Below are 576,716 nucleotides of genomic sequence, written 5' to 3'. Positions count from 1 at the left end.
CTTTTTAAAATAGTGAGGTTCAGATGGGGTTTTTACTGGGATCTAATGTGGGGTTTGGGATCTTGTTGAATTGAATTCTCATCATCCCTCAATCCACTTGATTTGCTGGTACAGAGTAATACATGAATGATTCAACATCAAGGCAGCTACACGCAATGCGATAAGTGAATGTGTAGTATGACACACCGCACCACAACAAAAAAATTAAAGCAAGTAGTTTTGATACAAACCATCCACACTGCCTGGGATGCAATGGGGCGACACTGAAGAGATATGAAAAAAATTGGACTGGATCTATTTTTGAGATTTTGTTCCATGACTAGAGAGCAATCAGAGAACAGATTCAATGCACGTGGTCCACCAGGTTCAAGCAGTATCCAAAACGACGGAGGAAACAATACTACTTGGAAAAATACCCAGAACTTTATGACAAAGGTCAATGCAATAATAAAAATACAGTGATTACCTGTTGATGACTATGTACCAGTCTTAATCAAAGCCTTGTCAATAGCAATTTTTAATAGTTTTATAGTTCTGGCAGTTTTCAAATCATCCAATTGCTATTTTGAATATAAACTGGAATGGTGCTCAGTCAACAGATTATGTCCAATCCTGTCCCGTTTCAGTTCAGTCACTGGTGTCGAAACAAAGACACAGCGAAATGCGCTGTATAGTATGTTAGGACAGTGGGTCACTATTCACAAAACTTTCAACACTGTTTTAAAGAATGTTTTGTTAAGGATTGTTTGTAAAGCCAATTTTGATTAATTAAATCAAGTTGTAGTTCATGAAACCGTTTTCAGCTGTTAAAGAGGGTTTTTTAGTCTATTCCCATTTTTCAAATGTAATTATTCCTTAAAGTTTTGTGAATATGGCCCAGCTGATAGAATTGTCCTATTTACACTTATTACTGAACCATTTAAAACAGTCCTGACACGGTGCTTGAACAGCAGCTTTGGGTGACGTGACAGTTAGAAGCATTGCCTGCTTAACTGAGTGCAACAGTAGCAATCATTCTAAACAGTAGGTTCTTTCTTCCTGGCTTGAAAGCACTCCTGCAATGGAAGTGTGTTGATCCTAAAATGCAACACATTATTTAACTCATAAGAAGACGGTTTAACCCAGGTATATGCACTTCTGTGAATCCGGAACATGTCAGAATCTGTCAGGCGGCGGGAATGCTTTAGCCCCAGGCTTCATGTAGTTTAATCTTTAAGTCCATTTAATCCCCACAAAGAACATCTTATTACAGAGTAGATGTTTTTGTGTCTGGTTCTTTATTAGGACCACTGTAGCTTTTTCAAGGCACAGCCTGAAGATATTAAGACCAGCTTCTTACCAAGAACATTTTACTCAGTACCTTTGTTCATAGTAATGGTAGGATTCTACATATGTGTTTCATTTTATATAAACTCATCTAATATCTGCCATATCTATCTTGAAGTACCAATGGTTGTGTTTTAATTTCCAAAAAACTACTACAGTATAACAGCAAAGGGGAGTGACAGAAAGACTTTGGACCAGTGGCGGCTCCTGACTTTTTTGACAGGTGAGGCACAAATCACTAAATAGTCATTACCTATCTTATAATTACATTATTAATCATTATTAATCACCCTGCCCCCCGAAAACAAGATACTACTCACTGTAGCCTATGCCAAAGAAAGCACACTGCTATCTCAGATCAACTGGTCATCTTCTAATCCTAACCCAGATCTCCAGAAGAGTGAGTGACCTTCTGTACTCTTCAAGAGAAACTGAGGAATTGCAGCATCAGCAGAAACTGCCTACAGTAGCTACTAAATAAATACATGAATGAATGAATGAATGAACAGTAAGGTAGCAGTACCTCTGAAACAATTCAGTACACTGGTGTTATCATTACAATGTGGATTTGCCTGTGAAACTAAGTACTTCAGACATTGAGGCTCAAGTGACTTTCTACAGGCCAAACAAAGAAATAATCATTCAAACATTAGAAATAATGAAGCACACTTCACTGTTCACTAATCATGGTATTAGAAGGCTTTGCAAGTGGAAGATAAAGATGTCTATTTTGTGTCACTTTAAGTTAGGCTTTTGGCTGTAAATACCGCTGTACCTGGTATCAGCACAACTTGAGCCAAGACATAAATAAAATGTACACATTATAATTATATAGTTTTCTGTTTTGTGCATTCTGAAGGGAATTTGGTACATAACACGTTATATTAAACACAAATCTGTATATCCAGCAATAAAAACAATATCTTGAACTGCTTCACATACCTATATAATTACACACACAAAAAAATGCTTTTTTTGGTCTGAAGCTAGAAAACTGGTAATTCAACCAAATACATAATTTATAGTTGTTTTTTTTTTTTTCCTGAAACAACCATTAGATGTACTGCAGTATACCATGTCAATAGCACAGCAAATCGTAGTAAAGCCTAGCTTGGTAAAGCATAGGCAAGCATGGCAGAGCAGAAAAGGAGGATGGAAAAGTATGTGAAACTGGTAAACCTGGTTAAACCACGGTAAAAGCACAGTATACACTGGGAAAAAAAAGAGTGCATAATTACTGTAAAGATTTTCTGATGTTTAGCTCATCTTACAAAATATTTCTTCTATATTTATTAACTCTGGCCTTGCCCATTTATAAATATGAAAGGCACATACCATTCAGTTTTCCCAGTTCGTTCAATAGAACTGATGCTTGAATATATTTACTAATTAGAGAACAGAGTATAGGTTTGTTTTATATTGTGTAGTCATACATCCCTCAAAATAGGCCCATCCTCGAACCAATAACACTATGTAACACAATTTTTGTTCCTGGGTAGTAAGTGTTATTTCCTAATTGCTTATGCCTCAAAAGTATAGAAAATGGCTATTATTCCCCACAAACTTTGCTTTTGTGACCAGGAGTGATATTTTGAAATTTACCTATTTCCAATGAGAAAACAGGCGAATTTGTGTCTTTTCGTTCACATAAAGTCAGAAAAAAACAACATATGAATCCAAATTAACATGTATTTATACTAAAGTAATACAAAAATGACTACAAAAGATTTAGAAGTGAGTAGTTTTTCAAGATTTACGATTATACTGTAAATCACTTTCACAAATCAGCCCCCAAATGTAGTCTCCCATCATGTTCTCGTTATACTATCCTTCATTGACAGCTCATCCAGGAGCCTCAAAGCCGTGCTGCTCCATAATGGTAACAAGTACCCGTCTCTTCCCCTGGCTCACTTGGTGCACCTCAAAGAGGATTACAACAGCATCAAGACCTTGCTGGACACCTTGAAGTATGATGAGTACGGCTGGGACCCCCGGAAGGTGCTGATGCCACCACTGCACATCAAATTGGGCCTTATGAAACAATTTGTCAGAGCTCTAGATAAGGAGTCGGCAGCCTTCAAGTACCTTCAAGACTTCTTCCCTAAGCTGTCTGAGGCAAAGGTCAAAGCCGGTGTCTTCGTCGGACCACAGATAAAGAAGATCCTGGAGTGCAATGAATTCCCCAAGAAGCTCACTAGTAAGGAGAAAGCGGCTTGGAACAGCTTTGTCGCAGTGGTTCAAGGCTTCCTGGGCAATCACAAGGCCGAAAACTATGTGGAGCTGGTTGAGACTCTGGTGAAGAACTACGGCACAATGGGCTGTAGGATGTCCCTCAAAGTCCATATCCTTGATGCTCATCTTGATAAATTCAAGGAGAACATGGGAGCGTACTCGGAGGAGCAAGGCGAGCGCTTACACCAGGATATACTGGACTTTGAACGCCGCTACCAAGGACAGTATAACGAGAACATGATGGGAGACTACATTTGGGGGCTGATTCGTGAAAGTGATTTACAGTATAATCGTAAATCTCGAAAAACTACTCACTTCTAAATCTTTTGTAGTCATTTTTGTATTACTTTAGTATAAATACATGTTAATTTGGATTCATATGTTGTTTTTTTCTGACTTTATGTAAACGAAAAGACACAAATTCGCCCATTTTCTCATTGGAAATAGGTAAATTTCAAAATATCACTGTCCTGGTCACAAAAGCAAAGTTTGTGGGGAATAATAGCCATTTTCTATACTTTTGAGGCATAAGCAATTAGGAAATAACACTTACTACCCAGGAACCAAAAAAAAAAAAAATTTGTTACACGGTGATCTGATTTAGATACAATTTGGCTCAATAACACTGTTAAGTATGAACTTGGTTCCTATTGTTACCAGAAATACACGCTTGAGGCTTCATTATAGAACTGCAGTAAGGAATGTGTAACTCTGGAGCATTTGCTCTGCGAGCCACACATTCAAATTTTAAACACAATTTTAAATTCACTCATTAAAAAATGTCTTATAACTGTTTAATATATGCATGGGTTACTGTATCAATCCAGAAGATCTTCTGAAAATGTAAAACTTGATAACCAAAACTGATTTGGAAACAGATATTGGACATGGGTACTTCAGCTGCAGTTTAAGAAGAAAGATACAATCTTTTAAGTTCAGTACTTTCCACTTTATAGACCTTCAATATAACCTCTGCACCTTCAACACTGGCTTTAGTTTAAACAGTTGCCTTGAGAACACATTACATTAGCACACTTGAACAGAAAAAAATATGTGTTTTTCAAACATAAAACACTGGCATACTGAGAAGCATGTATACCTGCAATGAGAATGCTATTCAGATGCATTGCAAGATAATCAAGATTATCCAACCCACAGACTGCGATGTGGCAAATCTGCAGGAAGAAAAATAATGGGCACAAAAACAATTGCAAGGCTCCTCTGATTAATTGAATTCTTCCCTTTTAGAAAGTCGAGAATGACATGCACCCACATGTTACAAAGGGATATTTTGTCTGATTGTGCTGGAGAGAAGGGCCTGCAGGGGACCTGTTAAGTGTGTTTATGCTTTTTGAGGAACAAAGAGCAAAAATGGTCGGTGTCTGTGCCAGTGATGTGTCAGAGATTGTAGATACGTTATCAGGTGAAAATCATCAGTGCAGGACCACCAACAAAGGAACTGCAAGTTTCAACAATCCCTGGAGGGCAAGGGTGTACTAAAACCAGCGCTGTGTATTCCAGAGAGGGTGAGAAATAACATAATCATTCATACTTCCATCTATACATACTCTACATTATTTTAATCACAATGCAAAAAAAGACATTTTAATAAAGCTCTGAAGTTTGACATTAAAGTCTCTTATAAATGACTTAACAAGGCATGTTCCCAAGCCAGTAGTTTCCAGATGCAAACTTCATCACAAAGACAGGTATGACAAAACAATCCAGAGATGAACGACAAATAACACATGACAGTAACTTATGGAAATAGGCAACATATTTGATCAGATTCTGTGTTTCCTCAACTGCAACTGCACACAAATCACTGACGTGATGTAGCTATGTTTGCGGATTGTGGAATGTGGTTCAGAATCTCTCTATTGTGGAGGGTGGGGCTTTTCCTTGTTCTAAAAAGTTAGTACAGATTTGCCGATCTTTAAAAAAAATTATTATAGGTATCTCATTATAATAGTCTTCAGTATTACCCTGAAGAAACCCTAAAATAACCATTAATAGTCCACATGAATGGAACATTACCCATAACAGCAAATCAATGGATTTGGAACAAATATGGCACCCTGGTACTGATATGGTACAGTTCCATCTAGTGGACAAACATTATATTACCAAGAAAGTAAGTTTAAATACAAAAAGCACTCCAGTCTCTGTTCTTACCGTCATTTATACAGCTTTTTTGGGTGGTTGAAAGCAACACACAGAGGTGTCTGTGTATTACTAGAAAAAAACCTTTTTTTAACATGTGGTAGGAACTGGAGTTAATGTCAAAATGAAGTTCTGAAAAAAAGGGCCAACAGCAAAACAAATGTGACCTTTCAACTCTGCCAGTCTCATCTACTCTGCATATATAGGTCATGTTCTTATGGTGCAGATTTCTGCAGTTCTGTGCAGAACGCCGAGATGCGCGTTCTTCGAGAGCTGCTGCATGATGTCACTCAACCACCCACAGAAATGTGTGCAGATTCTGCACAGCCCAGTGCAGCTTTGAAAAGTTACTGCGGGAGACTGTCTGTGGCTGTGAACCACAGAGACGATGCAGAGATCACAAGTGACCTGCTAATTGTAATGCAAATAACAACTAAAACTACTGCTACCCCCTTGATAGTGGAGGCGAACAATATCTTCTCATAATAATACAAAAAGGAGGCCATTCGGACAATCTTGCTCGCTTGGTTGTTAGTAGCTTATTTTTCCTAGAATCTCTAAGCTGTTTCTTGAAGGATCCCAGGGTATCAGCTTCTACAACGTTACTGGGTAGTTGGTTTGAGACTCCCACAATTCTCTGTGTAAAAAAGTGCCTCCTATTTTCTGTTCTAAATACCCCTTTATCTAATCTCCACACACACACACACAATTGAATAAGATCTAAAATAATAATTAACAAAAACAAAATTCCTAGACAATTGTGTTTATTATTACCTTAAAATAAATACATAAATAATAAATGAGAGTGTTGTCACGGCAATGTGTAATCAAACAAACAATAAAGTATAAAAAACAGAATAAAATCAATAAATAATAATGTCATAGCCTTATAGTCATAATTTTGAAGTCATAATGCATTGCAAGTGTTATTAGTGAATGCTGTCATGTTTTCAAGCGCTTCACTGTGCTGCCCCGCAAGGTTTGGAGACAGTGGGTGCGTTCTTAAATTGTAGCACAGAATCCTGTTCTGCAAGGGATGCTGCGTGACGTCTCTAAGCCCCGCCCTCAAATCTGTGAAGATCCAGCACGGGCCAGCGCAGCTTTGAAAAGTAGCTGCGGGAGGCTGACTGCGGCTGTGAACCAGAGACGTTGCAGAGATCATGAGTGACTTGCCAATCGTAATTCAAATAGCTACTAAAACTACTGGTGTCCCCTTGTTAGTGGAGGGGAACAACATGTTATCATTATGCAAAGCGTTGTCAACGCAATATTAAATAAATGGTAACACTTTAAAACAATTGTCTGTTCATATGTAATGCATGATGAATTGCAGACACGGAATTAAATTATTAGAATTAGAAATGTATTCATCATGAATTCCTATTTTATCATGCTGATACATTAGTTCATACGTAATTCACACGTAATTTGTGTTACACACAAATAAATTAATCAATATAAAACAGTAATTAATAGTAAATTAAAGATACTGTACTAATCCATAAGTAGCAGTTGCAATAAAGTTAATGTTCAACAATTACATCAAACTGACTCTGTATAGTCTGATAATCCAGAAACTAACTCTAGGAAGTTTAAAAATTAAAATTAAGTTCTAATGGACTGCAATCCCCATGTGTGATACATTAAATAATTAAATGTAATTGCATTTCATTGTATACAACAAACAAATAGATTAAGTCATTAATTAAGCAACTAGAATATAAATAGGTGATGGTCACAATGTCACATGATGTGAATGAAATGAGGAGCTGTTGACTTCCAGTCCTTAGACAAGCTCAAAGATTTCCAGACAAATGACTCAATAGAAGATCAACACAACCCAGAACCACTTTGAATGATTGTAAACACCATAAAACAGTTATGTAAAAGTAACTGTAGCTAACAAACAACAAAAATTTAAAAAAGTTTTTTTTTTTAGTTTTTTTTTAGATCTTAGATCTTGAATGTGCAGTACACTACACTGAGTTAAAGTAGTTATGTTTGCTTGCCTTGCCTTGCAAGAAGTCTGTTACAGCTTTACTTCCTTGGTCATTTTATCCCAGCAGTGTCTTCTGGGTCAAAGCAAGGTAGTGGCTGAAAGTATGTCAGTCAGGCGGGGAAGCAGCTGATTGGTGAAGGAGTGGCGACAATATCACCTTCAGGTGGAATTACCCAGGAAATGCAAGAGAGTCTAAAAGCATGGCTTTAACCTTGTTTTAAAATAAATACATGTTTTTATAAATCAATAGATGTGCATAACAGTGAAAACTATTTAACTACAATGACTTTAAAAAGGATACAAACTTCAGCACCTGGCTGTAAAATAACCACAAAAACAAACATGACAATACATTTCTGCCAATTAGTATTTTTAGAATATATTTATTATATGACAGTACAGACACATGTGCCACGCTAAATTGGACAGAAGAATGTGGGTGATCAAATCAATGTGAAATAGTATGAAACTTAACCAGTGCAAGTTAAAGGACACCTACATTTTATAACTTAGTTATCCAAGAGTCATCGAACAGGTTATTATGTACACTCAATACAGTCTTATTGTTTTGTGCTGTTATTTTCCCTTTCTGGCTCTCGGGACTATTCCAAAGAAAAGCAATGCATGCATTTTATTTTTACTGCCATTTCTGCTGGATACAATTCCCCTTTGGAGTACATAGAAATGTATTCACAATATTTACAACCAGTAACTCAACAAACATATTAAAAGTTACAGATCTAGAACTACTTTAATGAAAACTGACCCTATTTTTTTAGGTACCTGCTGAGAATTACTATTTTGCAACCGTTTTCCAAAACGGATCGCTGGACTTCTGAATGCCATATCACACACACACACACACACACTAGGGGTGTTCAATTCTATTGAATTTCTTCAATTTTAAGAAAAACCTGTTCTGAATTGTATTCTACAACATGTGTATATAACACTACTACAGGTGTACAACATATAAATACAAAAAATACTGAACATGCTACTGTAAACAAGACCAATATTTGCATTCAACAGGAGGATTTTTGACATTGGTTTTCATTAAGCACAATTCTAAACTTTCTAACCTCGGATAACATTTGTACAATTAACACACACAGGGTGCAGGCATTCATCACACACATCAGACATGCACACGCAAAGACTGGCAGTATTTTTTTTTATAATATTTCATATTATACAAAATCTCTTCACATGATATTTCAAAATATGTTAAAACACAGTGTTCTATTCATATTACACTGTTCCTAAATACTTGAGACATATTGGTGGCACTCTCAGCAGGCAGATGCGGGGTACAATAGAACAGACAAAAATCTACTTAAGTGAATGTTACTTTCTTGACTTGCCTTTCTAACGTGGTTTTAAAATAAAACTGCTTGTGTACTAGGGCAGATAATTTCTTCAGGCTGCTTGGAGACTACCTCAAATTGACCTATAAACTCCACCAAATGGTAAAATGCATCTATACAATCTACAGCACAAGGAAAAACCAGTAAGTAATGTATTCTCATATTATATATACACACACACACACAAATACATATACAGGGTTCATAATTTGTACAACATTGTTGTTTTGCATGGATTTCAGTTCTCCTTAAAAGATAACATAACTGAAAAGATACGACGAACAGTTTCTCCCAGCAAAGCTTTCTATACATATAAAAAATATATTCTCTTCATACCAGCAAGCCTACACAACAGTCTTGTTGAGCAGAAGCAATTACTTTAGAGTCAGGTTACAGCAAACCAACAACTTAAAGTAATTGCAGCTAACAAAATAATTCCATACATCTTACCCATTTTGCACCTCCATTAGGTTCATAAGTCTCATGTGCAGGTTTGAAAGAAACATCATTTTAAAACATGGCATCTTGTATGACACTAGGTTAAAGAGTTCTGTTTGCTTGCCTTGTCTTCTAGACAGTCTGTTACTGCTTTACTTCTTTGATCACTTCACTCCATCAGTGTCTTCTGGGTAAAAAGCATGTTACTGCTGAAAGCATGTTACTGCTGAAAGCATGTTACTGGCTGAAAGCATGTCAGTCAATATGGAAAGCAGTTGATTGGTTGTTGACAGGAAAGAAGCAGTGAAAGGGGGTGGGGACAATTTCACAATTAAGGTGAAATGACAAAAGCATGATTTGCAAAGAGCTTTCTTTAACCTGGTGTAGAACCAGATTTCATGTTTGAAAATGAAAATCCATTTTTGCTGTAAATTTGAGACACGTATAATGAATGGATGTGCATGGCAGAGAAAATGCATTGAACAATGTTTTAGCTAGAATTAGAAGGGTGGTTCTAGAGGAAGGAGTCTAATCCCAGATATACAAAAGGTTATTCTATATCAACTCAGCATGGTAGTGTCTTACAAAAAGTATACAGAATAGCATTTTATTAGTTTTTGAAATCTATTTTGATCAATAAAAATATACAGAATGTGCAAATTAAGAAATGAAATAATTATATTTACATAAGAAAATTATGAAACAGGAAAAGGCAGTGACTTGTTTGTGCAGAATTGTGTGGCGTTTTTGTTTTTTCAAACCAGTAGTACATTTCCTTTTCAGTTGGTCTCCTGCAAATGCACTGCAATTGTTAAAAATAAAAAAAGTAATGAGAAGACAGGTACTTATAGGTGCAAGATTATGGTTTGCATAAATCTTACGAAGTGCCTAGAACAGGAGCAGTAGAGAACAGTTTCAGAAAATCCACCAAACTCCATACTAAGGCGCATCAAAATCCAACACAGAACTATTTTGCAGTGAGCAACAGATTAATAAAAAACAATATACCACAGTGAGTCTACCTTATACTAGTTTCAAAGTAATTTCCTTTTTGGAGAAGTGGGAAAAGAAGATAGAAGGGGTGTCCAAAGTCAAGGGGTGGGAATCACTTTAGTTCTGGGATTAACTGGGACCAGCTGATGTTGCCCATGCCTAGCTCCTCATCCTCCAGCCCGGTGAAACTAATGTCCACCAGGATCTTGCTAAGGCTATCGTTCATGGTGTCTAGGACCAGACCTTCAGTCACAGAGCGGTTTGCCACTGGGGTTGCGACCTGAAGCTCACGTGAACATCTCTTGGGCCTGTCGGACACGGAGATGGGAGAGCTTGAGTGGGGCAAAGTGAGCCGAGTGGGGGAACGGCTGTTCAGCAGCTCCCGTGGAGAATCAAAAAGTGGCATCTCCTTGAACGGGGTGCTGCTGAAGTTAAAAGGGGCCGGGTCCTCTCGCAAGGGGGTAAGAGGGACCCCACGGGGGGTGCGGATGGGGCTGAAATCAAGCACGTTTGCACCCCCTTTCTTCAAAGGAGTGGTTCTCCATAGCTCCTGCAGCAGTAGTGCAGGCAGAATTGGTGGCTCGTCCGGAACAGGCTTGCTTGGGGTTGAGGAGGAGGTTGGGAGACTGCTCTTGATGGGAGTTTTAAAAGAGGAACCCTTCCCAGGGCTATCTAGCTCAGGCTCTCTGGTGTCCTGTAAGGTGGAGAGGTCAGAAACCATCCCTGAATCAAAAATGCTGCTCTCTGGGAAGAAAATGACAGGCTCCTCGGTGCATGGGAGGACGAGGCACTGCTTCCTCCTGGAGCTGCTCGTCTCCTTCCTCTCCCTGGACTGCCAGACAGAAGGGGTCTCCAGGGCGGGACAGCCCCAGTTTGAAGGCCTAGGTTCTGGCTGGGGTGGATCATCAGGCTTACTTGTTACCTGTATGGAAAAAAAGGACTAAAAATGATTGTGGCCAAGTGATTGATTGTGTACAGGTGCAGGAGTGATGCAGTGCGTAATTAACAGACAGAGAGTTTTAATCCAGTTGGAAAGGGTTGTGTTAATTATAATCCTGGTCTGGTGACCAAACAATAACTCCAGGCAATACATAACAATGTGTAATGTGTGTGTGCTGTAGTGCCCATGGCGTCTCTCCGTCCCCTTTTATGCAGTCACACATGACCCTTTGGTAAACGAGTGCAGCCGCCCCCCCCCCCCCCCCAAATCTGTGACTGCCACGTCATTTCCCTTCTGGGTCGATGAGTTCATGCAACAGAGTTCCGCCCCCTTTCTAGCTGGCCAACTTCCCTTGAACCCTGGGAAAGAACTGTCGGGCAAGCCCTTCCAAGGAACTCTGTTATCGCTTCTTAGCGCCCTCACAGGTCGGGAGGGAGATTTACAACCAAGAATCACTGTATTTCTGTCACAATGATATATTCTTTCACACAGCAAAACAGAAAAGGCAGGTTACATGCTCCCTTTCCAATGGGGATTTATGTGCAATAACAATACATCTTCGTAAGGCTGACACAGTTAATGTTGTTGTAGCACATACAGTGAATTCTCTTTAAAAACAAACTTGAATTAGATGGATTTCCTGATAGTACGAATGTTCTACAAGGTCCCGGCAAAACTTAGCAGTCGCTTACTGTAAATTACTTCTTATATAGGAGGCTGTGTGGTCCAGTGGTTAAAAAAAAGGGTTTGTAACCAAGAGGTCCCCGGTTCAAATCCCACCTCAGCCACTGACTCATTGTGTGACCCTGAACAAGTCACTTAACCTCCTTGTGCAGCTGATACAGAGTTCACCTTGGATAAAGGTAAGTCGCCTTGGATAAAGGCGTCTGCTAAATGAACAAATATTATTATTATTATTATTATTATTAATAATAATAATAATACTACTACTACTACGAATTCACTTACCATAAATTTCCTGTTGGTACGAATTATTTCGGAACCCTCCTACGGAAGAAAAATGTGAATACAACTAAACACCCTAGCTCGAACACCCAAGTGTAAAGGATATTGGGAAAATGTATTAACTTGCATCCATATTAGTGCCTCTGTACTGTATTTTAGTGTTGTTTGGGGACTACAGATCCTATGATGCATTTCGAGTTGCCATAGTGCTCACATAAAAACCTACATTATCCTTGCAGACGAAAACAGAGGTGTTGAAAGCCGTGGATAATGCACCACCGTACAAGAAAAAAAAATATTTTGCTAGATTTCAACATTCACACAAACACTTTGTGGATCAGAATGGGACATGAAGGTTTCAAGTGCAATGGATGAACTGCCTGGCATGTTTACCTTGGGAGCGATGCGGGTCCAACCCAGACTGCTGGTAGTACATTTCCTCTCAATGGCCAGTATGGGGAGCTGTGTGGCTGAGGGCAGGATGAGTGGAGGGGTAAGTGGCAGCTGAATAGGGACCAAGTAGGAGTCTGTTCGAGGAAGGAGGGGTTTCATCTTTCTCTCTGATTGGAGAAACACACATTTAGCACCAAAAAAAGGACATCACAGACAGAAAAACCAACAATACTTTTTCAATACTAACAAGTTTTTTTTTTTTTCATTTGTATATTGTTACCATGCATGAAAGCACTTCCACCTGACCAATATATGACCAACAAATTACACCAACAGCACATAGAATTGCATCTTGCTAATGCCCATGTAAAGTTAATCAGGAGAGTATATACCTAATTAAAATCAGGCGTCCGTTTCAGTGGAAAAGTCACAATGAGCTACATAATGCAAAGTTTCATTGAATATTTGGGCAGGCAATTCTGAAGACGTATCTTCGTTCATCCGACCAACCAGTGGCTGAACCTATACACCTGAAGGTCAGTCTGCTTTCAGAGCTGGCAAGACCCGTTCATAATGTATATGTTTCTTTTTAGTGAATTTGGTGCTCCTAACTCTTGAACTTGAAGTGCATGTTTTTCAACAGCCCGATTTAGTTTTGGAAACTGATAATAAAGCTACACGTCTTCTGAAGTTGCAGCCCAGCAGCACGGAAGTGTTTATAATTGGCTAAAGACAGATCAAGTCAATTTAGTATAATATTTCTATTTATTTTTGTGTTCCTCTTGCTCTTTACACATGGTCAATTTCTAAGGCCTTTAAGATTATCCTCCACCCTTGTCATTTTCATAACTTACCTGAGATACTTGCAGGCACAGTTTTTTTCAGTTCAAGTACAGCATGTTTCTGATGCTAAAGGAGATGAAGATACAGAAAGTCAGCTGAAAGCCACGTGTGGTAAAACTAGCAGAGCCCCTATCCTGCTCTTACTGTCCTGTCTGCAATCTTCAGCATTCAAAAGGGCCCAAACAATCAGAACTCAGGTAGAATTTTATTTTATTCTTTCTTCGTAGAACCAATAAATCTCTGCTGCTTTCTTACTGCTGGAAACACATGCCACATACAACACAAAGGGCAAGAGACGTTAAACTATTCTGACTGGTTCTCATTTGTGGACTGCATTAAAGCAAAACAGCATTTAACAATTCAAAACAGGCAAGATCCAAGTCTGTTTTCTAAAATAAAAACAGGTTTAGCAAATGAGAAAATAAGCCCTGCTGTTACAGGTTTTTGTTTCCTTCCTTTTCCTCACGCCCTCTCTGTTCATCACTGCAATATGATTGTATAAAAAAAACAACACACCAAAACATAAATTCTTGTTTTACATATAAAATCCTGGGACTTAGATTGGCAGGTTCAATTCCTAGGTTAACTGGGCCTTTGACCTTTCTTGGTTGTTGCCATGTAAGCAATAACATTATTTCCCTCCAAATCTGCATTAACCTGAGAATGAGTGCAAATACCTCCCCTGTACTGCTCTACCGCTTTGCAAGGTAAGAAAAACAAAACAAAACAAAACAAGAGGAGACCAGTCTTACTTGTTCGCAGACCTGCTTGGTCATTACTGCAGATTGTGCAGTGGGGTCCACTGGCTGGGTGAGGTGCAAGGGAAGTAAAAATAAAATGTGAGTATACAAAAACCGAACATCAACATGGCTTGGATTTGCTGATCAGGCTTGCAGTTTTTGCCATTACAGTGCGAGCAACATTTTGCGTTTTGTAGCCCCATAGCAGAGTTGGCCGACATACCTGTTTTCTGTGAAGATGCAGTGCTTTTTCTAGATTTTGTTGACGTGTCTGATGAGTAGTATTTCTTTTATGCTTTAACTGCGAGTGTCCACCTGCACACGCAGCCATTTTTTTGTTTAGTGGGAACCAGGAATATGCTTGACGTAATATGAACGAGAGAGACCACGGTACAACGGTACCCCGGCGTACCACGCAGTGTCTCGTTTATTTAACCAGGAAATGCACAGTCACCAAAATTTTGCTAGGGCCAATAATTTAGAAATTATAAATACAACCAATACCTTAAAACGTGTGGTTCAAGCTTGATCAGCAGCATAAAGAGATCAGAAAACAGAATAGGAAATCTATTTTTAAATGTGATTTTTTTTTTTTTTTTTAAATAAAACTATAAATATGTAGCTACAGTAAGCACTTCTAGGAAATTAACTGTTCATTGTGAAGAGAACATAAAAAAAACATTGTCATCATATCCACTTGATTCATGGGCTTGCAGTGATCCTGAATCTCTTCATAAGTTTCTTTTGATGCTCGGTATATATACATTAGTGCAGAGGAGGTACTGCCTACTAAATTTTGAAATATTTAATTTATATGAAATATTACAGTACATGTATAGCTTTACACAGAGGCAGCAGTCCGATCCAAATTCTCCACTCAGTCACCGCTGTACGTTCGGAGGAGGCAGATGCGTTAAGTTATGATTAGCATATCTATTAGCCAATCATATTTTTCCATTTCTTCAGCTGGCTTGGTTAAAATTAAAACTGTTGTAATGGTAAAATTAAGGACGCTGCCGGAAGCTTGTCTGTGAGCTGGAAGTGGAGGAATAACAAAATTGAATAGAAATATATTTTTTATAACGCTGTGTCACAAAATAACTAACAGTTTGCTCACATTTGTACATATGCGATCTTCACAAAATATATAGCAGGGGTTACTTCATTCCCCAAATGCTCTTTCCTTTTGAGCTTATTAACCTTTGGCCAATATAACTGGGAGCCAATATGAATATGGGCAGACAGTTAAGACTGGGTGCAATACCGCATCGCCCCAAATGAGACTGTACCGTGGTTCAGTTCAAACAAGCACATCCTTGCATGCAGCAGCGCTGCTTCCTTCAACCTGAGTAAGCAAACGAGCTTTCAACATCTGTACTTTTAACAAAGATTTTAGGGCAGTGAACTCACATGTGGTGCTGGGATAAATTTATTTCACAAATAAACTTTTACCTAAAAAGCAGCATACCGGTAGAAACTGAACAAATGTGTACCTGGCTGGCCACTCTTATTTATTGTTTTCCACAAAACCACAACACAACAAACACCAACCTTGTAAACTTGATCCAGCGTCAAACAGCGGTTAGCTTCGGGACGAATCGTCCAATAGGAGATCTTTCCATCTGGAGAGGTCTCTCGTATAAACATGTCGTGAAGTGAGAGGTTGTGGCGGATTGAATTCTGTCAGGTTGGTAAAAGAAGCAGGGCAGCTTTAGAAATCATAAATTGTTTCGAATCAGTTTGTAATCATCGATTAGGCAAGTACACTACTTGTATGATGTATAATAAAGAACAACACTAGAAACACAGTTTGGGATATGCAAAATGTTGATCCCCAAAAATCAGGATTTTGCCAGCACCTCGAAAAAAGTAACTGGGCTTCAAATATGTTGGTAGTGTTTCTGTAAGTGTTTTTTAAAAAAAAAAAAAAAATGCAGAGTTTGAGAGTTTTTTAAAATAAAATTGATTTAAGGTCCGAGGATCAGTTGCTGATTAGTTCTCTTAAGAGGTGGTGTTAAAAACTGGAGCCACTAGGTCTAAACCAGGGGTCTCCAACCCTGGTCCTGGAGAGCCCCAATCCTGAAGGTTTTATAGGTCTTTACATCACAAGTGGCTAAAGATTTGGAACACATGTTAATCCTGACTAATTAAGCCAATAGCTGGTTCAATTAAGTATTGGTTGAAATGAAAACCAGATGACCCTGTGGCTCTAGGACAAGGGTTAGAGACATGGGACCATGTTTTGACAAACAATAGATTTGTAAGAAACTTTTTTAACATGGTTTTCAACTATTAAGTTCAGTATCATGAATACTGAGTGTTGTAGTGACTGTGTAAATCATCATATGGAAACCTGTAACTTTATTGGACAATAAAAAGATCCTTGCTCCACTGTTAAGGACCTACTCCTCAACCAATTTCCAAGGAACTAGTGTGAGGAGCATAAACAAGTCCATATAACATTACCATTGACTGGGGTGCTCCAAGATGTTAAACAAAGTGCTTTCTAATTGATTGTTTGATATAACCCTTTAATTATTTTCACTGATTGATGACATTCTTTAACTTTGTGAACTGTATAATTGAATCACTTATTTACTCATCTAGCTAGTCTGTATTCAATATTGATACGACTGATGCACCTTTGTCATATATTTGAACTTTTGAAGTATTGGGTTTCCCAAACGTACCGTGTTTCTTTGGTGAAACGTAGGGCATGATGGTGAATCTTGACACATATGTAGCACATATTGTTGTGTAAATGGACTACTTTTGAATAATTTCTTATTCAAATTAAATCCCTAAATACATTCAGTAATATTACCCTACCTCTCAGACTACCACCTCCAAAAATGGTTTTAAATCATATATTTCAGACTGCCATACCAAATCAGTGCCACCCTGGCTTCCCAAGGTTTCACTACAACTTATTGACAGTGTTATGGCAGGCATTTCTACTCTTTTGACCAACCCTTGTAGCACAGCCCCTTCAAGAGTGTACATCAAGTTCATGATTAGCAATAGTGATAGCAGTCACAATTACCTTCCAGCCAGGCTTGGCTATGTGTCTGAAGTAAAGGAAATGGTCTTCAATCCAGGTGTAGATTTCTTTCAGAGTCATCCGCTTAGTCTTTTTGCTGTTAATAGCAAACTGGATCATAGCCATGTAGGAGTAGGGTGGTCTCTCAGAGAGGGGGTCTTTTGAGGAAGAAGGCCCTGCATTGTCTTCATCATTTCCCTAGGATGGTTAGGAAAGAAACATTAGTGCTGCCCATGTGTTTCTTTAGCTGTACTCAATCCTTAGCAGAATTAAAATGTTCCACTTTTTTTTTTTTTTTTTAAGGTATATCTTGCATCATGTAAAGATACAGCTATTCTTGAGAAACAAATTATTAAAAATTGAGTAATTGTATCCCAAGCATGGCTAAAACAACAGTGCCTATTACTGTACGAACATGGATCGCCTGTATGTTGATGTCCAGGTTTTCTTTATCTGCCTCAGTCTTAACAGCGCAAGGTCCCAAGCTGTCTGTACTCATCCTCCCGAGCCATTGGATATTTGTCAGACTGTCATCCAGAGGAGAGCAATCAAGATCCTTATTTGCTGGAAAGAAGAAAAGATGTATTCTGAGTATGGTACACATTTAATTGCTTACACAAGAACTCGCTATATCATCCCTATATCATGCAGACACCTGTTAAGCCTGTTGAAAAATATAACCAGCTACTGCAGTAAACAGTGATACTGTATACTGTCAGTTCCAGGCAGGTGTCATTTTCAGTCTAAATGTAGTACAAATGAAATAAAATCCTACCAGGTTTAATTTCTTCAAGAGGTTTTGGTTCCACAAATACGCCTTGCAAGGCATCTAACACTGCTTTGGAAGCCTCAACGTGATCAGACACTCCAATAGAGTGACTGGAAGTCGAATTCGGTTCCCTCTTGGGCTGGAGAGCATGGTCACGTCTGGGGGAGCCAGGGCCCTCTCCTGCTCCCCCTCCACTGCTGAGTAGGATGAACTTGTTTGGGCCCTGGGAGCCACACTCCTTCCCTTTGGCAGTTAGGGCCCCGATGATGCTCTGGAGGTCTGCAGTTTTGGGGATGACCACCACCTGTGTGTTGGGCATAGAGGGGTGGTCCAAGATCCGGATCCCATCTGGAAATCTCTGGCTGCTGGAACAGCTCGTTCCCTTCTGTCCCCTATCTGGTTCATCCCTAGATGTGTCCTCCTTTTGGGGCAAAGAGAGCTTCCTCCTCTTTAGGATTAAGGGCCTTCTGGGGCTGTCTCTCATCCTGGTCAGACACTCTCCACACTGAATAGCACAGAGGGGCTGTTCTTCTATTTTAAAATCAAATTGAAGAAACCAGGCTTAATATTTGGGGTGGAAAGAAGGCTGCAGCGTCCAGGTTTTACAAGCAATAGGGCAAAATGTAGAGAGGCCTAAATACATAGAAAAGCCTAAATACATTCACAGTCAATCACAAAACAACAAGCGGTATGCACTTGTTTTTATCTCGGTTGATATTTTTGCAAGTCAGTTGACAAAATGACATGCTAAGACATTACAATAACCACAAAACTATATAATACAATATGCAAAAAAACATTATTATTGCCTAGAAATATATGGTTTTAAGTCCTTGAAATCATGTGACCCACCTTACAAATTGTTTACATATTTAAGAGAGAATTCCATTGGAAGCAAAGTCCATCTTGCTCTATTGAAGTTTCCTTTAAAATGTTATCATTATTGGAAAAAGAGTTCCATACACAAGCAGGAGCATGCTGTAGTTTAAAGAATGAATGTTTTTATGCCCGTCTCAAACTACATTTTCAATGTAAACTAAATTATGGAACGCAGTGCACAAACATATACAAGGCTATAATTATATATATATATATATATATATTATATATATCCCATGACTGAAGTTTCTACCAAAATAGCAAAACTATAACATATGTTCGACGCTTATTTTGCCGTTATTTAACGACCTATAAAGATAAATGTTTTAAATATCAGCTTTTACCTGTGACGTGACAACTTCTAGAACAACCGTTTATAACCGATTTATTTTTTGTTTGCAACACTAATTCATAGAAATAACCGTTATATATATATATATATATATATATATATATATATATATATATATATATATATATATATAATGTAACCCATATTTGAAAAATGGACGACAATATTTACTTGTATTTATCGTTCTTCACACCGCTCTCACAGTCGTTAGTTGAGAACAATGAAAGTAGGAGCCTTATTAAATACTGATTAAACTCTTAAACCCAAAACCGTATATTTACCCATAATAACCTAAACAGTATAAGTTAATGCTAATCTGCATTATTTAAAACATGTACCATGAACAATAACATTTGTTGTGCAAATTCTTTCCAACGGCGCATATGTATATTAACAACCTCTATGGTTTTAAATTGTCATTGATGCTTAAATACGAGCAAATATACATACGTACATCTGTTACATTCGTACCGAATATATATATATATATATATATATATATATATATATATATATATATATATTGCCGGTACGAATGACTAAAGCTAAAGGAGTCTGCAACCTTCCTTGTTCCGCTGAGCACTAGTAACAACAGTTTCAGCATTCAGTGCAACCAAAACTTAAACTTACCTTCATATTAATTAAATTCCCTTTTGAGTACCCCAAACCTGACAAATTCAGCTAAATCGCTCCGCTTAAAATAAATTATTTTCAAAATTCTACGCGATTATTTTAAAAAATAATGAATCTTATTTCTAAATCAGTTTATACAACAATTTGAATTTAGGCGCTGGCCATTCGTTCCGCTCACGTGGATATACATCAGCCAATGAATGTTGATACTGCCGGGTCCTTGTTCAGTCATTGAACATCCAGGCGACCAATCACATTGCACGGTTTAAGACGCAGGGACGTGCATTTTCATAGGCGGTAAATTGAACTGGACGAACAAATACGGAAGACAAAGATACCGCTAAAAAATATCAATAATGAAAGAATGAAAGAAAAGGAAGCTTCGGATAAGATACCAATACCGATGCAGTGAGTATTTCGAACGAGTTTAATTAATTATTCAAATTTTAACCAGTTATAGTTGCACTATACTAAATAGCAGATGGCGTGCAGACATGACTGTGTTGCTCGATAAAGCCGGTTATTTGTGTTATGCGTATAATAAACAATGACATGACCTCGACTTCCTGTCAATACTCACTGTAGATGCAACACTCACAATGCCAGAAACATTAGATCCCAGGGTATGATTACGAAATAATTATTTAAATCTGACCAAATTGCTTCCACCAGTTGTTCCCAAAACTAAAGTAGGTAATGCATTTATTTAAAAATACTATATTATTCTGCAAGTACCTTTTTATGAATTTTGTTTTAAATTGTCGTTTCAGAATTATACCATTCTAGTCAAGTATTTTCAGCAAATGTTCAATGTCATATGCTTTGGCAATACATAGTTGTCCAGTTTTATTTTATCTATTTTTTAAAAACTCCCCACTTGGATGCATTTAAGATACATTAGGATAATTACACTTAAAACTCGTGCATGTCCTTGGACTTGAACTCTGTTATTATTATTATTATTATTATTATTATTATTATTATTATTATTATTATTATTATTTTAAACGCTGACATGTTGGGCTGATGATGCCCCGCAAAAAGAAAAACAGCTGGAATGCAAGGAAGCTATTTCACTGTTCTTGGAATGTCCGCTGGATGGCGCAAAACACCAGTATGAAGCGCCGCTGCAGTCAGCAAGGAACCCTAAACATGTTCCCTGCGTGCCAATGGACCAAAACACCAGAACACCAAAAACACGCCCGGGCTTCAGTGCGTAATAACATACTTAATTCTGGAGATTATTGAAACAATGCACAAAAATACATTAATTTATCTATGTTTACTTTATTTGAACAGTTTAGCAGTTTTATTTGTTTGCACATACACTTTCTCTCCCTTAATATCATAGACAGTAACACACTAAATAAACTCTGGCATTCATTGAACTTGTCTAGATTATTGGGTTTTAAAATTTAAATGTTTAATGCAGCAACGCATGAGTTAAAGCTTTTTGAATATTAAATTAAATTATGCCAGAGAGAGAAGCTTGATGTGGAACTATTTTGGATTTTAGCCAGATGACAACAGCAATCTGGTTGAAGGGGGACAGTCAAAATGTCAAGTGTTTTAAAGTGAAAAACAAAGGAGGAAATGGCACCAATTTATTCAAACATCTTTCAGATCACCACCCCGATCTCTTTGCCAAAGTTTACTTTAACTGTAGTTTCTTCTGTTATGTTCTTTTAGTTTAGGTAAGTGAATCCCAGTGCATATTACTTATTAAAAAAAAAAAAAAAAGTCACAGCAAAGATAACACATAAAACAGGAACATGCTAGAAGCTGAGCAAAAGGGAGTTCATTGATGCTTCTTTATTTCGTCATTACAGTGCATTTGCTAGAAGCTGCAAAAATATAATTTGCCGAAATGTGCCATTAAAACGCTTACTGCATGTCACAAATGTTAGCAATGTTTTTACATTCTTTGGATTTTGTGTTAGTCCGTATTTTATCTGCATGTAATGTGATAGCTGTGAAAATCCTGTGTTTTGAATTGCATGCAGTTTGTGCTTGGATCATTAGTGTGTCGTGATTAATAGATATTAGGATTATTTTCAGCCACTTTCTACTATTATTATTATTTATTATTTATTTCTTAGCAGACGCCCTTATCCTGGGTGACTTACAATCGTAAGCAAATACATTTCAAGTGTTACTATTAAACTATTAATATTAAAGGTGACGAAATGTGTTAAATATCCTTTTTTTTTCACTGTGTGCACTAAAAATGAAGACCACTAATCAGCTTTTCTCAGTTTTGTTTAGAAGCTGCCCTGATTGCAGAAACAGGAATTTCCTTTTGAAGTAGTTATAAGAACAGAAGAACGTTTACAAACGAGAGGAGGCCATTCAGCCCATCTTGCTCGTTTGGTTGTTAGTAGCTTATTGATCCCAGAATCTCATCAAGCAGCTTCTTGAAGGATCCCAGGGTGTCAGATTCAAGGAACATTACTGGGGAGTTGGTTCCAGACCCTCACAAGTGTAAAAAAGTGCCTCCTATTTTCTGTTCTGAATGCCCCTTTATCTAATCTCCATTTGTGACCCCTGGTCCTTGTTTCTTTTTTCAGGTTGAAAAAGTCCCCTGGGTCGACATTGTCAATACCTTTGCAGTTATTAGGTATGGTAGATAGTAATCCACGTTGGCAAACCCTTTAAGTTTCTCTGAATAAGATTAAATCGTATTCCTTTTTTGATCAAATTGCCACTTCTTTACTTACGAAAGGAATACTATTTAATCTTCCTTAAGATAAGCATAAGCATTAGCCTATTTAAAATGCGCAGAGAAGTTTTGTCAGGAGATGGTTTCTCATTATCATTGGTACTGGTTGGCAGCAGTGTAGAGTAGTGGTTAGGGCTCTGGACTCTTGACTGGAGGGTCGTGGGTTCAATCACAGGTGGGGGACACTGCTGCTGTACCCTTGAGCAAGGTACTTTTACCTAGATTGCTCCAGTAAAAACACAATTGTATAAATGGGTAATTGTATGTAAAAATAATGTGATATCTTGTAACAATTGTAAGTCGCCCTGGATAAGGTCGTCTGCTAAGAAATTACTACTACTACTACTAATAATAATACTTAAAAGCTGTATAGACAAGACAGGGAATGTCATCATACAATAAGCATGTTTTTAACAGGTTAATTTTATGTTTTAAGTGATACCTGTTGGCTTAAAACATGTTAAAAAGGACATTTGGAAATAAAACTAATTCACTGGCTGATTAGAAATTACCTTAAATGTTCTAATTTGTAATATTTGAAGCCTTATTTTACTAATTTTTTTTACTTGTGTTGCAAAACGATTTAAAAAAAAAAGGGTAATGCTCCTGTGCCTGCACGTGAAAACAACTTGTAGGGAATGTAAACAACTGGTTATTCAACCAAAGCAGACTGTATCGTTCAAATGCAAAAGCACTTTGTCTGCAGCACAAACATGGTCCGGGGACCTCCCCTTAAACGAAGCCATGCGAAAGCAATATCCAATCGTAACCACGCGACGACAAGCTCCTGCCAATGCTGAGGCGCTTTACTGGGCTGTGCGGTTGCTAGGGCTTGCAGAGTCCATTTCCTTTTAGTTTAAACTAGAGTGTCAGATACAGGGAGGCCAGCAACTGGGGGACCCATAGCAACGGCAATAATCATGAGTTACTACAGCATCAGGTAAGCAAACAAGCCCCGATAGCAATATACGCGTATGAAAACGCCCTTGTCAAATGATTTTCAGGTCTCGGTACTTAGTTCTCTCTTGTATGTGTGAACTTCTTATTTGATTTAACTTTGATACTGATGCTGCAGTAGCCGTTGCCATGATTGAACAAATGTTAAAAAAATGAAACACACATGCATGTCCCTTCAGACACAGGAAAGAGTGTTTACAGCAAGCATAAATACCTATATTATATATTGCTTTTTTGTGTGTGTTTGCAATGACACAATGTGGTCGTTGTGATGACTTGCTTAACAAAACGATTGTGTGTCTAATTAATTTAGATGTGTACAGACTGTGTTTTGTTACAGCTAGTACAATAAACATTACGTAGGTGCCTTGCTTTTTTTGTATTGGAAATCATTTTATGGAGTCGCGCACGTAACACCCTCTGGAGAGCAACACCAGTTATAAAATCAGACTACAATAATTATACGAATCATGACACAAGGAATTACCAAACATGTATCAAATTATTGTTATTATCATTGTAAATAAAATATTTAAATACTGATCTATAGACGTGTTGGCATTCACAAATGATAGCAGAGTAATTTGTTCTTTACTCGGGTTATTTGTGTGAGTGCAAGGTCAGTATTGTGATGTCACAGGGACACAGAGCTGTGAAAACTGCATAGAAACCAGAAATAAAACGGCGGTGATGGTATGGAAGGCTGGTAGAGAGAAAGAATACTGTGCATTTTCTAAACACCTGTGCACAAACTGCTTGGAGCTTTGTAACTTGATAATGTAGCCAACTATGTACTGAACATACTGTACCCACCCCCTTCTTTATTATGACAAGAGGTTTTTATTTTAATTGGGAGTGGAACTGAAATTGGATGACCAGAAAGGGAGACTACAGGATGAGTTATATCAGCAGGTAAAAGGAGATATGGCAGCATACTGTACCTGTATGTGTAATAACCAGCACTCGCTCAGGCTTTTCAATGGGACCATTACGTGATTATCACACTTTAGTAAGAAAAGGGCTTGTAACCAGGCGGTCCCCAGTTCAAATCTCGGCTCACTCACTGTGACTTTGAGCAAGTCACAATTTCCTAGTGGGTGAGACGTTGTTGTCTCTGCAACTGATGCATAGTTCACATACCCTAGTGAGTTCTGCATCATTGATGTGAATGGAGGCAAAAATTAGCTTGTAGGATAATTAAGAACTAACTACAATAAAGGGAGAATCGAGTGCATTAGATAAGTCCTCTGAGTCCTACAATTTGAGGCTGACCATATAACTAAAGGACTCCTCTAATGTCTCAAAATACACTAGAGCAACGCTTATCAAATGCAGCCACCAGCGGGATTTTGTGCGGCCACAGCAGCCCTCAATAGCCCCCCAGCAACTCCTCTCTTAACCTTTATTTTAATCAGTGTCACTATTCATTCAGTAGTCCATGCTGCTTGCATTCTGATTCCTCATACTGTTTCTAGCTGCTATTGGCCACCATTAACGTCAGTATAATCACTGCATGTTGATTGGCCGAGCTTTCATTCTGTTCAGATTTCATTTAATTGTGGCATGCATTACAAATCTCCTTTTCGCTTTGTGTCAGTAGTCATTGGTTGATGAACAAGAGCAGTGATTTGTATCGTGATCAACATTTTGTTTTGTTGTGATCCTATATTATGTTATGAGGAGAGTAATAAACGAAATACAACGATGAGGTTTTTTCTTTGTACAACGCCTCCTTTTCCACATTTTTTTTTTGTACGAGTTTAAGTTATATTTGACAGTTTTCACTTGCATGTACATCTAAAAACGGCATAAGTAAACCTCAGTAAAGCGTTTACTTTAGGAAAATGTGTCCTTTGCCACGTTTATTGTGAAGAAACTGCAATTGCAGGGATTACAAAAAAAAAATGACAAATACAAATAGTGATGTCTACTTTTGTACTGTTTCTGCCTGAAATACACACAAGAAAAATATAGGCTGTAACTTTAACTGCTGTGTGACATCCTCTGCTTTTATAGTTAATTCAGTCGGGCAAAGTATGGCTTTCACAACCTATTAATCTGGAATATTACAGTTTTACACATCATTTCATGATATAACAGCATTGCAGATTGTTATACTTTTGTTAGATTTAGCTGGGAATTGTGCTGCATGTGATTGGAACAGAAAGTAGTTTTTGCATTTATTTAACTTAAATGTGATAGTCTTTATCTTATGTTTTGCATTCATTTATATCAATTTATGATATAATTTATATCTATGATATACATTAATACAATGTATATTATATTAATTAATACATTTAGTAAGTTTGATCTGTTGTCAGAGCAATACATAAAAATAATAAAAAAAATAAAAATCTAGCAAAACACCTGATTATTACCTCCAGTTTAATATTAGAAGGGCCTGAGAATTAAGATCCAATAGAGTTGAGAGGTTCTGCTGTATTTTCTTATTATAGAAATAAATTAAAACATTTTGCAGTGCATATGTCTATATTTTCTTTATTTTTCATATGCTATGCTTAGTATTTTTAGGAAAAATTTGCAGTGCCACCACCGGTGAAGTGTTGGTGGCCGCACTGTTTTTTTTTTGAGAACCACTGCACTAGATGCACCTAGTTATAGCAGTTATATGACCGTTGCAAAAAAAAAAAAAGAGTGCTGCTTCCACTCCAAATCAGGTACTTGACCTGACGACAGGCTGCTGTTGCCATGGATCCTTTGTGACGCAGGTTTACCCTAACTGTTGTGTTATCGCAGGATAACAGAATTTGGATTCCCAATGAAAGTGAATGACAGAGAGATTATGCTTGTGATCTAATGGGCAACATCCATCCCATCCCAGTTTTTACATTAATAGATTACATTTTGAGATGAAATGACTTGCTCATTAAAATCATTTGCAGTACCAAAATATTAGCAAGCAAGCTGTCTGAGTGGGGTGATGCATGCAGCATTGTCTTGCCCCCAAGCAAACCTTTATTTAATACTTTTCTTGGTCACAGTGGTGAACTTGTTAATGATACGTAGTGATGATCTCATATTTATCACTGTGGCTGGAGATACAGGAAGCGTGTTAACTGATATACTTATTAGAGTGGGAATAGTCTCTGATATTGGCACACTGAACAGTTAACCATTTTGAAGTCTTCTGACAGTGTCACTTTCTCTGCCTGGGATCAGCTGACACTGTAGTGACATGATCACTAAGGAAGTGAACTGAGGTGTTTTTCCTGTTGCCTAGTGACGGAGCAATGAGAAGCTCTTACTGTTTGCTTGCGGTGTGCTTTTATCCTTTGCAGCCAGTGCTGCCAGATCTGAAAAATGAAAATATCGTATTGGAACCTCAAAATTATTGTATTTCACAAAAAATTATCGTATAATTATTGCCGTGGTTTTTCAGGACCGTAAGTTCAGCAGTAAATTCCGTATTACAACAGCAGCATCTTGCTTTCCTGTGGCTGTCTGTTGTTACAGCCACTAAGCAAAGATTGCATCTTCCACTCTTTATGGCTGGTGTTTTGCTTTCGTGGTCGATGTTGACACATTCTCATACTTGCTTTTCTTCACAGGTGTACCTGGATAATCCACCTCACTCACAGTACTCCTCACTGATCAAGATTCCATCCTTTAAACTTCCAAATATGTCTGAAAATAATGGAGAAAATAACGTCCAACTGTCACACGCAGTTATTCGAAAAACAGTCACACTCACAAACACTTTTAAACATGTCTCGGATTCCCGAGTGGCGCATCTGGTAAAGGCACTCCGAGTGGAGTGCAGGATGCGCCCTATAGCCTGGAGATTGTCGGTTTGAGTCCAAGTTATTCTATTGTCCACCGTAGACAGGAGCTCCCAGGGGGCGGAGCACTATTGGCTGAGCGCCGCCGGGGGGGCAGGGTTTAGGTCGTCCAGGGTGTCCTTGGCTGACCGCGCACCAGCGACCCCTATAGTCCGACGATGTAGCTCTGAGGTGGCTGCATGGTGAGTCTGCAGTGTGAAAAAAAGCAGTCGGCTGACAGCACACGCTTTGGGGGACAGTGTGTGCTCGTCTTCACTGCTCCTGCGCGCGGGTGAGGAGGGGGTAGCAGTGAGCTGAGCCTAAAAATAATTGGATATGCCAAATTGGGAGAAAATAATAAAAATAATTGGTGATTACTATAAAAAAAAAAAAAAAATTCTCCACCCACGAGCAAAGACACAAAGACAACCAACGAATCACTGACAACCTGCTGGAGCGACAGTAAATCACCGAGGTGATGCAAATGATTCATTATTGTCGTCTCCTTTCTCCTCCCAATGACAGAAGATGAAAAAAAAAATCATTGAAGATGAATTTACTTTTTCACGTACATCGTGCAGTGGTCCAAATTATTGTAGAAATATGATACTTATCGTACGTATGGCAGCACTGTTTGCAGCCATCTGGGTCCTAACCAGTCTACACTATGCTGCTCTATAATGAGTCATTCCCTGGAGCAAAGTCTGCACTCCATAGCTGATGTTGGTTTACTGTTACCAATTAATTCCTGATAAGGCTGCATCTGTAAGTCACACATGTGGAGACAACAGTCACAGTTTAAACAACAAACAGTGTAAGGATCACATTAATCCACCATTTAGATGTTTGTCATGTTTGTGTGTGTCTTGTACTGTACTAGATGAGAATTAATAAATGGAAGTTACTTTAGGATTTTAACATTAAGGGTTGATTTATTGCTAAAATGAAGTATTTTAAGAAAGCAGGCGTTAATTTGCCACAGTCAGACAGTAGGCTATATAAAAGGCTACTCGGGAGACTTGTCTGCAGCAAAAAGGAGACATCGTTTTCAAGGACAAAGAAACATTTAATAACATTTTGCAAAAAACTATTTTTTTAACCCTTCTGATCAAGTCAGTTTGTAAATTGCGGTTTATAATACCATATTGTTTTGCAAACTCCAATTTTCAATACATGTTTCATAGTTTACATGACAAAAAAGAAAGTCTGCAAATAGAGACTATAGAATCCATGTAAAAAAGGTTCTTAGAAGTACTTAAAAAGTTCTCCCCACAGTGGCAAAGCAAGGTTCTAACGAGAGCCTTTACTTCTACTTCGCAGTAAAGAAAAAGTCTCATATACATGTAATACAATGAGGGCTCATCTTCCACTGTTATTTTAGTGTATATATATATATATATATATATATATATACAGACGTGCTCAAATTTGTTGGTACCCTTACAGCTCATTGAAATAATGCTTCATTCCTCCTGAAAAGTGATGAAATTAAAAGCTATTTTATCATGTATACTTGCATGCCTTTGATATGTCATAGAATAAAGCAAAGAAGCTGTGAAAAGAGATGAATTATTGCTTATTCTACAAAGATATTCTAAAATGGCCTGGACACATTTGTTGGTACCCCTTAGAAAAGATAATAAATAATTGGATTATAGTGATATTTCAAACTAATTAGTTTCTTTAATTAGTATCACACATGTCTCCAATCTTGTAATCAGTCATCAGCCTATTTAAATGGAGAAAAGTAGTCACTGTGCTGTTTGGTATCATTGTGTGCACCACACTGATCATGGACCAGAGAAAGCAAAGGAGAGAGTTGTCTGAGGAGATCAGAAAGAAAATAATAGACAAGCATGGTAAAGGTAAAGGCTACAAGACCATCTCCAAGCAGCTTGATGTTCCTGTGACAACAGTTGCAAATATTATTAAGAAGTTTAAGGTCCATGGAACTGTAGCCAACCTCCCTGGGCGCGGCCGCAAGAGGAAAATCGACCCCAGATTGAACAGAAGGATAGTGCGAATAGTAGAAAAAGAACCAAGGATAACTGCCAAAGAGATACAAGCTGAACTCCAAGGTGAAGGTACGTCAGTTTCTGATCGCACCATCCGTCGCTTTTTGAGTGAAAGTGGGCTCCATGGAAGAAGACCCAGGAGGACTCCACTTTTGAAAGAAAAACATAAAAAAGCCAGACTGGAATTTGCTAAAATGCATATTGACAAGCCACAATCCTTCTGGGAGAATGTCCTTTGGACAGATGAGTCAAAACTGGAGCTTTTTGGCAAGTCACATCAGCTCTATGTTCACAGACGAAAAAATGAATCTTTCAAAGAAAAGAACACCATACCTACAGTGAAACATGGAGGAGGCTCGGTTATGTTTTGGGGCTGCTTTGCTGCGCCTGGCACAGGGTGCCTTGAATCTGTGCAGGGCACAATGAAATCTCAAGACTATCAAGGCATTCTGGAGCGAAACGTACTGCCCAGTGTCAGAAAGCTCTGTCTCAGTCGCAGGTCATGGGTCCTCCAACAGGATAATGACCCAAAACACACAGCTAAAAGCACCCAAGAATGGATAAGAACAAAACATTGGACTATTCTGAAGTGGCCTTCTATGAGTCCTGATCTGAATCCTATGGAACATCTATGGAAAGAGCTGAAACTTGCAGTCTGGAGAAGGCACCCATCAAACCTGAGACAGCTGGAGCAGTTTGCTCAGGAAGAATGGGCCAAACTACATGTTAACACGTGCAGAAGTCTCATTGAGAGCTACAGAAAACGTTTGATTGCAGTGATTGCCTCTAAAGGTTGTGCAACAAAATATTAGGTTAGCGGTCCCATCATTTTTGTCCATGCCATTTTCATTTGTTTTCTTATTTACAATATTATGTTGAATAAAAAATCAAAAGCAAAGTCTGATTTCTATTAAATATGGAATAAACGATGGTGGATGCCAATTACTTTTGTCAGTTTCAAGTTATTTCAGATAAAATTGTGCATTCTTCGTTTTTTGTGGAGGGGTACCAACAAATTTGAGCACGTCTGTGTGTATATATATATATATTGTAAAAGATTCGCACTCACTCGAGTTCGTTGCCCCTTTAAAAATACGACCTAGAACACAGAAGTGGATTTTTCAAGCGCGTTGCACTATTTTTTTAATAAAAACCGTCAAAACAAATAAAAAGCAAAACACAAAATAAACACCTAGCTCCTCTTGGAGCACTAACTCAACTTCCAGGAAACCCTTACTAACACGGGACAGCTAAGCTGTTTTCCCATCCTTTCAAAACACCAGTTTGGTACCACACTTACTTTTCTTTTTCTCTCTCTTCCTCTGGCTACTCGGAGACAGCACCCCTCTCTGCCTCCTTCCATTCAGCAGCCCCGAGCAGACTGCTTGCTCTCCTTTTAAACTCCCGCACCTGGACCTAATTTTTAATAACGCCCAGGTGCGGATAATTAATAATAAAACAATTAAACAAAACACTAAAACAATTAGCAGAACTAAATGAAACAATAAAGCAATCAATACGGTGCATTCTCATATGTTTCTTTTTACTTTGCAGGGAGGTTTTAACCCCCTCCCTGCCGTCTCTCACAACCCGCTATATTACATTTCCCCCCCCTTGTCTTTCCAAGACACAGGCCACGAGACGGCCACCTTCTCCCCTAAAACACAGCCACCCACCCTCGAGTCCATAAATGTCAATTTTCGCCCTCTTCCACGGGCGAACTCGAGGGTGGATCGGTCCACGTCCTGGGTCAGCCAGGTAGGGACCGCGCACCGGCGACGAGGGACCCCACCGGTTCGTCAGGGGCGACCGGCACGACAACCGGGGCACTGGAGGCTGCAGTAGCGGGCAGAGGTCTGCAGCTGGGACCCAGTGCAGCGACGTCCGGTCAGCAAGGGGGAGCGAAGTAGTGACCAGGGGGAGCGTATGCAACGTCTGGGAGCAGCGTAGCGACGTCTTAGTGTCCGGGAGGAGCGGAGCAGGGGACCAGGTGGAGAACTGTGCCCGATCCTGCCGACTCCTGGGCTCCAGGTCAAGTGAAGGGAGGTCCAGGCTAACCGACAGGGTGTCCAGGAGCAAGGGGTGAGGGACTGGACGCAGCGACGCCGGACTGGACCGTAGGGGTGGTGGTCGGGGCTGTGGTGGAGGTACGCTTGTCACCTCCTCCCTAGGCTCCGGAAGCGGCAGCTCCTCCCCTCTGGGCTCCGGCAGCGGCAGCTCCTCCCCTCTGGGCTCCGGCAGCGGCAGCTCCTCCCCTCTGGGCTCCGGCAGCGGCAGCTCCTCCCCTCTGGGCTCCGGCAGCGGCAGTTCCTCCCCTCTGGGCTCCGGCAGTGGCAGCTCCTCCCCTCTGGGCTCTGGCAGCGGCAGCTCCTCCCCTCTGGGCTCTGGCAGCGGCAGCTCCTCCCCTCTGGGCTCCGGCAGCGGCGGCTCCTCCCTTTCTGGCTCGGGAGACTGCGGAGCTGCGCTAGCCTGCTCCCACTTTTGGAGTAACAGCTCCAATTCGGTTGGCTCCCTTCTCTTCACTGGGGCCAACCCCATCTCTCTCTCCCATCTCCCAAGTTGCTCTCTCTGAGCAACAGCCTTCTTCGTAATCTGCTCAATCATCTGCAGTAAATCCATTTCTGGGTCTTAGGGGCGCCCACACTCTCTGACACCAAATGTAAAAGGTTCACCCTCGCTCGGGTTCGTTGGCCCTTTAAAAATACGACCCAGAACACAGAAGTGGATTTTTCAAGCGCGTTTGCGCTATTTTTTTAATAAAAACCGTCAAAACAAATAAAAAGCAAAACACAAAATAAACACCTAGCTCCTCTTGGAGCACTAACTCAACTTCCAGGAAACCCTTACTAACACGGGACAGCTAAGCTGTTTTCCCATCCTTTCAAAACACCAGTTTGGTACCACACTTACTTTTCTTTTTCTCTCTCTTCCTCTGGCTACTCGGAGACAGCACCCCTCTCTGCCTCCTTCCATTCAGCAGCCCCGAGCAGACTGCTTGCTCTCCTTTTAAACTCCCGCACCTGGACCTAATTTTTAATAACGCCCAGGTGCGGATAATAATTAATAATAAAACAATTAAACAAAACAATAAAACAATTAGCAAAACTAAATGAAACAATAAAGCAATCAATACGGTGCATTCTCACATGTTTTTCTTTCTTTTTACTTTGCAGGGAGGTTTTAACCCCCTCCCTGCCGTCTCTCACAACCCGCTATATTACAATATATATATATATATATATATATATATATATATATATATATATATATATATATATGTAATGTATGAGTGCTGACTGTAGTGATGTTACAGTGACATTTCAAGCACAAGTTAAGATAAAGAGTTTGCAGTTAAAAGGCTTGCCATCAATTTAAAACTTTTTACCCACAATTTATACCCTATTTGTAAGGTCACCCATAAAGATGTGTATCCAAGTTTTAAAAATATACATGCACTTTTATATCTTGAAAAATTCTTAAATCCAGTTAGGACGAGACTTGGTGGGGACATTTTTTTGGTGTAACAGAGCCTAATTGTGTCCTGTATAACTTTCTATGGTTATTTGGCTCATGGATTGAGACAGTGGTAAGCAGGTTTCAAGGGGAGAAAAGCTTAGTATCCCTACAGCTAAAAGCTCACTTTCGGCACAATCTAACTGATAAAGCAGAGTCACCGAATTTCAACTATTTAAGACTGCATTCAACACCCTTAACAATCTCTCCTTCAAAGGAGCTAGGTTTTTTAGCATCTTTATGCCTCATTACTAGAGGCAATTCAAATCTACGGATAATGAAATTCCTTGAAAATTGCGGAATTTGTAGGCTCCTGCGGAATTCACAGTCTTCCACAGATTCGCCATATTCTGCAGCTACATCGTCGTCATAATTGTCATTAACAGGCTGCTAAATTTGACCTTAAATATAAAACTTAGTTGTTTGGTTCTAGTCAAATTAACAGATGTTTTGTCTCCTTTAGAAAGTAGGAGTTAATTAAAGACTGGCGTTAGGCTTTAAAAATGAGTCCCAATAAGAAGTCTCATGTGATGTGTTGTGATATTTTTGTTTGACAGTTTCTAAAGATTTTACTGACACAAATGCTACATATATTAAATTGGAAGTCCTTAAGCCATAAATTGTTTAATGAGTGTTTACTTGATTTAAATTGTTATAAGCCATAAGATGCTCCGCAGAACACTGCAGATATCTGCTTAAATTTGTTGCAGTTTGTTGCATATATTTTCTGCAGATTTTGACTGCCTCTCCTCGTTACTGGTTGTCTACTGCACTGTATACTGTGCTTTTGTAGGAAAAACATCTTTGAAAATCCGTTGATTATTCTATTTTTTCATATTTAAGCCTCTTGAGCACTAGGATTAAATAAACTGATCAGGATAAAATGTACAGTATCAGTACAGGGGTGAAGACCATGGGGATCTAGATGAGAGGAGAACTCTGAGGCAATAGATAACTGAGTTGAGGTCATGCTTTACTGTAGCTGTTTTTGCTCCATCTGTTTTGTAAGTAAATGTAATTATTTCTGGATCAAGCACTTATGACAGCAAAGCACACACTGTTATTCTTCATGTAACTGATGCAGTAGAATACTTAAGGTCTTAGTAACATAGCAACGGCAAAAAGCCCATGTTGAAAATATCAGATCTATTGTAGTTCAAAAACATGAAAAGTATTTTCCTGGAGGAGTTTATTAATTATTTGTGACACAGTGGTGGGGAAAGTTTGTGTCCCCACAGTAGAAACTATCAGCAGTTTATAGAAAACAGTGTTCATGAGAGAATCAACACCTGGTTAACTTCAGATATTGTAGGCCTCTAACTTATTGGTCTCAAGTGCTCATAAGGAACCAAACTCATTATCAAACACTGCATGTCCTATTATGGAAGGGTTACATAGAGACGATGTTAACTTGAATACACCATGGGTGACATCTAGAAAAAGCCATAGAACACCTAAAAATAAACAACCAGAGAGTATTGTATTATCCAACAAATTAAGTCTGTTATTTAAGTACAAATTAAGTACCGAAAAATTTAACAATACAGATAGCAATATGGATGTTTTATTGGTAGGTGACTATAATTCACTATGTTGATCGTGATTTCACTCTAAAGATCCATTGAACAGGTCTGTAACCTGCCTTCCAGGAGCAAACATTCAGGACATTGATATTAGAATACACAAACTGGTAAATGGTTCCAATAAAACACAAACGGGGCCAGTAATAATTGTGCATGTAGGTACTAATGACAAAAAAGATAGAAAATCAGAAGTGAAGAAACAAAGACTTAAAGCTCTAACTAAGAAACTGAAAGAGCTCAATTCCAAACCCATTCTTTCTGGCCTAAGCCAGAATCATTTGGCCTGGATTTCAGCAGACTACCTTGTGAACTTGTACTAGGAATGGGAAATTTAGGTGTAATCTCCGACCCTACTCTTTTATTTGAGAAATATATCAAAAAGATTACAAAATCGTCTTTTTATCATTTGAGAAATATAATTTATCATTTGAGAAATATTGTCTTTTGAATCCTCTAAAATTGATTATTGTAATGCGTTATTTTCTGGCATCCCAAAATGTTTATTGTTTCATTTGCAACTGGTTCAAAATGCTGCTGCTAGGGGCTCCCAAGTGGCACATCCAGTAAATCCACATCAGGACTGCCCAGTCCCTGACCACATTCCGGTGCCTCCTTAAGACTCACCTCTTCAAACAGCACCTGTAGAACGCCTCTGTTTGTATCCTGGGACACTATCACCCTTCATTTAAATGTGCTTTATTTTGCTCTTATCTGCCCCCTATTTTACTGCATTTAATCCTGTACTTCAGAATACTGTAATCTGCCAAGTGTTTAATCTGTAGTATTTTGAATTTAATCATATCCTGATGTAACTATCACTATTATCTGCTGTATTATTGAATTGTGGTTTGTCACACTTGTACTTTGCTTGAACAAAAGTTATTGTATTTCTTGCTCTTATTGTATTACTTGTATTGTAACACTTAATGTATTTGCTTACAATTGTAAGTCGCCCTGGATAAGGGCGTCTGCTAAGAAATAAATAATAATAATTATAAAAAGTCTGGATGTCCAGGCTATTCCTTTGCCGACCGAGGACGGGAGCTCCCAGGGGGCGGTGCTCAATTGGCTGAGTGCCGCCCGGGTGGGATAGATTAGATTATATATATATATATATATATATATATATATATATATATATATATATATATATATATATATATATATATATATATATAATTATTAAAATATATATATATATATATTTTAATTTAGTTACTGGTGTTTACATTATATATTTCTTACTCGTGTTTACATTATATTTTCTAGATATACCTGTATGAAGGGTGCTATATAAATAAACTTTGATTTGATGATTTGATTTGATATGAAGGCACATGTACAGTGCATACTATATCACACTTGAAGTTAGAGATGCGCTGATGGAGGCTGGACGTGAGCAGGGGTCAAGCATTTCACAAGAGCATTTTAACCACAGTACATGCTACCAAAGAGCCAGGATCCCTCATAAAAGTGTACCTTAGTAAAAGACTGGCAAAGTATAATAAAGCACAGTGAAAGCATGGTAAAGCATGAGTAAGCATTGCAAAGCACAGATATGTGTGGTATAGCATACTGTAGCACATGGCAAACTATGTTAAATGCATAGTATAACCATGAGAAAAGCATATGACAGCGGCAAAATTATGTGGCAACTGTGCAAATTTCCAGTGGTAAATTGTGTTATTTAATAAGTCTGGCTTTAGAAAATAGAATAAATACACAGAGGGGGGAGGAAAGAACAAAGGAGCAGCTTCCTTTGAAGTCCTTATCTCAGTAATGACACTGCAGTGCTCTGCTCATAGTAACATTGCAGGTGAACCACCTACCTGCTCTCTCTGGCCCTGCCTCCCTCCCTCTCTCCCTCACACTCTGTGTCTCTCTCTCTCTGGATGCTGCTTCGTGCTGTCGGGTTGTTCTGGAGGCTGCTTTGTGCTGTCAGGTTGTTCAACGGTGAAGCTCTGCCACAATGGATATGTTAAATAATGGCCAACAACCGGCCTACAGCCGATGGACTTACAGCAGGTACAGTAGTATGAGACATGGACATTTCACTGTAGGGATAGCGTATGTTTTGAGCTGCTTGATCTTTAAGTCATGACCAAAGGAAAACAGATTATGCCTGCTTAGAAACGTAATGGTTGGTGTTTAGTTTTATTAAAATACAGAAAAGTAACTGTGTAAATACTGTACTGTCGACACTAGATATTAAAAATATGTTCTGCTTAATTTACATGGTTATCTCTGTGTTGCAGATCACTTCTGATATGCCCTGTATAAATTTCATTCTACCTTTTATCTGATACATTTCCTTGTACAAGATTGGTGTCTTCATTTTAAGGTGTGCTTTTAAAATAAATAATGTTACTTTTGTTTTGATTACCAGTATGTTGACTACAGTGTTTATTTAAATATTTGTTAAGGATTGCCTAGTGAGCTAGCTGTTGTTTAAAAGGTCAAACTGTGTGGTATACAGTATTGGGTTAATGTTCAAACTTGTGTCTTTTTCGTTTTCGTTTTCATTTATATTCTTGCAATAATAACTTTTGAAGTCACAACCTTTCTGGACTGGAGACATAGTGTTTTAATGTAGGGAAATGTTAGTTTGAATAAAAAGTAATGCTGCAAATGTTTTATTCTGTGTTTAGCATTATTGCCAAAACAGTGGCATCAAGCATATTGATAGTGAATTTACTTGTTACACTGTAGTTTAATATTTTATTTGAAGATAAATGAATGCACGGAATGTGCAGTGCGTTGCTGTTCTGTACAGTAAATTCTGGTTCCAGTCTTGGCTACAGTTACTAATGGTGACCAACCTTTTCATGGGAATACCTCCTTATAGAACACTTCGGCTTAGGGAACAACCTTGTGGTGAAACAGAATTTTTCCATTGTAAATGCGCTGCCTAAAGGAACAGGAACGTTGCTTAAACACCTTTTTGGCACAGATAGCGATTTTGTTGTACTGATTTGTAAGCTGATAAGTCATCATCAAACTCAAATGGTTTATCCAATCTTTTCAAAACTGACTTGTCATCGCGAGAGTAATCTAGAGCTGTTGCTGCATTTTTACTGTATGTAAGGGTGCTTTGTGAATTTAGTTTGTCAGTTTTTTTTTATTAACGTTAATTTGTCAATTAGTTTATTATAGTTTATTAACATATGCTTGCCTATTGCTTTTCTCTTACTTATTCTGTTCATTTCATGTGTTGTTGCACGTGGGTCATGGCATAAGTAATAAATACATTTGTATTTATTGATTCATATCATAAGAACATAAGAAAGTTTACAAATGAGAGGAGGCCATTCGGCCCATCTTGCTTGTTTGGTTGTTAGTAGCTTATTGATCTCAGAATCTCAACAAGCAGCTTCTTGAAGGATCCCAGGGTGTTAGCTTTAACATTCAACAACATATCGTGATTGGCCTTGGCATATTGTGTCTGGTGGTCAACTCTGCCTTAGAGAACACATCGGCTAAGAGAACACTTCACTTGCTTCCTGAGGGGTGTTCTCTTAGCCAGAGACTACTGTACTGCAATGTGTTACTGTATACAGTATGCTTGTATGGGATTATGTACAACAGCATGTTATTATCTGTAATAATGATGGTGATGATTATGATAAGTAATAAATAATAATATGATGATGATGAATAAGCAATATGGAAGGGGTGTCTATTCTTTAGTGCTCTGTTGAGACACTAGTATAATGTTTTAGTTGCTCAGCTTCCTGCTTCCTTCTCTCAGCACAGGTTACTCTGTGGCATACCCCTTTACAATCTTTACGCATGTTATTGTTCCAGCTGCTGTAGCCGTATTAATAAAAGACCCCCTATCTGTCCAGGAGAATAATGGTGTAATTGAGTCATGTGACACATCAACGGAAAAATAGAATTCTTCTAACAGCAGCCATATGCATAGCAACTGCCATTTAAAATAAGGGCTGCAACAAACCTTCGATGGTACTAATTTGCATAATTTACTGGTGATGTCACCATAGCTACTTGTTTATATTTGATTGAAAATCCTATTATTTTACAGGTAACCCATATAATGGAATAAAACATTCACATGTAGTTTAAAAATATGTTATGTAGAATAGTAATCATGTTTTTATAATTTAACTAAAAATAAAAATACACATTGTTTATTTACACATAATTGATGCTGCTGCATGTAAGCTTGCATTGCAGCAGCACTAACTGCAGTGGACTTAGGCAAAACAAATGTAATTTAACAGTCACTGTTCCCAGGGCCGGCCTTAGGCTGTGTGGGGCCCTAGGCGGTGATGATTCAGTGCGGGGTCCAGAACATCAAATGAATGCTACAGTAGCAACTGTATCTTAAAGTTAGTACAGTGCTCCCTTGCTATAATGCGGGTCTCGGTGGACACACAATATGAGCCTTATAACAGAAGAGCGTTATAAACAGGGAGGGGGTGGGGGGCGCCATGGGACAAATTAACAAAATGTGTTTATAAATTAGCAAAGCTTTTCTTTCACAGTAAATGAAGAGGCTTGCAAACACAAAACATTATTTTACAGTGTATTGTTACCTGTTAAGTCTACTTTGGCCCACATACCTTTTTGACTTGCTGAACAAAGATTTAATTGCTAACTGTATAAAAGTGTGCTGCAATATGTTTCCTCCCACTTTCCCATACGACACACATGAACCTTCTCTTGTGTGTGTATGTGGATGAGTGTGGGCAGGTCATGTGAGTAGTCCAGACACAATGAGAAACTATTATCCGCTATGGTTGCTAAGGAATAAAAAAATAATAAAAAATTTAAACAGGTCTACTGGTGCCATGAGGGGTTTCGAGACATTTCTTTCAATACAGCTTACGCTATACAACACTTTACTGTCGAGATGGAGAATGAAGAAATTTGCCTCTGATTAAGACAAGCTGGAGGGAGGAGGGGCGCACGGTGCTCAGTTTTCAAAATTAAAATTATTAGTGTTAGCGTATGTAACTAGTTTCTATGTTTCAAACATATTCTACCATAGCACTTCTCTTACACTGTCTTGTACACTAGGTATTCAGTACATATTTTACTGAAGCACTACAACTGCTATAGTCTTCCAGGCTAGTGGCCGAGGTGATTGAAACGCCTTTTCTAGTACGTGGCAATTGACTAATTGATGAATCGATTGATGAATTAACAAATACATTTCTGAACTGATGGATGAATTGACAAATTAATTTCTGAATTGATAGACAAATTGATGAATTGATTGCTGAATTGATCAATTAATTTATGCATTGATGGATGAATTGATGAATAGTTTTGGCACAAATGGTGTTTCATAAAAAGCTTCAACTTGACTCATGAACAAAGGACACAGTAGAGTTGTGCCTCACTGACTGGTACAAGATCATGAGATTATGTGTGCAACAGTACAGGACTAAAAGTGCTACACAACTGCTTGTGGTGTAGTCCACCAAACGTTTCTTGAATGATAAATACAAAAAAAATCATTGTATAGTTGTTCTGAAAATACAGTATGCTCCCCTTACTGTATCATTTTAAATTGTGCATTTTAACAAAATAACCCATCTTAATCAACAAATCTACTCTCTCATCATACAAAGTAAAGTAGCCGCTCGGGACCATCACATTTATTGTGATACACAGCATATCATGACCTGCATATTTTAATGGTGCTGATGGAAGTATGGTTTCAGTCTTCTCCTTTGTTGCCAGTTTTGCTGCCCCTTTTTGTCTATTGCTGCGTTGTAAATGTCCAATCACTCCCTTCCCAATAATTATCATGATTTTACCCCTCCTCACATAAAAGGAAGCTTTAAATTTTCCAAATATTGAATTTCTTACCTCTTTAATATTCTACTAGCAGTAGTTCTGTTTCTCTGTTGTTGTTTGCTTTAGATCCAACCGTCTGAAAAGACTTCTCAAGGAAATTGACAAGTCTATTAGGAAAATGTATCTAATGTACCCCTAACTGAAAGTGCTCCTTATTCATCCCACTACCACTCCTAACCTGTTTTCCTGTTTTTGTCTCCCTCCCCATTGTGCTCTGTCTCACTGTCTGTCTGCCTGCCTGCCTGCCTGGCTGGATATAAAGACCCTCCAGTTCTGCAAGTTTATCCTCTACCTCAAACTCAGCTGCAAGGTACGCATACAGTAAATTTGCTCTTAGCCTTGTACAGTGAATGGTAAAAAAAGCTTTGCTTAATTAAAGCTGCATTTTCAGTTGTATTCTTATTTATAGAAGAATTGGCTTTTTTTCCTTTTTTTCTATGGTGTTGTAAAAGTCTTTGTATCCTAAAATAAAGTAAGCAAGAGCTAAACAACGTTTTGTCATAACATGATGCTGGACTTGTGATAAACTTGCCCCTGCTGACAAGAAATACAGAAATACAATTTATTTTAAGGCCTTGGTTATCACTGGTTGTTGTTTTAATGTTTTTTTAGTAAATAACTATTAATCAACTTATTTGAGTATTTTTACCTTCAGTATTCTTACCTCGACTACTCTGCCAAATAAGTAGCAGTTTTACCCCTTATTTAAAAACAGATCTAGCAGCACTTGGCAGAACCCCACCTCAGCAGTCAGTGTTGTGCTGTGCTGAAGGTTAATATAGTACATTATGCCCAGGTTATCCTCAGTCGACATGAGTGTCCTACTGTAGCTTCTGGGCCTGCATTCCCTCTGGCAGTGTTTGATGGGATCTGCGTAGGAAAGTGACGTGCGGACCCTGCTGGCTGTTTGATACATGCCCAGCAGTACCACTGTCTTCAGCCTTCACTCGATAAGCTTCAAAGAACTCCGTCACACCAAAGGTGCTGTAAGGGAGACTTCAAAACACAGCACGTTGCAGTATTCTCTGTTGCTCACCTTTGCCTGCACTCCAGAGAAATTTGAAATTTTTTAGACTGCTGGGATCAATCTCTTCGATTTTTTGTTTTAAATGAGGTGGATTCAGTAGTGTTCACAGTTTAGAGCTGCAGGGTAGGAAGTGATAAAACTCCACCACTTCAGTCTCACTTGGTGACTATGCTAGTTAATGGTTTAGGGGTGTAATAATTCATTGTGTTTCGATTAATTATGATACTTTACGTTAGGGCTGCTACGATTTTAAATTGAAAATCGATTCAATAATTACATTTTTGTAAAAGGCATAGTTAATAACATTATTTAAGTTTATCACAAAACTGCACCGAACGCCCTGCCTTGCTATTTACAGTATTTCTGCCACTTCTTTTCCTGCTTGTGTTAACTAGCATCTGATTTGCTGGTCCCATCCTACCAGCGAATCAGTTTTGAAAATGCTTTGTAAGTACGCCCCTCTGTGTATTCACTGTATAAACAAACAGACAAAAAAAAAAAGTGCGACGCCTTGAATCCAGAGCAGTACGACAGGCTTGTATTCCTGGCAAACAGTCTGTAAATAAAGTGTGCACATTGAAGAAAACTGACTGTATATAGTTTGCGGTTCATTCAAAATGAACTGTTATATAATGAATGAAAAATAAATAAATAAACGATCAGTGATGTTAAACGCAATTTTGGAGTAACGATCAGCTTGACCTATAGCAGGTATGCATGTTGTGGTAAGTAAATCTATTATTATTATTATTATTATGATGATGATCATGTTTTGGCAGGTATTTCCACATTGTGTGTTTCACAGATAGTGAAGGTTAGGTGGTTACAGTATTAACAAGATGCAATGCGTGATGCTGCAGCTGTCACTGAATAAAAAAATAAAACGTTTTTTCATTAACTCATGTCTAGTTTATATAGATTACATTCCAAAGTACTGTAATCTGTTTGGAATCAATATTTTTGTAACACTCCTGTAGTATGTTAAACTTGCTTTAGTCTTGTTGCGAATGTTGTGTTTTTTCTTTCTCCTGACGCTACTAAGGTGTAATTACCCCTTCCATTCAATTGTTATGCACAAGCTTTTCCTTAACAGCAATGATACCAAAAAATCACGCTGGGGGAGAGGAATGGAGCGAAAATGCATGTGGGCAGTGGAATCATCGATCATTTATTCGAACAATTATATTTTATTATTATTATTATTATTTATTTCTTAGCAGATGCCCTTATCCAGGACGACTTACAATTGTTACAAGATATCACATTATTTTTTTACATTCAATTACATTATTTTTTACACATTATTTTTACATACAATTACCCATTTATACAGTTGGGTTTTTACTGGAGCAATCTAGGTAAAGACACACCTGAGCTTGTTCCCTATACACTGACTCCTGGTCCACGACACACAGAGGGATGCAGTACAATTACAATGTCATCAAAGACTCCCATTGCTTGGCAGTTTGAGCCACTCGTGGTTTCGCTAGGAGTTTAATAAGACACACCTGAGCTTGTTCCCTATACACTGTGGCTAATCAAGCTGGTAGTAAAACCTGGAATGGGTTGAAAGTGCTATGCAATAGGAGTCGTATTGCCAGCACTGCAGTGATACAGTAACCTTGCTGTTAAGGGACTAACTAAATGTTCCTGAATTCTTTCAACACTGCAGTCCAGTATTTTTATTATTATTATTTTCTTAGCAGACGCCCTTATCCAGAGCGACTTACAATTGTTACAAGATATCACATTATTTTTTTACATTCAATTACATTATTTTTTACACATTATTTTTACATGCAATTACCCATTTATACAGTTGGGTTTTTACTGGAGCAATCTAGGTAAAGTACCTTGCTCAAGGTTACAGCAGCAGTGTCCTCCACCGGGGATTGAACCCACGACCCTCCGGTCAAGAGTCCAGAGCCCTAACCACTACTCCATACTGCTGCCCTTGCTATTGTGAGGCTTAACTGACAGCCCGAATCCCTGCTAACTTGCCACAAACAGTAACTGTGACCTGTAGCCCCCGATCCTAAGGGACCGAGGTTACTGTTTCGGTGCAGGCTACTTCTAGTCTCGTGTTTGTACTGACTAGAAGTTTAGCCAATGGCTGACATGCAGGTGGCCATCCCTGCTAACGTGCCACTAGCAATAACTGAGATTTATCACCCCAATCTCGCAAGCAGGATTGAGGTTACTGTTTTGGTACAGAGTGTCGGTACAGAGTGCACTTCGTTGCTGCAGAGTGTCGGTATCGAGTGTCAGTACCAAGTGCACATGTCAGTACTGAGTGCAAACGCGTCACCACCGAGTGCACCATGTCGGCACAGAGTGCACGTTACTGTTTGCTGACACCACTGTTGGCTGGATTCCAAGCATGTGTCTCTTGCAAGGCCATGATGAGTGCATTATTTGCCTGGGTCTTGAGCATGCGCAGAGAGCTTTCACTAAGCGTACGCTTGAAAATAGAGTGGCACGTCATTTTAGGGACCGTTCCCTCACGCCTGCGTTTGGCCCCTGAACAGCTACATTTGAGCCGTCTGGGGCTATCGAACAGGGTCATTTGACACCGTACAAAATGCTAGGGCAGCCTCCACCCGTTCTCAGTATGGGTACAAGTGGGGTTTGTTCCAGGTGTGGTGCGTGTCGCGTGGTTTCGAACCCAAGACATGCCCTATGGCAGTTATACTGCAATTTTTCAGGACCTTTTTGACAAGGGGAAATCTCCCTCTACTCTAAAGGTCTATTTGGCAGCCATTTTGATGTGCCATTTAAAAATCGAGTCAGTCTCCTCAGGATCTTATTTCCTGGCGGGGCAATTTTTGAAAGGCACACGGAAGCTTAGGCCACCTTTTTGAAGGATTTAGTTCCTCGTTGGAGTTTAAATGTAGTGCTCAATGCACTGACAAAACCTCTGTTTGAGCCCATGCATTCAGCTGAGCAAAAATTGTTGTCTTTCAAGGCAGCTTTCTTGCATGCTATCACCTCCGGTAGGCGGGTGAATGAAATGCAGGCACTCTCAGTTTCAAAAGCTTGTCTAATTTTTTCAGAGGCCAGAACGAGGTCACCGTTCGTACTAACCCTGCTTTTTTGCTGAAGACCATCTTGGCTTTCCACGTTAACCAGTCGGTGGAATTGGAGGCTTTCCATCCCCCTCCTTTCCAATCTGACGGGGAGCGCCAGCTCCATACACTTTGCCCTGTGCAGGCATTAGCGTATTATGTTGACAGGACTAAAAGCTGGAGGCAGTCAGAACAATTTTTTGTTTGCTGCGGAGCGAAGTCCTAGGAACAGGCTCTCTAAACAGCATCTGTCTAAATGGCTGACACATATAAAAGAAACATACTCTTGCTCTCTCTTGTGGTAAACCTTGAATTACATTGGCTGTATTTTTCCAGGAAAACCTGACAACCAGGAAAAAACCCTTGAGATCAACAGAGAGCTTGCTGTAATTCAGTATTGATGAATGACATGCACAAAGTGCATGTCATTCATCAATACTGAATTACAGCAAGCTCTCTGTACAGGGATAAAATTAGAGGGGAGTGAAGCGTGAGTTTTTGATGTACACATCCTTACTGTAAAAACAAACAGACAAATAAATTAAAAAATAAAACTGTTCTTTGGTGTTACTGGGCTGCCTGCACATTGCAAATTCGATGTGTTATGCATATGGCATCCCTTACATGGGTTCTGTAATATATAAAAGTTCTCTCCCCGTTGAAAGTCTGTTTATTATTATTATTATTATTATTATTATTATTATTATTAATTATTTCTTAGCAGTTGCCCTTATCCAGGGTGACTTACAATTGTTACAAGATATCACATTATTTTTACATACAATTACCCATTTATACAGTTGGGTTTATACTGGGGCAATCTAGGTAAAGTACCTTGCTCAAGGGTACAGCAGCAGCGTCCCTCACCTGGGATTGAACCCACAACCCTCCAGTTAAGAGTCCAGAGCCCTAACCACTACTCCACACTGCTGTTTCAGTCACGACAGGGCAGACAGCTGCCACTGAAAAGCAACACATAGGATTTATGCCTGAGAGTTGGTGCTTAGTTGACCGCATAAATTACTGAGGAGGAAAAATGTAATTTTGTCAAACCCATATATACAGCACATGGTGTCAAAGCTTAATAATTTAATAAACCTGGAGAGACCTTGTGTGTACCAATGGCAGAAGTGATTCATTCATCAGTGCAGAATAACAAGCATGAATTCAGTGTACTGGGACAGAATTAGAGAAGTTCTTGTAAATCATGAGGGTGAAGCTTGAGTGTTTTTATGCTACCATTTAAATCTTTCCCTGTCATATCTATATGCTATGGAATATGACTTGGACCCCCATTGTGAATGTAGTACCACTTCCACCGAGCAGCCTGAATTCGCCAGAATTTTGATGAAGATCATACTGTACTACAGTATGTGTACATTTTTCCAAGACGTTTAAAAAATTATTTAAAATGCCCATTCACACAGCACGGAATTGCGCAATCTATGCCAATATAATACCGTCATAACCCTTTCACACAGCCAAAGGGATCATGCGAGTAAAACTTCCAAACATGTCAGTCAACAGATCGTTTTCATGGCAACGGCGATTTGCCCATAAATTACAACATCACGCACTGTCCCTTCTATTTGTGAATTCACCTTCTCGTCAGCCCGTAAAGTTAACATTTCCTTAACCCTTTGCGGTCCATTGTCGGACCTGGTCCGACATTGCAATTATTCCTATCCGGTCCATTGTCGGACCCTGTCCGACATCATCAAAAAAACGCAAAAAACGTGTTTCTAGTCGTTTTTTTCTCCGGAAAAAGCCGAGAAAACCGTTCAATGGCCGAGTGGGAGCGACAGGAGCCGAGACAAGCCGAAAAAACCCCCCCAAAAAAATAAAAAGGCGTATCTCATGAATAGTCATACCTGCCCCTGGCATCCCATATGGGTGGTCATAAGGAAACAAGCTGTCTGATACTACATCAGCGCACAGAGACTATCACGGACATTTGCAGAGCTTTTTTGAGATGTTATAGTAATAAAATAGTGACTCGGATTGCGTTAATGAGGAGTTTGTTATTTGTTATTACTATAACATCTAAAAAAAGCTCTGCAAATAAATGTCTGTGATGTTCTTTGAGCGTTGGATGCGGAAGCAGCTATCTTGTTTGTTTATGGCCGTGTTATCTATGTGTTGTCAGGTCTATCAGTATCCATGAGATACACCCCTTTTTTTTCCGGCTTCTCTCGGCTCCTATCGGTCTCACTCGGCCATTGAATGGTTTTCTTGGCTTTTTCCGGAGAAAAAACGACTAGAGACCTGTTTTTTGCATCTTTTAGATGATGTCGGACAGGGTCTGACATTGGACCGGAAAGGGAAAATTGCGATGTCGGACCAGGTCCAGGAGGCTGTGTGGACCAGTGGTTAAAGAAACGGGCTTGTAACCAGGAGGTCCCTGGTTCAAACCCCACCTCAGCCACTGACTCATTGTGTGACCCTGAGCAAGTCACTTAACCTCCTTGTGCTCCGTCTTTTGGGTGAGACGTAGTTATAAGTGACTCTGCAGCTGATGCATAGTTCACACACCCTAGTCTCTGTAAGTCGCCTTGGATAAAGGCATCTGCTAAATAAACAAATAATAATAATAATAGGACCGCAAAGGGTTAAATTAAATTCTTCATTAATTAAGCACAGACTTTTATGTAAATTGGTCTTTACTTGATCCAGCTGTGATCCACCTGTCCTGGGGTCGCCCGAATACAGCTCTGGCTATATAGGGTGCATGATGCGGAGAAGCTGGGCCTGGCCCAGTTTCCGCCAGTGGAGGCTTCTATTGCTGTGCTGGTACAGGCGTCAATTTTAGCGCTCTTGTCCAAGGATGTCATTTGCCCCATCAAGTAGTGTCGGGTCTTGGAGCTGATCCTTAAGCGTGCCTATTTAGCCAGTGGGCTCGCCGCACGGCTGGGCAATCTAACATTTGCTGCGGTCCCTCTTTGACAAACACATGCCATCATCACTACAGTTGGATGAGCTGCGTCTGGTTAATAATAACCTGCTCTGTCTGTCTAAACTGAACATGCAGGTGGTTGGTAGAAACCTGGCTGCGCTGGTAGCCGTATGCAGGCAACTTTTGGCTTTCCCAGGCATGCGTGCCTGATGGAGACAATGTTCCACTGTTGGGTGCTCCTATTACACCGGGGCATACCTTTGGTCCCGCAGTGGACAAGATGCTGCAGCACTCTCACCGTGCATGGCAATCTACAAAGGAGCTGGTGCGCTTGTCTCCAAAAAAATTGATCACCACAAGTGCACAAACCAGGAGCAAACTGCCGGCCCCAGCAGCCTCAAGGACCGGCACAGCTGGCTGCTAGAGGTGGTATTCAGAACCGGCCCACCACTACTACCATTCAAACTGGTTACTCTCTGCAGTTCAGGCACGGTCCCCCTCCCTTTTGGGATGTGACTCCAACATCAGTCACGAACCTGCAAGATGCTGCAGTGGTGTCTCAGCTCTGCTAGAAAAGTGGGCTATTCGTATGGTACACCCCCTCCAGTTGGAAGAAGGGTTTTTACTCCAAGTACTTCCTGGCGCCCGAGTGGGATAGTGGTCTGTGGCAAGATGGCTTGTGGTGACGTCAGACCAGGAAGGATAATGGACACAGACACACAGGACTGGGGTATGTAAGCGCTGCAGTACGTTTTAATAATAAATAAATAAAAGGTTTTCCAAAATAAATGGCACGATGGCCAAAAATAGACAGACAGACAAAACAGATAACCAGCATGCATAGCAATTGTTATTTTCTCTTTTTAGTTTCTTTCTCTACTCACGACTCTCGTTCCGCCTCTGAACACACTAACCTCGATCAGCCAAAGCTGCAGGTTTATATACATGTGACCGTCTCCAAATTAGTAATAAATTAATCAATCTGGAGACGATCACATTGTGCCCGAGTTTAGCATGGATGGGGAATTATAACAAAAATAACAAAACATTGTGTTTTTACACGCTTAAACAATACCTTTTAAATAATATAACACAACACCAATACAAAATAGTACTCACACACACGCACACACACACACACACACAGGGGCAGGATGTACCCCGTCACATGGCCTCAGACCAATCCTCGACCTCAGCCAGGTCAACCTTTATCTGAGCCGAAAGAGGTTCAAAATGTTGACGATGCAACAGCTGTTGCAGTCAATCAGACCAGGCGACTGGTTCACTACTGTCTAAAGGCACTCTCTTGGTAGAAACAGCCTGACCATCTACGCCTCGGCATAGCGCTGGACCGTGTCACTAGAAGGGAGGTCATCACCACAGACGCGTCTAGCCTGGGCTGGGGTGCTGTGTGGAATGGCAGGGGGGCGCAAGGTGTGTGGAACCCCCCTTGGCAGGGTCTCCTCATAAATGTTATGGAACTACAGGCAATTTAGCTTGCCTTGCAGCATTTTCTGCAGAAGGTTAGAGGGAGGCATGTGCATTTCTGTGCAGACAACACAACAGTGGTGGCTTACATCAACCACAAAGGCGGCCTCGGGTACTATCTGGGGTGAAAAAACTGGGCAGCTGACCTCCTCTCAGGCCCCAATACGTCAGAGTGGAGGCGAACCTGAGATGATAGCTTCATTTAGGAGAGGTTCAGGAGAGTGGAGATATATTGCTTGCCTACCAGGAATCAACCCACTGTTCCCTCTGGCTCTCCATAATAGGAGGCAGGGACCCGCTGGTGGTAGATGCCTTGGCACACCAGTGGCCTAGGCAGCTGTTTATATGCCTTCCCACTGCTCACTTTGCTCCCATTGTGTCTGGAGAAAATCAAGCAGGACTGGGCCAAGGTGCTCTTAGTAGCTCCTTTTTGACATAGGAGATTCTGGTTTTCAACCATGATGCAGCTCCTGAGTGGCCAGCTATGGAGACTGCCCAAGCATTGCGACCTGCTCAGTCAGGCACGGGGGACCTTATGGCATACCGACCCATCGAGCCTGTAGCTGTGAGTCTGGCCTCTGAATGGCTGCATTGAGCCGTCTGGGTCATGGATCCTCAAAACCCTGGTCTTGGAACTAGAGTGTTAAAGGCGGCTTCTGAGTCGAACCTTACAACACAGGGATAGAGGCAAGTTTCTCCCTCAATCCTAAGTCCTAGGTACTTGTTACTGGAGTTCCGTATGGTAACGCACAAGGCAGCCTCGGCTTAGCCTTGTAGCATTCCGGTCATGCGGCCATCTTGCCCTTGCGACGGCTTGGGTATACTTATCCATATGGTAATGGTTACATTACCTACTTGAAAGGGAACGTTAGGTTATTATCATAACCCTGGTTCCCTGAAATAGAAATGTAACCAATAACCTTCAAAAGGTTTCTGCATCCATGATTGAAGCAGACTTGAAGGAAAAATGACGATGAGATCTGCGTGCAGTTCATTTATGTCCTTGAGGGCGGGACATGACTGTGTCACAGGCTCTGCGAGCAGCTTTGTTATGTCTTATTCAGGTTTCGGGTCTTTAGGAGGTAAATACCCCATTCGGTAATGGTTACATTTCTATTTCAGGCAACCAGAATTATGATAATAACCTAAGGTTTTCTGATAAAGAACAGTACGCTTCAGGTGAAACTATGGAAAAATTATAATAAACCCCAATTAATTGTATTTTATAGAAAGTCACATAGGAGCTAGCAACAAAGTATATGTTTGCTGTTATATCTCTGAAAACATATTTTGTTATTAAAGGAAACCAGTGAATTGGAAAAGTTATTTATGAAATGTTTGCAGTTTGTCCTTCCAACCCTAGAATTGTTTTTTCGGTAAAGCTGTGGGTTGAGAGTAGTACAACAGAGTTGGAGTGAGTTGAGGATTTCTCATTGATTTTTTTTCCATTTTTCCTTGCAGTGTTCTTGATGATGAAAATTCCAGCATCCGACAGCAGAAACTGGATAAGCAGGTGAGAAACTGTACATATAGAAATACACAGATCACATTTCTGGGGAGTGTTTTTTGTTGTGATAGCAATAACTATGCAGTATGTACTGTATCAGTATTTGCTTTTGATACATCAAATGAAAAAGAAAATTGTCCTTCAACGGTGTACTGCAGTACTATTTCAGATAAGAAAAGTGTAGGAAAAACTTGCGGAATCTTGATGTCCTATTAGTATTATTATTTTTTTTATTATTATTATTTATTTCTTAGCAGAAGCCCTTATCCAGGGCGACTTACAGTTGTTACAAGTTATCACAGTACAAAGTATTGCATTATAAAATATCACGTTACAGGTTATCACATTACAGAATATCATACAGATAAGAGCAGATATGAAAGTACAATAAAATCAATTCAAGTAAGAGCAAAATAAGGCATATAGTAACTTAAAAGTACGAGCAAATTCGACTAAGTGCAGTTAAACCTTATAGTACCTATTTGCTTATATGAGTAAAATCCAGTAAGAGCACATAGTAAGTATGATAAATGGGTGAGAATGATTTCAAATAAGAGCAATTACAGAAAACGTGAGTACAAATACCTATAAGAGTAAATATAAGATATAGTAAGTAGTTCTAGGTAGGACGAGTAGTTGAATGCAGCAAGGTATGGAGCAGTTCAGTGCAAGTACACGCTGATGCAAGTACTGGTACAATTTGGGTGCCATGTAGTCCAGCATGGTCGAGAGTTGTAGTGTTTACAGATGCTGTCTGAACAGGTGTGTCTTGAGGAGGTGCCGGAAGGTGGTCAGGGACTGAGCAGTCCTGATATCCGTGGGTAGGTCGTTCCACCACTGAGGGGCAAGGGTGGAGAAGGAGCAGACTCTGGAGGCGAGGGAGCGGAGGGGGGGTACAGCTAGCCTGCCAGAGATGGAGGAGTGGAGGGGCGAGAGGGGGTGTAGGGAGAAATGATAGTGTGGAGATAGGAGGGAGCAGAATGGTACAAGAGTTTTGAATTGGATGTGAGCTGTGATAGGGAGCCAGTGCAGAGAGCGGAGCAGCAGTGTAGCGTGGGAGAAACGAGGAAGGGAAAAGACAAGGCGAGCAGCAGAGTTTTGGATGAGCTGGAGCGGATGGGTAGCAGAGGCAGGGAGGCCGGCCAGGAGGAAGTTGCAGTAGTCAAGGCGGGACAGTACCAGGGCCTGGAAAACAAGAAGTAAACTTTTAAAGCTGCATATTCAAAACTAAATCTGGGAAAACAAGACACATTTCTGATGAGGTATTGGGGGAATAAACTATGCGGACACTGTGCACAGTGCAATAATATGATTAGATCATATATAAGGATTACTTTACATGTGTCTCTGATTATGTGGTTTATTTGATTAAATGTCCATGTGGACTTGTCTATGTTGGTAAAAGTACAAGACCTGTTAAAACCTGCATTTCCAAGCATAAGAGTGTGATTAGACAGGAGGATTTAAATTCCCCAGTAGCGAAACTGTTTAAGGAAGCTAAACATATGGCATCTATGTTAAGATTTATGATTATAGAAAAAACTAGGATGCCCGTAGAGAGGGTAACAAACAAAAATTGCAGTGAAGCTTTCTGGATTTTTACATTACATAGTCTGAGCCCTAAGGGACTCGATGAAGAATATGACTTAAAGGGTACATAAGGACTTCTCAGAACCACATTTCCCATCACCCTCTGTTACATATGTGAGCAGGAGGATGATTGGAAATGTAGTTCTGAGAGGTCTATGCGGGTACATAGGAAGCCATCTTGAGGCAGGGAATGCAAATTAAAAGTTTAAAAAAGTGGTCAAAATGTAAATAAATAAATAAATTAAACAATACACACACCTTACGTAAACAGTTGTAGCAACACATGGGAACATGTAACACAATAAAATAAAAAGGTCCTTATGTACCTGTGGCAATGTGCCCCACCCATGTGTGCATTTCTATGTTGTATGTTGCGTGTGTTAATGTTGGTGTATAGAGATGGCTGCACGGGATATAAATGGGTGTGTGCAGCACGAATTATTTAAGATGTAGAATTGTATTTAGGCACGAGGATGACACATCACTTCACGTGCATTTAAAGTATTTAATATGTGAGCATGAGGTTGCACATAATTAATTCACATGCTGGGATTCAAGTGAATAATTAATTGGTAATTGAATCCCGGCACAACAGTATATATAGATACATGTTTTACTCACTCGGCGTTGTGTGTTCAGGGCGAAAGAACGGGAGAGAGTGAGGAGAAAGTAAAAAGTAAGCAATTGCTACGTGGTGCTGTAGTGTTCGTCCCTGTTTGTTAGTGCGGTTCGTTTTGTTTGTCTATTTATTTTGGCGTAAAGTGCCGTGTCCTGTTTTCTGTTAAAACCTTTTTATTTATAATAAACCGGTGCAAGCAAGCGTCTTCATCATTTCACCTCATCTGTCCTGTCTCTGTGTATTCATTTCCTGGTTCTGACGTCACCACTCAGCCAGCCGTGTGACAGTACCCTTTTAAGCTGCTTTCTCCCTGATAGATACATTATTGGATATGTGTGCTTGGAACTGCAGTGATTTAATTAATCAGAGGATTTATTTTGGGTATGTGTAGCCATGAATATTTTTGAATACGTTTGGAAAATATAATTAAATTACATTTTGAATAAGGTAATATTAAAATGTATGATTTATAAATTAAAATAAATGTACATGTTTTCAAATATCAGTATTGCATCTTAACAGTATGGTTTGCAAACATTGTGATGACTGTTTGAATTGTTAATTTTGAATGATTTAGACACTAATTCACTAATTCAGGTCCTGTGTTCATGTATTTAATGGTGAGGGCTGTGCGTATTCACTATAGCTTGATGGCCGGAACGTTGCTCGGTTTTTAACTTTATTACGGTTTTGCACCTCTACTTGCATCAGTTGTGAATAATGTTGGGATAGTTGGAATCCAGGAGGTAGCACACAAACATGGAAATACTGGTACTTGTATAAAGAAAGTCAGTGTGCCATATCAGCTACATGTTTTGGGCTTTAATATACAGTAACACAGAAATATTCAAGTTTTTTTTAATAAAGTATGTAAATAATAACGCATGCAATATTTAGGAAGAATTAAAAAAAAGTTGTTTTTTTTTTTTAAAATTAAAACATGCATAATTTTTATGCGCAACAAATAACTGACATTTGATTGTAGTAAAGAGTAGCATAAACAAACACTGATACTTTTTGTAGGATTAGCCATTCAATCTCTGTCAATCATTGAAGTGATGAAGTGGATGCCTAGTTTTTTTTTACCAGGCAAGAGTTTTGGGTCATATGGCTGTAAATCATGATCACAGGCATCCGTCGCTCCCATCAGATCATTGTATTTTTCAATGTGGAATGGATTGTTGTAAAATACCTTTTGCTCCTCCAGTGGCGGAGGAAGAGGAAGATGGGCCCCACTCCAGGACCTTATTGTGGGCCCCCCTCCCCAAATGTTAATTTAACCCTTATTTATAAACATCAAACATACCAAATCAAGTTTTCAATATTTAACTATATTTAATTGTCAGAATGTTAGCATGTATGAAACAGTACATAATAAGAACGTTTTCTACTCGCCTACTTTATTTTATTTTGCGTACATCTTTATATCCAACACTACACTATTTTTTTAATCATAAATGAACAGGTTTAATCACTAACCCTACCAGGATTCCCCAATTCTGCGATCACAGAAATTATTACAGAATTCACAATTCTGCACAGACATTTGCAGAAATTGTCTCACATAGGAAACTTTTTTTTTAAAATTATTATTATTTTTAAATCAGAAATACAGGCATGTTGATTTGCTGTAATTTTATTTTGGTGCCCACAGCAGCACCCAGCATCTTCCATTTAAACTACAGGATGAATTGTGCACACAGAATATAACTGCAAATGTTTGTGCTGAATAGTACCCCAAAACTTTCCATGAAGACGTGCCTCGTACCAGCCTCTGGATAATAGGATAATTAAGACAATGGCGATACCTGTTGAAATGAGGGAGGATACAATCTGAATTACTGGCACCACACACCGGCAGCTACAGTGATACAAATGTGTAACATCTGCAAATATAAATGCAAAGGATATTATCATTGTTAAAAAAAAAAAAAAAAAACACTTTCGGGGCCCTCTGAGTGCGTGGGCCCGAGTGCAGTTGCACCTGCTATTGCACCGCCACTGCTCCTCCAGTAACGACACAAGTCTTTTGCACAAATCCTGCTATGTACTTGGTACTGTAGTCAATACATTTACATCTGTTTTATCCTGCCATCTAACCAACAACAAATCACTGTTTCTAACAAAACATGCCTGTCTTGTTGAGTTTTTCTTGTACAACTTCCTTTGGTATCCCTCTGTCGCATAGTCCCAGTGATATACCAATTGTCACCTGCTCCCACAAAATCAGTCACCTATAACCCCTTGATAAAAAAATGAGTTATATACAGGGGTTGACATAACTTGTACGCATGCGTGCCAAAAAAAAAAAAAAAAAAGCGGACTTCCATGTTGCTTATGAGACGTGAAGGTGTACCACCACGAGGTGTAATTTTTTTGGTAGCAGGGTCGTCTTCACTTACTGTAGGTATGTATCCTTCCCTGATAATAATAGTCTGATTTATTTACTTCGATGCCAAAATCGGAAAACATACAGAATCATTGCCTTTTAGACTTCACAATAATAGTAAATGTTGTGAGTTATTTAGGCCTACTTAACTACACCGCTATTTTAGTTAGCTAATTAAAATGGCCTTTGCCTTTATATAAATTTTTACAGCAGACCTGCCAGATACCCGTTAATATAATTCGTTTTTCTTTGATTTTAGGTTTGTGCCTCAAATCAAAATGTCAAAAAAACAACGTAAATTGTGTGATTTCTTTTGATGTTCCTCCTCCTTCTCCAAAGAAAGTTCAAACTGAATCTGGTTCAAAGAAACAAGCATTTTCTGAAACATGGCTTGATGAAGTCCCGTGGCTGGAAACTAACCCTCAGTGGACATAAATCCAGTGCTGCTTGTGAGTGGGGTTTTTCACATGTCAACATTTTAAAAAACAAATCTCGATCCCACCTATCAGCCTCACGCCTTTATGCCCTGATGCACATTCATATGTGTAAGACGACTACTGAAACATTTGAACTATGGATGCAGTCAGCACACCGCAGGTTCAATCAGAGCTCCAAGAAGGAAGAGCACAGCAAGCTTGGCATCTCTCAATTGTTCGAACTGATGGAGGAGGAGGTGGAGCTAGACAGCGACTAGTATGAAAACACCTAATTTCAGTGAGTCCCAAACCATTTCTGCTGGTACTCATGTGAGAACCTAATGAAAAAAAATATGTGAACCCCTGCCAATAAATTAAAACTATTCAAGTAGGGAGCGTTTTCTGACTCAGTAAGAGGAAGAGAAGTAAAACAGTGGCGAGCATGCACAGTATTAGAATTTGACAAAAAATTTCAGAACACTGGCCGGGTTCATGAAGTGTATAAACAAATGTCCAAATGAGATTTCTCAGTTCAATATTATGTATTTCCTTGGCACAGGTTTATTGCTTTTGGTTATAGCATTAGAATACAGAGCTCAAAGACACTTGCTTAAGTACACCATGGTATTGATCTCTCGCTATTTCAAAGACACAACTTAATTCAAAACAGTTCAGCAGCCACGTCACAGTGTGTAAGGTCTTCCAGTTAAAACTACAGTAGCAGTAGCTGCTCAGTACAAAAAAGAGTACCAATTAATATTTTGCTGTATAAATTCTAACAACATAATAATAATAATAATAATAATAGTGGGCAGCAGTGTGGAGTAGTGGTTAGGGTTCTGGACTCTTGACCGGAGGGTTGTGGGTTCAATCCCCAGTGGGGGACACTGCTGTTGTACCTTGCTCAAGGCTACTTTACCTAGATTGCTCCAGTAAAAACCCAACTGTATAAATGGGTAATTGTATGTAAAATAATGTGATATCTGTATAATGTGATATCTTGTAACAATTGTAAGTCGCCCTGGATAAGGGCGTCTGCTAAGAAATAAATAAATAAATAAATAATAATAATAATAATAATAAAGTAATCTGAACAGTGCAAATATTGTAACCTGGCCAAAAAAATAGAAAATACATTCCAACATTACACAGGCATTATTGCAGAGGGAGTATTATTAACATTATGTAGGTAGATTACGTTTACAATTAGGTATGCTTAAAATTCAAAGGTGGAGCACAGCACAGTCACGCAAAAGAATCAAGAAGTGCAGTTAACATATTTATTGACTGGTGAAATACAAAGCTGCTTGAGTACAGTCGCAGTCAAAAGTACTTGGGCAGTTAAGATAAGGAGAAAAAACACAAAGAAAGTGATTTCTATAATGTCTCATTGTTCTATTGAACGATATAAATTAAAGTAGTGATTCAGCCTATAATAAAACAAATTATTACATAGCATGCGTAAAATGAAAAATAATTTCATACTTTGACAAAAGTATTTGGGCAATCAACATGGTTTGTATGAAACCTATTTGTTGCTAATTATTGACAATTATGATTGAAAACCAAGACCTGATGATAATTATAGAATGATTAAATACATAATCATCAAGTGCTGAAAAATGTGTGATTCAAAAAAGCAATCTCAAAATGGCAGTAATAAAACTAAATGAAAAAGGAGAAACTACCAGAAAAATAACAGAAAGACAGTTTACCGAAAAGCACTGTTTGGGCTATTATTGACAAACACAGGAGAACAGGAACTACTGCAACCAGCTCCAGGTGTGGAAGACCAAGAAAAAGTTCTGCAAAATCTGGAAGAAGAATCATTCGAGCAGCCCAGCAAAATTACACGGATTACTGCAAAAGAGTTGACACAAGAATTGAGAGAAGATGGGCAAGAAATTCACGAGCGAACAATTCAACAATACCTTAAAAAGATGAATGTCCATGGGCGAAAACCATGATACAAACCTTTGTTAAAAACAATACACAAAAGAAAGCAATTGGAGTTTTCCATTGAATACTTTAAGAAGCTTGATGATTTCTTTAACCAAATTTTATGGTCAGACGTATGCAAAATATATTTTTTTCACCAAGAAAGCAATAATGTGTTTGGAAGAAGAGAGGAGAACAATTTAAAGAAAAGTTCATTATGCACAGTTTTAAACATGGTGGAGGTTGTGTGATGGTATGGGCTTGTTTTTCTTCTTCAGGCACTGGCGACCTTTGTATTGTAGAACGATCAATGAATGCTGCAAAATATCAAGACATTTTGCACTCTCATTTGTTACTAAGTGCAAGAAAGCTTATTGGATGGAAGTTTGTATTCCAGCAGGATAATGACCCTAAACACTCTGCAAAGTCTACATTTGACTTGGTTATCTAGACCCAGTCAATTAGTACATTTACATGCAGGCTAATATTCAATTATTATTCCAAATACTCGTTATTCGGAATAAGTATTCCAGTCATGTAAACTGCATATTCAGCATAATGTAATCAATATTCTGAATAAGGTTCGGAATAATATCTGAGGAATATGGAGCTATCTTGTGGAATATTAGTTCATGTAAGCACTGTATTCCACATACTTTCCTAATAGCATTTACAGTACAGCAAAAAACAATTGACAGTTAATTAATTAACAACAGTTGTAATACAAGTAACATATTATTTGACATTTTAGCAGCATTGTCATTAAATAATTGAATAGTTATTATTTTATTGTTTTTGTTACTTTTAAAAAGGTGTTACAATCATGGATTTATAAGAAATGTAGAAATGAGTACATCTACAGCATTTATTACTTTATTTTTAAAATGAATTTCTTGATTGACAACGAGACTACTAAAGGGGGAAAAAATGCTATTTAAATTGAAATGCTATTCAGGGAATGTTTTTTAACTTCCATCCCATCTCATTCCTACAATATGTAAAAAAAGAAAAATAACCCTGAACAGCCTCTCAATTTAAATAGCATTGAATACGGGCAGAGGAACGTTTTTTGCTTTGATAGTTTCGTTGTCAGTCAGCAAATGTAATTTAACAAAATACAGAACATTTTATTAATACAGTACCCAAGAGAGGGAGAGGAGTATTAAACAAATCCTGAGCCAAAATCATCTTGTTATGGAAAAATGTCATACAGCCCATTATATTCCCAAAAAGCTCTCTGGAGCACTCTGCTGGGGGGAAAAAAGTATTGATTGTACATGTCATGCTGCACCTCCCAAACTCTGCAGTATACTGTGACGTGCCTCAAGATACCGCAAGTTTTCCATGGAACCCACTGTACTTTAAAAATCCAGAGGTTTAATTATAGGTAAAACATGAAACCCCCTAATGTAAATGTGCAGTATAGATAGGGTTAAATAACCAACACTAAATGTACCATTGAGCCATTCAATTAATTGTAAGTTCATCAATGCAAAGCGTCCAGAAGCTTTTCAAAAGAGTCTTTCAATGGCCCTTCCAGTTGAAGGATTTATTACAACAGAACCGTTTTGTAGTGTAGCATAATTAGAAACAGGCACAAATTCATAAATAGCGTGACAAGAAAAAACAACAAATGGAAGTAAAAAAAACAAAGCATCCAAACAAAGATTAAAAGAAGACAGTCTTTTCATTTATTCCCTGTGTAAGTAGCTTTCATGTCTGGGTTGTGTTTTGTGCTGTGCTCCCGTCCTCCCCTCCTATCTCTGCCAGCAGTGGTACTGTCTCACTCAAGCTCTATCACATAGCTACTGTTGCTGTGTGCGGTTGATTAGCTCGGTCGAATACCGGGTGGAAGCTCATCCTGTACAGCCCTCTTACACACACGCGCACAGTCTTAAAATACTTCTTTTTGCATTATCAAGACGTGTTTGTCAGGAGCTGCATGAGGAATAAACACAACAATGCAGAGTTGAATGGGCTAGAAGCAAGCTTCCCTATCCAAACTCACATATCTCCTTAACAATGTCCATTGAAAAGGTTAGTCGTTTTTTTATTTATTATTTGAATATTTTATAGTTTATGACAGACTAGCCTCGTTTCTTAAGGGGGATTCATGCAGGGCAATCTTTTTGGAGCATGTTTGCTTTCCCCTCCAAAAAGACCCTTTGCCCAGTGCCAGTTGACCCGATTTAAAACCATCGAGGTATGAAAGCCTTAAATTACAGGGGCTTGAAAGTCTGTAACCTTAAGGGATCTTTTTTGTTAAGAAAAATGTATAATGGATCCTTCCAGCTCACATAATTTAACACACGCTTCTGTATTGCTGTGTTACTGGGGATATTACATTGGCTCAAGCACAGCTTGCTTTGTAGGAAATTGAATGAATGAATGAATGAATGAATTAATGTTTTCAGCATATATATATATATTTTTTTTTTTCAGGACTTTGTTCCCAAAAGGGTAGAAGAACATACATACGCACAGAAGTTTGTTATCTTTTTTTGAAACATTACAATGACACATTTTATATTGTAGTTTACAAACTTCGGCGAATAGTGGAGGAATCACAAATATGGAATCACAAAAGTAAATCCCTACGCTTGCTGGTGTTACAGCATAGAGGGTTTGGGAAGCAAAACGGGCGACGATCCTACCCCAGATATTCTATTAATGACTGATGCATTGCTCTGTGCCATAGAACCTCAGGGTGGGGGGGGCGGGTGAGCGGGGGGGGGGGGATTTGTTTCCTTTTGCACTTTTAGTATTCTTTAAAGGGGAACTGTAATGCAAATTAATATATAACCATTTCAATAGAAAACATGTTAACTAAAGCTTTTGACGCATTTTCAGCCTCTCCTTGAGCAGTATATCATATAAAAATCATTAAAAACTGATTAACATTGAATATATTGGAGCTGTCTTCCGTCGTGCTTTGTGTGACGTCCTATCGTTGACTCGCTTTATATGGGGGGGGGGGGCTACATTGTACATTTCACTTACTTATCTAGACCCAGTCAATCAGTACATTTACATGCAGGCTAATATTCAATTATTATTCCAAATACACGTTATTCGGAATAAGTATTCCAGTCATGTAAACTGCATATTCAGCATAATGTAACCAATATGGAGCTATCTTGTGGAATATTAGTTCATGTAAACACCGTATTCCACATGCTTTCCTTTCTCTATCCCTGCACACGTGTGAGATGATCGTCTCTGTAGTTTTTTTAAAACTTTATTATACAGATGTATTTAAAATAATTGAAGTTTGTTTATAGCAGTTATAAGGTAGAATTGTTTTTGCTGTTAGGTTAGATCTATTTTATATTTTTTATTTTTAATTTGGAATCGGCAATTATTTTTTCTCGCTTTCTCCCCAGTTTGTAAAGCCCAATTCTTTTCTTATTTCAACCCGGCTCACCGCTGCCACCCCCCACGCTGACTCGGGAGAGACAAAGACGGACACACGCGTCCTCCGAAACGTGTGCCGTCAGCTGTCTGCTTCTTTTCGCTCTGCAGGCCAGCCATGAGGCCACCTCAGAGCTACAGCGTCGGAGGACCACAGACAGACAGACCTAAGCCCTCCCCACCCGGGCAGCACGCCGCCAATTGGGCACCACACCCTGGGAACTCCTGTCCACGGTCGGTAGTGGAATAGCCTGGACTCAAACTGGCGACCTCCAGGCTATAGGGCACATCCTGCACTCCACACGGAGCGCCTTTACCAGATGCACCACTCGGGAGCCCCCACTGTTAGGTTATACCTTACAGTTTAAAATAAATGTTTACTTTGGCTTAAATGTTGTTAATTACTTGCATATAAACAGCTTGTGTTTCTGGAGCTGACAGGTTGATGCTGCAGTAAAAAATAGAAATATAGCACTGTGGCAAGGCTGAGGCCTGCCCCTGTAAATAACATAGTTTGGTGGAGGTTTATAGTATAAATATGGTTTAGTGGTGTAAAAATGAATGTGTATTTTTGTTGTGTGTGCTAGATATGGCAGGGCAGGGAGATTAAACTTCCCTCCCTGCCTAATTGAAAAGGAACATGCAGCAGGTGGCCCAGTGGCAATTGCATAATTGATGATCAATTAACACTGGTCATCTGCCTTTAAAAAGGGCATTGAAAGTCAAGCCCTTTGTTCTTCTTTGTCTGCTCTACTGGGTGTTGTGCTGTCTTCTGCAAACCTGGGGGTGAAGGAGAAGAATCCTCACGACTGTGTGTAACCTGAGTGAGCTATCGGGTTATCACCAAGTGTAGACCAGGATAACTGCCTTCAAAACATAGGGATTCATTTAGGGGAATTGTAATCCCACAAAAGTTTATTTAGTTTATGCAGGGAGAATGTTCCTGAAGCGGGACCTTCCATTTTAGTGGGAGTAGTGCTCGGCCTGAGCTTCGACACCTTTTATTTTCTAGTTGTTTTTGTACAGTGTTTGTTTTACATTTTTGTAACCATGTACACTGTGTTTGTGTGTGTTATCCCGTAATAGGGATACAATTGCTGGTACCCTAGTGGCGACCACCAACCAGTGCAACTGCCTGCAACCGCTGTTTTTCTAAATAAAACCTGGATGCCTGCGCGGCGTTTCAACTGCAAACTCTCTGTGCCTTTCTAATCTCAACGGATACCGACACTGTCACAAGACGCCCTGTCACAAGCACGTTTACAAAGATTAATAATACCATATTCATAGTTTGCCTTGCTTTGTATTTTGATCTACCAAAGTTATTTCTGCAGTAGACAGTTAGGAAACAGTCAGCAGTTTATTGGAAGGAATAAAATTGCAATGATGCATGAGAATATCTGCAGTGTTTATTACTGTAATCTACAAAATTAGGACGCATCAAAATACTCCTTTAAAACCAGTCATAATTCAGTCATTCCACATGCCCAATGTGTGTGTGGTATTCTGGATATGTATGTCTGCATGTACAGTATGTGTGGAATATTAGCAGAACGCACTAAATTCCACTTACATGTAAACAGATTATTCAGAATATTTTTTTGGAATACTTCAGTTATGTTGTGCATGTAAATATACTGATTGATCTCCTAGATGGGGTTGCAACTGTACACACGCAGGCCATTTCACACTCAAAGATGCATCACATTTACTCTGTATTCAAACACCCTGTGGTAGTTTTGTAATGTGGATTAATGTGTATTGTTGAGACCCCCAAGGTAATTGATTTCACTTGTGACATAAGTCAGATTCAAACCCTGGCTTCTGGAGCTGAAAGCCATGAAAGACTAAAGAGTTAGCTCACTGCACCAACTAGCCCCTAATTGACCTTCTACAATACCATTTATCAGTGCTGGAATAAAAAAATTTTAAAAAAAGAGAAAAAAGATTTTGCTTCTATAAAGACCAGGGCAAACTAAGATCTCTCTCTCCCTTCATTGTGGAGTATCTAGGGCATGCTGTACAGGTTTCTCTGTTTTATTATTCAGAATGGTTGAAAGTGGGGATTTTTAAGAAACATTTGGAGTGCAGTAAATCCATAGGGGACCATCTCAGCTTTTTTATTATTAAAATCACTTAAGTGGTGGATCAAGCAAGCGCTCAAGTTTTTTTCTCTTTTAATTGGTGAGGTTTTGAAAAAAAATATCTTAATAACTTTTAACTATACAAGTGATCTACAAAGGGCTTTATTATGCTTATAATGTTCACATTGTGAACTGATTTCTTTGCTTTCAGTGAAAGTACAGTGAGTAGAAATTGTTGAGAACAGTTTAAAGTTCTACTGATATCCCTAAGGCTTTTTACAATACTAAGAATTAGACCAAGAATGTTGACTTTCGTCACTATCCTCATTATAGCTAAATGTAATATATAATATAAAAAAACCCTTAAAGATCTGTTTTACTACCTTTGTCTAGTGTTTAGCCTTCTGTGAACTCAGAAAACAGTTACTGGTTTGTCATGATGCTGTAATGTTTTTTCAGCAGCAGGAACACATTTTTGCCACTACAAGCCAAAATGGCTTCAGCTACCGCTTGCAGCATTAAGAGGTTCTGAGTAGAAAGGTCATCGCCATAATTTTCTAAATATTATACGCACCCCTTGTATACAGGATGTGCATTATATATGAAGTGTAGGGTATACTTAAGTGTAGTTTAGAGGTATATCATAAGTCACAACCTACATGAATACTAACCTTTATTTTTTATTTTTTTTTAACAGCTGTCAGCAAAAGCTGTTGTTACAGTCAAGCTTGTTATGTTTGAGAAAACAATAACTGCTTATAACAAGTGTACAGGTTATGCCTAATTGATACATTGATTTAAATTCTACTTAAATGTTGCCATTATTTAACAATGGCAACATTTAAGTGCATCACAGTGTCATAGACATTCAGGAAACAGTAACATTTATGAGACTTCTGGTTGAACATGTGTATGTTTTCATTTTATTTACATGAAAAATACAGATCTCGTTAAATTAAGAATTTATACTCTCCATTTTAGTATCGCATTTGAAACCATCAAAATATTTGGGAAAGTATAAATTTCTATGGTACTGTGTTAATATGTTGCAGAATTCAAAACACAAGCTAGATGAATTTCACAATTAGAATAAGCATATGGGTTAAAAGATTGTCCTTCATAATCACATAGCTGTTCTTAAATACTTTTTTCTAACATTGCTGATAAAATAATTAATTCAAGCATTTAAAATTATATATATACAGACGTGCTCAAATTTGTTGGTACCCTTACAGCTCATTGAAATAATGCTTCATTCCTCCTGAAAAGTGATGAAATTAAAAGCTATTTTATCATGTATACTTGCATGCCTTTGGTATGTCATAGAATAAAGCAAAGAAACTGTGAAAAGAGATGAATTATTGCTTATTCTACAAAGATATTCTAAAATGGCCTGGACACATTTGTTGGTACCCCTTAGAAAAGATAATAAATAATTGGATTATAGTGATATTTCAAACTAATTAGTTTCTTTAATTAGTATCACACATGTCTCCAATCTTGTAATCAGTCATTCAGCCTATTTAAATGGAGAAAAGTAGTCACTGTGCTGTTTGGTATCATTGTGTGCACCACACTGAACATGGACCAGAGAAAGCAAAGGAGAGAGTTGTCTGAGGAGATCAGAAAGAAAATAATAAACAAGCATGGTAAAGGTAAAGGCTACACGACCATCTCCAAGCAGCTTGATGTTCCTGTGACAACAGTTGCAAATATTATTAAGAAGTTTAAGGTCCATGGAACTTTGCCAACCTCCCTGGGCGCGGCCGCAAGAGGAAAATCGACCCCAGATTGAACAGAAGGATAGTGCAAATGGTAGAAAAAGAACCAAGGATAACTGCCAAAGAGATATAAGCTGAACTCCAAGGTGAAGGTACGTCAGTTTCTGATCGCACCATCCGTCGCTTTTTGAGTGAAAGTGGGCTCCTTGGAAGAAGACCCAGGAGGACTCCACTTTTGAAAGAAAAACATAAAAAAGCCAGACTAGAATTTGCTAAAATGCATATTGACCAGCCACAATCCTTCTGGGAGAATGTCCTTTGGACAGGTGAGTCAAAACTGGAGCTTTTTTGGCAAGTCACATCAGCTCTATGTTCACAGACGAAAAAATGAAGCTTTCAAAGAAAAGAACACCATACCTACAGTGAAACATGGAGGAGGCTCGGTTATGTTTTGGGGCTGCTTCGCTGCGCCTGGCACAGGGTGCCTTGAATCTGTGCAGGGCACAATGAAATCTCAAGACTATCAAGGCATTCTGGAGCGAAACGTACTGCCCAGTGTCAGAAAGCTCTGTCTCAGTCGCAGGTCATGGGTCCTCCAACAGGATAATGACCCAAAACACACAGCTAAAAGCACCCAAGAATGGATAAGAACAAAACATTGGACTATTCTGAAGTGGCCTTCTATGAGTCCTGATCTGAATCCTATCGAACATCTATGGAAAGAGCTGAAACTTGCAGTCTGGAGAAGGCACCCATCAAACCTGAGACAGCTGGAGCAGTTTGCTCAGGAAGAGTGGGCCAAACTACCTGTTAACAGGTGCAGAAGTCTCATTGAGAGCTACAGAAAACGTTTGATTGCAGTGATTGCCTCTAAAGGTTGTGCAACAAAATATTAGGTTAGCGGTCCCATCATTTTTGTCCATACCATTTTCATTTGTTTTCTTATTTACAATGTTATGTTGAATAAAAAATCAAAAGCAAAGTCTGATTTCTATTAAATATGGAATAAACAATGGTGGATGCCAATTACTTTTGTCAGTTTCAAGTTATTTCAGAGAAAATTGTGCATTCTTTGTTTTTTGTGGAGGGGTACCAACAAATTTGAGCACGTCTGTGTGTATATATATATATATATATATATATATTATATATATATATATATATATATATATATATATATATATATATATATATATATATATATATATATTACACACACTATTTCACTCCAAGATTGCATTGGATTTTAGATTATGAGGTCATGTAATAATAATATTTATAATATTTTAGTATTTAAAAAATATTATATTTAAATAAATGTATGTGACAGAGAAAGAATAAATCTTAGTTATAAATCTCCCTCCCGACCTGTGAGGACACTATGTAAAGGGAACAGAGTGCCCTTGACTGGATGGTCTGACAATTCATTCAAGGGAAAGGTGGAAGTCGGCCATCTAAAAAGGGGGCGGAGCCACGGTACACCAAGTCATCGCCCCAGACGGGAAGCTATGTGGCAGCCGCGGACTGGAGGAAAAACGGTTGCACTTGCTAACCAAGGGGGCGTGGCTGACGGTACAAAAGGGAATGTGGCTAAGCGATCTGTTCCTTTGTTATGGTTGCGAGAGAAACCGCTGAAGGAGAATAAAATAACCGTGAGTGTTTAGTGTTTGTTTGTTTGTTTTGTCGTTTCTAATCGTACCGGGAGCTGTCGCTTGTAAGGCCAGCACCAACCCGGATAACACTTCACCATTGTACACGGATAAATTCTGTTTCACAACTTACACGTAAACCTGTTTGGATCGTGAACTTTGTTGTCTGGATACAGTCAAACTTAAAGAAATTAAATAGAATATGACTTAATGTGAAACAAACGGTAGTTGATGTATTTCATGTTAACTTTTAAAAAATATGCATTACACCAATTGTTATAAATAACACTAACTATGTAGCTTCTAACATTTGCAAACTTTAAGACTGCATCAAACTTTTTAAACAAAAACAAATCCAAACATAGGCATTTTTAAACTGTGTTTTATTTTATTTGTACCGTAATATTCATTTACAGTACCTTGTCATCATTATTATAGTATAAAGTAGGGGTGGGCACCAATATCAATATTTCGATATGATATCAATATCGTTCGATAGCGATAATAATTTCCATATTGTGATATCGTGAGATAAAAAAGCACGTATGCTTTCAGAGATACCCTTTTTATTGCTAATACTGCTAAAAAATATACAGTATATTCAAGTTTATTTTATATTAAGATACAACAAACCCTGTACATACCAATCATTGTCAGTCTCGCAGGCAAACACCACACAAAGTATTATTTAACCATTTTATTCCATTGGTTGGCATTTTTTTTTTCTCATAAGAACCCGATTTAACAAATGTATTTCAAACATTCAATAGCTATAAATCAAGAAAAACAACAAATCCACAACCTGTGTACCATCTCTCGTATGCTCTACTCCCCTTTCTTCACCTGTTTCCTCTCACCAGCCAGTCCCTTACTGGAAACTATGTCCTGTTTTCAAAAAGTGCGCGCATCAACAGGACCGGCTTTTTTAAAGGGATACACACCTAAAAACAAACTTAACACAAAAAAATATAATAAACAGGAAAATCGGCTTAAATAATTTTATCTCTGTATATATTTTTTTTCTTCCATTCTTCCATTCAGAATGTGCTCGCAAGGTACTGAATGCTATTTGCATGCTGCATTAAGCACTATTGGGATCATTGTGAGACATGCGCATGCATCAGTGTGGTTCATTGCATTTTTTCCATGCGATTTTGTTGCACTTTCACGAGAAACTTGCCAAATTTAAGAGCGTTATAAGAGATGCAGTCATGAGCACAATGCACAGGATGCGTGGTATGTGAAAAAAATGGATGGTGTCTTACGGTAAATATGCTCGAAAGCAAACTGGACTAAGAATCATTTTTTTGTTTTTAATGCAGTTGGTGTAGGACACAATTGTTGCTGTGGACAGTTACCTACAGGCAATTTTATTTTTGCATCCTTAATTCAGATTTTAAATTTAGGAAAAAATGGTATTTTACTTTTTTCCCCAAATGTTTTCAATGTACTGATAATATTTACACCTTTTTAGTGCTGATCTTTTCAAAATTGCATAAAAGGCAGCCCATTTAGAGAGAGACTCCAGAAAGGGGGATAGCTATTTCAAGGGCTAGAGATGCTTTTTTCTTTCATTGCTGCTTTGACATCATCACTGGCGTGCAGATGTTACCATGGGAACCGTGTTTTTCACCTCAAACCAAGAACGTCTACAGCCACACTTCCGTAAGGGAAGAAGAAACCAATTATCTGATTTAAAATCTGAGCAGTTTTCACCCTGGTGATTTCATTAGTGAAATAAATCAAAGCCCCTAGAGTGAGTGAGAAGCTATCTAAGCAGTCTGAATATAAAAATAGTCTCTGGATTTAGGTAAATGCTATGTAGTTAGTAGTAGTAGTAGTAGTAATGTATTTGGAAGATGCTTTCATCCAAAGCGACCTTACAGGAGTTACAGGGTTACAATGCAAGCTTAAAATTTTAATACAGTGTAGTTCACAGTAAGTGCAGTAGTACTACTAAAATACAATATGAACTAGGATGCAACAAGTTATATCTACAATGACATATTCGTAGTGCAAGGATAGTGGAGAGTTTGGATCAGACGGCTGCCTCTTCATTAAAGCTATGTATTTATTGTTGTGCAACAGCTGAGGATCCAGTAGCATGGTGCTGAGGTCAGGCAAGTCCAGTCTAAACAGATGGGTCTTGATAATAGTGCGCTATTGACTAATTTCTTAATTTCTTGTTTCTTCCTTGTGTGACATAACTTATAGAACATAGTGATCTCTATGAAAAGCCATCTGGGACAAAAATGTGTTGTGCTTCTTTAGAGTGAGCCAAAATCTCATGGCACAGAAAAAAGGCAAGCGCTCTGAAATGCCTCAATTTTTATCTAGACTGTATATGTTACCGTATATATATTTTGTTGCCAAAACGGTGAGTTTTTTTCCCCTTCACTTTACAACACCATTTCCACATTTGTTTTATTTGAAATGTTTAATTTAGTTTAATTTCACAAAAAAAAAAAAAAAAATTCAGCTAGATTGAAAAATTCTGCCTGTCACACAATACTACTCTGTTTCATTGCGAAATTAGACTAGAATTGGACTGATTGAGGATCATTTTGGACAACAGCTGCACTGTACCAACCACTTTTATACTTGCTATGTATGTTTATAATGTATGAATACATATGGAATATGAAAAATAAATAATATTCGTGACTGAGGAATAGAAAAACTTAAGGCTGTACCTACCGTAATATATTACTGCTCAAAGGCCTTTGATACCGTGGCACAGCAAACATTTAAGCCATTTACTTGCACAAATTACTGACCTGGTTTTAGTTTGTTTTACATTTTATATATTTTTGTACTTTTACAACCTCCCCATATAATTGTTGATGGTGTTCCAATCATTACTGATAGGGTTGCAGACATTTGAAACATGTCTGAAAGTTGTGATAGGATTGCAGACGAGTGTATATTGTGCTTGTATGATGGATTATGTTAGTAGTGAGTAACATTTTTACTATCACAACTGATGTAGCAGATTTTGATGGAAATCCTTGACATGCAATGCTTTTGGAGACACCCAATTCTCCAACATAAATTGGTAAAAAGAGAAACAAATCCTGTTTCTTATTGACTGTTTCCCATGTAGAGTAAAAGAGAAAAGGCAATAAACATTGTACACAGACTGTCTATTTGTGCAATTATACCAAATGTTGGCTTACACATTTTGAATGTCTTTCCCTTCTATCTCCCCCCTCCTAGCGTGCTCTCCTGGAGCAGAAGCAGCGGCGGAAGCGGCAGGAGCCCCTGATGGTGCAGCCCAACCCCGAGGCCAAGCCGCGGCGCTCCAAGCCCAGGAGGAGTGAGGAGCAGGCCCCGCTGGTGGAGTCTCGGCTCAGCATCAACAGCGACGTCATCCTGGACGGTGAGAGGACCTGACCTAGCACTCGTACAAACCTTGGGTTAACATCCTGCCTTCTCTATAAATGAATAAGTCATATGCAGGGTGTCTCTTATTGTTATAACAGTTATCATCTCTTGCAGTTTGGGTGAGAGGTTCTCGCTGCTCAAATAATATTAACTTATTATAACTCAGAAAAGCTAAGTTTGTACTCAGGAACTACTATTAAACATAAAAATGTGATTTTGGAATTGTGAATGGTGAGGTAATAAAGATACATCCAGTGCTCCAGTGAACTGCAGCAGGTATTTTGTATTAAGTACTGTAGACATTAAGTATGTAATTAAAGGGATAAAGAGCACTCGGGTCTACTATTTCAGAACAAGAGCGATTCAATCATGTTTACTGTCCAAAACCACAGATAATGCCCAGACCCAAGTGTTCATTATTGCAATTCAATCAATTGAAAACACAGATCTGTAAAATACCTGTTTACATTGCTGTTAACTGAAGACACTGTGGAGCTGAGTTGCAGTTGCAATTAAATTGACCGTCGTTTTGTTTTATGATTGAGCATTTGTATGATTCTTCTAGGTTTATCTGGCTGTTGTCACATTCTTGATCCTGTCCTCATTCCAGTTTTCGATAACACAGAGTTGAGGCAAAGAAGTCTAGCCAAAGCACAAACAGAGCACAAAGAAGAAAATGGAACAGATAATTGTGCTTATGGAGGGAAGCCAAGGAAAGAGGACAGTTTTCTAGATTTAGATTTGCTGAAAGAGGAGTCGTCAGGGGAACGAGAGGAAGGTAGAAAGGCAGTAAACTGTTGATCACAGAACTGAAGTGTTATTCCAGAAGATCTGAGGTGGTGCTTTAGTGTGTAAACCCTATTTATAATTAAGTGATAGAAACCTGATTTAGAGGGCCTCTGGTAGTTGACTGCATCACAAAGGAAAAAAAACTGTCAGGAAGTGAACGTGTCCCTCCCCTATCCACTGATATCCTCAAAATGGAGCGTGGTAACCGGTGGTGTACCACAGGGATCAGTATTAGGTCCTCTGCTATTCCTAATCTACATTAATGATTTAGATTCTGGTATAGTAAGCAAACTTGTTAAATTTGCAGACAACACAAAAATAGGAGGAGTGGCAAACACTGTTGCAGCAGCAAAGGTCATTCAAAATGATCTAGACAGCATTCAGAACTGGGCAGACACATGGCAAATGATATTTAATAGAGAAAAGTGTAAAGTATTGCATGCAGGCAATAAAAATGTGCATTATAAATATCATATGGGAGATACTGAAATTGAAGAAGGGAACTATGAAAAAGAGTTTATGTTGGCTCAGAAATGTCTTCATCTAGACAATGTGGGGAAGCTATAAAAAAAGCCAACAAGATGCTCGGATATATTGTGAGAAGTGTTGAATTTAAATCAAGGGAAGTAATGTTAAAACTTTACAATGCATTAGTAAGACCTCACCTAGAATATTGTGTTCAGTTCTGGTCACCTCGTTACAAAAACGATATTGCTGCTCTAGAAAGAGTGGAAAGAAGAGCAACCAGAATTATCCCGAGTTTAAAAGGCATGTCGTATGCAGACAGGCTAAAATAATTGAATCTATTCAGTCTTGAACAAAGAAGACTACGCGGCGATCTGATTCAAACATTCAAAATCCTAAAAGGTATTGACAATGTCAACCCAGGGAACTTTTTTGACCTGAAAAAAGAAACAAGGACCAGGGGTCACAAATGGAGATTAGATAAAGGGGCATTCAGAACAGAAAATAGGAGGCACTTTTTTACACAGAGAATTGTGAGGGTCTGGAACCAACTCCCCAGTAATGTTGTTGAAGCTGACACTCTGGGATCCTTCAAAAAGCTGCTTGATGAGATTCTGGGATCAATAAGCTACTAACAACCAAACGAGTAAGATGGGCTGAATGGCCTCCTCTCGTTTGTAAACTTTCTTATGTTCTTATGTTCTTAAGTTTGTAATGCAAAGTACGGTGGCCCTGTAAGTCATCAAAAAAATGTGTTTTTTTTAGAAGCCTACTTCAGTATGATCGTGTTAACACGATCCCAGTCCTTAACCCTTTGCAGACGGCCCATTATAATTTCAGACGAATTCGTCTCATGACGTAATTGCACACAGTGTTGTGACAAGTATGTTATTTTTTTTTCAAATTAGCATAAAAACATTTGTCAGACTTCAGACAATCAAACAAGCAACAGTATATCTGGTCTGCAGATATTTTTATTTCATTTTTTAGCAACATTTTTTATTTTTTTTTCTGCTGAGAGATTCAGCGACCATATGCCTTCTACAAGTACAAAGAATGACCTGACAGCATACTAAATCGGCCAAAATGTTGATAAACAAACAAAACATTTGCTGTAGTGAAATATATGTGTGACAAACTTCAGGCATGACAAACCAATCAAAATGTATTTCACTAAAGCCCCTAACCAGTAGAGTTGAGTTTTTGGATGCAGTGCAGCATTTCATCTATGGTTGCAGTGTTTACTCGAGATTACCTAGACCACAGCTTTAAAGCGCAATACTTTGATCTAAGAAATACAGTAGAAGACATTTTTGTATAAAATGTTGATGGAGAAGAATATCTCCTGGATTACGAACTTCTTCACACTGATATGAAGATTCTGAAGTATATTGAAGACATTATTCATATTCTAATATATGTATGTATATAAGTATACAGACGATATTTGTTATGAATTAAAAAAATATTTAAGTAATTTAAAAGAAAAAGACAAAAATGTGCATTTCTCCTTTTGTTTTGCTTTCTAGTTGGGTAAATTAAGATTTTACTTAATGTCAGAGTGTAAGCCTTGGTATGTCCAGGTTCTACAGACCTCAGCTTTTCAAAAAGGTATCACACTCTTATGTTTTAAATTGATATATACATTAACTATAATAATCTAAAACCCTGCCTAATCACTTCTCAAAAAGGTAAAAATGCGCACCTGTCAAACCATTTTGCATAACATCAAGACCATTATTAAAAAAAAAAAATCAGATTTTAGTTCCTGCGGTGTGTGGCTACCACTGGTAACTTTACATATTTTAAGTAGGAGATCAGTAAGTTTCACTTGTGAGGACATTTCTAAAGAAAAATGAATTGTCAAGTGAATTTAACTTTTGTGTCACAGTCAAACTAGGTCAGTGTGGGTATACTTGATCATAGAATTAAATCATTATTTATTTAGTAATCTGCAGAGCAGCAGCTTTTTAGAAATGTAAAACACTGTATACTTTAAGTAGATATTTGGTCTGATACATGCTCTGAAGTTAAGTCTCAGTCAGCCCTCAAAATGGTAGAATTCTCACAGTCCGCAAAGGGTTAAAGATATCTTCAATATTATCTGCTCAACGCAAAATGTGCCACAAGCCATACTTTAATGCTGCACACTGCCTGATTCTTGAGAACCATGATAGGTTGGATGATATTGACATTTTTTTAAATCGTAAATCATGTGTTCTGCTATCATTTATTGCGACTGTGACAGGGTAAAGGATAATGCTGTTGAAGTGGGGCCTCCCGATGGGTGGTGGCGCTGTGCTCACTGACTCCTGATACCTTTCACCAAGATGGAATGACCTTAAGTCTATGGTTGGGTTGCCGCCGCCATCTTGCTGAAGGTAAACCACACATATGCTTCAGTACTCTACTTACGGAATACAGATTTCTCTGATACAGATTTCTCTGATACAGAATTCTCTGATACACCTGTTAACTAGTAACCGGTGTATCACTGATTCAGTAGGTGGAGTTAGGAGTTAGGCAGCGTGTGGAATACAGGGTTGGTTAGCCTGAGGAATTGAGGAGTGACGGTTCCAGCTATGCACCGCATGTAATCATGGTTTTGAACTCTAATTGTTCAAAGTGAATATCTTATTGAAGAAACACAGAACCAGATGGAGGAGAGCCAGGGGACTATTGATGCTGCTGGAACTAACTGCCTCGCAGAAACCCTGGTGATTTCTGACTTTTTTTTTTCTGGATTATTACTTCGTGGAAGTTTTATTGTTTAAGTCTTAACAGTGTATACACATAAAACGCTGTTGAACTTGAACTTGAATCTGACTTGTTTCATTTTTTCTGTAAACGCTCATTACCACACCCTTGGACCTCCCACACATGGTCTTAGAAGTGGCCCTCTAGTGGTTAAAAGAGAAATTATAGAAAAATGGATATAGAAACCTTGCTCAAGTGGTTCCACCGGCAGGAGCAGAACCGTGAGGAGAGGGAGACCCAGACAGGAACAACTGGCTCAATTCTTCGGCAGCCTGGTCAAGAAGATGTCGTCCTTGGGGAACCCGGAAGCCACCTTTGCCACCATTTGCTGTTCAGCCCAAGCTCATAAAAATGACTGCAGAAGATGACCCTGAAGTGTATTTGGTGACTTTCGAACTGGTAGCAGAAGCCACCCAGTGGCCAAAAGAACACTGGGCTCTTAAGCTGGCCTTGTGTCTATATAGGGACGCTCAAGCAGCCTACAGAGCTATGGATGCTGTGGACACACAAAATTATTAACTAGTTAAAAGCGCTGTACTTCACCGCTTGGACATAAAACAGGAGACATATCGGTTGCACTTCTGGAAATACGATATTCCATCAGGAACCAGAACCTGGATGGCCGCACAGACTTTACGCCGACTTTGTCGGCGTTGGCTAAAGACGGAGACCAAGACTGTCGAAGAAATTACAGACTGTTTGGTAATTGAGCAGCTGCTTCTGGTCATTCCCCTGGATGTCACCACCTGGGTCAGGCACAACCAACACCAGACTGGAAGAAGCAGTATGTTTTGCTGAGGCATACCAGGACACTGAAGCAGCAGTCAGCCACTCCCACTAGCCCTCGAACCCGAGCTGCATCGAAGACCCAACCGAGCAGCTCGCCCCCCGGTGGGTAAAAAGCCCCAGTGTGCCTACACATGTAATTCTCTATTAATTTTTATGAACCGGGTCACATCCATGCCGAATGCCCCCAGATGGAATGCGATGTGTCGGAATCCCAGGGACCCACTCAGACAAGTAGCAATGTACATAATCGGGAGAACCCGTATCTTGTTTCGGTACAGATTGGGTCTAGGAGTAGCCACATTTTAGTGGACTCTGGGTGTGGGCAATTTATTATTTGAACCTCGATCTTGGGGAGGGGGTGGCGAGGTATGGTTTGGCAGCCACTGGGGTTAGTGGCAGTCTCCTGTAGCCATGGAGACGCCCAAACATATCCTACCATTAAAGTTAGGCTCCACGTCCAGGATCGAAGCGCACACATAATTGTGGCGGTTGCAAAAATATTGCCGTATCCTATGATAGTAGGGTGAGACTGGCCCTAATTTGACAACCTGATTATGGCCTGACCCGACGTGTGTGTCACTAGTCAGAGTAATCAGACATGTGAAAAGTCGATTGGTGAGATTTTTCCCCTGGACCCGATCCGCTTAATCCCTCTTTACGCCCTATGAAATGCATAAGAGAGCGTAGAGCGGAAAAAGCAGAGGGAAATTTGATTCGGGGATGGGAAAGACTCAAATACTGGCAAATACTGTGGAAAAAGGAAGGGAATTCAATGTAACCTACAGAATGGGTATTCAGTGTAACCTACAAGTAGAGGTGAACAAAGCTCCAGAGAGGGCAACAGCAGTGGAAGTACCTATGATCCCTGATTTTTGGGATCGTGAGATTGATTTGTCCCGGGAACAGAGCAACAATGACACCTTGCAGTTTGCAAGAGATCAGGTCAGGTCAATTGATGGGGAAAACCCGTACTATATCGATAGGTTGCGGATGCAACCCCGGTTCCCTGAAAGAGAAAATAACCATCAAGGTATGGGATATTGCCGTCAGGCAGTAGCGATTGGCTGAGCTTTTATAGCAAAGCTGCCGATAGGCCTCTGCGCGAGCTGCCACGTAAGCCCGCCCCCTTGGGAGCTTACTATACGCAGCGCGCAGAGACTCACTTCCTCTTTTGCTCTTCAGGCCGTGAAGGCTTCTGAAGCGACCACGCGGCTTGATGGTTATTTTCTCTTTCAGGGAACCGGGGTTGCATCCGCAACCTATCGTTCCCTTTCAAGTCGAAAATAACCATCAAGGTATGGGAACAGTGTACCCAAGCCGTCGCGAGGGAGGATTCTCGGCAGTAGGACAGACTTACGTCATAACGCAACTGCGTAGGCAGAACATCTAGGCATATGCGGAGCTGCGCCTCAGCGTCTATGCTCGTAATGACACCTGTCTTAAAGGTGGAACAGTCAACACCATGCTATCAACCACTCTATACGTCCGCATCCTGAGGCGTCGTAGAGTGTAAAACAGATGCTCCAAACAGTGGAGCAGAGGAATCCAGTACATTTAACCTGTAAAACCTCATGAAAGTATGCGGCGTAGCCCAACTGGCTGCCGCGCAAATATCAGACACCGGCACCCCTCGAAAGAGGGCCCAGGATGTCGCCATACCCCTGGTAGAATGCGCCTTCAACTGCCCTGGTGGTGGAAGGCCTGCAGATTCATACGCTAATTTAATAGCATCCACTATCCAGTGGGAAAGGCGCTGTTTAGACAGCGGCTGACCCAAAGATCTAGAACCATGGCATATGAACAACTGTTCTGTCTGCCTCACAGTCTTTGTACGGTCCATATAACACCTCAATGCCCTCACGGGGCAGAGCATGTGTAACCGCTCTTCCTCTGGGGAAGAAAAAGGAGGAGGATGGAACGCCATCAACTCGACTGACTGGTTCATGTGGAACGGGGATATAACCTTTGGTAAAAAGGCCGGATTAGGGCGCATGGAGACCTTAGAACCGTCTCCTGCAAAACGAGTACAAGAAGGATGCACTGAAAGTGCATGTAACTCGCTCACGCGTTTTGCTGATACCACAGCCAGCAAAAAAGCTGTCTTAATAGATATGAGCTTCATATCCACGCTGTGGAGAGGCTCAAACGGTGCCTTGGTAAGGGCTTCTAGCACCACATCAAGGCTCCACGACGGTAAACTGGTCGTTCTTGGAGGCCGCAAGCGTCTTGCACCTTTCAGAAACTGAGATGCCAAAAAATGGCAACCAGGTGATAACCCGTCAATGCGTACATGACAAACCGAAATGGCGGCTAAATACACTTTAAGTGTAGAAGGAGATTTCCCTTCATCCAGCAGTTTCTGTAGAAACTGCAATATTACTGCCATAGGACAGGAGACTGGGTCGTGGCTCTCAGCCAGACACCAACTCTGAAACAGCTGCCACTTATACGCATACTGCGACCTAGTAGAGGGCGCTCTCGCACTCTGGATGGTCGATATAACTGCAGTCGAAAGCCCTAAGGCTGACAGGCGCTCCCGCTCAGGGGCCAAGCCCACAACTGCATGAGTTTGGGATTCGGATGCCAAAGCTGTCCTTGAGCTTGGGACAACAAGTCCGCTCGCAAAGGGAGTTCCCTCGGGCGACCGTGCAGTAACTGCACTAGACTCGGGAACCATATTCTCCGAGGCCACCGAGGAGCGATCAGAATCACTGTCGCTCGCTCTACCCTGACCTTCTCCAAGAAGGCGGGGAGCATCGGAATCGGTGGAAAGGCATACAGGAGCCCTGGCGGCCATTCGTGAGCCAGTGCATCCACCCCCAGGGGGCTGTCGAGGTCCTTCACCGAGAACCATAGAGGACAGTGCGTGGTCTCTCGCGAAGCGAAGAGATCGACCTGCGCTGTGCCGAACCATTCCCAGATGCGCTCCACCACTTGAGGGTGGAGACGCCATTCGCCCGCAAGAGGACCTCCTCTGGACAGGAGATCCGCTGCGTAATTGACTCTGCCCGGCAGATGAACTGCACGCAGAGAGGCTAAACGCGGTTGAGCCCAGAGCAACAGCCGCGTTACCATCTGGTGAAGACTGGGGGACCGCAATCCGCCCTGGCGATTGATATACGCCACTACTGTGGTGTTGTCTGACCGCACTAACACGTGCTTGTCTAGAAGCACTGGCAAGAAGTGCCGGAGGGCGAGGTCCACCGCTCTGAGCTCCAGAGCGTTGATGTGGGCTGACCTCCAGGGTCCTGACCACACTCCACGGGTCCCTGTCCCGTTCCAGACTGCTCCCCAACCGTGGTTGGAAGCGTCGGTCGTGATGACCTGCCTTCTGAAAATGGGACCCAAGCGTACGCCTTGGCGGAGGTTTGACGGAACTCTCCACCAGCGTAGCGCTTCCCAGCAGGCTCGGGATACCCTTAGCCTGCGGTGTTTGTCTCTCCGCGGATGCAACGCGAAGGCATTGAACCAGGCCTGCAGAGGTCTCTGGTGTAGTAAGCCCAAAGGAAGGGCTTGTGAGGCGGCAGCCATCAACCCCAGCATGCGCTGACACAGCTCCATGCTGACTGTTTGTCTCAACCTGAATAGGGAAAGACACCGCTCTATTGAGGCAACTCTTTGTGTCGACAGGGTCGCTTCCATGGACACTGAGTCCAGATGCAGACCCAAGAACTCGGTCTGTTGGCTCGGCACTAGGCGGCTCTTTTCTGAATTGATCTTCAGACCTAGCCGCCGAAGATGGTCTGTAACCATCACTGTGTGCTGTGCCACCTGCTCCTTTGACTGCGCGCAGACGAGCCAGTCGTCCAGATAATTCAGCAGTCGGACACCTTGAGCCCGCAAGGGAGCTAGAATGGCATCCATACATTTCGAAAAGGTTCGAGGAGCTAGTGACAGGCCGAACGGAAGGACACAAAACTCGTATACCCTGCTCTGGAATGCGAAACGCAGATACTTCCTGTGACCCGGGCAGATGGGAACGTGAAAGTACGCATCTGTCAGGTCCACGGTGGTGAACCAGTCGCCGTGTCGGACTGACTGGATGATGTGCCTGTGCGTAAGCATCCTGAACGATAACACCCGCAGGTATTTGTTCAGTACTCGCAGATCTAAAATAGGACGGAGCCCGTCGTCCTTCTTGGGCACCAGGAAGTATTTGGAATAGAACCCCTGGTCGATCAGAGCAGGGTCTACTTGTTGAATGGCACGCTTGCTGAGCAATGCTTGTATTTCCACATTCAGAGCTGAGGACTGAACCAAGTCCTTCACTGCAGTTACGACCACCCCCCGAAAGGGGGGAGGTTTTAACTGGAACTGAAGGGTGTACCCGGTGGATATAGTTTTGTGCACCCAGATGTCGTTGGTGCATTGTTGCCAGAACTGGAGCTGGGAGACAGTGTAGGGGAGGGTTAACAGCTGCCTGGTGTTCTCAGGGCTGTTTGGGCTGGGCTCGTTCGCGAGGGGCCTGGCCAGAGCCCCGAGGGCGTGGCTTGGCACCACCTCTAGGGCGCCACCCTCCGCGCTGCGGTCTTGAAAAAGGAGGTTGACCGCGCGCTGCTGTGCTTGAGGGAGAGGTCTTAGTCCCCCCTGGCCGTGGCTGGTGCTGTGGTGGTGCCCTGCGCCACTGATGTTCCTGAGGCCGCTTCGGCTGGAACGACGGTTTTGGCCACATTTTCGCCATCTGCTGTGACGCCTCCCGCGCCTTGGCGGAGCGTTGCAGCATCTCCTCCACCGCTGGACCAAATGTGTGTCCCGGTGTAATTGGGGCATCCAGCAACGGGGCCTTATCAGGTTCCTGCACTCTCGCCTGCGAGAGCCAGAGCTGCCTTCTGGCCACCACCAGAGACGCGATGCTCCTGCCCTGAGCCCGCGCGTTGAGCTGGGCCAGCTTCACCAGCAGTTGACTGACGGTCCCCAACTCGCTTCTGAGGGCCGCCGAAGGGCACTCAGGCAGGTCTTTAATTAATGCCGCTTGGTAGACCGTCAGCAAGCTGGCCACATTAGAGAGCTTGACCGCCTCTGTGGCCGCAGCGTACCCCTTCTTGAGGTGTACCTCAGTGGTCCTGCACTGCTTATTGGGGCATGCAGGATCTTTCGTCAGCCCCGATAGTGTTGGCGTCTTCACCAACGCGGCGAACGCAGCGTCCACAGGTGGGAAGGACGCCAACCCAGCCTCACTTGCCCCTTGCATGTTAAAGGCCGAGGCCTTGCGAGAAGTCGCCGGGGCAGAGGCCGGAGCCCCCCAGGTGGACTGTACCTCCTTAATAAAGTCCGGGAATGCCGGAAGCATCCTGGACTGACTGGACTGGGCTGAAGGCGACTCAAACAAGGAGCGCCGAGGCGGCTCCGCCATCGGCCACTCGACGCCCAAGTGGCGGGTTGCTCTGTCCACCACAGACCACGTAGGGTCATTGGTGTCCAGCACGTGGAGCTCGTCCTCAGAGTGCTGGGAGGCTACCTCAGCCTCTGTACTGTCCCCCTCTAGGATGTCAGATGCGTCTCTAGACAGCGCATCGATATCCCACTCCCCTTGAGACTGCACTGGAGGAGCGACGACCGGTGCAGGTTGTGGAGGGGCCACTGGCTGACTAGCAATGGGCCCAGTCGGTTGTCCTGGGACTGGAGGCACCACATTTGCTAAGGACATGAGGATGGACTGCTGCCCCATCATAACCTCCATGAATTGGGACATTTTGGAGGTTAGCTCTGCCACCCCCGACCTGTCTCTGTATCGCCTGTCCCGACGAGGGGAACGAGAGCGTGCTCTCCGTCGAGGCGATCTGGAGTGCGACCTAGACTCCCGACGGGGGCGTACCCTACGAGGGGAGGGGCTGCGCTCCCGAGCGCGTCTGGTGGGGGACCTCTGACCAGCCGTTAGCTGGGAGGACGGGCTCCTGGAGAGCTGCAGCCGCCCTGGCGGCGTCGCCGTAGATGACGGCGGGGCAGAAATGGTGTGGGACGATCCAGTGGAAGGAGAGCGCCCACCCACTGCTTTCTTCGCCCTTTGGCGGAGGGTGCGTGTCTGGAAACCAGCACAAAGATGGCAAAAAGCCCTATCCGCCAACGCGGATGCGGCGTGCTCTGGCCCCAGACACGCCACACAGTCCTCATGGGGATCGCTCGCTGGCAATTTTGCCTGGCAGGTGACGCAACGGTGGAACCCGGACATGGTTGCCGAAGCGTGGACGTGCCCTGGTCGTAAAGGCGTCGATGCGCCAAGCGTCGAGCGCCGAAGCGTCGAGCGTTGAGGTGCGTGCACCGAGCGTCAAGGCGTCGAAGCGCCGAGCGTCGAGGTGCGTGCACCGAGCGAGCGCCGAAGTGCGTGCACCGAGCGTCGAGGTGCGTGCACCGAGCGTCAAGGCGTCGAAGCGCCGAGCGTCGAGGTGCGTGCACCGAGCGTCGAGCGTCGAGGTGCGTGCACCGAGCGTCGAGCGTCGAGGTGCGTGCACCGAGCGTCAAGGCGTCGATGCGCCGAAGCGTCGAGCGTCGAGGTGCGTGCACCGAGCGTCGAGCGTCGAGGTGCGTGCACCGAGCGTCGAGCGTCGAGGTGCGTGCACCGAGCGTCGAGGCGCCGACGCGCCGAGCGTCGAGGCGCCGACGCGCCGAGCGTCGAGGCGCCGACGCGCCGAGCGTCGAGCGCCGAAGCGTCGAGCGTCGAGGTGCGTGCACCGAGCGTCGAGCGCCGAAGCGTCGAGCGTCGAGGTGCGTGCACCGAGCGTCGAGGCGCCGAGCGTCGAGCGCCGAAGCGTCGAGCGTCGAGGTGCGTGCACCGAGCGTCGAGGTGCGTGCACCGAGCGTCGAGGCGTCGACGCGCCGAGCGCCGAAGAGTCGAGCGTCGAGGTGCGTGCACCGAGCGTCGAGCGCCGAAGCGTCGAGCGTCGAGGTGCGTGCACCGAGCGTCGATGCGCCGAAGTCCCCAAGCGCAGACGCGCTAGCACCAAGCGCTGATGCGCTGCACAAAGCGCCGAAGCGCTGCACCAAGTGGCAAAGTGCCGACACCAAGCGCCTAAGCGCAGCACGCCAGAGCGTGAGTACCGAGCGTAGAACGCTAGCACAGACGCCTAAGCGTCAGCTGACCCGCAGAGCGGAGACGCTATGTGCTGGTACAGTGTCTTATGCTGTGCACTACTTACCTGCTGGTGCTGGGGATAGAGGCTTAGTGGTCGTCTTCCTCTGTGTAGTGAATGGGATTTTTTTTTTTTTTTTTTTTTTCGCTGCAGCAGTACTGCTGGTGGTGATTATGTGACTGGGACACAGTATATGTGGGCACAGTACAACTACCACGCGGTTTTTTTTTTTTTTTTTTTTTTACCGCAGGCAGTACGTGGGAGACAGCAGAGCAGGCTCCACACACACGCGGTCTAGCCAAGGCAAGACCGGGGCTGCAGACACGCGCGCGGCCAAGGCCAACGCAACGTGCGTCACAAATATATACAATACACACAGAAAAATATATATTTTAATACAACCCAAAACACAACACAACACAATAATCAAAATTAATTAATAAAGGAAAGACGGGAGACCACGAGAAACGCGATGCAAGCAAAGCGTGAAGGAAATATATAAAATATATAAAAATATACACAATATATAAAATCCTTAAATAATAATAATAACGACTCCGAAGAGTGTAACTGAAATAAACTCGGAGAAGGGGCAAAAACCAGCTTCTCAAGCTTTAAGCTTTTTGAGTACAGTCAGCTACAGGCTCTAATACCTACCGCTACCAATGCTGAAGACAAAAGAGGAAGTGAGTCTCTGCGCGCTGCGTATAGTAAGCTCCCAAGGGGGCGGGCTTACGTGGCAGCTCGCGCAGAGGCCTATCGGCAGCTTTGCTATAAAAGCTCAGCCAATCGCTACTGCCTGACGGCAATATCCCATACCTTGATGGTTATTTTCGACTTGAAAGGGAACTTATCCTTGTTTTGTGGAGAATGACCAGCTAGTATATAGACTGTCCCGGGTGGCTGGGACTGGTAATATAATCTTGCGGTTGTTGGTTCTAAAGCCTTTCCGTGCTGAGGTGATGAGATTGCCATATGATATTCCGTTCTCGGGTCACCTCGGCAGAGAGAAGACGGAGGACCGCATACTAGCGAGATTTTACTAGCCAGGCATTTACCGCAATATAAGGAATTATGTAGCAGGTTGTTCAGCTTGCCAGTTGACAGCTTGCAAAAACCATTCGGCCCGCCCCATTGGTTTCGTTGCCACTCTTTGGATTGTACCAATTTAAAACCATGCCATTTGGTTTACATGGAGCACCAGCAACCTTTCAGAGGTTGATGGACAAAGTATTACAGCCTCATCGAGGGTATGCTGTTGCGTACATATATGATGTAGTTGTGTGTAGTTTTTCATGACCAAAGGGGGTTAGCTTAAATTCAGCTTGGCTTTTATGGGACAACCGATTTGAGAAATGCAGCTGATCTTCATTGATCCACTGATAATACTGAGGTATTTGGGGACTTTGCCATTTTGTATTTTGCCATATTCCAACTCCTATCCATTACATTGCATGAAAATGAGTATTGTACAGTAATCTTAATAGTGTCAGTTAGATTATTTTAACCAGCAGAAATATTTAGTTTAGTATGTAAAAGTCTAGGAGATCCAGAAGGGCTAAAGATTGTCAAGGTTCACTGTAGAAGAATTAGCATGTCTAGGGTTTCAAATAATTATATCTTAACACATCAAAGAACATTAATAGGATTTATTATTATTATTATTGTTATTATTATTATTATTCAAGGTAAGACTTGAAGCTTGAGTTTATAATAGCTGCTAGAGCTAGAACTGATCAAACAGCAGAGGGGGAAAAAAGTTATGTATTAGAAAACCTGTCTGGAAAATATCTGTGATGTGTCTTTATGGTCATTTTCTCTGGTGTTTTAAACAAGTTTTTTGGTCAGCTAATGTAAAATAAATGAGTGTCATTGAGGACCACACACAGATGAGTATCAGCTGGGGAGGAGCACCATGCCTAATGAAGGGTTTGAACGTCAATGTATGTGGAATGTAACTGGTTCTCTTACTGCTGCCCCCCGTTCACCCCACAGTGCTGGAAGAGGTCATGAGCTGTCCCGCAAAGATAGAAATCATAGCAGAAACTCCCAGGCCACCAATACCGATGAAACCAAGAGAGGCATTTCAGGGCGGAGGGGAGAACGAGAAAATTGTGGATTACAAGGTGGAGCAGCCAGGTCTCAGAGAGCAGAGAGCAGGAAAAAAGGGAAAATCAAAAGTACTTAGATCGCAAGGTATCTTATTGGTACAATACTGTGCAGTACTATTTCTGCCCCCTTTCAAAAATATTAATAGGAGAACTGAAAACCAAAAATATTTTATAGGAAAACTTTTCAAAAGTAAATATACAATTTATTATTATTTTTTTGCTGTGCAGGTATCGATGGCCCGGCTGCATTTTTGACAGCAGAAGTTCCGGATCTTGGCACCAAAGTTGAGATCCTGTCTGTGAGCCAGTCTCCACCCAGCGAGGATGGTGACAGAGATGGTGACAGAGAGACCCTCCTCAAACCCTCATCCAAACCAGATATACAGGACATCATGCAGAAGAGAGGTAACCAACCGGTTCAAGCACTGAGTTCCCTTTCAAGTAGGGAATATTAACCGTTACAAAATGGGTGTTTTCCTTTAAGACACCTGAACTGAAAACTCTATACCAAAGATTCTCACTAGAGCAGGGTGGCGCTAAAAAAGCAGCTCAATGCTGTTTTACTACTGCTTCTGCAGTACTATTACAGACTTTTTTAAAGCAGGCTTTTTCTATTTTCGTGTGTGAATTTAGAATTAGCCAGTGGCTGATTTGCAGGTGGGCACCCCTGTTGATTCACCGCATACAGTAACTGCGACTCATCGCCCCTGATCCTTAGGGACTGAGGTAACTGTTTCGGTGCAGGCTACTGCTGGTCTTGTGTTCGCACTGACTATGCAGTTTAGCCGATGGCTGACTTGCAGATGGGCATCCTTGCTAACGTGCCACTTGCAGTAACTGCGATTTATCACCCCAGATCTCGCTTGCGAGTTCGAGGTCACTGCTTCGGTGCCGAGCGTCGGTACCGAGTGTCGGTGTCTAGTGCTAGTGTTGGCACAGAGTGTCAGCACCGAGCACCAAGTGCAGTGTGCAGGTACCAAATATACAGTACAAAGTGCACATTATAATGTATTACATACTATTGCATACACGGCATTGTTTACATGTCTGGGTTCCATACATGTAACACTTGTAAGGCCAAGCTGCCTACAAAGGACGGTCACGTGGTGTGCATTTTATGCCTCGGCACCGAGCATGCGCAGGTGGCCTTGACAGACATCACTTTGCGTGATATCTGTGCCTCGTTCAAGAAACGTACTCTCGAGAACCGAGTAGCACATCACTCTAGGGAACGATCCCTCACACCTGCGCAGTGCTCAGCTTCGCTGCACTCCACCAGTGAAGCTGGCCCCTCCTTTCATGGCCCTGTCCAGAGAGAGGGTAGGAGTCGAGTTAGGAAGATCGTTCAGCCTGCTAACTTGTCCTTGCTTTCCAAGATTGCAGCATGTCCAAACAAGCAATGCAGAGTGACTGAGGTCATTCTCAAGAAAGCATATACTAGCTAGTGCTTTCTTTGCAAGGCTAGGGAAGCTACAGCAACATCCTTGTAGCTTACCAGGCTCACCTTATCAGGTCCATTGCTGACACCCGCAAGCCCTCATCTCTCCAGTTAGACGAGTTGTGCTTGATTTCAAGGAACCTGCTCAGGCTGTCCAAGCTTAGTGGACAAGCTATAGGCAGGAACCTGGCAGCGTTGGTGGCTGCACGCAGACAGCTTTGGCTCTCCCAGGCACGAGTGCTGGATGGGGATAAAATGGCGTTGCTGGATGCTCTCGTCACCCCAGGCCACACATTTGGTCTGGTGGTAGATGAAATGCTACAGCAGTCGCAGTGTGCAAGGGAGTCTGCCAGGGAGTTGGTGCGTCTTCTCCCAAAGTGCCCACCCCCACCACGCAAGCCTGCAGCACAATGTTTTTTTTCTCCAGAAGCCACTTAGACTACTGGAAACAGTGCACCACAGACCCCTGGGTGCTCAACACTGTGCAAACTGGTTACTCGCTCCATTTCCAACAAGGCCCTCCTCCTTTCCGGGGCATGACAATAACAACTGTCATGGACCCGCAAGCCGTCGTCCAGGTGGCTCAAGAGGTAGCAACTTTCCTGCAAAAGCGGGCCATTTGCATAGTAGACCCCCTCAGCAAGAATGGGGGGTTCTACTCCAGGTATTTTCTATTGCCAAAACGGGATGGCGGCCTCAGACCGATCCTCGATCTCAGGCAGATGAACCTGTATCTGAGTCAGAGACGGTTCAACATGCTGACTTTGCAACAGCTGTTGCAGTCTATCAGGCTAGGAGACTGGTTCACCACAGTGGACCTGAAGGATGCCTATTTCCACATCCCAGTAAAACCAGCACACAGGAAATATGCCTTTCAGTGTACCAGTTCTGTGTCCTACCTTTCGGGCTTTCTCTAGCCCCACACGTTTTTCCGAAACACATGGAGGCTATACTAGCCCCACTGAGACTCAGAATCATCAGATTATCTGGATGACTGGCTCATCTGCACCAGGTCTCCAGCAAGGCACTCTCTTGGTGGAGACAGCCAGCCCATCTACGCCTAGGTGTAGCTCTGGGCAGCGTCATCACCGCAGACGTGTCCGGGTTGGGGCGGAGTATGGAATGGCAGGGGCGTACAAGGGGTGTGGCAGCCCCCGTGGGAGGATCGCCACATCAGTATTTTAGAACTGCAGGCAGTGTATCTGTCCTTGCAGGAATTTTTGGAGCAGGTTCGGGGGAGGCACATGCTCATCCGCAGGGACAACACGACTGTGGTGTCCTACATTAACCACCTCAGCACAAGCGAACCTCCTCTCACTCTGGGCAGTTCACCTGCCGGGGGTGATCAACTGGGCTGCAGACCACCCCTCGAGGGGGATCCCCAGCGGCGCTGTCGAGACTCCATCCCGAGGTTGTGAGCCTCATTTGGGAGAGATTCGAGAGGGCAGAAGTAGACCTATTTGCCTCTCAAGAGTCGACACACTCCCCCCTGTGGTTCTCCATAAAGGGAGCAGGGGGACCTCTGGGGATAGACGCACTGGCATACCTGTGGCCAGCATGCCTGCTGAATGTGTTTCCATCACTTGCGAAGCTCCCGTTGTGTGTGGAGAAGATCAGACAAGAACGGGCCAGGGTGCTCCTAATAGCCCCTTACTGGCCCAGGAGAGTCTGGTTCTCCTCCCTGATCCAGCTGCTGAACGGCCAGCTGTAAAACTGCCGATGCGACGCGACCTGCTCAGTCAGACGCAGGGCACTCTGTGGCATTCCAACCCATCGAGCCTGCAGCTCTGGTTTTGGCCACTGAACGGCTACATTTGAGCCACCTGGGTCTGTCCAAAAGGGTTATTGACGCCCTACAAAATGCCAGGGCAGCATCTACGCATTCCCAGTACAGGTACAAGTGGTCTGTCTTTCAGACGTGGTGTCTGTCTTGTGGGTTCGACCCCATGATTTGTCCCATGGCAGTAATACTGCAGTTTTTGCAGGACCTATTTGACAAAGGGAAATCCCCCACCGCATTAAAGGTCTAGCTGGGAGCTATTTCAGCTTACCGTGTTAAGATTGACTTGTTCTCCCCAGGAGCTGACTTCCTGGCGGGGGCAATTTTTGAATCAGCCGCCTATGAAGGACATTGTTCCTCGCTGGAGACTAAACGTGCTTAACCACCTAGCTGCTTATCCCGCGATTTCCACGTGGAGCGCAAGCAAGTCCAAATTTTGCCACTCCCATGAGAATAGCATGAAGGGGGTTATATGTGCATCTGAAAAGTTTAACATGACTTTTTGAAGTGCTTCAGTGAATAAATAAGTAGACCTATGTGGTACAATAGTCTGCAGTTTTGTTTTTCATTGGCAGATGGCAGCAGTCCCTAAGAAATGTGCTTATCTGTAGATAAATGGACACCTGCATCTACAGAGAATGAGATGAGGATATTTATTTCTTTGTTGGTGTTACAGGGGGTTGTAAGGAAACTTTGTCAGGATTGGTACTGGTCAAAATGATTGATTGATTGATTGATTGATTGATTGATTGTACCTACACTTCACAGATAATAATGCATATAACAGCAATATACAGTACCTGAAACTGTGGACGATACAGTATATGACGTGATTGAAAATTTGCAACGCAAGTTTTCTGATGTACATGTCCTAGATAGAGACGTTAGCATTGATGAGAGTTTGAATGGCGTCTGCTTTGAAATCTATCACACAAAAAATAATTTCTAAAAAGTGATGTGCCTGCAAAATTATTAGAATGTTATTATAATGCTGCAATTGTAAACACGTTGTTGTTATTTTGTCATTTAAGTTATATTGAAATAATATATTTCTGTTTTTCATAACAATAAAAAGTGTGTATTTTCAAAAATATAGCAAAAATTGTTTTGAAAACTGTCCAAATTGCTTATTTGAGGGCTAAGAATGAAAAATCTGCAGCAAAAAAAAGACAATTGACATGGGAATTGCTCAAATAAATGGGCAGCTGGGTGGATAATGCACTCATGAAGCCTCCATTTGAGCCCCTGAAATTTGTATAATTTAAAGCAGATTTCTTGCTTGCTGTCACCTTCGCAAAGCAGGTGAGATGCAAGCATTCTCTATTGCAAAAAGCCTGCTTAATTTTTACAGAGGCCAGGACAAAGGTCACGCTCCGTATCAATCCTGCCTTTTTGCCGAAGACTATCTCAGTGTTCCATGTCAACCAATTGGAGGCTTTCCATCTACCTCCTTTCCAGTCTGACAGAGAGCAATAGCTCAATGCTCATTCCACCAGGGGCATGGCAACTTTGTGGACTTTATTCCAGGGTGCATCTGTCAAAGACATTTGCTACTCCCCATACCTTCTCTAGGTTCTACAGACTTAATGTCATAGACCCCCAAAACCCTGGTTTTGGAACTAGTGTTAAGGGTGACTTCTCAGTTGACCCTTACAACACAGACATAGAGGTGAAAATGTCCCTCTGTTTTTTCTCCCAAGCTACTTGTTACTGGGGTTCTGAATGGTAACGCACAGGGCAGCCTTCGGCTTAGCCTTGTAGCATTCCTGTCATTCCTCAATCTTGTCCTTACGACGGCTTTGGTACACTCACCCATTCGGTAATGGTTACATTGCGTACTTGAAAGGGAACTTTAGGTTATTATCATAACCCTGGTTCCCTGAAATAGAAATGTAAACCTTCAAGGTCACTGCGTCCATGATTGCAGCAGGCTTGAAGGAAAAATGGCGCTGAGATCTGTGAGGGCAGTCTTTTTGTGCCCTCTGGGACGGGGCCATGACTGCGTCACAGGCTCAAAGAGCAGCTTTGGTATACAATTTTCAGGATTCAGGTCTTTAGGAGGTAAATACCCATTCGGTAATGGTAACATTTCTATTTCAGGGAACCAGGGTTATGATAATAACTTAACGTTACAATTACTGACACACTATCTAGTGGTTTTCATCCAAAGTGTAAGTTACACTACTCTACTGTTTTTAAACCCTGCCCTTGGTGTAGCGGTATACATGACAAAACACATATGGGTTTTTAAAATCACCTGCTGAACATGATTGATACATGCTAATTGAATAGATTGTTTTCAGTAGTCAAATTGTAATTAACAGATTTTTTTTTCAACAGAACACTGATGGTTTTCATGTTTTTATTCACACACCCAGATTCATAAGAACTGAAACTGAAAACAGTTCATAAACTATCTTGGCAGTGTTTGGTAGGATTTATGGTCCCTCCAACAGTAACGCTGCTGCTCTGTTTGAAATGAATGGCTATTGTGGGAACAGAAACAGCAGCATTGGTTCTGCAGGAAGTATTGATCTGGATATGGTGATGATGTTCTTACAAAAAATCATCTTTTTCCTGGTGAACTCTGCCAGGGAAATTTGTGAAAGTTTCAGTTTGGAAGAACTCAAAACTCAACCGTGAGCTTCACTGTTGTCGAACGTGTAGAGCAATGTGAGTTTATCAACATTGTTTTGTCAGCTGTTTATTATAAATCACGTTACTACTATTAAAAATAAAAGTACATTAGTTTTTCTTACCATTTATAAGAAAAAAAAATATTACTTAAATATTTTAACAGTTTTAAACATAACCTCTGTATTGCAATATTATTTAGTTACATATACAAAATATAACATAACATCTATGTTTGGTTGTATATAACAAATGTTTCTGTTTTCCAACATACCAAAGTACTGTACAGGACAAGTCATTCCAGTGCACACTACGAATAAGTAACGTGACAGTATTATAAAATAAAGCTTTATTGCCTTTTATAAACCACATCATCTCAGCCAGTCAGGTTCTGATTACAACAGTTTTTATACTAAGGTTTTTGTCCTCTAAGGCCAATGGGACTCTAAATATAATCACATACATTTAAAATAGCATTTATAATCTCTGCAGCTGTCATTACCTTTAAAAGATTGACCATGTCTTAAGCTTGGGACACTTAACTGTCACCACGGTCAGTTATCTTTAAACAATCATCTGAGCACTGAATCATTGTTTTTGTGACAGGCTGGCTAGATCACTGGCAAGGTGTCAAAAATGTCCCTTTTTGACAATTTTTGTAATGGTTTTTCAAACATTCTGTGAAAATGTCAACCTATGGTGCAGAATTTGAATTACCTCAAAACCATACAAGTTGTAAATCTATGGAAAGTATTTTTCTTACTTAATATGTCACACATCCATGTTTTTCAATATTTTCATAGGTAGAAAAAATATACTGTATTCCTTCGAATTTAAGACTCCCTTGAATTTAAGACGCAGCCCAAATTTCACACCCACATTTACAAAGATGCATTTACTCATATAAGAAAACGACACATGGAGACAGTTTGCAGCTGCCTGCTGTCACACAGAGCATTACAGTTATGCACTGCTTCTCATTTCCAGTTGTGATTACTCACACATGTTTTTTGCCCTTTTTGTGAACTGTGGTATTGCTTGATAAGTAGAAAAATATGGGGGTGTGATTAGAACTGAGCCTGATAACGAAACAGTGAAATTGTAAAAGCTTCTCTTCGAATTCCTCGGGAACTAATGGCGCTTTGCGACAGGGAGGACACTGTTGCTGGTTCAGCTGCGCTGCTGCTGTTGTAAAGAGGAAGGCTTGCCCAGAGCGGAGCTGATTGGGAGGTTCTGATTGGCTTGGGCATGCCCGGGGAGCCTACGCCTGTTTAAGAATGCAGCAGTGCCAGTTCGAGGCTACTCCCCCCCATACACCACGGCCATCGCTACACAGGCGGGTGCTGAGTGAAAGCTTGCTTTACCTCGAGGAGGAGAGCGGCTGCTCTGCATGATAACTACTACGGGACTTCAACTGCCAGTCAGCCACATTGCTGTTTCACTCAAATCCAAGTCATTCTTCCCAAATTTGAACTTTTATTTCGGCCAAAAAAGTGCAACTTAAATTTGAGTAAATACAGTATTTATATGTGTAACAGAAATTATTGTATATTTCAATTGTAACTTGCACCTCCACAGTTTCCTTCTAAACAACCCCAAAGAATTAGCTTTTTGTCACTGAAAGTACAAACCTACCAATAAAACTATAAATTATTGACTTGTAACCCACATCTTAAACAGACACATAGCAAGTACCATATCTGGTATGTAACAGTCGTTACAAAACATGTAACATTTGTTACACCAGCACTGTATCTCCTGATATCGTTTGGTGGAGTGACATGATGCACAGGCATCTGTTTAGAGAGAGACTATTTATGTAGACCCACTTTAGGTCTCTTAGCAGTATCAGTCATAAGTTTCTTTAGTAAAATTAATTTTCAGCAACTATTAAGATTTTTTTGTTAAGAGTGTACCGTTGCTCTGGTTCTTTTGTATTCTACCATTACAACCAGCCTGTAACTAAATCCAGCAGAATGTTAATGATGACTTCAAGATTTCTTTTATATAAAGTGTTCTTTAATATAATAATAATAATAATAATAATAATAATAATAATAATAATAATAATAATAATAATAAATATATGTGCTGGATACAGGAGGCACAATATTGTTGCTCCATAAAAGCACCAGGGATTCATTTTTGCATTAATCTTCCTCCTCATCCCCATTCCTCATTCAGATAAATTACATGAAAATCGGCCTGCATTTCATTTATTTTACCACATTGCCAATTATGTACCCACCCTAGAGAGATGGATTAGGACCGTCAATCCCAAAACACTGGGGTTGATCTTTTTCAAAATTGAAAGTTTTTTTTTTTTTTTTTTAACATAGATGATAGACTGTCTTGCAGGTAATGGCCATTGCATCAGCTGTGTATTTCCTTATTAAAAGCACAAACCACATTTTAAAATGTATTTATTGCTTTTGAAGTGTAATAATACTGTGTTCATAATGAGCCACTACCAGGATAAAACTCTGCAAGGGTGGCACCAGCCTTTCAACTCAGCTCAGGACCACTTTTAAGAAAAGGTAAAGTTCACTGTTGAGTTTTGGAATGTGCCCTAGGATGTGTAAAGAAAAATGTCAAAACAATGATAAACAAGTCATTTGATAAGGGGTGGCACACTAAGCCAGCATGCCAGCACTACCAGTTAAATCCTGTGACTATCCACAGTGGTAAAGGTTTGTTGGAAACCCTTGTGTGAGTGTGCCTCTCCCTCCTTAGCTGAGAAACCCAGAGAGAAGGTGATAAGTTCGGGGGCCGAGGCAGGGTGTGACGCAGTGGAGAAAGGGTCCCTAGATGAGATCCCTGTGGAGCCACTGCCACCCCCCATGTCAGCCCGTGAGAAACTGATACAATCAGGTAGTATGGCGGAGCTCTAACCAAGGGGCTTCTCAGTGCTGGGGGGCTGGGGGGCTGAGCACTATCCACTTTTCCCAAAGGCAAAGTTTCGCTGAGAATCTACATTTTGTTTTGTTTCTGGTCTATTAAAAATGCAATGACCTAAGAAGTTTTCAAAGTAGTGTTCAAAGTTTTCAAAAAGCTTGTTTCAGCTTAAAATATGAGCTTAATATGTTTTTCTTGTAAAATATTATCAGTATACCGCAGTAGATAAATTTATTCCTCTATTTTTATAAAGCAGCTTCCTAGAGCAGAAACAGAGCTAATGTACAGTATGGGTTCATAACATAGCGCTCGGCTGCAGGTAGAATAGCTGTTCTTTTTAGAGTGAGAGAGGAAACGTGTGTGCCTGCAGCCAGAACTAACTTAGGTAGAAACACTGTTATGCCAATGAAGAGTGGTGTGTATGAAGCTAAAGTATGAAATAATGTAGTAAACCATCACCCAAGAATCATTTTTTCTAGTAAAAAAAAAAAATGTACATGAATTTGGGACACTGCAGCTTGAAATAAGACACCTGACTTCAGTCTTGGGTAGCACAGGGATTTATTTCAACCAGGACATAAATATTTATTGAAAATGTGATCTGTTTTTCATTATACGCAAAACAACAATCATCTTACTAGACTATAGTGTAGAAAACTATGAATGTTAACCCTTTCATGCATGGTGACCTCATATGGGGGCGGTTAAAAAAAATCTTCTAGTATTTATATGGGGACGTATAGAAGATGTAAATGCATGATGACTTTATATGAGGATGACATTTCTTTCCCCCATATAGCAATGAAAAAAAAAGTCAAAAAATATATTCATTATGTGTCCAAAACCACCTTTTTCAGCTATTTTCAATATCTCATGCATTGAAGGGTTAAGCCTGTTACGTTATTGTTGTTTTTTCACATTGTTAGAATGAATCCATTCTCTAGCTGAATGTTATTGTCAAGGAACAGTGGATACTGCAGCCTCCAGTCTGGGTGTTTTGTTTGGAGGAAATGGTGGCTGGTTACTAACTGAGGAGCAGGGTTCTTCAGTAACACTCTTATCTATTCAGTTTCCTTTTTGTTTTTGCTAATCTGTAAACCACAGTTAGACTTCATGCTTTGTGTTCATTTCCTACAATGGAGACACCAAATTTCTGCACTTTCACAGGGACGCACTCTTACCATTTAAATCAAACTCACAAAATATTGTATTTCCATTTCCAGAGTATTTGATGTAATTCTGGAAACATTCAAGGAAAAAAGGCTTCTAACTCTTTTTTTCCTATCCTTCTAGCATGTTTTCAACATTAGTGATATGCATAGTGAAATCTCCAGGCAAGAGATAGAAATGTTTTGATTTACAAGGGTGAAACTTCCAAACGTTGGACCATCTGGCTCTTTTGGAGAACTAACTAAACTTATGTCAGCTTTAAAACGCATACTCAATTTCTCTAAAGTATTACAGGTAGTGCTGGGACAAATATCTGAATAGTCGAACAGATATTTTTTTGACATGTATTCCGATACAAAAAGCAGATGTTCATATTCGCTACAAATGACAAAAATACTTTGCACTTATTTACTACTTCACCAGAAGTTGCGTGACAGTTACAAAAAATGCCAAATGAAAAAGAAAAAAGTAAACAAACTAAATTATGCAAATGCACGCATAGTGATCTCTGGAAAGCCATCTAGGACAAAAATGCGTTGTGCTGCTTTAGAGCGAGTCAGAATCTCATGGGACAGAAAAAAAGCAAACACATCATTCTGAAATGCTTCGCTTAAACAGTACCCAACTTCCTGAAAATGTTGTGTAGTGATTTTTATATAGATTGTAGATATTGTATTTTTGTTGCAACTTTCTGTCAACTTAATAAACAAAAGAAAACAACGTTTAACTTAAACTGCTATTTAGCATCCTTTCTTTTGTAGTTAATTCACTGGGGTAAAGTAAGTCCTACACTACTTATTCTTTACTCCTGGGATATTTTTCTATTTTAACGTTACATATTGTAAGGTCTTGCTATAAAATAAAGGCACACACACAGGGGCCACGCCCCCTGCCCCTGCTGCTATGCTGTCTCTGCCTGCGTTCAGAGCAATAGAATGGCTTTTATTACTTTTTGAAAAACTAACGAATATCCAAACAAATCTTTAAATTATGAGCGAATATCCAAACCTGAAAATCCTGTGTTCGTCCCAGCACTAATTACAGGACAGCTAAATTGTGCCCCTGTAGAACACGTATTCACTGGGGAAACCTAAAACTCTGCAGACCAATGGCCCCTAGTGGCCAATCTGCTAGTACTGCATGCCAAAACACAAAAAGCTGTTTTAAGCTATTCATAAGCCTGTCTGAGGGAATAAGGCTCTTTCCAAACAAAGGCTAACCTACTTTCCTTTGGTTATTTAGTAGCTTTTAAGTATTTTCTTTGAGTAAACAGAAAGAATGCAGTCTGACCCCTAGTTATATCACAGGGATCTCTGGCAGTCTGAACTTTGATGAAGAAGACAGTGATGATGAAGAAAAGAGTGCCAGATCCCAGTCTCCACACTCTGAGAACCCCCGACCTGCCTCCACCAGCAGCGTCAAATCCAGCACCGTGAGTCTTTCTCTCCCTCCTTTCTGTGCTACAGGCTTAGTGGGCTGATCCTTTATTATAACTTAGCCCTTTTTTTGTAGAAGTCACATCTTTTATACAAATGATTCCTCTTATTGTCCCCTGCTGGGGTTTATTAGAGGTGCCCATCCATACGATAGTCTATACTGGCATGTATGAGTTTTATTCACATATCTAATGAACCACTTGTCCGATGAAACTAGCTAAGGACATTCTTTACCACATGGTAATGACAGCATTAAGAATCGGGGGATTTGTATAGACGTCCTGTCTGTCTCATCATCTGTCTGCCTCTATGTCACATATACATTTTTTATGTTTGTCTAATAAAGTGTTTATCCAGTTGTAATGAAAATTGGTTAGGAAATGGAGTTATTGAGAATATAAGAAACTGTGTCTAGGTGGAGGCATCTGTCATTTACTTACATTTTTCATGTGGCGGCTGCAGGCCATGATGTTGTACTTGATTCTGGTAGCTCTAATATTGTTACTCAGCCGTGGCAGGGGATCTAAGTTACTAACATATTTGTTCTAACTTTGTGAAATATTTTGGTTTCTCAGAGCCCACGTACTGTATGTGTGTCTGGTTGTCTCCTTGTCTCCGTCTGCAGGACCGAGCTGCCCCTACACCCCCCCAGGCAGACGACTCGTCCATCGAGGTGGAGAATCTGGAGGAATTCTCGCTGCGGCCTGCCCCACGCAGCATCACCATCAAGTGCCGAATCACACGGGACAAGAAGGGCATGGATAGGGGACTCTACCCCACCTACTTCATGCACCTGGAGAAGGATGACGGCAGAAAGGTAAGAGAGATAGTCTGTTCAACACAACTTCAACCAAGAAATGTGATAGTATTCAATTCAGCTCTACTGTGTCTTCTACTGAAAACGAATATACATTTGTATAATAGATTGCTGTTCTGCTGCTTTGAGTGAAATGATCTTTCCTGCAGTGCAATAACAGTCTACAGTTTTGAGTGCAGTAATCCTTAAATGTTAATTTTTTGTTTTAGTTCTCCAAATAGAAATTCTAGACCAAATCAATCCACTAAGTACTTTGAATGGTTGCCAATGGAAGGCTGTAACCTCCTTTGGATTGCTTTGAAATAGACCTTCCTGCCATAGCTCACTGTGAACCTGCATGAAACTATCCAGAACAGCAGCAACATCATATGTATATTATATAGGTAGCTCCTTTCATTACACAGTAATCACAAGATGCCACCGGCACCCATGAACGTTACAAATATTTAAGTATTCAAGAGCATCCAGGAATATACATGACATCACCACTCGACTACTCAACAATTGTCGTGTTATCTTGAGCCCTCATGTGATTGTATAAAATGATTTTATGTAAAATTGAGAGGATTGTATGTAATGTGTGGTTGCAAATGAGATTTCAAAGAATTTCTTTAAGCCTTATATATTTTAATCATAACTATTAAGCAAACATTGAAGACATTGAGAAAGGCTTATAGTTGATTTAATATCTGTTTGTCATTGAATTTATTAGGTTTATTTTACTAGTTCTAAATTCTAATACTCTAAATACACTGATGTAAATCACAATTTGTAATGTACTATTTTGGTTGGAGTGCTATATTTGTACTAAAATCTGGTCTGCCTACAAATCCTATTTCTCATCTGCCCTGTTTCTCTGTGTTGTTATCTGAGGAGTGCATCTTGTTCATTGTTTCTCTGTTTTGGGTCCCAGGTGTTTTTACTTGCAGGCAGGAAGAGGAAGAAGAGCAAAACGTCTAATTACCTGATTTCTGTCGACCCCACAGACCTCTCCAGGGAAGGGGAGAGTTTTGTTGGCAAGCTAAGGTAAGAGTGTCCTTTTAATCTATAATTTTAATGATTTTACAGCTACTGTATCTCACATCACTGGGCATTTCAAAGCCGACCAACTTCAAGTTCTGTGAATTGTTAAATAACAACAACTCAGTAGTGAAGAGCCAGTTTCCATGTGACACCGGGAACATTTGAAAATAGATTTTAAATAGTTTTATTTATTTATTTATTTATTTATTTATTTATTTATTCATTCATTCATCAACAGCAGAACAGAATCAAAATGTGTTGAGCTAGGAATCTGTTTGCCCAAGTTAGGATTGCCATCAGAAATACATTCCAAATTGCTTTGAAGAAGGAAGTGATACTATTTACAATGTAATCGGGATTTTGGTGTCATCTAAATCAGTAGTGATTTTAGTACAGGTTGGTGAGTACTAGACCAATTATAGTTGCGTTGAAGCTCTGATTTAGAAACATGACATTTGAGATACGAATAATTCAGGTATAAAAGCAGTTGTAAGTATGAAATTCGGTAAACATGGAGTAATCTAGATTGTCTCTAAAACTGGTAAAGCTCTTAACTCTCCGTTATGTACTTTTTGAGTTAAACGGCCATCCATATCTCCTAAACTGAAGCAAAAAAAAAAAATTTAAAAAGATATTAAGGATTTAAAAATGTAATTGGGCATGCACAGTTCGTTAAAATCAACAGCCCCCAAATTAGGATACTGTGTTATGAAAATTCCAAAGCCTAGCAGACCCTGTCAGTCATCAGTTTCATGACTGTACATTTTACATAATACAGTATAAGTGAAGGATATAAAAAGTACAATTCTGTATTAAAGCTAATGTTTTGTTGCTGACAGTGACACTAATGAATACTCACTGATAATGCAAGTGACTGAAGTCTGTTGAACCGTATGTGATACTACTGTATTGTATGATATTGTCGTAAACTATCTGCCAATTAAGTCTAGTGAGCCTAAGAGGATCTGTAATATTTTTTTTGAGATTATTAATATTGGTGGATGATGTCGTGTCGTGGGTATTACCAATTGCCTAAATTAAAACTTAATACTACAAAAATCAGTTCAGGCACCTCGTACACAAAGGTGAACATGTTTTGTGATCTGTTTGTTTTTTATCTAGCTCTTAAATGTAAAACATATAAAAGAATAAAAGTACCGGTAACTTTTTAATTTTTTTTATTAGGATTTGAGTGCGGGTTTGTGTAAGTTTCAGTATTGAAGTTACCGTTATATCATAAAATGTATTAAAGTAAAAAAATTAAAAAAAAGATTGAAAAGGGTTTTAGTGATAAAAATATCTAGCAGACTACATGTGATCGTGCTGTTTGTTCAGTAACTTGTTCACAGTGTGTTTGTAACGTTTGTTGAAAGCTGGCTTTGTTAATGAAGGGAGCTCAGTGCCTGTGTTATTATATTATGTTGAAGTAAAGTTGCTGAAATTAGTCTACATCCAGTTGTTTGATTGAACTTGTTATTCAAACCAGAGACTAGTTGCTATTGGTGTTGTGGTTACTGTACTGCTGCTGACGGCAAACACTATTTTTGATTTTTCTTTTTTTTTCTTTTCTTTTTTTTTACATTTTATTTGCTGTACTAAATGTATTTGATTATTAGAATGAACGTATGGGACAGAGAGGAAGCAGCTTTAGTCTAAACTCTGTACGTGTACTAGAACTGAGATTTTATTTAATCAAGGAGAAAAAGGTACATTACATTACATAAATAAATAAATACTCTATTTACATATTTCCTGGCGGATTGATTTGGAACAGTAATTAAAAATAGTTTGAAAGAAAACATTCTAGTTACTTTAGCAGAGACTAGGGATCTCATATTGACTAATCAGGGTAAAGGAAATCTCTGATCTGGTAGGTGACCACGACTAGAGTTATGCATCCCAAGTCAAAGGCAAAGGCCCAAACGAATGTCAAGGTCAACTACCACATGGTATAGTCTTCATCGAGAGGGTACTATCGCTTTTAGAAAACAAAATTTCTCATAATTACAAAAAAATAAATAAAAACAGAACACTTTAAAACCTAGATTTGTATAAAGGATCACATACATAATTACAGAAAAAAACCTACATTTTATTAAACAAATACTTTTTTATCAGTGACGATGCCAGATACCTGAATGGAGCAGTATTACTGAATTGGATGGTTTGGGTGGATAATGAAATACATTTGGACCAATTGTGTCTTTGTTAAGTATAAGTATTTGCTGTCCAGTAGCATGCTGATAAAGCAATGTAGTTAAAACAGAAAGCAAGATAATGAAGGACAACAGGTCTTCATTATGGGGCCAAAGGTCAACTTTAAACAGGTTACAGTATAGTTAGATTAAACCCACAGGGTGAACTACCATTTAAAAAACTGGGAATTCATAGCAAAAAACTATGTTAAGTTTGTGACACAAGGAAAATCGGGGTTACATTTTACAATACAGCAATCTTAACTGAGACGTGTGGCATTGCAGCATAGTCAAGGAGAGTGTGGAGTCTACCCTGGTACATGTGTTATAGTTGGTCTGCCTCCACTATTTATTGAGTGTACAATAAAATAAATAAACCAAATATTAAATATGTGTCCGCACAGTACTGTTAATTTACGTTGCAGATTCAGAACAGCAAGAGTGCAGTGTTTTGAAATCTCTGATCAAGATGCCTTGAAAGTAATTTAGTACACATTGTAAAAGTCTTTGTCAAAAAACTCTATTGTTTATAATTATGACTTATCAGTGTTTCCCTGCACTCTGTCAGAGTGCTACACGTGCTGTCAGAGTGCTGCATCGGATCAGGTGACCCACAATCGGGGTCAGGTTTGGGTCGGAATGTGAACTTTTTCACAGTTTACGGTTCGGGTCCAGGTCAGAAAATGTCACTTTTGGGTCAGACTCTGAATTTGTCAGTCACCAAAAATGTTTTCTGTCCTTTCAGTGTATTCGTCTGTAACCCTTTTTAAATGTATTTCCTGCACCAAAGCAGGACGTGATTAGGGAGGAGTCAGCTGACTAAGCAGTGTTCTCGGTTTGACATAGTTTTTTGTAATGAATACATATATAGATCTGATGAGCGTGAGTTTCCTACATATTGATGCTGTTATCAGTAATCAGTTGAGCAATTGGTGTTGATTATGGTTCTGGTTTGCTCAGGTCTAACATGATGGGGACAAAGTTTACTGTGTATGACAATGGGACCAACCCAACCAAGGCACAGGGTCTGCTGGAGGAGAGTAACACACGTCAGGAGATGGCTGCCATCTGCTATGTGAGTACTGCTCTAATGACTGAAATCCTACCACTATGAAAGTTCCTGTGCCTGTGAGTAAAATTTTAAATGGGAATGTGAAAAAAAAAAAAAAAAAACCTTGCTCATTTTTGTGTTTTTTTCCTCAACTCTGGAGGAGGAATTGTGAATAATTATGCAAGTCCACCTTGAAGTGCAAAATTCAACAAGTGTATTTTCCACAAATCAAAATGTGTCTCGACACATTTGAACTAGCCCACAGTTCTTAATATTTAAAAATATCAAAGTATAGGGCTCCCGAGTGGTGCATCCAGTAAAAGCACTCGCGTAGAGTGCAGGATGCGCCCTATAGTCTGGACATCGTCGGTTCGAGTCCAGGCTATACCTTTGCCAACCGTGGACGGGAGCTCCCAGGGAGGGAGGGTTAGGTCGGCCAGGGTGTCCTCGGCTCACCGCGCACCAGCGACCCCTGTAGTCTGGCCGGGTGCCTGCGTGCTTGCCTGTAGGCTGCCCAGAGCTGCGTTGTCCTCCGACACTGTAGCTCTGTGTAGCTGCATGGTGAGTCTGCAGTGTGAAAAAAAGCGGTCGGCTGACAGTACACACTTCGGAGGACAGCGTGTGCTCGTCTTTGCCACTCCCGAGTGAGCGCGGGGTGGTAGCGATGAGCTGAGCTAAACATAAATAATTGGACACTATATTAAATTGGGGAGAAAAACAATAAAAAACGAATTGGCGACTACTAAATTAAAAATAAATAAATAAATAAATAAAAATATCAAAGTCTCCCATCCACCAAGTTAACTGTAGGAGCTGTATTTTTTCAGCGACATTACTGTCACTTTTTTCTGTTTCCAGGAGACCAATGTCCTGGGTTTTAAGGGCCCGAGGAAGATGACGGTGGTAATCCCGGGGATGAACATGAGTCATGATAGGGTGCCAGTGCGACCCAGGAACGTGAGTACAGGGGACCAGATATATTCATTTGGAGACTGAGTGGTGGACGAGAGAGATGGTAGAAAAAGCTAATGATATAAGAACATAAGAAAGTTTACAAAAGAGAGGAGGCCATTCGGCCCATCTTTCTCGTTTGGTTGTTAGTAGCTTCCCAGTAGATCCCAGAATCTCATCAAGCAGCTTCTTGAAGGATCCCAGGGTGTCAGCTTCAACAACATTACTGAGGAGTTGGTTCCAGACCCTCACAATTCTCTGCATAAACTCAAGTTGAGAATGTGACAATCTAGGTATTGTGACCTTAGTATTTATGAGTTCTGGCTTGTTGTTTGTTAGACTAACAAAGGTCATAGCTTAAGAACTAGTTGCCTGAACTTACATTCTTTACTAACAACTTCTGAGAAGATAGTCAGCATATTATTCATGTAGATCCCACCACAGGATAAAAGTGTTCAAGTAACTAATTTATTTCCTTCACAGGATAAGTGGGGGTGTATGTTAATTTAGTGTTAATTTACATACCTGTTCTGGTTTAACCAGGTAAGGCTAGTGTAGATGGGTTCTTATTTACAATGGTGACCTGAATACTTGTTCCTTTTTGAAAGAGACCCTCTTATGAAGGTCAGCACCTCGAGCAGTACACAGTACTGCCGGTCACACCATGCTGGGACATTTTGTATTTCTGGTTCAGTGAGGAGAGTGCCTCCTACTCAGCCACCAAAACCCACCTTCACGAGATGCATAAATTAGGTAATCCTAATTTAGCTGATGATCCTGATTTCTTCTGTTCGGTTTAAGGATCACGAGAGCTTGCTGACTAAGTGGCAGAACCGGTCCATGGATAACCTGATTGAGCTGCACAACAAGGCGCCCGTGTGGAACGACGATACGCAGTCCTACGTACTCAACTTCCATGGCAGGGTCACGCAGGCCTCCGTGAAGAACTTTCAGATCGTCCACGAGAATGACCGTGAGTGCTCTTCCAGTTGCAGTGATAATTAATAGACATATTCATGGGTGAAGGTTTTCCGTCTGTTGATGGAATTCCATCAAAATGACATCCCCCAGGTTCATTCCTATGATTCATGTAGAAATGCCCAAAAAATCGAGGGGGGGGGGGGGGGGGGGGGTATATATTTTTATTCTGCACAGTGTTAAAGACATAAAATAATGTACTCAATGCAAAATGTGCCCCAATAGTTAAAGTAAAAAATATAAATATTTTAAAACTAACAAGAAAGTACTTGGTTGCATTAGTGCTTTAATTAAGTTTGTAATGGGCAAACTTTGCCCTCTAACTCAATGGGCCATATTTGAACCAAGCACAAAGGCAAAAACACAATTTCTTAGAGGAATAAGACTGTTTTAATGGTATAAATCAAGAAACAACTCTTGACTGGTCCTTCCTGCAACTAAGTTTATGCTGATAATATATACCGTTGAAATTTGTTTTTTTCAGCAAAAAGAAAAATCTTTGCATTTGCTTCAGAATAGTTATATATATATATATATTTTTGTTATTATACAGTGAAATAAACTGTTAGTGCAAAAGCTATATTTTTAAACTTGGTTATTAGTCATCAACATTGAAAATTGTCAAAATGGTCCTTAAAAAGTCCTTGAAATTTTTATCAGAAAAACTGTATGAACCCTGTAATTACGACATCTTACTGAGTTAAGCAGAGATTCTATATGATTTTTGCAGCAATGTAATATGTGAATTGGGCATACCTGTAAAAGGTTTGAGTAACATTTCAAAAACTATGTAACAAGCCTTGTGTGATTTATCAGGTTTAGCCATCTGGTAAAATGACAAGTTGTAAGTGATGTCATTTCTGAATTTCTTTTTCTACAAAGTCAAGTTCAAATTTTCTTCTGAAAATGGTCTAAAATGGCTCAGAATGCATCTGCGAGCATGTACAACCCCAGAGCTTATGGAGGCATAGGCGGCCCCCAGGAGTTTCAGTCAGAAAGATCATTGGCCACTTTCACCCATGCATATTGGGGTCTGTTCAGTTGACTGAAATGGTGGTGGATCTAAATACTCCCTTCCTTTAATAATTTGAACAAAGGTATTTTGTGAAATCCAGTATCTGTAGCAGTATGTGTGAGTGTCTAGTGTGTGTATGTATATGTATATATATGTTATACATATATATATATATATATATATATATATATATATATATATATATATATATATATATATATATATATATATATGTGTATATATGTTAAGATCCAGCATATTCTGTAGGAAACTGTATTTCTACCACCAAAAGGGGTGGGTAAAATGTAATGGAGAATGGTCCAACTAGGTATTTTAGAATGTTCTCAAGAGATATAACTGTACCCAATACTGTTTAAATAAACCACATATGTGAATTTAAGGCACTGTAGTTATATAAAGAAAAGATACATTGACTCAAGCATGCTAAATGCTACAGTCCCTCGTTTGATGTCCCAGTGCAGTTTTCAGTAAAAGTAGATATAAAGCAGCGAATATCATAGAGAAAAGGATTCCCTATCAAGTACGAAATGTAACCATTACCTCATGGGTATTAATCCTTTAATACCATCTAACCTGAATAGAGATATCAAAGCTGCACATTGTGCCAGTCACGCCCGCCCCCAAGGGCATAAAAGGACTGCTGACATTGACGTTGTCATCATTTTTCCTTTCACCGACCTGGAGGAGAGCTCTACGAACAAGTGTTGAATAAAATACTTTTATCTGCTTTTTCGCTTGTGTATTACACTATTAATGCAATTAATGTACTTGTTATAGTAATTACTTTTACATATTGTGCACTCAGCCATGGTTTTTCATTAAGTCCCTCAGTGGCCTTGTGCACTGCGAGAAGCCGGCAGCTGTATTGCCCCTTCCCTGGGATCGGACACCTTAAGTTGGCTATTTGTGTTCTCTCTTAAGCTGCTAGCTTCGGTCTGAGCGTAAAAATAAAAATAATGTTTTTTGTTATAAAAACTATATTAAAATAACAGTAATTGTTTGATTACTCTATTGTGTGAGAAAAAATATATCCCTATATCGCTTCTGTGGTGACTGTAGGTCTCAGACCTCCTCCTGTTCCTGCCGGTACTTTTGAACAACGAACAAGGTTACCTTTTGCCGATTCACTTAGTCACTGGGCTCAGCTCTGCTTCGGGTGCTCGCAGTCCTTCCCGCAGTGTCTCGTTGCTGCTCTGGTTTCTGCTTGCAGTGCCATTGCGAAGGCTGTCAGTGACTGCAGGCTTCCTCCAGTCTTAGGGCTGTGTTGTGTTAAGCCAGAAGCTGTTCAGGTGGGCATCCCTGTATATTGCTTCTTCGGTAACTGTAGGTCACTGATTTACCACCGTTCTTATTGAGCGAGGTTACCGCAACAGTAGTGTACTGTGCTCTGCACCGTACTGTGCACCGTGCACCGTACTGTGTGCCGTGCACCATACCGTGTGCACCGTGCACCATACCGTGTGCACCGTGCACCATACCGTGTGCACCGTACTGTGCACCGTGCACCATATCGTGTGCACTGTACTGTGCACCGTAAACCATACCATGTGCACCGTACTGTGCACCGTGCACGTTACCGTGTACACTGTGCACCATACCATACCATTTGCACTGTACCATGTGTTTAAACGTTAAAATAAAAACATTTTGAGAGTGCTATTACTTATTTTAAAATAAATCGCTTTCTATAAACTACTGCATATGTGTCTACCTCTGCTTTTCTACTCTCTGAAAAATGCAACTGATGCCTGTTAAGCCATTCGTGTATCTCAATCACAACTTTAAGCACGTTAATAGTAAAATTGATTCAATTTACGTTTTTTTCCTGTGAAACAACTAAATGGGCTTTTAAACTGTAAGTCTTTATCATTTAAATGCCGAAGCGACTCATCTTTATTAATGTAAATACAGTACTCGTCATAACGATTGTAATAGTGTGTCCAGCAAAACACTTTATTTTTCATTATATCTTATAGTAACGATTAGTCGCATATCAACATGTTGCAATCTCGTACGTTCTGCTTGTACATGAAAAATTAAGGCTTGGCCTATTTAAAAGCCCATTAAGTTGTTTGACAGAAAAAATAACTCAAATCAAATACATTACTAAATTAAGCCCTACATTTATGAAAAGATAATAGCATCGGGGTACGATAATGGTCTGTTTTGATTAGAGGGCGAGCATTAATTGCATTATTACAGAAATGTTGTGCAGTCTAATCCTTCAAACAGTGCTAAAATCCAAATCGCTAATCTGTCATACTTATTGTATATAAGAGACAATAACTAGTTATGTTCAAACCAAACTGACTTTATCCCAAGTACAGTATCACATTCATTCAAAAAAAGACTTGTGACATTTGCAGGATCAATGTTCAGAAAAAAAAAAAGGATCCCTTTACTAATAGCAGTAGGTTGTGCTTATCTGACTGGCAGCAGTAGGAAAAAAAGACCAAAAAATAAACCTAAAATGGAAGCAAAAAAAAATATTAAACATCGCTCGAGTCTCAGTCCCAGAATAGCAGTTACAAACTAAACCGTCATCTCCCTCGGTAGTGTGCTGAGCTCCCGAAAATTATATATATATATATATATATATATACACATACAGTATATACTGTATATATATATATATATATATATATATATATATATATATATATATATATATATATATATATATATATAATTTTCGGAAGCTCAGCGGCTTTGGCTGCCTATGAAGGACATTGTCCCTCGCTGAAGGCTTAATGTGGTGCTGGAAGCACTCACGAAGCCCCCCTTTGTGCCCTTTCATTCAGCGATGAAAGCAGCTTTCTTGCTTACAGTCACATCTGCTAAGCGGGTGGTTGAGATGCATGCTTTTTCAATTGCTAAAGCCTGCTTAATTTTTGCAGAAGCCAAGGCAAAAGTTACACTTCGCACCAATCCTGCTTTTTGCGAAAAACCATCTCGGCATTCCACATTAACCAGACAGTGGACCTTGAGGCTTTTCATCCGCCTCCTTTCCAGTCTGATAGAGAGCAGCAGCTCCATACACATTGTCCGGTGCGGGCACTAGCATGTTACATAGACAGAACTCAGAGTTTGGAGGCAGTCTGAGCAGTTTTTTGTCTGTTATGGGTCTAATTCCTGTGGGAAAGCTCTGTCTAAACAAAGGCTGTAAAGATGGATTACAGGCACAATCAAGTCTGCATATGAGCAAGTCAATTTGCCCCCTCCAGAAAAGCTCACTGCTCATTCTACCAGGGGCCTGGCAACTTTGTGGGCTTTGTTCCAGGGTGTATCTGTCAGGGACAATTGCGATGCAGCAGTGTTGGCTACGCCCCATACTTTTATGCGGTTCTATTGGCTGAATGTTGTGGATCCACAAAACCCTGGTTTTGGAACAAGAGTGTTAAGGGTGGCCTCGAGTTCGACCCTTACAACATAAATATAGAGGCGAGTTCTCCCTCAATTTTTTAGTCCTAGCTACTTGTACTGGGGTTCCTCATGGTAACATGCAAGGTGGTCGTTGGCTTAGCTTTATAGCATTCCAGTTGGTCTGCAATATTACCTTGCGACAACTTTGGTATTCATACCCATGAGGTAATGGTTGCATTTTGCACTTGAAAGGGAACGTTAGGTTATTATCATAACCGTGGTTCCCTGAAATAGATATATAACCATTAACTTTCAAGGTGGCTGCGTTCATTATTGCAGCAAGTCTTGAAGAAAAAATGATGACGATGTCAGTGTCAGCAGTCAGTTTATGCCCTCGGGGGTGGGCGCAACTGCATCACTGGCACTATGCGCCGCTTTGATATTTCTATTCAGGTTAGACAGTATTAGAGGATTAATAAACATGAGGTAATGTTTACATTTCTATTTCAGGGAACCAGGCTTATGATAATAACCTAACGTTATCTAGCTTTCCCACAATTAATGGACAGCGTAACATGGTTATTATTGTTCTACAGTAATAAAAAGCTGCTAATCCTTTTTGTGATCATTATGAACTCTATTTTGTGATGAACTTGCTATTTTATGGACACGCTAAACCTAGAAATAATAGTTGTCATTCTATACTGACCTTCCCCTTTCCATTTCACCCAGCGGACTACATTGTGATGCAGTTTGGAAGAGTAGCAGAAGATATCTTCACTTTGGATTATAACTACCCCATGTGCGCCTTGCAGGCCTTCGCCATTGGACTCTCCAGCTTTGACAGCAAGCTCGCCTGCGAGTGAGGGGCAGGCTCGACACACTAACACTAACCTATCTTGGACTGGTTTGTTTTGTTTTTTTTAAATGCAGGGAAACCCTATTTATTCAGCAACGGTGTACTTTATTGCAATCGTGTGAACTTGACGTACAATGAAATCATGCAGAGGCCGAGAAATCGCAACAAACGTGGGTGACTGTAAATCATGAAGCATTTATTGTATTTTTTATTTAATTGTTATTGTTTGTATGTTTGTTTGTTACAATGTTGTTGGATCACATCCTTGTTTACCATCCTCAAAGCTGTCCTACATTTCAATACCTGTACTGCAGTTTTAAGGTAGGCAGACAGTAAGTAAGCTGGACTTCTGACAGGGACACACAGGGAGTGACGAAGACAAAAAGACGTATAGAGTTGGACCCAGGATGGCCTTCACTCAAGTGAAATACACTTACAAAGTTTTTTTAGAGGGGGTACTTGGTACAACACATGCAGTGGGCTCCAAACATACAGTACAGCTCCCCAATTAGATAGTGACTAGGGTATGCCATGGCAATGATAATTATATTTAACCTGGAATTTTCTGCCATTCAAAAACTTTACCGGGAAAAACTGTTGAATATTATTATTTCAGAATATTGCTGGAAACCACTTTTTTAGTAAATCACCACTATTGGTAATTGTAACTAGGGCTTCTGACTTTAACTGATAAAACACCCCAGATACAAAAAATGAAACCAGTGTATAGCAAATAAACACCTGAAAAACACTGGCAATGCTTACTCAATTCACGGTGATTTCACCCCTTTCCCATAAAAAAACCTACTACAAAAGAAACAAAAACAAACTACCCTTCCGTGCAGCTGGGCAATGTCCCTCCTTCCGTGAGTCGTATCTATCATTGATTCGTTCTGAATACTTTAAACCCACCCCAACTACTGAGTGGCAGCAAATTCTACATTTCTATTGGAGACTCCGCTTGTGAGATTTAAAACGAGATAACAATTACAGTAGAAGGCTTGTTCGTGGGATTTAAAGGTTCAGTTAGTGAGAATTTAGAACAGAATTGTAAATTGTAGCGAAATGTAAAAAAATGGCTTGACACACAAAAAACCCAGAAGAATGTGCCCGTGACCATAAGGAGTTTGTTGTGGAAGACAGCAAAGGAAAGAAGGTACAATCCAGTCAGTACCCATTTGAGATTTCCCATTAAAATGCTTGTAATCTGAGGATATCTGTTTCACAGGCTCCAGACCTGCAGTTACAGGAAGGCTTTCAAACCCCCTTGTCAGTGCTCCTCTTCGGGTAATTTGATCAATCTGTACCTTGCTGGGATGGGATGGATTTATTTTTACAGCATTTTTATGTGCAATCCAGATATAACCACAGATAGGTGGTTGATGCAACCCAGCATGATTCCTCAGTGGTGCGAAATGCTCTTAAAAAATCTGACTGTGGCTTATCCCAGCAGGGCACAGGTTCATCAAATCAACCACTTGGCCTTATTCAGTATAACCCTTTCACTTTCACTTTTGTATTTGAAATTACAATTCTTTTGAGGTACTGTGTGATGAGAATATGATTTAACTGTTTAATTTTCCAGAGGGATCTTTATTAACCTTTTTATATTCATTTTAATGTGTTAGGATGCATGTACAGTAATGCTTTGTAATGCAAATATGTAAAAGATCTGCATACAATTTTAGCACTATCATGTTTTTAAAGAGATTTTTAATACATATTTGATAGCATTATTTAATAATAATACGAACAGGAAAAAAACAAATGTTTGTAAAAACTGGACTTAATAGAAATTTGATAATGTTGAGCATTTGACGACGAATCTGCTTTTCCTGCAGCAGGTTTGATATCTGTCATATTAAAGCTTTGCATAAAAAATATTTCTGTCACTAGTCTAATATACTATGCAGATTTGTTTTCTGTTTTCTCTGTTTTCTAAGTTGACAGTGGTACAGAAGAATTAGACTGCATTTAGACTACAGGGGTACAAAAATCTATATCAATAAGACCTATATTTTTAATATGCACCGGTTAATTGCTTAAAGGAGAACATCAAGATTAAAAATACATGTGAAATCTAAAACGTTTATAAACCAGAGGACCGTGACAATGGTACCAAATTTAGAGTGATTTTAATCTTGAAAGCCTTCCTTTTAAATAAAGTAAACAACCAGTGTAGGGCTTGGCTACCCCCTATTCCAGGAGTGTGTCTAACTTACTGTAGTTCAAGCAGGTATAGTAAACCTTGTACTGTAGAGACTGTTACACTTGGGCCAGCCTTACAGTTATTATTATTATTATTATTTATTTCTTAGCAGACGCCCTTATCCAGGGCGACTTACAATTGTTACAAGATATCACATTATTTTTACATACAAGTACCCATTTATACAGCTGGGTTTTTACTGGAGCAATCTAGGTAAAGTACCTTGCTCAAGGGTACAGCAGCAGTGTCCCCCACCTGGGATTGAACCCACGACCCTCTGGTCAAGAGTCCAGAGCCCTAACCACTACTCCACACTTAGCATCATTTACTTTGCACCACTTCTTTGAAAAAGGCAAATGGAATAGTGTTACAAACTGAGTAAGAAAGAGAAACAGAGAAACAACTTGAGGGACCCTTTTAAGTTCTCTTAAGTAAATATTGTTTTGTAACAAACATTTTTATTTTTCTTTCCCTTTGGAGTAACAACTTTGTGTCTTATTTTCATGTCACTGTTTTTCTCATCCGGTGTTCATACATTCCAGTGCTAAGCTTTTATTGTATAAATGTCTTTAAAGAAAAGTTGTCTAATGGCCTTAGGTAGGAAACCCCTCGTTTTCTTACCAGTGAGGGCCCCTTATGTTTATATCCAGTTCAGTGGAATGGCAGAATATGTTTAAAATCAGTTTCCCTCAAAATAGGATATTTTCTTCTTTTTCTTCTTAAAAACAGCTGCATAAAGAAGTCCCTGATAATAAATCATACACCAACTGTGATTAAGGGTTTTTGCTGTTGCATTTTTAGCATAATGATCTTTGTCACAGTTCCAATGCTATTGCAGTCAGAGAGGTCAAGTACATGGAGTACATGGAGACATGACACTACTGAGCTAACCCTAGGGTTACATTTCAGTTATGGCACTGCTGTCCTGATTGCGCCTTTTAAATGCACCAGATAACAAAAACTATGATAACTGTACAATTACAAAAACTATGATAACTGTACAATTATTGATTACCAACACAGCATTTTGACACAGTACATCAGGGATCTTTTATCCCAGTATTTTTTGTTATTTGGTAACAAAGGGCAGCTTTGTACATCACAGCATGTGGTGCCTTCATGATCCGTAGTGTGAACCATTAATGCCCCTTTTACACTGGCACACCCGAGCTGAGCCGGTGCCGAGCCCGGCCTGCCTGGTACGGCTGGGGTACCTTGAGTTGCTTTTACACCGAAGAGCCGAGCCGATCGAATGACGTCACGTGTAGCGAACATGCTGAGTCGCAGAGAATAGAGAGGAGGCGTATGGCAAAAAAGGAATGTTTATTTTTTCCTCATGCTTTGTTGTTCAAGCATTTGCAGGCAGTATGAACTTTCTAGCCTAAAATAAGTAATAATGATAACAAAAAATAACCATGAAGTCATGCTTGAATATGTTGATTATTATAGCTCTATACAAAGATGGTCCTTAGTTTTCTATATTATTTTATTTACGATTAACTTATTTATAATGCAACATTAAAACAATATGTCTTATCTAACGTAAGTTAAAGGAGTTTCGTTATTTCTGTTTAATACTTAACAGAAAGGCCCAAGTTAAATCAAAACACTGACTCTCGTCAAATAATTACAAACTGTTAATGTATGGAGATTCAAATTTAGTGACATGGTCAAAAAATAAATAAATAAATAAAAGTACAAATCCGTAATACTTTAGTTTTACCGTTGTTAATCTGTGAAAAGACAACTTCAATGACAGTAAAGACAACTTCAGTGACAGTATACCCTGAAAAAAGAAACTTAAACATAAAATAAAGGCAAAAGCAATAAGGTTACAGATGCAACAGTCAAGCTGCACCAGTGTCATGATGAAAGTCAATAACCACTCCCACGACCTGCTTCAGCCCTGAGCCACATTCAGATATGTTATCGGGCCGGAGTTTCGCGGTACGGGTCGGTTGGGGTCGGGTATATTGCCAGTGTAAAAGGGGTATTGGAAAAGCAGACAGTGGTGTTGCTTGCAAGTACTTTATGTTGTAAAAGTGGAAGGAGAACCAATGAAGCAGAAATATTCTATAGGAAGCCTGTTAGCAACAAGAGCTTGTGGCCTTGTCAAATTAAAAACCAAAAGGGAATTATTTATTTAGATTTGCAATAGATCATTTTCCATTTATATTTATAGCTTCAAATCTCTTAATAATGCCATTCTCTATTGAAATTTAAGATTAAGCCCTTAGGACCTGAGATTTTAATCTTTTAACTTCATAGGTGATCAAAGAAGAAAAAAGCACACAATCAAAATTCATGCCTTAATAAAATCGAAGCAAACTTTAAATATCTTCAAGATTTGCTGCTGTTGTGTTTAAACCAGAAGAGATCCTTTTGGTTTAAAAAATAATAATAAAATCATGTTAATAAAATAAATAAAATCCTCAACCAGTTGCAGTATTGACAAAATACTGATGTGAAATACCAGAAGGGACAACTTGTATTTGTAATACTATATTTTGATACATATTGCTGTTGTATTGATGTGTAATGTTTGTTTTATTGAATTTTTGTTTGTGTCTTGTCTTTTAAATATAATAAAATACAAATGGCCAGCAGATATTTTCTTGGTAGGATTTATTTGATTCTGTTTTGTATTACACAGTAAGTCATTCATCCTTAATTGAATACACCAGTATTTATTTTTGGGCAAACCCATGGAGTATAATTTTAGTTTATTTAAAAAATAAAAAATAACAGCCACAAGCCACAGTACGCTGCCCTAGTCCAGCCTCCAACATTCCGATTGCATGAAGGTGCTGCTCTCTTGACAGACGTGGCATATTGTTTTTTTCTTTTATTAACACTTATTCAGGCTTGCAATTCAACAGCTGAAATCACTCCATATCCAGTGTGTGTGTGATATTACAGTATACATTGGCTGATGTAATACAGGCATAAGGGACATACCCCATATTACACGGATTTGCAAGCAAGACAAATCAGAACAAGCAACTTCACAGGACTAATTTAATCCACTTAATGTGGATCTTTTTTCTGACCACAAGGGTCTGGTTTAGTACGATGACATCAACACTAAACTTGATCTAGTTTAACTGATGATCCCAAAGAGTTAATACTTTTTTGGCACCCTGCAAGTGGTGCTAACGTTAGTCCACCAAGTTTATCAAACTCACTTAATCCCCCTGTTGGGCGCATCAAGTATACTAAATTTGGTACGCTGCAATTGTCCCGTGGTGTCTGACCTATGAACTTTATTTCTCATGGATACCTATCTATTTACATAAAGGATATGTGCACAAAAACACTAAAAATTACTTCAGATGCAAATCTGTTATTGTACCACAAATGTATTTATTAATTTAAATACAAGACTGTCCAATGGGGGTGGGGGTATCTTCTGAGCCACAACAGGGGTATCTACAGAAATGGAAAAAAAATACTATTTACTATTGATTTCATTTCAAATTTCTTAACTAGCTACATGCTACAGAGCCACTTATGTTCCTAGAATCCAGGTTAATAGTTTGCTGACTAGTGATGCTGCATAAACAGATTAGATAATAATTAAAGCATGACATGAAACTTACACTAGCCACACACCCAGACCTGGGTGCACTCTATTTATGTATACTATTTAAATGTTCAAGAGTCAGACGTTTCATGTTAAATAAATTGTTCTTTCCTTATAGATGCATGACCAGCTCCTATGACTCAGACATGACTTATTCATGCTATTATAGGTAGTGCTGGGACTAACATGGGATTTTCATGTTCAGATATTCGCTCAATTTAAATATTCATTTGAATGTTTGTTAGTTTTTCAAAAAGTAATAAAAGCCATTATATTGCTGAACGCAGGCAGAGACAGCATAGCAGCAGGGTCAGGGGGGGTGGCCGTGGCCCTGTGTGTGTATCTTTATTTTACAGCAAGACCTTACAATATGTAACACGTTAAAATAGAAACATATCCCAGGAGTAAAGAACAGGTTGTGTAGGCTTTACTATATAGATTAATCTCACATCACAGTTCTTTCTCATGTGCCATTTTTTTAAACTGCTGCGAAAATCCTGGTGAGACGGTAAATAAGTACAAGGTGTGTTTGTCATTTGTAGCGAATACAAACATCTGATTTTTGAATACATTCGAATATTTGTCCCAGCACTAATTATAGGTGCGATCAGTTCAGAGAACATTTACTGACTGTTCAAACTCCTGACACCTGGTCAGTTCAATAATATACCTAAACAATGGAAGTTCTGAAACTCAGGCCTGGCTGTGGTACTAATGCAAGTTTTAAAAGTCCAGTTACAGTGAGTAATCTGAAGGATACCTGCAGCAAGCGATCTTTTTCATTCCTCGTCATCAGCTGGGATTCCTAACTCTTCATCAGTCCACTTAGAGGCATCAGGCCATGGAAAGTGCCCCTTAAAATAACAACAAAAAAGGATGAGGATTAAAAACTGCACATTTATTTACAGCCATACAGGTTCAAATGATTTTGTATGCATCATAAGTATTGCCAAGTTATTAACTGTTATTATAAACAGACCTTTTCATTCTAATATATATATATATATATATATAGGGCAGCTGGCTCTTTGAGCTAATATATATATATATATATATATATATATATATATATATATATATATATATATATATATATATATAATGTACAGATTACTTTTATTACAGCAAAATTATCAAAACGCTTGTACTTGTTCTTGCAAATAATTCTTAGTGCACCTAAGACAAGACATTGTATTTCATTACAGACATTGGAAATTATCCTTTGTAATGAGCATTAAAATGCTGCATGACTTGCATCAAATTACAAAATGAGGCTGGTATATGCACATAGCAATCTGGCTCTTGGGGTGCATTGGCAGAAAACCGCTGAAAACAATCTTGGTATAATATCACATGCATTTAGACTTTATTTCATGTCTTAGCACAAGCTGTTGTAGCAGATTGAAAGCCATCAACTAAACAGTGACTGAGACACAAATACTGCAGGATCGTAACCTGCAGTGTCTGGTGCAAGGTACAGGCCCTATCACATAGTTGTATTGCCATCTAATAATTAAGAAGCCATTGTAAATGATTGCTTGAAACCCTGACAGAACAAGCAGTAGCTGAACTACTAGAGTAAGCAAGCGGGTCAGCATTTCACATCTTGTAAAGCTATTCATGAGGACAATCCTTTGAATAGATACCAGGTGTACAGTTATAGTTTGTTTAGTCATAATTAGGGCTTCTGATGTTCAGTTTTAACCGATAAAAACTGATAGCCGCGTAGCATAAAAACAGACAGCGTCTGAAATAGACTGTGTTCCTATTTCTCTCTGTGGTGTAAGTTTAGTTATTTTCCTATAACAGAGTACTTGGGTACACTTGTAAAGACGGCGACATATCTGAATTTTGTTCGCCGCGGTTTTCTTTTGAAACTCCTCCAATCACATGAAAATAATTTGTTATTTTCCGCATCTTGCAAGGTTTGACAAGTTTTCAAACTGTCTGGAAACGAGTAGCCATCACGCTGATAAATCCGTGAAATTGGCGGGGTATGGGATTGTAGTTTTTAATGTTTGATTAAAGGCCGGTTTATGGTCCGTCAGTCCGTCACCGAACTATAAACACACAGCAATGCTCCAGTTCCTCCAGACCCACAACTAATTAGAGCAGAAATGGACGATGAAGCAGTTCAATTAGTTTTTACCTCGGCAGCTTTGCTCTTAAATCGAAGACTACGCCGCAAAAAAAACACATATATTCGGGAAATCAACCTTAAAAAAGAACAATTAGCTGACTATCACAAGAAATAAAATTGGGTGACACCAAGTTTTTCACTCGATACTTGATTGGGCAGCAGTGTGGAGTAGTGGTTAGGGCTCTGGACTCTTGACCGGAGGGTCGTGGGTTCAATCCCCGGTGGGGACACTGCTGCTGTATCCTTGAGCAAGGTACTTTATCTAGATTGCTCCACTAAAAACCCAACTGTTTAAATGGGTAATTATGTGTAAAATAAAAGTAACGTGATATCTTGTAACAATTGTAAGTCGCCCTGGATAAGAGCGTCTGTTAACAAATAAATAATACTTATGAATGCAACTTGAAGTTTTTGAAAATCTACTCGCATTAGTGGCTCCTGGTATACATCACAAACCTACCCATCGAGTAGGCCTGTCACCCCAAGTGAAAGATTAACTTTGACACTCAGGTTAAGATTTTCTAATTACATTTTACTTTTGACATACAGTATTTTGCAATGGCTAGTTAATTGTGTTAATATGTTTGAGTAAATTAATAATAATAATAATAATAATAATAATAATAATAATAATAATAATAATAATAATACGTAAGCCTATTTATGTCATTTAGCTCAGACGACGAATGTTGTCGTAAAACTTATTTTTACTACAACAGAACTTGTACTAGGCCTAGATACATGATGTAACAAACAAACGAGGAAAACAAACAAACAAACAAAAAACTTGCATTGTTGATTTCGCTACACTGTGGCACTGTGTGAAATACTGCTACATTTTTGGCTCGGACAGCTTAGAAAAGAAAGCACTCGTTAGATCTAGTGATGACTTGTAAATGTCAAAAAAACAAAACAGCAAATATTTTCTAACTCAAAACCTAATCAAGCAGGATTAAAGCTGTTAAATAAAATATAAGATAGTAGTTAATTTTCGATTTGCATTGTATTTGTTTTAGGTATCTGGCATCAGGAGACTCTCAGCAATCATTCGCTTTCTCTTCAAAATATCGAAATCGGAGATTGGATTAATAATTGAGGAAACGTGTTGTGCTTTGTGGGATATATTGCAGCCCCGGATTCTTCAAGTCCCCCCAGTTGTGCACATGGAGACAAGTAGCATCTCTATTTGATGAAGTCTGGAACTTTTCAAATTGTCTTGGAGCCATAGATGGGAAGTATGTAGTTATGCAAGCCCCCGATAATGCTGGTTCCACCTATTTTAATTACAAAGCGACCCACAGCGTTGTGTTGGCAGTGTGCGATGCTCAGTATTGCTTGACATTGAAAGCCCAGGGAGGCAAACCGATGGAGGAGTGTGAACTTGATTTACCAAATGCTAGTAACCTGCCGGGCACCAATGTTAAAGTCCCTGGTGTGTCTGTTGGGGACGAAGCATTTCTCCTGCGATCGAATCTAATGAGACCTTTTCATGGCCATAGCCTTCCAGAGGAAGAAAATCCTTTTGTGATACGAGTGCAGTGCTGTTGCGGGTTTGTGCTGGCCTCTGGCGGCAGCTCCGGAACATGTTAAACATGTTGAATTTATTATTAAACATGAACATGGATAGCAAACAACACATAGACAAACAAACACTCACAATACGGAGCTGCAAAAAGCTTCAGAAAGCAGAGGAAGATTATTGCTAGGATCATGAAACAAGTTATTGGCAGCTTTGATATAAAATGCTCAGCGAATACCTGACAAGCAGGCATGTCCCAAAAGTATAATTGGTTTAAGTATAAGTATGAATCTTTGAATTGATACGGAACCACTGACATAGCAGTACTGAAAGAGTTAAATGTGTTTACGTTCGTTATCAGGACAAAGATTGCGACGTGCAGACCTCGTTTTTAGCTGTACAGGACATTCCCGATAGAAAAGCAGAGACAATAGCACTGATTAAAATACTACTGCATTATGGACTGGGCTGCAAGCCGGTGTAATGACAGGCAGGAAAGCAGAAGTGGCTACGGAGATTGAAGCGCAATTCCCGGTTGCTATTATCCAATCACTGCGTCTCAAACCGACTGGCACTTGAAAGCGTGGATGCTGCTAATGCAATTGGATATGTTAAGAAGTTCTCCACAATACTGAACACTTTGTTTTGGTTTTAATCATGGCATGCTTCAAAGACATAGAGGTAAGTTTCATTTGTTACTGCTAAACATCTGCATGAACTGATATGCCTTAAATAGTGTTCATTATATAATTATTATCAATGTAATATATGGATGCTACTCCGACTTTCTGATTAGATTCTGATATTAAGTACAAAATGCCCAACCTTTTGACAATGCGTTGTCAAAACTGTCCAAAAAAGAAAGTTTATCATACTAAAAGTCTTGCAAAAGTGAGCTTATGAAGAGCAAACGAACGTATTTTGTTTTGGTGCAGAAAGATGTTGTAAGACTTGAAGTGTGCAGTCAGCTATTGTTGTTTTGATTACATTCTGCTAAAACATAATGGGTGCGTTCACGACACGCAGACGTTCGTCATTCTGCGCAGAATCTGCACAGAATCGGAGCAAGTAGCCAATGGATTTTCAGAATCTTTGCAGAATCTGCGCAGACTTAGCAAAGTCTTCCTCTCGTGAACGCACCCAGTTGCTTATTTATTTTTTTAACTGACTGCTCTTAATTTACTATTTTTTGTTAATTAATTTCTGCAGTAACACATCTTAAATTTGCTTATTTTTTTCAATTAAAGATTTTGGGTTATTAAACAAATTGTCCTTAAAAACGAGAGGTATTTAAAAAAAAAACATCGAAAGTAAAAATAAGGGAAAGGGGAACTAAAGAAATAAATTGAATGGCTAACTTCTAAGTTTAAAAAAAGTTGGAATATTAATCGTATGTATAAAAGTATTAATAAATGTACTTTAATAAATGTTTTTTTATTATTATTAAAATGTGTTTGCTTAATTATTTAAGGTAATATATGGTACATGAGCGTAAACGCACATTTTGTTCTGTTGCAAGTGTTAATGGTTGTTATGGTCTGTCACCCAGCTGTAGCAAATTCCTGGGGAGAACCCTGTTATCAACACATTTATCCGTATTGTTTTTGATAACTGTATTCTGCTACATTATCTGATCTTCCTATAAATGCATGCAAATAAATAAAAATACGAAACTATACCACAATGAAAAATCATATCTAATGATTGGGAATGTGTTCTACCTCAGAAACAACGCTTCTGCAGACATGCACACGGTTAATAAGCAGCCCATTCATTTTTTCAGCTGTACAAAACGTGCAGCACCTGTTTCTCTGTCAACTCGTCTCCCATTTGTCCTCGACATTGCACACATGCATATTGAGTAGTCTTTCTCGTTTACGATTGGCTGAATGCAAATAAGCCCAAAATAAAGTGATATAGCGCGCGGACATTTTTCATTCCAATGTCTTGTGTGTCTGTAAAGTGAACAAAGGTAAGCGGTGTATTGTATTGCTCTTTTAATAACGTGTATACTAGACCGGGCAGTTTAAATGCTAATAAACACAGTTATGGAATATGCACCATATTGTAATAGTTTAAATTATATACATGTTTTAAATACACTGTAGTTACAGTATTTAATGGTAATTAAAAAGTAGGCTGCTTTCGAAAAAAAAAGATGGTGTGCTTTAACTTGAGAAAACCCAAGAAAAGGTTAAAATACAATAAATACCATTTTGTAGGACCTAATAATAATAATAATAATAATGATAATGTATTTTTGGGGTTTGTGATGTATATGGTTTGCAGGGAATGGAAATCTAATAATAATAATGCATTTTTGAAGCCATTAACAATGGACAGAACAAAAAATGTACTGAGTAAGTTCAATTATCTTGCAAATGGATAGTAACAAAAACGTTTATAAGACTATATATAAATTACATTTTATGTTTTAATTATTTAAAATTCGCGGGAAACAGCTGCCAATGTAATTGGTTGTGTCAACTAAAACTAGTGTCCCTTGAATCCATGGCGTTGTGGGACTGGAGACCATTTGTTAGTTTTCGTTTAAAAGAAAGACAGGTGCTTTTGGAGTCATGCTGGATAGCAGAATATATATATATATATATATATATATATATATATATATATATATATATATATATATATACAGTTCATTAGTACAGTACTATGAACTGTCCATAATCATTGGGTGACCCCATTATGTGTTTATTTTTGTTTAGATTTAAAAACAAAATCATCAAAGTAACTAAACAAGACTCTAAAACTGAATTCAATTCATTGGCTTGTTATTGTAATTAGGTACTGCCTATAAGTGGGTACAATCAATCACCCCAGCAGGATTAATACATAGTTAAAGGGCGACGATATTAAGACGAGTCACAGTTTAGATAAATAAAATAGACCCCGTGAGGTATGGGTTACTGGGTTCAATATGTAACCACTGTGTTCGCAATGGAAACATAGGGCCTTTGTTCCATGGAAAAAAAATTAAAATTTAAAAATTTAAAAAAAAGCCAGGAAAGGAACAATAATAATAAAAAAAAGTTTTAGGATTAACACTGGTAACTAAATGTGCTGTCATCTTTGACCACAAGGTGGAGGTCTTTAAGTACCAATAAATACTGTATCGCATAAAACAAGCTCTATAATTAACCTTTCAACGGCATCTAAAAAATTTCTCATATTTTGACAACTGTTTTTTTTAATATAACACAGTTTGCTCTCTCTATTGCTCTATCTGACTACACATTTCTATTATTATTATTATTATTATTATTATTATTATTATTATTATTATTATTACAAATCGTAAAGGGACACTATTGTTTTTCTAAAACCACTCTTTGGGTAATAGCCCTGTTAAATAAATGTAACTAGATAAGTAGCCCTCTTCAATTTCTACATATTGTAACCTATTTGAAAGATAGGATTTAAACCAAAATAGGGCACAACCTGACAGTCCTACAAGATCCTCATGCTGGTCGGTTAAAATTGAGTGGTTGATGGTGCTGAATGCTGTGCTTAGATCTAGATGGATGAGGACAGAGTCAAGGCCTGAGTCAGAAGATAGTTGCACATCATTTACCACTTTGTAAGGGCCGTTTCAGTACTGTGACCAGGACGGAAGCCATATATAATATATATATATATAATACGCTGCAAGGAATGAGTTTAGTTGATTTGTCACCACTCTCTCTAATACTTTTGATAAAAAGGCAGATTAGTAATGGGCCTAAAATTAAGAACTGGATCCAAAGTAGTTTTTTTAAGCAGTGGTTTTACCACGGCAACCATAAATGAGTCAGGAACGATGTCAGATTAAAGGGAGCTATTAATGATGTTTAGAATAATAAAATCAATCCTAGATAATGTTTCTTTCAGTAGTTTAGTAGGAATGGGGTCTAATGAACAAGTAGTAGGTTTTGCTAGTTGGATCAATAAAGAAAAATAATCAAAAATGTGTTTTGTTGTAGCATGACTCAAAGAAGTAGCAGTGCCAGTATTTCAGTTTGGATCATCGGATTTGACCGCAGTGTTTGAGATCTGGTTTCTTATATCAGCAGTTTTATTAGTAAAGTCATTCATAAAGTCACCACTGTTTGCTGTTGCTTTGGTTTTCATAGAAGGTTATTTTTGCTGGTTTGTAAGTTGAGCTCTATTAAAAAGAAATCGAGCATTACTTTTATTTGTTTCTATTAGGTTTGAGTAATAAGCTGACCTGGCGGAAGATAGTACAGCCTTGTAATTCAAAACATTGTCTTTCCAGGCAAGGTAAAAAACCTGTAATTTTGTGACTTTCCATCTACATTCCAATATATGACATGTTTGTTTGAGGATACGAGTTATGTCATTGAACCAGGGGGAGAATCTTTTGAAAAACACTGTTTTTAGCTGCACTACAGTTTCCAAGATAATGCTTAAGGTTGTGTTATAATTATGTAATAATACATCAACTGATCCCTAATGGATAAGTCCTGAGGGTGACAATGCAACCAATAATTCATCAGCGGTCGAGGAATTTAGGGACAGAGTTCAATAAAATGTTCCTGGGGGTTGATCGGACTGGGGATTATTAATTAAAAAAATAATAGGAGAGTGGTCTGAGATTGCAGGATTAAAGGGTAGCAGGATTACATTTTGGATGTCAAGACCACGAGTAATAACTAGATCAAGTGTGTGATTGTGGGTGTGAGTGTAACCAGATACATGCTTAGTAAAGCCCACAGACTCAAGTAAAATCAGGAAATTATTTCCAAGGTGATCTCCCTCTACATCAACATGTACATTAGTCACCCAAGACCACAATTCTATCGTGCTTGATAGCAAGGCTTGATGGAAGTTCGCTAAACTCTGTCAGAAACAGAGAATAGGGACCAGGAGGCTGAAATTGAGTTGGACAACTAACCTCAAAAGACCAGTGTCATCTGGTCTAAGCCAAGTTTCAACTAAAGTCAAAATATCCAGTTTTGAGTCAACATCGTTAATTAACAGGGACTTGCTGACTAAAGATTGTGTAACCTGAGAGAGGTTTGTGAAGTGCTATTAAAATTGCACCTTGCTAAAATTTCAATTTGAATTAAATTTCCAGTACATGAACCCTGGGTAGAGGCAAAATTGTCATAGTTTGAATGTGACGGGGTGCATTCCCCCCCCCCCCCCCCCCCCCATTAACTTGTGTTATTATGATTTTTACTGTTTTCATAATTTTAATGAAAATAATAATGTCTGCTTTGTTTTGATAATATAACTATCTGTATTGCCTTTATTGTGATTTGTTGTTATATTGTTATTATTTATTATTGTTTGATTTGCAATTGCGTATTATTTAAATATATATTACTGTTTCTAATGATTTGTATTTGTGTGTGCAGACAGGTGAAAGGCGTCTGTCATTTTATTATTATTTTCGGCATGGAGAGGGTTAACTGCCTACACGTGTGGAATGTAGGTGGTCAGGAGATAAGACCACCTGCTATATAAGGTCTCGCGCTCAGAGCATGTTTGGAGAGCGTAGGAAAAGTTTGGAAGAGCTCGGGAGATAAAGAGAAGGCGATAATCTAAATAAACGATTGCTACCACCTCGTAGGTACTCGTTTGTTATAGTTTATTTTCACTTTGTGTTGTTTTGGCCCGTGTGCCCTTTCCTTTTGTATTTTGAGAGTTTTGTTTTATTTTGTTTAATTAATAAATGCGAGCGCAGTTCTGCCCCACAATATTGTTTGTTTGTGTACTACTTCCTGGTTCCTGACGTCACCACCCACAGCACATCAAGCTGTCCTGTCACAGGGGGACAGACACTAACTTAAAAGGACGCACAGGTTGTTGAAATTGACTATATGACTGAGACCTGAGACACCCTACAGCAAGGTAGGGGCCCAGAGACAATCGCATTCTGACACAATTCAATTGCCTTTTGACAGAATGTTTTGAACATTTTCTTGAGAAATATCGTTAGTCCCTACATGGATAATCAGTGTAGATCCCTAGTCAAAAAATCCTATTGGAAATCCCATAGAAAAATCCTATAGGGTTTTGGAACCTTTTCAGTAGGATTTTCTAGTGGATTCCAGTAGGATTTTTTTACTGGATTCTAATATGATTCCTATAGGATTTTCTACTGGATTCCAATAGGATTCCTATAGGAATTCTACTGGATTCCAATAGGATTTTCTACTGGATTCCTATATATATTTGATCATGGTTTCCAGCCAGACCATCCAGATTGGCCTTTGGGAGAATCTTTTGAAAAACACTGTTTTTAGCTGCACTACAGTTTCCAAGATAATGCTTAAGGTTGTGTTATAATTATGTAATAATACATCAACTGATCCCTAATGGATAAGTCCTGAGGGTGACAATGCAACCAATAATTCATCAGCGGTCGAGGAATTTAGGGACAGAGTTCAATAAAATGTTCCTGGGGGTTGATCGGACTGGGGATTATTAATTAAAAAAATAATAGGAGAGTGGTCTGAGATTGCAGGATTACAGGGTAGCAGGATTACATTTTGGATGTCAAGACCACGAGTAATAACTAGATCAAGTGTGTGATTGTGGGTGTGAGTGTAACCAGATACATGCTTAGTAAAGCCCACAGACTCAAGTAAAATCAGGAAATTATTTCCAAGGTGATCTCCCTCTACATCAACATGTACATTAGTCACCCAAGACCACAATTCTGTCGTGCTTGATAGCAAGGCTTGATGGAAGTTCGCTAAACATCCAGATTGGCCTCAATATCGGAAACTCTAGCACCTGGATAGCATTTAACTGGCACTTTCTGTGAGTTTAAGTGTTGGGCTGACATTTTTAATAATAGTCATCCATTATGAGAACCTTGCTATCCATAGTTTCACATTTGCAGGTTGTGTGAATTCAGTTGTTGGCTCATAGAAGCCCATGTTGAAAAATATTATTCCCTTTCATATTCTTTTTCCTGTGACTTAGCAGTGCTCAGAGTTGTGCTTTTATAATGTCCTACTTCTACCAGCAGTAGCAGGAATAGGTGGAAAGATGCTTATAGTGTCCTTACAGCCCAAATTGTTTTAGGGCATAACAAATTGAGTTAAGAGTGGATTAAAGGATTAACCATGAAACAATGTTGACAACAGCCAGTAAAAAATTGTGTTTTACTGTAAAGTTCAACAAGGTAATAGCGCAGTGCACTTTATTTCTTAACAATCTGAAACAAACTGCTCAACTTTATTCTCATGTTTTAACACACTAACCTTACTGATTCAGATATTATAAAACCTTATTGGCTTTGGCACTCCCAGGGTTGGGGGGGGTGTTATCCGACTTAGACTGTTTCTCCTCATTGCTCTGCGGCGACCCCTACAGGCCAGGTGCCGAGTGAGCTTGGGGACGGAGATTTGCTGGGCTGGTCTTTGTCCTCCAGAGACTGGTAGCCTGCAGACATCTGCTCTTGAGTTCCTGGCTGTAAAAAGACGCTGATTGGCTTGTGGGATCAGAGGACGACCACTGAGCCTCATGTCCCTGAGCTTTGCGTGAGGAATCACCGCAGTGAAAAATATAATAATAATTGGGCATTCAAAATTGGGAGAAAATTGAAAAATAATTGGAGATTCTAAATTTTTTAAAAAAAGTCCTCAGCTTTGAGAAATACTGACTAAATCCAGGAGGAAGGGGTGTGTCAAGATACGGAATCCCTAAAGGGATATAGTGAAAAAGAAAAGGTTTAACTGGTGCACACCAGTTAGAGTCTTGTGTGCACAAGATAATAACTGGTGTGCATGATATACTAACTGGTTAAAACTTTTTTTTTCACAATGTCCCTTTTGGGGTTCTGTGTCAAGGAGTCACAAATAGTTTGTTAGTGAGTTACGTTATTTTAGTGTAGTGAAAATTGGATTTAAACTGTACATGCTTTACCAGAATCCCAGTCAACTCGAACCACACTGATGTTTGCCTCACATTTTCTCAGCTCTAACCACAAAGCCACATTGCCTACCAGTCCCTCATCTCTAACCACTGAACTACTCTGCCTCCCAAGACTCGGCTCTAACCACTAGACCAGTGGTTCTCAGTCTGTGGTCCGCCAGCTCCCTTCAGGTGGTCCGTGGAAAGGTTACATAATTACGGAAAGGAAGTGGCAGCATAGTTTATAGATCCCATTGTCGACCACACTGTCCACTCCTCAGCTTTACTATACAAGTCCAAACGGTTTCCCAGTTCCCCTATTACAGTTGGTATATATATATATTGTTATAGGACTTACTGTCTTCCATTAGTACTATTATTATTATTATTATTATTATTAATTTATTTCTTAGCTGACGCCCTTATCCAGGGCGACTTACAATTGTTACAAGATATCACATTATTTTTTAATACAATTACATTATTTTTTCATACAATTACCCATTTATACAGTTGGGTTTTTACTGGAGCAATCTAGGTAAAGTACCTTGCTCAAGGGTACAGCAGCAGTGTCCCCCACCAGGAATTGAACCCACAACCCTCTGGTCAAGAGTCGAGAGCCCTAACCACTACTCCACACTGCTGCATAGTGTACAGAGAAACGAGTTTGGTGGGGAAATGAAAAGTTGGCTGTAAACAAAATCTACCTTTCCCAAGTAAGGTATTTTCTATTCTTTCAATTTTTTTCTCTTCAGAGAAAAGGGAAAACTTTTAAGAGCAATTAATTTGGTCCCAGAGGAGCCGGTTATTTATCTCTTCAGTCACGCTTAGTTTGCTTCTTCCTGTTCTTGTCCTGTCCAAGCAGGGACACTTGGTTTCTATGACAACTGTGGCTCCATTTAAACAGCCAGCTGCAGATTAGCTCAGTGGTGGGGGTGGTATGAGAGGGAGGGGTGGGAAAAATGCAGAGAGAAAGAGAGACAGGCAACGTCATTGCAAGAAAGGATAGCCACATCGTCAGAGAGTGTTAAAAGAGAGAGAGGGAGAGGGAGAGAGAGAGAAAGAGAAAGGAGATTGGAAATCTAAACCGAAGCATCAAGCCTAAGACTGAAAAAAACTGGGTGCAGAAAAGTTGCCTGAATTGGTTGTTTTTTTTTTTCTTTTCTTTTCCGGAGATAGAAGAAAGGAAATCTACGGAAGGAGTGGAGCTGATGATTGTGGGGGTGGTAGAGGGGGGGGGGGAGTTTGTAGAATTTTGTGTAAAAAGTTTCTTGAAGGAAATCATGCAAGCAGATGCTGCCAGAGCTGGTGTTGTGTTTCAGAAAATGAGGGCCAATAGCAGAACCACTGCCACAGGGACCATCCAGCTGGGAAAGGTAGGAGATTCTAGAAATAAAAAAACTGGATGCATACAAAAACATATTTGCATATTTTAAACAGGGTTTAAATGTGCCTCACTTTTAAAAAAGGGTAGGTCAGTGTGATATACATTTGTAATACTGTGTATTGTTTCTAAGATATGTATTGGTATGTTTACAGCTACAACAGATTGCATAAGCACAAGCAGTGCATTGATAGGAGAGCTGCAATGCATATGCATTATGAAGTAGATTATATAGTGGATATAATAAGTTAGATTGCAAACGTTTTTGAAGCAGAATAACTTCTTCGATTGTGTTTCTGGTTGTCTGTGCGAGCGGCATACCTATACTACTGTCTAGAAGACAGTATATATACTATATAGTAATATATCAGTATTCAATTAGCATGCTAAATGTACAGTTCTGTAGAACCATCAGCATTCACTGGGGTGGCAATACAAGCACATATGTGGTAAAACCACATTGATAAAGAATAGTTCAGTCTATTCTGTTGAACCTTCTCATGCAGCTGTCTAACTATATCAAATATACTGTATTATCCAGCAAGCATATGTTAAAGTCTGACGTATTTACACTTTTGACAAGCTTTTATTGCATTCAAAACATCTGGCTCCCAGTACTCCACACTAACCACTAAGCCACACAGTGGAGACAGTCCTCCACTGTCATAACTGGAACTCGCTGGGACTCCCTGCCCTCAGCCTAAGCCGACTACAACCACTGCTGTTAGTGCACATTATCTCAACCATTATATCACACCACAGACTAAAGTCTGGATCGGCTACATTCTGCTAATTTCAGTTGTGGATCTGTCTGCCATTCTGCACAGGACAGCCATTCATCCAAAAAGTTACTTGAAACGTAAGGCTTTGGTTAGGTTGACCTGACTGGAGGAATGTATATTTAGAGGTAAAGTTTACTGGGGTACAGTAATTGTTCCCATGGTTTGTGTCTCATTTAGTTTTTTACAGTAGCTAGAGAAAAAGGTTTTCGAAAGGTACAGTAATATTTGTTTAACACATCAACACCTTTGCTTTGTTTATTGCACAAAGTTCTCTTTCTCCTTTTTACAAGCTAAAATATTGTAAACTATATTCAAGTATTTACAAATTAAACAGCAGTTGAAAAGGGTTACACTAAGAAGTTCTTTAAATCTAGTACTGGGAAATGCCTGTACTGGTGGGGTTCATTTTACTGATCTTAATACCACCTCCCTTAATACTTGTGAACCTACTCAATTATAGACTCCTCTCCACTGTATTTTTTATTGTAGTCAATGTTGTTAATAAAGGGGTAAATGGATGACCCCTGGGGGGACGGGACACACACACATATACACATACACATACCAAGATTTATAATTACTATTTTAGTTCTGACACTGTTGATGTTATTAGTTTACTGGGATACAGTAATTGCACCATGTTTTGTGTCTCAGTTCAGTTTGTGTGGCATATTAAGTTAAAGGAGAGGAGCTATTTAGTTCTGACATTGTTTATGTCATTAGAAAATAGTTCTTTATTTATTTGGGTCCTCATAGTTGTAGCTTCAGAATGATGCAATGCAGTGGATATCGTTCTAGGTGCTTTGTATTTTGAAGGTCATTTAAGCGCTGCATTTTGTTTATTTACAGTGTGGCTGACTCTTGAAATTTAAGAGAAAATCCCTCTTCCTTACTCATTGTGACAAAAGATCTCATTTCGATCTTCTCTTGAGACAGCCTAGGTGGACAGTGTGATACTGCTGCAACTGGCATGATAACCAAAGGCTCTCTACAAAAAGCTATATTCTAATATTACTGGAACCTTTTTGTAGTAACAAACTCACATTTTGAAGTACCAGTACTTACATTTTGGAGATGTGAATTCAGTTGGTATAAACAGCATTGGTGCAGTGTTGTGATGGTGGAAGGACTGGTGACTAGTTAACTCTTTCCAAACAGGGACTACGATTTCAGTCCCAAGTGTCGGATTACATGCAGACACAGGTCTGATTCAAGGGTCTGGAGCTGCTTTTTATTTTCCGTCTGAGGATTGAGTCACAAATGCAGAAATACTATGCAAACATTTATATGAATTGAAGGAAGAGTAAGCCTAACTTTTGACAGCTTTGTTGCTTGTTCAATTGCTAACTATTTCTAATTTTTCCATATGTAATACATACTTGAAAGGTAGCACAATCCAGAGTTTATAAAATTATTGGTGGCACATTTCCAGTCTTCCTTAAAATGAGTGTTACTATCGGAAAATTGATTAAACTAATAACTGCAGGGGTGGGTGGAACAAAGTGTTTAGAGAGTTCAAGACTATGCCAGTGTTCTGTGTGCACACCTGTGACCGGTTGGCTTGTGTGGTGACGTCAGGCCAGGAAGAAACACACAGAGTGGCGAGTGAATTGAATGTGCTGCTTGCGTATTTTAATACATGAACAAAGAAACCGGTTGAACAAAACAAAAACACTGATGCATAAAACAAATAGACAAACAAACAAACAAACAAACAATGGACGGACACTAAACAAACAAGTATCGTGCTGTGTCAACATGGGTAGCAATTGTTATTTTCTTTCTATCTCCTCTCTCTCCCGTACCTCCTCGCTGTACACACAACCCCGTGTGCATGAAACACTGGATCTTTTATGCAGCTGTACCGAGACTCGATTGCTAATCAGTCATTCAATTGGAATCTCAGCACATCTGCACATGATCTACTTTGTGCGCTCCCCGTGCTCACATACTATTACATACTTTATCTGCACGTGGAGTGATTGTGCAATCCCCGTGCCTAAATACAGCTATATATTTTAAATCACTTGTGATAACCCACATTCTGTACACCAATACATACATAGAACAGACAGCATAAAACACAAATTACACACGGGTGGGGCACCCTGCCACAACACCTGAAGCTAACTCATAATAATGCTGTGAAGTGTGACCCTCCTGTTTTAAAAATATTTAACACATTTTACGAATTTGTGAAGGGGCCCTTGCACAGTAAAATATAGTAATTGTACAAAAACAAAATATGTCAATAGATTTTTTTTTTTTTTTTTTTTTGCTACATCTATGGGTCCAGGGAAGTTGCCAGGAGAGGGGTGAGGTGGGCGAGGATATATAATATACTGTCTGTTATTAGGTTCTGTGTGTCAATCCTGAAGAAAAAATAAAAATCTGATGTTAACAAAAATGTCAATAGATTCCATAAGATGCATTTACTGGATATGAGAACAAATCAAACAAAATGCTACCCTGTAATCTTAAACAGATTCAGTTTTGAATAGCAACATATCATCCATAAAATGCTATAACTTGTAAATGCCTATTGGAAAATTTAAGAGATGAAGTGTTCATGGGGATCACTGCACTGCGGTGTGTGTCCTTTGGTGAATTTTTATTTGCCATTTCTCCGTAACAATGTTGATATCTTAGGCCCTGTCCACACTATGCCTTTTAAACCGTATTAGTTGCATTTAAGCCGGCTTAAAAGTGCTAAATACGGTTTGCGTCCACACTACGTGGAATTTAATACCGTACTCGAGAACCGGACTCGAGACCACCTCAGGAGGTAGTCTCGAGTCTAGTTCTAATTAGATCGCATCAGGTAGTGCGGTTTATTAGAAGTGTGGATGCTGTAATACCAAACTACATTTTTTTGTGTATCCTCCAATATCCCAAAATGCTTTGTGGTATGTTTGGCGAAATACTCTGAGCAGACGCCTGAAGGACTTGATATCAGTGTACACTCCGCACTAGGTATTCATTTTTATGCTTCAAAAAATCTGTCAGGATATCTCTGTTAAACTAGTGGGGAAAATAACAAAAACACAGCGTTAAATTAGGCCACTGCAAAAATGAAATGCGAGTTAAAAGTAGGATTGGGAATGAACAAATCACGTAATTTGTCAGCTCTGTTTGAAATAAAATTAAGAGGACCAGAATTAGGCTCAGGCAAGATATGAAGGTAAAAACAAAGATTGTTTTGTAATTAACAGCTTTTTCTGAGTTTAATTATAAAACAGAATCAGCTCAATTTGTTTAAAGGGACTTCACCTGATTAAAAATAAAACCTGAAAACTTCAAGCCTTACTTGTGTGTGTTCAGATTTACTTTTTCCACAATACTTGTTATATTTCTTTTTAGCAATGTGCACCTCTGTTAATATGGGGCATAACACATTATTTTAAAATAAAATACAGTGCATGGTGGGATACTATCGTATTCATTTCCACGGTCCGTTGCGCTGCTGGGAATTGTAACTGAACTATTCTAATGGTGTATGGACGCATTAAGCCTGAATAAACATGAAACGGTTCTTCAGTGTGGACGCTTTGACCTGGATTAATTAGAACGGTTTCGAGTACGGTTCTCAAGATCGGTTATGTAGTGTGGACAGGGTGTATGGCTGTATATAAATTTGACAGCCGGGGTATTAAATCTGCGCCAAACAGACATGTTTGCTTCTTGTTATCATCGGTCATTTTCCCTAGTTACGACGCGTGTAGCTCCAGAATTGGATCAAACATCTGTTTATGATCCCACTGTAGTGAATTCGGATCCGAGCCCATTTTTTGTTCTCGTTAGTACAACCATCCCCTGGACCAGCGGGTAGTCCTGTATATTATTTAGTGGATGGTTCGGTACTGTACACACTCAAAGATGAAACGAAGAAACCAATCTTTAACACATTTCTTTCAGAAGAAGCCAACTCTGGGTATAAATAGTGATTGTATTTCTTATGTTAATATTGTGTATATTTACGTAAATGTAAAGCAACATTCTCTGTGTTGATGATTATGTATGTAGTGTATTGGTTTGGTTATCAAACAAACAAAAAAAGCCTTGCATGTTTTTTGTCCAAAAAATACATATCAAGCATTACAGTGCCATTTAAGATGAAGATACAAAATACAATGACTTTAGTCCTAATAAGAGCAAAGATATGTTTGATTGGTCTCGCAGCAGTATGGGTAAAAATAGACTGAATGGCCTTGAGAATGTCCCAGGAGGAAGTGTTACAGTGTTTCGATAGATCAGGCCATGGGAGGATTGGCAAACTTTAAAGTAAATCCTTCTAAATCAGTGTTTTTAATCGTGTAAGCATGCAGTCTCAGCAGTCCGATCAGTCTTAGCACTAGTATCAGCAATCTTACCAGTCCTAGTAGCAGCACCAGTCCCAGCAGTGTCAGCACCAGTCAGTTCCACCAGTGGCAACACCAGTCTTACCAGTTACAGCAGTGGCAGCACCAGTCTTAACAGTCCCAGCAGTAGCAGCACCAGTCCCAGCAGTATCGGCACCAGTCTTACCAGTGTCAGCAGTGTCAGCACCAGTTCCAGCAGTAGCAACACCAGTCTTACCAGTTCCAGTTGTAGCATCAGTGTCACCAGTCTCAGCATTAATTTCAGTAGCAGTGAACCAAATGCATATTTCAATAAAGGTATAAACTCATCTACTTACTCATATTTATAAGTTCTATTCTTCTTGTCCTTTTAATGTCACATATTTCTAACAATGTGAATAGAGTGATTTTAGGTTGGTGTTTTTGCTGGGAGATTTGTTTAAAAAAAATGTGTCATGTAATTTCAGACATCATCCAAGGTGGGTCACTGGGTAAAAAGAGTTAGCGACTTATATTGCTTTGCAGTTTGCATACATTTTTTTTTTTTTGGACAAAAATTTGATTTTCGCTTGAGTAAAAATCTATTCCTAGCTTCGCTCCTGATAACATGCATTGTATCCAATCTCTCCCCTTCAAAAGAGATAAAGTTTGCCTCCTTTAGCTATAAAAACAGTCTCTTGGGAACCCCTTCAATATATTTTTCTCTTGACTTCCTTCAGCAGTGTTTAGGAAGCTATTAACTGGCAGCTTTCCCTAATAAAAATGCTTGATACGCAAGTTATTGTTCAAGAAAAAAAAAAGTCTTCAGAAATAGCATGCTGTTGTAATATCCCTACATTAATTGGGTACATCGTGAAAGACTTACATTATGAGACTTGGAATTGAAACAATTCTCTGAATTAAAAGTTAAGATTTGATGTAGTCTTTAAAGACATGTTAAAAATCCCTGGAAGACTTTGATTTGTACTCTACTAATGAATGATGGCTAATACAGTCGATTGCTGCTGCTGGGTAAAATTGCAAGTGCACTGTTTAGGAGCAGCTTATGCTTATTGCATGCATAAAGTAGTTCTGCAGGCCTTTTGTTCATTGAAACGTCCAGTAAGATACTTTAAGCTAGAATAATCTGTGTTCTATTGAAATTCAGTGGGATTTCATGGCACTATTGGCAAGTGTTGAAAACATGCCTTTCCGTGCAGTAGTTGAGGATTATAGTACTGTTTCTGCTAAGTCCTCATGACAACTCTACTGTAGCCAGTAGCCATGGTCAGAGGAGTACTGTGGTGATCGAAGCACTACTTAATGTACTACTTGAGGTTGTTCAACATCTGAAACCAGTAAATAGCTTTACTAAAATAGTACATCACTGGCTATTCAGTAATATCCAGGTAGTTTAAGTAGTACTTAGGTAGTCTGGTAATACGAACGAGTTATATTAAGCCTGTCTTAATTTTACTACATATGTACTGAGTGGCAGTAGTACATACTGTAGTAAACATCATAGCTAAGCATTACAGTAGTTTAGCAATGCTAAAAGAAACCTAATAGATTCAATGACAATCATTTTGGCTAGAAGTCTCTTTCCATGTCTGTCCAAATTGACAACTGCCTAGAATTTTCATGAATCTTCTCCAAACTCTTATGATGTATTTAGCCTATGAATTAATGTAGTCTGAGATTATGAGCATCATCTGTACAAATATTTATATTTTTACATTGATTTTAATTTCGAAGGCACATCAACCTGGGCAACAGATGGCCCCTTGACCAAACTCTGCATGATGCTGTGAGCAGGCAGCCCTTATTGCTGGATTGCCAGCTGGTTCCTTGGGGAGGGTAGCAGAATGCTCCTTCAGCATACATGACCGCTTCTGCTTCCTTGAATTCCAATGCATTGTGCCTTTCCAGGATGGCCAGATGCTGTTATTGTCATTCAGTTCCCTCTTCCCAACTCCCCAGCACTGCGCTAGCAAGCTGCTGCTCTTTGACGGATTTGGAACTTCTCAGGCCTAAAGGGAGGGCGGAGGGGGTGGTGATATAAACAGAGTCCCTCAAGGACTTTACAAAAGGGGTTTGATACAGAGATCAATAAAGTGTTTGAATCAGTGTTTCAGATGACAAATCAGTCCTTCACAGAGGATAATGTGTAAGGCCATTTACTCGCCTGTTTGGGGGCTGAGGATTGTTTGTGGGACTTCAGGGGCTCTGTTTTGAAGCAGAAAAGGCTAAAGTCCTTTTCAGAAATAATAGAAAACCTTTTGCCTTTGCACTTCAGAATGTGGTTCATCATGTATCATCGTGATTTTGATATCTTTATAAAGAGGTTGAGTATTGTGGTGCATAGCTTTTAACTTGAAACTTGGATGGTATAACAACGAATCACACATGTGGAATTTATAAGGGGATCTAGATGGGAATGATCCAGTACATTTTATTAAAAATTGTAGCGAGTGGTGGTCTTTTATATGTGTTCGTCTGAGATTGAAGTGGATCAAAAATAGCTGACTGGTGACCATCTAGGAGTACTTTATAGGTAGATAGATACTTTTAACAAAAAAATAAAACTCCAAGTAGAAGAACTCCAATATTATACACTGTGTAACTCTGTCAGGAGAGAGTTTCCCAAGCTTTTGCCTTTGCGAAATCCTTTAGGGAATAGTTTAATGTGGCCGACACATTAGTACGGAGAGAGACTGTTATAGGGATCTGAATTCGTAACATGCAGAAATTACAGAACATAGATGCCATTGCCAGGGAAACATAAAAAAGCTGTTCTATGTGATCTTCACTGGCACTACCACAATGCTATGGTTGCTTCTAAGGATTTCAACACCAGTAGTAACATTTTCATATATTTTATGTACTGGGAGCAATGGTATGAATATGCTGCTATTGCAGTACAGTTGTAACAGTGAGTTTCAGGCGCACTATGCAATGTTTGTTTCAAATGCTTACTGCCTGCTAGTAATACTGGAAGACATTTTATTGACTTTTCAGATTGTTTATTCTATATATATGCCAATACATGGCTAATATTTGAAGCAGATTCAGACGGCCATGGATAAGGGTTTGATTTGAACAACCTATACCACACTGGGATAAGTGACAGCTGGATTTGGAGCATTTGATATCCGTTTGTCACAACCCTTTTGAAACCAGGGACTGGCTCAGTGTCTTCCTAAAATCTGGGGGGGCTGCTGTAATGTAAACCTTGTGAGGCTGTTGTTTGCAAAAAAACATATGCTCAAGATGAGGCCATTTTGATTTCATTTAACCATTAAATGTTCCCAAGCATTTTTACAATTTGTAGGCCTAAAATAAAACCAGGTTTTTCTCTGGTCTTGTAGGAAGCAACAAGTTTTCTGCGTTCCGTATTAAAACACCAGATCTCAAAAGCATCAATAAGACAGAGAGGTTATGCAGGATTTATATTGTGTGGGCAATTGTATGGCTGACTGCTGTGTTTTTTTTTTTTTTTTCTGTGTAGTCTTCATCAAGGATAGCTTATGCATGATAATGATAAGCTGTGAGAGCTCATTAAGTTTGGGTTGTTTTTTTTTTTTGCTGTTTTTTTTTATTATAAAATGCTCAATTGTTAACCTTGATTGTTTCTTGGTGTTTCTGTATCATAAACAGTATCCCTTTACTAAAACTTTGCAATGCATAGCGAATCTAGCCCAACAGAAGAAAAGAAAAAAAAAATGTTTGTAAACGTGTCGATTTTCAAATATTGCATGTTCTTGTATTCCTCTGTGTTTAACGAAGACTTGTTTGAGATTTTTTGTGGGACCAGTGAGATGGGATTTATAAAGGTGTTATTTCAGGTGTCGGCATCGACGCTGGTTAGGACCGAAGAAACAAGGCTACTTTAGATGGGAAGGTGAGGAGGGCAGGCTGATTAAAAGCTTTATACTGTATTTCAAAGTGTAATGTTACTTGCCAAATGATAAATTATTCAGCAACTGTGGTTAAGATAGCACTTTTTTTTTTGGCATTTTATGCAGAACTAGCATTATGCAATTGCATACAGTTAGCACAGTTTTTGTAATTTGGCACTTTCAGAGCTTCTATAAGGAGAGCAGCACCATAAAAAAAATGAATCGTCGGGTTAGGTGTGTCTTGCTGCTGCTTCCTCATTATGATTGTTGTATTCCTTTAAAAATGCCTTTGCCTGTGAGCTTTTTCAAAATAGGCAAGCATTCAATTAGGTTTTAAAACTATTTCAATCACCTTTTGAAAGGCCTTTATACTTGAGAGTTTTTTTTTTTTTAATTTCCACAGTACTTTTGTAGCTTTAGCTGCTGTGCAAATTATGTTTTGACCCCTTCGGAGGTAACTGTCCCCTTTTTTGGGTCAGGGTCTAGCCTGTAAGCAGTATAGCACGTGTTGATTTTGAAGTGAGGAATGAAAGCAGATGAGAGAAGTGGCTGTGTTGATGGGCTGATATGAAGTGTTTTTTTTCTCCCTTTTTTCAAAGGCAGTCCCTGCCCAACAGCAGCTGACAAAACTTCTTCATTGGTGTCCTCAGGTGTATTGCGTACAGTGTCCATTTTAGGACATCCTCAACAATAATGTGATATCTTGTAGCAATTGTAAGTCGCCCTGGATAAGGGCGTCTGCTAAGAAATAAATAATAATAATAATAATAATATCGCTCCTTCCTGTGTCAGGCATCAGTCCTCCTCGAGTCTTGTCATCAGGCATCAGGCATCAGTCCTCTTACAATCAGTCATCAGGCATCAGTCCTCTTCAAGTGTGTTGTGTGTTTTTTTTTTTTTTTTTTTTTTTTTTTTTAAGGGGAAAGTGAGGGGTTGGGCGGAGTCGTCTACATCACCCAATCAAACGAGTAAAAAACTTTCAATGTTTCCATTGGATGACACAAATGTCAATCAAATGTTCAAGTAGATGGCATTAAGTTATTGTGGTGGGTGAGTAAGAAGTTATGAAAGAAAAGATGACAGTATAATTTAAAAAAAAATGTAAAGTAATTGCTAACAATACAATGTAGCTGCTGATTAGTCAATTCATTTTTACTTGCATTTAATATGTATATTGTAAGCGTTTAAAAAATGTGTTCTTACAATGCGCAATTTAATTATTTTAATTCGCTAGGATTTAAATTGTAAGTCAAATCGATAGGTCACGGATGTAACCCTAGTTCCCTGAAAAAGAAGATGACTGCCAATTATACTTTTGGGATATGCCTGCTTGTCAGGTATTCGCAGAGCATTTTATTTCAAAGCTGCCGATAGGTCTCTTCTGCCTTTCCCAGACAGGTAGGTGAGTATAACTCTAACCTTTTTTCCAGTTGTGATTGACTCTTAGAGCTCCTGCTCTAGAGCCTCGGTACCTCGTCGCTTCAGCGCCCTCGGTGCCTCAAGGACTCCACACCTCAGCACTTCGATGCCCTCGAGGCTGACAAGCAGGCATATGCCAAAATTATCATCTTCGAATTGAAAGGGAAATTCTCAGCAGATATAGCAACACATATCAAATATAATTATCAAATATACAACAAATATGAAACCTAGAACTTTACACACAAATTATACCATAACTAAAATAAACGTGAACTAGGGATAAAATAATTTACTAACAGTGTAGTAAGCATTGTAATTCAAAATAAAAAAAAATTACAAATTACTAAAGCAAGTAAAAAAATGGATGTAAAGAATTCAGTGGGTACTCTCAGAGTGTAATTGTTTGAGAATGGTTAACTGTTTATGAGCGATAACGTAAACTGAAGCACCTACATGTTTAAACTCTTCAAAGCAAGTACACACTTTATGAAGTGCTGTGTATTCAGAAGCAATTCCTTGGTTGATTAGTGACCCAGTGCATTAAGATGCATAACCAGTGCACACACATACAGGGGTCTTCATAATCTCACTATTACAAATGGAAAAGTGGTACATTAACAAATCTGCAGTTTGCTGGATAGAAACCAAATGGAACCCTAAAGGTCTATAGGAGGCTAGCAAGCTAAGATACAAGTTTGAAAAAGTGTGAAAATTCAAGGCAGTTAGAAAGACTCAAAATAAGGATTCTAAAAGTGAATGTTGGACCCCTTCTTGGTGCTGCAGTGATCTGAGTGCAACGCGTGTGCAATCGATGGCTTCCATTACTCTGAGAAATCCAGCAATGTCATACAATTCCCTTTTTTATTTTGTAGCTGCTCCCATTAAGTGGGATACCGATATAATCGTTAACCCTCTTTATCAAGTCACCCATGACCCAGAGACATCGAAGGACAATGCTGCCTACACCTTCATATGCGGGGGTATGGCACGGCCCCTTTTCATAGGCAATTCAGGGTGCTCCCGCAGAGTCTGACAGAGATACAGACGCAATCAAGTTTTTAGATCGTCATCTGGTGAATCTAAGACATGAACCCTGGTCCTGTACATCCTCTCTCTGCATCGTCGGCGTTGCAGCCGGGATCTGTCGATCTCAGGCTCACACTCAAGCTCTAAAATTAAATGATATCAATAATTATATAGACTACATAATATAATGTATTATAATGTTCTAGAAACCTACACTTGTATTTATAGTGTATCTTAAATGTCTATAACATTCTGTTCCTATATACGATCCCTATATACTATATAATATATACACTACATCTAGGGAAGATATCAACAACCTGTGTAAAGTTGGTCAGTCTTTAAAATGTTTAGGATTGAGTCTCTGGTCTGATGGGTCTGCAGATCAAATGAGACAGACATAATGGATCAGCTGATGCATTTACATTCCTACAGCTCAGTTAATTCAATCACTTTTGCTAACAAGAGCCACTGTTGCAGTTTGCTCTCAGGAGAGCTCAGCGATTTACTAGAAGGAGGGGGGTGTTGCTGTAGGCTTGGCCTGCCCTCTCCCCTTTTCAAAGCTGAAACAAGACCCTCTATATGGCAGGAGGAGATTTTGAACCCCCTCCCCACCCCACACAGACACCACTCACACACACACACACACACACCTAGGCCTCCCTGCAAAACAATGTACTTTTTGACTTGTTGAAAACAAAGGCCGGGATATTAACAGTGGACTAAACCTTTTAAACCTCCCTGCAGTTTACCGCTCTGTTCTCATCTCTCCTTCACTGTTACATAACACACCAGTTACAAATTCTAGAACACGGCTTAGATATAAAACTCTGTATAGTTTAAAAGCAAATCCGTGTGAATTGTCATAGTTTATCTGGAGTTAATTTGCACTTGGAAAAGGAGGTTTTAATTAACAAAACAGTATATAACTCTAACAGTATATATAAGTCAACATAAGAAAATAAATTCCAACCAATATATAGCTGACTTATGGTGTTTTTTCTTCTTTTTAACCAAAAAAAGATTGCAAAATGCACATTGAGTTGTATATAGTAATCTGTGGCAAAATACCCCCCTGAAAGGGTAAGTGGAGTTTAATTTGTATTTATTTATTTATTCATTTTTTTATTCCGTGCCATCCGATTTTTACCCACACGCCAGATCATCGTAAATCAGCATTTTATATGTGGTGTTCTAAATAAATCTACATTCTGCATGACAAAATGCACAATTTTAAATTAAGTTTACAAATTATACACAACATAGATATTCCCAAAAATTCAAGATTATTTTCTATCTTTCATTTTAATTTAGCATTTAGACGTCCTGCGTACCCACTATGACTCTTAGAAGTACCCCCAGTGGTACACATATCCCTGGTTGAAAACCCTTGCACTAGACAGTTTTACTTTTTTTTTTTTTTTTTTTTTTCACATATGTATTTTCTAAGGAAGGTTATTACTGTCTTATTAATCATACATGTGTGTCCTCTAGCAGATGGCAATCATAACCTCCTACTGCTGTAGGTAATTGCAGGATTATGCTATGTGGTGTGAGGGGTTTTCATGCAGTAAGATGTTGTCTGTGTGGATATTCAGATCGCTGCTGTTGCTAGGGGTTTCTTTGTTGATGCAGTAAGATGTTGTCTGTGTGGATATTCAGATCGCTGCCGTTGCTAGGGGTTTCTTTGTTGATGCTTTAAGATGTTGTCTGTGTGGATATTCAGATCGCTGCTGTTGCTAGGGGTTTCTTTGTTGATGCAGTAAGATGTTGTCTGTGTGGATATTCAGATCGCTGCTGTTGCTAGGGGTTTCTTTGTTGATGCAGTAAGATGTTGTCTGTGTGGATATTCAGATCGCTGCCGTTGCTAGGGGTTTCTTTGTTGATGCAGTAAGATGTTGTCTGTGTGGATATTCAGATCGCTGCTGTTGCTAGGGGTTTCTTTGTTGATGCAGTAAGATGTTGTCTGTGTGGATATTCAGATCGCTGCCGTTGCTAGGGGTTTCTTTGTTGATGCAGTAAGATGTTGTCTGTGTGGATATTCAGATCGCTGCTGTTGCTAGGGGTTTCTTTGTTGATGCAGTAAGATGTTGTCTGTGTGGATATTCAGATCGCTGCCGTTGCTAGGGGTTTCTTTGTTGATGCAGTAAGATGTTGTCTGTGTGGATATTCAGATCGCTGCTGTTGCTAGGGGTTTCTTTGTTGATGCAGTAAGATGTTGTCTGTGTGGATATTCAGATCGTTGCTGTTGCTAGGGGTTTCTTTGTTGATGCAGTAAGATGTTTTCTGTGTGGATATTCAGATCACTGCCATTTGCGAGTGGTTTCTTTGGGCAACTGATTGACTATTATAGAAAGGGAATTCTGAAATAAAAAAAAAAAAAGATATCTAAACTCACAAAACAAACATCATGCCCCAGCAAAAGTACTGTTTTTAACTTTACTAATATCACAAAGTTTGAAGATGAAGCAGAGCTTTAAACCACAAGAAGATATGCTGATTGTTCCAATTGCAATGGCCCCACCCCTCTATTTCCCTTCTTACCAAATCCATCAGCATCAAGCTATATTAATATTAGATTCTGTAATGCAGACACTTTCATATCAACACCAAACATGCCTCTCAGTGTGTGTCACACTGCTAACCTAGGTCACAATTGTAATGCATTGTTTTAACTGAACATATATCTTACAGGAGCAAATCATTCACAGTTGCCTGAACGAACACAAAAACCATTGTTTCTGTTAGCCCTGTATTTTATGCAGCACTAAAGCCCCTTAACTCACAGCTCCACATTCTAATGCCCCGCCTCTTTTAATGTATGTAAACACACGGCACCACATTACCAGTGGTACAGACACAATGTGCATGTCCTGTAGGATTCCCACAGGCTGCCAGATAACACTGTTTACTGTGTAAGGAAAAGAGTGGAGCTAGCCCCATGCACAATCTGTCTGGCTCAGATCCAGAGCTTGTTATAGGATCTATTTGGGAAAATGGGGCCCCAGACCGTCAACAGAAAATTGGCTTCACAGAGCCGAGATCAAATTCCATTGTTAGTTTTATTTTATTTGATGTTTTCCCTGTAAAAGTCCTGCTAAAGGTGCCCCAATATAGGAGTACCACATTTTAATCATGTTGTACCATGTGTTTTTCATTATTAAACCATGGACATTAAGCATAATATCATCAACTGATTCTGGCTAACCATTGCCAGACCATGCTTGATATATCAGCCAAGGGATGAAACTTAGAATGCTGAGCTTGATCTGATCTCCATTTGTAACCCCTGGTCCTTGTTTCTTTTTTCAGGTCGAAAGAGTCTCTTTTGTCCTGCCTAGTTTAAATGTTTCTGAACCTCCTAGAGGATCCTTTCTTTGAGTAGATTGGTTCTCTTTTTATTTAAGTGCATTCCGTCCCGCCTATATAGATAGTCCTTGTTGTAGAATGTGGTCCAATTTCCTTCCTAGCTCTCTGAATTTGTTTTGCAGGGATCTTGGCCTGTCTCTTCCAATGTTGTTTGTACCGATGTGGACGACTGCTACCGGGTCGTCTCCTGTTCATTCTAGGAGCCTGTCCACGTTCTCAGTGATCTGTGTGACAAAGGCTCCTGGAAGGCAGCACACTGTTGTAGTAAGGGGGTCCAGACTGCAAACTGAACTTGCTGTGTGTGGAAGGGTGGTTAATTCACTGACACAGGAGACAGAAAACTGTAGTGCTAAACACCACCTGGATGCACGATTTATTGTTGTCCACAAGGTGGCACAGTTGCAGTATTGTTACCAGCAATGGTAGAAGCGACTTACAGTTCACCTTCAGTGCACACGCAGATGCACAAAATAATAATCAAAACAGAAGGCACAAAGAAAAAGAGAAAATAAAACACTATTAACAAAACTACAAAATAAAGGTGCTGCACTCTGCAGCGTTTCTCCGACCGTCGCTATCCGCATGGCCCGAGACTCCGACCTACACTCCACAGTTCCCTCAACTGCGTAGGTTAAAAGTATACTTTCGGGGTCTGCCCAAGGTTTCCCCGCTACTGCTCTATTTATTTTCTTATTCTGTTTTACTTTGTTTTGTTTGTGGGTGGTCTCCTTTCGTTTCTTCGTCTGGCCATAAAGCTTCCGCTGGCTTGTTTACGTCCTATAGGGGCAGATCTTACGAGGCTGCTGCCCTCTTCCTGCAGCACCATGCATACGCCAGACGTCAGTACAGATCTCCCCTGTTACACTGTGTTTCTCAATATGGTGGCTTTCAGTCTGTTAGGGGTGCACTTCCAAGAATTGTGGGTGTGCCAGTTCCTCAAGCTCCTGTTTCTGTCTCATTTCCTGCAGCTCCATTTCTAGCATACTGTGGCAATGTGCCCCACCCCTGTGTGTATTTGTGTGTTTTATGTTGTATGTTGCGTGTGGTGTGTTAATGTTGGTGTATAGATATGGCTGCACAGGATATAAACGGGTGTGTGTAGCACAAGTTATTTAAAATGTATAATTGTATTTAGGAACGGGGATTGCACTTCACTTCACGTGCATTTAAAGTATTTAATATGTGAGCACGGGGTTGCACAGAATTAGTTCACGTGCTGGGATTCAAGTGAATAATTAATTAGTAATTGAATCCCGGCACAACAGTATATATAGATACACGTTTTACTCACTCGGGGTTGTGTGTTCGGTGAGTGGAGAACGGGTGTGGAGAAGGAGGAAAAGTAAAGTATACTAAAAGAATAATTGTTATTTATTTATTCTTACTCGGCGTGTTTGTTTGTCTGTTAGTCCACTGTTTGTTTAAGTGTTAGTCCGTTTTGTTTGTCTATTTTATTTTGGCGTAAAGTGCCGTGTCCTGTTTTCTGTTTTGTTCAAACCTTTTTATTTATAATAAACCGGCGCAAGCAAGCGCCGTCATCATTTCATTTCACCGTCCTGTGTGTTTCCTTTCCTGGTTCTGACGTCACCACTCAGCCACCCTGTTCACACATACTTACTAGTTTAAGCAAGTCCTGGATCGTGCGGCACTTTATACACATTTGGTTTAGCTCTTCTGGATTTCCCACATCATGCAGGTGTCACAGACTACTGGCTTGAAGGCCATGTTGTTGTTGTTATTATTATTATTTATTTATTTATTTATTTATTTTGCAAGTTTAAGTTTAGTCAATCTGCTTCTAACTGCTCTGCCCTTGGTGCACTTCTCACACGATGTCGCTGTCGCTGGAAGAACTGCCTCACGTTGTGTTCTGTTATGCTGTTAGTTCCGCCCCTTCCCCTTGTCTCAGAACGGCGCAGAATTTGAATCAGCTGCTCTGAGTTTTAGTTTGTGATTAGAAAAAGACATGCAGCTGTTAGAATTTAAGCTGCATTCATTTCCCAATTAATGTATTTTCTGATGAAAGCAATTCCAAGTTTAATTTCTCCTTACTGCTTCTAACTGCTCAGCAGTTTTAAAACGATGCACTTCTCACACGATGTCGCTCCCACGCTGTCGCTGGAAGAACTGCCTCGCTTGGAAAAGTACAGGAAATTACCATGGTACATTTTTCCAGTTATCTTACCCCAGTATGTAATTTGGCTTGTTGGAACTTTGTGTTAGCTTCCTTGGTTTGAATTAAGCACTAGTTGTTTGATTTGTGGCGTTCACACTGCTGGACGTGGGTCCTGGACCTGCCCCCACAGAGCGTGGGGAGGCCGTGAGGGAACAGCATTGTTATTTGACCCCTCAATTGATTTGTGTTTTTATTGAGAGCAGCTTAGGAAAAGCAGCTGCCAGACCTGCCCCAAAAGGTTGCAGTAGTAATAAAATTGGGGTCTTGGAGACACAGGGTAAATAATAGCATTGTCTGCAGGAAATGCAAGACCACTGTGAGCTGTTCTGTCAAGTTAAAAAAAAAAAAGCTGCAAAGGTATGTATAACTATTAGACCACAATGTCTCCCAGTTCTTTTTTTTTTTTTTTTTTTAATTTAGTCGTCGCCAATTATTTTTACCCCGGTTTTCACCCCAATTTAGCATGCCCAATTATTATCTGTATCCCCTGCTCACCGCTCGTAACCCCCCCCCCCCCCGCCGACTCAGGAAACGGAGGCTGAAACACGCGTCCTCCGAAACGTGCTCCTTCCAAGCCGTCATTTTTCGCACTGCAGATCCACAGCAATGCTACCAGACCTATAGTGCCGGAGGACAACACAGATCTGCCGGCTCCGCTGCAGAGCCACAGGCGCCCTATCGGCCACAGGGGTCGCTGATGCGCGGTGAGCCGTGGATTCCCCTGCTGACCTAAGCCCTCCCTACCCGGGCAGCGCACAGCCAATTGTGCGCCTCCCCCTAGGAACTCTCGGTCACGGTCAGCTGTGACATAGCCTGGATTCGAACCAGCGATCTCCAGGCTATAGGGCACATCCTGCGAGGAGCGCCTTTACTGGATGCGCCACTTGGGAGCCCCTTATGTCTCCCAGTTCTTAACTTGTTAGGCCACCCTATCTCTGAGTCCTCAACTCTAACCACTAGGCCACACTGTCTCCCAGTACCTCTGCACAAACAATGAGGCAACAGTCCTCACTTCAAAACAGATCACACTACCTACCTCCAGAGCCATAACTGGTTATCTATTCTGCAGCATAATCTCACCCCCAAAACAAGGATGCTGTCTTTGTGGATTGCATATCTACATGACCTCTAGGCATATCAAGACAGCTCACCCACTGGCACTGTCTCGGCACGTATCAACTGTCGGCGGAGTAAGATGGGAGTGTCATGGAGGTCACATTCTCCTGCAGGATTTTATTGGTCTGAGCAGATGGCTCCTCTTTACAAAAAATTGTGGGAGTTGTCTTTTTTTTGTTTGCACTGTTGTTATAATGGTGAATTCTCAGAAAAAAGCAGCAAATCATTCCAAAACAGAGAAAGATCTCATTCAGATACAATGAAAGAGCTCGAACACCAGGACTGCTTATCTTCTGTGAGTTCAGCCTCTGACCAACAGTATTGGTCTAAAACAGACCCACTGGATTCAATGCTGCAGACCAGCACTTCAAACACACCTACCTTCTACCATGCAGACTGGCACTTTAACCACTGAGCTACTCAGCCTCACCACCTTCTACGCTGCAGCCCATCGCTTTCTGTAATGACTGATCTAATCAAACCCACTACATACCACTCTGTAGCCCAGTGCTTCCTCTAACCACTGAGCTCTTCAAACACACTACACGTCACACTACAGTCCAGCACTTTTGTCTACCCACTGAGCTATATAAATCTTCTGCCTTCCACACTACAGCCCAACACTTTAACAAACCACTGAGCTCCTCAAACACATTATATTCCACACTGCTCTCCAGTACTTTCTCTTACCACGAACTTCTGAAACCCACTACCTTTCACCCTACAGCCCCCACTGAGCTACTCACACCCACAGCCCTCCACGTGACAAAACAGCACTCTAACCACTAAGCCACTCAAACCCCCAGGTCCCAGTTCAGACCAGTGCAGTTAACCCTGCTTCCACAGCTGAGCCACTCAAACCTCCAGCTCCGTGTTCAGACCAGTGCAGTTCCTAACCCTGCTTCCTCAGCTTTGCAAAGCTGAGCCCCCTCCTACTGAGCATGTGACCCCCCACACCCCCAAAGAAAAAAAAAGAACCAAAATGTACTAACAAAAACGTATTTGCTCTCTGGGACTAATTTAATTTGCTTAACAAGCATCAGAAGTGAGTGATTTTTTTGTGGCGACATGTGACTTTCTAGGCAAGGATCCAAGCTTAGAGTAGTACACTGAACTTGAAACAATGGGAGAGAGAAAACCCTTTGGTTCGACTGTACCCCAGCAATAGTGCTGCAGCCGCTTGGAACAGATGCTTTCAGAAACTATTGCTGATGCATGTCCATTGTCTGCCGAGTGTAAAGATGCTCTACATTATAGAGGTTCCAACAATGTTGGTATATTATTCTAGACCCTTATTGAAAATATAGCTCAAAAGTGTTTCTTGTAAATATTAGGGTAACAAACTTTGTAAAACAGTCCCTGAATACTGCATAGGCATGTGTTGCATGAAGAATACTTGTTGTGTTATAAGTGCTTCACTATAGGAAACAGTACTAGTGGGTTACCTAATACAATATCTGTAATATGCGTAGTGTTTCTGTGACTTTGAAATGTATTAAAATGGGTTTCATTAAATGTTCTTTCACATTTTAGACTGGCATGCCAATTTCTGACTGGCATTTTCCATTACTTACTGTAGTAATTGCCTTCCAATTCTCTTTGACTAAAGCATCTTGCATCCAAACCACCTGCTTGCGAAGCTCCTAAATCTGGTTTTGTTCTATTAAAAATATTGTTTATTACTTGTATTTGCATGTCTTCCATGTGTGTAAGAGCTGTGGACTGTGCATAAATCAGCCAAAGTATCAATTAAAATGTGAATGGTGTTATTGACATATTGGTTAATCCGGCCCTGCGTTGGAGACAGAGAGTGAGCGGAGCTGAACGAGCCAATTGTATATGGAGTGGGGGAGCGGAGCGGGGTAGTTGCTGGAGTAGAGCATGGAGCGGACATTTCCAGCCCACTGTTTCACAGCACTGAAAAGAACTGAGCACGGTTTTATTTTTCTTAAATACATGTTCGGCCATGGAGTTTGCACAAAAAAATTAAAAAAAGGTGACAATACAGACGCAGTCACTGTATAGTATTTTCCATCATGCCTGTGCTTGGTAACCATTACTTTTCCAGTTTCAAACTATAATTAGGCACTTTTATGTTTTGTAGACTTGAGAATTCCATTAAAAAAAAAAAAGCTTTATATTCAATGTGATTGGCATTGCACTTTATAGTTCATTATGGAGAGAGAAATATATGCTCTCCCAATTGTGGATTCAACGTCATCAGTGTGTCCATCTGTCTGCAGTTATTACATGGCCTATATTGTTCTTATACTGATTCTGGTATAGAGAGCTCAGCAATTACCTACCCGATGGGCAGGCATATCCCATACATAATGTCGTTGGTGGTCATCTTCGCATTGAAAGGGAACCAGATCACAGTTATGTGGTACTAGGAAGCACCATCAACAACACCAGTATTGCACATATTCAACTGACTTTTATACCCTGGATTTATCACCCTCTGTACTGTTCATATGCTTTTTTTATACTCTAGATGTATCACCCTGTATACTGTTCATATGCTTTCTTTAGCTGCAGTTGGTAGAATCTTAACCTTGATCTTTTTTCCCCCACAGGTGTGTAGTGACAATGCCAGTTGCTAACACGATGACTGCCGGTAGGGCGGTGCTGGTGGGAAGGAACTTTGAAAACTGTAATTCCCAATCTATCGACAGGTAAGATGGCTTCAAATTACGTACTTTTATTTACGGTCCTGTCTGTTTTAGATTTACCAAAGAAGCAACCTTCCTCACTCTCCAACTAACTAAAGTGCTAAAATCCATATTCTTACCTTTTACTAGCCACAGTGTCTTTAGCACTGCCCCTCTTTTCTAGCATTGAAGATCTTCAGTTTTTTTGTTAATTTTGTATACATTATTATTATTATTATTATTATTATTATTATTATTTATTTCTTAGCAGACGCCCTTATCCAGGGCGACTTACAATTGTTACAAGATATCACATTATACATTATTTCACATTATACAGATATCACATTATTTTACATACAATTACCCATATATATACAGTTGGGTTTTTACTGGAGCAATCTAGGTAAAGTACCTTGCTCAAGGGTACAACAGTAGTGTCCCCCACTGGGGATTGAACCCACAACCCTCTGGTCCAGAGTCCAGAGCCCTAACCACTACTCCTCACTGCTCCACACATTAATACGGGATACAGTACTTTTCAAGTTCTGATAAAACTCTGTACAACATACTTTCCACTACATTGCTCTATGGGCCAGATAAGGGTCCAATTCAATTAATTGTAGGTCTTAAGTTTTTGCTCAAGTGCAAAGTTTGCTTTACTATTAATGCTTCTACACTATTAGTAAATGGCCTCTACCTACATCTGGGTGGTTTCTTACTGTTTGGAAACTTCAGAATTGTATTATTACATTGGTAGAGCAAAAAATAGGGACAACTTTCCCCTGGAGCGATAGCTTTGCAACTATTCTTCCCAATTGATTGATTGATTTATTTTTTATTTTTTTTGGGGGGGGAGGGGGCTTGCAAGGAAACAACTTTTTTAAATGAGTGTATAGTGTGGCACCAAACATTAAGCTGTCCTAGGACAATTAGAACTTTAATCAAATCATCTGTGTCACGCATGCATTTTCACTGCCTCTTCTCCCCTCTCTGTGCCTCTCCCCTCCCCTCTCCCTCTCTTTCTGTATCCCTGAGCTCTGTGTGGTGTTATTGGATATCTTGTTTGTCCCATCAACCTCAGGGAACCTCCCTTGTTTTACTATTGCTCATTCACATGCTGCTTCCTCCACAACAAACCTGCCCACTGACCACAGGACCAGAGAGGAAGCTCTCATGTGGCTTTGGGTGACCACAGTATGTGGCTTGAAATGCTTCAGGAGTTGTCAGATTTTAACGGAGGAGCTGTATGCATGTTCAGAAGCATATCAGGGCAGTGCTTAAAATCATGTTTCCTTGGGACCATTAAGATTCCAGGTTTTTTGTTTTAACCAGAACCAATATGGGATTATAAAATAAGTTCCTTACAATAATTAACTGTATTTAGCATCCACCCCCCCCTCCAATTTCTTAAACCACAAAATAACATTGTTTTGTATGTGACTTCTGAAAGTCTCTTCAAGTTTGTGAATTGGATGAGCAATCACAGGTAGATGTTGGGGGAAGGGTGTCCACCTCTCTCCAGCGCCTCCTACCCAGCACCTCCTGGGTTCCTCTCTGCATTAGTAGGAGCCTATGGAAAGACAGCCCATCCACAGCATCTGTTTGTGGCCTGGACCTCGCTCTCAAACCCCTCTCCTGCCAACAAGATGAAAAAAAAAAGTGTTGTGTTTGACCTAATTTCTCATTCCAATCTTTCCTACTTATTAAATAAATAGGACCTTTTAAAATAAATAGTCTGTGTGAATTAATGATCAGCTCATTTAAGCAAAGAAGTCTGATTAATTGGGCGTGGTTGATTTGGTTATGACTGTCCTCGAGTAGTTATGTTTGTTTACTTTGTGTTTAGTGTTACTGAACATTGAGTGACAATAGTACTAGTTGTAGCAAGTTGGGGCTCCAGCTGGCAGCAGTTGTTGGAACTGTGAGAGTTTTCTGAGAACACACCTCAGTAATGACCTGAACAATCCAATCCAGACGCTGTCTCAATCACAGACATGTTTTTTAGTGATAAGGGACAATGTCCATGTGGACAAGTTGACATCAGAGGTCAAACGGAAAGAAGAGCCATTTCCAGATGAAGTATTATATGTATAGTAGTATCTGTAGATCATTTCAATGTTTTCTTCTGTATCATTGCTGTTGCCAAATAGTTTTTCATTCTGTATCATGTTTAAACTGCTATTACCAGTGAAACAGGCACAGTGGAGACATTTTGAACGAATGATGAAACAAGTTATGCTTCATTGATTATATCAAAGCAGTTTAGTGCAGTTTAAACTCATCAATAATGTTATGTTCAAAGAACCTGATAATTCAAGTTCTGATCAGTGTGATTAACAGCTTTGCAACCATTTAAATACTTCACAGTTCCCCAACTCTCTCCATTTTCTTCCCAGTATTTGTTACACATATACACGTTCTTGCCTGGGTTAATTAAATTAGCTCTCTGTTCTGTTATTTCAATTATTCAACATGGGGAACCACTGCTAAAATTGCTACTGATAATAAGAGGTAAAAACATATATTTTAAAACACTCCTTTTCTACTGGAAGAAGAAAGCTTTGTACAAGCTGGAGGGGGCCCTTGTCTTGGCTTTAGCCCAGCAACTGATTCACCTCAAACATGTGACCTGTGTTGCTGGCTTTGCTCCTCGTCCCACTCAAGGGCTAATTGCAAACAGGCCTCAGTGCGTCTTCTTTTAATTAGCTGCAGATATTGCTTCAGAGACACCCTTCAGCTATTTGGGGAACATATCCGGATACATTGAAAAGACATTGAGATCTTCTATGTACAGGTGATTGTAAATTGTGTTGACCACTTTGCACTGCTGTTGTGGACAGCCCTGCTGTCAGCCTTAGCATGATACCATCTTACATTAACAACTTCATGTATCTTGAACAGCTGAGATTCAAAAACAGCAGGAGGTAGCTTGAAAGGCGGCCTCCTTTTAAATAGGTTAGAACTGGTGTTTTTATTCCGCAGCAGCGTTGCAAAGTGACCAGTTACAGTAAACTCACCCTGAATTTTAATAGAATAGAAAATACTATTTATTTTAAAACAAAGTAAGCAAATTGTGTTTCTGAAAATGTAATATTCATTAATGTATATGTTTAAACATTCTACTAAATTCCATGCTAAATTAATGGTTTCTCATATTGAGAAAGCAGTGGTGTGCACTAACACTCTGTTTCTGAATATGGCAATATTCCATAATACCTAAGGAGCATCACTAATGGCCAGTTAAATCTCATTATGTTTTTAAATCAAGTTGTTCGTTCAGGTGTGTGCATTCAGTACCAAGCTTTGAACAAACTAAACATTTTCATAATGGTTGACTGGATTCTGTATCTTTTTGACCCTGTGTGCCTTCTTTCCTCCTGCAGGCTTCAGTTTTGTGGAGTGAAGAGAGGGGAGATTTTGGCTGCAATTGTTTTGGACTCAGGCCTCCAGTTGAAAGGGGAGACCAAGACCCTGTTGACCTCCTTGGATAATCTGACTGACGCTCAGGAACGCACCACCATGTTGACCCAAAAGCATACGGGTGCGGACCATCAAGCCAGCGAAAATGGGCTGACTGGAAGTAACAAGTTTGCAAAAAAACTGCCTGCTAACAAGCTGGGCCTCAAGAGCAAGGCCAGTATACGAGACAAGATCTCGCAGTGGGAGGGCAAAAAGGAGGTCCCATCCCCACTTCTGACCAGAAAAGAGCCAGAAACGGCAAAGAAAGAGGAGATAAAGACCTCCGAGGTCCGGAGGGGAAATAGCAGAAGATTTGTGGGCTGCGAGAAGGAGGACCCGGGGAAGGAGAATTCAGGAAAGACCAGGGATTTGAGGTCTAACACCCCACAGGCACCTGTGAACAGGGAGTGTAAATTAGAAAAGGGGATTAGCGAGAAGCTGTGTGCAAATGTCCGGGACAATAAGTCTGTTCTGACTCACATCAAGAAGCTGGAGCAGGCCTTGAAGGAAGGACCCAGCCAGCCTCAGTTGGTGATGCCAGGCAATTACTTCTGCCCTGCCAAGGAAGACGAAGCGAAGGGGTGGGAGAGGAGGCCAACAGAGCCCATTTTTGGGACACTGGAGGTGGTGAGGCCTGGCAGCAGGACAAGTGATCAGGAAAATGTCTACACTGAGCCAGGCACCCCCTCCATCAACCCTCTCCCAAAGCCTCAGCGCACTTTTCAGCATGATGGGCCGGGGTCTCCCTCAGGCACAGCACCGGGGCTAGGGAGGGGGAGGAGGAACTTACCACCACTGCCTTCTATCCCTCCACCACCCCTCCCCACCTGCCCTCCCCCCAGTATCAGCAGGAGAGCCTGGGCAGACAGACATAGAAACAATGCTAACAGGTAAGAGGATGATGAATTTCTAAATACTTGGGGAGCAAGTACTCCCTCCCTCTGGAATTCCCAGAAACTCTGACAACCCGGAGGAATTTGAGTCTGTTTTTTATTGTAAGTGTTAGTATTTTTAATTGTTGTAATTTTAATGTTTGCTCTTATAGTTACATTTTTGCTTGTTTTTGTAAAGTGCTTCGGGATGGCTTGGCATGAAGGCACTATATAAAAAATAATTGGCCATTCCAAATTGGGAGAAAATAATAAAAATAATTGGCAACGACTAAATTTTTTTATAAAAAAAAAAAAGAAAGTTTGATCTTCTTTTTAATTGCTTAAGTTGAATTGAGTTAAATAAGAAAAAGAAAATACTGAATAGTTATAAAAAAAAATGTATTTATTGGAAATATTTTTGCAGTGTTGTAGTATTAAGAATAATAGTTATTTTGAACTGTATTATTGAAATGTAGTTTTAAAAGAGCAAAAACTATTTTAAAAGTAATGAAGGGTATTGAACATATGTGCCTTAGTGTACATCTATATGATGGCAACTTTATTATTATTATTATTATTATTATTATTATTATTATTATTATTTGTTTATTTAGCAGACGCCTTTATCCAAGGCGACTTACAGAGGCTAGGGTGTGTGAACTATGCATCAGCTGCAGAGTCACTTACAATTACGTCTCACCCGAAAGACGGAGCACAAGGAGGTTAAGTGACTTGCTCAGGGTCACACAATGAGTCAGTGGCTGAGGTGGTTACAATCCCTTTTCTTTAACCACTGGACCACACAGCCTGCTTGTTTTGTAAAGCGCTTCTGGACGGCTTGCCATGAAGTCTCTATATAAAAATAAATTGATTGATCGATTTGAATTGCAGTACATGAGCATCTGTCAACACGAATGAACTGAATTTGTGAACTTTCAAAATCATGAAATACCTGGGGAGCACTGTACAATATGTGATTCTTACTGAATGTGAAGCAGTAACTGTTAACTTGTTTGACTGGTAAGGTCTATAAACAATGGACACATTTTTAATACAAAATTGTGTACTACAAGCACTATATAGTTTAAAGCAAGATACCTTTTAAACACTGGACATTTTCCCCTGAAGATTGGTCTGGGCAGAACTTAGGTTCTTTACATACCATACCATATGTGGTATGACTGTTCAGTGAGTTTCAAAAGTTTGAGCCAGACACTTAGTTGAAGCCGATGTGCTTTGATAACAGTTTGGACACTCAATTTCGTGGATTTATTTAAATTATTAATCAAATCATGAAAACTGTACATAAATGGAAGAACAGCAATGAGCACACAGGTAGTAATACCACATAATCAGCAGGATCATTGTTTTCATTAAACTGAAAAATTCAGTGAAAATACAACTATGCCCATGCTAGAAAGAAACTAGACGTTCATCTTGCTCAATAAAACTACTCAGCCCTTAAAATGGTCTGCTCTTATCTCTTAAAAAGAATATCTAGTCTTATCTTTTTAACTAGTGAGATCTGTCAGCCAAACTATATATATATATATATATATATATATATAATATATATATATATATATATATATATATATATATATATATATATATATATATATATATATATATATATATAAATAAAAAAAAAAAAAACATGTCTTGGAAAATTAACAACCTCTGATTGGTTAAACTGCATCACATGACCGTGCGTATATATAGCGTATAGCACAGCTTGCATACTAATGAGCCGCTTCACACTGAATAAATCACTACACACCACTACATTGTAAATTCCATGACAAACTGCAAATTTTATTCCCTTTTAATATATTTGGGGATGAAACTCCAGATAACTGGTACAACACCAACTTGCTGAGTGAAGACAGCAGTCCATCTGAAAAAAATAAATAAATAAAATAAGTGCACCAGCAAGAGTAGATACATAACAGTAGATGAGGAACAGCTAAGTAAGAAACAAAGATTGAAAAAAAACAAAACAAAAGAAACTACAGCATGGGCTGGTTAATGTACTTAAAGAAAAAAATATGGACATTCATTTTATGGAAATAAGTCCAAAAAATCTCAACAACATTAAGGGAATTTTATGCCACTGCAAGAAGTTCAGAGCTGGACTAAATACATATTTTAACAGCAACATCTCTGCTGACAGCGAGTTTAAAACCAGCAATAATGTATTCCTCTCAGTCAGGAAAACTCTTAGAAAAGCAGGTAAAGACAAGGCCTTGGGTGCAATACGTACAGTATGTGGCTGTCTGGCCCTGGGGATGTGCATGATAATGCTTTAACCAATATGCTTTGACATTTAAATTTTATCTTGATCATTTTAAATATAATCTTTACATAATAAGAGGGAGAAAATTACTTGTAAATGGTTTACCACATATTCCCTTTTTGTAAGGGGCTTGTGCGCAAATGTTGTTTGATGGGCGTAAACCTTTGTAACATGTGTCCTGCATTTTGCGATTTGATCTCTTTAGCTCCTTATCTTCTTTTAGGAAGTCGTATGAGTTTGAGGATGTTCTTCAGTCTTCGACAGAAGGTTGCCAGGTGGACTGGAATGTCCAGTCCAAACTGTCTCTTACACGCACTTTATCAGAAGAGAATGTCTACGAAGACATCCTAGGTAATGATTGAACACTTTTACCTATTTCCGGAACCTGCAGCAATGCAGTTGAGGCTATGGCAAACAGATAGTTGATTCACTGGTTTCCAAGCCTGTCTTTATATAGCGAGAGATCCGCTGACCTATAGCTGCATCTATACACAACCAAACAATGTACAGATACTCGCAGATTTATATTTTCAGGGCATGGCATACTGCATTTTTTAAAGTAAATAAGGAAAGCACCTAATCAAATGTGTTTTACATCCATTTCCAAGATTTCACTGACTTTTATTCAAATTCACAATTTCTGTGACCTTCGTGATGAAATCATAGCCTTAGTTATAATGCTATGATTATGAAACCATTGCCCTTTTCTATTAGAGATGCTGCTTCTGTCAATATTTAAGTCAGTACTTTGTTATAGTTTAGTCTTTTTAACCTAACTTACAAACATAATTGATTTTATCTGTTTTATTATTTTTCTTCAGTTGTTGTATTTAGATTTTTTTTATTGTTATTATTTATATTATAATAATTTACTGTTAATTGTAATTTTTACTTTACTTGATACTACATGCTTTTGTTCTGTTTTAACCTACATGTGAAGTGCTTTGAGATACTGGTGTAAGGAAGGCACTGCCGTATATAAGTAAAATACATTTAAATTTAAATTAGAGAAGTGACAAAATACTGAAACATTATTTTAAAATTCCTTTTTTTTGTTTTGTTTTACCTCGCCCTGCCTTATCTGTGGTTAAACAAAATAGCTGTCTGGTTTAAAAACAGCTTTTAATTGGTATTGTTGCTGGAAGAAGAAGTGCTGCAGTGTGTGTAGCAATCAGTTATGTGAAAGGTGCTCTCTCTCCCCCACCCCCACCCCCCACCACACATACTGCGCCTCAGCTGCACTCACCAAGCCTCCATTCACTCTAGATTGATGTTTATTATAAATAAGGAAACATGATCACACCCTGAGTATGTGAATACACCCTGAGGGTATATACTTAGTGTGTGTGTGTGTGTGTGTGTTCACTTGTGTGAGGGAACCTCATAATAAAACTTGGCCACTATCCTACCTAATAACCCTAAAAGGGGAGCAGTGGGGGACAGGGTGGAGTTTGGAAAGATGGAATAAGATGACAAGATAGTAAAGACATTTTGTATCCTGTTTTGGTGGTTGCTGGGGTTTTTTTTTTTGTTTGTTTGTTTTTGGGGTTTTTTTTGTTGATTTGAGTACTACAAAATTCAGGGCAGGGTTCCATGGTCAAAAAGAGTAAACGAGTTTAAAGTGAATATTGATGAACGTTCACTAATGTTTTGCTTGCCTTTTTGTTTTGTGTGCATTTAAACTTTTCTCAGATATATTGTTTAGTTTTTCTTTGGCTGTTTGAACATTAAAATAATTATGTAACTTCCGACCATCCAGACATACTAGTATTCTTACTATAATCTTTGTGTATCTTTTTTTAAAAAAAACTGTTTTTTTTAACTATGATGTAATTTCCTGGTATACCAAAAATTGTCCCCTATAGAAACAGTTTTTCTCTGGAGTGTGCATTCTGTGCATACTGGAGTCGAATGGGCTAGGCAGACCTGGTTCCTTGCAATTTCCTCCTGAACCCCCCCCCCCAGCTGTGTGATCAGCTCAAACTGGGCTTGGAAGGCATCCCAGTCTACCTTCCCGCTGTACTTTGAGGGTTTGCTAAGGGTTCTCCCGATGCTGTGCTTCTCCATCATCCCCTCCGACGCTCCCTGCCAGCTGCCCATTCCCACTGCTCGTGGTCGGCTTCCTCTTCCACAACACCCGCTCTGTCTCTCTCACAGCTACTCCCGGAAAGAGCCTACCTCTGCCTCCAACCGCAGTTTTTTTTTTTTTTTTAAAGATAAACAAAGCTTACAGTAAGAATACTGATAATGCTCAAACAGCCAAGAAGTAACTGAACAATACATCCGCGACAAGTTGAAACGTGCACAAACAAAGGCAAGCAAAACATTAGTAAACTTTCATACAATAATAAAATCACAAAATAATGATGACTGTACGCTGTATATACTGGAAATAAAATATTTGAACTAGAATCTGGGCCTTGTGCATTGATGCTGTAATGTGGATGCCGTGTGTGTCTCTCCCTTTGTTTCTGCAGACCCCCCTTCAAAGGAAAACCCCTATGAAGATATTGAGACAGAGAGCCGCGGTGTGGGGAATAAGTGTATTCTGCCCCGCTCACCGCCTTTCTCTGCCCCTGGGACCCCCACTAAGGTACTACCAGTGTAGCCTGACCCTAGGGTTGTGTATATATATTGAGGCAATAAACCACAGGGTTTCTAAAATATAAAGAAAAAAAAATTGCACTCTGCTAAAATTTTGGGTGAAGGTAGATATAGACTCAGCCCCATTGTTTAGGATAGAGTGAGTTTCACTGATTTCTCTCTTATTTAGGTCTTAGACTCAGTTGAAAGTCTGTCAGGAACACTGCATGTAGGTCCCTGGTCATTATAACTATCCATGAGTGTAAAGGTAATACCAGCATCTCCATGTCTTGTCATTATCTGTTTAGGAAGCCTCCCTTCTGCAACAGGATTGAGTGTCTAATTGCCTGAGGGTTATGCTGTAAATGAAACCTTTACTTCACAATTACTTTAAAGACTGTTTGAATGTCCTCCATAGGGGTGCTTGAATGTATTAGCAAATCCGCCACCAGATGCAACATTTCATCCCTCAGAAACCAATTGAGATACAGACTTCAAACAGTACTGTATTTGTGAACTACACAGACAGAATGAGGCCATTAACCTAATTTATATGAGACCTGTCCCCTTGACATAAGACACCAGTGTTGAGTAATTCCTATCTGAAGTTTCCCCGTTCCTCTCCTGCAGCTCCCCTCCAAGCCGAGTTTCTTCCGCCAGAACTCAGAGCGACGCAGCTTCAAGCTGCTTGACCTGAGGAAGACAAACCGTGAGGGTGCGTGTTCCCCCTCCATAGTCAGCCCCCCCTCCACCCCCAGCAGCCCAGACGACACCCCCTGCCTTTCGGGAGACCCCAACAACCGCCGCCGCAGGAAGATACCAAAGGTGGGCTTTCCAAGATGTATGCATTCAGCAGTGGTGCTCACTAAACAAGAGTCAACGAATCTTGCCTGGTAAAGGCACAGCAAAGTGTAATAAAGCATAGTGAAAACATGGTAAAGAATGGTGAGGTATGGTAATGCATATTAATAAGCATGGCAAACCAGTGTAAAATATTTTAAAGGCATATCATAACCATGGGAAAAGCATGAGAAAACTGCAAAAATAATGTGTAAAAATACTGTGGAGGGTATTGAGGATAGCCGGTTGAATTGATTTTCTTCCAGCTGGTGTTGAAGATCAATGGTATTTACGAAGCCCGTCGGGGGAAGAAGCGCATGAAGAGGGTGTCTCAATCCACAGAGTCCAGCTCTGGCAAAGGTAGGGGTGGAATCTTCCAGAGGCATGTATTCTCAACTCTCAAATCCAAATATTCTCAACAGCACAATTTGCATGAAACACAAAACGTCAACTGGATGTTGCATAAAGTAGTTTCAATTTGTCTCTAAGCATGCAACTGACTATGTATGACTATTTAAAATACAAAAATATATTGATAATGTAAAACCTCCATTTTATTTTTCAGTTACAGATGAGAACAGTGAGTCCGAGAGCGACACAGAAGAGAAGCTGAAAGGTAAACGTCTCACCAGTGCCCTTTGCTCAATAAATAGGAACTTTACAAAGATGGCACAATCGCTTCTATTTGTGTGTATGTAGGGTTACATTCAAGACTTTACCGAACTTTGCAAAAAGAAAACTGCTTGTAACAGGGTGATGTTACCTACGTGGGTCGACATTAATAAATAAGGAGTCAGTGGTTTGACACGCCGAACAGGCACGCAGATTTAATTAACACCTGCCCCGACGCTAGGGTACTGTGACAGGGTAGCATCACTGGCAAGCTGTTTCAACCAGAAAGGAGACTCGGAGACAAGGAAGCTGCAGGTTTTAATGTGCACTATATTTACACACACGAAACACTCAACAAAACACATTAACAAACAAAACGGAACAAGGGCCAAAACAAAAGGTTATACAGAAACTCATGAACGAAATCATAACACAAAACACAGATCACAGCCCTCCACCTCTTTCACCAACATCCATTCTATTCATTCTAACTAACACCTGTGATTTACTTTATTTATACACCTGTGGCTGGAGCCTTAATTAATCATTTACTCACTTATTCAATTCATGGCTTGAGCCACATTCTCATGTGTTTTGATAGGGAGAAATTGAACCACCTCTCTGCCAACCCAATATTCCCCACACCAACATATACACATGTGCACCGGCATGGCTTTCCGTGCCACACTGCCATAGGTACCAACAACGGTAATCCTAGTGCTGGATTTAATAAAGAAAACAAAACAAAGCTAGCTAAAAATAAAAGTTTGCCCACAGATGGTGAGCACTAGTTCCACTAAAAGGAACATCCCGCTCCAGCAACCTACTACACTACTAACCCTCACTGTACTTAGTTTGGGATTAAATCCCTTAAACTGACTTACTTTTGGGCTCCCAGAGTCCCAGCATCCTCATGGCAGCTCCGGCTCTTTCTGATGTCCTGGCTGGGCAGCGCCTTCACAAGCACATCTGAGAGTTGTGGGTTTCATGAAGTAGTTCTCTCTGTGGAGCAGATGCTGTCAACAAGCAAGCTTTCGCTCAGCGCCTGCCTGTGTAGCTATGGCGCTCTTAAACATGCGTAGGCTCCCTGGGCACGCCCCCCCCCTCCCCCCCAGCCAATCAGGACCGCCTGATCAGCTCGGCTCCGGGCAAGCCTTCCTGTTTACTAAGCAGCAGCGCAGCTGAACCAGCGACAGGGTCTTCGCTGTCACAATGCTATATCTAATTAAATAGTTCCAGTCTTCTATGGAATTAACTTAATAATTATACAGACTCATATCCAAGACTGGACCCGGTATTAACTGGGTCTGCTGTGTCGAGTGGAGTTATTTTTCTGAGAATGCACTAGCAGTACCATGGACTGGGCACCGGTGGAGGTCTGCAGTGTAGAAAGTGTTAAAACACTCACCAGAATTCTCAAATTACTTTAGGTTCTTACAGAAGAAATATTCTTTGCTTAAAGCATATTTCAAATGTTAACATTCTACATTTATTTTTAAAATTATTTTTTGGTGTAAATAATACTAAATTCTGCTATTATTATTATTACAACAACTGATGAGACCAAGTACAATGGTTGTAACAGAGCTTTTTCCTAACAGAGGGTGATTTATAATGATTGCAAATTGGAGGAAATTGTCTTAAATAGGTGGTGAGTGTGTGTGTGTGTGTGTGTACTTCATTGTGCTGTAGAAGAGAGGACATATACACCAACAAATGGAAGGGAAAATTATGACTTGCTGTTTCCTAAAAAAAAAAAGCTTTATTTTAGAATTGGAAGAGTTGTGTTCCAAAATGAGCTGTGTGTATAGTGAGCCGTGTGTGTGTGTATGAGTAGTGTTGATGCTACTGTATAGTGATGCTGTCGTGTGTGTGTGTATGAGTAGTGTTGATGCTACTGTATAGTGATGCTGTTGTGTGTATGAGTAGTGTTGATGCTACTGTATAGTGATGCTGTCGTGTGTGTGTGTGAGTAGTGTTGATGCTACTGTATAGTGATGCTGTCGTGTGTGTGTATGAGTAGTGTTGATGCTACTGTATAGTGATGCTGTCGTGTGTGTGTGTGTGAGTAGTGTTGATGCTACTGTATAGTGATGCTGTTGTGTGTATGAGTAGTGTTGATGCTACTGTATAGTGATGCTGTTGTGTGCGTGTGTGTGTGTGTGTGTGTGTGTATGAGTAGTGTTGATGCTACTGTATAGTGATGCTGTGGTGTGTATGAGTAGTGTTGATGCTACTGTATAGTGATGCTGTCGTGTGTGTGAGTAGTGTTGATGCTACTGTATAGTGATGCTGTCGTGTGTGTGTGTGAGTAGTGTTGATGCTACTGTATAGTGATGCTGTCGTGTGTGTGTATGAGTAGTGTTGATGTTACTGTATAGTGATGCTGTCGTGTGTGTGTGTATGAGTAGTGTTGATTCTACTGTATAGTGATGCTGTCGTGTGTGTGTATGAGTAGTGTTGATGCTACTGTATAGTGATGCTGTCGTGTGTGTGTATGAGTAGTGTTGATGCTACTGTATAGTGATGCTGTCGTGTGTGTGTGTATGAGTAGTGTTGATGCTACTGTATAGTGATGCTGTTGTGTGTGTGTGTGAGTAGTGTTGATGCTACTGTATAGTGATGCTGTTGTATGTATGAGTAGTGTTGATGCTACTGTATAGTGATGCTGTTGTGTGTGTGTGTGTGTGTGTGTGTGTATGAGTAGTGTTGATGCTACTGTATAGTGATGCTGTGGTGTGTATGAGTAGTGTTGATGCTACTGTATAGTGATGCTGTCGTGTGTGTGAGTAGTGTTGATGCTACTGTATAGTGATGCTGTTGTGTGTGTGAGTAGTGTTGATTCTACTGTATAGTGATGCTGTTGTGTGTGTGTGTGAGTAGTGTTGATGCTACTGTATAGTGATGCTGTCGTGTGTGTGTATGAGTAGTGTTGATGCTACTGCATAGTGCAGCAGTGGTGAGTGCTGCAGTGATGCCGTGCCTCTCTGTCCCCCAGCTCATAGCCAGCGGCTGGTGCACGTGCAGTCCATGCTGAAGCAGACAGGACACTACCACACCCAGGAGAGGGACCTGCTGGACCTGCTGAACCTGCAGGAGCGCAAGCTGTTTGAGTACTTCCTGGTGGTGGCGTTGCACAAGAAGCAGGCAGGGCTGCCGTACCTCCCTGAGGTCACGCAGCAGTTCCCACTCAAGGTAGGGCTGGGCCTGAAAAGACAACACAGTTAGCTGACCACTTTGCTCCACTATTGTCAGAGTGAGACACCAAACAATGGAAAACTAATATATAAGACCGCTGCCGTGGGTCTTAAAATGGCCCTGTTGTGTATCTGACAGTTATAGTGTTAATATATCCAACATTGGACTATTTCCACTGGATTTCTTTTGTATTTAATAGTAATGTTAATAAAGGGGTGTCACGGATGGCTTGGTGGGTGACATCAGGCCAGGAAGTAAACACAGGCTGAGTACTGCGGGGTGAGATGCAAATGCAGTCTTTCTTTATTAAATCAAACAAATCTCTAAACACCCAAAACAAAAGGCAAGTTGGCCAAAACAAACAATAAACACAGATAAATAAAACATAACAATAAATTATTCGCTGCCGACCACACATTCTTACAGGATGTATTTTGGCAGAGATGAGAAGCATTGTCCCTGCCAACTACATTGAATAATAATAATAATAATAATAATAATACTACATTAAACAACACAAATAAACACAGGGGCGGGCGTACACAGTCACAGGGGTCAAGAAGACGGCAATGTTTAGATTATTTGAATCTGATTTTGGTAATGCCCTCTTTCAAATTAGACACCAGCTGATCTTGCAGACACCAAGAGGTGGAGCTTGGTAGCAGCAAGGTGGGAGAGGCACGTGATGAGGAACATAGCCAGCAATTCCAAATTGGAACTAAATTGAATTTGAAGACCCACACGTGTTATCAATGGCAGCCTTTATAAACCATGTGAACCTTAACCGTGCTCATCTGTTAATATATGAAGTTGGCTGGTCTGTTGACTGACGGCTTGTTTGATGTTGCCAGCTGGAGCGAGGCTTCAAGTTCATGCGTGAGACGGAGGACCAGCTGAAGGTGATCCCCCAGTTCTGTTTTCCTGATGCCAGAGACTGGGCGCCTGTGCAGAACTTTGCCAGGTTAGTCCACTTACTTCACTCCGCTTGCAACGCATATTCATGAATGTTGGAGACTGTAGTGCTTTTTAAGGATATTTTTTTAAAAACCTAATTTGAAAATTGCAACATGTACATAAATAAAAATGACCCAAGATGGTATTGTTTAGAATGATTTCACTTTTAAACAGCAGCTTTCAATTGCCTAAAGTTAAAGATGTCTTCCTGTGAGCTGTAGTGCTATGGATGGTGGCTAAACCAAATAAGGTCAATCCAAAGTAGGTCTGTGATGCCCGTCTGCAGCCGAGTACTTGAACTGCTCTACACTTTAAAATTATAAAGCATATTAAAAGCTGTCGTGGATAAACCAATACTGGAGAGACACAGCTAAGTTGAGTTTAGAGGGGGCTAAAAGGAAAGGAGAAGGTGGAGTCTGAAAAAAAAACAATAATACAGCAGTTGCCTAAGAAAATATTTTGGATTTGGATTTTATTGGTCATATGAAAGGAAAAATATATGCAAGTTATCAGTGCAAGTACCGTTTTCTGACTGGTACCGTCATGTAAATACAGATCCAAGGGTGTTGATGCTTTTCCACTTGAAACTTCACTTCAGTGCCCAATGTTTACTTAGTTCACTTGCGAGCGAAACTCTTATAACTTTAGATGACTTCAATTTTAAATGCTGTCGGCTCCAGGTCATGCCTTGGAATTGATGTAAAAATATATATTTGTTCTTTATTTTTTCAGTGAAACCTTCTCGTTCGTTCTGACTGGAGAGGATGGGAGCAGGAGATTTGGATACTGTCGACGTTTACTGGTAAAGAGCCAAGCTATGTATTTGACGCCAAAATACACTATGCATATATCATTTTGAAAAATATTGAAGTTGAATGCAACGTTTAGCATTTTGGAAGACAAATGCCTAAAATTCTAAGAAAAAATAGCAAGTTGCGTGATCACCCTTTTAAGCCTGCAGGTAACACCAATCGGAAAATAAGTTAATGGTTAGAGGTTTAAGCTGTTTTTACCATATTTATTCTGTTACAAACTGTTAAATCAATAACTCCTTGCTCATTTTATATCTACTCTGTTGTTTCTTACTAGTCCTGTAACAATTCTAGATTTTTTTTATAAATGTACAGGTCCCATAATATATTACGTCTATGGAATAGTTATACAGTAATTAAGTATACAGATTGTTCATATTTCATAGTTTCATGTTGTAGTTCACTATAAAAATTATTTTAAAACTCAGTATATCTTGATATATATCGATAGAAAGCTTTTTTTATTTACTGTGCATGTGTTTTTGTTTTATTTGCAATCATAGCCCAGTGGAAAGGGAAGGCGACTGCCGGAGGTGTACTGTATTGTGAGCCGATTGGGGTGCTTTGACCTGTTTTCAAAGGTACAGTATCCATGTTTTTCATCTATTTCTTGTTTTTCTTAAAAGTATTGGTGATTTTAAATTTAATATTCAAAAAATGTCAGGCAAACTTTCTTCTTCCTCCAGGGTCGTATTTGTACCTAGACCTCCAGAGGTCGGGCTGTACCCACTGTTCAGATACACCACATGGAGGGGGGGTCAGTGTACCAGCCAGGATCCAGCTCCTATAGTGGGGCTGTCTGGCAGCCCAGCAGTAACCAGGCACACAGCGTGGCTGCCTGTTTTAAATTCTTACATGGAATTGATATAAGTGCCTCAATATCTGTGAACTTTGTTTTTCTGCGCCACCTAGCCCCCTTTCAGTTAATTTAAATTCTGTAGAAAACAGGACCGCTTTTACTACAATCAATAAAGCAAGATGGAATTATTGTACCATCTATGGTATACTAATCAATTATTTTACTAAAACTACAAACATCCCATGTGCTTCTTGTTCTTTGAGTGCGGTAAGATGGCAGGTTTGAAACATAAGCGTCCTCTATCACCTTGCAGATCCTGGATGAGGTGGAGAAGAGGAGGGCGATCTCCCCGGCTCTCGTCCAGCCCTTCATGAGAAGCATCATGGAGGCGCCGTTCCCTGCCCCAGGCAGGACCATCACCGTCAAAAACTTCCTCCCTGGCTCCGGGACCGAGGTGTGCGCCTTTCAGATATTGGATTTGTGATTATAACCAGATCACTGTCACCCTGTACCATTTCAATTTACCTATGTCTTTTTTTTTTTTTTTTGATTAGTGTATAAAAGATAACTAAGCATCACGGTCAGGAAGTTAGTTACACTAGGTGTCAGTATCAATATACAGGTAAAAATGATGCCCTTATCCAACTAATTCCCAAAGAATACTTCAGTTCCTCTTCCCCTGTAAATAGGGAGCTGGCAAACTGCAAACATGATGTTTCCTTTTAAAATATCTAATATTAAGTTACTAAAAAGAGACCATCATGGGGCTCCCGAGTGGCGCATCCATTAAAGGCACTCTGCAGGATGCGCCCTATTGCTTGGAGATTGTCGGTTCGAATCCAAGCTATGCCACTGCTGACCGTGGATGGGAGTTCACAAAGGGGGCGGCGTACAATTGGCCAAGAGCTGCCTGGGCAGGGTAGGGCTTAGGTCGGCTGGGGAGTCCTTGGCTCACCGCACAGCAGCGACCCCTGTGGCTGGCCATGCGCCTGCGGGCCTGCCTGTACGTAATTCAGAACTGCGTGGTCCTCCGACGCTGTAAGTTCTGAGATGGCTGCACGACGGGCTTGAAGAGCGAAAAAAAGCAGATGGATGACGGCACACGTTTCGGAGGACGCATGTGCTCGTCCTTGTCTCTCCCAAGTTAGTCCGGGGGTTGCAGCTGTGAGCCAGGTTCAATAATAATTGGATATTCCAGAAATTGGGAGAAAATTGGTAAAAATTTATAAAAATAAAAAGAGACAATCACAAAATAAACCAGGTAAATCTAATCCAAGGGTGGGCATTCCAGTCCTGGAGGATCCAATTCACTCCGAGTTGAATTGGTATAATAAAATAATAAATTACTGGTGGATAAAGGTTTATGTGGTTCCGTTAGAACATGATTGGAAACATGGAAGGGCCAACTTTGCCCACCTGTGGTCCAGTCATTGATGGTAACCATGTCAATAGTACAATGAAATCAGGACGTCAATGCTGATCTGTCCCCCTGCCCCTCCCTCAGGTGATCATGCTGTGCCGCCCGTTGGACTCACGGCTTGAGCATGTGGATTTCGAGTGTCTGTTCTCCTCACTGAACGTGCGGCTGCTGGTTCGAGTGTTCGCTTCTCTGCTTCTGGAGAGGAGGGTGATCTTCACTGCTGACAAGCTGAGGTGAGGGGGCCGGGCACAGTACAGGGAGCATCCTGTATTGGTGTCCTTTTTTTTTACACAATATTTAGCATTTTTAAATTCCACAGTAGTCATTGTTCCGTATTTCCCACTGTGAGTATTTTGAAGGTCAGAGAGTTTAGTAGATATTTTGTACTCTGTAGATAGTAAAAGCTTTTCACAATAATTCACAACATTGGCACAGTAATAACAAATAAAACATGATTTGGATCATCAGAGCATGGAAATATTTTCATAAAACATATCATTGTCGGAATGATTTGTATTTTGGGTTTATGAATTCATACATTTGTACCAAACTGTTACATTCAGATAACATGACTAGGTGAGGCCCACTTTGTCAGTTTCAGTGATTTTATTTGTGCCATAGTAGTACATCTGTGACAGTTCCAGCTGTTGTAGTTCAAGACCTATCAGTTCCCTTTCAAGTACGAAATGTTATTCCATTACTGATTGGGATATACCTCTGTGTAGCCCGATTTTTTTACCTGAGCACATTTCTCAAAGCTGCTGAAAGAGCCCCCTCTGCATCAGGAACAGAGTCCCTGCCACCAAGGGAATAAAGTGCCACGAGCAGAAGGGATCAGCGCCACTTTTCTCTTCAATCTTGCCAGAGAAGGAGCATGCGTTACCGTCACGGTTGTTTTGTGAGAAGTCATATTTTTCAAGTTCTCTCCCTTCCTTATATTCATGCTGCTAGTATATATCATACTTTTGAATGCTTTCTGAACATTTAGCCTTCAGTTCAGGTTACTTCCCAGCATGGCCTTGTGCACCGCTAGAAGCCAGTAGGTTTCCCCGCTCCTTCTCCAGGATCCACTTCCACCTTTGTGCGAATTCCATGCTCTTCTTGCTGCTCTGCTCCTTCGGGAGCCTTTTCTTTCTATTTTATTTTCTCTCTCCTTCTAAAGCCAAAAAAGTGTGAGAGTAATATTTGCATTACTAACATTAGGAAAGAAAAGTAAATTACATTTTCTCTCTAGGGAGATTGTTCCAGGGCAGAAGTCTCCCTGTTGCTATGCTACAAAGTCTGTGCTCACAGACAGCCCCAGCTGCAGCTGCTTGACTTTGATCAGCCAGCTTCCCCACACTTCGGGACGAGCTGTTTACAGCTACGCTGCATATTGTGACCTGAAGTCTTATGTCGCTTTAGTGAGCAGCTGATTCTGCATCAAATATGGTACAAGCTGAGCATTCTTACCAAGTGGCCTCCGCAGAACATTCAATTTCCTGTGCACCAGCACCTGCCTCCATGGTTCGTTACCTAGCCTGTACCGATCGACTCTGAGCACCAAGCGCTCCTTTTCTGTTTACCGTCAGTACCAGTGTTTTTACACTTTGTATCGAGAGCACCCTGATTGGTACAGAGACCAGTCACTGATTGGCCACCAAACCCGTTCCACACATTTTTTACACTTGGCACCGAGAGTACCCCAATCGTACAGAGAACAAATACTGATCACTACTGTAACCAGTCACCGATCGGCCATCAAACTAGTTCCATGCGGTTCCCAGCATTGCACCGGGCGACTTTGTGTCTGCACTGGTCGGCCTCGTACTGAGTGTCGTGTTTTACCCTTACCAACATTGCTCAGTCGCTCGTTGCCGAGTCCTGCACAGACAATGGGTGATTGCATCTGGTTCCAAGCCAGTACCAGTTTATAAAAAAGACGGAGATTGCTCTTTATTTTAGTGCATCTCTCGCGTGTGCCTGTGTGTGTCTTTCAGCACCCGGACAGTTTTGATGTACCCTGTTTACTGTGCACAGCGCGGCAAGTTACTGTATATATCTAAATAAATGCGCACTTTAAACTTAAGTCTGACGTTCTGGACCCTATCACTTGCCCCCATGGCAGCCATACTGCAATTTTTGCAGGATCTTTAAAGAAAGGAAATCTCCCTCCTACTCTTAAAACCTTTTAGGGTCTGCCCAATGTTAAATATCCCGCCGGCAACCTGTCCCTTTAACTCTTTTTACTCAGGCACTGTAAGAGACAGCCCTACTTGTCATTGGAAAGAGGAGATTCAGACCTTTAAAACGAGGTCCTTCTTATGTATTTCTGGTAGGTGACCATATTAGGAGATAGCCTTGAACACAAGTGTTTTGGAATGTTGCTGCTGTGCTGAAGACGGACCTACCTTGGTGCAGTAAACAAACATTTTAACACAAATTCTTTACAAAAGAAGAGAAACAGCGACATCAAAGGCACAAGGACCTATTTTCCGATAAATATGTATTTTTTCGAGGTTTTGGATCAGATGCACGAGACCAAAGCTGTTGAGGGTTATGTTGCCCTGGTTGCCACCTTGCTGGCTATTCAAGCCACAGTGAACAGCCCCATCTTGTGCCACATGATCAGGATGCCTGGGACAAATAATTTGAATTTTTTTTTTCTTTCTTTTGCACATTCAATTAATCTGTTTTTTGGTTGCTTTTGGTCCCTTTTGTATATATGACCATAATTCCTTTATTTTTTTATCCAGTTATTAAAAAAAATGTCCATGTTCCCTACATGTTGAAGTTTCATTCTGCACTGTCAGATTTGAGCTGGCCTTGCTAAAATATTTTTTTTACTAACAATAAATGTTTTTTCTAAAAAGCGTCTATCTTTTTCTGTGGTTTTTATTATCTGTATTGAACAGGGAGTTTCAGACTATTTCACTTTTTTATGAAAGTCTAGTGTGTGCACATTAATTTCATATAGTTAAAGAGTTATAGCCACAAATCTAGCAACAGTAAAAAAAACAAACATGCAAAAATAGCTCGGTCCCTAATTAAGGTATACCTGGCAACTGTTTCAGCTCGCCATATTAAAATAGATTGTCCCCCCAGGAACTCAGGTCACCTCTGTGAAGCGAGTAGGTGAAATGCAAGCATTTGCCATTGCTAAAGCCTGCCTATTTTTCACGGAGGCCAGGACTAAGGTCACGCTCCATACTAATTCTGCTTTCCTCCTTAAAACAATCTCTGCTTTTCATGTCAACCAGTCAGTGGAGTTGGAGGCTTTTCACCCACCACCTTTCCAATCCGACAGGGAGAGGAAGCTCCACACATTCTGATCCCTTCTGTGCGCAGCACTTTATCCCCTCGGAGGCTGGGATGGGGTTATGATATATAGGCTAATGATTTTCTGGGTTTGTGCAAGGAAAATGCTACTTTAATAGACTCTACAATACAATATACAATTCACACTTGTATATCACCATTCACATAAAGGATTAACAACCCAAACCACTTCACAGAAGTAAAGCAGCCAAGCTGAAATGCAGCCAAACGCGGCTCCAGCTTGCCACACAACAACTACAGTTTATATTTTCCACTTATTGTTGGATAGGAGTTAGGAACAAGTCTGTTGAATAATTTCAAAACAAAAATCTGCCTAAAAAGCCATACCTGTGCCTCCACTTGTGGTAGTCATCAATTGTATGTACTTTGTTTGTTTCTCCCCTAAATGCAAAGTGCATTGTCACATTCTTCCACTTTGGATTCCAGAACTACAGTAGAAGCTCTAGAGGTAACCTCTTCCATATAATATGTAATGAGAATGGCAATACATTGGCTCTGTACTAGAGGGTTGGTGGTATTATGAGGAAAGTTACAGTGGTATGAGCCCTTGGATGGTACCACAGCAGTAATATTGCAATATTTGTTTCAAATCTGTCGAGTTGTTTTGTACTGCTGTGATTTGCTTATGGCTCTGCTGGGAATTCTTCAATGTATTATCCCATGTTATTAATTCCAAACTATCCTGTACCTCGGTCCTGTTCCATGTGGATTCAGTTCTGATCCAGAAAAGAACCCCCAGACCTATTAATTACAATGGCCAAAGTGGATAGTCCAGGCAGGGTACACTGCTTAACCTAGAGCTCCATTAGCAGGCAACTGCTTCAGGATAGCTTGAGGTTGTCTAGGCCCAAAGCCTGTCCTCCAGCAGAAGTCTCCTCCAGACTGTTTGGCTTGAGGAATTAGATAAAACAGGAAAGAATGTAGAGATAGGATTGCATTTTAATAATAAAATTATTGGTTGTTATTTTTTTTATAGTGAGCTAGGAAAGAATGTTATGTTATTGCGTTGCCATGAGAACAATCATTTTTGGAAAAAAAGAGGAGGCCAGAAAGCTGGTTTGCAGTGTGATTTTGCAACCTTGCGTCCGGCTTCCAGAGCAGCGGTTTATATCCTGCCTTATTTGGCAGCCAACTGAACCTACAGCACTGGAAAAATAATACTTTCAATTTCACAAGAACCATTGATGTAAGCCTTATTTTTCCTTTTCTTTTTTTTTCCCCTGTCCAGAGCCACTGTTAACTTTTAAATAGATATACATAAGAACATAGGAAAGTTTACACACGAGAGGAGGCCATTAGGCCCATCTTGCTTGTTTGGTTGTTAGTCGCTTATTGATCCCAGAATCTCATCAAGCAGCTTCTTGAAGGATCCCAGGGTGTCAGCTTCAACATTTCTGGGGAGTTGGTTCCAGATCCTCACAATTCTCTGTGTAAAAAAGTGCCTGCTATTTTCTGTTCTGAATGCCTTTTTATCTAATCTCCATTTGTGACCCCTGGTCCTTGTTTCTTTTTTCAGGTCGAAAAAGTCCTATGGGTCGACATTGTCAATACCTTTTAGAATTTTGAATGTTTGAATCAGATCACGGCGTAGTCTTCTTTGTTCAAGACTGAATAGATGCAATTATTTTAGCCTGTCTGCATATGACATGCCTTTTAAACCCGGGATAATTCTGGTCGCTCTTTTTTGCACTCTTCTTTCTAGAGCAGCAATATCCTTTTTGTAACAAGGTGACCAGAACTGAACACAATATTCTAGGTGAGGTCTTACTAATGCATTGTAGTTTTAACATTACTTCCCTTGATTTAAATTCAACACTTCTCACAATGTATCCGAGCATCTTGTTGGCCTTTTTTATAGCCTCCCCACATTGTCTAGATGAAGACATTTCTGAGTCGACATAAACTCCTAGGTCTTTTTCATAGTTTCCTTCTTCAATTTCAGTATATCCCATATGATATTTATAATGCACATTTTTATTGCCTGCGTGCAGTACCTTGCACTTTTCTCTATTAAATGTCATTTGCCATGTGTCTGCCCAGTTCTGAATGCTGTCTAGATCATTTTGAATGACCTTTGCTGCTGCAACAGTGTTTGCCACTCCTCCTATTTTTGTGTCGTCTGCAAATTTAACAAGTTTGCTTAATATACCAGAATCTAAATCATTAATGTAGATTAGGAATAGCAGAGGACCTAATACTGATCCCTGTGGTACACCACTGCTTACCTTGCTCCATTTTGAGGTTTCTCTTCTAATCCGTACACTCTGTTTTCTACATGTTAACCACTCCCTAATCCATGTGGATGCATTTCCTTGAATCCCTACTGCGTTCAGTTTGAGAATTAATCTTTTATGCTGGACTGTCAAACACTTTCTGGAAATCTAAATAAACCATGTTGTATGCTTTGCAATTATCCAGTGTCGATGTTGCATCCTCAAAAAAATCAAGCAGGTTAGTTAGACATGATCTCCCTTACCTAAAACCATGCTGACTGTCTCCCAGGATACTGTTACCATATAGGTAATTTTCCATTTTGGATCTTACTATAGTTTCCATAAATTCTGAGGAGCTACGCGGTGGGCGTTTCAAAATATTGGAGGGACAATACTAGTCCAGCAACTGTAGTGTAAGTTCCTGTGTGCATATTTTGTAAAAAACACACAATAATACGTGATTTGCAGGGGCAATGTCTCTGGACGCTTTAGCCCTTGATGCATATGTAATTCTGTATATGCATATGTAATTCTGGGCGTTTCTGAACAAAACTGCTAAAAATGGGAGGGGATTTTGCAAATGAGGTCTATTAAATATTCTGTCTAATTTATTAAAGCTGCTGGTAATTGTGGGCCTCATATTTGCTTGATTATTTTAAGAACTCTGAAAAGCAGGCGTTAATTTGCCGCAGTCAGACAGTAGGCTCTATAAAAGACAAGGTGATGTGGGAGACTTGTCTGCAGCAAGGAGACATCGTTTTCAAGGACAAAGAAACATTTAATAACAATGCAAATAGCTCATTTTTTAACCCTTCTGTTCAAGTCATTTTGTAAATTGCAGTTTGTATTGTTTTGCAAACTCCAATTTTCAATACATGTTTCACAGCTTACATGACAAAAAAGAAAGTCTGCAAATAGAGAATATAGAATCCATGTAAAAAAAATGGTTCTTAGAAGCACCTAAAAAGGTCTCCCCACAGTGGCAAAGCAAGGTTCTAACGAGAGCCTTTACTTCTAGAGTGTAGGCATTATTATAAGAACGGTGGAGGAGGTGAAGAAAAGATGGAACGATATTCCGAGGCGCACTAAAGAAAAAGTCTCATATACATGTAATACCATTATTTTATGGTTGGTTTTTCCCCTTTATAAATTTGGGCCTCAGTGTTTATATTAGTTTTCATTTCTGATACATTAATTTTGGGAAAATTTTTAAATGTACTGAGATATTTACTGTATTTAATATAATATGTTACGTAATGTAAGTATTTATATTTTATAGTTGTCCAATGAAGACATCATTCATTGATTCATTATAATCTGTGTATTATTATGTTGCCTTTGTATTGGTGTTTGGGCTTTATGCATACTCTTATTACACTTTTATTACACTTCCTGTTAATTCAAATTTTGGTGTTATGTAAGCATTATTTTTAACCAGTGGCACGTTGATGTAAAGTATAATAGTGTAATACTTTAATCATTTAGTAAGTTATGTGAATTCGATTATTAAAATATACAGAAATGCCCATCCTTAGTATGAACCTGTATTGACTCTGTATCACCCTCTCCACTCTCTTCTCTCTTTGTCGCCAGCACGCTGTCTCAGTGCTGCCACGCCGTTGTTGCCATGCTGTACCCCTTTGCTTGGCAGCACACCTACATCCCGGTGCTGCCCCCCTCCATGATCGACATCGTCTGCACCCCCACCCCCTTCATCGTGGGCCTGCTGTCCAGCTCCCTGCCCCAGCTCAAAGAGCTACCCATCGAAGAGGTGAGTGAGCGAGGCTGGGGATCAGGGCTTTCCACTGCTGTCATACCACCAAACGGGCTGTCCTCTTAACTTGGAAACAAATTGACCCAGTTCTCATAAAGCAACACTGAAAACATCTATTGATAATAAGAGACACTTTTACCTGCTTTGAATATATTCTGGTTCTTTGCTTGTTTGTAAAACTTTTTTAATTTTAGATATGCAGCCATTTCAATTACAATATACAAATAAAGATGCTTTCTGGTACCTAATAACTTCCTGTGTTCTCTGCCAATTTCTGTCTGATTTGTCTAGCTGCAGTCAAACCCTGTGACCTGCAGCACAGGAAGTAACAGGATACAAGGAACATTTTTGGGGTCTGTAACTTCAAAAATCTGTTATGCTAAATTAAAGTACAAATATTTGTAACAAACTGTTTTCATCACAGGGTCCCTGAGTGGCTCACCTGGTAGAAGCGTAGCCGCGCGCTGCGCAGGGTGAGTCATACAGCGCAGGTTCGCACTAGCTGTGCGAAGTAAGCCAGTCTTTGCTGGGGACTCCGAAGGGAGTGTCGCATTGGCTGTGGCTTTCCCATGGGTTAGGGAGGCAAAACCGGACTGTTTATCTTCATCGTGCTGCAGCGAACCCTGCTGGCCAGGCACCCAGTGTGCTCAGAGCAGACACCTGCAGGGCTGGCCTTTGTCCTCCAGAGGTCAGTAGCTCTCTGACATCAGCTCGAGTTCCTGGGTGAAAAAGGAAGCAGTCTTGGGTGTAGGATCAGAGGACGCCCTGCTGAACCTTTGAGTCTCCTGAGCCAGATGAAGGGAAAAGCAATTGGGCATTCCAAAAAGAAAATCAAGTTTAAAATAATAAATGGACACTCCTTTCTTAGGCTCATGAGGGGGGCTTGTCACAAAATTATCAGGATTCGTTCTCAAGTGTGTTATTGTTGAAAAGGGCCAAATGTCAGCAGAAAAAATACAGGATCACCAGACCCAGTCATTTTGTGTGGAGGACAACCTACAAATCCCACTAAACTGTTACAAACATGATCATGTTGGTTTTTACAAAGCAATATGGGAAGTGTTTTAGTGTAAGCTAAGGAAAGAATTACTAAGTAGAAACAATGAAATGCAAACACAGTGGATCCTAAGAATTCTAAAGGTTAAATATAGAAGCAGAACGGATGAAAGCGATCTGTATAAAAAAATATCTGTGATGAAAGAGTGTGGATATGGAGGTACAATGACGTAACTCTGGCCTGACTGATGTGTGGGCTTTTCCTTCTTCAAACAGTGGTCCGTAGTGTATTCAAACAAGGCAGGAAAGAGCTCAGGTAGTTCACTGCCAGGAAATTACATCACACCCTTCTATGCTCTTCTTTCCAGGTCCTGGTGGTTGACCTTTGTAACAATCGGTTCCTGAGACAGGTAGGCAGGATTTCTCATATTACCTTCTTCTGTCTGGTTCTTCGTAGACCAGACAGCATACTTTTAATTAACGCAGTCGGCTCAGAGTAGAGGCAATCTAGAATGAGACCTTTTCCGGAGACGGACTGACTGGCCGAGTGATAATTGTATTTCTAAGGTGCCTTCACGACACATCGGGCAGAAACCCCTGTCTGATGAACACAAATGATTGAGGGTATGAGAATTCAGGTCATGGTGATCTACTTTTCTAGAAGGCTAATTCTTAGGAACCACGTTGTCTGGTTGTGACCTGCTTTTATTTTTTACAAAACTACCATGATAATTTGGAGTTTTCCAATGCATTTACTGTAATTCTTGAAGGAATCCAACAGTTCTGAATGCCATGCCTCAGTGCCGCCAGCTGTAAGTGATACATCGGTCACGTATGGATGGTTCTCCCTGCTGTCCTACAAAACACAATGGTCCAGCAGTGTGGAGTAGTGGTTAGGGCTCTGGACTCGTGACCGGAGGGTCGTGGGTTCAATCCCAGGTGGGGGACATTGCTGCTGTACCCTTGAGCAAGGTACTTTACCTAGATTGCTCCAGTAAAAACCCAGCTGTATGAATGGGTAATTGTATGTAAAAATAATGTGATATCTTGTAGCAATTGTAAGTCGCCCTGGATAAGGGCGTCTGCTAAGAAATAAATAATAATAAATGTAACATTGAAATATTATATTGCTGTGCTATGTATGTTAAAATCAATTAATATTTGATTAATAATGATCAAAAAATGTGAATGGTCGTGGAAATGTTTTTTTGTTGTTGTTTATTTGGATTGAACATGTGCAGAGTATGTTAGAGATTTCAATAAAGATACACTCCCTTAACCACACATTGTTGTAAAATACCATTACAACTATTAAACACTTAATAATGCTGATTTTAGTAATACTAAAAGAAACTGAAATGACAAACATTTTACAGTGTCTTCAATGTCTTAGTACTCCTAAATGGTTTTCAAATACCTCATGCAATTTTAGTAACATTTGGGTAAATAATGTATATTGTGATGGTGGATATTGTGTCACCAAGAAATTTCAATTGATAAAAGTAACTTAATCTTTCCATCTAACACAGACTGCAGACACAGTTAGATTTATGGAAAAAATAACCTTTTATTCTGTATTTAAAAAGCATGTTACTGTATGACAGACATATTTTAGAGTATTTGTGTTTTACATTAAAAAATGTAAGCTGGTTTAAATGTGCAGGTGGCTACAGTGCACTGTACGTTTTCGCTTGTGTTGGGAAATGATTCCTCCTGCATTAGTGTTAGTATTTTAAATTTGTTAACAGAAAATACTTTTTTAATGTAACGCAAAAAGAGACAAAACTAGTTTAACATTATATTAGATCGCTGTATTTTTTTAAAATTGGTATTATGCTGCTGTTTTTTAGTGATTATGCTTGTTATCCGTCTCCTGCAGAAACTGCCTTTTACCACACAACTTTATAAAGCGTAATCTTCATATTATTTATAGGCCTATACTTGGGGCTAGCAGAAAGATGCCAGGAAAGGAAGAGGCTTCAGTTTGCGACCCTGCTGGTAAACGGATGTATTTCAGTTAAAATCCTTGAAATTCCAGTTTCTAGCCTCGTAGCGCCCTCCAGTGTTCAAAACACAGTGCAAATCGCACATCGCAGCAACCTGATTGTGCTGCAAATTCTGCCGGAGGATTTTGCGTCATAGCGGTCATAACATGCGGTTCCCACTGTAGTGTCTTGAACACAATCAACACATGTGCTTTTCTCACCCAACCTGAATATCTTCTGCTCCATTTAGATGGACGACGAGGACTCAATCTTGCCCCATAAACTGCAAGCAGCCCTAGAACACGTACTAGAGAAGAGGAAGGAGCTAGCGTGCGAGAAAGGAGAGCCTTCCTTGAATGGTGAGCGTATTTGTCTTTAGTCTGGTAGCTACTGTATGTTTTTTTTTTTTTTACTTATCAGTCCTTAAATACACTTTGATATGCTTTCAGTGTGATCTCTTGTACACCACAGATCCAGAGGTGCATAACTAACTGAAAGTAAAGCATACAGACCGAGCTTTCTTTAGCTTAGTATGGTACTCTTTCCTTCCCTTGTACAGACTCGAGCTCTTTGAGTGTGGTGGTATCGGAGGCCATTGTGCGCTTCTTTGTGGAGATGGTAGGGCACTACTCACTGTTCCTGGGCCCGGGGGAGCGTGAAGACGAGGGGGCTGTGTTCCACCGCGATGCCTTCCGCAAGGCCATCTCCTCCAAAAGCCTGCGCCGCTTCTTGGAGGTCTTCATGGAGACGCAGATGTTCGCTGGCTTCATCCACGACCAGGATCTGCGACGGCAGGGACTCCGGGGTAGGTCCAGCCTTCAGCGCTATACCTTTCACCGTACATACTGCATCTCCTTACCAGGGGTAGCACCCAATAGCCGACTAGTAAAATAGCAAAGTAATTGTGAAGTGTGCACTTTCAGATGGACGGAAATGCAAATCATGAACATGTAAATGACAATGAATATGTAATAGTTCTTGAACAGTTCTAAGCAGTGTTAAAATGTAGTACACAAAGAACAAAGTGTTATGAAACAATACGTTCACAAACAGAGCACCAGACATGACCAAATAAATGATTTATTAACATATTTACCTTTCAAGAAAATGTTTACAGAGGAACTAAGGAGGGGTTACCGCCAATAAGACCTGTTTTTGTGCCAATGGTTGTTGATGTGAAAAATAAACGTTCTGCAGACATTGACAGTCAAGATCATTTTAAGTGTTAAAACAGTAAAACATTTGAACCTACTTCCACTACAAATAATCTGTTCCAAGCATAACTCCAGTTCCCCTACAGTGAACTTAAGGACATCCCAAAAAAAAAAATATTCTCCATTTGTCAGAGAACAATGAAAAACACACACAAATATTGATGTATTAACAACCTCTATTAATAAACAACTCTGATGATCACTACATGATTTCTACCAATTGGTCAGAAGTGTGCAAATATGTAAAAGCCCACATGTAAAGGACAGTTGGTTGTTGTGCAGAATTATGAAAGTCTACTTGAAAATGTGTTTATTATTGATGTTTACATGACCTGCAGTGAATTACCGAGTTCTGTGATCATAAACTACAAGTGCAATGTATTTGCTTGTAATTTAGCAGCCCAATTGTTTTTTTTTTTTCTTTTGTATAGGCCAAGATGCATCTGTGTGTACTGTCCATGTGTATGTCAGTATAATTTTACAAATCCACCATGCAGACACTCTCAACAAGAGATATACTGTAAAGCCAGAAGAATGTATTGGCTTACATGTATGTGTTAGAGTATCTCTTTTAAATGCATGAGGTTAAAGCAGAGTGATCTGCTGTACTAAGAGGAGCTTGCATTCGCTTTTACAGGTCTGTTTGAATTACGAGCCCAGGATTACCTGGACTCCCTTCGAGGCAGCGAGCAGAGTGGTGTCAATAAATTCCTCAAAGGGTTAGGTAATAATGAATTCCCATCTACATTGTGTATCCAGTTGTGTGGCACATGATACTCCCATTGCATAGCAGCTGGAGCCATTCCAGAATTTTATTAAGCGCTCATTTTAATTACACACATCTGAGATTATTACATAGACAGTAAAACAAAACCTGGAATATTTTATTCAATCTATATATTATTTCTAAACTGCTGAATTCCATATGAATTAAGAGGGAATGCTTCACCTAGTAAGGAATTGTAATTGTGTGTTTGGATAAGGTTTTTGGTTCAGTTAAGCCTAAAATCTCTGAGCTGGTTGTTTAAAAGGAGATGGGCATGGCTTACAGACTGACAGTCAGGTTCTGAGTAGAGTGCTCATGTAAGCCAGGGATTCCCACACTTTCTTGGCTCAAGGCCCCACAATGTTGTTATCCCTTACAATCACTCCTATTAATGACATTAGCGTGTGCATCACACTCTTGCATGTTCAAGTAGTGATGGACCCCCATGAAAAACGCAAAATTTCAGCAAAAGTACAATACAGTGACATACAGTAAACTGGTAAAGCCATGTGCACCAAGTATTTAACAGAGAAGATATTCTGATTTATTATTTTTTTTTCTTATTCCAGGTAACAAAATGAAGTTCCTTTCCAAAAAATGAGTTTAAAGAATCAACGATAACCAACATTACCAAGAAGAATTAAACCTCCCATACTCAGAGGAAAAGCTTTTTGTTTATTTCCTGGATAGAATCAAATAAATGAAAATAATCACATGATAGAATATAGCTTCACTTGAGACTGGATTCTATTCAGGGACTAAAACTTTAAAATACTGAGCAGTGAAAAGCTGTCTGGGTTGTGAGTGACTCCTATAACTGCTGAGCAAAACTTAAACCAGAGCGGGCAAGAGTTCTGCACTGGGAGCCTGAGGATCCTGGTTTATAACTTACCTGGTGTCCGTGCAGAGTCCTCCCGTGGTTTGAGGGTCAGACACTGAGTGCTGTTCCTGTGACGCAGTACTGAGTTTAACTGAATGCTACAGGAGTGTCTGTTCAGCTGGGGGTTGTGATGCCATTACATTTCAAGAACATTTCACTTAGTCTCCAGACCTGCCTACATTCCCCAACAGGAGACTTGATTTAAAGCTAGAACTCCACAAGCTGGAACAGAATACAAACTTATCCTAAAGACAGTGACTTGTGAACCAAAAGGAAACAGTTCTTTCTAACCAAAAGGGTATCTTCCAGAATGACTGCTCCTTAAGTGGCTAATAAATGGGATTCTGTTAAAACAGGAGGCTTGTAATTCTTGTTTTGATGTTGGCAGCATATATGTTTTGTATAATAGTTAGCATTTTTCTGTGTTTTTTTTTTTTTTTTACTGTTTGTAAGGGTTAAGTGCATATTTTGATAGGTCGACCACTTTAAAGCACTACAGGCCTGTACCACTACACAGGAAGGGGGGAGTCTGTTTTAGAATGAACTATAAAAACAAGGAAGGACACAGTTGTGGAACATTTATTGTTTTGTTTGGAATGTGGATTTTGTCAAGACTGATCTGTGGAATATTTCAGAATATTGAAGGATGTAACATTTGGACTACTGGCATGTGATTTTGAAAGCCTGGGAGAAGATTTAGGAACTGTGAATCATTCCATTTCAGAACATTTTATGAAGGGTGAATAAACTGGACAATTCCATTTTGGAATGGCATCTCCAAAGAACTATTTTAGTTTTGTTAAACCAAGTGCAAAGTAGAGATTTTTATTAAAACACCACTAGATTTGCATTTGAAGCAAAAAAAAAAAAAAAATCTGTATTAAATAAGCTTTTTTGTTTTGTTTTTAAAGAAAATAGCAATTGACCATACAAAATGTGTTTCCTGAGTTTTATTACTATTCCTGTGTAAACTTCAATAAGAATGTATTTGCTTCTTTTTAATATTTAAAATTGTGTTATTTCAGCTGCACATAGACTTATGCTCCTGTGACAAGTTTACTTTGTTCCTCCAATGGCTAAATGTAAAGAACACCAGTTAGAGACAGTTAGTGAAGGGTTAGCTTTAAAACAAGGATAGTGCGTATGACATAATCTACTTAGAAAAGCATTTGACAAAGTACCGCATGAAAGGCTATATCTAAAGATTAAATCAGTAGGAATAAATGGTAAAGTAGCAACATGGATTCATAACTGGTTACAAGATAGAAAGCAGAGAGTTATAATTAGAGGCCAGACATCAAACTGGAGTAATGTAACAAGTGGGGTACCACAGGGATCAGTATTGGGACCATTGTTATTCCTAATCTATATAAATGACCTGGACCAAGACATAATCAGTAAGATATGCAAATTTGTAGACGACACAAAACTGAGCGGTAGCCAACTCCCAATCAATAACTTTAATAATACAAAGAGATTTAGACAAGATTCAAGCTAGGGCTGACACATGGCATATGAAATTTAATGTGAATAAATGCAAAGTCCTGCACATAGGGCACAAAAACATTACAGGCAAGTACAACATGAATAGTAACGAAATAGAGGAAGCTATGTACGAAAAGGACTTGGGGGGGGGGGGGGGGGGGGTAATAGTGGATGAAACTTAAGCCAACTAGACAGTGCGGATAACCTATAAAAAAGCAAACCGAATATTAGATTCCCTTTCACATCCAAAATGTAACCATTACCGTATAGGTATTTACCTCCTAAAGACCCGAAACCTGAATATTGATATACCAAAGCTGCTCAACGAGCCTGTGATGTCCTGATTGGAGAGCCTGGTTCAGATAAGTAGTTGTTGCTTCTAACTGTATAATTGTTTCGCAAATTATTGTGCTTTACACTTAATTTATGTGATATTTCATAAACGCTGTAATAGTTTTTCTAATTCCGTGTATATTGCTTGTTATGTCCTGCCGCTCCATCCCAGGGATCCAGCATCTGATTTTGTTCTCTCCCCCCAGGCTGTATAGCTCCAGCTGGAGTTATTTTATTTCTCGTTTTGTCTTTCAGCTAATATGCGAGACAGTTTATATTTTTTATGTAATTGTTATATTACTGTGTTTTGTTGAAAGATTTTTCTCTTGTGTGTTTTTCTGTTTTTTCCAGAGACTACGCAGGCCTGTCTGCAACATGGTGCTACAGCACACGTGCAGCAAGAGGGCTCAGATACTAGCTTTGGTTGTGGTTGCTTGAAATCTCTTCCACAGTTATTATTATTATTTGTTTATTTAGCAGACGCCTTTATCCAAGGCGACTTACAGAGACTAGGGTGTGTGAACTATGCATCAGCTGCAGAGTCACTTACAACTACGTCTCACCCAAAAGACGGAGCACAAGGAGGTTAAGTGACTTGCTCAGGGTCATACAATGAGTCAGTGGCTGAGGTGGGATTTGAACCCGGGTTCTTTAACCACTGGACCACACAGCCTCCTCCAGTATCTTGTTGCTGTTTTAGGAGCAAGGAGCAAAGGTCTGGGTCAGATAGTGGTGTGAAAGTTGGGAATGGGGGGGGGGGGGGGGAGGAGAGAGCTGGTCTGGAGAGTAGCTTCTGAATGTCCACGACTTTGGAGGAGGAGAAGGCAAAATCATCAGGTTTAAAGGAGGATTATTGGGGAGGGGGTGGAAGTTTGAGGAGGGAGAAGAAGGTGGAGAAAAGTCAGCGGTTGTTACTGGAGGACAGGATGAGAGATTGATAATAGGAGTGTTTGACAGAGGTGAGGGCTGTGGAGAACCAGGAGAGGAGGGAGCGGCAGTAGCCTAAATCAGAGGCTAGCTTGGATCTCCTCTCTCTCCACTCAGCAGTGTGCAGCTCATTACAGGATAAGCGGAGTGTAGAGGATAGCCAGGGTTGGGGAGGGGAGGAGCAAGCAGGGCGTGAGACGATAGGACAGAAGTAGTCAAGAGTTGTGTTGAAAGAAGAAGAAAGTGTCATGGTGGCCGAGTCTGCTGAATGAGTCAATAGGGGGAAGAAGGGAGAGAGCAGAGGAAGTAAAGGTGGTTGAGGAAAGGGAGCAGAGATTGTGGTGAAAAGAGAGAGGGGGGTTAGAAATGAATGGGCGAGAGGGTAGAAGTGAAAAGGAGACGAAGTGGTCCAAGAAGGAGATGAAAGTGATAGTAGGGGAAGGAGGAGAGTAGTTTCTGAAGAAAATCAGGTCCAGTTGACAGCCAGCTTTGTGAGTAGGAGGCAAGGGGGAGAGTTGGAGAGAGAAAGAATCAAGGAGAGGGAGGAAGCCAGAAGAATGAGTTGAGTTGGAGAGATGAATGTTAAAATCGGCTAACAAAATGATAGGAATAGAAGTGGTAAGAGAGGAGGCATTCGAGCTTGTCAAGAAAGTGAGCAGGGGGCGATAGAGAACAATAAGAAGCAGATGAAACTCAAAAGTGCTGACAGAGAGGGAGGAGAGAGCAGAGGGGATCGAGAAATTCCAGGGTGGAGAAAGTAGGTATCCAGATCCCCCATCTCGTCCTGAGGAGCGGGGAGAGTGAGTGTTTCTATAAAGTCAAGAGAGAGATGAGAGGCATAGGCAGAGATTAAGAGATGAAGAGAAAAGGACGAACTAAATTCAGGATAATGGGGTTTTAAAGCTGTCCTAACTGCACATCAGCTTCTTTTATTAGAAGCTGGAAGCAGTATTTTTAGACGAATGAACTACTGCACTACAATTCCAATATCTTCATGAATTTCTACAATTTGGAACACTTACATTAACACTAAGCTTATTGTGCTGTTAAAACAGGTTATTTTGTATGGGATGTTCATTGTGTTTTATAGTTGTAGAGAGAACAGGAAAATATGCTCAAGCTAAAACCCAGCAGAGGGAGATACAACACATACAGCTGTTTAAAGTTGTATTGTTTTATTTTATTTCTTTAAATAGCTACTTTAAAAATGGTAATGGAATTTATACTGGTTTTAATAGCTGTATAATAAAAAGACGTTATACTGCAGTATGTCGATAACCGTGGTATATTTTTTGACAGTTCTCATACTGTCAAAATTGAACACTGACATCCCTAGATTTAAGAGTAGAGGGAAAACTGCAAAGGGTCTCATTTTTGATCGGGTAGAATGCACAGGAGGTTAAACTATGGCATACTTCAATGTAAAATTGAATAAGATTGTGGGACACTATAACATTGAATGTAAGTTTTTATTAAATTTGTATAATCAAGAAAAAAAAGGTGGAGCAAAAGCTATTGAAATGAGTGCAATACTTCTGTTTGTAATGTAAAGATGAAGCTCTTCAGGACCAACAAAGAAAAAAAATGGGAGGCCAAGCTGTCCACTAGGTGGCACTAAAATGAAATAAAACTGAAAGTTTAACATTTCACTCTTGTGTTCAGTTCACAAATTGTTAATATACTGTAGAGAACTCATCTGTTAAAATGCAGTGTTGCACAAACACGTTCATTTACACTGGAATATAATTCCTTATTGCATTCTTCCACACACTAACAAACTTGCAAGCAAATACAGCTTTGTGATTTAAATTAAATCTAATCAAATATTTTTTATTTCTGCTGTTTTTTATTTTTTATTTTCTTTCACCGAAAATAATTATTTCATCACAATAATTCATAATTGTAGGTCAAACGTTAAGCCTACTTTAGTAGAGCTTTTAAAATATTGAAACACTTCGTAATAGAAGACCATTTACAATTGTATTTAGTATTTCTAAAATTAGCACTATTGCCTGTTAAAATGGTTATCGATAATACATGTGTTTTTTTTTTTTGGTAACCCTATTGTTTTTTTGTGTGCAAAGGGCTTTGTGCTCACTAGAAATTAATACATTGCTGGCTTTCCAGTCGCTATAGGCAAGCAAGTTCAGCTGTTGTGCATGGAAAAAGAAACAAAAAGCAGTGATATTCTGTCTTTACCTAATGGTATTTTATACTGGTATTTATTATCCATTTACAGGAAACAACCAACTAAAAATAAAAAGTAATATAATATATACAGACTTCAAAAACAGCAAAACTGTTTTATATCCAAGAATCAGTATCCAACAGCGTACTCATCAATCACCATAAATACTTCATGAAGAACAAAAGTTTTATAAACTGAAAACTCACTACAACGTGTCTACCATGTTAACTGCGTGTGTAAACAAAAGGTTTTAAAGACTAAGAAATAAATGCAGATCTGTCAACTTATTTGCCGGAACTGTACTGTTTTTGGACACTTCTCCCGGACAACTCCCGGGACAGTTTTTCTCCTGAATTTTGCACAAAACTCTTCTGTTAAACCCCTTTATGTCAGCAAATATTTAATTTCTGCAAAAGTCATGTACGGTCTGTGGTTACTGCAATCCCCGCATGTACGTACTAGCAGGGAGACCTGTGGCAGGCATGATGCAGTCAGTAGTTGACCATCTACGATTTCTGTGCGTGCGATAAGCCCTCCTGGTGTGGTAAAAAACACAAAAATAGAGATTCAAATTTCTTGGAACGCAACATATTCACATAATCATAAGGATAGTTGGAAAAATAAATGCATTCTGTAAACTATGCAGGACTGATTTTAACGGTGGGATATGGGAGCACGAGTGATGAGATTACAAAAACACAAAAAGCCAGTCACAAGCCAGCGTTTCCACAGGAAACATTTTGTGACTAGTTCAGCAAATCTGCAGTAGACATGTTCCCAGACTCGCACATTGCAAAGTATTGTAACGTTGGGTGGAAAACGGGAGCCAGACGACCACAGCAAGAGCTCGTTTGCCAAACAGCAGACTTTATTCAGCAACGGTCAACACACAAGACAGCCCACAGCACAAATGGAACGAGGGACAAACACAACACGATTGGACACCAGTCACAAGCACACTGGGGCCACAACTCGACCACGCTATTACAATTTCAGCATCAACATTGCTTTAGAAATTCAGTTTGATTGATGTCTTTATATACAGCAATAGTGTGTTCATTTAAAATAGAAGATAATTGACAATGAAATGTTACTGACAGTGATATTAGTGATCAGCCACATATATGCAGTGTAATAAATAACGTTGCAATACCACGTTGTGTATTTTGGTTTTTTCAAATTAATTTCGGTTTTTTTTTTCTTGTTATAAAGTAGGTGTCATAGCTCATCCTTTGATGACAAGCTCAATGTTAAAGTACAAAAAACAGCCTTTAGGTTTGTTGTGTGATGAAAGCAACAACGCCAGGTGGACCTGTGTGCTCTACAGGCTGCTTCCAAATCAGCCCCCTACACCTACAGCACAATAAGAACCTCAGAGGCCAAGACAGCGTTGGATTGTGAGGCATGTCATGGCTGTTTTTCTGTTGGATATTATTCCTTTTAAAAGCAATTAGAAGGAAGTAATGAAGTGGAATACCAGTATGCCTTTGTCTTATGTAGGTATTCACTTCAATTTAGGCCACTAGATTTCAGTTTCCAAAAGCTCAGGTATGAAAATGTAAGAAAGATTAAAAAACATAAGCTACAATGTAAAAAAAAAAAAAAAAAAAACCTTAAAAAGAAAAAATCAAAATTAAGCAATTAAAGCTGTGAAATTTGACTTGAGTAGCCTCCACAAACAATACATCTGCAGTATCGCGACTATTCACCAACGTTGTTGCTGCAACCTCTGAAGGCTTACAAGTTTAAAAAGTTTGAAGGGCTGGTTGGTACTGTTTATCCCAAAGCCCTTGTCATATATCAGTAATAGTTGCTTAAGTACAAATCAAGTAAATCAACAACATAAACCATTCCACTCAAGTAGCCTACTATTTTGGAATTAAGGTTGCAGCCTTGTACTGTAGTAAAGTATGAACGGGCCCATCAGATTTAACTATTCAGAAGACTGTAGCGGGCAGAATTGAATCTGAATCTTGCGTGACGTGTGTCTGTTTTCAGTTTCATTTTAAGCTCCAAATGTGTGTGTGTGTTTTTTTTTTTTTAACTAACTAATTAATGGCAACAAGCTCGTGTCATGGAATGCGTTATATAGAATTAAACTGTTTTGTAATGCAGTGTGTCTCAAGCAGTTCCTCTCTTTATCTCTTCCACTGGTCTCCTGTTCTGGGGGGGGTTCCTGTGATGTATTTTCCTCTGTCGAGAACCGAATCTGTTTTCCTTTCCCGCCCGATCCCTCCCCTTGCCCGGTCCTTAGCCACCCCCGCGCTGCATGACGTAGACCCTGCCTCTCTCTCTCGTTCGCATAGACTTCATTTCATACCAGTCCCAATTCCTGGAATTCCAGCGTTCCTTGCTGGGGACCGAAAAGTACAATATTCCTTCCAAAATCGACCCCTAAAATCCACCGGTGCTGCACTCCCCTCCCTTGCCAATGATCCTCAGCGCCATGTTCTTTAAAACTTCCAACAGGTGAGTTTCCTTGAAGTTATATTTTGATTAATTTGTATTTTTCTGTTTATTTGTTATTTGTGCATTTGTTTGTTAATTTGTTTTATTTGTAATGAAGCACACTGAATTTAAAAACGTATGTGTTATTACTGTCTGTCGTTCCCCATCTCCCTGAATTTTTAACAATCACAATTTTTATTTTTATTTTTTATTTTTTTTACATTTTCCATCCTGGAGGTCGACTTCCTATATTTCAGTGGGAACAAAAAACACGCCACCAGTAGTCTAAGAAAAGTTAATAATAATAATAATAATAATAATAATGTTACAACAATTAATGTTTTAATGTCTGTTTGTTTATTGTTTTTACTTTAAAGCCAGCTGTGACATCTTACAAGATTTGGAAACTGAAAAGAAAGAAAATACCTCATGACAAAATAAAGGCATCACCTGGCTTTTTTTTTTTTTTTTAAATCGCTAAAGTATAATTAAACGGTTCTTCAGAAGGTGAGTAACACAGATTATGTTTGTGGTTTTGCTTTTTTGACCAATATTGGTCGTTCTATTTGACTAGACAGCATAGTTTTTTTTAACTTGAAATATACAACGGCATTATCATTATCATAACTATTATTATTATTGTTTATATATATATATATATATATATATATATATATATATATATATATATATATATAATCTGATAAAATGCAGATGTGTGTGCAGTGTGATTTCATGTTTTTATTAGCCTATAGTAAACAGAAAGTGTCAGAGTGCTTTGTAAAAACAAAAATCTTGACAAAAAGAGATTTAAAATATTGATGCGTTTTCTATTCATGTGACATACAGCAATTACTAATATCAATTCGGTCTCTATTCTATTTGCTACCAAGTCGTTAGTTGAAGTGTAAACCAACATGCTGTACTTCTCGTCTATGTAAAATCAAATAGCATGACTGCATTTCTCAAGCAACCTTTTCTTCGTACCCAGTAAGTAGTTTTTGTTCTCTTCTATGTATTTTTTATAGGACACTATTTTACCTGTTGCTATTCACCTGTCTGTGTCTAATACGTGAAATATAGAACTAAACTATTTGTAATAATAATAATAATAATAATAATAATAATAATAATAATAATAATACCCCATTATTCATTATAATAACGTAATTATTTATTGATCACATATTCCCTTGAAACACAAATATAAACCTGCAGAGGGTGCTTATCCCTGATAACTGGTATACAGTAATGTAGGCGACCAGGACCAATGTGAAGTCTGCAATTGTTCCAACGGGAACATTCCTTATTACTAATCATTTGAAATCATTTAGAGAACTTGGGGTAGAAACCTACACTAAGAATGGCCCACTGAACCCTTCAGCCCTTGAAAGCTAATGTTTATATATAACAGTTAATCTATTAAACAGTATTAGCTTTTCAATTCAGCCATCACATTTGAGACTGTACCTCCTAAAGTATCAATAATGTGTGCAATCCGAGATGGAGGCATCTGCCAACCGAGCTCTTGCTGTCAGCTCCTCTGTCGGGCAAGTGACAGCACTGATTTTCAACAGGGAGATGGAGCTTTTATATATGAGGGCAGTGCTTTTCAGTGTTTTTCTTTGTGATTTTGGTTTAACATCCCCCCCCCCCCCTCATCAAAAACATTACTAATAGACTATGGAAATATATAAATCTGTTTTTACCCGAATGGGGTGTGTAAACAGTCTTATCAGTTGATTTTATGGATAATTGACCCACACACCCATTGTATCACTGCAAGACAGAAAACCACTACAAGTCTTAAGAGCATGGCAATGTTATTATAGCCTCCAAAACACAAATCAATGTCTAACATGGGAATGTCCAAGGGCTGCCCAGCAGATGGCTCTTCAGCCTTACAGGGCTCTTTTGGTTTAGAGGTAAAAGCTGGACAGTCTAACTTTTGGTAGTAACAAGTCAAAATACATAAATGCATTTTTTTTGTTTATTTAGTTTTTTGGCTCAGCTCTATTAAAAAAAATAAAAAAATAAAAGGCCATATCTTGTGTACGAGGAGATAAGATCCAAGACTAAGTCCTCCAAAATAACTTGTTGTGTCCTCTAGTTACAGTTATTAACTAGAGCAAGGGTCTTTCCTTGTTTTAAGATCCTGGTTTTTAATAAGAAAAATCATGTAAGAGCCTTCAATAAGTTACTATGCTGTCAGTGGACTCTTTAAAACATTAGTTTTCAGTATCGATTTATCACAGGATTTTGAATCCCATTGAAAATGAATGTCAGAGAGATTCTCCTTGTCACGTTATTATTATTATTATTATTATTATTATTATTATTATTATTGTTATATTTCTTAGCAGATGCCCTTATCCAGGGCAACTTACAATTGTTACAAGATATCACATTATTTTTACATACAATTACATTATTTTTTTACACATTATTTTTACATACAATTACCCATTTATACAGTTGGGTTTTTACTGGAGCAATCTAGGTAAAGTACCTTGCTCAAGGGTACAGCAGCAGTGTCCCCCATCTGGGATTGAACCCACAACCCTCCGGTCAAGAGTCCAGAGCACTAACCACTACTCCACACTGCTGCCCATACTGTAATTATGGATAATCTGTGCTGTAATAATAATGTTTATTACTGACATTAAAAAAAGTATGTGAGGACACTAATACTGTTATAGACACAGTTGGAACACATGTTATCCTTTGGAATAACTGAAATGTTTGTGAATCTGGTATTTAGTTTCATGAAGAATTACTTATTTATAGGGGGAAGAGTTGAGGCAGTACTGTATAGATTAGTTTAAAATCAGTGTATCATGCTTTTAATTTTCAGACAGCTTTCTTTCTGGTATTGTCTAAAAATATCTTCTAGAGTTTTGATTTGTTGAGGCATCTCAACCGCTCGGATGAAATTACAAGACAAAGTAGCAATCACACTGTGTGATGTACTGTACATCTATTTCAACAAAATACAGTAAATTGAATAAGTAGTTTTCTTCTGTGTTCTTTCAGTGTTATCAATTAACACTTCAGAAACACATACAGTAAATTGTGCCACATATTTCTTTTATTTTCTAGGTGAATTCATGCCCTCTGGTTCTTCCCTGTGAGTTGAGTTTGTAGGAGTGACTTGGGGGTAACCTCAATTGAAACCCTCCCCTTATATCTCTTTAATTGACTGAAGATATTCAGTAAGGGCTAAACAATGAAAATGTGTTGAACGGTATTCAGTAATCTATAATATCTTTGAGTGATGGTTCAGTACATATACTTTGGGCACTATGTTGAAAAATTGCAAAATTAAAGGTATTTGTTTCCAAAATAAACTAATCTATAGCTATTATACACACAACAGTGCTACATTTAAAAATAATCAAAGTAGCTTAATAAGTTCAATGACAAACTTTTCAACTAGAAATCTTTTTTCAATGTCTTTATTTCTCAATATAAATCTCAGCATATTTGTTTAGCTGCTGCTTCTTGCTGCTTTGTAGCAAGTTTCATACTGTATGTCTTATTCCTCCCGTGTGTTTGCAGGCCAGAAGCCAGTGGTGAGGATTCTTAAAATATATTGTGCACCAGAGGATCATGAATGTGTTGTTATATATTAAAATAATCATAGCAGTACAGTAACATTATCACTAGCAGTGTCACCTTATGGTTATACTAAGTTGGAAAAGGAAATTTTTAGTATTAATAACAATGATCTAAGCAGAAACAACAACAGACATAATGGAGAACATGTGTAATAGGATATTAGGTGGGTGGGAAAGCAAAACTCATGAGAATGTAGATAATATAAAGTATCCCATTCTGCTGGATTAAAGTCTCTTTTTTCTCTTTTTTGTATTGTGTGGGGAACACAACATTAAATTAAGTGCAGAAAGAGAGAAAAGAGCAACTGGAGAGTTCAGGGCTTTTTTTTTTTATATACAGGGAATGTCCGGCTGTGTGGTTGCTTATTGACTGAAAGGCAATGTGTCACCTTTTATTATTTTTAAATGTCCTATTGTAAAGCACTTTGTGATGGTGGTCCACAATGAAAGGCGCTATATAAAAATAAAGATATTATTATTATTATTATTATTATTATTATTATTATTATTATAATATTGCTGCAGGTGGAATGAGGCTGGGATTGGAGTGCGTATAGACAGATTGTTTTAGGACTCTTGACAGCTTGAGGGGAAATATATAACTGCCTCTCTAGTCATATCACTCAGTATTTCCTTTTCCCTCCCTAACTACAGTACAATACAACACCAGCGCAATTTTCTGTAAGTCTCAATGTTCATAGTTACGTCACACTTGAGGCTGTATGGTCCAGCGGTTAAAGAAAAGGGCTTGTAACCAGGAGGTCCCTGGTTCAAATCCCACCTCAGCCACTGACTCATTGTGTGACCCTGAGCAAGTCACTTAAGCTTCTTGTGCTCCCGTCTTTCGGGTGAGACATAATTGTAAGTGACTCTGCAGATGATGCATTGTTCACACACCCTAGTCTCTGTAAGTCGCCTTGGATAAAGGTGTCTGCTTAATAAACAAATAATAATAATAATTTACCACACACTTGGCCCTATTTTGAAGCCAGTGCCAAGGATAGGATTAAAATAGTCTGAGAGGAGATAAAGTCCAGGCCTTCATGATTGAAAGTTGATTTATTCATACACAGAATTAGGAGTGATCGAATCTAGAAATTTAGTTCGGCCCATTTCATTTCTCATTTTTAAAGAAAGCTGTGGGTCAAAAAAGGCTTCATTGACACGCATCCTTTGCTTGGTTTTTACTGTTTCTTCTTTGCACATTCATCCATTGGAAATTCCTCTGAGTGTGATCTCCCAACCTAACACAGATCTCCTTTCTAAGTGTCTCTGATTGGCAGATGGTCAAAGCCACGGCAAAGTTTTCTGTTTTCTTGTGGGCTGCGTTACAAATACCAGTGGCTACAGCAACTGATGCACTGTGTGAACTGTAACTATGTTTCAGATGTGCGTTTTTTGCAAGATTCTGGTTGAATCAGCTATCCACACCTACACTAAACTATGGGAAACTATGAGAGGTGGCACTTTAGCAAGTGTTTTCGTCTGGCTAGTAGTGTCAGTAAACAGATTCAGAAATGCACACTTCCCAGTCTGCACCCAGTCTTACCCCTGCCCTAGCTTGTTTCCAGGGTGTGACGTGGTTGTGTTCAGGCAGTTGTTGGGGTGCAATTCAGCCACTGTGTGGGTTCTTTATTTGAGAACCAACTGGGCTGTAGTTTGCTTAACCACAATGACTGGAAACACCTGCTAGGAGATTAGTGAGATGAGGTACATCTGGTTTGAGTCATTTCATTTAAGTCTCTTAAAAGGAAACTGCTTTTAAAAAGGGACAGTGCAATACAATGTATTACTGTTTTTAAATCATCAGAGAGTTACACAGTTGAGTTTAAATATGAATGTTCTTGTACAATTGTGCACTCACTGCAGTAATTGATCTTTGCATCTTGTTCAGCATTTTGATTGGTTTGTCTGTCCCAGCATTCTTGTTAGATCTTCTCAAGGTGTACACAGGGATGTGAACAGGTTTATGAACATGCAAGACAAGCCCCTAGATCAGAGGTGGCCGAGCCGCATGTGGCTCCTGGGCAGTTCATGTGTGGCTCTCGGTGAAATGCTGGGTGACTCACACTTTGTGGCTAGACTGAACTGAAGAAAGAATAATAACCAAAGAAAAACGAGAGAAAGTACAAATAAACACAACCAGTTTATTATTTTTGTTCTCTGTATTCATTCATGTTAATCACTCTTTCTTCTCTCCCGTTCTCTCTCTTCTTTGAGCCTGCACGTTCACTGCAAGGACATTTCATCACTTGATGACTTTCAACACCGCTCGCTGGCGAATGCGTATTTTGATCACATCGACTGAAAGCCGGATGCGCAGTTGAAAGTGAATTTCATAATTTTGAATTAAGTGCTCCTTCGTGGAGATAATGGCATTGAGCAAACCCTCCATGAGTAGTACATGGAAGTATTCTTTCACCTGTGTCTCATCTTCAACAAATCGCTTACACACTGTATTCTGTACAAGACGAGCAAACGTCATTATGAAACAAATGTTTATCTGAATATCCTGCTGGATCAGACTTAAAGAGAAAAAAGCTAGCTTTTTTAAAAGCATGCCTCAGCAGTCAGCAGATGCTCCTTTCGGTGTTCAATAAAGAATCTGATTTAACGACTCAAGCAAGTCTTGTATGGCATGGAATATCGCTCCTGGCAATGACCTTATTCAGATGAATGAATCTTTTCATAAAATTGGAGTGTTGGCACTAGACTAGAGAATGCATGTTGAAATGTTATATTGCAGGTCTAAAATTAATATTAAAATTAATATTCTGTTTACATATCTTGCGTCTCGTCATGAGCAGGTACTCTAATCCCTTTCAAAATACAATGTCATACAATGTCAGCTTTGTCATCCACAAAAGCTCTCAAAAGTATTTAATACACACAGTAGTCACAGTAGTTTTTTTGTTTAAACCCAGCATTCATATCTTCAAGGGATGAGCTTGTTCTTATGTGGGTCAGTTAACGTATTTTGCTTTGTAATAACTGAATATATTTTAAAGTGCGTAATATATACAGTATAAACAGAAATAATGGAAAACACCATACAATATAAATTACACAAACTGTAAGCCTCTGCAATGTTCTCTCTTGTTCTTGTGTATTTTGCTGCCATCAAGAGATAACAACTACTGCACAAAGTAAGTGCAAGATTCCATTATAATGTTCGAGAGAATTAAAAAAAACCAAAAAAAACATTTTAAACAATGTTAGTATTTAAAATATCTTGCTCGCAAACATTTCATGTTTTATAGAATGTGTCTTGCGGCTCGCGGCCATATGAAAATTTTGGTATGTGGCTTGTAGGGTCAGGAAGATCGGCCACCCCTGTCCTAGATAGAAACGGATGTATATTATTATTATTATTATTTGTTTATGTAGCAGGCGCCTTTATCCAAGGCGACTTACAGAGACTAGGGTGTGTGAACTGTGCATCAGCTGCAGAGTCACTTACAACTACGTCTCACCCAAAAGACGGAGCACAAGGAGCTTAAGTGACTTGCTCAGGGTCACACAATGAGTCAGTGGCTGAGGTGGACTTTGAACCGGGGACCTCCTGGTTACAAGCTCTTTTCTTTAACCACTGGACCACACAGCCTCCTGAGTATAGAACTCAGCTGCCCCTATAAGTGGGTATAGACCACATGCTTTGAATTAGTCCACATTTGGTATGCAGCTTATTTATTTGATCATCTCAATCATATCCCATTACAGGTATTGTCCAGTAAATATTAACAGTGTAACTGCCACTGTAATAACCTCTGGCAATATCAGTGATACAGACCACACATTTGGTTTACAACTATATTTTATAATTCTCTTGATCATAATGTCCAGTAAAAAATCATTAATGATTTGTAACTTTTTTCCACTTTACAATCCCTTCTCATTTTTTCACTTCCATTAATTAGAAATGCCCCTTAAATTATTCCCACTGGGATGCTTTGTTTTTGTTCACAAAAACACCCCATTCTGATTCCCTTTGGTAGTTCAGCACTGCTGGCTATCCCCAGTTACGTTCAGATCGAGTGTATTCAACGAAAGAATCAGATTACCTTGGAAAATCTGATGTAAGTGGCTGCAGAAACACTGATCTTTTACCTGACAAATCATTTAAAAAAAACCATAAATCACTGTGGCAAAGAGGCTGAGAGCATACAGGTGCAGGATTGATGCAGTGCGTTAATGAAGCAGACAGACATGTTTATAATCCAGTTTGTAAAAGGTTTGATTGTTGTTTTTATATCCAGGTCTGGTAACCAAACAATAGTCCCCCGGCAGTACACAACAATGTGTACTGCACGGAGTAAATAACAACAGGTTTGCAGTACCAAATAATAAACATGAATATCCGCCCCACAATATACTAACGCAGTCACCAGTCCTGGGTGCGTGCAGTAGTGCTCATGGTGAGTGATACAGGTTTATCAGTGACAGTAGTGCAGTGCTGTTCTGGGTTTTGTGCTGGCCCTTGGCGACAGCTCCAGAAAATGTTAGCCGTCTAATAATCACAAACAAGACAATTATAGACAAACAAACAAAACACTCAACCTTTCAGGTTTCAAAACACAAACCAAAATGAAGGAGCAGATTGCGTCTCTCCGTCCCCTTTTATGCCGTCACACATGACCCCTTGGTAAACGAGTGCAACCGCCCCTCCAATCTGCGACTGCCATGTCGTTTCCCTTCCGGGTCAATGCATTAATGCAATGGAGTTCCGCCCCCTTTCTAGCTGGCCGACTTCCCTTGAACCCTGGGAAAGAACTGTCAGTTCTTGCTGTGTATATCACTAGATTTTGTTGACCAATATATTTAAACCATAGTATGCTGTAAATATTGGATCATTGTTGTTCTTTAGCTATGTTTGGCCTCTTTAGATTTATGTTTCGTATCTGATCTATTTCATAAACCTGGTCTTCGTGAGTAAGCCTTATCATCTAGAGTTCAAAGCTGCTGTTTTAGCTTTTGCTGTCTTGAAGTAACACAATTAAAAAAACCATCACCAAAAATTAGACATGGCTGCTTCATATTTAAGCATGCAATTGCATTAAGTGAGCCAGAAACCCACAATCGGATGGATTAAATGTAGCAGTGGAGAGCGGTATTGCATATTGAAGGAACTTCAACTCCCATGATCCCGGTGGTCAATTGTCAGGTGACCTTTCCGCGGGAACTCAGGGAGTTTAACAGACGAAAGCAAAAAGACCTGGGGAGAGACAAAAGGTGCTGGGTGGTGTTTCCAGCATCAAAGGTGAAAGTGCAGTTAAACGCAAAGGTGCTATGGTAATCACAAGGACTGTGAGAGGGCGCTAAAGGAGCATTCACACCTGTTTCTGTGTGGACCACACGGGGTGCAATCTTCCCGGTACCACGTGAGATACTACTTGGAATACTTACCTGTTCAACTGAAAAAGGATTACAAACTTCATTACCCGACAATCCTTGTGGATTATAAAAGTAAATGAACACGTGACACTTACCTGGCGAGACTTTCTGATCCAAGACCGGATCTACACTTGCCAGCAGCAGCTAAACGGAACCTGGACTGATCTGCAATTACTAAAGCAATACGTTTCCCCTTGCAACAAGGAAAGCTCGTGCAAGCAATAGAGAGAGTTGAAGAAGTGAGATTAGCGGGCAGGTTTTCTTTTGTTTATTTTCATAAACGTTTTTGTTGTTCTGTGTGAGCTTTAACTAAAATAATAAAACCGCCTCTTCTCAACCTCATATTCTGCCTCAGTGTGTCACCTCTCATACTGCCAGTTGGCTACCACATTAAATACGGAACAAACCGTTCACAATATATAGTCACAAAGCTGTACTCACTCACGTTCGTTTGCCCCTTTAAAAACACTGACCCAACACAGTATTGAAATTTCAGCGCGTAAGCACACTTTTATTATTTTACAGTAACAAAAAAAAAAAGATCTCCTTGTTGGAGTGCTAACTAAACATTTTTGAAGATTCCCTTACTAAACACTGGACGGCTAAGCCGTTTACCAGTCCAAAAAACAATTTTTTAAACACACACAAAACACTGTTAGACACACAAAAGGTTTTACACAGTACCTTTTTTTTGTTTAATTCACGAACACATGGCTTCACACAGCCTGGCACACAGCTCTGGCTGTAGTGTTTCCCACCCTTTGAAGCAGGGCTTCATTATACTAATGGGAGCCAGGTGTACCTCCTCCTGGGTCACTCCTATGGCATTCTGGGAGATGTAGTCCTTTATCCCCTCCTGGACTACATGTTCTTCTCCTCCTCCCCCTACTCTGCCACCCTCTTTCTTTCTCTCTCTCTCTCTCTCTCTAGCTCTCTCTCTCTCTCTCTCTCTCTCTCTCTCTCTCTATATATATATATATATATATATATATATATATATATATATATATATATGTGTATGTAATGACACCTCCTCCCCCTACTCTGCCACCCTCTCTCTCTCTCTCTCTCTCTCTCTCTCTCTCTCTCTCTCTCTCTCTCTCTCTCTCTCTCTCTCTCTCTCTCTCTCTCTCTCTCTCTCTCTCTCTCTCTCTCTCTCTCTCTCTCTCTCTCTCTCTCTCTCTCTATATATATATATATATATATATATATATATATATATATATATATATATATATGTATGTAATGACACTGAATGTTATCAGATCTTCAACCAAAACCTAATATTAGATAAAAGGGACCCTGAGTGAACTAATAACACAAAAATTTGATACATATTTCATTTATTTATTAAAGAAAGTTATGCAACACCCAATGCCCCTGTGTGAAAAAGTAATCACCCCCTTAGACTCAATAACTGGTTACGCCACCTTTAGCAGCAATAACTGCAACCAAACACTTCCTGTAGTTATTGATTAGTCTCTCACAGCACAGTGGAGGAATTTTGGCCCACTCCTCCATGCAATTCCCTATACTAGTGATTCATGCAATATTTCTACAGTAAATACAGTACCGGTGTTCAAACTGTAAACAACTTCTCAGTCTAACTTCCGTTTCTGTCTCTCCCTTTTGATACAGTATCTGAACTGAAGAAAAGCTATGCTGGCACTTTATAACAGACACCTTATTCAGCATTCGTTTTATAACTAAATAAATATTAGGCCTATTGCGTGGTTATCTTTCCTAAAGTATTTCCTTTTTTGCTGCAAGAGGAGCTGCGGCTTTCTCTGGGAGACGAGACACTTCAGCTTCGCTTCAGCCCCGCTCCGGCAGCTGAACCTGGGGCGAGCTCATTCCCTCGTCCCCTCTCCCAAACCGCTCTCCTTCTCGCACTTGGTTTGCTTGTCTTTCGCTTCAGACTGAAGTCCTGACTGCCGTTTAGCCAGGCTATTTATAGTTTAAAAACCACAATCCACAAATTTTTTATTTATTTTTTGTAAATAATATGGTCACTATATGTGCATTATAGAGAGGGAGTTATTTTATTTTGTATTTCAGTCAGATGTGTCCCGTGGCGCCCCCCACCCCCTCCCCCGTTTATAAAGCTCATATTGTGTGTCCCCCGAAACCTGCGTTACAGCGAGGGAGCACTGTATATGTATATTAAAGACACATCAAATGTTAACACAGGAGTTTGATGTTTTTGCTGTTGGATGGTTTCCTTAAAACAAATTACAAATATAAGAAGTAGCACAGCCTTTAGCCACACTGTTGTTCGAGTCACTACAGAGGAAAAGGTTCGTTATTAACAATTGTTGCTGACTAACTCTCACCTAGGGTTTGTCAAAATTCCGTACATCTTATTATGGGTGCAGATGTCACCCTGTACATAGAACATGGGGTGTAAGTCTGACGTTAAAAAAAACAACAACACATTTTTATGTTTAAAAGTAGAGTACAAGCTTCATTTTTTTCAAGTTAATACATTGTGTGCACGGTGTCTCTTATTGTATAATTTGTATACTGCATGAGATGACATCTCTCATGCAGTAAGAGACCCCACACATGACATATTACCTGATACGCTAAAGAGGTTTTGTTGAGTATTATAGCTTCCTAAAAAATATATGATGATAAGTTGTTTTTTTAATGAATAAAATACAGTTTGTTTACACAAAGAGAAGCCAACAGAAGTCTTTAACAATTGAATGAATATCAAATTGTATTTTTCACAGTCCTGAAACAAATTTCCAATGTGAATAGGGCCCGATAAGCAGTATTTGTCATGAACGGCCTTGATATGTTTCTAGGCTTTTTACTGGTAGTCTAATTGCAGGCCCCCTTGCTGTCTCCCCCAAGACTCCGAGTCTGCTCCCCTCCGCCCCCGAACCCCAGACTGTCCCCCCCAGCGGCACCACGTCGGCAGACTGGGTCCCAGCGAACTCCCCTGGGGGGAGCAGCGAGGCACTGAGCGAGCCACTCGACAAGCCCCTAGAGAACGATGCAGAGGGTGTCTGGAGCCCCGACATTGAGCAGAGCTTCCATGAGGCGCTCGCCATCTACCCACCCTGCGGACGACGCAAGATCATCCTTTCTGACGAGGGCAAGATGTACGGTAGGTATCAGTTCAACACTAGAACCACTAGACTGTTGCATGGTGGACTCAAAATCTATAGTGGTACTGTTATTGTAGCACACTGTCTGGTACTATAATATGTAGATACTTTTAAATATATTATTCATTGATATTTGTACTTAATATGTTACATTTGTGCATTACCATAATATTTTCCTAGCAAATTTAAATTAAAAATAGTTCAAATATAGTGCCATTGCACACAATGGATTACCAATGGTCATTAGTTCATACTATTCAATACAACCGATCTGTTAAAATTGTAAAACCGCCGTGATACAATGCTATCAATGGCTCATACCATTGTGCAACCATTCACCCATAATACAGAATCCTTGCATTACCATTGTAGTGCCACTGCATTGCCACTGAAGAACATGCCATTCTTTTTTCTGGGTCAGTAAGTATTTTAACTCGTGTGGCTATGAAGTGTCAGGCGGGTGTAGGGGTCCTGCAGTGCTCCCTGGATGATCGAAGGGTTAAGCCGGGGTGGAAAGTGGACACGGCTGTGACAGGAATGGTATGCTGGCAGAGCTGGAACTCAAGAGTTCAAGGCATTTCACAGTGTAACGCAACACCAGAATAGACGTTTACCCTTTAAGTGTTTGGCACAGGGAAACAAAGAAACGCTAGGGTGTTTGCCTACATGCACCTGTCCCTGCTGTAGGTCTTTTTAGCTCCCCACCTCTCCACGATCCTTGGACAACAGAGGAGCTGTGATTTACAATCTGCATTGGCCGAAGATGACAGAGTCCACACTGTCTGTGAGTCTGCTTCAGCATATTGTCTTATCTGCCCTATATTACTTGCTGTTCCCCTAGGACCAACTTACATTTGTTCCATCGTGAAGTTTTAAGGACTATTGGAGAAATTTAAGAACTAAGGGAGTCTATTTTAATGATCTAAACCAGCGGTTCTCAATCTGTGGTCTGCGGACCACTGGTGGTCTGCTGGCTCCCTTCAGGTGGTCCGTGGAAAGGTTACATAATTACGGAAGTGGCAGCATAGTTTATAGATCCCATTGCAATCCTAAAATGTGAGACCTTAAAAACTCAGTTACAGAAGCATTAAGAAATTGCATACATGGAGAATATCTCCAAGTTAAAAAAAAGGCCTAAACTCTCCGTCATATAGTTTTGGAGCGTCTAAAATGTATTCTTTTCTAGGGAGGTTTTGTGTGTTGCGCTCTCGTGCACTCAACACAGCAGCTTGTAAAGTAAGGGATAACACACGAAAGGGCGTTCTGTTGTATTAACATACAGCTGTAGTTGGGTTCCACCAACAAAGCCATATGTTAATGCAACACAACACACAAGCCCTGGAGTGCTGTCCCGCTTATAAAACGGATACAATACAAAAAAAGGTGTTTTTATTTAAAAAAAATATATACTATATATCCTTTGTATATCCTCTATATCCTACAAGCTCTGCTGTACAACAGGGTGTAGCATTAGCTACTCCTGCAGCATATGAAGTTTGCTGCCTGCTACACTTTAATTTGATGGCAGAAAACCTGGCCAGATTATCAAAATGTAATTGAAAGCTTATTAAGCATTACAAATGTAACTTTTTCTAAGGTTTCCTGGCAAATGCTGAAAGTTATTAAAATCTTCATATATTTTGTGTACCATACACAACATATTAGTAATTATACCTGCATCTCTTCTCCTATTTATCTAGTTAATTGTTTTTAACTGTCCTTATAGCAATGGTCTGGTTCTATCTAATTGATTATCGTTGTCTCATTAAGCCATTTGGCAATTTCTATAATGCAGGCACCTGACTGTTTTTTAGGGAGAGATTCAGTTTGGTGTAGGGCAGAGTGAAGGGTGTGGTTGCTGTGTGTGTGTGTGTTAGAAAAAGTATTTTCTAATCTACTGCTCTAAAAAAAAAAAACTCAGGAAAGCGCCTCAAGACAGAAGCCTCAATTTATTTTCTTTTTTATGCCCTGTGCATGGATAGTTTAGTCCAGGGGACACTTTTTGGACATTTTAGTTTCTGTTTTTTATTTTATTTTATTTTGTTTTTGCTTGTCTTTATCTTGTGGATCAATTGATCAGATTTATTGATCTGTAAATATTGGATGTAATTTATATTTGAAGAGAATTGTGAATTTAATTTTCTCATTATGCTAATTGTTTATTCTTTCCACTTATCTTTCTTATTGCTGTACAATTGTTTTCCAGTATTCCTGTTCTTTCTTGGTGTGTTTTGATTACATCAATGCATATTTATTGTAATGAATACTGACTTTCCCAGCGTTTATTCTTTGGACCGGGCACTCGGCTCACCTACCTTTTAATATATGGCTTATTACGGGTGGGAATATAATTGTGATCAGGTAATTAAAATTATTTGATTTTCATCTATAGAGTTGAGATTGTTACAAGGGAAACAAGTGAAATTGGTGCACTGGTTTCCGAACCTTTGTCTGACCTTCTTTGCTGGAGGCCTAAGTGCTTTCCCCACATGCTTGCATGCCAATAGTTATAACCACGGAGATAGCTGCTAGGCAATCTATAAGATAATAATAAAAAAAGAAGCAATGCACCTCTGAGTGAAGATCACAGTAGGGTGACACATTCCTTTTTTACTGTACTGTTCTTATGAGCCCAAAAGGCCAAACTTTCATGCATTTGCTTCAGTTTAACCTAATAATGTTTGGAAATGAGAAAATTCCATGTGCCCAATTATGATCACAAGGCAAGGCACTGACGAGAAGAAAAAGGTCGTTAGTACTGAGTTATGGGGTGCTAGGTGGGACAAACGGGCACAATCAGACTTTGTCCTTGAGTGTTTACACCTGCGCAACCGTTGTCAAAAAATGTGGGGAGTGTCCTCATCATTTCCAGCTGAGTAATTTTGATGATGAGGAAAGATTTGCGTTTGCGATCCAAACGCACCTACTTATCTTATCGCAAAGTAGCTACTGAACACACAATAAAAAAGCAGCATGTGAGGAAGACATTGTAGAGAAAACTAAATGTAGGTTAAAACAATGTATTCTTTATTATTATTATTATTATTATTATTATTATTATTATTATTATTATTATTATCCAGGGCGACTTACAAGTGTTACAAAATATCACAGTACAAAGTATCACATTACATGTTATCGCATTATAAAATATCACATCACATTACAAAATATCATAGTGCAGACAAGAGCAGTTATGAAAGTACAATAAGATCAAATTCAAGTAAGCAAGATAAAGAATACAGTAAATTATAAGTAAGAGCAAGTTTGACTAAGAGCAGTTAAAACTTATAGTAAATATTTGCTTATATGAGTAAAGTCCAGCAAGAACACGTAGCTAGTATGATAAATGGATGAGAGCAATTACAAAAAACATTAGTATGGTTACCTATAAGAGTAAAATCAAATGCAAGATACAGTAAGTAGTTCTAGTTAGGAGCAGTAGTTGAATGCGGCAAGGTATGGAGCAGATCAGTACAAGCTGGTGCATGTACTGGTACAATTGGGTGCCATATAGTCCAATATGGTCGATTGTTTACAGATGCTGACTGAACAGGTGTGTCTTGAGGATGCGCCGGAAGGTGGTCAGGGACTGAGCAGTCCTGATATCTGTGGGTACGTCGCTCCGCCACTGAGGAGCAAAGGTGGAGAAGGAGCAGGCTCTGGAGACGAGGGAGCGGAGGTGGGGTACAGCTAGTCTGCCGGAGGTGGAGGAGAGGAGGGGGCGAGAGGGGGTGTAGGGAGAAATGATAGTCTGGAGATAGGAGGGAGCAGAAAGGTCAAGACAGTGATAGGCGAGTACAAGAGCAGCGACAGGGAGCCAGTGCAGAGAGCGGAGTAGCGTGGGAAAAACGAGGAAGGGAAAAGACAAGGCGAGCAGCAGAGTTTTGGATGAGCTGGAGTGGATGGGTAGCAGAGGCAGGAAGGCTGACCAGGAGGGAGTTGCAATAGTCAAGGCGGGACAGTACCAGGGCCTGAACTAGGAGCTGTGTGTAGTAATCGGTGAGGAAGGGGCAAATGCTACGTATGTTGCTTAGGAAGAAGCGACAGGAGCATGCCGGAGCAGAGATATGCTGAGAGTAGGGGAGGGAGGGGTCGAGGGTGACACCAAGGTTCTTGGTGGATGAGGAGGGAGGGAGGGTTGTGGATTCAAGCAGAATAGAGATAGAGAGATTAGTGGTGGGGGAGGAAGAGGGGGAAGAAAAGGAGGTCTGATTTGGAGAGGTTGAGTTTGAAATGAAGAAAATGCATCCAGAAGGAGATGGCCGAGAGACAGGTAGAGATACGGGAGGAAATGTTGGAGTCAGAGGTGGGAAAGGAGAGGAAGATCTGGGCATCATCTGCATAGAAGTGATATGAGAAGCCATGGGAGGGACCCAGGGAGCGGGTGTAGAGAGAAAACAGGATGGGTCCCAGGACTGAGCTTTTGGGGGACACCTGTCAAAAGAGAGCAAGAGGCAGAGGGTGAGCCACACCAGGACACCCGGTACGTGAACTCGGAGAACCAGATAAGCGCAGTGCGGGAGAGTCCCAGGTCAGCAAGGGAGGACAGGAGAATAGAGTGGTTAACTGTGTCAAAGGCAGCAGAGAGGTCAAGGAAAATAAGGACAGAGGAGAGGGAGGCGGCACGAGTAGAGAGTTTGTGACGGCGGAGTGTGCCGAGCGAAAACCAGGTTGGAGGGGGTTGAGCAGAGAATGTGTTGACAGGATAGCAGAGAGCTGGCGGTATACTGCTCACTCGAGAGGAACGGGAGGACGGAGATAGGACGGTAGCTCTGGAGGGATGAGGAATCCAGTGAGGGTATTTTTTTAATTTTATTTTTTTATAAATTTAGTTGTCGCCAATGATTTTACCCCAGTTTTCTCCCCAATTTGGAATCGGCAATTGTATTTTATTAATCCTGGTTCACCGCTGCAACCCCCCGGCGACTCTGGGAATGGCGGCTGACACACGCATCCTCCAAAACGTGTCCCTGCCTAGCCGTCTTTTTTCGCACTGCAAATCCACAGTGAAGCCATCAGACCCATAGTGCCGGAGGACAACACAAATCTCAATGGCTCCACAGCAGACCCGCAGGTGCCCTATCAGTCACAGGAGTCGCTGGTGCACGTTGAATCTTGGATTGCCCTGTTGACCTAAGCCCTCCCTACCCGGGTGGTGCTCGGCCAACTGTGTGCCGCCCCCTGGGAACTCCTGGTTACGGTTGACAGTGACATAGCCTGGATTCAAACCCGCGATCTCCAGGCTATAGGGCACATCCTGCACTTTTTTTTTTTTTTAAGATGGGCTTGGTGATGCAGGGTTGTTTGAAGGCAGAGTGGAAACAGCCAGAGAGCAGAGAGGTGTTGAGGAGGGAGTAGAGCAGGGGCAGCAGCCTGTAAGAGGTCAGTGGGAAGGGGGTCCAGAGCGCACATGGTGGGTAGAATAGTAGGGGTTGCAGAGGGTGATGGGAAGGGAGTGAGCAGAAGACAGTAGTTTGCCATGTTTTTAATATGATTTACCATACCTCTCTGGGCTTTACAATGCTTACCATGTTTTCACTTTTCTGTGCCTTTTACAATGATATACAACAGGTGTTTGTTATTTCTGGTCCTATCCCTGTCTGTCTGTGTATATATGAGTTAGGGCTTCCACTCCTGTTTCACAGTATCACAGCTCCCACCTGCGCCACACAGCCCCCTCCCTGTCTCTGCAGGAAGAGCGGCAGATGCAGAGTTGAGTCAACAGGATGGAATGTCTGGAATGTGGAGAAGAGAAGAGGACAGCCGCTGTGTTGAGAGGGCTAGTGAGAACTGCTGGAGGGAATGAGATTTATTACAGCCTTCGCGTGAAAGCACCTCGGAGGTAGACTAGGCTCACTGACCTTTCACTCAGCCAGTCTGCAGAGGGGCTGGGATGAGGGGTTGTTCCAGGATGTCCTGCCTACCTCCCAGTCGAATCTATATCCAACTGTCCTTCCAAGGTTGGATTTAAGCAAAAAATACAGCAGGTGCATTACTTGCCTATGTTGACATTCTACTACAATGCTGTATTTTCTTGATTGAATCCACCTATAAGAGTATTTTGTTATCATAGAGGGCTGCTTTTAAAACATACACATTATAGATGAAGGGAAACAATTCTTTGCAGTTTGTATATTGTGCTAGGATCCTGTATTTAGTATCAATGTAATCAGATGGCTTCTGATTTTGATTATTATGTAAGTATAGTTATGAAGCTGAAAATAACATTTTACTCAAGAAAAGTTCCATTTCAAGTTTTTATGAATATCTTTTACAGAAAAGTATGATTGGGATACCACTGTGCTCTTGCAACACCAGGTGACAACAGAATTAATTTTATTTTATACATTATACTTTACTGGGGATCGTAAGTAGCTGTTATACCAGTGTATTTCCCTGAAGAACCATTAGCACATCACATGATTTACAGCAATAGCAACGCAATATTGAACAATGGTCCTGATACATTAACTCCCTGGTATCATACTGTAATGCAATACATCACCAGTTTGCTTGATGTATGTAAAACTGTAACAGTGACATACAAAAGACAGTTAGAGGGACAGACAATCACCTCACATTATGCACTCCGATCATGATATACTCCATAACAAAAAAGTGGGCCATGCGTACAAGTGGAAATACTGTACATATACAGACTAACGTGGGGATATGCATGGGGAGAATAAGGGACTACCTTATTACTGTTTAGCTGTGGAGAAAAAGCTTGATCAGTCAAGCAGACCGGGGGTGGGGAGCTGCTGACGGACATTCTTCAGGATGGTTCTTTCACATGATGGTCACAGCAAGCAGCATGTGTAACTGGAGTCCTGACGGGAACAAGCTAAAGAGGTACAGCTGGTGTGAAGACATATTCTATAAACATTCACACACACACACACAGCTGGAATGTCTATTTCAATGGAAGAGCCATCGTCACTTAACAAGGAGAATATTGCCATGGCATCCTGCACTCTCTTCACCTGTTCTTACCAGTTGGTCATCAGCATGGTAATTGAGATCCAGTCTCTCACCTTGATGCAGTGATTCCCCTGGTACCTGTATCTCATAGAGGGCTTACCAAAGAAAAAAATGCCATTTGTTATTACTAGGCTTGCTACTATTAGATTTTTTTTTTTTTTGCCAAATCGACGATTAATATCAACGTTTATTTTAGAAGAATTTACCAATTTTTTTTTTTTTTTTTCAATCTTTATTTTTCAATTCAGGCAGAGAATGGGTGAAATCGACCTTTATGCTTTTAAAAAAACCCAAACTTTTTTATGCCATTGAAAAACGTCTCATTTAGTGAAACCCCTTTATCATATTCAACATGCAACAAAACCGTGGTTCCCAACATTCTAATTGAAATAACGTTTGGTCACAACTGAGCTATACATTTAAAAAGTGTCTCAAATAAACCGTAGTAAACGCAGCATATAAAAAAAAACAATATGCACAGAACAAAACATTATATAGTTGAACAGAACTAACTTATTATTCGGAGTCTGAGCTCCCCCTGTCCTGCTTTAGCACAGCTGGACTCAGAGTCACAGGCAAGGCAGATGGGCGCGCTTCGTCCTGCCGCGGAGACTTCAGCCTTCGGGCAGGGCATTCTGCACAATATTGCGCCCCATGTTTTCTCTTGCGCCCCATTTTCAAATCAAACTAGTAACTATCAACGTATACCTAAAGCAAAAGCTTACCTACACCTTAACCCGCTAATTTCAAAGTAGGCGCTGTAGCTGGCAAATGAGAGCATTCTAGCACTGTTTCAGTCATCGAGATCTGTCAGAACAGGGTGAATATAGGTGAACTACAGTACTAACAGACCACTGAAATTACTGACAGCGACCCTTAGGCATTCAGAGCGGAACGGAGACGGAACAGACAGCAAGTATAAAAACTACACAAACTACAGATGATTTCTAAATGATTATTTTTGGTAAGAAAATAAAAAACAGCAAGTGGTTTTACACACGTTTGTCCTATATAAATTTATTTCAGTCTAACTGATATTTTTGGGGAATTCGACGTTTAACGAGCTTTACCGATTAATATCGAAAAGTAGCAAGCCTAGTTATTACCCAGTACAAAATCCACTTAAAGTGATACTTTTCATAAATTATTTCATAAATCTTATCTGTTGTATTGTTCCTTTTGTTCTATAAGCCACAAGTGCCCAGCTTGGAAGGAAGCACGTTATAGTAAATAGATATTTTTATTTTTATGTACTATACTTTCTGTTTACAAGCTATGCTTTCAGTTGGTGATACACCTGAAGGGTGAAATTGTCCCTTTCCTGTCATTAACCAACTAGCTGCTTCCCCTATTGACTGATGCTGAAATCATGCTTTGACCCAGATGACACTGCTGAGGTGAAATGACCCAGGAAGTACAGTATTACAGATAACCTGAAAATAAAGAATGGAATCTGATCTTTATTATATGAGAGTAGCTGTTATTTACTTCACGCTAATATTGGACTTGCTAAGATAACATGAGATGGTAGTCATGGAGACCAACCAAGATGTAGCTTCTCTGCAACATCTGCATACATTGAAGTAAGATAAGAGCCTCCAGTGCTTTTCCTCTGTCAGGTAACATGGATTTCCTGTTGCCGTAGTGTTGATGGCTGAAGTGTAGTGCTGGCTACAGGGACCAATTTGCGGCCTTTCTGGTGCATCGGCACACACAACGCCGGCGATGCGGACTTCAGGGATCAACCAAAGTGTGGCCTCCCTATTGACTCAGCATGGCAGCTGTCTGGAATGGGCTGGGTGGGGCACTTCACAGGGGTCATCACCTCCTGTCTTTGGTGTTTTGTCGATTAGCCCACCACACCTCAGGAAGGTTCGACAGTTATGCTGGTGTACCTGCATCACCCCCATCCACCCCCCCACCCAACCCAGCCCAGTTCACTTACCCTAGCCTTCGATTCCTTTTTATTGATTTTAACTTCCTCCATCGCTTACCTTAGCCATCCGTATTTTGAATAACCCTACTAATGAAAAAGATTGATATTGTAGTTGCTGTTTCATAAACACATGCAAAATACCACAGCAACGCAAACGAACAAATTATTATTATTATTATTATTATTATTATTATTTATTTATTTATTTATTTATTTATTTATTGTTTTTTACTGGTGTAATTTTTTTTTTTTTATTTAGTCGTCACCAATGATTTTTACCTTGGTTTCCTCCCCAATTTGGAATGCCAGTTATTGTTTTTATCCCGGCGTCCTCCGAAACGTGTTCCTGCCAATCTGTCATTTTTCGCACTGCGGATCCACAGCAAAGCCACCAGACCTATAGTGCTGGAGGACAACACACCGATCTGAATGGTTCCACTGCAAACCCACAGGTGCCCTATCAGCCACAGGGGTCGCTGGTGCGCAGTGAACCGTGGATTCCCCTGCCGACCTAATCGCTCCCTACCCAGGCGGCGCTCGGCCAATTGTGCGCCGTCCCCTAGGAACCCCTGGTCATGGTTGGCAATGACATAGCCTGGATTCAACCCTGCGATCTCCAGGCTATAGGGCGCATCCTGCACTCTACGCGGAGCGCCTTTACTGGATGCGCCACTCGGGAGCCCCACCGGTGTAAGAATTGATCTGTTCACCCGCTATGACAAAATCCACAGACCACTTCTTAAAAATGAATTGAAAACAATACAGTTCCATCCTCAACCTCCTTTCGTTTGGCAATGTTGATTGTGCCTTTTCCCAAAATCATGTTGCTATGGTGTGGTCTGGTCTGCCCATTTTTGTTTTTCTGAATGTTTTCGTTAAAAAAGCAAAACGTTTTTAACCAAACTAACTAAAACATCTATCCAGGATGCTAATCCTGATGTAATAAATTAATCAAACGTGTCTAGAGCTGATTCAATTCGGCAGGTATCTAGGCAGGAATTTCAACTTTGTATGCAAAGTTGCCAAGATGTTGCCTGCGCACACAAAATAAAAGCTGTTTGCCTGTGGTGTATACTCTATCAACATATGAGATACAATAGAAATCATAAAAATATCAGTAAACTACCCTTCAAAACAACTACACAACTAGTTAGAATGAGTTTATTTAAAACATCTAAAGACCGTGTTTTACAACAGTAAATATTGGTACACATGGGTCAACCACAACATTTGCTTCTTCACATGCTTGAATCAAGTCGACATCCTCACATTGCAGGAACAAACGAAGAGGCTTTGTGAGTTGCAGGATTGAGTCTGCGCATACCAGACTGTTACACTTAAAAATGGAATACAGAAATGTTTCTGCATCGTAGTCGAACTCAGCAATTTTCTCTAAAGTATGGATAATCACAATATATTTTTCACAACAAAATCGCACGTGTAAAAAATATAAATTGAAACTACTACAAATGAAGCATAACCTAATAACCTTTTAATCAAGTCGAGTCACTCACTCGAGTCTTTACAACTCTGCCACGCCCTACTTTGATTGTTTTAGATTGATTATTTAAATTGCTCAAATCTACTACTATTTTGGAAACTACCATGTAATTACTGCTATGGCCATCATTTTCTGTACATGCATTGATTGATATATTTTGCTGCGTTGAAAAAGGGATTTGACTCATTGCTACTATAATAAATGATGAGGAACAAGAAAAAGGGGCAGACAAAGAATCTTTAGACAAATAATATATTTTATGACAATACCAGATGAGATAAAACAGGATCAGATTAATAAAAAAAGCACTCACTTCTGCTTTTTATTTTGCACACATCAATCAATCAATCTTTATTTTATATAGCGCCTTTCATAGTGGACCACCATCACAAAGTGCTTTACAAGATACAGTAAAAACAATGAATACATTAAGTACAGTAAAAAAACAAAAAAGAACAATGCATAATACATTAAATACAAGGCTAGGATGTGAAAATTCTAGAACATTGTGGATGCATATGTCATAGAATCATGAGTATAAGATACATTTAAAAAATAAATGCAGCCTAGGGAAAGTACCCTTTAAGCTTATATTACGTGCCTATTGGGCTACAAAACTATACTTCACTTAATATACTTTTTCTTAGAAACTTAGTTTCTAAAAGGAGTAAACAGCCTTAATCAAATACATAATCATTGAACCATATAAATACTAACTTCATCTGCGGCCCTTATCGTTCGTTGTTTGTTTGGTCCTCCTCTGCCTTCACCTTGCAGCGTGCCTTGTCTAGGGGGGAAGTGCCACTTGTCCTGTCAGCTGGCATTAGACATTCATCTAATTCATATACTTCATTCATCACAGTTTGCCAGCATACGAGCTGACGAGCGCCAATGGGTAAGGCCATGGGCCAAACGCAAATATCAATGTAATTATTCATAGGCGTGTTTATGTGTCAAATCACTGTGTCTCCTTTCCGAAAGTATTTTTTATGAGTGCCTGCATTTTTTTGTTTCTGTGCTACGCTTTAAACCTGTAGATTTTGTTGGCCTATTCTTTGCTAACTGTCAGATTTTGAAAGGGGAGTGAATGGATACACTTGTGTATCATTATGGATACTCAAACGGGTGGTCGGCTTCTTAGACTTGTGTTCTAAAAATGTATCGAGTGGAGCGGAAATATTTGTTGATCATGCTCTCAAACTGATTTTAGAAAGTAACAGGTTACTTTCAGATAGTCTGGCTTTGATGGTTCAATGTGTTACCTTTTTTTAACGGGAAAAATAAATAATAGTAATTTGATAAATATGAACCCATTGATTGGACATTCCAAATTGGGGAGAAAATCAGTGGTAAAATAATTGAGCACACAATTAAAAAATGTGACATAATTCAAAACCATTTGGATTCTGTATTAGGGTGATAATAACCATAGAACCACAATACCAAAAGTAGGCTTTTGGTTCTGCAACATCTAGTACTTTTAACCATTTTAGTATTTTAATGTACATTTAATAATCATTTAATTGACTCTTTCTTGCTAAGAACTGAACTTTTTCTATAAATATAATGTCTGAAAACTTGTGGAGAGGTGACACCTGTTCTTCAAGTGAGGAGCTGCTGACTGTCTGCCAAGTCAAGACTGGCCAAGACATATTCAGGGTCTGTGCTGGAGAAGAGAGATAAGACGAGGGCCTCTCTCTTCTTGTCTGGGAAATGTGTGGGTTGGGGGTGGAGGGTTAGGTTATATATATATATATATATTGTTACACTGTTAAACTCAGCACAGTTGGAAAAGGGAGAAGAAAGCTGACATCGCCAACTGTCTGGAGCTATGGGAAAGTATACTCTAGTAGTAGTGAATTTCTCTGTATAACTTTACTTGTATGTTAATAAAACCTGATTATTGTGACTTGAAATTGCTTGTTGTGTTTGGTGCTTACACTCTGAGTGTCTCTGGGAAATATTAAGGAAACAGTAGGCCTTGTTTTCTGACAGTTCTGAGAGATGCACCCTTATTTTTTTTCCTTTCTGTAATTTCAGGTCGAAATGAATTGATAGCCAGATATATCAAGCTACGAACAGGGAAAACACGAACCAGAAAACAGGTGAGCGGGTGATCCTTGTTTTATCATATAACATAGAAATGTTAGATAGATTTGCCTGATCACATTGTCCAGTCTAGATGCTAATCTGAAATGTATAGAGACTGTGACAGATGTGCTTTTAGATTGACTGACAGTTGAATACTAAAGTGGCTGTAGCAAACATTTTATTTTTATTACAAGATATCTGCTTTTTCACAAAAGAAAGCTCTGCTTGCAAGCCTTGCTTTCACAGGAGAGTGAAATTGTCCCACCCTTTCAACGCCTTCTTTCCTCTCATTAACCAACCAGCTTCCCCTTATAACTGACATGCTTTGCACCCTTTCAAAAAGCAAGTATATATTTTACTTTTTTTTTTAATAAATATATAAAGGTAAATACTTAATCTGTCCTTTGAAGCAGCTATAAATTGCTGCATGGATCAGATTTTTTCTGGAAATGGCATTAGTTTGAATTGATGCCTGATCATGTTCTCTTGTGTCTTAAATGATAGGCATGTTCTATATGCATGTCTTTATATAATCCTCTATTGCTGTTTCTGAATTGAAATCTGTACTATGAAGCCACAATAAATTGTCCCACCTGAGCTAAAAGTCACACATTACTCTCTAGGTATCGAGCCATATCCAGGTGCTTGCCCGGCGAAAGGCACGGGAGATCCAAGTGAAGCTGAAGGTATGTGCTGATTGGCCACTGTAACTTTCAGCCACCTCATCATACTGGCCGCATCTCCCTGCTTCCCTGGAGTTTCTTCTGTGGTGTAATAACAGCTAGAAAGTGTGGGGTTATTGAAAATATACTCCAGTGTTAGATTCTCCTATGATACTGGTTGGAGTTGCTTATGTATTGTCAAGTAATTCAGATACTGATATGTCAATGATTTACATTTCAGTCAGTTTTTCCTGATAGTGAATACCAGCTCTGTCAGTATGTTAAAGGAACTATCATGATTATTGTTGTATTAAGTTGGTGCTTTAACAATGGCAGCTAGTACTGGTATTGTTAAGAAACTTTTTTTTTCCAATCACATAGCACATGCTGCGGACACACCTAGATGTGATTTACAGATCACATGAGTCCCTCCCAGGCTTTTGATAGTTCTGTTTTATTTCCTGTTTGGCATTGCTTTCATGTGTGTTAAATCCAATCATCATCCTAGACTTCTCATTTTAGAGTTTCTCAGACAACTCAAAGGCAAGTTTGTGTTCTGCAATGTTCATTTTATATAGGACCCCATCCTGGTGTAGAAAGAAGATCCGGTTTTGTACTTTTAAAATGTAAATAAATTGGATGGTTTGGTAATAATTCCAACTAGTCTCGCTTTTACATTATGGGATGAAAACTCAGACTGGTAATTCAAAGTAATCTCTGACATGAAGGGATGGTCGGATCTTCTGGTATTGGATCTTCTTCTTCAGATGGGCTTCGGGTAAAGTGAATTTTCTGCATCGCGATGGGGTCATTCGCAAGACAACCCCAAGCTGAACTCGAAGTTCCCTTTCAAGTACGAAATGTAACCATTACCGAATGGGTATTTACCTCCTAAAGACCCGAAACCTGAATACAATATATCAAAGCTGCTCGCAGAGCCTGTCATGGCCCGCCCCTGAGGGCACAGAATGACAGCGCTTACAGACCCTTAGCGCCATTTTACCTTTCAAGAACTGGCCTGACAAGGGAGCCTATTCAGATAAGTACTTGATATTTTTTCTGCTATAGATTTTCGCATTTATTGTGTTTTTACACAAAATATATGTGATATTTAAAATAATCGCAGTATTTTGAGCGGAGACGAGAGTCGAGTCGACTCGACTGCATCCAGGTTAGACTTTTAACATAGATACTGAGATGTGATGGGCAGGGTAGCATTCAATGATAAGGGGAGCAGTGAAAATCCGTTTTCAATTGCATTTTCACTGCTCCCTGTGAACGTTGTTAATATGTTTTTTTAAGGGTGGTGGTAACATTTTCATTTATACTTCTCCCCTGGCGACAGGGATACAGGGGTGATGCCTGTATGTTTGTTTTAACTACAGTATATCTCATTCAGCTGTGATGAAACTCAGTATGGGTATTAGCACAAGTGATTGGGGGTATCCAAATCTTTGTGATTGTGAGATGTGATGGGCAGCTAAATCATCCAATCAGTTCTGTGCCTCAAAACCAGCCAATCAATACTGCAATAAAAAATACTAAAGCAACCAGTCTTGTACCTGCCACCGCCACATCATCAAATCCACAGCTTGTCAGCTCCACTGATACTCGGCATCTTTCAGCAACAACACACAGAGATACAGATGGTTCAGCAAAAATGCTCCATTCAGTTTTGTGTCATTGTCCAGATAAACTATAAGCAGCGCTGACAAGTAAAATGTTTTTTGTTTAATGGAAGGGTTCCTGACGAATCACCTAGGTAAATCTAGGTTCCCTTTCAATTAGAAGACGACCACCAACCAATACTTTTGGGATATGCCTGCCACAGGTCAGGTATTTACTGAGCATTTAATGAACTTCCACTAGGGACAATGTAATGGCCCTTATATAGTTTTATCACTGTCAGTTTTCCTATGCTTTTCCCATGGTTATATTATGCATTTAACATAGTTTACTATGGTTTTCCATGTTTTTAATATGCTGTACCATACCTCACTGGACTTTACCATGCCTTCATTATGATTTATTATACTTTGCTATGCTTTTACTATGGGAAACCTTTATGAGAGTGGTGCTCCCCTACATACAGCTCTCATCAAGATTATGAAGGCAGACTTATCTTTTGCTCATAACCTTTTATTAATGAATGATTGCAAGTAAAGCGTAACCTATGTGTATAGTTTAGTTACTGTCATATTGCACATTCTCTTTATAAACTTTTGAGAAAAAGATAGTGCTGCTTCAATCCTTTCTTGGTGTCTGTGGCAAAGTGGTTAATTGTGTACAGGTGCAGGTGATTAAAGAATAAACAAACAATTGTAATCCAGGTGAAAAGGTTTGTTTTTATTAGTTGTGTTTGTCCAGTGCCTGATGGCGAAACAAACAGGAAATAATAATGATGGTAAGTAATACAGCGGCGTGTATTACTTACATTTATAATCCCCCAAGCTGGTCCTGAAATAATAGTCCCGTTCTTGTATCCCCACATTAAACGCAAAACACAAACACAAGTCCGGTTAGTGCGTGAATTAGTGATTGTGATTGTGATTTACAGTGGAACAGTTAACATTGCTTCAACCCCTATTTATACCGTCACTCATGACCCTTTGGTAAACGATTGCAGCTGCTTTTTATGATCTGCAGCTGGCACATCATTTCTCCTCTGGGTCAATGAGTTAATGTACCGAAGCTCTGTCTCTTTTCTACGTGACCGACTTCCTTTTACCCCTCGGAACGAAGTGTCAGGCCACGTAGTCCAGAGTATTCTGTTCCCGTTACTTTGCACCCTCACAGGTCGAGAGGGAAATTTACCACCAAGAATCATTGCCTTTCTGTCACAGTATCCCACACTTCAGCTTTGAAATATAGACAGCAATGCTTGGGCACTGCTTCTCCATTTTAGGTTGACTTGTGCATGGGAATAGGATGCTATCCAGTGTGTCATGGATGAAGTTGGCAAGTTGACCTTATTGAAGGACAAGATATGAGATGGGGATTTTGCCTGTAAGGGATGGCCAAAAATGAAATATTTACTAAGGAAATCTTAAAACAATGTCATCTTTTAATATTTCACCTCATAATGCTAAACAAAATACTGAAGACTGAATAAGTTTAAAGGTGCCGGTCACATTAAAACATTTGATGCAGTAAGAAAAATGAGCAAAATGACACAAAAAATAAAAATGTGGCAAAGCACTTAGTGCTTTCATTAAAGATGAAACATCTTCCATAGTAAATATTTTTGACCATCATTTGGTAAAATCCTTTTAAACCCTTGTCCTTTCCCTTCTTAAAGACTGTCTTCTTTTCCCTCCCATGTTTCCAGGTCAGCACTCTAAATACAAACCTCTTCACATTTGGTACTACCAAGTTAAATAAAGGATAGGCTAGATTGACTACTGCACTAAAGGATTAAGAATCGGAGATTCTGGTTGCACTGGAAAAGAGCTAAGCTGTGATGAGGACTCTTTACTGAGTGCCTGTGTTTCCTCCCCAGGATCAGGCAGCAAAGGATAAAGCTCTCCAGAGCATGGCCACCATGTCTTCTGCCCAGATCCTCTCTGCCAACGCCTTCCAGAGCAAGCTGGCACTGCAGGCACTGCCCCGGCCTGCCTACCCTGCAGCCACTGGGGTACGTGTGGACACATGGTTAAAATTCTGCAGATAGAGATGCTGGCCTTCTGTGAATGAGGTGCATGCATTTGAATAAACAAGAAGCATGCCACAAAATATACAGATATTTTGGTAACTCTTATCGCTGGTCCTAATTTGATGCAACATACAGTGAATGTAAGGAAGAGTAAACTACTTATCTATAATTTATATAAAGTGACATGAAGGAATATAATACACACCGTTTGTGTAACGTGCACCTCTTTTTTTAATGTGAACATCTACATTGTGGAGAATACTATAAGTATACTATGCACCCTGTAAATAGAGTAACCTGTACTAAAAAGATTTAGAGGAGATTTGATGGAAGTTAAACCTAGAACATAGAAGGGTTAGGGGGGACGTGATTGAAAGCTTAAAAATCCTAAAATGAGTTGATCTTTTTTTAACACTGGAACGCAAAATGTGCGGCTCCGTTATAAAAAGGCTTCGATATGAAAATGAAAAACAAACAATGGGACACAACTTAATATTTTTATTTATTAACATCATACATAACATTTTCAGAGCAGAAACACCGTAATTACATTGAAAATGAAACTTTCTTCCTATTTTTTTTTTTAAAAAAGCACAGTTTTACATAAACATGAAAAACTGTAATAAAATAAACTTTATAAAATAAATATCTGTGTAAACAGGTGTAGAAAGCTGTATGCACATATATAATGATAAAACATAAATAACTAGTTATAAAAATAGCATAAACAAAAATATAACATAACTTATGCAACGTGAAAGTGCTTTGAGTGAAACAGAGTTCAAAGGCTGTCTGTCTGTTCAGAGTTCTATTACAGCATTCTAAGTACAATCTATGCAGAAAACACGCTTTTCAGCTGTACCAGTGGATTTGTCACAGACTTGCCTTTTCACAACGGGCGCAGACATCAAAAGTTCTGTTTTTATTGCATTTAGCAACCTGGCATTGTCTTTTATTCCATGTGCCAGTGGGCGCAGAGCTGGCTGAAGGTTGAGGGGCATTTGTCAGCCGTCTTTCGTGTCTCTTATCAAAATGTTTCTGCCATAGCTCCAGGGCTAGCTGCAAAATGAAGTCCCTTTGAGTGACTGTGTTGCCGGTGCACTCCTTGTACAAAACCAAAGCGTTGATGGCTGCCAGGTCCAAAACATTATAAAAAACAGACACAGGCCACCTGCGAGTACCACCTTTGACAGAATACAGCCGTGCCATTTGATCCAGTATATCCACACCGTACTTCGTGGCGTTGTAAAATGCAACAGGCTCTGGCTTTCATTTATCATCAGTCCCGATGGTCACTGATCTGTGCACCGTCATACAGTCGTTCTGCCTGAGAAATGTAGTGTAAATAATAATAATATATGATGTGTAGAATGACTTTCATCAGAGTTTCAAGCACTCAACAGGATTATAATACGTTACTTCACAATGACGTTGCTCTTATTACAAAGACCAGACAAAATTGTCAGCTATATTGTATTGATTTCAATATGCCGCATAAACTGCGGGTCTGGCGGTTGAAGAAGCAAGTGCTTATAACACATTCATTTTTACGATTCTGCAGCTGAAACACCATATGGGTATTTAATTCAAATATTTAGTAACACTTAAGAACAGACATGCACGAGATATTCACGTGGAGATATTTAAATTTGAATTGCAAAAGCCATTCAAAAAGCAGCTATGGCGGTGCTAGTGTTAAACCAAAGAAGGATGATTGGCAAGCAAAATTTAATTAATAAACATAATAGTTGATAAACAAATTAAATGTAATGTGGATTAGAGAGTATTTAACTGATAGATATCCTGGAACAAGGTTCTCCAGACTGCCTGGTCCCTCTTTAAAGATGTGGGATTGTTTTATTTTAGAAATCTTCTTTTTCAGTTTTGGCATGCAGCTCTACAAGGCAAACCTGTGGCCTCCCATGAGTGAGTACTGGGGTTAACCCTTCACTGTCTTTTTACATTTATCTGTCTATCTATCTATCTAGCTATCTATACTGCTGTGCAAAAGTCATAGACATTGTTGTAAAAGAAGTTACTGCTTGGCATATTTTGATGAGCTTGTGTTTGGGCTCAAAGTACTATTCTAAAATGACAGCACTCACATTTAACCGCATCTCTTGTTTTTTAGTGTGAAACCTTTCTCACAACAGACCTACAACATTCAGCCACCTGTCGCAGCTTCAATCACAGGTAATTGTGATGGTAGTGATACGGACCTAGTGGTTTCTAGACAGAGAAAGGGGCAGGGACTGCCAACACAGACCATTGTGTCCAACACAGTACAGCTTTGAATTTATTGGTATTCCATTACTAGATCTGATAATGGCTGTGTAGTGAAAACTAGTCCACTCTGGCTCAATCCCATTGGCCCCTTATAGGAGGCTGTCTCATGAGAAATTAGTATGAGGTTATATTGTCCTAACACTATATGTAACATGAAGAGTATAACTAGGCAAATATATACAAGGACAATTATTTATTAAGATTTCAGAATCTACACTGAAACCTGGGCTCAAAAACTAGGCTTATGAGACGTTACAAACCTCTGAACTTTCATCCTCCAATTAGCTCTTGGGGGTCACTACCACAGGTAGGTTGACTGTAACTTTCAGATAGGATGTCTAGCTTTAAAAATACTGAAACAGAAGGAAAGCTAAACATTAAAATGATACATTACTGTAATCTGATTTAAGTTTTTAAAATAACAATAAAACACTGTTCACAAGTTTCTAACAGCAGTAAAACCATAGTTATTGGGCATTACATCGATAGTTAACCTTTTCTGTGTGGTAGTTGTACTCCTACCTTGCAGACATGGCACACTACCAGACTGTAATGCTCTCTAATCAGGTTTCTTTTACTAAATTCAACACCAAAACTGACCGATGACTCCTTGCCAATTTGACCAATGTATTTGAGCCTCTTCCCTCCTGTCTGCCCCTCTCTGCAGGCTATGAGACTCCAGTGGGACTCACCACCTCCCCCTCAGCCCCTCCCTGGCAGGGCCGCAGCATTGGCAGCTCCAAGTTCCGGATGCTGGAATTCTCAGCCTTCCTAGAACAGCAGAGGGATCCTGATACAGTAAGCTGGACTGGTACTTTGATGTGCATACTGTATATGGATATATATAGAGAGAGATATCCCCTTCACTGTTGTGATTTGATGGGTATTCTGACTCAGAAAGCCTAGGCCAACCGTACAAAGCAGTGGTTTTCACAAGTACCCCGAATGGTTCAGATTTTTGTTTCCTTCTTTAACTGTGTGCTGTAGATATGAGATCACAGAGAAATCACAGTAGCTAAAGTTTATGGGACTGTTAAGTGCTGTCTTTTGTGAACTGAAAAACAATCCAGATTTTAAACAAATATTTTTTCTCATGTTTAAAACAATAACCTGTTTAAAACTAATAATAATGGAAGCTTGGTCTTGAATGGGGAAGCAGGGACTGCAGAAGGTGGTGTTGGAGACTCATTTGGGTCAGAGCTCAACCAGGGGGCAGTGTGCTGCAGGAGGGGCTGTAAATCCCAGTACAGGTCAGCACAATCCTAGCCTGGCTAAACTCCCCTCTGTCTTAAAAACAGAAGGCTTGAATTCCCCAATCAATGTATAAAAAGCAACAGGCCAGCCCTAGATATTGTCTCTCTGGATCTATCCTGCTTAAATGTATTCTTATAATAGCGAATTCACAACCACACAACATTTGCAATAAAAGGCATGACAGGGTTCCTTGTCCTTTGCACTGAAAAGGTTAAAGATGAGATCAGTAGCTGCTCTACATTTCTACTTACCTGCCATAGATACTTGATCAGCCAACATATCTTTATAGAAGTAAGACACATCGCCATCTAGTGATCTGCCACTTTGTATCAAGTTGCCTTTTGTTTTGCCAGCAGTATATTGCTTTGCACTTACTAACATAAAGACACTTTGGCTGATCAAGCCTCTAAAACATATGTTTATGGCAGAAACTAGAACTGAAAACAGCTCCTGAGCTCATAATCAAAGCAACTTAACTTAGACTGACCAAAAGAAAAAACAGCTGTACTTGAGCAAAGGTAGCACTCGGAATGATTGAAAAAAGAAAACCTCAGAAAATGTCATTTGAAGCTTCTCACTCTTTAATATGTTATTTTTCAATTGATGCTTTTTGGGAGTTCAGAAGAGATTTCACTCAATTGCCCCCCCCTCCCCTTCTATGTGGTTCTGCAGTATAACAAGCATCTGTTTGTCCACATCGGTCAGTCAAACCCCACGTTCAGCGACCCCTACCTGGAGGCAGTGGACATCCGGCAGATTTATGATAAGTTTCCGGAGAAGAAGGGAGGCTTGAAGGACCTTTTCGAGAAAGGACCAGTCAATGCATTCTTCCTTGTCAAATTTTGGGTGAGTTTTCTGTTTCAAAAAGTACAACACAGTGGGTTACAAATTGCTCCTGTTTGGATTCCATAGCCATTTCCGTCTAATAACCGACTGGGTGTAAGACGAGGTCAGTTCTCTCCCAAACTGTACTCATCACAATCATGCATTTTCTTTTCTATAGGCTGGTTGGTCTTCAGAAATAGGGCAATACTACATTTCACTTGGAAGGGTAGGAACCTATACCATTTGAAATTGTTTTTATTTATTTAAGAAGGTTGTTCCATTCAGAGTACCATTTAGTAAAAAGGTAATTTGTATACCTTTTAATAATGAAACCAGGTTGGTTGAGCTGAACAATCAGATGCTAGAAAAGTGCGTGAGTCTCTGTAAATCACCTTTTATAAAGGTGTCTGCTACATAAACTAATAAATAATAATAATAATAATAATAATAATAATAATAATAATAATAATAATAATAATAATAATAATAATACTGACATCTTTATTTTGTTATTTTTGGGAGGGGGGCATCTAAAGTATGTTATTAAATATTTTGTTTTTTTATTTTTTTGGGGGGTGGAAAGTTAGCCTGAGTCTGTGTGACATTGCAGTGTCGCAGGGGAACAGTCATGTGACTGCATCACGTGAGAGACCGTCTGCAGACGCCTTGTGCGACATGACACCCTGTGTGCTGTGTGTGATCTGCACCCTCTCCAGTTGCCACAGCCGTTTATCATGTTGTTATCAAACGTAGGACAGACAGAAGGACAGACTGGGAGCGCTGCTGGCAGGCGGAGCTGTTTAACCGAGGAGTCTGGTGTCCAAGGTCTAGTCCCCTCACATTCCCCACACGACAATGCAGGAGCGTGATGTGTGTATAATAAGAAAGCGCTCGGAGGCGCAGAGAATGGCAGGGCTGCTCTTTGAGAGTGTAACCCGAGCACAGGCACCTGTCCCCCTGCTTGCTGCCTGACCCCCTCCAACATGCAACATTATTTATAGAGTGCCAGCCCAAACAGGCTGGAGTGGGGACACTCACTGCAACACAAAATGAAGCATATACATTATATTTTATTATATGTCTCTCAGGCAAAGACAATTGTTCCTGCCACCAAACAATACATTAATATTTCACTTGCTTAGGATTTTATGTGGAGTTGCGTGGGGTCCTCATGCCTCTTGCACAAGAAGTCAGTGGGGTCTTTTTCTCATGACAAAACTTAATCTAGCCACACTTAAGGTCTCCACACACCAGATGCGATGAGATTTTTTAATTGACGACGAGACACTTTCGCAGCGACATGACCCTATTATTATTATTATTATTATTATTATTATGGTTTATTTCTTAGCAGACGCCATTATCCAGGGCTTACAATTGTTACAAGATATCGCATTATTTTTACATACAATTACCCATTTATACAGGTTAGGTTTTTACTGGTTTTTAATGCGTTATTGCAACGGAGTCTCGCCCCCTTCCTGGCTGGCCAACTTCCCTTGAACCCTGGGAAAGGACTGTCAAGCCAGCCCGTCCAAGGAACTCTGTTCTCGCTGCTAAGCGCCCTCACAGGTTTACAATCATTGTATTTCTGTCACACCCACCTATTAACATTACATACTCTAAAATACAGTGAAATGAGGGCCACAAAAAAAAATCTTGATAAATATATGTTAAGATCTGCCACTGTTTAGATCATTAAGCTTGAACCCAATGTAGTGTGGTGACATGATACATTCACTTTACTTGACTCAAGTAAAAATCCAGCTAAGCAATGAATAGCTAAATGATAAGGGCCTTCTGAGAATGTGTGCATGAGGGGTAAGAAAAACATGCAAACTGTTTGCTTATTAACCCTTTCGCTAGAAACAACATGTATTTAGAAGTGTGCATGTCTTATCAATGTGCTACATTAAACATCAAAAGATGTACACCTTTGTGTGGCAGCATATTTTATGCTGGTAGTTTTGTTTGTTTAATAGATTAAAGTTTGTGAGGGGCAGTGGGGTGGGAACAGCTACAGTCTAGGAACTATACAGGTACTAGTGATCACAAAGTAAATTCATAAATAACATTTCTAAAAATGTACAGACTTTGCTTCTCAAAAACATGGTAACTACTCGTTCTACTCCTCCCCCTCCCTGTTTCTCCCTCTCCTTCCTTTTCTCTCCCTTCACACTGCACACACACACACACACACACACACACAAAGCACCTAACCATGAAAATGTGCTGTTTAATATAGGCATGTCACAGGGTTGCCCTGCGGGGTCCTGAGGTGTGGGTTGGCATGACAATGGTGACAGGCTGTTGGTCTACCTGAAAGTGATGGCATTTTGGATTGGATTTTAGCCTCTGCCCGGTCCCGAGCCGCCTCTGGCCCTGTCTTAACAGATAGTCTTGCGCCTGTGAGACACCAGGAGAATCAGATTTCAGCCAGCTTCTGTATATTTTTACATAGTAGCACGTCTGGGTGATTCAATTAGACATTATGGGATTTTTTTATAGTATAAATTCCCTTACGGATCTTTGAAGCGGTTCTATTAAGACAAGGCAACATGGGTCAAATTAAATTAAGGGGTTCAGTAAATTATTATAAATGAGCAGATTATATTCAAATAAAAAAGCAGCAGGAGAATGAATGGTCTTTTAAGTTGTAGGGGTACTCGGGTAGGGTATATGTGCATGCTAGTGGCTCAGTCACCTCCCTGCCTATAGATCTACAGGAGTTGGAGCAAAAATGAAAATCACCTGCCACAACACTGTCAATGGGGTGTGTGGGGTTTCATTGATTCTGAGTTGGCAAGGTGTTCAATTCTTTCTGGAGGGATAAGCGACCAATCCTTAAGAATTTCTTCAAGGAAGTTGATTGTGAAAATATGCAGCAAATTTAAGACAGCTTAGGCCTTTTCTGCTCCAGAGGGGGGCTCTGCAACAGCGTTGGTCGTTGTTTTTGGTCTACTGTGAACGCAGCGGTCCCTGAGACGGCTCACATTTGCCATGTACACTTGTGGGCAACACCCTCATAGTCAGTGTGAAACAGGCACAGACAACAGCAACAGGAAGCTGGGATTGTTACTCGAACAAAATAATATCTTTGACAGAACGCTGAGAGAGACAGAGGCAGAGGATTCCAAAATACAAACAAGCTTTTATATTTGTGCTATTATGGGAAAAGACATTTAATAATTAATGTGGGATAAATGTGAAACAAGCCCAATTGCCACAAACTTTTATTGTCAGAAATATTATTTTTCACACACATCTACAAAAGGAACCTGTGATCTAATTTTGAAATTATCTGTTTTTTTGTACAGGTAATGGGCCCGAATTTCGAAAGGGGTTTCATTTTTGGTGGAAATGGCAAAATCTGCTGAATTTTTCCACTGGTTAATCGGTTAAAAAATATCTGCCTATTTTCTAACGTGATCCTCCGTTTTATCCGCCAGCAGATCACATTTCATGAATCATTTTCTGCAGTTCTAAATAAATAAGTAATTAATGGTTGCTTACAGAGCTTGAGCTGATTGTGTCATTCGTAGTCTTGTCAGAGTCGCTTGTTTAATTAGGACAACATAAAACAAACAAACATGATCGGAACAAATGATGGGAGTTACAGGTTTGAAAGGAGGTATAACTGCAGTGTACACAAATTAAAATTAATGAAAACTTTTTTTTGGGATGTTACACAAAGGGTTTAAACTAATCATTTCTTTCAGGACACTTAATTGTTTCTCTCTACACAGATGACGAATAATACGTCCAGAAAAAAAAAAATTATATGGGGCAGCAGTGTGGAGTAGTGGTTAGGGCTCTGGACTCTTGACCGGAGGGTCGTGGGTTCAATCCCTGGTGGGGGGGACACTGCTGCTGTACCCTTGAGCAAGGTACTTTACCTAGATTGCTCCAGTAAAAGCCCAACTGTATAAATGGGTAATTGTATGTAAAAAATAATGTGTACAAAATAATGTAATTGTATGTAAAAATAATGTGATATCTTGTAACAATTGTTACAAGATATCACATTATTGGATAAGGGCATCTGCTAAGAAATTATATATATATATATATATATATATATATATATATATATATATAGATATAGATATAGATATAGATATATATATAGATATATATATATCGTAAATCATGCAAACCTTTTGTGTAAAACAAAAATAAAAAATGTTCTTTTATTTTTATGTTATGATCCCAAGCCGAAATACGACCCCATCGGGATCAATCCCATCTCCTTGAAGACGGTTCATTGACATTTTTAGAAAGCTGAAATCTTACTAGTCTTGTGCAGACAACTGACTTCACCAAAGCTGATCTGAATAAGAGCAAATACCAGAACAAGATCTGACCACCCCTTCGTGTCAAAGTGAGACTAGTTTGAATTATTTTCCAGGGTAGCCCCAAATGTGTCAAACTATACTTTGGAAATACACATTTTAAAAAGTGATAAATAAATAAAATAAATGCATTGAAGACATACGCTTTTAAATAAAATAATCAAACCATACGATTTATTTATTTATGTATTTCAGAAGTACTAAAGTACTGTTTAATTAAGTCAATATTGCAACAAGCATAATATCAGAACATTCCAATATTATAAATATGCACTTAAAAAAAGGAACAGTGCTAAAACAAAATGGTACAAGAAGTAGCGCATATGCATTGAAATGCTGAATACTGTATTATTAAACTGAAGACGGTCCCTGAAGAGAAATGAAAGCTAACTTACTTTAAGGAATGTATTGTATTTATTGTATGTTCATCCACAACTTTAAGCACTCCATTAAAAATCCTACTTAAAACTAAACAGCAACAGAAAAAAGTCTATTTAAAAAACCATTCTATTGTAAAGTCACCTGTCCAAGTTCACTACTTTATTCTGCACCGTACAGAAAGCATGTTTTCCATGTTGAAGTTTTTATTTTACAAAGGTAAGCCCAACATATATATCTGAAGTGCAAAGCAATGTGTACCCTGTATCATTGTTGAACATCAATTTCTATCCCTAAATAACATTTTACGTTCATAGTATATTTATAGATCTTATCATTTCCTCCTGAATGGTTTGTTTCTTGTTCAGGTCTGTGTGAGTATGCTATTGTGACGGCTGGCAGGGCTTCTCACAGGCGGAGGTGGGACGTGAACGCGGGACATCCCGCACTGATGCACAGCGCAGATACCGTTTTACAAAAGAGGCGTCTCTCTTGCAGGAGCTGGTATCCGGCTTATGTCTTGATATTTGATTGTGTCACCTACCAGCCTTGACCCCTACCCCCGTGCACTGTTTAAATGGGGAAAGCATGAAACTTAAAAATGGGTTATTAGAAAAGATAGCAAACGGAAGCAAATTCCATGTTAGACAGCTAAGGATACATATGAATAAGAAGCCAACTTCAGCATTGTCACATTAAAGCTTTTTAGTATTTTTTTAGCTTGTTTGTTTTTTTAATTTTGTAATTTTCCAAAGTAGCCTATACGTTTGACACATTTGGAGCTACCCTGGAGAATAATTCAAATTAGTCTCACTTTGACACGGAAGGGATGGTCGGATCTTCTGGAGGTAAAGAGAATTGTGTGCGTTGCAATGGGATTGTATTTCAGCTTGGGAAATAACCTTCACGTAAGGGGTGATCGATATATCGCCATCAGGCACAGACTAGTTCAGGCTATGTGCAGCAGTGTGGAGTAGTGGTTAGGGCTCTGGACTCTTGACTGGAGGGTTGTGGGTTTAATCCCCAGTGGGGGATACTGCTGTTGTACCCTTGAGCAAGGTACTTTACCTAGATTGCTCCAGTAAAAACCCAACTGTATAAATGGGTTATTGAATGTAAAAGAAATTGTGATATGTGAAATAATGTATAATGTGATATCTTGTAACAATTGTAAGTTGCCCTGGATAAGGGCGTCTGCTAAGAAATAAATAATAATAATAATAATATGTGCGTGCATACTGGGTCAAAGCCGGCTGAGATGTAAACGGGTGGCTCACATGATAAGAATCTTCTAAATGATCGACTCTGAGCCAGTTCACCGAGTCCTCACTTGGTGCATTTGTAATTTGTGCAGTCTTGGATACAGAAGCAAGCCAACCAAGTGCCTAGTATAAGCCCTCCATCAAAGTCTGTGAGCTTAATGACTCCCAACAAGTCAAATAGGCAAATGTTTTAAGTAATGCTTTACATTTTTTTTAATGTACTTAATTTATGAATAATAATTTAATGAAAATATTGAGATGAGTTGTTTTGTATTACATTACAGAACATATGTTTTCACATCTGTCATATGAGGGGTAGCTAGCTCACACGTTTTCTAAACATCACAGGTGTTTGGATTTGTCTAATTTCTGTATTTCACACGACTTCCATTGAATGAAATGAGACTGTCTGTCAGTAAGCACTGTCACTTTGGTGTTGGACAGGCGGATCTGAACACGAACATGCAGGGTGACAGCGGCTCTTTCTATGGGGTCTCCAGTCAGTACGACAGCTCAGAGAACATGATCATCACCTGCTCCACCAAAGTCTGCTCCTTCGGCAAGCAGGTGGTAGAGAAAGTGGAGGTAAGGAAGGGGGAGGTTGAGGAGCAATGTGAATCCAACACAACATGAATTACATTGCCCAGCCACTATATTATGGATTAGGATTTGTTGTATTTGAAATGTATTCAAGGCAGCAACCAAGATTTTAATCCTAGTTGCAATTTATACATATTTAACATAAAGCTACCGGGCACAAACAACTTTAGCAGCAGTGTAGATAAGAACAAGTGTATACTAACACAGCTGATAAAAACACTTTTTAAACACCTTTGATTTAAGAGTTGCAAAGTCCAAGTCATAGAGAGGCCTTGAGCTTGCTTTGAGAAACCTTGTTGTCTGCATCCTTTATGCTTTCTCATTCCATCACCACCCGTTTCCATACTGTACTAAAGAGCTGCTAAAACCAACAACCTTAAACAGTATCTTTAAAGAAACCAACATTAATGATGCGAAAAAATAGTAAGATGACTGAAAGCGTGTAAGTAACTGGAGAAACTAAATGTCCCCATAGTTAGACTATGTATTACCATAGTTTGGTTTGCCATCTTTTTTAATATGCTTTACTAAACCTCTCAGGGCTTTACAATGGTCATCTATACTGTATCATGCTTTATTACACTTTGCTATGCTTTAACTGTGGTTAACTTTATAATGGACACAACCAGCTACACCACCACTTGTGATGTTATGCGTCCATAAAGCTCAGAGCCTACACTCTCCATAGTAAACTAGTAAGGTACTGTAGTGTAGCTGTGCACCATTTTCCAACAGCGGGGGTTAAGACTGAGTCACAAGGAGGTCAAGTGACTGTCCCAAGGTCACACCGTAGTGTAAGTGAGTAAGTTGCTGAGCTTAAGGGATATGGAAATAGAGGGGTTGTCTTCAATCCTTGGAAACTGGAGCATTGATCCTAGTCACTGGTGGTAAGAGAGAAGAGGCCCTGCAAGGCAAGGGTTGCAAGCATGTGACCTTACCTCTGGCAACATACTCTCTGTAACTCTGGCAGGGGCCCTGGCCCACATCTCATCAAACTGCACTAGAGGGGTGCCAGCTAGCAGATCCAGTTACCCCAGAAAACCAAAGATACCCTGTGCATGTGGCATTCTTTTTTTTCCACCTAACAGCTGTTGTCCCGAACAACTCAACCTCACACAGATCAGAGGACGCGTTTAATAAGCTGCACCCCGGTACCCTCCTGCCATGAGCGTACTGGATTATAATACAGTAACATCTTTACAATCAACCAAGTCATCACTGCTCTTATCAGCCAGTAAACCCCAGTGAGGGGTTTTTATTTATTTTATTTTATTTAAAGCAATGTGATGGCCAAGGCACCTTGATTAAGCAGCCACAGATTCCCTTTCCTTTAGTGACTACTTAATTCAGGGCTCACTGTATTGCAGCATAAGAAAAAAAAACTATGGCTTTAAGTCAGAAAGTATATTTTTGTAATCTTTTCTTTTACATGAACCGTTGGTAGACGGAGTATGCTCGGTTTGAGAATGGGCACTATGTGTTTCGAATTCACCGCTCCCCTCTGTGTGAATACATGATCAACTTCATCCACAAACTCAAGCACCTCCCAGAGAAATACATGATGAACAGCGTCTTGGAGAATTTTACTATTCTGCAGGTGAGCGATGTGTAAGAGGGGTCCAGGAATTACAAATAGTAGAAACTTTATAGTAGTAGAAAAATCTGTACAGCATAAATACACCTGCATGAACTACAAGAGTCAATGTCATTAAAGCACTTGAAGATCAATAGTCACAGTCATTTTAGTACTACAAATGACTTTTCCCAGATAGTTACGTGTTCTTTATAGACCACTGCAAGCTAAAGTAAAACAATTTTAAACAAACCACAATTGTACTGGACAACACAATAACACCAATTCCCTGGGACAATTCCATTGACTATGCGTTTTACAAGAAAAAAACAAACCAAATAAATAAAACACATGTTTAGTGGGTGCTTGACACATGTTTAGTGGGTGCTTGACACATGTTTAAGTGGGTGCTTGACACATTGCTTGCAGTGAGGGCGTGTAATTGGGCATTCGAAACTGGGAAGAAGAAAAGAAAACGGGATAAAACAATTGGGCACTTTCAATGTATCCATAACTATTAAAAACTGAGTAGTGCTGAAATCAGAAATACTAAAAGAAACAAAATAAGCATGAAAATAAGTATTTTTCAGTGTCTTCAAATGTTGGGATGGTTTGAGATCCACTACGTATATTGTTTTGCAGTGTAAACTCTCCTGATTGATAAAGTGTTCTCTTAATGGTTACCTTAAGAAGAGTGTTTGTAATTATCCACGAATGGGACTTTAAGCATGAACAGGTGTGAGTGGCTAGTGGCGTAGACAAAAATGGACACAAGCGTAAGAAAAAGAAGTAAAAGTAAATAACCTAACAAATAATATAAAATACTATTTAATGATGCCCTTTTCCATTCTTAAGTAGTATACCATAGACCACCCTAACATTTGAAGACACTGAAAAAGACTATAGTCAAAATGTTTGTTAATTAATTAATTGATTACGTTTATTTTACTAATTCTAAACTCAACCCTTTCAGATGTATACAGGGTGATTCATAATTTGCATATCATTGTTTTGCATGGTTTTCAATTCCACTTAAATATTAACATTATTGAACAGCCCTCTGGTGGCCAAAAGGTGCATCACAGAGTATCTTTGTCAGAGACATGTTTCCATTGCTTATCATCCTCCACACAATGCTTCAAAAAAACCTGTATAATCACCCTGTATAAAAATAGAAGCTGTTTCATTAATAAAACTACACTAAATATTTGTAAAGTAACTATGTGCTGCTTTTTTTTTTTTTTTTTTTGTAGGTGGTAACAAACCGAGACACACAAGAGACACTGCTGTGCATCGCCTATGTTTTTGAGGTGTCCACCAGCGAACATGGTGCCCAGCACCACATCTATAGACTTGTCAAGGACTAGGGGATTGGGAGATAAGACTGACCCCCATCCAACTACTTCTACTACTGCTGCAACAAACACAACCTCTGGTCAAGAGCAAATATATTTTTTTGGTGCCTAAACTTTCCTGTAAACAAGACAGTTGAACAATACAAACACTTTAAACATTTAAAGAGGATAACAAATACAGTTACAGTTACTGATGGATGTTTTGTGATAAAAAAAAGACAATGGAATTGCATGGACTGTTCTATGAGTTTTCCAGTTTTTATCTGTTACTTTTTTTCCTATGTTTGCATGTGGAACTGAGCAAAGGGTTGGGTTTTTTGGGGTTTTTTTTCACAAAAAACTACTTTTCATGGATTGTTTTCTTGCAGTATTAACCTACCACAGATAATGAATGAAAGGTGTGTTTTGGTCACCATCACAGTGAGGATAGACAAAGGCATGGTGAGCCACAGAGGATATCTGTCCTGATAGATTCCTTCAGTGTATTTTGCTGGATGACCTACTGTAAATGAAATGTAGGTCATATAAAAAGGATACGACTTCAAGTGATTGCAGCTAACAAAATAATTCCATAAATCTTACTTTGTTTTTGCACTTTCATTAGCTACAGTGGCCTCAGGTGTGCAGTTTTGAAAGAAACACGTTATAGCAAACATGCATTTTCATTTTAGAACGTGACAGCGGACACTACACATGGTGAAAGAACGTTCTCAGATTCTGTGACTTCCTCAGATAAAGTCTCTTATTGTTTCAAGTCCTAGGTCATTTCACCTTTGCGTGGTATTTGGGGTGAAAGCATAGCAGAGAGCTTCTCAGTCAATAAGGGAATCTGGTTGGTAAATGACAGCAAAGGGGTGGAGACATTTTACCCACCAGGTGAATTGACCAAGGAAGTTCAAGGTTCAACTTATTGTAGAACCAAATATTATGTTTTAAATAAACATACAGGTTAACTTTAACATGTGTTTCTTTCCAAACGCCACCTCTGATGCCTATATAACAAATGGAAGTGCACAACTGGTACCATTTTTAAATTACCATATTGAGGCATACTCAATTTTAAGTTAAACTTGGATTCAGGGTTTTTCAGTTAGGGGCTGATTCACATTAGCACATTATTGTGGTGCGCTTGAACGACAGCTACTGTACACAGTGATGCCCACTACAGTAATGACTCTTCATGCGCTATGTTAACATGGCTACCCATTGAACTTCACACTCATTTTATTATGCAGCTTTTAAAAGAAAAGTAATCTTGCTTGCTGAAGAAAAGGGAAACCGTGGAGCAGAATGTGAATTTGGGGCATCCGAGACGTGTGTCAGAAGATGGAGACACAATCGAAAGGCTACTTATCCTTGCGAATGTGACAAAGTCAGGTTGGCCAAATTAAACAAAGGAGTACAATAAAACTGACTGCCGTTCAATACTATAAGTACTGTACATATTTTATGTTCCCATTTGTAATGTCGTTGGTGACTTCCTCTAATGCAATACAGTGTTCCGTGCAGGTTTAACTAAATAATTGTGTTTTTTCATGGAGTTAAACTTGAATTCAGGGTCTTTTTTTGTCTTTGGGTTTGGGTTTGGGTTTGGGGTGCAACTTGAATTCAGAGGTGACTTAAATGTGAGTAGATACAATAGTTTTTTTAAACTACAACCCCTTTAACAGTGCTAAGTTAGTCCTACAGTAATATAATATGTTAAACATAAATAGAACCAGGCAATACACAGATATCTGTGTCTGTCCATTCAAAATGACTATCACACTATTATTCAGTTTAAAATTGAATTTAAAAGCTCTAAAATATATTTCACTCTTTTGCAATGGATGTTATTCAAGCACAGTCCACTACTAGGAAATCTTTCCTTATTGTTACTGTGTTTTGCAGGTTTTGTTTCAATCAGTTGAAAAAAACAAACAGCAGTTGAACAGCTTACCTTATTTAAATACTGTAATTTGTAATTCTGTAATACGATATTATCGGTATCCGTTATAATTGATTATATACAATAGCAAAAAAAGTGTATAATAACTGCATACAGTACAATTGGTGAGACAGACAATTAAAGACAGAGACAGGTATAGAAAGACAAGCAGACATGAAAAGACAGACAATATCCATTATAACTGATTATAAACAATAGCACAAATAAAAAAACAATGGCAAAAGTGTGTAATATTCCTTTTATTTCTAATCATATTCTATAATTGTTTATAGCGTAATAACATGTTTATAGATTGTTTAGAATCACTTATATAACTGATACCTAAACTGAAGTGTTACCTAAAATTGTACTTGTTAGTTCACCAAGTAGTAATTACAAATCAACCAAAACACTTTTTTGGTCCCCTCTTGTGCTGCTTAGGAATTGCTTACTGTACTGTAGCAAGTCTAGCCAGAAAGTCTTAGTCATCAAATTTTTATTAAGCAGTATGGTAAAATATCCAAGTAGTCTTACTTCAGTAGGATATGTAGAAATACAATGTACTGTACCCCATAGGAGGGCAGCTCCTTTCAGGCTAAACCTTTCCTTCCCTTAAACAAATATTCTTAACTACGCCGTCACCTTGCTGCTATTATTATTATTATTATTATTATTATTATTATTATTATTATTAAATAGTCATTTAGTAGACACTTTTATCCAACGTGACTCACAGACTAGGGAGTGAACTATGCATCACAAATGCTGCTGCAGAGTCACTTACAATAGGACCTCTGTTTTACGTTTCTTGAATAGGTATTCACTTCTGAGTGGCAGCAGTACATGTACTGTAGTTATGAGATGTAGTAACTAAGCAGTAATTCAGAATGACTTTTTGTTAAGGATCGAACCCAGGACTCATTTTAGTATCCATACACTTGCTTGTTTGCCCCACTACAACACTGACACTTACCAACTGGCACAGGAAATTAGAGACAAGTCCACAAGTGCTTCCTGTTGTGTAAAGGTTGTGTTGAGGAATGAAGAGCATGGCTGAGAAGGAGTTTTAGAAGAGCTCTCAGGAGGACAATAAGAGGGCAATCCTCCTGTTGAGAATTGGCTCTGGACATGTGGAGTCAAATATCAAATGAATTTGCTACAATAGGTGCTGTTCTAGAAAAACGGTTTACTTGTGATATATTTTCCAGATGATGTTGGGATTACTCAGCCTGGCGTAGATGGTGTGGCTTGTGGTTTGTTCTTTTTTCTGCTATGTACTGTACAGTGCTTTATAAATGCAATAAATAAACACAATGTCAAATCACACGTGTCAATGGCAGGATAAATTGTATACTAAAAAAGTTGGCCGGTGTATAAAAAGTTTGTGCACCACTGACATACAGTATGATATGAGGGGTCACCTTCTCTTAAAAGCTAGTAATTCAGGTTTCACTGAACTTACTTGATACTTCATGACACTAGTCACTTCAGACAAGTGGTTCTTTTATGTAGATGGTCAACCAATGCCCTGGCGTTCAGTATGAAGCCGTTCTGAATAGGGCACTGACTCACGTACTAATGCACATTGTGTAGACTGACTGTAGCTCTGCTGCCAACTTGTGTTGGAAGCATAATATAGCAATTGAACAATTCAAAACGTTTTAGTTTTATTTAATTGTATTTAAAACATTTTAAAGGTGCACATATTCTATCAAACACTTGCTTGCAAACTGTACAACTGTAACTTCTCCTAAAGAAGAAAACACATATAAACCTGTTTGTTGAGGTGAGGTGCACTGAAAATAATGGGAGAGTCACACATCTACACTCTCATGCCTATGTCTGTAACCATGGCTTGAGGGGTCTTGTAATTGAGCCCTATGCAGTCTAGATTCTACTGTTCTGAGCTCCATATGGTCATGCTAAACTAAGCACTAAGGATAGTTTTCTTTTACACCAACTTTTAATTTGGAAGTTTGAAGTAGCTCATCTTAACAGATCAGGTCCTCACCAACCCAGTTGTTAATAACTACAATCAATAATGACATGTGTGGACATGGATTTGATACATGCACACACGCATGAGCAGACACACACACTCTCAAGCAAAGACATGCCTGCATACCAAGTAGCATGTAGAGCATGTCACACACACACACCATGCGCCACAGAACTTGAAAAAAAAAAAAAAAAACCTCCACGCGATACACTTTCTAATAAGAATCCCATACAGCATTTATTCAGTTATATATTGCTTTGTTACATCAGATACGTTTGTATTACACACACACACACACACACACTCCACTGCCCTGCTGAAGCTGTGTACAGAGAGAATACACCCAACAATGTCCTTCCACTGCAGCAGCCACGCAGGCTCTTGCACCTGCAGAGCTCAACAATAACAATCCCTTTCCTTACATTCTTCTCAATCCTGGAAATTACGAGTAAGGAGAACTTCCAGTGTTTATTTTTAGAGTTCATTTGTACTAAACTGTTCATACCTGAAACCCACATAATACAGGGTTTGAGTTACCTAAAGGCTGAAAGTCTGATCCACTTCCATGCTGCTCACATGTTGAGACTGAGACTGAGAATGTTTATTAGAAGAGCTGTCCTGAAGGGAGCAGTTTGAACTCACCAAAGCGGGGACTTTTAACTTAGCCATGGCCTTTTTTTTATACTACTGGTATTTTAAACTTTTAAAGATTCAATATATATATATATATATATATATATATATATATATATATATATATATATATATATATATATATATGGATAATTGTGAAAAAAGTTACATTTTATTTGACACAGCCACTTTATTTTTTTTAATTGTAATTGAATTTTACTGTATAATGCCTCTGTATATTTAGAATAAAAATATAAATAATTTCTCCAGACTATTATGACATATTTACAGTGACACAATCATTATGTCAAACAAAGACCTGCTAATACAATGTGATGTTTTGTTTAGGTTAAAAATAAAATGTTATTGTCATAACCCTGGTTCCCTGAAATAGAAATGTAACCATTATTGTATGGTTATTGACCTCTAACAGGGAGAGGTCTGTGCTGACTGTCTGGCGCATGCGTGGTTCTACAGCAAGGAGGTGGCAGCCCAATAAGATCTGCCTGTCAGTCAGAGTTATGATAATAACCTAACGTTCCCTTTCAAGTACGAAATGTAACCATTACCCTATGGGTAAGTGTACCAAAGCCGTCGTAAGGGCAATATTGCAGAATGACTGGATTGCTACAAGGCTAAGCCGAGAAGCTGCCTTTTGTGTTGCCATTAGGAACCCCAGTAACAAGTAGCTAGGGTTAAAAATGAGGGAGAAACTCACGACTGAGAACGACTATCCTTGGGCCATGTATCAGGCATCGACGGGCTGCCTGCAGAGTTTTACAAGCACTTCTGGGGCTGTACTGAGGAGGACTTTTATGAGGTTGTGCAAGAGAGCTTTTGAGAGGAGGAGCTGCCACCGGCCAGTAATTACACTGCTGCCAAAAAAAGGAGATTTGTGTCTCTTGAAGAACTGGAGACCTGTTGCACTGCTCTGTATGGAATATAAGATTTTGTCCAAGAGTCTTGCTAATAGGCTCAGGGACCACCTAGTGATCAGACACATTGTGTTCCTGAAAGGTCAATCAAGGAAAAACCTCTTTCTGATTCTGGACATTTTGGATGTTTCAAAACTTTTCCATCTGGACGTCGGGTTGCTTTCTCTTGATCAAGAGAAAGCTTTTGATCGCGTGGATCATGGTTACCTATTTGAGACTCTAAAAGGTTTGGGGAGGGTTTTGTGTCCTGGGTCCGGCTGCTGTACAGAGGGGCATCCTGTATGGTGAAGGTGAGTGGGGGTCTGAGTCGGCCTGTCGCAGTGCAGAGGGGGATCAGGCAGGGCTGCCCTCTCTCAGGACAGCTGTACGCCCTGGCCATAGAGCTGCTGCTCTGCCTGGGGCCCCACAGGCTCCAGCCATTATGCTGTCAGCTTATGCAGATGATGTAACAGTACTGATCAGCAGTGAGGAAGATGTGCAGGCCCTCAGTGCTTGTCTCTCAGTCTATGAGAAGGCCTCCTCTGCCCGGCTTAACTGGGATAAGAGTGAGGTGTTGCTGTGTGGATCCTGACAAGGGGGCAAGGTCTGGTAGACCTGGGCAGTAGGGTGGCAGCATTCTGGCTGCAGGTAGCCCAAAGGCTGCCGTATCACCCTGAGTTGAGCTGGAAAGAGATAAAACTGTCTCTCTCCCTCCCTCCCTCCCCAAAATCTCCTTGTTTCCAGCTCCTTGGTAACCCCCCCCTAATGGAGCTCTGGGCTCTCCTTTTATAGGATGTGGATGCGACAGGAATTAACCCTATCCCTGCCAACCACCACCAAACACACAAAAACACCACTATATCCCTCCATCGAAGTGAAAGTTAGTTAGTGCAAAGCCAAGACAATCAGATTCACAATTGTGTACATGCAATTCCACTGTATCTGTGTAAAATCTGTCTGTGCAATAGGGTACTGCTGTATCGTTTAAAATAAAGTGCAATAAGAATCACAAAGTACATTTTTTAATGATACACCAGTGCGGTTCTCCACATCAGACAGCACCACCCAGTGGTATGAACTCCACATACACCATTTAACAACCTGTCCCCACAAACGGCAGTAAATTCCCCATTGTGGAGAGTGGGATATCCCAAATGCAGGAGAGGGGAAAGTTGAGCAGGGACAGGAAATAACACACTTGCATTTCTGAAAATATTGAAACATTCAAGTAAATCCATAGTTAAAAAAAATACCAAAAGAAAAAACACTCAGTTAAAACAATAAATAGAAACACAAGAGGAGGATAAATGTAATCCTTCTGACAGCCTGTCCGAAGATAGGTTCATGCATTTAAAAGAAGAAAGAAATAAAATAGCTTTACAAATCACTGTCCAATCATGCAAATGTCCTCACAGGAAACTGACTGCAAACTTGTGGCTGGCATGTGGCAAGAGGTAGACCACACTAAATGTCTGTTTTATTATATATGAAATAATATATTATACAACTTTACATTGTAATTGAATTTTGTTGTATTAACTGTCATAAAGTCTCACAATCCTGTTCAATTTTACTCACTGAATTATTATTTGGTGTCTGTTTGTGTACTGTACTTTATCAGAAAGTTTACAATTCCCAAACGTATTTCAAATGTACACTAGACACAAGTCTCTATTTGTTAACACTATATGCCACTACGTCTCTGCAAGTCATAAAGGTAAGCCCATGTTTTTTCTATATAAAAGTTTACCACAGTAAATGTGCATGGTCATTTCTCATGCTTTTCCCCATGGTTATACTATGCATTAGCAATAGTTTACTATGCTTTGCCATGTCTTTTTTTTATTTATTTTTTTAATATGCTTTACTATAACTCTGTGCTTTACAATGCTTATCCATGATTTACCATGTTTTCATAATGCTTTATTATACTTTGTTATGCTTTTACTGTGGTAAACTTTTAAAAAGGTATACTTAGAAGTAGATTATAAATGGGGCTTCTGATTTTTGATTTTAACCGTTAAAACCCGATAAAACACCCCCAATATAAAAAAAAAATGAAATCGGTGGATAGCCAATAAACACCGGAAAAAATCAATTCACGTTGACTTTACCCTATTCCCATTAAAAAATAAAACCTATTACAAAATTAATAATAAATACATTTCCCAGTGCTGCTGAGCAATGTCCCGCCTTCCTAACTTGTATCTACATTGAGTCGTTCTCAACATTTAAATTCGCCCCAACTACTGAATGACATTTCTATTGGAGACTCCGCTTGCGAGTTTTAAAATGAGATTACAATCAGGATGGAGGCTTGTTGCAAGATGTATTACAGTTAAGATACAGAGGATTTAAAACAGAATTGTGGCAAAATGTACAAAAATGCCTACACACAAAAACCTCAGAAGAATGTGCCCGTGACCATAAGGATTTCATTGTGGAAGACAGCAAAGGAAAGAAGGTACAACTTAAGTGTGCAAGTACTGTCAAGTTACCACTATACATATTTTGACAGAAAAAAAACACTCAAGCATTTTGGAAAGTAAATCGAAAACACCAATTTCATACAGTATATCAAAAACAAAAGCCCCCCAAAAAAAAGATTTACATAAAACTTGAAAATAGCTAAAAATAAGCACCGAAAAATACAATTAATAAAACCTGAAAAACAGAAGCTCTAATTATAAATTGTATCTTTGTAGAGTAGACAATTGCAAACTGTATGAAATATTACAATTAGGGCTGTCAAGCAATTAAAAAAAAAAAAAAAAAAATTGCGATTAATCTTCAGATTAAAAAAAGTTCTCAGTTAATCTTGGTTTTAAATCACATATTTAATTGATATAATTACTGCATCAACTCATTTAAGTTTCTTTTTATTAATGATGCTATCATCATCATCATCCAATAAACAAACCAGCATAAAAACCCTGTTTTCCTATTTCTGGATTCTCTTTATAGTTTTATATATTTTAGAGTACGCTGTCAAAACTGACAGGTTTCAATTGTTATTGTCTGAAAAACTACTAGAAAGTGTATTTTGAGAAGTGAAAGCATGTTTAACATGCATGTGGAACAGCAGACTAGATGCACTTCTGTGATACTGGAACTCACTTTGACAGTAGATGCAAGTAACCCGCTTTCTATCCAAAGTACCGTCAAAGTAAAAAAAAAAAAAAATTCCTATTAACAAATCATTCAGTTTGAGTGCTTTGTACATAATGCAGTTCTGTGACTAATTTTATATTCAATCCTGACAGGCACTCGAGTGTATTAAAATGGTGCTGCAGGATATGAATTACGGTATGCTAAAAGGGACAAGACAGGAGTGCGATTAACATGCGTTAAAAAATTAATCTCCCAAATAATTAACGCGATAAGCACACAAGTTAACTGCGATTAATTGACAGCCCTAATTATGAGAAAATAGAAACAGATTCTAGGGGACAATGTATTTTAAAAAGATTTGCACCTGCCTCCTTAAAGTGTCTTCAGTACTGAAAAAACAAGTGGCAGAAGTTATTACATAATATGTGTAATCCAAGATTTGCCACAAACTAGGAGGCCCCCAAAATAGGTGTCTATCTTGTGAGGGGTAAACAATAAAAGCCCCTCCACCTAGTGACTGACCAAAAACAAGACACTTCCAACCACGCCACTGTAAAACACCATCCACCACAAAGCCCTGCAGTGCCATTAACAACCACCCATGTTTCATAACATTAATGTAATGTAAATAATGCACAAATGTCATCCATTCATATTGCACTGAATATGGCTCAGATTTTTTTTTGTAAAGAGAGATAAATAAACATAAACAATAACAACACAAATTGAACCATTTGAGAAACAAATACAATATGTGTGAGATTTTTTTCCATAGTTTCCGCCCATCTCAAGGCATGGTGGAAGAAGTCAATATATTTTTGGTGTTTTTTTTTTTTTTATCTTACTGTATTTCCTCGTTGCACCCACAGGGAGGTGCTCTGCACACACATCATTATCTGGCAGACCTGGAGTAGCTCACAGACAGCCACACCACAGCACAATTTCTCTGACTATGCACTAGGTGGCGCTATGCACATCAGTTTTATTCTAACTGAGAATAAAACGGCTTGTCTGGTTAAAACAGCAAAAACCTTTTCTGAAAAGCTGAACTCGCGATTCCCACACTGGAGAATCTGATTATGCATCTCACGTAGGCAATCCAGTGTAAGCAAATAAATCATTAAATAAGTACTTTAGAACATTTAAAATATAATAAATACATTCTCCAAAAAAAGGCTATGCTCCTGGAATGTCAGTCTGCTACAGGCGTCAAATTAAGAACATAAGAAAGTTTACAAACGAGAGGAGGCCATTCAGCCCATCTTGCTTGTTTGGTTGTTAGTAGCTTATTGATCCCAGAATCTCATCAAGCAGCTTCTTGAAGGATCCCATGGTGTCAGCTTCAACAACAAATTCAAAGCTTAGAAGTTCCTGCTTTGCGCTCTGACTCAGGAGAAGCATGATCCAATCAGGAAGGCTGCCACGCTCTGAGTGGGCTGGGAGCGGGAGGGAGTGGGGATAGAGGGGGTGGGCATTTTAAGAGCTACTGGAGATACCAAAGTGAGCTGAGACTGCAAAAGTACTGGAAGTCAGTGACAGTTAAGTTATAATAAACTGGGTGAGAAATAATAGGAAGTTATAATGTGGTGTGAAGCAGGACTACTGTAAGAGGGACAGGGATTTGTACTTTGAGTGTTTTTTACACCAGTGTCTACCAGAAACACTGTGGGCAGCAGTGTGGAGTAGTGGTTAGGGCTCTGGACTCTTGACCAGAGGGTTGTGGGTTCAATCCCCAGTGGGGACACTGCTGCTGTACCCTTGAGCAAGGTACTTTACCTAGATTGCTCCAGTAAAAACCCAACTGTTAAATGGGTAATTGTATGTAAAAATAATGTGATATCTTGTAACAATTGTAAGTCGCCCTGGATAAGGGCGTCTGCTAAGAAATAAATAATAATAATAATAATAATAATAAGTGTCGCCCCCAGCAGTGAGACAGGCCAGTTTAAAAAGGTTTAACAGCTAGCTGATATGGTGGCCATTTTCACCATTTACAAAAACCTTCAAGCAACACTATCAAAGTAAAAAAAAAAAAAAAAAAATACAAAACAGGAAAATTGCCTCATGCTGCTCGACCATTAGGAAATTACACTATAGCTTCGACTCAAATGTGAATGTTGCTTCCAGACCTATCAACAAGGAGAAAGTGAATCTCCCCTGAAAACATTTCGACAGTAAAACCCACTGAGCACAACAAAGAGCTCCTGATCTTCAGAGCCTCATGATAGAGCTTTTTTGTGTTGTCTCTGTTAAATGACAATAGAGGATCCTGAAGGCACAGGACAGACAGTCCTGTAAAATCCACACCACATTCTCCAATACCATTTCTCCAGGATGAAGTGTTACATATTGTGTAGCGTGTTCACATGTCATAGAGAAAGGTAGGTCCAGGGAGCTGGATGATATAGCGAGGCAATTCTCTGTTGCTGGATACAAGATTATGAGCCAGCTGCCCAAACCCCCGACACCTCTCAAAAAATATACAAAATAAATAACAGACTGCAGCCTCCTGGTAAAGTCTGACAAATTCCCCACAGTTCCTCTCGGCCTCCGCACCCCACTACTGGGGGGGGGGCAAAGCTGCGTGTAGAGGCAGAGCATCAACTCTCTCCATCGGGTTCCAGTGACTCACACCGCAGTCTCCAGGTCCTCGTGGGTGATTATCCGGTACTGCTGCCTGCTCTCCAGGTAGGAGGCCAAATCTGAGTCCCCAGCAGCCTGAGCCTTGTCCTTGGGAGTCTTCCCCTAAAGTGGTTTTATGGATGGAGCAAAATGCAGGGAATGCGGCACAGAGAATAGCAGGAAAACAAGGAGGAGATCGGCCATGGGCAAAGACAAACAAAAGCAAAAGAGATGGATTGTAATGAAATGAAACAAACAAGAATTCAAGATTTATTTCTACACATTTCAGAACTGCCGTAACCTGTGGTGACAATATATCAGATCTTTAGGTATTTCCTGTAAAATAGTATCTGTACAAACTTGTGTATAAGTTTTGGTGTGTGTGTGTGAAATGTTTTGATAATTGTGTTAGCAGTGTCAGATAAAGTATCTACCTGGAAATTAGGCTTTATCAAGGAGGCCCCTGCATCGATGAGCAGCCTGCAGACACTGTGCTGGCGATGGTAGGCAGCTTTATGCAACGCAGTATCCCCCCTAGATGAGACAGGAAAAGGTCAGGGAAATTAGACATTTTTTTCTATAACGGATGGAAATAAAGAATTCCAGAATTCCCTTTGTCTGTTGAAGTTCTCAATTTAATCTTGCAGTTAAACCTGGGATGGATCTAAAAACTGCTATAGGATGGCAGTCAGGTTTCTCAGGGAGGTGAAAGAAAGGATCCTGCTCGCTCAAAAGAAAGGATCCTGCTCGCTCAAAAGAAAGGATCCTGCTCGCTCAAAAGAAAGGATCCTGCTCGCTCAAAGTCAGGAAGCACAGAGCACTACTGATTTAAAACACAACTTCATGTTACTGTTCTTTAATTAAGACAAGACAAATACTCACATTTCACTGTCTCCGACATCTAGCAGTGCCATGGAGCCTGCAATTCAAACCACAGACACTGTCATGTAATCACAGAGAGCAATGAGACCTTCAAAACAGAATGGTGGGCAACTGTTCTTAATTCAGGGTTTATTTAAAGGGGTAACCAATTTGTTTGCAGTTTGCACCTGGATTACATCAACAACTTTTTAATGGTCTTACCAAGATAACCATAGATAGGTGGTTTATGCAATCCAGGGTGATGCCCCAGTGCTGTAAATGTTGATACATGTTAATCAAAGAAAATAGACCAGATACCAAGGTCTTTGCACCAAAATGCACCCAGTAAAATTAATGTAATAGTGTTAATTTAAGGACCCAAATCGGTTTGGTGTAAATTCTTGATAAATGAGTGCTTAACCTGTAGTACAGAACTCACAGTGCTCCAGAATCAAGGTGACAATCTCCCTGTGCCCGTGCTGGGCTGCAAGGTGTAGAGCAGAGCAGCCGTTTGAACTCCTCACCATCAAGCTGATGCCTCGCTGGCAGATCTCCGAGAACTGAGCCAGGCAAGAAAGAGTTATACACACTTTAATAAATCCATTCTACAGCAACAGCAGGCATTATTGAAGTGCTGCACAAACACATCAATTAATATAATATAGGTATATACAACTAATGCTTAGCATGATAAAATACAGTTATTTAGTTAATAATGGAGTCAGCCTGCCATCACTAAAAGTAATATGTATTCTTTCAGTGGACAAATAGACTTGGGTTTGTCCATTAGAGATTGAGTGTGATCTGGCAGCCACACATACAATATAAATTAGGGCTTCTGTTTATCAGTTTTTATTAATTTCATTTTTCAGTGCTTACTTCAAGTTTTATGTAAATCGTTGTTTTTTTTCGGGGCTTTTGCTTTTTATATACTGTATGAAATTATTGTTTTCAGTTACGTTCCACAATGCTTGGGCATTTTTTTTCTGTCAAAATATGTTTTATTTATTTATTTAATTAATTAATTTATTTATTTATTAGCAGACACCCTTATCCAGGGGGACTTGTTACAAAATATCACATTACAATTGTTACAAAATATCACATTACAAAGTATCACATTTAAGAATATCACATTACAAAGTATCGCATTTCAGAATATCAAATCACAGAGAAGAGCAGTTGTAAAGTAGAATAAAATCAGTAGCAAAAGATCAAATTCAAATAAGAGCAAAAAATAGAGAACACAGTAAATAATTACATGCAAGAGCGGGTTCGATTAAGAGCAGTTAACTTACATTAAAAATATTTGCTTATACGAGTAAAGTCCAGTATGAGCATGTAGTAACTACAATGAATGGATGAGAATGATTTCAATAAGACCAATTACAAAAAACATGAATACGGATACCTATAAGAGTAAAGTCAAATACAAGATACAGGAAGTAGTTAAAAATTAAGAGCAGTAGTAGAAAACAGCAAGGCATGGAGCAGTTCAGTGCAAATACAAGCTGATGCAAGTACTGGTACAATTGGGTGAGAATCCAGTATATTCAAGGTTTACAGATGCTATCTGAAGAGGTGTGTCTTGAGGAGGCGTCGGAAGGTGGTCAGGGTCTGGAGTTGGAGCCTTCAGTTCGATGGACTACCACAGTCCTCATTTGGACTACCACAGTGTAGACTTCTGGCCCTTTTGTGATAAGGCCCTTTGGTGAGCGGGCGCGCTAGATTGGCGTCAGTGCTTATATAATGCCCTGGAGGTCGAGAGCTGTTTGCTGCAGACAGCTTCTTGCAAATTAGCCTAAAATTGAGTCAGCCACGCCCTGTTGCAAGATGTCAAGTTGTTGATTTAACACAACTCGCTCACAGTACAGCATCAGACGCAATAACTCACTTCACAATTAAGACAAACTAATAGTTATTTATTTACTTACAAGTAAAGATATAGTAGTAACTCAACAGTTGGGGTGGGTTTGAAGTATTCAGAACGAATCAAATGATAGATACAAGTCAGTAAGGAGGACATTGCCCAGCTGCACTGGGAAATGTTTCTTTGTTTGTTGTTTTTTGTAGTGTTATTTATTTATTTTTTTTAAATGGGGAAGGGATGGGCAAAGTGAATTAAGTAACCATTCCCACTGTTGGCTATACACTGATTTCATTTTTTTTGTATCGGGGGTGTTTCATAGGTTTTTAATCGGTTAAAATCGAAAATCAGAAGCCCCAATTATAATACAAGAACAGTGCAAGACAAATGCACTCTTATATAGCACTGTTCACGCCAGGACATCCCAGATTGCTTCCCAATAAAACAACAGATTATAATCAAATGCAGCTAAAACAAAACACACTCAAAACGGATATGTTTTCAACCTAGACTTAAAAGATTCAATGGTGATGGTTTTCCAGTTATCAACTGGAACTGAATTCAACTAAAAGGCAACTAAAAGCCTTTGCCCTTGCCAGACTTTTTGCAATCACCAGTACATCAGCGTTCAAGACCTCAAAGACCATGGGAGAATACAGAATCAACAAGCCTTGACTATAAGAAAGCCCAAGTTCATGAAGGGCTTTATAAGTAGGAAGTACTACTTAAACCTGCAGGGCGCCGGTATAAGGATCTGAGCACTGGAGTGATATGCGGAGTCTGTGTGTGTAAGTAACAATTTTGGCAGCAGCATCCTTAATCAGCTGAAGCCTATTTAACATATAGAAGTCCAGCAAAAAAGCTGTAAAATAATGCAAAGTAAACACTGTACAATGAGACAGGCTAGTTAGGAATGTAGTAATAGAACACAACACTGTCCGTTACACTTCAAAATATGTCTGATAGTGTTGCATAATCAGAGATTGTACAGTATACTAACTCGTTTTTATCTTAAAATTAGAAATGATGAGAACATTTATGAAAGAGAAATGATTCATCCATTACTAATTTTCTCTGAATCATATAACACCGCTCACCATTGATCCAGGTTTTACCTGTTTAAATGGTGGACACCCGAGTTGGAACCTGTTAAAAGTGTAACTGGAGACTAGTAACGTGTTTACCTTTTGCAAGTCTCCGCAGACAGCAGCCTGTAGTAGAGCTGGAACAGAGAAACAGCCTCAAATCATTCATCCATACCACCAGCAATAAAGTACAGCAATGTGACGGTATTCATATTAACATATAGGTTGATTCCTCCTTGTGGCCCACTCACATGCCGACTACTCTCTGTCAGACCATTTCATATGGAGACAATTTGAAGAACTCCCTCTAGCAGACCAAGTTAAGCCTCTCTTACACACTTTAATAGAGATACAGACAACCAAAGAGCCACTTGCCATTAATTGCTTGCAATCCCTGCAGATGTGTTGTGTTATAGTGGCTGAGGGTAATAATGCCACCCAATTAATCTTATTACTACTGCAAGCCACTCTGGAAAGGTGAAAATATTATCCTGTTGCTACCTTCCAAGCTTAATTGCTCTATAACTACCAAGTAAAACATATATAAAACAGATACTATTTTATATCCAGCATGCAAAATTTCAGAATTAGATATGGGGCATTGTTATTTCAGTTTTAAAAGTTAAAAACAAACACTTTCATGACTGTGTAAATTCCTGAAAACAATAGATTCTCAGAATACATTTATTTTGATTTATCAAAAATAATTTAATAAATTGATCATATCCCAATAACCAAGCTTACCTTGCTCTTCTGGAGTTACAGGGGTCCTAGGAAAACCAATATCGAAATCAGACTTTTGATAGTTTAGTTTTGAGGCACTAGGCCCCATACAATATAGGATGCAACTTCAATGCAACCGCTTGCTTGTATTCGGTTGAACAAGATAAATTCAACAAATTGAGCACAACTCTTACAGACAAAAAAAAAACACAAAACAATTTGTTATCAGTGTATTGCTAATGTAACATTAACAATACATACCACTAGCAGGCCAATAAATGATCTGCAACAGCAACGCAAAGGAATGGATTTGGAACACGCACTGCAATAGATTACAGTTTTGATTCATACTATTGTGATATGTAAAAATGTTACCAGTTTGGTTCCATTCTACTGCCGTTACGTTACCATTTACAACAGTAATAATTGCCTTTGTCATTGTAGTCCCATTTTAATTGAGTAAATACATCCTTACCGTAGCCCCTGGGTGTCCCAGTCTTCTGACTGCGTTTCCTGATTCTCCCGTCTTGTCGCAGAGTGCAGCACACCACTGTCACTCACAATGCGCTTTCGGACCGAGCCGTTCCACAACTCAGACATCCTGGGGGGGAAGTGGAGGGGAATTCTGCAGCAAACTACCATGTTAAGGAACGTTACATTGAAAACATTACGAGTTAACTAAAGACTGGAGGGATCGCTTTGAAAATATGGCCCAGTAGGTTTTAGGTTGTAATGATGCAACATAATACAGTACAGTGAACAAAACATATTGATATATTTTTGGAATCAACATAAGAATTTCACGGGGTGGGAGCCATGCTACCTGTAGAGATGTCACCCGACTTCTTGGACAGCCGCCCACCGTTGGGACCAAGCCCTCGGCAGGAAGAGGTCTGAGTCGTGGTGAGGTCAGTGCTGCAGACTATATGAGGGCTGCGTCGTGATGTGGCTAGTTCCAAGGCTGGGTGCACAGCACCCTCAGGGACATATAGTTAGTAAAGATTGAAAACATATAAGGAGAGGGCCTGCCGTTTGCTAAGGCCCAACATATAGAAGGGGGGTCCCCACCGCTTGGGGGACCAGACACACAGATGAGATCCACTGCAAACAAAACATATAGAACGGGGGTCCCCACTGCTTGGGGGACCAGACACACAGGGGAGATCTCCTGCACACAGAGGCTTGGGAACCTGAAAGCAAGAAAGAAAGTGGACTCTGGCTCGTTGAGAGCTGCCCTCGATAAGGTGAATTACAGACTTCCAAAGCTGGGGCTGAGATGCACCCTCAGAGAGCCTGAAAGGAGAAGATTGCCCTGTGTTACAAAGGAAGAGCTCCTTCTGAGAGGTTAGCTAGAATAAGCTTAGATCCTCGGATTGCGAGGGGAGCAATAGTGCATGAGATGCTGAAAGTTGGGTTTGGCCAGGGGTCCCCTCTGACTCACTGACAGGACCTACCTCGGTAGGTAAAGGAAGCGTAGCTTGCACAAAGGTCGGGGAAGTGTGACTCACTAACCCCCCAAAAGGATGGACCCCCGGCTCCCCTCTAAAGAGTCCTACGAGTGCAGACAAACAAAATAACCATAAATGCATATACAAAGAAAGAAAAAAAGAAAGAAAGCATTTAACACAACAAAGAAGGTTAGTAATTGGCTCCCTACTAAATGTATAAACGAGAGGAGGCCGCTCGACTCCTCTAAGCTTGTCCGGATCCCAGTAGCTGATTGATCTCAAAACATTGTCAAGTTGAGTCTTAAAGGATCCAAGTGATTATGCCTCAACAACATGACTAGGTAACTTAGGAAGCACTGTGGTCCAGTGGTTAAAGAAAAGGGCTTGCAACCAGGAGGTCCCCAGTTCAAATCACTGGCTCATTGTGTGACCCTGAGCAAGTCACTTAACCTCCTTGTGCTCCGTCTTTCGGGTGAGACGTTGTTGTAAGTGACTCTGCAGCTGATGCATAGTTCACACACCCTAGTCTCTGGAAGTCGCCTTGGATAAAGGTGTCTGCTAAATAAACAAATAATAATAATAATAAAACAAATACTAATAATAATAAAACTAATAATAATAATAATAATAATAATAATAATATATGAAGACCCTCCTCTGAGTGGGAAGGAAAAAAAAACAACTTTCTTTTTAGGGGGAAAATCTTTTGTGGTCCCGGCGGAAGCGTCGTTCCCACTCCGGACATAATAGCAGACATACTAGCACTGTTGTGCAGAAGATATCTCAGATGGGGAAGAACTTATGTATGATTCCATTCCTGTGAGGTCCAGCACCCCATATTTTTTATTAGATGCTGGTTAATCTTTGCTCTTGCTGCTGAAGTGGCTGCCCTGATTCTGAATGAATGAGGAGTATAGAATTGCAGGGGAAGTCCTGCTCTGGAAACCAATGTGGGCAGATGAGAGGTGAACCAACGTCTGGATATAACAGTCTGACTTGAATCAATGAAGAGGGGGTTAGAGGGGGTTTGTGTTCTGTGATATATTTCTGCATGGAAGCATATGGGCATAGAGGAGAGCCCATTTCTGATAGCTGAATGAACTGACCTTACCTGAGCTCATCCGTTTAGAAATTGCGCAGGAAGAGGATAAAGTGGGAATTTGAGATGAATGTGGGATCGCTGCAGCGAATACCTAGCATAGGAAAGCTGGCAATAGAAGGAACCGCATATTCTGAGCATCTTAAAACACAAAAAATGTGGTTAGACATATAGTTTCCATTGTTAGGTCATCAAATGTAGAGAAGCAGCCTTGATGGACAATTGAAATCAAATTGGCAAGAATATCTATAGAGATAGGCAGACGAGAAGGAGAAGCTGTCAGAGAGCTCTTAGAGATTCTGTGCAGAAGGAGTAGGACAGCTGGTATTGATAGGAGAGTTGGGGAGGTAATGGACATCAAGCGAAATTGGTATTGTATTCCTGACAGATAGGATTTGATTGTAGCTGGTGCAAGATGTAGAGTCCTTTGTGTGCACTATAAAAACCATAATCCAGTCCTGGTTGAATGGGGTTGGATTAAATCTGTTCTGAGAGCAGATAGTCAAATAGGTGGTCCAGCCTGTGAAATAAGAGGATCTGGTGGAAGGAGCCAGTGCTGCAGCCATGTATGCTTGTGCTGTATTGACTAGTCCGCTGATAGTTGGATTCAGTTGAAAATTAGCTGGTTGAACTGGGGTGTCACTGCTGGAGTTGGCAGAGATGTAGGGACCAGCCTGTGAAATCTGTAAATCTGTAAACAAGAAAGAGCATCTGCTGCATTATTATAAATGCACGGTAGATGGCGTGCTTGGATTACAAAATTATTTGATACCGAAATCCATATTAACCGCTGCAGAAATTGCATAATAACAGGTGAACTGGAACAGCCTTTATTGATAATATGTAGATTTGTTATCGCAAAAGAAAAAGTATTGATTTCTTTGGCCAAAGATGACCCCATAGATGTGCAACTACAGTGGATTTTAGATGTGGTGATAGGTTTTCGATGTCTAGTGGCCATGCACTAGAAAACCATTGCTTGTTTAAAAGACCTCAGAAGCCCTTAAATGAAGCATCCATAAATAAAGCCAGATCGTGCGGTGCTGAAATGAAATCTTCATAGAACATAGTGAGGCCGTTCTAGTGCTGTATGAGAGCAGACCACATTTTAATGTCTTTTCTACCTTCTGATGAAATATTGACATAGGAGTCCAAGTTTTTGCATTGATGAAAGGGCAAGTAATTGAGATATAAATGTCCGACCTTAGGGGATAATGCAAATTGCAAAATTAAAATGACCCAGCAACGAGAGCAGTGCGTGTTTCCTGATTGTTTTATTGATCTGAAAGTTCTGGATAAGGGAGCGGATATTATCGAGTTTAGATACGGGGAGGCTGGCTTCGAACTCTTCTGTCTCCAATATGATTCCTAGAAATTCCAATGAATGAAGGGGGCCAATAGTTTTTTCTTCTAAAAGCGGGATGCCAACCTCTGAAAATAAACTTTTAAGATTGGTGATCGCTTCTGCTGGTGGATCTGAGGAAGGAGAGATCAAGAGAAAATCATCAAGTAGGTGGAGTAGAAATGGAACATGATATGAATTGAGAAGTATCCAGCATAAAGCCTCTGAGAGAGTATTGAATATTTTGGGGCTGCTGCGGCAGCCAAAAGTTAACAGAGTAGAAAAATAATATTTTTCTTTCCAGCATATCCCAAACAGGCGACGTAGAGAAGGAAGGATTGGCATTACTTTAAATGTGTCTGATATATATCTGCTTTTGCTAACCAGGAACCATGACGTGCTAATTTAATTGAATGAATTGCGTCTGAGATGGTCATGTATTGTAGAGAAAATTGATTGTGAGAAATGAGCGAGTTGATGCTACTGGTGCTTGATCCCCGTTAGTTTGTTGAGAGTCCAGTCCTTAAAGTAGTCGCTCTAGAAGTGTATCCTTGGTTCGCAGCCGCTTAGATCAACGGGGATTGACTCCTTGGACGGTGGGTAGTGGTATGCTGTCCTGCTCGGATGTTACTGAGACACCTGACAGAGAGAAGAGTGGTGGCTGACCAGATCCTGGGTTGACGATGTCAGAAAATGTTCCAATACAGACAAGAAGTGATCTCCAGAGACCTCCGAATCCGAGGAAGAGTTGTGCTTCACGATTCACACGCACTGTCCTCATAGGGGATAACATGATCAGCAAAATCTGTTCGGCCAAATCTATAGCAAATGTTGTTATGGATGTTTGCTTTTTATTGCCATCAGTAGCTCCATCCACAATAATTGGGAATGTTTTCATTTCAAATGGTGAAGCATTGAACTTGTGTTTTTGTGGTACAGCAATTTTGTTTGGCATAATTATTTATACAGTGCCTTGCGAAAGTATTCGGCCCCCTTGAACTTTGCGACCTTTTGCCACATTTCAGGCTTCAAACAAAGATATGAAACTGTAATTTTTTGTGAAGAATCAACAACAAGTGGGACACAATCATGAAGTGGAACGAAATTTATTGGATATTTCAAACTTTTTTAACAAATAAAAAACTGAAAAATTGGGCGTGCAAAATTATTCAGCCCCCTTAAGTTAATACTTTGTAGCACCACCTTTTGCTGCGATTACAGCTGTAAGTCGCTTGGGGTATGTCTCTATCAGTTTTGCACATCGAGAGACTGAAATTTTTGCCCATTCCTCCTTGCAAAACAGCTCGAGCTCAGTGAGGTTGGATGGAGAGCATTTGTGAACAGCAGTTTTCAGTTCTTTCCACAGATTCTTGATTGGATTCAGGTCTGGACTTTGACTTGGCCATTCTAACACCTGGATATGTTTATTTGTGAACCATTCCATTGTAGATTTTGCTTTATGTTTTGGATCATTGTCTTGTTGGAAGACAAATCTCCGTCCCAGTCTCAGGTCTTTTGCAGACTCCATCAGATTTTCTTCCAGAATGGTCCTGTATTTGGCTGTTTCATCTGACCAGAGCACCTTCTTCCACATGTTTGGTGTGTCTCCCAGGTGGCTTGTGGCAAACTGTAAACGACACTTTTTATGGATATCTTTAAGAAATGGCTTTCTTCTTGCCACTCTTCCATAAAGGCCAGATTTGTGCAGTATACGACTGATTGTTGTCCTATGGACAGAGTCTCCCACCTCAGCTGTAGATCTCTGCAGTTCATCCAGAGTGATCATGGGCCTCTTGGCTGCATCTCTGATCAGTCTTCTCCTTGTATGAGCTGAAAGTTTAGAGGGACGGCCAGGTCTTGGTAGATTTGCAGTGGTCTGATACTCCTTCCATTTCAATATTATCACTTGCACAGTGCTCCTTGGGATGTTTAAAGCTTGGGAAATCTTTTTGTATCCAAATCCGGCTTTAAACTTCTCCACAACAGTATCTCGGACCTGCCTGGTGTGTTCCTTGTTCTTCATGATGCTCTCTGCGCTTTAAACGGACCTCTGAGACTATCACAGTGCAGGTGCATTTATACGGAGACTTGATTACACACAGGTGGATTCTATTTATCATCATTAGTCATTTAGGTCAACATTGGATCATTCAGAGATCCTCACTGAACTTCTGGAGAGAGTTTGCTGCACTGAAAGTAAAGGGGCTGAATAATTTTGCACGCCCAATTTTTCAGTTTTTTATTTGTTAAAAAGGTTTGAAATATCCAATAAATTTCGTTCCACTTCATGATTGTGTCCCACTTGTTGTTGATTCTTCACAAAAAATTACAGTTTCATATCTTTATGTTTGAAGCCTGAAATGTGGCAAAAGGTCGCAAAGTTCAAGGGGGCCGAATACTTTCGCAAGGCACTGTATACCACGTTTTTCTTATCCGGTTCCTCAAAATACTTCCAAACATGGCTTCCAAGCCGGAACAACACTTCACCACTGTCACGAAATAAACTTGTATCACCCACCACGAGTACTACTGCACGCACCCAGGACTGGTGACCGTGTTTGTATTATTGTGGGGCGGATATTATTGTTTATTATTTGGGACTGCAATCCTATTGTTATTTACCCCGTGCAGTACACATTGGTGTGTATTGCCAGGGGATTATTTTTTGGTCTCCAGACCTGGAAACCATTAATAAAATCATTTCCAAACCGGATTACAAATCATCTCTGTCTGTTTCATTTACACACTGCATCACTCCTGCACCTGCATCCACTCAGCCACTTTGTCACAGGTATCCAAGTACACAATTGTAAAAATCTGCATCATATGAGACATGAGCAGTCGGCAGATATACAAAAACATAGAACTCACTACGCAGTACTGCTTCTGCACAGATGAAAAGACCAATAAATTGATCTGCTTTGTGTTACTCCAAACCCGAGACTGGTGTGATGATTTCACACGGTCTGAATCGAATGTAGTAACACAGCATCCAGAACAGGATGTTACCTTGCTTACTCTGCCCACTATGTGTACTCACCCTGAGCAGGGCTCCACCACCAGGTCTGGCATTCCCGGAGTGCTGCCTCCCGGCTGTTGTCCCAGAGACTCGGGTTCTAGGATGAAGATTTCGTCTTGAGAAATCTCTGTCACAAAGTGGAGGTGCTCCTGAAAACAAAACAGACTATTTTGTTATCATGGGTTCAGACAAATGCTGAGCTGTGTTATCAAGATCCTTTTCTCAACCTACATCAAGCCTGACCATCCACTTCAACAGGACTGCGTGTATTTTGTAGTGTGAATGCAAAAAATCTTATCCCAGTCCTATTCCTACCTGAGCTCTGTCAATGCGATAGAAAAGATCACCAGAAGTCGCTAAAAAAAAAAAAAAAAAAAAGAAGAGACAAATTAAAATGATTTTTATTAAAGTGTTGACCTTGCTGCAGCCCGATTCAGTCTTCTGTTTACTCATACATGGCATATTCAGAAATGTGTTTAATTAAGCATTGTAAATTCCCAAATCAGATAGTACCTCTAACAACCCTCATTAAAAATGTCATTGGTTGGGCATTATTTCATTTAAAATAAATCTGAAATCACTGCCTTAAGAACTACTTTTATTTCTAGATCATGGGTGCAAGAAAGCAGGATCAATCACATGTTACACAGTAGAAGTTAATCACATAATTTACTGTACAACCCCCCCCCCAAAAAAAAAAACACAGAAACATTGCAGTCCATCTATGGCAGGGCTACTCTACTCTGGTCCTGGAGGGCCACTGTCCCTCCTGGTTTTTGTTCTAACTGTACACAATTAATAAATTGGACCAATTAAGCTTCTAATAAGCACTTAATTGGTCCAATTAAGTAATTTAGGGTACAGTTGGATCAAAAGCCAGGAGGGACAGCAGCCCTCCAGGACCAGGGTTGAGTAGCCCTGATCTATGGTATAGTCTCAAATCAGTCATCTGACTGTGATAGCCGATTTAAAGCTATTTATTTCAAGCTGTTTAATACATGGCTTGATTTTAGAAACTTAACTTAGCATGGTGGTAAATACTTAGTAAATATGACCCAGAATACTTTGAATGTAGTGCTGAAGTTGCAGCAGACTTACAGTCTAGAAAGCACCAGCTGGGAGAGAGTCTCTGGGAGCGTGGTCTGTACTGGAATTCGTTCTCATCCTGACAAGGAGGCAGGAGCACAACAACATCAGACACGCTGGCAACAGAGAATGGGTTAATGCACAAGCCTTTCATTTCAAGAGCCCTGGGTTCAAACCTGGTTTAAGTCAGTGGTTTGGTGGTGCCAACTTTGTTACCAGTGGGCAGAAGTCTATACCACCAAACTGCCAGCACACACAAATGTCAGGAAGGTAAAGTATGGTAAAAACTATGATTAACCATGGTGAAGAATGTAATTACACAGTAAACACATGGTGTAGCATGCTACACTGCTAATTTTCTGTGGCACATTTTTTAGGGTAATCTGGTACTGTAAATACAAAGCCTGAACAGTGTTCTTCTTTAGTTTTACAATTTCATAATTCAACAATTTGTTTAATTCATGAAAAGGCTATGCTAGCAGTACTTTAACACTCACTTCAGTGTACAAGTACCCTTCACTAGTTCACTGCACACTGTACAAACAAAGAAGTAAATACCTGGTAATGTATTCTGTGAGTGATGGAAAAAGCTGGGTGAATATCCTAAGATATAAAGAGAGAACAAGAGACTATCATACATGAGCACATTCAAGTGAAAGAGGTACATACGTAAAAAACACGTTATAAAAGTGACACTATGTCTTTTAGAAGGGAGCAGGGAGTTGGAGAGAAATAACTGACAGAAGCAGTGCATTGACCTGTTTTTTGTTTGAAGAATTGTTTAACATGACAGTTGAAGGATGCCCCATCACCAATACCAGACTTACCTCCTGCAGCCGGTCAATGTATAGCCGACAGGTCTCCAGATCACAATCTCCACGAACAACAATGATCCCAACTGGAATGGCTGAAGGAAAAGAAATACAGGATTATAACAGGTTACTGCCATGTTTAGCACGGCAAATGCATAGCAAAGCATAGTAAAGCAGTAAAGGTATTGTAGCGATCCTGGTTCCCACAGGCAGGCGCATCACACAGGGTAGGAAATCCACACACAGGCGGAGGGCGGGCGCGAACCCAGGACCTCTCGCACTAAAGCATAGCGCTGATACCGCTGTACAAAAAGAGCCGGCTCACTTGCAAGAAGCGTATATCAGGCTTATGTCTTTGTGTGGGATTACGTCACCTACCAGCCCTACTGCTGCCTTCCCCCATGCACGCTACAGTACGCTAGTAGATTAAAGTTTCAATGTTAAAACCAGTCAGGATTTTGCAAACGATATAAACAAATGCATAATTATCATTTTTTCTGTAAGAAATGTAAGAATGTATGTGAAATGCATGTAGTAATGTGTAACAAGCCCAAAGAAAGTTTTGGATGGAAAAAAAGAAATGTTTAAACCAGATAACTGTGTTATTATTACTATTATTCGATAATATTAATACAGTATAATATATGTGCCGAGTTTACCAGCACACGTTAACAAATAATTATTTAAGAGAAAAGAAAGAATATTGCAGACAGTATTGTCTACTGATATTTTTTTTTTTGCTGCTATATTTTATTTTCTCGTTCCTGCTTAATAGAAAAAAAAAAACGCAATAAGATAAAATTATTTTTTCTTTTAAGGATGTATACTATATACGTTGTGTGCATAGAAATACATATATATATGAAAATTAAAGAAAAGAGAAATGATAAAAGGAAATGCAAATACTGAAAGAAAAAAGTTAACTTTTAAATAAGTTGCACTAAGATAGCAGCTTATTTCATGTTTTGTCCTGAATACTGATTAAGTTAACAGGATGAATGTGATTTATGATATAGATGCATGATATATTAACCGGTTAAAGTGATCTGTATTGAATAATTGTCCTGTATGATTTTTGGTACAGGCTGTTTTTTTCTTTTCCTGAGGCAAAGAAAGAATTAAGAAGATTCTATAGGTTCAACTTCATTCCTGCTTCATCAGGATCAACCTTGCCTAAACAAATACACTGTTCTATATTCGGCAGGTGGTAGGAACAATTGAACAAAGTGCACAAAGACTATTTTTCATTATTCTGATACCTTCTTATTTGTTTTGTTTTTTTTTCTCCAAACGAGAGCTCATCATAATGCACATTTGAAATTCTGTATTGTGTTGAAATATAAAAAAATAAAAGATCTGTCTAACTGATCACATAGAGTCTTCTTGTTTATTTAACCCTAACCCTAACCATTCAAATTCTCCTTGACGCACTGGACCCACAGGTTATATCTGAACTAGATAACCAGTCATTTGAACCTAGGAATTAGATTAAGATTTGATGTCTTTATAAAAATAAAGCTTGCTTACCCTAAAATGTTAAATAAGAGGGGCTAGTACATTGTTACACATGTGAGTCCAAATTGGTCACTCCTGTGAGAATAGCGTGCAGGCAGTTATATGTGCATCTGCAAAGTTTAACACGTCTTTTTAACGTGTTTCAATGAAAAAATAAGAAAACTCTATTGTAAAAGTGTATGCAGTTTTTCGTAATTCAACATAATTTCGGAAATCACATTAGCATGATTATTTAATAACGAGATAGGCATAACGACCTCTTAAATGCCAAAATCAATGATTAACACTGGAGTTATCATTTACAAACTTTTGAAAATCCAGTCCTGTGTTATATTTAAACCAGTTATCAATTACCGTGACTCTATATTAAATTGGTCTCTTGGGGTTTTAATTAATTTAAAATAGTCCAGCTTTCCCTTATTTGTGCTATTTTAGGTGCTCCCTCGTTAATTCATGAATTGATTCACAGATTGACTATATTGACAGACAATTGTACATGTACTGTTCCTGTTAAAGAGCCCTTTCCGTTATCAAAATAACAAAGAACTACTGCACCCCCCCACTGAGTATGAATATCTACGGTATGCCTATAGGGATATAGTGGATTCATTTGATTGGGATGAAACTCGTAACTTAACATGAACAATGTGACACCTTTCTAACTCTGTGTTATACTGTATGTTTATACATTTGGCTGATGCAGTTCTATTGGGTTGCATACTGTGCTCACAAGAGCATTGTCAGCTGTAATCATAAAGAGATTAATGAGCTGGTGTGTTTACGACTGGTAGTACGACTATATCCCTATAGGCATACCGTAGATATTCATACTCAGTGGGGGGGTGCAGTAGTTCTTTGTTATTTTGATAACGGAAAGGGCTCTTTAACAGGAACAGTACATGTACAATTGTCTGTCAATATAGTCAATCTGAATCAATTCATGATCCAAATGTTATACAATGTATAACATTTGGATACATCGTGTTGAAATCAAATTAAATTTGATCCTCGTTAACCAAAGTCACTTCTTCACACCGAGCACAAAGTAGGATGAGAGGGTACATGTGGAAGATAAGTATAAATACACTGTTATCTTAGAAAGTGCACAGGCAATATTTACTCTTAGGAAATGTGCATTTGTTAAAAATTTACAAAGTGAAGTAGTAAAACACCAGGAACATTCATAAAACAAATGTATTGTGCCCTATGGCATGAGATTGCGTTGGATGTGATTTTAACCTCCTCGCACACTCACAGACTTCTCGCAGTCTCTCCTTGTCAAACTGAAGTGCCTTGTAATCCTGCAAGCTTATTCTGTTCACTCGAACCCGCAACCGGTCTGGAACAGAGTGAGGGCTAAAAAAAAGAAAACAAATAGAGAACAAAAAAGTTAAATACTCATACTCCAAACAAATACCAGTCAACCAAATCAAAAGGAACTCTCTATACTGAAGCACCATGCCCTGGTAGAATGGTACCACGGTGGTAACGTTTTTATTTTTTATACATATCAATGGTATCTTGATATGAACCAATACACATTGCTAATTTACTGCAGTCCCGTGGTACCATTCCAATACCAGTGTGCTACCGTATCAGGTGGGTCTCCTATGGGTTTCTTCAGGGTAATACGCTGGTATTACAGTGGTATGCCAATGGTACTGTGTTCACCAAACCTTTCAGTAAGGGATGTCTCTTGGATGGCCATCACTGGAATTACCAATGGTAACCAAATAATCTCCTCACTGTATTAACATACAGTACCTAAATAAAACTCATAAAATTAAATGACAAAAGTATTTCTTAATGAACAGATTTGAAAAAGCCTTCTCGTCGAAATGTGTCACTGAAGTGTATAAGATTCTTTTAGTATTACTATATATACAATCATTCATATGATGTATTAAAAGGGTATACTAGAAAACACCACCATACAGTTGTCTGCATTATAGCAGCTTGTAACAACTACCCATGCGTAGTATCAGCAAAACCTGTCCAATCTGGGGTCAGAACTTGAGTTAACATAACCTACATTCACATCTCACATACATTTTAATTATTTTCATCCCATTCAGGTGAGTGATTCTGAAGAAACCTCTGCAATTTTAGTTTCCCTCTAGAGTTGTTTCGGAAATATATGCATATATGTATGATATACAAGAAAATAACCAAAAATCCTTCAAGGACAGACAGAAGTGCCGATGGACAGAGGGATGGGAGAGTGTGCTGTAGGGATGAAGGGAGTCAGATACTTACACAGTAAAGGAGTCTGGGGGAGCGGAAACACGGCGCAGGTCGGCCGTGCAGACTTTCTGAATACTGCGGCCCAACAGCAATGCATCGACAGCATGAACAAGAGCAAAAGAGGGGCAGGAGAAGGAGGGAGGGGTAATGTGAAGGAGAGAGAGAGAGAGAGAGAGAGAGAGAGGAGAGAGAGAGAAACACACACATAGCATTTCAACAGGCAGGAAAACAACACACAAAAAAAAGAAGACAGAGAAAATAATCCTGAACAAAGCATCTAAACCTACCAAGAAGCATAAACAACAAGCAGAGAAGCAGTACAGCTAGTATAGGCATGTTTCAGTTAAATATAACAACAAGCCCATGAGGATCTGCCCAAGCGTAGTGAACAGTAGCAAGCATCTCTGTCAGCCCCAGGATCGTTTTTCAATGTGTTCAACTTGTTAGGATTAGGTTCTCTGTATTAGAATTTGCTAGCTGTTAAAACCCATATATGAAATATTTCTGACTAAAGGATAAACAGAAAGGATTATATTTGTTTACTGGCTATAAGATCCTCTGGACTTTGTTCTCCATACTACCTTTTACTCCTGAGTATGTTACAACATTAGCATCTCTACATTATTCACAACCTACATTATTATTGTTTAGTTCAACTTTTACATTTCTAATACATTTTTTGTTCACTATAAAAGGCTTTCCACTAAACACAAGCTGTCCCATCCTGCTTTACTGAGACAAGTGAATTTTAGGCTATGTGTCTTTAACATTGGTTCTACATGATACAATTCACGTGAAGTTGTAGAACCAAGACAAGGCTGTATTGTTCATATGCAGTCACCAAAAATAATCTTCATACTTTTTCTGTATTGGGTATGAAGTCAACTATCAGTTCATATGAATATTTCAACCTTATCAGAACTTCACATGAAAAACATGGATCAAAAAACAGGTACAGGTGTCTGTCCCTGGTCTCTGTCACTCACTCGTTGAGCAGGGGTACGGAGGTACGCCTCTTGCTCTTCTGCACCATGTTGGCCTGGTTCCTGAGAGAGATGCGCAGAGTGGAGGGGGCCAGTCTGCACGGCTCCCCGTCTACCTGCACTGGGACGGTCTTGAAAGTGGTCAGGGTCACCTCCCTGCACTGGTGCAGTCGCTCGCCGTGACCTCCGACCTGGAGCGCTGCCTGGCAGAGGACGAATGGTAACCCTGGTCAACCGGTGTTTCAATGATGCCACCATTACGCCCACCATTAGGTTATGATGAACCTATGTGTGGCAACTACATTTATAACAAGAATACTACTGAAAGCATGTACCAACACTCATAACATTTTATTTCCAATAAAGTTATGAAATGTTTCATATCTTTAGTGAATTAAATATGGATTTGAATGAATTAAATAAAGTCAACTTTTGATCTCTTATCAGATTATTTATTTACTGTTTAAAATGACGCTGTTCCACTGACATTTAATTTGCATCTGGTAATGTAAGCGTTGTACTACAAATGGATATAGACTGTAAACAGAGTCCACTAATAAAGGTATAATAATAACAAGGCATTGTGGTCACAGTCCCGCCCCTTCATTCTAGAAAGCATTAATCAACTGGCCAAAACTTCTGCACATTGCTTGGTTCAATTTATGTTGAACAGACTACCATTTACATTAATAAACTACAGGTTACATTTCCAGCATTTCCACCACTGTGTCTTTTTAAATGTTATGGCTAATATTCATTCTATTTCTGAAATCTAACACATCCAGCATTGTCAATACTCACCAGAGAGGCCATGGTGAACCCGATGACCTCTATACAGCCGTCGTCATGGCGCTGTGGCTCAAAATCGCGATGATCACCAGTGTTGCCCCAGGGCATGGTGCCAGCACAGTACCTGGAACCAGACCAGAACTTGATGATGCCAGGTAACCAAATACACATGGACAGAAACACTTTATACAAGGGGCCGCCCAAACTTTTTCCACCACAGTAGGGCACCCCTTAAACTAATTTACTGTGGGGCCACACAATAAGTAGCCCAAAACATGCATTTTTCGTGAACAAAGACAAATCTTTCTTGTGTCACAACAAAATGCATTCAATCAATGCACATTATTGTAGGGTAAAAAGACATATCAGCTTTTTACACGATCACTGGTGTAAGGCAACCTAATGATCCTCGTGCAGTACATGCTGAGGGTTATAAAAAGGAGAAGTAGATACGCCAATATCCACAGCAATAAAACCGGTTTTAATAAATCAGTAAAAAAACAAAAGTATATAAAACTTGAACATCTTGTTTTCACACAAGTGTGTTTTGAATGTAATCTCTTATTTCAAATTTGGACGAGCGGTTTCCAACACATAGCCTTCGAAAGTACAACCAATCAGATGCCACTACTAAAACAAAGGATATAATCTACATTCATTGAAAATGTAGATGATTTAGTAAAAAATATCCAATGCAAGTTTAATACATCTGTATAATGAAATCTATTACGTAATTAAAGTGAATATTTACAGGTGAAGTAATGTAACAAAACAGAGGTGGTCACGTGCAAATTGATCCCTTAGCGAACAGGTGAGCGTGCACAAAGCCCAGGTACCATAGAGATTACTGACAGACAGATAGGCCTTTTGCAGTGCCTCTGTCTAAATTTAAATACAAAATCTGTATACAGTCAGCACTCACATATCCGACCCTATAAAATGTTGACTTCAGCGACGGTTAAACGAGTGTGATGCATATCTGATTATTTCACCTGATTTGACGTGTATGTAGGGGAGCACGTTGTAACCTGCCCCCTACCACCCAAACAACCCCCTGCCCTGCACACACACACCCACACACACATTTCGTACGGAAAGAAAGAGTATGACTTGGGTTTGAGGAAACTGTACACGGAGACTGGAGAGTGACACAGGAATGAAACTTCAGTCCTGTCCCATCCTGTCGTGTCAAAAATGTTCCTGCCCCATCCCATCCCATGAAAGAGTAATCATTTCCAATCCTGTCACATCCTGTCCAATTTTTTCCGTCTTGTAACTTTTTTTTTTTTTTTTTTTTTTTTTTTTTTTTTAATTCCCGTCCCATCCTGTCCTGTGAAAAAAAATCCCGTCCCATCCCATCCCGTGATAAACAGAGATCAACTATTATTTGGAGGTACAGATATTTTCGTATTCATGTATAAAATTTGGGTTTATAGGGCTTTGCATTAAACACTACCAGTATACTACTAGTAATTTGTTTTTTCAGAAAAAAACACAGTGCAAGCACACTGCCTTTATAAGCAAAATGTGCAATATAATGATGTCATATATAAATTTGGTAATATAAAAACAACTGTTTAGAGTTTTGTGCGGCAGTTTCAGTTTCTAAATCGGTTACTAAGCAACCCGACTCAGAGATTTTAGTATGTCAATGCCACAATAAACTGTCAGTGAAATACAGTATTACAAACCATTAATTCATTAAAAAAACACAACAACAACATGGTATTGAAATAATATTTCATAAACGTTCAGGGTGTATCCATCATGTATTTATTTATTAAAAATCATAGTATCATACATACCCCTTCAACATAGCGCCGAAACAGTACCTCCAAAAAATAGTAGCTGCTACGACCAATAAACTTCCACACCTATAAATATTCGCTTTAAGAGGCAATTAGTTTGTTTAAGCTGGTTACTACAGCTCAGTAATTAGATTTTTAAATGTCGAACAGTGTATACTATGAAAGTAATTACTGTACAGTATGTCAATAACAGTGTCATTCTTGCAGTAAAGCTCAGCGAAGCAGCTTACCTGGGAATGTTTAAAAAGACGATGCACTGGAATTTTAACTCCTGGATCTTGGGGGTAAGGTCGGTGCCGTCACACTTGGGAAGGAATACAAAGAAAGACTGTGGGAGTCGTTTGATCTTCAGTGTAGGGTTCCTGGGCCATATCAAGTTTAAGTTTAACAAGTATAATGCAAAAATGTTTTTTAAAGCTTGGAACAAAGACTTGTTGGAGCAAATTGAAGTTATTAATACCTAAGGAGCCCTTGTTTATTTAAATATAAACATCCTCCAAAGTCATTCATTCAAAATACTAAAATACTAAAAAAAAAAAAAAGGTTTTACTTTAAGTCAGTTTATATTTTAGACTCAGATTTTTGTCCAGGATGGCTAGTGACAATTTAAAAAGAACATTCTGATTCTGTCATGAAGCAAATGATTTGCTGGCAACAGACAACCCTCTATTGGCCACTCTCCCCATTCTTGTCCACAACAAAACTACAGTACATTGGTTTTGACTGAAATACTAAAGAAAACGGAACACTGTTATTCTGGCAAGCCTTTATCCTAACATTGCTGCGTATTGAAAACCAAAAAACAAAGGGTATCTAGAACGGATATATTCAATCTGTTTGTACGAAGTCACCTTTACTGTACAAATATTTATATTTAAGACTGGCCTGAGGGTTGAAAAAGTGACAGACAGTGGGCAATAATGGTTTCTACAATAATGTGAAAACTGCAGTAAATATCTGCTTTATTAAAATCTTTATTAAACATGTATTAAAATTATTAATCCAGAAAAAGCTGTAATGTTGTTGCTAGTCCGCCATTTTGTTTATTGACAATACTGACCGCTCTTGTATAGACCATTTTTTTGTGAACAGCACAATGTATTTTTGGTCATGTGACCCTGCATTAGCCAATTAGGATGCAAGTTTCAATCCAAGGGTTTGATAAAATGTATTTAAAAACTCTTGATATAAAACCTACGATACATAAAATTATAACTGGATCTCATACAAATGCTTTACTAATACACGTATACTGGCACTCACCACAACTCTGACGTGTTTTGCTAAATCTCTGGAACTCCGCTGCAAAAAGTCAGAAAAAGCTGCCTGTAAAAAAAAGGTCAGATGAGTGATTCTTAGTTTGAAGTATAACTAGATGCCCAATCATAGAATTACAGCCCAGTTCATGATATTTGCAGCTCAATTTCAAATGTTAACTTTTTTCTCTCAAAACAGAATTTTTAAGTAAGTGTTCAGTTATTTAAATTTTTGGGTAAGCTGTTTAGGGACACTCTTTAAAATGTGGACCCTTATGCAGTGATCCTGTCTGTCTGTCTGTCTGTCTGTCTGTCTGTCTGTCTGTCTGTCTCACTCTACATGGTGAACCTGTTAACTGACTTAACTCCTTTAAATCTTCTCCAAACATAAGAATCCTTGCTCCATAAAATCATTTTGGGTTGCATTTGGGTATATTGCAATAAACTGTTGATTTTATGAATCTCTCTCCATGTATGACTCTTGTGTGTGCATGACTCTTGTGTGTGCACTGATTTTATTTCATATTTTTAAAAACACACACGTAAAACAGCCTTACCCCTGCATAAAACATTTTGTTCCGAAAACGACTGTTGAACTTTTCTGGATTAGCTTCTGCAAGCAAAGATGCACAGGACAAATTACTGACAATTTTAGGTTTTTTTAACAGTTGACAGAAACATTTACAAGCCATAATCATGGACACAGACTTGAAAGATTTAGCAGTAGCAAGTTCATTCTTCAATTTATCACCCAGTGACTAAGTTAGATTCAGAATAACTTTTTGGTAAAGGACAGGCATGCTTCTCACCTCTGGATTCATGGAATTCAAGGGTAACATGGGCATCGAACCCCAGGCTAAAGTAGTTATTAAAGACACTCAGAGGAAGCTGAAAAGATATATAAAAATGGTAATATTTTGAAAAGTATTCAACCGTTTATATGGCAGAAACTTTGGTAACACTTTAGTTCAGGGATCCGATATAAGTGATTATAAACAATCTATGAACATGTCATTAATTATGCTATTAACAATTACAGAATATGAAAAGAAATAATAAGAGTATTATTACACACTTTTGTCATTGTTTTTTGCGCTACTGTTTACAATCGCTTATAACCAATATAGTGTGCCTGTCTTTTCAGGTCTGTGTCTTTATATGTCAGTCTCACCAATTGTATGGGGTTGCTTTGTTTTTGCAATACATTTATTATACACGTTTGCCATTGTTTTGTTTTTGCTATTGTTTATAACCACATAAAATGGATCCCTAAAGTTAAAGTATTACCAAAACTTTATACAGAAATTATAAATTCCAATTCAGACCATTAACATTCGTCATATTCGTACTCCACGCACTTAACTTGCATTAGATGTAAATTACACAATATGCAGTAGATAATACACCGCCACATTTATAAACTTTCTTTGAGAGTTGTATCGATTCCTTAGAATAACTACTCAATGCTGTTTTCATACAATACATTGCAAATCATATTGTTTAAGTTTGGCCTCATATAAAAAGTTAAATAACAGCCAACATTTTTTCATTTTTTTTTTTTTTATTTATTTCTTAGCATACGCCCTTATCCAGAGTGTCTTACAGTCGTAAACAAAAATACATTTCAAGTGTAGTAGTGCTATAGTGCTGACCTTCTGTGCCCCCTCCTCCTGGTCATCTTGATCCCTCGTCACCTCCAGGTTCCAGCGGTCCAGCTGCACGATGTTCCCGTCCTCCACGTGACACAGGATCTTGGAAACAGACTCGTCAGTGTAGCCCTGAAACCCAGCGAGAACAAGGGGGTCAAAACTGAGAACTACTACTATTCCAAATCAGCAAGCTGCAGAGCACAGCAGCAGGTCGGTCAGTGGGTTTAGACACTGGTCTTTGTTCATTTACAGTACATAGGTGATGTGGTGTAAGACTGTCTACCCAGGAGCACATTAGGAGGCTCTGTCCATTATTTGTGGCCCACCCTTTAATTGTGCCAGTGTCCACACTCACCCCTCCCCAGTTGAGAGTGCGTGCCAGGTCATTCCCAGTTCCAAGAGGTAGCACTGCCACAGGCGGTGGCGGGTTTAACTGTAATTCATCCAGAGCAGACAGAATCCACCCCACCTACAAAACAAATATGCAGACAATTCCACAAGTCATCTGAGTTTTATGTCAATGGCTGGAAAATTGATTCTACTGTCAAACATCTGATTGGGAAACTATATTTTTCATGCAAGGGCCAACATTTTCATCTTTGCACTCTGGGCTACATTGGTATTAACAAGAAAAGAAAAAACAGTATTAGTAGAATCCTATAAACTAGAGGAATATTACTAAACCCCCTCAACTCTGCGATAGCTTGTGTGCGACTGAAGTCCCCATTCAGATTTCACATTGTTTACAATCTTGGTTCTATATAGATTTATTCTCACTTACAAAAAGACCATTTAATTGACTATCATTGATTTTCTCAAAACTATTAAATAGCTAAAATATTTTCGAGGAGCATTTCTGTATCTTAATGTAATCTCTTAATTTCAGTGTAGACAATTGTACACATGGCAAGGATGTGCTGTTTACTTGCCATATCTTGTAATTTAATGGAGTAACACAAACACAAAACACTCTTGCACACCAGTGGCAGCCCTTCAGAAGTCAGTGCTAATATAAACAGATCCTTAGTTTTATAAACAGGAATGTGGAACCAACCGTTCCATCGCCTCCACACGCCAAGATCCGCAAGTTTGGCACTTTCCTGTAGAGCTCCAGCCTGCAACAGAGACAGAGAGGCATACACTCCCATTAAAGACATACAATAAACGTACTGCGTGCTTCTACAAGCCTGATAAGACAAGAGTTCATTCAGGTTCAAAAAAGCCCTTGACCTATTCTACTCAACTACTTAGTGCAGTTTTTTTGAGCTATAGAAATGAGACTGGATTTAGCTAGTGACTGTGCTGTAGAGAAATTAGACTGGATTGAGCTAGTGTGCTGTAGAGAAATTAGACTGGATTGAGCTACGTGACTTTGCTGTAGAGAAATTAGACTGGATTTACCTAGTGACTTTGCGGTATTAGACTGGATTTAGGTAGTGACTGTGCTTTAGACTGGGTTTAGCTAGTGACTGTGCTGTAGAGAAATTGGTATCAACCAATATTGCTGAAAGTCCCTTTGTATAGTAAAGGAAGAAAATGTTTCTTTATATTAAATTTATAAGAAATAAAAAACAACTGAGGAGATAAGTTTCAAATGTTGGAATTAATAAGAAATGAGGTACTGACCCTAAATAAAAAGTACTAATAAATTAAATTACTACTGTACACTATATTTGTATTACTTCTATTCAAAGGCATTTAAATAGTTCATTTAAACAGGGCATAGAAATATGGCACTTGGAGGCTACTGAATAGTCACTGGTACAAACATGTAGCTACAGACAAGAACTCCTGCTGATAAATAATTAACAATTTGGTTCCCCACTGTTCCATCAACCTCAGTCAGTCAGTGTAACTGAAGTAGTACTTAGAAGTCTGTGATACTTAATAAACTTAGTACCAAGTCTTTCACCATCAGTAATCATGTATACATAGTTGTTAAGTAGTTTTTGTAAGGGTGTGCAGTGTTTAATGTAGTGGGAGTTGGGGGAAGTGATCTGGGATTGATACTCACGCCTCCCTCGGACTGCCTTGTGAAAGATCAAAGACTTGCCGGGGGTTCAGGAACCACATGAACATCTGGAAAACCTTTGTGCCCTGGGGCACAGATATAGGGGTGAATGTCCACTCACACATTTACGCACACACAAAATAAATTAGTACTGTGTCTGTATTTATAGAGTATGATTCATATTGATTCTTTATGTAAAGTAAAACATTTTTACATGTGAAACACTTCCCAATTTGTGGTATAAAAAGTTTCCTAGAATCCATTGTGAACTGAGAATTATGCCACTTATGAGGTTAAAGAAGATTCTGAACACTGAACTACTGTGAGGGTCGAACTTTCCAAAAAAACTCCAAATGAAAGTTCTCGAAGGCCGGACATACCCAAACCTATTTCTCCAATTTGGCAATGGTCCTTTACAAATGCAGAGTACATTCAAATAACTATGTACAAATGCTTCCCTGTTTAATGGAACAGCTGAGTTTTCTTTTTCTCCTTCACAATATTTGTGAACTGCAGCAATGTATCACTTTCTGCCAGTCTTAATAACTGATGTAGGTGTGAATCAGTCAAATAATGAAAAGCCCTTCAAAGCAGCGTCCTTTATTGTTGGGTATTTCTAGGCAAGAATCAGAGAACAAGAATGTTTGGATCAATGAAAATGCAAGTCTCTTTGTAATTCTGGCTAGTAATCCCGCTCTACATCAGACCTCAATCTGACCAATAAAAAACAGCAAGTGTAATCCGTGCAGCATTCAGAGAAAGGCAAGTATTTGAAGCAGGGATCTAATTGTGTCTTGGATTACTATAAAACCCTGATGGATGCATTTGAGACACATCCATTTATAACCATGTAGTTTCCCATGTCTACCACTTTCTGCCAACAAAAACAGTGGTATTTCATGTATATCTGAATTTAATATTTAACAATGAAAATGATCTCATAGCTAAATCTGGGTGCAATACATCTTATGACATGTCATTGTTGTTAAAAATGGTATGTTGTCCCTGTCAAATAAATAGATACATTTCCGATGGTACAAGATATTTGATTTTAAAGACCCTTCGTGAAGTTCTCATACTAAGCACAACTCAATTTAAATGACTCCAAAATTGCAATATTTCTAGATTAATATGCCAAAATAAAAGTGAACAATTTCTGACACATCTGCCATTCCTGTTTAGCTGACTGTCAAGCTGGAGCCGGTGTAGCATCAAATTTTCTTCCCCGTAGAATTCAGTGCCCCTGCTCATTGTGCGCATGTGCAGAGGTATCTCTTTCCAGTCACTACACGTACTCTGCTGATTTTGTCAGAGCGGGTTCACGGCGATTCAGCAGCTTCTGTGGTAATGTACAGTGGCTGCCATTGATCAGCAGCTCCTAAGATAAACATTCAACGAGCTACATATATTTTTAATAATGCTCCAAAAATACACAATGTAACATTGAAAGAGTAAGTTGAAAAGTTATAGCTTTAAATCGACAAGGCAGCAATGCAAATAATTATTATTATTATTTTTTTTTTTTATTGTAATATTTGTGCTTTCTAAATAAACACCCAGACCTGGCAATCCTATAAAACAAATGCTTGGAATTGTTTGTATTTAAGGTATTTTTTTTCTTCAGTTGCTTCTACGCTGGGATCTCTTTTCCTTGTTGTGTCAAGGCAATAATAACCTGTGCGGAAATCAAATATTTTTTCTGCGCCTTCAAGCAGTGTTGCCAATTTAGTTAATTTCTTGCCAAATCTAGTGACTTTAAGGGCTGATTTGGCAAGATTGGTTGTCAAAAGCAACTAGCTACAAATATAGCGATTTCCAGGACAGTCATCAGAGAATTTCAGAGTTATAAAATCGGTAAAATGTTTCGATTATCCTGTATTAGCAACGTCCTTTTATAAGAATCATTGTCAGGGTAATTAAATGAAATCCAATAATGCCCCGCACCATTTGAATGTGCAAGGAACTTCAATGTGTCCTTTGCTTAGCAACGGGCTAAACAACCACAAGCCTGTTACCAAGGGAGACCAGATTTCGCACCGGAATGATCACCCCGCCCTCCCAGCGTTCCCGTACTTACAGATTTAGGACTACACCACTGCTCATGATATGGTTCTGTAACATCAGCAATAAGTTTTGCAGAACAAGAAACAGTGATCTAAGATGTTGAACATTTTACGACTAAAGAAATGTGAAGTATAAAATGTAATTATATACCGTTTTTGCCGGCCCCTTCAATTTGCCGCCCTAGGCGGCCGTCTGTTCTGTCTTTATGGTTACGCCTACTCTGCTTCCCACCTCGAGCCACTGTAAATCATTAAAAGGGCTGTATCCGGCCCATGGGCCGTATGTCGAGTACCATGGAACTAATGTGTGACTGCTCGACTCTTATAACCTTTTACCTTTGTGTTAACAAAAACACTGCCTCACATTGCCTTTATTTCAATGTGTTTTTGTACTTATTTACATATACCGGTCTGTCTACAGGGATTGGACAAATTTGCATATCACCCATGTGTAGAAGGGCAATCTCTTACACGACTGACTGATTAATTTGTTATGCAAAAAACCTTCCCTGACATGCATTCTGTAATATTCCAAACCGTTTCCATCACGATGGGCACGACAGCAGATCTGACAGACTTTAACAGTGATGTCATTTCTATAAGGTGGAAGCGGTAATCACTTAGGAATGGTCAGGTATCCCTCAAGTACAATGTTAACACCTTTAACCATGTTGAATGAGTGTCTTCCATGGTAGACTAACACCACTGCTACTTGCTTGTCTCTTTCAATCCACATTTTATTGAAGCAAGCAATCAGGATCCTTGTTCCAACCAGGTCTTAATTGCCCAATATAACCCTTGTGTTCAAATACGGAATTAAGGACCTGGTTGAAAGATCCTGGATTGGAATTAACTGAAATAGTGAGTTCAACTGCCCTGCACCCTATTCACAGTAAAGAGTATTGCTCAAAGGGTAGGGCAAGTCCTGGTCCTCAGAGCAGTCTCACCTGGTTTCCCCCACTCTTTGGATTCACAAAGACAAGGACTGGCTTCATCAGCGGGGACGGGAGGGGCTTGATCAGGAACGGTCGCCACTTGGTTTCCTATGAAAACAGAATCTGTTGTCAAGCACTGGAGCTGCTCTTGTGGCAAAGGGTTATATAGGCAGGAGTTAGAGGAAGGGAGTTCATTAGAGAAAAGGACAAAGGTTCCAGACACCACCCTTCACTAGCCATACAGCTGACCCTTTAGTTCACAACGGCATACTTTTTGTATTAGATTATTTTCCCATCAATTAAACCTACCAAGGGACTCAATTGATACTATAAAGGAGTATACCATTTTCAGGCATTTACAGTATATACTTTCCAATAAGCTGCTGCTATTTTCAAAGATTCAAAGGCCATCATCCATAGCTTTAAAGATACTTGTATATAGTCGTAATGTTATGGTAAAAGTCAGAATATTGGGAAATCTGAAGATTTATTGGTAAATGTCAGCATTTACCAAGCAAAACATTAAATGTCCAAATAAACATAACGCTTTATTTTGGACATATTCCGGTAAATTTCAAGAATAACCAAGTGCCATTGACTAATGACCAAATGTCTCGCATTTGCGCATTGTAAGGCTTCAGGAGTCCTGTGTAACGCCAAGTGCCACAAAAGTCTACAATGCTGCACTAAGTAAATATATCAATTCACCTGTCTTTGTGGCGTTTTGTCTCATAATCAAAGTGTGATTGTCTGTTAAAAAAACTAAGGTCATAAATTATTTAATTTGCATTTAACAATGTTATTTATCATGATTGTTGGTTGTTGGTTCTTCTACATAAGCATCACAATATTGTTCAGTACCATGGTGAACTAGTTTAAATTGCTCAATTGTGTATTACTGTAAGATCATTCAGGATTATTTTCTTAATGAAAAATGTGTATGCAGAAATAAATATATTGTTCGACATTAATGATTATTTTGTTAATTAACAATTTACATGCAGGAATAAATACATTCTTCAATGATATATCTGCATTTAACAATAAGCTTTGGTAAATCATAAGATTAACCACCTTATTTGGCAAATGTTGACATTTTCCGGTAAAATTTAAGATTGACCAAATCCTGACTTCTACTGTATCAGTAATACTAAAAAGTAATTTAGCAGCTATTTAGACAAACATTTCGATGAGTCTTTTATTTTCTTAATCCTAATTATTATTATTTTTTTTAATTCTCAACTATGAAGTCGGAAAGTCTTGTTTTAAATGTGATCATGTTAGAAGACTGAAGCATTCGAGGGTAAGGATATTTAATCTGGGGCTGGGAGGTAATTTCTTTGTTCACTACTTTGTTCTATATTAAAAACAATTTTGTTTATATTGTCAAGGTTGCCGTTTCTATTCAAACCACATTTCTAAAGAGTACTCACATCTGTTCCCTTTTTGCTGGTCCTTCGTTTGAACGATGTCCTTTTTTTTCTTCTGCTTGAGTTTTTAAAAGAGTTCTGGGAACAGGAAAAGAAAATGATGTGCATGTTCTTACACCCATTTATTTCTATGTGCTTCCATTTTGTGTCCCGCACCTTGAGCTGGTTAAAGGATGGAGCAGTCAACTGTCTTTCCAAATTGCAATCCAAAACTTTATAACTCTAAAGCAGTGGTTCTCAACCTTTTTCAATGTAGGGACCACTTTGGTGTTTGGATTTTTCCCACGGACCACTTCCCACTAGGGTTGCCACATTTTCCACAGACCAAACCCGGACATATTTCTGAGTCAGCCTTGGTCTATCAAAACTGCAGTATACTGTAATACAGTTTAGCACAATTAAGCAGGTTGGTGAGTCCCAGTTCTTACATTAAGTATGCATTATGGTACATTTATTATTTTACTGAACCAATACGAAATCATGGAAACATCACCATCATTTATAAAATATGGGTCATTCCATGCCAACTCAACCAGAAAAGGGACATTTCTGGTTGAGTATAATATAATACTCGATCCTATTATATTTGCCTAGTACTTCTTCCTGTTCACAATACCACTCATTCATCTTTGCCACAAGGAAGTTCAAAATCTTGACTTTCGGCGTTGCAAACTTATTTATAATGAGATGCAAATTCTGATCTCTCCTGTATAATGAGCAGTAATTTATGAGGTTCGTAAACTTGCGGTGATATTACAGTAGTTGTTCACGAAAAAGAGCTGTTTAGTACATCTAATAATTCTACAAAGGATGAAGGCTACGAATTCACAGTATTTATGAACACGTAAGTAATATTAGTACATAGAGCCCATAATGTGTACGTTATTTAGTTAATATTTGTTTCACATTAGAAAGCCATTTCAGTTAATAGCAGCTTTGAAGGCAATGCTTGGTATTGCATCAAAGGGAGCTGTAATATATTTATATATATATTAATTTATAAGCACACCTGTAATAAAAGAATACACAGGGGAATAATGCAGACTACATACATGTCTTATAATTATATACCACATGGTTAAAGATATTTGTTGTGTAGAATTTTGGGAGTTGTTTGCGGACCACCTGGCGTTTACTCACGGACCACAGGCTGGGAACCACTGCTCTAAAAGAAAGTTGTGTTACTTTGAGTGCTTTTGTCTGGTGACACAGAAACACCCTTCTCTTAACTCCCAATATGCAGTGCTTCTGTGATGAGACAACTAAATGTAAAGAGGTAGAAGCTAAACACAAACAAACAACAAATTATCCGTGAGGAAATTGAGGAAGTGTTTGGAAGGGAGGCCTGACTTCACCTTCCTGTTTGCAAGTGAAGCGCATGGGAAACTGAAAGCAACAAAGAAACATATAACAAAACAAGCATCCTGTATTGACATAAATGCACGAAGTAACAGTGGATGGCTGTAATTATCACAAAAAGAACAGTTTAAGAAATGTCCTTTACCAAGTTCCGTCACAATTGGATAACTACTTTAAATTGTAAGTGTGAAGGATGGACTGACAGGTGCCTCCAAATATCCAAACATTCCTATAAGATTGTTTTAGAATGTCCTCACCTAGTTTAATCATAAGTGGATGACATGTCCCCTAGATAAATGTAAAACTCTATTACAAAGCATAGTTTGAACCATGTTTTGTGAAAGACCTTGATAAATCTGCCCATCTGTCGCAAAATCTGCAGGGGTTTATTGCCATAGAAAATTAGGAATACAAGTTTGTATCATTTTAAAGGTTCTTCCACAAGCCTTTTTAATGATCAATATAAATGATAAATGGACATGGTAGTTGCCATTCCTGTGGCACGATTATAGACACCACCTTCTCTGTACATATACAGGTACTCAAATAATCATAACATCTAGATTTTATCTCAGGGAAATGTCAAACAGCTGACAGAATTTAACAATTTTTTTGTAATACTATTGCTGTAATCTGCTCAGGGGCACAGCATTAAGACTGGAACATTGCCAGAGGTACCTATATGTGGAATGGTTGGTGGTTTTCTTGGAGTTCAAAACAAATACATAAATGACTGCACTGATTGCTCTTGAATTCAATCTCTGCAGCTGGCCGTACCTGAGGCTTCTTCACTTTGATGACCCAGGATGGGGGCACAATGACCCCAGCATGACCCCCCAGGGAGCAGGGTTCCTCGATCTGGTGCAGCATGAAGCAGGTCACCTTATTGTGGAACTGATGAGGGAGAAACAGGGAGAAAGTCACACTGCAGAGCAGCCCTCTCCTCCATGCTGGCCTGCACCTACTGGAGTCCCCCTTACTTTCTTTGCTGGACAGAAAGGGTCCCTTTCCAGTTAGAACTCCACATGCTGTGACATTATGCTGTGCTAAAATTGTGAGAAAGGTGAATAACCCAGGGTTCGATACTAATGAAAGACACTATTGAGGGGCTCCATTACGAACAGACCAACATGGAGGAGAGGGAAGCTATACCTACAGAGACATTCCAAAAGTAAGAAATGAAAGGTAGGGAAAGTAGTGAGCTGTTACAACATTAGTGCCATAAAACTACTTCATAAACTTGATACTACAAAGCACAGGCGCTGGAGACAGGTGAGCCAACGGGCCACTGCCCACACACTTTTTAAAAAGGGGGGGCCCTGCCCACCCACTTTTAACAGCGAGGATAAGAAGAAAAAAAATACATACATATTTTTTTTTTTTTTTTTTAAATACCTTGAATCTCATCATTCATCCAAAACACAGTGATACAGATAAGTCAAATAAATCCACAAATTAAGACGGCACCGGAACTGTGTGGATAGACAATAATCCTAACGTCTCGTTAGCTGTGCAGCCAGCTTCTATTCTATTCAACTAGCTCCACAGCCTATAAAGCTAAACAAATACTTTGTAAACAGCGGTTTAATAGTTTTTATTAATATATTATTTTTCAATGTAAATGCTGTACATGGTCATTTTATTTTTTGGTTTGTTTTACAAAACAAACATTACATTTATTTTGAAGTAAATTAAATGATGTTTGTGGGACACCACTCACTACCCGACATTCAGATAACAAGCTCTTAGTAGTAGTCGTAGTCGACAAAGTAGTAGTGTAGTAGTATTGTTGTTGCAAACTTTAAATAACTGGTAGACTATAAATATATAACCTGCTTGAATATTTGACGTAGTTGTTAAATTGGATACATTTGTCCATAGAAATACTTCATACCAAACCCACCCCCCACCCACTTTTAGAAAGGCTCCGGCACTGTTGCTACAAAGTATCCATTTTACCAATAAGCCTTTTTTCCCCAAAAGATTACAAAATGTACATAACATACAAAACAAGCTTATCAATGAAACACCTGACAATACAGCTATCAAGAAAATGTTAACAATGTTAAGTGCAACCTAAAAAGAAAGTCACGCTTACCGAAAAAAAAATGTGAATACTGCAAATAACTTGTTTAAACAAAACTACTTTGACAATAAGGCTATCACGCTGCTGACTGAGACATTGAAACTATAGTAAAGTAACTGTAAGTAGGAGGAGCGGGTAGAAGGAGCGAGGGTGGTGGCCATGTATTTTTGAGCAGATGAGAGGAGAAATCCAATTTTGCTTGCATAAGTTTGTGAAGGAGAATCAGCTAGTTGTGTAGGAGGAATGGGTAGGAGCGAAGGCAAACGCCATGTTTTCTTGAGCTGATGAGAGGAGATTACGGAGGGGTGAATACGGTTGAAAATTAGGTTGATTGACAATAGGGGGCCTGGAGTGAGGCTGCAGCAACTAGGAAATAGCTCGAGGAGGGCTGTGAATTTGGATTTTGGATTTCCAAGGCTATGCACTAGAGAACCAATGATTGTGAAAACACCGCCAAAGCCGATGGAGGAAGCATCAGTATGCAGAGAGATCATGGGGGGCAGATGTAAAATCATCGTAGAATACAGAAAGGCCATTCTAGTGCTACAGGAGGGAAGTCCACATCCTGATATCTTTCCTTACTTCCGAAGAAATATTAATATTGGAGCTGAAATTTTTGCTGTTGTAGAGAGAGCGAGAAGACGTAAAATAAAAGTGTCCCATACGTGAAAGGAATTCTGTATTGAAATGGTGCGGCTGTGTGATAAAGAGAGAAAGGATCAATGCTGTAAATCTCCCTCCCAACTAGAAAGGGTGCTGTGTAAAGGTGAGGGTATGCTGCCTCCTAGATTTGCCACCTCGGTGGTAGGTGGAAACCGGAAGGTGACCATATATCCGGACGATTCCATTGCAGTCAGCTGCGGGGCAGCCCTCTGTTGGAGAAACCATGGCGACGCGCTGACTGCAGGGAGGAGTTTGCTGGGTACAAAGGGGAAGCAGCTACGTCAGTACCTGGGCTTTTGCGCTGAGAAAAATGAGCCACCAGCTGGAGCTGTTCTCGTTTTGTTTTGTGTTAAGTGCTGTCTGTGTTTGTCTTTACAGCGGAGGAGTAGGAGCAAGGGGCTGCAGCCACTGAGCCAGCACAATCCCTGGAGCACTTCCCTCACAGCACGGCACCAACTACTCACCACAATCCCTGGAATAACAGAGCACAGTTTTCGTGCACAAAGGATCGTGGATTAGGAGTGTTTTTCTTTTGTTATTTTTGTTATTTTGTTTCTTAAACTTTATTAAATAAATCACTGACATTTTGGGAGAATCTGGTTTGGACATTGTATTTATTGCACCACGTCACTCGCATCCTGTCACAGGCTGATTTGAAAGGATTAAATGTAGGAACGAATACATTCCGGTTTATCAGCGGAGCAGTAGGTTGGCTGGTGAGTAGTCATTTTTTGAAAATGATTCTGTGGTCTTGAGTCTTTACTCATGAGTCTGCAGGCTGAGTAGCAAGGCAAAACAAAAACGCAAAGACAGAGAGCAAACTCAAGGCTTGGGGTTTAAATAGAGGATCAGCAGATGTTATTGGTAGGAAGGAAGCAGGGGGAGGAGCCCTCGTTCATGCCCCCCGAATAACACACCAGTTTACAAAAAGATCTTCTTCAGACACTTTGCTAAGGCTACAAGTATCATTGCTTGGTTTAGAAGCATGTTTGCTGTAGAACACTTGTGATGTTTGCAGCACAAAAATGCAAAGGCAAAACAGCGGTGATGATGGTGATTGACAGTAAGATCGAAGCGGATGGAACGTTCAAGTGTGAGGTGAATTCACTTTGTTCATAGGAACACCATAGCATTAACCTTTCTATACTGTAATTACAGTATTTGCGGTGTAGCACAACAGTGTCAATACTGTAATTAACCTAAACCGCGGTAAACGGCAAAACCAGTATACTGACTCACCCCTTGTTTGGCTACGTGCTGAGGTGATACAGTCCCTGATGATTTTATATACCCTCCGCATGGGAGATCCCTAGCTGAGACAGTTGACTTGGCACAGCCAGGATGCAAACCTACACCACCCTGACTTTATGACTCACCACCCTGCACACCAAATGTTTTGTGCCTTTACTATGTAAATCTCTCTGCCATCCCTGAACATAACATTTCTTTTATGTTTCCCCAAAGTTATGAATGAGAGGAAGCCCTTTGGCCCGTCAATGCTCGTCCAGTTCCAAGTCGCTGTCGTTCACCTGTCCTACAGTTTCAGTAAAGCAGGATGGCACAAGACCAACACGGAAAAGAGGTTCTCTCTAGTTGTGTTCCTTCAGAGTTCAAAACATATTCATTAAAAAATTTAATTAAACAATTAAAAGAGGCTACTGAAGTTAATTAAGAGTGCAAAAATACATTTTAAAATATTAGATAAATCACCTATTAGGGCATTATTCTATATTTGTCTTCTTCCCTGAAGATGTAAACTGAAGTGAATTAAAAATAAATCTTGATCCTCTCCTCTTTTCCCGTCTCAATACCTAATTTTGTGTTAAAGGTACAGTGTCTGTGTAGCAGAGCAGCAGGAGTGAGCCCTTCACACTATTTAAGGGGGCAGGGCAAAGCCCTGTTTGTCTACATGTTTTGTATTATTATTGTTTATTATGTATAAATATGACGCCGTAGCCGTGTGTTTTGTTTTGAATGTATTTTGTTTGTATTTAAAAAAATATGATGTTTTGTTATTGTTTGGCAGCGTGGATGGGGAAGCCCCATCCACACAAAAAAACCTTGTGCAGAAGGTTACAATCCCCGAGTTAATTCATTGATTAATTGTTGCTAATTGGGAGATGGTCACCTGTATAAAAGCCTGCAGTGTTCTGCGCTCTGTCTGGGTGTTCGGAGGAGTGAACGAGAGAGACGTGGAGAAACTAACAAAGTAACTAAGACCATAGGATCAGTGAAGGCGATTGCCCAGCCTGACCTGGGTTTTGTTGTATTAGTGTTCGTGATTTGTTTTTGGTTTAAAACTTTTATTTTCGCTCTGTGAGCAGTGTTTTCTGTTTGTTAAAATCTTTTATTTTTGTTGTGTCAAAATAAACATAGCGCCGCAGTGCATGCTTGCAAAATACCTGCCTGCGTGTCTCTGTAGTTCCTGTATCTGGTTTTGACGTCACCACTTAATCATCCCTGGCCAGAAAATGTACTGCAGGTTTTTTTGTTTTTTTTAACTTTCTGGAACAAGGAGAGGAAGGGAAGGAAGGGCTGCAGGAAGCAGCAACAACAGCTGAGCAAGAGGTGGTGGTCCCAGGTTCCAAGTCCATTTGGACCCCCGGACTGGGCAGCTGAACAGGAGCAGTGGAGGAAGGAGGGGGCTTCTATGTGTGGCGCCTGTGGCGAGTTTGGGCACGTCCGGGAGGACTGCCCTCACAGGGACCCCCAGTACGAAGAGGCATGGAACAAGGGCCTAGTTGGGGATGCTGCAGAGTGGTTCTGGGAAGTAGACTAGATCCGGCCATCTACAGCACCAAAGTGGGAGGAGCCACTGCCGCCTTCGAGGAGCCACTGCTGCCTTCGCAGCCAGAAGGAGAGGAGCCACTGCCACCTTCGCTGCCAGACGGGGAGGAGCCACTGCTGCCTTCGCAAACCAGTAGGAGAGGAGCAGGAGCTGCCTCTGCCTCCACCACCGCCACCCGGAGGGGAGAAGCAGGAGCTGCCTCTGCCTCCACCACCAAGAGGAGAGGAGCTGGAGCTGCCTCTGCCTCCACCCCCACAGGGAGAAGTGGAGTTCCTGCTGCTGCCTTCATGGCCAGGGGCTCCCCTCCCGCTGTTGCCTCCCGAGGGTCCACTGCTGCTGCCAGCTCCGCTTCGCCTGGGGCCGCTGCCAGCTCCGCTTCGCCTGGGGCCGCTGCCAGCTCCGCTTCGCCTGGGGTCCCTACCAGCTCTGCTACATTATACTTAAAAGCCCTGGGAGCAGTCACATTGACGACCACAAAGAAAACAATTATATTTTGATTTTACAGAATGGTATTCTACTTTATATGATTTTTATTTACCAGTCTGCAATGTGTTTAGCTGTAATTAGATTAGTCTCTACTCTCTGCCTGAGTGAATGACTGACAGTCTGTGGTTTTTTCAATCAGCCTTTTCAAAGGCTGGCACCTGCTTGCCAACTGTGCTGTTTTGGTCAGTCAATTAGCATCGGGACTAGTGAAAATAAATACCAGACACCGTGGAGTTTTACAATGCAAGAAAATATGGAGTTGATGTTTTGGATCAGATGGCACAGAAGTATTCCGTGAAAGCTGGCTCCCGATGGTGGCCTTTTCAGGTGTTTTACAATGTATTGGATCTTTAATATTCTTCACCATATCAAATGTGTATATACAGTGATACTAAACTAAGTAATTAACTGACAACACAATTTGCATTTTATTACTAAACTAAAGCACTGCAGCTTTAAATCAGATAAATCCTTGAGATAAATAAATACAAAACAAGTATTCATCCTCACCGCCTGCTTGCACCACGAGCAGCTGATGGCAACGATCTCTTTACTGTGGAAGGAGAATTTCTGCTGAAAACTCTAAGAAAGAAAATAGAGAGAGAAATAAAAAAAACCTTGAAACAACTGGAAAAAAAAGAATTTCAAAAGAACATGAAATCTAGATAATATACAAATGTTACAGTATGAAATGCTGCTTGCCATTTTTGGTGTTGCTATGCTAGCATACTGTAATTTATCTGCGTATTTTCTTTAAGTTCAGGTTGTATAAGGATGTGGTTAACAAGCATTTTCTGTGACTGTAGCAGGTCAAAACCCCTGCTTGTGTAAATAGTGTGTTAGGGAATGTAAGGTTCGAAGGGATGGGGTTAATTCTGCCCTTGCCAGCAATCACAGGTGTGGTCATTCCCCAATTAGGTCATTGCGTGCTAATTGGAGAATGGCCACCTGTAAAGCAGGGAGAAACCCTTTCTGTAAAATGCTTACCGTAATTTAAATCTAATAAAGCACTAGTATTGAAATTAAACTTTGTTGTATTTGAGCAAATTCCTTTTGTTCAATCCATAAAATAACACTTACTTATGCGAGGCAGTTAACACAAAGTATAGTACTGGACAAGTAAAAAGAGATACAACATAACTAACCCAAGAAGCACCTTTTACCCAGAGAATAAAATATACAATTCATACTTTTGCATGTGATGATTTTTGTATACTTTTACTTACTTGCCAAGTCATAACCAGTCTGGCTATAAAACGGACTAACCAAATGTTCCATCCAACATGCTGGAGTTTTAATTAGAAAAATACTGATATGATAGCGTACAGGCACTGAAAACACCAGCATGATTAATGTATTGTATTTACATCATTAAAATAACCCCTGTGATGCTTTCACCTCACCTTCCCACACTGCCTGCACTTTCCTTCCTGGCGACGTCGATGAACCCAGTGGTGCCGAACAATATTCTGCTGGAAAAATTATTAAAAAAATACTAAGAGCACGACCTTAAGAGTGAGGCCAAACCCTGGGACTATGTGGTTCAGGTCAACTGAAATGATCAGCATGTAATAGGATCCCAGGACACAACAGCAAAACATTGTTTACATACATACATTTAAAGAAATCTGCACATTCCTAATTAAAGTAAATAGAACAAGCACACAAAATGTATTCAGCACAACGAGAGGGGGGCAGTTAAGATACAGCTAGAGCTCATAAGGTCTATATAGCGTTAAAGAATGATTTTTGAGTTTGTTGCTCCAGAGAAATGATGTGACACTGTGGCCTTTCCATTCACTTGTATCCACCCAATTCTATACAATTGCCTCGAGCAAGTGGGGCTGGGAAATTTCACATTATTTCTCTGCAATCAAAAAACTGTTTCTGTTCTCTTGCTAGAGACATACACAATACAGCTATAACACTTGTTTGTACAAATTTCAGTTTTATGACCCCCATCCGCTTCCCAAATGTTGCACACCCTTAGATGGAACTTCTGTGCTATACGTGACCATACATTTTTACTCATAATATAAAACTACATTTACTGAAATTGATGAACCAAAACTTTAAAAAAATATTTTACTTCCTGTTGTTTTCACGAGCAACGTTATCACTGTTCCTCCATTATTGTGCTGAAACATTTTGGTTATTTTCTTGTTTATTTGACTTTAACGCAGATTTTATATTAAAACACTACATTAAAAGTTGCAGTTGCGTCCTGGTACTTCAGCAATGTTCTGTAGCTCAGATTTACTCCAGTGGTTTAACTGCATTGGCTAGCTTCTTTTATGGGGTTATATTTTCTTCATTTTAGGTGTACTAGACTTAGTGTTTGCTACAGTTATGTAACTCCAGGCAGCGAAAACAGAAACTTACATCCCTCAGAGACCTTGAGCCTCCCTCTCGAAAAGTTGGTTTGCATCGGAAATTGATCTGCAGATGAAAAATAAGATTTCTGAGCTTGCAAAGCTACCTGGATGTGCGCGAATATGGTTTTCCATCTGTAAGATGAAATTACATTGTAAAAATGTAATTAGATACATTGAAAAACAGTTGTCAAAAAACTGGTCTTCTAGACTTTTTTTTTTTTTAGCTCAGATTTGTCTGAAATTAAAAAAAACACCTTTTTATTTTAAGTATCTTCAAATATTATTTTAAATGTAGCTTTTTTAAAAAAAAATTATCTTGCTTAGTATTTTTAGTGGTTCTGGGTTCTGTTGCACTATATTGAGTTATTATCATTTCTTTAAATCTGCCTTTGTTGTAGAATTCTAAGTGGTGTGACAGAACAGCCTTCCTCATTCCATTTAAATCATGTGACAAGGTGATCTTTCAACTCTGCCAGCCCCACCTAATATCACTGATCTAACCATGTTTAAATTTGCCATTTTACATTAAATCAGAATATTGATTGTTTGAGTAACTGTCAGAAAGCAAAAGTGGGCAAAAATATTTGAAAGGCTTATGAATATAAGGAATGCATAAGCAGTTGTGTAATTAGTGTATGTACAGATATGCACAAGAATACAGAATTGCAGAACTGGTGTCTGAGGTGCCACTGGGTGTCTCTGTACCTTCTCCAGTTGCTCCATGCAGGCCGTGTGCACCACGATCTTGCATGCTGCGCACTTCCTCCGGGGGGCTGACTTCTTAAAGACATGGAGCACAACAACAGTCACCACCTCAGGCTTGTGAGGCTTCAAATTCAACACAGGTGTAGTATACAAATTGCATTGTAATATAAGGTAATACATCATATGTCTCTATGTATAAGAGATGTTTGCTTGTGCTAAAATATGTCATTTATTATAATAATAACAACAATAATAATAATAATAAAACTTTTAATTATATACGTTAAAAAATAATCTAGTTTTTCTGTTTGTTTTTGTTGCTAATGAATACAAACGTTTTCTTCTGTATTCCAAGAGTAATGCAGTTTGCTCAGAATACCATCTTTGGTCTGGTAGCTTACAGGCTTCATTAACCCAGCAGTGGACTTTATGGCTATTTCCAAAAGCCTAAATAATAACTCAATACTAAAAAGAAATCTTCAACTTACAATTGTTCAGTTCAGGTACCTCGTATACAAAAGTGAACATGGTTTGTGAACTGTTTGTAACACGTAAATTAATAAAAGTACCAGTAACTTTAATTTTTTAATTAGGATTTGAGTGCAGGTTTGTGTATTTGTGTAAGCAGTGCTGCCCACCAAGGGGGGGAGTGGGGGGTTGGGGGAGTGGGGGTAACTGGGAATTTTGTCCCAGGTCCGGGCATTCCAGGAAAAAAGTTTTAGTAATTAAAAATATCTAGTAGTCTACATGTGTTTATGCTGATTGTGCTGTTTGTTCAGTGTGTTCATAAAGTTCATTCAAAGCCTCATTTCTGGCTTGTTAGAGAAGTGTTGGTACTGTTGTTGTAATATGCTGAAAAAACTGCATCCAGTAGTTTGATTTCTTCAATTCGTCGTTCAAACCAGAGACGAGCAAACACAACTCTCTAATTATTTGTATTTATTTATTTTGTTTTAACTTTATTTGCTACACTAAATTTAAATAGATAGATTGAGTGTCTAGGACAGCATGTGTGCATAGACAGACAACATTCAGAGGGCATGTACAAAAACAGGGATTTTCTTTCATCAAGCAGAAAAAAGGTAAAATACACAAACATTGGATTTTATGTATATTCCAGCGGATTGAGTTGGAACAGTGATTTAATCATAGTTTGCTAACATTCAAGGTCCTTTACCGGAATACCCTCGTACTGACCAATCAGGTTAAAGGAAATCCATTTTCTAATATGGATTATTTAAGCCGAAAAGTACTTCTTAAAAGGTAATTACAAGTATGTGTACATGTATCAGCACGCTTCTAATCACAATGCCTACAAACAATGTAAACCACAGACAGGGTGGATTAACAGTCGCTTGAGAGTTCTCTGAGAGTTGAAACATGGTAGACAGTGACAGTAGACTACGAGGAATGGTATGCTTGACACTGCATGTCTATCAATGGGACCTCCATTTGTTTCCATAGTAGGGTGACATAACCCACAAGAAAATACCATTAATATGCAGGAATTGCAAGCACTTCACGGTGAATGTCAGAATGATTTGCAGGCTTTTTGCTGTTTTATAGGCTCCTGGTTTATATATAACAGCGCCCCTTATGAAGCACAGTATTTTTCTTTGTATGGCCATGTATGGCAGGAGTGCCCGTATCCCGATGGGAACATTGCGGTTGGTGATGGGCCCATTTATGGCTCCAGTCCGGGGCCAGGACCGTGACCAAGACTTTTGGACCTTTAAGGGGCTATGCACAAGGGGGGGGGGGGGGGGGGGGGGAAGTGTGACGGGGTACACCCTGCCCCTGTCTTTGTGTTGTGTTATTATTATTTGAATGTATGGTTTGTTTTTAAAAACACAATGTCTATTACTGTTGTTTTACAGCATGGATGGGGTTAAAATTCCCCACCCATACAGAATATGACTGTCCCCAGATTGATTAATTTATTGTCTTTTCTAACATATCATAAAATTACTGCTACACATCCATTCTACATCTACTCTACCCAGAATTGATAACAGACTGAACCAAGTTTTATTCACCCAACCGATACAGCTGCTGAGCATAAAAGGTCATGGAATTCAACACAGTGTGGAAGAGACAGGGGGGATACCAAATGACTCACACACACACACACACACACTATACGGTAACAGATCACACTTATCCCAAACAGAACAGGACAGTAGTACACATGAGGGGAAACAATAACACAATGGTTAACGTCCGAAAAGGGGAATAGAACAGTCCCTCTGTCCTAGAGACCCGACAGAAAGTCCAATCGCTCTGGCTATATGCTAATTAGGTCCCTGACTCTTTGTTCTGTGAGTTAATGTCACTTATAAAGTTGTTTTGTGTCAAGACAATAATGACTTGTGTGTGATAACATAAAGTGTTAAACTTCTTCAGGAAAGGATAAACATGAATTAATAATAAATCAAAACTGCAATATACGAGTGTTCCTTTGCTTTCCTAGATCAGTAAAATATGTCTGTGAAGAAACTCAAATTAGACCCGGGATAACATTTTAAGAATTGTTAAAATGCACTAAAGAAAATGTGTATGTTACAAAAACAGTGTGGGCATGCCATGGCATGAAAAGAAGGGCAGCCCTGTCTTGTGCCCCCTCCCAGTGAGAAAGCAGGGCAGAGCATTCCATTTGTTAAACTACTGCAGATGGGTTACCATAAAGCCCGCTTATCAAAGTTTGAAAGACAGCGCCAAATCCAGTTGTGTCCAGAGTGTGATGGAGATACCCCCATTCAACCTTTTACTGCGTCCGAGGACACTGAAGCACGGTGTTAATCATACTATATCCTAATCACCATTGTCTACTGTTGCTGCATGCCAGGTTTCATTGCTCGACGACACATACTTTTTTGCAAATCAGTGAACTGTTCATGAAAGTTTTAAACAGCACTGTATGCTTAATACAGATAACTCTACTCTGATGTTAGACTCACTGCAATCCTGACAACACAAGTCTCCTCCCCCAAGTAGCACAGATCTCCAGAGCAATTTGTCTCCAGCCAGAGGTGATCTCCGTTTAAAGCATTCTCCTGCAACAACAAGAAGAACCAGAATATGCATGTAAGTTTCCCCAGGGAAAGATATAACATGTTATAGTACTGAATTTATAATTAATAAAATAATCCTAAATGACAAACCTTTTCTTCAATGAAAAAGCCTTCTAATCAAAACATTTGTCATTGCATTTAAGTTTCTTTTGGTATTTCTAAAAGTTATAAAAAATAAACAGTAAATGATTGTATCTTGTTGTGTTGAGCTAAACCCTTATAAAACATTTCCTATAGTAACATGACAAAATGTAAAATAGCATTGTGAAAGCATGGTAAAGCATAGGTAGGCGTAAAGACAAGCAAGGTACAGTAAAGCATATAAATAAAACCATGGCAAACCAAGGTAAGCTATGGTAAATGCATAGTATAACCATAGGAAAAGCATAGTAAAACTGCAAAAATACCATGCAAAAATACTGTGGTAAACAAGGCAATAGAGGCTACTGTACATTAATTGTACACCTTATGACCAATTAACTTACGGAATTAACAAAGACACGAAAAAATGGAACCAACCTAAATCTAATTTTCTTTTTCACTGTTTTTAATTAGTCTGGGAGGGTACACCCTTTTTTAACAGATAAAATACAGTTTAAATCAGTACACTGATAAAGTCACAACTCAAACTGGTTGTCAAATTGTTTCTTTTAAGTTTTACCATATATTTTTATTGAGCATTTTAAAGTTATGGGTGACTATACATTCAATAACTTATTTTACCAAATGTCCAAAATGAGTTTGATCAAATTCAGACAAGCGGTTGCCAAGATGTAGCTTATCACAAGCCAGATCACGTTTACAATTACAATTAATGGTTATTTTCTTTTAATTACCTTCAATTATTTGCAGAATGGACATTTGTTACTGCTAAGTAACGTACAGTGAAACCCTTTTTGTGAAGACCAGCTCAGCCTTAAAACATCTGCCCTTGATAGGACCAACCTCCTATTAAGACCACTTAACACAGTCCCTCTGATTCTTGAATTAGAAGGATCAACTGTAATTCTTTAATCTTTGAAGAGGTTCCCTTTAGCTCACTGAGCTCCCAAGTTGCTGACCCTGCTGTTACCGTAACCACTAGCTTGTTTATCCAGGACCTTCCTGCATCACTGCCTTGCTAATATAGTCTCTTTTCCAAAGATATCCAAGCGTGAAAGACGACAGTAATTAGTGATCTGCAGCTTCTTTTTATTTTCCTTTGTCTCTCCAGAGGAGAGAAAGATCTCAAACTGAGCTGCATAGAGGGGAAATTAATTACAATTTCTCTGTCCCTGTGTGGCAAAGTGGTTAACAGTGTGCAGGTGCAGATGATCAATAAACAGACAGACGATTATAATCCAGGTGCAATGTTGTTTAATGGTTTGTAATCCAATTGCCTGATGGCATAACAACAGTAAATAATAAAAAAATGTTAACAGGCAATACAGCGGTGTGTACTGCTCTGTTTAAATCCACAGTCGGTTCCCAAATAATAAACATTCCCGTTCTTATTCACCCACACGTAACACAAACACAAGTCCACAGTGAGTGCTCTAGTGCTCGTAGTGAATATACAGTCCTTAATGAAACAAAGTGCAGTGATGTTGTCCGGGTTGGTGCTGGCCTTTGTCGACAGTTCCGGATTAGGTTATTTTTAGACAAGACAAAACAAACAAAACACTCACAACACTTTTCACAATACTGGTCCTTCCGGGTCGTTCCTTAACCATAACTGAAGGAACAGATTACGTCACTTCGACCCCTATTTGTACCGTCACGCATGACCCCTTTGTAAACGATTGCAGCTGCTCCTCCAATCCGCGGTTGCCACATAATTTCCCTTCCAGGTCAATTAGTTAGTGCGAAGTGAAGCTCCGCCCCCTTTCTAGGTGACCGACTTCCTTTTAACCCTAGGAATGAATTGTCAGGCCAACCAGTCCAGGGTACTCTGTTCCCATTACTTGGCGCCCTCACAGGTCAGATAGGGAGATTTACCACCAAGAATCATTCTATTTCTGTCACACCCTGTTTTAGGAGAGGGCTGCAGAGTTTATTTGTTCCTTTGCAGCTTACCTAAATTACTGCTAAGTTACTACACGCTTGTACTACCAAAGTACAAGACTATACACAGAAGTATATAATTGTAACCTTTCATCTGGCTTTTTAGTCTGCATATTGCCACACAGCTCTGCAGACCCCTACTTTTCGTTCCCGCTGAACCTGCTGCCTCAAGCTCAGCTGATCTCGCCGTGCTCGCTCCCGCCGTGCTTGTTCTCGTCATGCTCACTCCAGTCGTGCTTGCTCCTATCGTGCTCGCTCCTGCCGTCCCGGTCATTCAGGCTCCTGTTGCTTCTAGTCCTCCCCGCCACTCTAAACGCGGTTAACCCTGGATTCTCCATCTCGGCTTTTCTTCAAAAGACTGGCCCACCGACAAGCTGCTGAAAGCTCTTTTTAACACTACAACTGCCATGCCGGTCAATTTGACCGTTTTAGGGTTTCAAATTTAAATAACCGTGTTAGTAAATCCCATGCGCATGTCGGTTCTTGACTTTTCCTAAATATATGAAGTAAATAACCAGACAGTGTTTGAGCAGCAGATTCGAAAAAATGACGAAGTTATAAAAATGCATCCCTAGAACCACCAGACAGGTCGTATTAACCAGGTATTATAATACATTATTTTTTTTAATATAACGTACAATATTTAATTTTTTTTTTTTTTTTTTTTTTTTTTTTTTTTTACATACAGTGTACAAGACACACACCCCTCCCACCGCTATGCCACATCACTATGTATTTCACTGTGGAATGTGGGATGGTGTGGCTGTATGCTAATCCTTTGCAACTCATGTCTTTTTTGACATGCACAGCTTGTGGATGTAAACAACTGCGGATTACAATTTTTTTTTATAGACAATGTCACAAAAACTTTTTCGAGAAATATTGAGATATTATTTTGTTTTATTTGAGAGCAACGAGTTACGCCCTGACTGGATTTGTACAACAATAGCTCCAAGATGGCCACTTAACTGGCAACTCACCTCAGACGTGACAAAAAGATCTTGCGACGTATCAAACAAGCGAGAACAACACTGCTTAGGTCAGCTGACTCCTCCCTAATCGCCTCCTGCTTTAGTGTAGGAAATACTGGTACATTTACATTATAATACGTAATTTGGGAAAGGGTTACAGATGAGTACGCTGAAAGGACAAAAAACGTTTTAGGTGATTCAAATTCAGACCCGAAAATAATTTTTTTTGACCCACACCCGAACCGCAAACCGCAAAAAAGTTCACATTCCGACCCGAACCCAACCCACTTTTGCTGGTCACCCACGGGCCCTGCGGGTACCCGACCCGATGCAGGACTATAACCCTGGGTCCTTGTTTCTTTTTTCAGGTCAAAAAAGTCCCTTGAGTCAACATTGTCTATACCTTTTAGAATTTTGAATGGTTGAATCAGATCGCTACGTAGTCTTCTTTGTTCAAGACTGAATAGATTCAATTCTTTAAGCCTGTCTGCATACAACATGCCTTTTAAACCCGGAATAATTCTGGTCGCTCTTCTTTGCACTCTTTCTAGAGAAGCAATATCCTTTTTGTAGTGAGGTGACCAGAACTGAACAGAATATTCTAGATGAGGTCTTACTAATGCATTGTAAAGTTTTAACATTACTTCCCTTGATTTAAATTCAACAGTTTTCACTATATATCCGAGCATCTTGTTGGCCTTTTTTATAGCTTCCCCACATTGTCTAGATGAAGACATTTCTGAGTCAACATAAACTCCTAGGTCTTTTTCATAGATTCCTTTTTCAATCTCCCATATGATATTGATAATGCACATTTTTATTGCCAGCGTGCAGTACCTTACACTTTTCTCTATTAAACGTCATTTGCCATGTGTCTGCCCAGTTCTGAATGCTGTCTAGATCATTTTGAATGACCTTTGCTGCTGCAACAGTGTTTGCCACTACTCCTTTTTTTGTGTCATCTGCAAATTCAACAAGTTTGCTTACTATACCAGAATCTAAGTCATTAATGTAGATTAGGAAGAGCAGAGGACCTAATACTGACCCCTGTGGTACTCCACTGGTTACCTCGCTCCATTTTGAGGTTTCTCCTCTAATCAGTACTTTCTATTTTCTACATGTTATTATAAATAAAAGGTTTAAACAGAAAACAAAATATTTCACAAAACACCTCACCAAGCAAAATAAAGGTTTACACAAAAATAACTCCCAAATACAAAAACACTGACACTCAACAAGTACCGTGCTGGTACTTCCAGCACGAGTAGCAATTGTTATTAGTTTTGTTTTTCTCTGTACCTCCTGCTCTCCCGTTCTCCACTCTGAACCCCCAACCCCATTCAGCCAAAGCTGCTTGTTTTTATATTGTGGCCGAGGGATTAACTGGCTATCAATTACCTAGTTTATCCCCCAACCATATTCGGCACAGGGTTTCTTTATATGCATGGTCAACAGCTAGTTTGTCAATAATCACTCGTTGTTGCCCACCCATTCTCATGATTTTATCTGAATGGGACATTTTAACCCCATCCAGGCTGTAAATAATACAAACAATAAAACAGTGTTTTAAATACACAAAACAGTACATTTGCATGGCTGAAATCGTGGTGCACACAGGAAGGCTTCACCTTTCTTGAACATTGGAGCACGTTCTACAACAAGGACTATCTATATAGGCGGGACGGACTGCACTTAAACAGAAAGGGAACCAATCTACTCGGAGAAAGGATCCTTGAGGAGGTCCAGAAGCATTTAAACTAGAAAGGAAGGGGGGAGAAAACAAAAAAACAGACCACATCAAAACAAGGGCAACAACTCAGGTAAGACAACTATTAAATGCATTTATCTTAATGCTAGAAGTCTCAGAAACAAAATGTTAGAACTTGAAGCTACTGCACTAACAAGTAACTACGATGTGATAGGTGTTACAGAAACTTGGTTGTCTGAGAGTGATGGAGACGAATATAACATTAGTGGGTACACACTGTATAGGAAAGACAGGCAGGACAGAAAAGGCGGAGGGGTAGCTCTATACATAAGAAATAGTCTTGAAGCCCAGGTGTTAAATCAGGACAACAAAAACAATGCAGAATCAATATGGATCAGAATAATGGACAAAAATTCAAAGGGCATAATAATAGGAGCATGCTATAGACTGCCAAATTCAGATGCTGAGCAAAATAATCTGTTATACAATGACATTCGTAATGCGTGTAGAAAAGGAGAAGCCATACTAATGGGGGATTTCAACTTCCCCCGTATAAAATGGGAGAACCCGGTGGGGAGCACGACGGATGAAATTGAAATGGTGGAAATGACAAATGACTGCTTCCTAACGCAATATATCAAGGCACCGACTAGAGGGGAGGCATGCCTTGATTTAGTCTTTTCAAATAATGAAGACAGAATAACTAAAACAGAGGTTAGAGAGCCATTGGCAAACTCAGACCACAACATGGTCTCATTTGATTAAAACCCCAAAAGTACAATTTTAGCAAAGCAAACTATGAAGGTATGAAACAGAGACTAACAGAAGTAGATTGGAGTAAAATAGAGAAAACATCACAGAAAAAGGATGGCTGTTTTTTAAAAATGTAGTACTAGATGCGCAAAACAATTACATCCCAAAAGTAGACAAATCTAAATCTAAAACAAAATGGCCAAAATGGTTTAATAGATCAATTAAAAAAAATATTCAGCGGAAAAAGGCACTTTACAGAGCGTTTAAAAGGGACCAAAAACAAAGTACACAGAAAGAGTACTTGGAACTGCAAACACAAGTCAAAAAGGAAGTTAGAAAGGCCAAGAGAGAGATAGAAATCAATATTGCTAAGGGGGCTAAAACCAATTCCAAAATGTTTTCCCAATATTATAACAGCAAGAGAACATTCAAAGAGGAGGTTAAATGTCTAAGAGACACAAATGGCAAAATCATAGATGAAGAAAAAAAAATAGCAAATATATTAAATGATTACTTTTCACAGGTTTTTACAAAGGAGGACACGGACAACATGCCCCACATGTCGACCTGTTCCTATCCAATTTTAAATAACTTTAGCATAACAGAGGCAGAAGTGTTAAAGGGACTAGGAGCTCTTAAAATAAACAAATCCCCTGGGCCGGATGAGATCAAAGAAATGAAAGAAGTTATTTACAAACCGCTAACCATGGTCATGCAACAGTCTCTTGACACAGGGGCTGTACCGACAGACTGGAAAATAGCAAACATAATACCAATCCACAAAAAGGGAGACAAAACCGAACCAGGTAACTACATACCAATAAGCCTGACTTCTATTATATGTAAACTTATGGAAACTATAATAAGATCCAAAATGGAAAATTACCTATATGGTAACAATATCCTGGGAGCCAGTCAGCATGGTTTTAGGAAAGGGAGATCCTGTCTAACTAACCTACTAGACTTCTTTGAGGATGCAACAATGAAAATGGATAATTGCAAAGCATACGACATGGTTTATTTAGATTTCCAGAAAGCTTTTGACAAAGTCCTGCATAAAAGATTAATTATCAAACTGAACGCAGTAGGGATTCAAGTAAATGCATGCAGATGGATTAGGGAGTGGTAAACATGTAGAAAACAGAAAGTACTGATTAGAGGAGAAACCTCAAAATGGAGCGAGGTTACCAGTGGTGTACCACAGGGATCAGTATTAGGTCCTCTGCTATTCCTAATCTACATTAATGATTTAGATTCTGGTATAGTAAGCAAACTCGTTAAATTTGCAGACGACACAAAAATAGGAGGAGTGGCAAACACTGTTGCAGCAGCAAAGGTCATTCAAAATGATCTAGACAGCATTCAGAACTGGGCAGACAAATGGCAAATGAAATTTAATAGAGAAAAATGTAAAGTATTGCATGCAGGCAATAAAAATGTGCATTATAAATATCATATGGGAGATACTGAAATTGAAGAAGGGAACTATGAAAAAGACCTAGGAGTTTATGTTGACTCAGAAATGTCTTCATCTAGACAATGTGGGGAAGCTATAAAAAAGGCCAACAAGATGCTCGGATATATTGTGAGAAGTGTTGAATTTAAATCAAGTGAAGTAATGTTAAAACTTTACAATGCATTAGTAAGACCTCACCTAGAACATTGTGTTCAGCTCTGGTCACATCGTTACAAAAAGGATATTGCTGCTCTAGAAAGAGTGCAAAGAAGAGCAACCAGAATTATCCCAGGCTTAAAAGGCATGTCGTATGCAGACAGGCTAAAAGAATTGAATCTATTCAGTCTTGAAAAAAAGAAGACTACGCGGCAATCTGATTCAAACATTCAAAATCCTAAAAGGTATAGACAATGTCAACCCAGGAGAATTTTTTGACCTGAAAAAAGAAACAAGGACCAGGGGTCACAAATGGAGATTAGATAAAGGGGCATTCAGAACAGAAAATAGGAGGCACTTTTTTACTGGAACCAACTCCCCAGTAATGTTGTTGAAGCTGACACCTTGGGATCCTTCAAGAAGCTGCTTGATGAGATTCTGGGATCAATAAGCTACTAACAACCAAACGAGAAAGATGGGCTGAATGGCGTCCTCTCATTTGTAAACTTTCTTATGTTCTAAATAATAATAATACAACAAATACAAAATAACACAAAACATGAAATAAGCACAGGGGCGGGCAATACCCCATCACAACATATTACTAATAAAAGCCGTTCTTCTGGCTCGTCTAGACTTCTGTTACCAACAACTTCATCTTGCAAGCCTGACACCTTCCAGGTATCACAAATAATGCTGCCAATGCTCTTTCTCGCCTACAGATCTCTGGTTCATCTGGTTCCCTCAGCTCATCTATGCATTGGTGGCCCAGTTGGCACTGGTGGACAGTTTTTGCTGGATATTTAAGATTGTTGCATCCTACTTGGGCAGTCATGAAAAAAAATCTTAAAACCAAAAAAAAAATTAAATTTTAAAGTTGTAACTTACGCTCCAGTCTACAGTGGTCCGAAGTTCCTTGGCAGGCCCGTTTGACAGCAAAGGGAAGGGCATCTGGAACGGGGCAAGATGCTGGAGGCCAGAACGGGAAATGGCTTTTCTGAAGAAAAATAAATCAAAAAACACATCAGTGTCTCACACAAAACAACAACTTATGATCCATATGCTATTTACACATATAATTCACAAGCCCTAGGCCAATTTAGTACATAAACTACACAGCTAAGTAAGTCACAAGTGTGCATACATCACTGCCTTTTCCAAGACTGCCAAAAAAGATGACTGTACCAAGCTCCCCACTCCTCACTTGTGCAAAAAAGTCCCAACTTCCTCTATGTAAATAGGTGTGTGCGGCAGAGCAAAGGCCCTCCACATTGTAAATCAATGTATATATTGTGCTTTAACAGAGATAGTGTATTACTGTTCACCTCCAATTGGGCAGGTCAACCATACATGTGAAAATGTTTGTGCTTGAATGGAATTTTGAATAAGTCCTAGACTGTGAGCACTCCATGTATGTGTGTGCCCTGCTTTTTAGTAAAAAAATGTTTTATTTTGCAACAACATTGAAAGTTTGAGGGAAATACAGTGGTTTGCAGAAGTATTCACCCCCTACCAATAATGATCTTACACTGTTGTTTCTTATGATAATTACACACACTATATATTTAATGGTTTATTGTTACTGCAGTAAAGTTTTTGATTGCCAGTTGTTTGTCAGCTTTGTCAGCAAATAAAAAGTCTAAGAACCTTCATTCTAAAACTCAGCAGAAGCAGGGGTGTATCTATTTAACACCCACAATGACAGAGTGGCAAACAGGTTTCAGTGGAGAAGGGAAGCTCTTATCACTGCAGCTAAAACTATATATTCGGGAAATATAAACAGGTAGACAAAGAAAAGTGGATGCACAGAAAATTAAAATGATTTTTGGACACTTTAGCTGAAAATAGTGTGATGCTGTAGACCAACAGTAAGAAACATTTAAATGAAATTCTCCAACATCCAGAACATATCCTGGGGTTCAGGCAAATTTGACTTTTTTTCTATCTAGTGCTGCACGAAACTTTTGTTATTTTTTTTTCCCCCCAAGCTCAATTAGATCAGAGCACTTCTGTTCTGCACCAGTTGTATGGCTTTTGCACTTCTGTTTCTGAAAAATGTACTTTCAGAGAATTGTTTCTAACTCTGTGTTGGCGTCACTTGTGTTGGCGTTGCTTGTTAAAAATCCTCTGCATTTAACAACCATAAACAGACCAGTGGCAGAATAAAAACGCATTAATACTCTGATGAAGGCACTCTGCGATGTGCAGAGATTTTATTATTACAGTGAGGGCTGGTAAAATACAGGTAAGGTGATGAAAGTCACATGAATTTTTATTAATAGTACTCAGGATTCACTGATGATGTGATCAGGTAAAACACTCTCCTCAGCTCCACAAGAAATAGCTGCCTGTGCTCAATAAGTGCGCTGTACTGTACATTAAGCTACATCTAAAACAAGGGCAACTGTATTAGTGCGTGGGTCAAATTAACATGTCATTGACAAATGTAATGGCTTGCTAAAAGAAAAGGGTTTTGTACTCCATTTGAATCGCACATTTCTTTTCCGAACGATGATGGTTGAGTTTAGTAAGCGCCACTAGAGAAAGAAGGGTCGGCACTCTAAAGTAAAGCACACACACAGCTCCCCATCATCAGCAGATCAATTTAACAGAAGTTTTCAAAACTTTAACATGAGGTTTATCTGCCTTTAAATCCCCCTCACTTTGATCTGTAAAACTTCCACACACAAATATAATTTTATATGCAGCACACCCTGTACATTTTGGTTAACTTTTACAGTTTGTTTACCAGAAGCACATAAAGACTCGAGCCTTTCCTGCTCGACACCTCTGGAAGACTGGGTTTAAATCCAGCTCAAAATGTAGATTTGCTGTGCATTCAGATTCATAAAAAATAAGACAAATCAGTTTTGTGTTAGTAACTTCCACAAGAGCATGAGAAACTGGCAGCATTGCTTGGTGTAAAGTCAGGCCTGGGTCTGTTAATTCTGAAATATGCAATTGAGACAGGTGTTTATTCAAGATGTCTATCTTATTCACTTGTTTTGCTCACTTGTAGTTCAGGTGGCTGTAAATATTTTTTTCTGACACATCATTGTTTACATTTCAAACTTTTTAAAGTATTTTTAGTAGAGTAGAAGTCACAGTGTGGGTACCCAAGTGCTACTTTAGTTATTAAAACCTTTGTAAGACTGCATAATCTGAAGCCTTATCTATTAAATGGATACATAAGAGAGGGTCACAGAGATCAGGCTGTTTTCTCACTCATTTGTCCAAAAGCCCAGCCACATGCATTCTTGAAAGTCTCAATGGATTTAATTTTTTTTTTTTCTTTGTATTAAAAGTAGGACTAATAATTAAACAAAAATAATAATGAGTCAAGAATAAAGCAAAGTTAGGTAGTGTTAGCATTGCCACAGCATCTACCAGTATTTAAATACAAATCACTGTACCCAATATTCTGTATTTTGCTTACGTACAGTCTATAAGTAAATAATTCAAGGATACTAGCCAAAGAACCCAATTCTCCCCATGCGCAATCTCCAGCTCACATTCAGCTCCTCCCTGTCTCCAGCTCTCCATCCAAGTCCAGGGTTTTATACAAACACAGGAAAAGGAGGCATTAAATCCACCTTCCAATAACCTGCCGCCCACCCCCAAATACACACACACACCCACCCACCCCCAAACACACAGATGCACACCCCCACCCCCAAACACACAGACGCGTGCGCACACACACACACCCCTAAACACACACAGACGTGCGCGCGCACACACACACACACACACACCTACACCCCATCCCTTCTGTCCCTGGAACCCGGCCAGGAGGAGGTCACGGAAGAGATTCCATAGAAACTTGGCTTCCACTTCCTTCCCTTCTGTTTAAATTTAGTCCAATGTATGTGTGTCTTCTGTGGCTTTGTGTGGGTGTATATGTGTGTGAGTATGTGTAAGAATTAAAATGACAAACACCTGCCTGTGGACACCAGGACTTCTTGGTGGAACACCAGGAATGTGTCTGGGCTACAGAAGAACTTACTTATGAGCCCTCTGTCAAAGTTTGTCAGCTCTGCTGTCTTGCCCATTGTGAGTGAAACTGAGTGCAGCATTTTATATTACAGAATACAAGCCAGGGACACTAATCATTCATATTATGGACAGCCTTTCCTTCACTGACCACTTGAAAGGCAAAGTCTGCGAGACATCTAGGGTGTAGAGGTATAGTCTGTGTCTGTCATTGATTCTCAGTTTTCATGGCTTTAACGCAGTGGTGGCCAATACACCAAACACTGCAATCCATTTTGGTGGAACTCAACAGGCTCTGCAATTCACCAGTAAGCTATGACCAACAATTATTATCAGGATTTATAATAGTGTCTAATATGCAAGACAGCAATAATAAAACAAAACAACCACCACCACAAACACGTAACAAACGCGCAATCAAAGCATTTTTCATCTGAGTCTTGAAACCTGTTGGCAGGGCTCTATGCTAACTTTTTTTTAGGCACATGTGCACCTAAATTAAAAAAAAATGCAGTCACGCACTGAAAAATTTAGGGGTACACAAAAAAAGAAAAGAAATCTGTTTTATTCTTTCCTTTCGTACATGCCTCTCCGCACATTGCATGGCGTTTTGAAGCACTGTGTTAATATATTTTCACGTTTGAACTTCTGGCTCCCTGTTAAAAATGCAGTCTTGCCTGCATCAGTTCCCCTGCATCCTGACAAAATGTGTAAAACATGGATGCTTTTTTTTATTATTATTTTCTTTAACACTGTCAGACTTAGGCCAAGGAAAATCTTTTAGCCACTGCTGGTTGAACTTGTATGTTTTTTTGCTACTTACAACTGTGAACACGCTGTAACTAACATAGCCCTTGTCGAAGTTCCCTGTTCGCTTTCATCTTCTGATAAAGACCCCAGCATATCTGAATTTTGTTCATCATGGTTTTCTTTGGAAACTTCTCCAATCACATGAAAATAATTTATTTTCCTCATCTTGGTTTGACAAGTTTTCAAACTGTCTGGAAATGAGTAGCCATCGCACTGATAAATCAGTGAAATTGGCAGGGTATGGGATTTGTAGTTTTTAATGTGTGATTAACAGTGGGTTGTGGCCACCAAAAAACTACATTCCCAGAGTACATTACGACTGATCTATGAGAGTTTAGATCCAGCTGTTTTTTTTTTTTTTTTTTTTTATATATAAACTTTAAGCTGAAAATCATGTTTATTTTTTATAGTAAACCTTTAGGAATTTCTAGTTGCACACGTGCGCCTGAATTAAAATGTGCGTTCGCACAAGCATTTTTTTAGTCTCATATCATATCAGTGTTGTGATATTTTCATCTGTGCTATTGGATGACACAGAAGGCTCACCCCATCAGCTGTAACAAAAACTATTGTATGGTTATATGTTCGTGTTTGTACTGGTTTGTCCCGAGATCCACCAAAAATCATTTGAGATCCACCACGTACTGGCCACCACTGATCTGTGCTGTACCAATCATTGGGGCATCGATTCATTTGACTACCCACTGCAACTGCTGTTAGATAAACCATTTATATTCCTTATACAGTAGACCCAACTTTTATTAATTTTATTTTTTTTACCACAGAACCATCTTTTGATATCAGTTTGGTACAGCAATCCACATTCTCTCCCTGCAAAAACATTAAAAGGTGAATGTAAAGTGTTCATTAAAAAAAAAAGCACTTTCTTCTGTCAAACATACTGTAGGTCATATTGGCTTCTTTTAACAGCTAAGTAAGACTAAGACTAGTCCTCTAACAAAATGTTTCTTAATCAAGGTAATTTATTCAGCAACTAAACATAAACAAAACTAGTATAGCAGTATAAACTGTAACATCTTTGCTTCACAGGAAGACCTCTTGGCAAACTTTAGATCCAGACTGTATGGCCCATCAAGGGCCCTAGAAAGACCAATAGAACCATATTAAATGGTAAAGATGTTTAAGAAAATTAAATGATTTCAAACAAAATAGGTAATAAGGAAAGTCAATTGGACAGGTCAAATTTTCTATTGGCAGAACCTTAACTTAAGAATGTTTACCGATTTGTTATGAAAATACTTATATGGCGCCCGACCACTCCAATTTCGGTGCCTGGGCACCAACAGCGATCTCTTTTCCGGGTTGTGTCATAGCAATAATAAGCCGTGGGGTAATCAAATTAGTCTTTCTGCACCTTGCCATTGAATAGGCACTAGGAACAAAAAATCAGTGTCCAATTCCCTATGTGCCACTTTTGATGGTACACTCATGGTACACGTATTTTAAATGTTTGCAGTCAAGAGTCACACACATCTCCTGCTCAGTTGTCTGATTCAGTCAGTTATCCTTGTGATGCAATGAAGAGAACATTAGGAACTTCTTCTATTACAAACTACTACTTTAAGAAGGCTAAAAAAATGTTTTAGTAAAAATGCTGATGAGGAAGATGACAAAAGTGCATCGACTTCGTTAGTATGGCACTTCGTCTCTCAATTAATTTGCTAGGCGTTTGTTTCCACTGCGGTAACTGTATTATAAAAGAGTAGAATGCAGGATGCTGCAACAGTAAGTAAAACTTATAATAATCACTACCAGACACATTCTCTAATGTTTTAAATGAGACCACAAGAAACTGAACAAACTGCTCCTCCTTCAATGAATGTTCCATTTTACTGTGTATTTTCTCCCTTGACCACCTGACCACACTGAATTTACAGTTACAGTTTGAATGACACCATTATTATACAACTGTACCTCCCTGAAAAAACCCATAGCAAACCAGATCATTAACATCAATGGCAACACAACTACTGCACAATGGTCCAGTAGCATACTGTGGTCTGGAAATGGTACCATGGAACTGCAATAGATTAAGCGTATGCATTGGGTCCTACCATTGTGATCCCATATGAAAACATTACCATTTTGGGATCATCATACCAGCTTTTCTGTTCACACTGATCCTTTGTACAGCTCCATTGCATTGCTATTATAGTGCCACTAAACTTAACAAGCACCTGAGTGGTGCCAGTGCACAATACTATATCCCATTGTTGATTTAGTCAGTTGCTAACTATGGTGCACTGCTACGGATTTTATCTTTCTCACTGTCAGATACATACCAATATATACAAATCTCTCCCCCTCAACACACTGAGGGTAAGAATGAGGGTCAAATGGTAGTTTACTTGTTTGATCTAATGCAAAACAATCCTCTTTCTCTTTCCATCAGATCTACTGCTAGCCTACCTTCTACCCCCACAATGAGGTTCTGTGGGTGGTAGGGCTTTCTGCTGCAATGTGCCTACTAGGCTTCAGAACTCACTTCTTAGAAAACTCCAATCAAACACTTTCACTGTTCAAATTTGGGCTGAAAACCTACACAAAATAATCTGCCTGGTCTTGAGTTTACTAGTATGCCTTGAGATGTTTTTTTGTTCTTAAAAGTTAGACTGGGTATTTGCTGAGGTTACTTGACATGAGCTGTTTGGAAAACATCCAACATAATCAGATCACAGCAATACCTCAAGTACTGTAGGAACTTGCAAGGACACACTGGTTCCAAGTGAACTGCCATTCCCTGTCTTTTGTTTTCAGAAGAGTCTTGTTGCCTCAGAAAATTAAAATTGCCATGGCAACCTAACATCATTCTGCTCCTTGTTAGCCACAATGTTACCATAATTACAGGATTACTCTCCCACAACTAATGTAAAAATGAAACTAACCCAGCGATTGGTGGTTTCATTCTGCAAGTCATATTAAATATACCTCATCCACACTTTACAGCAACAAGCAAAAATGAAGAATTCTACAGCTGGTATGTCATTGTCTTACATGTTCTGTAGCACCCATACTTTGTATAGAACTGCATAGTGCTATAGTAACTGTTAATTTACTATATTCCAAGCATTTGCTCAGTTCAGTTCTATCAGAGTGTTTCACAGTCACACAGAATTCACTGGGAACTTCTGTTGTGCAACCTCTGGTTCCCACTCGCTTGAAAACAGCCATTAGTATTACCACAGTCAGTCATGTGCTTCGTTTCCTAGAATCACAAAGGAGGATGCCTTTCTCTAAAAGGCCCTTCACACTCAAAACTGCTTTTTTAACGTATGTACTATACTGCTACCAGGAAATTCTCACTGAATAAAAAATAAGTCTCCTGTTGCCATGACAGACCCATGAGATCAGTTTGAGAAAAACAGGGGCTGTACCAGAAAAAAATCAGAATCAACAACTGATGTGTAGCACACACATAGGCTGTACATTACATGACTAATTCATATGTTGTGCAAAAGTCACCACAAAGTGTATTCTGTCATATTAAAATCTCTCTTTTGCAAATCAGTTTCAGTCATGATGGGCAAGACAGAAAACCTGTCTGATTTTGACAGAGGGGCAATTGAAGGCAAGAATGGTCACAAAAAGTGATGACTCTCTGACCCACTCTGGAAGACAGACTTTGTTACAGATTCCTGAAGGAGACATTGATCACAGAGGTATGGTCACGTGTCCCACACAATTGAAAACTTGTCACGTTAAATCAGTGTCTTATTTACCATAAAATAAATGTTAAATACACCCTTAGGTATGCAGTGCAAACATTACTTATGTTAATAAAGTTTGACTTAAGAGCTATTACATAGTGACATGAAATGTTAGTTGCTTGGTCTAACAAATGAAATGCAAGCAATCCAGTTGAGCTTGGAGATGTAAGCCTAACATCTTAATACAACTGTTGCCATCTGGAAGTTTATACTTAAGTTTAATATTGGTCACGTTAAGCCTTTGCTTTTACATAAACCTTCCCCCCTATTTTTTCTAAAAGGAAAGAAACAAAACATTTTTTGTTTGAGCAGTGGAGGAAAAATTATAAATAGTCTGCACCATACTACGTTACAAAGAACATAAGAACATAAGAAAGTTTACAAACGAGAGGAGGCCATTCGGCCCACCTTGCTCGTTTGGTTGTTAGTAGCTTATTGTTCCCAGAATCTCATCAAGCAGCTTTTTGAAGGATCCCAGGGTGTCAGCTTCAGGAACATTACTGGGGAGTTGGTTCCAGACCCTCACAAGTGTAAAAAAGTGCCTCCTATTTTCTGTTCTGAATTCCCCTTTATCTAATCTCCATTTGTGACCCCTGGTCCTTGTTTCTTTTTTCAGGTCTAAAAAGTCCCCTGGGTCGATGCTTTCACTATATATACTATGCTATGCTTTTGGTATACCACAGTGCATTTTATAAACGGTAAACACAGAGAGACTGCTTTTTTGTATAGGTTGATTTGCTCAAGTAGCATGATGTTATGCGGTTTTAAAACGCCATATATAATTTAGTGTGTGTAAAGAAAAACAAAAAGTCTCGGTTTTGTCACTTGCACTTAACCCTGTTTTTAACATTTCGTTTTTCAAAGTCAGCATAACGCTATACAACACAGTCCATTTAATTATTGTATGAACATAGCCATAACAAGTTTTAAACGTTTACAAAACTCGACAAGGTTGCCGAATTTGTCATTCAACCTTGTTTTGTTTTAATCAGTTTTATCTGCTTGTTACTTTTTTCAGCCAACAAATTCAAATGACCCTTGTTTGTTACATTTTAAAAGATTGTTTTAAATGTTACAATGCAAATGTTGACTCAGTAGCTAACGTTAAATGTTAAAATGTTTCAACCTTGGTGATTTTTTTTTGATGCGTTATTAATTTTAGGCAACTTACAATAGAAACTTAAAAAAAAAGGCACTTCTGTGACAATTTGTGAAATGTTTCCGTGGCCCTATATATAGAGCAAGAAAAGAGTCCTCAATTAATAAAGAAATAGAAAAGAAACATTTTTCATCAATTAAAAGCCAACAATTTAAAGTGTGCAAGGAGAGGCAGCTAATGGCAGTAGGAAGGTATCAAATGTGGTATTATTTTCAATTTGCATACTGGCAACACATCCCACATTGTACATAGCATATTCTACACAGTAATGCAACAACAACAACAACAAAAACTTGATGAATGTGCCCCAGTCTCCCCTGTACGTTATAACTCAAAATTGGATGCAACCTGTTGAGCCAAAATAGATCATCACTCTTTTAGCGCTGTGCTATTTTCATGTAATGGGAAGTCAGAGTGGTAGAGAATCACATGACATGCACCCTGTGTCTACACCACAGTGCGCAGCGAGAGAGGGGAGTAATAAGGTTAATTACGGAAGTGTCATAATTCACGCTGACTGCCTGTAGGGATGTAGTGAGGAGACACCAGCCATACGGAGGCTGGCAGCTCCCAATCTCAGAACAGGCAGATCGGAGAAATCTGAGTTTTTTTGCAGTGTGTTTTAATGATTGTCGTCATGTAACTAGCACTGAAGGAGGCTGTGGGGTTGTTGTTTGTGCAGAGGGTCATTCAATCTGAAGAACAAGAACAGGAAAAATAAGAAGAAATTGTATGCGACTTTTTATCCATCCAGCGTGTTGTGTACACACACACACACACACACACAATAATGATCTGGTCCGTGAGCAGAAAACTAGTTATTTGTTGAAGGCCAGCATTGTGCATCTTGTTGCAGTTTCAACACTCATGGTTTGTCTTTGTGGTGTAAAAACCTGTCCATGTGCGGAAACTGCTCGTTCGGCATCCACAGAGTTTGGTGGAATTGACAAAAAAGCAGCGTGCAATTTTTGCCGTGCTTGGGAATCTGATTTCAGACCTCACCCAGTAGTAGTCGGAGAGTTTGGTTGCTATTTGTTTAAATACACCTTGCCTGTGCTTATTAATTGTTTCTAAATGGCTGTGATGTGCTTTTGCCTGCCCTTCACTCCAATGGAGCAAGTCCATTACCTTGTTGTAAACAAGGTGAATTCGAACCGTTCGTGTTTCAAACCATGTAAGAAGATCCATGAATCGTGTTGCATGTTGTGCAATGAAAAGCATGTCATCGTGTGGGGTTTTACTGTCAAACAATTCGTTCAGTTGTTTTAGAGCTTGCGTGTCTGGTGTTAAATCAAGTTCTTGTTTTACAAACTCTTTGTAGACGTCAAGGTTCTCACTGTGGAATTTGACAGCTTTGAACCAGATGTTCCACCGTGTAACAACTGGCTCTGGTGGAAGACTCTCTTTCATGATTTGATTGAAACATAATTTTCTACTAGGGCAGAATTTAAAGATCTTTTTCACCAATGCCACAAAGTGGTCTACACATGGAAAATGTTGACTCCGTAGATCACTGACTAATGCCATGATGTGTGCATTGCAAGTAAGATGGATGCACCCCTTGCAAGGTAACTTTATATGCCGTTGACATGTAGCTGGCATTGTCTGTGACAAAGGCAGACACGAGGTTGAAATCAATGCCGTACTTCGCTATCGTTTTAATTGTCAGCCTGGACTACTGTTGTGTGGTTAACAGCATCAAGATGCAGTGTATCTACTAGGTAAGCTGTAAGTTCCCCTGAACTAACAGTAGTAACACACTGGGATAAAAAATAATATACAAAACACAGGTGTCTTTTAGGTAAGCCATCAAAACTGAAAGAAATCTGAACTTTTGTATTGCCATAGACGCTACCTTCACTGCATATTATATATATATCTAGATATATCTATATACCTATATGTCTATATAGATAGATATATCTATACATATATAAAACTATATACACACCTATATACACACACACACTGTATATATATATATATATATATATATATATATATATACACACACACACACACACACACACACACAGATGTTGTCCAAGCTTGCTGTAAAACAAGATTATTGGTTTGTAGTGTATGAAACATTTTTGTTCTATTATTGTTCAATAAATGGCTTATTTTGTCTACATCAGTGTGGCAATGTGCCCCGCCCCTGTGTGCATGTGTGTGTTATGTGTTGTATGTTGCGTGTGTAAATGTTGGTGTATAGAGATTGGTACACGGGATATAAACGGGTCTGTGTTTCACGTGTATTTAAAAATGTAGATTTGTATTTAGGCACGAGGAGGGCACAAATCACTTCACGTGCTGGTTAAATGTAATATGTGAGCACGGGGTTGCACAGAATTAATTCACGTGCTGGGATTCAAGTGAATAATTAATTAGTAATTGAATCCCAGCACAACAGTATATATAGATGCACGTTTCTTTCACTCTGGGTTGTGTGTTCGGTGAGTGGAGAACGGGAGAGAGGAGGAGAAAGAAAGTAAAATAACGTAACGTAAATAATTGTTTAAACTCACCGTGTGTGTTTGTCTGTCCGTGCACCGTTTGTTAAGTGTTAGTGCGTTTTGTTTGTCTGTTTTATTTTGGCGTAAAGTGTCGTGTCCTGTTTTGTGTTCTGTTTAAACCTTTTACTTTGTTAATAAACGCTGAGTGCTACCATTTGCACTCAGCTTCTCATCACCACCGTCTGTCTGTGTGTTTCTCTCTCTCTGGTCTGAGTTCCTCCCTGCAGCCAGCCTGTCACAATCAGTCATTTTCCCCCGTACCTTTTACAGTACATTCACAAATATATGTTCTACCAGAAGAGTACTGGGGTGAGAATTGGTCTGACAGGGTGAGGATTAGCCTGTAACACCGCCACTGCTGCTGACAGTGCCGAGCCTCTGAACACCCAGTGCCAAGAGGCTTATGCGAGTGTGTGCTGGCAATGTGATTTAATTACACTACCTTTACAGTAAATACAAATCCATAAAATGTGGTTATGTGGATATGTTATTTAATCATAATTAAACCTCATGCATATGTATGTGCATGTGTGTATATCAATCAGTACATGATACCCCTAACTGTGATATTATTAAAACCTGCAAACCAAATTTGAACAGATTGTGACTCGTTTGTACCCTATAGCATAAAACAAGGCAGGCGAAAAGTTTATTATTGAAGCTGCACACTCAAAATGAGCCAGCTGTGAGGTGGAGAAAAGGGAGATGGTGGGAGAATGAAGCAAGATGACAGTGTAAACTAAACTATCACCTGCCACTTTTCCCAGATTACACTGCTTATTCGGGAAATACAAAAATAAAATAAAATATAAAGTTTTATCTGCCTACGTACCCTATTTTTGTTCCAGCATAACCAGAACCACACATATTTTTTTTTTTATTTAGCCTTACCACAATTTGCCATGGTTTTTAATTAACTTTACCATGCTTACAAATGCATTACCATGCTTTCACTTTGCTTTATTACACCCATTTTATTACGGTAAACCTTTATAAGGGAATAACCAAGGCTTTAAAAAAACATTTTCTTCCCTCTTGTTAGCATAACAAATTTCACGCAAGGCCCTTGTTGTTTTTAGGAGTTTGGTCTTCCAGTCTTCTTCATTTCCATTTTAACTTTCATTCTTGACTCGCCACCTCACTGTAAATTCATTCCCTGTGTCGCTTGTCTCAGCCGTAGCCCTCAGCAGAATGTGTTAGAGCAGTGTGTAAAACGACACCCCAAGGGAATAAAAAAAAAACCTCTCTCTCATCACTCCATTTTATGACAATAATTTTGTATACTACTTAGAGGCACTGGATGCTAAAATAGAAGCATTTTTGCACATGTGTTATATAACCGGTAAATAGAGACAGCAATTTTCATAGTCACCAGTTATCCTCTTACAGGCTAGCTTGAGTGACGCTTGTGTGAATTTAATTGTAAAACACATTACCGTATATGCAGACTAACCTGCTTTGAACCACTTTACAATGCTTTCGTTCAGATATTATTACAGTAGAAACAGCTGAATAAAAAAAAGTGAAGAATTTTGGGTCCATTTTTTATTTATTTTACAAAAACAAAGATTGATACAAAAAAAAGTTTATATATATATTTAACAGGAATCCCACACAAATGGTCTGCAGTAAAAACAAAATTGAAAAGCAATCATGTTCTTGTTTACACTAAAATATGATACCCTGGTTACTTTTTTTTTTTAATTCCTTCATAATTTGCCCTGCACTGTACTCCATTAGCGATGACTGTTCAGTTTGTTTTCATTCCTTACATGTAGGCACACAAGCGTTTCAAACCTCTTGTTAGCATTCCTGACACTGAACTGCACAGTCATGTTCCTGCTGCTAACTCCCTCTTATCACATGCTTTTATTATGGAATACTAAAAATAAGTTTAAGCAAGAAAGACATTTCTAGTCTAAATGTTTGTCTAATAAGGCATGTTTTAGCTGACAATAGAGTAAATATGATTTGTTTCTGTTACTTAAATGATGTGTTTATTAAAATAAAAACATATTCACTCCAATACTATTACAACACTCAAAATATATTTCTAAAATGCCTTTCACAGCTAAATGTTATGTGGTATTACTGAGAAAAAAAAAACAAAACATAAGGAGCAATGCGTCTTTAAATGGTGTTCAACTGCTGAAATGAATGAAAGGATTTTACTAGTCATTTAAACAGGAAAATGCCTCTCTTTCCTTTAGTGAGCTTTCTTGTAAAAAAAATGCTTCTTCTGAATTGAACAACAGTTTAAAATTAAAATACAGCCGCTAAAGGGGGAGTTGTCATCATCAGAAGTAGGCCTATCTCAATTCTTTGAATTACAGCAGTGACAGCGAATCAGGGAGCAAGACTTTTGTCAGCTATGATTCTTGAATATGTTTTTCAACATATCAAAAATAAAATATACTTTGAAAATTCAACAAAATATCTCTGTGTTTGTCCCCAGCACTCATTTGTTTAAAATTACACAAGAGCCACTTGACCAGCTGATCCCCACATTATTGATAACCTGGGCTGCAAGCGATACCATTCTGCACACTTGATGAGTCACACTGCAGAACACAGCACAACCTACAATAAAGTTGAAGCTTTTACTAACAACACAAATACATGAAAGCTGTGTTCTGCAATGCGAGTTGTCAAGCATAAAATTTTTAAACTCAGGCACTGAATTCAGCTCCCACAACAGCATGAAGCACATCTGAAATGTAATCACTGCATTAATTCAACCACAACTCTTTGACAAGCTTAGGGGTATTTTACCCTTTTTAAAACATATTTTAAACTATATTACTTAGAGGAATATTTGCAGTTAGTGTCTATATTTGCACCATTTGATCATGAATTGTTCGCACTGAGTTCTGACATGGCACATGGTAATTATCTGATTCCAGTTAGCTAAAAACATTTGGGTGTGATGTTTGCCCATTTTGTCCTAATTTTGTTCAATAATCCCGCAATATTTATGGGTTTGTCACTGTTCCTACTGTGCGTTGTTTATGAATCACCCTGTATTATTTAGAACATCAAAAACACAAAGAATAAAACAAAAAATATATATAACAGAATTGTGTATGTTCTGCCTCAGTAGTACTTGAAAAAATTAAATTAAATTCAGCCCTGCAAATTCATAATTATTATTATTTATTTCTTAGCTGACGCCCTTATCCAGGGCGACTTACAGTTGTTACAAGATATCACATTATTTGTACCTACAATTACCCATTATACAGTTGGGTTTTTACTGGAGCAATCTAGGTAAAGTACCTTGCTCAAGGGTACAGCAGCAGTGTCCCCACCGGGGATTGAACCCACGACCCTCCGGTCAAGAGTCCAGAGCCCTAACCACTACTGCCCTGAATATGGTTGGATATAAGTTGAATATGGTGGCCCTTACATATTTTTGCACTTTTGAAGTTACAGTAAATGCACTTTCCACAAAGACTTATTAGTATATTTCTGGTAAGAGCAGGGGATTGCCTAGTTCAGGTGACCACCAATACTGTTTTTTAAAAGAGTATGTTTTCTGAGGTTGGAGGGCATTAGAAACGATCAAGAAATGTTTTCTTGTGAAACCCCAAAACTAAGTTATCTTTCCATTCTCTAAGTGCATACAAAATGTAACAGTCATTTAGTAATCTGGCTTCACTTCCATTGTGTTGCTTCTTTAACAAGCAGAAGAAGAAGAAAACAATGTACATGTGGAAGTGTAGGACAAACAGAAAGGCATGTTCTTAAATACATCCCATAATAAAAACCTACAAATATGATGTACATAAAAAGAAACAAGCAGTTCCTATTTCACTCCATGATGGAACGCGCAATAACTTGTGCTAAAGAACATCTTAAGTAAGTTTCATCATTTCTCTTGAAATAAACATTAAGTACTTCAAGATTAGTGCTAATATGGGTCTGTGAAACCAGCTGTAAGTGTTGTACCGGTACATGTACAAAAAGGGTGAATAGAGACAATATAGGACAACACATTTAGGGGCACATTCTTGGATTCCCTTGAGAGCTATAGCTTTCAACAATCATTAGGCCATTCAGAGGCTGACTTTCCCCCAGGACAGGGACATACTATAATACTAGGTGGGTGCTTAGCCAAGTTCATAAATCTCTCAGACTTTAGATTCACATTCTATTAAAAACAACAGCACTAGTACATGTCTGAATTATTTCCAAATGTAATAAAAAAAATTAAGTATTCTTTCATTTTGAATTAGCTGAAAAATTATAATTTGTACCATATTACAGAAAAAAATATATTAAATAAATATAAAATAAACCCAGTACCCCATCAAATTACCTATTAAAGAAAGGAGAGTAAGACTCTTCCATAAAGTAGAATGTGTGTTCATTGTTTTATAAATCACTGATGCATTGGTTTACATCGCATGATATCTTGTCATGCAGTCATGTATAAATTCTGTTACATGAACAAATATGAACATGGTCTTTTTTGCCATTGAATACATTTCAAGCAGTGTTTGTTTGAACATTCTTCTATTTGTCCCAGCATTACAGCTTTTCACTTGCTCATGATATCCAGCCCGATATTCACAGCACTATACCCCTCAAACTCCAGAGCTTGTTAGGCTAGTGCCTGGACCTCAGCTCCTTCCTCAGTCATAGTTCACAACAAGTTTTACCCAATGGAGCAACCCAGGAAACTGACACCAAAAGGTGCTGGGGAGACTTAACCATGGGGGTAACTAACTCACTGACACTTATTATCAAAGCTGTGGTAGTATTTGAATATGCCACTATTTAAATCAATTGAATAGACCAGCGTGTTATATTTGCATCTATGATTCACTGCCGGACTGTACTGATGATGCAACAAAAACAGAAATACAAAATGCAACTGCATGAGACATGCTTACTAAACATACAAAGTATACCTATGCACTTATAAAATGCATAACGTACGTGGTGATTTTAAACTAAGGTAAAACGTAGGGTTTCTTGTCAGTATATGTTTCATGGAGTGTTAAGTCAGATGCTCATTTTGCAGTGCTGCTATGAAAAAATAAAAATAAAACATTTCTAAAAAATGTGAAGGATGCCATCTGCCAAGATGTTATATAGTAGGTCCCTGAAAAAAATATTAGACTGAAGTCATTTTTTAATGCACTATAACATATGCACTGAATGCTATTTATGATGTTTGCAACAAGTCTCAATGGTTTCTTTAATGTTAGGTTTTCTCTCTATAACACTAGACCTTCTTTCATTTCTGCTTATAAAGTATTGTTCGCCTCCAGCCTGCATACACTTCATCATTCAAGGCTAATCATACGACATTGTGACCTTTTAGCTCCATTATACTAATAATAATGGAAGCTCTTTGTGTTTTAAGCAATGCAATAACACTTGAAGGTGGCAGCACAGGGACCCTTATACCCAGTCAGAGGTGAGTGAACTACAGTTTTGTCATTAGCTCTGCAAGGAATGTATTCTTTTGCACTGCACCAGTATAAAGTGTCCATTGACTTCAAGCATCAGCATGTGCAGAACTGTGTATTTTAACTTCCTACATTGATAGTCACTTAGTACTGGCATGGTATATAAAGGCAGGTTAATCGAATTGACTATTTCTGATAATTGTACTGAAGGGAACTGAATGGAGATTACAAAGTGGCCAAGATGACTTAGTACGTATGCATACACACATAACATATATTTAACATGTCTTCACATAGATAGTATACAATCAGAAGACGAACAGAAAGGTAAAGACATTTAACATGCTTCTTATAGCAAATAAATTACACTTTATATTGTACTAAAATGTGTATTTACTGTCACGGAGCAAAGCACCCATCCCCCCTCTGTTTCCTGATCTCTAGCCAATTTGAATCCCTCAGCAGTTGAATTTGGGAATTTGGGGAATTGGTACCAAAACAATATCCACGCAAAATAGACACATACGTTAAAACCATTAAATAAACAAACCAAGCAAAAATAATATAAATATCACACCGCAGTCTGCTTTCAACATAAAAAACACGGCATTTCGTTGCGTGTTATTTAGTACTGTGTCATGTACTACTTTTAATGTTTTATATACTACATTATATATATAGTACAGTTCAATGGGTATAGCACACACATTTGAACAAACTGATTTGTTATATATTGTTTCGTTTCCTTATGTCTAATTAAAATGTCAGTTCTTGATTGCTTTCAATATAATTTAAACTAAAGGGAGACATTAAAAGGGATATATACTGCAATTAAACCGTATTTTTGTCGTGAGAATTTGTAATGTTTTTTAAATTTGTTTCACCTCTTAATATATTATTATTATTATTATTATTATTATTATTATTATTATTATTCCATGCTGCAAACTAAACATCCTTAGCTACACTTTATCGATATTCTTCCCTTTGGCTTTTCAATTATCTTTAATAAATTATTGAACATATGAATACCTATTATTATTATTACAATAATGATAATCACAATAAATATTACGCTTGTACCATCCCCGTGCTTACCTGTACGAAGTCTGCTTTCTGAATGCCAGCCCCTTGAGCTTCTCTTCCAGCGACTCTTCCATGTCCCTGGGGCCGAGTTGGGGCTCGCCTCCCCTCGCCTCGTTCCTACTGCAACGGCGCTCGTCTCCCTCTCCTCCGACAGCTTCGAGGGGAGCTAACAGATTAGAGACCTGGTTTTGTGGGCTTAGCTCTCCCTGAACCGGGCAGGGTTTGGCCAGGGGGTCCATGCTCCCCTCCACGGCAAGGGTGGACCCCCTCTTCCCGGCTGGCAGCGGCAGGCGGTGATGGTTATCTCGGAACTGGGTATAGGGCAGGGCTCAGTGTTGGGCTTGTCCCGCTGCTGGGCGGCTCGATCACGGATCCGCTAGGGAGGAAGATAAGGCAGGCTGGAAATGGCAGCATGTGTTAGCAGCAGGCAGCAGTATCCATCTCCGGCTGCGCTGCACAGGGGCATGCTGGGATACTCCCCTCCTCCTTGCGCAGCATCAGCTGGGGATAAGTAGGGCATTGGGTGCCCGGCAATATAGACGACGACGATGCAGCTAACGCAAACATACAGGGCTCCACCGTGATCCCGTCACCATCATCATGACAACTGCACTTCTCTGTCCTTAGGAAGGATTGTCCCCCAGTTTGACCTACTGAACCTCATCAGAATGGTTTTACAGTGGTGTATATAAATATGTAGTTTTGAATCATTTTAACAAGAGTAAAGAAAGTAGAGTAGATAGAAAAAATCTTACTTACAACCAAAACCGTAGATAATTCTTGCCATCTTTAATGCTAGGAGGAGGGGGTTTACAGCCTGAGCACATGTATTGACTTTTCACGTATATTAATACCTTCTAATAAAAACAAATACAACTTAAATAAAAATGTTTTAGGTTATGGAAAAGCTGTTAATAACTGTTAATAACGTATAGGAAGCTATGTGGTCCAGTGGTTAAAGAAAAGGGCTTGCAACCAGGAGGTCCCTGGTTCAAATCCCACCTCAGCCACTGACTCATTGTGTGACCCTGAGCAAGTCACTTAACCTCCTTGTGCTCCGTCTTTCAGGTGAGACGTAATTGTAAGTGGCTCTGCAGCTGATGCATAGTTCACGCACCCTAGTCTCTGTAAGTCGCCTTGGATAAAGGCGTCTGCTAAATAAACAAATAATAAATACATCTTAACTGTATTAAATTTCCTAGTAACTTTCTGTTAAAATATTACAGCCACTTCCGATGAGCTGGTCACGGGGAACTGAAACACACATTTAATGGTTTCGGGCTGGATACAGTATGCTCCTGGAAGAAAACCCCAGAACAGGGGTACTGCATTGGGATTCATTTTCCAGTAAAGCTGAATATTCTTGAGCCAGCATAACATAATTTTCAACCAGCATTTCAGTCTCATAAACTGCTGTAACATGAACCATTATATGATACCAGCATTCATGATTTTATGTTTTGTTCTCATTTTTTAAAGTATGATTTAAAAATCAATCAGATATGTTGACTTTTAGTTTGTAATGTGGGACAGGCAAGTTACAGATAGTTCCACGGTAGAGACGCAAACAGGACGCAACAGAACAAAGATTCACATTTGACTTAGCCTGTACACCTGCTGGATGTCAAAAAACAGCCAATGATTATCAACTAGTAAAACCAAACCAAAGCTTTTACACTGCAGGTGTCTGAGAACTATTTTGCTTTGTGGAGGAACTTTCTGAAGGGGGTTATTTAATCCTTAACTACAGAGAAAAACTTCAACATTTGTCTCAATTTTAGTGCCTCAACAAGCGATAAACGTGTGCTCCGATAACAATAAAAGGAACTCCCTGTGACTAGCAGTGATATTCAAAGTATTGCATACTGGTTAAGGTTTCTGACTTCTCAGAAAGTTCAGGACTAAACTTTTAACTGTTTAAAACAATATTTACTGCTTGTTTATAAAATTATTAATATACTGTGAGGACTCGAGCTCTCAACAGGCTGGATGACACTGGAGACAAGATGTGCAGGGCTAAATTATAGAAATGTATCGTTTGAACAGAACTCAATACCATCCCGAGTACCTGTTTGGGCCAGGACCACGCCACCAAAATAACAAACTCCCCTGTCACTCACTAAATGGTAGTCGCCCCCCCCCCCCCCCCCCCCGTTCCTTACACGCTCCCGACCTTAACACAGCCCTCAGCCTCTCCCTCTCTGATTTGCCACACCACAGGTTAGGTAACCTCAGACTCACTCTGTTGCTCTGTCAGGCAATCTCGTTATCTGTCTCTGTCTCTCCCACTATCTCGCCCACTCTCTCTTCTCCCGGTTTTGCGCGTCCCAGGTCTTTATACCCCTGCTGTTCATGCATCCTTGTCTGGTCCGGCCAATCGCAGCTCCCCCTTGTATGCACACACACACACTCTCCATATCTAGGTGGCGTGGTCTGAACCCTAACAATACACAAAACACCAAAGCACAGGACACACAAACAGGAAAAGAAGGTCCCCTTCAGGTGGCTGGGTCGCTACAATACTTTATCCCCTAATATATTCACTTGCTGTTGCAGGGCTAGTGCCAATTACACGCCTGCAGGAGCGACACAGGAATCCCGGGGAGTCATTAGGGGCATTAGGGAATGATATCACGTCCCTTGTGGAGCATGCCTATCCAGACTGGGACCAGACTGTCAGGGACAGGGCGGGAAGCGACGTGTTCCTCCAGGTCGTTAAGCCACCGGATTTACAGCAGCAGCTGCTATTGAGGGAACCTGGAACACTGCAACAGGCTATCACTGAGAGTCGTCGTTTGGAGCAAATCCTGCCACGGTACCGGGCTCCAAGCTGGGTGCTCCAAGAGGGACCATGCCCGGTCTGTCAACTGGCCTGCTGACAGAAGACTGTGCTGCGAATGCGGTCAGCCAATTAGTTCAAAAGGGGGTCCAAGCATCAAAAGAAACAGGGTCGGTCTAGAGGGGAGAATACCGACCCGGATCATAATCCCCTTCTCCCCTGTACATAGTGACGATGGGCTGCGTCAGCCAGGGCCAATCCATGTACGTGCTGTGCACTGTCAGTGGGGTTCTGTGCATCGCCTTGGGTCGACACCGAAGCTACTATTAACCCTCTTCCGACCGGGGCTGTTGCCCCGGCAGGGCGAAGCCAACGAGGCGACCTGGACCCCCACCAGCCTGAGCCTCCAGGCTGTATCTGGGCAGGTTGCCCCAATGATGGGGCAGGAAGCTCTCAACGTGGTGCTGGGGGACGGTCAGACCCAAAATCGCGTGTGGTTGGCGGAGATTGGGGAGCAGTGCATACTGGGGACCGACCTGTTGACCACCATGGGGGTCACCCTGGACCTGGAGCAAAGACTGTTACACGTATGGGTAAGAGTCCACAGCACTCTGGTTACGTTCCAGAGAGAGTGATGAGGCTGCCGAGGGAAAGCTGACCAGCCCTGCCACCTGCCAGCCAGCATACCAGCCTGTCAGCTACCCTGTCAGCCAGCATGCCTTCCCGCCAGTCAGCCCAGACACCTGCCAGTCAGCATACCAGCCTGTCAGCTACCACGCCAGCACGTAAGCTAGCCTGCTGACCAGCCCAGCCACCTGCCAGTCAGCATACCAACCTGCCAGCTACCATGCCAGCCTGCAAGCCTGCCTGCCTGCCAGTCAGCCCAGCCGCCTGTCAGCCAGCATACTAGCCTGCCAGCTACCATTTTCCATCCTGCAAGTTAGACCGCTGACCAGCCTAGCCGCCTGCCAACCAGCATACCAGCCAGTCAGCTACCATGCCAGCAAGCAAGCCTGCCCGCCAGTCAGCCCAGCCGACTGCCAGCCAGCCCAGCCGACTGCCAGCCAGCATACCAGCCAGTCAACTACCACGCCAGCACGCAAGCTAGCCTGCTGACCAGCCCAGCTGCCTGTCAGCCAGTATACCAGCATGCCGGCTACCCATTCAGGCTACCAATCCGCATTTCCGTCTACCTTGCAAGCTGGTCCCACCCCAGTACCAAGCCTGGAGGAGGGAGATGGGTTGGGAAGGGCCCCTCCCACCCAAGGAGGAGACCATGCAAACCCCCTCCCTCGAATCGACAAAGCGTTTCATGAGATAACCGAGTCGCGGGGGTTCAATTCCCTCAACCTACGGAGCGGCTGCTGGCAGGTAGAACTCGCTCCCGATGCTCGACCAAAGACTGCATTCACCACCGGACACGGACTGTGGCAATTCCGGGTCATGCCTTTCGGTCTGTGCAACACACCGGCCACCTTCGAGTAACTCATGGAGCGGGTATTGACTGGTGTACCACGCTTGGCCTGTGTTGTGTACTTGGACAACTTGCTGGTCCATGCCACCACCTCTAAGAGGCTTTGAAAAACCTATGGGAGGTACTGGACCAGGTTCAGACTGCTGGCCTGAAGCTGCATCTGAAGTGCCATTTGATGCGACAGGAGGTGAAGTTTATAGGCTCTGAAGGGGTAGCCACCGACCCGGCAAAGGTGGAGGTCATTCAGAACAACCACCCCCACCTCGGTGCAGCAGGTGAGGGGATTCCTGGGGTTGGCTTCCTATTACCGGCAATTTGTCTACGGGTTCGCAGACATAGCCCAGATGCACTCCATCAGTTAACGGAAAAGGGGAGGCAGTTCCAGCGGACAGAACAGTCAGACGAGGCCTCTGGCCGACTAAGGACCGCCCTGGCCTGGACCCCTGTGTTGGCTTATCCGGACCCTACCCTCCCGTTCACAGTGGACACTGATGCCAGCGACATAGGTATTGGGTGCGTTCTGTCTCAAGGGGGGCCCAGGGGCAAGAACATTGTCCCGTACTTCAGCACTGCCCTTAGCCGGACTGAGAGGAACTACTGCAAGTTGCTAGCCGCCGTACTGGCAGTCCGCCACTTCCAGCCGTATGTGTCACTCCAGTGGCTGCTGCAATTTAAGGAACCAGAGGGGCAGATGGCAAGGTGGATCGAGGCGCTACAGGGGTACAACTTCCAGTTTGTCCATCAGGCAGGTCACCAACATGGGAACACCAATGCCCTGGGGTGGCGCCACCCCGCTACCCAAGCTGATCACTGGCAATAGGTCGTGCCGGTCACCCTGAGGGAGAGAGAGCTCCAGCTCGTGTATGGGAGCCCAGCCACGGGCCACTTCGGGGTAACAAAGACAATCCAATGGCTGCAAGCTTTCTGTTACTGTCGTGGGTGTTTGCCGAGCTATGCCTGCGACTTGGCATCCAAAAGTCCCAGACCACCCCTCTACACCCCCAGAGTGATGGCATGGTTGAACGTTTTAACAGGACCCTAGCCGTCCAACTGGCCCTGTGGACCAGACAAGACCAATGGGACTGGGACCTGCATCTGCCCTTGAGTCTCCTGGCATACCGGACGACTGTGCAGGAGTCAACTGGGTCTACCCCAGCGCTACTACTGTTCGGAACGGAGTGGCACACCCCCATCGACCTCGTGTTTGGCCGGCCATCCAAAGGGGACCCACCAGCAACTGCAGGACCAGAATACATACAGCAGCTCCAAGACCAACTAGACACTGCCCATCAGTTCACCAGGTAGAAACAAGTCTACGACGTGCAATGCTGGGGGCAGGAGTTCCAACCTGGGGAGCAGGTGTGGGTGCACTGCCCTTGGCGAAAGAAGGGGAGTGGGCCTGTCAGGTCATAGCAAAGTTCTCTGAGGTGGTCTACCAGGTCCAGCTTCGGCACCAGGGACAACGCGTCGTCCCGCACTGGGAAGGAAGCACCCAGAGATGAAGGGGAAACACAGCCAGCGGGCTTCGGGGGAGAGGCCAACACTGATGCTGTCAGGCTACACTGTAGCCCGGAGGGGAACAAGGTCCCAGTGGAGGCAGGGGAAGGCCAGTCAAGGCACCCTGGCGGGAAGCAGAGGGAGCCCCAGTGAAGGCCCTCTCAGGGCATCCAGGACCACACCAAGGACGGAGGCGGGAAAAGGGGCTCCAGCAAGGCCGACATTCTATGGGACAGCCATCTTCGGGGGTGGTCCCCGTTATCGAAACAGCCCCATTATGGGGCTGATTTCTCCCCCACAAACCACAATCATCGTCCCTTATCTGGCCGACACAACTGTGTTTCCCCGAAGGAGCACGCGAGTCTGCTGGGCCCCTAAATGGCTGCAGGACTGAGTCACGGGTAAGGCAGTGACCGGGACGGTTCACTGTCTTGAGGGGGCTCGTGGACTCCGCGAGGAAGAGATGTTCCAGCAGTGGGGTGACACACGGGGGCACCCCTATTGGTGAAGGGGACAACTGGGGGCAGGGCCTACGAGGTGATAAAAGGAGGCTCTGCATCGTCGCAGGTGGTGGCAGTTGGACAAGAGTTAAAGGAAACAACACAACAACAATAAACAAACATTAAAAGCCAATTAATTGAATGGGAAAAAAAACGTGGTTACAAGGGGTAACAGACGTGCAGGAAGAATAGTGACGGGATGCGAATGGCAGAGAATAGTGAGAGAGAGGCAAAGAGGAGGGAGCCCGGAGGCTAGAGAGGGATTGTAGGAGGCCGAGAGGAGCCGGCTCCAGTCTTGTGTCTGTGTGTGTTCTCCAAACCCCCCTTACCTGACCACTTCCCTGTCACCTTCTGAGTTCAAAATAAATATGGGTCATGAAAAGCCACTCTTAGGAAAACGTCACAATCTCTTAAAGTTTGCAAAACGGCATTTGAATGATGGATATGAGTTCTGGTCAAAGGTTTTGGAGTGATGAAACAAAAATCGAGGTAGTCGTTACGTTTGGAGAAAGTCTGGTGAGGTGTACAAAAAAAAAGAACACCATACCTACTGTCAAGCATGGAGGTGGTAATATCCTTCTGTGGGGCTGTTTCTCCTCTAATGACACCCTGGAAATTTAGTTACAATACATGGTCAAATGGATTCCATAGCATACCAAAAGATATTGGCCAATCATCTGGAACCCTCCGCTACAAAACTTGGTTTAAAGCGCAACTGGACGTTCCAACATGACAACGATCCAAAGCACACATCAAAATCTACTTCTGGTTAAAGAAGAATAAAATCAAGGTTCTGGAATGGCCTAGTCAAAGTCCCGATCTAAATCTGATTCAGAATCTTTGGTATGAGTTGAAGAAGGCTGTGCACAAGAGAAGTCCACAGAAATTATATATATATATAAACAAACACATACACATACACATACAGTGCCTATAGTAAGTATTCACCCCCCTTGGACATTTTCAGTTTGTTGAAATCTTGATGCATTTAAATGGGATTTTTGAAAGTGTTGAGTAGGTTGTGTAAATCAAAGGAAAAAAAAAAAAATCCCCTTTAAATGCATCAAGATTTCTGGTTGTAACACAACAAACTGTGAAAACGTCCAAGGGGGGTGAATACTTACTATAGGCCCTGTATTAAAAGACCAGTAGGAGAACCTGTATTGTGAAACGTGAGTGTTTGTTTGTTTTTGTTTGTTGTTAATAATACTGTTTGTAATTATTTGGATGACTAAGACGATCCAGAGCTGTCGCCAAAGGCCAGCATTAAACCCGGATCAACAACACTGCACTTTTGTTTAACACTAAAGAACTAGAGCACGCACTGTGGACTGGTGTTTGTGTTTGTGTTATGTGTGGGTGAACTGAAACGGGACTTATTATTTCGGGGCCAACCCGCGGATTACAGATAAGCAATACATGCCGCTGTATACATTGTTATTTACTGTTGTTTTGCCATCAGGCCATTGGATTTAAAAAAAAACAACATTATACAACATTGCACCTGGATTATAATGGTCTGTCTTTTATTGATCACCTGCACCTGCACACTTCTAACCACTTTGCCACATCCTCTCAGAAATTTGCCTTTGCATTTGCTCAAAATCATTTTAACATAATACTTTACCTGTACAAATAGTTGGGAAACAGGTGTAGTTGAAGTAACTGAAGCACACAGGACACAGGCCACTGTTGCTTTTAATAAAGAAAATATTTATTTGCTCTGAAAAAAAAAAAAAAAAAATCTTAACATGTCTTTAGTCTGTTTGTTTATTGTAAATTCAGAAGCAGGAACTGCAACCAAAATAATATTAATTTTGAAGAGGTTTGCTTAAGATGAAACACATTTTTTGTTGCAGTGCTAAGATAGAACAGTGTTGTAAGGAACCACAAACTATACAGTGCATATTCAGAATCATGAATACTTTACAGTGGGTGGGGAGGGTAAATGGAAAGATAGGGTCACAACACCAATTTATCACAACTGTGATAAATTGATCAAAGCAATTGCAGACCTGCATGCCATCTAATTAAATTTAAAATAAGGCTCTTTATTAATTATCCTGGACCATGAGGTACAACTATAAGAAACCAAAGGCCTGATAAACCAGCATACTATATATATATATATATAATTTATTTATTTATTTTAAGATTTGACAATCTGTATTTACTATACAGCCATTTGATTGGGTGCAGTGGATTCAGCAAACTTCTTCAGAGTACAATGCTCTATATCATGATTCGACTAGTCAGTTGATTCACTAGGCCATGTTGCCATGTACACAGTGATATGCTCTTCAAGGACTCTTCACTAATCCACTGCCTTCTATATTTCATGAAGTCAGATAATGAACTACAGGGGCAATGTGTTCTGATATGACAAAGTATTTAAACTTTAGGGAGGATGCCCATTTGAATTCTTTAAATAGTGACAAACCCCTAAACATAAGCGGCATCTCTCCGATGCAAATCAGTTTCAGTTACGATGGGCAAAACATTAGCTCTGACAGAGGGCTAATCGTAGCTCTCGGATGGCAGGTGCTTCTGAATCCCAAACTGCACAAATGAGTGATGTTTCATCAGGCTGTAGAGTCATTCTGGAGAACAGACTTTGCAAAATATTTCTACCCACAACTTCCCTGAAGGAATCAGAGGCAGTAAAATAATTGAGGAATGGTCTGTATCTCCCCAGTACATTGAATCGCTATGCAGATATTTTCAATCATATTTTTTATGGGGGGGAAGAGATGGGGTATTGTAATAACAAATAAAACACAGATGACTAAATATTTTCGAAAGTATACAAAAACAAAACTGAAAAAATACATAAAACCCTAAAAATGAATACAATATGTATAATATATAAATACTAAAGAGAAAAGAATAAGCCTGTAATGTTGAGAGTATTGGCTGAAAGGGAAAGAAAGGGGAGGCACATGACTTCAGGAAGTTTTGTTCACTGTCCTCTCAATCTCTATCACTTTTCTGCTTTCATTTGCTTGCAATTCCATGTGAGATCTGCCCAAAAATAGAAAAAAGTGTCAGTTTAAGACCCTAAATTTAATGATTTAATGCTGCAAAACTGAATAATTTCCTAATGCCATGCAACCTTTTATCTGGCAACTGCTGGAACAACTTGTAGGAGACATTTTCAATTCAATTCAATTGCCATTTACTGAAATCAAACCTGTGTTATTTTATTTTATTTTTTTTATTTAGTCGTCGCCAATGGTTTTTATCCTGGTTTTCTCCCCAATTTGGAATGCCCAATTATTTTTTTTATCCCGGTTCACCGCTGCAACCCCCTGACAACTCGGGAAACGGAGGCTGGAACACGCGTCCTCCGAAACGTGTTCCTGCCAATCCATCATTTTTCGCACTGCGGATCCACAGTGAAGCCACCAGACCTATAGTGCCGGAGGATAACGCAGGTCTGAATGGCTCCACTGCAGACCCACAGGCTCCCTATCAGCCACAGGGGTCGCTGGTGCATGGTGAACTGTGGATTGCCCTGCCGACCTAAGCCCTCCCTACCCGGGCAGCGCTTGGCCAATTGTGTGCCGCCCCCTAGGAACCCCCAGTCACGGTCGGCAATGACATAGCCTGGATCTCAAGGCTATAGGGCACATTCTGCATTCCACGCGGAGCGCCTTTATTGAAGTAGCCCTTTTGTGTGATTTTTTTGCTTGAACTTTGCACATGGCAAAAATTACTTGAAAAATCACTTGCAATAAGAAAGTTGCTTAAAAAAGTTACCTGAAAACATGCATGGCGGGAGAGACTGTGAGTGAGACCTCTGACTTGCTTACCTGTAAGGGTGCAAGTCTATCAGTATGGATTTCTCTGTCTGCATGTCATTGCTGCTCAGATACTCAGCGTGACTGTCTGGCTCTTGTGCCTGTGCTGCGTATCGTGGGCCTGTGTCCTTCTGTCTGTCCCATGCCTCAGTGTACTCTACAGATAGCACAGAGGGGTGCAGCTCCTCAAGTGCACTGCGCTCCTCATACCCCAGCAAGCTCCTCGACCGCACTGCATGGGAAACACAGTAGAGAGGCATGCTTTAAAGAGCTGCAGGGTCCCACAATCAAGTTCAACACAATTCATTGGTATATGCTTACTACATTCTTCCATAGAGCAGTGGTTCTCAAACTCGGGGGCGCAGACTGTATCCTGGGGGGGGGGCGTTACAAGGTTAATTTTTTTTTTTTTTTTTTAATTTAATATATATATATATATTATTTACAGCGCACATCTTAACCTAGGCTATACCGTATAACAGGCGGATACTTTATTTGGACTTTATTTGACTATTTTGATTGGATCGCCAATAATACTTCCACCAATCAGAGAGTTGCATACAATACTTGTAGCGATCCCGCCCTCTGTCAGACTGGTATACAGAACAGATTAAAGAAGCGCTGGACAACAAAAATAATGTGTCAGATATCAAAGTGGATATGAGAATTGCAGTGATGAAGCCAATTTCCTTGAAAACATTAAAAGTAGACCGGACATTTCCATCAATGGATTTAAAAAATGTGGAATTGATGATGCGATCAGAAACCCAGAGGCAGTGTAAACTGCACCTGCTGCTGTAGTAGGACTATTATTTTTTGTTAACCATTTTTGTGTTTTTTTTTTTTGTTGTTTTTTTTTTACAAGGGTTTAATTAAGGAACAGCCAAAATTGTTTGTGTCAGACTTGTTGTGTCTGTAACAGAATGGTTGTTACTGTCGATACATTGTACGACTATTAATGCATCGTGCAGGTATCGCAAAGTCACAGTCAATCATTGAATCTTCAACACAGTAATTGTGCTGAATTGTCTTAGATTGTATGTTGGTTGTGTGATGTGGACTAATATCCACAGGGGCTAGGTTGTGACTATTAAACTTATTTCTTGTGACTGGGTTTGAACCCATAGGTAGGGGAAGCTGTGGAAGTAACTCATCTATAACAGTTAAAGATACATGTCATATCCCCCAGGAATACCATTGATCAGTGTACTGCATGTGGGAAGAGTTTCCAGCAGTCACAGTGAGGTTATCATAAAACACACCAGCATATTCACATAGGGGAAGATCCAGAACGATTCGCTGAATGTGTGAAGTTTAAGACAGCAGTGAGATCTAAAACACACCAGTACATTCCCCACATGGAATAAAACCATCCATCACTGTTCTGCACGTGGGAAGAGTTTCAATCAGGTGAAACAACTGCTGCCAAATTCACTCAGCTGGAGACTGACAGTTGTACTTAGTCCTGCCAAATAGATTTGTACTTTGCCTCTGCAAACTGAATATGCAGTTGTAAAGTAAAACAGATACTGGGAAAAATTTACTATAAAGTAAAAGCTTTGTGTAGAGGGTGATTCAATACAGTACATCTTCTTTCAAATGCAATGACATCTTATGTATGTACATACTGTATACACTACCAAGTATCAGATGAACAATGTAGGGTGGGGCAATTGTTGCCTGCTTTACCCATTAGAATGGTACACCAAACATTGTTAATGTACTTTCAATGTCGGTAGGATATTTAAGAGTAACTTAAAAAACCGGTTGTGATGTTCAATGTGGTACTAGTCGGGGCTGTCACTGTTGTCACATTTTTGGGGGTGAAACAAGCAACAGATTTCCAAAACTAGTCGTCTGCATTTAATAATCTGTTACACTACAGGCCTCTCCTGTCAATCTGTGAAAGGAATTTGAGAATACCTTTATTCTCAATACAAGGAGCTTCCAGGGCAGTATCCGTCACGTGTATCTGCGTTTATCCAATCACAAGCCCTGACATACCTAATAATTGCCATGTCAAGCTATCAGAGGCTTAAGATGTTAGGATTGCTGACAAGCAGCCAATAGGAAGAGCCTCATTTACAAGGTTTAACCCTTTGCGGTCCATTTATTCAGCGCATGTCAGGCGCGTCAGGTCCAATTTATTTTCACACGCGCAGTTTATTTTAGATGCACGGTTTAAAAGTATTTTTTTCACATTAAAACAGGTTTAAAAGGCACTGCATATCTGCACAGGACACTCAGTACTGCATCTCCAGCCCCGCCCCACCCCTTGTTCGCTATATTTTTTTACATACCTCGTAATAATAGTACATACCGATAAATCATCTCTTGATCACTCGTTTTATCACCAAACTCCTCAATAATGCGATCCAAGTCGTTATTTTATTACTATAACATCTAAAAAAAAAGCTCAGCAAATGTCTGTGATATTCTTTGAGCGCTGGATGCAGAAGCAGCTATCTTGTTTGTTTATGTCCGTGTTATCTATGTGGTGTCGGGTCCTCTCGGCTCCTATCGGTCTCACTCGGCCATTGAATGGTTTTCTATTTTTTGCGTCTTTTTGATGATGTTGGACAGGGTCCGACATTGGATCGGAAAGGGAAAATTGCGATGTCAGACCAGGTCCGACACAGGACCGCAAAGGGTTAACCTCATTTTGATGGATGATTTCCAGACTGTAATGTAACGCTATTGTCACCCAAGACCATCCTTGCTGGATTGAATAAGCCAGTGCACGTAGTCTTTAGACTCTGCTAACGTAAATGCTAGCAGGAGCGTTGACTGTGTGTGTGTCTGTGTGTGTGTGTGTGTTTGTGTGCATGTGTGCCTGTGTTTGTGTGTGTCTGTGTGCGTGCGTCTGTCTGTGTGTGTGTATGTGTGTTTGTGTTTGTGTGTGTGTATGCGTGCAGGTGATGTCTTTACCTGTGGCTGTATAGGATTCCTTTGCTGAACTCTGGCTGGGAACTCCTGTCATTGTGATAGTGGAGCAGGGACCAAAACTCGGTGAGAAGCTACCCAGGAAGACAGCAAAACACAGCATCACCACCTAGGAGACAGAAAGACACACATAGATATGGGTTACTAAAATATACCCAGTGGGGGCTGTAAACAAAGGAAAATGAGTTTCTGGGTTAAAGACGCCTGCTAAAATTATTCATTAAACCAGCCTCATGTAACTATTTAGCCATTTTTACTGAATAACCCTACAGAGCCACTGACAGACTACATCATTGTCAGCAATGGCAACCCAACAGACTTGGAACACATATTACACAGTGATATACAACAACACACTGCTAATAACTGAGGTACTATTGATTTTGCCTATATATATGATGTGACAAACTGCACATTGAAACCAATGAAGAAATAGAAAAACTAATTTTGTGGAGATGTTCCGTATATATGTGTGTTGCAGTCGAATATGAAAAAAATCGCTTGAGAACGACATCACCTTTAACATTATTTCATGTAAAAAACAATGTCTCCTTTTGTGAAATAAAAATAAATGTCAAATTCTCCACCCACTCCCTACAAAAATATAAAACAAATCAATACCTATCTTTTATTTTTTTTTATTCTTAATTTTTTATTTTTTTTTATTTCTAGAAGATTTCTGTTTTGTACAGAGTCTACTGTTATACCAAATACGGTGAATCTTTCTGATGCAGACTTAGAAGGTGATCTCTTGACAATAGATGTAACATGAAAAGAGCTTCATAAGAAATGATCAGCAAGGAAGAGTTTTTATTCAGGATTTCAAAACTGCAAAATTCAAAACCAAAAAAGTGTATTACTGTAAGGTCAATCAATATACTCACCCTAATAATGTAAACACAAAACTCTTGGAAGGATATGCACCACAATGACTTGTTCCTTCATTTAAACTCACTGTATTAATACACTGCAACTACTGTATGGAGCCACAAAATGCAAAAAATGACGGTAGAACTAAGAACACGGGTGCATTCTATGAGTAATATTTAAAAATTGCTTTATTAATGTATTAAAGTCAAAAGTCCATGTTATGGGCTCCTGAGTGGCGCATCCAGTAAAGGCACTCCGCGCTGAGTGCAGGATGTGCCCTATAGCCTGGAGATCGCAGGTTCGAATCCAGGCTATGTCACAGCTGACCGTGACCGGGAGTTCCTAGGGGGCAGCGCACAATTGGCTGAGCGCTGCCCGGGTAGGGAGGGCTTAGGTCGGCAGGGGAATCCACGGCTCACCACGCATCAGCGACCCCTGTGGCCGATAGGGTGCCTGTGGCTCTGCAGCGGAGCCGCCAGATCTGTGTTGTCCTCCGGCACTATAGGTCTGGTGGCATTGATGTGGATCTGCAGTGCGAAAAATGACGGCTTGGCAGGAGCACGTTTCGGAGGACGCGTATTCCAGCCTCCGTTTCCCGAGTCGGCGGGGGGGTTGCGAGCGGTGAGCCGAGGATACAGATAATAATTGGGCATGCTAAATTGGGGTGAAAATCGGGGTAAAATAATTGGCGACGACTAAATTTAAAAAATAAATAAATAAATAAATAAATAAAAGTCCATGTTATGCTTTATAAAACCCACAGGACCTCTGTAATGGATACTGTATGCAACAGGCGTTGAAACAGGTTTTCTTGAATGCTTAAATCAACAAGCGTAAATAGGCAACAGCTAAGGCTGTCAATCGCAATTAACTTCTGTGATTAATGAGTTCTTTTGTCCATCTTTGTCCATCACCGTAATTCATTTTCTGCAGCACCATTTTAGTGCATGCCAGGAGTGAGTGTCGTCATCGTTTGAACATAAAATCATGGAACCGCATTACGTAGCAAAACTGAAGGACCTTGATTTTTATTTTTTTTAACTTTCTGACAGTTCATTGGATAGAAAGACGGTTAATTGAATCTACTGTCAAAGTGAGTTCCAGTATCACAGATGTGCATCTAGTCTGCTGTACCACCTGCACGTTAAAAACATGCCTTCACATCTCAAAATACACTCTAGTAGTTTTTTCTGCTATAGACAACAACAATACATAACAAGTGAAATCCGTCAGTTTCGAGTACTTTTAGAAATTCAGGATCACTGCAAACCCATGAATCAAGCTCACTACGATACTATAACCAGTGCTGTTGGATAGCTACCGACTGCAGACCTGTTAACATTGCTTTGTTTTACAGTATTTCAATAAACACATTTATTTTGAAACTATATTATTTACAATTATGGAGGATATAACACTTATTCAGTGAATGTTTGGTTTAGGCAATTTCAAGTTAATAAAAAATAATTTAAAATTATTATCATTATTATTATTAAAACAGCAATGAAAACATCAGTTTATGAGTAAAGGAAACTGATAATTGTAAAAGCAGTAAGGAGAGTAATAAACCGACTCCATTTTGATTTAGCAGTTGGTTCAAACAATTAAACCAAAATATGATGATGATGATGATGATGGCATCAGTAATAAAACAAATTTAAATGAGATGGATGCAGTAATTGTACCAATTAAATATGTAAATAAAACCAAGATTAACATTATTTAAGATGCTCTTCAAGTGGAACATTGCTAGTCTCCCATGCCTCGAAACCAAGAAAAACAGGTTTGTTTAGGATAACCCGTGAGTACTGGTTGAAGGAGTTCTTTGATAACACCGTGTAACATTTTTTTTTTTTTTTTTGTTCCTGGGTAGTAAGTGCTATTTCCTAATTGCTTACGCCTCAAAAGTATAGAAAATGGCTATTATTCCCCACAAACTTTGCTTTTGTGACCAGGACAGTGATATTTTGAAATTGACCTATTTTCCAGAACATTCCAGATAGATTCAGTGCTGAGTAAACTTGGAGTAACTTCTAGAACTTTCTAGAACTTTCCAGTAATATAAATAGTAGTATAAATACAGGGGCCTTAAGCCCACCAGTTCAGTTTAGTTCCAGCTGCCTAAGTGGATACATATCTGCATTTTTCTGAGATGGCATCAAGGTCATAGGAGACTTCAAAATGGTGGCATTCCTGATGGGTCTCCAAGGCGGTTTTACCAAGTTTCCCTGCTATCTTTGCCTTTGAGACAGCAGGGACACCAAGGCACACTACCACAGGCGGGACTGGCCACAGCGGACCGAGTTCTCTGTGGGGAGGAACAACGTCAAGTGCTGTTTTTGCTGTTTAGAAGCTGCTCGCCTGGTGTTCTCTCTGCCTCGCTTCTCCCACACTACTCCACTGCTCCGCTCACTCCAGTGGCTCCTGATCACCGCTCGCATCAAGTTCAAGACTCTTGTACTTGCCTACCTATGCCTTCACCAGACTGCACCCAGCTACCTCCAGACCCTCATCTCTCCCTACACCCCAACCCGAACTCTACGCTCCGCCTGAGGTAGAAGACTGGCTGTACCTCCTCTATGCTCCCCTGCCTCCAGAGCCCGCTCCTTTTCCACCCTCGCCCCGCAGTGTTGGAACGACCTTCCTACAGATGTCAGGACTGCCCAGTCCCTGACCACCTTCCGGCGCCTCCTCAAGACACACCGCTTGGAAAGACTGTGTGCTCCCTTGAGGAAGAAGCTTGTATGACAGGCGCTTGTGAAGCAGGTCCTGGTCGCGTCAACCTCTAGAGGAATACTTTGATGGTCTGGAAAGTCTGGATACAGTTGACAATGTTTTAATCCATCAGTGGGTGTACGTTGATCACTCCAAGCTGCTGACTTTGACGGAGAATGTCGAGGACTTTAAGAATCCTGGTTCACAAACTTCTGAGCCTGCGGATGGCATCACTTCGTCACCATGAGTCAAAGCAACTTCCTGAGGTGCCTGAAAGAAGATCTGAAAGAGGACCATGCCATCTGTCTGCTCGATTTTGCAGAAAATTATAGTTTTGTGATCCAAGACACTGCCCAAAGATTTCATTGTGACAATTCTCAGGCAACACTCCATCCTTTTGTGTTCTAATTCCGTCGGGACAGTGAACTTAAGCACATGAGTGTTACAGTGATAAGTAATGAAATGCAACACTCCACGTCGACAGTGTATGCATTTCAGAAGGAGGTAATTCCTTTGATCAAGAGGGAGGTCCCTGACTTGAAACATATACATTACTTCAGTGACGGAGCTGCTAGGCAGTACAAGAATCGTGAAAACTTCACCAACCTTCGCTTTCATCAGCAAGACTTCTGTATCAGTGCAGAATGGCATTATTTTGCCATTTCACATGGAAAAAATCTGTGTGATAGTGTGGGAGGTACTACTAACCACCCAGCTGCTTATCCCGCGATTATTATTATTATTATTATTTGTTTATTTAGCAGACGCCTTTATCCAAGGCGACTTACAGAGACTAGGGTGTGTGAACTATGCATGAGCTGCAGTCACTTACAATTACGTCTCACCCGAAAGACGGAGCACAAGGAGGTTAAATGACTTACTCAGGGTCACACAATGAGTCAGTGGCTGAGGTGGGATATGAACCGGGGACCTCCTGGTTACAAGGCCTTTTCTTTAACCACTGGACCACACAGCCTCCACTTGGAGTGCACGCGAGCCCAAATTTGTCACTCCCGTGAGAATAGCGTGCAGGCGCTTATACGTGCATCTTCAAAGTTTAACAAATCTTTTTAATGTACTTCAATGAAAAAATAAGAAAACTGAATTGTAAAAGTGTATGCAGTTTTGTTTTTTACTGGCAGATGGCAGCAGTCCCTAAGAAATGTGCTTGACAGACCAGGTTATTTGTATACACACAGCTGAGAGTGAAAAATGGATGCCTGTGTATCTAGAGAGAATAAAACGAAGAGATTTCTTTACTTATTTGTTGGTTTTACAGGTTGTAAGGAAGCCTTGTCAGGTTTGGTACTGGTGAAAACGACATATTTATTTATTGTACCTACACTTCACAGATAATAATTCATATAACAGTGCTATTCACCTGTGCCTGAAACTGGGGAAGATACTTTATATGATGTGATTGAAAATTTGTGACGCAAGTTTTCTGATGTACATGTGCTAGATAAAGACATTAGCATTGATGAGGGTTTGAAAATGCGTCTGCTTTGAAATCTATCACACAAAAAATAGTTCCTAAAAAATGATATGCCTGCACAAGTATTATAATGCTGCCATTGTAAAAAATATGTTATTTATACTTAAATAAAGATGTGATCTATATTACAATGCTACACTTGTAAACACATTGGTGTTATTTTGTTATTTAAGTTCTATTGAAATACTGTTATTTACATTTATCATAATCACAATAAAAAAGTGTGTATTTAAAAAAAATAGCAAAAAATAGTTTTGAAAACTGTCCAAATTGCTTATTTGACAAAAAAAGGAGCATTTTTAACATGGAGATTGCCAAAATAAAAGGGCAGCTGGGTTGTTAAGGAAAGAGCATCACAAGCTAGTCTTCAAGATAACATCATTCTTACCCCTTACCAGCTGTATGAATGGGCAAAGGACATGTTCGTCTCTCAAGAACAGGTTGAAGAGAACCGCCCTCTCCTTAATGCCAGGTATGACGACGCTCTAGACATCACCGGCTCCAGGGAAGCACACCACTTTGTTCCCGATACCCCGGGCAAGATAAAGGTCTCGTTTACCAGTCACAATACAGAATTCCATGTGGTGACAGTGCTGAAAGGCTCAGTTGCCCAGGGGGGTCCCTTTTCTGGTTGAGCTGGCATGGAATGACCCAATAAATAATAATACAAACTTTTAGCCCGAGGCCTACTGGCCCATTTTTTAAATAGTTACTACTGATGTGGGAGGAAACATATGGTACTGTACTTGTGAATCATTTTATTTTAGACTCATTTAGGTCATGGATCCCCACAACTACATAAGTTTGGGCAAAACTGCATTAAAAAAAAAATGGTATTACATATTATAGGACTCTTCATTGTTATACCTGATACAAGCCATAATGAATGGGTTTAAATGCCTGGATTAGCACTCCTGCAATGCAAGTCCCAATAAATGACTTATTTTATCAAGGATTATTATTTTATCAAGTATAGCAAATCACGTACATCAGACACAGTTAGAATAACAGTCCTGTTCTTACCATGAGGCAGGTGCCAGTCTGGGTAGAGGCAACACGGCAGGACCGGGGGACCTTCCCAGCTACCACCGCCTGCAGACACTGAAGCTGCTGGAGCAGAGACCTGGAGAGGGAACACAGCACTTAGAATAGCAGCAGCACCCCCACAAAACAACCTGGGGCTAACTAACTCAAAGCTGACAACACTCCAGTTAAATACTGGCTTTCGAAGCCTAAAGCTAATTAAATTCCACCAACACCCTGATTTAAAACACAAGACTAGGACAGTTAAATCAGCTGAATGAACAGGTAATCAGCTGAATGAACAGGTGATCAGCTGAATGAACAGGTGATCTTCAGATTTAAGGTAGTATGATTTCCATTACACGAGAGTAGATGTTAAAACTTCATGCTGATTTGAACTCGGCTCTCGCCAAGATAAGCACCAACTAAGACGTAGCTTTACAGTAAACTAATGTGATCCATATGTGTCTCCATCCATTTACGTTTCCTTCCATATGATGATGTAGATATCCTTCTGTCTGGTGTTAATGGCTGAAGTGTAATGCTGGCTCCAGGGATCAGCTTATTTTGCCTCCCTGGCGCATCAGCACACACAACGGCTGCGATGCTGGCTCCGGGGATCAACCAAAGTGCGGCCTCCCCAGCGCATCAGCATGACAACCGTCTGGATTGAGCTAAGTAGGGTACATCTCTGGGGTTTTCAAGTGGGCACCTTCCATCCTCAGTGTTTCGTCGACTAGCCCACGACACCTCAAGAGGGCTCGACGGTGATTCTGGCGTCCCAGCATCACCCCCCTCCGTCCCCCACTCAACTCAGCCCAGCTTACTTACCTGTCCCCAGCCAGAATCTTTCCGTCTCAACCACAGCCAGTTGCTGCTCCTCTCTGCTGCTTCAGATAAGTTCTTCACTGTGCGACGCAACTCTTGGCCACTGAATCCGATGTCTCTGAGAAACCGGGTTGTAGAGTGTGCCACAAATCCTCGACAACCCACTTCCACTGGGTAAACCCGAACTCTCCATCCTCGCTGTTCCGCTTCAGTGGCTAGTTGAGCATACCGCAGTTTCTTCCTCTCATACGCCTCATCTACAGCATCCTCCCATGGCACTGTTAACTCTACCAGGTGAACAAGGCGTGCTGATCCAGACCACAAGACAATATCTGGTCGAAGGTTAGTGGTGGCAATCTCAGGTGGAAAAATAAGCCGTTGACCAACATCTGCCAGCATATTCCAGTCTCTAGCAGCTTCCAGTTGTCCTGGGCGAGGATTGGTTTTAACACCTTTTCTTGGTGGTTGCTCTCCTGGGCGGAGGAATGTTGTCTTTTGTGTGTAATGTTTTGATGGAACAGGTGGCAACTTATTGGTCATGTTACGCTTGTCTTCCAATGCTAAGGCCAAACATCGCAGCACCTGGTCATGGCGCCAAGTAAACCGTCCTTGGCTAAGAGCCACCTTACATCCTGTCAAAATGTGCCTTAATGTTGCAGGTGATGAACACAAAGGACATGAGGGATCCTCTCCTACCCAGAGGTTTAGGTTCTGTGGTGATGGGAGAACATCATATGTTGACCTGATGAGGAAACTGATCCTGCTCTGTTCCATTGACCATAGGTCTTGCCAGCCAATCTTGCGTTGTTCCACACTCTCCCATCTCATCCATTCTCCCTGTTTGGCCTGGGAAATGGCCTTTATACACCTCATCCTCTCCTCCTGCTTTTGCACCTCGTTGACTACCAGCTTCCTCCTTTGAGCTGGGGCCGCCTTGTGCCATGTAGGAGGAGTTGAACTGAAACCAAGACCCCCTCTTCCATGCTGAACTTGCCCCATGATATCACCAATTCGAAGGGCAGCCTTTGCATCTTCCACAGCTTTCTTTGCCGCCCACTTTCTTCCAGTTTTCAACACAGGTGCTGCCTCCCTTACGCATTTATCGTGTGACTCTACTAATGTCATTTCCAGTCTGACCTTGGCGCACTTAAACTCCTCGGTTAGAGCAGAGACTGGTAGCTGCAGTATTCCTTTACCATAAAGTCCCACTCTGCTGAGGCAGCGTGGAACTCCCAACCATTTCCTGATGTATGAACTGATTAAAGCTTCCAGCTTCTCTACTGTTGTCAAAGAAACCTCGTACACAGTCAGTGGCCACAGCAACCTCGGCAGTAGACCAAACTGAAAGCACCAGAGTTTTAGTTTACCTGGTAGAGCGCAGCTGGCTATGCTCTTCAACCCTTCCACTGCTTGTTGTCTAACTTCTCCCACACGAACTGTGTCCTTTAGATCCCCGTCGTACCATCTCCCAAGACTCTTCACTGGCTTCTCAGACACTGTTGGTATTGCCTCACCATTAATGAAGAATGTTTTATCTACTACTTTGCCTTTAATTATAGAGATGCTCCTTGATTTAGTGGGCTTGAATTGCATTCGTGCCCATTCAATGTTATTGGTTAATTTGCCCAATAATCGATTAGTGCAGGCTACTGTTGTAGTCATGGTTGTCATGTCATCCATGTATGCTCGAATTGGTGGTAGTCGCATTCCAGAAGCCAAGCGCTCTCCTCCTACTACCCATTTTGATGCCCTAATGATTACTTCCATTGCCATGGTAAAAGCCAGTGGAGAAATGGTGCATCCTGCCATTATTCCAACCTCTAGGCATTGCCATGTAGTGCTGAATTCTGAAGTTGAAAAACTGAATTGTAAATCTCCAAAATAGGCTTTCACTAAATTTGTTATTGTCATCGGTACACTGAAAAAATCAAATGCTGCCCAAAGTAGTTCATGTGGCACTGAACCATATGCATTAGCCAAATCCAGGAATGTCACATGGAGCTCCTTCCTCTCCTTTTTAGCTGATTGAATTTGTTGCCAGATCACATTGATGTGTTCTAAGCAACCTGGGAAACCTGGAATGCCCGCTTTTTGTATTGAAGTGTCAATGAAGCAGTTCTTTAATAGGTAAGCTGACAATCTCTGAGCAATAATGCTGAAGAAAATCTTGCCTTCTACGTTTAATAGGGAAATGGGACGAAACTGACTGATGCTTGTAGAATCTTTTTCTTTAGGTATAAAGACTCCACCTGCTCGGCGCCATGCTCTTGGTACAACCTGTTTTTCCCATGCCACTTTCATCAATTTCCACAGAATTCGTAGAACTCCTGAAGCACTCTTGTACACTCTGTACGGAACTCCATTAGGCCCTGGAGATGATGAAGCCCTTGCTTTTTTCACAGCTTGCTCTATTTCTTTCCACTTAGGTGCACAGTCCTCCATTTGGTATTCTGGTGGATTGATAGGTGGGATGTCTGACGGAATTGACATAGGCTCCTGCCTTTTTGAATCTGTATGTGTTTCCTCCAAATATCTCTCCAGCTCAACCTTAGATGCTTTTAGTGTGCCATTCTTCTCACTGGTGAATAACTTCTTTACAAATTTGAATGGGTCTTTATAAAAGTTAGCTCTCGCACGCTCCTTCTTTTTGTAGCGTTTCCGTAGGCGCTCAGCTCTGCGCAATGTTGCAAGCTTATCTTTTATGACCCTTTGTAAGAGATTGAGTCCCTCCTTCTGACTTTGTTCTGCTCTTCTCCATTGGTTCCTCAGCTGTCTCCTTTCTCTAACTAAGCGTTCAATCTCCTGCTGCCGTCTAGACTTTCCAGGAATAGTTTGTACTTTTTCCTTCCTTTTTTCAACTCCAAACCTCTCACTTCCATATGCGTAGATGATGTCCCCAAATTTATCCAGCTTCTTTTCAACTGTTCCACTTAATCTTTCCAATGCAACGCAGAGATCTGTGTTTACTGTGTCCCATGCAGTTTTCTCACAAGCTCTTGGCCATTTAACTCCAGGCTTGTGCCCGTTGAGGTTCTTTTCTCTCTTATGCTGGTTTGTCTGACCGGGTTCACAAGGATCATTAGGTTCATCACTAACTGTGTCCATGCAAGTCCTCCTCACATCTATGACAGGGGTGCTGATATCCTGCGAACTGTGGTTTGCTTCCTGTCGCTGGATTTCATTCGACTGACTTGACTGACTTCGTAAGAAGTATTGATCAATGCGAGGCCCTTGTCCCTTCTCCCTCAAGCATTTCATTCTCCCTTGATGAATCTTCAAACCCCTGACCGTTGTCGCCTTGCTCCAGCCGCAGACACAAACCTGGAGTTCCATGTCTTTGTTAACTGCAGATCTTGAACTAGTCTTTTGTGAAGTACTCTCCATACTCATATCCGTTTCCGTTCCTAAGTCGTTAACCGTGTTGTCCAACGTTGAGTCATCTTCCGCCCCCGCTCTCACAGACTCTAGGGGTATTTTTCTCTTTAATTTCTTAGAAGCCTTGGGCGGGTGTCTCCAGCATCCTGTAAACACAGAGCTGGATACTGCAGACAAGGGTAGCTAACCCTTACCAGCCCCAATGGGGTCTCTTTCCTCCTGTCAGCTGTCTCTCCAGGCTGTCACAAGGTCTTTCCCTTGTTGCCAGCTGCACTATTCACAGCAGTCACTGGACATATCCCGATCTTCATGATTTCCATTACACGAGAGTAGATGTTAAAACTTCATGCTGATTTGAACTCGGCTCTCGCCAAGATAAGCACCAACTAAGACGTAGCTTTACAGTAAACTAATGTGATCCATATGTGTCTCCATCCATTTACGTTTCCTTCCATATGATGATGTAGATATCCTTCTGTCTGGTGTTAATGGCTGAAGTGTAATGCTGGCTCCAGGGATCAGCTTATTTTGCCTCCCTGGCGCATCAGCACACACAACGGCTGCGATGCTGGCTCCGGGGATCAACCAAAGTGCGGCCTCCCCAGCGCATCAGCAACTTAGCAACCTTTTTCAACATACAACCTACATTTTTTTATGTATCTTCATATGTTTCTACTGAAAACAGGTGTGTACAACCTTGGAAGATGGAAAGGATTAAGGCTCATGAGAATGACACTAAATGTGTGTGCATCAGAGCAGGGTAACACCTGGAGAAACACAGCTTCAGTTAAACACTTACCTGTTTGTGATCTCCAGAGTCTCCACTTTGCGACGCAGTTCGCTGTTCTCATTGGAGCACATTTCTACCCTGTGGACAGAGAATTAGATCTGCAGTCAGAAAAAGCCTCCTTCTCCTTCTTAGTAAAGTTTTCAGTAATAGAAACACAGTCTTTGTATGTTAAAATATTTGCATGGCCCAAGTGCAATGTTTTCATTGTCCCTTGTGTGAGGCACAGAAAGTGGCTGCACCAATAGCATGTTTGACAAACAAAAGACTCTCCGTAAAACTATCCAGATTATTTAACACTTTTGCCACTAGAGGGCACCAGACACCAGTCTCCGAGCTTCAATATTAAAATTTGATAATATTGTTGCATATTGAAGAGAAATGGTTATCCTTACACTAACACTTCCTGGAGAAATGACAATATTTAAAATTATCATTAATTAAAACATAAATGTAACAAGATACTACGTTTCATGATTCAAATCTAAAAGCCATGGTTTAAGAAACCCAATTGGTATGTCTGTGCCTTTTAGGCTGCATTCACACCGGGTCCGTTTCAAATGGACTCGGTCTGGTCGTTTTGTTTGAAACAATGTATCAATGTGCTTGCTGTTCACACTTATCTGCGAGCAAAGGTACTGAGTTTATTTGGATGCGAGCAAATTTTTTTAAAAAAATTAAAAAAAAAAAATTTTAGGTTCGATTGTCTTCGCAATGCAGTTTGCAAGTGCACTCGGTTCATTTATGTGGTCTGTGAACCGGATGTTTACAATATTTGAAAGATGGCAGCTATTGTATTACTCAGGTTTTTAATAGCATGTTTTAGATTCTTACATATTGCTGTGGAAGAAAGCAGGGGAACGGGGGGAGCTGCTAATTTAATTAACACATGTGCTGAATGTCTGCAGTAGGGGAATAGTGCAGTATTCAGTTACGCAACACTGCACTGTTCACCTGTTCATATTTTACTATTTTTGCGAGTTTTGTCTAGTTCGGCTTGGCTTTTGGTGTCTCACCAAATTTCTATGAGAGCTTTAGTTTCGCACTGTCCGTATAAATTTAGGGTTACCAGATTTGCAGAGTGAAAAACTGGGACTTTTTTTTTCTTCAGTTCACTGATGCCCTAGCAACTCTGAAGCCGTTAAAATAACAGCATATAATAAACACAGTAATAGTTTAAAAATTAAACAAACACCTGGTGTATTTATTGCAGATCATAACTCGTTTTCTTTATATTGTCCTCTCAAAACATATATATGTATATGTACAAAAAAACAGATTACAAAAAAATAGATCAGCGATTAGTATATTACCAGTTAAACACTGCTTCAAGCTATCAGACATTAAGAAATGCTGGAAACTGGTACAATCCCTAATGTAGCCTGAGACATCTTGTTTTTGCTCTACTTGTTTCCTCAGAAAATGAACTAAACTAAGCGTGAAATGTTTACTTCTGAGTCAGGTTTGCTTCCTATGTGTAAAAGGACTGAGTCCCGCAGTTCTTCACATTGAGGTTTAGCAAGCAAACCAGACTCTGTGCGTTTGCCAAACAGACCGAGACCCTCTAAGTGGACTCGGTACGGTTCCTTTACCAAGCAGACTTTGTTGTTCACACTTCACACCAAACGTACCGAGTGCGGACTAAACCCTCTAAACAGACCCAGTGTGAACACAGCCTAAAAAAAAGACAAAATGTTTTGCTCCGGTGGTATTATTTATTTTTAAATTCACAAGAAATAAACAAAATGAAATAAAATACAAACAAATCTCACTTTTTCTCCAGAGTGTCCATGTACTCTTTCTTTTTTCTTCGACTTTCTTGAGCAGAAATCTGAGAGGATAAATAATAAATAAAAATCAATACGTTACCTTAATCCTGAGATCTGATCCTTAGCTTAGTCTAAGCAACAGTATTGCTTGTCCAGGAATGCCCCTACCAAGTTTCATCACAACTGGATGAGCAGTTTGCAAGATATAACAAAACATTCAAGAACAAAGTGTCACTATATCCTTGTGATATGCGTCACTATATTTCTGCATGGGATCCAAAGACTCTCACCTTGTTTTTGATCTTCCTGCGGATTTTCTTCAGTGCTTTCTCCTCAGCTTTGGAGAGGGGGAGCTTGGTGGGGACGGGGTAACCCTCACCGATCAGTGTTCTCGTCTCCTCCTCTGTAAGCATCAGGGGCCCAGAGCCTTGCAGCTTCTACGAAAACATAAAATCAAAAAATACACCATCAATTGCGAGAAGTCCCTGGTGGCCAGCACCGTATGCTAACACAGGTTATATGTTAGCTATTAGAATGGGAATTGCTGGGAAAGAGTGACTAACTAAACATTCGAAAACATCCAATGCATAGCTAAACTGAGGAAGATTTGTGAATGGAAACAGTTATTTTAATAAATTTGCAAGCTTTAAAAAGAAAAAAAAATGTCCTCCAATTTAGAAGATAAAACAACATTAGGGGGGACAATGGCAATGGTATTAAAAGCTATATGTAAGAAGCTAAGCTGTCTCAATGATTGTGAATACTGCCATCATAGTCTTGCTTAAATGCCTTCAAGAGGAGAGATACAGTTTCCACTCCTCAGCAGTTTTCCAGCACTTACGTGTGGGGCGGTGAGAAGTGGAGAGTTGGTGAGGGAGGAAGGCACCCGGGGTGCCACTTTTAGGATGGGCTTTGACTGGGTGGAGCTGGGAGATAGGCAGGATCTGGTCGGGCTCTGCCCACCCTCTGAGTCACTGCCATGGGAGCTGGGGGGGGTAGGGGGCAGCTGCACGGAGTCCAGGACTGTGGAGATGAACAGTGGACAGTTAGGAATGGAAGAAACAGACAGACAGACAGACAGACAGAAAAAATGAATGTTCGTAACACCCAAGTCTCTAGATACATCACTATGCAAATTTACCGGCTAACTTTTATATGGGCACTGGGACACCCTGACCCCAGCAAAGTCCCAGTACATACTGATATATTTTTTTTTTTACAGACCCTGATTAGCACGGATTCGGACTACATTACCTAAGTTAACAGGTAGTCCACGATTAGTGCGAATCAGGGTCTGTAAAACCAGCAGCTGGAGTATATAAGCTTAACTTCTCTTCCACATTAACAATGCTGCCATACTTATAAAATATATATATTTAATTATACAGTATAAATCTGTATATTGGCTGCTTGTTTTTTTTCTTTTGGTCTCAAAAAAGGCCAAAGAATGGTCAAGAAGATTGATCCATCTACTACCAGGGCAGACTCGAGGCAGGGCAATGTGGAGAAGCTAAAATTGCCACAGCATGTGCCATCAACTCCTTCCATAGTTTAGCCTCCTATATAGTGAAATTTATAAGAAACCAAAACTAATCAAGTTCTTTAGATTCCATGGTTATTTTTAGCTGTAGGGGCATAAACTCTCTTAAAATGTGTTTGTTTGTCACTCCCCTACTATGAGAGCCAAATTGACATGGTCCTTCAACCACTTGCAACAGCAGGATGTTATACACAACATCTTCAAGCTCTGCACAAGCTCAGTAAACAATTTAGAAATTTTAAAGAATGGTTTGCCAACTTTTCAACATTGAAAGGGAATTGTATAAAACAATTTTTAATAGAGAAGTCTTAGACACAACACTATGCTCCAACACTGGCGACGAGAAATTTTAGTGAAGGCACTGCTATGATAAATTGGGGCTTCCAAGAGGAACCAACAAAAGAAACAAAATATGAGCTAAAGATAATTGATATTTTTATTAGCATTAGCATTGTCGCTTCTTCCAAGCCACTATAAGGATAGTGGATCATATTTAAAACTGAAACCCCACCCACTGTTTGTGATACAACACAGTGACACATTCCACCCTGGTTCAAAGCCTCTCTGCAGTCTCTAATGTAAGGAGTCTAAACACACTAAAGCCCTCTTCCCCCCCCCCCCCCCCCCCCCCCCCATTTAAAAGAAAGTCCTTACCTTTAGGCGAGAGGTTCAGGAACTGATCCACTTCATGAGGCTCCAGCTTAATCTTTGGCAAAACCTCTTCACTGGCATCATTCCTCTGCGAATGTAACAAAAGCAACATTGTTGGCGCTTTGTTGATTACAAATTTATTTAATATGGTCTGTCAGATTTCTTTTTGCCATGTTGTTAAGTTTGCAATAATATGGGCACCATCTACAAAACTTTAATAATGTTTTGATGGATTAAATAAAGTTTTGCATAACTATTACTTTTCTAAACTGTTGTCAAAGAAACCAACAACAGTCTAGAAACAGTTCAATGAGTATCTTCCACATCTTTCATTTTCAACATACTGAAATCTCAACAAGAAGATATGGGCGGTTTTTTTCCCCACATAGAACCAATGAAAAAGCCACATTTCACATGCAATGATATAAAAAATGTACAAATACAAAATAACATGATATATTATTAATATAGTCAACTGCCATTTGATATCTATTGTAAATATTTTTAGAATTTATTTTCTCAACAAAACAGGCCTTATTAGTGCCCATCCTGGCACCTGGTCTACGAACCTGGTTGGCGATTGTGACCTGTGGCGGTGTGGTCACCAGGATGGGAACGGCCAGTGCGGGGCTCTGTGTCTTGGAGGCTGCGAGTGTGAGGGCAGGGAGGAGGCTGGTGGGGTCGCACAGGAGATGATCCATCTTCAGCTCCTTCTCTGGGCTCTCCATGGGCCAGCACTCGCTATCCTCATCACCTACAGAGAGGAGGAGAGACAGCAGTGAGTGGGAGCACTGGTTTAGACTCGTTGCTAAATACAAATGTAAAATAACAAAGAATAAGGTCAGAGTCATATCAAGACATTTGGTTATGTGGGGTCCCATTTTAATCTTGTTGGTATTTGCAATATTAAATAGCATGTGTTTTAGTTGTAAAAAGCCAAAACAATGATTTGAACCATTTAACCAGGGGGAACAGTGCTCTATTTATTTAATGTAACATCAAAAAGATTCCACAGTCATGTTCAGTGTTGCACCATGTAATTCATTCCTTGTTGACTGCTTACAATACATATTGCTTAATTTCCATCAAAAACTTGAGACACTCAATCACAAGATTTTCAGATGTACTAAAACAGTTATTAGCTGCAGTGATTGATGAAGCTTCCTCCCCTTTGAAAAGGGTTTAATATAATGAAAGAGAACACACCTAATATAAAACTCCCAACTTTTCCCTGCCAGTCACAGTCATCGTTTACATCCCATCTGTCTCCTATGTCAATGTAATGTAAATGCGACGACAGTTACATTAATGTCTGTTTTTTATTCTCCATTTCTTCAGATTTCCAAAAAGTAAAATAAATAAAAAATAATAAGATCATCTCAATAATGTATCACAGCTGCTGTTGGGCTTTGAGAATTATGAATAATATCGAGAAAGTAAACAAACAGCTTAGGTGTTAAAATAAAAATAGTTCATTTTATATATTATCAGTCTAATAAGTTTAAGAACAAGTTCAGTGTTCAAAATGGAAAGTTACGAGAATAAACAAAAGTATATTGATAGTCTGATTAATATAAAGAAAGCAACGTGAAATCGACTGTACCCCAGTAATATAGAACAGAAGAAAAGAAAAATACTGAACAAGGTAAGTTACTGTCTGAAACATGCATAAAAAAATACTTTATTAAGTACCCCTCCCCCCCCCCCCCCCCCCCCCCCCCCCCCCCCCCAAAGGATTAAGATATGAAGAAAGGATTAAACTAAATATATTTAGCCTGGAACAAAAAAGAATCGGGGCGCATGATTGAAGTCTTTACAATCTTAAAAGGAGTTGACATAGTTAACCCAAACCAGGTATTGAACCAGGTAACTGAACTGGGAGCAAATTAAGATGTATTTAAAGGCTGTAGACACACTGTTTTTTAAAACAGAAAAAATGGCAGACGCTAGGAACTACTCATACAAGAATTGATGGAGCCCTGTTGGCACAGGACTGAAATCTGCATCTTCCAAGCTGGCTTCAGTTGAAACCTTCTCTGGTATGTGTACTGGCGTTTGATACTAGGCATATTCACAATCCACCCTCATTCCTAATGCCTGTGCTCTTTCAGCCTTTCGTAAGACAGGTTCACATTCCTGAATCCAGGAGAAAGAGACATGCCTGCGAGATCAGATTCATTTTCTCCTTCAATGAAAAGATATACGTATGTCACCTCATTCTCCAGATCTTTCCACACTTTCTCTACACTAGTCTTCAAATAGGTTGTCTAGTTTATACCTCAGGAGAGTCCAGTACTACTGCAACTGGTGTAAAAAATGACTCTGAATTAAGATGTGCCTTTGTCTCTGGGTTAGGGGTGGCTGGGTGTTTGTAGACAGTAGAGACACACAGCTCCCTGTGTGCTGCTGGGAGCTCCCCTTCGCCTGCACAGCTCACAGCATTCAAGGTGAACAGATCAGCTACAGTAGTGCAGGAGAAAGAGCTCTTTGTCTCTGAAGCAGATGCCGAAATACTGTTTCTTTATATTAAATGCACACGGACACAAGTCTAAACCATTTTACATGACCAGCGTCACGGCACAAACTAGAAAATATCTCTCAATAAAAAGGAAATTGGGAGGTTTGTATTCATTTATTGTAATTTTCATTTATAAAATGAAGTTAAATATAAGAAAGTATACACTAAATACAAACGAGTGAGCACTTTCAATTTTAAAGTGGGCACCATTTCAGGAGGCACTGTTTGTGCTATCCCTGCCCTGTAGGTAATTCTTAGTCTCTAATTAAACATTAGAATTTATTCAACCCTTGTATGATGTTTGAAGTGTTGCACTTAAATTGCGTTTAATGTTGAATGATAGTTTGACCTTAAAATCACATAACACAAACAGTCTGTGCTTCTCATAGTGAAACTACAAAAGACATACTTGTGGTGATAATTTAATGAGCCCCCTTTTAGCTATGTATAAACAATAACGTACTATAATGATCTCGGGTTTTACCACAACATCCTTCTATATCACCAACAAAACTACATTCATATCCAAGTGTAATCAAAAGTTAGACAAACATATGAATATATTTTCTTTGAATACATTCAGTGGTGTTTTATAGTGTTTTATCAGTTAAAACCGAAAATCAGACACAAGGTGTAAACAAAAATCTGTTTGAAGTTCGATACTTTGTTCTGATTTAGTGTAACAAATGGCATTCTTTGTCCTAGATGAGTTTATCCAAATCTCTTGTCAGAGTTGTCTTTGACATAAAGATTCAATAGGTATATTTTCATTTAAGCAAGTATAAATTGTACATCACACTTTGCCTACCTTAATTTCCTTCCCTGCTACTGAAGATCTTATGAGTAAGTCTTTCAAGTTAATGGTGGACAAAGCGGTACTTTTTTGGGTTAACAAAAGCTGTCCTCCCCTCTCCCAGGTAAGTTTCTGCTGGCTTACCCTGTTCCCTGCCCACTTCGCCGGGGAGGTGTGTGAGGGGGGACTGTGGCCGGGAGTCCCCGCTCAGCGAATAGCTATGTTCGGTCTGGATGTGAGGGGGCGAGGGGGAGGTTGGTTTCTCCTCCTCTGTCTCCATAGCCTCGCTCCTATCAGACAGGAAGGGGTCGCTCAACAGTTGGCCCAGGATGGCGTCCTGAGAGAAGTCGTCCAGCAGCTCTGAGAAGTGCTGTAGGGGCACAAAGAACGGAGCAAATGAAACCCATATTGGGCACCTCACTTCAAACAATATTATATCAAGGCAAAAGCAGCAGAATGTTACACACATATAATCTAGCTTCATAAACGCAAAAAGCAAAACTCATGGGAATGATGGAACCCTTATTGTGCATAGTACACATTATTAAGAACTATTAGGGAATAAATTTGGCACGTTTTTATGCAAACTGGTAGCAAGTACTTTATATCGGCATAGCACAGCTGAAACTAAATAAAACCTAGCCTAAACCAGACAAATCAGCATATCTTTGCATTATTAAACTCTGTACTATAAGCTTCCTGGTTTCATGAAAGTTTGAGGTAAAAACAGCTGTCCAGAAAATCCAGTGAACAGTACTTGCATTCTGTTGAGGTGGTGGCACCATACAGTAACACTGACATCTGCACAATGACATCTACTTTTAACAAGCAAGGTTGGGAAATTTTTCATAACTGACAGTATGTGAATTTCAATCAAACAAATGTATATTTCCAACAAGATCTGAAAGTAGGTCCACAGACACTTCCAGCTGCCCATTCCTCAGATGCGTCCTGGAATCCAGCCTCTACACAGGCATCTAATAATGGGCAAAATAATTCCAATCTCCAGTGTCCCATCTATACAGCCCGAGGACAAACCTCTACAGTTAGCATCCCAGGCTACTACATCTATACGCCTCTGTGGCAGGGTGTCCCCGCCCCTGTGCGTATTTTGTGTTATATGTTGTATGTGGCATGTTAATATCGGTGTATATATATTGGTGCACGGGATAAACGCTTTCACTCATACTGCAGTCTGCTGTGGATTCTCTTTCATTAACCATATCACCTCGCAGTGCTGTGTTTCTTCCGGGTCTGACGTCACCCGCACAGGCCAGCCTGCTCAGCCTCAAACTGCTCGATCGTGATGATAAAAAAATGATATAAACACAGGTAACAGTGGGGTTTATTGTACTGATCTAAGCAGGGGCAGATCTTAATACAGCTGTTCTAAAAGGAATTAACTTGATTTTATTCGGGCCTGTTACTGCATTTTAAATTGTACTAATGTTAACCAGTTGGTCAATAAATATCCCCTGGAGTAAAACACTTTCTCTTGCATTCTTTGTATGACAGACCCATCTTGCTCTCAACTTGATTACAGGTACTATAGCCACCAAACACTTATACCATAAACATACATCATACACTGCTGGTAATCCATTGCAGTACTACAGCAGCAAATCAGAACCAGTGTGCAACTGCATCAGGGACTATTTATTTCCAAATACATGTGTTACGATTACACCCCAGTAGTATTTTTAAAGCTTTTTCCAACCTCTCCAGGAAAAGAGTAGAGCCAGCAATCACGGAGCACAGAGGCTTGTTTCCAGTCATTTACAGACACACTGCAAATCTCTAGTGCGGAATTAGTCATCGCACAGAGTTGTTTCGCCAGCAGTGAGTCAGAGCGTGGGCACAAAACAAGTGTGCAATTTGAAATCAGAGCTAGTCTACACAGTGAAACAACAGTACTACAGGGAATGGTAAAAGGAGAGGACTGGGAAGGGAGTACTACAGTGCAGTGCACACATACAGGCTGTTACAACTGTTGCATGCTAATACAAAATTTACAGTAATGGTGAGTTACACGCTATGTTTAAAATAAATATATGATGCAATGAGAATCTGCTGTTCCAATCCAAATATATTTTCTTTTTTCTATTATTATTGGGAACAACCATTTTATTTGCAGACAATGTTTTAAAAGGCAGATCAGTGACTGCATTCAAAGCACAGATGGGAGCAAAAGAGGGAATGCGGAGAGAAAACAACAGAGGCAGAGAATGAGAATGCAAAAACAAGGCACAGGGTGGGAGGCTCTGTCCGAGTCCCGGCAGTCAGCCAAACATCTGGCTACAATTAAAGACTGAGTAAGACACATCTGTATAGCAGAGGGGGAGGGGCCCTGTTACCAGAAACCACAGAGCCAAGCTTGTTTGCGAAAGGACTATTTAAAAAAAAAAAAAAAAATCTTAGGACATCACCTTCTTTTCAGGGTCTTTTACAAAAAAGGCAGCCTGTGTGTTGCTTTACACCCCTGTGGAGATTTCCAGACAAAGGAAAATAGACTTTTTATTTGAATAATCTCTACACACAATTAAACCAATTATGCAATTAAAACTCCAAAAACACATGAACTTGTTCATCCTTTGCATGTATAGAGGTGTAAAACTGACATTTGGTCAGAGAATGCTTTGATAAACCCCCTCTCTGGTTAATTGAAGTTGTCAGCTCGACTAACCAGACCATGCTTTAACTACCATCCTCAAGAAGCTGCTTCAATTCACTGTCAGACAACTCTCAAAAAAACACAGATGACCTACTGCAGGGGAAGTGAAGGAATGGAACATTTGGGGGGGGGGGGGGGGGGTAACAACAGTTTAAAAAAAACAAACAAAAGAAAAAACACATTATGCCCACGGCTAGATAAACTTTACTGTAGGTACTCCATTTAAAAGCTTAGCTCAGATTTCCCAGCCTGGAGTTAAAATAATTGTGACAGGGCAGAAGCCCTGCACATGGGGAATCATGTATATTTGTATATTTGAGATTAATTGTTGCAAATACAGATTTGTGTAAATAGAGTAATTGAATTATTTAATTGTGATGACGCTCCGTTTGGGACCGCTACCTGTCTGCGTGCTTTCAGCTGCTGTTCCAATCAGCTGTTCCAGCAGGCAGGTGGGCGTGTCCAGCGGAGCGTCATTATAAGAACATAGCGATCCCTATGATCAGGGCTGCTGCAAGGCCTGCCATTTTCACGGCACCTTTGATTTATAGTTTGTCATATTGTGTTTTATTTTTAGTGTTTGTACAGTCTTGTACCATCTTCTGTGCGCTACCATTGCTGGTAGCAACACGTGACATTATTGTTTATTATTTGTTTGTTTATTAATTAAATTCTGTGCGCCTGTGTCTGTGTAACAATGTCAATCTCCCTACAACAGTCTCTTGTGTGTTCTCCTAGTACACAAGAATGAATAGCTTCAAAACGGTCAGACAATTCACCAGGTACTGCTGGTGTCTTTCGTGTATATTATCTTTCTTCATAAGTAACAAAGTAAATTGTAAAAATTTAAAAAGCTCCACTTTTTTCAGATGTTTGCAATAATTTTGAGTGGTTGAGTGTTGCTGCTCAGATATCGAGTTTCACACATTTTCTATAGCCTGTGCAGGAAACTTGATTCACAATAGCCATCAACTATTATGGCGCTGAATGTGCCCAATCTACAGAATCTTTGGTTGATCTACTGCACGGTAGACAACATTTAGTGAGATGCATCAGGATTCAGAACACTGTTACCCTGTAACTAGAGTGTGACTGGAAAATATACTGAAATAGGAAAGCAGTTAGAGTGCACAACCATGAAGTCAGCTCAAAGCACCTCCATGAAAAAAAGGAATATGAGTAACACTCAATGTTGCCTGTTCACAAAGCTACAAATACTCATGAGGTATTAAAACAGACTGTAAAAAATATATTTCAGCAACAAGCACTGAGCTCAATTTGTGAAATTGTTAAAAGGTGAAAAAAAAATAAGAACACAGTAGGCTGTTGCCTTTTAGCAAAGGGGATAAACACACCAGGACGACCCCAGTGTGCACTGAACCCTGTCAAGCTCAATATTTGACCCATGAACTAGAGACAAAAAAATCAAACGGATACAGAAAAGGGAGAAATGGAGGGAATAAACAGCAAACATAGAGGAAGAAATACAATGAAGCAAATACATGGTGTTTGGCACACCTAGTGTAGGAAAACTTATTGTACAGTCCATCAACATTGAGAGTTATTTATTTTTTCTTTAGGTCCTTTGTAATGTAGCAGACTTTAGATTTTTAACATGGCTTTAAATTATTTTAAGTAATTCAATATATACAGCATTGAAGTATTAAAAAAAAAAACTGAACTGTGATTTGAGGAAAGGAAAGTGAAAGAAACCTGCAATTAAGCCCCCACAATCACTCACTCAAATCTGTAACAATGTACACCAAAGATTATTGTTATTTTTTTATACGGTTAATTTCCGATTATTAAATTAAACACTGAAACCGACTTCGAACGATTAATAAACTGCACAACTTCGATCGATTATTATACTACAAAACTTCACGTCTTCTTTATGGTCACTCATCTAAAAGTTACTTCTGCATCTCAGCCACTTTCAATTCCAGCGGTTCACTCTGGGATCTGTAGTCAAGGGAACTTCGAGACCCGCCCTCCAGTTAAAGCTTCCATAATGCATACAAAACAGCGTAACAAACAAAAACATACAGGGAGCGTAGCGTATCAGAACTCTTCATTATAAATACTTATCAGAGAAAGAATGTGAGCGAGTGTTTAAATACTGTAATTTCATAAATGCAAACTATTTGCATTTTCTTTACACATTTATCTATCACCTTATTAAAGACATTTCGTTCCGCAAGAGAAAAGCGGTGGATATTAAATTATATAAATACAGGGTCAGTCCATGTCAGATCAATCAAGAAACTGAAGCGAAGGTTCACGGATGTTGATATAAATATGTATTTATAAAAGTCAGCTCCCCAGAGTTCTTGTATTGTTTTACTGGGACTTTCACTTGTATGTATCTGTTATTGTTGATTCATTTTCTAATTTTAGTTTAGTCAGCGAGACAGGTTAATAAATTACTTTTTTTATTTTTTTTAATAATAAACAAAAATGTTTTAAATTACCGTTTCTTGTATTATTATTAAATGAAACGTAATACAACAAAGAATGGCAACCTGAAACAAGATTATAAAAATAATTGTAATTATGAATTACTGAGTAAGCTCAGGTAATGCATTCTTCAACTCTTGCACAGCTTCAGCCAAAAAACCTTTAAGTGTTAGCAACTGCAAATCAGACAATACCAAGGCAGTATCTGCACGTGCATCAGGATCCGGGATGAGTTGCTTCTTGATTGTTTTCCCCTTGGTCTTGCTCATAGGAGAAGGGGTCTGTGGATCCCTATCAGACGCCAGTCTTTTAGCCGGTGTTTCCATTTTTGTATAAAGTTGTTAAGTTAGTGCAAATGTATAGTATTTTAATAATAATTGGAACGAGTGCACATACAAAAGATTTTATGCCGCCATCTTAGAAGGGTTCAACTGGAAGTTTATCTTGTAATAATCTTTGTTATGGTGTATCCTCTGTTTAAAACAATAAGAGAATATTGGACCCTATTTTCATAATGCAACTACACCTGTTTCATATTTTCCTTTTAATCTTAATTTACATTTATTTTCGGAATGCATTTGGCTCAATACTGAAAGCAATCTCTTTCAGTTCTTTACACAGCATTCTGTAAAGGACCAGGTGGTATTTCAGACAAACAAACAGACCTACTAAGCTTTTGCTCATCATAAAAAAAAAATGATAAAAAAGCAACAACATTGCAGACAAATACCTGAAACAATGCATCAAAAAAATATATGTTACAGACACAAGGACGGTACAAAAATACTGTCAACAGGATGCATATTCACAATGGGCAGCCAAGATGGTACTGATTCAGTGGGACAGAAGGTCTGAAAAATGTTCATTTGCATGGAGGGATACATGACCATTCCTCAGCCTTTTACAGAAATGTATCGAGGTAAGTTAGGGGTCGAAAAGTCTTAAAAGGATCAAAATGAATAACATGCCAGCTGAGGCCCACCTATCAGCTCGTGCCTATTGAAACTTGCACTGTAAAATGTGACTAGTAACAGGGAGATACAGCTTCTATAGCACATATAGCAAACATATCAGGTATTCCCTGTAAATAACAAATGAATCAGTCACATAAGTAACGCTGAGGCAATGCATCGATTTTCGTATAATTTGGCAACTGTGCATCGTTTTTGTGTAAAGGGTTTAAGCAAAGAAAATCTTTTATTTTTTATTACATTTGGAATCGGCCATTATTTTTTGCATTAAGCGCAGAGCTTCTCTGCTCCCCTCAGGTCTGACTCCATGAATCTGCATGTGATTGAGCTCACCTTCTCCCCCCTGCCCCGCCCCCTGTGAGTGTTTACTGATGGGATTGCATCTGTGCAGGAGTTAAGAGCATGTGCTAGAATTACAAATACTGTATCGACCGAGCTACAGTGCCTTCCGAAGTTAGAAAATTATTTTCTAAAGTAAGACGGCAAGAAAGGAAAGTAAAGAAAGTAATGTTTGAGATATTGAGACCTCGAGATACTGAGAGGATGCAGGGAGTAGTGGAACTATTTTAACACGTTTCATTGCATAAACTACTTCGTAATGAAATTATTGGATAGGGATGAAAAGGGGAAATGTTGTCTTTTACACCTGTGTTTTAGAAACGCACTGCTGTTATTGTGGGCGTTTTATTAAAATGTCTTGCATAGTTTTTCGCTTGATTGACTGTTACTCTGACTGGTTATGGATTTAAACTATCGTAAAACTTTAAATAAACGCCCCAGCGTTTATTTACAATATTTGCCAGTAGTCCTGGCGCCTTGGAGACCGGCGACTATTTGGGACTCGGAATTTATTATGTAAGATCACTAACATCTACAAATACTTCAGATGCAATCATGAAAAATCTGCCTGCACACAACCTATAGAAACGACATAAGTAAATTACAACATTCCAGCAATGTCATTAAAGGTTGTGTCAGTGGGTAATAACAGTTAGTATTGTAATAATAATAAAAACATTAAAATTTATAGACAGCCCTGTAAATATTTGGAACACACGCGTGCATTAGGTAGGCTTGCAGCACAATAAAGAAACAAACATGGTTTTAGAATTAGTAAAAGCAAAGTATCATCTTTACTAACACATATTATATTTATTGTTCACCCTCAAAACGTGGACATTGGTAAGCATGGACAATCGATGAAAAATTAACCAGGAACAAATCTCCATTGCAAAACAACCGCATGAAATACTGTGTTAATACGAAAAATAAGTTCATACTGTTGGCCCACAACACACTCAAAAATGCTTCAAACTGTTTAAAGATTAACAATAAAATCAATATAAGTGCCAGATTTATCACAAAGTCAAAGCAAAAGTGACTAATTTGTTTTTATTTGTTTTTACATTGATAAATATGAACGCTGGAAAAGGAACAAAATATGAATATTCATTGCAAGACTCAATGCACGAAATACTGTTAATTTTACTGTTATTTTACTTACTTTCAGAACGTTCAAAAAAGCTTTACAACTGGTTTTAAAATGAATAACGTCACAAATAAAACAACTGTATGCATTACGTGTACCTTAAAATAAGTTAAATTCAGTTTTCTTATCATTCATCCTGAGCCTCTGGGTCTCCCCGCTGTTGAAAAACAAATTGGTAAGCTCGCTGTACAGTCGTGTGTGTTGACTGGAACATTCAGTGCGACGGGCATTATTATTCATAACCCGCTGTTTAAGAGAGACCCGGCGTCTATTTAACATATTTCACAGAACCCCCGGCGCTTATTAGAGACCCGGCGAGTATTTGAAGTTTTACTGTACTTTTTGTTTTTTGTTTTTTGGATTTTGCTTTGACACCCAACTGGTACAAATCAACATGAATAACGTATATATACATATACATGCACACACATAAATTACTACTGTATATTCATAATCAATTTAATATGCATAATAGTTTTTAAAACATTACTTGCAATGTTACACATAATCCACAGCTCCACATGTATTACTGCGGTTTTTTGGGGGTTTTTTTACCCTTTGATAACGTTGATGAATCGATGCATCTGCTTTTTTGGAGAACGATATATCGATATTGAAAGATTAGGCACCACCCCAGCCTTACACATAAGGAACAGCCTACTAACACAACAGTGTGTGAAATATATTACAGTATACTGCATCAGGCCTTTTTAAATGTTTTTTTTTTGGTCCAACCCTGAAAGTGTCTGTGTTTATGTGCCAGAGAAAGAGACCATAGTGAGATGTATCCTGCTATTCCAGAGGCAGTGTCTGGGCTCCCCCTGCTTCTGGGCTCCGGTCTCAGGCTGTAGCTGTACAAAGACAGCCCTTTATACTCCGGCTGAGGTAGAGAGGAGGGGTTCTTGAGAGGCTGCTTGTTAAACCTTCCTTCAGGAGCAACTCAGGGGAAGAAAACAGGCCTTACAGTGTAGGCAGAAATAAAGTGACCTTTGTTATAGCCGACTAGGGGACTGGGCAAGAGATCTAGCCAGACTGACTCACAGACGTTCTCCTTGTCTCCCTCTCATTCTCAAACTCCTGTTCTCATTACTATTACAAAGCACCATCACGCACGACCCCTCTCCCCTTTCTTCAAACCTTTCACTGCCTGCACACTCGTATTACACTCAGGATAGTCCGTTTTCCAAAATGGAAACTGAACCATCAAACAGATGGTGTTTAAGAGTAGGGCTTAGATAGTCAGACAGTAAGCGCAGGTATTTGTTTAGATTTCTCCACAGGCCACAGTTCCCAGTGCCCTTTATTTAGAACAAATGCTAAATTTCATGGAAATTGGGCAACTAGTTTTGAAGATAATGTTATAGCTGACTAAAAGCTTACTACAACCTCCTAGGGTGTCCAGTGACCCCAGGTCAATTCTTGTGTTAACAGATTTAAACAGAATGCTACTACAGTTTAGTGCAAGATTCATTGGCATTAATTCAGAAATAATTGCCCAAACATGAACCTATTTTAAGCCCTCGTTATGACTGGGGTGTGAATTTTTTCTTAAAACAATAAGTTTATGGATGCTAATCACAAACTCAGTGGTGGATAGTTTTCCTTTCTCGGGATGATTGCTGAGGTGAGTGAGTGCGTCTGTGTGTGTGTGTGTGTGTGTGTGTGTGTGTACAGGTTTATTTACCATCAGACACTGCCATCAACACCAACCTTAACAAAACACATTCTCCACTATGCTAATCTATTCTCAACCACACTTTTAACAATGCAGGTGAGTTTACTCTACCTGCAAGCTCAATTCCTACTGAATACTCAAAATGCAATTCCTCCCATGTACTCTAAACTTGGTATTCAAAATACCAAAGCAGCAAGGATACTAATAGGAATTCTGTATAGAAGCAAATCTGGAATTCCTGGATTGTGTTTTGAACGCAAGTGGGAAACAGCACAATGTAAACACAGTTTGTCTATTTCAAATACTGGAAGAAAGTAGTTGTGGATCCTGTACAGTACTGTGTGCGCTCTGACTCTCTGTAACCCAGGGTCAGTTTACATCCGGTTACAGCAAGGAATAGGATCCTCTGTTTGAAACGTCATTACCACAGTTGCATTGCTTACAGTTGATATTACAGCCATGATTCGAAAAGTAAAAACTAGGCCTAAATGCTGTTGTTACAAGATATTACAGTAAGTAGATTACTACCCTCACTATCTATCCATGTTATCTTAAGAGCTTAAACATAACCCTTAGACCCCATTCACACGACAGGGCCGCCTCAGATTTAGGTCTGCAACCCTGTTCACATTTTCAGTTTAAGGCACCTTTGCACGTTCACATATGTGACTGAAAAGCAGGCCCGAAATGTGGCGAAATGCTTGTTCTTTTTAATGGAACGATAGCCTGCACTCAAAATGGAAGAGCTACCGGAATATAAAGTATTATTACTTATTTCTTAGCAGACGCCCTTATCCAGGGCGACTTACAATTATTACAAGATATCACATTATTTTTACATACAATTACCCATTTATACAGTTGGGTTTTTACTGGAGCAATCTAGGTAAAGTACCTTGCTCAAGGGTACAGCAGCAGTGTCCCCCACCTGGGATTGAACCCACAACCCTCCGGTCAAGAGTCCAGAGCCCTAACCACTACTCCACACTGCTGCCCATATGTATATCTATACACAGACAGAGGTTGTTTAAACTATGATATAGCACAGAGTTTAAACCAAAATGCACATCCCACACAGTTTATTAGCATTTGTGTTAACAACTGATCGTTTAGAATCTGATGAATGGGATGCAAAATGTTGGGCATGTACATTTCAAGAACGCATGAACAGAAAAGCTGGCGCGACCTCTGTGTAGAAATAATTACCATTCAATACTGATCCACTGCCCTCTTGGCTAGCAGAGCATTCAGCTTTGTATTTACCTTTCACATGCGTGAGAGCAGGGGAGTGTCTACTGAGCTATGCAACCACATTGGTCGGATTGCAAGCCCTGGACCACATCAAAACTGCGACCTAAATCTGGGACAGCCCTGGGCTACCTTAAATCGCAAGTGTGAACAGGGTCTTAGGTGCTTGTTCTGCAATTTAAACATTGTTTTTTGCAAATACACTTTTGTAAGCTTTACAATGAAGTACATGTCAAATTGATCAAATTATACTGTTAGGATGATAAGAGGCTAGGGTGAAAATCAGCAATCTAGGAAACTAATGAATTCTCCAAGAAACTAGTTCAACTACTTTTAAACTGGTGTCTAAACTTTTTATAAAACTTTATTCAAAGCAGGTCATTTATTTTTTCAGCACACCTTTTAAAGGAGACAGCACTGATAGTTTACAGTAGCTAAGATCAAAAGGAAGTGTGTTTTGCTATAGAGCAAACAGTAGCCTAAATGTAGCCTACATGCCTAGTTCTAGTGAAAGTTTTGGTTTTATTATACACTTGTCAGTGCTTTTACAGTGTGAACTGATTCACTAAAACTCGAACTGCAAGTATTTAAAGTTATGGACCAAACTTTTGGGGACACCATATTTTTGTGCATGAAAAATAAAAAATCCCAAACTATCATTCTAACATTTCTGCAGTCATATTCCACTTTTCTTATAAGTTTAACTTGCCTACTGTTACCCCTCGAGTCATGCGCATTTTATCATTGAGGTTTTAGGTTTAAAAATATATATTCTTAAAAATCATGGCATGGGGACTGTTAGATTGATCTTGCAGATCTTATTATCAACACGGTTAACAAGACAATAAAATATAGGGCTCTTTGTGCCAATCTACCCAAACAAAATCTAGCTAGTTCCAGACAAAGTGCTCAGACACGGGGGTTAGGTAACAAGTCCATGTAAACCCTCGCACCTTCTGTAGCAAGAAGTCTTAAAGAATAAAACCACCATGATACCTCCCATTCTCTGGGGATTTTTAAACCATACATTTTCTGCAAATGATGGAAAGACGATAATAAAGCAAATACTAGACTAAAGAGGTCTAGGCAGAACCTGGTAGCGGGGTTAGCGCTGGAATATTGGTTAGCATCAATAAGCGGCTCCATGTGGTATTCCTGTAAGGTAAATCCAGCTGACCGGTCTCCAAAAGGCAGGACAGAAGTCAACAAACTTTCACCCTGGTGTTTTTTTAAACCACTTGTGAATTTAGTTTTCAGGGTCTCAGCAGCGTTTGGGACAAGTTGCTGCAAAATAAAACAAGAGGCATGGCAATACATTTCTGTGAAACCTATCGAGAATAGTATCTACACATTCCTCTACACAGACAGACTCAGAGTCAGACTCGGGAGTGTCTGACAGAGGACTCGGTGTTCCAATACGGTACTTGACTTTTTGAATCTCCACCCTACAACGGGCTAAATTACTATACATCCACAAAACATCACGTTAACAAAGGCAATTAAAACGATTACTTACCGTACTGTACAGTACATTTTCATGTTCTCCAGGTTCTGACAGTTCACTTAGATTTCGATCCCAATGTAAAAGCGGTTCTCCGCCATCCAGTATCTCCATCATGTCTTCCCTGTTTACTGTACAGTCGGTATTTATTTGTAATAACAATGCAAATAACTTAATCTTTAATTGTAGTGCACTCTAAAGCTGCTATATTTCAAGGGGTCCTCAATAAAACGAATGCATTTGTTTAATGCTAGCTGTAAAAAAAAAAAAAAAAATCACCGTCACTCAATTAAAAAAAAAGTTACTGTTTGCAATAAAACATTTACAAACTGTAATTATAACTTTCACTTTGCAATATATTATTATGTAAATAATGTACCAATTAATGTTCCACTAGGTATTGACGTATTTAAATGCTACACGTCACTGTCAATACTTCTACAAAAAAGAAAAAGTTTCTGCGCTTTGGTGTCAAAAATGTGGAATCCTTTCTTGACACATATTAACCTTCTTTTACAGCCGCCACTCTGGACTCCAGAGGCAGGGAAGTGGGCGGGAATTCACGGGCTTGAAACGCCCCTTAAATACGCCCCCTAAATTGTACCCAATCACAGTACTAACGATGCATTTACACACCCACTGTAGCAAAGCAGCGAATCGGAGCGCTGAAATGGTAACTTGGATACCGCCTTTCAAGTTCTTTAGGTAAATCAATCAAGTAGATCTAAACAACGTCAAACACGCCCACATATTTGTGATCATACCATTTGGAATGACTCTAACATCAAAGGTTACCAATCGGAATGAGGTAAATTCAACGGTCCGCCTACTTTTGATCGACAACGCAATTATCCAAGCGTGTACGAAGCTATTATCTTGCTGACCAATCAAATAGAGACAAGAATAACAAAAAAACTTAAAGTACCCGCCTTTAAAGGTATGTCCCCTATCGCATAGCAGGGATTCCAAGCCAGCCCCAAAAACTGTTCCAACAAATTTTGAGAACTTGACAATAAACCCACTCACAGTGAGAGAAAAACACAAGCACTGTAAAGCCACCAGGGCAAAGTGTTTGTTATGATACTGTGTTTGGAATGTTAAAGGTTTAAAGCAATTTTGCAGACAAAGGTTTTGCAGGAAAAAAAAATATTAAACGGTTGTATTCATTTAAATCCATAACATACATGTTCTAGATAGCTAATACGACTACAATAAAAAAAAGTATTCTTCTTTACTTAAAAATTAAACGACACTAGTTTTCATTTAATATAATATTTTGGTCGTAGTACTGTAACTTTTGAAGTAGGCGAGTTAGCAGTTCTCTATGCACAGTCGTACTGCATAACAAAGTTACACTGTACAAAACGCTACATTATTGCCCTAACCTTTCAGAAAACCTAAAATGAAGCTCAAATTTTCCATGACACTTTCCTGATCCCCTCACGCTTTTTCCATAACAAAACAGTGCCACCTGGTGTCTACACATAGAAACACAATATATTTTCTTCCAAACACTTGTACAGTAGCAGCGTGGTTTTAGCAACACATTTAATACACTATATTAAAAACTTTTTTTAGTACTTTTGCAGTCAGTTTTAAGTTATGAATGTTGTTGAAGCCACACCCTGGGATCATTCAAGAAGCTGCTTGATGAGATTCTGGGATCAATACGCTACTAACAACCAAACGAGCAAGATGGGCCGAATGGCCTCCTCTCGTTTGTAAACTTTATGTTCTTCGTAAAGAGAAAAAAAAATGTCATAAGTTTCAAAAAGTATTCATATTATAAGTGATTTAATCAATTAGTCAGGTGTGATCAGTTACATTTGTCAATTAATCAAATCTGTACAAATTAAATGAAATATACTAAATACAAAAAAAAAAAAATCAGCAATTTCATTAAACAGCTTGAACCAATTTGAATTATTATACTATAATTCAAGGTAACATATTCAGGACAAACACTTAGCAAACTTTAACCACATTTTAATAAAACTAAAACCAAAATACACAATTTCTGGTAATTTAACAAATAATTTAAAAAAAAAAACTAATTTAATTTAAAGCAGTCCTCCTTTATAACGGCTTTCAGACATATATGAGAATTCTTAACTAGCTTGTTACATCTTGTTGGTGACATCTGGACTATTCTGTCTTGCATATTTCCTTCAGCTCAGACAGATTGGATACACAATGATTGGCTACAGCTTTTTCAGATCATTTCTATTGGAATGAGATCTGGGGATTCCAAAGGACATTCCAGAACTTTTACCTTTGCTTTCATCAAGAAACAGATTAAGGTGAATGGCACCTGACAGAATGGTTTGTAAGGATACAGTTAAATGGATATTTGGAAATATAAGCAGTGGTTGGAAAGTGGAACATTTACAGTAACATGTAATATGAACAAAACATTAAAATAAACACTGATCTTTTATAAAAAATACTGTAATGGGAAAATCACAAGCCAACAAGAACAAATTCTTCTTACATCATTTCTTAAGAGTTTAAATGGTAACATTATGAATGGAAGGCACAACATCTATTTTCCAATTACGTTTCTTTACTTTTTAAATGTTGCTCAATGTTATTAATTACATTGCAAAGACAACCCTTTGCCCCGAAACAGGCCTTGTGGACACTCAACCTTTGCACAGTGAGAAATCTAGTAAGTCTCTTCTGCATCTGGATTGACTGTTCAGTGTCTTGATTTGATACCGAGGACACTTAACTAAAAGTAAATTGAAGCCATCAGTGGAAATAGATGCCATCCGAGTTTCAAGCATGGAGACATCAAACCCATTGAAGCAGTATTTACAGTACCCAGTCAGAACAAGAAAGAGAAAGCTTTTATACAAATTACAGTCAACTTCAAACTTGTTTTTCTTGGTTTCAAAATGATCAACTGACAGCTTAAATTCTCTTGCATGTGAACAATCTGACTGGCTGAGAATGAGGATCCATAAAGTTTCAATATTCATCTCTTGGGGATTAGTCAGCTAACTGAAATAGCTAGCTGCTTTCTTCAGAACTTTAAGTGTCAAGATCATTGCTCACAAGGGAATGCCACCTAAATTAAAAGGCTACCATCCACTAACATCCTTTGACATTTTACACACAAATATACATAGCCAAGTCTGTAATTAGCGACCCCCTTATAATCAGTGTTCTCACCATACTTGAAAAATACTAAAATATAAAAGGTTTTTTTTCTATTAGAGGAACCGGCGGTGGCTGGTTTTCTCAGACTCTCTCCTTCAAGGTGTCACTTAAAAAGACGATATTGTCTGCAGAGGAAAACAAAAACAAAAGATCATGGCCAGATCATTGACATTCAATAAGGTTTTATTTCACAACACAGAACAGTGAAATGACATTGGCACTGTGTTTTTTGATTGAATGCACCCATGATTCTAATACAATAGATGCTAACTTCACTATAATTAACCCTTATAACAACCCCCCGTTTTTAACGATCCCAACATCGGAATTTCATCGGAAATTAGCCCTATTAGAATGATCACTTACCAGGATCGACCCGGATACAACGATCTCAGTTCTGACTGTCACTGAACTTTCTCCAGTGTGAATATGTTATTCTCTCAGTGAAAACAAAGACCATGGTTGACCTTTTCAAAGATAAGGCTAATTCAAAGATAACCTATTGTAGTGTGAATCGTGCATGACGTATGCAATCGTTGCCTGCCCGCCATCTTCACACAAACTGCAACCAGACAACAGGCGTGAGGAGGCAGCTGCAACTGCATTCAGAAAAGCACAAAACTTATGAAGGAATCTACGTTGGATATTTCTTTCAAGCGAAAGGACATGTACTTACTGTATTCAGCATTCTTTCCTTTTTAATTTCTTTGCTGTTTCTATGAAACATTCAGTTTAAATACTGATCAATGGCTGGGTTTCCATACTCCGTAGGAAGTTAATACTCTCTCTCGACAGTCGTTATTTACGAGACGCAGCACGCGCAATAGGAAGTGCGCTTCTCAAACACTGTACGACTTTAAGGGGCGGGTAAATCATCTTCTCACTGTACAATTGACCAAATCCTTTATTATCTAAGAGCTGCTGGAATTAACCATGGCGAGGTTCTCTAACCAAATAGGAAAACATAAGCATACAGTATGTTTATGTGACACTATTTATTCAGCATTTTAAGTTATTGCCATTTTACTCAAATGATAGTGCTTTATGGTTTGGCTATTTTATAAGCAACATTATGAAAAAATAGTGAAGCTACTACAAATAAAAAAAAATACCCTTTGAAATAAATACATAAATAAATAACACAGCCCTTTACACTTACTTTCGTTACCTTCGTGATTGATCATCAGATAGCCGATTGCTTTAGCCTAAACTTTTCTATTCCTTAGCAATAAGATGCAATTCATTATTATTATTATTATTATTATTATTATTATTATTATTATTATTTATTTCTTAGCAGACGCCCTTATCCAGGGCGACTTACAATCGTAAGCAAATACATTTCAAGTGTTACAATACAAGTAATACAATAAGAGCAAGAAATACTAGCATCTATAATGGGTATCTACTTACGACGGGGGAAAAAAAGTCATGTTTATACCAAAATATGTATTAAATTAACGTAGCTGTATTATGTGTTGAACTCGCATGGATTACCAATACACTGGTTCATCTAACAATAACTGTACATCGCTACAAAATGGCATGTAAATAAATGGCAAAATGTGCTGCTGTTTCTCTTGCTACACATAGTTGGAAATGTTTCGAACTCTTGAAAAAAACCTGAATCAGATACAAGTCACCAAGCAATTTGGCGTTTCCCGTTCTGGTGAGTAGCTTCACCATTCTGTTAAATAATATGCATGTCTTGTATATTGCTGCTGCATTTTGTATCGTGTGTAGGGGTGCTGTGTTAATTTAGTTTGACAGCTAGTTTATTAATATTATGTTACCCTAAGTAACGGACATTAATTTTGCCTCTGCCATTGTGACAGCCTGAAACACACCCGCCAGCTAATTTCATAGTACATATCGATTTAAGTTTTGTGACCATGTTGTTTTACTTTATGTTTTATTAACGTTAGTTTTTAACTTTATTATTATAGTTTATTAACATACACTTGCCTATTGTTTTGCTTTTACTTATTCAGTTCATTGCATATATTGATGCACATGTGTCATGACAAGTAATACACATGTATTTATTTATTTATTGATTCATATTGTGTCTGGTGGCTAACTCCGTCTTAGAGAACACCCCTCGTTAGAGAACATGAGGGGTGTTCTCTTAACCAGTGAGTACTGTCGTTATAGTGAGGTTAGCCTGTATATACATGTGTACAGTTCCCTGTACTGCACATGATCTACTCCTAGCTAGTTTAAATAACAGAGTTGAAAGTTTTACTGAATAACCGTACCCACACTCACCTGCTATAATGGTGGTGGCTTGTCGTCTGACGTTGTTTTTATCCACATATTCCCCATAATCAAGCTTTCCTTCAACCAGAACACGAGCTCTGAGAATTACAAAAGAGAATGTTCACAACATATACCTGCAAATGAGGATGAGAAAACCCTTCACACTATGGTGGGTGTTAAACATAGAGTAACAGTATTGCCACACAGAATCAGTGCTGCCTTCCTAGCCTACAGCATGATGGCCCTACACCCTAGTGACAGTGCTGTGCACAAGAGACATGACATGCTCTGTGTAGTACATGACCTGGTTTTTAACGCACCCCTTTTTCACATATTGGTAAGCCACATCCCGCAGCCCTGGCCGGAACACAGAGATCCTGTGCCACGTGGTCTTCTGGCTGACATCTCCTAGGAGACGACACAAAAAGCAAACTGGTTATCCAGTATATCACAGACCAATACATCAGTATTCAAAGTATCAGGTTTAATGTTTTTGTTGTTAGTAATGTAGTAATTTAGAATTAGACAAAGTAAATACACCAGTATCATCTTGAGGTAAAAAAAGTCAGATAATTCAATAACAATTACTTAACATTTTTGACTACCTCTCCCCTAATATAGTATTTTTGTCCTTTTCATCATAAATGATAAAGGCGTGAATGCCAATTTACTTAAGGTACAAACACACACCTGTCCCCTGTAAAAGATAAACATTTTTTTTTTTTTTTTTTTAAATAGATGAAAAGAAATCTTTCAGAATTACTTTTCCCAAACAAATAAGGTGTAAATTCTTTACAATATGACCAACGACTGGACCACTACAAAAACATGACAGTACAGTACTGCATCTGAGACACCAATGCAACAGCAACAACAACCCAGTGTGTTCTTACCTGTAGAAGTGGAGTCCCCTTCCTCCGATCGCCACGTCTCATTGGTTGCCATGGAGAATATGGTGACAGGGTTCCTCCCCTCAACCTGCCGCATCACTGGGTCCTGACCCACGCGCCCCAGGAGCTGCACTCGGTTCATAGCTGGGAGAGAGAGGGGACAAGCGTTAGTGTGCAAGCTGTGGCCTGTTGGACATGGTCTGTTGGGGGTGTAGTGGTTTAGTTATGGGACTGGGAGGCAATGTATCCTAGTGGAACATTTGTGGTGTCTTAGAGCTGAGGGAATGCAAGCTAGTGTTTTTATGTGGTTAGAGCTGATGACTGAGAAGCTGTGTGATCCAACTGTTAAACGTGAAAAGCAGTGTGGCTCAGTATGGCTCCGGCGCGGTAGTACAGTGGAAAAGAGGCACTAATGTACACAACTGATTATAGCTAAGCTCTTGGAAAACAATGTGGCAGAGTTGTCAATGCTGGAAGACAATGAGGTCTGCTATAAAGACAGGTTTGTGGAAAGATAGTGTACTTAATCATATCCTGATGTAACTATCACTATTTAATCATATCCTGATGTAACTTTCACTATTATCTGCTGTATTATTGAATTGTGGTTTGTCACACTTGAGAATTATTGTATTTCTTGTTCTTATTGTATGACTTATATTGTAACACTTGAATGTATTTGTATTTGCTTGCGATTGTAAGTCGCCCTGGATAAGGGCGTCTGCTAAGAAATAAATAATAATAATAATAATAATAATAGTATCAGTACTTACATCTCTCCAGGATGAGGGAGTTCATTTCGTTTGACTGATGTCTGACATACTGTCGGAATACCTACGAACAATAAGGTTTAGAGACTGATCATATGTAAAATCAATACAACCAGGTATGGCTATAGGACTTTATTGGTTTATTGTTAACCAGGAAAAGTTAACAGAAACTGGGCTAATTGAATAGGCAAAAAGTTACACACTCAAGTTAAACTTATGTCAAACATATCAGTATAGAGCGAAGACTTAAAAAGAAACAATTTTCACAGGGGAAAAATACAGTATGAATCTCTACCTAATGGCAACAGGACTTGCTAAAATAGACCGATTTCCCTGAGACCCTGCCCCCTTCCCAAACAGGGGTATACACTGCAGAATCAAACCTGCAAGTGACTGCTCGGACGCAATTGCTATGGTATCCCCTTCAATCAGATCTGTAGTTTACCTGCACTGATGCCCTTCTAAACATGGCTGTGCTTCTCTCTCGGGGATCTTCTGCAAACAAATAAGAGGCGTATTATTGATAAGATTTAAAATCAGTTAAAACTTTAAGAAACAAACGAACACACACACACACACACACACACACACACACACACACACACACACATATATATCTCTGGTTTCAGAGGCCCTGATTTGTGATTATCTAGGAAAACTGAACTTTAGGTAATGTAATGGAAGATTAGTGCCAATACATATATATCTGTGAAGCCTAGCAAGTTAAAAAAAGCAACGAAAAAAAACGAAACAAACAAAAAAAAAGGATTATATAAAGTTTAAGATCGTTCCTACATGCCCTCTTAATCAAGCAGATAGATGCTATGGCTAATGCCATCACCATTATCAGAAAGAGACACATATCGGTAATAGTATTAAATACTGGCACCTAAATGTTCATCTTGTAACCTGGTATAAATGAATCAGTGCTGTAAGAGGACTAGAATTTTTATATATCTCTGGCCAGTTCAACTACAAAAACTTTGGTAATGCTTTATATTGCGTGTCATAAATTAATATTAAATAGATATGCAATTGATATTAAATTTACGTTAAATTATTCCTTGTTACTTTCCATTAACAATTAAGTCAGATTAACTGCATTTTCAATTACAAACATGTGTAAACAATAGGAAATTATTACATATTTTCAAGGGTAACAAGACGTAATATAAATGGACGTGATATACAAATTACATTTTCAATCGACATTTGGTTAAGCAAGAAACCAGCTATAGCTATTAAATATTAATTTAACATTAATTTAATATGCAATTGCATGTCTATTTAATATTAATTTATGCCACGCAATATAAAGCGTTACCAAAACTTTGAGGTGTAGTTACTTTGCTGTAACTACACCTCAGTTGTTTTGTTATATCCTGTTGCAGTTACTTCCACGAGGAGTTCAGACCTATCATCACACAACGAACGACAGTTTATACAATCATTAAACTACAGGATATGTATTCGTAAATACTTCTATCTTAGCGCCTTCTCGTCTTAGCTCTCTAGTATGTTCATATATTATTAGTGACTGTTCTACGCGTTATATAAAACATATTTCTTATAAAGATATTTACATGCTCCACAGACCTGTCTCCAGTTGCCCACGCTGTATCCGGTCCGTCGCTTTACCTACTCCTCCCCGAGTAGAAACACGAACTGCAGCGTTTGCATTGCAAATGTCAAGGCTTCAGTCTTTCTTTCTTTCTCTGTACATCTTCTTCTTTAATGAAAGGGTGGCTGCTAGAATCAGTGATGTGACTTATTGCTACCAACTACTGATCATAAAACAGAATACAAACATTTATTTTATTTCTAAATGGAGTTATATCTCCCTATATCGTTTATTGTGTTTTGTGGTAGTATGTTTTAAAAAGTCTGAATATACAAGACTTGTCAAGCCTTCCTGCCTCAATTTTCCCATCATCTTTCTTCTCTGTGGAATATATTTTGTACAGTTACAAAAATAATGTTCCATGGATTCTATTGTTTTGCACTGGTCACAATCTCCACTGTCATGCTTGCCTATGATATTAAAGAATGTATTAATGGCACAATGTCCTATTCTAATTCCACTCCAGATTATTTCCTCTATTATATTTACACCTACTGTGTAACTTCTTGTCAACCATTGGACAAATGCTAAAACTACGCCTCAATTTTTCATCACTGTTCCACTGTTCTTGCCATTTTATCAAAACCTTCCTCTTGACAATACTGTGTACCTCAGTCCTACCCACTGAAATGTTCATGTGTATTGCAATTTTTGCCATTAAATCTGCTCTTTCATTTCCCCTTATTCCTATATGTGCAGGAACCCTCATAAAACTCACACCAATTCCTTTATAAAATAACTCATTATACAGAAGTCTGATTTCCCATACTAAATCCTGTCTATCTTTAGATACCCCTGATTCAATTGCCATAATAGAAGCCAGTTTCTCAGTACATCAGTGCCATGTTACAACCTTCCTACCATTTTCATGCTATCACAATATTACGTGATAAAAATGATGCATTTGGATGAAATCATGATCTGTGGGCATGCTTCTATGAAATAATCACCAGAAGCCAGTAAAAAAACAAAAACAAATTCAATAAAACAACTCAGGATTTAAAAAAAAAATAAAAAAATTTAATCTTATTCTTTATACAGTACTTGATTATTAATTGGATAAATGGTTCTCCTTGGTAATAGCATCATTTGGCAGAGGTTATTGAGAATAGCAGATTAGATTCTGTCTCTGTCTGTCACACTTGTATACATATATCTGGAGAACCACTTATCCAGTTGTCATGAAACTTGCTACTGTATCAACATTATTTTAAGGTTGGACAATAGGTGAGCTAATACAGTAGACTCCCAACCAACCAAACTCCTCTGGTGACAGACATTTTGTTTTAATAAGTTACTTCAAGAATGTTTTTTCAAAGTATGTTTTAAATGGAATTTTAGTATTTCTTGCATAGAGCTGCGGTTAGAGTGTTGGACCACCTTATTTTATTAGCATTTTATTAGTGAAATATTATACACAAACCCCCCCACCATGTCACTTATTTTGTTAATTAGAATAACTTTACCAAAACAACAGTATCAAAGCTTACACTTCACAAACAAATGCTGTACGCACACACACTCATTTGGTTCCAGGATGATGTCATCTATTGAAACTGACCAGGGCCATTTCAGGCTTCAGGTTTACTATTAAACATTCCAAAAAGCTAATAAGAAAGAAAGAAAGAAAGAAAGAAAGAAAGAAAGAAAGAAAGAAAGAAATAAATGCCAGTTACCGAACAATTTATTACTGGAAGACGCCGGTTACCGCAAAGTAACAATTTCACTCTCCAGGTTAACTGACCCAGGAAGTGTAAGACAGGCTAAAAGCATGGATTGTAAACAGATTTCTTTAACCTAATGTAGTACCAGATATCATGTTTTATAATGAAAAAACATGTTTGCTAATTGCTATAACATGTTTCTTTCAAAACTACAAATTTGAGACTTATATAATGAATATGCATGACAGATACATTTTATGGACATAATTTGTTAGCTAAAATTACTTTCAGGGCTGTATAAACACCAGGTTTCACACTTTTGCCAATTCAGTGTTGTTTTGGGTGGATGTTCTCCTAAGTCCTCTTATGTCCAAGACAGCTGGGTTTGACTCAACAGGGAAATAACACAGGAATACATGCACCGTTTTATTATTTTTTTTATTGAATCCACTCCTGTTATACAGAATGACAATGACATCTTAATCTCATTTTCACCAGATTGTCGGAGAAGCCTGAAGGCTAGTATTCATCATGGAATGGATATTCTGGATGGTCATCCCACCTGCACAAAACCAGGAAGAAAATGACACACTGGCACCCTGTCTGCTAAAAACAGCTAACACATAATATAAAATATTACAGTGATTATACTTAAAAACAACCTTTACAAAAAGGTACTACTTGGTACTTCTAAGGTACTAATGCTGCTATAATACCACTGTACTACTAAAGCTGTTATCTGTATGAAGTCCAGTCGATGACTGGATTCAAATGGTTGTAGCGAACAAAGAATTCCATAACTCTTAGCTGTTGTGCATTTTTCCATTGAAACGTCTTAAATGTGTAGATTTGAAAGAAAATGGTAGTTAACATGTATTTATATGTTAAACCATGTTAATGACTAAAAGCATATCTGTCAATATGGGAAGCAGCTGATTGGTAATGACAGTAATGGAACCATTGATGGGATGGGTGAAATGACACTGAAAGTACAACCTTATCTGAAAGCATGGGATGCAAACAGATTTATTAAACCTTATAACATGTTTCTTTCAAAACTGCACATTTTAGACATATAACAAATGGAAGTGCACTAGAGGTAAGATTAATAGAATGATTTTGTAAGCTACAATCACTTTAAGTTTGATTTCAGTTAATAAATCAATCAATCAGTCAATGTAGTTGTCCATGGTGAACCAGATACATAAATATAGAAATAACATTCAACCACAATACATATTTTTTATAATTTTGTATGGCCTACTATAACTATCTCAGCTGTTCTAAGACAATCTGAACACATTATCTTTTGCCATGCTTCTCTCCAGCCATGTTTCAACTGTTCAGTGACTTCTTCAACTTAATCCAGCAGAACTCAATTGCATTCAGAACCTGAGACAAGCTGGAAGTTTCCACCCCAATGTTAAAACATTGCACTTAGGTACTTTTCCATTTCAACTGTAATCCACTTACATTTTAAGCTCAACGAAACGTATATTTCTGTTCAGCCCTTCAATTGCTTTCAACTCATCTTCAGTCAATGAGAAGTCAAAGATCTACAAAAGTAAAATCACTTATTGTTAACAGTGGAGGGTCTCTTTGAGTTTGAAATCTGTACATAGTGTTGCACGTCAGGGGTCTACAAGCAGGTGGAGACATCGAGTACCCATGTAAAAGCTATGAACTGTACTGTAGTTCTAGAGTGGCACACACGTCAGTCCAGACAGATGCATCATGCATGTCAATTAGCTAGCACAATAAATACAAAACAAAAAGTCTGATATCTAAATTGTTACCATATTGCTGTTTTAATATAGGGTTATAGGACGATGAACATCTGTGTATGTGGGTAACATCGGCACGAGCAGAAGTGAACAGCCCCTCGTAGTCCTATAAATATATTATATCTACTGCTTTATTAATAATATACAAGTTAAAAATCAAGCTAGATTTGTTTAGTACAATGTCATTGATAAGAGCAGCTCACTTGATGATAAACCAGGGGACTGCCAGCCAGACCATGTTTTGGAGAACACCCTGCTGTTCATTGCTTTCCACATTGTTTTCATAATTGATAATTGTTTGGGATCATTATCTTAAGAAGTGTGATGCTAGAAGGTATTGCACGTCTTTGTAAAATGTCAGTGCATGGAGTACAGTGTGTAGGATACATCCTGATACTGATGGGTAGGGTCTGACAATGCTTATATATGTACATTGCATGTACTAGGTCTGCTCAAAACCTTTTGCTTATTACTTTTATGAAGTACATTTTAAAAAAGTGATTTCACTTCTCATTGGATGCTTTGTTTTTGTTCACATATATTTTCTCCCAGGTCAAATAGTGGACTACCTTCACGAGGGTTCACCTCCTCTGGTTAAGAGGCACCAGTGAGAGACCAGTTCCCTCCAGGTCATATTCCAGCAGTTTTCTCTTTACATTGGACAGTCTCATGCAAAATGAGAGTCTAAAGTGAGTCAATTTCCCCTTGTGACTCCCTGGCTAGGTTGGCAAACTAGCAGTGTGAAACAGGGATCAAACATGCACCTTTCCAGACTGTGTGTGTGTCTATACACATTCAGTAAATAACTCCATTGTAATTTAAGTGTCCTGTGTTTGTGTTTTCTTTCATATTTTCGTGTTTTCATTTTTTATTTTGATAACTGTGCAATTAATTCTTACACTGCATGAAATACCAAAAAACATCACTTATCTTTATCAAAGTTATCGTTTGTTTTGTTATTTTTTTTTTAAAGACATAGGGACAGCATAATGAAAACATAATACTAGGGTAAGTGTTAAGAAGGTTGTTATACTTTCTGATAAAGCTGACTGCACAGGCCACAGAACCATAAAGGATACCGGAGAATTCTGTATGTAATCATTTTTAAACATCACAACAGCAACTTCCTGTAAGATAACAGAATTGACATCTTCTCCATGTAAAAAGCGAACCAAACTTAGCGCAAAACAGTACTAACCTGGAAGTTTTCCTTTATGCGATCAGGGTTGAAACTTTTTGGAATGACGGCAACTCCACGCTGAACATTGAAACGGAGGGCAATCTGAGCTGCTGTCTTTTTATACTTCTTTCCAATGGAAATAAGCAGATCATCTTTTAACAAAGGTGGGCAGGTTAAGTTTACCCTGGTGATTACAAATAAAATAAAACAGAGAAAAGGTTATCTGTCAGAGTTTATTCTTTTATTGCCAAGTCTATGCCTATAATCCCAGACAGACCAGACCAAAAGTCCTTTCCATTAATTTAGCCCTATTAAAAGTTAAATATGAGTGGGTTTGGTGGTCACTGATTACCCCTGATTTTCAAGAGCGGATATCAGTGAGCTACTGGCCTCTGGGTGACAAAGGCCAGCGATGCAGGTGTCTGCTTAAGCTCACCATGAACCTGACCAGTAGGGTCCGCTGTAGCACCATGAGGAAACACAGTCCCAGCAGGTTTTGCACAATTATCTTTTTGTCAATCACGAGGGCTTCTCATGAAAAGTGAGGTGGTTTCAGAAATGAAGGCTTGTGCAACTGTTATTTATTCCCCCTCTATAACTGGGCCAACAGTAAGTTAGTAAACAAAAAACTTTATATACAAAATCTAAGTTAGAGGGGTGAAAAGTACACCTGCATAACACAATAGTGAATGACAGATAACACAGATAAGAGGATATTGAACAAGTAGAGGAGATAAAGACATGCTTGCGTGGCACTGCAGCATTATATAGCATACCAGGACTCATCTCTGGAAGTGCCCAAAGGACTATAGCCTATGACCACAATCTCTTTCTGTCTGCAGTATTCTAGAAGCTTGGGCTGGGTGAAGTATGGGTGGCATTCAATCTGTATAAAGAAAAAAAGTCATACATTACAGAAATATGAATTCAAATTTAGTATTTATGTTACGGTAAAGGTCAGAATCTGGTCAATCTTAAGTTTTACCAGATGTTTCGGAGGTGGTAGAAGGAGGATTTGACCAGAAAAGATTTGGGCATCAAAGGAGAGGTTACTATCCAGAAGTACACCACGGATTCGTACAGTGGGGGAAGGCAGCAGCAGACAGTTTCCGAGGTTCAAGGCAGCAATATTGAGATTCTTGAGTTGAGAATTTGATCCTACTAGAAGTTCAGATTTGTTGGTGTTGAGCTGAAGAAAATTGGTAGACATCCAGGCCTCGATGTCTTGGATGAGAGCTGAGAGCCGGACTGTGGCAGAGGGACATCCAGAGTCTAGTTTTAAGTAGAGGTGGGTGTCATCTGCATAGGAGTGAAACATGAGGCTATGTTGGCAGATAAGGTGACCCAAGGGAAGCATGTAGATGTTGAAGAGAACAGGCCTGAGAACAGATCCTTGGGGGACACCGCACGTGACCGGGTTTACGTGAACACTGCTTCCATCATAGAAAACAGACTGTATGCGTCCAGATAAGTAAGAGGACAGCCAGGAGAGACAGGTTCCAGAGATCCCAGCATACTTCTGAAGGCAGTCAAGAAGAATGCTATGATCTATGGTATCAAAAGCAGCAGTTAGGTCAAGGAGGACAAGGACAGAGGGAGCAAAAGCATCAGCATTGAGCAGGAGATCATTCACAATCCGGAGCAGAGCAGTTTCAGTACTGTGATGTGGCCGGAAGCCAGACTGCAGAGATTCAAGCAGATTGTTATCTGTGAGATGTGTCATAAGACATGTGGATAAGACAGCCGGGTCAAGGGTGGATTTTTTTGAGCACTGGTGTTACTCTGGCAGTCTTAAGGGCAGCAGGAACCAGGCATGAAACCAGGGACAGGTTGAGAGTGTGCATAATGGAAGGAGCAAAGTCAGAAAAACACAGATGGACGAGATGTGTTGGCCAGGGGTCCAGGGGGCATGTGGCTTTAGTTGATTTCAGCAGTAGGCTGGAGACAACAATAATGGTGAGATGGAAGAGAGAGCAGGAGGGGCAATCGGAGGACAGTCAAGGTGGTCCACTACGATACTGGGTTTGTGGCAGGAGAGCATAGAATAAATGGTGTCAATTTTGTTCTGAAAGAAAGAGGAGAAATAGCAGGTAAGAGAGGAGGGTGAATGGGAGGTGGATTTGGTGATGGCTGAATGCAGGATTTGGTCAATGGTTTTGAAGAGAATATTTGGTTTACCATGTCCCATGGATATGATTTCAGAGAAGTACTTCACCCTGGCAGCAGCAAGCGCACGTCTGTAGCTACTGAGTTGATCGATCCAAATCTGTCTGTGAACTGTTAGTCCAGACGACCTCCATTTGCGCTCAGATTTGCGACAGGCCGACTTAAGCAGTCAAGGGTCGAGGGTATACCATGGACAGTTGCAATGTTACTTCACTATTGTGGTTGTAAGCGGGGCAACTGTGTCAATGATCTGAGTAAGGGTGACGTTGTAGGGGGACACCGCATCATCAAATGAAGACGGGAGAGTACCAGTCTGAGGGGAAGAAGAGACACAATCTGATAGCACTGTAGGATTTAGCTGATTTTTGGGACGGAAGGAAATAACAGTATCAGTAGTAGCTGAAAGTGCACGAAGATTAATATTGGCAGTGATTAAGAAATGGTCAGAGAGAGAGATATCAAGACCCCTGGGGATGAGTAGATCCAGGGTGTTTCCACGGGTGGGTGGGAATGTTGACAGAATGAGAGTCCAAGACAGTTTAAAAAACATATTGCATTACACGCTACAAGCAAACACAAGCACTGTATAGATATATTTACTTACATATTGTAGCATGGTAGAATTCTGTGGCACTTGGAGTTACACAGGACTCCCGAAGCCTTACAATGCGCAAAAGCATTCAGTCATTAATCAAAGGCACTTGGCTATTCTTGAGATTTACCGGTAAATGTCTGAAATAAATCATGTTTATTTCGGGCATTTACTGTTTTGCTTCAACAAAGTGAGGGCGACTGGAACCAAGCTTTTCAAAGACAGTTAGTACAGCGCTGTACCTGGTTGGAGACGGGCCTGTGTTTCAGGCCTGGCTTGTTCAGGATCAGTTCCAGCTGCCTGCGGTTAAAGTTCGACACCCCGATAGACTTTGTCAGGCCTGCGTCTTTACATGCTTCCATTGCCTAGTATAATGAATAAATTGATCCAACAATCAATGAACAAGAAACTAAATGAACAGTAACTGTACGTATTAGTATAGACATGGGAATAAGAATGGCATATATTGTTTATAGATCACACTTCAGGGAGTTATAACTAGGCTTGCTACTTTTCGATTGTAATCGGTAAAGCTCATTAAACGTCAAATTCCCCAAAAATATGAGTTTGACTGAAATAAATTTATATAGGATAAACGTCAGTAAAACCACTCGATTTTTTTTTTTCTTAGCAAAAATAACAATTTAAGAAATCATTCATTTAAATGACTGTCAATTATCAGACCGACTGTGCACTTTCATTTGCCAGCTATAGGCTGTTATTCAAAGCGCTTACTTTGAAATTAGCGGGTTAAGGTGTAGGTAAGAGTTTGCTATTATAGGTATATACGGTGACAGTTACTAATTTGATATGAAAATGGGGCGCAAGAGGAAAACACTTAATGAGTATTGTGCAGAATACCCTGATCGACGGCAGAAGTCTCCGCGGCAGGACGAAGCGGGCCAGTCTGCCTTGCCTCCAGTGAGTCCAGCTGTGCTTAAGGAGAGGGGCGGAACTCGGAATAAGTGCAAGTTAGTTCTGTTCAACTCTCTAATGTTTTGTTTTGTTACATGTAAAATATTGTAAAAGGGTTTCTCTAAATTAGACGTTTCTCAGTGGCATAAAAAGTCTGTTTTCTTTTAAAGCATAAAAGTCGATTTCACCCATGCTCTGCTTGAATTGAAAAATAAAGATCGAAAAAAAAACCCAGTACATTCTTTCAAAAATAAACGTCAATATTAATTGTCGATTTGGCAAAAAATTAAAATCGAATAGTAGCAAGCCTAGTTATAAAACATGTACTCAACTTTTTAATAAGGTTTGGAGAGACTTGCGCAGACTGCCATCTGCTGGCTATAAATATATACTGCATTCTATTGGATGTGCTTGTTTTGTGTACTGTATGTGTTGATATAGACCAGGGGTGGGCAATTCTGGTCCTGGAGGGCCAGTATCCCTCCTGGTTTTTGTTCCAACTGTACCCTAAATTACTTAATTGGACCAATTAAGTGCTTATTAGAAGCTTAATTGGTCAAATTAATTAATTTAGGGTACAGTTGGAGCAAAAACCAGGAGCGACAAAGTTAGTTCTGTACTGGCCCTAGCAGTTTTTGAGTTAATTGAAAAAAACCTCTATAGATGAAAAGCTGCTGCTGCTTCCTGGTCAATTCAGTTATTGTTAAAATTGACACCAATGGACCAGCTACAATCTGACCGTATGACATACAGCAAAATGCCAGGATGTAGCAATTTAACTATGTTGTGTTTTAAATATTGGATATTTTGAATTAATGTGAAAAAACTAAAGTTTACCACTGCTTTTCCTATGGTTATACTACCCATTTACCATAATTAACCATGTTTTTTTTAATATGCTTTACCACACCTCGCTGTGTTTTACAATGCTTGCCTATACTTTACTTTGCTTTCACTATGCTTACACTTTGTTGTGTTTTTACTATGGTAAACTTTTATAAGGAAAACAGTGAAGAACGAAAAGACTTTTGCTAACAGATTTTTTTATAAGTTTGTTCTTGTTGTCTGTCCATCTTACCTCCCAGGTGGCACAGAGATCGGTTTTGTAAAAAATATGTTTTCCATTGTCATCTTTGGGGTAAAACGTGTCTCCTGGCTGAAAGACAGTTTTAAATGTGTCAATAACAGGGAAACAAACCCTGAAACAAACGGTCCGCAGACATTTGTGAAACTCAAAAAATACAGTAAGAAAGAATACCTTGGTTTCAGGTACCTGTCATTTTGTCCCTGACAACAGCTTTGTATACATTGTATTCATGCTTAAAGAACAGAACCTCCTGCTGTGTTTACAAGAAAAAAACATTGCTTTTAAAACATAATACTGATTGATTTGATGTTCTTATTCAAAAATCATTTTCTCAGAGTAAAAGATGGCTGTTTTATGACCCATGATGTGTGACAAAAATAATCAAACCAACCGGGATTATGTTTAAAGATATGTCACTGAAATAGAAACAACATAGGATTCAGAAAGGTACATTTGTTTTTAGGTATTCTTTTTGCTGGGAAAAAGCATTTTAGGAAAATATAAATTCAATTAATTGTAACTAACAAAATAGTTCCATAGATTTTCTCAGACATGCACATCCATTAATTACATAAACCTCAACTGTGCTGTTCTTAAAGAAACATGTTTCAACCAGCATGTATTTTCATTTTAAATCATATCTAGTACTACAATGGTAGTAGCATTGAGATTTATTAACACTGATTGTGTGCACAAAGGCTCAATGTCAGAATGATAAATCCGGATCACTTTGTGTGTGAGAACAGATCATGCACTTTATATGCGCAGATTTGATCAATATGAGCCCTGGAGAGTGAACGTCCCCACCCCTTCACCGGCTTCTTTCCTCTCAGTAACAAATCAACTGCTTCCCCGACTGACTGACATGCTTTCAGCCAGTAACATACTCTGAACCAGAAAACACTGCTGGGGTGAAATGACAAGAGGAAGTAATGCAGTAACGGATTTCGTAGAAGGCAAGGAAAGTGAACTGAAACATCTTTAAACTAGTGTAGTACCAGATGTCTGTTTTAAAATGAAAATGCATGATTGCTATATCATGTATTTCTTTGCACATCTGAGACCTATTAAACTAATACTAGTGCAAAATGAGTAAGGCGTTTTATGGTATCACTTACTATATACTCTTAAGTTTAAATATACTGTATTACCTTAAAGGCCATTGGTAGCTCAACAACATAGAGGTCAACATAATCCAGCTGCAGGGTTTTCAAGGTCCTTTCCAGGGAAGGCCTCACCAGCTCTGGTGGGTGGAAGGTGTTCCATAGCTGCAAGAAGTCAAAACAGAGGCAAGTCAGTATTTTACAAGCCTCTTTCTAAACAATACATCTTATATATGGCAAAAAGAGCGAAAAAAGAAGGATTAGCCTGTCTGCTGCTAGTAGTAGGACCCCTCACAGTAGGCGGTTTCTTATTACTTTATACAAATCAGCAGTTAAAGCCTTTACGGGTTGACCACATTTTTTGTGTGGATCAAAACTACACAGTGAGGTCTTTGCCCACACAAATCCACATTAAAACCCTTTTTGTACAGTGTTGCTGCAGTAGTAATCACTTGGGCTGAGCACATACTGTAGGACTCAACAAAAAATGTATTAACAGATCGACGACGTACAGGATAAAGTGAATATGTGTTCAGCGAAAAATAGTGCAGACATTCATCATCCAAGTGAGAATAAAAGGATAAGTCAGGAAAATAACTCATATCTGCATAAGGGTACAACATCTTGGGACTAACTCCCCCACCCTCCACACCCAACTGAACCCAATAAATCTAAATAAAATGTTAAATACTTTTCCACAGTAGAAGATATCTTCACGTTTCACTTTTCCTTCAGCGATCTTCTCTCGAATGGCTTGTCCAACCTCGTGTTCATTAAAATAGACCAAGGCCCCATCAATATGCCGATATCCAACATCAATTGCCACCTTTACAGACTCATAGCCCAATCCTTTTGGTGTCTGCCAAGAAAAAAACAGTTTCAGTTGCATATTGAATACAATATATAGGTGTTCTTACAGTACACACAATACAATTCAGTGCAACAGTGAAATCAATACTTTATACCCTCTGATTAGAAAAAAAAGTGTAATCTGTTTATATCACATGCTATGTGTTCACAATCACCATATACCGTGTGTTACTGTTTCAGCACTAAGGGGTAGATGTACTGGGATGGGCAGTGCAAACATACCGCAGTTTGAATTTCTTTTGCAACAACTAGCAAAGTATACATTTTGTCGTACTTACGAAAAGCCAATATGTTAATAAAGAGAGCCGCAATATACAAATTTAAATATTTGTTGTGTCCTCTTAGCGAGATCTCTAGCATTGTGAGATATTTTTTTCAAATAAATAATGAAAGGTAGTTTAATCTCATCATATTCTGTAGCTGGGCCCCCAGCTTCACCCCCAAATAAAAAATGTGTTTCTATCAAAAAGCTTTTCATAATCATACGGTAGCCCTTCGCTAAACCAGATATGTTTGTCCGACATGATGTGGTGTCGGCTTTAAAAAAATACAATAAAATCGCACACGTACATTTATAATGCTCAGTGTGTTTTAAATGTATAAATCATTGCGCTGAAATAACACTAATGTGTTTTGGGTAGGCTACACATTACATTATGTAAAACATAGAAATATGTACAGTAGGCCTATACAGTACAGTAGGAAAATCAAATCAATACCTAGCACACCTTTTTTACTTTAGCCTGTAGGCTACCGGAAACACAAAATAAATCATGCTGCTGCATTGTACACATTGGTGTACAATGCGAATAAAAGATTATTTTAAATTGAAACAAATGATTTTAGCGTTTTTTTAATTATTATTATTATTATTATTATTATTATTATTATTATTATTATTATTAATAATAATAATATTATTATTATTATTATTATTATTATTATTATTATTATTAACTTGACCTACTTAGTAGCCTAGTCAATTAACACAAAATAGATCATGGTGCCGCGTTGACAAGTTATGATACTTAAAGGAGGACAGTCAATGTTTGTTAATATGAATTTCAAGGGACCAGCAACACATTTTGCATTATACCAATAATTTGTATTATCATAAGTAGCCTATAAGCCAAATGTATTATCTCAGTTTTTATTTAAGTTAGTCAGTGGTGCAGTGCTAAAATGTGAACAATTACAAACCACCTGCACATTAATAAAATAGGTGTGTTTCCTATTCCAATACAGATGTTCAAAATGAGCTGGAGGGGTTAGCGACATATGTGTGCAGTCTATTGCTCCCAACATGTTGGGGAAACCAGAAATGTCATAGAAATTTGTTTTCAAAGCTTGTAAGTTTACCCTACTTTTTGGGAAAAATAGGTATTTGGGCGTTCACCTCAAAAATATATTGTGCACAACTTGCATGAGAAAAAACGGACTGGGAAATGCCAGCAACAATTGCAACTGTTTAATACATGCTTTCAAAAGTTCTTAACAAATTGATGCACTTATAAGTGTCGCAATTGCTGGCAGCTGTAGTACATCTCATCATAATATTTGAAAACCCTCATTTGCACTATCTCCGCCCCCTTTTTGCAAGTTTATGCAAGAATGCCATAATTACATATTCATCTAAGGTTGAACCGCAAAGCTTTCCCTAAAAAGTGGATAATAGCATTGCGCATGTTTAGTACATTTCACCCTCGACTTCCAACTCGTTTGCAACTGGTTTGCGACTATTGCGACAGCCACAACACTTTAGTACATCTACCCCTAAATGTGTTCCCCCTGAAACAGTGAGTTTCTAAATATGTTTTTGCAGTGCAGTGTTATGTCACAATGAAAAAAAAGATCTGGTCACTAGCTTTCAAACATAAAAATAAGTGATATAAATGCTGGTTGCTGGTTCAGAGGGTATGAAGTATTCACTTAACTGCAGCATTGGATAGTTCATTATCGCACTTCAGCCACTTTCTACAGGTCAGCCACCCAACGAGGCCAGGTGGAGTTGGAATGGAAACTGATTACAAGGGAATGGGAAATGGAACTGAAATTAGGAATTCACTTTAAAAAGGAATTGACCCCAACCCTGACCCTGTGGTATTCAGGCCAATGCAGTATAAATGTCCAGTGGCATGAAAGGTATTCAGATTGTTGCACTAAAAGCTGTGTATTGTACTTAGATTTACTGGGAATTGTGTTGTTGACAGTTTTTGCTTTTATCTAACAGGAAAATGTTATCGAAATCAAGCCAACAGATTCCAATAATCAGACGTTATCTTGTTTACAATCTAAAGATGGAATGTTTGGCAGTCATCACTCATCCCAACAGAACAAACTGGTAGTTGTTCTTCTGAGACGGCTTCTCATAACTAATTCCTTTGGCTTTGAAAAGATTGTGTAAGGCGTGTGTATTAATTGTTGTTAAGTGGCTTCAAAAGGCTTTATTGGGAGAGTACTATGAGCAAATGTAGGGTTGCCAACTTTTCATTTTTTCAAAACCGAGTAAGAACCATCCACCAGTCACTGTATGAGGGACAGTACATCGGTTTATTCTTGCTTACAAGTCTCAGTCGCGTTTCTCACCTATTCTCACTTCCTGTATCCCTTAAAGATCAATGTTGAGATCCCACATCAATATACAGAACCCTAACTGTCGAAATACAAATACAAACCTGTAATTGAAAGGTGTAGACGCACTTTTCAAACATACTGTAGTATAACCAATGCAAATTACTTATTTTCTGTCCTACAGCTGTGCAAAAAAAAACCAATAGATTTCTGGTTTAAACTGTTTTAAAAGTTTCAATGCTGGTCTGTTTTCAGCAGGAATGATTGTGCTTCTCTAAGCATTTTCAAAAACTCGAAAAATGTGGTTTAACCCTTTGCGGTCCATTTACTAATCGCGCGTCAGGCACGTCAGGTCTAATTAATTTTCACACGCGCAGTTATTAGACGCGCTGTTTAAAAGTATTTTTTTTCACAGTCAAACGGGTTTAAATGGCCCTGCATATCAACAAATCACTCACTAGGCATCTCCAGCCCCGCCCCACCCTTTCGTTTGCTATAGCGTTCACCTATGTAAGAAATAAATAATAATAATAATAATAATAATAATAATAATAATAATAATAATAATAATAGTCGTACATACCGATCGATCATCTCCGGATCACTCGTTTTATTACCAAACTCCTCAATAATGCGATCCAAGTCATTATTTTATTACTATAACATCTCAAAAAAGATCTGCAAATGTCCATGTTTTCTGTGCGCTGATTCAGTCAGCCAACTTGTTTACTTACGACCCGCCCCGTTATCTGATACCTGATACCATGTATGACTATTCATGAGATACGCTTTTTTTTTTCCGACTTGTCTCGGCTCTTGTCGCTCCCATTCGGCAATTGAATGGTTTTCTCGTCTTTTTCCGGAGAAAAAACGACTAGAAACCCGTTTTTTGCGTTGCTATAATGATGTCGGACCCAGTCCGACAAAGGACCTGTGAGGAATAATTGCAATGTCGGACCCAGTCCGACAATGGACCGGAAAGGGCTAAGCAAAGCAATGACAACGTGATCAACATACTGACACAACGTGTGTTTTCTTTTGTGTTATTGGCTGAATTCCAATAGAAACAGTGTCCTCACTGTTGGTGTTTGACTGATCAAAAGTGCTTAGAAAAACACAATCACATGCGCTGGCGAGAAAACAGTCCATACACAGTGAGGCAGTGCGCTGCACCAGATGCAGCAGAAATGTGTTTGGGCGTCAGTGGTGAAATTTGGCTAGTGTTACGCAGATTTCTGACTGTATCCCTATAGAATTCTGTCCCCCCCTTAGATTTGACGCCTGCGTAGATCAAGATCGCTATACATGAACGCTTGATGTTTCTGAACAGTATTCGCATGTAATAAAATTAAAATGTGTTTTAAAAGAAAAATACAGTTTCATAAGGTTACTTTTAATCAAGGGTTTCGTGTATTGAGCGACGCAGGAGGCTGAGCGCACTGTAGAGAATCAGTGGTGTTAAATGTGCTGTTTTGTTTTGCTACAGAATTAGTTCGGTCTTGTTTTCAATATTTGTTGCAAACTGCAGCAGACCTCAATGGTAGTGCTTGAAAACACAGCGGGACTCGGGCACAGGAATCGCGCAAGTCCATCTTTGAAAAACTGCATCTGCACAGGCATGGAATCATGCTGGGATAAAGAATTCTATGGGGATACATAAATCTGCATAACACCGGTACTGACCTGTACTTATTTTAGCCGATACTACTGGGACTTATTTGATCTGCTTTTCATCCAACGCGTGCATGCATTCCATCCACTCTTAATCACTCCACTAGTCTTCCATTAAAAAAGTGTCTTGTCACCAAAACTAAACAATCATTAAAATATTCTCGAAATTGACAAATGGCAATGGATGACTTACTTACGTTAGTTCTTGTCAGCAAGATCAGGAGGATGAGAAGTTATTTGTCAGTCTCGTCTGCCTACGGATTTATATGATTGGTCAATAACTTTATCTAAATAATGTGCTGTCGGTACCCTCCCGATAGCGACTACTTCTCTGTTGGGATGGAAAGTAAAAGACGGTTGTTCATAGTGGTTCAATTGCAACGAACATTCAGAGTTAGTACGCACGAAGTTGCGGACTAGCTGTTTAGTACTTTCCTGGGGATCATCCGCAGCTTTGTGCTCGTTGCAATTGACCCAGTTAGTTTACTACTTTGAAATGTATAATGTAGTCTCCCGATTTTAATATTTTAGTTTTTTTTCTTCTTTTAAACCTTCAAAACAATGAATATGACGGAATTTATAAAATACAGCTGTTTTCTGGGGCATGTGACATAAAATCAATTTAAAAGTAAAATATGTGTGTCAGTCCATTCTGGAAACAGTTCTACAGATAAATAATATAGAATTATGTTCTTAAAAATGAAATTACTGTGTTTTTGAATGTTACTCCCGTGAAGATAAGCACACAGAATAAATCATTGTAATAAGTAATAACTTAGTAAAAGAAAAAAAGAAACAACAGAAATGTTACCTGCCTGTTACATTAGAGGGGTATTTCAGCCCTTCATTGTGCTTTGTTTGACATAGACCTTTTTGTATCATCTTTTTTTATAGCACTTTTTTTTTTGTATACACTTTTTTTTATATCACCTGTATATTAAGCATATCTTGAACTCCCCCTTTACGGCAGTTACTGCATAGTGTAATATTTCTTAATACTTATCATTTAAGGTTTAACTTAAGTGTTATATTACAGTACATGACTGAGTGATACATGAAGAGGGTACAAAGCTTTCAGTATTTTCAGCTTCTGGTGAATTGGTTATATTGTATCAGTTATTGTTTAGGCCTTATTTTTTATTAAAAATGTATTGCGTACCAATAGCTATACATTTTAGAAGTATTTATTCATTGGCACTCAAATGATCTAATTATTTTTTTATGTTTACATGAGTACCTGCACTTTTCCTGTTGAGAATTTCACCCGTTGGGCATGAATATTATCTGTATAAATTACATTTTCCAGCACATTGTAAATGCATAATTTAGCTGGGATATCCCCTCCCCCATCTACCTGTAATCTAGCTGACACTGCAGAGTTACATACAGTCATAGAATAGATTCCTATTTTGTTAAAAAAAAAATAAGGAGAATGCTGTTCTTACTGTCCTGGGGTCGGCATAGGTTCCAAATCCCATAAGAGGCATTGTGTTCCCATCATTCAAAGGAACGGAATGTCTCTCTGCAGTCAGGCTCATGGTGTTCCGATAGCAGCTTGCACACTCTCTATGGAAAATGTGCAAGTGTCTGAGGAAATGTACCCTTTAAACCAAAGAGGTTCTAAAAAGCAAATTATCGGAAGCTTATCATTTGCATGCTTTATTTCTGATTCCCAGTACTGTTAGATGGGTCCAAGGATGAATCTGGGAGCAAAGTTCATATCTATTGCACATATTTATTGAGGGATAGCCAATTATTGACAGCTTACAGGTTTTGCTTCAAGTAATGAACGACTAATGCTATCAGGTATTTTGTTTTGACCTTGGTAGTATACGATTTATATTCAGTAATCAAAATGGGTTACTGCAATTTGATTAGCTTAAGTAAAAGAACATCAGATTAAAATGGCTAACTAAAGTGGCGAAAGGTTGTTCCTGCTTTCCCTACTGGTGTTACAATTGCATGTTGCATTTGATAATTTACATTTTTTTCCCCCAAATTACATTTAAAAAAATATATATATAATGTAATGCCTACTTCTTCATAAACATTACAAAGTGGTTTCACAGACCACAATTACTCAGTTTCAGGTCAAAAGAAAGTTCAAGACTGAGAAATAAAGCAGAAGATAAGCAAATACAGTGCCCCCCCCCCCTTCATAAGGTGACCTTTTATACTGTGGAACAGGTTATAAGTCTGTACAGTCATGGCTCCCATTTGCCCCATAATGCCATTACACTAACACTAGTATTCTCGTTGTAAGGCAGAACGGAAACAGCACGGTCTATTAACTCTAAAGGAGGAGCACTGTATAGTTTCTTTTTTATCAAAGTAAATAGCAATGACAATTTTATTGAATAGGGAAATACAAATAAAAAAAGATATTAAGGATGGTGATAATACCTCCAATAGCGCCAGGAAAAGATAAAGTACATAATTGTGGTTTCACACACACTGATCAGTCAATCAGTCCAAGATCAGAGCTACTTGCTGTGTGTGAAACCAGACCTTTACCTTTCCATGGTGCTATTGGTGACAGTATCACCATCCTTAATAGCTAACTTGAATTCCTCCATTTTAAATTCCTGACTGCTCAGACTGGATTCGGCCATGCCATTCTTAAAGAATATTTCCATTTGTATTTTCCTATCTTCAATTCTAATTGTTATTTACTTCGATAATAAACACTATTACATTTGCTTTATCTTCTACTTTATTTCCCAGCCTTAAGCTAAGCAGGTGGCCAATGCGCTCTTGCAATTATTCTCCATGGTAGGGATCCCTGAAGAGATCATAAGAGATCAGGGAGCTAACTTCATGTCTAGTTTGTTAAAGCAAATGTATAAATTGACAGTTGGTAAAACAGCTAAAGGAGGCAGTGTGGTCCAGTGCCTCCTTGTACTCCATCCTGTGGATGAGATGTTAAATCAATATTGTAAGTGACTGCACATAATGCACAGTTTACAGCCTACCTCTGTAAAGCACTTTGTGATGGTGGGCCATTATGAAAGGCACTATATAAAAATAAAGATTATTATTCTTATTATTCTTATTATTTTATTATTATTATTATTATTATTAAAAACAAAAGTTTGCCATCAAGTAGCTCAGCACTGCTTACGTTAAAAGGGAGGTCCCGGTCCAGGAACCTTCTACACTAACACAACTAAATGATATTGTTGTGGGGTTAAATCCCTATCCTAAATACTAGAACCCCAGTATACACACAGTGATTACTAGTCAGCCATTTCTTTGGCTGCTCCAGGGCTTTACGTTTAGATTTTTAACTTTTGGCCGCTTGGGCCACTGAGCTAGTGTTTGTATTGGCCCAGATGCAATTTTATCTGGCCCAATATATTTATATATTTTTTCATGATGGTTTTTATTTTCAGTATGTTTCTAACTGTGTATGGTAACCAAAGAGAGTCCACGTCTCAAAAGAAAGTGGCTAAACGAAGCCTTTCATTATATGTTACTTAAGCCATTTAACATGCACACATTTGTGTGTTTGTCAGAAAATGAAAATACTATTAAGATTTGAAAATGTAAGTGTACAAATGATACTAATATTTGGCAAACATGTGTAATAGAAATGTTACAGAAAATAGAATTGGCTCGACATAATGTACTGGCATTTTGTACTCCTATAACCTTGCTCGCATAACCTTGTATGCTTTGCCTAAGATAAAGTTTGTTACAAGGAACCGCAAGATGCCTACACTGCAGCTCCGGCTGTGAGATAAAAGGATGAGCCAGAAGTGTCTTTTTACACGTATACCCAAACCACCCATCCTTTTATCTGCTTGCTTAGTTTAATGCCACGTATGCATAGTTATAAGTTGTTTCTCTTATATGCTAATACCTGAATCATCATTGGCTAACCCTCTGCCTTGCTGACAGTTTTAAGGTATATAAGAAACTGATCTAACTCTGTATGTTGAAACACTGCTCGATGATTATCTAGCACCCTGTGTGTTGAGAGCGTTTTCAGTTTGCAAACTTAAGAAATAAAGGCCTGTGTGTTTGGAACTCGCAGTCTCTCTTCCTTTTATTAGAATTTCCACGACACATGCAACCAAGCTGTTACCATATAGTCACAGCAACGCTAAGACTGAATTATAATAATCCTAATTGGGGATCCGTGGGTCAGTGTAGTCGAATACACGATTACACAAAAATAAAAAAACTATTCGAATAGCATATTGCATATTCGAGTACACAAAAAAAGCCTTATACATTAGCTACGAGTAGAAATGCGTCTTTCTTTTATTTATTTCTTTTTAATCCTGACGCTTAGCAAGTAAACGTAAGGACTCTAATTAATTATGCAATGCTTGTAATAGCAACATTCTACAGTAATCGTATTGTTTGAAATTGTTTCCAATTTTATTGCCTTGTTTTAGTTAATGTTAACAGATCCCTGCTTGAGTTCCTCTGTAATGACTGTACACAGCAGCTTCTGCAGCTGTTGCTAGCCAGTCGTGAAACAGCTTCTGGGAGCATGGCACTGGCAAATTTTGACTGTGTGAACTGAAATAAAATAATTGTATATAGCAAGTGCTAAAAGAAGTGATCCATACTTGGGTAACATTGAAATTAGAAAGGTAATTTATGAATATATATTGTGAGACAGCAGGGAGGGGGTTAAATTCCCCCTGCAGAAAAACATGTGCGCAAGACACATTTTGGTTTGTGTTTAATTGTTTTTGTTAATTCTTTTATTGTTAATCATTACCTGTACCTGGCTACTATTGAAAATTGGAGCCAGGTGCAGGGTATTTAATTAGAGCAGTCAGTCTGCTCTGGGTGGCTGCTGAAGAGGGTAGAAGCCCGACTGTGCTGGTGTGTGGGTTCAGCCGTAATTAAAAGAAAAGGTAGTGTGAAGTTTTTTTTTTGTGTGTGCTGTTTTGTTTGTTTTGTTTTGTTACAGGTAAACAGCTTAGCTGTCCTGTCCTTTAGTTTAGGTTCCTGTTTTGTTTAGTTAGTGCTCAAAGAGAGTTAAGTGTTTGTTTTGTTTATTTTTGTTTTTGTGTTTCATTACAAATTGCGCAACCTGGTGAGGGTGATTCTATTACAATATATATACTGTATATATATTTGGGTTATGATGGATATAAAGACATACTAAATGTTAAGCAGAACAATGCAGTGACTATTAAGAAAAGGAAAGATACTTGGTGTTGGAAAGGAGTTATTTTTTAACTCTGGACTGCAGTTCAATGTAAACATCTACTGTTGACTTTCTGTGAATGGGTGGAGTAATGTCAACATTTGCACTGACCATTAAAAGTACAACCAGCTATCCTTGTTTTGAATTATAAAGTAACTTGACTTAGATTCATCTGATGTTGGTACTTGATGGCTAGTTGTAATTAGTAATGTTAAACTATTGTAATGTTGGAATGTATTTTCTATTGTTTTGGCCAGGTTACAATATTTACATTATTAAGATTATTTTATAAATATTTGTTAGAATATTTAGGTTGCTATGATAAGCGTTGTTTTATTCTGAATACACTACAACAAATATTTGGTGGTTTGCACAATATTATGCTACTGTTGCTTTAATTGGAAGAGGTACGCGCTGTGACGTTGCTGCTCATTGAGTTCTGTATTTTAATTCAGTAAACATATTTGATTTCATCACATTTCACAGGCTATTCCATAAACAACATTGCTATTTTTACAGTAGGTATTAGTTTTTAGTGGATATGTGGTGTTCTTATGTTTAATTATATTTTTACTTTTGTCTATGTATTTACACACTTTACATCTACTAGTGCACATGTTCGTAGAACCTATTTTGTCAATTATTCTTTTATGTTTACTGTGAACTAAAATATCACCTAAATTAGCTTCTCTTTTGAATGCTACAACTGGGGCCTTAAATACTTTTTTTAATTTTTCTGAATTATGTAGAATCCGCAAGTGTTTCCAAACTATTTTAGAAATATTGGGCAAAAGTTTAGAGTAAGTCATTACTCTTGGGACTCTTTTGACCTTTTTATCTCTATTTTTATAATCTAGTAGATAATCTCTTTTTAGTTTATCCACTTTTGTTAACTCCATCTCTAATTCTTTTTGTATCCTCTTTTTTTTTTTTAAGATTTGTTTAATACATTTCTTTGTTTTACATAGTAACTCTTTTGAGCATATTCTTCGTATTCTTATTCCTAGACCCTTTGGGATTGCCCTTTTAGTGTGTATCGGATGTGCAGAGGACATGTGTAAATACTGGTGCATGTCAGTAGGTTTACAGAAGAGGTCAGTCTCAATTGAACCACCTTCAAGTTTTACTATGGTATCTAAAAATTCTATTTCTTTCCTTGTCCATCGAAGGTCCACCTTAATATTACTGTGTATTTCATTTGCCATTTTATGAAACTGGAAAAGAGATTCTTCTCCATGTGTCCAAACCCCAGAAATATCATCTACAAACCGAATGTATTCTAAAGGTTCTCTTTCCGATTTTCTAAGTAATTGTTCTTCCCATTTCCCCATGTATGTACTGGCAAAATGCATTCCTAATTTAGATCCTATTGCTGTACCATCATTTTGTTTGTAATTCTTATCAACAAATGTAAAATAACTGGTTTCTAAAACTATGTTGATCATGTTCAGTACCTCTGCTGTAGGTATTGATTTATCTAGTCTTATCTAGTGCTTTTTGACAAACTTCTAAAGTTTCTTTACGAGGGACACTTGGGTACAAGGATTTTACATCCATGCAAAATAAAATTGTATTATCTGGAAGAATCATGTATTTTTTTTATATTATACTAGTTAAATGTAACCGGCCCAGTCGGGCCTGTGGTGCTTCATAATTACTGACCAAAGTGCGATCTCTACCGGTCCCGGGCCACTGGGCCATGGTTAATGTCGAACCCTGTGCTCACCCTGAATGTACACGCAGACGTGAGGGATTTCCACATGTTTCACAGTCCTTCCTCTTCTACTTGTGGAGAATAAAGAAACTGGCTTTTCAGCCAGCCAATTAATCAATCAGCATCTTGCCACATTGAATTAGGCAGGAAGGGAATTCTAACCACCTGCCATATTTAAAACAAACTTAACTTTACAATTAAACACATTTTATTTATAAACCAAACAAAAACACATTCATTACCTAGTTTATCCCTCTGCCACATTCGGCACAGGCTTTCTCATATGCGTGGTCAACAGCCAGTTTGTCAATAATCACTTGCTGTTGACCACGCATAATAACACAAACCATAAAATACGCACAGGGGCAGGCCCTGTCACATACCTCCCCCCTTCTATGCAGCACACATGCCCTCATGCCACCTCCCCCCCCTTAAAAGCCCCAAAGTCTTGGTCCGGGTCTTGGGCCAGGAACAGAGGCATCAATGGGCCCACGGGTGACAATGTTGCCAGTGGCAATGCTGACAGTGCAACAGCTGGCTCCTCCAGCTGGGTCAATCCTGGCAGTGACAATGTTGCCATTGGCATACTGCTTTCAGCGCGGGACACTCCGGCAGTGGCGCTGGCACTGCGGCCCTCGGTGTGGGACACTGGCAGTGGCAGCAGCGCTGCATCCTCCGGCAGTGATACTACTGCAGGTGGAGGTGGTCTCCTCACCTTTCCCCCTTCTTTGTTACCGGTGGTTCCCTTGCTACTAAAGCTCTCGTTACTTTACCACGCGTTCCATACAATAACACTGTTTTTTGAAAATCCTGCCCCTTGCAGCAACTCCTACAATACTTACCGTTTGCAGAAGCACACATTGGTGCAGCACCATGTCGGCATCAAAACCGGTACGCCTGTAAGACAGTTAATATATCGGATTCCAAAGAGGCCAGGGAAGTGCTGTAAAAGGAAATTGCAACCATGGTAGAGATGGGAGTTATTGAGCCATGCAGGCAGTGCTTAATTTGTGCCAGGGCTTGCCAGCACCTCTTATATTATGAAAGTAAAACAATCTCAAACTATTTTTTGTTCTCAAATGCATGCTGTCTGAGAATTTAGCATTTTGTCAGGCATAATATAATGAATTAAAAAAAAAACAGTTTTATCCATTCTGCAATTTCTTACATGCTCTAAAGATAGACAGTCCCACCAGGGACCTTCACATTACTTTTTGGTACTAGGTAGCTGAGTGACGAGTGTTGCTCTCCAGCTGCTCGTACCGTGGGCTGTAATAACAGAGGAGCTGCGTCTTGACACAGGGGAAGATGAGCGCGCAAAACAGGGGCAAGATGGATGGGCCTGTAGGTGGAAAATACACCCAGAAAATAAACGTGAAGTCTCTGAAATTACTGCCATATTTCTTTCTTTTTTTTCTTTTGTCCAGTGGTTGCTTTTAATTACATTTTCTGCTCATACTACTACTTTGTATGTGTGGTGTAGCCCTGTCGTTATGGTCCCCAAGAAAGATGGGAGTATTCGCTTCTGCATCGATTTTTGTAAGCTCAGCAGGTTTGTCTAAATTTGACCCAGATGCCTCAAACTGATGAGTTTATCAAGTGACTGGGCAAGGTGCAGTTTATTACCACTTTGGACTTGTCTAAAGGGTATTGGCAAGTGCCTTTTAACTGCCAAATCCCGAGAGTATATGGTTCCATGCACTGTTTGGACTATATCAGTCCTACTACATAGACCAAGTGCTAGAAGGATGCCATGACTTTTCAGCTGCCTATTTGGATGATGTGGTCATCTACAGTAATACGTGTGAACTCCTCTGGCTGATGGCCTGAACCAGATTAAACAAGCCAGGCCAACTATTAATGCCAGGAAATGTGCTATCGCCAAGAAGTCAGTTTTGACCCTTGTTAGTACCATTCATTATTTGTATCAATATTTATTGTCTAACCTGATTGCCAATACTCTTTTTGTCCTTTTTCACTTTATTTATTTTATTTCTTCACTACAGCTCAGGAGAACAATGTCAGTGGGCGTCCTCTGATCGTAGGACCAAGCCAATTGCCTCTTTACTCCCAGAAGCTGCAGAGCAGATGTTGGAGACCTATCAGCCCCTGGAACCCTGCAGGTGTCCGCTTGAGTGAGAGGGGTATATCTCAGCACACTTCTCAGCAGCATCATGTGTCTCGGCACCCAACCATATGCATTGAAGTGTTGTGGAAGTAGGTGAAAGCAGCATCTTGCTTCAAATTGATCATCTATAGTGATGCAAAACTATTAAGAGATTCACTGGTAAGTGGATAAGGTAAGCGTCTGAGCCAATGCGACGCTCCTTCAATTTGTCTTTTTAATTCTTTTTTTTTTTTTTTTTTTTAGAATCTCAAAATATTTTACCCATGCTTTTCTCCCATTTTGGAATTCCCAATTATTACTGTTTCTCCTTCACTGCGGCGATTCCCCACACAGCTCAGGAACCCGAGGCTCAGTGGGTGTCTTCCAATCACACAGGCCAATCAGCATCTTTTTACACCCAGGAACTCAAGAGCGGATGTCTGCAGGCTACCGGCCTCTGGAGGACAAAGACCAGCCCAAAATCTCTGCTGCCAAGCTCACTCGCACCTATAGGGGTCACCGCAGAGCGATGAAGAGAAACAGTCTAAGCTGGATCCCAGCTCTCCAACTCCAGGAGCGCCAAAGCCAATGCAGTGCCCCCAGGCTCTGTAGGGGCCTGCTCTCTCGGATTCAAGGAAACTACAAGACTGCACCTGGAGCCCTCAGCTCTCAGTATTTATCCATCTAGGTCAAGGGCCCTGACACAGAGTAACACATGGTAACAGAACGCTGAAACTTGACTGCTTTCCAGGCAAGTAACAATACTCTTAAATATCTATTCAGTTATTGCACAATCCCTTCTTGTAGTGTCAGTGTGTATTAATATTTAATTGGTAAATTGTTGTTTAAAACCTTAGTTCTCATTGTAATTCTTATAATGTGATACTAAATGTGTAACTGTTTTGTGTAATTTTCAAACCTATTTTGTTGCGTGCTTAATAAATACCATCTTTCCAAGAAGAGATTACCAGTATTGATTCACTCATGTTGAACAAACACGATTTATAAACTTTGAACAGTCTGGAATGTGGTCTATTTTTGGCTTGTTGTAACGTGTAAATCTGCTGTCGTTCTCCAGAGAGTGATATTGAAAACAGGTTTATACATTATAATAGGATGTGGTTATTGTTTTAAGAATATTAACTATCTACAAGATAGCATCTACAACATTTTAATGTTTAAGCTTATTAATCGCCAGTGTAGAGGGTTAGAACCTAGGAGCCTAGGGAATGCACACAGAAATGCCTACAGCCAATGTACAGTGCCGTGAAAAAGTATTTGCCCTCTGTCTGATTTTCTGCACTTTTGCATATTTTTGACACTGAATGTTATCAGATCTACAACCAAAACCTAATATTAGATGAAAGGGACCCTGAGTGAACAAATAACACAAATTGATACATATTTCATTTATTTAAAGAAAGTTATGCAACACCCCCCGTGTGAAAAAGTAACCACCCCCTTAGACTCAATAACTGGTTACGCCACCTTTAGCAGCAATAACTGCAACCAAACACTTCCTGTAGTTATTGATTAGTCTCTCACAGCACAGTGGAGGAATTTTGGCCCACTCCTCCATGCAGAACTGCTTCAACTCGGAGACATTTGTGGGTTTTCGAGCATGAACTGCTCGTTTTCAGGTCCTGCCACAACATCTCAATGGGGTTTAGGTCTGGACTTTGCCTAGGCCATTCCAAATCATTGTCTTGCTGCATGACCCAGCTGCGCTTCAGCTTCAGCTCACGGCCGGATGGCCTGACATTCTCCTGTAGAATTCTCGAATACAGAGCAGAATTCATGGTTCCTTCAATGATGGCAAGGCGTCCAGGTCCTGATGCAGCAAAGTATCCCCAAACCATGACACGACCACCACCATGCTTGACCGTTGGTATGAGGTTCTTACTGTGGAATGCAGTGTTTGGTTTTCGCCAGACATAACGGGGCCCATGTCGGCCAAAAAGTTCCACTTTTGACTCATCTGTCCATAGAACATTGTTCCAGAACTCTTGAGGATCATCCAGGTGCTTTTAGGCAAACTTGAGACGAGCATTCATGTTCTTCTTAGTGAGCAATGGTTTCCGCCTTGCTACTCTGCCATGAATACAATTTTTGCCCAGTGTCTTTCTGATGGTGGATTCATGAACTCTGACCTTAGCCGAGGCGAGAGAGGCCTGCAGATCCCTGGATGTTCTAGGGTTCTTTGTGACTTCCTGGATGATTTTACGCCTTGCTCTTGGAGAGATTTTGGCAGGACAGCCACTCCTGGGAAGATTCACTACTGCCCCAAACTTTCTCCATTTGGACAATATGGCTCTGACTGTGGTTCGGTGGAGCCCCAGATCCTTAGAAATGGCTTTGTAAACCTTTCCAGACTGAAAGGCATCAACAACTTTTTTCCGGATGTCTTCAGGAATTTATTTTGTTCTTGGCATGATGTGCCTCTAGAACCTGTGTGCTGACAACTTCACTCTGATGGTAAGGGCCAAAGTTTGTCTGATTTATATTGGGCAGGGCTGGCCCAAATCAGGCCTGGTTGTTAACCAAAGTACTCAAACAGCTGACCCTAATTATCCCTTTAATTGGGTTGAGTTGACTGGGGGGGCAATAACTTTTTCACACCTGAAGATTGCATGTTTGATTACCTTGCATACCAAACAAATGAAAGAAGCACCAAACTTTGGTGTCATTTTTTTCTCTCAGACTCCCTCTATATACTACTACAACCCACAAAAAAATCTGACCAAATACAATGTGAAAAATGTGCAAAAATGTAGAAAATCAAACAGGGGGCAAATACTTTTTCAGGTGGGGTGTTTAAACATGGTGGCTATCATGGTGTTTTGGGATGAAGCACAATTTGGAAGATGAATGCTGCATGGATTCACCTGGGCTGTTTGTACAGAATGTGTTCCTTGTGCTACAATGTAAGTTACGTTTTGGGTTATCGCTCTCAGTGTGCGTTTCTTGTTTTACATTTAGTTTCCTCTCATATTTATTTTGCACACAAATGTGGGTACTTTGTTTACTGTATTTGTTTAGCTTTTTTTTTCATCTAGAGTGCCCACTTATTATTTTTATTTATTTTTCCCCCAATTTGGAATGTCCAATTATTATGTTTTTTCTCCTCACCGCAGCGAGTCCCCCACACAGCACAGACGTTCTGAGGGCGTGTGTACTGTGTCCATTTTAGGACATCCTCAGACATCACCCTTACTAGAATAAAGTATTAGGTATCCCCCCCACTGAAGACTCACGCATCAATAACTTCCTCTATCACCCCTCCAGTATCACTCTGCTTCTTGGTATCAGGTATCATTTGTTTTTGCTGTCAGGTATCATTCAAAGTGGTGGTTCGGGCAGGGAAACTTTTAATTAGTGATGGGACTGAAGCTTCAACTGATTCAACCCCACATTAACCAATTAAAGCAAGCAGTGTAACAAAGCCAAGGTTCATGTGGTCATTGAACCACTAGGTCATGTGACCCATGAACGATGTTTAGCAGTGGCTGAGCGGTACCGCTCAAATCGAAACCAGAGCGATTTTTTTCTGACTGCCGTTCGGTACCGTGGATTTCACAGCCAAGTGCTAACATGTGCTTGTCAGAAAAAAAAAAATGAATGAAACTGTTGTCTACGGAGGTGTTCAAGTGCCCTGAAGTGTTTAATCCCTCCCCTATAGGACAGACAGGTCAGTATTTTATACATCGCCCCTGATAAGCATCCTTCTTGTAGCCAATTTGGTACTTTTATCATGTTTTGCCTTGTTTTTATCATTTTTGTAGTTAAGTACTATTTTTTACTAAATAACTGGCTGTAAAAGGATATATTTTCTAACACTAGTTGTAGGCTACTTGCTATCAGTAACGTAGCCACTTGTATGTTTCTTTGCTAAGATGATGGCTCATTTCATACATCTGCATATTGATGACAGAAAAACAACTCTGAAAAACAAACCAGTGTTTTTATTTAGTAGATTATATGGGGGGCATTACAGCTATGGCCAAAAGTTTTGCACCACACCCTATATAATTAATAATGTTACAGTGACATATTGAAAGTGTGTGTCAGCAGTGTGGAGTAGTGGTTAGTGGTTAGTGGTTAGAGCTCTGGATTCCTGACCAGAGGGTCGTGGATTCAATCCCCACTGGGGGACACTGCTGTTGTACCCTTGAGCAAGGTACTTTACCTAGATTGCTCCAGTAAAAACCCAGCTGTATAAATGGGTAATTGTATGTAAGAATTGTAAGTCGCCCTGGATAAGGGCGTCTGCTAAGAAATGTAATAATAATAATAATTGAAATTACATATCGCTTTGTAGTTTACAAAAATTGAAAAATATGACATTTCGAAATCTAACATGAAATACTGTACTACTATTGCAGTTTCCGGTATACTTTCCAAGATACAATTTTGTAGTTTCTTAGATTGCATGATGCTAAATAAAATATCAAAATTATGTTCACATAGGTTTATATATCTATATATAGATATATATAGATATATAAACCTATATGAAATCCTATATTAAAGAACCGAAAATGGTTCCCCTATGGCATCAGTGTGAAAAACTTTTAATGGTTCTAGAACCTTTTTTCTTAATAGTGTGGTAGTGACAGCCACACAGCAAGAAGTCACCATTGCAAATAATGGTTAAGTAAAGCCCTGCTTTTAGGCAAATTCAGTTTACCATTAAACAGGTGAAAGATGTTGATCCTTTTTCTGTAAGTTTATTGCTACTTACACTTATGAACTAGGCATACACAAAGCAAATTACTCATTTTAATTACTCTTGTTTAATTGTTTATTTATAATGTAATAAAAGTTCATTACAAACAAACACATTTATACATAATTTCAGAAGGAACATACAGCAGTCTGGTGATGCATATACTGGTCCTGTGTGTTTATCCTTTGAGAGAACACTTTAATTGAAAACAGTGAAACGCTACAAACTTTTGAAGTGCATCTGCTGTACCACGGTAACCAACTTCACCTTATTTAACTTTCAAGTCAAACACAAAAGTGTGGTACATTTTTATTTTCAAATAAACAACCAGTTTTAGGAAACGTTTTAAGTTGCACTGAAAAAATAAAAAATGTCCCCTACATATTTCCCCTGCTGAAACTAAACTATTAAAGATTACTGTTGCTTGTTTTTAGTGTTGCATTGCTGCCCTTCAGGGAAGGCAGTAGGTTGTGTAGTTATCTCCTGATGGGGCAAAATCACTACCCTGAAACCACACAACCTACTACCTCACCCTGTGTGAACATCATCATAGAGGAGAGCACAACAAGCACGAAGGCCAGAGAACTGAGTGCAGCCTTACACAGCTTGTGAGAAATCTTGAATGCATTGTAATATTACACAGGAATCCACAACAGATTTATTTGTAATCCTAATACACGAGACGCACCTTGAACAGCCATAGGGCACATTTTGAAAGAGTTTGTGCCAGTCTTTAATAAACAATACATGCTTATACATGCTAGGGGACCTGAAATGATATTACTTACAGTAGTCAGTTTTATAACAGTTAAAAACTGAAGTAAACGTCTTAAGCAGCTACAAATGTTCTACCTTTGTGGAAAAGTGGTCATTTTCAAAGCGTATGCTATGTAAATGTCCTTTAACAATTAACTGGTTGAATGAAATGAGGCATACAGTATAATACTGTAACACACACACACACAAAAATCAGTAGGACTGATATAGAATCTTTCAAGGTATTACAAAGCACTTTGCACCAAAATGTGCTATATTCTGCAGTATTTTATATATCATTTTATATATCATAAGTGGTATATAGTACAAAAGCAAATCAGATTTATTATTTTATAGGTGAATATATTTACTCAAATGCATATAGTTTTAAAATAAAAACAGGTAGAATTATATTGCTTGATTTCCTTTCATCGAAGTCCCTATACCCTAACTTCACAACACCTTATAAAATCCCTGACTTCTTCACACGTTTGTGCTGTCACATTGCTAAGCCTACAATGGAATGGACGAGCAAATAAATAGCTTTTAAAACTTGGGAGATTCATCCTCTTAGCTCAGCATAAGAAACATGTTTACGTAGGTTGTATACAGTATGTCGTTTTTAAAACAGCTACAAGCAGCTGCAAACGTTTTTGAGCACTCATCCAGCGATGAATTTACAGCCACTTCAGGAAAGACAGTAGGTTGTCTAGTTATCTGACAGGAAGGGTGTAACCCTAAAACTATACAACCTACTACCTCACCCCAAAGGACAGTCTAACTCCAGCAGGGAACACACCAGTGTAAGACCCTACAATTTACCTGTTAAAATATATGACGGGGGGGAGAAAAATTGAATTCTCTCAACTATCATACCATACCAGTCTCCATCTTATCCAAAAGGAATTGCGTCATGCATCTGTAAAAAAAAAAAAAGACTGTCAATAACACAGAGAAGCAATGTCACCTTCATATCAGTCCTGATTTTGTTTTCCTGTACGCAGAGAAAAACCCATGAATGACATGACCGTATCTGTGGCCCCAGGACTATAAGGGGATATTATAAGTAGGGCTTCTGATTTTCGGTTTGAAACACCCCCAATACAAAAAAAATGAAATCGGTGGACAGCCAATAAACACCAGAAAACACTAGAAAAACTGTGGAAATGTTTAATCAATTCATGTTGACTTTACCCTATTCCCATTAAAAAATAAAATCTATTACAAAAATAATAATAAATATGTTTCTCAGTGCTGCTGGGCAGTGTCCCGCCTTCCTGACTTGCATCTATCATTGATTTGTACTTTAAATCCGCATCAACTACTGAATGACAGCACATTCCTACATTTCTATTGGAGACTCCGCTTGCGAGATTTAAAACGTGATTACAATCAGGATGGAGGCTTGTTAGCGGGATTTCAAGCTGTATTACAGTTAAGACACGAGGATTTAAAACAGAATTGTGGCGAAATGTATAAAAATGCCTACACACAAAAACCCCAGAAGAATGTGCCCGTGACCGTAGGGATTTCGTTGTGGAAGACAGCAAAGGAAAGAAGGTACAACTTAAGTACTGTCGAGTTACTACTATACATATTTTGACAGAAAAAAACCCCAACAAAAAAAAAAACGCTCAAGCACTTTCGAAAGTAACCGAAAACACTAATTTCATACAGTATATCAAAAACGAAAGCCCCGACTTCTAAATTTTGCGCTCGCGTCCAGTGTGGATACAGCTTAACACAATGTGTGCATATTTCATATAGGAAAATGTGAGATCTACGAAGTGATTGTAATACATATTATATAAGACTTACTGGAATTATTTTGTTAGCTATGTACTGTAAAGGGCACATTTTCAAGCACAGACACAGACTACCCTTGAAGCACAGCAGGTTCAAACAGAGGGTAACAATGGTAGTGGAAGCCCTCATTTTACCTCATGTTTCACAGGGAACACTACAAACTCTCCAACCCTCTGTTTAAGCCTTTGATTGCTGAAACATTTATCAGGTCTAGTTATAGCAGGGGATGAGGTGTTGGAAGAAAGGCAGAACCGTGTGTGGGGGTATTGAGAGTGAAAGCTTGACAGCACATTTGCACAAAAGTACGTGCTACTGTACATATCACATGTGTTTTTAATTATGTGTCCCACCGCTACAACTATCTTTAAGTTATAGACTCCCCGGTGTGCATAATGAATGAAATGTTTCTGTTCAAAGTTAATCCTGGTTCTGATGACCCACATGCAACGTTGATGTTACCATACGTCACACTTGTGGTTTTCCAAGGGGTGAAAACAAGCTGTGGCTAGATTCCTAAGCCACTCGTGGGACCAGGTCTCAGTGTGGTAGACCATAAGCTTTGTAAATATAAAGAGTAACTCAGCTGCAGGAGAAACCCATCTATAAATAGTAGACTGACCCTAAAAATACCAGAATACTAGGTTACAAAAATAAAACAACAAAGCCTTCAATTTTATAAAGAACTTAATTAGAAATCCGACAATGGGGCGGTTTTAAAATAACCACAATTTAGCCAAACACAACTGTTACAGTACACCAACACAGCACTGAAGTGGCTAACTCAGCAGGTTACAAGGCCTTCTATTATAATTTTTCAACCCGTTTGCCGTATTTGCCTGCTGTCGATATGCATAGTAAATATACTTCACTGTATTTAAACTGCAATTGAAATGGCAGTCTAAAGGATTGTTTTTAACATTCAAAAAGCCAAAATGGTCTTTTCTGCTTCTTGCCAGATAATCCAGACAAGTCTCATTTAGATCTTCTTGCACTGAAATCCAGTGAGTGGCACTTTTTTGTCAAAATTCAAACTAATTCATAACACACAGGTGGCAGTATAACCTTACATATTTATAAAACACAGCTTAGTTATTCATTGCATTATAGGTTGCATTATTTCCAAAGCGTTTAATCTTTAAATCATCTGTCCAATTCATAACATTGAAAACAAATAACTAAGAAATAAAATACCTATAGTACAAAGAAGAGTTGTTGTTTTTTGGAATTATATCAATATTTGTTATTGCTTGGTTTTGCATATGACGAAACAAAGCTGTGAAGTTGCAATTCTTGTGGTGGCACAGGCATTGAAAAGGTTACAGAACAGCAGAGATCTACACTGTCCAACCACATTCTTACCACTATGCTTCCTTCCACCTGATAAAATGGGGATGTATGTATTTTCTATTCTATTCCGGACATTCCTGTAAAAAATATGATTAATCTCAATAAGCGTTTATCTTTTTAAATTTAACCTGAACCTTAATCACTTAAGCCGGTTTAACCTGGTGGTATCCCTAATCAGATATAACGTATTCAGTCAGTGAAACCTATACACTAGGTTTCATGTTTGGATATGTTCTACACGGTCTGTGTTTATGTGTATGGGTGCTTATTTCAATATCCACTATCTTCCTCCTCAATGGTGCAATGCTGCAATTGTCCTGAAAACTTAATCTACAAAGTGATGTGTTCCATATTTCCAAATGTTCTGCATCAATGCTGTTTCCTATCAAAATAAAATGAACCATTTTTTTAAAAATCATAATCATAACTCATTGCAGTAGTTGCCAGGGATTATAGGTACAGAGCAATGCAATGAGGCATGGAGCAACAGCAAACTGTAGGAAAGAGAATGGTATGGTTAGCACCTTGATTCAAGTTTTAAAAATCTTAAAAACAAAGTTAACCCCAGCCAATACTTTTAAACACTGCACAGAAACCAGGACCAGAGGACAGAATCATTGGGATCATTTAACATCCGGATCTGTTACGAAGAGCAGGACAAGCATTGATGGGCTGAATGTTCTTATGTTCTGGTAGCATGTTTGCTGGTTCTCAGCAGTGCAAGGGGTCAGACTTATCAAAGTCTCTCCCTTAATAGGCTTAAATAGGTTCATACAACTGTTTCAGTAACAAAATCTAGCAGCAAGCATCTCAGAAGTTTAATTTAAGGACTTTAACGTAAATTTAACAAATATTGCAAATTGCTCTTTAACGTAAAAACCTGCTGTTGCTACCTGTCATTGTTCCTGGGTGCCATAGCTGTAGAATGAGCACGTGAATCCCCCCCCCCCCCCCCCAATAAAACACAGCCTACATATTCAAAAAATCACATGAAACAATACATATTTTAAAAGAAATCCTAACACCCTGCCCTCTGATTGGTGACCAAACAGAACACTGGAATTAGAATATCCGTAAGACATCAATGAGCTTTGCAGTTCCATGGACCAGGATAGGGTCCATTGTATGTTCACCACAAGAGGGCTCTATGCATATTGCAAAAGCAAACTGTCCCTTTAGTCAACACTAGTTCACTCTATCCTGCACATCTGTTCACATTTGCTATATTTAGCCTTTTTTCAACATTTCCTGGACGTATCACAAATACAAGTCGCTGTGCAGCACTGTACCAAGGGCACTGCAGACAGGAGGAATCTAGACAGACATGTACAGAGTTTAAAAAGGGAAACACAGTTCTCTGCTGGGCTAACATAAGGGGTATACACATTTATTTATTGATGTTAATGTTAATAATGTTAATGAGGTCCTGTGACATATGCAAGGCTGCTGCCTGCCCAGTTACAAGCTGGGGGGACATTTTGGTGAAAGTCAGACACTGAACCCTTAGTGACCTCTCAGCGGGTGTGTGTCCTCTGGTGGGGACTCAGAATGGCCACCCCTCGGCTGCATGCTCAAAATGCCATTCCATCACACGAACATACGCCAGCAAACGACAACCTGCTGTCTGAGATCAGGCCAGTCACCCTCACCAGCACTGCTTTGCCCAGTTAAAATGAAAATGGCTGTAAATCTACATTTTAATAGATTAAATATTTAGGCCTCTTGTGTAAATGGTTGTTGCAAGATCCACCAAAGAAAGAGAGTATAATTTGTAACGTAAACTTGTAAACTTTCTTTTTTTAAACAGCAGCTACTTTGGACTTTGAATCTTTGATATTGGGTAATATTTTTTAAGTATGAAGTATCAAGTATCAAGTATGAAGCCATACTTGATACATCCCACTTAAACTGAAGCTTGAGAGTTAACAGGACTTTGCACTGCAATGCAGAGCAATGGTTCTGTGATAGAGAGCAAGGGCAACTACAAGTGTTGACAGTTATGGATGAAGTATCTATGGTATGTATGTTAACACAAACGTAAGCAAAAAAAAAAAGGAAAAAAATGGAAAGAAGAATAAACAATAGCATGGGAGAAACAGACACCAATACAGTATTTTTTGAGTAGACAAAAATCAACAAAGAACTATATATCTAAGGTGAAAGTATTCAAAGCTAACATGGTCATCATGTGGTACCTCTATGCTAATTATGGTCTGTATTTGTAAATACATTAGTTGCATTTTATATTTTATAGCAACAAATCTCAATTCTGACCTGAACACCCAATGCCATTCAATCCTAGACCCTTCTCAAGCAGAAAATGCCAATGGTGCCAAACTGTGTGGAGGTTTTTGTACTGGGGACTAATGTCCAGCAATAACTTCGAACACCCAATCATGAGATATTCATTACAATTTATGCTTTGAAGATAATGGATTTTGTTCTCCTGAGAGGAATCAAGTCTGTTGCGCCACCTAGACCGCCATTTTTGTTTTAATCTGCTTTTGTGGTTTGTTTGTGTGTATTTTTACATGTTTTCAGTCCACAATATGCAATAGACTGTGCGAATCTGATATTCACAGATTGTTAAAGGTTGACATTATGTATGTGGCGAGGGTTCCAGTTTCCGAACATCATTGCCATTTACTGCTATTTCTTTGTACTTTTAAATGCTTTTCGATTCTGCACACAGCAGAAGTCCTCCAATTCTCTGCTGACTGGATGTTTGGTTGGTTGGTGACAATCCTCCTCAGCTCGGTTCACAGCAGTGAAAATGAGACGCTGTATCTCTGGTGTGCGTACTTGCCTGCCTCGTAATCACAGATTTGGCATGAGCTGAATTCCAGAACCGCAGGGTCGATGCCTGTAAGCTTGCTGAAGACGAATGACACAGTTTGGATTCTTCTTGCACTGTAAGCAGGTTCCATTTCTGGACTGGCTGCTCCATCTGGGGGGCTGTGCAGCTGTAGCCTTGCCAACACATTCGCGCCAATAGAAAAGAACAGTTTATTGCATCCACCCAAGGTCAGAACTGGGAACGATCCAGACTCTGCAAAGCTGCTTGTTTGTATGCAGCCAGTCGGCAACAATTAAGTCTCTAAATAAGAAAAAACAGATTTTGTATTCCTACGGCCATTTCCCTTGTGCCAAGCTGCAACTCTCGCCTTCTTATACTGGTACTTGAAAGCTCCGGCAATGAGAGACACACACACACAAAATGGATGCGCAGAGCTAGGGGAGGGAGGAGATAGCCCTTTTATGCTTCTTCTGGATGTGTTGCCGGGCGAAGGCAGTGTGTTCTATTGTGTTACTATTGATCAGGAAGTACTTTAACAGGGACACTGTCCACAGTTTTAGGGTTAGTGGTTTGGGCACTGTGAATACATTTGCACAATGACTAGGACTGTATTTTTTCCATTGTAAAAAATTGCTTATTTCACAACATTTTAAGGTCTAAAAATATGTTTCAAGATATCTGTCTCATTCAAAATTGATAATTTGCTCTAGAATTATTATACAACAAATGTTCCTAAATATTTAAATGTTTACCTGAAAAACAGTAAATGTTAAATTGTAGAATATTTAGTTTTTTATATCAACCGTTGCAGTAGCAGTAGTAGTACAATTGTCGTATCCCATCAACAGTAATAATAATAGTTTTCACACAATTATTAAAATATAGTTTAAAATAACAGTGATGTTTGAACACAGCAACTGCTATCAATGTTGTCTTGACAGGAGGGCTAAATACAATATTGTTTTGATAATGCCTGGTGTTTGCATTTTATTGACTGTATTATGGAGCAAACATGGGTGCATTATTTGAATCACAATTCCCTGGATTTGCATTTTATACAGTACACCTGGGATCAAGGATTCAATGGATACTATTCTTGTCAAATACAAAAACACCAACGTCATCAATTACATGCAACTGTTCTAGCAAACCTTATTTAAAAAAAAGAACAACAATTTGGATTCCAGGAGAGCAGAGGAAAACTGCCATTTTGGTAAAGATCTTATCCTCAGCATGGCTATAATAAACATTACAGCATCTACAGGAAGGCAAACAAAGGTTGAAATGTTGAAACTGTATTGGTGTGTTAATCTTCTTTTATTAGTAAAAGACAAACAAACATGTAGCAAAATGTTCTCAAATGTAAACTTCCTGAAAAATATACAAATATTCTGAAACGTAAACTTCCTGACAAATATACAAGCACCATGCACTGTGTCATTGTAATCACCTGGGGTTTATTTATTTATTTTTAATTACAAGGTGGGGGGATGCAGGAGTTTTTTTTGTCAAATGTTCTGCCCGGTTGCAGTGCTAAATGACTGCACTGAATGTTTTCACCTCTCATGCATGATGACTGTTGCGTGCCCAACCCCATAATATTTAAATGATTATTGGCACTTTGTTACATGTCTGAACATGAGCCAGTAGTGTTACCAGCACTACAAAGAAAGTAGTACAATTCTTAAACAAATAGTATGGGCTATATTCTCAAAGTTATTTACTCCAAATTGTCATTTGCAAAACACACCAATAGTTATAAAACTAGAAATAGACAAGGCATTTAATGTTTGGACTCAGTAGTCTTAAAACATGTCATTTCATTTTATAATTGTGTTTTGAAGTTGTGGATGAATTACCCGTAGTACTACCACTATTAAAGTTTACCAAGGTAAATGTGGTGTTTCCATACTTATACTATGTATTTCTCAGTTTGCTACTTTTGCCCAAGGATTTTCCATAACATCTTAAAAATTAATGAGATATGACCTGAAGACGCAGTGGTGACAGCTTCATTTTATGTTGCTGGTTAATGTTTATGTTCATATTTGGTAATGGTTAAAATGGGTATTTATCCTAAAGGAGATACCTCTCTAATAAACATATTTCTCATAGGAGTTGTCCTTATTTAAAAATGCTCTGATTGATTGGTTCAGTAAGAGAAGCTGTCAGCTTGGTACAGTTCCTTTGGTCCCCTTGTAAAAAGCTTAGACATACCTGCTTTAAGGAATGCACACTGGATTGCCAACAAGAGCCGAGTTTTGATGTGTGTAGACCATTCGAAAGTGACTGCTCTACAACTCTTTGCCTCATATAATTAGATTTAAAGACTTTTCTCTTCAGCCAGGCTTTTGTTTGATTGGCACTGGTGAGCTTCTTCTGGTTTGTGCATGAAGGATATGATATAAATGTAATTAGTACGGTATGATACGTGACATTACTGAAAGCATATTATTTAGTTTATTGTTAAGTATCACAGGGGCTGGCATTGTTTAGTCCAGTCCCTACACATTTTCTGACAGATGGTGATCTTGGGAGATCAGGAAACAAGTGGTGAGTTTTCCTGCTGTCTAATATGCATTTGCTGCTAGGGACACTTGAATTAAAATTCATGTGATGAACTTATGCTAATATATAGGAATATAATATATCAAAAGCAATGTTGCAAAATAACAGAGAGCAATTTAACACCACAAAGCCAGGTCTCCAAAAGAGAAAAAAAACCTGTTAAGGAATAATTCATTGATTTTTTTCAAGGTAATGGCTTTGGTCATTTCACTGTTAAGCATGGAAGGGTTAGCTTAATACGGTTTAAAGAGGTGGACAGCTTTCTAGTTAAGGTGAACTAGAGTCACTATGTTCTGCTTCTCAAGCTCAAGATAACCATCCATTGTAAACAAAGCAACTTCAACATTCCTAATCTATTGCATTTAATATGCATCTCCTTCAACCATTGAAAAACATACAAAAGCACAGAATAAAAAGCGCCATGAAAATTGATTCCTGATGCAATTAGCATGAAAAGAAATACATCTTAAAGTCTTTAACTGAAAATAAAATAAAGTATTTTTCTCTTAATATATACATGTATGTAAAACACTGCAAATCCCTGGTCCGCTAATGACATCTATTAGACGTAAGCTTGGATACGCAGTATACAGTACCAAATAATTGAGATGTTATCTGTGATCGATTTCTGAAAAACAAACAAAACACACAAACTGTTGGTTCTTCTTCTTTTAGCTCTTCGCTCTGTGAATTTGGCAATGATTCTCTGCAGTACCTGCAGGCAGACTTGGCAGAACCTGCCAGTCCCTTTACCCCCGCCCTGCCCCCCACCTTGCCCCATGCCACAGTACAGAGGAGGCCCTAGTTAAGGTTCAGACAGCAACAGCGACAGACAGGAGGGGAATGCAGACGCGAAACAGCAGAGGACAGAAATACTACTGTCCTTCAACACTATATTACTCACACTGATGTTTTCAAACTGCTGCGGTTTATTGACCCTCTTATTAACATCACTAATGACAATAAAAACAGGTGAAGGAAAGTGCAGGCTTATTCAATAAAAAAAGGTGGGGGGTTGCAGTAAAGCTACTGCTAATGCTTTTACAAAGGTCAACATGTTTACATGGGTTACTGTGTTAGCAAAATAAAGATACTCCTATACATGACAAGATATATTCTAATATTGTGTTTTAATGTATTTCTTAATATATATATATTTTAAAAAAATCTTCAGAATTAAAACATACTTTTCTGAATTGTAGAAACAGCAAGACCAGTTCAGCACAACATTATTTAATAATTAAGGATACTTCCTTAGTTTCTTTCCATGTTTCTTGGGGCTAAAACATTGGAAAGGTTACACGGTGCCAATGATGAATGAATGGAAAAATTCCATTGAACCCAGAACAAAGTCTTCTATTGTCTGACAGAGGGAAATAAACATATTTAGCAAAGTACAGCCTAATACATTCAAATATTAGTTTTTGTAGATTAAATTTGCAATACAAGTCGGAAATAATGAAAACTACTGTTACTGTGTCTCTGAGTGTTTATACCAATATAACGTTTTGTAATTACTAAATTAATTTCATAATTCAGTTGTACACTATTTACTGGGCACTATTAAATATGGATTTAGTGGGCTTGATCCATTGATACAAGTTTTCAGATGCAATTATTTGTCAAGCCTATATAATAATAACTGAGGAAAATATGCAAACGATTTTAGAGTTATCTCAGGAAAAACGAGAATAAACTATTGGTTTAGATATCAAAATGAAAACTCTAACAAAACACAACCTAAAATAGATTTATAGCACTTTACAGATAACACTTTATATTACCGGGCATACATAACCATGCGATAACATAGTATTAATTATCAATGCTTTCTGCTCTTGCATTTGCTGGAATAAGCATATATAAACACAACCAACATAGACAGATTGATAGCACCTGGATGGATAACCATGTAATAATTATGTAATTACTCGTTATTCCAGGATCCTATTTGGTAACTACTGTGGTGTTACCAAAAAAATTACAGCAGGTAAAATGTTTTTCTCAAGATCATTCCCATGTAAAATAGTAATAATAAACTCCAACACTTTAATTAGTAGAGCTACACTGTAAATGGCAAGGATTATGAAAGCCCAGGTTAAATAAGGTTGCAGTCAGATATTCCTGAAGGTAACACTTCTGCCAAAACCATCAGCAGTCATATCTAAGAGAAATGCTATAAAAAGAATATCCAATGTGCCTTACAGACATTAGTGTGCCAGTGGGGGGGATATAGATCCAACAGCATTTATTTATATATTGTTCCATTTAATTGAGTATATTTTACTGATTTTAACAAGATGTAAACCAAATGATTGACTTAATGTATTTACACAGATAATTCGTGATTTTTGTTGCATTGTAAATAGATTTTTATAATAGTATAATACAGTATTATTATGTATTAGCAACATATTCACAGATCACTTCCCCCCCATTTACAAAATACTTTCTAAAGATGTACACTGATGGCATTCAAGAACACTGCACAATAACACACAACCTTTCTACATAAAGTTTTACTTTTGATCTATTTCTTATTGGCAAATAGGTTACTTCAACCGAAGTTCTTTCTGTAGTAAGTACTGGTAATGCCTCTTTGAAGCTCTTATACAGGGTTATAATTTTATTGCTTTGGCCATGTCTCATTTTATTAAACGTTGAAAATTATTCTTGGTATGCAATGTTGACTCATTTTGATATACTTATAATTTTTCTCCCCTGTCAACAATCATATTTTTATGCAAATACATTACAGATCAATGGCATCCATTGATATTCCTGCAGGACAACCAGTTTTATTTCAACACAGTTATAATCATTGTGGTTTTCATGTCAAGAGGAGTCAAGACTGACTGTGCAAAGAGACAGACTTTATCCTCTAGGAAATCAGTAAATCAATGAGTCCCAGGGCGCAATCCAAAAACTTACCAGTAGTTCATTGTTCTGAGCTCATGATTGCTTAGCTCTGTCACAAAAGTCAGAGATTTGAAAAAAATACCTTTTACTGGCTGAGACTGTGGGTGAAACTGCATGACTGTTTATCTGACTTGTCATCTCTACTGTGAGATGGCATGTCTTTGTGATAGTTACAGTAGTTAAGGGTGTGCCCTTACTCGTAATCATACTCATGTTCAGAAACCAATCCTCAAACTAACCAATCACAGGGTGGAAGTCAGGACAACAAAACCAGCCGCGTGACTTTCAGAAATGTTTGAGTTTGCCCATGCTTGAGTTTGCCCATTGGAAGAACCAATGTTCTGAAGAGTGGCTAAAATCAGCTTGACCTAAGGTCATGTACTAGCCGTACAGAAGAATTGTAACAAGAACACTTCTACGAACTACATAACTCTTCAATTGCAACACATTATCCGAACTGAGTTACGTCTGATCAACAGAACTATTTCCAGTTGGAAAACTGCCAACAACAACTATAATGCATCAACAAGCTGATCTCCATTTTAAAATAACTATTTGTTTATTGCGAGCCTACGCAATACAATGCGTACAGCAAAGTACTGTCTTCATTGGAACTTCAGATCCAAAGAGCTGCAGTGTACATCAATACAGATTGACTTCTTTATAAGGAAAGTATTCAACATATCTAATATTAAATACTTTATGACTCGAGAAAGTAACTTTAGTAATTGTTATCAAGTTAGTAGATAAACTGTTCTAGTAAAAGAATATAACTTCCTGTTTTAGAGTGTGTAAGAAATGTATTTTGTTTGTTGAAATGTGCAACTCAGAGAATTTGATCATTACCCCATTTCTGAGTTAATTTGAATATATAATCAACTGAGGTTGATAAAATATTATTAATTTGGTACATCATGTCTAAACTAAATAAATTAACACGGTAAAACTAATTTGCTAAATAAATTAGTTACTGGAATGTTGGATTCCGTTCTGAATGGGAAGTTTAATTAATTCTCGTGCATATTGACATGATTGATTACAACGAGAAACGGGTATTGGAAATACTAATGCAAAGTAGACACTTTGTGTGATAAGCCATATTTAACATTAGTACATTAACCATGTATGCTAATGATGTTATGGTCATTGTAATTGTTTGACAATGGAATCAATTAACTGTACACTATTGACGCATATCTCTAACCAAGAGCCTTTCCTTTCTGTAATATTAGATTAGTTCTGCACCCCTTTTTATTCTTAAATAAACTATTGTTTTATATTTCTGACACGTTTTGTGAATGTCGGTTATTGCCTAAGGTAATCTGAGTTCTACATGATCCCACCGAAGTATTATGGACTGTCTCAGTTATTAACATTTGGACGTTCTTAAACATTGTGTACAGAACAGAGTAAAGTGTGATGTGATCAATCAGAGAAGACAAACAATCTGCAAGACATACTATTTATTATTTGAGTTATTTAGGGATTTATTGTGATGGAGAGGTGCTTGCGTACAAAAAAAGAAAAAATTTCCAAAAACTTTGGAAAGTGATATTCAATGTATCTCTAATGAAAGAATACATGGCCCTTTAAACAACGCAAACAAGTCGTGGGGAAAAAATACACTGTATACAACTGTGACAGGCTGACTGAGTGGTCTGACATCAGGCAGAAGCAGGAAGGAAACTGACACGAGGAGTACTGCAGGTAAGGTGGCGTTTGCCGTTTTTATTAAGCAAATCACAAAGATAAATCAAAAGTTTAAACAAAAAAAACACACGCGCTCACAGAGCAAACTAAAAAATATAAATAAACTGTACAGGTCAGGTTGGGCAGTCGCTGTCACTGTTCCTGTAATAGTATACTTAAATGTTTACGATATTGTTTTCTCACGTTCTCTCTGCTCTCGTTCCTCCTCTGAACTCCCACCCCGAACTGAGAGTGTTGCAGGCTTTTTATATCGTGGCCGAGGGGTTTAACTAGCATGCAATTAATTATTCTATTACCCCTTGGCCACAATCTGCACGAGTTTATTAATTACAATGTGGATGGGGCTTCCCATCAACACTACTAAATAACAAAAACGGCTACGCCGTCACTAACAAAACAAAAACATACGGCGCTCGCCGTCATATACATACATAATAATAATACTAATAATAATACAAAATAAACACAGGGGCGGAGGGGGACCCCGCTCTAAAATAAAATAAACAAAACAATGTACAGGGCACCTCGCCCTGTTACAACAACTCATGAAAAATGTATTTGCCATAAATTCTTAAGAGCTAATGCAAAACAGACAATAGCTTGTGTGTGCAAAGTAAATTAGAAGAGTTATTCATTTTTTACAGGCACGTAGCTTCAGTGTTGCCTGTGTGTATACCTGTACCAGTACTGCTAGTACACAATTAAATCGTACTGAACGCAAGTAAAATAACAGGGAAAATGAATAACACCCCCCACGAAAAATGCCTCCTTGAAAATCATTAGACTACTTTGGTTTAACTAAAGCAAGACAGGAAGACAGGAATTTAAAGAAATTGTGGCACAAGAAAAAAAGTTTTTATATTAACATCACAAGCAACTCAAAATATATCTTACCTATGAGAGTCATCAATCTCACAACAAAAACAGCACACCGCAAGAAAAAACAAACCTCTTTAACAGTATATATATATACACACACACAAATACACACATCAGATATGTATATCTGATGAAAAAAACAGTGCCCACAACTCGTGAAAAAAAAGCACACGGAAAAATATCTGCTACAATAAGAAAAAAAAACTGTCCTCCTAAAGGCTACTGCTTTTGAAGAAAAGGTGTTAAAACCAAGCCTCGCCCCGGACAACTGGAAGCTGCTAGAGACTGGAAAATGCTGGCAGATGTTGGTCAACGACTTATTTTTCCACCTGAGATTGCCAGCACTAACCTTCGACCAGATATTGTCTTGTGGTCTGGATCAGTATGCCTTGTTCACCTGGTAGAGTTAACAGTGCCATGGGAGGATGTTGTGGATGAGGCGTACGAGAGGAAGAAACTGCAGTATGCTCAACTAGCTGCTGTAGCGAAACAGCGAGGATGGAGAGTCCAGGTTTACCCAATGGAGGTGGGTTGCTACAACCTGGTTTCTCAGATTCGTTGGGTTCAGTGGCCAAGAGTTGAGTCGCACAGTGAAGAACTTATCTGAAGCAGCAGAAAGGAGCAGCAACTGGCTGTGGTTGAGACAGAAAGATTCTGCCTGGGGATCTCAAGCACAATAGAAAGAAAGCAACGATGATGTACAGGTAAGTAAGCTCGGCTGAACTGAGTGGGGAACGGAGGGGGGTGATGCTGGGATGCCAGAATCACTGTCGAGCCCTCTTGAGGTGTCATGGGCTAGTCGACAAAACACCAAGGACAGAAGGTGCCCACTTGAAGACCCCAGAGATGTACCCCACTTAGCTCAATCCAGACGGTTGTTATGCTTATGCGCTTGGGAGACCGCATTGTGGTTGATCCCTGGAGCCAGCATCGCAGCCATTGTGTGTGCTGATGCGCTGGGGAGGCAAAATAAGCTGATCCCTGGAGCCAGCATTACACTTCAGCCATCAACACCAGGCAGAAGGATATCTACATCATCAGATGGAAGGTAACGCAAATGGATGGAGACGCAGATGGATCACATTAGTTTACTGTAAAGCTACGTCTTAGTTGGTGCTTATCTTGGCAAGAGCCGAGTTCAAATCAGCATGAAGTTTTAACATCTACTCTCATGTAATGGAAATAAAAAAAAAACAGACAAAGCTTGTGTGAGCAAAAAAGCTGAAATATGATTAATTTTTATACACACTTCTGTGTATAATACAGTACTACTAGTACAGTACTATTAAATTAGACATCTATAATTATTATTATATAGTTATAAAAGACAGTTTGTATATCATCATGCAAAATTGTCTTGTTTGTTTTCGCAAAAATTGCTACTTATGAGTAAAAGACATCTGCATAGTATTATACAGTACATTTGTTTTTTGTTAATAATATATTATATAATATATATATATATATATATATATATATATATATATATATATATATATAAACAGACATCCTGTACTTCACTTGGCACTGGCTGCTGTATGTATTATAGCAAGTATTTAGGCTTTTAATTGTGTTTGTTTCCAATAATAAACCCCATATCTTTTTTATGATTATTAATGTATGACATTAAAAAAAAAAAAATTGATCTGGGTTAGAAGTTTTTTTTTTTAGTTTGACAGTTTGGCTTTTCATTAAAATTCAAAGCATTAAAAAAATAAATCCTTAGCACTTTCCACATAATAGTGATAAGTTTACCACCATAAATTTGCACAGTCATTATGCAGTTTTCCCATGGTTATGCTATGCAGTTAACATGGTTCATCATAGTTTGCCATCTTTTTATATTATGCTTTACCATACCAGTCTTATCTATGTGTTGTCACCATGCTTTATTACACTTTGCTGTGGTTTTATAAGAATAATCAGATTTTATCCACTGCAAAGACTGCTATCTCATTCATGCTTGTTAGGTCTTTCTTAAGAACAAGTTTACTGGACACTCACTTTCATTTACATGTGTACCACCTGTGTTGAATAAATAAACAGATAACAGACAATAATAATACTGATATTCACAAATTAATGTTTGTGGTAAAGAATGCTTTAAGTGCCACCACACTTGGATAGGCAGATGTATAGATATTGTATTGGTGTAAATCAAATTGTGACATACATACTGTAGATACACAGACACTGCCTTATATCTCCAGAATCTGACACCAGGAAACCAACACAAATAACTGGAAAAAAATATTAAGTACTAATGTTTTTATAAACTGCTGAAAAGACTAGAGAACTATCATACTGATTCCTGCTCCATAACATGTATGCGTTCTGTAGAAATCTATGGCTATTAAAGCCACTATTATTAGTAGGGTCCTGTCATCTGACTGGGCAATCCCATCTACTGTACCAGCCTGCCCACTTCTTATTGTTATTAGACCTCTAATCGGTATGTTTGCTGAGAGCCAAGTTTTGGTGACATTCTGTGGATATACACTTTTGTAGTTAACTGCAAGTGGTTCAACTAATCATCAGCATTTTCATTACAGAACTCAAAACTGTTCTGTTATTAGAGAACACCATCTCTCTGAACTCCCTGCCCAAATTTCCTTTTTAAGCAAAAAGGAACATGCTGCTTTGCCAAAGACACTCTTCGAATGCAGGTATGAAAACAACACAGCCTACAATACAGGCCTCAAAACATTGGGTTATATATCATAACCCTGGTTCCCTGAAATAGAAATGTTATCCATTACCGATTGGATATACCTCTGTGTAGCCTGATTTGTCTGAGCGTCAGGCACAGAGTCCCTGCCCCCAAGGGGATGTAGTGCAGCGCACAGAAGGGATCAGTGACCATTTTCTATTCAGGCCTGCTGTGTTGGAGTGAACACAGCAACCTCAAAAAGTAATGGATAACATTTCTATTTCAGGGAACCAGGGCAGGGTTATAATATATAACCTAACGTTCCCTTTCAAGTATGAAATGTTATCCATTACCGATTGGGATAGTATACCCAAGCTGTCAGAAGTGCAAGATTTGCAGCACTGGCAGATGTGCTTAAAAGGGTAATCTGGGAGGCTGACCTTAGGTGCCCTGGTCCCAAAGCCAAGGTTTTGTAATGTATAGTCCACAGAACCTAAAAAAGCGAGGGGAGAACCTACACTGCAGCATGCATCCAGTAAACTGGGTAGAGCATGTGAAGCTTCCTCTCCCTGTCAGATTGGAAATGTGGTGGATGAAAAGCCTCCAACTCCACTGACTGTTTGACAAGAAAAGTAGAAAGGGAGGAACGCAGGGTTAGTGCAGAACCTTAGTCCTGGCCTCCAAAAAAATAGGCCGGCTTCTAGCTTCACGGATTAGTAGGAAAGCCGCCTTCAAAAAGAAATATTTCAGCTGTGGTGGTTTCGTAAGCGCATTAAGCACCACATTCAACCACCAGCGAAAAACAAGGTCCTTCCTAGGAGGACGCAACTCTGAACTCCCTTCAAAAACACACTGCCAGGAAGTAAGCTGTTAAAATAGACTCTATTTTAACATGACATGCTAAAATATCTGCCAGGTAGAACTTAAGACAAGTACAAATGTCAAGTAACAGGGTCTAGCCCACGAGACAGACACCAAGTCTGGAAAACTCCCCATTTAAACCTGTACTGGGAGCATGTAAAAGTGTCCACGGCATTCTAGAGGGTTGAAATAACCTCATCCGAAAGGTTGATCTGCTTTATCGGCAGCTGCTGAGGGGTCAGACCCAGCTGAACTGCCTTTAGGGTCAGGAGATTTTTGTGTGCCCAGAGCAGAAACCTGTGGGCAACATGACAAAGGTTGGGGGAACTAAAGACCACCTTGGTGATTTATGTATGTTTATGTATGTTTTCATACAGTGATGAGACACTGAGCAGGCTGTGTTGTTCCACTCCAGGTTGCGATTGAACCAGGGATGGAGAGGGGGCACATGTGGAGGAGCCCCAGGGGAAGAACTTGGGAAGCTGCTGCCATCAGGCCCAGAAGCATTTGGAATGTGACAACCTTCAGTGCTACACTGGGCTGGAACAGCTCCAAGCAGGCAGTTAGCCTCTGGACTGTCGTCTGACGGAGCGGCAATCATGGACCTGGATTCCAAATGCACCCCCAAATAGACGGCTGCCTGGAAAGGTGTCAGATGGCTTTTGAGGTGGTTCACTGAGCTCCAATCGTTGCAGATGACCAGTGACCAGCTCAATGTGTAACTCTGCCTGTGTGGATGACTTGGCACATATCAGCCAGTTGTCCAGATAATTGAGAACTCTGATACCTTTGAGTCTCAGAGGGGCCAGTATAGCATCCACACACATGGAAAACATCAGAGGCGCCAGGGAGAGGCCAATTGGTAGGACACGGAACTCGTAAGAGGTTCCCAGAAAAGTGAATAATTTGTACTTCCTGTGGCTGGGCCTTATGGGGATGTGGAAGTTGCCGTCCTTGAGGTCCACTATGGTGAACCAGCCGCCTGGCCTCACTGTCTGCAACAGCTGTTGCGTTGTCAGCATTTGGAATTTCCTTCGCCTCAACAACAGCTTGAGCTGTCTGAGGTTGAGGATTGGTCTGAGGCTGCCCTTCCGTTTCTGCACCAGGAAATAACTCAGTTTTTGAAAACAGGGCCGACACCTCCTGAAACACCAAGCGAGTGTCTTGTGGATTCATGACTGTTGTTGTGGACACGACCTAAAAGGGAGGGCCATGTCGGAATGGCAGTGAGCATGTGTCTGTGGTGCATGATCGCCAGTAATCCAGGCATGGTAAAAGGGGCCCTGGACCTGTTCCACCAAAACCCTAGGGCTGTTGGTTTGAGGGTGTCTACCTTTGTGATAGCAGTGGCAGAATGTACTGGCTTTGGGGGCTGTGGGGTCTAGGCCGTCTGTGCTTCGCTGAAGGCTCACGAGCTGTAGTCTTCTGTTAAGGGAGAAGGCGAGCCACCTCCATAGAGGACTCCTGTATCTGGCTAGTGCTGCAGCATCTTATCTGGTGTAACTGGGGCATCAAGCAAAGATGCTTTGTCCCCATCAGGGACTCGAGCCTGAGAGATCCAGCATTGTCTCCTGGCAGCCATCAGCGATGCGATGTTCCTGCCCAAAGCTTGCCTGGTGTACTTATGACAGCTGGAGCAGATGGTCATCAACCAGGCGCAGCTCACCCAACAGCTTGGGCGAGGGCCTATGGTCTGCTGACAATGACTATAGCAGAGTAGATTGGTAAGATACCAGCATGCTGCTGTAGTTACCCAGGCACGGGGCACAAGCAGTAGCCACCTAGCTCTTCTTAAGCAGCACTTTAGTGACGCAACATTGCTTGTTAGGGCAAGAAACGTCCTTAGAAAGCAAAGCCAGGTTGGACACCTGGACCAGCGAGGCAATGGAAGCCTCAACAAGTGTGAAGTGGGCAAAGCCCATCTTCTCCCCATTGTGCACCCCATAAAGGTTTTCAATTATCGGAGAAACAGCAGGGGTGGTTTGCCAGGTGTCCCCAGGAGGACTGCAAGTCTCGCAGTACCGGGGGATGCGAGCATTGTCCCGTAGCAGTCTAGATCCTGTCAATGCCAGAGGTGCAGTTGCCCTCTTAACCAGATCGTTGAGATCCTCTGAGATAGAAGGCTTCATCACAAAGGATATGGCATCAGATTCCACATTATCAGGCAGGGGGATTAAGCACTGGACTTCCAAGACCTCAGAGGCTGTGAGGGAGGATGTCCTCATGAACCAGTTCAAAACCATGCCTGGCTACCTGCACCCTCGAGAGTGCCGGTGCAGCAGTGGGGCCTTGAAAGGCCTCTGACAAGAGGGTCTGCTGCTGAGACATGACCGTACACGGTTGATTCACTTGGCTAAGAACCTGGTCAATGCCCGTAGAGGACTTGGAGTGATGACGTTTGTTCTTCTTTCAATGAGGGGGGGAGAAAAAAGCCGAGGAGGAAGAGGAGGACCACAATGAAGACGGGCTCCTTGTTCGAATCCTGCCCCAAAAGCGTCACTTTTGCCCTCTTGAAGAGGGTCTAGGGGATGGAGATGCTGCCGTCTGTCTTGCAGGGGGTGGTGGGGATACATGAGGCTGCTATGATGGTGTAAAGGACGCAAAGCATTCATTAGACAGACAGGCACATCTGCTTTCCAGCATCCGCATTGAAAACAGGGCACTTGAACCGCAAAAATCACAGTCCCTCAAAGCCTCTTTTGCATGTTCAGCACTCAAGAAGGAGAGACACTTATCATGCGTACCCTCGGCTGGAATGTTGTTCTTACACAAAACACGGGTGAAACCAAGACATAATGCAGAGAGCTGTATATAGAACAGCCGTTTACAGTTAATACGGTAAAATTTGAATCATGCTTATATTCAGGTATCTATGGTAATTTACTAAACTGGTGCCGAATCGGAACTAGATGCAATCACCCAATGTCCGTGCAGGATGTATCAGTGGGCTCAGCAATGATCGGAGCCTGATATGCAATGCTGGAGCCGGGTCAATATTGAGCAATGCACTAAGTGTGAAACTCGATGCTTGGTATGGGGCCAACCGGTGCGGACACAAGGCTCGGAGCCGACTGAAATGGGTTAGGTGCCCAATCAGATACTGGTCTTGGTACCGACCGGAGCACTCTCGATACAGAGTGTAAAAAACATTGGAACTGACAGTAAATAGCCAGAATATGCTTAGTGCTCAGCAAAGGCTAGGTGCAGACCAAACAGCTCAGAGCCAATCGGTACAGGCTTGGTACATAGAGGACACGCGTCAGTGACTAGCTCCTGCTAGCAGCCTTCGGTAAAGTGATGCTGAAATCAGCTGCTCACTAAAGCAGCTTGAGACACTGGGGAGATGCTTTCCCCGGCTTTAGTCGACCGGTCAACACAGCCATGCAGTGGCTATAAACAGCCGTTAACACTTGCGAGTGCCTCGTCCTGAAGCACAAAAAAGCTGGTATATGGGAGGCACCTTCTGCAGCACAGTGCTCCCTATACTAGCACCATGCAGGGGCACTGGTTCAGCCCTGGCTCCCTTCTGAGGTTATTACAACCTCCTACAAAGAGAAATCATACTGCATGAAATCACAAACAAATAATGCCAATCAATAGTTTTTCATTCTGCAATTTAAAAACATATTCTATTCACCATAACAATCCATGGCACTTTTAACTCATTTTATATATATATGCTCTCTTGTGGGAACAGGTTAATAAAAAGTTGTCTTTCAAACAAAAGGCCCACATATTGGTTTTATTAAAGTAGACTGTTTGTGTTTTTGTGAACATAAACAAAGAATCATTTATGGCATACTAAATCCACCCACTCATCCATGGACTCATATATGTAAACCTCGTATTTTCTAAACAGATTTTAGTCAGTGTCCCTGATCCACTGTCTTCTAGTCTGTTACCACAAGATGCAGAACTACCTACTATGATGTCCCTAAACAAATTCCTGAACATACAAAAAGTCACAAACAAGTGGACATCCCAGAACTTTGTCTAGAGGCTTCTTAAAGCACCACATGATGCAGCAGCAATCACTCGATTTCCAGATGTTCCTGCTCTATAAGTCGTGGTTAAAGTATTGACTAGGTTTAACTTCAATAAAGTTTCCCCTAACCCTTCTTTGTTCTAGGCTAAATAGAGTAATGCCTTTCAGACCTGTACTATCTCAAAAAGCTATATTGTACTTTTTGGGAACTAGACTGGACTGTCAACAAAGCCTTTGTGATGATTTAGAGTACACAGATGGCTAAACGATTGGATACAGATAACAGAGTTTACATAGGAATTACATTTTGGTTTATAACAGAAGATGACAGTGGCACTGTGTGGCTTTAATGGAAAATGTACCCACATGTGTTTGCCATGATATAGTGTATTTAAACACAGGATATATCAACATATATTGTTACAATCACATACTGTATGCCATCTGTTTTTTCAGCCTTTTCAATCCTTAGTACTGTATGTTAACAACTGCCTCGGAAATCACGCTGGAACTTCATGGGACTCCTCGGCTCCAGCCTGAATAATTGTTTGTCCTGTTCTCATGTATACTTAATAAAGGAGTTCCTTCTTCAACTCGACAAAAATAATTCATTACTGAAAGGGTTAAATCCATCTCATACAATAATGTTATGCACCCACAAGCTATGTAACTTGACACACATTAAAAAGAGAATATACAATATTAAAATAACAAACCACAATACCTGTCATTATGACTGATCAAAGCTTGTTGCAGTTACTGTCACATATTCATTTATGTTCCTCTTCCCAGAATTCTTTATCAAGACACCTAAAAAACAAATACAGTCACATGTTGGTATTCACATCTCCCGTGACTGCTGTAAATAATAAATAAATAAATAAACAAATAAATAAATAAATAGACACCAGTATCATGTATCGTGCACCCCCTTGACACAGTAAGAACATAAGAACATACAAACGAGAGGAGGCCATTCAGCCCATCTTGCTCGTTTGGTTGTTAGTAGCTTATTGATCCCAGAATCTCATCAAGCAGCTTCTTGAAAGATCCCAGAGTGTCAGCTTCAACAACATTATTGGGGAGTTGGTTCCAGACCCTCACAGTTCTCTGTGTAAAAAAGTGCTTCCTATTTTCTGTTCTGAATGTCCCTTTATCTAATCTCCATTTGTGACCCCTGGTCCTTGATTCTTTTTTCAGGTCAAAAAAATCCCCTGGATCAACATTGTCAATACCTTTTAGAATTTTGTATGCTTGAATCAGATCACTGCGTAGTCTTCTTTGTTCAAGACTGAATAGATTCAATTATTTTAGTCTGTCTGCATAGGACATGCCTTTTAAACCTGGGATAATTCTGGTCGCTCTTCTTTGCACTCTTTCTAGAGCAGCAATATCTTTTTTGTAACAAGGTGACCAGAACTGAACACAATATTCTAGATGAGGTCTTACTAATGCATTGTAAAGTTTTAACATCACTTCCCTTGATTTAAATTCAACACTTTTCACAATATATCTGAGCATCTTGTTGGCAACATAAATTTTCATAGATTCCTTCTTCAATTTCAGTATATATGATATTTATAATGCACACTTTTATTGCCTTAAATGTAATTTGCCATGTGTCTGCCTAATTCTGAATGCTGTCTAGATTATTTTGAATGACCTTTGCTGCTGCAACAGTGTTTGCCACTCCTATTTTTTATGTTGTCTACAGATTTAACAAGTTTTGCTTACTATACCAGAATCTAAATCATTAATGTAAATTAGAAATAGCAGAGGACCTAATACTGATCCCTGTGGTACACCACTGGTTACCTCGCTCCATTTTGAGGTTTCTCCTCTAATCAGTACTTTCTGTTTTCTACATGTTAACCACTCCCTAATCCATGTGCATGCATTTCCTTGAATTATTATTATTACTATTTATTTATTAGCAGGCGCCCTTATCCAGGGCAACTTACAATTATTACAAGATATCACATTATTTTTACATACAATTACATTATTTTTTACACATTATTTTTACATACAATTACCCATTTATACAGTTGGGTTTTTACTGGAGCAATCTAGGCAAAGTACCTTACCTGGGATTGAACCCACAAACCTCCGGTCAAGACTCCAGAGCCCTAACCACTACTTTATTATTTATTTGTTATTAATTTCTTAGCAGACGCCATTATCCAGGGCGACTTACAATTGTTACAAGACATCACATTCCAAACTGCTGCCCGTAATCCCTACTGCGTTCAGTTTGAGGATTAATCTTTTATGATGGACTTTGTCAAAAGCTTTCTGGAAATCTAAATAAACCATGTCATATGCTTTATAATTATCCATTGTCGATGTTGCACCCTCAAAAGAATCAAGCAGGTTAGTCAGACACGATCTCCCTTTCCTAAAACCATGTTGACTGTCTCCCAGGATACTGTTACCATATAGGTAATTTTCCATTTTGGATCTTATTTACATATAATAGAAGTCAGGCTTATTGGTCTGTAGTTACCTGGTTCGGTTTGGTCTCCTTTTTGTGGATCGGTATTATGTTTGCAATTCTCCAGTCTGTCGGTACAACCCCTGTCTCAAGACACTGTTGCATTATCTTAGTTAGCGGTTTGTAAATAACTTCTTTCATTTCTTTGAGCACTATTGGGAAAATCTCATCTGGCCCAGGGGATTTATTTATTTTAAGAGCTCCTTGTCCTTTTAACACTTCTGCCTTTGTTATGCTAAAGTTATTTAAAACTGGATAGGAACAGGTCGATATGTGGGGCATTTTGTAAAAACTTGTGAAAAGTAATCATTTAATATATTTGCTACTTTTTTCTTCTTCTATGATTTTGCCATTTGTATCTATTAGACATATATCCTCCTCTTTGAATGTTCTCTTGCTGTTATAATATTGGAAAAACATTTTGGAATTGGTTTTAGCCCTCTAAGCAATGTTCATTTCTATCTCTCTCTTGGCTTTTCTAACTTCCTTTTTGACTTGCGTTTGCAGTTCCAAGTACTCTTTCTGTGTACTTTGTTTTTAAATGCTCTGTAAAGTGCCTTTTTTGCTGATTTTTTTTTTTTTTAATTGATCTATTAAACCATTTTGTTTTAGATTTAGATTTTGGGATGTAATTGTTTTGCACCTCTAGTACTACATTAAAAAAAAAAAAAACAGCCATCCTTTTTCTGTGGATGTTTTCTCTATTTTACTCCAATCTACTTCTGTTAGTCTCTTTTTCATTCCTTCATAGTTTGCTTTTCTAAAATTGTAAACCTTAGCTTTAGTCATTACTTTTTGGGTTTTAAAAATCACTTCCAAATGAGACCATGTTGTGGTCTAAGTTTGCCAATGGTTCTCTGACTGTTTTAGTTATTCTATCTTCGTTATTTGAAAAGACTAAATCAAGGCATGCCTCCCCTCTAGTCGTTGCCTTGCGTTAAGAAGCATTTGCCATTTGTCATTTCCACCATTTCAATTTCGTCCGTCATGCTCCCCACCGGGTTTTCCCATTTTATATGGGGGAAGTTGAAATCCCCCATTAGTATGGCTTCTCCTTTGCTACACACATTTCTAATGTCATTGTATAACAGATTATTTTGCTCGGCGTCTGAATTTGGCCGTCTATAGCATGCCCCTATTATTATGCCCTTTGAATTGTTGTCCATTATTCTGACCCATATTGATTCGGCGTTGTTTTCTTCGTCCAGATTTAACACCTGGGCTTCAAGACTATTTCTTATGTATAGCGCTACCCCTCCGCCTCTTCTGTCCTGCCTGTCTTTCCTATACAGTGTATACCCACTAATACTATATTCGTCTCCATCACTCTCAGACAACCAAGTTTCTGTAACACCTATCACATCGTAGTTACTTATTAGTGCAGTAGCTTCAAGTTCTAACATTTTGTTTCTGTATGTACATGTAGACATTTAAGTGTGCAGAAGGACAGGGTCCCCCATACACACCCACATTCTGAAACTTTAAATAACCGTACGATTGAAGTGTCATCACAATACGGTAAGCAGGTTTCCAGCTATAGATAGTAATTGGAAACAGAAAAACAAACAGGCAGTTCCTTTTACCCCCAGATTCTGACTCTCAATAACGTGTTCTAACCAAGCTTTATTAGAATTGGATAAGCAGTTCATAGATACAGTATATGTAAAACTCTAAACTGTACTGTATAGTGTACTGTGCATATAGGCACCTCCACAATATCCCCATCTTTGAAAAGTTATACTTAATGGTTTTTTAAAGCATATGAAAGCTAAGTGATTCACTATTTAACATACTGAAACTTTGAAATCAACTTTCCGATAGCAGAAACGTATCTGGACAAACAAACTAACGCAGAGACAATTACTGGCACTTTCTCACAAAAAAAGATAATCTGATATTGACTGCAGAGTGGAACAAGTGATGAACTTCCTAAACATAAAATATTTTCTAAAGTTTCTGAACAGTACTGTAAAATAGGGTTACAAAGAGTAACTAGCATATAATATATTCAAATGGACATTAGATATTTATTTGAATGGTAACACATAGTTGTTTTGGTCTGTAACACCAGATACAGGCTGCATTATTTTTCTACTGGCTGACACAAAAAAATGTGTTTTTAATGCATGCCAGACAACGTGTGTTTACAGCATGCCCATTCAAAGACTATTAACTACGTTATTGTTTCGAAATATTGCAGTCAAGCTAAATGTTATTTTAATTTTCCCTGTAAAATGTGTGTTTTATTGCAGACATGCAGTAAAACAATGCATCCTTCAGTAGTTATTGAAAACTGCCACAATTTTGAAATCCACAAAAAACTTTATTTTATTAATTAATTTAGTCATCAAAAAGAGACAGAGAAAGAAAACTGTCAAATATATGCAAAATAATATGAAAAATGTGTGTATTCCCATCCGCAAAATATATTTTATAAAATCAACACACCTTGTTACGAAGACCCATTAACATTTATAAGAAACTTCGTAAAAATAGCTTTAAAAAATGCTGACAATGGGGAAAAAAAACAACCAGAAATATATCCTCCCCAACGGCATTTTTTTTTCATAGTAACCTTCATGTATAGTATCTAAATCCACAACTACGGGGGTCACAAAATGTAAAACTTAAAAAAGACACCACAGCAATGTTATTCTTCAGAGGTTAGCAATGTACCAAACTGTCCCACATGAACCAGAGACTTGCATTTTAAACCAATCGACAGAGGATTGTTTTAGCTGAAAAGGCTGGTTATTAATGTGTAATATATATTTCCTGATGATGCTACAGTACTGTGCTCCTATTCTTGTTTTTATATTTCGGCTGCAGGAATTAGGCCTATTTCCTACATAAATTAGGGGGCATTGTTTCAGAATAAGAACAATATGGTTGGATTGCTGTGGTAAACTATAGTGCATTTGCCTATTGTCTACAAATCCTTAAGCTTTTTTTTTCTTTCACTAAACTTGGAAAAAAAAAAAGATTTATCTGTAATAAACATTTAATTGTAAAACCAGAAAATAGTCCAGTAGAAAAACATTTTGGAGATTTCTGACTTTGAAAAACACGCATTGAGGAGGCAAAGAAACATTGCTTCAATTGATTTGATTTACCACCTTTGGCACAAAGTACCCTATCTTAATTATCCGTCACTGTTATTATTAATAAAATAGACTCCTATACTGATTAGAAGGGATTATTTAGACTTTTTATACAAAATAATTATGTAATAAATAGATTTTTGACAGGCTTATTCATATGCAAAGCACTCGATTACAGAACATGTTTTCATTGCCCTACGCCATTTTGAGATTTCAGTTAGCTCTGACATGGTCTACAATGTTAGGTGTGATGTTTGCCTTTTCTGTCCTGAGTGATATCCATGTTTCTGTTTTTCGTTGTACTTATTATGTGTGTTGTTTATAAATCCCCCTGCACAACACTGCAAAATGTTGTTATAATTACCATGTATGTACTACATTGAAAACTCTTATGAAAACTCTCCAAAACTATTATGTAAAACATATGAATCACAATTTATGTTTTTTTTTTTTTTCAAAAATTATGAATAAAGTATGTTTGAACAACTTTTGAAAAAAAAATTGTTATAAATAGCCTTACTACTATTCGATTTTTTTTTTTTTTTTGCCAAATCGGCGATTAATAATATCGACGTTTATTTTTGAAAGAATTTACCGCGTTTTTTTCGATCTTTATTTTTCAATTCAAGCAGAGCATGGGTGAAATCGAGCTTTATGCTTTTAAAAAATAAATAAATACAAAATACTTTTTATGCCATTGAGAAACGTCTAATTTAGAGAAACCCCTTTATCAATTTCTACATGCATGACGTTTGGTAACAGCGAAGCAATACCTTGTAGTATAGATCCTACACACATTTTTAAAAATGTCTCAAATAAACCGTAGAAAACGCAGCATATAAAGTATATTACACAGACTTTTATAGCATACATTTACAAGTAAAGACAATATGCACAGACAGAACAAAACATTAGAGAGTTGAACAGAACTAACTTGCACTTATTCCGAGCTCCGCCCTCTCCTTAGGCACAGCTGGACTCATTGGAAGCAAGGCAGACTGGCCAGCTTGGTCTTGCCATGGAGACTTCTGCTGTCAATCAGGGTATTGTGCACAATACTCATTAAGTGTTTTCCTCTTGTGCCCCATTTTCATATCAAACGAGTAACTGTCACCGTATATACCTATAATAGCAAACGCTTACTTACACCTTAACCCACTAATTTCAAAGTAGGCGCTTTGAATGACAGGCTATAGCTGGCAAATGAAAGTGCACAGTCGCTTCAGATGATTGACAGTCATTTAAACGAATGAGAGCATTCTAGCGCTGCTTCAGCCAACGAGATCTGTCAGGACAGGATGAATTGACTGACGGTGAAACTACACTAGCCTATAAGAAACCACTGATTTGACTGACAGAGACCCCTAGCCATTCAGAGCGGAACGGAGACGGGACAGACAGCAAGTATAAAAACTACACAGATGAGATGATTTCTTAAATTATTATTTTTGGTAAGAAAAAAAAAATAGCGAGTGGTTTTACCGACGTTTATCCTATATAAATTTATTTCACTCAAACTCATATTTTTTGGGAATTCGACGTTTAACGAGCTTTACCGATTACAATCAAAAAGTAGCAAGCCTAGTTATAAAGTATTTTCTTTCATTTCTTGCTTAATTTTATTGTTTGGAATTATACAATCTTAATATAATAAGGGCTGCAACTGGAAAACAAATGATCTTTACATTGAGTTTCACTTCAAAATGTAAAATTCAGATGTCTTATGCAGAGTTAGGAATTAAAAAAATGTTGATAAGAATTTTCATGTACAGTATAGTAGCTATACCCTGACCCAGGTGTTAATAATATGAATGTAGATTGAAGTATTTTGCACTGAAATAATAGAAGTGTGTCAATACTTTTGGGCATCACTGTTCTATTTTAGTCCAAAAATAAAAATAAATATGTTACAGCTTTGAAGCAAAATACAATATTGTGGGTATTATTGGTATACCCTGTGCTTACCTCAATATGCTGTATAATGATTGATTTCTATATAAACACATAGCAACCCCCCTTTCCCCCCACATGCCCTTCACATCACCAACTCACCAATGAGACACTGGACAATTAAATACAATCTAGCAGCTGTTACTGACCACTAAAAAATATGATTTATTTTAACAATAGGCACAGTTCAATGCAGGAATGCAAATGTGTTCATTCTGCGGCTATTGAAAGCTGTCTCACTGATCTACACTGCTTTAATTGAGAGCCACACAAGTCTACAGAGAAATGATAGGGGAGAATCCAGAGGGAAAAAAATAGGCTCTTCTGTAAATTTAAAGACCTACACACACATTTGAAACTTAACATTTTAATCACATTCTATTATGATAACATTTTAAAATGTGTTGTTTTAATATATACATATTTTAAAATCTAAATTGGTGTTGTGTGCAGAGTAATGGGACAATGCCTATTGCATTTATATCCTTCTAGGTCGCTTTTGAAAACACAAATTCACCTTTTTAATGTGTCTGTACCAGAGAGGGGGTTAAATAAATAAACCACTAATAATATGTGTTTATACATGCTGCTATGGGAAGAGGAAATAAATTGTGTCTTTTTTTCTAATTTGCAATGTCCAGCAGGCTTCTTTGTACAATATATGTATATGTAGAAATATATTTATATACACAGACCAATCTTAGATTAAAATATCACATGCATTTAATTACATCTTATTTCTTCTTCTAAAACTGTGACCCTGATAAGTTCATAGGCAAAAGCTTTTTTTAAATTTCCAAGTGCATTAAGGTATTTAAAACCTGCCTGTGATCCAGTCAGGACCCCCTGAGAGAGGTGTGAGAAGGCCAAGCTGGATCAAACCTGAGCCTTGCTGCTCTGACTGGTAGACCCCATCGCTGGGGGTCCTGGATGGAATCATACGAGCAGAAGTCACATGGAGGGAGAGGGTGATTGCAGTGAAGTCATCCCAGTGTGTTTGAGAAAGTCAGTTGAAACACAGATTCTCCCACCCAAACAAAAAGCGCCCATTAAGCTTCAAGTGTCTTTATCCACCACTTTCACTTTTGTTACATGTAGAAAATTCAACCGTATTCCACTTGATTGCAACCCCCTGCCCCCAAACCCCATCGCCAATGCTCAGTGGAAAAATGTTAGTGTTCGTGGAACAAACACACACTTTTCATGTTCAAATACTCCTTCAAAATATAGAACAATTCTCTAATAGTTTTCAATTTTAATTAGCTGAGGAAAATGTATAATATAGCACAGCATTACAGTACAAAATTCTCAATAGTAAAATCAAAACCCTATAACCTAACGAATTACCTTGCAAATGTAAGGCATTTATTTATTTAAATCGTCACGTTAATATATATATATATATATATATATATATATATATATATATATATATAAAAATAAATGTGTTTTGTTTAAGATATCTTTTTCATATACTAATGTATATAAATTAACATATACAAACATGGTCATTTTCCTTCCAAATACCTTTTAAGCAATGTTTGTTAGAATATCTTTGCTCCAGAAAAGTGAAATAGATATATTGCTTAAAAGAAATAAAAACACATACTAAATACACAGTTTACTTGATAAAAACATTTCAATATCCAGTACAATGCCAAATAATTATTTATCTAATTATATATATATATTTATATATATTTATATAACTTTATAATTCATTATAATTAGTTTTTTTGGTTATTTTGATCATCACCTTATTTATCAATGCTGTTTTCATCCAATAAAAATGTAATTATTAAATGTTGTATTCAATATATCTATAGAATATGTGTAATGAAATAATATGTTATATTGGATGGGTTGTTTTTTGGAAAAAGAAAAAAAAACATTTTCAGTAAAATTACAAACGTGTCGATACAAAAAAACCCATTATATATATTATTTACAAAGCACAACAAATAAAATATTGGGCACAGGAAAATAAAACTCATGTCGAATTCCAGGTTTTTTTTATACAACGCAAACTTTGGGGAAAAGGGTTTTTAGATGTGCCATTGATTATGGAAGCTGTTTATTTATTTATTTATTTATTTATTTATTTATTTATTTATTTAAACAAACAAGTACATTCATAGAATAATATGTGTGTGTGTGTGTGTGTATATGTGTACGTATTCTAGGCCCTATGGATTCAAATAGAGCATTGTTACATTTTAACATTCTAAATAAGACCTAATTAAAATATCCAGCAATTGCATTATTACAGTGTGACATTTATTGTTGCAATGTAATCTAAGAAGATGGGGATATTAATTCAAAATAGTTGAGACATTTTTTTCAGTTACATTTTACTTTGAAAGAACAATTGGAACATGACAGGATGAATTTATTTTTGTGAAACAAATGAAATTACAATCTTTCTGTGTTTTTTTTTTTCGGTACTGGAGCTGCAATTTCTTATTTGTTATAGAGCCGTCAGATTTGAGACCTGTGTGGGACCAAATTAATGAGCAGAAAGTGATAGCAGATCGTACCATTTTGGCAAATTATCTTTTCCACAAGCATCCACAATACACAAATCTCAAGGTACCTGTTGTTTTAAAATCAAAATGTCAGCCGAAGTAAAAGCACATAAACTGTGTTTTATGTCAGCGTAATTCTGTTTTAGTTTATTTTTACATTTGCATCTTTACAAACCAACGCACGAGACAGAGTACATTTTAAAAAGGTAAACTAAATAAACCTGTGATTCATTTTATTTGTCTTAATAAATTATATAACTTAGGAAGAAAGATCAAAATATATCAAATCTGATGTGAAGTTATTAAATGTATAGACTTACACAGAAAAACATTGCATGAAAATAACCTAATAAATATATATTTTTTAATCAATGCACATCATACTTAAGTGCTGCATTCATCATGCACTGCTTTATTTATTTGTGAATCTGGCAACTTAACAAAGCGAAACACGAAAAATCGTTAGCACGAACATACAGCCTTCCTTATCAAGACTGGAGAGCTGGTCTGTGTTAGAAGGTCTCGATCATAGGAGATGCCACAATATCACACAGGAAGGGTGGCTCTAATCTTACAACCTTTAAATGTGGAATTGAAGTAACATAAAAGCTATGAAAGCATCCCTGCCCCCATTCTTCACCCAGAAACTAAATCAAAAGTTTCTTGTAGATATTAAACCACCAATAAACAAACTGAAAATAATTCTAGCAGATTAACGCTCAAAACAAAAAGCAATGCGGTGACTAGGTGCCGTTTTTGAGGTGTCAGTGAAAAGAACATGGTTCATGCTTGTTTTTTAATGGCCTCAAATTTATAAATTAAACTTCATTTCTGAAGTCTCAGGAATAAAGCCAGTAGGAGCTGTTCTGAAGGAGGAACTCAAAAATGAAAAATGCATCAGTCAAACATTTGAAATAAAGATTAAAATAAAGAATGAAGATAAAAATAATTATTAAAAATATAAAGGAAAAAAAAGAAAGGCTTACCAGAATTCAGAGGAAGGAGAACCCAGCCAGCAGCAGCCAGACGCTCAGACAAGGGTGAGAGGGAAAAAAAAGGTTTCAATTTGTGGGTTTCGCAGCCCTGTGAAACAAAACAAACACACAAAATAGTCAAGTCCATTGCTAAACAGAAGTAAAGGCAGGACTGAGGAACGTAAAAAGGCAGTACCTACCTAGCAACCAGCCCCAGCTCCCAACCGCATGCTCCCCATGCCATTCGTGCCCTTTGGCTGCCAGTACGGACAAAAATATGAGGCCGTAAGGGTGGCTGGAAGACGTGTGTTAAGCTCGTCTGGTAGTTAACAAGTCTTTGAATGAAGAATGTTAGCAAACAGACAAACAGCATGTCTGATGCATGCTAATAATACTGCTGCTCCGGCCTCAACACTGGGCCTATGAATAATTCAACAGTCTGAAAAAGGACCCCCACCTTCTCTTCTTAACTCAGATGCCTTTACTATACTATTGGAGAACAGAAAGTACTCAAACTGTGCTTTGTATTAGATGCAAAAATAAAAATAATAATAAAAAAGATAAGACAATGATATTATATCAAACATCACTACTTTCATTCGCTATGTAACACATTAAAAAAAACAATCTACGCATTTTTCTTTCATTGCCTTTTTTATGTCTTTTGTTTAGAGTTGGCACCTGTCCCAGAAAGAGCTCTGCCGCACACCCCTCTCCCTCCCGGAAAGAGAGAGAGAGAAAGAGAGAGAGAGAGAGAGAGAGAGAGAGAGAGAGAGAGAGAGAGAGAGAGAGAGAGAGAGAGAGAGAGAGAGACTTCCAATATACAGCCACTGCCACTTACAAATCACATGCTGTCTTTACCCGCAGATGTGCAGTGAACTCACAAAATACAGCCATTTTTGATGGGCAGCACAAAGCTCTGCCTTTCTTCAAGAAAACAGAGGAGGAAAAAAGTGATCTCGAATTGTGATTAAAAAAGTTAAAACAAACTAAAATATTCAATGTAAACAAATAATAAAAGAAAAGAAAAATATTAAGGAAATTGTGGCCTCTCCCAGATTATTAAGACAACAGATTTAAAAAAGAAAAGAAAGAATTACAACTATGTTCTGTAGTCCGTGTTGGGTCGTTATTTGAAGCGAACATACAGCGAATCTGGAGGTAGAGGGTTAAAATCCAGTTAGTTGTAGTGAAAAAAAACTCCTGCTCTGGCACAAGCTGTCTAAAGGGGAGGCCCTTGCGCAGAAATAGTAGCAGTCACCGCGTTCTTTTTTGCAAAGTTCAATCCCACCCTTGTGAGTGACTGGAGCTGATGCTGAGAGAGAGAGAGAGAGAGAGAGAGAGAGAGAGAGAGAGAGAGAGAGAGAGAGAGAGAGAGAGAGAGAGGAAAGGAGGAGGATGTGTGTGCTAGCGAGGGGAGCTCAGCTGATGATGAAATAAGAGGCACAGCACAGTGCGTGAGAAAGCTGTTTTTTCATCAAACATCCACACAGCACAGCAAGGAATTGTGTTTGCGTGCTGAGTGTGTGTGAGAGCATGTGTACTTCGGAGTGTTGACTAGGGATCTGCTTCTCCCGTGCTGGGCTGTACCACGCCAGCGCAGACTGACCCTTCACACTCTGTGCCACTTTACACCTGGTTTAGTGATAAAGAGGGGAGGGGGGGGGTAAGAGAGAAAGAGTGAGAAGAGGGAAATAAAATAGACAGCCAGCTCAAGGAATTTTTAATGTATGCACACTCTTGAATGCAGCTTGTCTAATTAACATTTACATTTCACAGACTTATTAACAATACCTGCTAGGACAAAAAAAGACAGAAAGTGGCACTTAAAAAAATAAGTCTCTATTTCCAGCCTTCTGTGCCCGTCACTTTTATGTTGGCACAAAAAGCCACTGTTAAGAGAACAGAACACAAGGATAACTTAGTACTCCAAACAGGATTGCTGCTAAGTAAAAATGCGTTAACATTAACTACTTCTTGTTCTTTTTTTCTTATTCCCTTGCTTTCTAAACCAGCCCAGCACAGTTAAAACTGCTTGGCCCTTCTAACTATTTTGGCAAAGAGTCAAAAGCTGATAAGCATTTGGGCGAGACAGTTCAACCGCTGTGCTGGAAGAAAAACAGCTGCCATGACTGAGATGTGATTGAGAATGCACACAAAACCCCACCAGGTCTGAAATGACACACATACACACACAAAACATGACATAAATGCATAAGGCCTACCTAAAAAATGGTCGAATTTGAGACCCTCCTCTAAAGCTGTGAAACGTTGAAAGGTTTTGGGCTGTATATGCTGACTGCATTGCCTTCTCCCCCTCCCCCATCCTTTAACCTCAAGCAAACTCAAGGATTCATGCCAAAAGTCACATTTCTAGTAACTGCTTGCTGTTTTTCTTTTTGAATTCTGCATCTTTCTTATCTTGAGCTTACCCATGCTATACGTCGGGATACACATTCTCATTCAGTAAAGCCAAGTCTCTCAGTAGGTACTCATTTTCCTTCTTTCTTACAGTCCCTCTCTCTCTCTCTCTCTCTCTCTCTCTCTCTCTCTCTCTCTCTCTCTCTCTCTCTCTCTCTAGCTCTCTTCCCCGAGACCAACATTTGGCTTTTTCCATTTGTGGCAGATTACTGTAACGCTATTGTAAAAACAACTTCCTGTCTGTTTTGGCTCTGTTTCCAGAAACTACTAGGCTAAGTTAACAGCACAAACTTTTTTTTCTTCTGAAGAAGCAGCACAAAAATGAAAAAAATCTATCCGCTCTTGTGGACTAAACTGTTTATGGTATCCACACACTTCAGCAAGAGAAGCATGGGCCATTACGGACTGCTTGCAAATCAAAAGGTGGGGGAACATCTATTAAAGCTTTCTTTCTTCAACACTGTTTGTGATTAAAGTCTGTCTGTGCAGATGATCTAATATGGCTGATGATGCTGCTTCTCTCAGAACCTCACGTGCATATTATGTCTGCAGATCTTGCATGAAAAGGAATGTAAAAATAATCCCATTTATGCTGGTTAGTTTCATACTGGACTTTCCACTAGCCTGAATCTCCTTTTTATCATCTGGTGTTAACCATCTTACTACACTATGGAAAGCTTATCAAAGACCCCTGGTAAAACTGAACTTGCTTGCAATATCCCTTAGCCTCAGTCCAAAAAAAAAGAAAGAAAAAAGGGGTCTTTACAAGCTCTCATAACAACTGCTTTGGCATCCCCTTTTCAGGCAGGAGTGCTTCTACGCCACATCTTACCATGTCTGTGAACCAATTGAAAACTCCCTGACGTAATCAAAAGTATATATATTTTCTGAGCAGTTTTGAGTTAAAAAAAAGTGTATTAGTTTTCGATGTAATGTTTCCAGAATATTTAGCTTGCTTTGACTTCTATACTTGCCCAAGGCTCTGATTTTATATATATATATATATATATATATATATATATATATATATATATATATATATATATTTGGCAGCTGGCTCTCTCCCACTGTACACTTAAGGCAGAAAGTTCATTTGAGGATAAACATTTAGTTCCTGTGTTGGGTGCCAAATCCTTAAACAGTATAGGCTTCTATATAGCCTCATTCCTGAGCTCCACGACACATCTGCCACGCCTAATTTATTCCACATCAAATATTAATTACATTATTCTACGAACAGCTAATACTTAGCTCATGCATTTTTAAAGATGTCAAAAGAACAGTTTTTCCACTTCTTCAGATGATAACCCACAGTACATGTATATACCCCCAGCTGTAAACAAACAGCAGTCCCCTCACTTATTTTCAAATATCTCTGGCTTTTGCAATGTATCTATGCCTTTACTGCGTCTAGATTCACACTGCCATTTTAAAATTTAAAACGGCAGCTTTTTACAGTAACATTTTTTGTTTGATATGAGTTATGTTTATTTGAAATTATTATTAAAAACTCTCCATAAGTGACAATTGAAGCTGCCTAGATGAAGTAAGAACAACTTAAAATTGCCTACGACTTTATAATTAAATTATTATTTTATGAAAAGACATAAATGAAAGAATTTAATACAATTGCCAATTTAACGTGGCTCCTTATGCTGTCAGGTTAAATATTTTGTGTTCATTGACTGAAAAATATAACAAACCTGTAAACTTAAACTAAAGTAAAAAAAAAAAACTAAAATACTAAATTTATGAAAAACATAATGCAGACTGGAGCCTCACAGTAAAAATAATGTGTAAAAAAGAAACCACACAAAAGACATACATTGTTTAAAGGTTGAAGAACCTCACTGGAATATGTTTGAGTCCAACGTAATCATTTCACATATGATGAAATGTATTTATTTGATCAAATTACAATGAATATAAATGTTGGTTTGAAGTATATTAATATTATTTTCACAAAAATAAGTGAAATGTAAACTATAACTGTATTTACTGTTCAAAATGTGAATGTTTTCTCAATAACAGGACATGTACTGTTTGTCGGGATAATAACATTATATATATATATATATATATATATATATATATATATATATATATATATATATAATTTTTTTTCTGGTATATGCTGTAAATTAGGTTACAGTATTTTAGATTTCTATTGTGTTAAATATCTGCTCCTCGAACCCAGAAAAGTTCAATAATGTATTTCAAATGGATTGAATGTTTCAGAGTTTATAGTAGAAAAAAATCAGAATGTGTATTTCTTCAGGCATGACTAATAAATGAGAATTCTCTTTCAAGTACTTGTTCAGTTATATACGTTTGAAAACTAAATATTATTCAAAATGCAGCTTAGTTATAGTAATCCTGATCGTCAAATACTTCTGTGTTTACATCAGATAAAGGGGGTTAGGTATAATAAAAACCTGATTATGTCTGGAATGTATTTGACTGAAATAGCAGGGTTTAAAACTTGTAATTACTCTGTCTAGTATCTAGTCTTAATAAAGTGCTGTCTGCATTATAAATCATAGATTTTGTGTTATGAAAAAAGGAATCCCATTAGGAGCTGAATCAGTGCTTTTCCGAAGAAGTTTAGGCTGGATGCCAGCATGCTGGTCCCCTCTTTATTGTTTCGTACATTTAAAGAAATACTGTAACATCTATATAAATTACAAGAATAAAATGCAGCAATATTACAGATGAGAAATTAAATAATTAATTAACTAATTAAATGCAACTACAAAATAATAATAATAATAATAATAATAATAATAATAATAATAATAATAATAATAATAATAATAATAATAATAATAATAGTAATGACTGGGGGTAAAAATATACAAAATGTCTAAATGTATGGATATTAAAACTTAGTAAAAAAATATCTGAATATTTGTTGGTGCCACAATAAAATAACTTTCAGTTTCTTCAAGCCATGGGTAAATTGTAATTATTTATTTTATTGTATTTTTTTTTATGATCTTCTTCTGTCAAATATTTGTTTTTATTCAGTTATTATTTAGGTGCTTGTTGTTACTTCAAACTTGGTGTTTTGTTTTTCAAACAATTGAACTATTAAATATACAGCTATATATTTAACTATTTTTTGATGCTGTTATTAAGAAAAAAAGAATATATATATATATATATATACAGTATATATGGGTCATTCCATACCAAATCAACCAGAACCGTTGCCCGACTGTCTCAGATTTTGCTAGAAAAATTCACCTAATATATATATATATATATATTTTTTTTAATTTCCCGTTTGAGCTGTGACCTGGCAAAGGTCAACCTAAAGTGAAAAAGTGGCCCTGACCAGAAAAATCACCCTGGGCTCAACTTAGACACTACCATCATGTGTAGCACCTCGTTCGACTCATAATTAGGGGTCTACCTAAATCGCGATATCGCGGATTTCATGGAAATCAGGAAATTGAGGGGTGACCGCGAAATTCACCTCCTTTAGGGCCAATACATACCAGACAAGTATGGAGAGGAAAAAAAGAAACGTTGTTTAAATGAGCTACTGCACAACGCAATCGAGGCAAACTACGTACCTTCCTTCTGTAGATAGGCTTTTTTTTATTCCTTCACCGTCCTGTGTGCATTGCACTTAGGCAACAAAAAAAAAACAAACAAAAAAAAAAAACGTCCTTAGGCAAACAACATTTACAAAAAAAATACTCCAACGCGGTTAACGTTCTTGTTTACTTTTCAAATGACAACAATGTTTTAATCAGCCTATCGGTGCGTCTGTACTGGCTTTCTGTGACCTGTACTGTACAGTAGGAGGTGGGACAAAGTCACTGCTGCATTGTTTTGATTTAGGTTGCTAAAATCTAGTTTTCAGCATTGGAGGTAAAATACCAGAAATGGACAACAAGGCAAGAAAAGCAAAGTACATTTCAGCTGATGATCGTGTCAAGATATTCCCCAAAGAAACTGTACATGCAGATGGAAAAAAAATACTATTTAGCTTCAGAATCACACATTAAACAAAAGGATACTACAGAGGCTGCTGAACAGAACATAAAATAAACAGCATTCAGAAAACAAACTGGAAAGTCAGTGCAGACAAAAAGTATTCCTGTCGGTTGTAGCCAAGTTAAACCAGTACTACAGGTACGATCTGGCACAGCCACCTCGCTTCAAACAACCTGCTGCTTACTTTAGAATTTTAGACCCATATAGGTACATTTTCTTTGTTTTGACTCGGTACTAAAATAAATGATTGGATGGGACAAATAACAAGACAACGAACGTGCTGCATATATTGCCTTTATTAAAGTATGACAGATGCCCTTGGGTAACCGAGTTTTGGGACTGTTTCTAATCGATTTCCTCATCTGTATAACTTGACAAAGCTTTGCCTTAGACTTCCAACCAATTCAGTGGATACAGAATGTGCAGTCTCATGTATGGGCAAGTCCACACCAGACAGAGAATGTCGGCAGCAACTGCTGGGGGATGTTGCATGCTTGCCTTAAACAAATGACAGCACTCTGTTTTAGGAAGCAAGTACCACTATTTTTAGGCTTTTATAGTGCTCTGAAATATTGTCTACTTAGGTTTAAACAGGTCCACAAAATGTCTGTGAAACCCTAATTTTATTCCATAACCTACCCGCGAAAAATACGTACATTTACCACAATTTAAGTAGACTCCTACTCATAATGAATAGGGCTTTCAAGAAAAAAAATACCAGGAGCACCTAACTCACTTTTGGCAAGTTGCCAGACAAGGGGTAATTCAATCTGAACTTCAGCCCAACCCTTTATCCTGCAGGGGATGCGGGTCCTAGAATGTTGGTATTGCTGTGAGAACCTTAGGGACCACTCTTCCACATTTTGTGAAACACTTTTGGTCACGCCCCCCCCCAGTCATTAACCCCCTCTGAAATTTGAATTTTTGGTATTTCTACCAAGTTTAGGCCGAAGTAACTCCAAAAAATCACCCAAAGATATTTTTTGGATAGATGTTAATGAGATCTTGTGGCTAAGTGGTTGCAGTGCACAGGTGCAGGGGTGATGTAGTGCTTAAGACAATGACAGACAAAACAGTAAACAATAATGATAACAGACAATACACAATGGTTTGCGTATTGCTCTGTTTAATCCACAGGTTGGCCCCGAAATAATAGTCCCAATATTGAACCCTTTGCGGTCCATTTATTCAGCGCCTGTCAGGCGCGTCAGGGCCAATTTATTTTCACACACGCTGTTTATTTTACACACACTGTTTAAAAGTAATTGTATTCATAATAAAACAGGTTTGAAAGGCACTGCATAAACAGGACAATCAGTACTGCATCTCCAGCCCTGCCCCACTTTTTGTTCGCTGTATTTATCACATATCTCTTCATAGTCGTGCATACTGATTAATCATCTCCTGATCACTCGTTTTATAATGTGATCCAAGTCATTATTTTATTACTATAACATCTCAAAAAGCTTGGCAAATGTCTGTGATATTCTTTGAGTGCTGGATGCGGAAGCAGTTATCTTGTTTTGTATTGATCAGATCCGCCTCCTTTTTTTTTTTTTTTAGGCTTCTGTCGACTTCTATTGGTCTCACTCCGAAATAGGACTGCAAAGGGTTAACACCCACACGTAACACAAACACGATCACAAGTCCACAGTGAGTGCTATAGTGCTTGTGGTGCAAATACAGTTAATCGTGACACAAGTGCATTGTTTTCCAGGTTTGTTGCTGGCCTTTAGCGACAGTTTCAGATCGTGTTAGCCGTCTAATAACAACAAACAAACATATTTTAGACATGACAAAACAAACAAAACACTCACGATTAGAATACGGGTCTCCTTCCGGTTCAGCGTTAACCATAACAAAGGAACAGATCACCTCGCTTCGTCCCCTTTTATATCGTCAATCATGATCCCTTGGCTAACGATTGCAACTGCTCCTCAAATCTGCGGCTGCCACATTGTTTCCCTTCTGGGTCGATGAATAAGGTGTACCATAGCTCCGCCCCCTTTCTAGATGGCCGACTTCCACCTTTCCCTGGGAATGAATTGTCTGGCCATCCAGTCCAGGGCACTCTGTTCCCTTTACACAGCGCCCTCACAGGTCGGGAGGGAGATTAGTCTCTGTCACAGATCTACAAGAATCAAGCAAAACATTTTGGTATCCGCAGCTTTGGGATTTTTGGCAGATTTTTGAAGTTGCATTTGTCATGCATTCGAGCATTGCTTATGGCCACTCTGATGAGGCAAAAGTACCACATAGTCCTAAATTCTTCAATATTGCATTGTCTGGGGCTAGATCTAGAGTAAAAAGTGACAGGATGTGCTTCCAAAATGTTTTGCTTGATTCTTGTAGATCTCATCAACATCTATCCAAAATATCTTTGAGTGATTTTTGGACTTATTTCGGTGTTATTTTGGACTTATTTTTGGACTTATTTCAATGTTAACGCATTTCGACAGTTTGTCTTCATCAGAACATTATAAAAGACCTGTGTTTCCAATAGTATTCAAAGAAATGAAAGAAGTTATTTACAAACCGCTAACCAAGATCATGCAACAGTCTCTTGATACAGGGGTTGTATCGACAGACTGGAGAATTGCAAATGTAATACCGATCCACAAAAATTGAGTAAAAACCAAACCAGGTAACTACAGACCAATAAGCCTGACTTCTATTATATGTAAACTTATGGAAACTATAATAAGATCCAAAATGGAAAATTATCTATATGGTAACAGTATCCTGGGAGACAGTCAGCATGGTTTTAGGAAAGGGAGATCCTGTCTAACTAACTTGATTTTTTTGAGGATGCAACATCGACAATGGATAATTGCAAAGCATACAACATGGTTTATTTAGATTTCCAGAAAGCTTTTGACAAAGTCCTGCATAAAAGATTAATTCTCAAACTGAACGCAGTAGGGATTCAAGGAAATGCATGCACATGGATTAGGGAGTGGTTAAGATGTAGAAAACAAAGTACTGATTAGAGGTGGAACCTCAAAATGGAGTGAGGTAACCAGTGGTGTACCACAGGGATCAGTATTAGGTCCTCTGCTCTTCCTAATCTACAATAATGACTTAGATTCTGGTATAATAAGAAAACTTGTTAAATTTGCAGACGACACAAAAATAGGCAAAAGAGTGGCAAACATTGTTGCAGCAGCAAAGGTCATTCAAAATGATCTAGACAGCATTCAGAACTGGGCAGACACATGGCAAATGAAATTTAATAGAGAAAAGTGTAAGGTACTGCACGCAAGCAATAAAAATGTGCATTATAAATATCATATGGGAGATACTGAAATTGAAGAAGGAATCAATGAAAAAGATCTAGGAGTTTATGTTGACTCAAAAATGTCTTCATATAGGCAATGTGGGGAAGCTATAAAAAAGGCCAACAAAATGCTCAGATATATAGTGAAAAGTGTTGAATTCAAAACAAGGGAAGTAATGTTAAAACTTTACAATGCATTAGTAAGACCACATGTAGAATATTGTGTTCAGTTCTGGTCACCTTGTTACAAAAAGGATATTGCTGCTCTAGAAAGAGTGCAACGAAGAGCGACCAGAATTATCCCAGGTTTAAAAGGCATGTCCTATGCAGACAGACTAAAAGAATTGAATCTATTCAGTCTTGAACAAAGAAGACTACGCAGTGATCTGATTCAAGCATACAAAATTCTAAAAGGTATTGACAATGTTGATCCAGGGGATTTTTTTGACCTGAAAAAAGAATCAAGGACCAGGGGTCACAAATGGAGATTAGATAAAGGGACATTCAGAACAGAAAATAGGAAGCACTTTTTTACACAGAGAACTGTGAGGGTCTGGAACCAACTCCCCAATAATGTTGTTGAAGCTGACACTCTGGGATCCTTCAAGAAGCTGCTTGATGAGATTCTGGGATCAATAAGCTACTAACAACCAAACAAGCAATATGGGCCAAATGGCCTCCTCTCGTTTGTAAACTTTCTTATGTTCTCATGTTCTTAAAAAATACCTAAAAAAAACAAACGTTTTTCATTTGTTTATATTCTATAGTCATGTTTTCAACTTGTAGCACATGAAAAGAGGTTTTTTGTCCAGTGCTTCCCCAACATGTATACTACAATGGGTAAAAATGTGAAAATTATTGAACAAAGGGATCAAATTCTACATGAGTTTTTACAAAGCTAGGCCCAAGGGTACCCGAACCTCTCCAAACCTCTCCAAAAATGAATATTGTGTAAATCTTTATGGCCAGTCATACACTAGTTTCATGAGCAAGTTCTAAAAGGGATGTTACCTTCTGGCACCTCACATGTTATACATTGCCACATGAATTCGATTTTGCAATCCTTTTTTTTACTTTTTTGTCCAATATTTCATTCAAAAGGCCTTTTTGGAGAGCTTTGGGGTGCCTGAAATGTATCCATGATGAGTATGCATGACAAATACTCTCAGTTCATATCCTCAGGCACATTGCTCTCACATACCTGTGCGTTTGTGCAGGAGAATGTTTCTAATGACTTTTTTGTAGGTCTGAATTTTCAATACATGATTCTGTATTTTGTTACTCACTTATTATTTTTATTTATTTCTTACAGACGCCCTTATCCAGGGCGACTTACAATTGTTACAAGATATCACATTATTTTTACATACAATTACCCATTTATACAGTTGGGTTTTTACTAGAGCAATCTAGGTAAATTACCTTGCTCAAGGGTACAGCAGCAGTGTCCCCCACCTGGGATTGAACCCACAACCCTCCAGTCAAGAGTCCAGAGCCCTAACCACTACTCCACACTGCTGCATAAAATTATTATTATTATGTGTAATTTTCAATATGGATTTTTTACTGTAAATATTAGAAAATGCAATATAACAATAATTGTTATAATAATAATAAATATAATGTGGATCCATTATACTTACAAATCCTGAAGAGGATCCAATCCATCTTCAAATGCTGCTTCAGACACTGAATCAGCGCTCTCCAACCCAGAAAGTTGATCATTTTCGCCGTCACTTTCACTCCTATCCATCTCCTCCAAAACTTCAGAAAGACTTAATCGACTTCTTTTGGGATGCTTTGGAACACTTCACTTTTACAAATTTTACAAATTGAAAAATGATAAGAAAATGGTAATAAACCTTGATCCGCTGTGCGTAATGCTGCAGTCTCCCTTGCAATACATGTGGCTCTGATTACTTGCGCACATCAATTACTCTTCAATGGATTAGGCTACAAGCAAAGTTTGGCTGTGATGTGAGTTGGAAATCCCCTCATCACAATCTGAGTTGTACAAAAAAGTATACAGTTATGATTGGCCAAAAGTTTTTTTTGTTTTTTTTTTAATGTATCTATAATCCTGTTGTACCATCAGGCAAAAAACCTTTTTTTTCTGAAAAAAGGGTTAAGTGGGCAACAATATTATATTACAACAGAATGGTATGTGGTGTGTACTGTCCATATCAACAAAAGTTACTCCAGTGTGTAAAGTTTCAAATTGAAAAATCCCCTGTACTTTGTAATATATTACAAATACTATACTTTGTATGGCCGCTAGAGGGCAACAAGTGATAGCCAGCGGGAGAAAAACAAGTGTGTGGACACGCAGAGGAGTCCATGTTAAGTGAAACTGTAAATAAAGATTTCTTGAGCATTAAAACCTGGGTTATCATTATTCCTACATTATCACATACATAAAGTAGAGCCATCAGTATTATTACAACTTAAATCACCATGACCTATGAAGACTACATGATTGTCTAAATGTAACACTAACTTTCTTTTTAGTAATGCCATTTGCTTTAGTAATATCCGCTGTATCAAAATAATTTATAATATAATACAGTATATCGAAATGCTCGGACATACCACCATTGTATTCTTATATTAATCTATTCAGAATAGTATAGTATAGTGCATGTTTAAGATACAGGACCAATGCTCCATATTGCACGGCAATAAACTGTGGAGCTGCAATATCCATAAACATGTTCATTGGGTCCTACATTCTCCCACACAGTAGTTTATGTGGAGCCTCACACATAAGGAGGCTGGAAAGGGAATTACATGAAAATGAAAGTTTTAAAATAAAAGGAAACTGACATGAATATACTGGATATTATGCTGGACAGAATCAGTTTCAGTTAATCATTAACCTACTATCTGTTTAAAACTGTACGGTATTCTGTAAGGTAGAAATAGTCACCAAGCCAACACTTTAAAAACAATTACTAAATCATGTCTTTGATAATGTCTGGTTCTCTATTTATGTGCATACAGTTTTGTTTGCCTGCTATATTTTAAAACTGTTTTGGATTTTTATTTAAATTGTGATTGTTATGTAATGGATTGCAACAGTAGCTGCCCTTCTGTCCATTTGAAAACACACACTTCCCAATTACTTTCTGTTTAATTAGAACAGCTGAATACAATTACAATATAGACACTTCTAGTTTGGTACTAGTATTCACTTTAAACACAGAACAACATTACTTTGTTGCTGCTGCTTTGAAATTGAAGGGTGTGATTAGTCGACTACCGGTTTCTAAGGTCACCTGTTAATTTTCTAATCAACTATTTGGTGCTATCCCTGGTATATAACTTCTCTAATAATAAAAAAAAACATATTTTAATTTAATTTAATTTAATTTAATTTAATATAAATAACATAAACACAAAACAAGTAATAACTTTGTTGGAAACTAGGAAAAAAATCTCCAACAATAAATGATTATAGGGCCAATGACAATGTTCTGATCTCTCATAGGTTCTGGGGCCACAACACTCTTTGTTTAAAATATGAATCTACAGTATGTTCCTTTCACAGTCTCATTGGTTTCTCCCCCTCCGGTGCCCATGATTCATCACTGCTGCCTTTGTGCTTTCTTGAAGTCCTAAAGCTTTGAAAGGGACTTTCTGTTCCTCCCTCGCCTTCCCCCTCCTTTCTTTCCACACTCCTGGGAAGGTTCTTTATGAAGTCAGTTCTTACAGAAAACACCAGCTCTCCGTGCTCTGTGTAATCTGTTACGCACCAGCTAGCCAGGTTTTCCTCTCCTTCTGCGGTGCTGACAGGGGAGAAGACCCGTAAAAAGTTCCTGCCTTGATACTCCACTGAAACACAGTCATCGGAGTCAGTGCTGGCAGTAGAAAGGGTGGTTTCCTCTGGAGGGCCTGGAAAGGAGCAGGGAGAGCTGGCAGCCATGGAAGACCACTCCTCCTCACCACTCACATCCTCGCCCAGAGAGGAAGGAGATGAGCAAGTGAAGTATGCTTCAGACTCACTGTCACCATCTTGGTCTTTGTTGTCTGCAGTGTGGCAAGTCTCTACCCAAGCCGATGAAGGATGTGAGAAGGTGGTGTCTTCACCACTGAAGGAGTGCAAGAGTTCTGAGGCATGTATCCCCTCAGAAACCTCCCTAGCAGTAACTACTTCCTCTACATCTTCAGAGACACTCTGGCTGCGACTCCAGGTGGGGCAGGCATCTTCTTCCTGGGAAGAGGGTCTGTAAGGGGTGGAAAAGGGCAGAGGCCACACCTGTAAGTAGCCGAAGTTCACCAGGCTGTTGGCGTGGGTTGTCCCGGTCAGCCGACGGTGAAGTGAGGGCAGGCTCAAGGCTAGCGATTGCAAGATGTCAGCTGTCAGCAGCCCTGGAAGGCAGTTTGTGACATGCACATTGGTGACAAGTCTTTGCTCGCCAAAGCAGGTGATCGAAATGTCACTTCCTGTGGTGGGGAATAAATAGAAAAAGTTAATGTCAGAGCCTGTATATTTTGTTTATTAATACAGATGAATCCCTCTATTGTGACCACCAATGGTCTTTAAAATGGTCTTAAGAGAGTTGGTCCTAAAAGCACAATCAATGGGTTATTTTAAACCAATTTCGAATAAAAGTGAAGATCTGAGCCAATACAAATATTCTTCACAATGTACAAACAGACAGATAGATGCCTCCATATACTCCCAGATTCTGATACACTCAAAACATTGACGGATGCTCTAACAAAATGTCATCACAACTGGATAAGTGCTCCTCTATATAAATGTACACGTGGGCACAGCCACATACCACCAGATAAGCAGCTGCCCAGTATATCCATGTTGTTCATTGTTTATAAGGGGGTGGGGGGAGAGATTTTAAACAGTACTACTTACAGTTGCTACTTCCTATGTAAGATACACTGTATTGATGTAAATATTCTTTTAAAGAACATTGTAATTTTGAAAACTATTTTGTATCTGCATATCCATGGTCACTGTTACTTGAATAAAATTGTTACTACTTACAATTACAAATTGTTACTTCTCAGGGCGTAGCCAATTCCTGTCCTGACAGACTCAGGACAGGACTCGACTGAGCCTTGTCCATGCCCTGCCCTCCTTTTCAGTTCCAGGCCATGGGTACTCGATTCCAGACATAGGAACCACACCTAGACTCATCTTAGCCAGCTGAATTGATTCACCCAGCACTACATGTAAAGTTTGGCTGCACTGTGTAGCGCTTTCTGATTCCCACATAATGCATTAGCCTTTGCTTTGTAGCAACACCACATTTCATTAATTACTCAGGACTTATGAATACAAATATCAAACAATGCACACAAGACAGCAATAGTAAATAAAGGGGTGTTCATTAACAATGTAATTCATGAAAATGAATAACTTATCACATATTACATTTACACTAAACATATTTTTGGAATGTTATTCTATAACAAAAAATAGGACCAACAATAAGCTTAAAATATATTTCTTTATAAACAAAAATAGCTAATTACCTGAAAAGTCATCATCTCGTGGATCCACCACTGTAAAATACTTCAGTTTCAATAGACATCTTGCTGTGAAAGGCAAATAAAATTCCATATTATTGTGAGAATCAATGAACAAAGAATCTCTGTGTTCCTTGGAAAAATTAAAAGTGTGCCTGAGGCATAGGAGACCAAAGTGTAGAACACATTCAGTGACATCATAGATATGCACTATGACATCATGTCCATATGATGGTGTTGTATTCTGCAGTATTATACGTCCCCATTGGGACCTAAAAGCAGTAACTACACTTATTTTGCTGAGTGATGTTTGTACTCAAAATGCCATTGACAAAGCATTTTAAACTTTGAAACCCCAACAAGTTCTATACAGATTAAATATGTTAATATCAGCTTTTCGGCTGTTTGTATTTAGAAACATGGTCCTGTAACATAAAAAAGATATTATAAGTTATGTTGCTGAAGAAGCTGTAGTTTTTACAAATCAAACAGCCAATACATTTATTTGTTTTAATTGTAACTTCATAGATCTATGGCTTGCCTTTTGGCTTAATTTATTTCAGTTAACTGTTCTTGCCTGAATTAGCGAGATGTATCAAAATAAATTAACTAAGTAAAACCTATTTGGAACAGTACTTCGAAATATTGATTAACCTGTAAAATGCAACCTAGTAAAAACTGCTTTGTCAAATGGCCAGTAGGTGGCAGCAGTATCTGTATTCCAATTTATAAGAACAAGGTATTGCATGTCTGGAGCGTCTATATCCAAGGATATAATCACACATTGCAGCTGTCCGTATCTTGAAAAAGTAGGTCACCATAACCTACACCCTGGATTACAGTACATCAACTACCTATTTGTGGTTTCACAGGATTATCCCTTAAAACAAGTATGTCAATACCATACACCCCCGACCACGGCTGTAAATTCAAGATCAGAGGCATGGGTATGATGAAAAAGTTGATGACCATGTGTGACAGAGACAGAATGATTCTTGGTGATCAATCTCCCTCCTGATCTGTGAGGACGCAATGTAAATGGAACAGAGTGCCCTGGACTGGATGGCCTGACAATTCATTCCCAGGGTTAGGTGGAAGTCGGACATCTAGAAAGGGGGCTCAGCTGCGGTACATTAAGTCATCGCTCCAGAGGGAAAGCGATGTGGCAACCGCGGATTAGAGGAGAAAGAGCTGCACTCACTAACCAAGGGGGCGTGACTGAAGGTACAAATAGAGGACGTAGCTTGGTGATCTGTTCCTTTGTTTATGGTTAAGAGAAACGCTGAAGGACGAAAGTAAAATAACCGTGAGTGTTTAGTGTTTGTTTCTTTTGTCAAGTCTAATTGTACTGTTTGTTATTTATTAGACGGCTAACACGATCCGAAGCTGTCGCTACAGGCCAGCACAAATACCGGACAACACTTCACCACTGTGCACGAGCAAATTGTGGTATGTCAGCCTTATCTTGGTCCTACCTGTATAACTGTATCTTCAGAAAAATTGAATTGCTTTGACACAAATTCTGAGGTTCTCAGAATCTAGTTTATGGTGACCAACTTACATACTGTATATCATTTCTGGTTAATTATTTTTTTTAAATGTATCTGCCCAAGTTAAACTAGATATGTAAAAATCACAAACACTGAATATGAATGCATTTACTGTGTCTGTCCTGGTATTTCAGAGCATTGTAATAATGTAAAAGGTCAGTCATTTTACTGAATGTTTTTGGGTTTACTATTACTGTGTACTACAATATCATATGGAACAAAAGGTATTAACCAACTATTAATCAACTGAAAAGCTAATTTGACACGCTACATATAATTCCTGGTTAATTTAAGTCACAGTTATTTTTAAACACAGAATAAAACATGTATATGCTTATTTGGATGGATGGACTGAAAAACAGATTTTGTGGTTCAGTTTATTTTGAATAGACTTAACCTCCATTGTCATGGTCACGAATTACTTACACCTGTAGTGCCTTATTTATATTCTTGACATGGGCTATGCATTTTACTGCCATGCCTTGTTTGTGCTTCCAACATTTTTTTGTAGTGGCAGCAGCTGTTCTCTCTCCCAGCCTGACTCTTCAGTTGCCAGGCTCCCATGGCAACCAAAACATCAGCCATTCCAGAAAGACAAAAAAACAGAATGGACGGATTTAATAACCCCTATGAATAACACCATGTACCCAGACAAAGAAATGCTCAAGTGCTCATTCTTGTTTTAAATATGTCAGAATTTTTTTTTTTCAATTTCAATAATATAACTCCACTGTCTGATACAACAAAACACAGTATAATGAAACATTTTAAAAAGATGTGCCTAATTACAATGATATAATTACATTACTGTTAAATATTTACACTCTACAGTTCCTCGTAAAAGCCAAACAGGCACAATAAAGATAATGTTTAAATCATTTACAGTATTTAAACTGCATTAATTCAAGCAACCCAATTGATAAAGCCATGTAGTGATCAACGTGTGTACAGTTTGTGGCATTGTGCAAGGTTATTTTACAAACTACCATTCTGGCGAAAGGTTTTGCATCACCCTGTAGAATTTACACATTTTGTCAAATGAAACCTGCTGAATAATGTTACGTTAACATATTGAATTACATACCATTATAATTTTCCATTTTCTGAACACTTATGGCTGGATGGGTTATTATAGTGCATGTTCTGCCCATCTTGGCATTGAAATTGTAGAACAGACTGTAAAACACTTTTGTGGTGCTTAATGAAGAAGAGCTATCTCACCATTGGTAGTGAATGTATGTGTATTTGGTGGTGCAACTGCACTTGTTTATTAACATATTAACAATAGGAGAAGATTTTTTTTATTCAGGGATACCAAGATACTTTGTGAAAAAGGATTTGATGGGAAAGAAAATGCCCACCTCCAGTCGTTCATCATTTATACAAAACTGATACATTTTGGGATACCACTGTACCACTGCTTGCTCATTAAAATTATTATATTTGAATAGCAGACAATTATCTGTTCACATATACAAAGATATTTAGTAAGAAATCTGTCCTTTTTTACATTTTCTTTTTACCAATTTGTGTGTGATGTAGTAATTATATGATTACATTTTTACTTCCTGTCTACAGAAACAACAATGCGTACGTTGCAGCATTTAAAAGAAAATGACAGCAGTCTGCTGATTTTTTTTTTCTTTTCTCAAATTTCATTTATTTTTCGTTTATCCTTCCAGTTCTCATTCGGTTCCAAATTGGAATCGGAACAATAAACGAAAAAACTAAACTAAATTAATTACAAATATTCAGGATTTTGTTTATCAGTTAATAACGGGTTTTTTTTCGTTCCCATTCAGCCTGTTCTCTCTGTCTCTTTCCATAGTTTTCAAACATACAATCATTTTGAAAAAAGTGCTCTTCCCATGGTCTTGAAATCCAACATTACATTTAGCTTGCTTTTTTGGACTATATTTAATTTGCCTTCAGTTCAAGCTTCCATCTTCCGGATCCATGTTACGTGATTATTTTGTATTTGCTCAAAATCAACAGGTACTCTTAACTTATTATTAAGTTATGCACACAGAAAACAAACTGTAAAAGTATGTGTGGCAAGTGAAGTGCATTGTTAATTAACTTTGGTTTGCTAGTTATATTCCTGGATGTTAAGAGTTGAGATATTTTAGTCAACTTGAGAAAACAGCAAAGTTTATTGTATAACAAATTCTTTCATTGTATTCTCAATCATTTATGATTTAATTGTTCAGTGTTTCATTTTCGTTGTTATATCCAAAAGACATATGTAGAAGTTATGAAATGTCTTACTGTGCAATGTGCATGTCAATGATAACAATGTTCCCCTTAGTGCTTAATAATAAAAAGTGTTCATACATAAGGCTACGATTTCGTCACAAGGTTACGGAAATCGTGAAAATTGTGAATTTGAGAAAATGTCCATGAAATCTTGAAAATGGATATAAAAACAGTTTTGATTAGGCGGTTCTTTTATTTCCTTTAAAACATGCATTATCTTGCACTGAAAATATAAACCAGTGAGGATCTCTGAATTTTTTTTTTTTTTCATGCAGCATTTATGTGTAGCTATATAGGTCAGTGAATGAGATAGCTGAGCAAGCAAGCAAGCATTTAACTCAGCTAAGCAGCTAAAATGCAAAAAATATTGTGAAAGATGTTTTCTGTAAAGACAGAAGAACAAATGCATCAGACAACATAAGTTTACCAAATTACAAAGGCTTTCTTTACAACATGCTGTTTGTTTCAGAATCGTGGAAACCTATAAGCCTGGTTCATGCAGTACTTCTGTTGCAGATGAATGCGATACTCAGATGCAGACAGCTAAAATCTGTGCAGCTTCACTATTTGCTGTACGGGACGCATCGTGTCGCATCCCTTTTGACTGCGCAAAGTGGTCGCAGCTGTTGTTCATATAAATACAATACTTTAAATTGCAAGATTTTAAATTACTAAAGTGACATTTAGACTGGTGGTAGTCAAAAGCAATCGGCTTTATATTATTGATTTTGGTATACTCTTGTTTATGTTGACGTATCTAAAACTACATTATTTGGTGAACTTTCCGTGAATTCTTTTTGTTTCCTAACCTCGCCCATGAAATGTACTAAACATGGCCAGGAAATGTACCAAAATCATAGCCTTAGTCATATGTAATTCATTATTTGGATTTTTTTTCCGTATAGCTTCTGTTTAAAAAAAAGTAACTTTAGCATAACAGAGGCAAGAGTTAAAGGGACTAAAATAAACAAATCCCCTGGGCCGGATGAGATCCTCCTGATAATACTCAAAGAAATGAAAGAAGTTATTTACAAACTGCTAACCAAAATCATGCAACAGTTTCTTGAGACAGGAGTTGTACCGACAGACTGGAGAATTGCAAACGTAATACTAATCCACAAAAAGGGAGAGAAAACCGAACCAGGTAACTACAGACCAATAAGCCTGACTTTTATTTTATGTAAACTTATGCAAACTATAATAAAATCCAAAATGGAAAATTACCTATATGGTAACAGTATAATGGGAGACAGTCAGCATGGTTTTAGGAAAGAGAGATCGTGTCTAACTAACCTGCTTGATTTTTTTGAGGATGCAACATCGACAATGGATAATTACAAAACATATGACATGGCATTAATTCTCAAACTGAACACAGTAGGGATTCAAGTAAAATTCATGCACATGGATTGGGGAGTGGGTAACATGTAGAAAACAGAAAGTACTGATTAGAGGAGAAATCTCAAAATGGAGCGAGGTCATCAGTGGTGTACCACAGGAATCAGTATTAGGTCCCCTGCTCTTCCTAATCTACATTAATGACTTAGATTCTGGTATAGCAAGCAAACTTGTTAAATTTGCAGACCTCACAAAAATAAGAGGAGTGGCAAACATTGTTGCAGCAGCAAAGGTCTTTCAAAATGATCTAGACAGCATTCAGAACTGGGCAGACACATGACATTAAATAGAGAAAAGTATAAGGTACTGCACGCAGGCAATAACATGTGCATTATAAATATCATATGGGAGATACTGAAATTGAAGAAGGGAACTATGAAAAAGACCTAGGAGTTTATGTTGACTCAGAAATGTCTTCATATAGGCAATGTGGGGAAGCTATAAAAAAGGCCAACAAAATGCTCAGATATATAGTGAAAAGTGTTGAATTCAAATCAAGGGAAGTAATGTTAAAAGTTTACAATGCATAAGTAAGACCTCATCTAGAATATTGTGTTCAGTTCTGGTCACATCGCTACAAAAAGGATATTGCTGCTCCAGAAAGAGTGCAAAGAAGAGTTTAAAAGGCATGTCATATGCAGACAGGCTAAAAGAATTGAACCTGTTCAGTCCTGAACAAAGAAGACTACACGCCGATCTTATTCAGGCTTTCAGAATTCTAAAAGGGGACTTTTTCGACCTGAAAAAAGAAACAAGGACCAGGGGTCACAAATGGAGATTAGATAAAGGGACATTCAGAACAGAAAATAGGAAGCACTTTTTTACACAGAGAATTGTGGGAGTCTGGAATCAACTCCCCAGTAACGTTGTTGAAGTTGACACCCTGTGATCCTTCAAGAAGCTGCCTGATGAGATTCTGGGATCAATAAGCTACTAACAACCAAACAAGCAATATGGGCCGAATGGCCTCCTCTCATTTGTAAACTTTCTTGTGTTCTAATAAGAAATATGTAGGTTATGGTAAATATATAATGCTTTGAAGAGATGTTTGTCAAAAAAATGTTTTTTTGGTGTTACACTCAGTATCTCAGTTCACCATGGAAGTTTTCTGAACCCACTGTTTCAGTAAAGCAGAATGACATGGCAGGTGTTAAGTGAAGTTCTAACTGAAATGGGACCCTTTCTGTCCAGAATACAAAGCGGGGGGACTCCAGTAGGTGCAGACCAGCATGGAGGACAGGGCTGCTTTATAGTGTGACACGTTCAGAGATTTCTCAAAGCTTTTCATTGTTTCCCACATTGCTGTGCAGCCTGATACATTTCTTTGAACATTCTTGGAACGTTCCTCTCCTCCATGTTGGTCTGCATTATCGGAGTCAAAACTACACTACTGCTGTGTCTAATGCAGAGGACAGGGTTGTTCTGAAGCCTAAACTAATGCAGGGTCCTTGAGAGGACACTGAAGAGAAATATCTTTGGAGGAATGGTACGCTCCACAATCAATCACTCTCACCCTGTGATTCTCTATGAAGACCGCTATGTGTGTCTCACAGGCTAGCCTCAATAAAGCCTGCAGCTCTCTGTGTCTGAGTCAGGTTAACCAACCAGCCATACTGCCCTGGAAGACAGAATAAATAACCCTTGATACATGTTATAATACGGAAAGTTGACTGCCATTTTCTGTGTTGCTATGCTTGCATAATTTGTCTGTATACTTTGTTTGAATTTAAGGTTGTATGAAGATGTGGTAAAGAAAATGTAAAAATAAATCTATGCAGAATTACACGTACACAATGATCATATTAGAATGCAACACCATAAAATGTACTTTGATCCTTTTTAACTCCAATTCTCAAAAAAAATAAGGTTTGTTAAATACTAGTTTGTGGTTGAAAAGCACAAGCCAGATACGTTTCAATGATAACATAATCGCTGGCCTTTTATGACAAGTAAACAACTTAATGGAGCATAGAGAGTCTGATGTTAGATCAGAGGGAAAAAAGAAGACTGATGTACCTTCTGGTCTCTGGAATTGGTAAATATGCCTTTTCTGTATTGCTTGCTGATTTATTAATAAAGTTTGTTAAACTTTAAACCTGTTGTGTTGAGCAAATATTTTTGGGTCAATCCACAAAATAGCACTTGCATAAAGTGGGCAGTTAACAGATACATTTGTATGTGGGGTTACTGCTTTATAAATATACTTGATTACATTTTGTTTTTATTTATTTGATTGTGAAGCGCTTTGGTATTTGATTGATTGATCGATTGAACACAGTTTGAACAACCACATAATCTGAGTGCGACCAAGGCCAGAATAACCATGCAGAGGTCAGGATTGAGGTGGTGTACCTGCAGAGCAGTGTCCCACCTCCTTTAATGAGCCCATCATTTATACACTTTTATACATTATCAGTGTAAACAAGGCAATCAAAACAGAAATGAACAGATCTAATGTTTTCACTTTTTACACACAATATTGAAATATTTATAAAGCAAGAGAGATGCTGAACGACAGAACACATAACTGGTATACTGTTCCTTGAAAGGCGAACCTCAGGTATTTCCTGTGTGCTGGTTTTATGGGGATGTGAAAATATGTGTCGTTGTAAGCCGACTCTTTGCATCGTTGATGGTGAGGCCCAGCCCAGATGCTCTGTCACGACTGCTGTGTGGGCCATTTCTCCCTCTCACGACTGGGAACAGGTCAACCAATCTCTGCAAGATCTCCTCCATGGCTGACCCAAAGGAATGTCTTGGTGATATATGCTTGTCTAGCAGTGCGGTCTTATCCGCATCAGGAACTCTGGCTTGTGACAGCCACAGCTGTCTACGAGCCACAATCAAGCTAGCCAGACTCCGGCCAAGAGCCGTGTTTGACAGACGAGGTACCTGCGCCTCTGCTGCATACGCCCACTTGAGATGCATTTCCGTCACCTTGCATTGAGAGTTTGGGCACGCCGGGTCTCTAGCCAACCCACCCACCGGCGGGGCCTTAACCAGGGCCATGATGGTGGAGTCTACCGGGGGGAACCCCGCTAGGCCAAGCTTATCTGCGCCTTCTAGAGAGGCAAGCGGTGCGACCTGCTTTAGCATGCTAGGACCTGAGGCCGGACGATCCCAGGACGAGTGTGCCTCCTCCATGAAATCTGGGAAGGCCAGGAACTTTTGAGAGGGAGGAGCCATCGCCTGCATCCAGAAAACGGACTGGCGTGGTTCTGCTGCTGGCGTCCAGGGGACCTGCAGGAAGGCTGCAGCGGATCCCATAAGTGCCGAAACCGAGCTAGACAACGGGTGAGCACTGGCTTCCGAGGCTATGTCGAAGCCAGGTTCTTCCTCAGCAGGAGGTTCGCCTACCTGCATGTCAGAGGAGAAGGAGGCCCCCTCCCCAGAGGCCGCTATAGAAAGGGTGTCCTCTTACAGCAGCTGGGGCGCCTTTTCCCATCCACCCTGACCTCCCCTGGGGAAGGGGGGGGGGGGGTATGGCAACTGGGGCTGCAATGGAGCTGGGATTGCGCCCGGGGTCGCAGGTGTCTGTTTGGCCAAGAGCTCCAGGACCTGGACCATCTGGGCTTTGAGGTCCATAAAGTCCCTCGCCTGCCAGTAACGCTTCACCCTTCTTGCCTGCGGAGAGGGGGAGCGACTACTGGGGGTCTACACATTGGGGATGTCCATCAGGGGGTCCTGGGACAAGTCATGGAGGAGGGGTTCTGGGGCTCCAAGAGCCACTGATGGTCCGGCCATAGAGGACGCGGAACTCACGTTCATGGCCCTCTCCAACCTAGCTTCCTTCACCCGGTGCTGAAAAGCCACACAGATGCTGCAGGTCTCGTCCCTCTCAAGGGCCCAGCACCGTGCACAGAGGGTATGTTTATCCTCTTGCGGGATATTTGCATTGCAGGCTGTGCAGGGGTGGAACCCTGACTTTCCTGACATGGGTCTGGTGTTCTGCATGGGCTGTGCACCAAACACCGCTTGCACTGCGCTCAAGCACTGATTAATGGTACAACGCCATGTGCTCACCCACTAGCGCTGTAGCAAAGGGTACCGAACACCGTGTGCACTGTGCACCCTGTGCATCGTGCGTATCGAGCACTGTACGCACCGAGTACCATGGGCACCGCGTGCACCGCATACTGTGCAGCACTGTGTGTACTCTAAAGAAGTACACTGTGTGTACTCTAAAGAAAGAAATAGACAACCACTCACGGGTGACTGCACAGGTAGTCACTCACACACGACAGACAGATAACAAAGAGCGGCCTACCACGCAAGCGAGGAGGCCACTGAAAGACAGAAAGGCGAAAGGCTCGGTCTTTTCAAAGTCATTGATTCAAGGGAAAGCGGCGAGCCAGCTTTAAGCACGAATGCAAGGGAAATAGAATCAACTCGAGAAGCTCTCTTCTATCAACACGCTCAGCTCAACACAGAGGTCTTACCGTACCGTCTTGAGAAGGAAAAAGAGAAAACGCATCCAATATATATTTATATATATATATATATATATATATATATATATATATATATATATATATATATATATATAATAATCCCCCCCACCCTTACTAGCAGTTAAATATTTATTCCTGCGCATGCCCCTGAACTCGAACGTTGTTTAACCCACTCTCAAAATAAAATGTGGTGTGGAATTTTGGCAGCTTATTTCTTGGGAATCAGCAATACTACTCAATATTCCAATTCTTTATTTAGAAGCAGTAATTTATTTTCTTTATTTATTTAGCAGACACCTTTATCCAAGGCGACTTATAGAGACTAGGGTGTGTGAACTATGCATCAGCTGCAGAGTCACTTACAATTACATCTCACCCGAAAGACGGAGCACAAGGAGGTTAAGTGACTTGCTCAGGGTCACACAATGAGTCAGTGGCAGAGGTGGGAATTGAACTGGGGACCTCCTGGTTACAAGCCCTTTTCTTTAACCACTGGACCACACAGCCTCCTAATACAAGTACAGCGCAAATGAGGAAGCTATATTTTGATATAAAGAGATGCAAAATAGGCTAATGAAACAAAAGTGTGATACAAAATAAAAGCACACCGTCGGGTTACAAAAATAAAGATAGCCGTGCATCTCTAATAGCAGGACCCTCTTCATATCTCTAATAGCAGGACCCTCTTCATATCTCTAATAGCAGGACCCTCTTCATACCTCTAATAGCAGGGCCCTCTTCATACCTCTAATAGCAGGACCCTCTTCGTATCGCTGTTGTGCGATTCATGCTGGAGGCTGAGGTAGCTGTTCCTCTGCTTGCCTGAGCACCTCCTTACGGTCCTGGCACAGATTGTGCAGAATAGAGCAGGCAGTAATAATTTGGGGAACAAGCTCGTGGTTCACTTCAGTATGCTTCAGTAGTATCCACCCCCTCCCTTGCAATAGCCCAAATGCCTATTCAACCACCTCTCGGATTTAGCCCAGTTAAGATCTAACCCCCCCCCCCCCCCCCCCCCACAGATGATGTGTGAAAAGCAGTGTGGTCGACAACACTAAAACAAAGTATTAAAAAAGCAGGCACTATCTATCAGCAAATCAGATCTTTACAAACCATTTACGTCACACACAATGACATGTGGATTCTTTCTCGTGAAACTTTTCTCTGCGCATGTAAACAGTATTTTGGGACTTTCACGGTTAATAGCACGAGAATCAAAGTGGGCCGTCAGCATGGCTAATTTAAATCTGACCCCCCTCCCCCGCTCCTTCATTTGAATAGCATTCGGGTAAAAGTAGGAGTTCCAAAGGAAATGATATGCTTTACATGTAAACACAAAAAGGCACCATGTCCACGTTCATTTCACGAGAAACAGGTGTCTCAAGAAAAGTCAAACACTCTGTAAAGTGGCCTAATGTCAACAAGACTGTTTCGTGTTGTTTATGGTCTGGATGCAATAGCTCACATAATAGTAAATGTATTATTCCGATCTATATGCACGGTAAAACAATATACTTTGTTTAAATGTATCTATTAAAAGACGTTAAGATAAGTCCAATTCTTGATGATCGATTTTTTTTTCAATTTTGACAAACCCTTTGTATTTTGTTTTTGCAAAATGACAGCGCTTTCCGTGGTCCTGAAATTACCTTGACATAAGAAAAAAAAAAAAAGCATTTAAACAAGAACCCCCTTTGGATACTACACTAAATAACATTCATTAAAAAGCAAATGCTTTATGTAATTTGATTTTAGTATTTCTTACTGAACGCTGTAATATATCTTTACTACAATCACAGGTTGCCGAGGAATTAAGACTTTAGCTTGTTCTGACCATATACTTTTAAATAACTGTAATACTGGTATAACTTTAAAATTCTTTCATTTATTTTAAAACCAATTAAAGACATATAATATTTAGTCTTTAATGAGATTTGTATAACAAATGAAGAAGCCACATATTATCTTGTCTCACGTGACTGTTTCCATTGCTGAGAGAGAGAAAAAACCGATTGCTCATTAGCATCAAGCACCACGACATCTTGTTTCAGTCAAGCAACCTATTGCCAGTGATACAGGAGGCGAACGGTGATGACAGTCTCAAGCATGGTTTGAATCTTTGATTTCTTATGTCTGAACAAAATTGTGTTCTTACCAACAGGATTCCAAAGAACAATGTCCACCCATTTGTTGTAGCATGAGGGGGTATGTATATTTGATGCTATTTTTGATGCGATTGTTATCTTCTTAATGCATTAAATAGGCCAGAGATTTAAAAAAAAAAAAAAAAAAAATCCATTGATATTTTGTAATTTGTTAAAAACGCGTGTTTGTTGGGGAGGGAGGTGAGGCTTTGATATTCCTGCCGTGTGAATTTCCAAATAGCTAGTTTTTAACAAATGAACTTTATACAATTGTATAACATCGAAAAGAAAAAGAAAAACATGTCAATAAACTTATAAACATGTTCACAGCTTGATCGTTAAAAGAGACATTGCATGCAATTTGGAATTATAAAGTAATGACATTGTTTTGATAATTAGGTATATTCCAGATTTATAACTGCATACTTTGATGTAGTAAATCATTTTAACACTATACCACCGGCACGTGACAGTTATCTGCAGCCATCCTAAAGACAAATGTTAAAATAATCAACTGAAAAGCGATATATTGGCCGTAAAATCATAAATCCCAAAGGTCGTATAATGCCTCGAAAGGTCCTGCAGTATTTTATTCTATTTGTTTTCCCTAACCAATTGCAGTTAGCATATTTAACACCTTTTATTTTACTATTGGGCTTCTAGAATTTGCTCCCGAAAATGTACTGTATATATAAAAATCAACTTAAAATATGCTCCCTATCAGAAAAGCAGGTATCAGTTCTCGGGGTTATTTTATAGTCAAAAGATGCATCATTCTGTTGCTTAAATTCTGCTATAGTAGTTTTTTGTATATATATTCTCAGAAATTAGTTACAATTGTTATGTTACCAAGTAAATTAATATTATTTCATTGTAATGCCATACCTCAGCCTCAGCCCTAATCATTAATACCACTTTTATTGGTTACTCAGATAATAACCCTAATAATTACTTTCTCCGTTACTTCTTACTGCTGGACTATAAAACGTGACCCAAATAACGTATTCATTATTAGAGATATATGGGTGGTACACTGTAATTAGTAATTTCTGATCATTTTGTTTACTTAAAAAAACGAAGCTGAAGTTTTGGTAAAAAATCTGAAAAACGTTTCATAGTAATAATATTACAAATCACACACTACTGATATTTATAAAATGAAAATCTAATAAGACATGCAATAGCCTTCTGTGTGTTTCTGTGGCCAAAATATAATACAGTATATATTTCATTATAATTCAGTAGAATTTTGATACAGAATTGATATATCCCAGATACATTGTTTTTAATGTTGGTTGTTTTAGAAGAAAATAGTTTCTTGTTGTGTAACTGAAATAATCCTGCAAAGTAGTCATTTATCAAGAAAACCTAAACGTAACGAATTCAAATTGTTATAAATCAATTGATATCGAAAAGTAGATCAACATTAAACAGATGCATACTTATAAAGTATGATCAGTGTTTCAAATTATATGTTTATTTATTAATTGGATAGCAAAAATCTAACCATTGTGTTTTGTTTATTTTTTGTGTAGCAATTATTTTAGGTGCACCTGGTGCATTTTATTTTCTCAGCTTTCTAGCAGAACCTTTCTGTTTTCTCTTTGATCTCAACAGTGGCAAATCTTAACAGCGTTGCTCTTTAACTTTATCAGCTGGTTCTACAGACCCAGTTAGAACTAATCTTGAGCCCCTTTCACACAGGCACTCCTACCTGGGTCCTGGCTAACCAGGTCACAATCCCGCGTAGTGTGAAACCACATACCTGGGTCGGACCTGGGTCCAAAGTCCCAGTGTGAAAGGGGCTTTGGACTCTCTAATGTTACTCTGGATAGTGGTCCAAGATCGATGCTAATCCAGGTCTGCAAAACCAGACGTAAATAAAACCTTCTGCAGCTCTGGCCAAAAGTTTTGCATCACCTAGAATTTTAAGATCAAGACATAATTAAAAAAAGAACTCCATGAACATAATTTAGATATTTTATTTAACATCATGTAATCAAAGAAATTACAAAATTATATTGCAAAAATCTAACGGAAGCCATAATAGTAGTACAATATTTCATGTTAGATTTCAAAATGTCACATTTTTCAATTTTAGTCCGTTTTCATTAAGTGCATGGAAAACCACAAAGTGGTATTACAAACTATTACAAACTGCTAACCAAGGTCATGTCTCTCGACACAAGGGTTGTACCGACAGACTGGAGAATTGCAAAAAAGGGAGACAAAACCGAACCAGGTAACTACAGACCAATAAGCCTGACTTCTATTATATAGAAGCTTATGGAAACTATAATAAGATCCAAAATGGAAAATTACCTATATGGTAACAATATCCTGGGAGACAGTCAGCATGGTTTTAGGAAAGGGAGATTGTGTCTAACTACCCTGCTTGATTTTTTTGAGGATGCAACATCGACAATGGATAATTGTAAAGCATATGACATGGTTTATTTAGATTTCCAGAAAGCTTTTGACAAAATCCAGCATAAAAGATTAATTCTCAAATTGAATGCAGTAGGGATTCAAGGAAATGCATGCACATGGATTAGGGAGTGGTTAACATGTAGAAAACAGAAAGATTAGAGGAGAAACCTCAAAATGGAGCGAGGTAACCAGTGGTGTACCACAGGGATCAGTATTAGGTCCCCTGCTATTCCTAATCTACATTAATGATTTAGATTCTGGTATAGTAAGCAAACTTGTTAAATTTGCAGACGACACAAAAATAGGAAGAGTGGCAAACACCGTTGCAGCAGCAAAGGTCATTCAAAATGATCTAGACATCATTCAGAACTGGGCAGACAATAAAAATGTGCGCGCAGTTTGTAAACTTTCTTATATGCTTATATATGTAATTCAATATGTTATCGTAACATTATTCAGCAGGTTTCATTCGACTTTATGAAGTAAAATTTGTTAATTATACAGGGTGATGCAAAACCTTTGGCCAGAGCTGTAGTTTGTTTGTAAAATAACCTTGCACAATGCCACAAACTGTAGACAATTGGGTTGCTTGCAGTTTAAGTATTGTACATTACACATTATCTTTTTTGTGACTGTTTGGCTTCTGTGAGTTGCTTTACAAGGAACTGTAGAGTGTAAATATTTAACAGTAAGTGAATTATATCACTGTAATTTGGTACACATTTTTTAAAATGATAATGTGGTTTGTTGTATCAGACAAATACAATTATATCTGTATATTCAGTTTCTTTTTTTAAATTGAAAAACATACTGACATTTAAAGCAAGAATGAGCACTTGAGAACTTAATTGTCTGGTTACACGATGTTATTCAGAGGGGGTTCTTTTAAATTAGTCCATTATAGGGCATTCGGTTTTTGTGTCTCTGGAATTGCTGACATTTTGGTTGCCATGGTTTGGTTAATTCTATAGGGTGATGTAAAACTTTAGCTGTAGATTACATTACTACCTCTATTACAGCTGTGGTGACCATGTAGGTTTTTGCAGTAAGCCTGCCTATGTGGCTGTATATGCCAATTAATAAACACATGCCCAAGAACATGGTTGCTACTCAACCCTTTTTTTAGCAAAGCTTATTCAAATGCTCATCCACCATTCATTCTGAAAACTTTGTCTGATATAACCATGCACTTTACTGTGATAGATTCAACGGGATGTTTAAGTAACATTCAAATGCTCCTTGCTCAGTTTTCACAGACAGAGCGGTAAACCATTGTTGAGTGACTACAAAGCTGCCTCATGCTATGTCCCTGCTTATATGGTAGGAGGTCTATCAAGAGCTCATTCATAAAGTAAATGGGTTTGGTCGGTCAGCGTAATGCAGTGGACATTAGCTTACAACACCAAAAAGCAGACGATTCAAAACATTTTTTTAGAATTGTCAGTTTCTTCTTCAGGTGCTTGCTAGCACAATTCCTAACTGTAGCCACCAAATATCATTGTCCCTCTAGGGTGTCCATACAGTAGCTGATATCTGAAAGACTGAAAGTTTATTATGCAGAGACTTGAACCACAGCTACAATGGTATATCCTTTAGCCAGTCAAGCTTAACCTGTCGGCTGGCCCTGGACCAAGTCTCCAAGTGAAAGAAAATCAAAGCCAAAGTATCTGACTCATGTGCATTATTTATTTTTTTTGTTTAAATTTAGTCATTGCCAATGTTTTTTTACCCTGGTTTTCTCCCTAATTTGGAATGCCCAATTGTTATTTGTATCCCGGTTCACTACTGCAACCCCCTGGTGACTCGGGAAACAGAGGCTGGAACACGTGTCCTCTGAAACGTGTTCCTGTCAATCCGTCATTTTTCGCACTGCGCATCCACAGCGAGGCCACCAGACCTATAGTGCCGGAGGACAACACAGATCTGATGGCTCCACTGCAGAACTGCAGGCACCCAATCAGCCACAGGGGTGCTGGTGCGTGGTGAACCGTGGATTCCCCTGCCGACCCAGGCGCCGCTCGGCCAATTGTGCGCCGCCCCTTAGGAACCCCTGGTCACGGTCGGCAGTGACATAGTCTGGATTTGAACCTGCGATCTCCAGGCTATAGGGCACATCGTGCACTCCACACAGAGTGCCTTTACTGGATGCTCCACTCGGGAACCCCTCATGTGCATTATTAATCCTTATTTTCTTATGTCCACTTTGATTACAATTGATCTCTGCTAAATGGTAGTTATTAAAACCCTAAAGAGCTATAGTGTGGGTATGATAATACCATATCAGATTTATCTTATATTGTGTTCTTGCTGTTGTTTAGATTCTCTTCATAACATGTTTAACTTACAAGTTCATCCGGTATGCCAGGTGTAACCATTAACCTGCTCCCCTGCAACACTCTGCAATGGCTGTAAGAAATACACCAGTAAGAAATACCACTTAGAACAAACATGGGTCTTACATTCACTGGGGCAGAATGTTGCAGGGTGGCAGCTTAGTGGTTCCATTCTGCTGTACGGGGTGTTCAAAACTTCTGAGTTTTAAAAAGCCACCAGGATGTGATGACTGAAGCAGAACAATGACCCTAAGTTAATCTAAACAGAGGAAGAATATGATAGTTATAGTATTTCACACCATACAAGATCTGTTAGAATCCTTCAAAGCTACTCAGAGCTTCCCTGGTCATTTTAATCACTGAATCATTACTGAGAAAGAAGCTGTGAGCATTCAAAGTCTTATATTTACAAAAGCCAGCCTGTATTTTCTCTATATCTGTCATTGGTGAAAACAAAATTGTTCTTGAAATTGTGCTGTGTACACTTTGCTCGTCAGAAAAGTATTTTTCATTTAATTGAATCCTCACTGAAGCATAATTCCCATAGGCTGCAAGACATGATGGTTATGACACAATTACCTGTTTAAAAGCTTGACCTACCCTCACTGTATTCAGAGTAACTTCTGCTAGGTCTAAAACACACTCCTAGGGTAACATCAGGTAGTCCATGATTAGTGCTAATCGAGGTCAGTGGAACCAGCCATATTTGTTTTAGTGAATTTCAAGAAAATACAAAAGTGGTAGCAGACTGTATAGAATAAATTAAAACCTAGCATACACTGATGAACTGGTTATGCAGACAGCATTCCTGGTATTACTTCTTTAAATAAAAGCTACTTCATCATGTTGACAGTCGATTCCCATCACAATAGGCAAGATTGCAGATCAGATAGGATTTGATACAGTCAGTTTGGTTGGTTGGTGCTTCCTTATCAAAGACTGGGTTTCTGGTGTGATGACTCTGAGGTCTGGAGAAGAGAGTTTGCTGCACCATAACACAAGGGAACCAGTACAGTTAGGTTTCCAGTCATGGCTCTATTGTACACTTCAATCCATACCCATTACCCTGTCTGCTATTTCAGTCCTGGCCATCTCTCAACAAACTTAATTTACTTGTGACCTAAGACTGGAGACACAGAACCAGAGCCTGTCCAAACACTACAGGAGTCCATGGGTGTTAATTTGGGAAACAGGGTTCAGACTCTACCCAATTTATAAGGGAATTGCCTTTCCTTTGAAGGAAAGTTGTGAGTTGTAATAGGGGTGGAAGCCTACAGCGTGTCAGGAGGAATAATTAAACCGAAGAATTAAGAGGGATCGGAGTGGTTCCAAACCTTGGGCACAACAAGTTGCCGATCTTGGATGGGGGTCCACAAGGAGCACTGCATTTACCTTTGAGCTCATGGACTAGGGAGTTAAATAATCTGGGCTTGGTTCTCCACACCACAGTGTCCCTACTGGTCAAGTACAAGACAAGGCCAAGTGGAGAACTCCAGGCTGTTTTCCAAAGTTCGGTAGCTTGGCAGCATCCACTGGTTTGGGTCACTGAAAAGAAACCTCCTCATGGTTCGTCATAGGTGACAGGTTGGAATATTGGACTTGTTTTTGCATACTCACCGTGTGTATCAATATTAAGACGTTTCATTTTCTTCTTCTCTTTTCCCCCCTAGATCCGATTTTTAAATTTAAAAAACAAGGCCAACAATGGTTTATGTCCAGGAAATGGATAACATCAAACCCTCCCTGGATTCAACCCTCCTAACATTCCTCTTGTTCCACAATTCCAGCCAAAGAGAGAATTCCACACCCCCAGCTATCATCAGCCCTGTGAATTACTATGTAGATAACAACAGAAGGAACACCTCGTATGTTCCCACCTACGAGCTCACGGCAGGAGAGGTGGCAGCAACCAGCCTGGTCTTTGGAATATTATGGCTGTTGTCTGTTTTTGGGAATGCACTTGTTTGCCTGGTGATCCATCGCAGTCGTAGGACTCAATCCACCACTAACGACTTTGTGGTTTCCATGGCCTGCGCAGATCTGCTCATCAGTCTGGGGAGCACCCCGTTTGTGCTTCTCCAAGTGACTTCTGGACACTGGATGCTGAGCAGTGTGATGTGCAAACTGGTGCGCTATGTCCAGCATCTTTCCCCTGGTGTCCAGATCTATGTCCTGCTCTCAATCTGCATGGACAGGTTCTACACCATCGTCTACCCCTTAAGCTTCAAAGTGTCCCGGGAGAAAGCCAAGAAAATGATCATAGCTTCCTGGATCTTCGATGCTGCCTTTGTGTCCCCTAACTTTTTTTTCTATGGCTCAGAGTGGGACAACCATTGCAACTTCTTCCTCCCGGGCACCCGGGAAGGGATCTTCTATGGCATGGTCCATCTGCTGGTGGGATTTCTGGTCCCTTCCACACTGATCATCTTGTTTTATCAGAAGGTTGTCAAGTACATCTGGAGAATAGGCACTGATGGCAGGACAGTAAGGAGGACCATGAATATAGTGCCGAGGACTAAAGTCAAAACAATCAAAATGTTCTTGATGCTCAATTTAGTGTTTTTGATTTCCTGGATGCCTTTTTACATAGCTCAACTCTGGCACCCCAAAGAGACGAATTTGAGACAGAACGCTCTGGTTTTCATGGCCGTCACCTGGCTAGCTTTCAGCTCTTCGGCCTCCAAACCCACTCTCTACTCCATCTACAATGCTAATTTTCGGCGCGGCATGAAAGAGACCTTTTGCACGTCCTCTATGAAATGCTATCGGAGCAATGCCTACACCATCACCACAAGCTCACGGATGGCAAAACAGAACTATGTGGGCATAGCAGAGATTCCAGCAGATGCAAAGGCTATCACCAAAGACTCCATATATGACACCTTTGATAGAGAAGCGAAAGAGAAAAAAATGGCCTGGCCTATCAATTCAAACCCTCCTAATACATTTGTGTGAAAATTCAAAACTAGTGACTGCTCTTGACAAGTGATATGCACAACAATAACAACAACAACAATAAAAAGATCTGATCTTTTACCATTTTTTTGTTGAAAGAGCAGAGCCTCCCAGTCTCTCACTGGTATAATATGTTTTAGAAAGAATAGTTACTGGAATGTCAAGACAGTTTAGCCAAGGGTTATTGCGTCCAGTCTGTCTTGATCCTCCTTCTACTGAGGAGCAACCAAGGCCACATAATGGAAAAAGAAAGCATTTTAGGAAAGACAACCTCTGCCTTGAAGAGGTTGTATTAAATTGGAAAGAGGGGAGCTGTAGCCACACTCCTGAACTACAAGAAGCTGTCAATTCAACTACTTCTACCTGCAACTAAGTTGTTTCTAGTTTAAATAATTGCTGTTTTAGAAAAAATAGGGGGAAAACATGGCACTCATTTTAAAATTGTACCCTTCAACATAAATCAGATGCTATGCTGTTTTGCTAAATGTATTTATGATTTACTGCCTTGTTTTATTAATTTACATTTTTTAATATTGTGAACCTGTCTTTGATTTTTGTGACCATTTAAATACTCATCCCAAATCAAAAGAACTGCATGTAAATAGAGGACTATACCTCCTGTTTTATATACAGTTAAAGTTTATCTTGAGATTAACTAGCATTTTATGCTCCTACAAAATATCCTATTTCTCTGTCTTACATTATGGCTTATCCATAAGACAAATTATTTTTGCTGCCTCATTATAAATATTCTATTAAAATGTACATTTCACAATCAAATACCATTATCTTATAGGGTCCCTGAGATTGCCCACACATAGTTCCTGGCTGTGTGAAGTTGCCTGTCTTCACTTGGGATTAAACAGGGAGCAAGCATTGGCTTTGGCACTCCCGCAGGTTAGGGAGGCAAAATGATCTGGGACTTTCTCATCACTGCGCTATAGTGGACTCTACTAGGTAGGTGTCTGGTGCGCTCAAAAAGCAGGCCTTAGTCCTCCAAGGACTGTTAGCTCCCTGATAGCCACTATAAAGCTCCTGGGTTTAGAGAGGCCATTAGCTTGGTCGGGGTACCAGGGTGCCCACTGACCTTCAGTTTTCCTGAGCTACTGTGGGGATTGCTATGATGAAAATCGGACATTCTAAATTGGGGAGAAAAAGAGGGGTACAATAATTGAGCTTACAAAAAGATTGTGTTAAATATTTGAAGTTGGTATCCTTCATCAATATAGAACACTCAATAGTGCTGAATTTAGAAATACTAAACTTGATAAATTCAATGACAAAAGTTTTTTTCTTCAAAATGTTTATTTTAGTATTTCTAAATCGTTTTTACCCTTAATTGTAAAAGGGGAGCAACTTAGCACTCGACCAAAAGCTTAGTACATCTGCTCCATCCTGTATAAAAGTTTACCACAGTAAAAGCAAAGTGTTAGCAACACCAGGGAGGCAAACATGGCAAACCAGTGTAAATGATGGTAAAAACTGTGCAAGAATACCGTGGTAAACTTTTCTAAGGGATAGTCCTCGAGCCCTTTCTCTGTATCATCACTTGTGTGGGGGTTTGTTTGGAAGTGCAAAATAGAGCAGTGTTTGCTTTTTTAAACTACAGGCTCCATTTTCATCTTCTCAAAGGAAATTTCACTTAAAACTTAATACAAAATCATGGAGCCATTGATTCCCCACACTTCTCTATTTGTTAAGCAAAATATCTGTCCAGGCTTGTTTCTATCTACACGATGTTATCATCATCTAAACTCCCATTGTGCAGGTCACTGCTGATTTCTTCTTACTGCACCTTAACCAAACATTGTATTTTTGTGTGTTTTAAATGGCCCATATTTTAGCATTTCTTCCCAGATAACACATTTATGGCCACCTTCAATCCAGATGACACTGTCCTATATAATTGTATAGCTCTTCATTAAAGTAATTGTAGCTAACAAATGGTTCACAAGTTTTGCATTTACATTAACTACATAGGTCTCAATTGTCCAGTTATTGAAGAAACACATTATAGAAAACATATTTTCTTTTTAAAACAGATACATGGTACTACACTAGGTTAAAGAAAGTACCCACTGTCCTTCCAGCAAGACATGTTACTGGCTGAAAGTATACCAGTCAATAGGGGAAGCAGCTGATTGGTTATTGACAGGAAAGAAGTTTATTGCAAATACAATTTATGGAACTATTTTGTTAGCAACAATTACTCTAAGAAGTTCAGATGAAGAATATATGGTAGTAGCTCAGACTTCGCTGAGGAAACAAGCTTACAATTCATGTGGGAATATTCAGACTTTATTTTTCACCCTTTAAGAGCAGGCTAAATATGGTTTTATCTACTAAAATCGGACGAACACTGACTGGCAGAATGGCCACCTCTTTTGTTCTTTTACTTATTTTAAACATTTCAATAAATGTATTGTGGAAAATAAGCTACCCACAGCAGAATTACCAATAGAATAATTTAATCAGAATATATTATCACAGTGTTTTATGTCCTGTGTTACTTTTGGACAGTAATGCATGAGTGAAGTAGCCTTATTTGATTTTTCCATGGCTTTATTTCCAGTGTAATTTTTTTACAGCACTGTTTGCACCAAGAGGGAACAACTGGCTGTGTGTTTTTATAAAAGCATCAGGAAAGTGTTATAACGTATATTACAGGAATATATTTTTGCATGTACTTACCTATGAACATGAAGAATACAAGGATACTGTTGTAGTCAAAAGTTTACATACCCCAATGGAAATTTATAATTTCTAGACATTTCTCGAAAACAAAAAATTTTAGGAAAAATCTTTTGTAGCAAAAGTTTTGCTTTTGTGGATGAGGAAAAGAAAAGTTTCAAGAAATAGATATCTACAATTATTTATTTCAGCAATTTTGTTTTTGCAAAACTCCAAAAATGCTAATTTAAAAGTGTTCATACCCTGACAAGGAAAATGAACCATTGAGACCTATGGTTGAAATGGAAACCCCAGTCCCACTTGCAGCCAATTCACTTTGAATATATTTGGCAGTCAATCTCGGATTGTTATTAACCTTCCTCACAATTCTTCTACTTGTTCTTGTAACTTTTTTTTTCCCTCATCCTCATCCACAAAAGCAAAACTCTTTGTCTTTGTTTTCGAGAAACTTCTAGAAATTATAAATTTCCATTGGGGTATTTAAACTTTAACTACAACTCTAAACATATCCCTGTGGTTCTGTGAGCTTCACCCAACAATGGGATTATTTTGTTGTAAATCCCTGAAGCTCGTCAATATTCTGTACAAACCGTAATTTTGTGTAATTAGGCAACATTTGTGGTTCCCGGCCTGGTCTCTTTTGAAATTAATGGCATGATCGGCTCTACAACACGGAACCTGTCTATTCTGGAATCGGGCATGATTTATTTGTAAGTCTTGTCTGCGTAAAATCAATGTAACTCTGATTGTGTAGTCCGACACTAAGTCATGTGATTCCCCCCAAATTCATAATCAAGTATGTTGCATAAACAGACACATGTCAAGCAGGTATGGTACATCTGCAGTAAAATCCTTTTTACATTACGGAGAAATGTAAAATAAAAATTGATACAATCCTTAATTACAGGGTATACCTAGACTGTACACCTACTGTACAGTATGTACACTTTTTATGTACACTATCTGTTCAGATAGTTTGTAATTTATACCTACTGCTTTTTTTAGGTACAGTATTAGATTTTAGAGTACCTCTGTAATACAGTACACTGTATAATCCATCTTGATTTTCTGGTCCCAACCGAAGCCGGATTACAGGTTTTACTGTACATTGAAACGAATGGATGGCCACTTTACCTCCATAATGGATGTTTGAAGAATCTCATCCATAACCTCTGTTCGACTTCGCACTAGAAGAGTGAATTACCTAATCCCCCCTTCCTGAGGTTCAAATTAATTGCTTTGGGAGTAAAAAAAAAACAGGTAGCCCCGAATGGCCTCCTCTCATGTGTAAGTTTGTTCTTAAGTGATTCTTAAAAGGAGACAAAGTTAACCCTAGATAATACAATAATCACAGACCAGGGAACACAGTTGGAAATTAAGTGGAACTGTGTTGGTTACAGCTTAGACAGCAAATACTAAGCTTGCTGTAGCTTCAGTTTTACAGAACTATAAACAGAAAGTGATAATGGAATTTAAAATCATATTTCACGGAACAGATGAACTTGTACCACTATCTAATATTGTGTTGATCCTTCAGTATTCCATGTAAAGGTTATCTAGACTCAGTACAGCTGTTGAATGTTTGATGACAATTAACAAATGCAAATACAATTGCCTTAGCAACAGACCAACAATAGCTAGTAAATAGGCAATGGAGTGCCGCAAGATTAAGAATGAGGTCGGACTTTGGGTTCAATCAAAACAGAATCTGCCGAGCAGCAGCAGGCCTGACATTTGTTATGTTCCCTGTATCACTCTTATCTGAGAGAAAGCAGCAAAGTCCTTTAACAAAAGCAAATGCAAATCAATTCTGTTATTCAGGCTATTATAATCTACATTTATGAATGATGCATTTGTGACCAAGGGTTACCACATCAAGTCACTTAGCTACAGGTATGTAATATATAGCCGATGTGTATGTGCGTGCATTTACAGTATCTGACCAGCAAAGTCATTTTTCTGGGCCATATAGTGAACACAAAGCAAACGATTTCATCAATTTATTAAAATAATGTTTTATCTCAACCCCCGACACTGCCTGGCCACTTTATTAGGGCTTGTCTACATGATTGGATTTGGGTTCACCCTAAAATATAGATGAAAATTAGGATGAGTACGTGACCATAAGAAAATGTATGAATGAGAGGAGGCGATTCGGCCCAATCTATGCACATACAATTCCTAGTAGCTTACTGATCTCAAAACTTTCTCATGTTGGGTCTTAAAGAATACCAGTGATACAGCAGGGCTCAAGCTGTGGGCGCAGCACAATTGCAAACAGTCTTCCAGAAATTAGGAAAGACACAGATCTACCAGCATTCAAGAGGCACGATTGGGGCTCCCGAGTGGCACATCCGGTAAAGGCACTCCGCCCGGAGTGCAGGATTCACCCTATACCTTGGAGATCGTCGGTTTGAATCCAAGCTATGCCACTGCCAACTGTGGAGGCAAAGTGAAACAAAAGTGGTCGCAAAGAGAGAGAACTGTGGATGCAAACAGTTAGTCACTATAGCTGGGTTGGAAAACTTCAGTGAATTCTATTCTTCAAAATGATCTACATATCATGTTGTATGGTCCCATCAAGTACCATACAAAATGAAATGTTGTAACGTAAAGTAAGTCTAAGATGGTGAAGCTGGAACATGTTTCAATACTGGTTGATTTGACATAGAATGACCCAAAACATTCTTATATCGGCATTTCATTCCGGTGAAGCCAATTAGTCCTATTGTATGAATTATATTGCTTTACATGTAATAGGAACCCACCTGCTGTGCACAGGAAACTATGTGGAGTCAGAGCAGCCTGTTACCTGCACCACAGAGCTTCTAACACTATCAAATGATAAACGGGCTTCAATGGCGTCAAAGTGAAAACAAGCTCTAGAAAACCAGAAGATTAAAAGAACACAAAGTCTCTTAAGAATGTTGTTTTGTTCTTCAGATGCAAACAGGGTTTTCTTTATGGTTTTTCTTTCCTATCAAAGAAAGATCTTTGGTCTGTAAGACTAGGTTGTAGACAAGCAATGAGACAAAACTCTTAATTTCAAACAAAGTTTAATGCTATGAACTGTAATATATAATTCTACAGTTTCTCTTTCCTCTAACAGCAAAAAATATACATTTTCATAACATTTTTAAATGCTTGTAAAAATATAACATTTGCCACTTACAATATACTCTTAAATACATTTACATTCCATTGAAAAAATATAATGCAAGGGACAACTTATTAATATTGACTTATTAAAAAAAAAAAAAGTAATCCAAAAGAAGGTGATTTGTTCTTTTGACGAGACTGGCATGAAGACTTCTTGACTACCCAGGCTAGTCTGTGTAGAACAAAACCAATTTTTAAATTAATACATACTATGGTTTGATTATCTATTCACAAACATATGCTTTTTATTTATTATTGAATTTAGTGCTCAGGAAATGCAAGGGACAATGGCCTTGGCTACAGTCAGATATCATGAGAGATTTCCCTCACAATTCTGGAACCTCATCTCAGCTCTTCAGTTTCTCAAGTGGGGACAAACCTGAGACCATCAATCATTTCACTTGTGAAGTGAGACAATTTCTACACAGACTTGCTGAGGTTAAAGGTGTGAAAAGGAAGTGAATTATCTACTGTGTCACCTTTCTGGGGGAAAACTTAAAACCAACACTACCCCCCCACTTCACTGCTTTATTTACATATTATGGTTAAAGAGTTTTTAGAAAAACTACTGTAAGCTCCAAATGTATACTAAACTTTATTAAGTTTATCAAAACAAGTTGAAACAGCGGTTAAATAGATTTGTGATGTTCTGTGAACTGGGCACATCGCTTCAAATAACATATGCACCACTCTTTTTATGCAGATAAATCAGTTTTGCAGTGGTTCAATTTCAGGACTTTTGGGGCACCCAATGCAGTAATCTGATCAAATACCCAGGATTATTTTAAGTAATTGTATACTCATGTGCAAATGGTATGTAAAGTTAATCTCCCAAAAATACTGGATCAGTTGGTCTTATAACAAAACTGTAAGATTGAAAAGCAATGGAACAAGCACCATTCCCTTTATACACAACCTTCAAGAGGAAGCAATGAAGCTTGCCTCTACACAGAAGGGGTCTTCTTTTACTCAGACGCAGACCACAGCTCTACTGTAAAGGATCAAGGCATCAGGAAAGACTACACAGCATAAAACAACAGTCCTCTCTTTGATATAAAGTACAATCAATATAAAAATACATTTATGTTAACATAAATACAGTACTTGAAACGCTGAAAAGTGCATTAATATTTTACCATAAAACACAAAACCAAAAAATGATACACACACTGACATCAAAATCAAAGTACTCTAAAGCCATAATACAAATGCATGAATGGGATCGAATAGCAAGGTTGGGTTAAAATACCTGCAAATACAGAGAATCCTAAGCCTGCTATCCTGCCTGTTAAAAAAGATGGTTTTAGAATTCCAAAACAACATGGCTGTCTTAGTCATGACTTATCAAATTCTCTTGAATGGCCATTGTCTGACAATACAATAGTTACGATCATACTTTCAAAACACTTTCTTCCTGTGCTATCATTCAATGGTAGAACAAAGACATTGCTAACATTTTCATATTTTGGCATACCAATGGTATCACACTGGTATCATATCAGTACCTGGGGCCGTATTACAGAACAATTTCCTAACTTGCTTTCCTATCTTATCTTTCATGGCTAAGATAGGATTTTTCCTAACTTGGTATTACAGAAGCATTTCCTAAGTCAGCATTGTCTACAATTTCCAAAGTGTCTCCCCCATCCTAACATTAGTTAGGAAATCCTGTCTAGTCACAATCTTATCCATAAACGACTGATCGAGTCTGAATAGAGCAGGTTACAGCTCGAGTTTCAGGTAACTGTCACCAGACTAGACGTGCTTTTAAATGACGGCATCTAAACTCGATTCAGTTGTGGCAAAGAAATACAGGGCTCAAAATTTTACTCAGGAAAAGAATAAGGATTTGATCGCAGAAAAATCTACAATAAAATCTAGTTAACAACAATACATAAATACCGCTATTTAAAAAAAATAATAATAAAAATGAAGCCATACTTATTCAATTTCAGTCATGAACAAAATTATATTTTAATTAGGAATGCCAACACACAATACTATCTCACAGGCTAAAGTAAAGCTAAAAATAATAAGAGTATTGTGATATGTTTGTGTGTCTGGTGTGAAAGAAACTGTGTACAGTAATATAATTTTGTGCATTAAAGAGTCCAAACTTGTATTTTTCGAGTTACATTACATATATGAGCTGCTGGTTATAGTTCAATGGTGCATCTCACTGTATAATACAATAACACAGCAGAATCAACACAGAATGCTTCATATCTTATTACTCAGTAAAGTTTGAAATATCAATAATCATAATCACCGACAGTAACTTGTAAGTGTGTCAAATTCAAACTCCATGCTGTGTACGGTTTGTTCAGATCTTGCAAACTAAAAATGTTCTTTTTCTAACCAACAGATAAGAAAGGTTCCCCAGAGTCCTAAATGTTAGGAAAGAAACTTAGGTAATGACCAAGTTAGGAACGTTCTGTAATATGCTATTTCCTATCTTAGATTAAGATAGGAAAATAAGTTAGGAGAGCATTTTCTGTAATATCAACTCTCCTAAACTTGTAGTGAGGACATTCTATCTCTGAAGATAAGATAAGAATGTCACTTAGGATGCTTTTGTAATATGGCCCCAGGGTGCTACTGATCAGTTATTGGTGATGTCAATGCATTCAGATATATCAGTTTGCAGGAAACTTTTGTAACAATAGGTACCAGAAATTGTGGTCAAATCCCACCCCCTACATAAATATACATTCATTTGTGGGTTTACAGCCCCAAACAGACCACACAAGACAATAACATTGTTTTGGAATGCTTCAAACTTTTGAACAATATAATATCACTGTAAGTGTTACCTTACTTATATTCTCAAAGGCACAGCACCACCTATCCCCCTGTTAAAGAAATATTTAAAATTGCCACTGTTTGAGCTAATAGAGCAATGTGGAGATATATTTTATTCAATAACATGAAACTTGAGCTGTTTACCACTTATAAGTAATCTTGTAGTTGTGGAATTGGTCAAAAGCTGGTCAAATGATCTCGACAGTAAAACTTCACAGGTACATGGGGAAAAGCAAACCTGATCTGGTTCATAATGGACCTGTAAGCAATCTGGTACATTTGGAAGAGTAGCTTTATACTCACTGCACAGGTCTATTTTAATGATCTAAAGAGCAGCTGATATTAACAGCTCCACCCATATAAACTGCTCTACTGTAGGCCTTGTTCCACCTTGTTATTGTATTTAGTGAAAATGAAAGAAATTCCAGCTAGTAATAGCGGGGTGTCAGTATTTTGACAGCTGGAGGGAGATGTGAAAATGGTACCTAGGAAAGACCAAAAACAGGCTCTTAAAACAGTAACAAATACTCCTTTTAAATCACATTCATTATAGCAGGTCACAATAAATGACAACATTTCACATTTCAGCAGCATTAAACTCATTACCATGCAATCTACTAAAGATAGTAGATATTGCATTATCCCATATACATATATTATCTAATATAAAATATGGAAGAATTTTGTCTTTTTTTTTTTTTTTACCCACATACTGTTTATGCAAGAAACTTTCTTCACAATTCCTTTGATGAAAAACATCTTCCTTCTGAAAAAAAAAAAACATACAGTATAAATTATACATTGGTATACAATTCAATTATATATTGGCATACAATTCAATTATCTTTTGGCTCAGGTTTGAGAAATGAACAGCAATTAAAGAGAAAATGATAAAATAATGGCTGTTTATTCATGCATACAGTACTGTAAAGTCACTAGGAGAAATAGCTTTTATTATTTCTCTACAAAACATTAGTTGTGCTGTACAGTATACATTTTTAAAGTATATATATATATATATATATATATATATATATATATATATATATATATATATATACATATACATATACACACACACACACATACATATACAGTGCCGTGAAAAAGTATTTGCTCCCTGTCTGATTTTCTGAATTTTTGCATATTTTTGACACTGAATGTTATCAGATTTTCAACCAAAACCTAATATTAGATAAAAGGGACCCTGAGTGAACAAATAACACAAAAATTTGATACATATTTCATTTATTTATTAAAGAAAGTTATGAAACACCCAACGCCCCTGTGTGAAAAAGTAATCACCCCCTTAGACTCTTAGACTGGTTACGCCACCTTTAGCAGCAATAACTGCAACCAAACGCTTCCTGTAGTTATTGATTAGTCTCTCACAGCATCGTTGAGGAATTTTGGCCCATGCAGAACTGCTTCAACTCAGTGACATTTGTGGGTTTGAGAGCATGAACTGCTCGTTTCAGGTCCTACCACAACATCCCAATGGGGTTTAGGTCTGGACTTTGCCTAGGCCATTCCAAATCATTGTCTTGCTGCATGACCCAGCTGCGCTTCAGCTTCAGCTCACGGCCGGATGGCCTGACATTCTCCTGTAGAATTCTCGAATACAGAGCAGAATTCATGGTTCCTTCAATGGTGGCAAGGTGTCCAGGTCCTGATGCAGCAAAGTATCCCCAAACCATGACACTACCACCACCATGCTTGACCGTTGGTATGAGGTTCTTACTGTGGAATGCAGTGTTTGGTTTTCACCAGACATAATGGTGCCCATGTCGGCCAAAAAGTTCCACTTTTGACTCATCTGTCCATAGAACATTGTTCCAGAACTCTTGAGAATCATCCAGGTGCTTTTTGGCAAAATTGAGACGAGCATTCATGTTCTTCTTAGTGAGCAATGGTTTCCACCTTGTTACTCTGCCATTAATCCAATTTTTGCCCAGTGTCTTTCTGATGGTAGAGTCATGAACACTGACCTTAGCCGAGACGAGAGAGGCCTGCAGATCCCTGGATGTAGTTCTAGGGTTCTTTGTGACTTCCTGGATGATTTTACGCCTTGCTCTTGGAGAGATTTTGGCAGGACGGCCACTCCTGGGAAGATTCGCTACTGTCCCAAACTTTCTCCATTTGGACAATATGGCTCTGACTGTGGTTCGGTGGAGCCCCAGAGCCTTAGAAATGGCTTTGTAACCCTTTCCAGACTGATAGGCATCAACAACTTTTTTCCAGAGGTCTTCAGGAATTTATTTTGTTCGTGGCATGATGTGACAACTTCACTCTGATGGTAAGTGCCAAAGTTAGTCAGATTTATATTGGGCAGGGCTGGCCCAAATCAGGCCTGGTTGTTAACCAAAGTACTCAAACAGCTGACCCTAATTATCCCTTTAATTGGGTTGAGTTGACTGGGGGGGGCAATAACTTTTTCACACCTTAAGATTGCACACCAAACAAATGAAAGAAGCATCAAACTAATTTTCTCTCTCAGACTATATATACTATTACAACCCACAAAAAAATCTGACCAAATACAATGTGAAAAATGTGCAAAAATGCAGAAAATCAGACAGGGGGCAAATACTTTTTCACGGCACTGTACATTGCAGACATCCGCAAACTCTTCACTACCTCGCCTCCCTCCCCACCCATACCCTGTCCTCTGCAACCCCTACTATTCTACTCTCCTTCTCCTCCTTTTCACCCCTCTTGAACGCCGATCTCTGCTCCAGAGCCATAAACCCACCACGTGTGCTCTGGACGCCCTCCCCACTCACCTCTTCCAGGCTGCTGCCCCTGCTCTATTCCCTTTTATTTCCTCTCTCCTCAACACCTCTCTGCTCTCTGTCTGTTTCCCCTCTGCCTTCAAACAAGCCTGCATCACCCCCATCTTAAAAAAACCCTCCCTGTATCCCTCATCCCTCCAGAACTAGCACCCTGTCTCCCTCCTTCCATTCCTCTCTAAAACCTTTGAGCGAGCGGTACACCGCAAGCTCTCCGTTTTCTTGGCAACAAATTCTCTGCTCGACCCCCTTCAGTCTGGTTTTTGCTCAGCACACACCACTGAAACTGCTCTTCCCTCCGTCACAAACTCTCTCCTCTCTGCTTGTGCCGCCTCCCTCTCCTCTGTCCTTATTTTCCTTGACCTGTCTGCTGCCTTTGACACAGTTGACCACTCTATTCTCCTGTCCTCCCTTGCTGACCTGGGACTCTCCGGCACTGCGCTTGCCTGATTCTCCTCATGCCTCTCCGAGTTCACGTACCGGGTGTCCTGGCTCACCCTCTGCCTCTTGCTCTCTTTGGACATGTGCCCCCCAAGGCTCAGTCCTGGGACCCCTCCTGTTTTCTCACTACACCCGCTCCCTGGGTTCCCTCATCTCCTCCCATGGCTTCTCGTATCACTTCTAAACTGATGATGCCCATATCTTCCTCAGCAACATATGTAGAATTCGCCCCTTCCTCACCGACTACTCCATGCAGATCCTAGTTTAGGCCCTGGTACTGGCACACCTTGACTACTGCAACTCCATCCTGGCTGGCCTTGCTGCCTCTGCTACCCGTCCGCTCCAGCTCATCCAAAACTCTGCTGCTAGCCTTGTCTTTTCCCTTCCTTGTTTCTCCCAGGCTACACCGCTGCTCCATTCTCTGCACTGGCTCCCTATCGCTGCTCTCCAATTCAAAACTCTTGTACTCGTCTATCATGGTCTTAACCTTTCTGTTTCCTCCTATCTCCAGACTATCGTTTCTCCCCACACCCCCTCTCGCCCCCTCCGCTCCTCCACCTCCGGCAGACTAGCTGTACAACCCCTCCGCTCCCCCGCCTCCAGAGCCTGCTCCTTCTCCACCCTTGCCCCTCAGTGGTGGAACGACCTACCCACGGATATCAGGCCTCCTCAAAACACACCTGGTCAGACCGCATCTGTAAACATTACAACTCTCGACCATACTGGACTATATGGCACCCAAACTGTACCAGTATTTGCATCAGCGTGTACGTGCACTGAACTTATTTTAAATCATTCTCATCCATTTATCATACTTACTCCGTGTTCTTACTGGACTTTACTCATATAAGCAAATATTTACTATACGTTTTAATTGCTCTTAGTCAAACTTGCTCTTGTCTATAATTTACTGTATTCTTTATTTTGCTCTTACTTGAATTTGATCTTATTGTACTTTCATAACTGCTCTTATCTGTATTATGATATTCTGTAATGTGATATTTTATAATGTGACACTTTGTACTGTGATATTTTGTAACAATTTTAAGTTGCCCTTGTATAACAGTTGTCATACAGAATCCTATGTCATGTCCAGCAAATCCACTGAAATAAGTTGAAAACATTGTCGGGTAAATCATCGAATGCTGGTTTACAATCTAGGGAAATTATGCCAGTTACCGGCCATCGATGTGAAAACAGCCTCTGAAATTATTGATCAGCTTCTCTTGAAGACCGCAAAACCTGAGTAAGATCATTTCCTGCACACACAAAAAACCACTCGGAAGCTCCTCCCTTGATGTCAAGTGCCAGTGCATTGGCTATTCCGTGAATCCCCCCTCAGATGTGGGAAATCAGTCTGCTTTCAATTCCCAAATGCCATTTTATGTCGAAAATTACTAAAGTCAACCCTCTTTATACTGCCTGGTAAGGGCCATGGGCAAAAACGGGCAATAAGCGAGGGTGGCGTTATAGTGAGGGTAAAAACACACACACACACACACACACACACACACACACACACACACACACACACACACAAACCTTCTATGTTTGCAATAAATTCAAAAGTTTCTTTTTTTAGTTATACAATTACAGTATCATCTTTTCCCATCTTTATGAAACATACATGGTTACTTTTGAGGAACAGTTTATACTATATATATATAAATAAACACTCATTTAGTGTCACTCAAACGACAATTCCATAAAAACAAAGCATACAAAATTTATTTATTTTACTGTACTGGTCATTTGAACTTTACTGTTTGTGGCACGACTGTAAGCCTGCTGAATACTATCCCCCATTGAACGATGCCATCTATTTATTTCACAAAGCAATTTAAGCTCAACAGCATTCTTTTTATGCAATTAAAAAAATGTTGAATATGTACAGGCTTTTTTTAAATGGAAAGTAAAAAAAAAAAAAAAAAAACCACTATTCTGCTATCTACAAAACTGATGCTTTAGTTTAAGTCAGCCTTCGTTTGTGCAAAACCTGCACGTAAACAAACACACCGTACTTTTTTTTTTACTGCGGTTTATAAAAGTCACTTATTTTAGACTGTGTTAAGCCTTTTTCAGGTTAAACAAATCGACCTGTTCCATCAAGGTAAGCCATTTGTTTTTATCCATTAGAATGTCTCCGATTGTCCTTCGATTAACAGTATGCCTCACTTACGCGAGAAAACATTTACTGTTTTGCTTTGGAGCGGGAGTGTTGATGGTATTGGTATGAATGTTCAGTTAACAACGAATTAGGAAAGCGAGTTAAAGGTTAACTGCAAAACTTTGTTGTTTTAATTGACCATGATTATTTCACTGGCACTACAATGAGGGAAACTACAATACTTATATTTACGTTTGCATGGTTTGGGAAGTTGGCGGATGGCGGACAGTGGGGTGGCGATATAACGGGTAAAAATAGCACTGTTTTTATATTGGTGACATTTGTTCAGAGAGACTAGCTGGCGGAATCCGAGGGTGGTGTTATAAAGGGGGGCGGTATAATGCGGGACAAGTGTATAAATGGGAATGTTAAATGTAATGTTTATGGCAAATAAAAAAAGTACAAAATATATGTATTTCAGGGACTATTTTTTTCAGTGGAAAGATAAAACATTTCACATTTTTTCCTTAAAAAAGATAGTGTAATTATTTTTTTTAAAAAAATGTAGCCATTTTATAAGCGAAATAACCCACTCCAGGGTGTGTGGTAAGATAATTCTTATCACACTTCCTGGGTGGTTGAAGGTAACGCACCCAGGGCATGTAGTAAGAATTGTCTTACCGCAGACCCTGTCGTGGGTTATTTCTTACATACACAGCTATGAATCAGATGAAAAATATCCTAATGAGAAAATCGGTCTCCAATGGCACGTTATAATAAGGTCAAGATCCTGATATTTTTATGACAGTAAATTCCATTTATGAATCAACAGAAAAAATACTCATTAAACACAATTACTGCCAGGATGAAGCCGATGGTAATTGTTATGCATGTGGCCCAGTGCATTTAAACACATATTCAACTGTGTAGCAAGTATTAGGGATTTACTGAAGCAAAATGAATACTTACATAGACCATTGCTGTTTCCATTATTCTTTCCATTTTTGGGTGGCTTGCTTGTGCTTTGTGGTGTTTTGTTATGCTCGTCCCCTGTCAGCAATGCCTTGATTTCTGATGGGATCTTACCCTGATCCATTGCAGCGCACCACTGCTTGTACTGAAATAAAAACAGAGATTAAATTACTAATGTTCCATGGTGTGCAGAAATAGATTTTATGTACTTAACATCCATATCTAAAACCCATGATTGACAACTAGATATTTCAAGTGTCCTTAGAAATGTGTCATCATTGCAGTAAATTGTGGGATTGTAGTCCCAGCCAAGGTGTTATCTCCGACTAAAGTTTTTTGCTTTTCTTGTTGCTCATCTCCATAGGAGTTAGTATGTTTCTGTCATGGCTGCATCAACATTTGTACTTATAAATAATAATAATAATAATAATAATAATAATAATAATAATAATAATAATAATAATAATAATAATAACAACAACAACATTTAAAACAGAACATTGTCGGGTCAATATGTAAACTATACATATTTTTAAATGTAGACAAAAACTAAATTCAAAATATAATTTCGAAAGACTAAATCCCCCTACACGTCCTAAAATTTTATAATATTATTATTACTGCAGATGGTACAGCATAGCCTGGGACAGTATACAGCAATCAATAGCGATTGAACAGTCGTGAAAATAACTGTTGAAAATAAAATTAAATTTGACAAAAATATCTCCTGTGGGTCTGGTAAATGTTGTAGCCATCAGGATTTGCTCAAATCAAACCACGATCCAAAATATAAAACTCTTCAGTTTGTTTATTTGACTTACTGGATTCCAGACTGAAAAACATGGAGAAATCCTATTGGCCAGTTTAGGCATCAATCATTCACCGTTTAATTGACGTGATCAATGCACCACACATGTCTACATTGGCGCGGGCCAAGTGACAGTTATAAAATTACAAAGACGAACTCAAAACCTCAAAATTATCGTATTTACCAACATTTATCATAAAATAGCATATTTACATTCCCCTAAACAGCACAGTTTGATTATTTCACTCACCATCACCTCTTTGAACACGTATGCAAACATGCCACTGAGCGAGTTCCTTCGCATGAGCAACACAAATTGTCACATTGCTGCGATTGCTATCAATCGCCGCCCATGTGGGTGAGATGGCAGTGTGTCAGCTAGTTCGATATGGCACCAGTGACACCACAAAAAAATGTTTTTAGCTCTGGTTTGTAAGTTCTGCAGTGACAAGTGTCATCATGTCTTTATCCGTGAAGAGAAAGGTGGACCAAGAGTGCTGTGTGTTTCAAGAGAAATGGGCAATTTCGCATTCCTTTGTGGACATGAATGGAAAGGTAACGTGCTTAATTTGTAAGCAACATGTGGCTGTTGTGAAAGAATACAAGATTAAAAAGACACTATGAAGCAAACCACGGCAAGCAATCGTTGTCACTTTCCTCACACAACAAACCTAAAGGTTGCACTACGGCACCTACCGTATTTACTCGAGTATAAGTCGAGAAATTCAAACCCAAAACACAATCCTGAAGTTGGGGGGTGGGGGTCGACTAACACACGAGCAAACATATGAACTGATCTATAATTTATAATAAGAGCCTATATTTACTGATTACGATGACAGGCGGCAGCATGAACGCTACGGAGGGGCAGAATAATAATAACAACAACAACAACAACAACAACAACAACAACAACAACAACATTACCTTTTCTATTGTATGACCCTGCAGCATAGTGCTTATGTGGGAAACAGCTGCACCTCCATTGTTGTGGGCAAATCCTTGTTGCCCTCATTGCCAGAGCAAATGCTTCTAATTTCTATCAAATCAAAATGTAAACATCTCAAGATTTGGCAAACACGATTCTGTGACATTGTCTATATATATATATATATATATATAAAAACGAAACCCAGGTTTGTTTACATCCAGGAGCTGTCACGTAAAACACAGACACAGTTTCACTGAATTACAGCCAGACCACCCCGCCCCCCACATTCCATTGAAATACATACTTCCGTGTGTGCTAGGAAGGAAGTGGGCATGGGGTTTGTATACTAAAATAATACTATTGTATGCTTCTGGCAGGATGGCTTGGGTGATGACGTCAAACCCGGAAGACAGTGGACAAGACAACAGACTGCGGTAATGAAAGTGCTGATTCGCGAGTTTAATTTACAAATAAAAGATTTAAACACAAAACACTCAAAATACACGGCACATGGGCCAAAATAAACAAACACGGAACACAAATAGCAGCAAATAGTATGCTTGTTGCAAAACCAGCATACGTAGCAATTTCCCGTAGCAATAGTTTTCACAGCTCACGCTTCATTCCGCCTGTACACACTCCTCACATGGAAGCTGCAGGTCTTTTATATTATGACCGAGGGATCAGCTGGCTCTTAATTATCTTGTTAACCCCTCTGCCATAGTTTGCACGAGTTTAATAAATCTGCATGATCAGCTAATTAAATAATTACTAGCTGACAGTCACGCAGTCTCACGAGTACAAAAATACAAATAGTAACAGTGATGGCGGACAGCTTTTCGTCCGCCCTTTACACAAGGTCGACTTTTGTTCGAGCAAATACGGTGTGGTGAATCAATAATACGACTGTCAGTAACATTTCATTGTCAACTACCTTCTATTTCAAATGAACACACTAGTAGCGTATATAAACACATATTATCAATCAATCCGAATTTCGAAGGCAATGTTGATGCTGAAATTGTAATAGAAACGCCGTTCACTATTTGTGTGACTTTTAGACTTTTCCGCAGATTAACAAATTTGTGAGTCTGGGAACATGTCTACTACAGATTTGCTGAAATAGTCACAGCATGTAAAGGTCTCTGCAGTTAGAAAAGACATGGAGCTCCAGGTTTGTGTCTGTGGTGGAGCAAAGTTACAATGGTTAAGGGTTTCAAGATTCATCAAGGGAGAACGAAATGCTTAAGGGAGAAGGGACAAGGGCCTGCATTGATCAGTACTTTCTACAAAGTCAGTCAAGTCAGTCGAATGAAATCTAGCGTCAGGAAACAAACCACAGTTTGGATATCACAAACTGTGGATATCAGCACCCCTGTCATAGATGAGAGGAGGACTTGCATAAACACAACTAGTGGTGAACCTAATGATCCTTATGGTTAGATGAACCAGCGTAAGAGAGAAAAGAACCTCAACGGGCACAAGCCTGGAGTTAAATGGCCAAGAGCTTCTGAGAAAACAGCGTGTGACACAGTAAACACAGATCTCTGTTTTGCGTTGGAAAGGTTAGGTGGAACAGTCGAAAATAAGCTGGATAAATTTGGGGATACCATCTATGCATATGGAAGTGAGAGGTTTGGAGTTGAAAAAAGGAGAAAGTACAAACTATTCCTGTAAAGTGTAGACGACAGCAGGAGATTGAGAGCTTAGTTAGAAAAGGAGGCAGCTGAGGAAGGAATGGAGGAGAGCAGAACAAAGTCAGAAAGAGGCACTCAACTGTTACAAAAGGTCATAAAAGATAAGCTTGCAACATTGAGCACAGCTGAGCGCCTACGGAAACACTGCAAAAAGAAGGAGTGCGCGAGAACTAACTTTTATAAAGACCCATTCAAATTTGTAAAGAAGTTATTCATCAGGGAGAAAAATAGCACACTAAAAGCAACTAAATCTGAACTGGAGAGATATCTCGAGGAAACGCACACAGATTCAAAAAGGCAGGCGCCTATGTCGATTTCTTCAGACATCCCACCTACCAATCCACCAGAATACCAACTGGTGCACTGAGCAGGAGGGGTCTTTATACCCAAAGAAAAAGATTCTACGAGTATTGGTCAGTTTCACCCTATTTCCCTGTTAAACATGGAAGACAAGATTTTCTTCAGCATTGCGCTCAGAGATTGTCAGCTTACCTATTGAAGAACTGCTTCATTGACACTTTAGTACACAAAGCCGGTATTCAAGGTTTCCCAGGATGCTTAGAGCACATCAGTGTGATCTGGCAGCAAATTCAAACAGCTAAAAAGGAGAGGTGACATTCCGGGATTTAGCTAATGCATACGGTTCAGTACGACATGAGCTTCATTGGGCAGCATTTGATTTTTTCAGTGTATCAAGGACAATAACAAACTTAGTGAATGCCTACTTCGGAGATTTGCAACTTTGTTTTTCAACATCAGAATTCACCACTACATGGCAATGTCTAGAAATTGGAATAATGGCAGGATGCACCATTTCTCCATTGGCTTTTACCATGGCAATGGAAGTAATTATTGGGGCGTCAATATGGGTAGTGGGAGGAGAACGCTTGGCTTCTGGAATGCGACTGCCACCAATTCGAGCATACATGGATGACATGACAATCATGTACAACAGTAGCCTGCACTAACTGGTTATTGTGCAAACTAATCAATAACATTGAATGGGCACGAATGCAATTCAAGCCCACTAATTCCAGGAGAATCTCTATAATTAAAAGTAAAGTAGTGGATAAGTTCTACATTAATGGTGAGGCATTACCAACAGTGAAAAGTCTTGTGAGATGGTATGATGGGGACCTAAAGGACACAGTTCATGTGGGAGAAGCGAGACAACAAGCAGTGCACAGACAGCAGCACTTTACCGGTCAAACCAAACTCTGGTGCTTTCAGTTCGGTCTACTGCCAAGACTTCTGTCTACTTTGTATGAGGTTTCCTTGACAACAGTAGAGAAGCAGGAAGCGTTAATCAGTTCATACGTCAGGAAATGGTTAGGCGTTCCACGCTGCCTCAACAGAGCAGGACTGTATGATACTGCAGCTGCCAGTCTCAGCTCTAACCAAGGAGCTTAAGTGCACCAAGGTTCAATTGGAAATGACATTGGTAGAGTCACATGACGAATGTGTGAGGGAGACAGCACCTGTGTTGAAAACTGGAAAAAAGTGGGCAGCAAAGGAAGCTGCAAAGGCTGCCCTTCGTATCAGTGGTATCATGGGGCAAGTACAGCATGGAAGAGGAGGCCTTGGTCTCAGTACAGCTCCTCCTACATGGCACAAAGCAGCCCCAGCTCAACGGAGGAAGCTGGTAGTCAACAAGGTGCAAAAGAGGATGAGGTGCGTAAAGGAAGTTTCCCAGGTCAAGCAGGGAAAATGGATGAGATGGGAGACTGGAAAAACGCAAGACAATAGAAATAGAGCAGGATCAGTTTCCTTATCAGGTCAATATATGATGCTCTCCCATCACCACAGAACATTAATGTGTTATAGCTACATTCTGACACATTTTGACAGGATGTAAGGTGTGTCTTAGCCAAGGACGGTTTACTTGGCGTCATGACCAGGTGCTGCGATGTTTGGTTTTAGCATTGGAAGACAAGTGCAGCATGACCAACAGCTTGCCACAACATTCCTCCGTCCAGGGGAGCAACCTCCAAGAAAAGGTATTAAAACCAAAACTCATCTAAGACAACTGAAAACTGCTAGAGACTGGAAAATGCTGGCAGATGTTGGACAACGGCTTATTTTTCCAGCTGAGATTGCCACCTTCGACCTGATATTGTCAGAATCACTGTCAAGCCCTCTTAAGGTCTCGTGGGCTAGTCAACTAAACACCAAGGTGCCCACTTGAAGACCCCAGAGAAATACCCTACTCAGCTCAGTCCAGACAGTTGTCATGCTGATGTGCTAGGGAGGCTGCACTGTGGTTGATCCCTAGAGCCAGCATTGCAGTCGTTGTGTGTGCTGATGCACCATGGAGGCAAAATAGGATGATCCCTGGAGCCAGCATTACACTTCAGCCATCAACACCAGGCAGAAGGATATCTACATCATCAGATGGAAGGAAACGCAGATGGATCACATTAGTTTACAGTAAAAGAAGCTATGGGGCAGCAGTGTGGAGTAGTGGTTAGGGCTCTGGACTCTTGACCGGAGGGTTGTGGGTTCAATCCCCAGTGGGGGACACTGCTGTTGTACCCTTGAGCAAGGTACTTTACCTAGATTGCTCCAGTAAAAACCCAACTGTATAAATGGGGAATTGTATGTAAAATAATGTGATATCTGTATAATGTGAAATAATGTATAATGTGATATCTTGTAACAATTGTAAGTCGCCCTGGTTAAGGGCGTCTGCTAAGAAATAAATAATAATAATAATAATAATAATAATAATAATAATAATAATAATAATAATGTCTTAGTTGGCGCTTACCTTGGCGAGAGTGGAGTGCAATATCAGCATGAAGTTTTAACACCTACTCTCATGTAATGGAAATCTTGATCTCCGTTTTTCCTTTGGCAACAAAAGTTATTAACTGAAGCGCTGGTTTTCTGAGCGTCACTGGCTTTTAGGTGTTTTTGTGATTGCTCATTCTTGCTCCCACCGTTAAAATCAGTCCTGCATAATTTACAGAAATTATGCCTTTTCCAGCATTGCTTCAGATTATGTGAGAATGTTGTTGTCCAAGAAGCTTGACATTTGCATCAATATTTTTGTTTATTTTCTAGGAGGGCTTCTTGCACACAAAGCCATCGTAGATAGTCAAGTATGTGAACTTGCCTTGTGCACTGAATGCATGCCTGCCACAGGGCTCCCCTTGGTCCTAAACCCTGCAGTGACCACAGACTGTACATTACTTTTGCTGACATTTAACAGGTTTAACAGTAGATTCTTGAGCAAAATACGGGAGAAAATCTCTCCCAGAAGTTGTCCGGGAGAGAAGTGTCCAAAAAACTGGAGAGCCCCGGCAAATAAGGGAGAGTAGAGGTTTATATTGAATAAAAAATGATATCCCTCAATATTCTGTGGGCCGGATGACATCGCTCCGGGCGCCGGATCCAGCCCACGGGCTGTATGTCAACCGGTGCTTGCGGTTCAACGCGGGCTGAAAAACCCTGCTGTTGAACCAAGCCTGCAGAGGGCGCCTGAGCAGGAGGCCCAAAGGAAGAGTCTGGGAAGCTTCATCCATCAAGCCCAGAGGTTTCTGGAACGTTACTACCGTGAGCGCTCTGTTAAGCTGAAAAACAGGCTCCAAACAGGCGGCTATTCTCTGCACTGCTGTCCGACAGAGTGGCATTTGCAAGTCTGCAGTGACCCGCTTTATCAGCGGTAGAAGCTCTGCTGACTCCCATGGGGTGAGGACACAGCCATCTCTCTACCAGAGGGTGATGGGGAAGAGCGCTGTGCAGGTGTAAGGGATACAGAGCGCCCTGTAGAGCCGCTTGTGAGGAGAGCACAAGTCAGTCAACTTATGTTACTTGATACCTGGGAAGGAGAAACTCAAGGCGCTGGCTTCATGCAGGACACAAGGCCACTGCAGGTCATAAACAACAGGCTGTAGAGCACAATATACATGCAATTAATTTTTGCATTGAAGGGACAGAAGAAGGAGATATCAAAATAAGAGTTTTCCGAACCTGCGTCTCTTTTTTACGCCTATCAGACAGCGAATGCATACATCGCACTGACTAACAAGCAAATTATAGCCGGTATCTGCCAGTTATTGTAGGCAGATCTGGAAAGACAGATTAACCCTTTGTGGTCCATTTATTCAGTGCGTGTCAGGTCCAATTTATTTTCACATGCGCAGTTTATTTTAGACGCACTGTTTAAAAGTATTTTTTTTCACAGTAAAACAGGTTTAAAAGGCACTGCATATCAACAGGACACTCAGTACTGCATCCCCAGCCCCGCCCCACCCCTTGTTCGCTATATTTTTTACATACCTCGTAATAGTAGTACATACCTATAAATCATCTCCTGACCACTCGTTTTATCACCAAACTCCTCAATAATGCGATCCAAGTCGTTATTTTATTACTATAACATCTAAAAAAAGCTCTGCAAATGTGTGTGATGTTCTTTGAGCGCTGGATGCGGAAGCAGCTATCTTGTTTGTTTATGTGGTGTCGGGTCTATCAGTGTTCATGAGATATGCCCCCCCTTTTTCCCTTTTTTTTCCGGCTTCTCTCGGCTCCTATCGGTCTCACTTGGCCATTGAATGGTTTTCTCCACTTTTTCCGGAGAAAAAAGTTTTTTGCGTCTTTTTGATAATGTCGGACAGGGTCCGACATTGGACCGGAAAGGGAAAATAACGATGTCGGACCAGGTCCGACATACGACCACAAAGGGTTAAAGGTCACGGCTGGTTCCTTTGAGACAGCTATAAGCGGTGCAGTATATGAAGTTACTGCCGCTTTAGTGAAGTGTGCAGGGCAATGTATTTGTGGCTTACCGTTTTGCAACCCAAGTATTCCTGCTGAATACAGGTATATATCAAGACACCACCTCTGCTCAATCTGTCATTGAGCGTACATTTGGAATGATAAAAAAAGTTTAAAAAATGTTTCAAAGGTCAGCGATTATTATGTGTCCATGTTGTATTTTTCACAATATTACAATACGAAATGAATGTCGTATTGACCTTCCAGAGGACACAAGCTTTTAGGGAATGTGACAAGGTGCCCTGCCTCTATATATGTGCGTGTTGTATTATTATTATGATTTATGTATAAGGTGCAGACGTCCTGTTTTGGACGGGACAGTCACACTTTTGGAATACTGGTCCTAGTGTCTCCAGAAGCTTTCTTGGGACGCTTACTTTGTCCCGTTTTTTTTTCCCCAGAGCATTGTCATGCTGGTAACAGAATATCGTATTTTCATGCAGGCTGCTGTATTACTACCATATCTAACTTATTACAGTACACCACTTGATATGACTAAAGGGAAGGTTGAACGACAAGTAGAATTAAAAGCAGTTGTACAGCACCATACGTTCATATTTGCAACCAATCACAGAGAATTGCAGGTGGGTTTATACACTGACTGTTGCTAAAACGAAGCGGTAACTATCCTCGTCTGAATCATCACCCTCGTTGCGTGAAGTGGTTAAACTACTGTAGTCTAACAATAATGGTTCATACAGGTACCATTTGTATTGTGTTGGAATTATTCTCTACATCCATGATATTTGTATATCCGTATGCAAAAGACTTTGCTTCGTGTGTAGCGATAGGCGACACTTGTGGAAATCAACGCTGTCATGTCACATTACCGTGCCACGTTTACAACGCAGTGCACTGAAGTTTGTGCATTAAAATAGCCCATCACAACAATAGGAGGGGCTGTAAAACATGACAAAAGTATTTGGAAACATATTTTGAAATAAGTCTATATTCACTTTCAGTGCTCCACCGGTACCCCCTGAGAAACGTATGTTCGTGAATAACACAAAACACAAAATGTGTTTGTCTTCGCCCTCCCGAGTCAGCGCAAGGGTGGTAGCGGTGAGCTGAGCCTAAAAATAATTGGCCATTTCCAAATTGGGGAGAAAATAATAAAAAAATAATTGGCAACAACTAAATTTATAAAAAAAATAAAACATATTGTACAAGTTTCAGAACATTACTTATTTCTTTATGTATACATGTTTTTAGCAATAATGAAATACAATAGTTTCAGGTCGCCTGGTGCCAATTTAATTTCTTTAAAAAATGTACATTCATAGTTGAGTAGGTCTACTGTATATTATACAAATAGTTTAAAACAATTACAAAAAAGAGCCACGTCCTTGTTTCATTTTACCTTTCTTTTTGGTGAGCTCTTATTTTTATTTCTGTGTTAAATGTATCATAGAAAAAGTATATTTTATCCTGCAAAGTTTAAGAAAAAAATAGAGACAATGGAGTACTCATATGCTATCTGTTGCATAGGTGTGATCGCTATATAAGTATTTTACTTTATCACAGCTATTAGTTTAACAGAAGAAAAACACATTGATAAAAAATGTTTGTCCTTTAGCAAAAGAGGCACATGTCAGGGCTGAAATTACTGGGGATCCCTTTAAGTTTCTCCAAATAGTTTTATTTCCAGATTTCCTTTTTAACATGTTTTAAGCTGACAGGTATCAATTAAAACACAAAGGAACCTGTTAAAAACATGTTAATTGTATGATGACATTTCCTGCCTTGTCAATGCAGGTTTTCAGTACCAAATCAATGATAAGCAGGGATCCTAGTTTTCCGAAAAAAAAAAAAAAAAAACGAAATTCTCAGATTAACAAACAGAAATCACAGTACCAGAGAAAATGCATGATTAGAAGATTCACTGAACAATAAATTATAAACAAATTGTGTATTGGGTAGGGAGTTCTATCGGAATGAAGTGTTACATACATAGTATACATGTTGAATATAGCTAACAACTACAAACACAAATGGCACATCAAACGTATTTATATATAGCCTATAAATCATACATACTAAAATACAGACAAAAGTAGATGTCAACATTCCAACCAATATACATAGGATGGCTTACGGTATTTATTTTTCTTTTTAACCAAAAAAAGATTGCAAAATGCATATTAAAAAGAGTTGATTTTTACCCACATTCCAGATAATCGTATATCAGCACTTTATATGTGAAGTGTTCTAAATAAATGTACATTACATGACAAAATGCACAATTTTAAATGAAGTTTACAAATTATATTCCCATTGTTTTTTATTTCCATTTGGCTGCTGCTCGCTGATGGGAGAGTCGTCTCCCTGTATGCTAGTAGTTTCCATAACAGTGCATTCTGCTTCCATTCATTTTTCTTGATCTCGTTAACATGCATTTTGATTAACGAGTTCCCCTTATCTAGTCATTCAGTGCGTTTACATGAGCATAAGAATGATGAAGGTGACCTGCGACAATTAAGCTTTTTAACGAGAAATGCATTTATTAACGACCTCATCGACTCAATTTCAAAGCATTAACGGATTGATTTAATTAACACATTTCGTTTGAAAATCACTTGCCACTAAAGCTCTCGTTACTATAACACTGTTTTTTGAAAATCCTGCCCGCAGTGTTTTCATACAGGAGGATAGCACAGCGATAGAAATCAAGATGGGAAGTGGAAATCAAAGAGAGAAGATGCAGTTTCTTGGGCAGAAAAGGGACTAGATTTGCAGCAGTAATCATCAATAAAATAAAATCTCGGAATTTGATATTATTGAATTGTTACTGTGTAATGTAATTACTATACTTGTGTAGAAATGACATTACAAAATATATCACCATGAGTCTCTGCATTCACTTTCAATATCATATTAGTTCAAACATTGCCAATGTGAAAATAAAAACTAGAGATCTTCCCCCTAGCTTGGATGTTGGAAGTTATTCACAATATTTACATACTGGCCCCGTTTCAGGACTTAATCTGGTCACCTTATTTTTGTATTATATGACAGCGAAAAGCCCTTATTATTGTTTAAATGTAGGACGGGCGGAAATGCCGTCCGCCATTATATGTTATTGTTTTGTGTGTTGTAGTACCTCTTGTGAACGCGTGGCTGATCAGCTAAATGATTATTAAATTAGCTGACAGCCACGCAGATTTATTTGCACATTTTAATTCAATAATTTGTTGATTTTGGAGAGGGCTGCATATATAAAAGGCACATCAGCTTTCGCAAAGTTGGGAGGAGGGTGTTAGAGACCTGAGAGGAATGCAATTGCTATCCATGCTGCTAACTTGTTTTCCCACCATCCTGAGGGTGCTTGTATTCCGTTTGTTTGTGTTTGGTTATTTTGGCCATTGAGCTGTTTTGTTTATTATTTAAAAACTGTTATTTAATAAATCTTGAGTGTAGCCAGCGTTTCATTTGCCCGCACGTACTGCCTTGTGTCCATTCATTTCCTGGTCTGACGTCACCCACACAAACTATCCTGTCACAGGGAACATGAGGCTTTTAGGGAACACTGGGAGACGCGCCAGTTACCGCTACTGCAAGACAGACCAGGGCTTGCCTTTTTTTAAGTATTGATATAAATTGTGTACTATAATAGACATTGTATCACATATACACATTTTTTGTAGGCTATCCAAGTATTTTTGTTTTCTAATTTTAAAACAATTTCTTTTGCAGGTGCCTGAGTTCACTCTAAAACCACCCATTAATGGGAATGGCATATAAGGTATGTATTATTGAATATAATGTAGTTTGGGGGCCCCTACTATTAGCAAAATCGCTTTATACTGAATCAATAACAGACAGCTTTCAACATTTTTTTTTTATTTTACAATCAGGACAATTATCTTATTATTTTTGTATTGCTTTTTGTCTAGGTTTTATATAATAAGGTAATTCAGTTGATATAATGTACCCGGTATTAGCAAAATGATTTGCGAAAAGCCGCTCGATGTTAGTTAAAATGTTGTTTTTTTTTTGGATCAGACCACTCCCTGCAGCACTACTGCAATGATGTTGGGCTTGCGCTTGCCCCTGTGTTATCAAAGCGGGCCCCAGGTTTGCGTTATATATAACATTTTTGTCTGTAGAACTGTTCTGTTTGTGCATGCCGATAGCTCTCACCTGTCTCTATATACTGAATAAGCAAAATATTGTGTGTGCTTGATCTTGACTTTAACCTGCCGCGATTTACAACGCAGACGAAGTCTCTCTAGAAATTCTAGTTTTTTTTTTTGTACAATGCTGAAGTGCATTTATCTGTATTGTGTAAGTGTATATACAGCATTTTCTACTAAAATGAGTGCATGTGGCTAAAGCAGTGTTGCCGTAGCCACACCTGTGGCTAGTCAGTGATTTCTATTGGACAACAATGGTACAGTTTAAACCAATACACACTGATAATCCCCTGCAGTACCATGGAACTATATAAGGACCACGGTGTAATATGTGTTCCAAGTGCATTCTGTCCAAATTAATTCTGGTAAAGCAGTCACATTGGTGGTAGTATCCCAATATTTTTTTTTCTGTGAAGGAACTTACCATTTCCAACTCTTCTCGAAGTGCGCAGATAGCTCTCTCTCTGCTGGAGACCAGTTCCTCCAGGTACTGGTAGCGTAGCTTCTTCCTTGCCCTGCATTCCCGTGCACTCTGACGACTCCTCTCTAATTTCGCCTTCAGGTCGATTTTGGCTGGTTTACGACCTCGCTTTCCTGGCTTCTTCACTTTGCCTCCCACCATCTGAAAGTTAAGTTGCGTCAAAGCTCCCATTATAAACACGAAATCTGAGATATGCTTAACTTGGATTTAAAAGGAGAAGTATGACATTTGGTAAACAAGTCATCCAGATTGTCTCTGAAACCGGAAAAAGGCTTATCTCTCTGTTGTGTATTTTTCTAGTTAAAGGATGCCTAATAATTACTTCAATTTCTATGTTTCAGACCATCTTTTTTCATCTACCCATAGTTAAAAAACTGTGAGATGTATAAACATGTCATTCAGCAAAGACTGTCCAAAAGGCAATCCAAAGTGAAAAAATATATATATTAAAGGAGATATTAAGGTTTTAAAAATGTAATCTGGGTATGTGCAGTTTGTTCAAACAAATTAGAACACTGTATCATGAAAATTACACACCCAATGGACCCTGTCCATCATCAGTCTCGGAACTTTGTTGTGCCCATGGCTGTACATTATACGTAACACAGCACATGCAACGTGAAAGCAGAATTCACGCTAGCTCACTCTATCACAACCATGCTACTTTCCTGCAGCTTTCACTTGATCTTCACTGTACTTTCACCCCACTCTAACGCTTGTGGTCAAGGAAAGCAACTGCAGCAGTACTGTACATGTATGACTGCAGTAGTCAGCAACATATACACATCAACAAAAATATACATTTATATACAGTATTTATGAGGCAATTCTGTGCATTTTGCACATTTTAAGGATGTCATTATTAATATGAGCAAACATAGTATTTTCCCCAACGGAAGGAAAATTACATATTTATATTAATCCTGAATAGGCTGTAAGGGACGTGTACTGTACAAATGTAGCGCAGCGTCATAAACTAGGCTAAAGCAACCTGAAAAAAGCATTTACACAACACATTATTGAAAATGCAAATATTCATTAAATCTATTGGACAATAAGGCATATAGTAACTTGTTTTATGATACGAAAATGGTTAATCAGTGAAGAAATAATGTTTTTATTGTTAAATATCACTACTTAAAGTACATTCATGAAGAATTTTTTTTTTTATACCAAGGTCTTAAATGTGACAACACTTGGCTCCGTCAGTTAAGAAACCGGAAGTGTTGGGTTAATTACTTACAAATTATAAATCTCTATATCTTCAATCTTACTTCTAATGGCACTTTACATGAAACATTATAAAATAAACACAGATACCCAGCTACTCTTCCTATTTGGATTCAGTCATTTTTAAATGCTGTATGAGTTTTATTTCCTGCAGTCACATTTGTTCTTTAAAAAAAAATTCTGGTTTATTTTATGACCCTGCATATCTTTTGGCGCTCATGGGTCTTAAATGTAAAATACCGGCACATTAAACAAAGAAATCCAACCAAACCACGCAGTAAAATGTATTAACTAGCCTGCACTGTACCGTATGAGGATTAATTCTGTGATAACACAGATCAACATCAATTATTTTTTGTGCTTAAAACAGAATATGATAGATAATAGAATACGTAATAAACTACACCAAAGTGTGCATGATAAGCTTGTAATCATATGGAGAACTTCTGGTGGTACATTTCCTGTCCCTTGTTTTTTTTAATACTTTTGTTTTGCCACTAAACTTTCTTTTGTTTTTGGGAAGTCTGTTTGCTTACCGTAGTAAATGGTTTTTGTGTATTTGTGTCGCTTTAAATACCTGTCTGTGCTTCCCAGTATACAGCTGAGGGTTCAAATTCCGTTTAAATACCTGTCTGTGCTTCCCAGTATACAGCTGAGGGTTCAAATTCCGTTTTGAAGCCTCGCTGACAGGATACGTTTCGCCACTACGTTGTAAGTTGCTGTACTGGTATTTCATGAATTTTTCTGTTTTCACCATTTTCTTCCAAGAATTTAAGCTTTCAGTTAAACTGACAACAACGGTAGTGTTGACCTAGTCCAATGTTTTTTTAAGTCCCAAAATAAATGGTGCTGATTACTGTATTAACAGTTCCCAATGTAATAAACATATCCTTTTTTTCTAAAAATAATACTGTAGTCTGAACAAAATATATGATTAATCGTTCATTTTTGGATAATGCAATAAAATTAAATATTGCAAAATCACTTTTAAACATCACAATTACTATTTACGGTAAATTCTATTACAGGCTCTCCAGACAGCAGCTACAGAGGGAAAACAGATTGAAGTTTATAGGTTTTGATGGGGTACCAGGTTTATTTTATAGCAACACAGAGCAGTACAAATTATACTTTAATTTTCCTGCTAATTCAAAATAATGAATATTCGAATATCAATTTAAATTTTGGAAGAGTATTTTAACAGAAAAACACATGTACTCTACTGGAATTTTAATGTTTTGAAGCAGAGTGTCTGTGCACAGCCCAACACCATAGTTAATTACAAATGGTACAAGGTGGACACAAAACAAGTCGTTTGTGCATTCTTTTAGTTTTAACGAGGTGATTTTGTGTGTGTGTGTGTTTTAAATCTGTATTTGTTTAAAGAGTAACCCTTCTGTGTCAATTTTTGGCTCATGTTATATATTCTAATGTAACTATTCTAATGTAACTGACATTGTGTCAATTTTACAATGTGGTCAGTACCTATCTTCTTTGACTAAGGTTACTCTTACACGTTATTTTTATTTTTATAATGCATGATTTAGATAAGTGATTACCCAATACTTAACTTGCACTTTTGATCTTAACCTTAAGTTATTTTGGGAAGCAGGTTCTACTGCGGACTACACACTAACCCTCAAATAAGTTACATCAAAGCTAGAATTATATTTAATGGACAAGCACATATACTTACAATTACATGTAAAATGCCAAACCGGAAACCTACCACATATTATCACCAGGACACCTACAAAATAAGAACTCAAGCAGCTGACACTGTACTTTGCATAGAACGCCTTGCTTAACGGCACATTCAAATGTACTGTAATATACCCGTACAGCACTATACTACTAGCAACAGTCTACGTGGAATATCAATGTTATACGTTCTAAAGTAAATACATTCTTCTTACCTTGTTGTCATCCATTTTGGAGACCAGTTTCAATTATTATCTAAACCAGGCCAGGCAGCAAATTCTCATTTAATCAACAGCAGAAATGTTAATTATTTTGAAATAGTAACAAAATATAACTGACCACACAGAGACTAGCAATGTAGTATGTGTAAAATATGTTTATATCAGAGATCCGCACAGCGTAAAAAGGTTTAATATTCTTATTCAAAAACAACAATCCTTCATTGTTTACCTCTCGTCACCTGCTTCCTGCTATGATTCCTCCAAAGCTGGGATTTGTAGTTCTTAAGTTCCAAATGTGTTTTCCTGTTTAAAACGTCAGTGAAAAACTGCATCCACCAGACACAGAAAAACGCCCTGCATGTCCTCATGAGTGCGCTGTGTGGAAGATGGGATTTGTAGTTCTCTGGTGGGAAATACTGAAAGGCTGAAAAAACTAGGATTAAAAAGAAAGTGAAATGTCGTTGCTTCTAAATAAAAGGGAATGTATTCAGCATTTTCAAATATATATATATATATATATATATATATATATATATATATATATATATATATATATATATATATATATATATAATTTAAAATATTACAAAAAATACATGTCTGTTAATATTAATAAATAACCAGTGCCAAAATGTATTATTTTTTAGAAAAAAAGATTAATACTGTAACGGTACTGGCTCTAGCACCGTTATGGGTTCTTTACACAAAGCGAGAGAGGCAGACATAGCTTTTTAATAGGCTTTTTAATAATGCAAGCACTGCCAGACGCAACAAAACTACTCTCACTCACTCATGCATGCAGACAACCCACTGCCACTGAGGCGGGGGTGCTGTGGGATGCGGAGAGAGGTTACGGCCGTCGCTGGCTCTTCTGGTGGATGGGACACCCAGGGTGAAGACGTGGCGCTATCACCTGCTTCTGGGAGGGACCGGGTTCTGCCTCTCCACGTCCGACGGGCCCTACTCCTCTTCGGCCGACACGTTGGTGTGGCGGGTCTCCCGCTCCTCCTAGCCTTGGGTCAGTCATGTGTGTAATGGAAATATTATATAGGTGTTTTTGTATTTTTGACTGCAGCAAAGTTCAATGGGCGGTCAACATGCTGATTAGCTTTATAAAGTGAAGGATCCTGAAAAGGTCAACAAGGAGGGTAATTTGATTTGGTGTCAAATTTCGATGACTCACCTCAGTCACGTTTATGATAATCTCATGTGAGGGGAGTCAGGTGTTGTTTTTGAAGGTTCCAGCCTAGATATAAAATCAAGGATTATGTTTTCTCAGACCCTATTCACACTTGTGATTTAAGGTGGCACAGGGCCGCTTCAGGGCCACCCTTTCTCATATGTGAACGCTCCAAGTTCAGGTATTCAAGTTCAGTGCTGAATGAGACTTCAGTCAGTATCCAGAGCTGTTCAAAAATGCCGAAAACAATAATAATCACCCCTAAAGATATCGGATCAACGAGTTTGGCAAGAACGAATTTCACGTCGATGGTAATGTGCTGTTTTGTAGACAGACAGACATAGACAGACCATTGTAGAACACATGGGAAGCGCTAAACATAAATTGAATGAAAGGAAATGTAAACAAACAGCAGACTTGGGATTCTTTTCTGTGCTCAACGGCAGCGTCTCACGACAATCTGACTGGAGAATGCTGCAGTTCTATTTTGCTATAAGACTAACTTACAGTTGAACTATATCATATTTGAAGTAAAAACAAGTTTGTTTTATTGATTAATGGCACTGGTAAGCTTGCAACTTGCTTAGAATTTGAAAGTATAAAAAATGGTATTTTCACTGTAATATTTCAATCAGTCAATCCATTTTTTATAGTGGACTACCATCACAAAGCGCTTTACAAGATACAGTAAAAAAACAATGCATAATACATTAAATACACTGAAAAGCAATGCATAGTACATTAAATACAAGGCTAGGATGTGAAAATTGTGGATGCGTATGTGTGGCAAAGTGGTTAGTTGGGTACAGGTGTATGAGTGATGTGGTGCGCAATGAAGAAACAGACAGTGATAATCCAATCAGAAAATAGATTTAGTTTGTAATCCAGGTATGGTGACCAAAACAATAATTACAGGCAATACATAGCAATGTGTATTGCACTGTTAAGACAAAGGGTTTGCAGTCCCAAACAATAATAAACACAGTCCCGTTCCAAACACGATACACAAACACGGTCACCAGTCCTGGGTGCGTGCTGTAGTGCTCGTGGTGCTTTACAATTATTTATTTGTGATAGCTCCGGACGTGTTAGCCGTCTACTAATTTGTTCTTGAACAAAGAAGACTACGCAGTGATCTGATTCAAGCATTCAAAATTCTAAAAGGTATTGACAATGTCAACCCAGGGGACTTTTTCGACCTGAAAAAAGAAACAAGGACCAGGGGTCACAAATGGAGATTAGATAAATGGGGCATTCAGAACAGAAAATAGGAGGCACTTTTTTACTGACAATTGTGAGGGTCTGGAACCAACTCCCTCAGTAATGTTGTTGAAGCCACACCCTGGGATCCTTCAAGAAGCTGCTTGATGAGATTCTGGGATCAATAAGCTACTAACAACCAAACGAGCAAGATTGGCCGATGGCCTTCTCTTGTTTGTAAACTTTCTTATGGTCTTATGTTCTTAATAACAATAACAGTAATTAGTGACAAAACAAACAAACAGTCACGATATGCTTTTCAATCCTCAGGTCCTTCCGGGTTCTTTCTCATTAACCAGAACGAAGGAACAGATTACGTCGCTTCATCCCCTTTTTGTACCATCATACATGACCCCTTGGTAAACGATTGTAGCCACCCCCTCCAGTCTGCAGCTGCCACATCGTTTCCCTTCCCGGGTAGATGACCGACTTCCTTTTAACCCCTTTGAATAAATTGTCAGGCCAAATAGTCCAGGGTATTCTGTTCCCAGTACTTAGTGCCCTCACAGGTCAGGAGGGAGATTTACCACCAAGAATCATTGTCTTTCTGTCACAGTATATCATATAGAATCATAAGAAGATACAGCGAAAGATCAGAAGTAGCAGAGACACAACAGCTAATAACAGATATCATGCTTAAAAAGCATGGAAAGCAAGAGAGAACAGGTGGGTCTTTAGAGATGATTTAAAAGCGAGCGACGGTGGGAGCATCATGCACCAAAGCTGGGAGAGAGTTCCAGAGAGTTGGAGCCAATCTTATTGCATTACTTGTATTGTAACGCTTGAAATGTTTTTGCTTACGATTGTAAGTCGCCCTGGATAAGGGCGTCTGCTAAGAAATAAATAATAATAATAATAATAATTAACACTAGAAGCCCCGCGGCAGTCATTTTGGCGGTTTTTGGTTTTAAAATGTAATTTTTTCCAGTCGTGTAACACATATGGGGCTGCACGTTCATGTACCTTTCTGTCCGTATGTATTCAATATTCTCACAAAGCATGAAACACAGGAACGCAGAAATAAAGGAGATATATTACATTATACCTAAAAGCCCCGGGAGCAGTCACATTGACGCCCACACAGAAAACAATTGTATTTTGATTATACAAAACGGTATTCTACTTTATTATTTTTATTCAGTGTTTAGCTGTAATTTAGCTGTAATTAGATTTGCCTCCACTCTCTGCCTGAGTGAATGACTGACAGTGTATGGTTTTTCAATCAGCCTTTTCAAAGGCTGGCACCTGCGTGTCAGGTGCGCTTTTTTGGCCAGTCAATTACCATTGGGACTAGTGAAAAAAAATACCAGAAACCAAATACCAAATTTTGTGAAAAAAATGCCCAGTTGGCAGCACTGCTGCTGACATCCGACGTGCCAGACAGAAGGCTCTCGAGGGCCGGAAGAACGCTGCCCTATAGAGTTAACTCTCTTCTACCTGAAATCAGTGTAAATCCGACTGCCCAGACCGGCACTGGATCATGTATTTACCAGTATATATTTTATTATTGTGTTTTGTTTTCATTTATTTATGTGTTTATTTTCACATTATTCCACAATTGTCTTCTTATTGTTATATATTGAAGGGCTTCTGATTTTCATTTTTAACCAATAAAAAGCGATAAAACAGCATTGATAAAAAAAATAAAATGAAAACATCAGAAAAACTGTGGAAAAGGCTACTCAATTCACGTTACCACCCCTTTCCCATTAAAAGAAAAAAAAAATACCTTTCCCAGTGCAGCTGGGCAATGCTTCATTCTGAATACAGTACTTTAAACCCACCCCAACTACTGGGTGGAAAACAGAATTGCAAATTGTGGTGAAATGTAAAAAAATGCCTACACACAAAAACCTCAGAAGAATGTGCCCGTGACCATAGGGATTTCGTTGTGGAAGATAGCAAAGGAAAGAAGGTATATCTTAAGTGTGCAAGTACTGTCTACTTATTACTATATATATTTTGACAGAAAAAAACAGCCCATGCATTTTGGAAAGTAACCGAAAACAATAATTTCATACAGTATATAAAAAGCAAAATCCCCGGATAAAACCGATTTACATAAAACTCGAAAATAGCTAAAAAATAAGCACTGAAAGATAAAATTAAGAAAAACAGAAAAACAGAAGTATATTGAACTTTAGTTGACCGTGTACTCATCTGCATTGATTGCACAATTCAGGGTTTTTAACTTTGTGGGTTATTGTAGTTATTTTATTTCTACCCTTTTTTGTAAAATAGTACGATGGTGTCCCAAGATAACTTTGTCTGTCTTTGTTAACAAAAGATAAATCTCTTCAGCAATACTATTCTTCAAAGCCAGCAGAGGGAGACTGTCGCACACGTCAATTGAGTTTTCAAATGGGTACATGCACTCATGAAACATGTTGGAAGGTGAACTATCTAGTCTGTCTGAGAATACTTCAGCCTGTCCTGATTTTATTTAATGATTCATTTTCACAGGATAACAACATGTGTCTTTTGCAGAGGTTGTGTAACATTACAGTCAAAAAATTATAACAAAAATAAAACATAAAAAGAGTGTAGCAGCAACTAGTATCAGATAATAAATACTGTGCCACATGATAACTGTCACCACTCTGAAAAAATATTCTGAATATTTATTTGATTAATTTAGATTAGAAGACCCATGGTGTCTGTATGTTACAGTGTTTATCATCATCCATTAAACTGCTGTATACACGGTAATAGCATAGCAAAGTGTTTTTATTCATGGTATATGTAAAACATATTAAACCAGGAAAGCTACAAAATAATTGTGCAAATTTACACATTTAAATTTAGAGTCTTGCCTGTACTTGAACTATACTTTTCCACAAAATAATGGCTTTTACAATGCACTTCTTGTTATTTTTTATTTATTTTTTTTACTTTAATTAGTCAATGAAGATATAGGTTGGTCGTACATGATTTTGAATTCAAATATGGTATTATATGATTAACTTAAACTAGTCCAAATACAAATACACCTTGCACACTACATCTGGGATGCAGTACAACAGCGTTGTATTGAAGATCTGAAACAAAAACATATAGGAAATATGAAAAAACGGCAAGTTATCAAAAGTGCCCAGCCATTTAAAGTGGAGATATCAAAAACACAAGCCAAAATTTCAAGAAACCATTGGGGCAACCTTGCCCAGCACAAAGCAAATAGGCACAACTGTAAAACCGACGGGGGTCAAGGTTGCCCCAATTGTTTCTACTACCTTGGCTTTTGTTTTTCAGGCACAAAACGAAAGTGGATTGAACTTGCATGAAAAACATAAGCCAAGTTAGTGTTCCTTTTTGTCCAGTGGGGACCACAAATAGCTTTACTCTCATCAATCAGTATCGAGAGGAACGTACTTCCTTGCGCCAACAGCGACCACAATGAGCGTTACACTGACAGGAAACCAACATTTTTCACAGCTCAAGATCAGAGTCTCAGAATGATGATAATGATGATGAAGATGAATGATGACTTGAAAAATCTCCAAAATAGAAGAGTCCGAAAAATTCTCAGCTGGCTGACTTCATCTTTCAAAATACTGCTTGTCTCATCTAATCGTGTAGCACTGACAGTAACACAACATGCTTGCAAACTGAAGGTTATAGTTTCAAATCCCACGCATGCTAGACCTTTATATAAAAAATGATATTTTTTGCAGGCAAATGTTCCATTTTAAAACAGAAATAAATCATTTAATATAAATGATTGTAGACATCACAATAAGTGCATTCCCTATATTTCCATGTTGACAAAACAAGTTAATTGTCATTAAACCCAGATGTAATATACTGTACGTGGAGCAAAGTGCCTAGGGTCTGCAATAAAATATGTTGGGAGAAAAAGGAGAAGAGCATTTTTACATTACTTTGGTGACTTATTTCTCTTACTGTATGACAGGTTGTGGCAAAGTGGTTAACAGTGTGCAGGTGCAGGAATGCTGTGGTGATCAATAAACAGACAGACAACGCTAATCCAGGTGCAATTGTGTTTTATTTGTATTTTCCAAAAGTCTGATAACAAACGGCAGTAAATAATAACAATGAGAACAGGTGGCGTGTATTGCTCTGTTTTAATCCATGGGTTGGTCCTGAAATAATAACAGTCCTGGTCCTTAACACCCATACGTAACACAAGCACAAGTCCACAGTGAGTGATTTAGTGCTCGTGGTGCATTTACAGTTTATCGTGAACAAATGGTATAGTGCAGTCCGGATAAGTGCTGGCCCTTGGTGACATCTCCGGATCATGTTCAGCTGTCTAATAACAACAAACAGATTTTAGACATGACAAAAACAAACAAAACACTCACGATAATAACACAGGTTTTCCTTCTGGTTCAGCATGACCATACAAAGGAACAGATCACTTCGCTATGCCCCCTTTTGTACCGTCAATCATGACCCCTCGGTTAACTAGTGCAACCACTCCTCCCCCTTTCTAGATGGCCGACTTCCCTCTAACCCTGGGAATGAATTCTCTTGCCATCCAGTGCAGGGTACTCTGTTCCCTTTACACAGCGCCCTCACAAACCGCTAACCAAGATCATGCAACAGTCTCTTGACACAGGGGTTGTACCAACGGGCTGGAAAATTGCAAACGTAATACCGATCCACAAAAAGGGAGACAAAACCGAACCAGGTAACTACAGACCAATAAACCTGACTTCTATTATATGTAAACTTATGGAAACTATAATAAGATCCAAAATGGAAAATTACCTATATGGTAACAGTATCCTGGGAGACAGTCAGCATATCAAGTCCTGCATAAAAGATCAATTCTCAAACTGAACGCAGTAGGGATTCAAGGATATGATTGCACATGGATTAGGGAGTGGTTAACATGTAGAAAACAGAGTGTACTGATTAGAGGAGAGACCTCAAAATGGAGCGAGGTAACCAGTAGTGTACCACAGGGATCAGTATTAGGTCCTCTGCTATTCCTAATCTACATTAATGATTTAGATTCCGGTATACTAAGCAAACTTGTTAAATTTGCATACAACACAAAAATAGGAGGAGTGGCAAACACCGTTGCAGCAGCAAAGGTCATTCAAAATGATCTAGACACCATTCAGAACTGGGCAGACAGATGGCAAATTACATTTAATAGAAAAAAGTGTAAGGTACTGCATGCAGGCAATACAAATGTGCATTATAAATATCATATGGGAGATACTGAAATTGAAGAAGGAATCTATGAAAAAGACCTAGGAGTTTATGTTGACTCAGAAATGTCTTCATCTAGTCAATGTGGGGAAGCTACAAAAAGCCCAACAAGATGCTCAGATATATAGTGAAAGGTGTTGAATTTAAATCAAGGGAAGTAATGTTAAAACTTTACAATGCATTAGTAAGACCTCATCTAGAATATTGTGTTCAGTTCTGGTCTCCTCACTACAAAAAGGATATTGCTGCTCTAGAAAAAGTGTAAAGAAGAGCGACCAGAATTATTCTGGGTGTAAAAGGCACGGCATATGCAGACAGGCTAAAAGCGCCAGAGAAGGAACAGCCACTGCCGTCTCCAGAGCTGGGGGAGGAGACAGCGAAAGCCAGCCGCATATCCAGAAGGTTCCAGCATCCGTACGTCCACTTCCAGAGTATCCAGCATCAGCCTGGTTGCCGTTGGAGTACCCTGCGTCGCTACCGACAGAGACACATTTGACAACCCTATGAATTAGTGCATTTACAATAATAAAGTAATCCATTCTCGTGAATGTATTGTGTAGGGGTAGTGTATGAAAAAATGTTTCTCTTTGGGGTGTGTAGATCTCCAGAATCATTGGTCTGTCTGACGGTCTGTCTAAGCCAGGATCTAGAACTAATCTATAATCAACACAGAACAGCAGTTCAAAGTGATGTCAGGTTCACTTGTTGTGGAGGAAGTTGTTGCTTTTCTACTTTTGCTTTTAGCCCTTTGTTGGGACATTAGATAATCTGTTTATTATTATTTTTGTGTCAAAGAAGTGTGCAAAATCTGTTAAAAGGTTGTATTCAGATGGGTTGAGAGCTCTTCTGCAATGCTGCTCCTTCTTAGCTGGACATCATGTAACCCCTTGAAGACATTTTAAAGATATTATGCTACTCTAAGCAGTGTGTTCAATCATTTACTGGAAGAAAACAAAACCAGCTGCCAGGTTTATAAATTCAGTGTAACTAGACGTAAAGACAGTGTTGTAGCAGGAATAATTACTTCAACTGAGTGAATATAAAGTCTGAAAAACAAAAGGAACTAAAAATCTCAAATAAAGTGAAATAATTAAAAGCAAAACATTGCAACATTTTACATAAAATAAGTTATAGCCCAGTAAATAGGACAGTGTAAGAGATGCTTGTGCCAACCACGTCTCAGTAATGTAGCATATCTCTGTTAGTCCTTAAGTATGTGTATCTTTATTACTCTGAGTTTCCCTTGACTTTAAACTTTTCACCCTTTCAACTTCTAACCTCCTCCTTATCTTCTTTTACAGCCTGATTTGCTGCTGCCTATCTTATCAAAAACCTTACTGAACAGCTCTTTTATGTTATTTTTGAATATATATATTACTGTATTTACTTTCTAGCTGCATGCCAACCAGTATTCTTGGTGTATAAATTATATACAAAAAAATCATGGTAGAAGTCAAATGAAAACATTTAAAGTCATCAAAATATGCAATTTCTTAGTTTATCCTGGATCTATGGAAAAATAAAAATAAGTCTCACCTTTTTCTCACTCCATTTTGGTAGTTACCTTTTGGGTAGTGTGGGTTTTCCATGTATTCTTTTAGCCAGAGAAATAATCCTTCCAAATGGAAATAACCTAATTAATATTAAAATATGGGAGGGTATATTTAAATATTTCTGTCTGAGTTCCAATTTGGCCTTGCGTGACTACAGATATCATGCAGCTTTCTTAAACTGGGTTTCCACTAAGTTTATAGTTATATTGAAGCACCACAAGTGCAGCCTGCCTCATTTGGACACCAAAAAAATATATAAAATTTAGAAAACAAAACAAAAACCAAGACATAGTTTACACACACACACACACACAAACACATTCTATAAGATGGTGCTATGTACTGTCCTTGTAATAATTCCTAAATATTGACTGCATATATATTGTAATTGGGCAGCAGTGTGGAGTAGTGGTTAGGGCTCTGGACTCTTGACCGGATTGCTCCAGTAAAAACCCAACTGTATAAATGGGTAATTGTATTTACAAATAATGTGCTATCTTGTAACAATTGTAAGTCGCCCTGGATAAGGGCGTCTGCTAAGAAATAAATAATAATAATAATAATAATAATAATAATAATAATAATAATAATAATAATAATAATAATAATAATAATAATAACAAACTCGGGTGCGCTTGACAGAGGAGGAGGTTATCTCCAGATAATGGTTGAGCACAGACACTATCATGGCTTTACATAATGTCATCAAAGCCGATTTAGAGGCACTCACTATCAGGGTGCCTGGTATAGTGAAGCTGGTGTGCTCTTGCATTATTTGGCCTTTAGCTCTTTTCAAACCACTGTGGCTGCAGTTGCTGTAATTTCACAAATTACATTCTCAAGATGCTTACAGCAGGTACTTTATGCCCTTTTGAAACTTATGTAAATCGTATGTGCATGTCAGTTTTTGACTTTTCCTAAATATATGAATTAAAGATCCAGAAGGTGTTTGATAGCCAGAATCGCTAAAATTATAAAGTTATAAACAGTTCTACCTAGAACTGCCATGTGAGTCAATGTGACCCATGCATTACAATACATGTATTTTTTTTTCATATAACATAAGATATTCTATTTGTTTTTGTAAATGCAGCAAACAAGACACACCCTTTCCTCCTAGCACACGTCTTTTTTATTTTATTTCAAGCCTTTCTTTGTTTGTAGACTGATTACGAGACTGAGATTGCTATGATTGTGGATTTGTCAAGATGCAAACTCAGTGAAAGTCTAGGTGCTTATTTTTCAATGTACCTGGAGACAACAATCCTTCATTTTGTTCCACAAATGCAACTGGGAATATATCAGAAGGAAATATTTAATCTTGAAAGTAGTCTTTTTGATTGGAATACAGCAAGCTGCACTCAGATGCATACAGCAAACTGAAATGATAGGTAGGATAACAACTTATGTGCCTAATAGGAAACGTATGTTATACAGTATATTCTTTTTTTATATTACTATTAGAAAAAAAAAACATTTCGGTTTTACAGGTTTGTACGTACCAGTTTACATGTGTTTACACAAAGTGTTCAATGGAACTGCGTCGGTGTTTACAACACAGCTCCTGGATGCAGGCACAGTCAGCTGGCAGACGTGTACGCTCCTCCATAGAGTACAATGCAGCCGTCATACCGGAAGTAGTGTTATATTTTCTTTTTATGTAGTATTAGAAACAATGATTTTGGTTTTATAGTTCTGTGTGTACATGTATCTGTTTACACCTGTACACGGGTATATATACATACCCGTTTCTTTTTAAATTTGTATTTTATTATATTTTTTCTGTTTGTAGTCCTGCTGTATATGCGCTCATTTTAAAAATAAAGCCTTTTATGTTTAATTTTTCATTTAATATGGTGCTTCTGATGTAAATGTTAGATATGTTTATGAATAAACCTTTTCAGTTGTATCTGATAGTATCATTTTCATAACGAAGCAGTTTAAAAATGTATGCGTCAAAGTGACCCACGTGGCGGTTGGAAATCCAGTGGTTCTAGTGTTAATTTGTTCTGAAGTAAATGAAACAATGTTTGTGGGCTACGACTCACTACCCAACATTCAGATAACAAGCTCATATTACTATTATCCTCTGCTCTTCCTAATTTACATTAATGACTTAGATTCTGGTATAGTAAGCCAACTTGTTAAATTTGCAGACGACACATAAATAGGAGTGGCAAACATCGTTGCAGCAGCAATGGTCATTCAAAATTATCTTGACAGCATTCAGAACTGGGCAGGCACATGGCAAATTACATTTAATAGAGAAAAGTGTAAGGCAATGCATGCAGGCAATAAAAATGTGCATTATAAATATCATACGGAAATTGAAGAAGGAATCTATGAAAAAGACCTCAGAGTTTATGTTGACTTAGAAATATCTTCATCAAGACAATGTGGGGAAGCTATAAAAAAAAGGCCAACAAGATGCTCGTATACTAGTGGAAAGTGTTGAATTTAAATCAAGGGAAGTAATGTTTACTTGTAAACTTTATAATGTATTAGTGAAACCTCATCTAGAATATTGTGTTCAGTTCTGATCACCTCGCTACAAAAAGGATATTGCTGCTCAAGAAAAAGTGTAAAGAAGAGCGACTAGAATTATTCCAGGTTTAAAAGGCATGGCATATGCAGACAGGCTAAAAGAATTGAATCTATTCAGTCTTGAACAGAGAAGACTACACGGCGATCTGATTCAAGCATTCAAATTCTAAAAGGTATTGACAATGTTGACACAAGGGACTTTTTCGACCTGAAAAAAGAAACAAGGACCAGGGGTCACAAATGGAGATTAGATAAAGGGGAATTCAGAAAAGAAAATAGGAGGCACTTTTTTACACAGAGAATCGTGAGGGTCTGGAATCAACTCCCCAATAATGTTGTTGAAGCTGTCACCCTGGGATCCTTCAAGAAGCTGCTTGATGAGATTCTGGGATCAATAAGCTACTAACAACCAAACGAGCAAGATGGGCCGAATGGCCTCCTCTCGTTTGTAAACTTTCTTATGTTCTTATGTTCTTATGTTCTTAAGTGGAGCATTCGCACCACGTGTCACAATCTGGAGCATCCAAGAGTGGCCCCTTCCTACAAATGCTATATAACTACTCAGATTAATAGGACTGGCATCCTCTTACTACTGATACTTTGTGAAAGTCTTCTCAAAGCTTGCTAAACCCCTTATGAACTGACAGGAAAATATGTATCATTTGCATGGGACCAAAAACATCAAACAACTTTTGACATTTTAAAGGACTCTGACAGCTTTTTGACTTTTCCTAGATTTGATTTGCCATTTACCTTGGACACTGATGCTAGCGATGCTGGTTTGGGAGGGGTAGTTTTTCAGAATGTGGATGTACTACAAAGGGTAGTGGCCAATGGAAGCCGCTCCCTAAATCAAAGTGAACAGAAATACTGTATTACGTGTTGACGGTGGTCCATTTTGTTTACATTTTTACCCATACCTTTATGGCAGAACTTTCAAGGTACAACATGGCTACAACATTTCAAAGAACCTCAGGGACAGATGGCTAGAGAGATTACAAGAATAGCAATTTATTGTTGAACATCAACAGGGTCGTCAACACGACAATGCTGATGCTCTATGCCAAAGAACTGCTGCGAATTTCAGATCACTTCCCCAAAATAACTGTGCAGCTTATATAATTCAGATCTAATTTTAAAATACTGTTAACATATAAAATCATCCATGGTGAAGCTTTGTTATGTAATCTTATTTTTTTTATTTTTTTTTACCAAATTAGGGCTTCTGAACGTCTGTCAGTCTTTAAATAATGACAATTATGTTTTAACATTTTAACTAAGGAATTTATTTTTCCACAGAGTTGGTTTAGAAATTATATTGAATTGGACTTGTAAATTAGGCTTCTGTCTCAATAGGTACTTTCCTGATAAAATAAATAATAATTAATGAAAGGCCTCATTTAATGATAACCCAGCTTGAGTTTAGCCCGTTTACCTTTTTACCTTTACAGTAACCTGCCAATGACCCCTCTTTAAGTGAAATAAGAAACCACATGATCTTTATAATACAATAAAGTAATTGTGCAATAATTAAAAGTTCAACACATTACAACATTTAAAGCCCCAGGACCCATTACAAGACCTACCTTATCACTGAAGGATTGCAGATGGCTTGTAAACCTTGAGGTCCAATAAAACTCTCAATTAAGGATTGGTTGTTGGTGCACTTAAACTGACTTGTTTTGCTGTTCAAATACATGTGTCTCTCTAAAGTAAAGCTCACAAAACAAAATAGCTTGGCTTACATCAGCTTTGACACCTAGGGTTATTTCAGTTTGGAAGTAAAAAGCAGCACCATTAAATTCTTGACAGCCTTTTTAAAAATTAAAAATATAATTATATATTTTTGTTAACTTGCAAACTGAGTTTTGAATCGACCCAGCACCAAAACATATTCAGACATTTACCATAATTCCTAAAAAAAAACTATTGCCCAATATTGAAAAAGATCATTAAAAAAGAAATGAACACATCTTATTTCTCGGAGAAGAATAATTACATGTGAAAAAATATTATAGAAATGTTTCCCCTGTTCTCAATTTGCATGAAACCGTGCGTTAATTTAATATTTTAGTTTTGCAAAGAGTAATCACCTTAAGTATGTGCTATAAATAATTGTTGTTTTATTTTTATCTCCTCACATGCCACAAACATGGATCAAGCGAGGGCACGGGAGTTTTGTGAAATTGTTTGCATGTGGATGACTACGATGACATGTAGTTCTAGTGCTCTCAAATCTAGCTTGTTGGAAATCTGAAAGCACACAGCACAGCCCTACACATGAGCCTAAAATGTATGGTTCCCAGTGCTTAATTTGTAAAGAAAGAGGTGCCGGGGTGCAAGTATGACAATAATCCCATTCTTAAGAACCACACATACAAAATCATAACAAGTTTATTTGAATATTGTACGTACTAGTGTTAGATGTTTACAGTAACGTATTTTACATCTACAGTACATATACAAAATAGTAGTTGTTATGTTTGTTTATTCTAGCCATAATTGCCATTAAGACTGATGATGTTTATTGTTCAGTTTGCCTTGAAGAGAGAATGGGATTATGGGAACAAAAGGGACTGTGATTGACAACAAAATTTATGTATGTGGAGAGTACAGTGAAGTAGACTAGAGTGCTTGACGGAGTTTGTACTAGGTGAAATAAAACTACTTGTTTGTTAATCACATCAGTGTTCAGGCCTGGTCAATATATAACCATAGTATGTGCAGAAAAATAGATTAATGGCAACCTCAGGACAACAACAACAAAAAAAGATAAATATGCTTGTATACATAGGCGTCTACCCCATAGGGCAGAGGGGGCATGTGCCACCCCCACTTTTATTACAGAGGGGGCACTATTATTTTATGTTTTGTTATGGCTTTGCATTTAAACTGCTTAAAATGAAATAAAAATGGAAAGGCCTTCAGAGGACTCCAATAAAAAAACAATATACTGCACCCTAAACACCCATGGTCCGCACTGTATTAATATTGTAATGAACGGTGGAAGTAAGACTCCACAGACCATAATGCAGTTCATGAATTCTAGGTTATTATAGCAAATTATAGGAGCAACAGATAGCTCTCACTTTTTCAACCCCCTTATTCCCACACTCTCATATTTATACTCACATACAAGGACATAAAAAGATACACGTAAAACAGTACAACCAATCATAAAACACTGACCTTTACGGTAAATATAAAGTATTATAAAACATATTCCACCCAATCACAGCTAGTTCCCCACATTGCCAGGTGTGCTCCTGCTACAAATGAAGTGCATACTGCATGTGAACTAAGGGAGCCTGGTGCATGACTTTAGAGCCAACAGTCCAGCCGTACTCCTGACTTACAAATAATAATGCTGCCTACACTCACGCTTACAATATGTAACAATATTAGTGACTGCAACAGAACCCACTGGGCAGTTCGTAAAGATTACAACAAAAATATGAATTACATTTAGGCTAGGTAGTTGTTAGCTTAGTTTGCTTTTATTCTCTATTAATTCAATTCTATTAATTGAAAAAAGGCAAGAGAGAGCCAGACCGTTATTATTGTTATTTTTAATACGGGAAGTTAGCAGGGCAACCCTAAATAAAATGTTGTTACTGTTACTAAGCAGAAGTAATAATTTGTAGCAGTGGTATTTCAAAATAACAGAATCCCGTTTTTACTTTAGTGAAGTAGGCTACAGTATTTTTTTCATTAAAAAATGTCATGTTCCTTATTGAAATGAATGTTCAACTTTCATGTTGAAGCTTGTTGTGTACTACTAATTCAATCGAACCAAGTAGCGTAAGAATTTGCTGGTATCGTTTAAGATGTTTTTCAAATCAAGTAAGCTTAGAATGCTCCCAGAATGCACACCGAACGGCTGATCGTAACTAACATGTCAAGCTTTTCACAAGCGTAACAAAGCATCATATTGTACGGTACAGAGTAAGTAAATAAATAATAAAAACCGTGTCAGTCAGTGATAGAAGCATTACTCATGGAATACTGATGTAAACGCTTAGCAACACAAACTAGTTCTTTATAAAAATAGGAAAAAAACTTTATTTTTTATTCTTTAACGGATCCATATTCTAATAGCGCTCCAAAATCGCTACTTCTGTTGTTCTAGCGACTGACCTGCTTGGATTGTGTTTTGCTGTTTGCAGTCAGAAGGAAGAAAGTAGCGATTTTGGTAAGTACAATTGAATGCTTGTTGCTCGTGTAACTACATTAGTTGGTTGAAGGAATTCATTTTCTAAAGTGTTCAGAGCTGTGGTTGATTGAAGTGAATTTAGATAGCGTGTAAACTGGACCAACTCCAGACCTGCAGGACAGTATAAATTGGCAAACAGTGTCTTAGAACGCCAGCCATCGAAGGGCCACACTTCCAAGGGTAGTCTGAGCTGTGGCAGTCTAAGGACCACATGTCAAAGGGCAGTCTGAGCTGTGGCAGTCTAAAGCTGGGTCTACACCTGAGGGATCAGTTGCGCAACTTAGTTGCATGCAAGCAGTTTCGCAACCAGTTGCTTGAAGTAGAGCTGGGCTCTACTTTCCAAGCAACCAGCTGAGCGACTTCTGTAGACACAGGCGATCACGTGGCAAATCGCCAACTCTGATTGGTTCTTATAATGCTGTCTGCACGGCGTGCATCTTAAGAAGCTCTAATTTGTAAAAAAATTTTAAAAAAATTAAACGGTTTCCTCCAGCTTTTACGCAGCTTTGTTTTTTTCTTTAGGGAATATGACATTTAAAATAACAGTTGAAAAAATAATAACAGCCAACTCTTCCTTGATAATTACTGGACACATTACTCAGATGTGGACATCTTGCTCAGATGTGGACACTGCAATTGCTCGCAACTGAGTTGCGCAATTTCGGGAGTAACTGGGTTGCGCAACTGATCGCTCAGTGTGGACCCGGCTTAAGGGCCACACGTCCAAGGGCAGACTGAGCTGTGGCAGTCAGAGTGAGGACAAGTAGAGTGAGGACCTTCTCCAAATCTCTCCCAGTGGCTACTAGAGGCCTCACTCCAACTCTTAACATTAGCTGTATTTAAGTAACATTATAAAGGTGGTGTTGTTTTAATTAGGTGATCTACTGTTTGTGATTAGAACCAGGTCAGTGTGGTTAAATTGAATAGAGGTTGATTTGCATTTTGATTGGTTTTCACACAGCATTTTGTAATTGTGTGATCCCATTGAAGTGCATTGAAACTATTGTATTGCTTAAGTATTGTCTTTAGTGCAGTTTAGTAAAATAGCTAGATAGCCTATTTGTGTGACAGCCTCTCTACCAAAGAGCCTGGAGTCCAATGAGTCCAGCAAGGAGAGACCTGCGAGGAGAGCCTGTTAGAGAAAATCCGAACCTAGCAGCGCTCTGGAAGACACCAACTACTAGACAGGTCTGTACCCTCCCCCTACCGCTCCTGCTGCCACTGCTACTGTACCTATCTGTCTCATCTGTCCTGCTAAGACTGTCTCTCACATCCCTGTTATTCTGTCCTCTCACTCCCATCCTCTATCCTCTCCCCACCGCTGCTCCTCTAACCCCTCTAACCTCATCCCTCTGCCTCTCCTCCCCTTCCACTATCTCCCCTCCCGCAGTCTCTCTGGTGCGCTCTTCTGCTAACAAAGCTGATTTCATCTCTGCCTTTGCCTCCCACCTCTCTCTCGATTTCCTTGCTCTCACTGAAACCTGGCTCTCTCCTGATAACACTGTAACTCCTGCTGCCCTGCCCTCTCTCCACGTCCTGTCCCATACTCCGCGTCTCACTGGACGGGGACGTGGGACTGTTCTTCTCCTCTCTCCCTCCTTACTCATTTCTGTCCCCTCTGACCTCTCCTCACTCTCTGTTAACACCTTTGAATTTCACGCTGTCCAACTAACCTCTCCCTGTCAACTCCTGCTAATTGTACTGTACTGTCTCCCTGGATCTCTCACTCATTTTCTTGATGAACTCGACTATCTCCTCTCCTCCCTCCTCTTTCTGTCTACCCCAACCATCCTGTTAGGTGATTTCAATATCCATCTCTCCAACCCCACCAACTTTGCCAGATTCCTTCCTCTCCTTCACTCCTTCAACTTATCTCTCTCTCCACCCCCTCCTACCCACAAAGCTGGCCGTGAACTGGACCTCACCTTCTCCAAGGCCTGCCGCCCCTCCACCCTCTCTGTCACCCCTCATCTCTTTTTCTATGTCTCTCCCCTCTCTCCCTGCTCCTCCTACCCCCACTGTCACCTCCCGCTATAACCTCTGCTCTCTCTCCCTTTCTGACCTTGCCTCCACCGCTCTCTCTCCTATCAACTCCTTCTCCCAACTCTGTAGACTCTGCTACCTCCACCCTCTTCTCCTCCCTCACCTCCCTCTGTCCCCTCACCTCCCCAACCCTGGCTCTCCTCTGTGTTCCGCTCAGCAAGAACCAAACTGCGCTCTGCTGAAAAGAAATGGAAGAGGACCAAACTCCCTGCTGCCCTAGACCTCTACCGCTCCCTCCTCTCCTCCGCTAAACGCTCCTATTTCCAATCTATTATCCAATCCTCCACTAACAACCCCCGGAAACTGTTCTCTACCTTCTACCCCCTCCTCCTCTATCTCCTCTGACGACTTTGCCTCTTTCTTCTCTAAAATCTCTGATATCAGTCAAGTAGTCCCGAGGGATACCCCTTTTTTCAGTATGTCTACTTAATATTATTATTATTATTTATTTATTAGCAGATACCCTTATCCAGGGCGACTTAAAATTGTTACAAGATATCACATTATTTCAACATACAATTACCCATTTATACAGTTGGGTTTTTATTGGAGCAATCTAGGTAAAGTACCTTGCTCAAGGGTACAGCAGCAGTGTCCCCCACCAGGGATTGAACCCACAACCCTCTGGTCAATACTTCTGTTTCAATTAGATTAGAATACTTGTGTTTAGCTTAAAGACTGCTTCCAAATCAAGCTTACCTCTTTTTCTAAAAAATAAACTCGACTGTAAACACACTCTCAAGCCAATGAAATTAGATGCTCCATTTCTTCCTTTACAGTTTTTCTGTTACAATAAAACTTAAACAGGTGATCAAGGGAAAAGCATGGTAAAACATAAGCATGCCGTTTTTGCTATAGCAAACTTTTACATGTCTATGGGATCTCTTGTGGTATGCAATAAAAAGACACAAACTGTTGAAGCTTTATAAAAGCCAGTGTTTTAATCCACAATCTCACATACATGCCTTTACACTTGAATGCTGCAATAATTTGGCAATATTTTCTAAATAATTGAATACCAACAGCATTTAGCATTCTCATCCAGAATAGCACTCAAAAGGTACTTTTGCATGAGTAGTGCACAAATATTACCTATGCAGCCAAACACTATACTCCTGATTGCAGTTCTTCATGCCCTTTTCAGTTCTGGCAAATATTTATCTATTTTTACTAATCTAGGTCGTAATTATATGACACAATTGATTATATGACAGTCGCTTCTTTGAATTAAATTGCCACATGACAAGCCTACTGTATTATTTAATAAAGTACTTTCCAAAAAAAAAAAATTGTCAGGACCTGGGCTGAAAAACAGTCAAACATATTTTATCAAGCTCCAGACATGAAGGGATCTACTACTGGAATCAAACCAACTCTCCAGAGGTAAACTAAACCACTTTGCAACTTAGAAAAGTGCCACTGTCCTTTGTAGTTTAACTTAGTTGAGAGACAGGTGGTTTACCCGCAGTTCAGACTGTGGGAGTTGCAGGTCAGCTCAAGGAGTGGCTGATGGAGAAGGTGAGATAGACAGGGATCCAGGAGGCAAGTCATTTAAGAGCAGGTGGGGATACAGCTTGATGAGGGAGTGGGTGTCAGGAGGGACTTTGTGGAAGTGATGTGGAGCTGTGGAGGGATGGTAGTAAGGCAGGGAAGGAACAGCAGTGAGCTTCAGAGGCAGTGAACAGTGGCCCTGAGACAGATAAAAGAAACACAGTTTTATACTTTTATGTTACATTACATGATGCTGAAGGAATTAAGTCGCAACTGAAAACACATCAGTCATAAGAAAAACAGTGATTGGCACTCAACGTCAAACCACTGCATCTAGCTTCTAGGAAGTTGAGTTACTTTAAAGAAAATAAATGTTTCCAGGGTTTTTTTCTGGAGATATGTACATTTTTAAAAATGCACTCAGACTCAAACTCCCAGAAGCAACTCACGTGTGCAAATTAACTGTAAACAGGGGCATGTTCTTGATATCCTCACAGTTGAAAACCTGTATAAAGTCAATAAATTTGTTTTGCTTTATCATCCTATGGTTCCTCTGCTGTCTCAACTCTTGATATTTACTGTTGTGGTATTAGAATCACTTTTTTTGTTTTTTTGTCTGTAGCAGTGTGTGTGTGTGTGTGTGTGTGTGTGTGTGTTTGCATGTCTGATATATTTTAACTTGAGCAAGAATTTTTCTTTTAGTTTTGCTATCCACCTATTTCTTTAACCAAATAAAGCTCCCTCTTTTTTTCCTGATGGCTTGCTTAATGACCTGTTAAACTATTGTGATGACTGCTTGTTTAGTCTGTATTTCTTAACCTTAGAGATAAATATTGGTCGTTTGTCTTTGCATTATATGACATGATTACGACCCTTACTAAAATATAGTATGAACAGATTTAATTTACAAGGAATTCTCAATGTTTTTTTTTTTGAATACTAAGTCAAGACAAGCACTCTAGTACTGGTATGCCAAAAAGCAGTGCTTTTCTTCTAGTTCTGTCATAGCACTTTCTGGTACCTTGGCTGAGCTCCTGGTCCCCGCCAGCACAGCTTATTAGCTGTTTTTTTTCCTTCATCTAACATTTCTTTTCATTTAACTAAATGTCTATATTTTCGGCAAGTTTTCAGCACCTTTTCTTGTACATGTTTTGCAAAAGTGATTATTACACGTCTGCTTACCACATCCCTCTCTGTCAGGTACTGCAGACCACCAATATTTTCCAGCTTCTCAAACTTCCTCCACTTGGCACGGCGGTTCTGGAACCATATCTGTCACAGAGTGAGAAAAGAAAACTCCATGGGTTACTTTATATTCATTGCAACAGCACCCTTACGATAAAAACAATATGGGTTTCCCAATCCCTGTAAGTTATACCCCTTCTCCACTGGTACATCCGACCCATGAAGGCTCTGTGCAGTATGGGTACAGGTGATTCTCCACTGGCTATTTGTCGAGCCGAGTGAGGATCAAACAGTGAAACTCTGGCCTCACAAGACATCTGAATCTAGCTGCGAGCCAAGCCAGGGGCGGGGTTAATGATTTTCGTCATTACGTTGCATGTCAGTACACTTCAGAAAAAAAAACAACAGCGAGTGTGATGAGAGAAAAGTCCAACCTTGGGACACTGAGGAATTGCAGGCCCTAGTTTCTCTGTGGGCAGATAGAAGTGTTCAGGAAGATCTGTCGTGTGTCAGAAATGAGAAAACACTCAATTCTAACAAATTTCTCATCCTTGACCTTTATTATACTGCATGTATAATATTAAAGAAAAAAAAGCGAAACTAAAACAATTTTATATTTATTTACAAAAATATAGTCAAACAAAATACTGTACAGCTGTACCATACATACAACTACGGCTCTCGTTGCGCTTGTGCTGCTTCTTTTTTTTAAGCACCCAGACAAAAAACAACTAGAAAAAATAACTATCCTTAAACGGGATATGTGAAAGGGTGGTGGGCAATTCACTGACACACACGGGAGACAGAAGGTTTTATTTGAAACACTGCACTGGTGCCCAGTTTTATTTAGGTAATTTTATTTTTATTATTTGTTGCCAGATGGCGCTGGTGTTGCAACTCCCCTTATACCAACGATGGTAAACAAGGGTTGCACTTGTATCCGTTACCACGCAACAGTGCTCTGAAATAATAATGAAAACCAAAGACGAAATAAAAAGAGAAAATAAAACACAGTAATAAAACTACAAAATAAAGGTGCTGCTTACGCAGTGCCCCCACTGCCGCTATGCCGGTCAGCTCGGGTCTCCGTCCTACGCTTGGCTGTTCTCTATACACTGGGGTGGCCAGAGTTCCCCGTATATCTACACTCGTCCCCTCGGGTACGTAATTATTTATTTTAATTCTTGTTTATTTGTTTAAGGCGGGCTGTCTTCCTCAGCTGTGCTTGCCTGTTTTGTTCTATCTTCAACCGCTGGCGTCCCTGCCTGGTCTTTGTTTACACTGGTGTCTTCCACCAGCGTCACGGGGTATCCCTTCTCAGGCCACCCAAATGCATAACCAAGCACAATTTTTATGGGCTGAGCATCCTCCCAAGGCCCGCCTCGCAACCACTCAGAGACAGGGAAAGCCAACACACCTTCCACCTTCATTGCCATGATTCGGAGGTGGTTCTTATGAGGATACTGCCCTCTTCCTGCAGAACCATGCATGCGCCAGACAGTCAGCACAGATCTCCCCTGTTACAGAATATCTTTGATAAATCATATTTTTAAAACCTTTTTTCCCCTTTAACAGAACTAATTGAACTTTAGTAAGTCGATATAATCAGTAAAATTTGCGGATTATAAAGACATTCCTAAATATATTTACAAAATATAGCGATACAAGATACAGCTGTACCGTTGGTCTATTAATTCTTGAACACCATTTGTTTGCGCATCTTTTGGCAAACTGAGTTAATTAATAACAATAATTATAACAACTGTCTTTCATTGTGTGTGACAGTCAGTAACACAGCTCTGCTCTGCAGTGGAAAAACAACCCAGACTCCCCTTAACCACACCGTGAGAGCTCGGTACAGCCCTGGTGTGGCTCGGTTGTACAGTGGAAAAGAGGCATTAGTGGTTAGGGGTGTCAAGTCAAATTTAAAAAAAAAAGTTCCATAAATCTTAGCTGTTGTACACTTCTGTTTGCAATGTTTTTCTATGTGCAGTTTCTTTATCTAGTATGATAAAAAAAATCTCAGTTTGCTTACCTTACTTTCAGTTATTATATTACTGTTTCACTTCATAGGCCATTTCATTTCAGGATCAATGCATGTCATTTTTTGTCAGCACAGGAAATACATACACACATGGAAGCCTAGTGCTGCACTGGTTGTTATACCTGCACTCTGCCCTCGGGGAGGTGGGTCTTGGCAGCCAATTTATCCCGTGTGTGCAAATCAGGGTAGTGGGTGATCTGAAAGACCTTCTCCAGCTCTTGCAGCTGTTCGGAAGTGAAGGTAGTTCGGATTCTCTGGCGCCCCTTCTTGTCCACTGGAATCACATAGGTGGTTTACAACATACATACATACATACATGCATAAATACATACATACATACATACATATGTAGCAAGGTGATTTAAATTTTTAAGAGAAATAAATAAATAATGTGCTTATCCAAAGAAGCTGGCCTGAGTGTCATACCATTAGTAAATAAACAAACAAATACATCACTGCTGCTCTATTAAAAGAAAAGGGGGAACCTTAGAGAACAGCTTTTATTTGTTTATATTCAAGTTCGTAAATATATATGCTTTAAGTGATACAGTCATTGAATTTATTCTCTGTAAAAGCCACTAAGATAGTCCTAATGCTGTAGCACTGTAACGTGCAAACTGCTGGGACTGAGTAAATAAACTGAGTGGTTTGTGAACTTTAGTTTCGGTTTCTCCGAGTCTTCACTGCTTTCACCATCAAAAAGCCTCCGGACCAGGTAAAAGCACAGAACAAGTAAACACAGACAACGCAGAGTACTACAAGAAACATGGACATACAATCAAGCAGGGGCTTCTCACAGGTGGAGGTCGGACGTGAACCTGTGACCTCCTGCTTTGAAGCATAGCACCGATACCGTTGTACAAAATAGCTGGGTTCCCTTGCAGGAGCATATATTGGGATTATGTCTTCATGTTTTAGATGGTGTCACCTACCAGCCCTGAGACTACTATCCCCGTGCACGCTACAAATACATACACACATACATACATACATACATACATACATGCATACATACAGACAAAAGAGTCTGCAGAGGAGGTACAACAGAAGGATGAGTATAAATGAAAAAAACAGCAGAACTACAGTATAACTTGAAAATAAGTGGGGCCTGCTGTCATAGCATGTCTAAAAATGCTTGGTGTTCAAACCATTCTCTTACTTTTCCTGCCCATCAATAATCGTCCAGTTCCTAATAGCCAATTGATCCCAAAACTTTGTCAAGATCCTAATGATTCAGCATTAACAACATGACTAGGTAAACCATTCAATACCCTTACCCTCTGTCCTAAATTGTCTCCACTTAACTATGTCTAGTCCTGGTTTCTGTTCTGCATTTAAAGTATTGTTCAGATTACTTGATCAACTCCTTTTAAGATTTTAAAGACCTCAATCAAGTCCCCTCTAATTTTTCTTTCTTCTAGGCTAAATAAATTCAGTTTCCTCAACCCATCTTCATAGCTCATTCCTTTAATCTCTGGGATTAGTCTGTTTGCTCTTCGTCAGAGTTCTCTCCAAGACCACAATTGTCCCATATCAGGTTTACTCACTATATAAGGACCGACACACTGGGGTGTCACTGGCCTCAGCCTCCTGTATTTGCTCTCTCTGGCACAGTTGCCCCTCCCTGGGGGTTGTAGAATTCCTATTGTGGACAGCCTCTGTTCTCAGTGAAAAGCTGGATGGGGGGCTGGTTTGTTCAGGAGGTTTGGTGTGGGGTGGGGACTCCTGGATGGATCCAGTCACTGTCCACAGGGGTTCTTTCAGCAGGGCTGACTTCCACTGTAAAGCAAGCTCTGTTGAGGTGAAGAGGATCAGAATAGTTGAATCAAAACATTTGTACTAAATTACAACACCCATTATAAAAGATTACCATAGTAAAAGCATAACAAAGTGTAATAAAGCATAGTGAAAGCATGGTAAAGCAAAGGCATGTTTTGTAAAACCTAGAGAGGTATGGGATAGCATATTAAAAAAAATGGAAAACCGTGGTAAACTTTGGTAAATTCATTGTATAACTATGAGAAAAACATGGGTAAACTTTTATAAGGGACATTTCAACTTTCTGTTTTGTCATTAACCATAACATTAAAGAAGTGCTAACCAAGGTTTTAAAATATTTTTGACCCTTTACAATACTAGCAACATTATCTCTGCTCCCTTTAATTCAATTGACACTCTTTTGGTTCTTTGCATATGTTTAACAGTATATCAAAGACAACTCTATAGATGAAAACTTGCTGATGCGTCCTAGTACTGTCCCTAAATGCTTCATATATTGCATTTCAAACTCTCTCCAATGGTCAATCAGACTATGTGACCTAAACAAAGGTACCAGGTGGCAGAAGTTTATTATAGTATTGTATAAAAAATATTCGCAATATTTGGAATAAAACAGTCTCAACACAATAAAAGGGGAACTAGTAATAAAGATTAGGAAAGCTAAAGAAAGAGGCAAGAAATTGAATTTTAAAGCGTTGGCTGACTCTCCTTTGGAGTGCTAGACACATAATTTATTTTAAATAAAATAATGAAATTAGGACCCTCCAACAGATGTAATCCTGATACCTGCTGAAGGGACATGTCATTGTTGTTTTATTCTTTCAGTTTCCTAATATCCTAAATCAAGGTTTAGATGTCCTAAAAATAATTCAAGTAAGTAAGGCTAAATGAGAGCTCCCCTTCACAGCTCCTGACCGGCCCTGCCATTTAGTTCAGGCTTCTCATATAAACTTGGGGCTAAAAAGAGACACAAAAACCCACTTGTGATCCAATTAAGATTTTGCTATTGTTTGTCGTTCTATACCTGTCTGTCTGTCTGTCTGTCTCACCAATTGTATGGGGCTGCTTAGCTTTTGCATACAGTTATTACACACTTTTGTCATTGTTTTTTTTTTTTTTTGCTATTGTCTATATCCATAAAGTGTTACCAAATGTTTTTCTAGCCTATTTTATTTATTTATTTATTCATTTATTCATTCTTTAACCAGGAATAAACCCGTTGAGACCGAGGCCTCAGTTACAAGAGTGTCCTGGCAAATGACCAGAAATAGACTGCAGTAATTTCACATTACTAAAAACAGCATCAATCTAAAAGACAATCTGGAATCAGAAACATTTACACTTTGATAATTCTTGGAAGTTCCTCATTAAAATCAATGTAATCTCAGTCATTGTTCTACGTTTAGCTGATACATTTGGGTTATTTGATGCATATCCCAGATACTATGGTCCAGACTATTCCATGCCATAGGGCAGGACCTTCTCCAAGGCAATTGATAAATAAATACAAGAACCCAGGGGGACACAGCAAAATAATCTTACCCTTCTTGTGATGAAGATTTGCGCTCTGCTCCTGGCACTCTGGGTAGCCATCTTCCCTCACGGACCTCCTCTCCTTCCCTTCCACTGTTCTTAAATCAATAGGTTTCCTTAAAATCTCCTCAATGGAGTGGTGGATCACTGGGGAAACACTGTACCTCCCCACCCTTGAAGTCTCTCTGCCTCCTCTCCTCTGGTCTCCCAATTTATATTCCAGCTCTGCTGACCCACTCATTGCAGTTATTGTATGGTCAAAGAATCAAAGGAAGATGTATCTACTCCGAGCACTGGACATTGAAAATTCCTGATGCAGAGCTTCCTCACTTAATGATTGATGTTATTCCATTTGAATCCCAACCAGCCATTTATTATTTATTAAATTGTATAATTGTAAGACGTGTTTTCAAACTAAATAAGACTGCTTTATACCTACTTATTCATTTTAAATATATCTGAAAAAATCACAGCCTAGCCAAATTAAAAACAATTGAACAAATTCTGAAATATTTTCCCCACTGCTTTTATTTATTTTACAGGAACGTTCCTTTTCTAATTCTCCTTATTTGGCCAAATGCCCATTAACTCAACTTTTTCCTTTCTTCTGACTTCCTTCCTCAACCTGTGCTGACAATGTTTCTCACTAATCTATCTCTCCTTCCTAGTACTGGTTATGCTTTGTCTGAAATTAGTTGATAATGCAGATACCACATCATATGATCATTAATAGAGGGAGCAGGTTTACTGTGTAACCACACTGCAATAAAGAGCTTGCTTTGGTCTGAACAGCAGCCAACTCAACAGACACCTGCCTTCCATCCCCTTCAGTTAGACATTTTAAAGCAGTTTGTGTGAACTTTATGGAGTTCAAGAAGTTGTCCTGCCAAAACTTTGAAAAAAACACATACATTATAAAAGATACATAGATAGGAAACTTAGGGGCCGATGTAAGGATATGTGCAAAGTGATTTGCTGCTGAAAAACATTGATATCGCTGCCATAAAATGTGTTTAGCTGGCGTAAAGTGGGACTTTAGCGGTCATTAAAAATGTGGTGTATGTAAAGAATGGTTTTCATCTGGCGTTCTGCACCTACTATCAAATTAGCACTTTGGTATTGAAATGTATTCAAATGAAGAAAAGAGCATAGAATTGGACAGGGATCTGGAATACTAAGCAGGCTCAAACATTATAATGAGATGTAAGGATTTAAAACTTTGCACCTCCTCTTACAAGGTGCAAACCAAGCAAGTAATTAAGAGCTTTCCCATTCTGTTTTGTCTAAGCACCTGTAAAATGCATGCAGATAGTTCACTGTAAAGAACATATTAATTAAATTAGGGTGGGACAGGGAAAATCTTCAGCACTGCAGTGATTCTTCATGAACGCAACGCACATGGAATTAAAAATGCAAAATGTATTCAAATAAAAGTAATAAAAACAGTACTAGAGTTTTGAATGCTTCATACGCTCCTGCAGACTCGCTTAGTTTAAAAAGAGAATATGTTCAATGAATCGCACTATTTGAACTTGAACTATGCAGGACTGTTCTGTGTACTTGTTCAGTTACACTTTTGATAGTTCTGTGAGATTTGTAGGCTTCAGACAGTCTCAGCTGAAAAAGCATAACTAAAAAAAAAAGCCACAGCGTGACACTCTTCCGTGGAACCCCAGGTGTACACACGTAAGCAAGCCCAAACTAATTGAGTTATTCCGCTATGGAGGACAGTGTTCTGGCACAACAATCTGATGCCTTTAAAAATTCCTGCAACAGGCTGGAGGGTAAGGAGGGTAAAGTCAGTAACGTCAGATGTTGTCTTATCTATTGCAAAGTACCGTTTAACGTCCTTGACAGAAAGCTAGTGAGATGTTGTATTAATTATTTACCTTATTGAGTAAAGTTTGTTTACTAAAATGTAATTGTTTATAGAAGCCAAAATAAAAAAAAAAACTGTATATAAATAATGTATACGGCAAAATGTTAATGCATTATTTAATGTGAATGTAATTTTCACATTGTCCCTAATTATAACATAATAGGACACCATTGTCTATGTTAGGGGATAGTGGCTATGGCCTGCGACCCTGGGTGGTGACACTATTGAGCAATGCTGAAACCGAAGCTCAAATTTGCTACAACCATGCCCATGTAGCAACGCAACGTGTCATCGGAGAACTTTTGTCATCCTGAAGAGTCAGTTTCACTGCCTGAACCATAGTGGGGGTGCCCTCATGTATGCACCTAAAAAGGTCTGTAAAATCTCATATAGCGCCTACTGCTCTGTACTCCTAACTCACCTCACCTCTGGGCTGTAAGTGCGGCAGCAATTGCGACCCGCATTATCATGATTGTGGCTTATTATTTACTGTAAAGCCATAAATATTTGCAACCAACCTATTTTGCTCCAGAAATGTTGGCGACCTGTTGCAATATACAAAGTATGTATTGTCAGTCAAATTTGATTTTGTGTCAAAAATGTTTGCGGTTTGTTTTCATACGCGAAAAACGCATAATAAAGGCTTGCAAAAAGTTATGGCTTTACAGTATGCGTGTTGAGTAATTTGCATTGCTCCTAAGCTTACATAGGCTGCAATGCAAAATAATAGACTATTCACGGCAGACTCAAAACGGGGCTTGGTGTGCAGCTGTCAGCTTCCGGCTACCAGTGTCAAACTGCTGTGGAGTTGTAATCTGAGAGAAATATGCCGTTGAATTGTTGTGTGTCCGATTCTCAATGTGATCCTGTCACAAAGACGGCCAGAGTGGGTGGCGTCAGACCAGAAGCAGGAAGGAATACAAACACAGAGACTTGGATTTTGGTTAGGCTGAGCGCGTGATCGCGCTCAGCATTTAATAAACAGAAAATAAAAGGTTTGAAACACAAAAACACGGGACACGGCACTTGACGCCAAAATAAACACACAGACAAAACGACTGACACTTAACAAACGGTGCACGGAGACAAACAAACACGGTGAGAACAAACACTTATATTTACGATTTTACTTATTTTAACTCTCCTCTCTCTCTCACCCGTTCTCCTCTTCCGAACACCCAACCCTGACTGAACGAAATGTGCGTCTATATATACTATTGTGCTGGGATTCAATTACTAATTAATTATTCACTTGAATCCCAGCACGTGAATTAATTCTGTGCAACCCCGTGCTCACATATTACATTTAACCAGCACGTGAAGTGATTTGTGCTCTCCTCGTGCCTAAATACAAATCTACACTTTAAATACACGTGAAACACAGACCCGTTTATATCCCGTGTACCAATCTATACACCAACATTTACACACGCAACATACACACAACACACAAATGCACACAGGGGCGGGGCACTTTGCCACATATACCCCCCCTTGTGCGCAGCACACATGGCCTCAACGGCCACCTCCCCCCTTAAAAACCCAGCAGTCCAGGACAAAGTCTCGGGCTGGGAAGGGAGGCTTCAGTGGGCCCATGGCTGGCCATGCTGTCAGCACCCCTGCCGGTAGTGGCACGGCTGACAGCCTGTTGGTCCCGTCCTGCAGCGAAAAAGCTGCGGGGGCAGGTGGTCCCCCGACCTCCCCCTTCTTCGTAGCCGGCAGCTCCCTCCTGTGGGGCTCCGGCCACAAGAACTCCTGCAGCGAAACTGCTGCTGGGGAAAGTGGTCTCCAGACCTCCTCCCCCTTCGTGGCCGGCAGCTCCCCTTTCTGGGGCTCCGGCCACCGTACTCCCTGCGGAGGTACGGGCAGCAGAGGCAGCTCCTGCTCCTCTGCTCCGGGCGGTGGTGGAGGCAGAGGCAGCTCCTGCTCCTCTGCTCCTTGCGGTGGTGGTGGCGGAGGCAGAGGCAGCTCCTGCTCCTCTGCTCCTTGCGGTGGTGGTGGCGGAGGCAGAGGCAGCTCCTGCTCCTCTGCTCCTTGCGGTGGTGGTGGTGGAGGCAGAGGCAGCTCCTGCTCCTCTGCTCCTTGCGGTGGTGGTGGCGGAGGCAGAGGCAGCTCCTGCTCCTCTGCTCCTGGAGGTGGTGGAGGCAGAGGCAGCTCCTGCTCCTCTGCTCCTTGCGGTGGTGGTGGCGGAGGCAGAGGCAGCTCCTGCTCCTCTGCTCCTTGCGGTGGTGGTGGCGGAGGCAGAGGCAGCTCCTGCTCCTCTGCTCCTTGCGGTGGTGGTGGCGGAGGCAGAGGCAGCTCCTGCTCCTCTGCTCCTGGAGGTGGTGGAGGCAGAGGCAGCTCCAGCTCCTCTGCTCCTGGCGGTGGTGGTGGCGGAGGCAGAGGCAGCTCCTGCTCCTCTGCTCCTGGAGGTGGTGGAGGCAGAGGCAGCTCCAGCTCCTCTGCTCCTGGCGGTGCTGGCTCCCTCTGCTGTGGCGGCTGGGCATGTGCACGCCGTGCTGCCTTCAGCAGCATAGCGAGAGGCTGCTGGGGGACACCAGCATCCTGCCCTTCTCCCCCCCAAAAATTTTCAGGGGGTTGAGCCTGTAACCCCTCCCCTTCCGGCTCTTGGGGCTGAACCAGCAGGCATTTCCCCTCTGCTGGTGGCTTGGGTCCCAGAGCTGTGGAAGCCCCGACTTGCCTCCCTTTGGGCTGTGGACGCACCGACTCCTCCCTTTTGGGCTGTGGACGCACCGACTCCTCCCTTTTGGGCTGTGGACGCACCGACTCCTCCCTTTTGGGCTGTGGACGCACCGACTCCCCCCTCTTGGGCTGTGGACGTTCGGGCTCCCCCCACTCAGGCGTAGGACGTTCGGGCTCCTCCCACTCAGGCGTAGGACGTTCGGGCTCCTCCCACTCAGGCGTAGGACGTTCGGGCTCCTCCCACTCAGGCGTAGGACGTTCGGGCTCCTCCCACTCAGGCGTAGGACGTTCAGGCTCCTTCCGCTTGGGCTGTGGACGCTCAGGCTCCTCCCGTTTGGGCTGTGGACGCTCAGGCTCCTCCCATTTGGGCTGTGGACGCTCAGGCTCCTCCCATTTGGGCTGTGGACGCTCAGGCTCCTCCCATTTGGGCTGTGGACGCTCAGGCTCCTCCCGCTCGGGCTGTGGACGCTCAGGCTCCTCCCGCTCGGGCTGTGGAGGCAAAACCAGCAGGCATTCACCCTCTGCTGGTGGAGATGGGGACAGCAGGTACTCACCCTCTGCTGGTGGAGATGGGGACAGCAGGTACTCCTCTGCTGGTGGTCCTGCTACCTGGGCTGCTGTTCCATTTATGGTTGCCTCCAGGTAGCTGAGGACAAACTCCACACCTTCCTCCAAGGTGTTTGGGGTGTGTTCCTCCTGATATGCCTCCCATCTCTCACAGTCCATCATCCACAGAGCCCGGACGACCATGGGCAGAGACTGGGCCTCCAGCCCAGCATTCTCCAGGAACCAGCCCCGCAGTTTGATGGCGTCTTCTGCCATTGACTCTCTTTTTTTCTTTTTTTTTTTTCCCCCAAAAACAATATTTGTAATCCTTTTTTTTTTTTTTTTTTTAAACAAAACCCCTCCTGGTCTGACGCTTGGAGGCGCGGCTATCCCACTTCTGACACCACGTGTCACAAAGACGGCCAGAGTGGGTGGCGTCAGACCAGAAGCAGGAAGGAATACAAACACAGAGACTTGGATTTTGGTTAGGCTGAGCGCGTGATCGCGCTCAGCATTTAATAAACAGAAAATAAAAGGTTTGAAACACAAAAACACGGGACACGGCACTTGACGCCAAAATAAACACACAGACAAAACGACTGACACTTAACAAACGGTGCACGGAGACAAACAAACACGGTGAGAACAAACACTTATATTTACGATTTTACTTATTTTAACTCTCCTCTCTCTCTCACCCGTTCTCCTCTTCCGAACACCCAACCCTGACTGAACGAAATGTGCGTCTATATATACTATTGTGCTGGGATTCAATTACTAATTAATTATTCACTTGAATCCCAGCACGTGAATTAATTCTGTGCAACCCCGTGCTCACATATTACATTTAACCAGCACGTGAAGTGATTTGTGCTCTCCTCGTGCCTAAATACAAATCTACACTTTAAATACACGTGAAACACAGACCCGTTTATATCCCGTGTACCAATCTATACACCAACATTTACACACGCAACATACACACAACACACAAATGCACACAGGGGCGGGGCACTTTGCCACAGATCCAGAGAAAAAAATGTATTTTCATTGTTTTCTCAAAAAAACAAAGATGAGAAGAGTGGGTGCAGAAAATAAGAACAGACATCAGTCCTAATTTTTAGGTAAATAAAAAGAAACATCCAGTTTACCAATGTATCTTCACATAACAATATAAGAAAATTAATATAAGCTGCAAAGCACTGGGGGGAGGACAAAACACATTTAACTGAAGGAACCCTCCAGGAGTCCACAGCTAGCAGCTACCCTCTCCTCCAGGAGTCCACAGCTAGCAGCTACCCTATCCTCCAGGATTCCACAGCTTGCAGCTACCCTCTCCTCCAGGAGTCCACAGCTAGCAGCTAACTTATCCTCCAGGATTCCACAGCTAGCAGCTACCCTCTCCTCCAGTCCACAGCTAGCAGCTACCCTCTCCTCCAGGGATTCCACAGCTAGCAGCTACCCTCTCCTCCAGGGGCCGTATTCACTTAAGTCTAAGACAGGTCAAAAGTCATCAATTTGGACTTAAGTCTTATTCACGAACAAAATTTAACAGAATTTTGGTCTTACGTAAGATCTTAACTTTAAGACTACCTTGAAGGAGGCTTAAGTCCAGATATGCCATTGAAACAACTTTTGCTTTCTGCCATGGCTTGACAGGTGATAGTATATGATTTATTTGATGATCATACAGAAGACAATTGCCCTAAGCATGTTTTTTATAGACAGGGAAACCCTGTTGTAAGTTTTTAGCGAGACTGAATTGAGAAGCCGTTTTACTAGAAGATCAATTGAAACTAGGGTTGCCACTTGGCCCCATAATTCGGGAACACTGTGAGACACAACATGATTTTGAAGTTGCCTTTAAACTGAAGGAAATCAATACGTGAACTGAGCACTGAACCTTGGCTAAATTGATTCTGTTGATTATTTATCTCGAGGCAGCATGACAATACAATAATAGCTTTTAACAAATTAAATAAATAAATAGGTACCATCATCAATATTTATTTATTTTATTAATAGTTTTAAAAATATATATTTTAAAGTTTCTTTATAGTTTCTAATAGTATATCACCTTCTCCCACTCAAATCATTAATACTGACCAGCTGTTCATTAGACAGCGTGAAAACTTGATCAGTGTTATTATTTAATTGGTAGTCAATGTATATTAGGGCTATAGATTACTAATTAACAGGATATAAATAGTAACTTTTAAATATTGAGAACTGAAATACTAATTTTACAAAATAAAAAAAGTATCTTGAATAAACCTACACATGTTTATTCAAGATGCTTTTTTATTTTGTAAGATTTGTATTATCACAATGATTCAGATAATTAAGAAGCAGTATAAATTAAGCAATTGTTTAGTGCTCAATTCACTTTTTTATTTCTTTCAGTTTAAGGGCAACTTAAAAACCCTGTCCAGTCCCAAACTGCCCTGTTCCGGAATTATGGGGCCAGGTGGCAACCCTAATTGAAACCTTAACAAGTATTTTACATACCGATCAATCTCCATCAACTAACCGAAGCAATGCAATTCCAGCTTTGTTGCAGGTGATTTATTTATTTATTTATTTTTTTACAGTATTGAATATGTTATTGCAATGTAGATCATACCATTAACATTATAACTATAATTAGGGCTGTACATCTATGTTTAATTTATAACAAGCAGCACCAAAAGCACAGCTTGAGAGGAATGAAGACTTCATTAGCAGAGCTAGAAACATACAAAGTAATACCAGCCAGTCTTGGATTCAAGGCCAGGACTCACGAGGCCAGGAGCCACAAGGCCAAGTCGAGCCCAAGGCCGGGAGCCTTTTAGGTCAAGGCCAGTCAAGGCCAGTCGAGGCCGGGAGCGATAAAAGTCAAGCCCAGTCAAGGTCAATGACAAGCATTTTAAAAGACAAGGCCACAGTCAAATATGCAGTTTTATTAATTGGGATAAGTTGGGGTAAATGTGAACAGTTTTCATCAAATTCATACAATTGTAAACTGTAAATTGTAAAATAGTTCTTTTCCAAAAAGGACAGTCCATTTCTGGTCAAAACTGAGATAAAGCTTGCTTCTTGTACAGCATATACTCTATTAGAATGGTACTCAAAAAGACAGGTTAAAACAATTTCACTTTATGTGTTACTGGCAACAAAAAGATGTAAGTTTTACAAAACAGTTTTTCAATTGTATCCTGGAAAAGAATCAGAAAAACACAGTAACTGTAAACACTTTACTCCATCAGAGTAGAAAACACTGTGCAAATCAATTGGGAACTTTTTTCAGTAAAAGTTTTACTATACTGATGCAGAGTCCTAGCAGTAAGTTTTCAAAGGTAGTTCATCTGTAACGTCATACAGTCATAAAATGATGTAAAACTAATAAAACTTATAAGCAATACGTTAGTATGACAGGAGTCACTGTGTGAACAATAGTAACTAAATTATTTACTACACAACAAGCAGCTATTCACTTTTTTATGCTGCACAGGTCATTTTGCAAAACATATTCTCATGGAAGACAAAGACATTGATAAAACGAAATAAAAGTTATTACAGCATGTTTTCACAAATACACTGTGTTCTTATGTCACTATTTACTATCTGTTGACCAGATAGACATTCATTCAGAACCAGTTTATCATCCACAAGGGTAATCACCGTTTACAGCACAGCAACTATTCTCACAATGCTGCTCACAAGAAAAATAACTTATTTTAATTTTGAGTTGCACTTTAAAAACACCAGCTGAGAGAGAAGCTTGTCTCCCATTCTTGCTCTGTGTGGTCTCACACTCTCTGAACAGGTGCTGATGTGGCTGGAATAGATTTTCTAACAAAGGCAACATTGTTTTGTAAACATTGTTTTCCTGTGCTGAACCCTAGTGGTCAGTCCATGAAAATGTGCTTTGAGTTTGGGAATTGATGTCACCCAAGTAATGTTGCACAATGTGCCGTGTTAATGTTGGTGAAGCAATCCCCACGGTAATAATAATAATAATAATAATAATAATAATAATAATAATAATAATAATAATACCTAGAAAATAATTGCCATTTTCAAACATATTTTGAATATATATTCAATATATTACTTTTTGTGTAGTACAATGAAAACAATCCTAATCCTTCATTTAACTTTATTGTTCATTTTAATGGTTACACTTTATATTAAGGTGCTGCTTATTAATGTTTTATAAACATTGTATAAATATACAATAGGTGCTTAATAACTATGTTATAGAGTGTTAATAAAGCATTATCGGTGGTTTATAACCATGCATTAGCCATATACAGAATTACGTTTTTATGAAGGGGACAGTTTTTAGCTACCTATTGTACTTTGGGGTGTTTAAACATAATTCTATATATGGCTACTGGATGGTTATAAACCATATATGATGATTTATTAACACTTTATAACATAGTTATTAAGTATCTATTATAGATTTATAAAACATTAATAAGCAGCACCTAATATAAATTACCATTTTAACTATGCTTATGAAGATCATAAATATGTCAGGGATCTCTGAGCACATCCCTTGTCAAATCATAATGTCAATACCACAAGGGAATCGTTTTTCAGCATACCTTATCAGTTGAGATTACCGTATTTACTGGAATTTAAGTCGCACTTTTGTGGCCAAAATTGGGGGGAGCGACTTGGATTCAAGGTTTTTAGTTAGGGTAACAATTTACATTTGCGCATGTCAATTATTCTGGTGCGTTTGAACAAGGCATGTCTGGACCAAACTCCCCTGTAATGTTGTTGAAGCTGAGACCCTGGGATCCTTCAAGAAGCTGCTTGATGAGATTCTGGGATCAATATGCTACTAACAACCAAACGAGCAAGATGGGCCGAATGGCCTCCTCTCGTTTGTAAACTTTCTTATGTTCTTATGTAATGCATTGAATTAGAAATATATAATCAGCATAGAGTGATATATGATGATTGGAGCCCTGTATAGTAATGGGAGCTATATTGGTACTTTGTCTAATACACCACCCACTCGATATATTGCGGGGTGTCGGGGTCCAATATAAATCCTCTATATATCAAGGGCCGCGATATAGTGAGAGACCCATAGAAAAACAAATAGGCTAACAAATAAATACTGTACAATCACTCCCTCATTTTATCGGGCGTGTTAGAGTCCAGTATAAATCCTCTACACAACCTGCTTTTTCTCATTTTCCATATAAAAAGCAGCACACCATTTTAATTCGTACAGTGGAGGGTAATTGCTTCTCATCAACTTCAGTCTCTAATTAATTTCATGAGTCTTCCTCTCCTTTCTCAAATGCACAAACCCGCTGCATTGAAAGAATCCATTCCCAACAACAACATAGGAGGCTGGTTGCTAGGGAGCTGACATCACTCCCTTGTGGCTTTTGCTAGTGCATTGCTGCCACACTTGAACACCTCGTTGGCTAAAATAAAAACTGCTTCAGCAGGGGGCTCCCGAGTGGCGCATCCAGTAAAGGCGCTCCGCGCGGAGTGCAGGATGTGCCTTATAGCCTGGTTCGAATCCAGGCTATGTCACAGTCGACCGTGACTGGGAGTTCCTAGGGGGCGGCGCACAATTGGCCAAGCACTGCCCGGGTAGGGAGGGCTTAGGTCGGCAGGGAAATCCACGGCTCACCGCGCATCAGCAACCCCTGTGATCGATAGGGCACCTGTGGTTCTGCAGTGGAGCCGCCAGATCTGTGTTGTCCTCCGGCACTATAGGTCTGGCGGCATCGCTGTGGATCCGTACTGCGAAAAAATGACGGCTTGGCAAGAACACGTTTCAGAGGACGCGTGCTCCAGCCCGAAGTTGGCGAGGGGGGGGGAGGGTGGTTGCAAGCGGTGAGCTGAGGATACAGATAATAATTGGGCATACTAAATTGGGGAGAAAACTGGGGTAAAAAAAAACTGGCGATGACTAAATTTAAAAAAAAAAAAAAAAAACGCTTCCTGCAACTTTGTGTTATTGTGCAATATGTGTGTGTATATGATAACAGTACGATATCAATGTGTTGTTTTTAATTGTTTTGTCTATTGTTGTTTGTGCAGTAGGAAATAAAACCAACAGTAATTCTAAGTGCCTATATATATATATATATATATATATATATATATATATATATATATATATATATATATATATATATATATTGCAGCTAAGGCATACACAGTTAGACTGTAAAAATGGGGAGCCAACTCCAGGACTGCGATATATCTGAATCCGCTGTATAGTGAGGGGCGATATAATGAGGAGTGGGTGTAACTTGTGCCAACGGTTCTAAGGAAAGGAGAGATAATAATGGTGACAATCGACATCCCTGTCGAGTACCTCTGCCAAGCGCGAACTGAGGAGATAACACTGACCCGTCTGCATGCATGCAGTAGGATTATTATATAAAGTGCGGATCATGTGAATAAAGGAATGACCAAAACCAAAGCATTCTAGAACTGACCACAGGTAATTCCATTCTAGACGATCGAATGCCTTCTCGGCAACCAGAGAAAATACAGCGCAAGAGGCAAGTTGATGTGGGGCTTGGTCTAAAATATGAAAGGGACGCCGTATGTTGTCTGAAGCAAGACGGCCTTTCAAAAAACCTGTCTGATCATGATGTATTAGGTTACCTATGTATTTCTCCAACAGCCTAGAAAGAGCCTTTGCAAATAATTTTAGGTCTGAATTTAAAAGTGAAAGGGGCCTGTAGCTAGAGCATTCTAAAGGGTAATTTACCTTTTTTTAACAAGCAACAAGATCAAAGCTGACTTCTGATCTCTATGGAAAGAGCCATTTTCCAATGAAAAATTTATAGAATTTAGTATTAATGATCCAATTTGGTCCCATACTGCTAGCAATAGCTCAGATGGAATGCCATCCAACCCAGGGGACTTTCGCTAGCTGACTTTCAACTGGGTTGAAAGTCAAAATAAAATCTCCCCCCATAATAAGTGCACAATCAGGGAATCCTGATAATTTAACCCTGATGTTCTCAAAAAATTGATGATCAAAAACATTGGGTGCATAAACTGATGCTATGCATAATTTAACATTTGCCATTACTTGACAGAAATGGCCTTCAGTATCATTACTACAGCCATTACTGGTAATATTTATCTTTGTGTTAACCGCAATCAGTACCCCTTTTGTTTTAATCAAGGTGCAGGAGTGAGCAATGACTTTATAGTGTTTATTTTGAAATCTGTAAACATTGGCAGATTTGAGATGGGTCTTCTGAGTGCATATAACTAAGACTGCGCAATGAATAAATAGACAGCAGTGAGAGAAGTAACCATATTCTAAAATTAGCATTGGACAGATCAAATACAACAGAAGTATAAAATGTTTTAGAAATCCCCACAATGATATAACAGTACACTCCCAAGTGAAAAACAAACACAGAACTATTTTTACAAAGTTGACTAGCTGAGCGAAACCACAGCTCATAACGCTGCTGTGATCCTCATTGCCAGGACAAACACAAAAAATATTAGTTTCTGTGGTTTCAAACCCGCATACAAACACCCAACACATAATGCACTTCAGGAGGGTAAAATTATATAGCAAGTAATTACAACCATTACAAAAATTTTGAACTCCAAGCTGCCTGAGAGATTTTTGAACCAGGGCGAAACTCTTTCTTCGCTGGGCTGTGAAAGCAGAGTAAAAAAGAGAGCTGCCATCCTGCCGTGGTGGTGTGTCTAAATTTCTGGCAGCCCGGAGGATGAGCTGCCGATCAGTATAACGAAGTAGTTTAAATATAAAGGTCTGGTCAAGGTCAAGGTCTGTTTCTGCGAGCGCTAGATCCGTCATAAATGCGGTGAGCCCTTGTAGCAATTCCCATGCTACATAATGTGGGTGTAAGTCTCCCCCACCTGTCCCTTTTAATTAGGGTCAGTAGCCTGGCCAGGTTAAAACTTCGTTTCACATAGTTCCTTGCAACCACCCTCTGTTCATCCTCTCTCCCCATTGGCTCATTCAAATATCCACTCCTCCAATCTCAGAGCTCCTTAGAAGTCAGCACCTGTACTAAAGCTGGCTGATTAGGCCTGGAGGGAGACTCCCTTTCTCTGAGGAATCCATCATAACCTACAGCATTACAAACTTAAATCTCAGTGAATCCTTTAGCATCTTTAGATAATTCCAGTGCAGTCATTCTTTTTTTTATTGTATCCTGCACTTTGTCTAAATCTAAATTCCACATCGCATCTATATTACCCTATTTTATTTTAACTTATCAAGTGCCCAAACAAGTTCAAGAACATATCTTATTTGCTTTACTGAACATTTCTTTCCAAAACCATACTTAGACAATCGTTCCAGCTGCATTTGGCTTTTACAAATTTGTTGTATTATTTCAAATTAAAAAAAAAATGTATTACAGTGCTGGTTGCATCAATTAAAAAATAATAATAATACAATAAAAAAAACAAACAATAAACTAAACAGTGCACCATCTAATAACCAGTGAACCAAACATCTTAGTGTTGCATGTGGTGCAGTACAATTGCATTTCATTTCCAGCTGTAAAAATACACAAATGTTGCTTTGTTAATCAGAACCATACAAATACATACTTTACAAGTGTACCACTGCATTGCACTGACATGTAGAACAGGTTACAGTATGGGCCCTCACATAAATGGAGGCATCAGAACATGAAAGAGAAGACAAGGGATCATGCATGCTAAAATGCTAAAGGAGGAGTTTGGCCGGGGGTCCCCTCTGACTCATGGAGAACCCTCCTCTAAGAGGTAAGTGAAGTAATGCTTAACAAAGGGTTGGAGAAAGTGGAATCACTAACCCCCCAAAGAATGGACCCCCGGCTCCCCGCTGAAGACACTTATGAGATGAAAAAAGGAGAACTGCCAATGCATATAGAAAAAAGAGAGAAAACATTTAACACGAGAAGGAAAGAAAACACTTAACGCGACAAAAGGGTTAGTAAGCTGTAACCTACCGACTATGTGAAGACCATCCACACAGTGGAAGGGAAAAAAAGAAATATCGTTTTAGGGGTAAAACCTTTGGTGGCCCAGGCGGAAAGGTCGTCCCCACTCCGGACATACCAGAGGTGGACTGGTGAGCAGAGGATATTTCGCATGGGGAAGAACGAATGTGGTGTAGATGTGGCTGCTCCGATTCTGAATGAATGAGGAGTGTAGAATTGTGGGGGAAGTCCTGTTCTGGAAACCAAAGTGGAGAGATGAGAAGAAAACCAATGCCTTGATACAACAGACCGGCTTGCATTGATGAACAAGGGGTCGGAAGGAGATTTGGGTTTACGTTTTGTGATATATTTCAGCATGGAAGCGAATACCCAGAATAGGAAAACTGGAAACAGAAGGAACTGTAAATTCTGAGCATCTCAAAAAATGCAGATAGGCATATGGCTTCCATTGTTAAATCATCAGTTGGAGAAAAGCAGCCTTGACAGAGGACTGAAATCAAATTGCCAAGAATGTCTATAGAGATAGGCAGGCGAGCAGGAGATGCAGCTGGAGAGCTCTTGGAAATTCCTCGCAGGAGGAGACGAACAGCAGGGATTGATAGTATAGTTGGAGAAGCGATGGACATTAAGCGAAATTGGTGTTGAATTCCTGACAAATAGGATTTGATTGTAGCTGTGGCCAGATTATTATTATTATTATTATTATTATTATTATTATTATTATTATTATTATTATTTATTTCTTAGATGCCCTTATCCAGGGTGACTTACAATTGTTACAAGATATTACATTATTTCACATTATACAGCAATCACATTATTTATTTTTTTTACAGAGAATTACCCTTTTATACAGTTGGGTTTTTACTGGAGCAATTTAGGTAAAGTACCTTGCTCAAGGGTACAACAGCAGTGTCTCCCACCTGGAATCCTTTGCATGAATTATGAAAGTCATGATCCAATCCTGGTTAAATGGAGTAGGATTAATCTTACTTTGGGAGCAGAAAGTTACATAAGAAGCCCAACCTGTACAGTATGAGGATCTAGTAGAAGGGGCAAGTGCTGAAGCCATGTAATCTTGCGCTGAATTAAGTAGCTTACTGATAGTTGGATTCAGTTGAAAATCAGCTGATTGAACTGTGGACTTGCTGCTGGAGATGGCAGAGCTGTAGGAACCAGACTGTGGAATTTGGAAATCACAAACAAGAAAGAGCATTATTATAAATGCCTGGTAGATTGCGAGCTTGATTAGAAAATTGTTGGATACTGAAATCCATACTAGTCGCCGCAGTAATTGCATGATAAGAGGGGAACTGGAATGGCCTTTATTTATAATGTGCACTGTAGCTATATTATCGCAGTCGAATAATAATAATTTCTTAGACCAGAGATTGGGTACATTTCAAGGAGAGCTGTGGATTTTAGATGTGGAGATAGATTTTCAATTTCCTGAGGCCATATACTGGAAAACCATTGATTGTTTGAGACCTCCGAATCCCTGATGAGGTGTCTGTAAACAAAGCCAGGTCGTGTGGTGCTGAAATGAAATCATCATAAAATACAGGCCATTCCAGTGCGGAATAAGAGCAGACCACACTTCTATGTCTTTCCTAGCTTCTGAGGAAATATTAATGTAGGAGTCCAAGTTTTTTGCTGTCGATGTGAGTGCAAGTAGTCGAGATATAAACATCCTCCCTTGGGGGGATAATGCGAATTGCAAAGCTGAAATGACCCAGCAAGGAAAGCAGTGCACGTTTTCTGACTGTTTTACTGATCTGAAAGTTCTGGATAAGAAAACTAATATGGTAGGATAGGGTGGCTTCAGACTTCTCTGTGTTCAGTATGATTCCAAGAAATTCCAGAGAATGCAGGGGGCAGTGTTTTTGTTTTTTTTTCCCTCAGAAAGTGTGACACGACTTCTGAAAATAAATTCTTAAGATTAGTGATTCTGTTGGCGGATCTGGTGGAGGGGAGATCAGAGAAGCAGAAATGGAATATGGTAAGCATTGCGAGGAATCCAGCATAGCGCTTCTGAAAGAGTGTTGAATATCTTCGAAGGTTAACTGAGTAGCGAAATAAAACTTTCCTTCCTACCAAACAGGTAGCGAAGAGAAGGACGGATTTGCATTACTTTAAATGCATCTGATATATCTGCTTTTGCTAACCATGAACCACGGCCTGATAATTTAAATTGCATGAATTGTCTGAGATGGCAATGTAATGAAGAGAAAATTGATCACGAGGAATGAGCGAGTTGATGCTGCTGGTGCTTGAACCCCATGGTGCAGATAAATTGATGATGAGCCGCTTTTTTCCTGACATTTTCAGAGTGACAATGCCAATAGGATTAATCCTGTAGACTTAAAACGGGGGAGGTGAAAAGGGGACAACTATAAATCATTTTGATTTATTTTATTTTATTTTTTTAAATACTTTTTTAAATTTAGTAAAACGGCTGTGGTTAGTTTCCTCCAATTTGGCATATCCAATTATTTTTTTAGGCTCAGCTCACCGCTACAACCCCCATGCTGACACGGGACCGCTTTTTTTCACACTCACTGCAGACTCGCTGTGCAGCCACCTCAGAGGAACAGCGTCGGAGGACAATGCAGCTCTGGGCAGCTTACAGGCAAGCCCACAGACTCCCAGCCAAACTACTGGTTCATGGTGAGCCAAGGACACCCGACCTTAGCTGGTTATTACCGCCGCTGTATGCCGCCGGATGAAGGCGAGACTCTGTTGCAAGAACGCATTGACCCGGAAGGGAAACAACGTGGCAGCCGCAGATTGGAGAAGCGGTTGCACTCGTTTACCAAGGGGTCGTGTGTGAAAGCAAAAAAGGGGGTGGAGAATCGCAATCTGTTCCTTTCGTTTGGTTTTTGTTTTTAAACCTAGAAGGACTGTGGAGAAGGACATAACAGTATTGTGCGTTGTTGGGGGGGTTGTTCTGTCTGTTAGTAATTGCCTTTGTTTGTGAATCACCAGACGGCTAAAACGATTCTGAAGCTGTCGCCTTGGGCCAGCACAAAGTCGGAACAGCACTTCATCACTGTCACAAAATAAATTGTATCACCCACCACAAGCACTACAGCATGAACCCAGGACTGGTGACCGTGTTTTGTGGGAGAGATACATGTATTTATTATTTGGGACTGTAACCCATTGATTTACTTCCAGTGCATTACACATTGTTGTGTATTGCCTGGAGTTATTGTTTGGTCACCAGACCGGGATTATAATCAATAAAACCTGTTTCCAGCTGGATTACAATTCTCTGCTTGTTCATTGCGCATTGCATCACTCCTGCACCTGTACACAATCAGCCACTTTGCCACAATGTGCCATTCGGGCTAGGAAACGTCTCCCGGATTTTTAAGACCGTATTCTGCAGACATCTCTGACAAGAAATCTGCAACACCAACGGCAACGTTGATGATACGCCACATGCCGGTATTTCCTGCAACAACAAATGGAGTATAATTAGTTTAATAAATAAGTGATAGGTTGATGTTTTTATTTAACTTTGTATGTTCTATATATATATATGCAGTTTACTTAATCATATGGCACCAGCAGCAGAAATCATTATTGTATGAAATGTACTATTTTATAATACATATTTTTTAGAAAACACATACTCGTCCTGTCTTTTTTTTATTTTCTAAAATCATCAGTGTTGTATTGGTAGTATGTAGTATCAAATAGACCATGGTTAGGGGCTCCCGAGTGGTGCATCCAGTAAAAGCACTCGCTAGAGTGCAGGATGCGCTCTATAGCCTGGACGTCGCCGGTTCGAGTCCAGGCTATTCCACAGCCGACCGTGGACGGGAGCTCCAGGGGGCTGCGCTCATTTGGCCGAGCGTCGTCCTGGGGGAGGGAGGGTTAGGTCGGCCAGGGTGTCCTCGGCTCACCGCGCACCAGCGACCCCTGTAGTCTGGCCGGGCGCCTGCGGGCTTGCCTGTAAGCTGCCCAGAGCTGCGTTGTCCTCCGACGCTGTAGCTCTGAGGCGGCTGCACAGTGAGTCTGCGAAGTGTAAAGAAGCGGGCGGCTGACGGCACACGCTTCGGAGGACAGCGTGTGTTCATCTTCGCCCCTCCCGAGTCAGCGCAGAGGTGGTAGCGGTGAGCTGAGCCTAAAAAATAATTGGGCATTTCAAATTGGAGAGAAAATAATATTCAGAAGGAGCTTCAATGTTGCACACCCTTATAAAAAAGCATTATACTGCAAGTATATTGGGTCAACATATTATGGTTTTAGTGTACTATTAGTATATTAGGCTGTACTATATATATATATATATATATATATATATATATATATATATATATATATATATATATATATATATATATATATATATATATATATATATATATAGCTAGGAAAAAAAAAGAAATTGTTTTGACATCACCAGATATCCTTGATTTAATTAAGAAACAGACATGGATTAACAATGCTAGCTACAGTTTTAAAGGGAGGTAGAGGGAACAGAAATAAATATAGAAAAGTACCAAGCCTATACCAAGAGTATTTAAAAGAAAGACATTTAACAAACATAAATAACAATGAAACTAAATGATAATAATAATTTGTTTTGTAATCCATCGTAATAGGAAGCATTTTATCCAAAGCAACTTCGATTTGAACCAATTTATACAGCTGGGCATTTTTTACATACTTTACATGATGTAGGCTACCTTGCTCAAGTGCGCAACAGCAGTGCACCCGGGATTGAATGTAGTTGTTTTTTAATAACATTTAATCACATTTACTAAAAACGGATTACTTCAGATCAATTGGTATGCAGTTAGTTTATACATGTTGTAGTATTAATACAAATAAAATAAAAACTTACCAATCTGTGTTATGTAGGCTATCGCCTTCATCAATGTCTGACTCGCTTTCGTCAGATGCATTGCGTTTGGTTTCATACGGCTCAAATTGATATGGCTGTATGCCACACACACCAACAACGAGTCTGCTGTCATCAACCCTGCCCTCCCCATTACACTCATCATTTTCATTAACTTCTGAAGAAGTATAGTCAGTGAAATCACAGCTTCTCCTCAACGTGTTTTCAATAATATTCGCCATCTTTTCCGCCACCAAGTTCAGTCCATGACGTCACAAGTCAGATTTCACCATCTATTACCTTGTTGGAAAGAAACCTACTGTAACCCAGAAAGGAGTCATACAAAATCCAATATTTATATTTTTATGTCAAATCAGAATAAGAAGAACATTTTTTAGTGTTTTTTTTTTATAGAACAAACAAATTCATTTGGGTTCCCCTTTAATAACTACTTCAGAAGGAAATTCCTGCATCAGGGCAGCTTCTAACAAAACTCAGAAAAGCAGATTAGTGGGCTTCATTTATTGAACACAGTCAAAAGATAGGATAGTTAACACATTTCATCACCTTTTAATAGTAGTAGTTTAATAGTAGAAAGTGGCTGAAAAATTCCTAGTATTTATTAATCACGGCACACTAATGATCCAAGCATAACCTATAATTAATATACAGAACAAATACCATGTCATGTTAAATGGTAATAAATTAAATATTAAAAAAAAAATCAATTGGCTTTATTTACAACAAGAGTTTCACTATTTAACTGGATAGCTACATATATACTGCTATATTTTGACACAATCATTATACCACTGTAGGAGTAAAACTGACCAATTAATACTACATATTAGGTTCTGCATATAAAAAGAGATATGTTAATGTCCAGTCAGAGAAAAGTTCCGCTGTACAGTAGGTGATGTGATGCCACTGCTGCACAAGCCTCCAGCTAGTGAAGGGTTAAAACGGCTGTGGTTGTTTTTTGTTTTCCAAGTCAGTGCATCTTTTCCCCTCCTGGTGTTGAGTAATTTATGGAAATTCGTTCATGACGTGCATGAGAGAGAGAGAGAGAGAGAGAGAGAGAGAGAGAGAGAGAGAGAGAGAGAGAGAGAGAGAGAGCTCAGAAAACACAACCAGCAGGAAGAGAGCTGAGAGAACAGCTGAACAGATTTTTTCTCTGTTTCAAGGAGAGCTGGACAAGAATACAAACAAGTCACAAGATTCATCAGACTACAGGCATCATGACTGATTCCAAGAAAAGTGAGATGGAAATTCGGGATAAAGCCATCCTGCATCAGCAGAGGCATCTGAAACAGGCAACACAGTTCACACACAAGGACTCTGCTGACCTGCTTCCTCTGGACGGGCTGAAGCGACTGGGGACATCCAAAGACCTGGTGAGAATCTCATTCCTAGCAAAGAAGGACAGGCAGATATTAATATGGATGCTGTAGGTATACCTGGGATTGTGTAGCAATACGTAGACTGAAAATATCTTACTTTGACAGCCTGTGTCAGGATTTCATTTTGTGTGAATAGATGTGTAGACCGACGGTCTCTTGCTCTGACTAATTAAGACTCGGACACAAAATCTTTCTTTTGGGGTTGTTGTCTGAATTTATTATGCTGTTGTAATACATTTAGTTGTAAGGGAAAAGCGGTACGTGGCCCCTGAAACAACATGGAAAACATACATTGTTTAACACACAAGGCCACATACAGGTTAAATACAGTTTCACAACAAACACTTTAACAATAGTGTTACACAGAATGTAACTAGTATACTAGTTACATTAATCTCTGCTGTAATACTGGCACTGTCATATATATATATATATATATATATATATATATATATATATATATATATATATATATATATATATTAAACAATAAAGATAATCTTCTTTGTTTACTTACTATTCATTTCTTTAACCATAGAAACATTTTGATATTGTATACTTAATACAATAAGACAGTAGTGCAAGTGCTTATCAATATTAAACAACAAAATGTAGCATTTACCTGCTATTTCAGTCTTCCATATAAATTGAACAATAGCATTAACTAAAGCTTCTTAAAGTTAATTCTCCTTTAAGACATATGATTTGCTCAGTTTAAGAAATATCTAACATATCTTGCTTTCTTTGACAATACATAACTATCCATTGCAACATATCAAAATATTCCTGCACTGCACTACACACACACACACACACACACACACACACACACACACACACACACACACACACACACGGTATTATTTCTACCTTTTTCGAAATAACTCACAAAATATTCACAGTAAGTTTCAAACACATAAATAAAACATAAAAATACTATAATTCTACCTATGTTTTAGTTACTTGCATTTTGATTTTGCTTACAAAGGAATTAATACCTATCTGTATGATTCCCGTCACACCACACAAGGTTCGCTAGCAACTTCATTGTTAACCATCTGCACTGATATCTTAGAAATCCAATTCAATTTCTTCCTAAAAACAACACTGACATACTTAAACTCCTGTTTATTGGAAAACTACATGTATTTACCTTGGATGGCTTAAAGGCACTGAATTCACAACACATCTCTTTCAGATGCGCGACACTCCTAGGAACCGTTTTATTTTATTATTATGCAAAAAACAAGAAGATTTACAATGTACAAAATAGAATAGAGCAAAATTATCAAACAGTAACATCAGTATAGTATAGATCATATACAGTGAGGGGTCAATAAACTCATATTTTACACAATGTTATAAGAAATATATAGTTATAAGAAGTATTATAAAGAGTTCTTGCACAATTAGATTTGCACATTTTAAGGAGCAAATGTATATAGATAATTCATTTAAGAAAGAAACAAAAACAGAGGGGGGGCAGGTTTAAAACTTTACATGTGTCTATAAAACATTTAGCTATGATTATTAATACATTTATCATTCAACCCAGGTTTTAGTTTTTTTAGAGATATACCACACACAATATCTCTAAGTAAGCTTGGAGAAGGTGATTGTTTTTAATTGTAACTATCTATGGAACAAATCCCCAAATTGTTGTGAATGAACACAAGAGAAAAATAAATGCTCTGTTGTTTCAATATCATTTGTACAAAAATGGCAATTAGAATCAAAATTATATAAAGAATTCACTAGATGGATATAGAGCACAAAGAATTTTGAATTTTATTTTTAGTTTTAGGAGGGACAGGAAAGGACAGGTATATTGATCTTATTTTTTAAAAGAGACTTTATCAAAAGTTTGCAAAAAAGAGTTTTTAATAGCGTGAGGAAGGAAAAGCTCTTTGGTAAAAGCTGAACGCATGTATTTGTTGTTGCATTCCTTATCTACAAAACAATATTCAAAAATAAGTGATGGTAACAGAGGAGCGAGAGAAGAATAATTCAGTTCCTTTTATCAATAAAATAAAAACACTAGGAATAGTAAACAGGACTGTTTCAGAGTACAAGGAAAATTATAGGAGGCTGTGTGGTCCAGTGGTTAAAGAAAAGGGCTTGTAACCAGGAGGTCCCCGGTTCAAATCCCACCTCAGCCACTGACTCATTGTGTGACCCTGAGCAAGTCACTTAACCTCCTTGTGCTCCGTCTTTCGGGTGAGACGTAGTTGTAAGTGACTCTGCAGCTGATGCATAGTTCACACACCCTAGTCTCTGTAAGTCGCCTTGGATAAAGGCGTCTGCTAAATAAACATATTTAGATTAAAAAAATCCTTGTAATCTGATACATTGATATTTCAGTCTATTAATCTGATGTTGACCACATATTCCTATCTAGCCAATCCTTGTAAAACAGTGTTTTTTTTCTTATAGATAATATATCTATTATTCCAGATAGGAGTGCTGTCTGGAGGAAAGTTATGATTATAAACAAGTTTCCAATATAACAGGACTTGTTGATGGAATGCAGATAGTTTAATTGGTCATTTTGAGATTTCAAAATCTCAAATGAGGAGATATTTCAATCCACCAACTGATTGAAATATTTTATGAGGGGTAAAATACCAGAAACATCGTTCATTAAATAAACAAGACTGTAACCATTAAGTTTCAATGTGCCATTCATACAATGAAAGTCAAATGCATTGAGACCACCATCTTCATAACATTTTACAATATCACCTTTTCTAATATAATGTGTCTTTTTTTCTCCAAATATAATTTAAAATTCATTTTGTTTATAGCTTTAATTAGTCTAGTAGGAATAGTTAAGGAGTAAGCAGGGTAAATCAATCTTGACAGATTTTCCATTTGTGTTAATAAAATGCAGCCAAATAATGATACATCTCTTTGCAACCAACTATTAAGAATAGTTTGGGTTTTTTCAAGATAATATTGATAGAGAAACCGAGCTATCAATATTATGATATAATAATCTCCATTATATCAATGAAACTATTGCCAAATCCAAAGCTTGAAATAAGAAGGGATGCTCGACCATCTCAGAAACCAAGAATAAAAGGAAACCATCATCCTCAAAATCATTATAGTCTAAAATATCTAGATTAAGTGAAAATATTATTATGAATGGATCTACCTTTTAGAAAACAAGATTGGGTATTGCTTATAATATGTGAAATACCAGATTTTAATCTATTTGCATACCGTAAGCAAACATTTTGTAGTCACTATTTAAGAGTGTAATGGGTCTCCAATTATCAATATATTTTATATCTTTTCCAGGTTTAGGTATTAATGTATTTAGACCTTGTTTCATTATAGATGTAAGAGTATTATTTGCAATGCATTCATTAAAAGTAGAAAATAATAGCTCTCGAATATCAGGCCAAAAAAAATTGTAAAATTTGGAATTTAATCCATCTGGACCTGGTGCTTTCCCTAGGGATAATTTTATAATTGCTATGTCAAGCTCTTCTATTTTCAACTCTGACTCACACATCATTTTAAAACCATTTCCTATTTTTGGGATATGATATTTCAGTTGTGTTGAAGAATGTATTTTGAGTGAATTGTACAATGTGTAAATTTCCTTAGAAATTACATCTGGATCAGTGGTTATTTTACCATTAACAAATAATTATTTGATTGTATTTTGACATCTTTTTTTCTAATCTACAGAAATAATTTGTTCTCCTTCTATCCATTTTGCTCTAGATCTTATGAATGCACCATTGGCCTTTTTTAAAATCAATTTGATCCAATTTAGCTTGTAATAGTAAAATATTATTTCTATCATGTTCTGATAAATCTGCACTATTACAACAATTATTAATTTCTTGGAGTAATTTAGTTTCATTTTCCCTTCTTGTTTTGCTTTAATTTTTAATGAAATCTATAGAAAACACACATATTTTTAATTTGAGACATTCTCATCTATTGATAAGAGGTAAAACTGATTATTTTTAATTTCAGTTATCATAGTTTTAATTTTGACAGAAATTGTCATTATTCAAAAGACTGGCGCGGGCTTCTCTGTCGGCTTTTGTCAGATCTTCAGAAAAACGAACACCTAATTCCTTGCAAACCAATGAATTTTTTGTTACCTTCCAGAATTCATCTCTAAAAAAGTGCATGGTAAACTGCACAATTATCTGGCGGTGTTTTCTGGTCGTATCATCTCTTCTGCCTAGACGATGTACAGTCGACAATATCATCAAGTTTGGAGGATAGATGCGTTGAGGTTTTACTCAGCAGGCAGATCAGCTCTGCTCTGGTTTTCTCAGTTTCCTTCTCCTTTAGTCCGTTAATCCAAAGACCCCATCTGCGCTTGTATCTTTCTTGTTCCAGACATCTTTGAGTTCGATGTTTTCTTTAAGAAGTAGCGAGACGTGTTTTTCCAGATTAGTTACCTTGCTCTTACAATCTTTGACTTGGGCAGCATTGAATTCAACTGACTTAGCAACAATGGAAATCATTGCACTGTTCTGTCTCATTTTAATGTTTTAAGTCCTCTAATTTAGACTCTTGTTTGTCGAATCGTTTAGTTAGGTTGTTTATTGCTTGTTGAGACGTCTGAAGAATCTGCTTTACTTCCGCTTTGTGTTTCTTGGCCGCTGGGCTTTTTGTCGGAATAACCATTGAAGTGTTACATTCCGCATCATCTTCAATAATCTCTTCACTGGAAATTGAAATTTCCGTAGCATAATCATGAACGTTTCTGTTTAAGGGAATCTTTGTTTTCCCTCTTGCCGTTGCAGCCGCCTTGTGTTTCAGTGGGCCCGAATACATCACTGCTTGTGTTATCGATTTGCTTTTGGATGTAGGCATGTCGCTTTAGTTAAATATCAATTGAATTAGTTTAACTTTAATATATTGAAAAAAAAATGAGAGAAAGAAGGGGGGAAAAAAACTAATCAAAACATTGGGACTAGTCTGAGAGAGCACGCTAACTAACGTGTGTTCACTTCGCCATCTTGCCCTGCCTCCCCTCCTAGGAACCTAATTATAGTTCAGTTTTTTTTCATAGACCTGATACATTTAAAGGGCTAGTGGATTTATTGCAATTAAGACTTTCCTCCATCTGGCTACGGATGTAAATATTAATTAATTGCATCTATTAAATGTTAACTTTAAAGTGGAATTCGGGGGTGGAAGCTGGAGTTGGAGCTGCTCTCCTCCTATTTTTCTCCTCCCAATCAGCAGCTTCCATCCGACGTCACGCCCTCTCACTGTCGATCCAAAGGCAAGCAATAATAGAAAGCCAACTTATACACACGAGACACCTGTACTGCCCGTGGGCATAGACCCACACAAGTTCTGCACCGCCCCGCGATCACAGACACACATACGCTCTGCACCACCCCGTGGACACAGAAACACTTGCCCTACTTTAACCCTTTGCGGTCCATTGTCGGACTGGGTCCGACATTGCAATTATTCCTCACAGGTCCTTTGTCGGACTGGGTCCGACATCATTATAGCAACGCAATAAACGGGTGTTTAGTCGTTTTTTCTCCGGAAAAAGCCGAGAAAACCATTCAATTGCCGAGTGGTAGCGACAGGAGCCGAGACAAGTCGGAAAAAAAAAAAAAAAAAAGGCGTATTTCATGAATAGTCATACATGGTATCAGGTATCAGATAATGGGCGTCCATAATAAACAAGCTGGCTAAGTGCGTCAGCGCACTGAGACTATCATGGACATTTGCAGAGCTTTTTTCAGATGTTATAGTAATAAAATAATGACTTGGATCGCATTATTGAGGAGTTTGGTGATAAAACGAGTGATCTGGAGATGATCGATCGGTATGTACAACTATTATTATTATTATTATTATTATTTATTTCTTACACAGCTGAACGCTATAGCAAACAAAAGGCTGGGGAGGGGCTGGAGATGCCTAGTGTGTGCTTTGTTGATATGCAGGGCCATTTAAACCCGTTTGACTGTGAAAAAAAATACTTTTAAACAGCGCGTCTAAAATTAACTGCGCGTGTGAAAATTAATTAGACCTGGCGTGCCTGACGCGCGATTAATAAATGGACCGCAAAGGGTTAAAAGCCTTGGTTGGCCTCCTTCGTAATCTCCCTCTGTTCCATTCATATAGAAAAATCTTAGTTCATCTTCCTCCAAACCCAGAATCACTGAGTCTCTAATCCAAGTCGAGATGGACAAAGAATTCATGGCCGGGTCAGTTCCCCATTTTCAGGATTATCTCCATCAGAATAGTGACCCGCAAAAGTGTCTAATCATCCATATTTCCGCCCTGAGAGGCAGTTCCACTCCACGCCCTAATTCCCCACGATACTCCTTTTGTTACATTACAGCTTCTGACGCTATTCAATCTATCAAAGCAGCAGGCCACGGCGCCTGGCTTGCAAAAGCGAATATTTAGACGCTTTAAAATCATGCCCATTCATCCCTCCCTCCACCACCTGTTCAGGATCTGTGGGAAAGACAATTTTCTCCTTATATCCCTATCTTCAGTCTGCGATCTCTCTGTTCTTTTCAGTAGGCATCCTACTCTCAAGATAAACCATCGGCCCGACTAGAATTTTTCGGAATCACCTGGGATAATGTCAGATCCGAAGCCAGCCTCCCACTCGACAATACTGGAATGCATTCATCAACTCATTACCAACTTCCAAGTATAAAAATCAACCTCTAAACGCAACCCATTATCTCCCTTTGGCCACTTCAATTTCACAATTTGCATTATTCCCAAGGCAGAACATTCAAATAGCGCCTCCTCGCTCTCGCCTCAACTGCAAAAAAAAACTGTCAACTGCAAAAACCTGGATTCTCACGTAGAAATCTTTCAGAAGCAAGAAACCTTCCTCCAGAACTTCCAACGCTCCAGCTTTCCTCTAATACTCGGATCATGGCAGCCATTTCCACAGTCAAGGCTAATGCCAATCCCCATCTAATATGTCTGCTCATACTCTCAAATACTGCTAGCATTAATGCATGGTGTGAGACATGGTACGAGACTGGAAATCTGTCTTGATTATGAGTTAAGGAGTTCCACTATTTGGAGAATGATTGGAGTTGTGAAACCCAAATCTCTGAATGTTGACCTTTTCCATTCCAAGCTGACATGATAGTAGCAAACCGCTGATCGATCCTGTATTAACTAACACATAGGATGGTCGGCATCTCATCTCTCTAGACATCAGAATGTGGTACACTCTGCTGCAACAATGGAACAATCAACAAACGAAGTTGCTTCAGCAGCTACAGTTTTTTCTGCATCTGTCCCTCCGTCCCCTTCAAACATTTCAGTCCCCCCCCCGCCATAGCACCCCATTCCCACGCTCCTTCACCTCAATTTCACTGTCAGATAATTGACGATCACTAAGTTTTGCAGTCTGGTCCCTTCAGCAGCTCCAATTCCCTCTTCAGGTTCCCCAGTTCCATCATCTCATATTCAACTAAATACATCGCTCTTCTCATCTGCAAGAGAATACATGTCATCAGCCCTCTCTCCATCTACCAGGTCCTCCTATGCTACAGCAGGTCTCTCTCCCCAGTTCTATACCCTGCAATCATTCAGGATCGGCACAGCCTCATCAGCAGCAAAAGCCAATGTTAGTCATCACCTTATAAAAACTATGGGTCGCTGGTCATCAGCAACAGTTCAGTCCTATATACGTTCTCTTCCTACAGACATCTCAGCAGCTCACCAATCAATTGCTAGTGTGCCCGGAGTGGGAGCACTCTTTCAGGAGCACTCTTTCCGCCAGGACCACCAGAGGTTTCCTCCTAACAGAGGGGGTTTTTACTCTCCACCGAGTGAAGGGTTGCACAGCCTGTCGTACTAACCATCTTTCTCTTTGTCCTTGTTTGTCCATCTTTTTTGTTGCGCATTGACTAGCGGTCTTTCGTTTGTCTTCACAGGTGTGGTCCTTGTGGGGAGCTGGTAGTCCATCCTTTTAAGGGGATAGTGAGTCTCACTTCCCCGGCCTCGAGTCAGCCACCGCTACTCATGCCTTCGTTCAAAGGGGGGTCCTCACCACAGAGAGTCAGAGGGGACCACCGGCCACACTGTTCTTTCGCAACTCATGCGCTATTTTCTTGTCTCACCAGAGACTCTGTTGTTTCTCTCTCACTGTACCAGTGAAAGCTGTGGTCATCTATAATCCTTAAATACTAAAACTAAATACTAACAAACTCTATCTTTCAGATACCCCTGCAGGCGTACTCCAGTGCCTGGCCTTGGAGGACTTGCCTCACCTCTTTTGAGGGCGGCTCCTGGAGACGGGATTCTCTTTCCTTCCTTCTTTCCAAGTTATGAACCTTTCTGTCCTCTGAGGGCATGGCCCGGTCCACAAGGCTGCGCTCCAAAGATTCTCCACAGTCAGAGGATTTCTATGTTTTCAGGGGGTCCCGGCGGCCCATGGGCCGACCTCCGCAGTACGAGGTTCTTGCAGTATAAAGTCTGTCCTTTGCCCTGGCCCGCAGGCCACTAACATTTCAAAACAAGCACTCCTGGCCTGCAGGCCATCATCACTCCCTCAAGGCTAAGCCTCTAAATACTCACCCATATTCTTCACACAGCCCTAGCTCCCGCCCGTGAAGTCTAACTCATGATTTGGGCATTTTTAAATTGTCAGTGTTTTAAGTATATAAAAAAACTACAAAATGGTATGTTAACGTAACATTATTCAGCAGGTTTCATTTGACTTCATGAAGCAAAATTCTATAGGGTGATGCAAAACTTTTGGCCATAGCTGTACTGTGCATTCCAGCTCCAGATCTGCACCTGGCAAGCACATTATTTTGATACTAATTATACTAATTTAGGTGTCAGCAATTGTATTTTGTTTTTTATTTCCTACACTTGGTGTAATGTTTACAAAATGGTAATGTAGGTTCTCAACAACTAGAGCTTGCAAATTCCTTAAAAATAACCTGACCTCTAATATAAAACCTGATGTGAGAAATTTGGGGGTTATATTTGATTTTGATTTGAGTTTTGAGGCTCATAAAAAAATTACAAAAGTGTATTTTTATCATCTATGAAACATTAGGTTTTTACTTACTTTGTCTGCTGCTGAGAAGTTAATTCATGCTTTTGTTTAATCTAGACTTGACTACTGCAATGCCTTATTTGCTGGGCTTCCATCTCATGTTTTATCATGTCTACACTTGTTTAAGATGCAGCTGCTAGGGTTCTCACCAGAACAATGAAACATATAACTCCTGTGTTGGCCTCGCTACACTGGCTTCCAGTACGTTTTAGAATTGATTTTAAAATCTTACTGTTGACATATAAAGCACTAAATGGCTTGGCACCAGATTACCTAAATGAGATTTTGTCCCCATATAAACCGCTGCGCGTTTTAAGGTCAGCTAACGCTGTCCTTTTGTGCCTCCCAAAATTGGGAAAAGGAGAAGAGAGGAGAAAATCCATTTCGTTATCATGCCCCCAGATTGTGGAACTCATTGCCCTTTTCTATTAGAGATGCTGCCTCACTCAAATTTTTAAATGTTAGCTAGCGTGGTTCAGGGGGCGTGGAGCTGGGGGCCTCTAATCTTCTAATTTTTTAATCTCCTGTTAATTAGCATCTATTTTCTATTTAAGCCCTGATCACCTGCACCTTTTCTGTCTAGTGTTTCGTTTTCCTCCTCCTCCCCTCCTCCACCTTCTTACATGCCTTCACATCGGTCGTCTCTGATCCCAGAATCTCATCAAGCAGCTTTTTGAAGGATCCCAGGGTGTCAGTTTCAACAACATTATCGGATAGTTGGTTCCAGACTCCCACAATTCCCTATGTAAAAGTGCCTCCTATTTTCTGTTTTGAATGCCCCTTTATCTAATCTCTATTTGTGAACCCTGGTCCTTGTTTCTTTTTTCAGGTCAAGTCTCCTGGGTCAACATTGTCAATACCTTTTAGAATTCTGAATGCTTGAATCTGATCGCCGCGTAGTCTTCTTTGTTCAAGACTGAATATATTCAATTATTTTAGCCTGTCTGCATACGACATGCCTTTTAAACCAGGAATAATTCTGGTCGCTCTTCTTTGCGGGGCGGGGTGGGTGGGTAGATAATAGCGACTCCTCACTTCTAAATACAGCACTACACCACTATACATTTTACAAATGCGCTTGGAAACAGTGACAGGCGACCCTGATTGGCTGATAAACTAGTTTCTTTGACCAAGGCAACAATGTGAATGTGCTACCATCACATACCACAAAACAAACGGGGAAAGTAATGATTAAAAAAAAAGAGGATTTTCATAAAAATGTTGTCATCCCAAGTAATCGGATAATATCTAATATAGTTCGCCGCCCCCTTCCTTTTTGAGCATTCATGTTACTACACCATGTACAAAAACATGTGTATTTTGTTATATAATTAAAAAGACATCAATCAGGACCTGCAACATAAGGAGTACAAGCAAAGTCCTAATTGTTTTTCTCTGTCCTTTCACATAGGAGTAACAGAACAACGCTTTGCTTTGCTTTGAACTTGCGACTAAACTATGAAATCCTTTTGTAAAATGTAAAATAATAATAATAATAATAATAATAATAATAATAATAATAATACTTGCCTTATTTCGTTCTTCAGTAGCCACTGTTTGTCTATCCATTGTCGTTGTCACAGTCTTCCTGAACTCACCGATGGCCTTATGAATCTCCATGGCTGAACTAAAGCTCGCACTGAAACCCCACCACACTTCTAACTATACAAATAATGTGTATATGCTCTAGTGACAAGTACAGTAAAAGTAGGGAGCAAATGTCTGAGTCTTTGTTTGTTTTGCAAAAAAATTGAAAATTCTGCGAGAGAGCAAATTCCTGGAAGGACTAATAACATATTTAGTATGCTCTGCAGCAATATGAAACTTTAATATCAACTAATATTTACTAATTTCTATAGTCAGCATATTTCTATGTTGGCAGGAGTAAGGACTGCAAGGTGACTAGAGTCAATTGCAGGAGCTGCAAGTGTAGTGAGCTGGGTCTCAGGAATGAAGTACTGCTGATTTGAATGTTGCTTCCTTCCATTGAAACAGATGGAGAAAGAACCTGCTGTTGGGTGAACTTGTCATAATGTCATATTCAACAAGATTAGTTCTGCCAGGCACGGCAGAAATAACATTGAACTCCTCAATTAACTTATGCAGATCTCTCTGCTGATCTGGACCCCCTTTGGAATGCTCTGTATGATAGGGGCCTCTATACATGGTCCAAAATCATCCTCTGCTTCACCTGGGGCTATAACTAAGGTCTCCCTTGCCTGCCAGGGCTTCAATAAATTGACATGGTAAATATCCATTTCATTGCGGCAATCAGGCTGCCGAATTTCATAATTTACTTTCCCTTTAGCCCGAATCACCTTATACAGCCCCTGCCATTTAGCATACAGTTTGGATTCTGATGTGGGAAGAAGCAGGATTACCTTGTCTCCTGGTCGAAAGGTCCGAATCTGTGCATTTTGATTGTAATGCTGCTGTTACCGGTGCTGAGCCAATTTTAGATTGTCCTGGGCCAAAACGACCGACCAAATCCAGGCGGTCACAGAGTAGGAGCACATGCTGCACTACATTTTGCTGCACTTCCCATCCCTGTCTCAACAGATCGAGGATGCCGCGAGGCTGTCAGCCATACAAGAGCTCGAAGGGGGAGAACCCTGTCGAACTCTGCAGCACCTCTCTCACTGCTAAAAGGAGCGTTACCCAATGTTTCTGCTCTTGGTTCACAAATAATTTCAAGCACATGACACACAATCAGTAGTTCTCAGGTCCCATATAGCTGCCCAAGTTGACCAGTGCAGTGCCTTCTCCCTGAGGGATCCCCTGCTAGTCCACACAGTTCCATTTTGTACTACTGGCCACACCTCCATCAAGCCGTCCCAGCCAACCGCTAATCAATTGTGCTTGTAAAATAATAGGGCTTTGATATCCATGTAACCTGCAGCATCTGTGTATCTGACCTTCCCAAGATGGCCGCCACACTATACTAAAGGTATACTCCATCTTGGTTAGGTCATACAGGATCCTCTTTCTGGTGTCTCCACCTGTTGGGAGGCCAGATTTTACTCCTTATATCATCCTTCATCCTGCCACAGTGCATCAATCAGAAAAAACTGAGATTCAGTTCATAATCCTGAAATTTGTAGGTAAAATTCTGAATAAACTGGAAATGCAGAATGATAATTATAATTAACGGTTTTCATGGTGTTCCAGCAAAGAGCCAGTCAAATAAGTAGGGTTTTACATAACTATAAGATGATATACAGTAGATCTTTTAATGTGACTAGCCCACATGGTGATTTATTTCAGTGTTTTGTGAGCCCCTGAAAAATAAATGTTGAAAAGGAGCAAGACTATATAGTCCTACAGATTTCAATAAATATCTATCTTTTGTTCTTTGCTCCCCCCAACAGCAGCCTCACAGTGTCGTGCAACGGCGCTTACTCGAAGGCAACATCACCCGCCTGAAAAGGGAGGGCAGAGACTTTGGCTCCCAGGTTCGATCGCCACTGGTGGAAGAGAAGGGTGAAGAGAAGGAGGAGATCTCAAAACCAAGGGAGTCCCTGATTGTCCACTGCACGGTATGGACTTCCTTCCTGGGGAAAAGCTACAACAAACAACAATTCATATAGTCTATCCTACATATCGCATCAAATTATGCTTTCATATTAATATATTATGATTGAGTTACTGACACTGTATTCTGAATATAAAAGTGTAATTTGAATTAATACCTGTAATTGGTCTAACAGTTACAAAAGCAGAAATCAAATTAAGCTTTACTTACCAGAGAACAAGCCCCAGTTCTTGCATTATCGTTGAAGGGGAGTTTCTTTTAAGTGTTTTGAATTAGTCCTTTGAATGCCATAAAAAATGATTTTCAGCAACGAAAATCTATTCATCTTATTTATAATTTGTGTGTCCACATCACCATTTTATTTTTACCATGTGACACCATTAGCATATATTATTTGCCAGTATTGAGTTGAGTTTTGAGTTTAGTTTTGTCGTTGACAAAAGTTGCTCATGTGAACAGGCCTTGTGGTTTTGTTTGTATTGTAGATTCCAAGTTTTACTCTTCAGCAATACAATACTTAAAATGTGCTCAAATATTTATTATGAAAAACCCTGATGCCCAACAAATAATCAGTGCTTCAACATTTCAGTAAGGTACAATTCACATTTCACATTTCAGCCAATATGAAACTATATCAAATGGCCAAGCTACAATAAGTTAATAAATACATGTGTCGGAGTGTCCGGCCCCTTTGTGTATATATATATATATATATATATATATATATATATATATATATATATATATATATATATATATATAATTATTATTATTATTATTATTATTATTATTATTATTATTATTAATAATAATAATAATAATAATAATAATAGTGTTATAATTTATGTATATATGATGGCGAAAAGTCAATGTATTATTTGTATTTTATTATTGTGTGGCAGGACGAGCAAGGTGCCGTCCTCCGGGTTATTGTTTATTTTAAAATACCTCTAACTATTACTTGTTGTGGTTTCATTTCCCTGGTCTGACGTCACCCCTGCAGCCATCTTTGCCACAATACATTGGTTGCTTCTCAAGTTCAATTAACTAGCTAAAGTGCAAATAAACTATGGATTCACATCGGTTTTTACCAACAGTACCAGTTTGCTTTTTTTGGTTATGATAAATGCAAAAATGTGCTTGTTCGCCATATTAAACTTGGAACAAACCCTGCAAATGAAACCAGAATGAACACGAACCAAGTGCTGAAAGTTATTGCATATAAACTAAAATGACCTAGACAAATTGTGAATTTAGCTGCAAAGCAAAGGGGTTTCAATAACTAAGCTTTAATTGAAGGCCTGCATAACATGCACATTAATGTGACAGTTTCATTATTTTTAATTTGTAGTTTTCACATTTAAAGTTCGGAGTAAAATGAATATTATCTATACAAAATATTTTAATTTGTCATTAGTAAGAAAGCAGATTTACAATATATAGAAGTATGTTAGGGTTAGTCAGTATTGCACTTACCTGTTTTGTGACACATCTGCTGATTTATTCATTAATCCATGAGGGGCTAGTGCACGGGTGTTTAAAAGATTAATTCTCAAACTGAACGCAGTAGGGATTCAAGGAAATGGTGGTTAACATGTAGAAAACAGAAAGTACTGATTAAAGGAGAAACCTCAAAATGGAGCGAGGTAACCAGTGGTGTACCACAGGGATCAGTATTAGGTCCTCTGCTATTCCTAATCTACATTAATGATTTAGATTCTGGTATAGTAAGCAAACTTGGTAAATTTGCAGATGACACAATAGGAGGAGTGGCAAACACTGTTGCAGCAACAAAGGTCATTCAAAATGATCTAGACAGCATTCAGAACTGGGCAGACACATGGCAAATGACATTTAATAGAGAAAAGTGTAAAGTGTGCATTATAAATATCATATGGGAAATACTGAAATTGAAGAAGGGAACTATGAAAAAGACCTAGGAGTTTATGTTGACTCAGAAATGTCTTCATCTAGACAATGTGGGGAAGCTATAAAAAAGGCCAACAAGATGCTCGGATATATTTTATTTCTTAGCAGATGCCCTTATCCAGGGCGACTTACAATTGTTACAAGATATCACATTATTTTTACATACAATTACCCATTTATACAGTTGGGTTTTTACTGGAGCAATCTAGGTAAAGTACCTTGCTCAAGGGTACAACAGCAGTGTCCCCGACTGGGGATTGAACCCATGACCCTCCGGTCAAGAGTCCAGAGCCCTAACCACTACTCCACACTGTGAGAAGTGCTGAATTTAAATCAAGGGAAGTAATGTTAAAACTTTACAATGCATTAGTAAGACCTTACCTAAAATATTGTGTTCAGTTCTGGTCACCTCGTTACAAAAAGGATATTGCTGCTTTAGAAAGTGTGCAAAGAAGAGCAACCAGAATTATCCCGGGTTTAAAAGGCATGTCGTATGAAGACAGACTAAAATAATTGAATCTATTCAGTCTTGAACAAAGAAGACTAGGCGGCGATCTGATTCAAACTTTCAAAATCCTAAAAGGTATAGACAATGTCGACCCAGGGGACTTTTTCGACCTGAAAAAAGAAACAAGGACCAGGGGTCACAAATGGAGATTAGATAAAGGGGCATTCAGAACAGAAAATAGGAGGCACTTTTTTACACAGAGAATTGTGAGGGAACCCCCAGTAATGTTGTTGAACCCTGGGATCCTTCAAGAAGCTGCTTGATGAGTTTCTGGGATCAATAAGCTACTAACAACCAAACGAGCAAGATGGGCTGAATGGCCTCCTTTCGTTTGTAAACTTTCTTATGTTCTTATGTTTAATATTAACCCTTTGCGGTCCATTTATTAACTGCGCGTCAGGCACGCCTGGTCTAATTAATTTTCACACGCGCAGTTAATTTTATATGCGCTGTTTAAAAGTATTTTTTTCACAGTCAAACGGGTTTAAATGGCCCTGCATATCAACAAAGCACTCACTAGGCATCTCCAGCACCGCCCCACCCTTTTGTTTGCTATAGCGTTCACCTATGTAAGAAATAAATAATAATAATAATAATAGTCGTACATACCGATCGATCATCTCCGGATCACTCGTTTTATCACCAAACTCCTCAATAATGCGATCAAAGTCATTATTTTATTATTATAACATCTGAAAAAAGCTCTGCAAATGTCCATGATAGTCTCTGTGCGCTGACGCACTCAGCCAGCTTGTTTACTATGAACGCCCCATTATCTGATACCTGATACCATGTATGACTATTCATGAGATATGCTTTTTTTTTTTTTTTTTTCCGACTTGTCTCGGCTCCTGTCGCTCCCACTCGGCAATTGAATGGTTTTCTTGGCTTTTTCCGGAGAAAAAACGACTAAACACCCGTTTATTGCGTTGCTATAATGATGTCGGACCCAGTCCAACAAAGGACCTGTGAGGAATAATTGCAATGTCGGACCCAGTCCGACAATGGACCGCAAAGGGTTAAAGAAACTAGCTAGTTTGAGTCAGCACGCTATCAAAAAGAACACATGCGGATAAGCTAACTACAAAGCTTACATTACATTATATACATTCTGACATTAACAGTAATACATGTATGCAATAAGGCCCGATAGGGTGTCCGTATACGTCGAATATACGGACTCCTCGGGCGCTGTGCGGCACGAGACGAAGCCTCCGAGAAGTCTGTGTATTTGACGTATACGGACACCCTGAAGGGCCTTATTGCATTTATAATCCAGGTAAAACAGTGGATTTGTTTAGAGCAATTCATTTTTTATTAAATATCCTTATGCCAGTAAAGTAGTCCCATTTATAACTCTGAACTACACACTAAGTTAAGCTGAGTAAATTAATTTAATTTAAACATGTAAAAGAAAGTACATTTTTATTTTTGATATTGTGCACATTGCTGTTGAAAAGATACACCAGGGGGCGTAGCTGAGATAGCACTGAGTTATTATTTTTTTCTCCTATCACTCAGTGCAGACACACTGAGCAGAATAGACGTGAGGAATAAAAATATTCCCATCATTTGTTCAAGGTCTGTGTCAGAGAGGGTGGATAATGTGCAGAAGTGTCTTTTTGTGTTTTTCTTTAGCATTTACAAACCGATAAATACATTATTTGAAGTGACAAATATATATATATATATATATATATATATATATATATATATATATATATATATATATATTGTAAACGGGCCGTCACTCACCGTCGTTCGTTTGCCCCAATATGCAAGACCCAGGACACTGAAATGGATTTTCAAATGCGCCATTTTTAATAAACAAAATAAACAAAAACAAACACCTAGCTCTATTCGGGCAATAACTAAAACACAGAGCAGGAACCTAAACTATAAAACAGGACAGCTAAGCCGTTTACCTATAACACAAAACAACAGATTCAAACAAAACCACACAGGTTTACACAGTATGCACTTTTACATTGACTGCTCGGAAACAGAACACACCTTCTGTCTCCTTCTACTCAGCAGCCCTGTGCAGACTGACTGTACCTCTTAAATACCCTGCACCTGGTTGTAATTTCCAATTACTACCAGGTGCAGGGGATAATTAACAATAAAACATTTAACAAATATAATTAAACTATAAGACAAAACAATTAAACTAAATCGACGTGCCTTTGCACGTGTTTTTTTTATGCAGGGAGGATTTTAACCCCCTCCCTGCTGTGTTAATATATATATATATATATATATATATATATATATATATATATATATATATATATATATAATTTAGTTACTGGTGTTTACATTATATATTTCTTAAACTTTTTTCATCTGACATGTTTGTTTGTTTGTTGTTTTGTTTTATATATGTTATTATTTTTGTTCTGTAATGTGCTTTGAGATATACCTGTATGAAGGCTGATATATAAATACAATAGCACCAATGAAGCGCCAGATCGACGGAGAATAAAACCCGCCCCAGTGTCAATCTTTCTGTTGCACCAATTAGAAAAGCTACATGGAGGCAATTGCCAAACCCCTTCCTTTTTATAATAGCCGCCCTTACTGTGGTACTGGAGCAGTCTGATACGCGACGGACCACTGATGATAAATTACTAAAATTAATGCTTAAATATGCGCTCCTTCTTAGATTAATCAAATAACACTAGATTCTAATTAGGAAGCAGCCATATATATTATTTTAAAATTGTTAAATCTGATAAAACAGTAACAAAGAAAATAAAATATAATTAATATTAATAACTTTCGTTATAAACCAAAACCGAACTAAGTAAAACAAACCAAACTGAAATTGAACTAACAAAAAAATTTAAAAAATAAAACATACCGAAACTGAACAAATCTGTATACAATAAAAATGTGTTTCTTTTTAAACATTCAACAGTTTTATCACATGGATTGAGGTTTTGGGATCACTTGTCTCTTATCTGCACTTAGTGAGTTATCCAGTCTCCCAATCTCCTCCAGCCCTCCTTCATTGCTCACTTTTTTACTGAGTTCTTGCCATTTATTATTATTATTATTATTATTATTATTATTATTATTATTATTATTATTATTATTATTATTATTATTATTGTCATCCACGTCAGACTATTATAGGTCTCAATATGTACAAAACATTTTTTTTCACAGTAGATCATCTCACAATTATTAATGTCATTTCAAATAATAAATATAAATGGGCATTAAACTGCAAGACTCACAAAGTTAGAACATTCTCTAGTCTGTTTAATGTATTTGTCATCCAAATTATTATTATTATTATTATTTTGTAGCTTTTAATCATGTTTTTAATCTTCGAATTTGTGAACGACCAAGAAGTGTCAGTTGTCCCAAGCATTTGGATGTGGTTGGATGGATATGTGCAAGTGGCCTCCTTTCAAAACAGGAAACATGATTAATAAGGTAGTTCAAAACAAGGAGCCTCCTGCAAATCCCTGGCAGGAACACAAAATTCAAATTTCGTACAACTCAGGTAAATTATTTATTATCTCCACAATTGTCATAAAACTTAATAACATTCTTTAGTACAAGTTACAGCCATCTGAATGTTGGTATTTGTTTTTAAGAGTCCCACAGTAGAGCTTTAAAAATACTTCCTTGTGGAGAACAACAATCTGATCTACAAACAGATGGTGAAAATGATGAACCACTGCACAAGCGTAAGAGAATGTAAGTCATGTCATTTTAGTTTTCAATATAGTGGAGGAAATATACACATATCCCACTTTGATGTTTATTTCACTGGGCGTGAGCTGGGGGGGAAAGATAAGGCAGAAGAAGCAGCAAGGAGCAGTTAGTAGGACAGAATGTGGTCACCGACTGGGGCCGACGCTGTCGACATCCCAGGGGCGGAGGACCCGGCAACCGGAAACAGGATAGAAAAGAGGTCACCGACTGGGGCCGACGCTGTCGACATCCCAGGGGCGGAGGACCCGGCAACCGGAAACGGGATAGAAAAGAGGTCGTCGACTGGGGCCGACGCTGTCGACATCCCAGGGGCGGAGGACCCGGCAACCTGAAAACACATATGAGGGTTAGACTTGAAAAGCCACCCCTCGGGAGGAGATGAGAGAGGTACCCAGCATTTGAGGCTTATGTAAGGGGCGCTCGTAAAACCCCTGATTGGCCGAGACATCACGCTGCCTGGGACCTGAAAATAAGGACAGAGCATTGAGGTTAGTATAGGACTCGGCACGAGTGACCACGTCCTGAAGAGAGGCAGAATAGAAGAGAGCCTCGAGTGAGATGAGCGCAGGAGCTGCGACAGGACAGAGTTTGGCCGGGGGTCCGCTCTGACTCACGCGGTGAGAACCCCTGAAGGTAAGGGAGGCGGCTGCCTAGCCCTGAGGTCAGGGAAGTGAGCCTCACTTGCCCCCCAAAGGATGGACCCCCGGCACCTACGAAAATTCCCACACCGTGAGACAAACAAGACAGAACATGCCAACGCATAACATAAACAAACAAACAAAAGACCAGAAGGACGAACAAAGGGGAATTAGTAAATTTGTTAATGGGATGTGACTGTGTATACCTGACTATGTGTATACCTGCCACTCAGTGCGAATTTAGGGGAAAACCTCAGGTGGCCCCGGCGAACAGGTAGCCCCCACTCCGGGCATGCTAGCAATTTTAAAATGGGCTGCTGCTATATCGAAGGGAGATGAATGGACGTAATAGTCTACTGCGGAAGAGGACCAGCGGCCCATGGTCTTGATCAGACTGTGATTGATGCTGGCTCTTGCTGCGGAGGTAGCTGCACCTATACGAAATGAATGGGGAGAATACAGCTGAGGAGGGAGGCCTGTTCTAGAAAGGAGGGAGGAGAGGTGGGCTGAGAACCAGTGACGAGTGACAATAGAGTGAGAGGAATCGATAAATAGAGGGTCCAGGGGGGGATGGGATTTCCTGATGGAGAGATATTTTGCCATTGCAGAGAAAGGGCAGATAGAGGATTCGATCCTTGAAAGCTGGATGAACTGACCACGTCGGAGTTGATCTGTCTTTGAGATACGCAGCCGGATTATGAAATAGGAGTTGCTAATACAGGAGAGATCGCAGAGACGAATACCCGTTGCAGGGAAGCTTGAAGCTGAAGGAACTGCGAATTCTGACCATCTGAGGAAGCCGAAGAAGGCTGTGAGGCAGATGGTTTCCATTAGGAGATCTTCGTATGGGGAAAAGCAACCTCTCTGAAGAGTAGAGATGAGGGAATGGAGGATATCTGTTGATATAAGCAGGCGGGAAGGTGCAGCAGGGGGGGAGCTTTTGAAGATTCCGCGGAGAGTCAGACGAACAACTGGTATGGAGAGGATGGTGGGTGAAGGCACGGACATGATGCGGTAGTGATATTGTATTCCTGAAATGTAAGATTTGATGGATGCTGGGGAAAGATGGAGAGATTCCTTAGCATGGACGATGAAGGCCAGGATCCAATCTTGATTGAAGGGAATAGGGTGGATATGATTATGAGCACAGAAGGTTAGGAATGCTGACCAGGCCGTAGAATAAGAAGCTCTTGAAGAAGGGGCGAGGGCTGTAGACATGTAGTTTTGAGCGGATTGAAGGAGGTTGCGGAGGGTAGGGTTCAGTCCAGAAGTAGCTGATGAAACTGTGGGGTCTGGAGGGGGTTTGGGGAGGCAGATGGAACCAGCTGACGGAACTTGGCTACCTGCAGGCGAGAAAGAGCATCCGCAGCATTATTATGGGTACCTGGAAGATGACAAGCTTGTATTAGGAAGTTGAGAGATACAGACGACCATATGAGACGACGGAGCAGGCGCATAATGAGGGGGGATGAAGAACGTCCTTTGTTGATGATGTGCACTGTGGGTTTGTTATCGCTGAAGAAAATAATTGATTTTCTTGACCATTGGTGACCCCAGAGGGCAGCGGCCACCGCGATTGGATAAATCTCTAGAAGTGCCGTAGATTTCTCTTGAGGGGGAAGGAGCTGAATTTCAGGGGGCCAAGTGCTAGAGAACCATTCAGGAACAAGGAACCCGCCGAATCCGATGGATGAGGCGTCAGTGAAGAGGGCAAGGTCGTGGGGGGCTGAAATGAAATCGTCGTAAAATATAGAGAGGCCATTCCAGTTAGTAAGGAGACTGATCCACATCTTTATGTCTTTCCTGGCTTCAGCTGAAATTTTCACGTGAGAATTAATATTCTTGACCGTTGATGAGAGGGCTAGGAGACGTGAAATAAATGTTCTGCCCTGGGGAATGATGCGAATGGCGAAATTTAAATGGCCGAGGAGAGACAGGAGGTCCCTCTTCTTAATGAAAGAGGAGATCTGAAAATTGTTAATGAGTGCAAGTAAGCATTGGAGTTTGGCAAGAGGCAGGCTGGCTTCGAATTTCACTGTATTGAGTGTGATGCCGAGGAATTCCAGGGAGTTAACAGGGCCGATGGTTTTCTCTTGAGAAAGAGGGACACCGACTGAGGAAAAGAGGGTCTTTAGCTGATTAATTGCTTGGGCTGGAGGATCTGACGGGGGGGAAATAAGCAGAAAGTCATCCATTAGATGGAGGAGGAAGGGGACATGATAGGAGTTGAGCAGAATCCAGCAGAGGGCTTCTGACAAGGAATCGAATATTTTTGGGCTACTGCGGCAGCCGAAAGTGAGCTGGGTGGAGAAATAGAACTTGTCTGCCCAACAGACTCCGAAAAGGTGACAGAGGGAAGAGTGACTAGGCATGACCTTGAATGCATCGGAGATATCGGCTTTGGCGAGCCAGGCTCCGTGACCTGCAATTTTGATGAAATGAATGGCATCTGAGAGCTTAATGTAGTGAAGAGAGAACTCCTCGCTTGAAATGAGGGAGTTAATGCTGCGTGTGTAAACGCCCCGAGGAGCGGATAAGTCAATAATAAGGCGTTTCTTGCCGGAATACTTACGAGTTGCGATGCCTATGGGATTAATACGAAAGGTAGTGAAGGGGGGTGTTGAAAAGGGGCCGACCATGAAGCCTTTGTTGACTTTGGCTTGGAGAAGGGAACTGACGACTTGTGGCTCAGAAATGGCAGAGCGGAGATTTTGACAGATATGAGACTCCGAAGGAATGTGGGAAATGCCAGTAAAAAGCCATTTGTAAGTCCGCTAATTAGATAAGAGACGAACAGCTTATCTGGATGATTTTGTAGCGCATTAGCGAGAGCCTGGACGTTGATAGGAGTAGAAACTTGAAGTAACTTTGATTGTCACTTCGCTGTAAGAGGACATATGGAGCGTGAGTGGGCGTCGTTGCAGAAGCTGCAGGCATGCAGGTACTTGCAGGTTTTGCTGAAGCAGGCAGAAGTATTAAAGTTATTGCATATTTGCCTGCCACCTGTAAACTTGATGGGACGGCCATAGATATCTCTGGCTTGAGATCTGGTGGGAGGAGCTGAAGCATGGATGGAAGCAGGGGCAAGATGTCTTGAATTGAGAAGAGAAGGCAAGGGATGATGAATGGGTTGAAGAGAACTAGCTGCTGTCTTAGGGCATAGATAAGAGGAGTGTGCTGTGGAGGCACATGCGCTGTGGAGGCACATGCGCTGCAGGCGTTGGGACGAATTCCACTGAAGATCCGGGTGAAAAGATCTGTGTCGGAACGGGACCAATCAATAATACGGTTGTCGGCTGAGAGGGTGGCAGCAGCTTTGGCTGAGAAAGCACGGTGGTATTGATAGAACAAAGCGCCTCCGTAGCGCACGGCCAATTCGACAACCAAAAAGAGATACTGATTTAACTCTTGTAATCTGTGCGGATAAACAGAACAGAGAATATCGCGATAAATGGAGAAAGCGAGGACGAATCCTCCCACGGAAAGGCTTTTTTGAAGACGTGGGTCGCGGGATTTTAGAGTGACCGAAACGTCTCCACAGTCAACCACTCTGTGATCTAAAAACTCAGAAGAAGCAATGAGAATAGAGACAAGATTAACATCCTTGCCTTCGATTATTTGCTTTCTAATTTTTGGTGAAATAGAATGGCTGGTAATAGCACGGGGAGAAGAGGAACTTGCTACAGTGGCTGAGGAGAGATTGAACTCTGGAGGAGGAACGGGGGGTACTGAAAAAGACGTACCAAGGGTATAAGCAGGAGTGCTGGAACTGAAGGCGGGTGGAGCCAAGGCAGGATTTTCCAGTTTGTCGAGACGGGCGCTGAGAGCTAGCTGAGAGTCTATAATGGGCTGGAGCAGAGTTTGCAGCTGATTAAAAGTGACTTGAGGGGCGCTGCTGGAGGAGGGGATGGGCGGGGTGAGTGATTGCGGCAGATGCTGTGGCTGCGTTGACTGCGCCGCCGGGGGGAGCTGAGCTGCGAAAGCAGAGTCTTGCGTATGCGCAGCAGGAACAGGAGCAGAAGAGGAGGGCCTGACGGCTGAGGCTTGCAAGCGGGGGGGAAAAATCGGCTCGGCTGACAAGGCTTCACAATAGGTAACAAATAGGGACATGCGATCTCCGCCGACGGGAATAGGAATGGACTTTTCAAAGAGTACTTTCAGCAGCTTAGGTGTCGTCCAATCTTTGTAGTGGAGCTGCGGTAGGGGCTGGCTAGCGGAACCGCGCTTTGGGCCCCGCTCTTGCCTAGCTGAACGCCGGGTGGAAGCAAGGTTGGCTGACGGGGCTGGCGCGGTCAGGGACCGGGACGAGGAACGAAATGCCTGACAAAGACGGACCGGTGGAGGGGTCGGAGGCAGGAACTCGTCTAAGTCGGAAGGGAATGCGTAAGCTGAAAGCTTTTCCATTTGGAAGCAGGTAAAATTGCGCGTATTAATCTTGCGATGGTCTATTTTTTATTTTTTATTTTTTTTCGGGAGTAATGCGCAACACTACGAGTCAGGATTCAAAAAACGAAACACTAGACAGAAAAGGTGCAGGTGATCAGGTCTTAAATAGTAAATAGAACTAATTAACTGGAGATTAGAAAATTGAAAGATTAGAGATTAGCGGCCCCCCCAGCTCCACGCCCCCCGAACCTCGCAAGCTAACATATATAGAATACTGAAAAAATACTATGATTGTTGGCCCAGCAATGGATGGATAAAGGCTATTGATTTTAATGATAGTGCGTCAAAATGTATTATCAGTACTGTACAGACTGTAGCACTTCCCTGGGAGCACTGACAGCCCTGTACCCACTTCCTGGGACTCTCTAATAAGGTTATGTGCCAGGAATGGCCTGCAAAACCACAGACCAGGTTTGCTGATCTCATTCACACAATGTGTAAGCACGGTGCTGCCCCACTCATATTTTGCTAGTGGTTACAGAATAAACAGATGTTCTTTCAAACATGGATGTCTATTTACTTCTCTGGATGTTCCATATGGTTACATCATACTTTAAATGTATATTATTAATGTTATTTATTCCAGACCAAACAGAAAATATTGGTCAAGCCCTGAATCTGAGGATGAGTCTGTTGCAGTGTCACCACCTCCACCTCCACCTGTCCTGCTTCCCCCAGTGAGGAGAGTTTATCAGTGGCGGTGTTTACATGCAAGTTTTAATCGCGCTACTATAGTGCATTCATGACGTGTCACGCGCAAATGACGCATGATTGTGCTCGTTCCAAAAGTGCACGGCAAAAAAAGTGTGTGACTCAAGTGTCATTACACTTTGGTAAAGCACGGTAAAGTGCACGCTAATTGGCCTCATTAGTCCCATAGCAACAAACTCCACAGACGTGCAAAATACTTAATGATAGACTTTCATGAAATAACACAATACCTCCTCCACTTCCCCTATGTAAAAGAACGCTCTTCTCTGGGATACGGTCTTTCTGTCCTCCTCTGTAGCATAAGTAAGATTTTCCTTATCCCAGTCTTACTAATACAAATCAGTTAAATATCCATCCATTCATTATTATCAATCCGCTTCTCCTGATAAGTGATTTAAATTGATAGTGGTTTTTTTAGAATGTTTTACATAAACTGCAAAATACTTTCTTTTTATAACTGTAGAAAGGCATATCATTAAGATGCTGGTGGACATAGAGGAAAAGCTTGACAATAACACCAGATTATTAAATCAAATAATAAATCATACTCGGATGCAGAGCAGAGTGGATGTGGATGAAATGCCTGAAGAGGTGGCACTGCCTATTATGGACATTCCTTCTTTGGAGGCCTTGGAGAAAAGATTAAAAAATAACAACAGACTGAATAAACAACTTGTGAGTATTGCATTAAAGTATTGTATCCAAGAATTGGAATGTTATATAAATATAAGACACCCATTAAAGAAGACTTCAATAAAAAAAAACATTTAGGGTTAGGTGTACTAAGATGGGCCAGTCGCAGTGCAAACATACCACAATTTGCATTTTGTTTATAACAATTCACAAAGTGCACATTTTGTCATATGTACTAAGAAAAAATATGTTAATGAAGACAGCCGCAATATGCTAATTTAAATATTATTTTCGTCATGTTTGCGAGGTCTCTAGCGAGAGTTGTGCGACATTTATTCAAATAAAATAGCGGCAGTTGAGCTGTGGTTTGCTGCAGCAGAGGGTGCATGAAGGATAACGTCTATACATGCAAGGGTGCAAGAATCAAAATAACATAGTTTTTGTTAAATGTAAATGTCAACTGTACACTGCATTCTGTTCCGTCTTCATTTGAACTATTTTAATACTTTATATATATAAAATATGAAAGGCAGTTTAATCCCATCAAATTTTATAGTGGGGCCCTAACCTTAACCTTCACCCCCAAAAAGCTTTTCATAATCATACAGTAACCCCTCGCTAAACAGGACATGTTTGCCCGACATTTGTCGGGTTTAAAAAAAATACAATAAGATCGTGCACACATACATTTACAGTTCTCCTATTTATTTTAAATATAAATGTGTTTTGGGTATGCTACACATTACATTTTGTAAAAATATAAATCTGTCCAGTAGGCCTATACAGTATACAGTACAATAGTAAAATCAAATACCTAGTGCACGTTCTTTGTACTTTAGCCTACTGTTAACACAAAATAAATCATGCTGCTGCATTGTACACATAAATAACACTAGCAGGGAATTAATTTTTCAATATAGCATTTTCTTTATATGAACAATAACATATATTCCTGCATTTTTCATTTACAGGTTGGAATCATTGAAAGAAATTACTCAGATATATTGTCTTTTTTTCTGTTATTGTGTTATTATGTCACAATATTGTGTTCTGTCATTGTTATTTTGTTAGTTAACTTTGTTAAATGTAATCTTTAAAACAAATAAATTCAATGCATTATTTAAAAAATGTATGCAACTTTTTTTTGCTCATTTACATGCACAGAAGCCACCGTTGGCTTTACTTGTTACGTTGGCCCAACGTTTTTGTGCTATCTGGGACTTTAGCTCCAGGTATGTCAAATGAAAGAGCACTTGCAGTACCATGTTATGCCTGTGTATGTCAAGGTTTTCTGTCTATTGTTTTTTTTTCAATCTGATCTCTTTCTATACATGCCTGTCAGGAGGTGAGTGGTGTGGGTGAAAAAGTGAATGTCCAAACAGTTTTGTGATTACCAAAATAGTCAATTTTTAATTAACAATAATCACTATACTGTGTTATTATTTTGAGAAACCTTTTTGTCCGGGACTGAAAACCCACCATTTCACCCCCATACCATTGCTGGTATAGGGGAAAAATGGCTGGTTTTCAGTCCCAAACAAATCCACAAGTGCACAGGAAAGTGCTCCGGTTGTAGTGGAGTGGTGCTCTGTTGTGCTGGGTTGTAGTGCAGTGGTGCTCTGTTTTTCTGGGTTGTAGTACAGTGGTGCTCTGTTGTGCTGGGTTGTAGTATAGTGGTGCTCTGTTGTGCTGGGTTGTAGTACAGTGGTGCTCTGTTGTTCTGGGTTGTAGTACAGTGATGCTCTGATGTGCTGGGTTGTAATATAGTGGTGCTCTGTTTTTCTGGGTTGTAGTACAATGGTGCTGTGTCATGCTGGGTTGTAATGCAGTGGTGCTCTGTTTTTCTGGGTTGTAGTGCAGTGGTGCTCTGTTGTGCTGGGTTGTAGTACAGTGGTGCTCTGTTGTGCTGGGTTGTAGTACAGTGGTGCTCTGTTGTGCTGGGTTGTAGTATAGTGGTGCTCTGTTGTGCTGAGTTGTAGTACAGTGGTGCTCTGTTGTGCTGTGCTCTGCAGTGCTAGTCGTGCTGGCTCTGTGGCTGCAGCTCCCGACTCGCTAGTCCTCTGCTACACAAATAACCAAACAAAAACACAGCGCTCCTACTGTGTCCCCTTTGTACTGAGATTTGCAGCTCGGATTCCTTCTCTCTCTTTCACAATGATCTAAGGCAGTGTTAGTAATGTGACTTGTGTTTTGAAGTTGAGAAGGAGAGCTCAAAATCATCAGGTGACTTTATATCCAATTGTGTTCTGTGCAAATATCCTCATCTATCTGTGAAGACATTGAGTTGGAGATACCGCAGCAAACAACCAACGATCTAAAGTATACATAATATTTCATTTTACCATTTTTTTTCATTTGACTTTCATATATTGTGTGTGCAATTTTGTACAGGCTTTACATAAAAAAAACAAAAAAAAAACTTGAGTATTTCTGTTATGTGTATAAAACGTTTGTTTTACTGTGTATACATTTTGGTAACTATATATATATATATATATATATATATATAGATATCCCTATATGTATATATACTGAGCACACGCTGATGATGGGCAGAGTTTCAAATGACACAGAGGAAGTAAGGGGAAAAGCTGCCATGGATGCTGAAGCTGTATCTGCAGGTGAGTTTGTGTACTTGTTATATGCGAGGCACACATATTCAAGTCCGTTTTTATCCTTTCGGATCTCAAAAGATGTTTTTGTTGTTGGACACCCTCGCGTCCAAGTCGTGCCAGATTAAGTTGAAGATCAAACCAGACTTTACGCACCGATCCGACCGCGGTGTCAGGGGACAGTGCCTCAGTCTCCCCCAGACACTTCAAATCCAGCCCGGTAATTCGGGGGTTGGTGTCTGGCCTTGTCTTTAACTGCTTTTCTAAATGTTTTCATGACTGACAGGAATACGTTCTTGTTGGTTTTAAACTAACTGTCAGCAGAGATGTTAAAACTTCTACTGTTAAAATATCTATTTAGTCCAGCTCAGTGTTGTAAAACTGGAGACTGAATACTGGTCCGCAGTTGAACTTCTTGCACAAGCATAAAATTCCCTTATGTTGTAGAGATTGTATTTTACTTATTTCCTTAAGTACATGGAGTCTTTAAGTACATAGACAGCCCATGCTGTAGTTTTTTTTGTATTTTTTCAATCTTTGTTTTCTTCTATTTCATTTAGCTGTTCTGTTATGTGTCTACTCTTGATAGTTGCTGGCACATTTATTTTATTTATTTATTTTTTTCAGATGGACTGCTGTCTTCACTCAGAAAGTTGGTGTTGTACCAGTTATCTGAAGTTTTATCCCAAAATATATTAAAGGAAATAGGTGGAATGTCACTCATTTTTGGCAGTGGTTTTGTAACTAAAACAAATAAAATGGCAGTTTGTCATGGAATTTGGAATGTAGCGGTGTGTAGTGATTTATTCAGTGTGAAGCGGCTCTTTAGTATGCAAGCCATGGTATATGCTATATATACGCATGGTCATGTGATGCTGTTTAACCAGTCAGAGGTTGTTATTTTTCCAAACAGACCCAGGACACAGGAACTTGATTTTTACTGCGCTGACACGCTATTTTTTTAATAAACAAATACACACAAAATAAAACAAAAGCCAAAAATAAACACCTAGCTCTCTTTGAGCGCTAACTAAACATAAATCAGGAACCTAAACTAAAACATGACAGCTAAGCTGTACCTGTTGCAAATTAAACAAAAACAAAAGTGCACAGCACACTCCAACAAAAAGGCCTGCCTGCCTGCCTGCCTGCCTGCCTGCCTGCCTGCCTGCCTGCCTGCCTGCCTGCCTGCCTGCCTGCCTGCCTGCCTGCCTGCCTGCCTGCCTGCCTGCACACACTCACAAGCAGACTCTTCACACAGCAGCCAGGACTGCTTCTCTTTTATATCCTGCACCTGGCTCTAATTCACAATAACAGCCAGGTGCAGGTCATAATTGACTAATAAAACAATTAACAAAACAATTAACAAAACGTGCAGGCATACATGTTTTCTGCAGGGAGGATTTTAACCCCCTCCTTGCTGTGTTACAATATATATATATATATATATATATATATATATATATATATATATATATATATATATATATATATATATATATATTCTTGAATAATTGTGGTGGATTGACATACATATGAAATTCAGACTATTAAACAATACTTCTTTATATTGTTGTGGTAATTTTACATTAGGCAGTGCCTGCTTTTGCGCATTGTTCCATCAGTGTAACACTATACTGTGTGGACAATATTCCTCAGATTTATTTTCTGTTGTTTCCCTACAGTGCTGTGACAAGGAGGTCAAGGCCACCATCAACACAGGGTACCATCAGAACATCGTATCTCAGAGCTGCTTCAGACAATTAGGGTAAATCACGGGAGACACAATTACATCTCAAATATATCTTTTTTGCACAGCATTAATGCAGAATTGTAGGAAGATGTACTGCATGAATTAATTGCACTATGGGGCGGCATTAAGTTTCCACAAATCACACAAGCTCACTGGGACTAAAACCAAGAGGTGTAACCACAGTATAAGCAATTAGTGTTCTAATTATGGCAAAAGATGAAAGTACAATATTATATGTTCCCATTTTTCCACTTATATTTCTGGAACTGTTTGTCACACAAACTCGAACCATAATCAGGTTTAATGCACACCCTTGGGGAATTTGTTGAGGGCCCTTGCTTAACTCCCTGTTCAAATTGTCTGCCTAGGTGTTGCTTGTAAAATGTTGTCTTCAAACAGCTGAAAAGATCCCCTTCAAATGAAATGGTAGAACACTCTTATAATGTGATAGATGTATAAATCAAAAGAGTCTAACAGCTGAGCTGAAAGCTCTGTTTAGATCATTAAAATAAACCCCACTCTCTCAAAATGTGTATCATTAAAACAATGTGGCAGTGAGACAATATATTTTTTTGCTGGACATCACCTGTAATGGAACTTGGAAGAGAGAATCATAGAATACAGCTGAACCAAATGTGAAGGCACGACCTCAAAGTGTGTAGTATGTACCATTGATAAGAGGTTAAAACAAGTTGTGGCAGGTGTGTTAAAGAGTAAGTAGCGGGGTTCAGAAAAATATTTTTCTGTTACGCGTCCCCATGTGTTGCTACAACTGTTTAAATAACGTACCTGTAATTTTTCTTTTCGTTGTTAGCATCCTAACAAGTTTTTACACTTATAAATTTCAACTCTCTCATAAAAGGTATTTTCAAGATGTCTGCTTAGTGGACCTGGGTTTGAGATTTTTTTTTTCCTACTCATATTACTGAAGAGACACCCCCCAATAAAGCTTGGGCAGTGATGACGGTGTGCACAACTGGGGCTAGATTAAGGGATAAAAACATGGTCTATGGGTTTTATAGTTTTAGGTAAGATTCATAATTGAGTGTTTAAAATTGTGGATAAAAACATGAAATACAATACAGTACATCCTTTTAAAGTAAGATAGCTTTAATTTCTCTTCATACAGGATCATCTTCAATTTCATACAATATTAATACATATATAAATAAATTAGATGGTTTGATAATTGTATTTAAAAGCATAGGCTTGCAATATACCTATATATTAACTGGTGAGCAATTTTTTCAATGGGCTCATTCAGTTGATATTTCCCATATCACACGACCGTGTGTTATGGGAAACATGTGCTCATTAATACCAGCAACAGAGAGCTACCTCTCGACAAAAAAACAAGTTGCCACAGAAACCTGACTGCAAAAAAAACAACAGAACTGGCACAGAAGAAGATAAATTCAGCTAAATGTTGTTCAAGTTGTCAAAGTTGTTACTATTTTAATTAAAATTCTTATGCAGTTCACTCTCCGTCTAACAACTCACTGAATAAACTAAGTAGAGTAAGCCCTCACAACAAGCAACACAGAACTTTAGAAGTCTGGCATGAAAAAAAAAGCTCATCAGAGATTATAAAAAATAGTCTTGGGGTAGTGTGTGATAAATAAGAATTTTAAGCACACCCGAGAGGTGGGATGCTACATAAACCAAGAGGATTGGCCTTAAATCTCCACACAGAGGATCGTGAGGGTCCCCAGTAATGTTGTTGAAGCTGACACCCTGGGATCCTTCAAGAAGCTGCTTGATGAGATTCTGGGATCAATAAGCTACTAACAACCAAACGAGCAAGATGGGCTGAATGGCCTCCTCTCGTTTGTAAACTTTCTTATGTTCTTATGTTTTTTTTCCCCCACAAAGTAGCTTCGTTTGACACAGTCAGGGCTAACCCGAGAATAATTCAAAGTAACCTCACTTTGACTTGAAGCAGTTTATTTATTTATGTATTTATTTATGTATTCATTTTGTATGGAACTGAAGATGATCATGTATGAAGAGAAATTAATTAACTTACTTTAAAGGTGGGGTGCAATGACATGTAAAAAAAGACATTGTTGAGTGCAGTTAATCTTTCTATACATGTCCTGAAAGTTTCATTCACATTTGTTACTTATAAAGTGGAAAAAAAGGCAAATTTGTGGTTAGACCGTTTTCAAAAACCTTTGAGACCTCTACCCGGATGAGCGCGCGTGCGTGACGTCACACCAGGACATTCACTGTTGTAAATGCAGTAGATGGAGGACAGAAGTTATGGTTCGGATGTTTTATCCCTTCATGTAAAAACAAGACTAGTTTGAATTATTCTCCAGCGTAGCCCCAATTGTGTCGAACTATTTCAAAAAAAAAAAAAAAAAGAAAAACGTTAATGCAGTAGGCAATGTATTTATTGCCGACCTATGCGTTTAAATAAAATTATCAAACCATCCGATTTTTTTTTATTTATTTACATTTCAAAAGTACTTAAAGTGATCTTCACATTGGCTAGGAGTAAAGTGCATTTTCTGCATCCTGATGGGGTCGTATTTCAGCTTGTGGTTCTTATATAGATAGATAAAATTTGTCAGGATATTAACAAAGAAAAGAAAAATTACAGGTATGTTATTTAAATAGTTGTAGCAACAGTTGGGATGTATAACGTTATATTTTTCTCTTATACTCTTTACGTCAAGTTGAAATATGTAGTGGGCTCAAACAGTAATGAACTAGCTAAGGAGTGGCACCAGCGGATTTACAAAACCATACTTTATAAACATTAAAGACACTGAGAAAGACTTCTAGTCAAAACATTTGGCATTGAATTTAATGTTTTTTTTATATGGGTACGCTTAATTATAGCTTTTCTCCTCAAATGTTTATTGGTCTATAAACCTGTAGTCAGTTAGCCCCTCATGCTACAACATTACTCTATTCTTTTTTTCTCACAAGACCCTTACCAACGCCATTAAGATATGTTTATTTAATTTGCAAATGCATGGGTTTATTCTACAAGTAACATGTTAAAACCATTGTCTTAGTAAGCTATCCAAATTGTATCACATTTTTGTGTAATGCAAGTTTTTTGTTGATTTGTCAAATTCTATTGAAAGTTGTAAGTGAGAATACCCTGATCCTCTACAGGAGACATGAATAATTTACAATGAAGGCTCTCTGTCTATTTGCAGGCTGACTGACATGCAGGAAGTGAGCAGTGATGAGGAATCTGGTCACAGCTTCCCAGTCGGATCCACATTGATGGGGCGAGTGGAGAAGTTAGAGCTCCTGATAGGACAAGAGAAGGTGGAGTGCTCTGCACTTGTAGTTGGTAAGGAGAACACACCATTGTCAGAGAAAGCTGTGATTGGGGTTACAAAACAAGATTTAAAAAGAGGTCCAGCCTCAAAGGGCTAACAAGTAACTACGATGTGATAGATGTTACAGAAACTTGGTTATCCAAGAGTGATGGGGGTATACACTGTATAGGAAAGACAGGCAGGACAAAAGAGGTGGAGGGGTAGCGCTATACATCAGAAATATAGTCTTGAAGATTATTACTAATACTTCTTTCTCACTGAGCGATTTTCGCAGGTTTACAATCATCATAAAACAGAGAAAGGCCATTCCAGTGCTATTGATCTCAAAGGCTTGAATGATAGAGCGAATGCACTCTGAAGATTAAATTAGTATATTGTATGGCTGTGGCAAAGTGGCTGAGTGAGAACAGGTGCAGGAGTGATGCAGTGCGGTAATGAAACAGGCAGAGCCTTATAATCCAGTTTGGAAAAGTGGTGTTTATTTTTATTCCAGGTCTGGTGACCAAAACAATAATCCCCCGGCAATACACAACAATGTGTACTGCATGGGGTAAACAATAACGGGATTACAGTCCCAACTAATAATCACAATATCTGACCCACAATAATACATACACAGTCACCAGTCCTGGGTGCGTGCAGTAGTGCTCGAGGTGTGTGATACAGATTAATTAGTGACTGTTGGTGAAGTGCCGTTCCGGCTTAGTGCTGGCCCTCAGCGACAGCTCCGAGACTGCTAGCTGTCTGGTAATGTGCAAGACAAGACAAGACAAGACAATTACAAGACAAAACAAACAAAACACTCACGGTACTTTTATGATTAGGAACGGGGTCTCTCACAGTCCTTCTCAGTTTATTTACACAAACCAAAAGCGAAGGAACAGATTACGATTCTCAGTCCCCTTTTATGCTGTCACATATGACCCCTTGGTAAACGAGTGCAACCGCCTGTCCAATCTGCAGCTGCCACGTCGTTTCCCTTCCGGGTCAATGCGTTATTGCTATGGAGTCTCGCCCCCTTCCCGACTGGCTGACTTCCCTTGAAACCTGGGAAAGAACTGTCAGACCTGCCCGTCCACAGAACTCTTTTTTCACTGCTATGGCCCTCACAGGTCGGGAGGGAGATTTACAACCAAGAATCATTGTATTTCTGTTACAATGGCTTATACAATTTTGTGCTTGCAATTGAAAACAGTGTTTTTTGTTTTAAGTTTGAGTCTTCAAATCTGCATGGTGAATGCAAAGTGAAAAGCAAGACAAGAATTAGGGAGTTGGCTACAGTTTAAATAGGGTGACTGACAGGTATTTTAGCGGGATGATACAAGGGAGGAGCCCCAGCTCCAGCCCCCTGAAATACACCAAGGTTCTACTAATCCATGGGACCATTTTTTGTTCAATTTTAATAGCATATATTCTACTCAGTTCAATGTAAACTAAACTCAGAAATCTTGTTCCCGCGTGTAACATACAAAATGCCGAGGTGCTGTGTTGCATTTATGGATAAAGCTACTAACTTTTTGAAGCCTAAATCCTGGACATGTCATAATTTGCAAATACAGATTACCCAGTGTTCTTTCAATGAAAACTCTTCCTCACCCCAGTCAAAAATAGTAAACCTCAGTTTAATAATGCTTTGTGCGTGGAGCTTGTCTACAAGAGCCACAGTCAGCTGACTGTCAGAGCCACGGTCAGCTGACTGTCAGGAAACAGAATGCTCTCCGGGTAAAAGGAAGTTGTTTTTTGGGGGGTTTTTTGGAAAGTTGCAGCAAGTGCTGTGTGCTGAAGTTAACAAATATTTGCTCTCTCTAGTTGTTGTCCTGCATTTTATTCTATATCTGAGCTCCAATATAAAATACATCATGAAAATAAAAATATAAGATGTATCATCATGCTGCAGATTAATTTCTTTTAGTTTAGGGTCAGCTTTTTAAAAACCTGTCCTGTCTGGATTATGGGGTCAGTTGGTACCTTTAGATTTACCTCAGTCCATCAAGGTGGTGCTTAATTACTGTTGAACTAGCCAAAAGCGGGACAAAGGTAAGATTTTATGAACTTGTGGGGACACTGGGAGGTGCTACCTAAAAAGGAGATTATCCTGGGAAAATCAGGACGATTGTGGTAGCTTTATTTATGGATGAACTGAAAATACAAAAACTTATATTCATCATAAGATGGACAAATAATGATAATAAACAATGTAATACAATGTAGAATATATCTCCTACCATTTTGGTTTCATTGTGGTAAAAATAAGGAAATTAAAATAAGAGGATAATGGAAATTGAAACATATTCAAGTTAGTAATAGTAAATAATATTTTTAAAAACCTGAAAGAAACTCACTTGTAGTATCGTAAACATTTCTAAAATACTGACCTGAAAAAATTATCATGTTTTGCAGATTAGCAAGGCTTTCTACTTTTTTTTCTGGACTATTTTCGGAAATGGCATTATTCATCGTGGTAGAAATCTATATGCTTGAAAGGGCAGTGTTTGCTGTTTGTTTGTTGTTGTTGTTTTTTTTCACTGCGATTTAACCACAAAATCATTTTGATGTTTGGATCCTGAAAGGCCTCTGTGACCACAATGGCCCGTGAATAGACATGTATTTTGAGGGGCATGGTGACAATTGAGAAGGGCACCCATGGCAACTGCCACATGACCATCGTTAATTTCGAGCCCTGTACTTGTTATGTAATGCAAATGGATTGGATTGCCCATTATCCAAATGTTTCCGTTTTGTATAAATACAATACCCAACCTACCCGATTTATTTTCTTCTTTGACACTGGTTGAAAACTTTTGACTCCTGCTCTACCTCCTAATTTCAATGGTTGATTGGTTCAAATGGTTTTATTTTTATTTTATTTTTTTTGCAGAGGATGAGACATTTGAGCTGTGCCTTGGATTACAGACTCTGCTGAACCTCAAAGTAAGGGATTGCTCTTTCTTCAGTAATGCTTTTTTGCTTTGTCTAATCATTACCATGACAGTCTTCCAAACAAGGTTCATTGAAAACACACTTCAACAGCATGCTGCCTTTTCAAGAGTAATCTGAAGTAGAAAAGAGCATAATGGAAACAGGGTGAAAGGTTATTCCTTATAAGAGATAAAAGGAACATGTGGTGAAGGAGTGATGAGTAATGAGGCAATTAGGGGAATTAAATGAAAACATTGGTATGAAGAGGTGAGAGTAGGGGCAAAGCCATGAGTCTGTATAATATTAAAATAAAAAAGGAATGTTCAGCTAGGAGGAAGAGGGAGAGCATGTTTTTCCATATTTTGCAAGCTAATTAAATCATTCAGATGTTCAGTTAAGCCGAGCAAAATAAATGTTGTGTTTCCGGTAACTGTGTGAAAAATATAGGGTGGTAGGTAGGGCCAAACTCTTTTCTAAACTAGAATACAAGAACTAGGTGCATACAAGTAACCATCATATTCTGTGAAACCGTATAATACAGTGATGTATATTTCATTTACTGGAATGTACTGAAAATATCATTGTTTTTCAGGTATTTTAATATTGTGCTATTATTGCACATAAAGTTAGATGATTATTATCATAACCCTGATTCCCTGAAATATAAAATGTAACCATTACCGTATGGGTGTTTACCTCCTAAAGACCCCAAACCTGAATAGATTATACCAAAGCTGTGCACCAGCGCCTGTGACACAGTCATGCCTGCCCCCTGGGGCATAAAATTCTTAATATAATGAGGTACATACTCCTGTTTTTCTTAAAGCAACCTTATGTTGGTTATCATCCAAGGTTGATACACAGCAAATACAAATCCCGCAATAGAAATGTCAACAGACAGCTCACTTGAAGAATGCAGACTGATATAATCAAACTTCAATACAGCTGCAACAAATAATACTGCAACATTTAATAGTTATAAAATATGTTGGTCAATTTGACCACGCCTGGTCGGAATAGGTATGACAGTATTTTATCTTGCTAATTTTTGCAAGAACGTTATTCTTTCTTTATCAGGGGAATTAGTACATATATTTAGGAAAAGTCAGGAAAGCACAGCACCTTATCTTAAACACACACGCACAACAATTTAAATTTAAATTCAAAAAAGGTCAAAATGACCGTCTTGGTCGTTCTAGGGTTAACCCTCTGCAGTCCATTTATTAAGTGTGTGTCAGGCGCATCAGGTCCAATTTATTTTCACACGCGCAGTTAATTTTAGACGCGCTATTTAAAACAATTTTTTTCCCACAGTCAAACGGGTTTAAAAGGCCCTGCATATCAACAAACCACTCACTAGGCATCTCCAGCCCCACCCCACCCTTTCGTTCGCTATAGCTTTCACATATGCTAAGAAATAAATAATAATAATAATAATAATAGTCGTACATACCGATCAATCATCTCCTGATCACTCGTTTTATCACCAAACGCCTCAGGGGCAAGTATGACTATTCATGAGATACGCCCTTTTTTTTCGGCTTGTCTCGGCTCCTGTCGCTCCCACTCGGCCATTGAATGGTTTTCTATGCTTTTTCCGGAGAATAAAACGACTAGAAACCCGTTTTTTGCGTCTTTTTGATGATGTTGGACAGGGTCCGACATTGGACCGGATAGGAATAATTGCAATGTCGGACCAGGTCCGACATAGGACCGCAAAGGGTTAAGGGTTCAGTTAAGTAATTGATAACTGAGTTGGAATGAAAAACAGCAGACACAGAGGTCCCCCAGGATCAGGATTGGGAAACCCTGCCCTAGCGGATACTAAAACAAGTCCACTAACTTAGTCCAGCATTGTCTTCAGACTAAAGTTGTGGTATTGTACTAACTCCTGAAACAAATGTGAAGAATCTCAAAATGTATTGCCAACATTTATGGAACTGAACTATTCCAAATATTAAATAAAATTATTTGAAGTCAAAATGTTTGCCAAAGTAGTTTCATTCTTATTCAAATTATAGCCTAGGCCTATATTATTAACAAAAAGAAATACGACTTCCATATAGTTTTAATGATATCCCTATTTGTAATGGTAATGAACGGTAGTTAAATACTATATTGTGGATGGGTATTAAAATTAGTATAAAATTAAACAGGGTGCCGTTCATTCATTATTCATTGATTGTACGATGGCCAATTCATCTTGTGGTTGTTGTTTATTGTGTCCTCTTACAAATTAAATTATAGAAATATTATTGTGCAGAAGCGCATTAAATATAATGATGTAATCATTCATTCAGTGATGTTCAATTGTTTTCAACAAGCTATTCCCCTTGTAAAGCTATCTCCTGCCTTTATTTACACCTGCTTTCATGATGTGGAGCCACTACGAGAGACTTTCGTATGCTCGGCGAGTACAGTCTACTCAAATAATATCCATCCATTATAGCTCATTCATTAACACCTTTTAATATGGGCTACACCTAAACAATGCATTTGTTTTATGTGTGAATTGACTAATGAGGACTAATGACAGTTTTGTTTTTTCAATTACGCACTTCATTAATTTTAGTGCCGCTTTATGTAAATGAGATTGTACATTTGATTTAAGAACAGTGCAATATGTTTGTGTGCAATTCAGCCTGTTTACTTTTGTGTGTCAATTAATTTGCATATGTAACAATTAAGATGTTGTTAGGTTTCTAAATGAATAAATACAAACATTAATAAAATTCAATGTTCTTTGAGGAAAAGTAATTTATTTATAGTTTGAATTTTATATTAAGCTGAAATCAACTCATATTTTGAGCTCCCCCTTCAGTTCCTGTTTGGTAACACACTGCAACAAAGAGCTTAATCCTGTGCTGTGTAGTAAAGTGGGGATTAGCTGATCCCCAACTTTGTTCTGCATCATTTTTCGTTGCAATTGGTGCTAAATTAGTATCGAGCTGAGGATGATCCCGAGATAGTACTGTACTAGCCAGTCCGTAGCTTGGTACGCAGCTCTGTATTAAATTCCCAGGTTCGCTGCAATTGACCCAATAACACTAAGTAAGCACTATTTACTTAAAAAGTATCATGCTTGCAATAAACCACTTCAATGCTGTTGATGAATTAATTTTTTGGTATGAACATAAAAAATCAGTTTATGCCTTAGATTTAAGTACTAAAAAAGCTTTATTAAACAGTGGAACATGATTATTTAAAATTAAAACTGTGATACAAAAGAATATGAATACCAGTACTCAAGTATTTAAATAAAAAAAAAAAAATCCAAAATCTCAATAATATTAATATAAAAAAGCTATAGCATAACACAACTACAACCTTTATTCCTTATTGACAGATTGCATGTTGAATTATTCTAAACAATAACATAATGGCATTGATTATGGCGAATATCAATAGAACTGATCGACAGAAGTCTGCGTTAATAAAAAAAAATGCAATGATAGTTAGTTTCTGTAGTTTACATTTTGTCTGTAGTAATTTTTGTTTCCTTTTCTGTGATGTGAACAGTGCTGTATAGATTTGGACAAAGGGGTCCTGAAGCTCAGAAAATCCAGCGAGGAGTTGCCTTTCTTGGAGAGCCCGTTGAACCAGTAGAGCCACCGACTTTCCTTCATCGTTTCACCAGCAAGATGACCAGGCTGTAATAATCTTTGTGTTCCCTGAATGTTTTTCTTGCAGGATTTGTATTTGTTTTTGGACGATGGGTGGAATTTTATGAGTGAGACCTGACAATCAAGCTGAAACATCAATAAAAAAAAGTCTCCTCTCTCTCTGCTGTTTTTGTGTTAAGGAAGAATAATCAGTTAAGGATTCAACTTGTCAAGCAAAAGACTCCCTTTATTTTTAATTAAGTGGAAGGTAAGCCATTGGTAGCACCTTGGTCAGAAGCTTTTGAAAACTCTGTAACGTAGTCCTGTCTAAAACCTGTGTCTTGTCCTATGTATCTAGCACAAGGTAAAAAGTAGCAGCATTCAGTAATACACTGACAACTGTGTTTAGACATATTACAAAGTGCACAAAAGAAGAAGTACACACTTTATAAATGTATTTTCATCAAATAGAGAAGCTAATGTACACAACTATCATTATTTCCTGGATAGATGATTCACACTGTCCCCATAAACAGACTGCAGTACACCCAAATCCTCAGAGAAGACAGTTCCATCTCAGGTCATGTTCATCTCGTTAACTTAATGCTCAGTTTACTCCCAAGGTGTTGGCAAGGACTTCTCAGTTACTTTTCTTGGTGTGTGTTTGTATGTTGATGATAGTATTTTACCAGGGAGCTGTTTTATATTCGCCTTATGTTTCTCCTTTCTTATTCTGCAGACCCCCCCCCTTGTTCCTCAAAAAAAAAACAGAGGAACTCAAGAATGGAATTTTTAGCCTGAAACTGGTTCTTATCCCACACCACAAGCCATGCCTACTTGTGATAAACAATGTATCCCAGGACATTTTAATCTCCCTGTCATGGTACCAAGAAATTCATGAAGGTGATAAACTGAAATTAAGTTGCCAAAAATTGTAGTGTAATTTAGTTAAAGTTCACTGGTATAAGTGTTTGTCAAAATATATTCTTGGAAGCCTGTTTTAACTTTTTCCTGCTTTCAGGAATGGGAGAGAATTCAAGAAGTCATGCCAGTCGTTGTGTTGGGGTTCTGTGCATTTAGTGGCAGGTTAATACTTTATCAATACTACTACTTAACATTGACATTGTAATTTCTTTGACATTTTGACTCTCTCACTTTCTCAACGTCTTCAGTGAATATGCCCCAGAACGTATTAGCTGTAGAGACAAGCTTTTTCTTCCACTCTCCTTGGAACCCGCTTTCCACAGCGCCATAGACATGGGGGTTTATAAATGTGCTTTTATAGCTAGAAAACAACATATTCCTTTTTTTTATGGTAAAACCATCGCACATAGGTAAAATCAAAAAATTCAACCACATTGAGCATTTAACAAAGCAGGTTTCACATCAGATGTTCCATTTCCACTGTTTAGGATACATCCAGTTCTCGCTTTCTCTGTCCTCTTTTGTTTGCTGATGATCCTGCAAGTCTTGTATGTGTCAAGATTTATTTATATATTCTTTGCTTTTCTGTCAGCATGGTTCAGTTTCATTGGGGTTTTCCTTGTGCTGTATGTATACAAAAACAAACAAACAAAAAAACAGCCACTGTATTTATTTAATGGTTTGCATCTTTCTGTCAACAGTGTTAGTGTATTAATGTGCAGCTGAAAAAGTAAACCTAAGATGGTATAAAAAGAATTGAAAGGCAGCAGTCTTAAATCTTTTACACATGGGGAAATACGTATCTGTCCATATCCTTATAAAAATAAGAATGGAGTATGTACCTATCTGTGTCTGTTAACCCCAGGGATTACTTGAAATGGGAGAGCAAGCAGACAAGATTAGTGCCATGAAATAAGTGATTTATGTACCAGAAAGTTAACAAAAGATTGGAAATCTGGGTTGGTTCATTTCATTTTGAGCCCTTTATTAATATGTTTTAATTTACTCAATAATAATCTATAAATATTGTTCTATATTTATCGTTCTAGAAGTTCTGTTACAGGAATCATCCCCATTTTATATTAATTTATGGATTATAGCTATGATCTGTGCAAGCTTCAGACTGGATGCCTTTCAACGTGGTATTAGTTTGAGTGTAATTAAAAAGCCCAATCTTGAGCTGGAATTCTGTTCTGTATGTAAACTGGTGGCTTTTGTCCCATATTGCACGTTTCTTGAAAGC

General features: G+C 39.3%; 12 protein-coding genes and 1 long non-coding RNA gene across 35 annotated transcripts; 6 read left to right on the top strand and 7 right to left on the bottom strand.

Moving 5' to 3' along the window:
• Positions 1-7,919: 7,919 nt before the first annotated feature.
• LOC117415408 (forkhead box protein M1-like) lies at positions 7,920-20,273 on the bottom strand. Of its 4 annotated transcripts, none has more exons than XM_059026926.1 (10): positions 20,071-20,272; positions 18,216-18,740; positions 17,856-18,004; positions 17,444-17,638; positions 15,952-16,080; positions 14,413-14,466; positions 13,672-13,726; positions 12,818-12,984; positions 12,428-12,466; positions 7,920-11,440 (listed from the first exon to the last, which is right to left on the bottom strand). In XM_059026926.1, the coding sequence occupies exons 2-10, from the start codon at positions 18,691-18,693 to the stop codon at positions 10,631-10,633; spliced, it is 2,076 nt and encodes a 691-aa protein (XP_058882909.1). In that variant the 5' UTR covers positions 18,694-18,740; positions 20,071-20,272; the 3' UTR covers positions 7,920-10,630. The 4 variants fall into 4 exon arrangements, with proteins under 4 accessions (XP_058882909.1, XP_058882910.1, XP_058882911.1 ...); XM_059026927.1 differs by lacking the exon at positions 20,071-20,272 and adding an exon at positions 19,062-19,133; XM_059026928.1 differs by lacking the exon at positions 18,216-18,740 and having other exon boundaries at positions 20,071-20,273.
• Positions 20,274-20,336: 63 nt separating this feature from the next.
• Positions 20,337-112,068, top strand: LOC117416134 (tubby-related protein 3-like). 3 transcript variants are annotated; one of them, XM_059026929.1, is made up of 14 exons: positions 20,337-20,481; positions 40,731-40,778; positions 50,403-50,454; positions 69,482-69,644; positions 83,512-83,712; positions 83,856-84,032; positions 92,213-92,350; positions 94,852-94,976; positions 95,606-95,797; positions 96,711-96,823; positions 99,976-100,090; positions 100,925-101,023; positions 101,819-101,990; positions 107,127-112,068. In XM_059026929.1, the coding sequence occupies exons 1-14, from the start codon at positions 20,438-20,440 to the stop codon at positions 107,258-107,260; spliced, it is 1,773 nt and encodes a 590-aa protein (XP_058882912.1). In that variant the 5' UTR covers positions 20,337-20,437; the 3' UTR covers positions 107,261-112,068. The 3 variants fall into 3 exon arrangements, with proteins under 3 accessions (XP_058882912.1, XP_058882914.1, XP_058882913.1); XM_059026930.1 differs by lacking the exons at positions 20,337-20,481; positions 83,512-83,712 and adding an exon at positions 36,327-36,667; XM_059026931.1 differs by lacking the exons at positions 20,337-20,481; positions 83,512-83,712; positions 92,213-92,350 and adding an exon at positions 36,324-36,667.
• Positions 112,069-117,046: 4,978 nt separating this feature from the next.
• Positions 117,047-178,079, top strand: LOC117414676 (DENN domain-containing protein 2A-like). Of its 3 annotated transcripts, none has more exons than XM_059026924.1 (20): positions 117,047-117,385; positions 146,658-146,756; positions 150,119-151,084; positions 153,586-153,713; positions 155,840-155,955; positions 156,576-156,770; positions 157,052-157,145; positions 157,351-157,401; positions 160,396-160,592; positions 161,447-161,556; positions 162,282-162,351; positions 162,865-162,942; positions 163,474-163,614; positions 164,665-164,813; positions 171,705-171,882; positions 173,250-173,291; positions 175,117-175,225; positions 175,426-175,671; positions 176,718-176,804; positions 177,416-178,079. In XM_059026924.1, exons 2-20 carry the CDS (start codon positions 146,671-146,673, stop codon positions 177,445-177,447), a joined length of 3,075 nt encoding a protein of 1,024 aa, XP_058882907.1. In that variant the 5' UTR covers positions 117,047-117,385; positions 146,658-146,670; the 3' UTR covers positions 177,448-178,079. The 3 variants fall into 3 exon arrangements, with proteins under 3 accessions (XP_058882907.1, XP_058882908.1, XP_033880332.3); XM_059026925.1 differs by lacking the exon at positions 117,047-117,385 and adding an exon at positions 118,604-118,676; XM_034024441.3 differs by lacking the exon at positions 117,047-117,385 and adding an exon at positions 125,817-125,967.
• Positions 178,080-184,875: 6,796 nt separating this feature from the next.
• On the top strand, positions 184,876-197,103 carry LOC131737506 (uncharacterized). Of its 2 annotated transcripts, none has more exons than XR_009329153.1 (3): positions 184,876-185,128; positions 185,485-185,614; positions 196,975-197,103. It is a non-coding gene; the product is annotated as an uncharacterized LOC131737506 (long non-coding RNA). The 2 variants fall into 2 exon arrangements; XR_009329152.1 differs by having other exon boundaries at positions 196,952-197,083.
• LOC117414886 (transcriptional enhancer factor TEF-3-like) lies at positions 197,103-229,482 on the top strand. Of its 2 annotated transcripts, none has more exons than XM_059026923.1 (11): positions 197,103-197,230; positions 209,693-209,757; positions 210,367-210,429; positions 213,905-214,039; positions 215,940-215,983; positions 216,189-216,250; positions 217,011-217,141; positions 218,303-218,443; positions 224,859-224,999; positions 226,459-226,611; positions 227,841-229,482. In XM_059026923.1, the coding sequence occupies exons 1-11, from the start codon at positions 197,224-197,226 to the stop codon at positions 227,952-227,954; spliced, it is 1,056 nt and encodes a 351-aa protein (XP_058882906.1). In that variant the 5' UTR covers positions 197,103-197,223; the 3' UTR covers positions 227,955-229,482. The 2 variants fall into 2 exon arrangements, with proteins under 2 accessions (XP_058882906.1, XP_033880617.3); XM_034024726.3 differs by lacking the exon at positions 197,103-197,230 and adding an exon at positions 201,445-202,032 and having other exon boundaries at positions 218,270-218,443.
• Positions 229,483-234,421: 4,939 nt separating this feature from the next.
• On the bottom strand, positions 234,422-317,363 carry LOC117415633 (diacylglycerol kinase iota-like). 6 transcript variants are annotated; one of them, XM_034026213.3, is made up of 35 exons: positions 316,380-317,363; positions 308,515-308,878; positions 290,682-290,790; positions 282,593-282,688; positions 279,636-279,710; positions 278,938-278,994; positions 277,959-278,027; positions 277,066-277,137; positions 271,310-271,426; positions 269,177-269,251; positions 267,756-267,851; positions 264,749-264,831; positions 263,789-263,849; positions 263,090-263,203; positions 262,738-262,863; positions 261,895-261,973; positions 261,643-261,698; positions 261,093-261,155; positions 260,060-260,133; positions 258,034-258,145; positions 257,236-257,435; positions 256,262-256,324; positions 255,261-255,361; positions 252,506-252,585; positions 252,237-252,281; positions 251,691-251,757; positions 250,908-250,948; positions 250,614-250,741; positions 244,160-244,285; positions 243,706-243,731; positions 243,061-243,098; positions 240,449-240,569; positions 240,031-240,067; positions 239,583-239,682; positions 234,422-239,271 (listed from the first exon to the last, which is right to left on the bottom strand). In XM_034026213.3, the coding sequence occupies exons 2-35, from the start codon at positions 308,739-308,741 to the stop codon at positions 239,155-239,157; spliced, it is 3,051 nt and encodes a 1,016-aa protein (XP_033882104.3). In that variant the 5' UTR covers positions 308,742-308,878; positions 316,380-317,363; the 3' UTR covers positions 234,422-239,154. The 6 variants fall into 6 exon arrangements, with proteins under 6 accessions (XP_033882104.3, XP_033882105.3, XP_033882106.3 ...); XM_034026214.3 differs by lacking the exon at positions 316,380-317,363 and having other exon boundaries at positions 308,515-310,582; XM_034026215.3 differs by lacking the exon at positions 316,380-317,363 and having other exon boundaries at positions 277,959-278,024; positions 308,515-310,582.
• Positions 317,364-317,491: 128 nt separating this feature from the next.
• Positions 317,492-352,403, bottom strand: LOC117415635 (cyclic AMP-responsive element-binding protein 3-like protein 2). 3 transcript variants are annotated; one of them, XM_059026922.1, is made up of 13 exons: positions 352,251-352,403; positions 351,887-352,125; positions 340,004-340,229; positions 337,118-337,302; positions 336,552-336,636; positions 335,199-335,380; positions 334,648-334,794; positions 334,361-334,419; positions 332,601-332,669; positions 327,599-327,698; positions 321,481-321,604; positions 318,565-318,784; positions 317,492-317,773 (listed from the first exon to the last, which is right to left on the bottom strand). In XM_059026922.1, exons 2-13 carry the CDS (start codon positions 351,986-351,988, stop codon positions 317,698-317,700), a joined length of 1,575 nt encoding a protein of 524 aa, XP_058882905.1. In that variant the 5' UTR covers positions 351,989-352,125; positions 352,251-352,403; the 3' UTR covers positions 317,492-317,697. The 3 variants fall into 3 exon arrangements, with proteins under 3 accessions (XP_058882905.1, XP_033882111.3, XP_033882112.3); XM_034026220.3 differs by having other exon boundaries at positions 351,887-352,403; XM_034026221.3 differs by lacking the exons at positions 351,887-352,125; positions 352,251-352,403 and adding an exon at positions 347,546-347,654.
• Positions 352,404-353,841: 1,438 nt separating this feature from the next.
• Positions 353,842-360,678, bottom strand: LOC117415001 (single-stranded DNA-binding protein, mitochondrial-like). Of its 3 annotated transcripts, none has more exons than XM_034024902.3 (7): positions 360,536-360,678; positions 359,398-359,447; positions 358,956-359,016; positions 358,186-358,326; positions 357,613-357,700; positions 357,302-357,390; positions 353,842-355,158 (listed from the first exon to the last, which is right to left on the bottom strand). In XM_034024902.3, exons 2-7 carry the CDS (start codon positions 359,419-359,421, stop codon positions 355,115-355,117), a joined length of 447 nt encoding a protein of 148 aa, XP_033880793.2. In that variant the 5' UTR covers positions 359,422-359,447; positions 360,536-360,678; the 3' UTR covers positions 353,842-355,114. The 3 variants fall into 3 exon arrangements, with proteins under 3 accessions (XP_033880793.2, XP_033880792.2, XP_058882903.1); XM_034024901.3 differs by having other exon boundaries at positions 360,549-360,678; XM_059026920.1 differs by having other exon boundaries at positions 359,398-359,444; positions 360,549-360,678.
• Positions 360,679-362,656: 1,978 nt separating this feature from the next.
• On the bottom strand, positions 362,657-377,852 carry LOC117415834 (aldo-keto reductase family 1 member D1-like). The gene is made up of 9 exons (XM_034026683.3): positions 377,622-377,852; positions 371,756-371,923; positions 371,113-371,229; positions 369,953-370,030; positions 368,202-368,324; positions 365,978-366,087; positions 365,220-365,385; positions 363,711-363,793; positions 362,657-362,799 (listed from the first exon to the last, which is right to left on the bottom strand). Exons 1-9 carry the CDS (start codon positions 377,712-377,714, stop codon positions 362,757-362,759), a joined length of 981 nt encoding a protein of 326 aa, XP_033882574.3. The 5' UTR covers positions 377,715-377,852; the 3' UTR covers positions 362,657-362,756.
• A 47,951-nt stretch (positions 377,853-425,803) lies between these two features.
• LOC117414903 (probable G-protein coupled receptor 19) lies at positions 425,804-463,662 on the top strand. Of its 3 annotated transcripts, XM_059026919.1 has the most exons (3): positions 425,804-426,059; positions 439,775-439,857; positions 456,641-463,662. In XM_059026919.1, exon 3 carries the CDS (start codon positions 456,675-456,677, stop codon positions 457,923-457,925), a length of 1,251 nt encoding a protein of 416 aa, XP_058882902.1. In that variant the 5' UTR covers positions 425,804-426,059; positions 439,775-439,857; positions 456,641-456,674; the 3' UTR covers positions 457,926-463,662. The 3 variants fall into 3 exon arrangements, with proteins under 3 accessions (XP_058882902.1, XP_033880645.3, XP_033880644.3); XM_034024754.3 differs by lacking the exon at positions 425,804-426,059 and having other exon boundaries at positions 438,759-439,857; XM_034024753.3 differs by lacking the exons at positions 425,804-426,059; positions 439,775-439,857 and adding an exon at positions 450,129-450,268.
• LOC117416281 (cAMP-responsive element-binding protein-like 2) lies at positions 463,656-489,256 on the bottom strand. Of its 2 annotated transcripts, XR_004546522.3 has the most exons (5): positions 488,862-489,256; positions 485,659-485,856; positions 472,884-473,031; positions 467,291-467,343; positions 463,656-467,062 (listed from the first exon to the last, which is right to left on the bottom strand). XR_004546522.3 is itself a non-coding variant. In XM_034027404.3 (4 exons), coding segments are annotated over exons 1-4 (363 nt in total). In that variant the 5' UTR covers positions 488,877-489,252; the 3' UTR covers positions 463,656-467,341. The 2 variants fall into 2 exon arrangements, 1 of the variants encoding a protein (XP_033883295.1); XM_034027404.3 differs by having other exon boundaries at positions 463,656-467,343; positions 488,862-489,252.
• An 18,506-nt stretch (positions 489,257-507,762) lies between these two features.
• LOC117414775 (homeobox protein ARX-like) lies at positions 507,763-516,297 on the bottom strand. Its single transcript, XM_034024571.3, has 5 exons — positions 514,883-516,297; positions 513,109-513,354; positions 511,684-511,835; positions 509,515-509,604; positions 507,763-508,531 (listed from the first exon to the last, which is right to left on the bottom strand). Exons 1-5 carry the CDS (start codon positions 515,112-515,114, stop codon positions 508,337-508,339), a joined length of 915 nt encoding a protein of 304 aa, XP_033880462.2. The 5' UTR covers positions 515,115-516,297; the 3' UTR covers positions 507,763-508,336.
• Positions 516,298-534,897: 18,600 nt separating this feature from the next.
• On the top strand, positions 534,898-576,164 carry nrip2 (nuclear receptor interacting protein 2). Of its 2 annotated transcripts, none has more exons than XM_034921933.2 (6): positions 534,898-535,180; positions 547,604-547,771; positions 564,659-564,741; positions 567,900-568,039; positions 570,907-570,959; positions 574,467-576,164. In XM_034921933.2, the coding sequence occupies exons 1-6, from the start codon at positions 535,025-535,027 to the stop codon at positions 574,551-574,553; spliced, it is 687 nt and encodes a 228-aa protein (XP_034777824.2). In that variant the 5' UTR covers positions 534,898-535,024; the 3' UTR covers positions 574,554-576,164. The 2 variants fall into 2 exon arrangements, with proteins under 2 accessions (XP_034777824.2, XP_058882901.1); XM_059026918.1 differs by lacking the exon at positions 574,467-576,164 and adding an exon at positions 573,289-574,429.
• The last annotated feature ends 552 nt before the right edge of the window (positions 576,165-576,716 follow it).

Source organism: Acipenser ruthenus, chromosome 7 (assembly GCF_902713425.1).
Source record: "Acipenser ruthenus chromosome 7, fAciRut3.2 maternal haplotype, whole genome shotgun sequence".
Lineage (NCBI taxonomy): Eukaryota > Metazoa > Chordata > Actinopteri > Acipenseriformes > Acipenseridae > Acipenser > Acipenser ruthenus.
Note: the sequence above shows the minus strand (reverse complement) of the source record. Positions and strands in the feature narration are given on the sequence as shown.

What these genes read in the sequence shown, in the direction of transcription:
- LOC117416134 (XM_059026929.1), top strand. Translation starts at nt 20,438, where the DNA reads ATGAAAGAAAAGGAAGCTTCGGATAAGATACCAATACCGATGCA. An exon ending in CAGCGACGTCATCCTGGACG is followed by an intron (nt 69,645 to 83,511) that starts GTGAGAGGACCT and finishes TTCACCCCACAG; the next exon opens with TGCTGGAAGAGGTCATGAGC. An exon ending in AGTTTTGTTGGCAAGCTAAG is followed by an intron (nt 96,824 to 99,975) that starts GTAAGAGTGTCC and finishes TGGTTTGCTCAG; the next exon opens with GTCTAACATGATGGGGACAA.
- LOC117415001 (XM_034024902.3), bottom strand. Translation starts at nt 359,421, where the DNA reads ATGTTTAGAAGGGCATCAGTGCAG. An exon ending in AGGGGACTCCACTTCTACAG is followed by an intron (nt 357,701 to 358,185) that starts GTAAGAACACAC and finishes GTCGTCTCCTAG; the next exon opens with GAGATGTCAGCCAGAAGACC. An exon ending in TACCAATATGTGAAAAAGGG is followed by an intron (nt 357,391 to 357,612) that starts GTGCGTTAAAAA and finishes TGTAATTCTCAG; the next exon opens with AGCTCGTGTTCTGGTTGAAG.
- LOC117415635 (XM_034026220.3), bottom strand. Translation starts at nt 351,988, where the DNA reads ATGATGGAGATACTGGATGGCGGAGAACCGCTTTTACATTGGGATCGA. An exon ending in AGGTCACAATCGCCAACCAG is followed by an intron (nt 336,637 to 337,117) that starts GTTCGTAGACCA and finishes TTACATTCGCAG; the next exon opens with AGGAATGATGCCAGTGAAGA. An exon ending in ACTCTGGAGATCACAAACAG is followed by an intron (nt 327,699 to 332,600) that starts GTAAGTGTTTAA and finishes TTCCCTCTCCAG; the next exon opens with GTCTCTGCTCCAGCAGCTTC.
- LOC117415834 (XM_034026683.3), bottom strand. Translation starts at nt 377,714, where the DNA reads ATGAGCCTGACTGCAGAGAGACATTCCGTTCCTTTGAATGATGGGAAC. An exon ending in ACTTCCAGAGATGAGTCCTG is followed by an intron (nt 365,386 to 365,977) that starts GTATGCTATATA and finishes TGTAATCACCAG; the next exon opens with GGTAAACTTAACCTGCCCAC. An exon ending in GCATAAAGGAAAACTTCCAG is followed by an intron (nt 363,794 to 365,219) that starts GTTAGTACTGTT and finishes TTACTTTTGTAG; the next exon opens with ATCTTTGACTTCTCATTGAC.
- LOC117415408 (XM_059026926.1), bottom strand. Translation starts at nt 18,693, where the DNA reads ATGAGAGACAGCCCCAGAAGGCCCTTAATCCTAAAGAGGAGGAAGCTC. An exon ending in TCAACATACAGGCGATCCAT is followed by an intron (nt 17,639 to 17,855) that starts GTTCGTACAGTA and finishes TAACCATCCTAG; the next exon opens with GGAAATGATGAAGACAATGC. An exon ending in CCAAGCAGGTCTGCGAACAA is followed by an intron (nt 13,727 to 14,412) that starts GTAAGACTGGTC and finishes CATCTCCTTTAG; the next exon opens with CATCAGAAACATGCTGTACT.
- LOC117414775 (XM_034024571.3), bottom strand. Translation starts at nt 515,114, where the DNA reads ATGAGTGGGTCAGCAGAGCTGGAATATAAATTGGGAGACCAGAGGAGA. An exon ending in AGTGTGTCGGTCCTTATATA is followed by an intron (nt 511,836 to 513,108) that starts GTGAGTAAACCT and finishes ATGTGATTCCAG; the next exon opens with TGGACAAGAAGGGGCGCCAG. An exon ending in TCCCCGAGGGCAGAGTGCAG is followed by an intron (nt 509,605 to 511,683) that starts GTATAACAACCA and finishes ACTCTGTGACAG; the next exon opens with ATATGGTTCCAGAACCGCCG.
- LOC117414903 (XM_059026919.1), top strand. Translation starts at nt 456,675, where the DNA reads ATGGTTTATGTCCAGGAAATGGATAACATCAAACCCTCCCTGGATTCA.
- LOC117416281 (XM_034027404.3), bottom strand. An exon ending in TTCGAGAAGAGTTGGAAATG is followed by an intron (nt 473,032 to 485,658) that starts GTAAGTTCCTTC and finishes TTTTTATTTCAG; the next exon opens with TACAAGCAGTGGTGCGCTGC.
- nrip2 (XM_059026918.1), top strand. Translation starts at nt 535,025, where the DNA reads ATGACTGATTCCAAGAAAAGTGAGATGGAAATTCGGGATAAAGCCATC. An exon ending in TGGGGACATCCAAAGACCTG is followed by an intron (nt 535,181 to 547,603) that starts GTGAGAATCTCA and finishes TCCCCCCAACAG; the next exon opens with CAGCCTCACAGTGTCGTGCA. An exon ending in AGCTGCTTCAGACAATTAGG is followed by an intron (nt 564,742 to 567,899) that starts GTAAATCACGGG and finishes GTCTATTTGCAG; the next exon opens with GCTGACTGACATGCAGGAAG.
- LOC117414676 (XM_059026924.1), top strand. Translation starts at nt 146,671, where the DNA reads ATGCCAGTTGCTAACACGATGACTGCCGGTAGGGCGGTGCTGGTGGGA. An exon ending in CGCAGCAGTTCCCACTCAAG is followed by an intron (nt 160,593 to 161,446) that starts GTAGGGCTGGGC and finishes TGATGTTGCCAG; the next exon opens with CTGGAGCGAGGCTTCAAGTT. An exon ending in TTCACTGCTGACAAGCTGAG is followed by an intron (nt 164,814 to 171,704) that starts GTGAGGGGGCCG and finishes CTTTGTCGCCAG; the next exon opens with CACGCTGTCTCAGTGCTGCC.
- LOC117415633 (XM_034026213.3), bottom strand. Translation starts at nt 308,741, where the DNA reads ATGGACCCCCTGGCCAAACCCTGCCCGGTTCAGGGAGAGCTAAGCCCA. An exon ending in CAAGGCAGTCCGAGGGAGGC is followed by an intron (nt 263,850 to 264,748) that starts GTGAGTATCAAT and finishes TCTCTGTTGCAG; the next exon opens with GCTGGAGCTCTACAGGAAAG. An exon ending in CACCTTGATTCTGGAGCACT is followed by an intron (nt 240,068 to 240,448) that starts GTGAGTTCTGTA and finishes TTTGAATTGCAG; the next exon opens with GCTCCATGGCACTGCTAGAT.
- LOC117414886 (XM_059026923.1), top strand. An exon ending in AGATCCAAGTGAAGCTGAAG is followed by an intron (nt 210,430 to 213,904) that starts GTATGTGCTGAT and finishes TTTCCTCCCCAG; the next exon opens with GATCAGGCAGCAAAGGATAA. An exon ending in AGGTGGTAGAGAAAGTGGAG is followed by an intron (nt 225,000 to 226,458) that starts GTAAGGAAGGGG and finishes AACCGTTGGTAG; the next exon opens with ACGGAGTATGCTCGGTTTGA.